This window comes from Schistocerca nitens, chromosome 9, assembly GCF_023898315.1.
Source record: "Schistocerca nitens isolate TAMUIC-IGC-003100 chromosome 9, iqSchNite1.1, whole genome shotgun sequence".
Lineage (NCBI taxonomy): Eukaryota > Metazoa > Arthropoda > Insecta > Orthoptera > Acrididae > Schistocerca > Schistocerca nitens.
Genome location: NC_064622.1, coordinates 469,597,892 through 470,174,607, shown reverse-complemented (window position 1 = coordinate 470,174,607; position 576,716 = coordinate 469,597,892). Strand labels below are relative to the sequence as shown.

Sequence of the window (576,716 nt, the reverse complement as noted above, 5' to 3'; positions counted from 1 at the left end):
TTATGAATTGCATGTAGGGCTCTTCAGCTACCATGTGACATGTCTGTGGTAACATTTAGATTAGACCTTTGGTTAGTAAGCTAGTGGCGTCAGCAAACAGCAGTTTTCAAACATCGCCTGCTAGATGACTCTGCGTGGCAAGAGTACTGCATCAAGACTGTGCAACCAGAGTATAAGGAAGGACTCTGGACTGGAAAGAAACAAAGATGTCCTATGGAAAATACAGACGGTCATTTCTAACTAGCTCCATTTGCGAATGGAACAGGAAAAGGGACAACCAGCTGGCACAAGGGCGGTATAGCAGTTTGGGAGACTGGGGCGAGAGACAGAGAACTTTATACGCCTTACGGATATTAGCTATGGGCGCTCTGGTACTAAACACTGCGCAGATAAGCGCGGTAGTATCAGAACCTCTGATAATTGCCAGCACTTCCTTCTCTTCGAAACTACAATGCTGGCCGCTAAAACCGCGACACCAAGAAGGATAGCAAACAACGTAGGCCTATCGCACGTATGCAGTTAAGTTGGAAAAATCTATGTTTAAAATATTACGTGGTTTGTAGGTATACAGGGTACGAAATTTTGGGATGCACCTAGTCTCCTGCTGCGGCAGTCAAAAGTGTGACGGGAGATAGACGACAGATCGCCACTACGTTGAACTCGCTGGAATGATTTAGTGCGAAATTATTGTCACTATTGTTGCTGAGAATTTTATCAAATTATTAGCTGTGTACCTAGCATTGCTTGGGTACCTATTTACTCCAGTCTTATATTATTACTTCATCTCCTCCTCTGTGCATCTCCTCCTAACCCCTCTCTCTGTCCACCTCCTTCACTCCCCCACCCTCTTTTCATCTCCACCTGGACCTCTGTCCATCTCCTCCTTCTCACTCCATCCTCCATCTCTTGCTCTTCCCTTTCTGCCCATTCCCCCTTCCTCTCTTTCTACTCATTTCCTCCTCCTCCTCCTCCTCCTGCTCCTACCAGTGTCCACCTCCTTCCCCATTTCCTCCTGTCTCTCTGCACATTACCATCCTCAACACAATAGCAGGTTGCTGGTTCTTACCTCAACAGTACTTCTTTCCAGATAGTAAGTAATATGTGTACCAAGTTTAGCTGTAATCGATCCAGGAGTTTAGGAGGAGCTTCCTACCCATGCTTTGCTCATGTTCGCGTACGACACAAATATTTTACATATACAGTATATGATCAAACGTATCCGGACACCTGGCTGAAAATGACTTACAAGTTCGTGGCGCTCTCCATCGGTAATGCTGGAATTCAATACGGTGTTGACCCACCCTTAGCCTTGATGACAGCTTCCACTCTCGCAGGCATACGTTCAATCAGGGGCTGGAAGGTTTCTCGGGGAATAGTAGCACATTCTGCATGGAGTGCTGCACTGAGGTGATGTGGAATATACCTACATTCACACACAAATCCACGTCTATAATGTGCATGGATACAGAGTCCCAAATTTGAGGTTTAACACGAAAAATACCAAAACATGGCTTCATTTTAGATCACTGTTGAATGCCGTGGATTTTCTTCTACGCTCTTGGTAAACGTATTAAACCAGCCAGTGTTGTGATGTATCATGTAACAGCAGGATGAAAGATGGCGTGTTCAAAACATTGGAAATTGCATTTTGTTACAGTGGGGAAGGAATTTGGTGGCTTCTGCAGTGGAGGTCACAACTGTTGCTCCAGGATGTGGAGTGATTACAGTGGTGTGACACAACTGTAGAGAAGGTGACTTTGTCTGCATCAAGTGAGGTCATCCAGGGCACAGGAAAGTAGGTGCCATTCACCACGGAGACTGGCCAGTTTCTCAGCAACCCATGACCAGAAGTTTTGCTGAGTGAGAGACCAGGAAAACGTATTGACTGGAGCAATGTTTAACTCTCTCTGTATAGCAGTAAGTCAGGGTAGCATGTGGTCTTGTGTTATCTTGTTGAAAGGTGACACCACAAAGGCCTCACACATATGGATGAGCAATAAAAATTAACATGTCAGAAGTGTAATGCCTGCAGACTAGACTCATTAGTTTGCTTTTGCTGAACACTTCATGCCAATTTGATGCTTATTGCCTCTCTCAAATTGATTTTTTATGTGCCCAAATCTACTCCTGCAAACTTCTGACTGAGCCCAAGGAGCATTCTTATTGACCAGTGGCAGAATTTTAAAAATCTCTTCACTGACAAGCATTTTGTAAAAACCGAAGACTCCTAAAAAGACTTTTATCTCTTTACTATTCGTTTAATTGTGGAAATGTGAAAATTGCTTCTAATTTCTGGCAAATTGACCTTATACATCTCTCTCATGCAATATTTACAAAAAAAACTTGATTTCCTTCCTGTGAGACAGATTTTGACAGAGTTATTACTGTGAAACTTCTTTGGATTACTATCAGTACTTCTTTCAGAATCTCATGCAGATCCTACAATATATTGCATACAATGAGTATATCACTGAAAATACTATTACTTTCAGCATGTTTTCATGTAGATAATAATTTTTATTTTGCCCCAACACCTAGTCCAACTTTTAGAAAAGTGCAGATACCAAAAGGTAACACCTGAAACTGATGAAAAAGATGTAAATTGGCTACATGTTTTTCACTGAACTGCATCTGTCATCATCTTGCTGCACTTCATAAAATAGTGGCGCCACAAATTTCTGTATAAACTATTCCAATATCTCTCGAATATCATTCTATGGCTCTATAATTTTGTTCATAATCGTTGGATGTAAATTTATTTTCAGTGGGCTAATCCTTTTGTTTACAATTAGTGATGGTCTACCATATGATCTACTTGATCTCTGTATTACTATCCATTTTAATATTCATTCCGATTCCATTGTGAGAGCCTATCATTTAGTGAGTGGTACTGTGTTCATTTTAATCTTAAAAAGTAGGCCTGTCTTTACTGTAAATTCACATGCCTTTCCTCTTGTTAACCTTGGATTTCCTGAAAAAGTATCACTGCATTCTAATTATATTTCTTTTAGCATAGGTTTCATTCGATCTATGATGTCCTTTACAGCCATCTCCTCTGAAATTTCTGCTTCTGATGTTTCAAATACACATTATTTGGTTCCTTCTGGATTTCACAGTTCATTATTTACTTTCGAAGATCACTTGTCTTATTTTCAGACTTACCGCTTATGATTCTTTTCTTTCTAACTTGAGAAATCTCTCCATTCTTCTCACTTGAATAAAAGTACTTGTCTATAAAGTTATATATTAGAGTCTTCTGTACCAACCATTTTTACTAATAACTGCCCTATACATGAAACCTGGCTCACTTTCACATCTATCTCAAAAGTTACACTTTGTGTTATTATATTAACTAACACCTGTTTCTTCTGCAACTTTTCCCTTGCCATAGCTTCTATTACTCAATTGCTGATTAGTGATATTTTCTGCTTTTTTTCTCATAATCTGTGTGAGACTGCATGAAGATTGCTGCCACTATTAAAGGAAGTTAGCAGGCAAACATTTTTTTTTTTTTCATTTTACAAAACAAATGCTAAAAAATTCTTCACTCTTTCCTCCACAAAATGGAATATAACAATCTTTTTAGGAAGTTTAAAAGTATTTAATTTTTAATTTTATTATGTTTGACCTGTGGTTGGCTTGTGCTGATGCCATTTTTCCTTTTGGGCATTTTGTCACCATCGAGTGGCGTCTTATTGCTTCCTCAGTTACTACCTGAACGAGTTGCTCACTTGCCTCCATCAGTGGCAGCAGCAGTATTTATCAACATTAGTATTGCTGTAACTTCTTTGGTGTGGTGGTGTGTGTGAGGCAGTTGGTGGGTTGCGACAGAGCAACGAGGAAGTGTCTGTGGCATGAGGTCAGGCTGGGGCCGCTGGCAGTGTGCACGCGCGATTGGAGTTGTGTGGCACAAGCTGCGAGAGCTGCGAAGTTTGTCGCCCACCGAACCTGCATGCTGGAGTTGAGTAATCAGTGAACCTGTTATGAAATCTCAACTTCTTTGACATCTCTTCGTTGATTGCTGGTTATTGCTTCCTGGGCTGTTCCCGCAAGCAACTACGTGGTGGTGTGCTGGAGTTGGCAGAATTTTGCAGCTGTCTTTCTGTATGATGCTTAACTTCTGAAATGATTATAATTTATTGGTGAAGTGCACCAGCAGTATCTTCTGCCTTGTGACTGTTAACATTCTGGTTACCTGTTCTGGTCCTTAGGATAGTTTACCGGCAGTGTGTTTTCCTCGCCATGTTGATGCTGTCCGGCACAGCGTGTAGTTCGACAGCTTGATGTTGTTCTCCCTTTTTGAGTGGTTATTGTGCCTTGACTGTGTTTAGACGCCAATTATTAAGACATAGTCCTGCTGCAATCCTTATCCTCGCTGAAATTTTTGGTTGTCATGCCATTGGTCGGGTGGAAAGGAATTGATTAGGTTGTTGGTTGGTTCTTCGGCCATCCGTAGGTCATGCTGCCACCCGATGCTTGGCTGCCTGTCTCACCTAAACTGTTGTTACAGTTTCCTCCCCAGGCCAACCCTTGGAACACTTCTGAGCACCACTGTTCTGTTGTTTGTGATTGTGATTTTCTTTTGTCCCAAGTACTGTGCCAGGCCTTCAGCTGTGTATTAATTTTGTCTGTTCTATGTTTAGTATATGGCCTTCAGCTAAATCTTATGTGAAGTATTTTAAGATTAGGTCTTTAGCCATGTTTTATTTAAAATTCTTGTTTGCTCTGTATTTAGGCCTTCAGCTATGTTTGTTTTTAAATTTGTGGCTTTCAGCCGTAATGTGTAAATTTCTATCTGTAAGAATTAATTTAAATTTTCCTTAATATGGCTTTTAGCCGAAATTGGTAAATGCTTGCCTTTTAAAGAATTTCCTTTGCTGATCTCAAATATTATTTGGGCCTTTAGCCGAGAAGATATTTTAATTTTACTTAAAGTCAGGCCTTCAGCCATTTGTCTAAATTCTGTGGTACCCAAAACCAACCGTGGGAATGCCTTGGGCTGCGGATCGGAGCCGCCAGGCGGGGAAGCTGCCGGCGGTGGAGCACACACCACCAGGTAAACACAAGGACGAGTCGGACGACAGACCAATGACAACCGACAACAACCGACAATGACCGACAATGACCGACAATGACCGACTATGACCGACACAACAAGGAAGGGATAAACAACGGACGCTTGTAGAAATCACAACACCAAACACCAACAGTAAATCCACTCGGAACCAGAGCCAGGCAAATGTCAACAACGAGCAATGACCAGAACGCAGTACCGCCGAGATAGAGATGCAATCCAGAGCGAGTACCAGACAGACTGTACTAGGGCAGAGCGGGTCCCTATATAAGAAACCAGAGGGAGCGGCTATTGGCCGCGGCCTGCACGTGGTGTAGCGGTGGCGCCCTCGCTGCGTGAGAGCCGCTGCGCGGAAGAGCCGCCATGGACGCGGAGCCCTCTATGGGCTAACCACGTCCATTTGTTCTGGCGCGTGTTCGACTTCCGCAGATGGAGGTACTAGAATTCTTGTGTTTTAAAAGGAATTATTTAAACCTTATTACTGAGAAGTTACTTGGTTCCTCAGAAGTGAATTGATCCTTGTTGTTTTAAAGCGAAAACTGTGCATTGTGTTTTCGAGGAATAAAGCTCTGTGTTCTTGTGTAACTAATAGTAACTGATTTTGGCCCCTTTTCACAACCTGATCCACTCTCTCCTGCGAAAACAGATTTCAATGTTATTTGTGTAACTCTGAAACTTCCAAATTTTGGATGTGCATCTCTTTATATGTGAATATCTTAGAAACTATGCCATATGGAAGGCAGTGATTTCACTAATCAACAGAAAACGCATGTTGAACTTGAGTATAAGTGGATAGGCACATGCTTCATAAAATTAAAGCAAACTCTTTGCAACACCACATGATCAGAGGGCAAACCACGGAGGGGTTGACTAACTGATAAAAATATAGATTATTTCAACAGTATTATGGAATGGCATCAGGAATAATGGAAATGATTTAGAAATATGAAGAAAGCAGACTGGGACACAAACTCTCAACTGACAGAAAACTGGTACATTCACTTCATCTACTTGGACATGGATTCCAGAAGGCTGAAGTTTCAAGAGAGGATCTTGAACGCAATAACCGTGCTCGTGAAGCTGTTATGGAAGCCATCAACAAAATTTATAGGGCTCTAGCTCACCCAGACCTCCTCCAAAGTCTTCAAGGGCAGAGTCAGAATTCTAATGAGTGTTTCAATAATACAGGGTGATTCAAAAAGAATACCACAACTTTAAAAATGTGTATTTAATGAAAGAAACATAATATAACCTTCTGTTATACATCATTACAAAGAGTATTTAAAAAGGTTTTTTTTCACTCAAAAACAAGTTCAGAGATGTTCAATATGGCCCCCTCCAGACACTCGAGCAATATCAACCCGATACTCCAACTCGTTCCACACTCTCTGTAGCATATCAGGCGTAACAGTTTGGATAGCTGCTGTTATTTCTCGTTTCAAATCATCAATGGTGGCTGGGAGAGGTGGCCGAAACACCATATCCTTAACATACCCCCATAAGAAAAAATCTCAGGGGGTAAGATCAGGGCTTCTTGGAGGCCAGTGATGAAGTGCTCTGTCACGGGCTGCCTGGCGGCCAATCCATCGCCTCGGGTAGTTGACGTTCAGGTACTCAGACGATAAGGTTTCATAACTAACCTTTTTCGTAGGACTCTCCATACAGTTGATTGTGGAATTTGCAGCTCTCTTCTAGCTCTGCGAGTCGATTTTCCTGGGCTGCGAACAAATGCTTGCTGGATGCGTGCTACATTTTCATCACTCGTTCTCGGCCGTCCAGAACTTTTCCCTTTGCACAAACACCCATTCTCTGTAAACTGTTTATACCAACGTTTAATACACCACCTATCAGGAGGTTTAACACCATACTTTGTTCGAAATGCATGCTGAACAACTGTCGTCGATTCACTTCTACCGTACTCAATAACACAAAAAGCTTTCTGTTGAGCGGTCGCCATCTTAGCATCAACTGACGCTGACGCCTAGTCAACAGCGCCTCAAGCGAACAAATGTACAACTAAATGAAACTTTATAGCTCCCTTAATTCGCCGACAGATAGTGCTTAGCTCTGCCTTTTGTCGTTGCAGAGTTTTAAATTCCTAAAGTTGTGGTATTCTTTTTGAATCACCGTGTATTATTAGGACCCAAATAGCTGAAAATGTACTTTTAGTACAGAAAAGGGGGAGCTAGTGGTGCTTTATTAACATTTAGTGATGGAAATGTGGGGAGAATAAGCATTTTAATCCATCTTAACATCACCTTAGGCTATCAAACTGTAAAGGGGCTGAAATTATTAGAAAAGTAGACAACATGTAGCCGAGTTCACCATCAATGAAAAAGGTCATCCTGAAGAAAAAAGTTTTTACCAAAGGAGGGAGGCAAAAAAATTATGCTGATTTTGTTCCTGGGTACTTCTGATCCTCAATTTAAAAATATGAGTGATTTTCTATTATCTTAAACTTTAAACACGATTTTCTCAAAATGAATATTTTTATACTTTATGTACATCTATATCAAAAGATACATCTGATAGCTACATGAAACTTTGTGACCTATTTAATTGTAACATAGTACACATACTGAAGCAGAATCATGTTAGGGATTTGAATAGGCATGAATCGAGGAGCTTACATGTACAAATTATTATAGGAAAAAAATTTCATTTTTTTAAATAATATATCTCTGGTTCTTTGGCGTCTTATCTGCTAATTTTGTTTTAGTCGACATAAAAAACATACATAAGGTTCCTATAAAAATTTTAGATCGTTATCTTCATGGTTGCAGAGATAAAGGCACATCAACTTGGCTTATTTAACATTGACCACATAGGTCGTGCAGACTCCCCTTAATGCTATTGCCCTAATGTTATTAACATTTATGTCTAGTTGAGATATTTCTTTGGCTTCAATTTTCTTCTTCTAAAAGATCATCCTTTACTCCAGCGAGGCCACCACTCTCCCAATATATGCTGGCCCTGTCTTTTCCTAGGTTGGTAATTAGGACACATACTACACATCTGGCAAAACTCCTCTTCTTCCAGTTTGTGCTGTGAATTTAAAATTTGTGGCATGTCGTACTTCCTGCCTGCCCGGCGGTGCACTGTAGCACTGCTCTGGCACACGTGGAGAGCATTCGTGCTGCAATAGTGCCACATGTAGGGGAGCTTGCACAATGCAAAACACTGGGAAGAGGTGATCACAGCAAGGAAATTTCTTCCACAAGCATGAGGCACATTGCCAACAGTCAACACGTGGCACACTGTGCTGAATGGCAGTGGCTGAGATTGATGGAAGTGGGCTGCACATGGGGGTGGGGACAGTGCATCAGGAGATGAGGCAATAGCAAGGGAAGCCTCCATCAATAGCTGACGAGTTGACGGGTGGCACCGGGCTCGAACTGGGGCATTGACCACACTCATCTGAAGTTGTGTAACAGGCTAAAGGCATTGCAGGGGCCACAGTGGGAGCTGCGGGTATGGAAGGAGGGTAACTCAGTGGACAGTCAATGATATTAAGCTACTTGCAGAGCTGGAGTGCTGTGAAGCTGCGACTGAGACTCCACTAATGATCGATGGAGGGTATGGCCGGAGAGTGTGAACACAAAGAGGACAGTTAGTATCTTTCCCAGGTAAGAGGATGGTAGTTCCAGAGGAGATGCTGGCAGGGGCTCCCATATATCAAGAGATGCACTAAATGCACTAACAGTGTTCTTTAGAGACAATCAGTGGGATATTGCTACTCTGAGTTCATTCAAGATGTATGTAGTGTACAGTGAAGAGCAAAACTGGTGCACACTGAGCGCAATGATTTGTCAGTCACTCCACACAAAAAACTGTGTGTATACTGTGGTGCATTCAGGTTACTGTGTTTGTTTTCATGCTGCACATGCAGTCGTTTTCTCAAAGTGAGAGCTGTGTTAATCATGTCTGTCATTATTATGCCATAAATTGGCCGCACATTAAATACAATTGTCATATTGCTAGTTTGTTAACTATCAAGCAAGATATTTTTGGTTTAATTGAAATTGTTTGCCAAAGAAAGCCCATATCTGTACAGTCTCCAGCTTGACTGCCTCTCCACCCAAATCCTAGGCTATAAGTTGTATTATACCACACAACACATGCCAAATTTCAACTTCTGAGACCCCACACAACACTACCCCTCTGCATCAACTATTAAACTTTCATCTCTATATCTGTCCAACTCTGTCACCTCACTTTCTCCATATTGGGGATCTTCAATTTATATCATGCCAGTCAGCAGTCATTTAGCAAGCCAATGAATCCATTGGAGCCAGAGATCACATAATGTCATCAATATTCTTTTTGGAAATGTGTATTAGAGAACAAGAATTAGAGGAGAAGAAGAAATTTCTTTCACAGTGCCGAATCCACACACTACCACTGCTTGTTTCGCTCCCAAGTCCTGTGGACAAAGCGACACATCCAGCACTCGTTAATGCTGGTTAGGCAGCTAACAAGTCATTTGGACTGGCATGATACAGCTGCAGATTCCTCTGCTGCCTCAGTCTGGCATGATTTTTGGATGGGTTTGAGAAGTTGTGGAACCCACTGGGCGGTGACGACCGTTATCTTCAAAATCATATGGAACATGCTGAAAACTGATTCACAATGGCTTTTGACTTTTTCAGCTATTGCCTCTATTGCAATGTGCTGGTTATTAATCACCAGCTCCTCCCGCTTTTTCACAGAAACGAGGTCTGTTGCAGCATTGTTACACTTCAAATGTAGACAACGAATTAACACTTGATACTCCCATTTGTCAATTAGCTTCTACATTTTGTTTTGGCTCCTCTGGTACTGCGACACCAGGATTTTGATGCTCATATACCAGGACTGGAGACATATACCTGCAAACAAACCAAAAACTAATTACATGTAATTTTTTTTATCCCACCTGGAAGGCAGTGCGTGGGTAGGAGCAGGAAAAGGTAATACACGTACTGCAAATACAGTTAAAGCACCTCTACTAGTGTATAAACATACGCAAAGATATTACATAACTCTAGGTGATGACACGTAGGTGCGACGTTGTGGCCCCATTGTAACTGATGCAAGGTCTCAATAGCAAACTAAGCTGAAGCGATGTTTCCTGGCTGTCTGCACCTGATGAAATGGGCTGAGTCTGGAGCGGAGCTCATAGATCTGGACAGCACCAACTAGAAGGCGCTGTTGTCGGTGCCTGTCATAGTGCCAACCTAATAACTTTAATATGCTGTGGCATCGTTGCTATCGATACCACAGTTTTTTAAGTGATTACTAAAACTTTAGTGATTGCCACTCATAAGAAACATACTAGATGAAGGGGTGTGTTTATGGAGTATCTGCTACAGCATCCAGGAATAGTTTACATGGTACTGTAAGGAGCAGCAGAGGAGAAAATAAATGCAGCTCAAGAGTAGGATGCATGAAATAAACTACACACAATGGTGGGTGTAATAGTCATGTAGAGATGAAAATATTAGCACAAGATAAAAAAAAAGGCTGTGACAGCACCAAACCAGTTGAGCCACTGATGACTGAAAAAATGAATTTAACTGGCTTTTGAACATGGAATGGTGCCTAATGAATACGATTGCAGTTAAGTCTTCCTCATTCAAGGAGTTGTCTTAGTATGAATTCCTTCCTACAAAATTTTAGGAAAAGCCTTTATAACTACAGTGTCTACTACCCATCAAACTTATACCAAGGCATATGCTATTTGTTACTTTACCTTCTGAATTGTGTCTGGGTCAGGAGTTGACCCCAGGACGGCAGAGGACCTGGCCATTTGTAGGTCAGCAGAAGATGTTGCTTCCTCACAAGAACGTGGACTGTACAGGTGAAACCACTTGGTGAGCCATTAATGAAACATTCCTATTTATGACACCACCCTGGGTCTGTGGTGCAGTGCGCCTTCTGAGCAGCCATTCACACGGATTATGGCATATCTGGTTATGACCATCAACATGGTGTAAGAGGAAATGTGATCCATCTGATCGGGTTTCACATTTCCATTCATTCACAGCCCATTATCGATTATCACATGGCCACTGCAAGTGAAATTAAAGATGTTGTTCAGTCAAACGAGAACATCATTATCTCTGCAGTGTTCTCTAAAACACTTGTGCCTGGCCAGCCGCAGTGGCCAAGTGGTTCTAGGCGCTTCAGTCTGCAACTGCGCGACTGCTATGGTCACAGGTTCAAATCCTGTCTCGGGCATGGATGTGTGTGATGTCCTTAGGTTAGTTAGGTTTAAGTAGTTCTATCTAAGTTCTAGGGGACTGATGACCTCAGATGTTAAGTCCCATAGTGCTCAGAGCCATTTGGACCATTTGAACTGTACCAGCACTGTCCTCTGTGTTCAGAACTGCCATAGACCACCACCTATTCTGAGTTACAGAGTGGAAAAGCCTCCAGTCGCTACTTAAGTTATGAGACTGGTATGTCCAATAACTCATCACCTACTCATGGTATTGCTATCCTTCAAGCACTTTCCACAGATGCTCATGATAGAACCCCACAAATAGCCAACCAGCTTTGCCATTTCTGAAATGCTAGTACCCAGGCACCGGGCCACAACAATCTCCCCTTTTTTAAACTCATTTATGTCAGTGAATTTTCAAGTCTGTTGACATATCATTGTTAGAATTATTTCCCATTCTTCTTTGCTCCACTTATATACTTTCCTTACTGCATTATCTGGCCACAATGCCACCTGACAGATTCAGTCTTGTGTTGGGCAGTGGTCATAACGTTTTGGCTGATCAATAAAACATTAATTCCTGTACTAGTAATGAGTCAAAAGTTGTGATATGGATCACAAGTTACAATCAACTGTGTAGCCCTAGCATGTGGAACCATGATCATACAACACTAAGGAAATCAAGCAGCACAAGAAGGGTCAGATCTGCCGCTTCGCTTTCTGTACTTGCAGTTTAAGACTTGCTGCACTTTCTTTAAATTGCAGAATGGAAGTGGTGCTATGGTTCGAAGAAAATCTGATCCTTATCCTATTCCTAGCCAAGTTCTTAATTTACATTTGTCTTTCAAAATTTCATCTGCTGCACAACAAGGATTTGGCAAAAGTGTAGCCTGGTCAACAATGTTCCACAAATCCATCTGATGACAACACCTTCATCATTTCATTCCATGGCATCATGATCTAAGGTGCTTCTAGCTTGTTTAGGTTCCATGTAAAGGCAGTAAGGAAATTGAAACCATATATTCAGTTGACCAGTAACCACACTGGCCACAAAATGGAAGACGGAAAGGCCAAGACACTGAACTTGATACAAACTCTTTGCCTTCACATATGTCTGCTTGTGTTTGTATATGTGCGGATGGATATGTGTGTGTGTGCGAGTGTATAGCTGTCCCTTTTCCCCCCTAAAGTAAGTCTTTCCACTCCCAGGATTGGAATGACTCCTTACCCTTTCCCTTAAAACCCACATCCTTTCGTCTTTCCCTCTCCTTCCCTCTTTCCTGATGAAGCAACTGTGGGTTGCGAAAGCTTGATATTTGTGTGTGTGTTTGTGTGTTTTTTATTGTGTCTATCTACCAGCGCTTTCCCGTTTGGTAAGTCACAGCATTTTTTTTAATATATTATAAACTTACTAAGAAGAGGGCCAGTTTGACAACACTTTTCCACAAAGCAACAAATCATTAAGCAAACCTCTCCTCCCCCTACCCCTCTAAAAAAGAAAGAAAATCACTCAGTGCACGTTTCCTTTCCTTGGGCTCTTGGTAAGACCTTCAAAAATTAATCTGAATCTAGTGATTGTGCAAATGGTCTGCTTTTCTTTTTAAATAAGCACTACAGAAGTTTCCTCTGCACCAGAAATAAGTTTCTGAACCTATTCTAGTAGTAAATATTAAAATGAGAACCAGTTCATTTCCATTTCAGGCATTGAATGGGATGTTTAAACGCTTTTAATGAAGGTTGCAACCAAACTCTCCTGATAGCTGCATGCTGCTTCTGGGATTTGAGGAGACATCCTGCCCCTGGATCAAATATTGTTTGTGCATCACAAATTGTACGGCTGGTGTGCTGGCAAGCCTGATGTGGTTTTTAGGTTCTTTCCCCACATCCAATTAGGTCTCATCTCGCCTCAGTTACACTATTCACAAACAGAAAACATTCTCACACTTTCATATGAGATACCACTAGACATAGTTGGGGTACACAAGTATGGGTACCCTGTGGACGAATGGTGGGGTCAAAGTCTCCAGTAAGAACAATGTTGACAACAAACAATGCTGAGTCATTGCTGGCTCATGTTATGCTTTGCATTAAACCTTGGTTGCTATTCTGCGATTAGTCTCCCACGGTTATTGCGATTATGCTGTTATCCTCTCTCTGTGTGAGTGGCAGCAGCAGCGTGTATCGATAGTCACACCCTTATACTATCCTTGGCCTCGTGCTAATAGTTTCCAGCTGTACCGTATGCAAGTTGTTGGTTGGTTGGTGTGGAGCACCGAGGATGTCACCGTGGCGCATGTCTGGCTGGGCCGCTGTAGGGGGTCCACGCGTGGACGGAGTGTGAGGGGCTGTTCCCATTGTTACGAGGTCTGTTGCTAACCGATCCCAGACATGAAAGTTGAGTCTTTACTTAATCTACCAGCCAACCTCAATTGTTCACATTGTATTGTTTGAATTTTGTTGTGAACTGTTGGGACATTCCTTTGAGCAGCAACGTGTGTTTTCAAGTTGGCGAAATTCTAGCTGCACTCCTGTGGAGTTTAACTTAACTTGATTATTTTGGAATTGAAGTGCACCAGCGGAATCTTCTTCTTTGTGGCCGTTAATGTTCCAGTTGTGTGCCCTGCCATTGACATAAATTCAGGCAGCGTATTTTCCTCGTCGTCTTGTCGCTGTCCAGCACGGCGTGTAGTTTGACAGCCGAATGTGTAATTCGCTGTGGGCGCTGATACCTTCTCTGTTGTTCCATTGAACTCCCTGTTATGTGCTGGTCAGGTGGAACGGAAGTTATCCTGTCGCTTGGTCTGTTGACTGTCTGTCGGTTGGGTTGCCATCAGATTGAGAATTGTTGGGCCGACTGCCTGTGTCACCTAAGCGAGCATTAATGTTTGAATTCCAGGCCGACCCTTGGAAACTTCTGAGTGCAATTTGATGTGCTGCCTTTTCTTATTTGTCCTTGTTGTTTGTTTATGTATGGCTTCTAGCCGATTTTAAATTAAAGTTGTTTTGCCCTTAAGGCGTGAGATTGTTTGGGCCTTCATCCTGATTTAAAGAAATTTTAGGATAAGGCCTTCTGCCTTTTAAAATTCAAATTCCTATTTTGCGACTTAAGTTATTGGCCTTCAGCCAATTTGAAATTAAAGTTGTTTTGCCCTTAGGGCATGAGATTGTTTGGGCCTTCACCCTAATTTAGAGAAATGTTTTAAGACAAGGCCTTCTGCCTTTTAAATTCAAATTCCTGTTTTTGAGCCTTAAGTTATCGACCTTCAGCCAATTTTAAATTAAGTTTTTTTTTGCCCTTGAGACATGAGATTGAATGGCACATATAGACGGGAATTAAGTTCTAAAATTAATGTTTGGCTTGCTCTGTTATAAATTTTTTCCTTACTCTTATAATGTTTGTGAAATGAATAAATTAGTAGAGATCGGCCTGCTCAGAAAGGACCACCTTGTTTACGAGTTGGCAGTAAGGTGCCAGCCGATTGAAGGCAGTGTTTCAGAATTAGTAATCCATTTGTGCACTGCCGTTCTTCATCCGGTTGATGTCGCGTCTGCGGTGGTGGGTGAGACAGGAGTGGTAATTGAAATTTTGTTTGAGGCTGTTATGGGCCTTGAGCACACTATTTATGTTTTAGAGGGAACCCAACCTAGTGACAGTCAGCTGGATAGGGTGCGGGCACAGTTAATGCATTTAACTAATCGGATAGCAGATTTAGGCATGTTAGCTTTGGAAGATCTTCACAGAAAATTAACCATTGAGTTGGGAACTTTGATGAGTGCATTACAGTTTAAGCTTATGTGTTTGGAGGTGGATGGGAGGAGGATTGAAGATTGGGACATGCGCTGTCAGGGAGAGGGTGAGAGCCAGCCCGGTAGTGTTACTGTTACATCCTCTGTCAAGTTCGATGCTGTATTTGCCAAATTGCCTAATCCTCTGGCCTATTTCTTCCGAGATATTACTGAATTGGTTGTGGAGCAGCTTGATCAGGTGGAAAAATTATTATGGTTATTAGTTCGCTAAGAACAACACGCGGCTGCCTTTCGAATTCCGCACCAACTAATTTTGTCGTTGTTGTGCCCATTAGCTAGAGGTGAGTTGCAGAACATCCTCTTGCGAGCCATGGCGGAAGGGTTTTCCTTGCAGCAATTAAGGGAGCTCGTAATTAGGCAGAGATTGGCCACCAGAGTTTGTAAACAGCTTGAGTGTTTTTACATTTGGGAAGTACAGCGGGGTGAGGAGCAGTTAAATCAGTATGTCGATAGAGTTAAGACAGCCTCTTTGGCCCTGTTAATTGATTTACCTGAACAAGAGTTGGTCTTTATTGTTCTTAGGGGAATGCATGCGGCAGATAAGTCACGTTTATCTTCCATAAGCAGCCTTCAACCTGGGAAGAGCTCCATGACGTGGTTGTAGCAGCATCCACATTACCACTTGAGAACAATGTACATCATGAGGTTAAGGGGCAGGTCATCAGTGCTGGTTCCAGAGTATCTACATCCGCTGAAGCTAACAGAAGGGAACCCAGGCGTCATTTCAGGTGCGGCAGTATGGCTCATTTGGTGCACTCTTGTGTTCAGCCTCGTGGACCCAGAGCCCATAGATGGCACTGGGCTGGGCTGCGAACTTGGGATCCAGCATTCAGACCTTGGCGTACTCGTGTGGTCACTCCCTCATCACCGCCCTTGCCCTACGTTTGTTCTCGACTAGGTGGTGAGCTGATTTGTGCTCTTTTTGGATTCTGGTAGTTCCTTTTCATTATTGAGATCCGAGTGGTTTTTGGAATTTTGGCATCTTATGAAACTTCGGTCAGTCCCTTCGCCAGTGCAGAGATGTCGGGAGGCCAATGGCCAAGTGTTGCCACTGCATGGTTGGGTCCGGGGGAGTATATCGGTCGGCGATTTTTCCTGGCCTTTGTCTTTAGCCTTGGTTAAGGAACTGCCGGTTGATCTAATTTTGGGGTGTGATTTCATCAATAAAACCATGTTGGTCTTGGATTTTTCGTTGCACATCTTTTCCTTTTTCACTCCTGAGGAGTACTGCTTCTACCTTCAACATCAGGTTTTCCAGTGAGAAACAGACAATCAGGCTTTGAACTGGGTGTTGGCTATGCCACGTAAAACTGGCCACATTGCCAGGTGGGCAGTACATATTTCGGCATTTCAGTTTGAAGTTAAACATGTGAGAGGCTCTGAAAATATCCTTGCGGATGTCCTCAGCCGGATGTCGCCGAAACTACACCTAGTAAGGGAAACCAGCAGGTAGAGGGAGACAGTCTTAATTGTGTGGTGTTGGGTAAAATTCCCCTCTTGTTTGAGGATGTTGCTCAGCATCAGGATCAGGACCCTGTTTGGGCCTGATTAAGCAACATGTGTTGGCAGGAGAGCTGTTGGATGTGTATGTTGTTAAGAGTGGTATTCTCTGTAAGAGGGTGAGCGATGCTATGCAGTGCAAGATCTGTTTGCCTGTAGCTTTGGTGCACCCGGTTTTTTGTTATTTTCATGATTTGTTGGTGGGTAGCCACTTAGGTACTTATAAGACTCTCCAAAAACTCAAGGAGCATTTAACTTGGCCCTTCATGGACCAGGATGTGAGAGACGATATCCCAATGTCGCTTGTGTAATGTAGTCAAACCCAAGAATGCTCTTCAACAGGGATTGTTGGGTTCTGAACGAGAGTCCTGTCTTATGCACAAGTTCCACATTGATTATTTAGGACCTTTACCTGGTACTAAGAAGGGTCATTGATATATGCTAGTTATTATTGATGCATTCTCCAGATTTACTTGGCTCCTCCCGAGCCGTAATGTTACCGCTGCCACACTATTTCTCAGTTAACTAATGTCTTCAGTGTTTTTGGCCCACCTAAGCAGCTTGTTAGCGATAATGCTCCTGCTTTTCCTTCTGCTCCTTTCAAGGCCTTCTGTTTTCAGAACGGTGTTAAGCATATCACAACCACCCCATATTAACCACATGGGTCCTTTGTGGAGAGAGTTAACTGAAATCTTAAGTCCGCATTGATTATTTATCATAAGGAAACGCCTAGTAAATGGGACTCCAGTCTTCCTTGGCTTAGTTTTGCCTTTATTACTGCCAGTCATGAAAGTTTGCAAGTTACGCCCGCCTCCTTGATCCTTTCCTATCCCATTAATTCCCCTCTTTTGAACTTGTGGGGAATTGAAGATATTATTCCAACGGATATTAGTCCTCAAGTTATCAAGGAAAGCTGGAACTGGGCCAGACGTAATACACTCAGAGCCCGTAATAAACAAGCTGAGCATTATAATCATAATCAAGAAACCTTTAAGGGGAAGCCAGGGGACCAAGTCTATGTCTGCAATTTCCCAGGGAGGCAGGTGCATGGCAGGAATCTTAGTAAATTTACTCCCTGTTTTCTGGGGTCTTGCACCATTGTGCGTATTTTAGGCCCGGTAAATCTATTGGTCAAACTGTTCAGGTAAGCAGTATCAGGTTCACCTTAACCAAGTTAAGTTCAGGTAGCTCAATGGTTGAGTCACCCCCTTCTTATGTTGAGTTTAAGGGGGGGTGGGGGGGAGGTCATTCAAATTTTGTTGTGGGCGACTGTTGGGACATTCCTGCGAGGAACAAGGTGTGTTTTCAAGTTGGCAAAATTCTAGCCACCCTCCTGTGTTATGCTTTGCATTAAACCTTGGTTGCTGTTCTGTGATTAGTCTCCCATGGTTATCACGATTATGCTGTTATCCTCTCTCTCCGTGAGTGGCAGCAGCAGCAGCGTGTATCTACACTCCTGGAAATTGAAATAAGAACACCGTGAATTCATTGTCCCAGGAAGGGGAAACTTTATTGACACATTCCTGGGGTCAGATACATCACATGATCACACTGACAGAACCACAGGCACATAGACACAGGCAACAGAGCATGCACAATGTCGGCACTAGTACAGTGTATATCCACCTTTCGCAGCAATGCAGGCTGCTATTCTCCCATGGAGACGATCGTAGAGATGCTGGATGTAGTCCTGTGGAACGGCTTGCCATGCCATTTCCACCTGGCGCCTCAGTTGGACCAGCGTTCGTGCTGGACGTGCAGACCGCGTGAGACGACGCTTCATCCAGTCCCAAACATGCTCAATGGGTGACAGATCCAGAGATCTTGCTGGCCAGGGTAGTTGACTTACACCTTCTAGAGCACGTTGGGTGGCACGGGATACATGCGGACGTGCATTGTCCTGTTGGAACAGCAAGTTCCCTTGCCGGTCTAGGAATGGTAGAACGATGGGTTCGATGACGGTTTGGATGTACCGTGCACTATTCAGTGTCCCCTCGACGATCACCAGTGGTGTACGGCCAGTGTAGGAGATCGCTCCCCACACCATGATGCCGGGTGTTGGCCCTGTGTGCCTCGGTCGTATGCAGTCCTGATTGTGGCGCTCACCTGCACGGCGCCAAACACGCATACGACCATCATTGGCACCAAGGCAGAAGCGACTCTCATCGCTGAAGACGACACGTCTCCATTCGTCCCTCCATTCACGCCTGTCGCGACACCACTGGAGGCGGGCTGCACGATGTTGGGGCATGAGCGGAAGACGGCCTAACGGTGTGCGGGACCGTAGCCCAGCTTCATGGAGACGGTTGCGAATGGTCCTCGCCGATACCCCAGGAGCAACAGTGTCCCTAATTTGCTGGGAAGTGGCGGTGCGGTCCCCTACGGCACTGCGTAGGATCCTACGGTCTTGGCGTGCATCCGTGCGTCGCTGCGGTCCGGTCCCAGGTCGACGGGCACGTGCACCTTCCGCCGACCACTGGCGACAACATCGATTTACTGTGGAGACCTCACGCCCCACGTGTTGAGCAATTCGGCGGTACGTCCACCCGGCCTCCCGCATGCCCACTATACGCCCTCGCTCAAAGTCCGTCAACTGCACATACGGTTCACGTCCACGCTGTCGCGGCATGCTACCAGTGTTAAAGACTGCGATGGAGCTCCGTATGCCACGGCAAACTGGCTGACACTGACGGCGGCGGTGCACAAATGCTGCGCAGCTAGCGCCATTCGACGGCCAACACCGCGGTTCCTGGTGTGTCCGCTGTGCCGTGCGTGTGATCATTGCTTGTACAGCCCTCTCGCAGTGTCCGGAGCAAGTATGGTGGGTCTGACACACCGGTGTCAATGTTTTCTTTTTTCCATTTCCAGGAGTGTATATTCACACCCTTATATTATCTTTGGCTTCGCGCTTATAGTTTCGAGCTGTACTGTGTGCGAGTTGTTGGTCAGTTGGTGTGGAGCAGCGAGGAAGTCTCCATGGCTCATGTCTGGCGGGGGCTGCTGTAGGGGGTCCACGCGTGGTTGGAGTGTGAGGGGCTGTTTCCATTGTTACGCAGTCTGTTGCTCACCGGGGGGTCCACGCGTGGTTGGAGTGTGAGGGGCTGTTCCCATTGTTACGCGATCTGTTGCTCACCGATCCCAGACATGAAAGTTGAGTCTTTACTTAATCTACCAGCCAACCCCAACTGTTCACATTGTATTGTTTGAATTTTGTTGTGGGCTGTTGGGACATTCCTGTGAGCAGCAACGTGTGTTTTCAAGTTGGCGAAATTCTAGCTGCCCTCCTGTGTTTTACTTAACTTGATTATTTTGGAATTGAAGTGCACCAGCAGAATTTTCTGCCTTGTGGCCATTAACATTCTGGTTACCTGCCCTGGCTGTCGGCGTACATTCAGGCAGCATATATTCCTCATCATCTTGCGGCTGTCCAGCATCGCGTGTAGTTTGACAGCCGAATGTATAATTCGTTGTGGGCACTGATACCTTCTCTGTTGTTCCATTGAACTCCCTGTTGTGTGCTGGTCAGGTGGAGCAGAAGTTATCCTGTCGCTTGGTCTGATGACTGTCTGTCAGTTGGGTTGCCACCAGATTGAGAATTGTTGGGCCGACAGCCTGTGTCACCTAAGCGAGCATTAATGTTTGAATTCCAGGCCGACCCTTGGAAACTTCTGAGTGCAATTTGATGTGCTGCCTTTTCTTATTTGTCCTTGTTGTTTGTTTATGTATGGCTTCTAGCCGATTTTAAATTAAAGTTGTTTTGCCCTTAAGGTGTGAGATTGTTTGGGCCTTCATCCTGATTTAAAGAAATTTTAGGATAAGGTCTTCTGCCTTTTAAAATTCAAATTCCTATTTTGAGACTTAAGTTATTGGCCTTCAGCTGACTTTAAATTAAAGTTTTTTTGCCCTTAGGACGTGAGATTGTTTGGGCCTTTGGCCTAATTTAGGGAAACATTTTAAGATGAAGCCTTCTGCCTTTTAAATTCAAATTCCTGTTTTTGAGTCTTAAGTGATTGGCCTTCAGCCGGTTTTCAATTAACGTTTTTTGCACTCAAGGCATGAGATTGAATGGTGCATTTAGCTGGGAATTAAGTTCTAAAATTAATGTTTGGCTTGCTCTGTTATAAATGTTTTCTTTACTCCTGTAATGTTTGTGAAATGAATAAAGTAGTATGTTCGAGTGCAACTGACAGTCACTCATTTTGGCCCCTTTCCACAAATTAAACTATCTGTCCTGTCCTGCGGGTATAGCAGGGGATTTCAAATGTCTTTATTGATGTTGGTACATATTTCTTTGTGGCTCAGTGAGGTAAACACATCTCTCCTCTTTTATCCTAGCTGACAGTGATCTGTGGGCAGTAGCTTCCCCTGGAACACTGTGTCAGAGCTCACCAGTGCTGACGGAAGGCCCGTGGATAGGCAGCAGCCTCCTAGGCCACGGCTACGATGTCAGCGGCACACCGGGACGGTGACGATCCTTTTGGACTGCCTCCTTTGGCCCGTGCACATTCAGTGCAGTGAGGTCCGGAGACTGCCCAGCGCGGGATTCGACCTGCTGTCCCCGGGTAGGCGTCAGAAAGTGGTCGGTGCTGTGACGCTGAGTCCCCCGTGTAAGTTAGTGCTGGTAGCAACAGGCAGTGGCGACAGGCTGGCATTGCTGGGGCGCCGAGTCCCGCCACGAACACAGCACTGATGGCAGTGGGTGGAGCCCAGACTTGGACCTGTGGCTGCTGCTGCTGACGATCCATCGCCCTGTGGCTCACAACACTGTGGCAGTGCTGCAGACCTTGGTCACGATACGAAGAGGATGCCTGGATGACAAGTCGATGATAAATCTCCCCTGCCTCAAAATACGGCACTATTTATATCTTTCTCTAGCACATTTATTTCTGTAAAACTCCTGCATAGTCATATCATTCGTAACAGAGACCAACTCCAGTGTTGTGACATTGCCTTGCCCATTGTGGCAGCTATGCTGTGCTGTGCTGTGCTGTTTTCTGCTGCAGTTGGCTGCCTGCAAAACACAACCCATTTGCCTGTCTGTTTATACTGTCCAACACGTCACCAAGCGGGCAGCTTCCAGTCTGTGCTGGCTAATGAAGTCCTTATTGTGGCCAACTTACCACTTTTTAGCTAATACTTTGACGGTGGCCTTACACAAATTACATCTCGGGAGGGGAGGGGGGGAGGGAGGGAGGGGTACTGACAGGAAGGGCATCTGACCACCCTCTACGATTAACATCCAGGGGGAGAGGTACTGCATTTTTGTGATATTTGTTTTCCAAATTTATCAAAGTTTCCATGAAGGAGAGCAGAAAGTGCAATGGTATGAAGTAAGTTGGAGAAGGAGTATTTCCCAAAGTATGGAAAGCCAAACAGAGTTCTCTCTGATAAAGGACAACAATTTATATCAAGACTGGAAACAGGGAATGGAACAATATAAGATAGAGGCTATATATGTGTGTATATCCACACTATCCCACTTGTATCTCGTGGATACAGTGTATAATTAGATTAGATTAGATTAGATTAATAATTGTTCCATAGATCATGAATATGACACTTCGTAATGATGTGGAACGTGTCAGTATTTTAATTTAAAATATTGTTTTGTGGAATCAATGATATGAAGTTTTTCATCTTAGGCCATGAATTTATTTTCTATTTGTTCTTTGAGTTTTTTTTTCTTTATTCTTTTCTAGAACTATAATTTTTATTTTAGGTATTTATTATTTAATAATTGATTATAGAGTTTTCGTTGAGTGAGAGCTTTTTAATTTAAATTGTTCTACGGTTGTTATAACTTTAATTTTGGATTGAATGTCTCTTATTTTTATGTCTTTTGTTATATATATTTCTTCTTTGGTGATTTATTATAGAGAGGATTATATATCTGGCGAAAAGAATATAAATCGTTTTATTATTATTGTTTTAATATTTATTCTTTCTATAGGTTTTTTAATTATTAGTCCTAATTTGATTAGAATTTTTTTAGGATGAGATGGTTTAGGTTTGGTTTCTTATTGTTTAGTTATTTATTACCAAAATGTAAAATCTTATAGTGCTGGTATATTAACTGCACTTTCTAATCGTATTGGTGATGTTGCTATTTTAATTTCTATTGCTTGAATATTGAATTTTGGTGGTTGGAATTATATTTATTATTATGATTTTATTTCTAACTCTTTTGAAATAAATCTTATTACTATATTAATTGTTTTGGCAGCTATAACTAAGAGAGCTCAAATTCCATTTTCTTCTTGACTTCCTGCTGCTATGGCTGCTCCTACTCCTGTTTCTGCTTTAGTTCATTCTTCTACTCTTGTTACTGTTGAAGTTTATTTATTGATTCGTTTAGACCAATGTTAGATACTTATAATTGTGGTTGATTTTTACTTTTAATTGGTTGTATAACTATATTTATGGCTGGATTGGGGGCTAATTTTGAATTTGATTTGAAGAAGATTATTGCTCTTTCTACTTTAAGACAACTTGGTTTAATAATAAGAATTTTGGATATAGGTTATCCAAAACTTTCGTTTTTGTGAGAGATTGACATTTCTGTCAGACTTTCTGTACTTGACAACATAGTGCATGGGGAAATTTTATGATAGAAATGGTAGACTTAGTGATCAATGTAGTCCATGAGAGCACTAATTTCACGCCACAAGACATTATGATGAGAGTTGTTAAATTCATACTGATGAGTCCACAGTGTTGTATATTAATTATGTTACGATCAATCCAAATCCAGCAGAAGTTTTTTACATTTCATGAATTCAGTGATTGTTGGGTCCAATTAATACTCAGTGATCTTCTTCTATGATTAATTAATGCCTGTTTTATTTTCACTTTTATATGTCCAGCAAATGCCTGATCGTTTTTATGGGTCTAATCAATGCTCAGTTATCTGTTTTTTGGGTTTCATTAATGCCTGTAGTATTTTCATCATTTGAGTATTAAAAGTGTAAAGTAATTATGTAAATGTTTTCAGTAACCAGGAAGTTAACAATTTTGAATAGGTGTATTGCCTTCATATAAAATGTTGTGGAATGAAAGTAGCTACTGATCCTAAATACATCCCTTCTTGTCATTCTTTCAAAATAATGAGAAGGAATGTGGGATGTATGTAATGGTTATGATATGTGGCTAGAAGGAAATTTTTTTAAAAAAGTTTAATAATGTTGTGCAATATGACATCAAGGGGATGAAGATGGATACCTCAGTAGCTCATGCAAAATGAAGCGAAGCAGGGAGGATTGAGCAGCCCTGGCAACAAGCAAGATGACTGTCATTGGTGGAGAGGTAGTGAGGGAAGTTAAGCATTTTCTATGGTAAATAATGAGTTCTTATCATGTTAAATTTGAAACCAAGAAAGAGTGGTTTTTTTATACTAACCAGAGACTATAATTACTGAATGTATGTAATTTTCTGAACCAAGCAAGTGGAAATGGTAAAAGTAACAAGGAGGCTGAAAACCAGCCAACAAGAATGTCCATCAGTGGGGGAAGTCATGTAGGAAGTGACACTATGGTTGTTACTAATGACAGAGATGTTGGAGCGACATAGGTGGAAGGTTGACTGTGGAGGTAGGAAGTGAGAGATTGGACGCAGAGGTGGGACACTTTGGTGGGCTTCCACAGATCTCATCAGCAGCTGACAATGTGTCCCAGCATGTCATCACAAGGTCCAATCATTGTCAAGACTTCAGCTGCCAGATTGGGAGATTCCAGCCAGAAACACGAGAGTAATTGGCTCATAGTTCCTAGGTCAGTGGTCCCTGACCTGGATATAATCATCCCCTGAGAGATAACATAAAATTTTCTGAGGGATAAATACAAAAGGTTGATAGAAGAGATAGAGAAGATCCAACGGAGAGCAGCGTGCTTCATTACAGGATAATTTAGTAATCGCGAAAACATTACAGAGATGATAGATAAACTCCAGTGGAAGACTCTGCAGGAGAGACGCTCAGCTCGGTACGGGCTTTTGTTGAAGTTTCGAGAACATACCTTCACTGAGGAGTCAAGCAGTATATTGCTCCCTCCTACGTATATCTCGCAAATAGACCATGAGGATAAAATCAGAGAGATTAGAGCCCATACAGAGGCATACCGACAATCCTTCTTACCACAAACAATACAAGACTGGAATAGAAGGGAGAACCGATAGAGGTACTCAAGGTACCCTCCGCCACACACCGTCAGGTGGCTTGCGGAGTGTGGATGTAGATGTAGATGTAGATGTAGATGTAGAGGGTTCAACTGTGTTTCTGTCACAAAACTAAATTATTTTATATAGCTAATTATCATTATCAGTATTTTGTAAGAGTGTGATATGGATTACATAAGTACCAATACTTAGATTTTCTTTTCAAATACTAACATTAATGATGACACAATGTGGTGGAAGTTACAGCTTATGAAACAAAGGTATTAACAACATCCTTCTCAAATAGTCCACCCCGCAACAAACATGTTTTGTAGTTTATACTACGCATCCATTGCAGTAAAATTGTAACATATACATAGTATATGCTTAAGTATCTGATGAAAATGCCTTCTGAGATTTATAGGTAATTCCTGCAATAAACCAGAAATTGCTTCATTATTCACTTTGAAACAATAAATTAACTAACTGACAGAACAATTCAACAGTACCTATGTAATGGCTACTACATTGCTAAGGAACTAATAAGTAAAACTATTAGTATTCTGAGGGACATTCAATGAGTAATGCAACACTTTTTTTCTGAAAGCTACAAAATCCTATTTTTGAAAGTAACCACTGATCAATGATACAGACTTACACTACGTTATTGGGAAGGCCCTGATGCTTGTGTGGTATCATTCTACTGGTTGACATCAGAGCCAATGTCAACGACCTCCCCATCATCCATATACTGCTCCTCGCAGAGTGCATCCTTCATTGAGCCACATAGATGGAATTCGGAAGATGCGATATCTGGGCTGTAGGCCGAATGAGAAAGAACAGTCCAATGAAGTTTTGTGAGCTGCTCTTGGGTGTGCAGGCGTGTGTGAAGCCTTGCACTGTCATGGAGAAGCATAACTTCATTTGCATTTTTGTGGTGATGAACACAATGAAGTCATTTCTGCAGTTTCCTTGAGGGTAGCACAGTAGACTTCTGAGTTGATTGTTGCACCATGAGGGAGGAGACCAAACAGATTAAGACCATCAGTATCCCAGAAGGCCATTGCCGTGAATTTTAACAGCTGAGGATGTGGCTTTGAACTTTTTCTTCGGAGGAGAGGTGGTGTGGTATCAGTGCGTGGATTGCCGTTTTGTTTCCTTTTTGAAATGGTGAACCCATATTTCGAAAAAAGATTGTTACAAAGAGCCTCACAATGTGCAAGCAGTTCTGCACAAATGGTCCTTCATAGCTCTTTATGGTCTTCTGTTAGGTAGCAAGGAACGCAGCGGGCAGACACCTTTGAGTACCCCAACTGGTGCACAAGCATGTCAGCACTATTACAGAGACATCTAGTTGAGCAAAGGGGTGTCTGACTTTGATCCATCGATCCCAACAAATGAGTGTGTCCACACATTTCAACATTGAAGGAGTCACAGCTGTGTATGGCTGGCCAGCTTCTGGGAGAGTGGACAGGTTTGCATGACCTTGTGGCAATGATGACAGACACCTTGGCCAATGACCCACTGCTTTTTTGTTCTTGGCCAGGTCTCCATAGACATTCTGCAAGTGCCTATGAATACCTGCAATGCTCTGGTTTTCTGCCAAAAGAAATTCAGTGACTGTTTTCTGCTTGGAATACAGCTCTGTTACAGACGCCATTTTGAGGGCTACATCTACATCTACATCTACATTTATACTCCGCAAGCCACCCAACGGTGTGTGGTGGAGGGCACTTTATGTGCCACTGTCATTACCTCCCTTTTCTGTTCCAGTCGCGTATGGTTCGCGGGAAGAACGAACAATTAATTTTATATGATCATTCCACTTCAAATCGTTCCGCACGCATACTCCCAGATATTTTACAGAAGTAACTGCTACCAGTGTTTGTTCCACTATCATATAATCATGCAATAAAGGATCCTTCTTTCTATGTATTCGCAATACATTACATTTGTCTATGTTAAGGGTCAGTTGCCACTCCCTGCACCAAGTGCCTATCCGCTGCAGATCTTCCTGCATTTCGCTGCAATTTTCTAATGCTGCAACTTCTCTGTATACTACAGCATCATCTGCGAAAAGCCGCATGGAACTTCCGACACTATCTACTAGGTCGTTTATATATATTGTGAAAAGCAATGATCCCATAACACTCCCCTGTGGCACGCCAGAGGTTACTTTAACGTCTGTAGACGTCTCTCCATTGATAACAACATGCTGTGTTCTGTTTGCTGAAAACTCTTCAATCCAGCCACACAGCTGGTCTGATATTCCGTAGGCTCTTACTTTGTTTATCAGGCGACAGTGCAGAACTGTATCGAATGCCTTCTGGAAGTCAAGGAAAATAGCATCTACCTGGGAGCCTGTATCTAATATTTTCTGGGTCTCATGAACAAATAAAGCGAGTTGGGTCTCACACGAATGCTGTTTCCAAAATACATGTTGATTCCTACAGAGTAGATTCTGGGTTTCCAAAAACGACATGATACTCGAGCAAAAAACATGTTCTAAAATTCTATAACATATCGACGTCAGAGATATAGGTCTATAGTTTTGCGCATCTGCTCGCCGACCCTTCTTGAAGACTGGGACTACCTGTGCTCTTTTCCAATCATTTGGAACCTTCCGTTCCTCTAGAGACTTGCGGTACACGGCTGTTACAAGGGGGGAAAGTTCTTTCGCATACTCTGTGTAGAATCGAATTGGTATCCCGTCAAGTACTGTGGACTTTCCTCTGTTGAGTGATTCCAGTTGCTTTTCTATTCCTTGGACACTTATTTCGATGTCAGCCATTTTTTCGTTTGTGCGAGGATTTAGAGAAGGAACTGCAGTGCGGTCTTCCTCTGTGAAACAGCTTTGGAAAAAGGTGTTTAGTATTTCAGCTTTACGCGTGTCATCCTCTGTTTCAATGCTATCATCATCCCGGAGTGTCTGGATATGCTGTTTCAAACCAGTTACTGATTTAACGTAAGACCAGAACTTCCTCGGATTTTCTGTCAAGTCGGTACATAGAATTTTACTTTCGAATTCACTGAAATGCTTCACGCCTCCTTACACTAACTTTGACATCATTTAGCTTCTGTTTGTCTGAGAGGTTTTGGCTGCGTTTAGACTTGGAGTGAAGCTCTCTTTGCTTTCGCATATAGTGCCACCAGCTATTGGAAATTCATGAAACTATGGGGACCAAAGAGGGAATATTTCATGATTTTACACAACAAATGATGCAGTTTTTCAACAAAAAGTCTCCAAAATAAAAAAGTGTTGCCTTACTTATTGAATGTCCCTTGTATTATTATTATTCTTTACTTTCTCAGACGTTAAGTCTGGTTAAAAATGGAAAGTGACGCGGACCTTGATCAAGCGTCACTTCCTTTTAACTGTATGGTATGTGTTATATTGCATTTAGGAACTTTCGGGTAATTGAACATGTTATTATTATTATTATTATTATTATTATTATTAGTAGTAGTAGTAGTAGTAGTAGTAGTAGAAAACAATGATAGCCATAAGTCTTCAGATTTAGAAGTAAGGAGGCCAGCAATCAACTACTGCAGAAACAGAAGGCCTAGGTGAAGGAAGTGGCACCAGGGAGAGGACTAGAGCAGAGGAAGTTGTGTAGCACCTGTCTGCCCCAATGTGTATACTTATCTTTCTTTCCTGAGAAGGAGCTGTAGGTAGCATCTGTGATGCACTGACAGTTGCTACATCCTTATTTAGAGAAATTTTTTAAAAAAATAAGCAGTACACATTGTCTTACAGACTTGTTAGTTCATGGTTTAATAAAACAACTATCATTTAGCTTCAATATTTTGAAATGAAAATCTTTGAAGAAAATTCTTTTTCATTCTAAAGTTCAGCTAGGCATTAGTGTTGATGATGGTGGAGAGAGGGGCAGAGTAGTAACTGATATGTAATTACACTCAGGTGTAATGGTCTCAGGAATGTTGGGAACTACTGTTCTGGGCTGCGTAAGGCAGAGTCCTATCATAATAGCCGTCAGCAGTTTAATGCAACGTAGCTGCATTATTGGTGAAAGAACAGTAGCTGTGTAGACTTGCCGGGACATCATTTAATGGCAGCCATTAAAGATGAAGTGCTACAGTTCAGAACTATTTATGCTGCTTTATGGGAATCTAGTGGTCACACTACATTCCATGTAATCATGATTTTACTTTCATCAATGCCTTTAGCATTCTAGACACTAAGCTTAAACACTTTCTTGTTGGATTCTGACAGGGGCACAAGATAGAAGGGCACAGGAGTAGGGCGTGGTTGGGGAATGGAGCGGGTGGGTGTGAATGGGGGGGGGGGGGGCAGCAGGAAGCCCAGTGGCAAAGATGGCAATAACTGCCCTGAATTCTGAGTGGTCAGTGGTAAAAATCAGTCAGTTATGCAATGAACACCAAGCAACAGTCAAAGCAACAATAGGCAAAGAAACTTGGATGCTGGCATCCATTTATACACATCATTCTCACAGTGTGGAACTGTATGCACTATTCATCAAGAAAACAGCAATTTACGCACACCATAAGAGAGTTACAATAAAAGTAGACATTAATTCATAGTCTATCCTGAGAAATTCGTGGGATGAATAATAAATGATAATATTCAAGAATGTGGACTTCAGATAGTCAACAAGGAAGACCAACCACTGACATACATGGGCTCCAGAGGGGCACAAAGTAACAGTGACATGGTGTCAGTTAATAACAGATCAATTAGATACATCACTGACTGGGCAGTTCATGGACACAATGCAATAACTGAGACTTAACTGGAGAAGAACAAGAGCACTGCTAATCAAAGCAGACTGGGAAAAACTACAGCTGCACTACTAGACAATAATTTATTGGAAATATAAGGGAGCATTGACTTCTGAGCATTTATATTCACTGAAGCCTTAAAAATACATATTGGGAGAGCCTTACAAAATACTGTTAAGCACTAAGATAATATGGGAACAGGAGAATAAACATGGTTCAAATGGCTCTGAGCACTATGGGACATAACTTCTTAGGTCATCAGTCCCCTAGAACTTAGAACTACTTAAACCTAATTAACCTAGGACAGCACACACATCCATGCCTGAGGCAGCATTCGAACCTGCGACCATAGTGGTCATGCGGTTCCAGACTGTAGCGCCTAGAACCGCTCGGCCACCCCAGCCAGCTGAGTCCCCACAAACCAGCATTTCTTCAGCACAGGAAGGTGTCAACACAAACCAACTGCAAGATATAAAACATTTAAAGACAGTTAGTTGGTCACCAAGGGAATGATATTGACACTCTCATGTGTGAGAGAGAATGAGCTGAGTGGAAAAATGTAAGACAAGCAGCACCAAACTGCCTTCATTGCTCTTATAACATCAAGTAAGATGCACAAGATAGGATGTAACAACACATATCAGGGACCTGATGGTGCAGTTGCAGTACTGAAACAAACCCATTAAGCAATTGCAGCGGAACCAGAGACCACTGACAACTCATAATAAATTGGACTGATTTGGTCATTACAAATGACATCAACAAATATCCCAACCAGCTAGCCTATGGATGATTGGTCAGTACAATTGATGGCATCCATGTTGTTTGCACTTGATTCTCTTATTATTTATTGTAACATCTTGTGTAAGATTGTTCCAGTATTGTCACACTGTTCCAGTCACACTCTTGCTGCCTGCCATAATGACAGCTGTTCCGTGACCACAAATAGCTGACACCAGAATCCAGGACTGAAGCTGCTGCTGATGCATAGTCCATGGGTCCACAAACACTGCTCCACTTCAGGATACAAGTGGTTCTGATACTTCAGCACTGTACAGACCACACCAGGAGGCCAGGATCAGCATACATCGTGACATCAGGCATCAGGCATCGTGGCACCTGACACTGTGGTCCATCTGATGGGGCAATGCAGGCAGTGGCTGGAGAGAGACAGAGCACTCTCAGGCTGATGTGTGAATCAATCAGATCAGCTGCATGAGAAGTGCCTATAGATCAGTGTATGAGCAATCCACCAGACCAAAAAATTACTTGTCTATGCTATGGGCTGACACAGTGGCCTATGGGCAGCCTCAAGTCTGCCACTGATGGTAGCAGATTCCACTATGGTCAATGCAGCAACTGGCTGCCACTGAGGCCACAGCTGTGAGATGTATACTGACCAATAAAATGAGAAGTAACTAATACCAATTTATTTGCATCAAACGACAACCAACAGGTCCTCTGACCAAATATCCTGATAAAACAGTAGGAAGTGGGCAACTCCTACAATACTAACAGAAGAGATAAAAACCCCACTTGCTCTTGCAATGCTAAGGCTGGAAGACAATTCTGTGACACAGGGATGGAGACAGCCAACACAATACCTGCTGCATAAACTCTTCCCTGATGATATAGCCACAACACAGTAGGCTACACTAAGAAAACAATTGGAGGAACAAGGCAACCCAGCAACCACCATCTGCTCATTTTGCCTGAAGAGGTTGTGTTAGCGATTTCAAAACCTAGGGGGGGGGGGGGGGGGGAATCTGTGCCAGATGGAATCAACTCTGGAGAACTACAACAGGCTTCCCCACAGATTATCTCAATGTTAGCTCATCACCCCTCTGCTTCTCCACATGTACTGCTCGCGGACGGGTGAGTGACTTGGCAATACTGTATGGGCTCGTACAAAGTGACCATACCTCACACACTTCTTCCTTCAGTGGTGTTGCAAATGTTGCTAATGACTGACCAACACTTGACTAAGTATCAGAAATCCTGAAGACTATTTCTTCTTATCTGGAACTAAAATTCTTAGTTGTGGTGTTTTCTTTGAATGAAAAAATCCACTTTTTGGTGAGCATGTGTCCCTAGTTCACAAATAAACTAACTGTATCTATACATGCTGTGGGACACACTAAGTATCTGATAAAAACTAGAAGTTCTTTCTCTACTACTTTATAATGTTTTTAATGTTTGCTTGAGGAGATTGTGGTTCATGTAATCTGATGTCTCCAAAAACTCTAATTTCATCACATTGTTGCACCTGGTGCATACCAAAAGAAAAATTTATGTTTCTTGAAATTCTTTGTTTTTATTTTTAATTTCTTTGTGTTATCTACAATAGTGACCACCATGATAATAATTATTTTGTGAGAGAGACACTTATCTTCCACCTTTTGGAGAAGTAATGTAGTATCTTTCAACCACAACACTACACAATTTGGAGTGACTTCCATGCTTCTGCACAAACAGAATGCTACATTACATTGCATTACATTAGAGTGATACTTGTTGCATAGATAATAAATGCAACATTTCATAAAGATGTGGAACGTGTCACTTTAACATGAGTTTTCTGTACACAATATAATAATTATTTTTTTACAGTTTCTATTTCGTATCTAAAAATTAATCTGTTGAGTAGAAGGAGTTGTCATTCAGAAGTTTTAAAATTTGTTTTTAAATGCTGGTTGGCTATCTGTCAGACTTTTAATGCTATTTGGCAAATGACCAAAGAATTTTGTGACAGCATAACTCACCCCTTTCTGTGCCAAAGTCAGATTGAACCCAGAATAGTGAAGATCATCCTTTCTTCTAGTGTTGTAGCTATGCACTACACTGTTATTTATTGAATTGGGATGGGTTATTAATAACAAATTTAGTAAGTGAATATATATGTTATGAGAGTACTGTGAATATCGGCAAGTTCCTTAAATAAATGGCTGCGAGGTGATCTTGGGTGGGCTCCAGCTATTATCCTGATAACTTGCTTTTGTGCAATGAATACTGAATGATGAATTACCCCAAAATATGATGTCATATGAAAGCAGAAATACTCTCTTTCAAATTCTGAAGGTGGCAGGCGTAAAAATATAGAGAGCGAAAGGATATTTACAATTTGTACAGAAACCAGATGACAGTTATCAGAGTCAAGGGCCATGAAAGGGACGCAGTGATTGGGAAGGGAGTGTGACATGGACATAACCTATCATTGACATTATTCAATCTGTATATTGAGCAAGCAGTAAAGGAAACAAAAGAAAAATTTGGAGTAGGAATTAAAATCCATGGTGAAGAAATAAAAACTTTGAGCTTTGCTGATGACATTGTAATTCTGTCAGAGACTTGCAAAGGACCTGGAAGAGAAGTTGAATGGAATGGACAGTGTCTTGAAAGGAGGCTATAACATGAACATCAACAAAAGCAAAATAAGGATGCTGAGAGAATTAGATTAGAAATGAGATTCTATTATTCAAAGCATTTAATATGTGATCAGTCAAAGCATATATAGCATTTTCTGTTGAAAAGCCTCTCTGAAAACCAAATTGACTTTTTGTTAGCACTTAATTTTTACAAATATATGATGCTACTCTTGAATACATTACTTTTTCAAGAAATTTGGATAAAACTGTCAGAAGTGAAATTGGGTGGTAGTTTTCAGCATCAGACCTATCCCATTTTTTATGCAATGGTTTAACAAAAGCACATTTCAGTCTGTCTGCCCTGTTCCAGTGAGCAGCTATACATGTGGCTGAGAATCCTATGTATCTGTTGGAAACAAGCTTTTAGTACTTTTTTGGAAATGTCTTCACATCCATGTGAGCTTTTATTTTTGAGTGAATTTATTATTTTCCTAATTTCAGTAGGAGAGGTGGGCTGCATTTCAATTTTATCAAATTGCATAGGTATCGCCTCTTCCATGTACTGCCTTGCATTTTCTAATGAATAACTGGATCCTATTTTCTCTGTAACACCTGAAAAATGATTATTAAAAATGTTTTCTACTTCTGACTTTTTGTCAACAAACTTTTCATTGAGTTTGGTAGAAATACAGTCTTTCTGTGCTCTCAGTTGCCCTGTTTCCCTTCTAACAATATTCTGTATTGTTTGAATTGCATTATCACATGTGCTGATCTCAGACATAATGCACTTATTTCTGGACTTTTCAATAACTTTTGTTAATATAGTGCAGCAGTTTTTATAATGTTCCTCTGTTTCTGGAGCATTACTCCTCCTATCCATAAGATAAATTTTTATCCCTTTAGTAAACCATAGCTTTTTGGATGGTTTCTTACAATTATATTTCACTGTTTTCTTAGGGAAATTGTTTTCAAAGATAGTCACACAAGTTTCATGAAATAGGTTAAATTTTAAATTAGCATCAGGTTCTCTTTATACTTCATTCTAGTCTAATTGTTGCAAGCTTTATCTAAAATTTTCAGTTGTTAAATCGTTAATTGAATGCACTGTTTTGCATTACTATCTGGAGCTGTGCTATTCAACATTGTGAATATGGGCAGTAGTACACAACAGACGGTAGTATAGGAAGTTCTTACCAATTACTAGCAGTGATGTTGTACTATGGTCAGTTACACAAATTTCTCATTTGTCAGATGGAGTGTAAGGACTACCTTAACTGGCACTGTAATATCTATTTAGAGTTGTAGGTGTGCAGTGACTGGACTAAACTCTATGGTAAGGAATGTGTAAAGACTAGTAGTTATAAGCACTTTCTAAAGGAGAAAAATGAGATGCCAGTGTGTAAGTCTGGCAAAATAAATAGTAAATATAAACAAACACTTCTTTACATCTGCTAGAAACAAAGTGTTTCATTGTTCATGTCTGCGACTCAATATTTCCTCTGTATGGTGAGTGGCAATCTGTCCTTTTTATAATATGTCACTCTAAAATGTTTTGTTTCTGATTCTCATTTTTCAGAAAAAGTATAAAATGACAAGTAATGCATCTTTTAGAAGCTGTTCATCCACTGCAGATGCTGCTGCTCCTACTTTGGCTGTGCACAACGGTCAGGTCTCTAGCATCTGTATTACACTAAAACCTCCAGCCTATAAGTTCAATCTGGAGCCCAGACATTACACAAAATTTTAGAAGCTTTGCCACATTTGTCTGGTTGTCGGCTGAAGTAGAGGTCCTGTCTCCACTTAAGTTTGCACCTGCCCTCTCATTAAAATGTATAGTGTGTTTCGATATAGATCCAATTTCACAAATTATATCTTCTCTCTGAATGGAGATAGAAACTTACAGTGAATTTTAACTTATGCACTGTTACAAATAATTTGCTCTGGCACGACTTGTAAGTTGACAGTACAATACATGTGGTCAGTGGTTGGACTCTCTCTGGTGCAACTGGCTCACTTGCTCGTTCATTACGTAATGTGGATTGAGTCGAGATGGTGATAACACCCGACAAAAGAAATTTGCATTTTCTATTTCACCAGCCTATAAGTTCCTCAAACCTACAGGGAGCCTGCCCCTCCCATTGTGGAGGGCTATTTGTCACTCCCCCTTCCTTTGTATTTTGGATTAAGATTGGGGAATGGCTGCTTCAGCAACATGACAAATCATGCTGTAATAGTGTTGAAATGCAGCAAGACAGCTGTACAGTATTATCCATTTAGTGTAACTGAGCACTGCTCACAGCATACCAAGGAGGAATAGTTCTGCTTACTCTCATACCATTCCAAACACGCATACTTTTTTTTCTCCTTTTGTATACAGAAATTATCCAAGCTATTTAGTGGTCTGTATTTTTCTTATCTTTAATGTCCAGAATATAATGTACATGCGGCTGATAACAACAGTGTAAATATTTTCAGGGAGGAAATATTAGAAATTAATAGTGAAATCAAATCAGGTGCACTTCAAAATTTGACCCTACTAATACATTATAACTGAAATTCATGGATTGAACAATACATAGAGTAAGGGAATGGCAACCGTTCACCTATAGCACATGGTCATGTGCATTAGGGTTTCATGTTATGTTCTCTCTCTCTATCTGTGTGTGTGTGTGTGTGTGTGTGTGTGTGAGAGAGAGAGAGAGAGAGAGAGAGAGAGAGAGAGAGAGAGAGAGAGTGGTGGTTGCCTTTCCCTTATTTCATGTGTTATGACCCCACAAAGGACTGACGTACCTTAACTGAAAATCCTCATTTACTTCTTTGAATAACAACAATATTATGGAAAGGATAGGTTGCTACTCACCGCACATAGGAAGCATTGGGTCACAGACAAGCACTATGAAAAGACCACTAAACATTTAAGCTTTTTGCCAAAAGAATAATATTGTTGTCTGAAAGAACATCGTCTTTTCTGGAAATTACATAATTTGATAAATATCTCTATTCAGGACTACTGATGTCACAAGAATTTCAGAATGTTCAAATCTGAAAATGAGATCTTTTCAAAAATCCAGCCTAATTGTGTTGTAGTCCTAACTTTTACTTGTTCAAAGCAGTGTACTTTTACTAATAAAATATGTTAGTGAAATATTATAAATGAAAAATTCAAATTTCTATAAATTTCTGGGCAGTCTTTTCTAGAACGTGGAGAATAAAGTACACACCAAAAGACCACTTCAGAATAAAAGAGTTTAATATGAATGCCATTAAAAGAATATACAGCTTATGAAATATCTGGCAAAGAAACTATCTTGTTTTGATATGATAACTGTATATTATTTGCAGTTTTTATATTGTTACTGAATATTTAAGAGCTTTGTATTTTAATATTTCGTAAAATTCTTCCCATCTAAGTCTCTAAACAGGTGCTGTAAATGAAGCCACAAGCAGTCACTATTCCATGAGTTAAGTTATGTGGAAGTCAGTCTTGAGTGAGCCTTCCCAGTCAGTCCATGCTCAGCAGTCAGAGTAGTGTTCACATAGTCAGTCGGTCACAGTCCTTTGTGTGAAGTTCCACGAAGTCAGTTTCCTATATAACTATATCTGGCCACTCATTTATTTACGTTTGACTTCTTGAAGTCTTTGTAGACTGTTGATTTAATATGTGATAATTATGGAGTGCCTTATTTTCAAGCTGATCATTATCATAATATTCACTGACAATAAAAGCACATTAACTGCATTTTAACAGCAACAGTGGCGATCTGACTAAGCATCTATCAGTTCCACTGTAGAACACAAAATGACTACAAGATAAGGCAACCGATGCCAGCAATCTTGCATGCTCTTTCTAGTGGCAAATAGAGATTGGGAAGGGAACACTAGAGTACAGCTCCTCGATAACCACCCACTCGGCAGAGTGCAGGTCGGTTGAAGTGAGTGACCCTGTTGCAGTGGTGACATATGTGCTCTGGCCCACATTCGATTACATGTGTGTTTGTAAGAGGCTCTCAATAGCTCTACCCCTCGGACAGATATTAGAAGAACCATGTAGCACATTGTGAGATGTTCAGTTTGTCTGCTACAGAATGAGAGTCACACAATATTAAAAGTACTGCAAGTCAAAGGGATTCATGTAAGATGGTATTGAATGCCTTTCCTGAAAACTGCTATATGCAGTTAGATAACAAACTCATGAGGACAATGACTTAAATCCCACAGTAACCAACAAGCCTAAGCTTTTTGAACCAGAGGAGGGAATTAGTGCCTATGGTGTTATGATGTCAATAACTATAGAAAGTTGCTATGAAATTGCACAGAAGGACCACCACAGATTTAATCTTTACTTGACAAACCCAAAAGTACCTACAGGAAAAATTATTTAGCTAATTATTTTCATTGTATACAGTCATACAAAACAATGTTACTCATTTTTTTCTAATTTTTATTTTTCCAAAATACTGAACATTAGCACAATACATTACATTTCCTACCTCCAACCATACGGAATCTGTGTGGACAAAACGAGCACCTCCCTTTAGCTACTTACTCAGGTTAGTGGTCTACATTGTTGTATCTGATATTATACAGAAGATGCTGCTTTCTTCTTCTTCTCCTCAACAGATCCAAAAGAACCTTTCTTTATTCCCCATAACTGAACTATTAGCAATATCTGCCTGAAAATGCTTCAGGGGTGTTCAGGACACCAGTTTACCAGCAATACACAAGCCAAGTATTTATCACACAAAGATTCAAGGCAAACTCAAACACAGGCGCATACCAGCATTTTTTATTTCAGTGGTGTTCTTTAGAGTTCCATAGGCATGCCATCAAAGTCCACTCCTCCCATATGTTTGTTAAACTGTCCAACAAGTTTGGGGCATGGGACATCACTTTTCCTCTTCTTTGCAGAGTTCCATCTTCTTACAGCACTGGTGTCACAGGATGAGCTAACTAGACACACAACCTTATTATCTATCAATGTTACTGCTACAAGTTCATTTTTCTTCATTCTGTAGCCATAACTAACTGAATCAAACTTGAGTAAATTTTCTTGTCAAGTAATGAGTAGTTTTACTATCTATTCATTCTTAGTGTTCCAGCTGAAACAATGTTCAGTTTCTTGTAGGTGAATGATATGGTCTAGGGAACACTAAAAATTAACAATATATAACATTTAATTCAAATTTTTTGGTGTTGTCTTGCACAAAATAATACAACCTGGCCACAAATTTCAAAACTTCTCCTCTTTCAACCCACTGGGCAGCATTCCCTTACCTGTATATTACTGCAGCAAATCATAAATAATACTAGGTGTCAACAGCAAATACAAATATTTTGTGGGGCTTATTTTGACCATGCTTATAGAGATTGCCAACCCCTGCATCTTCATACAGTCTCAGTCATCAACTGACTGCTCCTTTTCTTGCTCTTGCTTATGACAATTTTTTACTACTGCATCAAACATCGATCTTATTTCAAATGTTATCACTATTGTCAACAGTCTCTTCATTGTTGGCAAAATGAATGTACCTGTGAAGTTTTTAGAAGTGCTTCAGTATCATTATATTTGAAAGCTTCTCACCATTTGTTGACTGTGCCAAGTAATCCACATATGAAGGCATGGTGAAAATGCCCAGATAAATCAGAATTCCACAGAACTGCTCCATCTAATTTCTATTTGTATTTAAAGATGATGATGTGTGCTAGACTGAACAGTGATTTGTGTCCCTCGCTATTCTGACCATTATTGCAGACTCATCAAACTTCTTAAAGTATTGCAGTTGTGTGTCACTAACACTTTTCAATGTAACAGGGAAATCTGTTGAATATGAAAAATTTCTTCATTTACCCACTTTTACACTATGGATGAACATTATACCATCCTGTATTTTCCATTTTTTGATTATACTCTATGGATGAATATTTATTCCCCTTAGTTTTGTCATTGTTTGCTGTACTAGGAAACTCTGCACAATTACTTTCCCCAAAATCAACAGTCACTTTCTGATTCTATATCTGATTCTTCTGTCACCATACCAGAGTCCCTGGAAGAAACAGGTTTCCTGTGGTCAGGATCATTATCACTGCTATCTGTTAAGATTTCAAGCTGAGTCTCCTTCAAGATGATCATAAGAGAGATATATGTCAGTATTTGTCACAGTCACACACAAAACAAATGAAACCTAATTATAAATTGGCAACGTATTTTTTATGATCAGTTTTGTATTTTCCTGAATGTACAACCATAAGGTATTTAGGATTACAACTCACCTTTAGAACTTTGATATAAATGTAAATAAGTTATGCAAAACTGCAACCAGTCACTTTTTTGAATAATTATGTTGTATCTTCAAATGGTTTCAGGAAGTTACACCATTATTGCTGGCATAATGCTGGGTGCTGATATAAAGGTTGCTTCAGAGCAACATTGCCAGATAGAGAGGAGATAAAGCTTTGTTTATGAGAGAGAGAGCTTTGTGCCAACCTTTAGATTTGAGTGGTCATACCAAAATACCCCGTAACACGAAATATTTTGTCACACACTGTGGACAGAAGCTTTTCCAGAGAGTACAGCTGCAGAGGGCTGGTGGTGAAATGCCACAGTCAGGTCAAGATTTACAGTCCTCCACTGGCTGGGTTTCTGACTTACAATGGATCTTGTCACAACATAAGGACATGGTTCAAGGAATGCCACATTGAACGGTTCCACAGTGATGTAAGTAGTCTGATTTCTTTTGTGTCAGAGTAATATGTGTAACTTCTTGAAAACAACTCAGTAAAAGAATGCTCATTTTATCACCTAGTAAGTTAAATAAAAGCCAAAATACAAGGGACCCTTTACATTTCTTTTCACTTGGAGAAAGAACTTGTCTGAAAAGTTGATCTCCTGGCTTGTGTGTGTTAAAGGTAATGTCCTACTATAGGGTTGCAAAGTTTAAGTATTCACTTCAACCAGAGGAAGTTTATCCATATGGCACATGCTACAGGCTGTCAGGGGACCCATTGCCACATTTTTTAAAGGAAAATTAACCACTAGCAGTTCTGAATTGAAAATAATAATAATAATAATAAGTTTATGATTATGTGCGCACAATGTGTAGTATTTTTAAAGCAGTGGTAATGATAGATCACTGACATAAAACTGTGTTTATTTTCAAATGTTTGAAGAACACAGTGATCATAATTCTGCATCATTAAAACACCGCTGCTGTGTGGCCGCCAGCAGGCACAGCAGAGCCTCGTACCTAATGCCGTGTGCCTGGCCTGGCCCAGTGGGGAAACATCCGCTGCTAAGCATGTGGCAGTCAACGTGTGAAACTAAATTTTATCTGTTACAAATTTGGACCATTGTATTATTTACATTTTCTATTTCACTACAGTCACCTGTGCCTTTTTATGAATTGTACCTCAATTTTATTGTTAAAGCTCCCCTAAAACTTGTTTGTCGACATGCTCTTGCACCAAACAGCACAGGCTGTTACGTGAAATAGTCAGATATTTCATTTTTCTTTCATTAAACCAGATGGGTGACCAGCTGCCTTTGGTTATATGGCTATATCCAATATGGAATTCTGGTAGTCACAAGTTTGGTAGCTTCTGGCTGCCCTTGTTTCTCATCTCTTACTACATGGGGACAGACCAATTCCTATTATGTAGGATAATGGAAAGAGAGAGAGAGAGAGAGAGAGAGAGAGAGAGAGAGAGAGAGAGAGAGAGAGAGAATTACAAACAACTGAACAATCTTCAGAAGAATGAGAAACAAGCAGTGGGAAAGACACAGAAGAAGAGGGTAAATGGTGTTCTTCAGGGAGCCACCAAGGCCCGAGAGACTCAGGAAAACTTTGAGCCTTGTAGTCCAGAATCGCAGGGGTTAAGAACTGTACATTGTGTAATGAGTGTTTTAGAACAGTTTACTACGTAAATCTGTTCTAGTACAGATTATGTATCTTCCTAGGTACAAGGGCATGCTGGAAAATAATGCCTCTGAATTTTTTATTTGAAAACAATTTTAAATAAAACAATTTTTATTAACATTCTACATATTTATTCTTCATGTCTACATATTTATTCTTCAACATAGTCACCCTGGTGATGATCACGTTTCTCCCAATGAGACACCAGTTTTTTGGTACCATCACTGTAGAATGTTTGACTCTGAAGACAGAGCCACCACCTCACCTAGGCTTGTACTGCTGTATCACTATCATAGAAAAGTCTTCAGAGGTATTCTTTAAGTTTTGGAAACAGATAAAAATCAGATGGGCCCTGTCAGGACTATACAAAGAAGATCGATGACAGTGATCCCATGGGATTGGATTATAGCAGATGTCGTAACACTGATGTGAGATCTGGCATTGTCGTGCTGTAAGAGAGGGTGCTCCATGTGTGGAAAGATTCTTCAAGTTTGTACTTTCAGTTTTATGAGCTGTTTCTCACACACTGACATAGGTACTTTAGACACCACCATGTTACACACTACAAATCAGAGCGCTGTAGTGGTGGAGGGTTGCAACTTGCATCGGCAAAGTAGGAAAATTGACCGAGTAATATGCATGACATGTAATACCTCAACTTATGGACTACTGAAAAAAAAAAAAAAAAAAAAAAAAAAAAAAAAAAAAAAAAAAGCAACATTTGGATGCACCACTTCTCAGCACATTTTCATACAATAGCCGTATGACTAGTATTACTTTATTACTATCTACATTGTTTACGGTGTTTAAGTACTAAGTTTAAATTAGAATGTTTTCATGTTGATATTGATCATTCCCGATCTCTGCTTGTGTGTGTTTGTGGTAGTGTCAGCATACATGTCACCCCAAGGCTTGACCTTTGAGGTTTTGTGCCTGTGTTTTTCATTAAGTTTGTGTTTGTGTCATGTAACATTTGTGTGACATCAAGTGACCTCATTTATCGTCCTCCATTGTACTTAGCCCCTGATATTGTCTCTTAGCCCCTGATTTGTCTCTTATTTGTGTTGGTCTTACATGTATGATTTAGTGACACTGTAAAAGTCTGTAAAAGAACTGTTTTCCCCTCCCTGAGGGAACATATTTTGTCGAGTGGCTGGTAGTGAAAAAACAGTTCCCCTCGCCCCCCCCCCCTCCCAAAAAAAATTGTAAATACAAGAAAAGTTCATAAAAAGATGATTTTTTTAGCAATAAAACTATAATTAAATTCAAAATGATTTTTCAAAATAATATTTATTTAATTAAATGCTATTCAATACAAAAAAAAAAAAAATCAGTTGCCTATTGGAAAACCATGCTGCACTTTGTTTGTCACAAAAACTATATTCAACAAATTATCTAAACCCAGTTTATCAGTAATGTCATGGTAAACATGCAAAATGGTGATACGAGCTACTCAGTCTTAAACAAGTTTTCAATTGATGTAAAGGACGGCTTATTAAAATTACTACAATGCTTTTTGTAATCTACAGAAATTTAAACTATATACTTTGGAGTTTAATGTTTTAACACTATACACTTCTCCAATTTACAGTGTAGATCTTAGCCTTATGTTAATAAGAATAATATTTACACAATTCACAATTAATCAGAAGAAATTTTATAGCACATTCCTGATTTTCATTGTCAGCTGACCGAAACCTGCTCATCTCTAAAGGCACCAAGCCACACTGTTCTTGAAGTCTGTGCAGGGGTCTCTTCTGTATTCTGTTGCCTAATCACTTCATCTACGCAGTCATTTTTCCTTCTGCATCTCACCATGAATCTATCCATGTGTGTTTTATGTGTTTCTGCATTGAGACTTTCTACAATATTCTTACCTCACTTGGATAAATATCACTTAGTAATACGACAATTCAAGTATCGAGGAGAAGTCAAATATTTACTAGTATTCTTATGCTGTAAGTGCACCAGAAAATTGACTAGCTATAGCTAAAGACTAACATCAGCTGATAATAAATAATTTCACTAATTCTCTTTACATTCTGAAATTAGTGTGCACTGTGTCAGTTAATAATCACTTGACAGTCATAAAAATGACTTTTTCTGCTTGTCTATGGTAAGCACTCATAAGAAACATCGAATTTATGCACATTAAAAAATGTAAAATGAAGTATAGCACTTCTCTGTTCTTTATTCTCATTATTCCTAGTTATGTCTGTCATATATTTTCATAAATGCATATGTTCATACACTGAGAGCTTTGGCAGAGCTGCTGTCCGAATCAGAATGGCTGCTATACCTCACAATAATTAGCATATTGCTCTCCTGTTGTGGAACTGAAGTGCTGCCAAATGTGTGGCAGCAGCTACACCAATATGTTAGGTCATAATGCCACCACACATTCATGAGACTGCTTCTCCTCTTTGGAAAGTCTGCACTATTGTTGGGAATGCAGCTCGGCCAAAAGTAGGAGAGAACTTTTGCTAAGACGTAAATATGTCATTGTAACTGCAGTCACCTCAGCTGCTCTGTGAACATTTCTAAGTATATATACATTCCCTCAAATCTAGAGTGGGTATTGTACTTACCCACACAGAATTCTCTGAATGGGGACAACTAACTAATATCCTGTAGCAACTGGAGGCCCTGGTACAGCTAGTATTTTCACTAAGGTGCATGCAATTAAGCGAGTAGGTTAAGGGCTTTGCCCTCTCAGAGAATCACTTGTCCCCCAGGTGAGATTTAGATGGTTCAATCTTCAGACGATCCCCGATGTTCGGGAAGAATGTGAAAGTGCGACCTCTCTTATCACTTGTCTCCCATTCTCTCTGCTGGGTATTCACCAGCTGTTTATCAGGTTGGTGCTTCTCAGTGATACTGTGTCCAGCAATTTCCATTAATTTATCTTATCTCTCCATCTTTAGCTAGGGCAATGCAGCCCTATACTGAATCATTATGTCAGAAGAGTAGGTTCTGAGTACAGCACACAGTACTTCCACGAATGTAGCACTGAAAGCCCCAAACAGCCATTCTGACATGCTCCTCTGCTTGCACTGAATGATGTTTCTGTGTGACAAAAGAGAGTCAGTGGACCCATGTACTGGTTGCAAAACATACCACAAGCTCAAAATACACAGAGTGATACGTACCGAGTGTCTGTAGTGGTAGCCTGAAATGAGTGGTATTGAGTCTTGCCAACTTGTGCATTATTTTGGTTGCTTTCTCAGTCATTCTGGTGTGTTCATTCAATGTCAGTGGTTTATCAAGATAAACTCCAAAATATACTGTGACAGTTTTATGTTTATGTTCTGTACTCAAATGTATAAATGCATTAATCTCAAAAATATCCACAAAGAACTTGCAAGGGGTTGTAGATGTGTTTATTTGGATGCACAACAAGCAGGGCTGAAATGCTTAACTTCCACAAAACATTCATGAATATTTTACAACTCAACACCAATAGGAACACATTAGTTGGTGCTGAGCTAAGCAAACTACTGGATGAAGTGCATGCGGAGGGGTCTTCGTGCAGGAGCCATATAGAAGAAATGGCAAACTTGTCAGCCTTCATCACAAACATGTCACTACTGTAGGATCACACAAAGCAAAAGTGGATTAGATTAGATTAGATTAGATTAGATTAGATTAATACTAGTTCCATGGATCATGAATACGATATTTCGTAATGATGTGGAACGAGTCGAATTTTCCAATACATGACATAATTAGGTTAATTTAACAACATACTTAAGTTAATATAACAACTTTATTTTTTTGTGTTTTTTGTTTTTCTTTATTTTTATTTTTGTTTTTTAATATTTTTTTCTTTTTTTTCTTAATTTATATCTAAAAATTCCTCTATGGAGTAGAAGGAGTTGTCATTCAGAAATTCTTTTAATTTCTTCTTAAATACTTGTTGGTTATCTGTCAGACTTTTGATACTATTTGGTAAGTGACCAAAGACTTTAGTGCCAGTATAATTCACCCCTTTCTGTGCCAAAGTTAGATTTAATCTTGAATAGTGAAGATCATCCTTTCTCCTAGTATTGTAGTTATGCACACTGCTATTACTTTTGAATTGGGTTTGGTTGTTAATAACAAATTTCATAAGAGAGTATATATACTGAGAAGCTACTGTGAATATCCCTAGATCCTTAAATAAATGTCTGCAGGATGATCTTGGGTGGACTCCAGCTATTATTCTGATTACACGCTTTTGTGCAATAAATACTTTATTCCTCAGTGAAGAATTACCCCAAAATATGATGCCATATGAAAGCAATGAGTGAAAATAGGCGTAGTAAGCTAATTTACTAAGATGTTTATCACCAAAATTTGCAATGACCCTTATTGCATAAGTAGCTGAACTCAAACGTTTCAGCAGATCATCAATGTGTTTCTTCCAATTTAATCTCTCATCAATGGACACACCTAAAAATTTGGAATATTCTACCTTAGCTATATGCTTCTGATTAAGGTCTATATTTATTAATGGCGTCATACCATTCACTGTACGGAACTGTATGTACTGTGTCTTATCAAAATTCAGTGAGAGTCCGTTTACAAGGAACCACTTAGTAATTTTCTGAAAGACAGTATTGACAATTTCATCAGTTAATTCTTGTTTGTCAGGTGTGATTACTATACTTGTATCATCAGCAAAGAGAACTAACTTTGCCTCTTCATGAATATAGAATGGCAAGTCATTAATATATAATAAGAACAACAAAGGACCCAAGACTGACCCTTGTGGAACCCCATTCTTGATAGTTCCCCAGTTTGAGGAATGTGCTGATCTTTGCATGTTACGAGAACTACTTATTTCAACTTTCTGCACTCTTCCAGTTAGGTACGAATTAAACCATTTGTGCACTGTCCCACTCATGCCACAATACTTGAGCTTGTCTAGCAGAATTTCATGATTTACACAATCAAAAGCCTTTGAGAGATCACAAAAAATCCCAATGGGTGGTGTTCGGTTATTCAGATCATTCAAAATTTTACTGGTGAAAGCATATATGGCATTTTCTGTTGAAAAACCTTTCTGAAAACCAAACTGACATTTTGTTAGTACTTCATTTTTACAGATATGTGAAGCTACTCTTGAATACATTACTTTCTCAAAAATTTTGGATAAAGCTGTTAGAAGGGAGATTGGACGGTAATTGTTGACATCAGATCTATCCCCCTTTTTATGCAAAGGTATAACAATAGCATATTTCAGTCTATCAGGGAAAATGCCCTGTTCCAGAGAGCTATTACACAGGTGGCTGAGAATCTTACTTATCTGTTGAGAACAAGCTTTTAGTATTTTGCTGGAAATGCCATCAATTCCATGTGAGTTTTTGCTTTTAAGCAAGTTTATTATTTTCCTAATTTCAAAGGGAGAAGTGGGTGAGATTTCAATTGTATCAAATTGCATAGGTATGGCCTCTTCCATTAACAGCCTAGCATCTTCTAATGAACACCTGGATCCTACTATATCCACAACATTTAGAAAATGATTATTAAAAATATTTTCAACTTCTGACTTTTTGTTCGTAAAGTTTTCATTCAATTTGATGTTAATACTGTCTTCCTCTGCTCTTGGTTGACCTGTTTCTCTTTTAATAATATTCCAAATTGTTTTAATTTTATTATCAGAGTTGCTGATTTCAGACATGATACACATACTCCTGGATTTTTTAATAACTTTTCTTAATATAACACAGTAGTTTTTATAATTTTTGATAGTTTCTGGGTCACTACTCTTTCTTGCTGTCAGATACATTTCCCTTTTGCGGTTACAAGATATTTTTATACCCTTAGTAAGCCATGGTTTCTTACAAGGTTTCTTACGAGTATATTTAACTATTTTCTTGGGGAAGCAGTTTTCAAATGCATTTACAAAAATGTCATGAAATAAATTATATTTTAAATTGGCATCAGGTTCACGGTACACCTCATCCCAGTCTAACTGCTGTAGGCTTTCCCTGAAATTTGCAATTGTTAAATCGTTGACTGAACGTACCACTTTGGAGGACTGTTTAGTATTGCTGAATGGAGCTATGTCATATATTGTAACTAGCTGTGCACCATGATCAGAAAGACCATTCTCAACAGGCTGAGCATTTATCTGGTTAAACTTATCTTGGTCTATAAAGAAGTTATCTATCAGTGAGCTGCTATCCTTTACCACCCGAGTAGGAAAATCAATAACGGGTGTCAAATTGAAAGAACCGAGTAATACTTCAAGGTCATTTTTCCTATTACCCTCTTTCAGAGAATCTACATTGAAGTCCCCACAAATAATAATTTGCTTCCCCCTGTCTGACAGATAGCACAACAAGGAGTCCAAATTTTTCAGAAATAGATGAAAATTTCCTGATGGGGACCTATATACAGTTACAATTATAAATGTGCCTTTATTTAATTTAAGCTCACAGGCACATGCTTCTATATGTTTCTCTACACAAAACTTTTTTGTTTCTATACTTTTTGCACAATGATAACTTTTGACATATATGGCAACTCCTCCTTTCTCCATATTTTCTCTCATTACATGTGCAGAGAGCTTATATCCACTTACATTTACCTTATCCATATCAGTAACAATGTGATGCTCAGACAGGCATAGTATATCTATTTCATTCTCAGCTTCTAAATCTTCTAAACAAACCAGAAGCTCATCTACTTTATTCTTTAAACTCCCAATATTTTGATGAAATATACTTACATTATTTTTAATTATACCTTTATGAGAACCTTTCCTTATTCTAACATTTGCAGTACTCTCCTGTCTGAGTTTCTCATTGTGCTTAGGCCTAGTTCCTATACCAGTGGTCACACGGTGTTCAGAGAGGCAGATTATGTCAACTGGGTTGGGTGACTTTAATTCATCAATGCAATTACCTAGGACTGAGCTACAACTTGGTGGAAATAAAATTTCTGGTGATTGGTGAAAATTTATAATTGATAGCTGTGATTGGTGATCCAATGTGCTAGAATTGTGCTGTTTAATTTCTTTCCTAAACTGAAGATTTGTTTCAATCCTGACCTCTCGTAGAACTTGACATCTTTCTGTCTTACCTATCCTAAAAAAGGTGCTGCTCCAACACCTGTAACCACTGGTATTTTACCATGCATGGCAGTGCCTCCCCCCCTTAAATTTCCTGCTATTACCCCAGCCAGTTTCCCCTTCCCTTTCCTGTTGAGATGTAGGCCGTGCCTGGTATAGTCCCACCTACTGAGATAATCAACAGGAACCACACCAATATGAGCCCCCGCACCCGAACCAAGCAGCCGTTCCAACTCCAAATTAACTCTCCCAACAGAAGAGTCCAAATGAGGCCGGTCATGACGTCTCAGGACAGATACAAATTCAACATTGGTGTGTCTCGATGCCGACGCAATCTTTACCAGGTCACACTCTATACTGTACCCAGGATCTCTGTCAATGCTGTTCCCTGGCCCTCCCACAATAACCACGGTGTCTTCCCTGGTAAATCCTTTACAGAGTGAACCTAAATCCTCTGTCACCTGATCCAGACTAGCACTTGGTTTGAAAAAATTTGTGACCTGGTATTCTGGTCCTAATTCCTCCTGCAGAAGTTGGCCTACACCTCTGGCATGAGAACTGCCTAACAACAAAACTTTCTTCCTTTTCGATAACTTTCCTACATTCTTTTTCAATTTCCTATTGAAAGTTTGTTGTGTCCTGTCTACACCTACCTCTGCTTGAGGCTCATCAGTTTCTAACTGAAGCAACAGGTCAAACTTATTTTTGACATTCACCACAAAACTGTCAGACTTAGTTCTAGGCCTGTTCCTTCTGCTACCTGTTGCCACTTCCCACCTCTCTTTGCCCTTCTCCCTCCTTAACCTGTCCAGATCTTCCCTAGCCTGATCTAGCTCAGCCTGAAGGGCAGCAATTTTCCCCTCCTGTTCCACTATCTTCCTATCTCTGCTGCAAATCCTACATAACCACTGATGAGCCTGATCCACTTTCCCAACACCCACGCCACTGCAGTCCCCCCAGTGAAAAAAACTACTACATCCATCACACCAAACCCCGGAACTAACAATTCTACGGCAAGTCAGGCACTTCTCACTCATGGCAAAAATAATACTTTAGCTAGAATAAATCAATTAAATTACCGAAAATCAAAAAAGACGTTACAAGAATTAAGCCTATTCACAAATGTATATAAGCAAGTTTCTGATTTAAAATTCCGCTGTTTTTCTGAGATCTGTATTAAAACAATGAAGGTATACGCTATTTATTATATATTTCACTCGATGGAATGAAAAAAAGGACAATTAAACAAGATACTTTAACTTTGATTCTCCAAAAACGTTACGAGAATTAGGCCTATAAACAAATGTATATAGGCAAGTTTCTGATATAAAGTTACGCTGTTTTTCTGAAATCTGTATTAAAACAATGAAGTTATACGCTATTTGCGGTAGTTTACTTATTTGTTACCGAGAAACTAGTTAAATTACCGTGAAACAAGAAATGAAACACGTTTACAAAATTTAAGCCTAAGCGCGACTTCGCGAAGTTACGATCTTTTTGTGTTTTCTGAAAAAATACGCAAAGAAAAGTGAAACCTTTAATGGCAAGACTAAACGATACACTAATGCACGTATTTAATTTGTTGTCGGCGTTAAACTAAATTATATTACTGTCTAAATCACTTATCTTTCTGGAAATGGTTTCTGGCGTCACTTACTCGGCGGCCAATTGCTGTCACAAACTGTTACTTCACAGTACCACAAATCGCACATCCGTCTATGGAACGTCTTGCCACCGTGAAATATTATCCGATAACAATAAGTTCAGAACGGCACCAGTGCATATGCTAAACACTCACATGGCATTGTGCCACACTTGGAATACATAAAAGATGTCGCAGATAACGGAAATCCACTAACAATGGCTGTTATCAGTGTAATATTAAAAATCTGTTACTCAAACACCTCGTATGGTAGTGGGAGCAAAGTAAATGACACTACACAGGAACACAACCTCTATGTAATCAGTATTGCAAACCTGCTGCCTACATAAAGAGGAAGACCAGGGGTCAGCAGTAACAGTGATATTACCATAGTCAACTCAAACACACTGCCTTATGTGGCAGGGTGGGAGGTCATGGGTGGTGCCACAAACAATAACCATACATAATGATCATGCTTACATAAGCACACTACACATGGCATCAGTAGTTTTTATTCTGTGAGGCAGACTGCAACAAACTGAGGGAAACAGTAGAAGCCTTTTCTGTACACACAGAAGGGTCTGTAGACTACAACACACATGTACTAACAGACCTTTTACAAAGGCCAACCTGGTCTTACATCATTGGCAAGCTTAGAACAAAACCAGAAGATACTCAAGTCCTGACAAGACTGAGGAAAGAGTCAAGAGATTGGAGAAATGGTATCAGCAAGCAGTTGCTTCAAGGGGTACAGATTTTAAACTAAGATAGCACAGAGTTATGAAAGACAAGGAAGGTTCATTGGAACAACTATGTACATAATCAATTACAATGAAACATGTGGAGGGGAACCATTAAAAATGCAGACAGTATGGCTGAATACCACATTAGTCATGGCATTACTAAGATGAGATGATGGTATGTACTGGGATGGAGAGGTTTGACAGAATATCTCACAAAACCCCCTCCCTGACTGATAACAAACAACAGTCAGATGAACCACATCATATTGAGCTGAGAGCCCAAATGAATGGTGACTGTGTTATTGTTACTGTCGCCATCCCTTTCGTGTACGAAGAAGTACCATTGAACAGAAAGACCCCGGGGCCTGATGGTATCCATTGCGAGGTGTTCAAGAATGTGGCACCACAGGTCATTCCTACATGATAGAATTACTTATGAAGTGCTATGGCTTGTACAAGTACCTGTAATCTGGAAGGGTGCCAGTGAAGTCATGAAAACGTGAGAAGATAAGAGACATACAGACCAATATGACTTATAAACACATTGGTTAAGATCCACTAGCAGCACCTCTGAGGCTGTTTAGTCATGCTCTACAAAATAGGTCACTCAGGTCATGTGGATTACTCAAAAGGTTCTCTGCAATAAGTAGCATTCTGTCTGTTTGTTCAATATTTAGGTAACAAATCAGGTGGTTTTTTGGGTGGATCAGTCTGGTTACCAGTCTTTGTACTGTCTGAAAAATGTCAGCTCTCAAATGTAAAAATCCTACGTTCTCTTGTAGGCCCGTATGGCTGATGGTGTGCTAATTTTTCTGCTCCCTATCTTTGTCATTTCATTCAGTTGTTGTCTGTACCTGTGTGAATTCCTTGTCTGGATTTTCTGTTTTGTGCATATGTCTTTGTTGTTGCATCACAGGTCATTCCTATGTGATAGAATTACTTATGAAGTGCTACGGCTGGGACGAGTACCTGTGATCTGGAAGAGTGCCAGTACAGTCATAAAAACGTGTGAAGATAGATACATACAGACATGTCCTCTAGTATTATGGGTAACTCTAAAATATTTCTGTTTGCTGATGAGACTAGCTTGGTAGTAAAGGATGATGTGTGCAACATTGGCTCGGTTTCAAATAGTGCAGTTCATGACCTAAGTTCATGGCTTGTAGAAAATCACAGTAAGACTCAGTTTTTACTGTTTCTAACACACAATTCAACAAAACTTGACGTTTTAATTTCTCAGAATGGGCATATGATTAGTGAAACTGAACAGTTCAAAATAGATAGTAAACTGTCGTGGAAAGCCCACGTTCAGTATCTTGTTCAAAGACTTAATGCTGCCATTTTTACTATTCGAACGGTATCTGAGCGAGTGATTGTTCGACACATAATTAGTGTACTTTGCTTCTTTTCATTCGCTTATGTTGTATCGTATTATATTCTGGCATAACTCTTCCCATTCTAAAAGGTTATTTTTGACTCAGAAATGAGCAGTTCGGCCAATAAGTGGTGTAAGTTCACGAACCTCTTGTCGGCTCCTGTTCACGAGTCTGGGTATTTTGACATTGGCCTCTCAATATATATATCTCTTACTGTCATTTCTTGTTAACAATATTAGCTTATTCCCAAGAATAAACAGCTTTCACTCAGTTATTACTTTGCAGAAATCAAATCTGCATTTGTATTGGACTTCCTTAACTCTTGTGCAGAAAGGTGTGCAGTATACTGCTACATCCATTTTCAATAAGTTACCACTCAAATTCAAAATTCTTAGCAGTAATCCACACGCTTTCAAATCGAAACTGAAGAGTTTCCTCATGGGTCACTCATTCTATCCTGTCAAGGAGTTCCTTGAAAAAGTAAGTTGATTCTTATTGTATTGTTGATTGTGTTGACTTAAACTTATGGATTGACTTTTTTCAGGTTCATAAACATTTTATTTTTATCTATTATTGTTTTTATGTTGTCATTTCATGTACTGACAAAATAAAAAAAATAAAAAAATTATTTGTGTTTTGGTTGCTCATTATATTGTTATTGGTTTCTGTGGTTTTGCCCCATTGTGATCATACTCATGCAATATGGTACCTTATATGTGTGTGTAAAGACTAGAGATGAACATAACTGGTTTTACCTATTTTTTCACATTTGTTTACGTTGTATGCATGTCCACATTTCTCAATGTCACCAATCAGTTGCTGTTGTTGTGGTCTTCAGTCCAAAAATTGGTTTGATGCAGCTCTCCATGCTACTCTATCCCATGGAAGCCTCTTCATCTCTGAGTAAACTACTGCAACCTACATCCTTCTGAACGTAGTGTTAGCATAGACTTTTTCATCCCAGCTGTGTTCAAGGTCTAAGAATTTAATAGTTTTAGGCGTTTTTAATATGAATTTTCTAAATGAGAGCAACAATAAAGTAGATTTAGTACATCCAGTAGAGTATTTTAACCTGATTACAGTTGTAGATTTTCTGACTAGGATTACTGCAACTGTCAAACTCTGATTGACAGTATATTTGTAGATAGGCCAAAAGTCAATAATACCAATGTATGTCCAATTGTTAATGGCCTTTTTAACTATGATGGTCAATTGCTTACATTCTCTGACATCAGTCTGTGTAACAGGTCTGAACAATCTTGCAAATCTTCTAGGTTAATAAATCATGATTCTCTTAAAAATTTCAACTGTAGCCTCCAGGACATAGGCTCAAGTCCAGTTTTCAATGAAACAAATGTGAATAAAAAGTAGAATATGTTTTTACGTGAATTTGTGTCTCACTTTGAAGATAGCTCCCCCCCCCCCCCCCCCAAAAAAAAAAAAAAAAAAAAAAAATTACAAATAACCATGAAGCCACTGACAAGAAAACATGGCTAAATGCAGGAATAAAAACATCCTGCAGAATAAAAAAGGACGCTATATGGTTCTGTCGAAACTTGTAATTACCGAAAGAAACAGCAACACTATAAAATTTAGTGTAGAATTCCAAAAAAGGTTATAAATAAATCTAAGCGTATGTGCATAAATAATGAAACAAAATAAAAACAATTTGGAGTGTGATAAAGAGAGAAACTGGCAGAAAAACATCAAACAGGACACAGATAGAAATTAAACAACGTGACAATATTATAAAGAAGCCAGATATAGTTGCAGAAATGTTGAACAAACATATTCTGTCAACGGCAGAGAAGGCAGGCTGTAAAGGATCTGTGGATGAAGCAATGGCTATTCTACAGAAAGCTGTCTGCAACAGGACAACACATGCTTCATTACCTTTGGTTACATTAAATGATATTGAAAGAATAATCAGGTCTGTAAAAAATAAAAAGTCTGTTGGTATGGACAATATTTCTAGTAGAAAAGTCCTGTCTTACACTATATATTCAATGCATCTTTGCAAAAAGGAGTTGTCCCTGATAGACTAAAACTGGCTGTAGTGATATTTCTCTTTAAAAAGATGACAAAAACAATTAATCAAAAATTCTTGAGAAACTTGGGCACAGATTGAGCATCAACCATCTCAACTTCAACAATATTTTCAGCAATAGAAAATGGGCTTAACGCTGGCTTTTGTACTGAACAAGCAATATTCTCCTTTCATAGTTTGGGAACCCATTAACAAAAAAAAGTCTCCAGTAGGTATTTTTTGTGATCTCTCAAAAGCCTTCAATTGTATAAACCACCAATTTCTTTTGAAAAAGGCAGAATATTACGGTCTAGGTGGTACTGTTAGTTTGTGGATTCAGTCATACCTAAAGAACCAAAAGCAGACCATAACGCTGAATGGCTCTTCCAGAGAAACTTCCTCTTTGTAGTGGGGTACCTTAAGTTGTAGTATGCCCCAAGGCTCAATTTTAGGTCTGCCGCTATTTCTTATTTTCATTAATAACCTCCCTCTTTGTTACAATACAAAGAGTAATTCTACTCTTTTTGCAGATGATACATAAATTCTCTGACAACAGTCTTGTACAAACCACAAACAAAGTTTCCTCTGAAGTTTTAAATTAGATTTCTGCAAATGGTCTCTCACTTGACTCAGAGAAAACCATTTATATGGCGTTCAATAAGCCACAAAGAAATCTCAAAGAAATTAACATAAAGTGTAGAGATCAACCAATACAAAAAGTTGAGAATACAAAATTACTGGGTGCATACATAGACAGCAAATTTAATTGGTCTACCCACATCCTTCATCTCTATAAAAGACTTAAGTCAGCAATGTATACACTACTAATTATTGCTCCTGTGGCTGCAGTGGATACCATTCAGGCTTCTTACTTTGCCTACTTCCATTCACTCAATAATGTCTTATACTATGATATTCCGGGGGAACCAAACTCTCACAAAAAAAATTTAACTTCTTTTTTTTAAAAAAAAAAAAATGACTTGTTTCGAATGATGAGGATTTTTACCACCTCCTCACAGTACATTTTTTCCTTTCTGTTTGTCTGTAGAAACTTTTCTCTATACAAAAACAACAGTGAATATCATGGCTGCAACACAAGAACTAAGAATAGTCTACACATTGAAAAGTCTAAATCTGGTGCAAAGATGAGCTTATTACTCCAGCATTAAGCTGTTTAATGGAATACTGCCACATTTCAAATGTCTCTATAAACAATTACCAAAATTCAAACAAATCCTGAAAGAGTACTTCATGGAGAAATCCTTTTATTTGGTTGATGAATTTATGAAAGAAAATCAATACCACTGCTAAATTTACATTTGTTTTACAAATAATTTTAATCCCATCTCATAGATATATAATAATTTGGTTTCCTGTATTCATGTATGAATTTACTGTATTATTTAGCTTGCTTTTGCTTGCTCTGTATATTTCAGATTCTAAGTGCAACTCAGTATTCTGTTATGAATATAATAGGGAAACATTCCACGTGGGAAAAATATATTTAATAACAAAGATTATGTGACTTACCATACGAAAGTGCTGGCAGGTCGATAGAAACACAAACAAACACATACATACACACAAAATTCTAGCTTTCGCAACCAATGGTTGCTTCGTCAGGAAAGAGGGAAGGAGAGGGAAAGACGAAAGGATGTGGGTTTTAAGGGAGAGGGTAAGGAGTCATTCCAATCCTGGGAGCGGAAAGACTTACCTTAGGGGGAAAAAAGGACAGGTATACACTCGCGCGCACACACACATATCCATCCACACATACACAGACACAAGCAGACATTTCAGCTTGTGTCTGTGTATGTGCGGATGGATATGTGTGTGTGTGCGAGTGTATACCTGTCCTTTTCTCCCCCTAAGGTAAGTCTTTCCGCTCCCGGGATTGGAATGACTCCTTACCCTCTCCCTTAAAACCCACATCCTTTCGTCTTTCCCTCTCCTTCCCTCTTTCCTGACGAAGCAACCATTGGTTGCGAAAGCTAGAATTTTGTGTGTATGTATGTGTCTGTTTGTGTTTCTATCGACCTGCCAGCACTTTCGTATGGTAAGTCACATCAGTATTCTGTTAATTGGATATATGTCCTTTACTTCATATATCTACACTGTATCTTTTATTGTATTTATGTAAATTAGCCTATATCTGGTCCCACCTCAGTGTACCACAATATTCTGTTATCTAGATATATGTTCCTCATTTGACACCTTATTTACATCGTATCATCTTTTATAGTATTTATATAAGTTACATCTGAAATACATACAATTCGACACATTCTGTATCCTTGTGATTTAATCTGTATCTATGAAATACAAAATAAATGAATGAAATTCGCTTACTGTAGTCATATCCTTGTCCGCCTCTACTATTTTTACCCTCCCCCCCCTTGCCCTCCAATACTAAATTCCTCATTCCTTGATGACTCAGAATGTGTCCTATCAACTAATGCCTTCTTCTATTCAGGTTGTGACACAAATTTCTTTTTTCCCCGGTTCTGTTCAGAAACTCCTCATTAGTTATGTGTTCTACTCAGCCAATCTTCAGCATACTTCTACAGCACATTTCAAAAGCTTCCATTCTCTTCTTGTCTAAACTGTTTATCATCCATGTTTCATTTCCATACATGGCTACACTCAAAACAAATACTTTCAGGAAAGACCTCCTGACATTTAAATCTATATTTGATGTTATAAAAATTCTCTTCTTCGGAAATGCTTTCTCACTTTTTTTTTTTAACCGTTGCTAGTCTACACTTTATATCCTCTCTAATTCGGCCATCATCAATTATTTTGCTGCCCAAATTGCACAATTCGTCTAGTATTTTAAGTGCCTCATTTCCTAATATAATTCCCTCAGCATCGCCTGATTTAATTTGACTGCATTCCATTATCCTCATTCTCAATTTGTTGATGTTCATCTTATATCCTACTTTCAAGACACTGTCTGTTCCATTCAACTGCTCTTCCCAGTCCTTTGCTCTCTGACAAAATTACAATGTCATCAGCAGACCTCAAAGTTTGTATTTTTTCTCCCTGGACTCTAATCCCTACTCCAAATTTTTCTTTTGTTTCTTTTACTGCTTGCTAATGTACAGATTGAATAACATTGGGGATATGCTACAACCCTGTCTCTCTCCCTTCTCAAACACTGCTTCCCTTTCATTCCCCTCAACTCTTATAATTGCTGTCTGGTTTCTGTACAAGTTGCAAATAGCATCTTGCTCCCTGTATTTTACCCCTGCTACCCTCGGAACTTCAAAGAGAGCATTCCAGTCAACATCGTCAAAAATTTCCTCTGTCTACAAATGCTATAAACATAGGTTTGCCTTTCCTTAACTTATCTTATAAGGGAAGTCATAGGGGCAGTATTGCCTAATGTGTTCCTAAATTTCTCCAAAATCCAAACTGATCTTTCCCAAGGTTGGCTTTTACCAGTTTTCCCAATCTTCTGTAAAGAATTTGTGTTAGTACTTTGCAACCATGACTTATTATACTGATGATTCAGTAATATCCACATCTGTCAGCAACTGCTTTCTTTGGAATTATTATATTCTTCTTGAAGTCTGAGGGTATTTCGCCTGTCTCTTATATCTTGCTCACCAGTTGGAAGAGTTTTGTCACGGCTGGCTCTCCTACAAGTATCGGTAGCTCTAACAGAATCTCACCTACTCCCATGGCCTTGTTTCAACTTAGGTTTTTTAGTGCTCTGTCAAATTCTTGTCACAGTATCATATCTCCCATCTCATATTCATCTCTGTCCTCATCCATTTCTATAATATTGCCCTCAAGTACATCTCCCTTGTATAGACACACTATATACTCCTTTCGTCTGTCAGTTTTCCCTTCTTTCCTTAGGCCTAGTTTTCCATCTGAGCTTTCAATATTCATACACGTGGTTCTCTTTTCTCCAAGGGCTTCTTTAATTTTGCTGTAGGCTGTATCAGTCTTTCCCCTAGTGACATATTCTTCCAAGTCCTTACATCTGTGCTCTAGCCATTCCTGCTTAGCCATTTTGCACTTCCTGTCAATCTCATTTTTTAGACATTTGTATTCCCTTTCTCCTGCTTCATTTACAGCATTTCTATGTTTTCTCATTTGATGAACCAAATTCAATATCTCTTGTGTTAGCAAAGGATTTCTACCAAGGCTCATATTTTTATCTATTTTAGTCTCTGCTGCTTCTACTATTTCATTTCTCAAAGATACCCATTTTCTTCTATTGCATTCCTTTCACCTGATCTTGCCAATGCTCCCTCTGAAATTCTCTACCCAGGTCCATCTCCTTAATTTCCTACCTTTTTGCAATTTTTTCACTTTGTCTACATTTCATAACCAATAAACTGTGGTCAGTATACACATCAGCATCTGGAAATGTTTTACAGTTTAAAATCTGATTCTGAGATCTCTGTCTTACCATTATATAAACCATCTGAAATCTCCCAATGTATCCAGGTTTCTTCCATGTATACAGTCTTCTTCCCTGCTTATCAAACCAGGTATTAGTTGTTACAGCGTAAAGTCAGCACCGGCACACAAGTCAGGAATGATAAAGAAGAGACAGTTGTGAGAAGCGGCCAGTCAATCACACAGTGACCGACCTCGCTCCAGGATGACACAACAGCAGTGTAAGAAGTGTGAAGAGGATGTAAGTGCCGTGTCCGACTGGTAACAGACCACTTCGATAGCAGCTTCAATGTTAACCACTTCATTAGCTATCTCTATGTAGCACAGACTTGTTTTTCTCTATTCTGAAGAAGACTGATTATTTTGCATGTCACACTTTTGCTTGTGACACATATCAAAGTTAAGTATTGTAATTGTCTTACTGTAATAAAACTCACTGATATGAGTTCTTTGATTGTTTGTCTAGCACACTGAGTATGCAGAATTACTACACAACAATAATGATGATTAAATTGTGCTCTGTGTGAAATTCTACCAGATGGCTTCCTTTTTCACTCCTTTCCTCCAGATCATACTCACCTACTACTTTCCCTCTTCTTCCTACTATTCAACTGAAGTCCCTCGTGACTATTAAATTCTCATCTCCATTAACTATCTGAATAATTTCTTTTATCTTATTACACATTTATTTAATCTCATCATCATCTGCGGAGCTAGTTGGCACATAAACTTTTACCAATGTGATGGGTGTGGGCTCCGCATTTGTATTCTCTTTTTCATTATGAAACCTACTCCTGCATTACCCCCGTTTAACTTTGTATTTATAACATATTCATGTAACTATAAGTCCTGTTCCTCCTCTCACTGAACTTTTTGCTTCTCCTGATAACAACATCCTCCTGAGTAGTTCCCACCTGGAGATCCAAATGGAGGACTATTTTACCTCCAGAATAGTTTACCCAAGAGAACACTATCATCATTTAACCATACAGTACAGCTGCATGCCCTCTAGAAAAACTGTAGTTTCCCCTTGCTTTCAGCCATTCACAGTACCTGCACAGCAAGGCTGTTTGGTTGATGTTACAAGGCCAGATCAGTCAATCACCCGGACTGTCACCTCTGCAACTACTGAAAAGCCTGCTGCCCCTCTTCAGGCACCTTGTTTGTCTGGCCTCTCAACAGATACCCCTCCATTGTGGTTTCACCTATCATACAGCTATCTGTATTGCTGAGGTATGCAAGCCTCCCCTCCAACACCAAGGTCCATGGTTCGTATGGAAGCTCAATTATTACTTCATTGTGCTGTACATCACTCATATTCTGTCTGTGTTTTCTCTGCTTTTCACTTTTACTAATTCTACTTCTAATTCCTTTATTCTAAGCATTAGACATGTTTCCATTGTCACATATCGCATTTTAGGTGCCTTGCTACCTCACAGTCCTTGGCAACATGCATACACACGATTGATGTGTTCTGTTGTCTGTAAGTATCAGTGTTATGCAGCATCATAGGCAGCCTACGATGGAACAGTTCCTGACTCAGTGTAGATCTCTGGTAGGAAAACCTTTTGTTGCTGCCACAGTACTGCATGGAGCCATGATCTCTCCGTGGTGGCTGGGGACTTGTTTTTTGATCTCCTACATTGTTGCGACATGTTGGATACTTGATGTCCTCACTGTGATTTTTCACCTGTTATAAAACGTCTTGCAAGATGGACAGTAAAGGCGTCCAGCCTTATTACATACTTGATTTATGTAGCTGCATGGATTCCAGGCAATGGGCTTGTTACGTCTGAGCAGACTGCCATCTCTAGTTTACACTGCCTGCATGAGGCCCAAAGTCATAGCATTTTGTGACCCTAGTAAAGTCCTTGAATCACAGAGACTCAGAGCAGACATACGCCCCATGTTAGGTACCTTACTCATGGGCTGACCTGCATTATGTATTGTCAGTGTTCATCTAGCCCATAGATTTTGGAATTGGTCGTGGCACTGCATATTTTCTTGCTTGTGGTGTGGTCATCTATTCAGGTAAACAGTGTATAGTGCTGTGGAAATTATCTCTGCTTATGTGTTAAATTACTCCATGCCATGCATTTTCATGCTGCACAATGTTGTATACAATGTAGTATGTATGTTTTGTCCCATGTGCCCCAGGTTATTGTGTGGAACATGCAGCAATTTGTTCAACCCTGTCAGAACTGCCTATTTTCAACCAGTGTGGTGCTGCACAACACCTGATCATGATATTGACCGAATATATTCCTAACACCACATACAGTGATTCCACTGATATCGTATCGAACGTCCCAGATAGTGTGAGTAGCACACTTTGCCCTCACCCGACAGCTGTTCTGTTTGTGCAAGTTTAAGTATGTCCATACACTTGCAGCAATGATCAGCACTATTCAAAGAGTGGACTGTGGTTCATTCGTATCACTGCAGTTGGTTGTCTGCAATTGGTTGATTTTATTCACCCAAGTCTGTGTAATTTCTCTGCTTTGTCTGTTGCATGAATTTGTCAAGGACATATCCTTGTTGAGATTTATCCTAAAATATTTTGTTATTATTGTGCATTTGAAATGTATGATCCTAGTTTAACGGAGAGATCCCCTTTCAGTGATCACTTTTTTGTTCCTCTTGCTGCTATTTTCACAACACACAGTATTTCTTATGGTGGGTAATTTTTGGTCTCTTACGCACTGCATCTGTTGTTGGCCATGCTACAACTGAAATTAGTGACCAATTAGTGCCTCTGCCCATATGCTCTCGTGTCCTGCCTGTCACATGGAGGTGGGCCATGTTCCATGTTGTTTGTTTTGCTCGTTAAAACCTGTGTAATACTGACAATTAAATCTTTTTCTTGAAAGAAAAACACCTGAATACACTGTATTTTCTTCTTTCCTGAGAAATGCTCTTGCGCATAGGTATGGGTGCCCTTGAATAAGATATGAACATGTTTACAATACCAGTACCTCTGGGTTTTATTGACAATATGCTGGCACTTAAGAGCTATCTTATACTGCATAGTGTCTTTTGCAGTTTTATGTATAACTAAGTCTAAATAATATCTGTGGTTCTAAGTACCTGAATATTTACATACTGTCTTCTTTGTCATCCTTCACCCTATGGATTTGATCATTCTGCTGCATACAGACTTGCCTCTGTGACCGAGTGCATTAAGTATTCTTCGTATTCCATTATTCTGGAGATTTTGTCCGAAAGTGTGTCTGTCCACTGCGCCTCATTTCTGATTGTATCATGTATTTGGCATTCTGCATACGTGTCATATCTGTGATGTGCCTGTATTTCTCGCAGAATAGGATGGTGTGTTCAGAAGCCCCATCTTCTCACATGTGTAGATTGGAATCTGACTTGAGACTCGCAAGTGCACGTGCATACGATAAGGTTTGTGTCCTGTCAAGAAATGCACCATGCTGCATCAGCATGCTTCATTCTTAACTGTTTTGGTGTGTCTGAAAACAATATGTGAAGTCTCCTTGCCTTATCACTTTACCTCCATTATTTTGCCAGAGTTTAAAATGGCACTTGTTCAATGGCACACCGCTTATTAGGCTAACATGGTCTAGTGTATGCATCTTTAACCAGTATAGTGTAGCCTGATATCTGAAAGTAATATCAACCAGACAACGGAAACTCCAAGTAGGAATATCGACCATGTAGGAAAAGACAGATTGCTACTTACCATAAAGAAGACATGTCAAATTGCAGACAGGCACAATTAAGACACTTTTCAGCCACTGCCTTCATCAGTACGAGGCAGACACACACACACACACACACACACGAACAAGAAAATCTCACAAACACATGCCTGCCAAGTCCAGCAATTTGCCTAGCCATAAGGTATCATTTATTACTCAAGTTAGGTATGGGATGATCTGTGGTGCTAGCCTTGACACCACCTGTACCTCAGGCTTTTTGATTCTTTAGTTCTGTTATCACTACAGGAACTTCTTCATGCACAAAGGGGCAGGTGATTGCAGTTGTGTTATATGGTGTGTGTAGTGCATCTCTTAATATTGTTTGCCTCTGTCAGTGACATCACTGGGGAATATATTCATCAAAAATTGTGCTGTAACCCGACCATAGTGTACCCAATATCAGTGGGTCTTCATCTTTTCAGTAAGCATTTTTTAAGTTCTCTCCAAATGTTCTGTTGTGTGTGTGTGTGTGTCTCTTGTGCCATTGCTGGGGAGGCTTGCATGCCTCAGTGATACAGATGGCCATACCGTAGGTGCAACCACAACGGAGGGGTATCTGTTGAGAGGCCAGACGAACGTGTTGTTCCTGAAGAGAGGCAGCAGCCTTTTCAGTAGTTGCAGGGGCATCAGTCTGGATGACTGACTGATCTGGCCTTGTAACATTAACCAAAACGGCCTTGCTGTGCTGGTACTGCGAACGGCTGAAAGCAAGGGGAAACTACAGCTGTAATTTTTCCCGAGCGCATGCAGCTTTAGAAATAAACAATTTTTACAGCCTTCAGTTGCAAGGTAATTTTTACTCGTTTACCTAGGTTTCGATTCCAGTAATGGAATCTTCTTCAGAACAAAAAATTAAATTATTTTGAGAGCCAAACACTGGCCATGTCACAGATTAAAAATTAAAACAATAAAGACGCATAATCATATGGTTATGTCTGTCAAAATTAAAACCATTAAGGCGAACGTAGACGAAGCTACGCCAGCCAGAAATAAGGACCAACTGTAAGCATGCAGCTTTACTGTATGGTTAAATGATGATGGCATCCTCTTGGGTAAAATATTCCGGAGGTAAAATAGTCCCCCATTCGGATGTCCGGGCGGGGACTACTCAAGAGGACGTCATTATCAGGAGAAAGAAAACTGGCATTCTACTGATCGCAGCGTGGAATTGTCAGATCCCTTAATCGGGCAGGTAGGTTGGAAAATTTAAAAAAGGAAATGGATAGGTTAAAGTTAGATATAGTGGGAATTAGTGAAGTTCGGTGGCAGGAGCAACAAGACTTTTGGTCAGGTGAATACAGGGTTATAAATACAAAATCAAATAGAGGTAATGCAGGAGTAGGTTTAATAATGAATAAAAAAAAATAGGAGTTTGGGTAAGCAACTACAAACAGCATAGTGAACGCATTATTGTGGCCAAGATAGACACGAAGCCCACACCTACTACAGTAGTACAAGTTTATATGCCAACTAGCTCTGCAGATGATGAAGAAATTGATTAAATGTATGACGAGATAAAAGAAATTATTGAGGTAGTGAAGGGAGACGAAAATTTAATAGTCATGGGTGACTGGAATTCGAGAGTAGGAAAAGGGAGAGAAGGAAACATAGTAGGTGAATATAGATTGGGGGTAAGAAACGAAAGAGGAAGCCGCCTGGTAGAATTTTTCTCAGAGCATAAATTAATCATAGCTAACACTTGGTTCAAGAATCATAAAAGAAGGTTGTATACATGGAAGAATCCTGGAGGTACTAGAAGGTATCAGATAGATTATATAATGGTATGGCAGAGATTTAGTGACCAGGTTTTAAATTGTAAGACATTTCCAGGGGCAGATGTGGACTCTGACCACAATCTATTGGTTATGAACTGTAGATTAAAACTGAAGAAACTGCAAAAAAGGTGGGAATTTAAGGAGATGGGATCTGGATAAACTGACTAAACCAGAGGTTGTACCGAGTTTCAGGGAGAGCATAACGAAACAATTGACAGGAATGGGGGAAAGAAATACAGTAAAAGAAGAATGGGTAGCTCTGAGGGATGAAGTAGTGAAGGCAGCAGAGGATCAAGTAAGTAAAAAGACGACGGCTAGTAGAAATCCTTGGGTAACAGAACAGATATTGAATGTAATTGATGAAAGGAGAAAATATAAAAACGCAGTAAATGAAGCAGGCAAAAAGGAATACAAACGTCTCAAAAATTATATTGACAGGAAGTGCAAAATGGTTAAGCAGGGATGGCTAGAGGACAAATGGAAGGATGTAGAGGCTTATCTCACTAGGGGTAAGATAGATACTGCCTCAAGGAAAATTAAAGAGACCTTTGGAGAAAAGAGAACCCCTTGCATGAATATCAAGAGCTCAGATGGAAACCCAGTTCTAAGCAAAGAAGGGAAAGCAGAAAGGTGGAAGGAGTATATACAAGGTCTATACAACGGCGATGTACTTGAGGACAATGGTATGGAAATGGAAGAGGATGTAGATGAAGATGAAATGGGAGATATGATACTTTGTGAAGAGTTTGACAGAGCACTGAAAGACCTGAGTCGAAACAAAGCTCCGGAGTAGACAGCATTCCATTAGAACTACTGACGGCCTTGGGAGAGCCAGTCCTGATAAAACTCTACCATCTGGTGAGTGAGATGTATGAGACAGGCGAAATACCCTCAGACTTCAAGAAGAATATAATAATTCCAATCCCAAAGAAAGCAGGTGTTGACAGATGTGAAAATTACCGAACTATCAGTTTAATAAGTCACGGCTACAAAATACTAACACGAATTCTTTACAGACAAATGGAAAAACTGGTAGAAGCCGACCTTGGGGAAGATCAGTTTGGATTCTGTAGAAATATTGGAACACGTAATACTCTCTTTCTAATTCTGAGGGTGGCAGGGGTAAAATACAGGGAGCGAAAGGCTATTTACAACTTTTATAGAAACCAGATGGCAGTTATAAGAGTCGAGGGGCACGAAAGGGAAGCAGCGGTTGGGAAGGGACTGAGACAGGGTTGTAACCTCTCCACGATGTTACTCAATCTGTATATTGAGCAAACAGTAAAGGAAACAAAAGAAAAATTCGGAGTAGGTATTAAAATCCATGGAAAAGAAATAAAAACTTTGAGGTTCGATGACATTGTAATTCTGTCAGAGACAGCAAAGGACTTGGAAGAGCAGCTGAACGAAATGGACAGTGTCTTGAAAGGAGGAATTAAGATGAACATCAACAAAAGCAAAACGAGGATAATGGAATGTAGTCGAATGAAGTCGGGTGATGCTGAGGGAATTAGATTAGGAAATGAGATACTTAAAGTAGTAAACGAGTTTTGCTATTTGGGGAGCAAAATAACTGATGATGGTCGAAGTAGAGAGGATATAAAATGTAGACTGGCAATGGCAAGGAAAGCGTTTCTGAAGAAGAGGAATTTGTTAACGTCGAGTATAGATTTAAGTGTCAGGAAGTTGTTTCTGGAAGTATTTGTATGGAGTGTAGCCCTGTATGGAAGTGAAACATGGACGATAAATAGTTTGGACAAGAAGAGAATAGAAGCTTTTGAAATGTGGTGTTACAGAAGAATGCTACTTGACAAGAAGAAGGGACCGGTTGGTAGGACATGTTCTGAGGCATCACAAATTTAGCATTGGAGGGCAGCGTGGAGGGTAAGAATCGCAGAGGGAGACCAAGAGATGAATACACTAAGCAGATTCAGAAGGATGTAGGTTGCAGTAAGTACTGGGAGATGAAGAAGCTTGCACAGGATAGAGTAGCATGGAGAGCTGCATCAAACCAGTCTCAGGACTGAAGACCACAACAACAACAACAACAACAACAACAACAACAACAACATATCTGTTGCCACAATACAAACAATATGGTTTGAAAGACAACAAAAGAACCTATACCAAATCAGGCGCCACCCGAGTCAAGAAAAATGTACACTTGCTGCCAAGCAAATGTGGTTTAATGCCAAAATTATGGTAGAGTAAAAGTTGAGAACCAGAATGAAAAATGCTCCTGTTTTAGCACAAAAATAGGCGAATATACTGTGGGCAGAGTTAGGGATGTCTTCAAATGCTTGGCAAAAGCCCTTCGGGAACATAGCCCCCAGAGGAAGTAATCCAGAGTTGTTAAATCTGGGGAACATGATGGCCATGTCACATCGCCAAAGCAGGATAACACATGGTTCCGAAACACTTGATGGAGTATAGGCATAATTTGGTTGGCTGCGTGCAGCACTCCACCATCCTGTTGAAACCAAATGTTATTCAGCCTCTCTCTTGGCCAAAATTCCAGAATGACTAAATTCTGCAACATTTTGCAACAGCAGCATTTTGCTACCACGTGTGTGGCATCATCCTTTAAAAAAACACCCAGAGGGGGTGGGGGTGAGGGCACTATAAACAACAACAACAACATGCATAAGAACCTATCTGCAAAATATAAGAGAGCATCTCTGGACAAACATAGTGACATTTCAATATGTTCATAAGTTATGTTCTGGTGCCACATCAAACAGCTAGTGGTTGAATGGACTCTACAAGACACTTCACCTACGCAGCCTAGCAGTCAACCAGGGGAGCTAACATTTCAGAAAAAGGAAATGCGTATGTTTGTTTTGTACCTGACATTTGCATTATATGAAATTACGACGACTTTAACACGGTTGTTTGGATGTGGGGTATTTTGAACTAGCATTGTGTAAGATACCAGTAGAAGTCAGGCTGAAACCAACTCATTTACATTACTACCAACCTCAGCAAGTTACTGTGGGGTAGTTGTTACCAAATGCTCTGTGGGCTTTGGTTTGTTCTGTGTTGTGCTTAGCTCATTATGTTCTTTTCTTATTTTGAAATGAGTGAAGAGACTAATCCTGTTGAGTCATAGGGTTTAAGTACAAATCTGATGACACCAGAAGGGACTGAAAATCAGTCTGTCCTGCGAGAGGGAGAGGGGCCTTGTTCCTCACACCCCTCAGGTGCAGCTGCCTGCTGTGTAGTGCTGGTTATAATTTCCATACTATAGTGACCATGAAACAAAACCAGTCAACGTATCTCAACCACACCGAGAGTGTTTCCACAAATAGGGGAAGAGAAAGGGGGGAGGGGGGGGGATGGACACAGATAGGGGACAGAGAAAGAGATTGACAAAGGGAGGGGAGAGGAGAAGACAGATAGAGAGAGGGAAGTTAGAAGGAGATTAGGATGTATATCCAATTCCCATACATATTTACCAAATGTAAAGCACTGCCAGGTTTGGTAGGAAATAATAAAAACAATTTATTTTCTTTCATTTTTACTTTACCTCTGAGCACTGTTTATTTATTCATTTATTGTTTTGGTGATCATTTTTGTCTTCAGGCAAGTAACATGATAAACAGCTAATTATTTACACACATATAAAAAAGGTGCTAATTTCACCAAATTTGGGGGTGATTCAGGTAGTTAGGAACACTTTTTCCTTCGAATGACTACGCTTTGCATTATTTTGGTACTAAATTCTTGGAAATAATTGTTATTAAAAACGTAGAGCTATTCATGCAGGTTTTCAATTTTAAAGACAGAAGGAAATGTTTTCCTGTTAGAGAACAATAAAAATCACAAAACTGTACACCAAAGAAACAGGAAATATCAAATGATACTTTAACAGATCAAATAATATAACTGCATCATTAACAAAATAGAATCAGTGCGCACCCACACACACCACACACACAAAATATGGAGAAACTGAAGCTGCACAGTTTATTGGAGAAAATGAAACATTTTGCTAGACCGGGACTCGAACCCCAATTTCCCTATTTACTCGAGCGACAGGCTTAACAGCTTCCGTTATCCAAGCACGCACCCTGGATAGACTCGACCTTCTGAGAGAGAGAGAGAGAGAGAGAGAGAGAGAGAGAGAGAGAGAGAGAGAGAGCGAGGTGGGTTGCTGATTCTATACAATGTGAACTTCTGACGTTAATCATATTTTTGTAACATGCTACAGATCATTCTTCATAAATAGTACAATGCACAATCACAGATTTGGACACCACACAAATATCACAGAGACAAAATCACTAACATATCTTCTTGAAATACGTCACTTTAAGACTAATACGGATGAAGGGCAACCACCACTGTCCATAAAGTAGGTTTCGCCTCCTGCCCTTTTCCATAACACACAAATGGAATGAATTGAATGCCTTTCCTGTAAGGCATTATAACAGGAGCTTCACAGGGCTTTCATCTGCTCTGTAGCAAAGCACAACTTACTCCCGTTTCCTTCTATTCCTTAGATGTGACTCATATTTAATTGAAAGGTCATGTAGTGCTTTCTCTGCATCTTCATCCTGTCAACAGAAATAAATAGCATATATTACAGAACATGCTACAGAAACACACATTTGCTGCTACAGCTACAGAAACAATGTTTTACAATAGTAAGATCTCTCCCTCTAGTAAACTCCGTGTTACTGGGACTGCCTACAGCCACATGTATCATTCAGAGGGTGATGCAAGGTACAGTAGAGCGTCGATTATCCGAACATCGGTCAACCGAACGATCGCTTAACCGAACTGTGTAATGAAAAAAGTACGTGACTTAGCTGCTCGTAAGCGTGTAGGCTTGCTTAGACAGACCAAAATAAAGGATTTTTTTAAACGTTAATTTTGTATACTGTGTGTATTGTTCATGCAAAATGTGTATGTAATATGTCTATATTTTGTTTAATAAACTGTGCCACATACTATATATTCCTACTGAAGTTGCCTTTGTATGTTACTTTGTAATACTAAAAGAGATGCCTGTTTTTATGAATAAATTTACTGTACAGTACTTCTTTTTGGCAAATAAAGATGTACAGTTTGATTATCAGAACAAACCAGTTTTCCGAACACCCATGTCCCCCAATTACTTCGGATAATCGACGCTCTACTGTAAATATTTGTTGACTGAAATGTTAAGGAGGTGTCACCCTCTTATTCTCTAGCACAGTAAATCCGGTAATGAACATTTTTGACAAAGCTAAAAATTGTGCACCAGACCTGCCCTTAGAGGCTAATGTTCAACCCAATGTGACAGCAGAGCTCACAATACACATTAACCCAGAGTTCGAACTGAATGCTGAGTACTCCCCAACCTTCCCCAGTCCCACACAACATCACAAGAGACACAGAAGGACACAGCTACAGTGTACCTGTCATTTATCATGCATCACTTGTGAAATTTAAGTAGCTATTTAGCAGTCCTGGTCTGGAGCAAGTGTCTGTAACACATCTGTTCCTAACTACCATCGCATGGCACTGTCAATTATGAAAACTGATTAGTGGTAAAAGAGGAGGAGACAAGATTTACCAAGTGACGAACACAAGAAAAAAAGGAATATTTGTGTTTAATGTACCATTAACAGTGAGGTCATTAGAGGACAAGCAGAAACGTGCACTGGGGAAGGACATGGAAAGAAGATGGTTGTGTCCTTTTCAAAGGGATCATGCCAGCATTTGCCTTAAGCAATTTAGGGAAAAGGACATAAAACCCAAATCTGGATGACCATATGGAGACTGGTCAACACCCTTCCAAATACAAACCCATTGTCTGTGCTGCCATTACTTTAACCAACTCACTCACTCGTGGAGAAAACATTGGCACATTTTTTCCTAACTACGTAAAGTAAGGTGAGGTAATTAAATGACTGATAATGACAATAATTAGTTTTCCTGATTCTGTCTGAACAAATACAGAAAAATTATATCGAGCACAGTTCACAGTTAAAAGAAGCATAAGGATTTCGTAACAGCATGGTCAAAAATGGGTAATGTTGTGTCTTTAAGAAAATCTGTCATATGTGATGTATGTATACATTATTACATTGTTATCTATGTTGTTTATATGTCATGTATTTAGATATCTTACAGCATTTATGTAAATTTTCATGAATGACAATGTGCATTTATGTGACAATTCATATGCCGGAAATGCTGCCTGCGGCTGGGCACTGTCACTGTTTACAGAACAAACCAAAGGAATGTTTCAGTGGGTAAACAGTGAATTTCACCCAGAACTCAAAAGCTTAGTGAAACAACTTTTGTTGTTGTGTGAACAACGAATCTGAAATATTACATTATTTTGAATGTTCTATCACTTCAGAATTTCCTAATAAAATTGATTTTGAGGTGAATAGATACTCTCAGTATTTCATTTTTCATACAGATCCAGTGTCACCATCTACACTACAAAAATGGAAACAGACAAATTCCACAGAAATTTGTTTTTAGCAGTAACCACACTAACTTCTAGGAATAAAAAACCAAGCCTGAATGACTTCTGGTCTACCAATAAATTACTGCAAACTTCAGTTTTTAACAAAACACTGTCAAGAGACCGCTAATAGCTATTACTTGTATTGCTATACTCTTGCAATAATGATCAACAATCATCAAATAGACTGTGTAGGATAAAATGGTGCTGAATGACAATAGAAAAGCTTGCAGGGAAAATTTTCCTATGTATGAAAATCTTTGCGTAGATGAGTCTTTAGAGCTTTACAAAGATATTTTCTCCTTCAAACTGTATATTAGGAAAAAAAAGACCTAGATTTGGAGTAAAATTTTTCTTATCGCAGATGTCAGAAGAGACTAAGATTTTATAATTAGTACAGGTGGAGCAACAAGCCTAGATACATTTGGAAGACACTTGGAATTTCTAGCTCTGTTGTCTTGTAACTAATGCAGCCATTCCTTGACAAAGGCCACAATATATACATGGTCAACTGGTATACGATTCTAACTCCTGTTGACTTACTGCACAAAAATGAAACTAATGTGTGTGGAACAGTTAAAATGTGATAGATATAAATGCCTGCTCTTGAACAACCACAGGCAAAGGGAGAGTAACGAAGTCAAAATTGTGAACATATTATTGTTGTGAAATGGCTCAATTAAGAGTTGTGAACATGCTGACTGCTATTCATCATGATGCAATGGCACCAACTGCTAAAACAAACAGAATTAGTGGAGAAACAATAATTGTGAAATCAGTGTGTGTGTTTGAGACTACTTTTAAGCTCAATTGAATGTTTACACAGAACAATGCTGTGGTAGAAAAAGTGTTTTTCCACCTTAAAGACTTTGCCATTGTGAATTCTCATACTGTAAATAAATTTAAAATGGGGTCAAAGCTACCATTAGCAAAATTCCAATTAGAATTGATAACACAGCTCATCAAAAAGCATGGAGTTGAATAAAATAAAAAAGCTATTGGGGTTTCTTCTGTTGAATAGTCTACAAGACTGACAATCTGTTATTTTCCACAATTTGTTCCACCCACAGCTGGAGGAAAATAAAAGCCTCATATTGCTACACATGTGCTAATACTCAATTGGCTTTAAAAAGAAAAAAGGACACAAGATAGTGTTCAGAGTGCAATGTCCTCCTCCCTACACTTTTCAGTGGACTAACCATGAAAAGTGTAAAATGCAGGAAAGCGTAGGAAACACAACAAGCGAAAATAAATCAATTACTCTGTCATTCTCTTTATACTGTTCAAAACACAAAATTAAAATAATTTAAATTTTGCCAATTTAAAAAAAATTCTGAAATATCAACTGATTTTATTTTTTTCTAGAGCAATTAGCTCACTCCTCCCTCCACAGTGCCCAGAGCACCAATCACAAAGGCAGTGGCCAAGTGATCACATATACAAAAATTGTGAACATTTTATGGTTGTGCAATGATTAAACTGAATTGCACAGGTTTCCCCTCTTCATCCTAATCTTGGCCGATGGTGTAAATTAAACACAGAAGCAAAAGTCTTTTGTTGAAACCACATTTAAAAGATGTTCATGTTCTAATGTGAGACTTACTATTGAGGAGCATTGTAAAATTACAGTAAATAAAACCCTTAACACAACGGTTAATGCATTAAGGCTGGCAATCTTCATACATAGGCAACAATAGGCACGAAATCTACAGCTTCCACAAGAAGGTCACTCTGCTCAGGGACGTCCTGGGTGAGAAAGAGGGTGGAAATTGTCATCACGTTACAGGGCACCTTGAGGACGAATGAGTTCGACATCAGGTCTTACCAACGTAACACTGTGCATCTAGTATGGGTTCGTGTACTGTATTTACTCGAATCTAAGTCGCACTTTTTTTCCGGTTTTTGTAATCCAAAAAACCGCCTGCGGCTTAGAATTGAGTGCAAAGTAAGTGGAAGTTCTGAAAAATGTTGGTAGGTGCCGCCACAACTAACTTCTGCCGTCGAATATATGTAGCGCTACACAGGCTTGCTTAGCAGGCACAAAGATAAGTACTGGCGCCAAAACCTCTGCATCAGTAAATAAATTTAAAAAAAGGTGGAAGACGAGATTTTTTTTTTTCCGCCCCGAGTTTCGACCACTGCATTTTCATACATTATCCAACGAAATAAATACAAATTCCGTATTGTTCATCTTCGAATGTAGCAGCATTTCAATGTACTACGAAAATGGTTTTTGTCAATATGGCCAACTCTACATTCTGAATTTTTTCCTACCTATGAGAAGAGATGGTCGCTAATAGGAACTTTTATGAATTGTGAATCACATGCAGTATTCTCTTCACCATAAGAATAATACCAATATAAACATTTTGCGATGTATTCTTTCATGTTTGCTGCTATCTCATTTAAATCCAGTCTGCCTAATAAACTACGAAACTAGAGTGAGACAACAGCAAACGCGGAAGAATATACATATCATGTCATGTTTATATTCGTATTATTCTTATGGCTAATAGTGATACAGTCAGAAATGAAGCACGGCAATTGACTAGATTTTTAAATCTAAGATGACTCTAATTTCTGTGCAGAACGTAATGTACTAAAGAGGCGTCTGCAAAGATTTTCACACAGGGAAAAATTTTCGCTAAACTCTCGTTCAGAACATCATCTATCATATGCAGTATATTATTTGGTTCTTGTTGATCATTATCAAAGAAAGCAGCAGTGTAAGTAACAAAAAATAGCAGTCTCTTGCTTTTGTTTCGCTAATGAGACAATTCCTCTTTTTTTTTTTTTATTGTAGCGGCGGTAGCGCGCACAAAAGCAAGCCATGCCGCGAGCAGCGACAGGCTGTAAACCCTCATTATCAGAATGCGACAAACAATGCATGCCACAGTACAGTAATTCAGTTTCAGCTTATAGTGACGTGCGGCTTAGATTTGAATAAATACGGTACTTCACATGGAAGTAACAATGATTCGTGAAGGCCCATTTGAGAGTTGGCCGTCTTCAAAAGCAGTTTATATAAATGACTGAAATTAAATTGAAGCTGCTGCACTACAATACAATGAGCAGAAGGAAGGTTGCTACTAAAGTCACTATAATCAGATCGTAATTATTATGAAGGCAGTGACTTGACATACTTTCCCACTCTTCCAAACACTGCAAAACTACAATACCGGCAGATGTGGCCGAACACACTAACAATGAAAATCTTTGTGTGCATCTTCATGTTTTTGTGGCGTAAAGACTGTTCCATAAATTTTCGGGTTTGCAGCCACATAAATTCGGCTTCTTCTTCTAATATTTCATCTGGATACCATCCAGCCATCTTCAGAGTGAGCCAAAGTGACTACTGCTCCAGCACTTGCTCCATCCATTTACACCCGAGGATGTCGTAACCATGGCATAGTTCCAAAGTTTGTCAGGTTAGTACATTTTGTAAAGTCGACTGTCATAAATAAGATTTTAATGAAAGCGGGTGCTGCTATTGTTAAGGAGAGGATCCATTTTACCCGCCGAAAATTGGACCTCGTATTGGAACAACTGTATCGCCTGCATCTAAAGATATCTGTGGAGTTGCCCAACAATTCATGGAACTAGGTTGATGGTATCACATGGGCCAAGTCAGACTGGGTCCGTGAGGTAGCCACATCGAGACAGACGGCAAAGTTTAGCCAGCTTGAGACGTCTTTGTAGCAAGAATCTGTCATTTGATGCTCCATTATTAATATGACGGATAAAGATTTGGACGACACTATGATGATGGTGTTAACTAAAGGACTGAACTTTACACCCATACCAAAGGTTTTACCAATACCGACTTTCATTAGTGTCGTTGAAGAAGCTGTTCATCCTCTTTCTGCGGAATCAGCAGAAAAACTCGTCGAGCAGTTATGAAGGCTCGCCCACAAAGGAGTAACGTATCTGTGGCAGAGAAGGCTGCACTACATAAGCTTCGCCAGGATTCCGAGATGGTAGTTCTTGCAGCTGATAAAGGTAATGCCACTGTTTTAATGTCTCGTGATGACTATCATGAAAAAATGAATGGTTTACTGACAGACAGCACATACTAGAAAATCAGTAAAGACCCAACCAACCAGGTGGTAAGGAAGATTGCTTAGCTTCTGAATGCCCCCCCCCCTCCCTCCCCTCCACCAGAAGTTGCGTGAAGATTGAAACCAAGTGGTGCCGTTCCTCCAAGGCTTTATGAACTTCCAAAGATCCACAAGAATGGTGTTCCTCTACGTTCGATAGTAATATCGGCTCTCCACCTATGATTGCGCCAAACACTTAGTGTCACTATTAAGGCCTCTGCTGGGAAAATGCGCTCATCACGTATGTAAATCTGTGGACTTCATTGACAAACTGAAATCACTCAAACTGAACAATTCTGCTGTTAGTCAGTTTCGATGTAGTGTCGTTGTTCACCCGGGTTCCTCTTTCGGAATCATTCTCTCACATTGAAAAGACTTTTGATAAAAAGATTTCAGCTTTATTTGAACATGTTTTGACCCCAACATATTTTTTATTCAATAACAAAGTTTATGCAGAGACTGACTGTGTCACCACGGGTAATCCTTTGTCGCCCTTGATGGTCAACATTTTTATGGAGGACTTTGAGGAGAAAGTGCTGGAATCTGCTAGCTTGAAACCAAAGGTGTTTTGGAGGTATGTTGATGACACGATTGTAGTGTGGCCCCACGGTAAAGACAAGCTAATAGGATTTTTAAATCATCTGAATTCTGTCCACAGACAAATTCAGTTCACGATGGAAATCGAAAGAGGTGGATGCCTTCCATTTTTGGATGTGTTGGTACGGTGCGAAGATGATGGCACTCTCGGACATGCAGTGTACTGAAAACCAACCCATACTGATTTACGAGGGCCGTTCAGAAAGTAACCTCCGGTTGATTTAAAAAAATACACCAAGTTAAATAAAAATATTTTAATATATACATCTTACAACTACATCTTTGCACTATTTTTCTACATAGTCTCCATAGCGATTGAGGCACTTATCGTATCTCTTCACAAGCTTTGAAATTCCTTCTGCATAAAAATCACTCGCTTGTGCCTGGAGCCAGCCTGTGACCGCATCTTGCTGTCACTATCTCGTACAAGAGAGTCTTAGAAATCTGTGGAAAACCAGTAGACAACTCCGACATTGAGAAACGTCGATTTTCACGAACTTTTGCATCAACTGTCTGAACGAGTTCGTCAGTCACCAATGATGGTCTACCACTCCTCTCTTCATCATGAACGTTTTCTCGTCCACTTTTAAATAAACGTACCCATTCACGGACAACTCCTTCACTCATAACTCTTGGTCCGTACACGGCACAAAGCTCACGATGAATAGCTGCTGCAGAATATCCTTTGGCTGTAAAAAACCTTATGACAGCACACACTTCACATTTGGCGGGGTTTTCTATTGCAGCACACATTTCAAACTGCCACAAAAACTAAACTAGCGCAGGTACGACGTTCACTCGGCCACGGATTGATGCCGACTGACCTGTTGAGTGTGGGAACGCACAGATGGCGTCGCTACTCCCCCCACAACCCGCACTGTGACCAATCGGAGGTTACTTTCTGAACCGCCCTCGTATATTTACCTGCAAATAGCTGCCACCATCCTTTGCAGACAATTAGTGTACTCAGAACTCTAGTACACAGAGCACATTATTGCTGACAAGAGCAGTCTGGAGGACGAGCTTCTACACCTGAGAAGAGTTTTTGAAGCCAACGGGTATCCTCCACAGCAGATACGGAAGGCACTACAAATGAAATCAACAGCGGGCACAAGAAATGCAGAAGAAGACACGGAAATTCTTAAATCCACGGCTTTCCTACCACACGTGGCAAGCCTTTCGTCAAAAATAGAATGGATCCTCAGTAAACACAAAGTGAAAGTGATTTTTCGCCCTCTACCAAAGACAGCAGCACTCCTGGGTTCCGTTAAAGATGATTTGATGCTTTGGAAACCTGGGGTTTATAAGATCATCTGTGAGTGCGGCTGTTCATACATCGGACAGACTACATGTACAGTCCAGGAGAGAGGCACATATCACCACAGGTACACCTGTCTCTTACAACCTACTAAATCTGCAGTGGTGGAGCACTGTATTGACACTGGCCACCCTATCGTGTATGAAAATGTCGAAATTGTAGCCTTGACTTCATCTTTCTGGGACTCAGTAGTGAGGGAAGCAACTGAAATTCAGTTGGCGATGAATTTAATTAATAGATATAGCAGCTTCAACTTGGACAAATCATGGAATCCGGCAATTTCTACAATTAAATCACAAAGGCGTTGTGACGGTGCAGCACTCCACGACACATCGATATCATCGTGTGGAATGACTGTGCAGCCATAGATTTAATTTCCGTGCATATGTTACACCTCTTTGCTGCCTATCAACGTCTCTGCTGCCTTGTGTATCTTTGGCCAAATACGCAGTGGTTTGTCCTCTGGAGTAAAAGGATGGAGCAAGTGCTGGAGCGTTAGTCACCTGGGCTCACTCTGAAGATGGCTGGATGGTATTCAGTCAAAATATTAGAAGAAGAAGCAGAATTTATGCGACTGCACTCCCAAAATTTTATGGAACAAAAATCTTGTTTACCATGCTATGTTACATGATCAATAACTTTGCATATAGTCTGTGTTTTGTGCTTTGTCTCAAGCTGACTCTGAGCAGAAATATGATGCACCTTTTGCAGAAATTTGTGTAAAAATCAACGTTGCAGGTTGTGAAAAAGCCAAAGAAAACTTAAAATGTGGAAAATGTTGTAACAGGAAACTGTTAATGATGGGAGAACTGTATTGAATGAATAGGACTTCTGTTTGGATAGACAAAAATGAAGGTAAAAAGCATGAAATGTGCGAATGTATAAACGGGTTTTACTGTACATATATTTATTGGATCACGGAAATAAGATATCCATACATGTTATAAAAATATGTATGATGTACGTACGTATGAATGAATGAATGTTCCACGTCACTGCCGAAAACCACAGTACCGATTTCAACCACATTTGATACATGTATCACTTACTGTCCGGAGAGAATCACCATAAATGTAAGAAGCACCTACCTATCAAAGGGATGGGGTGAAAGGAAGTGTAGCCCATGACCCACGAACACCAAGACTTTATCATTCAGTACTTGAAAATGAGAGCACTTAAAGAGTCTTGCAACAAACTTTACAATAATTCAAAACATTTACAAAACCTTTTCTTAGTGACAACCCCCACCAAATTATGAAAGGAAAAATGTTTTTCGTTTAGTACATTTTTGCTGTTCATGCAGTAAAATGTGGCTGAAAACTGGAAGCCGTGGGCTAGAGCCCATGACGCGCCTTGTGGATGTCTCCCTAGAGGCGCCGCTCTGCAACAACAGTAGTGGAGCAGCAGTACGAAATGCAGAAGTCGTCTGCATACAGAGAATGTGAGACATAGGGCCCGACAGCTGCTGCTACTGTTAATGCCACTAAAAATAGAGAGACACCCAATACAGAGCCCTGCGGGACTCCATTCTCCTGGATATGGATGGAACTATGGGAGTCACCAACTTGGATACAGAAAGTACGGAGCGACAGGAAGTTTTGGATAAAGATTGGGAGTGGTCCCCGGAGACCCCACTCATACAATGTGGCAAGGATATGATGTTGCCAAGTCGTGTCGTATGCTTTACATAAGTAAAAAAAGACAGCAATCAGGTGTTTCCATCTGGAAAAGGCTGTTTGGATGGCAGACTTGATGGACACAAGATTATCAGTGGTAGAGTGACCCTGGCAGAAGCCGCCATGACATGGAGCCAGCAAGCCAAGTGTCTCCAAAACCCAACCCAACTGCCGACATACCATACATTCCAGTAGCTTACAAAGAACGTTTGTGAGGCTGATGGGCTGATAACTATCCACATCAAGTGAGTTTTTACCGGGTTTGAGCACTGGAATAATGGTGCTCTCCCGCCACTGTGATGGAAAGACACCATCGCACCAGATCTGGTTGAAAATGATGAGATGATGTCGCTTGTAGTCAGATGAGAGATGTTTAATCATCTGTCTGTGGATGCGATCAGGCCCAGGAGCTGTGTCGGGGCAATGTGCAAGGGCACTGAGGAGCTCCCACTCTGTAAATGGGGTGTTATAGGATTCACTGCAGCATGTAGTGAATGAGAGGACATTCCCTTACAGCAGCCATTTGAGTGTGCGAAAGGCTGGGGGATAATCCTCCTATGCAGAGGCACGAGCAAAGTGCTCAGCAATCCTGTTTGTGTCGGTACATAACTCGCCATTTATGGTAACACCGGAGACAGCTGTTGGGGGCCTGGTACCCGAAAAGATGTTTGGTCTTTGCCCAGACTTGGGAAGGTGACGTGTGGCGCCCAATGGAGACATATCTCTCCTAACACTCCTCCTTCTATTGTTTGATAAGGTAGCAAACACGCGCACGGAGCCGTTTAAAAGCTATGAGGTGCTCCAGGGAAGGGGGCCGATTATGCCACTGTAAAGCTCGCCACCACTCCTTAATTGCTTCAGCAATTTGGCGACCACCACAGGACTGCCCTGTGCCTCGGGCACCCTAAAGAGCGAGGGATCACGTTTTCTGCCGCAGAAACAATTGTGCTAGTCACCTGCTCAAGCGTCACATCGATGTTACCGTGTGGGGGAGATTCAGAGGTGACAGCAGAGGTGAAAGTTCCCCAGTCTGCCTTGTTGAAAGCCCATTTGGGCAGGCATCCATGTGCCCGATGCTGGGGCAGTGACAGGAAGATAGGGAAGTGGTCACTACCACATAGGTCGTTATGTGCTCTCCAGTTAATAGATGGGAGAAGTCCTGGGCTGCAAATTGATAAATCAATGGCCGAGTAAATATCATGAGCCACACTGAAATGTGTGGCAGCCCCAGTATTTAAAAGGCAGAGGTTGAATTGCAACAGTAAAGTATTGACATCTCTGCCTCGGCCAGTAAACATGGTACCACCCCACAAGGGGTTATGGGCATTAAAATCTCCCGGAAGTAGGAAAAGGTTAGGGAGTTGATCAATCAGTGCAGCTAATACATTCAGGGGCACTGCACCATCTGGAGGAAGATATACATTGCAGACAGTTATTTCCTGCGTTGTTCTTATTCTGACAGCCACAGCTTCAATAGGGGTTTGAAGGGGGCACTTGTTCACTACAGACCGAGTTTAGGACATAAACGCAAACTCCACCTGACACTCAATTATAGTTGCTATAGTTCCTGTAATATCCCTTACAGCTGCGGAGGGCAGGGGTCCGCATTGCTGGGAACCAGGTTTCCTGGAGGGCAATGCAGACAGCAGGTGTAAAGCTTAACAGTTGCCGTAGCTCAGCCAGGCGGTGGAAAAAACCGCAGCAATTCCACTGGAGGATGACATCGTGAGACTGGGAAGGCATGGAACATTCAATGAGGCAGTTTACACCTCGGAGTCACCTGCTGCCACCGATTTATTGCCTGAGCAGTCTATATCTATTGTGTCTGAGGGTCTGGCGAGATCTAGGTCCCCAGCGGACGCCAAAATCTCCACCCCCTCCTCAGCCGCAGAGCTTGTAGGTAGCAGTGGTGTGGGTGCCATCACAATTTCCTTGGTCTTAGGGGTTTCCTTTTTGGATCTCTCTCGCTGCTCCTTTGGTTTCCCTGGATAGGAGGACTTCACTGGCTCAGTCTCTGGGGCTGAGGATGAGCGTGAAGCCGTACGACCAGCTGCTTTTGGGCTCTTCAGCCACTGGCGGGTGTCGTCTTTCCCACTAGCAGAAACCTGGGAAGGGAGTGACCCAAGGGACTCCTTCATAGCGAGAGGAGCCGAAGAACACTTGCGCTTGTCCAGCTTAGAAGTGTGGACGGATGTCCCCGATGGTTGGGGGGGGGGGGGGGGGGGAGGGGGGTGCCCCCCACCATTAAGGGGGCAGGTGAAGTCTTCCAGCTCTGAGAGGTAACCTGGGTTGGCAGAACTGATGGTGCCAGAAGTGTTGTAGCAGCAGCGTAAGACGATGTCATGCGCACAGGATGCAGGCGTTCAAATTTTCTCTTAGCCTCAGTGTAGTCAGACTGTCCAGGGTCTTGTACTCCATGATTTTCCTTTCTTTCTGGAGAATCCTGCACTCAGGCGAACAAGGCGAATGGTGCTCTTCACAGTTGACACAGATGGGAGGCGGGGCACATGGAGTATTGGGATGTGATGGGCGACCGCAATCTCGGCATGTGACGCTGGAAGTAAATCAGGAAGACATATGACCGAACTTCCAGCAATTAAAGTACCGCATCGGGGGAGGGATATAGGACTTTACATCACACTGGTAGACCATCACCTTGACCTTCTCGGGCAATGTATCACTCACAAAGGCCAAGATGAAGGCACTGATGGCGACCAGATTATCCTTCAGGCCCTGGTGGACACACCAGACGAAATGTACACCTCGCCGTTCTACAACTGGCACGCAGCTCATCGTCTGACTGCAAAAGAAGGTCTCTGTTAAATATGATACCCTGGACCACCATACTTAAGCTCTTGTGGGGCGTGATGGTTACAGAAATATCCCCCAGCTTGTCACAAACGAGTAACTCCCGTGACTGGGCAGAGGATGCTGTTTTGGACAAGACTGACCCAGATCTAATTTTGGACAAGCCCTCCACCTCCCCGAACTTGTCCTCTAAATGCCCAACAAAAAACTGAGGTTTCATTGTCATGAAAGATTCCCCATCAGCTCGAACATACAAGGTACCGGGACGAATAAGATCCGCTGCCATCCTTAGCCTGACATTCCTCCCATGGTGTGGCCAGGGAGGGGAACGATTTGGGGTCATACTTCTGTGCGTTGAATTGAGCTCGTGATCGCTTAGAGACTGCTGGGGTTTCACCACCAGCAAGAGATGATGGAATATGCTTCACCGCGTGCCATCCACCCTGATGCCACCCACTCCGACCAGGAGTCCTCCCCATGGGCAAAACCCAGCCGCAGCAAAGGCCACCATGCAGGATGGCCATTGCTGGGAGTTCCGATGCCCCAAGGGGATGGACATCTACCCCTTGACATACGTGGGGAGTTAACAGCGCAGGCACCAGCAGAGCGATCCCTTTGTGGTCAGGGGGCTACAACCAACAGGGTACATGGTGGCCCCACCAGAACGGACTGGCTACTGTGCTGGATATCAGGTGCAAAGAAGTCCACGGTCATCGTTGACGCAGAAATCGGCACTGCATAGTGCATGGTGGAAAACGCACCCAGTAAGGTGTCCTCACCCCAGAGATGGAGAATGGGCAGGGCTGCAATACGACAACGAGAAAGTGGGCTAAAGATCTAAATGCACGATGGACACGAAGCAACTTTTAAGGTGCCTTTCCCCAATTGGCTCGCTCTTTGGGAAAATTTTGTAGAATGGAGGTCAAACCCTACAGGGGACAGTCACATAAAGGCCGAAACGTGAAACTCCATTTAGTCGCCTCATACGACAGACAGGAATACCTCGGGCCTATTCTAACCCCCGGATCCGCAGGGGGGAGCTATATTTGTGGCAGCCTTTTTGTTGTGCCTATTTGTAACTCAGAATCTCTGCTATAAGGTGAGTAGCAACTTTCCTTTTCACAGTATTGTTACATTCCATCCTGGATTTTCCATCGTTTGATTTTCAACTGTATTTAAGACACATTTGAACACAGTATTGCCATATGCCACTGAATGTACCTGCTAATTTATATCACTGGATGACACACAGTTCAGGAGATATGATATCAAACACTGAGCTGCACGAAAACAAAACTGCAGGGCGAAATTCACTAGAGATACAGATAAAATATGTGTACAAATACCTATTCTATATCTGTACCTATACTAACAATGAACAATGGGTACTTTAGAAAGTGTATATCATGACGAATTCATGGCACTGTAATAAGCATCAGAATATGCATACTAATGGACACATGACACACAGCTGTTCCTTAGTTTGTCTCCGAGATGCTCAGCATGATTGTTTCCATGAAGGATGGCGTGCTGCTGCTAAAGCTCTTTTACAAGAACAGTGGCTGCACACCAGCAGCCCTGCAAAAGTTCTGGACACTCAAGGGAATGCAAAAGAGGTATTGGTCCGATGTCTGCTACGGGTTTGGAGAAAATTATTGCAAAATTCGAAAAGACAGTTTCTGTTGGAGTGCAATGTGGCACAGGGAGGAAAGCAGATGATCCAACATCTGCTGAAAATGTGGCCACACCATTGCAGGAGGGGTCAAGCATGGTCGGGAACTACCTGCGAGCTTGGGGCATAAAATCCTATGAAACATCCTGCACTGCTATCCACACATTACTGGTATTCAGGAGTTGATGCGTACTGACCTTCCAGCATTTCTGCAAAGTTGATGATGTGGTGCGGGTTGATGGCACTGTTTATTGTAGGGCCATATTTTTTCAAAGAGGTGAGTCCTGTGGGTACTGTTACCTGTTCCATCACTGGTAAACATTACGATAAACTTCTGTGCACCAATGTTATTCCAACACTTCAACAGTGTGGATGTGTGGGTAGGGACATTTTTAAGCAATATGGCACTCCTCCGCTCACTGCACAGACGGTGAAGTGGCTGCTGCAGAGACATTTTAGAAATGCTAGAATTATCAGCCGTCATTTCTCTACAGCCCCGCTGTGCAGATCACCTGATCTTAATCCACAACTTCCAGCCATGGCATTATGTGAAAAATGCTGTGTTCAGTGTTGCAACTACAAAAGTAACTGAACTGGCACTGCGCAACGCATTCTGAATGTGACTGCTGAGACACTTTGGTCTGTTGTGCGGCGTGCCGTTTATCAATTCAACTAGTGGCAGAAACTGGTGGACAGTATATCGAACACATTTTGGGCCAGTCTCACGACAATTATAAACTAAAGTCTTTTGATTTTTATGCAGTTTTTAACCCCAGGACAATTAAAAACCAATGCCATTTTTTGCTTTTCATACAGTTTTTGGTTGTAGGGCAGTTAAAAACCAGTCGTTTTGCTTTTTATGTGGATTTTGGCCTCAGGACAATTAGAAACCTATTTTTCCCATCCTACATAGTACTATCTTGCCACGGTGGATGGACTTGCCTCACAGTACCACAACTGTTGACTACCAAACTTGTGCAATCAAGCACACTGAACAGTATGGATGGTGTAATATTAAACTCAAACCAAAGCAGTGAGGGCAGCTGATCGTATTGCACATACATTAGCTTACTTGCTCACCATCACTCATCATAACAAAACTAGTGATGTGTGAACACAGCCACGGGTAACAGCTAATATATATTTTAAAATGACTATAAAATGATACGCAATTTAATATGCTTCGTAAATGCACCAAATCCGTAAACAGCTATTAGTACATTTGTTGACTGCAAAACTGAACATGAAAGCTGCAAACAATAACAACGATTAAGAGGGCCTGCAATCTGTACTCTGCTTCTACACTGGGGAAACCAGGTCAAGGTTTCCTTTCCCTGTGTGTGTTGTGCATAATTGTTCGAAATCTTTGTTTCCAGATGAATCATGGAAAATTGTCAACAGGATTTGATAGAAAGAACTGTGAAAAGCACAAAAGGAATTGCTATTATTGCATAATTCCACTGAAACAAAAACTGAAGGAACTCTGTCAGTGCTAAAAATATGACGTGTAGTTGGGCTTCCTCTTTCAATACCTTCTCCTGCTTGTACAATAAGTATTGAGAGCAGCGCCGAATCTAATGCTACTCAACCAGTTTAAAAAACAATACATACGACAATCCCAAATCATGACGTCACAAAGTTTGCACGACAATATAACATAGCACGAGTTGAGTTATCTGATAGTAAATCTATAAGTGTTTCATGCTAAAACAAACTGTTGACATTTAGAAAACAGTTCTGTGACCTTGTTTAAAAGCAAAAATTATAGTAGCACATACAAGCACTTTTATTAAAGCTATGAGGATTATTCTCATACTAAGAACTCTCAAAAACATTTTTTGTACAGATAAAGTCTTCTGACTTGTGTTATTACGAGAAAATTCATACACATCCCACTTACACCCAATGTGATGCTTTCAACAACATCTGCCTTCTCCAACCACTCAACTGTTGCTGGAGTGTTTCCAAGTGCATCATGACACCGAGCAATAAAGAGACGATTCTCCTTCCATGGTGTTCTTGTCAGTCTTTCGGCCTTCAAGAAATGCTCAAGGGCATCTTTAATTGACACAGATGGCAGGCCAAACAAAGTCGAAGCCATTGAACGCTCCATCCACGGGCGAGATGCTACCTGAAATGAGCAATTTACAGCCATATTTAACAAAGATTTTTAGTACTAACTTCAATCATAAAAATAGCTATAATCAGTCCACACTGAAATAACAATCTGCAGTGGAGTGTGTTTTATTGTGCAAATAATCTCACAACATGAGCCAGATATATTATCCATATTACAGGACAGGTAACCTGCAAGGCTGCACTACAGATACCAGAGGTGCATATAACTAACTATGACATGGGGATTCCATTATAGTCTGTTCACAGAGAGATGAATGAGGGCCCCTAGTTCTGAAGTCGGTTGACTTCCACCTGCTAATTTTTGTGTCCGGCTGCTGCCAACTTCAAAGATCTGGTACACATGGCTGTGGTCCCCGCGAAGCAATTGTTGGCTGTTTCGGGTAGTAACAATACATATCCCGAGTGAGGAAGCTGTTCCTAGCCCACAATGGGCAATTCTAAATACTGCTTGTAGAAGGGCAAGGGGTAGTACTTTACAGAGCAGAACAAGAAAAGTAATTGATAATGTCATTGAATTTTGTGAGCAGTTTCAGCACTATGAGCAGAAATTTTGCAAAGATAATCTTGGGAAGTCACCGGAACTCCCAGTACAAAGAGCCAAATTTCAATTTAAATTTTTTAGTTTGACAGTGCTTTGAAACTGCCTACCCCTGTGTCCGAATTACTTGGTCAAGTCCTAATGGGTGTTGTGTTGTGTGACTCTGTACAGAAGATTGCTCTCTGTCTGTGGCTACTTTGACTAGTACTTGAGAAAAAGATCGGCTGGAAGTGGAGTATTACAGATCTGTAGAATATTTGGCATCCACCAAATCCACATGGGAAGAACTGCAGAATAAGAGGTCTTTCTTGTTAGTGTGTGGAGCCATTACTGACTGGCGGTCGGACTTCATTGCAGAAATAAAATTTATTAGGAAAGCAGCCACAGAAATATTGCATCTTGGATAGGCAGTAACAAGACAGTTGGAAAATGTTGGAGGAAGGATAATGGCATTGTGGAATGCGGAACCTGCTCTAGAAGATTTAATACCGGAAGTGTTGGCTGGAGGAGTAGTTCATTAGGGAAGCCCAACTAAAATGCTGCGCTAAATCCACGAAAAACGACTACCACTGTCAAATGAAACCTGGAAACTCTTAAAGGTGGTTTGCGAATATAGTTTTCCAAATCTTCCTCCAGAATCAGTCATTGTGATAAACAATATTCCATATCATAACAGACCAGTGGACAAAAGATCAACATGGTACGGAACCAAAGTGAGGATGTTGGAATGGCTGCAAAAGAGACATGTTGCCTGCAACGAGAGCTTGAGGAAGCAGGCTCTGATCGATTTAATTTGGGATCATGGACCTGCTAAAAAGACACATGTGAGTGAGTAATGAAATGGATAAAGAGGAAGGCCACACTGGTGTCTGCTTGTTGCCCAATAATTGTGATTCAAGTGCGGTAGGGCTGGCATGGGCCAAAAGTGAAAAGAATATTTCAGGAGTGCAACATTTGAAAGGGCAACTCCACTGATAGTATGTTTAAGACTGTAAGTGAATCTTCTGTCAATAACTGTTGACAACTTGGGAAAGTACTTCAGGAAGATACAACAAATGGAAGATTATTGCAGGTGCAATGGTGTCATCGAACTTTCAATAGATGACATCATGACCGATACTGCTGAACTGGATAGCAGCAACGATAAAAAACAAATTACGCACTGACGGAGAACTTGCAATAAGTGACATCATGACTAATACTGCTGAAATGGATAGCAGTAACAGTGGAAACAACTAATGCACCGATAGAGAATTTAATAAGAATGATTCTGGGTGATCTACATGTACTTGCAATTCAGCTTTACACTTGTTAATAAATGTTTACAATTTTAATCATACTCTTTTTATTGCCACAATGTAAGTTTTAATACTGTTTTTTTTTCTTTAATTATCTATCTCTTTTTTAAACTGAATTGTCTACGAGTACTGATAAGGAATTAGGAGCAACAAGCACCATCATTCGACAAAAAACTATCAATTTTAGTTTCACAAATCCTGTAAGCTTTCATTACACCCATCTATTTTTGCCGATGTGTAATATGTAGCAGCTTTTAGCTGGTATGGCAGTGGCTAATAGATGGTACTGTCAATGCCCTTTGGAGCGTAAACTGTAGGTGAGTGCGAGTGTGGTGACAAGACAGCAAAAATGTGAGTGCGGCTTGTTCCCCACATTGTCCTCACCTCCCGGCAATCCGTGCTGGCAGCTGGTGGGCAGAACTCGCTTCCTCCACTCTCCCCACCCGTATCGGAATACATTCGTCTAATTGCGGACAGAATAAGCTAAGCACTGCTTGCTGCTAGCAGATATGTTAAGGGAGACAGAAATTGGATAAATAATGACTAATACTTACTAAAAGTAACAAAGAAATGCCTTGCAGAGTCAGTGAAGAAATTAAAGTGGAATTTTTTCTAGGCACCCTAATTATATAACTCTAAACTACAAGTATATTTATACATACTAACACAAGTGATACTATGAGACCTTTCTCAATTTAAGATCATAAATCAGATATTTATGATCACCCTTCAATAGTAATGTGAATTTAAAGGAAACTCGATCCATTTGAATAGAGTAGTGATATAAATTGCCCCAAAGGAGTTTCACACATTCTGTAGATGTGAGGATTTGATTTCAGTAAATATCTGTAATTGTGCGGGTACAGATTTAATATTTGAAGTATAGCTATAGGAGAAGTGTTACCCTGTTATCATGTGTGTAACTATGAGGTCAGAATTTGCTAACTGGTAACATTCAATGCTGTGTCACCACACCATGCCCATCCCTTCGGCACGGTGTCCTCGTGGTGGTCGAGACTCCACTTCTCGAGCCTGTACTGTCCCACTTTCCACAGCGGTCTTCCCGAGGTCATCCAGTGTGCGAGTCGTGTTCCCACGTGCATGACAAGTTTCAACTGGTCACAAGTATGCTTGATGGTGTTTCCATCAGCACATACTGCAGCCGATTCTATTTTGTTAATTTCTGCCTTCTGGAGGGAGGTGTTCAAGAGTTGAGTGATTGTGTAATACCATTGCCTCTTAGCTTCACGAATCTTACCTTAACCTTTTCTTTGCCTAAAAACAGTAGTAGACTGATGACTTAGGTCCTGTACCACAACATGTGAATGCCCCACTGTACCTAAGCTATCACTCTTGCTATTCCATTTGATGTGCGAAAGAGTAGTTAATAACATAGATAACCATCATTCTTTCCTGCATAGAAATGTATTGTTTTAGAGACTGCACTTGCTTAGTAGGATGTTCAAGGAGCCAGCACACAGAAGAAACGACTCTCGGATCTGCTCAAGAGCACTAGATATAGCCACCAGCTCGGCAGTGAAAACACAGCTGCCACTGAGCAAGGAATGCTGTTCAGTATGTCCTTCACGGACATAGGTGGAGCCGACGTGAGCATCAGCCATTGAGCCATCAATGTAAACCACTTCGTGGCCTCAGTACATGTCAACAATTGAGAGGAAGTGGCAGTGCAGAGCCACGGGGTTAACTGAGTCCTTAGGGCCATGTGAAAGGTACAGGCGAAGCTGTGGCCTAGGTGTACACCATGGAGGTGTACATGAATGGCCCACGAGTACAGGTGGTAAAGGCAGACTCCAGTTCGGAAAGAAGGGACCGGACAAGAACTGCAACTGAAGCCCTGACCTGGGCCACTGATATGGGAGATGCACCGCCATCAGTGGGAAAAGAAGACGGTGATTCAGATGAGCAGGAGAACTACGAACATGTGCAATGTAACTGGCCAGCAGTTGTGCACGTCTAACCTGCAATGGAGGGACTCCGGCCTCCACCAGGAGGCTGGTCACCGGACTCGTCCCAAAAGCTCCTGTCGCTAGGCAAATGCTACAGTGGTGCACTGGGTCGAGTAAACGCAACGCCGAGGGTGCCGCCGAACCATAAACCAGACTCCCATAGTCAAGGCAGGATTGAACAAGGGCTCTGCACCATGGTTGGTGTTGCATACGCAGCGGAGGGCATTGAGGTGCTGCCAGCACTTCTGCTTAAGCTGACAAAGGTGAGGAAGCCAAGTCAATCGGGCATTGAAAACCAGTCCAAAGAATCAATATGTCTCCACTACAGGGAGTGGATTGTCATTAGAGTCTTGTTTTTGATGAATGGTACGACGCCAACAAAAGTGCATAACACACGATGTTGCAGCCGAAAACTGGAAACCGTGGGCTAGGGCCCACAACTGCGCCTTGTGGATGGCTCCCCGTAGGTGCTGCTCAGCAACACCAGTACTGGTGGAGCAGTACGAAATGCGGAAGTCGTCTGCATACACAGAAGGAGAGACGGATAGCCCTACAGCTGCTGCTAGACCATTAAAGATCACTAAAAATAGAGAGACACTAAATACAGAGTCCTGCAGGATCCCATTCTCCTGGATATGGGGGGAACAACTTGGACACTGAAAGTACAAAGTGACAGGAAATTCTGGATAAAAATCTAGAGTGAGCCTTGGAGACCCCACTCGTATAATGTGGCACGGATATTATGTTGCCAGGTTGTGCTATACACTTTTCGTAAATCTAAAAGAACAGCAACGAGGTGTTGGCATGAGGAAAAGGCTGTTCGGGTGGCAGACTCGAGGTAGAGTGCCCTGGTGGAGCCAGCAGGCCACATGACACCAGGGCCCACCCCAACCGTCGACACAACATACGTTCCTGCAGCTTACATAGAATGTTGGTGAGGCAGATGGACCGATAGCTATCCACATCTAGTGGGTTTTTACCGGGTCTGAGCACCGGAATGATGGTGCTCTCCTGCCACTGCGATGGAAAGATACCATCGCACCAGATCTGGTTGAAGATGATGAGATGTCACTTGTAGTCAGGTGAGAGATGTTTAATCATCTGACTGTGGATCCAATCTGGCCCAGTAGCAGCGTCGGGGCACTGTGCAAGGGCACTGAGCAGCTTCCACTCTGTAAATAAGGCATTATAGGATTCACTGTGGCGTGTAGTGGAACAAGAGGATTTCCCTTCGGCCGTCATTTGAGAGTGCGAAAGGCTGGGCGTAATTCTCTGATGCAGAGGCTCTGGTACCCGAAAACACATTTGATCCTTGCCCAGACTTGGAAAGGTGACATATGGCACCCAATGTTCGAGACATTATCTCTCCCACCACTCCTGCTTCTGTCGTCTGCTAAGTTGGCGAAAGCGGGTATGGAGCGGTTTAAAGGCTATGAGGTGCTCCAGGGAAGGGGGCAGACTATGCCAATGTAGAGCTTGCTGACACACTGTAATTACTACAGCGGCTTCCAGCAACCACCAAGGGACTGCCTTTCGTCAGGGGTACCCTAAAGAGCGAGGGATCGTGTTTTCTGCCACAGAAATGATTGTTGTAGTCACCTGCTCAAACATCACATGATGTTACCATGTGGGGGAGATTCCATGGTGACAGCAGAGATGAAAGTTTCCCAGTCTGCCTTGTTTAAAGCCCATCTGGGCAGGCATCTGTGGGCCTGACGCCGGGTCAGTGACAGGAAGATGGGAAAGTGGTCACCATCACACAGGTCATCATGTGCTCTCCAGTGGATAGAGTGGAGAAGTCCTGGTCTGCAAATTGATAAATCAATGACTGAGTAACTATCATGAGCCACACTGAAATGTGTGGCAGCCCAAATATTTAAGAGGCAGAGGTTGAACTGAGTCGGTAAGTTCCGACATCTCTGCCTTGACCAGTAAGCACGGTACCACCCCACAAGGGGTTATGGGCATTAAAATCTTCCAGAAGTAGGAATGGGTTAGGGAGTCGATCAATCAGTGCAGCTAATACATTCAGGGGTACTGCACCATCTGGAGGAAGATATACATTGCAGACAGAACTCCACCTGACACTATTTATAGTCGATACGGTTCCTGTGGTATCCCTTATAGCCGCGGTGGGCAGGGGTCTGCATTGCCGAGAATCGGGTTTCCTGGACGGCGATGTAGCTCAGCAAGGTGGTGGAACGCAATTCACTGTAGGATTATGTCATTGTGAGACTGGGAAGGCACGGAATATTCAATGAGGCAGTTTGTGCCTCAAGAGTCACCTAATGACACTGACTTATTGCCTGAGCAGTCCATATCCATTGTGTCTGAGGGTCTGGTGAGATCTAGGTCCTCAGCAGATACCAAAATCTTCACCTCATCTGCAGATGAAGAACTTTGCTCCTGAAGTAGGTGGTGCGAGAGCAACAGGGGGAAAGTGCCCCCCCCCCCCCCCATCATCAAGGGGGCAGGTGTAGTCTTCTGGTTCTGAGAGGTGACAAGAATGCAAGGAACTCATGGGCAACAACTGTTCTTGTAGCGGCGGCGTAAGAGGTGGTCATAGCCACAGGATGTAGGTGCTCAAATTTTCTCTTAGCTTCAGTGTAGGTCAGTTGGTCCAGGGTCTTATATTCCACGATTTTCCTCTCCTTCTGTAAAGTCCTTCAATCTGGCGAGCAAGGTGGATGACGCTCTCCGCAGCTGACATAGATGGGAGGCGGGGCACACGGAGTATTTGGACATGATGGACATCCACAATCTGGACATGTGGCGCTGGAAGTACAGCGGGAAGACATATGTCTGAACTTCCAGTACTTAAAGCACGGCATTGGGGAGGGATATATGGCTTAACGTCACAGCACTGGGGACCATCACCTTGACCTTCTCAGGCAATGTGTCACCCTCAAAGGCCAAAATGAAGGCACCAGTGGCAACCTGATGCTCCCTTGGAGCCCGATGGACGCGCCGGACCAAATGAACACCTCGCCACCCTAAATTGGCGTGCAGCTTGTCGTCATGCTGCAGAAGAAGGTCCTTGTGGAATATAATAACCTGGACCATATTTAAGCTATTATGGGGTGTGCTGGTAACAGAAACATCTCCCAACTTGTCAGAAGTGAGTAATGCCTGTGACTGGGCAGAGGATACTGTTTTTATCAAGACTGACCCAGAGCGCATTTTGGACAAGTCCTCCACATCCCCAAACTAGTCCTCCAAATGCTCCACAAAAAACTGAGGTTTCCTGGACATGAAAGATTCCCCATCAACTCTCGTACATACGAGGTACTGGGGCGAATAAGCTTCACTGCCATTGTTAGCCTGGCATTCCTCCCATGGTGTGGCCAGGGAGGGGAGTGATTGGGGGTCATATTTCTTAGAACTGAAGTTAGAATTTGCCCGTTTAGAGACTGCTGGTGACGGACCACCAGCAAGAGATGACATACTACACTTCATGGCATGTCATTCGCCCTGATGCCACTTAATCCAACCAGGGGACCTCCCCACGGGTGCCACCCAGCCTCAGGGAGATGGGCACCTACTCCATGGCGTACGTAGGGAGTTAACAGTGCAGGCATCAGCAGAGTGTTCCCTGTGTTGTCAGGGGGCTACAACTAACAGGGTACTTGGTGGCCACACCGCAACGGACTGGCTACCGTGCTGGATATCAGGTGCAACCAAGCAAACTAGTCAATTGTCAATGTCAGCGTAGAAAACGATACTGCACAGCTGATGGAAAAATATGCACCCAGGATGGTGGCCTCGCCCAACAGTTGGAGAACGAGCAGAAGTGCAGATCCACGTTGACGAAAGATGCGATATGTCTCTGCGCATGATGGACAAGATGCACCATGTAAGGAGCCCTTCCCCAATTGGCTCACTTTTTGGGCAAATTTTGAAAAATGGAGTTCAAACCCTGCAGGGGACCATCACATAAGGGCCGAAACGTGAGAGACTCCTTTTAGTGCCTCTTACGACAGACAGGAATATTTCAGGCCTATTCTAACCCCAGGACCCGCATGGGGTGTATTGCTCAGGTAACCGTGTACATTGTTGGCGTTTAATAAATGTTTCAATATTGCAAATTAGTTTATAACAATATTGTGAAACGGAAAAGCTTTCAGTCAGCAAGGCCTTCATACAAAACAAACAAACAAACAAACAAACAAACACACACACACACACACACACACACACACACACACACGCACGCACGCGCGCGCGCACCAACACTACTCACACACATAACTGCAGTCTCAGCAGCAGTAGCCACACTGCGAGCAGCAGCACCAGTGCAGGATGGGAGTGGTGACTGGTTGACTGGGTTGGTGTAAGGAGGAGGCTGGGGCGGGGAGGGTAGGGATAGTAGGGTAGGTGTGGCGGATATTGAAGTGCTGCAGGTTAGACAGAGGGCAAGGGAGATGTGGGGAGAGTAGCGGAAAAGGAGAGAAGTAAAAAGACTGTGCGATGGTGGAATGAGGGCTGTGTAGTGCTAGAATGGGAACAGGGAAGGGGCTGGATGGGTGAAGACAATGACTAACAAAGGTTGACACCAGGAAGATTATGGGAACATAGGCTGTATTGCAGGGAAAGTTCCCACCTGTGCAATTCACAGAAGCTGGTGTTGGTGGGGATGATCCATATGGCACAGCTTGTGAAACAGTCACTGAAACGAAGTATATGATGTTTCGCAGCATGCTCAGCAACAGGGTGGTCCCCCTGTTTCTGGATCATAGTTTGTCAGTGACCGCTCATGTGGAAAGACAGCTTATAGGTTGTCATGGCCACATAGAATGCAGCACAGTGGTTGCAGCTTAGCTAACTGCATCGTTATACTCAATGTCCATTCTTCTTTCTCTTCTTTCCTGCGTTTCTCTTCTCGCCTTACAGACCGCACTGCACGCTCTACTTACCAGGCACACTGTATCAACCATCTCGGCCGTGAACAACAAACAGCTACAAGACCACGTTGATTGTTGATGCTGCATTTTATGTCCCATATTACTACTGCTGTTTCATTAATCCTATACCTTCAAATTGATCACTCTCCCTGTGTCACTCTCCCATATTTTCGCATGTTATTTCCAGCACCTTTCCAGTGCCATAAAATCTTGTATCTCATCCTATGAACCCCCCAACCCCACTCTTTCTCCATTCTATCCCAGTTTGCACCCACTAATTCCACTTCATCCAGTCGCTTATCCACTCTAAGACCTGCAACCTTTGATCTCATGGTAACTTCACGCCAATTTTAGTGAGTTTTCGCTATTGTTGACTCCCTCAGGTTGCATCCTGTTTTCCCCTTTTACATCCATTTCATCCTTTTCCTAAATCTTCACTCACCCAAAGACCAAAGTTGACTCTGTGCAACTCAGTTCACTCCTCCATCCAACTATGATCCACCTCCACTGCCCCCTTATCACCCCGTCTTCTTTCCAGAATTTTTAACCTCCAACCTTGGCTCACCACCATTTTCCAAATCCCTCAACATGCAGACTAATCATAGACCTGCAGAAAGAACCGCAGTTCACCATCTAAAAACTGATACTGACCGTTTAATCCTACTTGTGGATAAAGGCTCCACCACTGTTGTTTTGAACCACAAGGATTATCTGGCAGAAGGACTCTACCCAGCTGTCAGATTGTCAGATACTTTCACCTACAAACCTTACCACAAGGACCCCATTTCAGAAATCCAGCAGGATCTCCAGCCACTTCTCAAATCATTAGGCCCATCCCAGAACGTCTCCCCGGAGTCCATCTCTCTGCCCACCCCTACCTCTCCCCTTCTACATGTTTCCTAAAGTCCACGAACCCAACCATCCAGGACACCCCCTTGTGGCCAGTTACTGTGCTCCCCACTGAGAGAAAGACCAACCTCTTCAACCTATTACCGGGTACCTACCCTCCTGTATAACAGATACAAAATATTTCCTCCATCGATTCTCCACAGTTCCTGTCCCTTTCCCACACGGTGCCCTGCTCATCACTACTGATGCCACCTCCCTATTCACTAACATCCCTAATGCCCATGGCCTTATTGCTATTGAACACTACCTTTCCCAATGCCCGATGGATTCCAAACCGACAATCTCCTTCCCAGTTGCCATGACCAACTACATCCTCACCCACAATTATTTCTCCTTTGAAGGCATTCCCTACAAACAAATCTGGGGTACGGCTATGGGCACCCGCACGGCATTATCCTACGCCAACCTATTCGTGGGCCATCTAGAGGAATACTTCCCAAATACCCAAAATCCTAAACCCCTCGCCTGGTTCAGATTCATTGATTACATCTTTGTGATCTGGATGAAGGGTGAGGTCACACTACCCACATTCCTACAGAGCTTCAACAACTTTTCCCCCATTTGCTTCACCCAACAAGCCACCTTCCTAAATGTTGACCTCCACCTCAAAGATGGCTACATCAGTACCTCTGCCCATATCAAACTTAATAACACCAGCAATACCTCCAATTCGACAGCTGCCACCCGTTTCCTACCAAGAAGTCCCTTCTATACAGCATAGCAACCAATTGTCGTCGCAATGCAGAGACGAGTGGTCCCTCTCGAAATATACCAAGAGTCTCACTGAAGCCTCCACAGAATGTAATTATCCTCCCAACCATGTAAAAAAACAAATCTCCTGTGCCTTATCTTTCCTGTGTCCCACCACCTCCTAAAGTCCCACCATGTGGCCACAGAGGAGCATTCCCCTCATCTCAGTACCACCCAGGACTGGAGAAACTGAATTACATTCTTTGGCAAGGTTTTGATCACCTCTTGGCCACCATCCTTCCCACCCCTTCCATAGTGGTGGTATTCTGCCATCCAGTGAACCTATACTCCAGGTGGGGAAAAAAATTCCCAGATTTTTCCCAGATATCCCGGTTAAAAAATACACTTTTTCCCAGGTGAAAACACACCTTTTCTGTGCTAAGTGACAGTAGATCTTCCACAGATTTTCCCTCAGAGCTGTAAAACTTATCAATCCTTTGTTGAATGGTTAAAATTTTATTACTTGCGTAGAACTTCCCGGCACTTTAGAGGGGGGGGGGGGGGGGGGGGAGAGAAGTTTTGGAAGGACCTGGGATGGAGGGGGGAAAAAGGGGGGGGGGAGGCATTTTGGAAACACCTTTGATGTGCAGCAACATATACACTGTATATTTTCATATTACTAAAGTATAAATTCGAATTGCACCAAACATAGCACATTAGTTTCCAGAGCAATGAAATGAAGATTGCGATGCCCTTTAGTAAGTCAATCATATCTCAATCCACACAATCTCACCAGCCGATATTCAGAGCATAGGACATATGTTGTAGTTAGTCAACAGCAAGAACACTGTTACATAGCACAAACACACAAAGAGGAAAATTTACATATGTAGCGGAAAATTTACATAATGTAGCTACAAGAAAAGTTAAGCTTTCACATATAATGTTGGTCTCAAAGATTAATAAGCTAGATGTTATACTTTAAGATACATCACACATACGTGCCAGTAAATTTAAAATGATGACACAAATGTCTGGTCTTCTGGGCTCAAAATTTTTCTAAGTGGCTGGTCATCAAAGTGTTCAGTTTTAAACGAGAGTCAAACACACTTGTGATTTAAGAAATTCATCCCACTTTCTCTCACATAACATAATTCTGCTAGTGTAATAGGAAATTTACTTTGAAAGTAACACTTTTCAAACTACTATTCACAATACTACCCCCCAAGACTGTTAGAAATAGGTTCATTTTAGAAATTGCCACAGAGCGTCCGAAAACAGGCATTATTGTGCATGCGCAGCTGCAGTGATGTAGGAAGCCCACATGTTCGTATGTATAAAGCATTAAGAGCTCTTACATTACACCATAAAAGAAACAGGACCTCAGAGGATACCCCAAGAGCATTGTAATTTCGCAAACCATACTAAAACACATAATTTGGCTTGAAGTGCACATTGGTTTGGCCAGATTCACAATGAAGTAGGTCCCACCTGATATAAAGCTTTCAGTGTGGTTTTTGGGATGTAAATTTTCTTGGAGTACCAGTACTGTAATATATCATGTTTGGTTCTTTATTATGGCATAATCCCATGCACAGTAGAAGATGAAAAGGTACACTTGAAATTCAGCAAACAATTGTAACTAGCCAATACAGTGGAATGAAACACTTAGTTTCAAATAAACTGATTGCCTCAGTGGAAAAGATTAATAAAGCCAAATTTCTTTAGCAAACTGTCAAAAATAGCTTCATTGTTCTGCAAGGTGATTATTGATTGCTAAAAACTTCAAAATAAAATCAAATCAGAAAACTGAAACTAATAATATATTTTTGCCTTCCATAATTATGTGAATGTATTTTAATTCACTTGATAGCTTCCTGCCACAGAAATCCATTTTGTTTTCATTTGATGTGGCAGCTGTAAATGAAACGAGATACAGCAAAAATCACTTAACGCAAACACAGGTCACGTTGAGACTACCCCGTTCCCACTAAAACTTGGACAACTCTGCGCATGCGGGAATCTGGCAGCTAGTGCATATGAGAAAAATTTTTCTCGTTATTATCTGCCTACTAGCTGTTACTGCAGATACAGATACACTTCAAGTAGCTGGAAGTGGGAGAAGATACTACTCATATGCAAGTCAGTTGCACATGTGCATGAGCCCACTGGCAACTGCTCAAATGAACCTATTGTAAACAGTTCTGATGTCAAGCTCATAGAAAACAGTTTATTTTTACAAAGTATTACATGGTCTTCGCTCTAAGGCCTTTGACACATTTTTGCTGTTTGCAGATGGTTGTGCATGCACAGTGTTTTGTTGTTGTAAATGGCACATTTCCTTCGCAACTAAAGTTTTATTTTTTTGCACTCCGTTTATGTTTTATTGCTGCAGTATTATTCTCCAGTAGCAGGATGTTGTTGTTGTTGTTGTTGTTGTTGTTGTGGTCTTCAGTCCTGAGACTGGTTTGATGCAGCTTTCCATGCTACTCTATCCTGTGCAAGCTTCTTCATCTCCCAGTACCTACTGCAACCTACATCCTTCTGAATCTGCTTAGCGTATTCATCTCTTGGTCTCCCTCTTCGATTTTTACCCTCCACGTTGCCCTCCAATACTAAATTGGGTGATCCCTCGATGTCTCAGAACATGTCCTACCAACCGATCCCTTCTTCGTCAAGTTGTGCCACAAGCTCCTCTTCTCCCCAATTCTATTCAATACCTCCTCATTAGTTACGTGACCTACCCATCTAATCTTCAGCATTATTCTGTAGCGCCACATTTCGAAAGCTTCTATTCTCTTCTTGTCTAAACTATTTATCATCCACGTTTCACTTCCATACATGGCTACACTCCATACAAATACTTTCAGAAACGACTTCCTGACATTTAAATCTATACTCGATGTTAACAAATTTTTCTTCTTCAGAAACGATTTCCTTGCCATTGCCAGTCTACATTTTATATCCTCTCTACTTCGACCATCATCAGTTATTTTGCTCCCCAAACAGCAAAACTCCATTACTACTTTAAGTGTCTCATTTCCTAATCTAATTCCCTCAGCATCACCAGACTTAATTCGACTACATTCCATTATCCTCGTTTTGCGTTTGTTGATGTTCATCTTATACCCTCCTTTCAAGACACTGTCCATTCCGTTCAACTGCTCTTCCAAGTCCTTTGCTGTCTCTGACAGAATTACAATGTCATCGGCGAACCTCAAAGTTTTTATTTCTTCTCCATGGATTTTAATACCTACTCCGAATTTTTCTTTTGTTTCCTTTACTGTTTGCTCAATATACAGATTGAATAACATCGGGGAGAGGTTACAACCCTGTCTCAGTCCCTTCCCAACCGCTGCTTCCCTTTCATGCCACTTGACTCTTATAACTGCCATCTCGTTTCTATACAAATTGTAAATAGCCTTTCGCTCCCTGTATTTTACCCCTGCCACACTTAGAATTTGAAAGAGAGTATTCCAATCAACATTGTCAAAAGCTTTCTCTAAGTCTACAAATGCTATAAATGTAGGTTTGCCTTTCCTTAATCTTTCTTCTAAGATAATTCGTAAGGTCAGAATTGCCTCACGTGTTCCAACATTTCTACAGAATCCAAACTGATCTTTCCCGAGGTCAGCTTCTACCAGTTTTTCCATTCGTCTGTAAAGAATTCGCGTTAGTATTTTGCAGATGTGACTTATTAAACTGATAGTTTGGTAATTTTCACATCTGTCAACACCTGCTTTCTTTGGGATTGGAATTATTATATTCTTCTTTAAGTCTGAGGGTATTTCGCCTGCCTCATACATCTTGCTCACCAGATAGTAGAGTTTTGTCAGGACTGGCTCCCCCAAGGTTGTCAGTAGTTCTAATGGAATGTGATCTACAAGCTAAGCTGCAACCACTGTGCTGCATTCTGTGTGGGCATGACAGCCAACAAGTTGCCTGTCCCCATGAATGGCCACCGAGAAACTGTGTCCAAGAAACAAGCAGGCCATCCTGCTGCTGAGCATGCTGCCAAACACGACATCCTTCATTTCAGTGACTGCTTCACAAGCTGTGCTATATGCATTCTTCCCACCAACACCAGCTTTTCTGAATTGGGCAGGTGGGAGCTTTCCCTGCCATATATCCTACACTCCCAGAATGCTCCTGGCCTCAACTTTCGTTAGTTATTGCCTTCACCCATCCAGCCCCTTCCCTGCTCCCATTCCAGCACTATACAGCCCTCATTCCACCATCGTACCCAGTCTTTTCACTTCTCTCCTTTTCCACTACCCTTTCTGCCCCCCCCCCCCACCTCTTCCCTCCCCTCCTCCTAACCTGCAGCACTTCACTGTCCACGACCCCTATCCTATTCTCCCTCCCCTTCCCCAACCCAGCCTCCTCCTTAGCCCCACACAGTCACCACTCCCATCATGCACTGGTGCTGCTGCTTGAGAAGTGGCTACAGTTACCTTAGACTGCAGTTGTGTGTGAGAGTTGCATTTGTGCGCATGTGTGTCTGATCTAATTTTGATGAAGACTTTACAGGCTGAAAGCTTTAGTTTTTGTTGTGCCTTTCTGTGACTCAGCATCTCTGCTATTGTCAACTTTCCTTTCATAATGTTGTTACAGATTAGTTTATTGCCCGACCTGATGGCTTACCAGAACAGGATCTCTGTATCCTAGCTATCACATTCCAAAAAAGGCACAAGTATGTGTGCCGTACCCTATGATAAGCTACTGTCCCCACACCCTCCGCTCAACAGTTTCCTAGCCCCGTCCGATCACCTTCTACCAGCTCACACCCTCATGGTGTGCTGCTCTCTGCCAACACACCTACCAGTCTTTTCCCCTCTCTGCTCCTCTCCTTTTCTCCTGACACTGCACCTGGCACTTTGTCCTGCCACCTTCTACTCCCCGTACACACTGCCAGACCTTCCCCCTTTCATGCTCCACTCCAAATTGTCGCTTTTGTTCAGTGCAACAAATGCAGTCTGCCCAGAGCAGCTGAAGATAGCGGTCATGTATGCGCAAAGTGTGTCCGATTGTGTGAATGTGTGCGTTTTCTCCTTTCTTTTCTGATTGGCTGAAAACTTAGCGTGTAACAGTCTTTTCGTTATGCCTTTCTGCAACTCAACAAGTCATCTTTACGCTGAGTAGCAATCTATCCTTTTTAGAACTATCACTAACAAAGTGTGCAACCATAAGTCCTCTGCAAGGTAGCAGAGTTGGAGGAAGTAATTCTGGCGTTGGGTAGTGTAATTAACAATTCAATCAAAACTGGTTGACGTTAAGGGACAAAAATACCACTAAGAACCAAAATTAATGATGTATGAGAGCAGACAGCTAAAGTGCCTTGAAATGGAGTCTTCCAGATCGGCAATTATCTGTGTAGAGCACAATTTTTCCAAATAAAATACTCCATTTAGTTTACCTGTGTTTCTATATTTAAAAAATTGATGTACAAGAAACTTTGCCAAACAAAGACAAGAAGATTGCAAATGCAAAATATGCCAACTCTTTTTGATTCTGTGTGTTAACTCCATCTGAGTTTATGATCCAACTGCTAACTACCAACTCCCCCCCCCCCCCCTCCCCAAGGAATTTTACACTGAATTTAATGTAGTTTAAGATCATTAATATTATTTCTGGTACTAATAACTTGTTTTCCCCCTTAAGAATTCCGTAACAAACAGAATCAGAAACCTAACTTCATTGAGAGTTCACACACTTTTCCTGGAACATACCTCAAAGTTGAATCTCCCTAAGAGATGATGCAATGAACCATCATTTGGCTTCAGTTTTAGTGCTTCATCAACGTGTTTCTTGAAAAGAATACCATCGGAGATCTTTTCCTTGAGGCCCGACAACTGTCCCCGGGTACCGACATTGATGGCGTACCATTTGTGTGCCTCGTAACTAGATGGGTTGAGCTTCACTGCCCGTTCTGCATGCTCACAACCTGTGGAAAGTTAAGGCTCTGCATACAAATGTAAAACTAATCCCAGTTTTTAAAGAAGAATGATAATTTTTGGTAACTTAATCAGGGTGTGTACATGGGGGGAAAAAAGAATCATCCCGGACTTCCCAGTTGAAAATGCACTTTTTATTACACTATACCTCAGATGAAAGCACATTTTTTTCATGTTACGTGTTCCCTCGGAGCTGTAAAACTCATCAGTCCTTTGAACGGTAACAGTTTTATACACAAGTGTACAAACTCCCAGAAAAAAAAAAAAAAAAAAAAAAAAAAAAAAAAAAAAAAAAAAAAAAAAACTTTTAGAAAATTCCTTAAGGCACGGCAATAGGAATGCTCCATATTTTTGTATAAAAAGTATAAATACAAATTCCATCAAATAAAGCACGAGTAGTTTCCGAACACAGAACACAAAATATCAGAAGTGTGAGGCTCATGCAACGATATGGAAACAGAGACTGTATAGGACTCTCAGTGGCCTTGCAGATTATTCGAATTCAGGAAAATATGGCCCATAGTATGTGTTCTTACTTTGTGGAATACGGCTACTAGAAGATAATATTTTTCATAAAAAAAAAACCTAAGTTTCCACATATATTGGTCATAAAATTTTTTTTGCCTTTTTCTGAGTATGTCATTAGACAGGATCCTATGATTACAGCTTAAATTGCAACACCTGAATACTTCTAACAAATACAATTACAAATTTCACTGCAGTGCACCTAACATTTCATGGGTCACCGGGCTCAATGCATGTTCCATTGAGGACTTTGACTTTTAAATAGGAAAGCCAATTACATATGAAACTGCTTGAGAACTCACGTTGTACCATTTTTTCCTTGAAGGATAATTATTCTTTTTGCCATTGTTATTACATAACTTGAATCTATAAAAGAATTAAAATAAATACAAAAAACTAAGCTTGAAGCTGTATATTTTTTATTGTGTGTTACTCTTTAAGACATATCAAACACAAATGTGCCAGTAAAATTTTAAATCATGGCCTAAAAGGCTGTGTAAGTTATTAGTCCTGGAAGTGTTAAGCTATGAATAAGAGTCAAACACTTTTTGATTTAAGATATTCATTGCACATCCTCATGTGTAACATAATTCATCTTTTGTAAAAGAAAATTTACTTTGAAAGTAATGCTCCTCAAACCACCATTTGCAATATTTTCCCATGACCTATTAGAAATGCAAAAAGTTGTGATGTCACACTCATAGATGGCAGTTTGTTTTATGAAGTATTGCATAGCCTTCATCCTAAAGCCTCTGACACATTTTGCAATTGATAGACGCATGTGTATGCACTGTGTCTTGGTGTTGTGTATGGCACATTTTCTTTGCAAGTAATGATCATTTTGGTGTTATTCTCTCGTTTTTGTTTCATTGTCACAGCATTAATCTGCAGCAGTGATCTAATGTAAAACTCTGTTACAGTATCAGTTTTACAGAAACTTAACTGAAAACTAAAACAATAGAAAATTTCAAGAATTCTAAAAAATTCCTAGGTTTTTCCTGGGGCGTATACACACTGTTAATGCATATTTAAAAAAGTTATTGCATTTTACAAATTGTTCCAGTTTTGCAAGGGCTTAAGACAAACTGGATGAAAGAAATAAGACTTCCTAATTCAGTGGTCAGAACAACAAATATTTTCACAAGATTAAAGAGGAAAGCAAGTGGTCAGGAATAGAAGACAAGTCGTCTGATAAAGGATGTAACATTGTATCTTATTACAACTGGATTAAGTATATACTAATTTTTTTTAAACAAGTAAGATGTATGTCACAGTGGTAAGTTTAAGGTAACTACGGCTGTTGCTATACGGACAAAATATTATAAACAAACCTGGCAGTATGGAGCTATGAAAAAAGAGGTGCTGGGTGAAGTAGAGAAGGGAAAGGTACACTACTGGCTATTAAAATTGCTACACCAAGAAGAAATGCAGATGATAAACGGGTATTCATTGGACAAATATACTATACTAGAACTGACATGTGATTACATTTTCACGCAATTTGGGTGCATAGATCCTGAGAAATCAGCACCCAGAACAACCACCTCTGGCCGTAATAACGGCCTTGATATGCCTGGGCATTGAGTCAAACAGAGCTTGGATGGCATTTACAATTACAGCTGCCCATTCAACACGATACCACAGTTCATCAAGAGTAGCGACTGGTGTATTGTGACGAGCCAGTTGCTCGGCCACCATTGACCAGATGTTTTCAATTGGTGAGAGATCTGGAGAATGTGCTGGCCAGGGCACCAGTCGAACATTTTCTGTATCCAGAAAGGCCCGTACAGGACCTGCAACATGCGCTCGTGCATTATCCTGCTGAAATGTAGGGTTTCGCAGGGATCGAATGAAGGGTAGAGTAACTGGTCGTAACACATCTGAAATGTAATATCCACTGTTCAAAGTGCCATCAATGCAAGCAAGAGATGACCGAGACTTGTAACCAATGGCACCCCATACCATCACGCTGGGTGATACGCCAGTATGGTGATGACGAATACACGCTTCCAATGTGCGTTCACCGCGATGTCGCCAAACACGGATGCGACCATAATGATGCTGTAAACAGAACCTGGATTCATCTGGAAAAATGACGTTTTGCCATTCGTGCACCCCGGTTCGTCGTTGAGTGTACCATCGCAGGCGCTCCTGTCTGTGATGCAGCGTCAAGGGTAACCGCAGCCATGGTCACTGAGCTGATAGTTCATGCTGCTGCAAACGTCGTCGAACTGTTCATGCAGATGGTTATTGTCTTGCAAACGTCCCCATCTCTTGACTCAGGGATCGAGACGTGGCTGCACGATCTGTTACAGCCATGCGGATAAGATGCCTGTCATCTCGACTGCTAGTGATACGAGGCCATTGGGATCCAGCACGGTGTTCCATATTAACCTCCTGAACCTACCGATTTCATATTCTGCTAACAGTCTTTGGATCTCGACCAACGCAAGCAGCAATGTCGCGATACAATAAACAGCAATCGCGATAAGCTACAATACGACCTTTATCAAAGTCGGAAACGTGATGGTACGCATTTCTCCTCGTTACACGAGGCATCACAACATTTCACCAGGCTATGTTGATCAACTGCTGTTTGTGTATGAGAAATCGGTTGGAAACTTTCGTCATGTCAGCAAATTGTAGGTTTCACCACAGGTGCCAACCTTGTGTGAATGCTCTGAAAAGCTAATCATTTGCATATCACAGCATTTTCTTCCTGTCGGTTAAATTTCGCGTCTGTAGCATGTCATCCTCGTGGTGTAGTAATTTTAATGGCCAGTGGTGCAGAAGAAAGAAGGAAAAGGAAGGGACACAAAGGACCAACAAAAATTGAAACAGATGCATACTTTTTTTCTCTCTTTACTTTCAGGATATTTTAACAGTGTACTTTTAACAAGTAGCATTGCACAGCTAAGGTTATTTTAACAATTCCATGGACATAGTACACTGACTTTTTTTTATCAAATTCTGCACCATGTAACATAGATTTAAACATTGACAATAATCAGGACAGCATGGTAAAATAGGAGTACGAAATAAGTCAGGTGGTCATAATCACACAGTACGCTACTACTTCAGAAGGTAATCCCTACACAGTGACACCATGAATTGTTCTAGATTTTCAGTAAGTGGAAGTCAAGGCTGCCAGATAATATGCAGTCCTAAAGCATCGACTGTACACCAACCAGCGCAGTGCCTTGAAACAGCATCAGGAAGGTACTGACCCTGTACGGACCACTGGCCATCACAACTTCTCTCCATCCTTGTTTGTGTCGATGCAACTGATACTGATAGCAGGGTGTCACAGGGTGGATTTCTCCAGTTTTGGAGGCATCATTGGGTTTAACTAATGAGGTCACACTGAGGTGTCGGAAATGCATATTTCATAGGTCTGTTGTGGCTACACAATTCATCACACAGTTCTTGTAACTCCCACATAATTTATATTAATGTGCTGAATGATTATGAATGAACTGTGTCTGAAGTTGTGCCTTGTGATGGCCACCACTGCAGTAATGTAACTGGAAATCGCAGATAGTCTACAAAAGCGTGTCAATGTAAAAAGTCATGGAAGTACTGGGTTCTTATAGATTACCAGTATTTCTGAAGCTGCAAGATACATTATGCTGGTGCCCTCTGATAGAGAAATTTAAAAGAGAGTATGCAGCATTAATCAATTGTTATTTCACAGAAATGTAGTAGCATGAAGGGATAACATTTTTTCTTGTGTTTCTTGCAGACCAAATGTTGTGAATAAATTATTGGAAACATTGTGAATAAATTATTATGCAAACAATTATTCTTTTTAAATGCTCAAATATGTTTTAACACATTTCTAGTATAATCAGTGGATACTTCTATTCATTTCTTATTCTTAAGTATGTTGGATTCTGTAGGACCCTCTATACTTTACAGTACATTGGTAGCTTGCCACTTCCAGTGAGACAGTTCAGTTCACAAGCACATATTATTTCATAATATAATACTGCTCTTCTGCGAATCCAACTTTTAAACATTTGCAGTCCACTTTTGAGTCCACATGTTTTGACTTCTGCTGACTCTGGACCTTTGTCGTATTCAGCCAATGGTTCTCTCAGTACCTTACAGTCGATCCTCACTTTCCAAGTTATGTACGTTTCACGGGTGAAACCTGTTTCACCGGACGGAATGCTAAATCGTGGCAGTGGGCATGTTTGAGCTCATGAGAATGCTCGCACTACAGCTGTGAAGCACCAAGAACACAGAATATACGTCAACGTGTGAGCAGGCAGTGTCTGTGATTATGTACTACGCCTGTTTCTTCTTCTTCTTCCTCACTTACATGTGTGAGTGTATAATGTGCTTATAAGATACTAACCAGGTTCCTGGAATACATCCCACTAGTTATTCATCAATAGCTGTAGTTCCAAAATGGTGCCCCATCTCACTATGGACTGAGGGTTCACACAGACCTAAATCAGACATTCTCTGAGAAGAAGCAGAGGAGGAGGTCCTGTTTCATTGCCACTACATTCAACTGATCTCACCCTACTTAATTAGTTCTTGTGGCTGCGAAAAGTTTAGTGTAAGAAATGCCTGTCAAGACTGAAGAGGATCTCCTGCCAAGAATTCTCACTGCTTGCAACACTGTTTGAATAACACTGGATATAATAGAACAGCTACAAAAGAACTTTGTGTGATGATGCCATGGCTGCAATGATGCTGGGGGACGCCATTTTAAACAACTGTTGAAAATGTAACAGATTCTAAAACTTGTGCACGTAAATGGAATTCATCGTTACTGCACCGTAGGCTTGACATTTTTCAGTTTCATACGCCATTACAAATCCATCAACAGGGAAAATAATCTGATGGTATTTGGGAGCATTCAGCAGGAATTCTGTACTCAATAATCAGGCTTCACATGTTAGGGTACTTAGTTTGAACATTGCATGAGGCTAAGGCAAAAATTTAGTGGATTTTCACTTGCACCTTTCTACTCCATTGTTTCTGGACTACGGTCCCTTACCTCAAACTCATACATTACTCTCGAACAGCATCCTCGTACGTTTGTATCATCATCATGGAATCACCCTGTATGTTTGCAGGCCAACATTGCTACCAAAAGCTGCATAACTAAAGTTGTCTTGTTGCAGATGGCAGGTTACCAGTAAACAATAATGCAAAAACCATCCTACAGAATCGAACATGCTACAAGATAAGAACTGAATAAAAGTACCCACTGATACTGTAATGTGTTTGGGGATTTAAAAAGAACACTTGTTTGCATAACAGGTGGACCTGAATTCCCATAATGTAGTCTGCAACCACAGCAGCTGCTACACCACCAAAACAAAAAATGTTTATAGTTAATAAACACCAGCTGTTAGGCAAGCCTGGACTTCATAATTTTAGAATGCAGTAACCTAACTCCTACAGTCATGAGCCTAAAGCACAGTTGTGCATCATTAAAATTTGATATTATCATTGTACTACATGATTAAACCATTCTACGACATTTTGGGATTGCAGCTGGTTGTTGTAAACTTCATTCCACGTTATTTCAATTGGACACCTGCCAGTCATCTTCAGGTAAGCCATCAAAGTCTTCTATGGCTCACCTGAAGATGACTGGCAAGTGCCCAGTTGAGACTGGCAGGTGTCCAAATGAAATGAAGATTTGACAGTTATTCATTAGTAAGCGACGGTGAAAGTATTCAATAGTAGACTATTATTATACTGACAGTCAATGTTAATGGAGGAAGATCACTGAAAGATGCAGTTAGTATCAAGTGATATATACACAGTGATCATAATTTTAGATTGTTGGTTGTATGACAATGAATCTGGACTGGTGGCAGATGATCATAATAGTGTAACAGACAATTCAGTAGTGATGTCTGCAACGTATGAATGTGTAACTGACACATGAGATGACACAGTTATGCAGGCAACTAATAATGATGTATTACTGACAATATTAGTTACCATTGAAAGAAATAATCATAAACAGACAGAACTGAAGTAACAATCACGAAACTGGAAAGATTAATCAAGAACAAGAATAAGGTATGCAAAAGAGTGTGAAAATATGCCAAAATTTACAACTGAATTAACTGATGTGGTAATGGAAACATTTGAAGATGTGAACTGAGATTTTCCCAAACAGCACCAAGTGACTGGAAGGGAGCTAGAGAGTATCAAATAAGAATTGGGGGCTGAAAAGGAGAGAAATCACAAAATTATGACTGCATTAAATGATAAACTTAATGAGCAGGAGTGCAACATTGTGTTTGGAAAAGGTACTACTCTGGGTAAAAAGAAAAAAATCTTTAAATTTATTGGACACTTGCAACAACTACTTGAATGTCTAAAACACTAGTGGGCAATGGGCAGCCCACAGGCCAGATCCAGACCATGGAAGAAATTCACGGGAGAAGGAGCAAGCCACTGCAGAATTTTCAACGAAGTTTTTAAGACAACTATTGTAAAATGTCATAAGTAAAGAAACAGTGTTCATATGTGGAAATAAATCTAAACATCTGAGTATGGGGTGAACATAAAATAAATGTACTCTTAAAAATGCATGTTTTGAGGCATAATTTTGTTGGTGTGGCATAACGAGAAAGGGGTACCATTCATACCTTAACCCATGTGTGTTAACATAATGGGTGCCATAGTTTTGACTTCATGTGCTAAGACCACTGCTGCAGTGTCACATAATAACATGGCCCCCAAGCTTAAGCAAATACACGAATCATGCTTGTGGCTTACCAAGAGGTTGCCATGCCTGGTATACATGAACAAGTGATGAAAATTCTGCAAGTTACGGTTGGTTGAATGCAGATAAATTATACAAATGTCTTACATGACATTTGGGACAAAAGAAACAACTCACTGTCACATGTGTAAATGCTATTATTAAATGATGTGTGACATACAAAGGTTAAAAAATGCACAAAAAGGCTGTTTTGGTGCTGGAAGAGTACTCTCTCTCTCTCTCTCTCTCTCTCTCTCTCCCCCCCCCCCTCCTCGTTAGAGCTATGTAACAATACTGTTGGATTAATATAGCAACAAAAACAACCAATATTTGACAAAATAATTTAATTGTGTAGATAAAAAATCTACTCAACAAGCGGCGGAAGAACACACACATAAAAGAAGGTTATAATCAGGCAAGCTTTTGGAGCCAATGGGCCCTTCTTCAGGCAGAAGGTTCGAAGGGGAAAGAGGAGGGCTGAAGAAAAAGGACTGGATTTCAGCAAAGTCACCCAGAACCGAGGGACAAGGGAGACTTACCGCATGGGATGAGAAGAAAAGACTATTCTGGTGGAGACAATTCTGTTGGATTGTCACATAAGTTTATTAATTAACATTTTCATATCTGAAGGCTGACAAAGACTAGTCAGTGATTAAGAGTCTATAACCCATGGCAAGCATGTAAAAAAGGAATCTGAAACTAAGTCACATGGAGCTAACCACCGACACATCCCGTGGCATTTAATATAGAGCATGCGGTCCATACAAAGGCTGATCTCACAAAACTGACACAGACCTCAGGAGACACTATGATTTAGCACCAAATAACATGGCACACAAAATAATGTATACAATCAGATAACAGCTTCTTGGGAATGCCTTGATTAATGAAGATGGTCAAAATCCACAAGCACTGTGGGCTAGTAGGATTCATACCAAGCCATACTTTTGCAGAAGGAAAAATTCTTGGATGTAACATTGAACATAAAGTGTCACGATATTTCATCATTAAACCAAGACGCCATTACCAGATGAGCTGATTTACTGAGTTCCCACTGCTTTGTCTGTCCTGCATACACCACCAATCCCACTCTTGGAGTGTGCCATGGGGCAACAGTCACATAAACTCTATCGACTACGCCAGTTAATGTCATTGTGCATTTTCTTGTCTCATGTAATTCAAGTGTGGGATTACAAGATTATGAAGCCTAAAGAAAGATGAATCTGGTGTGTGTGTGTGTGTGTGTGTGTGTGTGAGAGAGAGAGAGAGAGAGAGAGAGAGAGAGAGTGAGATGAGATGTACACATTACAGATGATAAAGTCCTCATGTGCCCATACCCGCACAGCCATAGCCTCCTATGGTATCAAGAGGCACAAGGTCCTCATAGTTGGTATGATTTTTAAAAATGGCCTCAGCAGCCACAAAGGGCTGGGATCCGAGTTGCTGGAAACTATGTTTCCTGGATGGGAATACACAATGTCGTGTATGTGCTTAAAAGGTGTCATAGTTCGGCCGGATGGTGGAAAAATCCTTTACAATTCCATTGGAGGGGTAAGAGGGTCTTTAATACTGTGGGGGCATGAAGCAACCACGAGGGGGCAGGACTGACACAATCTGGTGTCTCAGAGGATCTCCACCTTGGGCGCAGAAGCAGTACATGCAGAGTCCAGTGGCGTGCAGGCCACCAGAGTTTCGTTCATCTTCAGGGTGTACACAAGGACAAGAAAAAAATTCCCGGATCTCCTGGTTAAAAACGCACTTTTTCCCAAGTTAAAATACACTTCTTCCAAGGTTAAAATACACTTTTTCCATGATAAGCGACAGTAGTTTCCCTCGGAACAGTAAAAACATCAATCCTTTGAATTGTAAACGTTTTATATACCGGCGTAGAACTTCCCGGCATTTTCGAAAACAAAACTAGGGGTAAAAATGCGTTTTGATAAGATCTTTCATGTACAGAAACATGTACGCTGCTTTTTTCGTATTATGAGAGTATGAATTTGAATTCCACCCCACACTGCACATTAATTTCTGAAACATTGCAACGTGCTTTTGTACACCAATCATAGCTCATGTCACATAATCTCGGCAGCCAATGACAGCAGATATTCAGAGCATAGGAAACGTGATGTAGTCAGCCAATAGAAACATTAACACACTAGTAGGAAAAGTTATTGGTTTACATTGATGTACATAGAGTAGCTACAAGAAAAGCTAAGCTTTCATGAATAATATTGATCTTGAAGATTAATAAGCTGCAAGAAAAGCTAAGCTTTTGCATACATCACACAAATGTGCCAGTAAAATTTTAAACAATGACATTAATGTCTGGTCTTATACCAAGCGGTTGGTACTCAAAGTGTTAATTTTAAATGAGAGTCAAATTCTCTGTTATTTAAGAAATTCATTGCACATTCTCATACGCAACATAATTCATCTTCTGTAAAAGGAAATTTCCTTTGAAAACAAATCTTTTCAAAGAGCCGTTCACAATATTTTCCCTTGACCTTTTTGACAGGGGTTCGTTTCAGCAGGTGCCAGAGAGCACCAGAAAACAGGTGTTACTGCGCGTGGGCTGCTCCAATGATGCATGAAGCCCGTATGTTTGTACACATATAGCATTAAGAGTTCTTACATGAAGCCATAAAAGAAATAGGACATCAGAGGATACTCCAAGATCACAGGAATTTCATAAACTATACTAAAATGCATAATTCGGCTTAAAGGACACTTTCATAAGTCCTGATTTACAATGAAGTAGGCCCTAACCTGACATTAAGTTTTTTAGTGTGCTTTTTGGAATGCAAATTTCCTTGGAATACCAGTACTGTATTGTCTCATGTTAGGTTCTTTATTATGGCGTAATTCCATACATGCCAAAAGATGAAAATGTGCACTTGACATTCAGTGAACAGTTAAAACTAGCTAATAGTGTGGAATGGAACATTTTGTTTCTTATAAATTGACTGCATCTACGGAAAAGATTAATAAAAGCCACTTTTATTTAGCAAACCGAGAAAAATAACTTTTTTCTTGTGCAAGGTGATTAATGCTTGACTGCCAAAAATGTGGAAATAAAATAAAATCAGAAAACTGAAAGTAACAACATATTTTAACCTTCCATAATTATGTGCCTGTATTTTAATTCACTTGATAGCTCCCGGCCACAGGAATCTGTTTTGTTTTCATTTGATGTGTGAACTGTAAATGAGGTTAAGCAGCAAAATCACTAAACATAAACACGGGTCACTATCCCTCTCCCCACTACAACCCAGACTGCTCCGCACATACGTGAATCTGACAACTTAGGCACGCCATAAAAATTTTTCTGGGTAGCATGACCGCTTCTTGCTATTGCTGCAGTCACACTTCAAGTAGCCAGAAGTGGAAGGTACTGCTCATATACAACTCAATAGCGCATGTGCAGGAGCCCACTGGCATTGTTCAAAACAAACTTAATGAAACAGTTATGACGCCACACTCACCAGAAGTAGTTTGCTGTTATGAAGTATTCTATTGTCTTCATCCTAAAGCCTTTGACACATTTTGCTTTAGGCAGGCGCTTGTGTGTGCACTGTGTTTTGCTGCTGTAAATGGTGCATTTCCTTTCCAACTTAAGTTTTATTTTGATTTTATTCCATTTTTTACATTTTATTGCTGCAGTACTATTCTGCAGTAGTGTGATACAGTAAAATTCTTTGTTAGTCTATTAGTTCTTACCAGTCAAAATGACAAAAATTTCAATCAAGACAAACAATGAAAAATTCTTGGAATTGTAAGAAAATTCCCAAGTTTTTCCCGGATTTCACGGTTGTCCTGGAGCGTACACACCCTGATCTTAGAGTACTACTTCTTGTCCTCCCTCTCCTTAAAAGAGGTGGACAGAGAATGTTTTCCCGCATTGGTTTCAGGGAGAAAGGAAGAACGAGAAGTCTAAAAGCCAGCAGCCTGTGGTTACTTCAGCCGGAAGCTGGCGTCTGGTTGTGGGCCAGCAGGAAATGTGGAAGGAGCTAGAGAAGCCAGAGGAAGATGGCGTGCCTCTGGCTGGGGGTCAGGGACTGTTGTCTCTGGCAAGTGGGGAGCCAATGCTCCTGAATTGGGTGAAGTGGAAGCACCAGAAAGGCCCGTCATGGGAATGTCACCCAATTTTTCACAAGAGAGCAGTGCCTGTGGCTGGGCAGATGATATTTTAATAATGAGGTTTAATAATGAGGGAACCAATCTTCATCTTAGACATGGCTGCAACTTCTTCATATTTGTCTTCAATGTTTACCACAAAAAATATAGGCTTTGTTGGTGAAAAGGTGTCCCTGTCAGTCCTGGTACATATCCGGTATTGGAGGGGGAGGATTTTGTTCCGCATCATTTAGTCCTGCATTCCTCCCACTGCATGGCAAGAGATGGGAATGCATTGCAAATGTACTTTGCTGCATCGTATAAGGTCTTTCCATTTGAAGAGACTTCTAGGGCTGTGTGACCACCAGAGGGAGAAAGTTTAAGTAGCATCATGTGCAAACTATTCGCCATGGTGTTACCCACTCTGAACGACGCCTTCCCCATGCCCAATAATCTGTTGCTGGGAATCCCTGTGCCCCAGTCATGATGGGCACATACTCCATGACATACACGGGGAGTGTGCAGCGCAGGCACTTACAGTGTGATCCCTGCATGCTCCAGGGGGGATACCATTGTGCAGGTACTTTACGACGCCCCCACAATGAACTGGCTACCGTGCTGGGCTTTGGGTGTACTATGACAACAGGAAGGAAAGGTGCCAGGGTGGATGGGCACAGAAGCAGAGCATACACCACAGTGTGTAACCTCACCTGCACAACATGCACTTTTGTAAAATTATGGGGACCATATAATCATTAATGGAAGGTGAAGATAGTACCAGGAGTGAAATTAGAAATCAAGACTAAAATTGTCAACCAAGTCCTGGCAGGGTCTGCATCAAAGGGAGTGTCTGATGGAAAGTCAGAGGAGGTAAGAGATAGTTGAAATGTAGGTTTGCAGCACAGAAAGAGGAGGCAATGCTGCAAAGGCTGGAGACCTGCAGTAGCTAAGCACATATTCACCAAAGAGTGGCGAGCCCCCTAGGAGAGTGTGCCAGAAGTAGCCACGACAGGGCAACAAACATTACCATACGTGCCAACTTTGGAAAAGGGCCATCACTCAAAACTCACGCATGACAAAAATCTAAACGATTTTCAACATACCCTGCCTTGACGAAAATAATACTACTTCTGAGCTACAAAATACAATAATTCATGCTGTAGACAGGATACCTTGATAAAATCATGTCTAGGCCAATGATTTGTAGATGAACATAACAATCCAGAAGAAATCCATGTTAAACAACAGCAGATGTGGTGAATATTGGTTTGGAGCATACATAACAGGACTTGCATGATAAATTAAGCAGATATGCGGTGATTGAAAAAGCCTTTACACAATGAAACTTGTTTAATGTAACACAGGCAAGAAATAATTTATACACACTGCAGATCACACGCTAGTTCGACTTAGTCATAGTTGTGGCCTTTTTAGCTTCCTGCAAAAAGTCTTGAGAAAAAGTTTCATCATAGCAGGGACCAGGACTCTTAGTCTTCCAGATAGAAATAGCCTCCAGATATTCATTGGACATGGATGATCTGAACTCTGTTCTATTTTTCTTCACAAGGCTGAAAGCATGTTCACATTCTGCACTGCTATGGAGTATAGCGCGAATAGAGAGAGAGAGAGCATTACTCTAGAAATTTGGTTATACTTGAGAAGTCCATTGGCTCCACAAATTCTTGATATCTGTGCCCAACTAGAATCACTTGCAGCATCTTGATTTGCAGCCAAAGTGTCATCTACCTGGATAGCTGTGAACTGTGTCTGAAGCTCATTCACCACCTTGTCTGTAGTTAGACATGTGGAAGAAAACTACCCATTTTCAATTTTGTCTAACCTAGCAACTTGAGCGTGAAACTTGAGTGGAAACTTGTGGATGCTGTAGGCACAGGCAGTACAAAGTTGATGAAAACAAAAGGCGTTTAGCTCTATTCCGGAGACCATTTGCTACGTTTGAAGTCTGAATGCCAATAACTAACTCATTGTCACTTCCTTGATTTTGAATCAAGTTGTACTCAACTTCAAGCAATGAGGAGCTTTGGACAATTTTGGGCTTAACAAACTTGATGAACAACTGCTTTAGCAAATCCGTTGGAAGTTCTAATAAAAAGTGAACTTGTGAGGAAGAAGTCTGAAGGGCAATATTGAATTTATCAAACACATGAATAGTCACCTGAGGACAGGAACAAACATTTTTTCTTCATATGTTGTAGCAGAAGTCTTACTTTTTAGGATGGCTTTGTCACAGAAGAATACACTTTTCTTTTAGGGGCATATGTAGTAGCAGAATCAAGAATTCTCTTCTCCTGACACTCTTTGGATCAACTTTGCTCAACACTAGTTATTCTTAAGGAAGTCAAGCTTGTGGAAATGTTTTGGGCACATAATACTACTTCCTCCTTGAAGAAAAAAAGAAGCAGATCCCACAGGTCCAGTAGTTTACCCAAACATCTGTCCAAATATAACCACCTGGTACATACATGCTTCAGAATTTTCTTTGCCTCTTTATTGTGCAAGTTCTGGGATTTCTGCAGGCATTCTTTTCTCTCAGCACTCTTCTCTAATAACTTAAACTTTTCAACCTCATCCACTTTAAGTGGTAATCTCCTAGCACCTTTTTCAGCGGCTAGATTAATCAGGTGAGAAATGCAACCTATGATAGCAGTTACCTGGTTGAACTTTATTCAGAACTGCTGAAACCCCATTTCTTTGTTCTATTATAACAGGACCATTGTTGGAGCCGAAAGCCACACAGTCTTCAATTGGTATGTTATTAGAATTCAGCTGTGATAACGTCAGGTTACCTATGTTTTGCCCTGTTGAGTCCCTGTGTAACATTGGTATGGATGGCACAGTGCTCACTACTTTTTCCGGTGCAATATCATAAAATGTGACAACAACAGGATACAACTTGTCATCCATATCTTTGCTTCCATCCACTGCCAAAGAAAATGGTCCCTTCTGAAGGCACTTAACAACTTCAGATGGCACATTTTTTGCCATTTTATTTACAATACATGTCACTTCCGTGCAACCACAGCTATATTTCTTGGCAACTTCTGATGTGGGAAACATCACCTTAAATAAAGTACCAACACGAGCAGCCGCATTTAGAGGCACACTGTGTCCCAGCAAAAAGGAAGTAAACAGACACTCGATCCTACTTACGTCATTGTCAATCTTTCCAGGCTTGGCAAAAAAGGTGTTGCTTTTCTTGTTGTCTTCCATCAATTTAACATGACTTCCATGTTTGTTATCTTCCACCAATTTAACATGACTTCCATGTTTAACGCATTTTACATGATTACTTATATCGTTTCTTCCACCATTTGCAATATTAATTTCACACTCACATACCACGCAAAAGACAAATTTTTCTCCCTTTCTTGATTTTAATATGCACGGAAAATCAACAGACTATGATTCTTTAAATATCTTGAAGTACTGTTTCATGTTGGATTTATTCATGAATCCTACAATAGGAATATAGCGTACGAAAATGTTCAAGAACAAATGTATCGATATGTATTGAAACATCCTGGCTCACTGAACATAACATAAAATTACAACATAAATACTAAAGGCAGTCAAACACTTCATTGAAACATGTCAAAGCACACAAAGTCTTAAACAATTAAATGAACATGATGTCAACCTAATGAACAAAGAATATGCACACAGTAAAACACACACATATGTGGAATGAATGTAATTGATCCACTCATGGTCAAACAATAGGAGTTAAATCACAACAAGCAAACAGAGCGGAACAGAGAATTTGTGGAGTAGACCCTGGCGACATGTAAGATTCACATGGAAGAACTGTTATCCCGGCATTAAATTCAATTCCAATGATGACACAAATATCACAGGTTAAAGTACCAGTCATATCAACGAATGGGTTATCGACTATTGTAGACTTGTCTTTGACCCACGCAAACTATCAATTGTATGGAAGTGGGATGATTATCGAATGTTAATGTTGAAAATTTTTGTCTGTGAAGTCGTAAAATGACACCGTCTATCCATAAAATGCTGCAATTTCCATAAATTTTATGGATCAGCTGTAAAAAAAAAAAAAAAAAAAAAAAAAAAAAAAAAAAAAAAAAAAAAAAAAAAGTAAAAGTTGTCTGGTTTGCATTACAAGACTAATGTTCCTCTTTTCTGCCCCGATAGTTGAATGGTCAGCATGACAGACTGCTGACCTAAGGGGCCCGGGTTAGATTCCTGACTGGGTTGGGGATTTTCTCCCTCAGGGACTGGGTGTTGTGTTGTCTTCATCATCATTTCATCCCAATCTGGCATGCAGGTCGCCCAATGTGGCGTCGAATGTAATAAGACCTGCACCAAGATTGCCGGACCTGCCCCATAAGGGGCCTCCCGGCCAATGACGCCAAACGCTCATTTCCATTTTCAATGTTCCTCTTCATGTTTCTCCACATAACTCCACAACTTATTGTTTCATAAGCAGATTCTTAGGGATGATAGTAAGAAAATGACTTTTTATGCCAAGGAACACACACACACACACACACACACACACACACACACACACACACACACACAGAGAGAGAGAGAGTGAGAGTGAGAGAGAGAGAGTGGGGGGGGGGGGGGGTCTGATGTAAGGAAAAAGCCAGGGATATGAAGCCTTGCAAATGACTAACCAATACAAAAAAAAAGTGATGTTTACTGTTGCTGACCCTTCTGTATAATGGATTTCTTCCTTTCAGGAGTTACTGCATCCTCCATAGTCGCTGTCAGGGCGTGCGATGCCTGCGCGAGCCGCCACAGCAGCTCGGGCTCCTCGGAGTACTGGAACCGACAACTTCACATCAGGTTCAAGAAATACAAATGGAGTACACAAATCACTGACGCTGTCAACATACAAGTCACTGCAAACCTATCAGATCAAGAAAATCCCTTGTGTACATGTAAGCTCCTTGTGCAGGAGTGTGTTTGAGGGAAACAAATCTGCAACTGTATTGTACAACACTACATTTTGGCCATTGCTGCAGGTAGTCATCAGAACATAAATTACTGAGCTATGTCACTCTGGCTATAATACACTGGTATTTCTTGCTGCTCAGTTATCACCTCACAAGGTCATTACAGAATTCTTCTTTGGTTACATGATGAGACTGATATCCCTTATTGTGTTGAGTGACACTGTTACATAAAGCAAAATCTGGAACTACAACTAGATGGAACTCCAACTAAAGTTTCTTAAGGCAACTAAGGGACTGTACATTAGGCATGACAGAAGTCTACCATAAATTCAGCAGTCTTGATTAGAACAAGCAAACATATGTTTTTATTATGAAAAATTTGTGTAACAGTTTGGAAAGAAACTAATCACACACAACCAACAAAAATGAGCATAGTTTGTTATAAAGTTATTAGAGAAGATGGTATTGACATTCTTTGGTTTTACACAACTAAATTGTCTTATGACATCAACAGTAAAGGTGCAGATGGTTAGGTACAGAACAAAACAATTCACAGAGTAGGGTATTCCAGGAAGTAATCAAGAATAAAATGTTCTGTCTGTAACATGAAGTCCAGCCATATGCTGCTATTTGTATTGTTATCCAGTTACATAATATTCTTCCAACACCGAACGATTTCGAACTACAACTCATTACTGAATTATCTGAAACATTGTTACCATTATAACATTAAATAACTGCTTGAACTCATATCTTTGAAGTACTGTTACTGTTATGAGATTAAATAACCACTTGAACTCAAACTCTTTCCGCAAAAATACTATTCCCTGACATAAACAGAGTTCATTAATTCGTCTAACAACATACAAGCATGCTACATTTAGGACATTTCTACAGTAAACATACTTGTAATTTTCAGGAAGAAACAGCATTAGGAAAGAACTTTTACAGAAACTGGCCAATGACAAACTAGCTACAGGATGATAATGATTTTAATGCAAAACTGAGCAGGAAAAATGATATTTCAGCAGATAACTTTGGACATTATAGCAGGAATGACTGAGGTCAGGCCATACATTAGTAGAATTCACTGAGAGGAGCAACACATTTGCCTTTAATAAATTTTTCGAGAGGAAAATAAATGAATAAAATAAAATAGACTCAATAAGGCCCAATGGAGCTAAACATGGAGCTAAAATATATATTTCATCAAACGATGAAGGAATTGTTCCGATGAAGGAATTGTTTAAGTTGCAATGGATCCAAATCATTTCTGAATTGAAAGTGATCAGAGATTGGCCAAATGCAGAGTTAAATAGATACAGAGCTACAAAACACAGGATTCATCTGGCTGTCAGAAAAATGGGTTATGATAATTTATTTAAGAGCAGAGGCATCTGTGTCACTGGGCAACTATCCTAGGACAGGGAACACTGGCCCCACTGCAGGTTGCCTACCGAACAGCTTCCAGCAGAGCAGCAAAATTTTTATTTTCAGTATTTCATATAATTAGTGATCCAACTAAAAAGTTTAAAATGCAGACATAATCTGCTCAGCAAGAGGTATAATCTTAAGTGAAATGTTCAGGACAGTAAGACAAGCATAACGGTTAGAAACTGAGAATATGTCTTCAGTCAGCGTAACTTACTGCGTGCAAATACTTGAGACTATATTCATCCATTATAATATATGATCATTTTCAGAAAAAAAAAAAAAAAAATTCCATTCCTGTTGCTACAACACCTCGTGGGGCTCATAATTTTTTTGTTTCAAAGTTATGGTTTTTTTGACCTTGTCTACCGATCACTATATATTAATATTTATTAAAAAACATAATAAAATAAAGTAAAGCATGTATCCAGTGCTTGTCAATATTCTCATGTAAGAGGACAGAGAAACTGTGGAAATAATGACCACACAGTGCACAAAGTGTAGTACAAATTAAAATACAACTGATGTTCCATATTATTAAGCAGTGGGGCTGCAGGCACACATTCCTTGGTCCACACACAATACTTACATTTTAGGTAGCAACAATGTGGAAAGCATAGATTGTTGTCCACCACACAGAGCAGGCACTCAGTCTCAGGCAGGTGCTATGGAAAGAATATTTCTAGTATTTTTTTCGTAGAGCCTGTTTGCGATTCAGTGCCTCCTCTATGTTGAATACAAATCTACCCTTTCCATTTTGTCCACAACCAATAAAGCCGCAGCACATAATTCATTAAAGAATCTAACTCCTATGAATAAATACTTTCAAATAACTGATTACTTTACGAATGAGTTGGTGTGTCATATATCTGATACTAAGGATGTAAGGGACAAAATGTTTCTAAAACAATTTCAAATTGTACGTAAAGTTTGTTGGAAATCAGTATGCGCTCTCATTCTCAAATATTGGACAAATATAATGTAGGTAATTTCTGCTCAGTGAGTTACACTGCCTCACAAAATGTAAACTGTATCTTGCTGGAGCACCTGTCTCGCTGTGTTAAACCTGTAACACAAGTTTACAATTCTTAATGACAAATGTTTGGATCCCCTAAAAGCTGTTAGGCAGGCAGCCAGCAACAGAGACTGTGTACCATGAAGCATGCTGTTTAGTGATAGAGGTACCCTGTCTACCAGGAGTGCTAGTTGTGTTTGAGGTGCAGGACAGCTTCTGCGAGATTTGCTAGATAGAGAGGCACTGACAGAAGTGAAATTGTGAGGGCAGGTCACGAGTTTTGCCCCCAATAGCTAAGTCAATAAGAGGACTACCTGCAAAGGCAAGGTTCTCAGTTTGAGCACCGGTCTGTCACACACTTATCTGCCAAAAAGTTTCAAATATTTTTGTGTTAATCCTACCATGAATATGTGAAACAATGGTATAAAACCAAAACGAATCTGACACCAATCACAATTTAGTTCATTAACATTGCACAACAAATTTTGAGGTATTAGACCTCAACTTCAAGCATGTATTACCTCCATCATCTTGGTTCATGCCTGATGGGTGATGTCAGTACTGCATTGGAAAGGACACACAAATATTGCAAAATGTGAATTATCTTTTTCTTGTGCCTTTGTTCCGCATCTGCGCACGGTCGGCACAGTTATGAACAGATTTTGGATTACAGTTAATTTACGGGGTGGCCAAACGCCCTTCCTCGTGCCGCCCTGTTACCTCCTGGGACAAACTACACTTACCCTGATGTCTGCACATAGTATGATTCGTATGAAAGCATGCAGGAGTTTTCAAAACCGCATACGAGATGGATGGCTCACATAAGTACATCATTAATCCATCAGGCAGATTTCATTAGAGGCCGGCACACCTTCTCGACCTGGAAGCAGCATTTTAACATGCACGGCTAGCTGGATGGGTTAATATAACAAAATGTAAATAAAACCATTATTTGTAGAACCTTTCAGCCACTGGATGGGTTAATATAACAAAATTTAAATAAAACCATTATTGGTAGGACCTTTCAGTCTGAAAAGTAGCTACACTAACATTTGTTCAAGCATCTTAGAAAGACCGATTTTAATAAAATCTGCTAAAAAAGTCTTCCATTTATTTTTGTCTATAATTTTGTTCATGCAAATACTATATAATCTCTGCTAAGAAATGTTGTGAAAGTGACCACTGGCTGGGATGCTTTTACATTTATTTCCACCCAGTAATCTGTACTATATTTACAATGAAGCACTTAATTCTGCTGCAATCGATGCAGATGGGAGTGTAACACTAACCATATGTTTTGACAAAGAATTTTTATATAACCAGAAATAAATTGGGCAACACATGCTGTTTATTCTTTAACCCACCACTTACTAAGGGCAGTCTAAATAGAAATATGATAATTTCTTTCATTACTCGATGGAAAGAATTATGATAATTCTTGTAAGAGAAGACAACAGTAATTCTTTTTCTGTAATGTGCAACAAAGGAAGGTAATGAAGTGCCAGGAAGGCCTCAGGTTCAATCCCTGGCCAATGTGAAAAATGCCCAGTTCTACTGTGGTTTGGATTCGACGTTAAACTGTATGTCCTCCCTACAATGGGTTGGGAAGTCAATTCTAAGGTAAGTGGAAAGCAATGACATACCACCTCCGACAGAACTGTGCCTTGTGAAGTACTGTGATGTTCAAAGCAATTTTCGGCTTGATGTCTGTTTTAATTTTTACTTTATAGCACTGTCAGACAAAACTCTTTCGGAAGCACAATGTAGCAAAAGTAAAGGAAGCTTACTTGGTTGTAATGTTGTTCCAACAAATAAAATGCCGTCTGTTGTTGATCAGCACTGCCCCTCAGCAAACCGTCCACTTCACGGAGGAGGCTTGTCAGCTCAGAATCTCCAGTTTCACTGAAAGAGCATTACCCTGAATAAATAGGAGAACGTAATGAGACCTCAACATCACTATGTAAAATGCCCCAATAGGAGATAGCTCAGCAACACAAAATTTAAACTGAAGCAAAGTGTATATCAATTAAAACCTCTAAGTTCAGGTTGTGCAGCTGATTAAAAGTCGGTTACTAAAATTTATAAATCACTTTTCAAGTCAGTGGAACTGTAGTCATCTTAGATTAAAACTCACTCCTAAATGGTACCATGCCCTCTGGATCCAGTATTACTATACACGAAGGTGGTGGATAGTCATGAACAATACAAAAGCTGCCAAAGGATGATCCCCTGACCGCTGTAGATAAATGCCACCTGGTGTCTTGCAACAGGTCCATCTCTCCCTGCTGTGTGTGCTCCTCCTTAGTTCAACACAGTTAATGCTGTACTGTTCATTGCTTGCTGTTTTCTCCTTCCTATTCCCCTCTTTCCCTTTACCATACCTTCTCTTTCTTGCTGGAATCAGTCAGTATGAGCATTTCAATACATGGCCTAGTCAATATTTCCTTCTGGTGGCTAAATGTTTTATGTTCTCCCCTACTCTTCCAGCATCTCCTCATTCCTCACACTTTCCAGTTTGCTCCATACACACATTCCCAGTACCTTCAGCCTTCTTTCCTCATCTTCTCACAATATCCAGATCCCTATTCTGAATACAAATACATTCACAATATATCAGTTGACTAGTCTTTTCCTCAGGTCTTTATTTGGAGGATCAGATATAAACTTCTCCTTTCTGTTCAATGCTTTTCTCGGCTAAAGCTAGTATCAATCTCATTTTGGTGACATGTTTTAGGTCATCCGTTATAATATTTTCAAGCAGACCTACTCAAATTTTGCTGCCTGCTCCATCTATCACGATTCTGGTCTACTCTTCCCTTGTGGGATATTATTCTGGGGCAACTCTTTATTTAGGGGAAAACTATTTTTTGCACAAAAGAATAAGATTGGAATTATGTGTGGGGCTTTCACTCTTATGTCTTGCAGGCAGCTGGGCATATTAATCGAAGCTTTACAGTACATTTGTTTACTTACGAATATGTTTGAGACTAAAAGAGGTATTCACAAGTGCAGCACTGAATCAAAGTTTGGCACAGCAAGAGGTGAAATATGCAGCTATAAAACTCTGAAGTCTATCCCTGGAAATAAAATGTTTGACAGATGGTAAAAGTGTTTTCAAATGTAGATTAAAGATGGTCATTATATAGCACAGAGGAATTCTTGAATAGAAATGATTAGTCATTTTTACAGAAAAAAAAACTGCCTCCAGTGTGCAAGGACCCGGCTTAGATTTTCGCTATCTCCTCACATATTTTCTGAGGTAGGGAGGTACGTAAATACGGTCCAGTCAGCCTCATGAGGATGGTGATTATTTGAGTTGAGGGGCGCTCGACATTATGGTCACCAGCGCCCTGACGAAAAGTCAGCATGCTAATCTCATCAGTGGGGATGAAGGCTGTCCACACATGTGGAAGATTTTATAATGCATTAAAGTCTGCCTTCCTTCCCCAATAATTTAGGGATGAGGCCTGACAGTTCACTGAATTTCACCCCTTTTGTAAAACTGGAATCAGTATCTGCGAGGATAGTGGGCAGATCGCCATCGAGACTGAGGGCTGCCCTAATATCAGTATACAGAACACACATTGTCAAAATGTGCTGAACTGAAAGTGGCAAGTGACAAACTTCACATACTGGTGGAGCCTCCTGCTGAAGGAGGTACACAGGTGTTAAAGGGCTATGTCCGATGCACAATCTGGTAAGCAGAACATCCTTCGGGCAGTGAGGCTGACATGAAGCCCGCCATGCCTTTGTGGTCGATTTGAGTGACCGCAGTTTTGTTTTCTGCAACCATTTAGTCTTTCACTGACACATGATGTGTCTGTCAGAAAATGAGATGACAGCGAGCAATGGGATGGGACACTGATGGAAAGCAACATCCCGACATGGCTTTGTCGGCCATGTTCTTTCGCTGTATCCCAAAGTGGCCAGGTACCCAGCAAAAGATCACCTCCTTGCCACTGTGTTACAGCTGCTGTAAGGAGTCATGGATGAGCAGAATCAGCTAGTCTACTGGATACATTTGGGGAAGTGCTTGCAGTACACTGAGCGAGTCAGAACAGACAAGAAACCTTGTATGGTGGTGTGTCTGAACTGTCTCCAGTGCCATCAGAAAGCCATATAATTCCGCATCATAATTTGTAAATTGTTCCAGAAGACACACTTTAAAAACTCTATCAGGGAAAACAGCATAACACTCGAGGACATTCTCTTGCTGGGATCCATCTGCATAAACAACAATAAAACTGTTGTATGTACTTAAAATGGACAAAACCAAAGTTGTAAAAACATAATCTGGAGTACAAGTTTTCTTGTACTGTATCAAGCTTAAAATTACTCTAGGCCTCTGAAGACACCAAGGCAATGTGTTCCATCCCTGGCTGTGTATTTTGATGCCTGATACATCTAGATCCTTGAACCAGTTTGTAGCACATGTCCCAAATGGCTTGCTCGCATGGGGCCGATTCCTGAACAGCTGTTCAAAGGCGGTTTCAACCACTGAACTAAATGCACACGACAGAAGTGGCAGAGAGATTTTCAGCGCATGTCGAGCCAAGAGGATATGTCACCGAATTCGTAGTAGTGATATGTCCTCATGGTGGGCAGCATCTAACATCTTGAGGTAGGAGGTACAGGCAGCTCTGCTGTCATAATCTAAATGTGAGCGAACAAATGCCCTATAAAACTGCAGGAGGCGGGACCTGTCAGCGCCCCATGTTTTTCCACTAAGGCGTTTCAAAATATTCAAAGACTGGAAGCCCTTTGTTCGTAGGACTTTAAGGTGTGGGAGCCATTTCGAGTCAAATAATAAACCCAAAAAGCGCACAGCTTTTTCAAAAAGTAAAATATTTCCCTCCCATCTTGAGCACTGGTTAGTTAAAACTTTGACGTGTATGGTTTGAATTGACACATGTAGTCTTCTCAGTTGAGAACCGAGAAATAGTCCTGGGCCAAGTTTCCAGCCTCCTAATGATCAGCTGTAGCTGCCTCGTCGTCATCGTATGATCAGAGGAACAGTAGAAGATTGCAAAGTCATCCACAAACAAAAAGCATTTGACAGGGCTCCTGACTGTGGAGGAAATGATATTGATAGTGACGGCAAACAATGTGATACTGAGGACACTACCTTGGGGGACCCCATTCTCTTGAACATAGCAGTCACACAAGGCATAACCAACGGAATATCGAAAACGCCTGTCCTCGAAGTGGCAGGCGTCCACATAGTCCCCATTCATGAAGTTGGCAAAGGATGTTGTACCTCCAAGTAGTGACATATGCTTTTTTGAGGTCAAAAACCAAATGGTTTCAGCATAAGAAGGACTCTTTGTGTCGCCATCTCCAGTAGAATTAAGTTGTTAAAGGTGGAACAGTAGCACCTGAAACAGCACTGGTAACAGGTCAGGTGTCCTAGGGATTCGAGCGGCGGTTGACCATACGTTCAAGAGTCTTAACCAGACAACTGGTAAGTGATACACTCTGGTAACTCTTGGGGGCACTATGGTCCTCGATTGGTTTCCAGAATGGAATAAATATTGCCTCCTTCCAAGTTGTAGGGTACTGTCCATCAAACCAGATCTGACTGAGCAAGAGAGGAGCTGTCCTTTCACTTCAGGGCACAGATGATGAAGCAGGGAATAATAGATATCATCAGGTCCTGGAGCAGCATCTCTGGTTGCAGACAAAGCTGATTCCAGTTACCACACGGAAGACAGAATGTTGTAGTCTTCCTCATTATGCGGGTAGGAAATGAAAAGGAGCTTGTTTGGATGGCACAGTGACAGTAAAGAAGTGTTCAGCTAAAACCTGAGCCGCGTCTTCTGGCATGTCCACCAAGGCCCCATTACTTGGCAAGGCTGTAAGGGGACGTGTGGTACCCTTGCCGGAAATCCACTGGATTGAGTCCCAAACTTCCGCAGTGGAAGTAGACCAATTAATGAAAGTCATGAATTCCTTCCACAAATCCCTCCTCCATTCTTTTATCACTCGCCTCACATGTGCTCTCACAAATCTGAAGGCATGAAGGTTTTCTGTAGTTAGACAGTGTTTAAAGTTCCAAAGAGCTGTTTGTCTGTTCCTGATTGCCAATCAACAGTTATCATTCCGCCAAGGTACAGGCCGTTGCCAGAAGTGGTTACCAAAGCGGGGGATGGACTCTGCAGCAGCCCATTGGATCTCGCAAGTGATATGCTCCACTGTTTCCTTTTGTTCAAAAATAACCTGTTGACTGTACTGCAACCAATTTGCCCTTTGTATCATCCATCTGCTGGCCTCCTGTCAGCCACCGTCCTAGATGGATCCACACTGAGAAGTGGTCCCTAGAATGTAAATCTGTAGCCACTTCCCACTGAATTGCATCTGCAATAGCTGGGGAACAAAAACAAAGGTCAATGGCTGCAAAAGATCCTGTAGCTGTGGAAAAGTGTGTCATCTGACCCACATTCAGAAGGCAGATATTCTCAGAATGGATGAGTTGCTCGATCATCTGACCCCTGGAGCAAGTGGTAGCCAAGCCTTACAGCACACTGTGTGCACTGAAGTCCCTCCACAAGGAAGAATGGGTGTGGGACTGCCCTGAAGAGCTCTGCCAGTGTGTCTGCATCCAAAGCATCATTAGGTGAAAGGTACAAAGAACGCACTGTGGTATTAAAGGGTGCAAGAACTTTCACAGTAATTGCTTGCATAACCGTGGTAAGAGTGACAGGAGAGGAGTGACATCTGCCATCAATGAAAATAGCCACTCCACCTTTAGCCCTTCCTTTATGGGTGGTAACCCCGTAATGCAGGTGTGTCTGTGACTTTAAGATGCATTTCTTGTAAGTGGATGCAGAATGGTTTCTCCTGAACCAGGAGCTGTATTCTTCCATATGTGAGTGATATCCATTTAAATTCCACTGCGACACAGAAATCCTGGTGGAAGTCATTGTTAAGCGAAGGTTGTTCTTCTCTCTCTCTCTCTCTCTCTCTCTCTCTCTCTCTCTCTCTCTCTCTCTCTCGGAGGCAGTGATTTACTGGGGAGGTCAAGGGGAAAGTTAGCCGGTTACCGGCTCTCCGGTTCCTCTGATTGGAAGTCCATATCCTCAAGAGCATAGTCCCCATCAGAGAGGGAGAGTGTTCGCCAATCTGGGGGTTTAACTACCACTTTCTTGGACTTGGAACTACGTTTCAAAAAACATTTTTCTTTACTTACGGGAAGAGGTGGTTGCTTGAGTTGCAGTGACGCTTAGTTGGCTTCATGTGGCTTAGGTGGTAAGCCCAATGTTGACGGCTTCCGGACAATTTCAGTTTCAAGAGGAGTGTTTCCCCATATGTACACCAGCAAGTGCATGTGCTCGTACTTGATTCTGTGGTCTGAGTTTGTGTGGAGGTATCACACATGGCGTTTGGTGTCTTAACGGCTGATGCAAAAGAAGTAGCAAAAAATGGAGGTTGCATGGCTTTGAAGGGGTCAACACTGACTACAAATTCCAGGCCTGCTGCATGGGGGGAGGGGGGGGGGAGGGGGGGAGGGGGGGGGAGGGAAATGAGTTGGTTTTGAAATGGCGGGCCAACACATCATTCTGCAGAAAGCAGGTTATTTTCAAAAATCCACAGTCAGAAGGCTCAGAAACAAGTGGATAAACGGCAACAACTACTAAGAGAAACTGCTGACTTTTGGATGCTGGAATAGTAAAAATCTGAGTTCAAAGCACCATGAAGCTTTCAAGACAACATGTGAATATAACCTGGATATTGTAGTTCTGAATGAAATGGAGAAAAAGTGGATTATATAACTTTTTTCTGTGCAGTCAATAAAGATAGAAGAATAAAAGCTGGTGTACCCATAGCTCTGTGCATGAAGTATGTGAAGAACATTTGGAGTTGGGAAGCTCCCAATGAAAGGCTAATAAACAATGACCTAAAACTGGGAGGGGCGGGCTATAAAAATTTGATAGCTGGCGCACAAAAAGGACACGGTACTCGTCGGTTATTTCCAGGTAGTACGGATAACAAATGGGCAAACAAAATACATACACGTTCAAGGGAGAACATAGTGGCTGACAACGGAGTTCGACTGAAAAAAATCGAACAGTTTTTCTTTCTTCGCACAAACAAACATACTACGACTAAGTCCACAAGAAACTTGCAGTCAACACTTGACTAGATTACTACACAGAAAAAAGCTACGGTCCAATGTTAAGAATAGCAAGAAGGAGACCAGTTTTTAGTGAAAGGTTAAGTTTATAACACACAAACAACTGAAGCAAGAATGGAACGAAAATGAGTAGGCCTGTCATTTGGCTGTAGTATAGGAAGCTTTCACAATGATTTTACAATCTTCTTGTACAAACAGATTGGCAAGGGAATTGTAAATAAGCCTGCAGAAAATGCCAAAGAAACATTTTATGCTTTGCACAATTCCTTACATGAAGCACAAAGATTTTGTGCTTTGTAAAAGTTCTTATGTGAAGCAGAGAAGAAAATCCAATGAACATAAGGTATGCCCCTTGAACTTAAGGAATAACAATAAACAAGCTTTCTTCAAATGACTTTCATCAAAGGAGACAGGGAACTGAAATATGTAATGAAATACGAAAGCAAATAATTAATTATAGGAATCTGTAAAAAGAATTTCACAGAAATCAAGTATGAACTGCTACAAACTGATTGATCGATTGATTGACAGATTGAAAGGGGTTATGGGACTAAATGGTGAGGTCATCAGTCCTGTGGTTCACAAGTTACATGCATAAGACAGATGTGTCCGCTAAAAGTGGGTGAATCCAGTGACAGTGGTCAAACTATAAAGTGAGGAAAATAAGAACACAAATAGTAGAAGGGTAGGCCAAATCTAAAAACTGGAAAAACAGAGGGGTAAAAGAGTGGTCTTTGCAAGGAGAGTGGTCATTGGTCGCAGACCCAGAAAACAAGAAGAGAGGCCCCAACCACAACCGCCCTGTCCCTGCTCCAGGAATAAAGCAAAATTTTACAACTGAAAATAAAAAGCTCTTTCATGAATGAAACTGAGGATCGGCTCGACAATCCATGAATCATCTGCTAATATTAGAGACAAAGAATCTAGCCAGCTGTACTTAGTAGGAAGGGTCAAAAGGAGGTGACATTCCACCCACATATCGGATAAAATCAGTCTGGCTCCACAATCAAAATGGGGAGGGTGGCACGTCACGCAAGAGAAAATAATGGGTGAGCCTAGTATGGCCGATGTATAGACAGCAAAGAACTCCTTCAGAGAGGCACAGAAGGAAGAGTGCCAAACTGCAGTAGTCTCCTCAATTGTGTGGAGTTTATTACTGAAGGCAGCAGCGCAGAGTCCAAAGGGCGATGAGACTAGCATCAGTTTATATCCTGCAAGCTGCTATTGAAACACTGTGGAAGGAAGCCTGAGTAACAAAATGAAGGGGCCTGTTAATGGCCAGCAGCTTGACTTTGAACACACTACATGATCCTGGCAGTGAATGGTCTTCCAAGCCAGTAGAAGATGTAAAAGCGTATCCCGCCTTAGCTACTGTTTTAAAATCATCAGTGTAGAAGATGGTAGACCCTATAACTCTTCAGGGATGGACCATACAATATGCTGGCATATCATAGGGGCAAAAGAGACCTTGGGACCCTGGAACAGGTCAGTCCTAATCCGTGGTTGAGGCACCATCCAAGGAGGGACGCGGGAGGAAATACATGGGGCACTTTCCAGTGGAGATCCTGACAGAGGGAAGGAGGTGCATTCCAATTGGCAATCCTACTCGAGGGCAGGTATCAGGCGTGAGATAGCCCCCATTTGCAAAGACGACACAGAGCATGGGATAGTCAGGGAATTGTCGAATAGCAATTGCGTAAGAAACTATGAGTTGGCTTCATCGTATTTGTAAAGGGGAATCCAAGCTTCTGTGAGGTGACTGTTAACAGTAGCAGTGCAAAAGGCACTGACAGTCAGACACACCCCATGATGATGAACAGCATCAAGAAGTTTCGGAGTGGAAGGAGTCACAGAGCCACTAACCTGACAATCGTAATCAGGTGTGGACAAAAGCAGAGCGTGGTAAATATGGTGAAGGGTAGCATGGTCTGCGCCACACGATGTGTTGGAGAGAAGGCAGAGAGCATTAAGCTTCCGCATGCATGTAGCTTCCAAGTGGATAATATGGGGCAGTCACACCTACTTTTTTAGCAAAAAGAAGATCAAAGAAACAGGACTGTGTTACAATATCCAGGCACTGTTACCTAAATAAAGTTCTGGATCAGGGTGTACTGTGGGTCAACAGCAAAAACATATAACCCGTGTTTTGGAGGGAGAAAACTGGTAGCCACAGGACAGGGACAATGCAAAGGCCCGTCGGATGGCACATTGGAGCTGGCAGTCAGCAGATGTTACTGAGTGGGAGATGCACCAGATGCAAAAATTGTCAACATACAGCACCGGCGTAACCAGAAGCTCAACAGAGGTTACAAGCTCACTGATGGCAATGAGGAAGAGTGTGACACTCAATGCAGAACCCTGTGGGATATTTGTCTCCTGGATCCAAGGCATAAGTGTCAACTCTCACATGAAAGAGCCAGTGGGATAAAAATTCACAGATAAAAATCGAAAGAGGGTAACTAAACTGTGACGGTACCAAGCCATGTCGTATGCCTTATGTAGGTCAAAGAACCTGTCGCAAAGTGTGTAGCGAGGTGTTCTACAAGGGCCAATGGATCAGTACACAGAGCACCTACCCTGTAGGATTGGCCCTGGACAGCTGATTGTTGCTGATGGTCCAGGAGGCTACAGAGCGTGGACCAATGAAGAGGCATTTTTATGTCCCAAGGGAGGAAACAGCACTCCCAGAATTTCTTTTTACATTAATTAATAAGGTAGCGAGCCTTATCATGGAGACGCTTAAAAGGGATAAGGCTGGTTTGTGAAGGGTGTTGTTTGAATTGTTGCAGCACCTATCGGCGGTCCTGGATATTGACCGCTACATCCACGGCCCATCACAGTACCACTCGCCAACGAGGGGACCTGTGGGTAGGAGGACAGCAGTACCAGCGGCATGAAGAACAGTGTCAGAGATGTCTTGCATGAATGCATCAATGCAACCCAAGAGAGGTCTTAAAGTGCACAGCAGATGTATATAAAGGCCAACTGGCTCAGCGGAATGCCCAATGTGGGGCCTGTCATTCTAGCGGCAGCAGTGGAATACAAGAATCATCGGAAAGCGCTCACTGTCATAATGATCATCACGGGGTGACCAATGTAGTGAAGCCGCAAAAGCAGGGGAGGAGATCATAAGATTGACAGCGGAAAAGGTGCCACTAGCAGCGCTGAAGTGGTATTGCCACAGGGTGTGAAGTGCATTAAAAGTCCCCAAGGAGGAGATATAGGGGTGGGAGTTGCTGTATTAAAATAGGCAGTTCAGCATAAGGAAGTAGCCTACCTGAATTGAAGTAAATATTGCAAATGGTGATTGCTGGGGTTGTTCGCACTTGTACTGCTATTGCTACTAGATTGGTACGAAGGGAGATCAAGTAACTAATGACACTGGTGCGATTAAAAGCACAGACTCCTCTAGATACTATCTCAGAGAATGAAAGGTTCCAATAGAACATCTTATAACCACACAATGTTGGAGAATGGTCATCACAGAAGTGTGTTTCTTGAAGAGCAAGACAGAAGGCAGAATAAGAGGAAAAAAGTTGTATTTCCAGTAGGTGACAGTAATATCCATTGCAATTCCAATGGATTATAATGTGGTGGAAGTCCAGGTTACACATAAAGCAGCCGAGGAGAGGTCATGTCACCTGGTCAGTGGTCATCACTGATGAGGGCAGGGCGACATCCATAAAAACTGGGGCTGATTCGGAGTGAGGAGGAGGGGGCAAAGCCCTCCATGATACCAGGGAAGCCTCATCCTTGGGCTTGCGCTGCTTCTTCTTCTGTTATGAATAAGGGAACAGATGGCAGTGGTGTCCAGGTATGACAGAGAGTGAACGACTTTGGGGCCATCCAGGCATGGGTCCCTCATCTGACCAGAAGGAGTAGGCTTCCTGTCTTGAGGAAACAAGCGAGGGGTGTTAGAGAGGGAGCAGAAGCCAGAGAAGAGGGTTTCTTCTCTGGAGGAGGAGGAGCGGTTCCTTGAGGAAAATGGATGGGAGCTGCTGAGGAGGGGAGGGGTACGGGAAAGAGGGCTGGACAGGGTTTAGGAGGAGGGGAAGACAAAGGCAAAGGCTGATGAGAGAGTCACATGGTGAAGTCTGTCACACTTCTTCTAGATCTCAAAGCAGCTGAGATGGTCAAAGATCTTTATTTCCTGGATTCTTTTTTCCTTTGTATACACTGGACACTACTGAGTGGTAAGAATGTAGATCAGAGCAGTTGACACATTTAGGTGGTGGGGTGCAGGGGCTCCCCACATGAAGAGTGCGGCAACAGTCACCGCAGATGACAGTGGCACTGCATTGCGAGAATATGTGGCTGAACTTGAAGCAATGCATGGGAGGTGGACCATTGGTTTGATGTCGCACCTGTATAACATCGCCTTAACTTTCTTGAGCAGGGTATCCCCCCTCAAATGCCCGGATGAAAGCACCAGTGTCTACTCAACTGCCCTTTGGGCCTCTCTCGACATGCAGGATGAAATGAACACCATGTCGTTCCAAATCAGCTCAAAGTTCATCATCAAACTGGAGGAGAAAATCCCTATGAAAAATTACACCCTATGACACATTGAGAGACATTTGAAGAGTGATATTCACTGGGATGTCTTCTAAACGGTTGCCGGCACGGAGGGAAGACAACTAAAAAATGGAGGAAAGCGTCTGCTGGTGGCAAAAGTCTCCCCATCAGTCCTGGTACAGACTGATAACCCCAGCAAAGGGTAGCAAAGAAGGATCAAGGCCAGGAAGGCAGAAACAGGAACTAAGACAGAACTATTTCTAGCAAGAGATGTGGCCGCAGAAGAGCGGCCAGAGAGTTTAACATGTTTCACGTGTCAATAACACCACCCAGTCTGATCAGGGGCTCATATGGTGGGCCCCACCCAGCCACAATAACCACCACCTGGCATGAGTTCTGATGCCCCGAAAAGATAGCCAACCCTTCCTGGGTTTCATGAGGTGTTTACTGCACAGGTACCAAAAGTGTGATGCCTGTGGTGTCAGGGGGCTCTGCCAGGTGGGTACATAACAGCCTCACACACAAGGACTGGCTACCGAGCTAGTGACATAGCAAGGATGCGAAAGGGCTATGTTGGGGAGGGAGAGGAAGAGGAGAGGAACCCGTGCCAAAGATGCTAGGGAAGGAGCTCTTCCCCTTCTGGCTCACAATACAGATGTAAAATTTGGAGATGGAGGTCAAACCCCTTCGGAGAAAAAGCAAACAAATCAAAACCGCCAAACAAACTGAAGTCAGGAGGACAGCTGGGCCAATATAAATAAGAACATCAAGAGGAAAAGAAAAGGGCAAAGGGAAAGGAATAATGATGCGGAGAGAGATGAAAGGGAAAGGTAGAGCAGTCTGGAAAAGAAGAAATGTTGCAATAGCTCGGGGACCCTTGTGCACAACTCACATACCGAAGTTGGTGCCATAATAATGCAAGAGGTGAGCAGAAAACGTAGAAAGTATGAAACACAACAAAGCATCTGATGCTGGAGGAATAATCATAGAACTGGTGAAGAATTCCCTTTTTAAGATATTTGAATTCCTTGCAGGAGTCTTTAAAAGCTCTAAGAATGGAGAGGGAATCCCAGGTGCATGGAAATTAACTTCTATAAATTCCAGACTTGAAAAAAGAAACAAAAGAAGACTGCATTCACTATACAAGAAATGTTATGTTATTTGTGGATAGGCTATATGGACAAATCATACAACCAAGAATTGAAAAGCAGGTAGAGGTGCAAAGTATGTTTAGGTGTAGTAGATCATGCATAGATAATGTATTTTGCCTCAAACTGCAAGCAGAATATTTAGGCGAATAGTATATGGGAAGGTGATGGATATGAGAAGCTTATTTATTGATTTGAAGAAGGCTTAAGCTCGATTCATGCTCAATGGAAAAGAATGTCAAAAGAATCTGAGCTATTTCAGATCAAATCAACAAGTGCTATAACCTGACTCTCTTGGATTTATCTGGAATGCATGTAGTAGTAAAAAACAGTAACAAAACAACTTTTTCACATTTTTCTGACAAAAGGTTACTGAGTAATAAAGGGTGCATAAAAAAAAATTTTTTTTTGATGAGCAGAACGATGCTGATTTGTTAACATCTTGTGTTCTAATTAAGCTAGAGAAATGGAGTTCATTTGAAACCTCTTTTAAAGACTTTTCATATGATATAAAACACAATGTACCAAAATTATATACTTTTTTTTATAAAAGCATCATCACTGAATTTTCTAAATTTTTAAAATTGGTATTCTTAAAATTCTCAAAAAATGTGTGAAAAATAGTGTTTTCCTCTACATACTCTGAAAATTTGAACTTGGGACGAGCATGGAATCACTTAGAAAAGTAATTTTATGTTCAAGATGGCACTGTAAAACAGTTTCAAAAACTAATTTACTTCAAATATTCAGCCTACTTCTCTATCAGCTACATGTTATTGTAAAGCTAAATGTGGACATCAAAATAAAATAGCTCTAAATAGATAGTCAGAAAAAACATTCATATTTGCCTTATCAGTGCTGAATTAAACAATGGAAAATCGAGGATGGAATGTAACACTGTTACAGAAGGAAAGTTGCTGCTCACCATATAGTGTAGATTCTGAGTAAAGAAAGGCACAACAAAAAGATTCACACATTGTCAGCAAGACACATACACACACACACACACACACTCATGCAAATGCAACTTGCACACATGTCTGCAGTCTCAGACAACTGAAACCACATTCAGTTGTCTGAGACTACAGACGTGTGTGTACATTGTGTTTGTGTGAGTGCATGTGTGCCTATTGCTGACAAAGGCCTTGATTGCTGAAAGCTACAACTGTGTGAATCTTTTTGTTGTGCCTATTGCGACTCAACATCTCTGCTATATGGTGAGTATTGTTACAGTATTGAATTAAACAGTACAAATTGTAACAATACAAGAGAAGGAAAGTTGCTACTCACCGTATAGCGGAGATGCTGAGCTGGGATAGGCACAATAAAAAGATTCACACAATCAAAGCTGTCGGCCATTAAGGACTGTCAGCAGCAGCACACACACACACACACACACACACACACACACACACACACAAAACTTGCACTCAAATCTGCAGTCTCAGAGAGCTGAAACTACACTGTGAGCAGCAGCACCAGTGCACGATGGGAGTGGCGACTGGGTGGGAGTAGGAGGAGGCTAGGGCGGGGAGGGGGAGGGATAGTATGGTGGGAGTGGCAGACAGTGAAGCGTTGCAGTTTAGGTGGAGGGTAGGAGAGAAGGTGTGGAGGGAGGAGGGGGTAAGTAGCGGAAAAGAGAGAAATAAAAATAAAAATATTAATAATAAAAGAAATTAAAAGACTGGGTGTGGCGGTGAAGTGATGGCTGTGTAGTGCTGAAATGGGAACAGGGAGGGGGCTGGATGTGTGAGGACAGTGACTAACGAAGGTTGAGGCCAGGAGGGTTACGGGAACGTAGGATGTATAGCAGGGAAAGTTCCCACCTGCGCAATTCAGAAAAGCTGGTGTCGCTGGGAAGGATCCATATGGCACAGGCTGTGATGCAATCATTGAGATGAGGGGGTAGCCCTGCCTTTGATGTGATAGGTAATGTTAGTGACCGGACTGGAGTAGGTGGTTGTAGGAGGATGTATGGGACAGGTCTTGTATCTAGTTCTATTACAGGGGTATGGGCCAAGAAGTAAGGGATTGGGAGCAGGGGTTGTATAAGGATGGACGAGTATATTGTGTAGGTTCGGTGGACGGCAAAATACCACGGTACGAGGAGTGCGAAGGATAGTGGGTAGGACATTTCTCATTTCAGGGCACGACGAGAGGTAATCGAAACCCTGGTGCAGAATGTAATTCAGTTGCTCCAGTCCCGGATGGTACTGAGTTACAAGGGGAATGCTGCTCTGTGGCTGGACTGTGGGACTTTGGGAGGTGGTGGGAGACTGGAAAGATAATGCACATGAGATTTGTTTTTGTACGAGGATGGGAGGATAATTACGGTCAGTGAAGACTTCAGTGAGACCCTCGGTATATTTAGAGAGGGATTGCTCGTCAATGCAGATGCGATGACCATGGGTGGCTAGGCTGTACGGAAGGGACTTCTTGGTATGAAACGGGTGGCAGCTATCGAAGTGGAGGTACTGCTGGCGGTTAGTAGGTTTGATATGGACAGAGGTACTGATGTAGCCATCTCTGAGGCAGAGGTCAATATCTAGGAAGGTGGCTTGATGCGTTGAGTAGGACCAGGTGAAATAGGGGAGAAGTTGTTGAGGTTCTGGAGGAATGTGAATAAGGTGTCCTCACTTTCAATCCAGATAGCTGAACCAGGTGAGGGGTTTAAGGATTCTGGGTTTTTAGGAACGATTCCTCTAGATGGCTCATGAATAGGATAGAATAGGATGGTGCCATGCGGGTGCCCATAGCCGTACTGCGGATTTGTTTGTAGGTAATGCCTTCAAAGGAGAAGTAACTGTGGGTGAGGACATAGCTGGTCACGGAGACTAGGATGGAGGTTGTTGGTTTGGAATCCATAGGGTGTCTGGAAAGGTAGTGTTCAATAGGAGTAAGGCCATGGGCATTAGGAATGTTAGTGTACAGGGAAGTGGCATCAATAGTGACGAGCAGGGCAACGTGTGGTAAAGGGAGAGGAACTGTGGAGAGTCGGTCGACGAAATGGTCGGTATCTTTTATATGAAGGATAGGTTCTGGGTAATAGGTTGAAGCTGTTGGTCTACGAGAGCAGAGATTCTCTCAGTGGGGGCACAGTAACTGGCCACAATGGGGCGTCCTGGGTGGTTGGGTTTATGGACTTTGGGAAGCATGTAGAAGGTGGGAGCACGGGGAGTGGTAGGGGTAGGTAGACAGATGGACTCGAGGGAGAGGTTCTGGGATGGGCCTAAGGATTTGAGTAGTGACTGGAGATCCTGCTGGATTGCTGGAATGGGATCACTGTGGCATGGTTTGTAGGTGGAAGTATCTTACAACTGACGTAGTCCTTCTGCCACATAAACCTTGCGGTTCAAAACTACGGTGGTGGAGCCTTTGTCTGCAGGTAGGATTATAAGATCGGGATCAGTTATTAGATGGTGGACTGCGGTTCTTTCTGTGTATGTAAGGTCAGTATGCATGTTGAGGGATTTGGGGAATGATGGTGAGGCAAGGTTCGAGAATAAGAAACAGGGGGTGGTTTGTAGGCAGTGGGGGTGGATCACGGTTGGCTGGAGGAGTGAACTGAGTTAGGCAAGGTTCAATGTTGCTCTTTGGTTGCGTCTGATTGGTCGGGTTGGTGGCAAAAAAGTGTTTCCACCATAGGGACCGGGAGAAGCAGAGAAGATCTTTAACTAGTCCTGCATGGTTGAATTTGGGAGTGGGACAAAAGGTGAGGCCTTTAGAAAGGACTGATATTTCTGTGGGACTAAGGCTTCTAGAGGAAAGGTTCACGACTGTGTTACGGGTCTGTTTAGGTTTTGAGTTCTGTGTGGTGGTGGGACGGAGTTTCGGAGGTCTGTGAGACAAGGTTTGTCAGCTATGATGGGGCGTGTGGGAGATTTGAAGGTTGTTGTAGAAGTGGTGGACAGTGGTACTCCGAGGTGGGAGTAGGAAGTGAGCAGGATGGAGAGCTTTTTGAGGTGGCGTTGTTCATGTTGCTCAAGTTCCTGCAGCGCAAGAGTTTCAATGTGTGTTATGGGTTCTAGGAATTTGGGATTACATAGCAGGAGAATTTTGCAGATGGAGAGAAGGTACTGCAAGGAGGATTGCAGGACTATGTTGGTGAGGGCTAAGGATTGCCAGAATCTGAACAGATGGAGGTCATTGTGGAAGGAGGGGTGGCAACCAGAGATGGGTAATTTGATGGTAAGGCCATTAGGGGGGATTTCATGAGCCAAGCAACAACACAGGAATAGTATGTGGGACTGGGATCTGGCTAGGGATAAGGAAACTTTTCTGTATTGACGTAGATGGAATGAGCAAGGATCCATGGTGGTGCAAAAATGCGAAAAAATACGTAACGAAGTCAAATTATGTCTGAAAAAGCACGCAAACATACACCCAAATACGTGTGAAGAGTACAAAATGGATGCACGGGGGGAAAAAGAGATGAAATCTGAGGAAGAGGACGATAGTGGAAGGCGAAAACTCACTAAAATTGGCGAGAAGTGGCAAAGGTCAAAGTAGAGAATAACTAATCATTAATAAATATAAGTACGAGGGCCGTTCAGAAAGTAACCTCCGGTTGATTTAAAAAAATACACCAAGTTAAATAAAAATATTTTAATATATACATCTTACAACTACATCTTTGCACTATTTTTCTACATAGTCTCCATAGAGATTGAGGCACTTATCGTATCTCTTCACAAGCTTTGAAATTCCTTCTGCATAAAAATCACCCGCTTGTGCCTGGAGCCAGCCTGTGACCGCATCTTTGAGCTCAGAACTTACAGTAACCCAATCTTGCTGTCACTATCTCGTACAAGAGAGTCTTAGAAATCTGTGGAAAACCAGTAGACAACTCCGACATTGAGAAACGTCAATTTTCACGAACTTTTGCATCAACTGTCTGAACGAGGTCGTCAGTCACCAATGATGGTCTACCACTCCTCTCTTCATCATGAACGTTTTCTCGTCCACTTTTAAATAAACGTACCCATTCACGGACAACTCCTTCACTCATAACTCTTGGTCCGTACACGGCACAAAGCTCACGATGAATAGCTGCTGCAGAATATCCTTTGGCTGTAAAAAACCTTATGACAGCACGCACTTCACATTTGGCGGGGTTTTCTATTGCAGCACACATTTCAAACTGCCACAAAAACTAAACTAGCGCAGGTACGACGTTCACTCGACCACGGCTTGATGCCGACTGACCTGTTGAGTGCGTGAACGCACAGATGGTGTCGCTACTCCCCCCACAACCCGCACTGTGACCAATCGGAGGTTACTTTCTGAACCGCCCTCGTATATTACTGTGGGTAGCAGGTTTGAGGGCGGATAAGCATAGAGAAGGGGGATGGCAGATGTGACTGGATGAGGTGGATTTAGTGGATGCGAACAGGGCCTCAACCTTCTTTAGTCACTGTCCTCACCCATCCAGCCCCCTCCCTGTTCCCATTCCAGCACTACACAGCCGTCTTTTCACCGTAACACCGTCTTTTAATTTCTTTTATTATTATTATTTCTCTCCTTTCTGCTACTTACTACCTCCCCCCTCCATACCTTCTCTCCTACCCACCGTCTAACCTGCAACACTTCTTTGTCTGCCACTCCCACCATACTATCCCTCCCCCTCCAGCCTCCTCCTACCCCCACCCAGTCACCACTCCCATCATGCACTGGTGCTGCTGCTCACAGTGTAGTTTCAGCTCTCTGAGACTACAGATGTGAGTGCAAGTTGCGCTTGTGCACACGCGTGTGTGTGTGTATGTGTGTCTACTGCTGACAAAGGCCTTAATGGCCGAAAGCTTTGACTGTGTGAATCTTTTTATTGTGCCTATTGCAGCTCAGCATCTCGCTATATGGTGAGTAGCAACTTTCCTTCTCTCGTACTGTTACATTCCATCCTGGATTTTTCATTGTTTGACAGTACAAATTGTAAATCTTTTAAAAACATCAGTACAACTGAATGCCTGAGGTGGGCCTAAGATCATTTAGTTATAGGTTCTTGTTAATTATTTAGATGAGTCATATCAATCCAATTCATCATGCTTCTAGCTGATCAATTTGTTGCATGTCACCATTTCTGGATGGGACAATGAATATGTTCCTGCTGTAGCAGTATGAGGATTCAAGATTGTCTTTAGTTCCCTGCTGCTTATGACAAGGATATCTGCATCACTGGGGAATGTGAAAGAGGTGAATGGTTCTTGTGGATTTAAGAAGCTAATTGTGGTTTAATCCTTTTATTGATTTTTTTACAACTACACAGGTTACCCACCAGTGTCCATTATATTCGTAAGGAACATATGTGGAAACCATCACAAACTCCTCTGACAACTTTATTGATTTTTTTCCCGACAAATTAAATTTAATTACATGACAATTCTTTGCAGTCAAAAATCAACAATCTGCCACACCCCCTTTTTAAGGGGGGGGGGGACTGAAAGACTTTTGTGGCACAGGACAGAGTTCAAGGTTATCACTGGACCAACACACAAGCAATAATTTACCCCTTTGTAGATGGGCTACAAGGGTGGCGACGAACACGAGTGCACGTTAGTCTTTGTCATTATATCAGAATGCCTCCCATACAACACAGTTACTGTGCACCTGTTATAGTCTTACTTGATCGACTTAACATTTAACAGAAAATCACATAAAATATATTACTTCTCTGATGGAGTGGCATCTCTGCACAAAGACAGAAAGGACTTCATCAACCTGAGCTATCATGAAAGATTTCCATATTGAAGCACAGTGGCATTTTTATGCCATCTCTCTTGCTAAAGGAGTTTGTGATGGAGTTGGTGGAAAAGTCACGCAACTAGCTGCCCCTTGGAAGTCAGCAACATCTGTAAACTGATCAAATCATGACACCTGAACAACTTCATGTGTTTGCCAAAGACAATGTTGTAGGGATCAATTTCAAGTATGCTATGAAAATGAGGAACTGAAACTCACAAGAGAGATTTGAGAAAAGATGCACAATTGTAGTGACAAAAGAACTTCACAATTTTTCTCCCCTAGGTGAGAACATAATAACAACAAAAGTGTATTTGGACTCTAATGAAAGCAAAATTGAACTGGTGACAGTTGTTGACAGATTACATCAAAGGATATATTTCTTATGAATACAATGGACACTAATGGTTGTGCTCTGCAGTTGGAAAAAATAAGGAAAATAATAAATCACAGTTAGCTCCTTACATAAACATCTTTCACATTCCATAGTCATGTAGACATTCTTTCCATAAGCAGCAGGGAACTACAGACAATCTTGAACCTTCAAGATTCAAGATGCTACAGAGCGAACATATATATTATCGAATACAGAAATGGTGATGTGCAATAAACTGACTGATTAGAAGCATGATGAACTGGCCTGATATGAATCATCAAAATAAGTACCAAGAACCTATAAGTAACTGACTTTAGGCCTCCCTCTGGTATTTAGCTGTAGCTATATTGAATTTTTTAAAAGATTTACAACTTTCACTGTTTAATTCAAATATAGGTAAAGCAAATGGCATACCCCATATCAATTCAGGCAGGCTACAAAAAAATCTTACCTTCATAGCCTCAGACGTTATTGAATTTAGCATATGTTAAAATGAAGGACTAAGTAAGGAACACATTTTTTTGTGTCTCTCAAAAAAAAAAAAAATAAATAAATAAATAAAAAAAAAATTTATTCTACTCCGAAATACAGCCCCCAAAGACAATATTGTGCATTTTGAAGATGCGAATTTTGGAAAAAAAAAATTAAAATGCTGTATCTCTGGAACAGTTCCGGATATTTTGTTCTTTTTTTTATTTGAAAGATATTTGCTTTATGATTACGAAGAAATCCTCCATTGGGACTTATATGTCAATGCTCTTTTACTATAGCGTTCTAAACTTTTTTTTATAATTTATGGAATTTTTTTTTTCAACAATGCCAATCTATAAAATTTTGACTTTTTTCCCCTGTTGATTAGTACCATACAGTTCTACATTCTCTGAACAGGAGAGCTTCCACTTTTAGGTTGAACAGGTTTTATAAACAAATGAAATTTTTGTCACACATAAAACCTGTTTAATTACCACATTATCACATAACAGACTCATAAAAAATCAAAACCTAGCCTTATTTAACATAATTTTAGTTTTGAAAGAAGAGTAATCAACTCATTTTTCACGCATTTTAAATGGTTCAAAAATCATGTAAAAGGTCCAAAGACTTAAAGGTTTCAATTTATACAACTTCTGTGCCCTCTGTTTTGTACTGAAATTAGCCAGTCAATGAACTAAAAATGTGTTCCACTTCTTCAGTATCTTCCTTTGATACAGAGTGATGCTTTCCTGTTGAACCAATAGGAACTGGAGAACTTACAATCTTCAAAACATTGCTGTCCTTCAGCTAGAAACCTATATCCAGCAGCTGGTCCATGTGGTAGAATAAAGTTCAATTCAATTTTGCTTAACTCATAACTGGTGTTTATAATCTCTGCAATCCACCAGTCACACACACACACACACACACACACACACACACACACACACACACACACACACACCGCAAACATCCCTCTCCTCAGGTTGTGAATCTGAATATTATCCTGCTGTTTCTGAGGTGTTGGCCGAACTAAAGAAATTTCTTCTTTCTTGCTATTTAAAGTGCATGCAATATGAGTTCACCCATAACTTTGTGTCCAAAAATGTGTCTTCTGAATTCTTTTCACAGGAGTAGTTCGACCATTCTTCTTTCTTTTGCCCATGGAATTCATTTCTTCTTTGGATGTGTAAGATTTCATGACTCTCATAAAATCCTCAGCATTCTGGATCACAGCTGCATTTGGTCCACAAAGATTATGTTTTGCAGCACGGCGCTTCAGCAGGCCTCCTACACCATCACAAGGCCCCTTCCATGACGAGTAGCACTGTATACCCAGTCAGCAGGCACAAGTGACTAACTCAATTCAAACAGCTTGTAACGATTTTTAAAATGACTAGGAGCACCATCAGAAATAATGATGACCTTCTCTGTTCGTGTTTGCAGTTGAAGAATTCTGCGCATTGCTAGAAAAGCATGTGCTGAGTCATGTCCTGTGTCATCACTTGTAACTACCACACTTGCGATCTTGTTTTGAAAATATGTCACTCCTGGGCAAACTGAAACCTGATCATTACTCCAACGATACCGTTGTACTTCTTGTGGGAGAATTGCTGACCAGTTCTCAGCAAAATTACAGGAAGCACTAAACATAGTCCTTCAGTCTGTACACACCCTTTCACTTCTGCAATGTGTCGTCGTTGCAGTTTCTTCAGATGCTGGTGTGTTATTACTTTCACTGACCACTTACCAAGTTCATCATTGAAACTGTCAAAGGCAACAGTTTCCTTAATTAGTTTATTTTCCTCCCATGTCACATATGTAATTTCTGCAGAGTTTTCTGCTATGTCTTCCAGGTCAAGTATCTGTAAAGACAGTACTCCCTTTCCGGGGCAGTCACCACATTCTTGAAACAAAGAAGTCTCTCGCTTAACGTCACAGACTACTAATGACTTCACATGCCCAACCAAGGTGTCATATGTCACATGCTCCAGTAAGTTCTTCAAAGTTATCACAAAAAGTTCAAAATTCGCACAGTACACACAAAAACAGACATCTGCTAGGTGGGTGAGGAACTACCCACCAATATGTCAAGTTGAGAGAGTGAATGAGTGAGAGTGAGTGCTCCAAAAACTAGCAAAGCACAGCTCTGTATCTTTTGTGTGTTCCTATGAAGACGCAGTGCTTCTGCCTTTCAATGAGTTGTCTCCTTTATTCCTAAATAATTCATATCCTTCAAATACATTTTTTTGAGAATTTTAAAAATAATTTTTTTTTCTAAAATCAGAAAGTTTAGGTCAACTGAAGCGTCCGATCCCACCCGTCGGCTTTGACCCGTGATGGTGCAGAATTTAGTTTGTGAGAGTGGCGTGTTTGTAGGTGTCGTTTTGATGCGATCGGTGGTGCTCTCTGGTGGTGTGTTAGGTGATGTTTTTGGTTTAGTTAACGAGTATGGCGCCGTGTGTGAATTTTGGTAAATTGCTTTTTTTATGTCTTTGGTAGGTATGGATTTGACTGACAGGGTCAACAGTTTTCGGTTGTCGGCTATGATGGTGGACAGTGCATTGTCTCTAATAAAATTTCTTCAACTATTTGGATTTTTGGATGAAGTTGTTTTCAGTATGTAGTGAAGAAATGAGGCTTACTTAAAGTTCCGGTGTCTCGGACCATGGACGGCTGTATGTGGAGATGGCGTAAGGATAACAGGTCAAGGGAAGTGTTCGATCCCAATGTGTGGCTGTGAATGTTGGTATTTGTATAGGGAGATGTTTTTGAGCTATTTAGGTCAAGGGAAGTGTCCGATTCCAGATGATATTGTGTTTAGTGGTATTTGGGGAGTTTTGTGGTTTTTTTTTTCATCGTTTTGTGTGGTTTTGTATGGAGGTGGGTGTCTAAATTTGTTTATATTTAGTTTGTCCCCACCAAAAAAACCCCTATTTCCCGCGCTTGTCCCGTTAGTGTCATTAGGCTTTTTGTGGAACGTGTGTGTTTGTTTTTTGATGTATTTTCGTCCTCATAATGTGTACATAATGACTTTATATGCGCCATATTGGAATCGTGGTTTATGGTCATTTCCGCCATATTTGTGACGTCATGGGTCAAAGCAGACGGGCAGGATCGGACACTTCCGTATTTCCAAAAATTCAATAATCTTATTTTATATCATTTGAAAGCCCTCTAAAAGACCTTTCAAATAAACTCAATTACACTGTCCTAGCTTAATTAGGCACAATTTGTGAAAATAGCACCATTGTTCCACAAGTCAAAAGTTCAATTTTTTTAGCACCCAGTTCCCAGCAATCTTTTGCCAGAAAATTGGTAAAAATTGTTGTGTGTTACTACTTATGAATACTACATGTATACATTCTTTCTAATAAATCCAAGAGGGTCAATTTGAAAATAATACTTTCATTTGTTGATTTGACATGGAATGACCCTTCCACAATGCATTTAATGGTGGAATTGACACAGGTGTGACAGTTTTTCAGGAAGAAAGTACTGATGTGGACTAAGGAAAACATTTCTGATGTGCATAAATAATAACATACAATGAAGAAACAATTTTCATTAAATGAAATTTTTAACAGTGAAAAAGTCTGCTCATTGAAGGAGTAAATACTGCTGTTTTAGACATTATTTGGTACTTATAAAGAAACAGTAATACAAGGGAGTAAGTAATAAGGCTACATACTGTTTAATGTGTGCATGGAGAGTATGACTTTCTGTAGTAAATAATTGTTGGTGTTTTGAAATACTTTGATAAGAATTTTCTTGCACTAAAACTTCTCTCTAGTTTATCATGCAAATTTTGTCAACATCATCATTATGAAATTTGCCCTGGTCATCAAACTATCATTGCTCATTTTCTCTGGTCAGTATTAGGCAAAGTGAAATGACATTCTGCCTAAAGTGTGGACACACAATCCATTTTGTTGATCTCAAGTGGGAATCAACTTTTATCACAGTGTGCCAATTAAAAACTTAGGAGAAACAATGGCGCACAAAAAATTCTACAATTTTTATCAGAGCAATGGAAGTGTTTTATGTGGATAATAATAGTAAAAAGAAAGTAGGTACTTAATGCATGTGTCAGAAAAGTTTACATTTAAGAATTAAATATCTTACATTGTTCAAAATACCTACTGACATCTCCTTTCAAAAGTGGAAGAGGAGATGTCAAGGTATCGGTCTGCAAATAGGAAACCTGACCAAGTGATTATAAATATAGTTGAAGAATTAGTAATGCTTTTAGAAAGTTCGTATATGAATAACAGAAGTGGGGTATGTAGATAAATTTCGAAAATTTAGAGTATATGGTCACAGGTGTGAAAGGACATGGGTTAAATACTGAGAAAATAGTTCAAAGTACAGCTTCATGTAAATAGGCCTACATAAGTGTCCGACTGACAGCAGACGGGAAAGTGGTTCAAGATGTACAGAACAAAATAAGAAAAGAAAAGATCACGACAAAGCTAGAATTATGGAACGATAGTGTCATAGGAGCAAAAGTGTGGACACTTGCAAACCACACAAATACACAGGCTCAAGAATATGGGCATAAAACAAATAAAGGAAATATATTCGGTACTGGTATAGTGGATAGAAAAGAAACAATTGGAATAGCACAGCTAAACAAGACATAGGAGTTTGGAGCCTCAAGGGAAGTGGAAAAGCGATGGTCCTAGGTAGGTCTGGATGCAGGAAACGAATAGACTGTATACGAGAGCCAACATACAGGAGATATTTCAACAGAAGTACCACTAATCATTAAGACTGGGTTGCAAAAGACAGTCAACAACACTGTAAAAAAACCACTGCAATATACAATAGACTGTAAAAGAAATAAATTGCTGGAATGAGCATGCCATCAATATGAGCTTTTGCAAAACTAAATGCACTGTGTAGATATCTTAATTATTTTTTGGTCACATTTGTTGGCTTCAACAGCTCACAACCAAACATTCACAGCCAAATTTCTGGGGGGAGATGAGGTGAGGTTCAAATCTGTGACTTAAGCCGATTTTCTAACAGCTGCCAACAACAGATAAAGAAACTAAAAACACAAAACCAATAAGGCAGTATCATTCAAGTAACCAGTTATTTATTCAGTACAAATAAAGTACGGTAATTGCTAAATAAATATAAAGCTATAAAAATGGTTGCTTTATTTGTTTTCATAGAAGTAGCTTCCTTTTTAATCAACTGGCTTAAGCATGGTCAGCATCAATGAATTTAAAGAGAATTTATTGACAATGCAGTATATGATTAGGTTTCTGCGATGTTCCTGTCTTTTGATAGTGATATGCTTGCTCATTCCACATTCCTAAAGATTCTCCTTCTTTATGGGACCTGCACAACACAATGAATGAACAAATAAAATCACTGGTGCGTAATATGCTAATCTATTGCTGGGGTTAATTTTTTCTTGGCTCTAAACCTGAAGTACCACAACCAGAATTAGAAGAGTAGGCCTATGAAAATAACTTATGGACACCCAATAACAAACCAATTCATTAGTCTAACAATGGAATCCAAGATCTGCAAAATTTTCAAAAAACAAGCCCAACAGGCGGAAAACTGGTAAACTTTTAGTTTTCAGTACCACTATTAGTATTCATGCTTTATTTGCCACAGTATCATTTTGCAGTGATATAGGATTTGTCTGTGTAATATAAGAAAAAAAACATACGTTACCTATAAACAGATACATAAATGAATGAACAAAATGGATATGATATGCCGTCGGGGCACTGACATTCATGCCTAAAAGTAAGGTCAGTAATTCCTTACACTGATACGAAAAGAAGGGGGTGGTGGAGGAGGAAGATACACTAATACGAGATAAATTATAAGGTATTTACCTTTCGTTGTCAGAAAAATCAAAGAACTCCTCGTCATCTTCTGTGGATCCAATCGCGGATAAAAGCTCGACATCAGACGTTCCATCACTTGTGGTACTTCTACTTGAAATACTTCGTGCGTTACGCTTTCCTGATTTGTTTTTCTTGCCTCCTGCTTCTCGAAGTTGTTGAACTTCGTACCTTAAGTCGTCAATATCAGTTGCTAACCTATGTACATCATGTTCTACAGCTAATCGTCTTTTCGTTGAGAACTGTTCTATAATAAAAAATGAAACAGCACCTAGTGCAACTCCGAGTCCCATAGCAAGGGCTATGAGTCCTCGATAAAACATAGCATCGTTAACCATTTTGTACTTCTCTTGACTCGATCAATACCCAAAATTTACTTCCACACTTCCTTCCCTGTTTTCACTCTTATCCTGAAGTTCCTATAGTAGACAATACACAAAAACACTATTCCAGGGGCTGCCCCACATCGACCATAGTTCATCCCCACCAACTTTACTGCGCATGCGCGGCGATTAACTTTCAAAACAAGTCCTGCAGTCTGCACATCGGCCACCATGTAGATGTGCCTATCCAGCGTTACCAACCGTACGACCTGGATCGTACATCTACGATAATTTGAGATGGTACACGGACGTAAGATACACCCTTCGAATCGCACATCTATTATACGAGCTTTTGAAACGCTTACTATTTTTAAGATTTCGTCTTTTTTATCGTCTTAATTTCATGGTTTATTAAATTTTGACAATTTATTGCACAAATACGATTTCGAGCAGCCTACATACCAGTCTGTCGAGCCGTGGGATCCCCCAATTTCATTACGCTGCAGCCGCGAGATGGATTGACTGGGGTATTCACCCTATTGACTGCTTTACATCCTGCGCTGTGTTGATACATAAGAGCGTTCCCAGTTGGTGGGATTACCCGATTTTCGGATAAAACCCTGGTCAGTGGGTATTTGGTGGGTAATTACGCAATTTTCGGGTAAAACCTTGGTCAGTGGGTATTTTAGAGGGTAATATCAAATGGAGGATATTTTCCAGGTAATTTCGTAATTTTGACACCGAACATTTTTGTTTGTATTCCAATCGTTCTTCAACTTTTTTAAATGTAAGTACAGTTTTACCGTCAGATCATTTTCTATTACTAATACAGCCAAGTGATTCAAACGATCTTGAGTCTGGGAAGCACGCAAGTAGTTCTTAAACCTTCTAAGAACTGAGCAGAGCAGTTCATTGCTGGTGTGGTCAAATAAATTTGCAGAGCGATTCTGATGTTTGGATAAATGTCTAAGAGATATTTCTCTATTAGCATTTTATTTAAGAGTGGTTAAGAAGGACCATTCTCATATCCAGAACTCAAAAAGTAGCTTTTGAGATGGACACATTCTGTTCCAAAAGAATTCTCTATACCCCGAGTAAATTGCTGCAGCTGTTTTGCAGCATTATAGACTTCGTAAGGGTCCATTTCCATCAAACTGGAAAAGAAAGATAACTTTTCAGAAAACTCTTTGTAGACATCAAGACGATTATTGAGTTCTGCAGACAGTCTGTTCAATATAATTAAATAATTGGTCTTCAGTATGTCAGCTTCAGATTTGCAAACCACTGTTTCATTTTCTGACTCAGAGTCTGAGTCACCAAAGAACTTCTTTCGTTTCTTCACACGTTTTTCTTGAGTTTCATTGATTCGCAGAATATGTTGCATGGTCTCCAGTTTTCTCTCTGCCAACTTTTTGACACTTCAAAAGACTTACTGATCTCATCTATGTAAGTCAGAAGTGAAGTATAAAATTTCACTACTAGTGATATGTCAACTTCTTCTGACAGTAGTGCTGTACTTACTGCAATGAAACGTTCCAAAATACTTCCCCACATTGTAGCCATGAATGCAACAATTTTAGAGTTAAGTTGTTGCAATATCCCTTTTGCTTCTGATTTAATAACAGCTTTCTCTTCAGAAATTCATTTAAGAGCTTTATTGATTGCATCCCAACTAGTATTTAAGCGTTTGTAGGCATCTTCTTGAGCTGACCATCTTGTAATGTAGAGAGACTTTAAACTCAAGTCTCCATCTTCGAAAATTGTCTGTAGATTTTTCCAGCATTGTGTAGATGACGGAAAAAATGTGAATCGTTTGTAGTAGGTCAAAAAATGTTGTAGCCATTTTACAGCATGTACCAGATTCAGGGAATGAGTGGAGCAGGGCATGAAAAATGCCAAACGATTGAACAATTTGATTTGGACTTGTAGGCCAGAGCAGATCCCTGCCGTATTTGCAGCATTAACGTAGCTTTGGCTATGGCAACTGCATGCAGCCAGTCCATGGGAGATCAGAAACATAAGCACAGAATCTGCCAATTCTTTCCCGGTATGTACGGCATTTCTCATAAATTCTACAAACTGCTCTCATGGTTGACCATCTTTATTTACATGTCTTATAACGGAACTTAACTGATCACAGTGTGAAACACCAGGTGTATAATCCACAATAATTGGGAACTACTTTGTGTCAACTATCTCCTGTGTGATCTCCTATGTGACAGTGTTCCCCATAATAGTGATAATTTCTTCATAAGTGCTAAATGATAAATATGAGGTGTTTCCTTAAACCTGGTTTCCATATTTAGCTATATTAGTTGCTAAGAATGGACCAAATTCTGCTATTAGCTCTAAATACATCATAAAATTGTCATTCCTTATGGAACCAAACTGTTCTTCATCTCCACAAAATGGAAATTTCCTTGAGGAAAGGTTTTTCACTGCAGCCACTACCCTCTGTAGTACATTTCTCCAGTACTGTACTTCTTCTTGCAGCTGAGTGATAAATTGTTTACAAACTCAGAGTATTTCCATTTTGTCTGGAACTTAAAACACAATCGTTATGTGCACATTGGAAATTTCATGTTCAGTTACCCTTTGATTAGCGTGTTTCCAATCACTAAAGCCACCAAACAGCAAACAGTTTACATGGTGCCCTGTAAAGTTATCCCTGACTGGGTGAGTAAATCAAGTAATCACGTTGCACAATGTCTCCATTCAACAATTTCCTTTCAAACAAACCCTTGGACATAAATATTCGTTTATCAGAATATGCACGCTCTCATTTTAAAAAAATCACAGTCTCTATTATGATTAAATCCGTTTCGTAGTACATGATCTAGTGTTTTCGCAAAAGAACGGATCTTCATCAACAGCAGATCCTGATGAAACTCCCCCTTGCCGCAACTCTGGTTCACTTGCTGTGGAATTGTTCGTATGTTTATTATCAATTTCAGAGTCACTATTGTCGAGTCTTTCACCACACTTGCTGCTGCACTGTGAAGAGTTTGTAGGTGTCAAGATCGCAAGAGAAGAAGAACTTGCAGGTAGAGAGCCTAATCCTTTGTTAACGAAAAATATTTGTAGCTTTGGCGTTTGATATAATATTTCCTTTTCCCTCTTCCTCTTTTGTTCAACTAATTTTCTGTAGCCTGCGCCACTGAGACCATTCCTACCTTCCATATTTACGATTAAGTTATGTCAAAACTTCACCATATTAATGAAACGGGGGGGAAACTACACACAAACAAGAATAAAAGCACCACCTGAAATCAAGTCACATCAACGCCACATATGATGCGTTCGGGCCTTGCCACACAAAAACAATGCAAAGGCTGTGCTGCCAAGTTCATGATGTAGAGATCACACTCGTCTATCTACGATTTCTCTCTCAGGTTCAATCGAGTTAAGGTATCACAAACTATCGAAACTGCTGCGATCGTTTCGATTCCTTTGCAAACTCGAACGCATTGTGTATGTTTCTTAAGCCCGGTCCACACGCAACGATCTGTCTGCGCAGACATCGGCGCAGATGTCTGTACATGCAAAAGATCGCTGCAAATGTGGTGTGTTCACACGGCACAAACCCCAATCTACTACTCGCCCGCCATCTGTCGGTATAGAAAAGAAATATCAGTGGCAAGCGACTACGCTCCCCGTAAACGTCAAAAATTTAATTTAGTTATTTTGAAATATAGAAATAGAGGAAGTTCTGTCGTGGTCTGTGTTCGCAACTTGTGTTGCAAAAAATATTCAGACCAACCGCAGGAAACAGAGAAAGCGGTCAAAATGGTGTCGACTGTGGCTGCTAAAGCGAAAGCAGTTTTCTCACGTACATTTACTGCGAGAGTTGCAGGGCGAACCTGTTTTGTTTTACATTATCTCGTGTTCCATTTCCTGGCACATTGACACTCCAGTTTCATCTTCAATTGTACTCCTGCTTGGTCTTGGCGTTTCTTGATCACTAAGAAAGCCAAGCAGATCAAAATACCATAACGTTGGCTGGTACACTTGATCTACTCTTACACCAGATCTTCTAGATTTCTGAACTTTGGATAACTCTTTTCGGTAAACAGTTCACTGACAGACTTAATTTACTTGACTTGCCTTCATGAACTCATCCTTCAGGACAGCGTAAATACCTTCACATGTGTTGGGTATTATTTTACTCAACGCTTGTTTCGATATTGCAATTGAAAATTCCAAATCCTTGTAGCTCCTTCGTATAGCTAGGAATCTTAATGTTACCGCCAGCCGTTCATGAGGAGAAATCGCCCTTCCCGTACAAGTATTTTTTCTCATAATATGAGGGGTTACAAGCTTTAAGAGATAATTATAAGTTTCGACATCCATCCGCAAATAATTTCCCCAGTTCGCAACGATTTTTTTTTTTTTTTTACCGTTTCTCTGTTTACCGAGGCGTCAACTCCCCGCAATTTTTCAATTACAGCATTGTATGCTGCTGTCTTTTTGTCTCGGTCACTATATTCTTTACTTTTAATCTTCCACGAACATGGGTGGTTTCTATATATTTCAATGAATTCACTTACAAACTCTCGAGAACACTGACGAGTATCAGCCATTTTAATGCCCTGTGCGCACAAATACAAACACTAGACGGAGCAAACAGCTGTTTCGCGCCAGATTTGCGGCGATCTCCTGTCCACACGCTCCAACTTGTCTGCGCAGATGTGGTTTGAACCCACAGATTTGAGAGGTTTCGCTCAAACCTCCAACTCCAACTTTCAGGTTTGCACACACCTCATATTGGTGCAAATCTTCTGTCCACACGCAACGATCTGTGTGCGCAGATGTGATGTGCGCAGACATTTGCACAGACAGATCGTTGCGTGTGGACGGGCCTTTAGTTTGGCCAGCCGCAGCACTTGTTGAAATCTTTGCTCATTTCATAAATCTATTCTATGCACATGCGCGACGGTTTTAAACGCTTTGGAACCACCAGAAAAAAAATCTTCTCATCAGTGGGAGACAATTTCGGCCATCAATTGGCCACAAATAGAATAGCCTGTCAGAAACCACAGCAACTGGGAAAAAGGTGCACTCGAACGCATTAGCGCGATAAAACGGTTTAGACCTAGCTCGAACGAACCTAATAATAATTCCCACAACCATTGCTACGTTTTTTTCTGCACTCGTAATATTTCTATGCTCAAAATTTTGCCACCCATAAGATTTTGCCACCCCTAAGAATTTGCCGCCGTGGGCCCGGACACATGTGGCCCGTGCGTAAATATGGGGCTCGTTGTGGGTCATGCTTGTGACCAATAATAATACATTAATAAACTACAGTGCTTTTATTTCAGTAAAATGGATAAGTGGATGCGTAAAGCAAGTGTTAGTGTGAAATCTATAGACAATGTGCATGCTCCTCCTGGGTTTCCTGTCTCACCTAATTTACCTCAGACTTCTAATTTACAAAGTGAGCTTATTTAAAAGGACCATAATGCTAACTCTACCTCAACATTGTATTCTTCGAATGAAAAATCTAAGAAATTCAAAATAAATAGATTTTGTGATTTCTGGTTCAGCTTGCCAAGAGCACGGGTTGGTTACAGAAGAGCAACAAATCGAGGGACGCACATGATTTGGCATGCTGCAACGTATGTGAGTGTTTTAACAGCAGATAAATCTGAAATTTTGAGGCACAGAGAGCATTTTAAACATATTAATCAAATGAAAACTGTTGCATCTACTTCTAGTATACAGCAGAAACTAAATTAATTGCACTTGGCGCTGCCAATAACTTACCATTCAGCACCTTGTGTATGTTGATTCCTCTTTGTGAGACTGTGTATTCTTATTTGGCAATAGCTCAGAAAAGTGCTTAAACTCATATGAAGTCTTCAAGTGTTAGGGAAGTCATTTTCAGAATTCTTATATGATAAACTGAGATGTCCATATACGTTATTTTCACTGATCATGAATAAAAATATTGATGTAACTGTTACTAAAGAATGTGGATTAGCAGCTTTTTATTTTGATATTGATTCATGCCAGATTAAAACTCATTTATTTGATATGTTTGAATTTTCATCATGGACTGCTTACACCTTATACGAGGCAGTGATAGATTCTTTAATAGCAGAGAGCATTAATCTTGATAATCTCTTTGCTTTTAGCTTGGACACAGCAAGTATTATGGTTGGATAGTATCACTCAGTTTTTCGAGCCTAGAAAGCGACTCCCCATGCGTAGCGTGCATTAAATGCTCATGTCATATGATTCATAGCATCTATTAAATCTTCATGTCATTTCATTCATCTTTTTGCTTCAAAAGTATGCTTTTAAGAAATGTCAAGGATTTTCTGACAAACTTACGTTCTCATTTAAGTAAAAGTTTTGGCAGGAGAAAGACCATTAAAGAATTTCAAGTTTTTTCCCTTACTTAAATACACAATATTCTATTCCTTGTGCAGCTCGATGGTTGTCTGTCAAATCATGTGTGGATAGGGTACTGGTGCAGTATAATGCACTTAGTGTCTAACTGAGAAGTGTTGTTGTGGAAGATCCATCTTCAACTACGGAACACACGTTTTCAACTGTGGATAACACATTTACTTTGGCATATTGGGAATTAATGTCGTATGTTTAGACATACTCATAGATTTTGATACGTTTTTTCAAAGTGAAATCTCTCTCCCTCACAAACAGACATCAGAAGTAGAAAAATGCTAAAAGATCTATGTTCTAATTTTATTAATTTTGATGTTATTAATACAACAATTTTGCTGTTAGACCGTACAAACCCAAGACACTTCATTGGATTAGATAAGATATACTTGAGTACCCTTGCGCAGGAAACAGTTGATGGATTCAAAGCTAAAACTAAAGTACAGCAGATGGACATAAATTGTTTTCACAAAAGTTGCTTGAATTTCTATGTAGAGCTTGTGTCACAGATTAAAAGACGATTTCACTTCTCAGATCACGTTTTTGAAATAATGTCCATAGTGGAAATCCATACGCCCTATCAAAAAGACGTTTTCTGTTCTTCAAATATCAATATACTATCAGCAGCTGGATTCTGAGTGGAAATTAATGTTGTGCTGGAACATGAGTAACTTGGATTAGATTTATATAAACCTGCTACCATACATTGGAAGAAAGTTTTTGATGTGAAATCTGCAGCCAAAACTCAAAATTTCCGAAATTTATAAAAAGTTATATTAATTCTCCTCTGTCTTCTCTTGTCCAATGCCTTGATGAGAGAGTGTTTAGCACCCTTAAAACCTTGAAAACGACTCATAGGAGCAGTCTGAAAACTGAAACAATATTAGCATTGATGTCTGCAAAAGAGGGGATAGAATGTGCTTCTTTCAAATCGACGAGATAAGTGATAAGAAGCAGGTGGGGTACACTGGGCGCCAGAAAAATAGGATTAAGTAAGTAAAACATGTAATTTTTAATTATTCGTGTAATTTGTGATCTTACTTCTTGTGTGTAAGCATTTCTGCAACTATTTTTGAAATTGAGGGTATTTTGACGTGAAATCAAATAACTTGGCGATCCTGGATGGGCAATGTAATAGATAAGGGAGGGCAACACTCTACAGAACTGAAAGCAATTACAGTTAACTTGTTGGCTCAGATGAGAACACTGAGCCATTTAAAAGGTGTTAAGTATTGCAAAACTGTGTCAATGGAAACAGAAGACTGTGATAATGGTCCTAGTACTCCCAAGAAATCTACAGGGGACGTGTTTAAGTGTGAGAGGAGCAAAAAATATATAGAAAAGTCAGGGAAACTAACTTTGAATTTGAAGGTTGGTTGTTCACTGATGAATCGAATTCTGGAAGGGCTATATGTAGAACCTGTAACGTAACTTTTGTATCTGAATTGGGGTATGTTAAAAAAACTCTCTCTAAGTGAAAATAATACAAAAAAGTGAAGTTGGTGTCATCTAAGGGCCAGACAATTTTGAGTACGTTTGTAAAGCCAGCTACAACTGATGTGTCTTTAATAATCAGGCTCACATTGCTGAAATTAAATTAGCGGGCAGAACACAATCTTCCTGTCAGTGTTTCACCTGGAGTCCATAGTTAAGAGTTGCTTTCCTGATACTAAGATCGTCGACACTATGAATCTGCGTTGCATTAATCATAAAGAATGTAGTAGAAGAGAGCCATAAGAACAAACTTGCAGAAAAACTGATGCATACAAAATGCAGTGTTCTTACTGATGAACTAACAGATGTAAGATATGTTAAAAACGTCATGTGTCACGATTAGATATTCTGATAAAGACACAAATGAAATTGAAAGTAAATTTTGGAATCGTGAAATTTTTAAGTCGGTTGAATGTGATAAGGCAAATGAAGGTACAACAAGTAAACATCTTTGTTCTAATCTGATGCTTTCATTTTATTATTACGGTGTTTCTCAAAAGAATATTATAAGATTTGCATCTGGTGGATGTAATTCTATGATGTTCTCAAGAAACTCAGTTAACTGAAAAATGTCCTGGATTAATTATTATCAAATGTATATGTCACTTGCTTCATATATGTGCCAGTGAAACTTGTAAATGTTTTCCCAGATGTTGTGAAGACCCAGCCAGAAACATCATTTGTAACTACTTTATAGCTAGTGTTAAGAGACAGGTATGAGTGCATAGATTTCAAAACTTTTTATATATCAAAATTCATAAATTGTTGCATCCATCAGAGACAACATGGGCCATTGTAGTGGGAATTTTAGAACAGTGGAATGCTTTGCACCTCTATTTTTATTCTAAATACCTACAGGAGAGGCTGGTTGTGTCAGAAGAATTTCACAGATATCTCAATGACAATTTTTTAAAATTATTTTATTTATTTTTGGCCTGTATTTTACCAAAACTCACAGATTTAAATAAGTATTTGTAGAGTGGTAATGTTGTTATTATTGACTTACATGGAAAGATGGTAGAAAGGCACAAGAAGCGTTGCTTTGCTACAAGGACCGGCAATATGTTGTAACCAATAAATTGATTGCCATTGACCCGAACAAAAGGTAAAAGTTTTTCTCTGACAGTCAAATTTATTTAGAACTTGAAGCTCTGGCCACATATAACTTTGATGACGAATTATTGCCATTGCTTGCAGTATTGATGCATAAAATGGTTCCTTTGAAACGAAGAAGGAGGAAAAAACTCTCTTATACTTCCTATAGCCCAGTTCACAACACTGTCTGTCACAGCACCATCAGATCACGGGACATCAAGTCAAGTCACATGATCTCATCTAACGTTGCTATCCTCAACTGTTCATAGGAATTGCGATCTTCACAAGATGGTTTTCAACTGTTCCTATGTGCAAAGTGCACATATACTGGATTCAAATTGTTTGCAGCATGCATGTATAGCTTGTATATTAGAAAAGGGAGACAGAAGTGCATAACAACATAAAAAAGTGCATGGGCCCAAAAATATGTAATTACATGGCACAGAATGGGAATTGCACACATTGTATAAGGAGCTTGAGGAAGTGGACTCTGAATTTTATATTTTGGAATATCGAAGAATCAGTTTTTTCATTCGTTACATCAAATTGCATCCAGAATTACTAAAAGAAAAACAGCATTACGAGTTACCATCACATCTTGTTAAAATTTTGTTGATGGTTAACTCTAGTTTGCTGGTCCAGTGCAAAGTTTTGTGCATTAGTCGTATCTGCCTTAATACCTGTCCCTTCAAGATATATAGGTTTCATTTACATTTTGTATTTGGCATTTAGTAGTTCAAGTGCCTTGTTTATACTGGGGTTAGCTAGTGAAACCACATAAATATTGACCACTGATTCTTGCAACACTGTTTCATGCACAATTCAGAGAGCTGTTCTACAACAAATAGGCCTACCACAAATACACAGTTAAACAAACAACTTGCAGTGTCTGAAGGTTTCTGTGCGTTTCTTTATGCAACAATTCGTGACTACATACAAATAAATGCCACCTACTAATCAATCCGATTCCACCCTCAGTATTTTTTTTCACTTCAAGTTGCAACCGTGTTGCAATCGAATTTAATAGAATATTAAACACAGTACCAGTATCTATAAAATCCACTTTATAAATGTAGTAGCGAGTAAGTAATTTAGTACATTCTTGTCTTACAATTATGACTGACTGCTGTCTCACTGCTTCAAAAAAATGTGTCATCATTTACTATAATTTCAACAAAAGAAATAACAAAACAATTTACAGTAAATAACGAACATCAAATGACTGATATTAACTAAGAAAACCACGATAAAATGAAGTATGGAGATCTGGTCATGGCTGTGTATCAGGATGCAACGAGGTTTTGGGTTGTGATCAGCAATGGAAGGGTGACGTCAGGTGTCAAAACTTTCATCCAGAGAAATCTTGACAGTGGGGTGAAGTGACATGACAGAACAGGACAGCCAGTGTGGATGCTACCATTTTAAATGGACTGCAGAATGTTTTGATGTGATGGACAGTGTGAATTGGCCTTTATTCAGAATTGCCAAGAATATTCCCTTTAGATGATAATAACCATCTACAACAAATCGATGACGACTAGAGGAAACTTCCTATTGTAATAATAGACGAAAACATTAAGAACTGTTCAGAAGTGGATGTGTTTTGGGAGAACATACTCAAAATAAAAACTTTATTTGGTGAGCGAGAATTCCCAATCATACCAGAGTTTGCACTCCCATCCCTTCCACATTCAAATGGCTGTGAAAGACTTTTTACTAAGATGAATCTCATAGAACTGAAAAACAGGAATAGGTTCATTACGTCCACAGTGAATGATGTTTGCTTGCCGAGCAGCATGTGAGGAGCAGCAGCTCATTAAAAATTTTGTTTGTACTGAAAATATGTTCAGCATCATGAAGACAATTCAGTTATATTTGCAGCCATCCACTTGCAGTCCTTCTGTTGCTAACCCTCCGGAGGAGAAAGATGATGATTTGATAAAACATTACATTTTTAAGTCTTCTTTCAAAGTAAGAAAATAATGAAGTAATTTTTATATAATTTAATGAACCATATTTAATTTTTATAAATTAATTCCAAATAAAAAATTAAAAATCAACAGCATTAAAATGTGGAGAAGTTAATATGAAATAATGGGTTGCTCCTATTTTTGTGTGGTACCCGTATAAGGCCCCGGCCAAGGTCGGCCATCAGTTATTCCCAATGCACTGCAACAATCATAATAGCGCTGTAATTCCATTATTCTTGATGATAAGCATGTGAGTGAGAAAAAGTTTAGAAAAGGATTGAAATAACGCTTAAAGATTGTTGGAAGTCGCTAATGCTTTTGCTATGAAGAGTAAGCACAAGCGCATTTTCATGCATCTCATTATTTATGACATCACATCTCCTGAACTATTTGCTGTACAGTGATATTGTGTCTAGGTCCATTCAGTGATATATGTACATACCATATGCAAAATTTATTCTGAATGGCATTAACAGTAAAGAAGCGATAAATTAAAATGTCATTCCTGATGTTGAAATTTTACTGAATGCCAATATAAGCAGAAGGTAGTTTCTGACATGTCCAAGTCCCTATCACATCATACACCCTGAACTGATTGCTGTACAGTGACATAACTTTACATGTGCATTCAGTGATACATGTAGATACCGTCAGCAAAGCGTTTTTCGCTTAGCATTTGTAGTAAAGAAGTAAAAAATTAAAAAATTATGACATATCCTGCAGTTAGACCACATGAACAGCGAAAATATAGTAACTGATAAACTTTATTCTCTCCATCAGTTTGTGTGGACTGTCAGGGAGCAAAAGTTTTGTAAGGGTTTGAAGTTATGTGAAGTTTTTGGAAGCGTTATCATTTTTGAGTAATGAATGAACATAGTTGGAATATTTGAGCGCCATCAACTTTAAGACAAATAGTTAGTTTCTAATTGCGTTAAACTTAACTTACTGTTAATGAATGGATTATGATATCATGTTAAATTTTAAAATAATTAAACGAAATATTAAAAACTAACTTTTAGTTGCCCTTGAAAGTAGTTAGATAGACTACCTGCAACAAAAAGTCAGGGATAGACACACAAAAACGTATTTTACATTGTAGATATGTACGACCCCTTAACAAATGTACGATAATTTCGATGCAGTTATGCAATTCAGTAAAGATGAAAGGTATGCAATGCTGTAAATTGGATCTGTCCAAATTGTGAGACTCAGTGATTATTAGGTTGGCAGCTCTGTACACGATGATCATGTTGTTGTTTAGTACTTTGCATTGTTTGAAAATAAGTTGTGATCGATTGATTACCTTCATAAATATATAATGGTGAAGTATCGTGTAGAGAACTCCAGAGGAAAGGAAGTGGATTTCAGTTTCATAGGTAAGCTATATTTTTATTCACAACTAATGTTTCCATCACATTGAGTTTAAGGTATCATTTGCACTACTGTAGATGGAACTTCCTGTATTCAATTCTGTATTTGCCTCTTGTTTATGCAGATTTCCATTTTCTCAGCAGGTAATTCTAAAGTTATGGGTGCAATTCGCAGAGAGAAATGCCCCCCCCCCCTTTCTCACTTCTGACTGCACACAGTACAATGAGTAGCTGACATTTCACAGAAAATTGCTACCAAGTGAGATGCTGAGTGGCCTATTGATGACGTTCCTATGTATCTGTCGAAAAAGATAGTTGCAAGGAGACAGTTGCCTTGAAAAAATAGTGTTACTACTGAAATAAGTTAAATATATTACATGTATGTAACTTATAATTGTACCAGCAAAATAATAGTTAACAGTACTTGTTGTTTGCATGCTTAATAATTGTGAACTATTATGCATGCAAAATTACAGTGATCTTCTTTCTTGCCGGATGTAAACTAGAAAGATTTATATTTGGTAAAGTATCCTGAAATACCTGGTGCAAAGAAAGGAACACAGATAGCTGTCTGTTTTTTTAAAGTAAAATTGAGAAGGCAGATAAAAAGATTATGTGTGGCTGTAAGCCAAAGAAACAAAAATATCTCAACAATGACCCAGCTTGTTGATGAACTTAAGAAAAAAACGACTCCTTCATAGTGGTGTGGAGAATTATTTGGTGGTGTTTCACTGCATTTCATTATTAACCAGCGGAAAAACTCTGTGTGTGATAAACAAGCTACACAGTACTCTGATTACATAAAACAGTTTGCTGTGGCATTACATTTTTATTTGCCTAAAGCTTATAGATATATCAGATCATTATTTTATTTGCCCTATCCAAACAGCATTAGATCTAGGATCTTGTCTGTCAACTGTGAGCCTGGTTTCATAAATGAAGTGTTCAGTTGCTTGAAAGGAAATATTCAGAAAGAACCCTGCTTAAAGAAATGTGCAGTAATTTTTGATGGTATGACTCTGAAGCAATTGTTATGGGACAGTAGTAGAAAAGTGAGTAGTGGCTATGTCAATTTTGGTGGCATTAATGTAACGGATTCTAATGAAGTAGCACAAGAGACATTAGTGTTCCAAACTGTATCATACAGAAAAAAGTCTAAATGCCCAGTTACATATTTTGTCTGTAAATAGTGTTCAAGATGTTATTCTATGGCATTGTCAAGGGGGTGTGGGGAGATAAGCGACCTGTTGATTTAAAATGTGCAGATAAACATTCTACGTCAAGATCACAAATTTTCTTTACTGATTACCAGTTTCGACTCATTACTGAGCCTCTTCCAATGAGTCTAAAATGTTGTTCATTTTGTGACACCCATTACATATCGTTATAATTTTAGAGATAAGTTGTCTTAGTTAAATAAAGAATTTTAAAGTGAAAATCTTAGTTGCTTATGTAAATTGACAACGTTAATTACTAATTGAATGTTATTACAATGCCCATTTTGCTACATATATATATATATATATATATATATATATATATATAAATGATAGACAGCAATGATAGTTGTATTACCCAAGAGCGGAAGCAAACATGATATCATTATTAACATTCACATCAGGCACAAGGATTTGTCTATGTGACAGTTGTCAGTTGGCTGACACACTGCCCTGGGGTACTAGCAACAATACTCTTGTCTCTCATGAACATTCACAACGTGACTTAAGAAGTCTTTGAGACAGTCATATATCCGGGAACATAGTCTGCATGCTCAGACCTTCGTTAGCAGTCTGCATTGTGCGAAACACTTCCTGGAAATTTTGGAATGTTGAACCTGCCTGTTGCCGTTCATCCACAGTTTGAAGGATATTATGTTAGAAAATGGCAAGCCGAGTTTCTAAATCCATGCCAGTTTGTGGACAGAAGATTTTCTGTCTCAAGGAAATTTATTATATTTGAGGTGAGAATATGCTTCCTGCAGCATACTGATGGTTAAGGATATTGGTCTGTAATTTTGTGGGTCCATTCTTTTACTCTTTTTTCCAGTTGCTTGGCACTTTGCGCTGGGCGAGAGATTCGCGATAAATGCAAGCTAAGTAAGGGGGCAATGCCATACAACAGTCTTTGTAAAACCGAACTGGGAATCTATTCAGACTTGGCAACTTTTGTTTTCAACTCCTTAAGTTGCTTCTCTGTGCCAGCAGTGCCAATTATCATGTCCTCCTTAAGGAAGTCTGTGTGGCTGTCAGACAATGGCATGTTTGTACGATCCTTTTCTGTGAACGATTCTTAAACGCGAAATTTAAAACTTTAGCTTTCCTTTTGCTGTCTTCTATTGCCACACCAGACTGGTCAACGAGTGGTTGGATAGAATCCCTTGACCCACTTAGCGATTTTCTGTAGGACCAGAATTTTCTCAGGTTCTCCACAAGGTCTTTTGCTGAGGTATGACGGTGGTAGTTGTGTTTTTCGCGCACCTATCTTTTTACAGCTGCACAAATTCCTAACTAACTTTTTCCTTTCATCATTTTCACATTCTGCTGTAAACAAGAAAATAGGCAGCAACGGTCGTAATATGTTTGAAGGCATTTACTTCAGCAAATTGATTTCAGTTATTGTGTGGCCATTTCCAATGCAAATATTTAATTCTTGAAGACTCATGCTGAAGTTGTAATATGTGCTTTTATTACACGAGTCTTCAAGACTTTAATATTTGCACTGAAGACAATCACACTCAGTCTTCAGGCCACGAGTGGCCTACCGGGACAATCCGACCGCCGTGTCATCCTCAGAGGAGGATGCAGATAGGAGGGGCGTGGGGTCAGCACACCGCTCTCCCGGTTGTTATGATGGTATTTTTGACCGAAGCCGCTACTATTCGGTCGAGTAGCTCCTCAATTGGCATCACGAGGCTGAGTACACCCTGAAAAATGGAAACAGCGCATGGCGGCTGGATGGTCACCCATCCAAGTGCCGGCCACGCCCAACAGCACTTCGGTGATCTCACGGGAACCGGTGTATCCACCGCGGCAAGGCCGTTGCCTGAAGACAATGACACAGTGACTGAAATCGATTGGCTGTAATAAATGATTTCAGACCTCTTACGATCGAGTTGCCATTTTTCTTGTTTATTATATCAGGATGTATACGCCCCAGCAAAATGCTGGGAATTTTTTCATCTGGGAAAAACCCGAGGATTTTTCATTATTTTAGCTTTCACAAAGAATGTAACTTCAGCATGCTACTGTGGGATAACACTGCAGTAGTGAAACAAAAGAGAGCATAACTTCAGTTTAAAAAAAGTGCCATTTACAACAACAAAACAAAATGCCCACACAAGTGTCTGCAAACAACAAAATGTGTCGAAGGTCTTAGAACTAAGACTATGCAATACTTCGTAACTACAAATTGCTTTCGATGAGCGTGACATCACAACTGTTTACATTTCTAATAAGTCGCTGGCAAATATTGTGTATGGCGCTTTGAGACGCATTACTTCCAAAGTAAATTTCCTTTCATCAAAGATGAATTATATTTCGCGTGAAAAGGTCCGATAAATTTCTTAAACCATGGAGCATTTGACTCTCATTCAAAACTTAACACTCTGAGGACCAACCACTTAGAAAAATATCAGGCTAAGAAGATCAGCCATTGATGCCATTAAATAAAAAATTACTAGCACATTTGTGTTTTATATCTTAAAAGATAAGGAACACACACTAAAAAAAGCCAAGCTTCAAGGTTACTTTTTCATATTTATTTTAGCTTTTTCATAGATTACAATTTATGCAATAAAGATGCCAGAAAGTATAATCATCCCTCAAAAATAGTGCGAGCTGAATTTTTGAGCAGTTGCACACGTAATTGGTGTTTCTGTGGAAAGGCCGAATTGCTCGACGGAAGATTTATTCAGCCAGGTAACCCACGAATTACTTTGTGCGCAACAGTGAAACTTACAATCCTGCATGTCACAAATATTCAACTGCAGCAATTTGTGATCTTAGGATCCTGCCTAACCGTACCCTTGGAAAAAAAGCAGGAAAAACTTTTAACGACCAGTATTATATGTGAAACCTTAGCTTTTCTTATAGCTGTACTGTGTGCACATTAATTTAAACCATTAGCTTTTCCTATTTGTGTGTTCGCGCTACTTAACAGCGATGTTACAGGTGGCTGACTACTGTTTGCCCACGATAAATTGACGACTGGCGCGGTGGCTGTCGGGAACGGCCGTGGCCCCGCATTAGAGATGCCGAGGGTTGAGGAGCGATGAGGGAAAGGCAGCGCCTTCTGCTTGTAGCAGTGCTGGCGCCACTGCCCGTGCTTTGCGCCTAACACTATATCGCAGGCGCCGCTCGCGGAATTATTGCCCGCTTAAGTGACACTTCTGTCGGGTCGGGAATCAGCTAATTTGTTGCCATATTCATGCTCGAGAATTTTACTTACAACTTATATATTATTTATGTACAGAAACCAATGAAAAATGAATGTACAGATTGTTCTAAAAGTCTTTCCTTGATTACATAAATTGATAACTCAGGCTAGAAGTAAGATACAAATATGAAACTGGTGTCTAATTGTTTACAAATTATCAAAGTTTTTTTCACACATCAGTAAACTTCCGCATGAGCACCCTTGGTAGCACGTAGCACATCTAGGCGATATTCAGTTTCCGTCCACACATTAGCCAACATCACTGGAGGGATCGATTCAACGACTGTGGTTATCCGTTGCCGCAGGCTATCAAGATCTGGTACACGTGTTTGATAGACACCGTCCTTGACATAACCCCATAGAAAGAAGTCTAATGGGGTTCTGTCAGGACGTGGAGGCCAAACCGTTGGTCCATCACGACCAATCCATCGCCCAGGAAAGGTCATATCGAGATAGGCACGGACATCCAAACCCCAATGATGCGGTGCACTGTCTTGCTGAAACAAGACGTCGGGGTGATACTGAAGCAGCTGAGGAACAACATACAGTTGCAACATGTCCCGATACACCGCAGATGTGATGGTAGCCTCACGAAGAAGAATGGCCCGATAATTCGATCGTGCAATAGCGCGCACCAAACATTCACCTTTGGACTGCCTCTGCTGCACTCCATGACCTCGCCAGGGAGTTGTGAACCCAAAATGCGCACATGATGGCGATTCACTACTCCACTGACAAAAAAGGTCGCTTTGTTGGAAAAGGCAATTCGTCTGAGATAACCATCACCGTCCTCAATACGTGATAGCATTTTGACCGCAAAGTCATATCGACGTGTACTGTCATTGGGCAACAAGGCCTGAATGATTTGCACTTTGTATGCACATGCACGAAACAATAAACGTTTGTGTAAAATGTCATGGAGAGAGCTTTTTGGCATCTGTAATTCACGTGAGGCCCTGCGCACCGATTTCTTCGGACTTCGCAGAAAAGACTGCCTTACAGCTTCCACTCTGTCTGCTGAGGTTCTTGGTCGACCAGACCTCGGAAGGTCAGCAACCGATGACGTGTTTTTGAACTTCTCATACCAGGCTTTAATGCTCTTGACATCAGGTGGATTCCTTCCAAATGTTGTCTGGAAGAGTCTCTGCACTGTGGTTGGTGATCGTGTCTTATGGTACCACAGGACACACTGTGCCTTCTCCTGATTGGTTAACATGGCTTCTTGGGCACTGTACCTCATCCACTACTTACGTACTGCGAACCTAAAACAGAAAAAAAAACTTTGATAGTTGTAAAAAATTCGACACAAATTTCATATTTGTATGTTACTTCTAGCCTGAGTTAGCAATTTATGTAATCAGGGAAAGTCTTTTCGGACACCCTGTAGATGAATGTACGACTTACTATGAATCGAAAGTAAAAAACTTATGTTTCGAATTTGTTTGCACATTGCATTTATTAAATGCAAATAGCAGTCGTGTTTACAAAGTATACTTAATTGTGCCTGAAAAACTGTCAAAATGATCTTCACTAATGATCACTGTCATTTATGTTTGTTTCAAGATCATCATCAGCGTCTTCACTTGAGGGAACACTATTGATGACAACTTCATCGATGGCCATCTTCATTATTCCATCTCGTGTCCAGTATTCTTGTTTTAAATGCTGCACTTCCCTGTAGTAACTTTGCCGGTCCTGTGCAGTAACTGAAAGGAAAGCGGCATTAACAAGAGTCTGCAATCTTTCCTTCGGCATGTCACCAGCGACATTTTCTACCTGAAGTTGTGTTTTGTTTTGGCGTATGCCAATTTTTTTCAGATGAAATCGCAGTTGTGTGGCGGCAAACGCGCTACTGTGTGGCCTCTGGTCTCACAAGTAAGATCAGGTGATCCGGACGGCCAGGCTGTAGGGAAATGGCGGCTGATAATTCTAGCATTTCCGAAATGGCGCTTCAGCAGCTGCTTAGCTGGATTTGCAATGTCCGGAGGTGCGCCGTCTCGCATAAAAATGATACCATCCACACATCCCCGCTGTTGGAGAGCTGGAATGACGTGGTTGCGCAAAAGACACTCGTAGAGCTTACCAGTGACGGTACAGGTAGCAGGACCGGGAGCTCCTGTCTCTTCGAAAAAATATGGCTCTAGGATAAATAATGCCGCAAGCCCGCACCACACAGTGGTCTTTTTAGGGTGAAGTAGTACTCGTTGTTTTGCGTGTGGATTTTCCGTTGCCCATATTTTCCGCACTTTAGAGCCCACGTTTTTGGACATTTTTTCTCGTTTTTGTCCACACTACCACCACTGAAAGTTACCAACCCTACACTCTTCGCAACACAAGAACTGGTACATGTATTCAACTGTCAGAGGTATCAGAACGGTTTTAGTTACTTTCGACTCGTTCGTTTCCGGTACAGGAATCCTTACTTCGAATTAATACATTCATCGTTCTCCGTCATCCTAGAAAGTCTGTAACATCATCACGGAATCACCCCGTGTATACGTACATTTACAGACGACAGCGCCTATAACTTTGACGCACTGCAGTCTCCTTGGATGACGTTTCCGGACATGGGTTCCTATTCAAAATATGATGTACTCACTCCCCTCTACAAGTCCTAGAAGTCTGTAACGGGAATTTCCGACCACCCTGTATAAAGCGCCATATATTGATCTACTTTCGTAGTATTTTTTTTCTTCTGACATACGTTTACCCCGTTCTCCGATGATATTCCGTTGCAATTTGACGTCATACTGACCAGTGCTGTTATTTCTGCAGCTTTTTGAAAGTTTAACTAATTACAATCACTCTGTACTTCAGATGTGTCACAGTAGCCGTCAGAAACCGTCCCCTGTACAGGGTGTAACTGCAGACATTGTGATCATTGGTGCCTCACTGTGTGCCAACTTCAGTGCGTTAGTTGTTTTTTGCCTGGGTCTAGCAATCTTCCCACAAACAAGTAACGCAATTTACTACCTGATGTTTTCTGGACGGTCGTCATTAGCACTAACCGTTCTGCGTCCACGTATATCTGAACTGCTGCCCAGGGAAAAATATGCGTTAATGTCTTGCCACTTGCATCTGCAGGCACTAATCAACCTAAAAAAATACTTCTCCTAATAGCTATAACTATCAGTCTGGAAATGAGTAAATACTGATGTAATATTGCTCAGTATACCGTCTTCTGTCGCCAATGAAAATGTCTGCACTTATACCCCTAACTCTATGTAAAACAGCTACTGAAATGCGAAAAAACAACTAACACAAATGTCTCCAGCTGCTATTAACCAGAGTGTATACGGTAGCCACACTTCATGTTATGTTGGTTGTCGGTAATAAGTGTTCGGCTTTTAAATTTCCTTCTCAGTTCTGATGAGAAGCCAGTGAAAAACGCCAGCTGACATGTGTGCAAAGTTTTGGAATTACGTTAAGGGAAGCTGGAGCTGTTGTTGAGCGTCAAATGCAGTATCTCCGCGTATTTCACGCTTGCGTACAAATTCTGGCACATAAATTAGTCTTCTCCTACACCATTTGGCTTGCTTCGCCAAAACCATTGCGTTCGTTATCCAAAATAATCCTCTCCGAATACCAAAGTTTTGCATCGTGTCTGTAATTACACAGCATGTAAACGGTAATTGTTTAGAACGTATCGCAGTGGTGTAGAGGAGGAGGCCGTGACGAACAGTGTGTTGAGAGGCGCCTGTGGTCCATCACGACGGAAAACCACCACAAATTGGCCTACATAAACCACACAAGCTACAGCGCATGTCCGTCACCGAAGATTTTCAGTATCCTGTCGCTCTCTGCGCACAAACTATAGGTGATACGGAAGAAGAAAAATGAATACGGCCGTTTCTGCAGCAAATTTAATGTACTTTACTTTCGAACTGGGATACGTTTTCGCTAGAGGCGGTGGCTTTCGAGTTTTTCAGGGAAAACGTACAAAAGTGACCTTCAGAGGCACCCCCACCGCAACGTTGTTCATGGCAATCCCTCCAATCACTGTAGCAGAATTTGCCAATACACAAATTATTTCCCGTATTCGCCCTTTTTTGGTCTTCATTGACCAAAATTATTATGCCACCGGTTCAAAAATGGCTCAGAGCACTATGCGACTTAACTTCTGAGGTCATCAGTCGCCTAGAACTTAGAACTAATTAAACCTAACTAACCTAAGTACATCACACACATCCATGCCCGAGGCAGGATTCGAACCTGCGACCGTAGCGGCTGCTCGGTTCCAGACTGTAGCGCCCAGAACCGCACGGTATGCCACCGGTTGCAAATTGTAAAATTTACGTTTGTGCAAATTTTACGTCACAGTTTTGTGAATTTTAACAGAGTAAAATTAACAATTAAACTGTTTTGTTTGTCTGACCTTCCTACAGTGAAACCAGTGTGCTTTTAAGGGCTCAAATCGGATTCTAAACGTAATTAGCTTTCGCATGACAAAAGTGTTTTTCTTTCAGTACCCTCACAGGAAAGTTCAAATTAATAATGTTAACGAAACAGCAGAATAAACTGGTCGCATAATAGGCCTCTCAATGGAGATCAGAAAATATCGAATGTGGGAAATAATTCGTGTAGTAGCTAATTTTCGTACAGTGGTAGGAGAGGATGGGGATGAAGGTGAGAGTGGAGGAGGTAGGGGGGAGGGGCTGGAGATGCGTTTGAAAGTCACCTTTGTATATTTTTGTCGAATAACACGAAAACCACGGCCTCTAGCGAAAACGTATCCTAGTACAAAATTAAACTACGTTAAATTTCCTATGAAAAAACTAGTATTTATTTTTTCTCTAGCACGCAGAGAGTAACTGGATATCGAAAGGCCGGCCGGTGTGGCCGTGCGGTTCTAGGCGCTTCAGTCTGGAACCGCGTGACCGCTACGGTCGCAGGTTCGAATCCTGCCTCGGGCATGGATGTGTGTGATGTCCTTAGGTTAGTTAGGTTTAAGTAGTTGTAAGTTCTAGGGGACTGATGACCACAGATGTTAAGTCCAAAAAGTGCTCAGAGCCATTTGAACCATTTTTGATATTGAAAGTCTCGTGCAACGTGCAAGCGCTGTAGCTTGGTCTTTTCTTTTCTTTCTTTATTTTATTTTATTTTTTTATGCCAATTTGTGGTGGTTTCCCGACTTGATGGAGCATAAGTAACCTATATCAAATTGTTCATCTCGACTTCCCTTCAGTACTGTAGTACGTTGTGAACAATTCTCATTTACACCAAGTGTGGCGATTATTAGCTCCAAAGAACATGAATGCAGCGTTCTTAGGCTATGCTCGTTCACCGTAGTGTGGACACATGTTCACAGGCACAAGCGAATGACGGAGAACACTGTATAATTGTCTGCGTCTGTTTGTTCGCTAGCTTTCGGCTCTATTCGCTCCGGTCTAAACCGGAACTTCTTTAAACCTTGCGGTGTTTTTTCTCATAGAGTTTAAGTATCTCTGGAGTGAGCATTGCATTCTACACATGTTACAGCATTAAGCTGGGATTGTCACATGATGGCGAGACGACCCTTTTTGTTTCTGCTTTCTGTAGAGTTCGAAGCTTATGATATCACGCTCATTTGTTGCGTTTTTACCATCGATTTATTCGTAATAGCAGTGGTCAATACTGAGGTTGCTACAGGTCCAAAGAAAAATATGTGAACTGAAAAAAAAGTGTTGCATGAATACTTTGACGTAATGTACTGTCTTGGTTGCATTTTGAACAGCTCTTTTAAATCTGTCATTATGTGTGCAGAATAGGTAGAATTGTTGAGCAAAATCTTTGGCCATATGCTGCAATCACTTCTAATAGAGAATTCCATCTTGGAGTTCATACATACAAAAGTCAGCTGAAATGCACAGCTTGAAAAATGTAGTTAGACTGTTTTACTCTTTGTACAATTCTGACACCTCACATTTGTGTGATATATGATCAGCTTCTTTGACTGAAACCAGAATATTGACCTGCATACCAAATAGTATACTGTAACATGCAAAGTAGTTCTGGTTTTATGTAAAACCGAAATGTTTTTGAAATTTTTCACTCTTGTCTGAAAGAATGATTGCACAATATAGAAGCAAACTTACATAGCTGTTTGCTTGTGTGTGTTTTCTTTACAGTCCAGAGAATTAAAAGTGAATATGAGGATAAATATGTGTGAACTGCAAACACACTTTCTGCACTATACTGGTACGGATCACTTCATTTGTTTATTTTTATTGCACTACTAACATCCGCAGACCTATGTTGTATTTTCTGTTTTGTGAATAAATCAGAGGAAAAACAGTAGATTAAATATGTATCAGCAAAAAGGGGAAAAGAAGAACAGTAGCAAAACACAAACACCCGCAATTACTGTAATCATTTCAGGAGCAATTCGGCTAATTTATTGGATGTTTCTTAACAAGCATAAAATATGAGTGCATAACACGAGCGTGAACTTCTCCATGTTTGTCATATTCTCAATTGATCTTCATACTGTTACATAGGTGTAATCAAAAAATGACACTAAAGGGCTAAAATAAATTACGTTAGGAACAATTATATTATATACATTAAATGTATTCGCAGTTGCGTATATGGACAACCATCAGCTGTATTATGGAATGATTAAAGTGAAAATATGTGTCAGACCGGGACTCGAACCCGGGATTGCTTCTTACCGTGAGTGGTCGCCTTAATTTTTTTTCTTTTTGTTGATCTCATTTTGTCCGTTATTTTTCGTTGCATCTGCTCGGGGTGGACGTCCCATGACACCCGTTCAAGCTCGTCGTTGATCCATTCACTCAGTTTTTATAAACAGAGGGCAGCTAACCCTCTGATCGATCGATCACGCTGAGCTACCGTGCCGGCAAATTTGGCTATCCGAACACGACTCACACGATATTGCAATTCCTGCTTATTCCTAACTATGATGATAATTCAGAATAACACACACACTGAAGTGTCGTGAATAAATCAGAGGAAAAACAGTAGATTAAATATGTATCAGCAAAAAGGGGAAAAGAAGAACAGTAGCAAAACACAAACACAAACACATATCTTTTCTATATTACAAGGTCATATAAACTATTCTGTAGTCGAAGTACATTTATCCAGCGGTTTTTTTTTCCAACTTGGTATTTATTTTGTTAAGTAGTGGGAGCGCCAAATATATGTGTCAGAGTGTGAGTACCAGGCAAAATTACCTTCTAGCCTACAAAGAAAGACAAAAATACACAAAAATTAGAAATAGGAACGAAGACTCAGGATGCATCATCGCCAGTGTGCGGCAAATTCAGTTTTTTTCGAGACGTTTTCAATGCCACTAGCTTACTATCAAGTCGTTTTGCAATGCCGTCACAGAAAAACGTATTCAAACAGACTAGGTAATACGATACAGTGCCGTATGAAACCCAGAAATAGCTGGGGCTATCACAAAAAAAAAAAAAAATTGGGAGATCTGAGGTATGACCCATTTAACAAAAAACCAAAACTCCCGTTCATTTTACTCTTCAGATCTAAGAGCTCAGTTCATTCCAGGTATCAAATGAAAATTATTATGGTGTGTACAAAACCCATATACCACATCCACGTTGCTTACGAAGGGAATCTGTCTGCCCTAGCAATATAACATTCAAGATATACAGTACGCATTACGGGCAAACCCACGCCGCCCCGAGATCACGTGACCACAACGGCACTGTACTTTCACCACACAAAATCTATTCTGCGTATCTGAATGCTCATAACAGAGATATTTCTTCTCTGTGGTTGCTACATGCTACATGCGATAAGTACTTATATTGTGGCAGGGGTGCCAACGACAACTGACACGAAGAAAATTCCCTGGCCCATTCTACGGCGACAGTTGCGGTCAGAAATCTTAGACTACGGGAATTTCAGCTAAGTGTGGCACCTTCCGTTTGGATCAGTTAGTCCTATTTCTGATACGATAAAAGTCGTCTTAGGGGCTCCGAACAGGCTGGAAAATCCCTATCTTAAACAACCTCAAATTAATACATGCAAATGACACCTTTTTCCAAAAACTATCTTCAATAAAAATTTGAAAAATGTATGACTTGTACGTCACACATTTCTAGCCACTTCAACGGAGGGATTTCTAAAAGCATTGATAAGTTTGAAGATAATTATTTTTGTAAAAAGTGGACTCAAAAATGAAAATACTGTCTACACTTTGATGTACATAAGGCTCTAACTTCTTTGAGAGTTACAAAATACGAAAATCCCAGTGTTAAAATATGCACCATATTCCAATGAGTATACCCTGTAATTTAGAATTAATTCTAGTAAGTGGAAGATAAAAAGTACACTTTAACCTGAAAAAATGCAACTTACAGGCAACAGCCATTAAAGTTGTCAGTGCATCAGAGCTCCATATGATCTTGCAGTTTCTTTTTTCCTGCTCGTCTGTGCTGTCTTGCCTTTGTTTCAAGGCCTCTCTCTGATGTCCTAACTCTTTCTTTACCTAAATTAAACATTTGTTTTACTGTGAAACAGTTAACAGTTTGTAGCAGTCTTTCCAGAACCTCACACCTTGCTACATTTTCTTCCTTGGACGTTGCCATCACATCAAAGACACCAAAATGCAGTGCACTAATTGTCTTGGGAATTCTGGGCCAGATTATTCTGGTGACTGACTCGTTCAGATTTTGGGTGCGGTCATGCATACATTTCTTCAGTAGTCTCACATCTATCAAATCTTTGAAAGTTTCTTTGAAGACCTCAATTAAGACGAAAGCTGGCTTGTAAATAACTGCGTTCTGTTGTATTTCCACTATGAATCACTGCCCGTACAGCCTGCCGGTGTGGCCGAGCGGTTCTAGGCGCTACAGCCTGGAACCGCAGGACTGCTACGGTCGCAGGTTCGAATCCTGCCTCGGGCATGGATGTGTGTGATGTCCTTAGGTTAGTTAGGGTTAAGTAGTTCTAAGTTCTAGGGGACTGATGACCTCAGAAGTTAAGTCCCATAGTGCTCAGAGCCATTTTTGAACTGCCCGTACAGCTAATAACATTTTGCCTGATCGCCTTGCCACAATAATTTTGAATTGTATGTAGGACAGATTCTGCGAGTCTGTTCTTACTACGTAATCCTCTACCGTCTTCCAGTTTCTTTCCGTTGTATTCAGTTTTGAATCGTCACAATGTCGTACCCATTCGCTTTTCAACATGACCTATGCACTCCAATTTCCTGATAGTTACATTTTCTCCATATGGCTTCTCTTCCTCAATTACCTTGAAAGTCTTTAAGTCCAAGTTCCTAAGTAATTGCCCTCGGAGGCGGGTGGCTAAGAAAATCAAATTTCAGTTTGAGAAATGTCGAATGTACAGGGTCACGCACGCACAGTATTTTGTGTAAAGGTACGAATAAACCGGAAATAAGGCAATATCATATATGTATTATACAATGACGCAAAAAAATTGCAACACCAAAATACAATTAGTGTAGAGTAATGGTACTTCGGGGTACATTTATCTAGGTAACATATTTAAATTATTTGCATTCCAAGATCGCAGGTTAGTGTATACTCCATTGCAATAGTGAAACGATAGTACATTAATGACCGGGGTAACCGCCGTCATGTTGAGTGTAAGCATACAAACGTGCAAGCATTGTGTTGTACAGGTGCCAGAAGTCAGTTTGTAGCATAGAGTTCCATGCCTGTTGCACTTGATCGCTCAATGCAGGGATGGTTAATGCTGTTTGTGGATGACGCTGAAGTTATCGTCCGATGATGTCGCATATGTGCTCGATCGGAGTCGGAATTGGTGAACGAGCAGGCCAAGGCAACTTGTCGACGCTCTGTAGAGCATGTTGGCTTACTAAAATGTTTGTGGGCGATCGTTATCCTGCTGGAAAACACACTAGAATACTGTTCGCACATGGCAGCACAACAGATCGAGTCACCAGACTGGCGTACAAATTTGCAGTCAGGGTGCGTGGGATAACCAAGACAGTGCTCCTGCTGTCATATGAAATGGCCCCAGGCCATAACTCCAGATGTAGGTCCAGTGTGTCGAGCATGCAGACTTCTTGGTTGCAAGCCCTCAACGGCCCTCCTTCTAACCTACACATGGCCATCACTGGCACAGGCAGAACCAGCTTTCATCAGGAAAAGCAACAGACTCCCACCCTGCCCTGAACTCGCGCCTGACACCAATGAATGGGGTCATGGACACTGCAAGGCGTCTGTCTCGGAACTGTCATTGAGGTAACCAATTTGTAACAGGTGTTTCACTATGGTGGCAACTGCTGCTCAAATTGCTGCTCCAGATACGGTAGGATGCGCCAGAGCCATACGCCGAACACGATGGTCTTCCCTCTGGGTAGTGCCACGTGACCGTCCGGTGCCTGATCTTCTTGCTACCGTACATTCTCATGACCACCGCTGCCAGCATTCAAGTTCATTGGCTACATTCATGACAAGTCTTCCTGCAGTATCGCAGAAGGACATCCACATTCTCGTACCCCTATTACACGACTTCGTTCGAACTCAATGAGGTGTTTGTTGATTATGACGTCTTCGTCGCATTAAAGGCATCTTTGACTATCACTAACTCATGACTGACACCAAATCATCATGTCCAGTCTCAGTGGTAACTAACGTTCACGACCATTGGTGTGTATATCTAAAAAAAAATTGATTTGCATCCTCATGGTGGAGTTACAGGTGCGGTTCTTGTGCGACTTGCAGGAAGGTTGAACAGGCATAATATTTTAGATGTAGAAACATGCTTACCAACTTTCGTTTATGTCGCACAAGGCCTGATTTGTGTTGTGATTTTTTTCGTCAATGTAAAGGGGAAATTTCATAGATTAAGATAAATGAAAAATACAAAAACTGAAGATTTAAATCTGTGCGGAACCCCTTAACTCCATATTGTTATTGTTGTGGTCTTCAGTCCAGAGACTGGTTTGATGCAGCTCTCCATGCTACTCTATCCTGTGCAAGTTTCTTCATCTCCCAGTACCTACTGCAACCTACATCCTTCTGTATCTGTTTAGTGTATTCATCTCTTGGTGTCCCTCTGCAATCTTACCCTCCACGCTGCCCTCCAATGCCAAATTTGTGATCCCTTGATGCCTCAGAACATGTCCTACCAACCCGTCCCTTCTTTTTGTCAAGTTGTGCCACATACTCCTCTTCTCCCCAATTCTATTCAATACTTCAGCATTAGTTATGTGATCTACCCACCTTATCTTCAGCATTCTTCTGTAGCACCACATTTCGAAAGCTTCTATTCTCTTCTTGTCCAAACTATTTATCGTCCATGTTTCACTTCTATTCATGGCTACACTCCATACAAATACTTTCAGAAACGACTTCCTGACCCTTAAATCTATACTCGATGTTAACAAATTTCTCTTCTTCAGAAACGCTTTCCTTGCCATTGCCAGTCTACATTTTATATCCTCTCTACTTCGACCATCATCAGTTATTTTGCTAACCAAATTGCAAAACTCCTTTACTATTTTAAGTGTCTCATTTCCTAATCTAATTCCCTCAGCATCATCCGACTTAATTCGACTACATTCAGTTATCCTCGTTTTGCTTTTGTTGGTGTTCATCTTATATCCTCTTTTCAAGACACTGTCCAGTCCGTTGAACTGCTCTTCCAGGTTCTTTGCTGTCTCTGACAGAATTACAATGTCATCGCAAATCTCAAAGTTTTTATTTGTTCTCCATGGATTTTAATTCCTACTCCGAACTTTTCTTTTGTTTTATTTACTGCTTGCTCAATATACAGATTGATTAGCATCGGTGAGAGGTTACAACCCTGTCTCACTCCCTTCCCAACCACTGCTTCCCTTTCGTGCCCCTCGACTCTTATAATTGCCATCTGGTTTCTGTACAAGTTGTAAATAGCCTTTCGCTCCCTGTATTTTACCCCTGACAACTTCAGAATTTGAAAGAGAGTATTCCAGTTAACATTGTCAAGTCTTTCTCTAAGTCTACAAATGCTAGAAACGTAGGTTTACCTTTCCTTAATCTTTCTCCTAAGATAAGTCGAAAGGTCAGTATTGCCTCACGTATTCCAATATTTCTACGGAATCCAAACTGATCTTCCCCGAGGCCGGCTTCTACCAGTTTTTACATTCGTCTGTAAAGAATTCGTGTTAGTATTTTGCAGCTGTAACGTATTAAACTGATAGTTCGGTAATTTTAAGACCTGTCAACACCTGCTTTCTTCTGGATTGGAATTATTATATTCTTCTTGAAGTCTGAGGGTATTTCGCCTGTCTCATACATCTTGCTCACCAGATGGTAGAGTTTTGTCAGGACTGGCACTCCCAAGACCGGCAGTAGTTCTAATGGAATGTTGTCTACTCCGGGGGCCTTGTTTCGACTCAGGTCTTTCCGTGCTCTGTCAAACTCTTCACGCAGTATCGTATCCACCATTTCATTTTCATCTACATCCTCTTCCGTTTCCATTATATTGTCCTCAAGTACATCGCCCTTGTATGGACCCTCTATATACTCCTTCCACCTTTCTAGTATTTTCTTCTTTGCTTAGAACTGGGTTTCCATCTGAGCTCTTGATATTCATACAAGTGGTTCTCTTCTCTGCAAAGGTCTCCCATTTTGCACTTCCTGTCGATCTCATTTTTGAGACGTTTGTATTCCCTTTTGCCTGCTTCATTTACTGCGTTTTTATATTTTCTCCTTTCATCAATTAAATTCAATATTTCTTCTGTTACCCAAGGATTTCTACTAGCCCTCGTCTTTTACCTACTTGATCCTCCGCTGCTTTCACTACTTCATCCCTCAGAGCTACCCATTCTTCTTGTACTGTATTTCTCTCCCCCATTCCTGTCAATTGTTCCCTTATGCTCTCCCTGAAACTCTGTACAACTTCTGGTTTAGTCAGTTTATCTAGGTCCCATCTCGTTAAATTCCCACATTTCAGCAGTTTCTTCAGCTTTAATCTACAGTTCATAACCAATAGGTTATGGTCAGAGTACACATCTGCCCCTGGAAATGTCTTACAATTTAAAACCTGGTCCCTAAATCTCTGTCTTACCATTATATAATCTATCTGATACCATCTAGTATCTCCAGGATTCTTCCATGTATACAACCTTCTTTTATGATTATTGAACCAAGTGTTAGCTATGATTAAGTTGTGCTCTGTGCAAAATTCTACCAGACGGCTTCCTCTTTCATTTCTCTCCCCCAATCCATATTCACCGACTATGTTTCCTTCTCTCCCTTTTCCTACTCTCGAATTCCAGTCACCCATGACTATTAAATTTTCGTCTCCCTTCACTAACTGAATAATATCTTTTATCTCATCATACATTTCATCAATATCTTCATCATCTGCAGAGCTAGTTGGCATATAAACTTGTACTACTGTAGAAGGCATGGGCTTTGTGTCTATCTTGGCCACAATAATGCGTTCACTATGCTGTTGTTAGTAGCTTACCCGCACTCCTATTTTTTTATTCATTATTAAACCTATTCCTGCGTTACCCCTATTTGATTTTGTATTTATAACCCTGTATTCACCTGACCAAAAGTCTTGTTCCTCGTGCCACCGAGCTTCACTAATTCCCACTATATCTAACTTCAACCTATCCATTTCCCTTTTTAAATTTTCTAACCTACCTGCCCGATTAAGGGATCTGACATTCCACGCTCCGATCCGTAGAACGCCAGTTTTCTCTCTCCTGATAACGACGTCCTCCTGAGTAGTCCCCGCCCGGAGATCCGAATGGGGGACTATTTTACCTCCGGAATATTTTACCCAAGAGAACGCCATCATCATTTAACCATACAGTAAAGCTGCATGCCCTCGGGAAAAATTACGGCTGTAGTTTCCCCTTGCTTTCAGCCGTTCGCAGTACCAGCACAGCAAGGCCGTTTTAGTTAGTGTTGCACGGCCAGATCAGTCAATCATCCAGACTGTTGCCCCTGCAACTACTGAAAAGGCTGCCGCGCCTCTACAGGAACCACACGTTTGTCTGGCCTCTCAACAGATACCCCTCCGTTGTGGTTGCACCTACGGTACGGCCATCTGTATCGCTGAGGCACGCAAGCCTCCCCACCAACGGCAAGGTCCATGGTTCATGGGGGTAGGGCCCTTGTATAGACCCTCTATATACTCCTTCCACCTTTCTAGTTTCCCTTCTTTGCTTAGAACTGGGTTTCCATCTGATCTCTTGATATTGATGCAAGTGGTTCTCTTCTCTGCAGAGGTCTCTTTAATTTTCCTGTGGGCAGTATCTATCTTACGCCTAGTGAGATAGGCCTCTACATCCTTACATTTGTCCTCTAGCCATCCCTGCTTAGCCATTTTTCACTTCCTGTCGATCTCATTTTTGAGACGTTTGTATTCCTTTTTGCCTGCTTCATTTACTGCATTTTTATATTTTCTCCTTTCATCAATTAAATTCAGGAGAGGAGAAAATCGCCCACTGTGGCCGTAGCTTAAACATGGACCTGGATGTAGGCATCACGACAAAGCTGGCCGAGCAGGTGAGCTCCGGCTGGTGCTGCCGCGGCGCGGCGGCGCGGAGAACCTCGGCGCTATCGAGCGCGGCGCGCTGCGGCTGAGCGCTGGTCAGCGTCCACAGGTTGAGTGGCGACCGCGGCAGGACTGCGCGGAGCGGCGGGCGGCAGGCGCCAGGGCACCCCGGAGGAGGCGAGTCCTTCCGCGCCAGCGCCGCAACACTCGACTGCCAGCGCGGTAAGTCGTCGCACGTGCACCCTCCAAACACGTGCCAGGCACGTGGTACCCACACCGCAGGCGGCCGGTCCATTTCCTTGCGGAGCACGTGATCCTGGGACAACTGTAAATATCAACGTTGTCATACAAATTCCGACCGGAACCTAATTTCTTACACGGAATTTGTGAGGCTGGATATGCAAGGGTGGGAGCGAATAACTGCACTGTCAACACATCTTACGGTACCTTAGTTACACAGCTATGACATCGTAGCTCCAGACACTTGACATTTGCAAAATTGACGATGTCATGCTATGCGCCAGAGATATCGAAGTTGAATGTGAAATGAAGTTGTTGGCACATGTAACACTACGGCCAGCTTGTTTATCATGCTTTAGTTCTAAGGCCACGCAAACACACTGTGATAAATATCTATGTGTTACGTTTTGAAACTATAGACATGTGGAATTCATGAAGGAAAATTTTAAGATCTACCTCAAGGTTCAAACTACAGTCGAAACCGGTTATAACGACCTCGAAGACACCAAGAGTTTGCGGTCGTTATAGCTAAAAGTCGCACAAACTGGGTTTTTGCTTTATTTCTTAATAAAAATGTTGTATCTGTAAATTTTAGTCTGCTATTGAGCTAACACCTCAAAAAGTAGGTAGTACACCAATAGTATGTACAATGCATTATTTGTGGAGAGGTACTAAAGAGAAATTTTTCTTATGTTTATGCAGCATATACAGCAATAAAATGCCAGCAAAATGTAAAATCCTTTAATAACTGAAGAAAGAAGTAGCAATAATATAAATTGTTCATTAATGTCGAACATGGTGTTGATTAAGAATGAGGTAAGACGTTGCGCATACTTAAAACTTACTGTGAGTGCTTTAAGGTATAATAGTGATGAATGACACAACTTAGTTCCAGTCACTGTGTTACAAAAATTAATCAACAGCAGCAAAATGAAAAGACAGTATTCTATGCATAAATTACAAAGGCCTACACTTTCTCCTATGTTTATCTTTAAAATGTTGTGCAAATCTGATATAGTGTACCTAAAACATTGACAGTATCTAACACACATAACCACAAAAAATCAATAACAAATACACTTTTATTTCACTTCTGTACTTTGAAAAAAAAATACATATTGGAATTTAATTTTGAGTTTGTTTTATACAATCGCACCAAAGACAATACTAATTTTTCGACCAGTTGCTTTATCTTTAAAATACAATACAGTAACGCATATTACTATATACTATTCTACTTAAGCCAATCAATTACCTTCGTTTGTTTTCTGCATTTTACGATGCATTCGTTTTAATGTATGATTTGAAATCATCAATCCGCAGAAAACGAGAGTTCGAAAATAATTGTTACATTGTTGTCAATGTCCGTCCCCGGTAGCTGAGTGGTCAGCGCGACACAATGTCAATCCTAAGGGCCCGGTTTCGATTCCAGGCTGAGTCGGATATTTTCTCCGCTCAGGGACTGGGTGTTGTATTGTCGTAATCATCATTATTTCATCCCCATCGACGCGAGAGTCGCCGAAGTGGCGTCAAACCGGAAGACCTGCACCCGGCGAACGGTCTACTCAACTAGAGGCCCTAGTCACACGACGTTGTTGTCACTAATCCCCAAACACGTATGAAACAAGAATCAACTTTGGATGTTATAGCGATATATTTCTCTGAAAATGTAACAAAAATACGTCGTTGTATACGATACGTCGCAATAAGCGCTGTCTTTCTAAGTGATTTTTTTTTAATACAGTTTTTACAAAGTATTTAGAGGGGACTGTTAGATTTCGCTGTTATAGCCAATACGTCGTTCAGCGATGTCGACTGTAACTGCAGAATTATAAAAACAAACGCTCTTAGCACCTTGTGGTTGTTGTTTTCAACAAAATGTCTTTGCGAAAGCTGTGATGCACGGCATTAAAAAGATTTCAGATCACTATTTCATGGTCACTTTTTTGTAAAACAGAATTACTATTACGTAAATAAATTGTTTATGTCTATTAAGTGTTTGTAAATCGTACTGTTAATTTTTTATTGATCCTACATACAAATTAAACTGGTATGTATTTGCAGTAGTCGTCACTTTGTTGATCTGCATTTTACAGCTGTTACTTACAGGTAAATGTTGTTATGCGCAATGGTTAGACTACGTTCCGCTGAATCGTCATGAACACAGAATTCACTTAAATCGAGAGTCACAGTAGTTGTAAAATATGGCGTTAGGTTCACGTTTTATAGCAGAATATCTTTGTATTTTAACAAAACACACATTTAAAAATCTAACTCTGTAATACACAATCATCATCATACCATCATAATCATCATCATCGTCACACTAAAATTATTTTCATTAAGTCCACCTCCATCCCAAAATGGCTTCTGGACCATTTACATAGGAATTTGGTGATGTTTCTGCGTGAATAGCAGCTCCAGAGAGTGACGCTGGTTGAGATTATTTCCATTCTATCCATCGGCTCCGAGCGAGATTTGGCCACTCTAGTTGAAGATTGAGCAGTTTTTCGGATGGATTCCGCATTGTCATGAACAGTGCTCAACGTTGATTCACTAAGTTCCTAAGCAGACTGAATGTCAACAATACGACCATCTTCCTCACAGCGATTCAAAACTTCTAACATTGTTTATAACGAATATGACTTCGCACCCGCTTCTTTCCCTCGACAGACACACTTCTTGTCCTTTTATCCGACGTTATAAATACATCTTCGCAGGTGTACTGACTTGAATATCTCGACAAACACGACAGAAGATGCACGTTGATATGTGCTAAAGCATTACAGCTTTTGCATACAATTAACAAATGGCAGCACTGGACTTAAAACTAAAATCGCGTGTGTGCGAAAACGCGGATATCAAACCTGTGTACAACGCTGTCTAGCTATACCTTATTGTAGGCAGTTCCACTTGATACTTGGTACAACTTATCCATCTTATCAGTGATTCCCTACACAACTTATCTGATAATGTAAGTGTGCTTGGATACTGAAATACTGTATACCCGAATGCTGAACAGCTGGAAGCCGGCTGTCGACTTTGCTAATAGAGTCCATTGAGTATCAAAACCCCACTGGACGACGATTTGTCTGCAACATAGCCAAAAGGATAATGATGGGAAACAGAAGTGGTCTTCGATGGTGTCACAGACTAGGACCACAGTTGCTTTTCAGTTCACAAGGAATTAAAGAATTAGCTTTATAGCGTTTCGTAGTATATTTTCACTTTTGTTGCTTTACGAGGAACATTTCATAAATAATGCACGGATTAGTATTACTGTGGATTGTTTGATGTAATAACAATGAAAATTACGTCACATGTAGTTGGGAGATTGAGGAAGAGGCATGTGTTTTGTATCTCGCTGTGTGCTCTAACATAAAATTGGCGAGAGACAGGAATGGACCCTGCAGCGGTCTTGGGTACTGTGACTGTTGACGATCAGAAATTGTACATTAAGATCGATACTTGAAACTGCAAAAACTGGCAATCCAAAGTACGTAAAGCGAAGTTTGTGGTGAGTTTACAGTGGACTGTACCAGAGTTTCATGTTGGGCTACTCGTTTCCGTGGTGATCGTATGAGAATAGACGATAATCCAAGACCCGAAAGGCCAAAAACTGCAATAGATGAAGTGTGAAACTTGTGGCAGATGCTCTCGAAGAAGACCGCAGTGCGACTTGTGAGAAACTCTGTGAAGCCACGGGGATTCCCCCAACTTCACTGCTCCGTATTCTGACAATTGGAGAGGAGAAAAATTTCTGCGAGATGGGTCCAGGTCCCATACTGTTTGACTACTGAAGTGTAGCAGAAAAGTCTGGTCATTGCAACCTTTCTCAAAAATCGATTCGACGACCTCTGTTGCTGGAGGTTGGACCACAACAATGCTCACTCGCATATCGGCAATGTTTTAACCTAAAAACTGCGCGAACACGGATGGGAAGTGTTGCTGCATTCCCCCTACAGCCCGGACATGAGAACACCAGTCTTCGACTTTTTCCCGCAGTTGAAAAACATATGCGAGGACGTCGTTGTCTTTCTACCACCGTTACCCGAGCCGAAGAGGTGTCCTGGATGGAATGATATAGCTTTCGAGACGTTGAGATACACTCATAGAGAAGCAGAGAGAATATGTTGAAGGACTTTAAAGAGATACTGAAAAAAAATAAACGTGTAAGTAAAAAAAATAGTGCGCATTGTTTATGAAATGTCCCTCGGGCGTGTTTTGTATTTTTATGTTCTTTAAGATGCGAAATCCTATGAAAATTATTAATCTGTTAATCATGTTCTCTTAGCGTGACTATAGACACAGTATACAATCCTTCGCAGACTGAAAGATAAGAGAGCAGGCCATGTATTTCGGTAGCGTCAGCATATGATAAAAAGAATGTCGCAAGCGCAGACCATAGCACTTTAGTATATCAACATACGAAATCCGGCATTTAGATCTCAGCGTTGGTGTGTATAGTCCAGGTGTAAGTAATGAGTACTCACGTCCTAACTATGTGTTCTCAGGACAATTCTGAACAAGTCTTACCACAGAAAGAACCATAGAGTTGCAAAATCATATACTGTAGCAGGCAAGTGAATGGTGTGCTGTGTTTATAGACTGGTGCCGCTAAAATATACATTCTACAATCCTTGAAGTCCCGGCATAACAAAACACACTCCACAATGGATCTGCAAGACTCTTCTATATATTTATTGGACCTTATTGTAGATATTAACATAAATACTAACTTGGTTAGTATTTACAGAAAAACAATGTCTGTCGATACTGTAAACCATGGAAGTTTCCGCCATTCACAAAGTCATAAACTCGCAGACTTCCGTTCTATAATGTGTCGCCATTATCGGAATCCGCCTTTCAGACTGAAATTCGGGCTATCAAACTTGCCGCTTTCAATAACGGATGTAGCTCTGACCGGATTGATTGCCTCGCGGGGTACTCGATCGTCTCAGACGCCTTGTCACGGTCCACGCGGCTGCCCCGCCTCGGAGTCTGCAAACATACTCTCTGATGTGCCATAGCAGTGCACGGATTTGTTTGCAGCCTACGAGTCTCCAATACTCACCATTTGCAGAGCCTCATCTAGGTATGAGAAGAGTGTTACTATACTTTTCATAACCGTTCTATCCAAAATGCGTGCATGTAGGTTATCACGAAGAGGGGAATTCTTAGGGTTTTTTTAAAAGGCAGGTGTATAGAACACGCAAATAACCTCGTATAAAATCTAACAACGCCTGGGCATGCCTGCAATATGACCATATACCTACGGAAAAATATCAAATAAACGTATTTCCAAATCCTGCGATGCCCTCCACATAATTTTTGTTTTTATTTTCTAATTTTTGTTCACCAATACGATAACAGTGTCTCTTTTTTATTTGTACTATCTCGCACGTGTTGTGAACAGCACCTTACAGCGATGGTCAACACCAGAACAGTAATCATGTAAATGATTGCAAAATGAGGGAACAATGCTCTTCGAACTAAAACACTGAGACTTCCGCTACGTTGTCGCTGAAGAAGACTAGATTAATTGTACAGGTTAGCTGTTGAAAGCGCTCTACAATAACCCTAAAGTCTTCCAGTTGCCATATATTACGATGTTTTCCACATTTTTGCCAATGTGAAACATCGCCTCTGTGTTTTCTTTCTACCAACCTGAGTGTTGTGGTAGTTAAGATGTTAAGAGAGACGAGCAGAGAATGTCTTTTACTTTTTAAACAGAGTAAGGCAATATACGGCAAAGCTCCGGTTATACGATTCTGAGGTACCGGTCTGGTCAGATGGAAAACGTTAACACGCTCTCGTTCTTAGCTAACAATAATATTGTAGTTAGAAACAAGACTGATGAAAATTCCTAAATTAAACACAGGGTAATTTTTCTGGTTGAATTACGAGCGACGAAGCTTCTATACAGTTAAATATCGAAGCCTTTGAAGGTAATCTCTGAACTCCTATATCCCAATCCGAGAATACATTTCGGCACTGGAACTGTCATCTGCTACGTTTATAACGAAGCGATCAACAACGGAATCCACGAAAGCCACGCAAGAAACCACGTTTTCTACTCTTCTTTTATAATGTGCTGCTTTGCATTTCGCCAGCCTTCAGCAATGACGTGTGGCAAAACTTGTTGCATTAGTTCCAGTACGTAAGGCAGCTTAAATGTCCCATTATTTCTCGCGACAGATCGCTTAACTTGGATCCAGAGAAATTTTATTGGGCTCAGATTCAAGCGGTATCTGACAAGTGGAAAAATGGAGCATGTGTACAGCGCGCTCGACGCCTGAAAATTATTGTTTTCCATTTTTCTACGACGCTTATTTCTCTGGCTTCAAAAAATGGTTCAAATGGCTCTGAGCACTATGGGACTTAACATCTATGGTCATCAGTCCCCTAGAACTTAGAACTACTTAAACCTAACTAACCTAAGGACATCACACATAACACCCAGCCATCACGAGGCAGAGAAAATCCCTGACCCCGCCGGGAATCGAACCCGGGAACCCGGGCGTGGGAAGCGAGAACGCTACCGCACGACCACGAGATGCGGGCTATTTCTCTGGCTCTGTGGTACAAAACAATGGCCCCAGTCCAAGTAAAGAGTGCCTGATTTTCATTTTTCACCCAAAAATTTAGCTGTCTATTGTTTCCTCAAATTAAAATTTTTTATTAAGTGTGTTTTATAAAATGTAGATGATTAATACTTGCATTGGGAACTGCAATTTTGCGGCCAATACTTAATTACATTACTGGCCATTAAAATTGCTACACCACGAAGATGACGTGCTACAGACGCGAAATTTAACCGACAGGAAGAAAATGCTGTGATATGCAATGATTAGCTTTTCAGAGCATTCACACAAGGTTGGCGCCGTTGGCGACACCTACAACGTGCTAACATGAGGAAAGTTTCCAACCGATTTCTCATACACAAACAGCAGTTGACCGGCGTTGCCTGGTGGAACGTTGTTGTGATGCCTCGTGTAAGGAGGAGAAATGCGTACCATCACGTTTCCGACTTTGATAAAGGTCGGATTGTAGCCTATCGCGATTGCGGTTAATCGTATCGCAAGATTGCTGCTCGCGTTGGTCGAGATCCAATGACTGTTAGCAGAATATGGAATCGGTGGGTTCAGGAGGGTAATACGGAACGTCGTGCTGGATCCCAACGGCCTCGTATCACTAGCAGCCGAGATGACAGGCATCTTATCCGCATGGCTGTAACGGATCGCGCAGCCACGTCGCGATCCCTGAGTGAACAGATGGGGACGTTTGCAAGACAACAACCATCTGCACGAACAGTTCGACGACGTTTATAGCAGCATGGACTATCAGTTCGGAGACCATGGCTGCGGTTACTCTTGACGCTCATCACAGACAGGAGCGCCTGCGATGCTGTACTCAACGACGAACCTGCGTCCACGAATGGCAAAACGTCATTTTTTCGGATGAATCCAGGTTCTGTTTACAGCATCATGATGGTCGCATCCGTGTTTGGTGACATCGCAGTGAACGCACATTGGATGTGTGTATTTGTCATCGCCATACTGGCGTATCACACGGCGTGATGGTATGCGTTGCAATTGGTTACACGTCTCGGTCTCCCCTTGTTCGCATTGACGGCACTTTGAACAGTGGACGTTACATTTCAGATGTGTTACGACCCGTGGCTCTACCCTTCATTCGATCCCTGCGAAACCCTACATTTCAGCAGGATAATGCATGACCGCATGTTGCACGTCCTGTACGGGCCTTTCTGGATACAGAAAATGTTCGACTGCTGCCCTGGCCAGCACATTCTCCAGATCTCTCACCAACTGAAAACGTCTGGTCAATGGTGGTCGAGCCACTGGCTCGTCACAATACGCCAGTCACTTGATGAACTGTGGTATGGTGTTGAAGATGCATGGGCAGCTGTACCTGTACACGCGATCCAAGCTCTGTTTGACTCAATGCCCAAGCGTATCAAGGCCGTTATTACGGCCAGAGGTGGTTGCTCTGGGTACTGATTTCTCAGGATCTATGCACCCAAATTGCGTGAAAATGTAATCACATGTCAGTTGTAGTATAATATATTTGTCCAATGAATACCAGTTTATCATCTGCATTTCTTCTTGGTGTAGCAATTTTAATGGCCAGTAGTGTTGAAACAAGAAGCCATGCATTTTTCGTAAAAATGATGATTAAATAAGTTTTAATTGATATATATTTGATGAATTTCATATTTAAATGACGTCGGGATTCGAACTGAACGAAAATTAGACAGACCACAGCAAGATTTGAACCAGCGATCAACACAGTATGCTACGCGTATACTAGACGCCAACGCTACCGATGTTTTATTCTGGACATACGTCACATGACAGCTGTTCAAGTTGATCGTTGAACACTTCACTAATTTCTTTTTACTTAGACAGGGCAGCTACTCCTTTGAACGAACACGTTGAGCTACATTCCCGGTTGATAAAGCCACACATTTCACATCAAGATCCACGTTATCTTTACTGAATACGGTTTCCTGAAAAACTTCACTGCTAATTTCCCTGTAATTTTGTGAAAAGATTAAGAACACTTATTTCTCGCCATTTTTGTGTTCCGCGCGCGTATTTCACTACGAAGCAGGAAGCAGTGTTGGCCATTTTCACAGCACGTGTTAACAGCGCTACAATCAGAGCACGACTAGCTTTTAAAGAGGCTGCGACTGTACACGATTTTTGATAGAAAAACTACATAGCTAAATTATAATTAAGTAAATATTGATGGCTGTTAATACAGTACAATATCTAAAAGTTTCATTTCAGTCATACGATAATAAGGTATCTGAACACATACTTCCAAGAGCGTAACAACACCAGTGCACGCGTGCTATGGCTGCTCAACACCCTTCGCGTTTGCTTTTGTTTGCATCAGGTTTATTCTTGCGATGAACGAAGTACGGAAAGACTGTACGTCGATGTCCGCGGACTGCGTTGAAGTGCTGTGAGCACCCTGTCGACAATGCCGCTACTCACTCTGAGTCAGCAACACTGCCACAGTGTTTGAGCCGCCCGGCACGATTGTGCGACGCGCCTCACATCTGGTTGGCTACTAGCGGAACGTCTGAACTGTTGTTGAGCTGTAACAGGCGACCGTGTTTGACGAAACCACAAAACACATTGCACTTCCTCGGGCATGAGTAGAGCTACCATTTGCAGCAAATTGTGTAGATGTTTCTAGCACATTTCTTTAGAAATAAATTTTTATAATCAGGGAAAGATTTGATGCTCACTCTGAATACATGACAAGTATGCGGCGGCGCGGTTCTTTCCATCCCTTTACGACGAACCTGCACCTACCTGTGAACATTGTCTCAGCAGATCATCAGTAGGAAAGCCGAGCGAAACCTACTGTACTTCGACGTGAACCAGGCTGCAATTTAAGTCACTAATCTACGTTTCGGTAGAAAGTTTTCACACGAAATGAAAGGTTGGAAATTTTGTCTTTAATTAATACACTCCTGGAAATTGAAATAAGAACACCGTGAATTCATTGTCCCAGGAAGGGGAAACTTTATTGACACATTCCTGGGGTCAGATACATCACATGATCACACTGACAGAACCACAGGCACATAGACACAGGCAACAGAACATGCACAATGTCGGCACTAGTACAGTGTATATCCACCTTTCGCAGCAATGCAGGCTGCTATTCTCCCATGGAGACGATCGTAGAGATGCTGGATGTAGTCCTGTGGAACGGCTTGCCATGCCATTTCCACCTGGCGCCTCAGTTGGACCAGCGTTCGTGCTGGACGTGGAGACCGCGTGAGACGACGCTTCATCCAGTCCCAAACATGCTCAATGGGGGACAGATCCGGAGATCTTGCTGGCCAGGGTAGTTGACTTACACCTTCTAGAGCACGTTGGGTGGCACGGGATACATGCGGACGTGCATTGTCCTGTTGGAACAGCAAGTTCCCTTGCCGGTCTAGGAATGGTAGAACGATGGGTTCGATCACGGTTTGGATGTACCGTGCACTATTCAGTGTCCCCTCGACGATCACCAGTGGTGTACGGCCAGTGTAGGAGATCGCTCCCCACACCATGATGCCGGGTGTTGGCCCTGTGTGCCTCGGTCGTATGCAGTCCTGATTGTGGCGCTCACCTGCACGGCGCCAAACACGCATACGACCATCATTGGCACCAAGGCAGAAGCGACTCTCATCGCTGAAGACGACACGTCTCCATTCGTCCCTCCATTCACGCCTGTCGCGACACCACTGGAGGCGGGCTGCACGATGTTGGGACGTGAGCGGAAGACGGCCTAACGGTGTGCGGGACCGTAGCCCAGCTTCATGGAGACGGTTGCGAATGGTCCTCGCCGATACCCCAGGAGCAACAGTGTCCCTAATTTGCTGGGAAGTGGCGGTGCGGTCCCCTACGGCACTGCGTAGGATCCTACGGTCTTGGCGTGCATCCGTGCGTCGCTGCGGTCCGGTCCCAGGTCGACGGGCACGTGCACCTTCCGCCGACCACTGGCGACAACATCGATGTACTGTGGAGACCTCACGCCCCACGTGTTGAGCAATTCGGCGGTACGTCCACCCGGCCTCCCGCATGGCCACTATACGCCCTCGCTCAAAGTCCGTCAACTGCACATACGGTTCACGTCCACGCTGTCGCGGCATGCTACCAGTGTTAAAGACTGCGATGGAGCTCCGTATGCCACGGCAAACTGGCTGACACTGACGGCGGCAGTGCACAAATGCTGCGCAGCTAGCGCCATTCGACGGCCAACACCGCGGTTCCTGGTGTGTCCGCTGTGCCGTGCGTGTGATCATTGCTTGTACAGGCCTCTCGCAGTGTCCGGAGCAAGTATGGTGGGTCTGACACACCGGTGTCAATGTGTTCTTTTTTCCATTTCCAGGAGTGTATATTCTGAAACTTAGGTGAACAACTATCACTTGCAAGCCCGTGCTAGTCTTAACACAGTCACTCATAATCCCTTTCACTCACGTTAGCAAGTTTATGGTGTTGCATTTCCCGAAAACGTAATAGCTACAGAAATACTGATAGTTTTTGATTGAGAATGCTCGCCAAATATTTAGTCTGTCGGTACCAAATGCAGTCACAATTTTTAGCCACCGACCTGCTCAATACGCCACACGGAATATATGTCTTTTCTCGTCACAAAATTCACTTAAAAATTCCGAAATTCCTGCACACACATCGGAATAATTATGCCGTCACTTTACCACACTTTTGATGTATGAAACACTGCTAGATCCGGCAACTTATCGTTTCCATCGGAACTACTACTACACACGTCCGAACTGTTTCATGGCTGGGCTCCCACTCCTCCCTAGAATACTCTGTCTTCTCTACCAGCAGAGAAAGCCGCGCGAAGAATATTGCTTTACCGTTGGTCAGTTTATTCATCAGCCAATAGCAAAACAACATTCTCCCGCGTCAGTCCGCGCTTTTCATCAATAACCAATCGCAAAATACTAAACCTAACGACTGCACTTTTTACCGACGTAATTATCTAATATGCTGTTTATGCATAAAGTTATTTACTATTGTTATTTATACCTGAATTAACTTTCCTTTTATCATAAACTTACTTTACAAATATATTCTACAAAAATCCCATTTATCGACATCCATACTTCTTCGAAATGTTCCCACACTAAGTCCCACTACATAACTCGTTAAACAATTATCTTCATATTAGCCTCACGCATCATTCATACTGCTAAAACACATTTATAACATTTTCCTTACACAAAAAGACATAATAACACTTTATGAAAATACTAGAACAGTTTATGAAAAACATTCTATTACTTTAGTGCACTCTAGTGGACACAATCGAAACTAAATCAGTCCCCTATCCAATATTGTCCTCTATCGGCTGATACATAAACTACGTGCGCGTCCAGTCTCGCGTCACCATCTGTCACTATCCAGCTCTGAGACACATCTCCCAATTAACCGCCTCCAAGGCAGGATAGTTATACGGCGCTGCGCCTCAAGGAGAGATACGTTGCAAAACTCGAGACTATCGTTCATCCTCTGGTACTTGCAGACACGAGGGAGCCAGTAAACATCACTGTCGTGTTTACCCGCATACAGCCGAGGTGCGGTACGCGTTAACTTGATTCACGTTTCGGAAGGGAAGGGTAGGGGCTAGAGACGAGTGGGGAACAGGAGGACTGCTAATTAGGGGCGCGTCTACGTCAGTATCGACAGCGGCAATCCGCCACAGCTGCTCGGTGGCCCGCCTCACTCCACCGTCTGCCGGGCTGGATGGTGAGGGGTAGCGAGGGATGAGGGGGCAATGTCCACAGGCGCAACGCTGCCGACGTTGTCTGTTTCTCCACCAGGCGTCTACCTACAGCTGTGAAGACTGTACCATATGTACACATAATTCAAGTGTGGTTAGGTTTCTTCAGTAAGTGACGGCGTAAACGCCGGTTCACACAGGCCGTCGTGTCAGGCAACGACTCGTCAAGAGATACTGCAATACCTTTCAGAAGGCAGCGTCCACATTGGCCGTCACGTCACGTCAGGGCACCGTCAGGGTTTTTCGGGAAGAAAGTTTTGACGGGAGACGTCATCATCCGTTGTTGATCACGTGACTCTGAAGGTCATTTACTTCCAATACGCAGCCACACGCTGATTTCCTTACTTCGTTTCGTCGTGCTTCTCGCGAATGGTATTACTTGTTATTCTAAGTCTTTGTCATTCGTTATTTTTGTTACTTGTTGTAAATTGTTGCGTTATTTCTTTCTTTTAAATTTGTAATTTTATAATGAATGATGGGAGAGTAATTGAAGCAATGAGGCAGCATCTAAATTGCGCTACATGAGCATTATAAATTATGTGCTCTCTGCTACACTTATAAAGTGGATTTTCGTACATACTGGAATTTAATATCTTACAATGAAATGGATTGCGATACGGCTGAAAGTTAAAGAGTGCTGTGAGTACAGTTTCATTGACTAGTAAGGGAGTGAAGACCGCATTTCCCGCGAAAAGACAGTTGAGGACAGCCATGCGAGTTGAGATCACGTGACTTGAACTGACTCGACCTGACGTGACAGTGTGAACTGGCTTTAAGTCTTCCCTGCACCGCGCTGACTCCAGTTCTGGGATTTTGTTTTAACGGAGTTAGGGTAGCCTTGCAGCACATACTGCTACGCACCCACTTTCACCTGATCATCGTACCCAAAGACAGTTTTCCATTTAACCAAAGACACCAATCGGAGGACTCCAGATGCCGGAGGCACAGTGTATGGGAGATCACAAATCACCACAATGTGACGAACATTCGACTTGTTGGCAACAAGGTTACTGAATGTCTTGATGAACTCTCAGTGAAATTACACAATGCTGATGATGATGCTATTGCTGGTTTCATTAACTGTCACAGCGACGCTAGGGTAGACAAGAAATTCGGTGTCAGAGGTGAAAACCGTATATCTTGGGTGTGCAGCCTGTAACTTTCAATGAAAAAACAGTATCGGATGGGGAATTTCAAAGAATACCATATCTATTGAATCTCACTTTCCGAAAACCCTCAAAAACAGTCAATTTTCACCCAAAGTTATGGAGATGTATGGTGAAATACCACAACAGAGCAGTGGACACAGGACAGTAGGAACCCAATGCAGTGTGAAATATAGAAACATTACAAAACCACCATTACTGAATTAGACGGTCAGTATAGCAGTGGTGGTGGAGTTGACATCCAACATAAAAGAATCAGCAATCAGCTTCTTTAGTATATATACTACGGCGACCCCAATGAGATAATAGATCGACTATGACTTCTCATGGCTACTGCGGGCAATACCGCTCATTCGAATGAGGTTGACTCAATAATTTCAGAGCTTAGAAAGAGGGATATATTCGAATGAATATGGAGACAGTAGTTTGAGAACTGCACAAACCAGCTCGCAAAACGTACCGTGGTAGGCATGTTATGGTTGAAGGTTTGGATGACTAATGGCAGACTGGTCTTGTAGACATCAGGGAATATTCACATAAGAACAATGAATTCAAATATATTTTAATGATTATTGACACATACTCCAAATTTATCTGGGCATTAGCCGTTAAAAAAATGGGGAGAAATGTTGCAGATGCGTTTGAGTGTTCGTTGCAGACAGGTACGAATCGATGCCCAGACATCCTCCAAACGGATCATCGTGGAGAATTTCACAGAAGGTATTTCAAGACCATGATGCAGCGGTATAGAATATATTACTACTCAACATTCACCCACCTGAAGGCGAGTATCATGGAGCGTCTGAACAGAACAATGAAAGGTTAAATGTGGATGCGTGTTTATCTTTGCAGCTCACACAAATTGACAGATATCCTCCCAGAAATAGCTACACAATATAATGGAACCAAACATAGCATAATAAACTTGAGACCAATCGATGTTCATGTTAATGGACTCATGGATATGGTGTACTATTGTATTAAAATGTAAACAGAAATTTAATGTAGGTGGTTTGGAATTTATCTAAAACACAAGACAGCATTTGGGAAGTCATACCTCCCAAATTATTTGATATTCAAAGTTTCCAACGAACAAATTCTAGAACTACATCTTGTGTGGTCAGCAGTGACACCTAGATTTCGGGATGCTTTTACACCGAGGAAATGCAGAAGAACTCAGGACCACATGCATTTCTCATAGAGCGTGTCATAAGATATGGAGAGAATAGAACGCTAGTTAAATGGTTTGGTTTTCTTGCGACACAAACAGCTGGAGTGACGTTAATGATTTGCTATATAATAGGATGTACAGAACACAACCGGCACAGTAGCATAATATACGTGATAGGGGACCCATTGTAGGCGGCGGTGGTATTCTCGACAAACTAACCATCGAATTGCACGTTCCAGGGTATAATTACTGTGGACCCGGAACAAAGCTTCAAAGCCATTTGGTTGTGGTGATAAGGGGATTAACCTACTTTGGAACATGACATTACATACTCAAAACATAACGATTTTGCAGGATGTCACATCGCAGATCGAATTTTAGCTGATAAAGCCAAGGGAATACAGGCGAGAAAGGATATTGGTATAGGATAGCGCATCGTAGCAATTGTAGTTGATAAAACCATGAGTGATAAAATTAAGTTGGGCTTAGGGGTATAAATTGCTAGCAAGTGATGAATGCTGCACATTGTGCACTGAAGACAAGATCAACAAGAAAAAGAAGCCAGGGCAGGGGTGTTTCAAAAATGGCTCTGAGCACTAAGGGACTTAACATCTGAGGTCATCAGTTCCCTAGAACTTAGAACTACTTAAACCTAAGGACATCACACACATCCATGCCCGAAACAGGATTCGAACCTGCGACCGTAGCAGTCGCGCGGATCCAGACTGAAGCGCCCAGAACCGCATGGCCATCGCGCCCGGCGGCTGGGGTGTTTAATAAACTGTATCCTGACAGCGATGTATGCAGCTAAAAGTGACCCCAAGCATAAAAGACCGGTTAATGTATCCCAGGCTTCTGCCAATACCCAAGACATCGGGTGGAATTATCTCCTTCCTCATTCCTGGCCTTGCAGGTATCTCGGCTACGGATTCACTGGCTGGCGGTGTTGCGGCTATTGCCAGAACAGTGAAGAATGAACAGAACCCCCAGGAGCAGCTACAGGAAGCAAGAAGACATAATTACATGATGTAAGTAGCAGCCATCGGAAAAGCACTACACCTGAAACCATACAAGAAAGGGCTAGGTCTGCTCATAAATAAAAAAAAAAGCCCTTCAGCTATTCTGCAGGGAAGACCTCTTACAAGTACAGATCTGCTGAAACTTCCTGGCAGATTAAAACCGTGTGCCGGACCGAGACTCGAACTCGGGACCTTTGCCTTTCGCGGGCAAGTGCTCTACCAACTGAGCTACCCAAGCACGACTCACCCCCCGTCCTCACAGCCTTACTTCCGCCAGTACCTCGCCTCCTACCTTCCAAACTTTACAAAAGGTCTCCTTTCTTTCAGGAGTGCTAGTTCTGCTGGTTCGCAGGAGAGCTTCTGTAAATGGTTCAAATGGCTCTGAGCACTATGGGACTTAACGTCTGAGGTCATGAGTCCCCTAGAACTTAGAACTACTTAAACCTAACTAAGCTAAGGACATCACACACATCCATACCCGAGGAAGGATTCGAACTTGCGACCGTAGCGGTCGCGCGGTTCCAGACTGTAGCGCCTAGAACCGCTCGGCCACCCCGGCCGGCGCTTCTGTAAAGTTTGGAAGGTAGGAGGCGAGGTACTGGCGGAAGTAAAGCTGTGAGAACGGGGCGTGAGTCGTGCTTGGGTAGCACAGTTGGTAGAGCACTTGCCCGCGAAAGGCAAAGGTCCCGAGTTCGAGTCTCGGTCCGGCACACAGTTTTAATCTGCCAGGAAGTTTCATATCAGCACACACTCCGCTGCAGAGTGAAAATCTCATTCTGGAAAGATTTGCTGAAGTTGGTCAGGAAAAAATTCAGAATTCCAAGATTCTGGGGTGTTTTTATGAGGGATACATTAGCGAAGACAATGTGGAATTCTGGAGAATGTGGAATTGCGAATTTAGATGTTGCTGGTGGATCGGGAACCCGCTGGGTGGCGTATAATAAGAAAAATACAAATGACGTATACTACTTCGACTCATCTGGAGACTTACAGAGGCCAGAAGAGCTACAACGATACTTCACAGGCAGAAGACGTGTGTTCTACAATTTTTATCGCTACCAAGACTTTAATAGGTACTTACGTGGGCATCTGCTCATCATGTTCCTCCTAACGTTTACGAAGAAGCATATACATAAGGAGATGCACAAAGCATCCATCCGTCAGTCAAGGTTCAGATCCAATGTGGTATAATCTGACTTTCAAAGAACGGTCGTCACTATTACGCGCGAATTATCTCCCACCGATTGATTTAAGCAACTGGGTGTGGAGTATTGCACTGACTGGACTGCAGACTTACAATAGCATTCTGAATATTACAGTGGCTAACAATAAACTTCATCTGGAAATAAGTGGTGGAAAAGAAATTGTGGAAACAGAACCTGGTGCATACGATATTGCCAATTGAAACGACGTTTTAAAACGGTCTGGAAAAGGGATTACTCTAAGTGCAAACATCAGTTCACTTAACACGGAAATAAAGACAGCGAGGGCAATGATTGACTTCACCCAGAAAGGATCCATAGGACGGCTACTGGGTGAACTGTGATTTATTTTCAAAGAATTTTCTCAAGAATTTATTCACTAGCGATTCATCAAGAACATTAACACATTTAATCACACTATGTGAGCATGGAAGTAGTTGCCAGGGAGTAACTGATGAAATCATAACCAAATTCCTTTTTAACAACTGGTAATTTATTCAGTTTAATGGTGCCTAAACCATTTATTAAAAGAAACAGATTTAAAATTATAATCAGAAAGCACCATCTAAATATCAAGTTACAATTTGTTCAGAGGCAGAAAGAAACAAATTTTTTACTATATGAGCTTCCGGGCTGAGAACCTTGCCGCTCCCTTTTGACAGCCGTAGTTACGACCGCTCACAACAACCTCTGAAAGACTACACTGGCGCAAATCTGCAACACACCAGATTACTTTAAACTAAAAGCTTTAACAATTCACACAAGCACACAAACTATGCACCCTGTAGGAGGGATGGAAATGGTACAAAACACTAAAATTAAAATATTAACTTTGCCACCGAAGGTGCAACTTGATTTTAACTTCTAAGAAAAGTCTTACGGTGGAAGGGTGGCAACTTTATATACTAAAATGACCATTTAAATAATAGCCCATGAAATGCTATCTTATATAACATTATACAAGGTTGGCCAAACAAATTAACATCCTCTACAATGCACAGATACCGCCTCTCCAGATGATAGGCAAGATCAAAACATATTTCAGGAGTTAGGCCGTTACACTCCAAGCAATAAATTCGTTAACACACCGAATCCGACCAACATAACAGAAGCAGCTACTAACGTACAGCAGATAAGATAGGGAGATTACCGAACAACCCGAACCGCAGGTTGCTCTAACCCGCCCCTACTCCACAAGGGAAAAACGGACCACCCAATTTATAAATAACCACCTTCCCGCTGGCGGGCAAACGGAGAGGAATGGTGGGACGACCCCAAAACAAAGCAGCTGGTGACCTCACCAAGAAAACAAGTAGAATTTAACAAGTAAATGAAACAACATATCACCAATAACTTCTAATAATCTGCGATTTCTGGAGAAGACCTGGTGCAGCACCCCCAAATCGCTCTTCCGAACCGTCCGCTGCCAGCCGCTTCAACGGACGCAGGAAAGCGCGCCGATCTCCCGTCTCACGGCGTCGCAGCTCGCACCAGCCAGACCGATGTCGTGGGTTGACTCCTGTTGCTCTCGTGTCGAATGCGAAGCCACTACCCCTTGCTATACGGCGCGGCCCACTGGACTCACGTGGCGTCCTCACATGCGCCGACGCTCAAGGCGGACAAGTCATCTTGTGTCTCAGTGCGCGACCGACCAACCGATCGATCCAACCGCCAATGACCATTGCCTGAGCAACTCGAGCAGACTGGCGGCCTAACGCACAGACTCAGATGCAGGAACTTAGCCCCGACCGGGCGACCACTCGCTTTCTCTTACTGGTGGAGTGGTAAGACTCTCATTTATCCGGCTTTAAAGATTCATCTCAACGAACGACATACTAGCACTCCGAACGACAGACAGACACTAACTGCCTCACAAATTCGGACGAGAGACTGACCCAGACTGACTCCAGACTGACCGACTGGCGAGCTCATAGCGCCCCTGAAATGCACGTGAACAGGCAACCTTTCCCCTTTCCCACCATAGGGAGACACCAAAGCTGCGATTGCCACAGCGGCGCCACCGCGAGAAACGGAGGGCGACTGCTTCACACTAGGCGCTGCATCACGCCCTTCAAAACAGCAATTTTTACCACGGCTCACTGGGTTTCACAAATGGACACGTTTTGAGGAACGACCTAATAAATTCTACAGATCAAACCAGTCAGTGGATATACTCACTGTCAGTACAATTCGTGTCGAGTGTAACATCACAACAAACTCTTACCTCAACAACAGATTGATTCATACAATTTACAGATTCTTCCCATAAATGGGAACAGTGTATAAGATCGTTGATACCCCTACCAATACTATTTACCTCCCAGTAGCAGTTCAGGCCTGGACTATCTGGAGCTGCATATTGTGGGCCAGGATAATCAAGTTGTCGATTTTCGCATCGAGGAAATCATTGTACTGTTACATCTAAATCGGAACCAGCAGTAACCTTTGTAACACCCCACCCATCACTTATCTGGTTTTGGGGTGTGTTCACCCCAGCTAATTGACTAACAGATAAACAGAGAGTGCAAAACTGCCGCAATATCGGATAATGCAAAGGAAGTATTAAGACCATGTGACTCCTGATTGAACTGCAGTGGCAGTGTTGACATTAATTGATTCAGAATTGATGCCTTTTAATTAAAAAGGAGTGCACATTGATGTTATATTCAGATATTGAACACCAGATCCAAATGTTGAACATAAAATCAATTAAGAAAGTGACTTGGGATTTCAACTACTCGACTGAAAACAGATGCAGTCGATTAGCACAAATTTATTTTAACTCACGACCTTCAGTCATCACATTACATGACTCCTAACAGGCAGTGGGAATAAATTGCGTTTACGTGGAGTAAAGCGCGATAAATCAAAATTAATTCCTATCGACTGACCCAGGCGTAATGCGAAGTGCGAGAAGAATTCTACAAACATGGCCCATGAAACCCTCCTGGAAACTTTGTCGACGTGATCCAACAAATTAATCAGTGGCCTCACTCAAGCTGGAGTCGGCGCAGTATCACCGAATTTAGTGTGGCGGGGCAGTGACGTGCGGACGTCGGCCGACCTCATGGTGCTCATCTATTCACTCCTAGCTATCTTGCTCAGTACATAGCTGAACGAAAACTTTCCAAGCTCAATCGTGCCGTTTGCTAAGTCCTAAACTGCAGAGATGCCCAATCTCTCTCAGGCAAGCTGAGTAAAGAATGTCCCAGGAGAGTACTTGAAATTCCTTGGTCCTATGTTCCCATCAGAGGCTGGCTTATTTCATTCTGTCACTCTTCACGTGATTTACTTCAGACTCTGAGGACCATGCATTCAGCAATCAGTTGCTATAGTCACGAACACGCATATTTCGGCCTCTGTTGACCGCTCCACCGTAGCTTTGCCCGGCTTTCTCGCATGCTTCACTGAAAACGGGATGACAAACATTTATCAGTTCTCTGTCTGCGTCCCGGTACACCAGCATGGGGTCAACCACCTCCTCACTGTCACTCATCTTAAGGCAGCTGGAGTTTGAGCAGCCCTAAGCTGCCTATTGTTGCTTCCCTTCACCGCACCCCAGCCGCGCACCACCACCCGGCCGTGGTCAACTCTGAATACTTTCCTGGGATAAACTAGCCTCCAGTAAATCGACGCATTTCCACAAAGTTTTCATGTCGCATGAATTACTATAAAACCATCACCCAACATTAATTATTCCAATACGTCCATACTATACAAGATGCATTGTGCCTTGTCAGTCATTTTTGTTCAGCCCTACTGTGCACTCAACGTGAGTTTGGTGATCTTTAATGACTTCATGTAAGGGGCACAGTTCTTGTCATCTTACATAGCCCCTCTCTTCAAATCAGTTTTGTAGTACAGGTGATGACAACCTATGGTGTTACCACCTGTGGTGCAAAATTAATATCTCCATAACTGGTATCTTAATCCGTTTGCGTGATCCGTTACGGGCGATTGATTACCACTGCCTCCTCTCTTATGCAAACTCCCACTCATTCCTAGGGTACCTGCGTTCAGTGAATGGACGTGGTCTTTATTTAGCCTTAATTTTACTTTAATCTCTGCTGATTCCTGAGACAATTATTGGTCAGAGTACTCAAAAGAAAACTACAATTATATTACAAGGACACACCTCTGTGCTTGTCATTTGAATGGCAAGACCCGCAATTATAACTCCATTCACTCTCAGTTATCCATCCCTACTCGACTTAAATTACTTAAAACATAGATGAACAATATTGGTGTAACATTTTGTGAAGTTGATAGTGGTTGCTCTCATTCAATTATATCTGAACGCCCGTTTGACATTTTATAAATAAAGGTTTTTTTGTGTCTCACTGTCTCTGGAAGTGTATATTGTGCATGGTGTAAGTGTCATCTTTACACAATTCAACAAGGTCTAGCCCAGTCCAGTGTCTGGATTGTGTATACACATGTACCTTATATATATATATATATAACCCAACCAAAACGACAAGAATCATTGCGTATTGAGCAACCACTGTTGTGTATTTGTAACAAGGTATAAGTATGAAAGAGACGTCGCATGACAAATATATGACGTTTTAACAAATGGCACATTTATAAAATCATAACCTTCTTATAACATAATTCATAAACAGAACAAATGAGTACTTTACGTTCGTTGAGGAGCATGTTATTCATTTGAATCCACACTGACACACTCACACACACGGCACAAGTTTCTTGCAGGAACGGAAGGGACACTAGTTCTGACTAGCAAGTTGAGGGATGGCTAACGGCTGAGAAGAGAGCAACGTCGATTACGGAGATGGCGCCGCAGGCACCCGCATCTTCTTGAGGCAGGATGGCTCTCACCTATGAGCTCGCTGTTGACATCTTGTCCGACAGGCACAAGACCCCATCGGTGCATCTATGATCGGTGACCTCTCGCAGCTCAGCCACAGGTCATTGCTCCTTCTATAGACGCTTTAGGGCAAGGGAGGGACCGTGATCAGACGAGAGTCTATTTTTAGCTCAGGTCCTCAAAGTTGGTGTCATTAGGCACGAAAGGTCAGCTGGGCTGTCGCTCCACCTGACGTGGCGAGCAACAAATATAGAAACCTTCTTGGACCTCTTCATTGCTGCCCCTGATCCGCACTGTGTACAGAGACCAGGACCGACCTGTTTGTTGTACACAGAGGTGCTGGATCTCACCACTCCTTGGCTGCTGAGTTGACCACCGTCCCCGTCGATTCAGGGCGTGGTCTACATGCCATCACCATCGTCAGCTGTGTGCTCCCCTCATTGCTGTCGTCCTCGTTCCTTGCCAGCTCGTGTGTGGTGTGCCAGGTGGCGTAGCTTCAACTCCCTCTTGCTCAGTTACGCCACCTTAACACACTAAGACAACTAATTTTAGTACATTGAAAGTGCTCATGTTTAACCATAAGTACCATACATTTTTTTTTTACACTTGATTGAAGACAATGAAATTGTCTCATTACAAAAGGAATGATTTTACTTGTTTGTAAATCAACTTCAGGATCAATTGAAACAGAAATGCAACAGAACTTTTTTATACATAAACATAAAAATGTACAAGACAACTTGCTTCACAGTCATTCACACACACACACATTGAAGGGATTGGGAATCAAGATTATCTGGACAGTATCCCATCACCATTTCTAACTACCAATTCCTACGACTAACACGGTGTTGGCCAACCCGACTACATATCTACGTTTACTGCTTTTTATCTCTAATCTTGTTTTTTCTTCTGAATTCCCAATGTGGAAGACGTCTCTCTTATTGTGCCTGCGAACATGTGTAAAACACAACAAACTTACACATGTGTCGGTCTTACCAAGATTTTTTTGTTGGAAGTTTGGATAGCGTCCTTTATCGTGTTCCTCAATCCTCTATTTTCTTCCCGTTTTCTCCTTTTGTCACGAATGGTTTCATAAGGCCTGTGAACATGTTTCGGATTGGCAATGTCACAATGGCACAACACAAATATAGCTCACTGCTCACGCTCGCAGTTGTTACACTATCTTGGTATCAACAAGTATTTCTGGCGTATTACCGCTGCTGTTTGCTCTGTAGATGATTACATCCGGTTCATTTTAACATGCACTGGGTGCGCTAATCCACGCAACTGCGCATAGCTGTCCACCTCTTACGTATTCAGGAGCATATGAGATGTGTAGGTGCGTCCTCGTAACGACCTACGGGACTGACCACCTTAAATATGTTCTCCAATGACGGAGATACAATTACGGTGAACCTTTCTGTAACTTACAGAGTCCCTAATCTATGTTTTTCTAGGGGTACGCCCAGAAATACTTGTTTTCCATTCTTTAATCGTGTGTTTTTACAAAATAATCTAGTGCACTCCACTTTCACAATATCGAGAGGCGAGATATCATTATTAATAATAAAAACACAAAATATAGGCAGAAATAAACGAGACATTCTACCATTAAGATCAGTACATACACAAACAAACAAGACACTTTAACAAAAATGCTTATTCTAAGCCTATATTTACTACTTACAATTCCATGTACAAAGTCTGCAGTTCATCATTCCACAAATACCTTTACATGTGCTATCGGATGCACTCCCAGTGATTTTCCTGTTTTTATGGATTCTACTTCCAATGCGTTGGCATGTGCTATTCTCCGCACGCGCACAGGCCCACTGTATGTGGCGAAGAATTTGTGGTACAACTTCCTTTGCTTGTTTGACAGCCGGTGTGCCTTAATGAGTACCTTTTCCCCAACCACAAATTGTTGTACTCGCGTCCCTTTATCCGCTCGTGCTTTGCGCTTCTCGCCTGCACGTCGGATATTTTGTAGGGCTTCCTCCACGACAGTCCCATGTCGCTGACGTGGTCTTGGAGGAATCTCCACTAACTGACGGAGTCTGTCCGGCGGGTCCCGGTTCTTTAGCACCGTAATTGGAGCTAACAGTGTGGTGCTGTGAGGTATGTCATTATTTTCCTGGAAATCTTTGATGAAGATGTCCCATGTGGCGTTCTTCTTACTGCAGTACAATCTGCAAAGGTTTCGTAAATCCTTCATTGTTCTTGCAGAGGGATTAGAACTGGGGTGGAAGCGGGATATGAAAACTGGTTTAATTCCATGACTTTCAAGTGTTCTCTTCCATACCTCCGACCTGTACTGTGGCCCATTGTCTGACAAAATATACTCTAGTGGCCCTACCTGTACCAGGAAATCTCTACGTAGCGCCCTGCTCACCGTTGTCCCGGTTGTTCTTTTCAATGGTGTCAGGATGACGTACTTAGACGTTAATTATCAGACCACCATGATGTATCTATAACCCCTTTGTGTGGTTGGTAACGGACCCATTAAGTCCGTCGCCACTGTTTGTCTTAATTTCTCCGGAATAATGGGGTACAGAGGCAGCTGCATGGCTACAGTACTTGTTTTCGCCTTCTGACACTTCTTACATACCGCGAGAAACTTGCGTATTCGTCTCTCCATGTTTTTGAAGTGGCAGACGTTTATTAGTTTCAAGAAGCACTTCCTGGGTCCGAAGTGAGCGTAACTGAGATGTGTATACCAGATGAGTCTGTTTATTACTTCCTCTGGCACACACACGACCCACAACGTCTCACCCGGATTTCTCCTGTAAAACAGGACCCCCTTTCTTAACAGATAATGCTGCCTAAGCCTGGCTTGCATTCTATCTTTCCACTTTTCTTTTATTCCTCTTAGCACAGGATCTTTGTCTTGTTCTCGCCCAATATCACGCATTGTCACTGTGATATAATTTTCAAATGCCACTTTTCAGAGAAAGAACAAGGAGAAATATTCTTGTTTCAATTCTTCAGCCTGACAATCGCTTATCCCCAGAGGGGAAAGGGATAGTGCATCCGCTATTACATTTGTGGGTCCTGGTACGTAGACTATTGTGAAATTGAATTCCTGGAGGACAGCAACCCATCTCGCAAGCCTCCCATACGTTAATTTGGCCGTAAGTAAGAACTCCAGAGCTTGATGGTCGGTATAGACATGTGCCTTACGTCCGAATAAAAAGTACTTGAACTTCTGGAACCCCCACACTATCGTGAGGGCCTCCAATTCGGTTACTAAGCAGTTCCTTTCGCTTTTACTCAACACCCGACTCCCAAACGCGATCGTTTTGTGTATCTTTATTCCATCTTCTTCATATTCTTGGAAGACCATTACGCCTAGCTCGGTTATCGCACTATCCGTGGCCATACAGAAGTCATGCGCCAGATCAGGATGTGACAGAATCGGAGCCTCTACCAGAGCTGACGTTAGCATACTGAATTCGCTTTCTGCATCATTATCCCATACCCACCCCGCATTCTTTCCGGTTAATTGACACAGTCGTGGGGTCGCCAATGCCTCTATATATATGAATTTTTTGTAAAAATTCACGACACCGAGAAAGCCTCTCAGCTGTTTCCTTGTGGTAGGCGTTGCAAATTCTGCGATTGCCCTCATCTGCTCTGGGTCTGGCATAATTCCTTTCCCTGAGATGACATGACCCAAAAAAAGTACTTGTCTTCCTCCAAAACAGGACTTTTTTATGTTTACAGTCACCCCATGTCTTCTTAATTTGGAGATCACTTCTCCTAGAAGATTGTTGTGAGATTCCCATGTCTTTTCCGCAATGAGGATATCATCAACGTAACATGTTATTGTATACCTTAACCCCTCATCCAAAATTGTTCACAATCCTCTTATAAATGCTGCAGACGAAATATTCCGGCCAAAGGGGAGTCTCTTAAATTGATAGCATCTATCAAATGCGATGAACGCCGTGTATCGTCTACATTCTGGATCCAACTCGATTTGCCAGAAACTGGAACTCCGTGGAATTTCTGCAGCAACTCATCGAGACTCTCGGGTCTGTTGGTTTCCGGAACTATGATCGTGTTGATCTGCCGGGAATCTAACACAAGTCAAATTTTCCCGTTCCTTTTGTCTACGATCCTGAGGGGGCTGTTATATTGTGACTGGCTCCATCACATCCTCCCTCTGCATCCGCTGGAGTTCGATAAAAACACGATCTCGGTACGACCACGGAATCGGATACGGCGGCACTCGAAACGGTTTGTGCCTCTTTACGTCAAATTTATATTGATAGCCCTTTATGGAGCCCGTCTTGGGGAGAAAAACTTCAATATTCCTTCTTAGCACATTGTCTAACCCTTCTTTGTCTGCGTCTCTTATGACCTTTATGCCCTGCAATTTCTCGCTTATTTCCTTATGTATTTCTACTAACTGTCCTTCTTTCGAAGTACTATCTCGATTGTCCTGTCCGCCGTCGGTTTCACCTGTTGACTCCTCCTGGTTTGGAAACTGCAGGTTGGTTCACACACACACAAACAGGTGAGGGGTTTGCTGTAGAAGTAGTGTAACGCACAAGTTTCCTGTTTGTAGAAAATAAGAAGTGAAAGTCAAAGAAAACGTATAAATTAACTATTACATCTACAAAACTTGTTCTTTGTACTTGGAGTGATATTATTAAATGTAAATATTTGCTCTCTACATGAACTTAAAAATTGCATTTTCAGTGCCCAAATTGTGAGTCATAACATTTTACATCCAAGAAAAATTTGAAATTTTATTGGTGTATTCCACATTTTTGTACTTTTATACATCATTGCTGCTCTCTGTAAACAAAATATGTATCAAAATATGTATTTACTGCCAGAATGAAGTAACCTACATTGTCACATTTTTCAAGAAAAATGATGGAAATAACACTATTTAAATTAAATAAAAAGTATGTATTAAAGAAAATAAACGACATTTATTTCACATTTTGCTACAAAAATGGGATGCACTGTGCAACTACTTTCCTTACTGACATTAGGACTCAAAATAATGTAAGTTTCTAAGGTAATATTACAAAAATGTCTAGACATTTCTCCCAGTAAACAAGCAGTCACTCATTTTCTTCTTCTTCACTAAAAGATTGTATCCGGCTCTGGAAGTGTGGCTTGTGAATTAATAATATCTTCATAAAAGCTATGATGAATGGGAGGAACATATTTCATCAGCTTCCTTAAATCATTAGCTTTAGCATTGTTGATTTTTTCACCTCAGATAACTTCAAAAGCGTGACACAACCTAGTTGATGCGTTTGACGTCCTTTTCTTGTTATCTTGCAATTCATGGACATATATGGCACATCTCGATTTACTGTTTCAGAAAAATCGACTTCAAAAGGTTTTTCCTTGTGAAATTTTAGTCGCTGTATCTTCAGCCAGTCGATTTGGTGACTGTTGTACATGTTTTCTTCTTAACAATTATATATTTGAAAGGCTTGATGTTTTTAAAATGAATCCATAGTGGGTTACATCAACTTTGCACTCAATTAATTTCAAAATAGTTGTCTACAAGTTATGCTACTAATGTTTTACTCCTGGGTGGAACCTGAAAGAAGTACAAAAATGATAGGCTGTAAAAACAAAAAACACAAAAATATGAAAAAATGGGTATTTGTGGGTTACAACATTTCTGCATCAAACCCCTCAGGTAGTAACCACTTGAGAGACAGGGAGCGTAAGACGGAGAGCATGTGTTTTGACATGAATTTCTCAGGTGTAAAATATCAAAGGGTTTCCACCACCTGATTCGTTGTTCACAGATTAGTAGCACAAGGTGGCTGGCACGTGATGTGGCTAACAGTGGTCTTGGGAATATGTGAGTTGGCGGGCGCACGGTGCGGCATGGCGGACGGTGTTTGCTTTGCTATCGAAAGAGTTTTAGCAACATAATTACATGTGATGAGTGTTTCATGATGGTATTCCTTGCGCAGTTGGAATAAAAAAAGCGATCAATTTAATTAATTCGTTTCGAAGTGTTTTACAAGACCTGCATCTTTCCAAACAGCAGTGAATTAAGAAAAAGAAAGATCCAACCCCTGCAAATTGAATGTTATAGATAAACAACATACCCTTTATTATGTAATTGAATTTCCTCTCTAGCACAAACCTGCCAATTTCCTGGTGGGATTGGAGGTGAGGGCTGGTGGATTTGCCGGAGGGGGAGAGGTTAATTACTTGATTTCATTAATTAATTGGTCAATCGAATCGATAGAGTGTTAGGGGCAGTTTGAATAACTCAGGACAGAAAGTGTACTTGTATCAGTGAAGTTGCAGGTTTCCAGAAGGGTGGGGAGGGAGAGGGGTGGGGGGTTTCTCAGAAGGACAGATTATCCCCAGGGGGTCATAAATCAACGCCAGGGGTCAGAAGTCAATTAAGAGGTTAAGGGGTGTAGGACGTCAAACGGGCCGACTTGGAGCAGGAGAGGCACCACAGGACATTTTTATTTCCACTGTATACACTTTTATAAATAAATTCATAAAACTTTGTGAGTATGACGAGGAAGGATTCAGGATTGACTCTCATAGCAGTGGAAGTTCAGAAACACAACAAAATAACTTTTTGCATGTGAAATTTCATCATTTTTTCACTTACTATTGGCTGCATTTGTTGCTGTAGGTTCACTTTTCTTCATAAGTAAGAGAGATTCTTCGATTAATTTTGCACAGCATACAAACCATACTTACAGTTGTCTGAAACTCTAGAATTTATTTAATTTATGAAATAATGAATGAGGTGTTACATTTCAAACTTCACATTTAGAAAAAACTCAAACTTTATAGTCAATTATCTCAATTTTTACCACAGTTTTTAATAGATCTGGAAAATTCTAGAGTTTGATACACCTGTAGGCATGGTTTGGATGCTGTGTAAAATTCATCGAAGAATCTCTCTTATTTACGAAGAAGAGTGCAATAAATGCAGCCAGTATTAAGTGAAAAAATGATTAAATTTCACGTGTAAAAAAATTATTTTGTTATGTTTTTGAACTTCCACTGCTATGAGAGTGAATCCCGAAATCTTCCAGGTATCCGATATGCACATATACAGATGGCGGAAATACCACTCACACAAAGTATAAAATGGCCGATCTGTCATTTGTACTTAGGTGATTCGTGTAGTAAGGTTTCAGGCGTGACTGTGGCCGCACGGCGGAAATTGACAGACTCTGAACGCGGATTGGTAGTTGGAGCTAGACGCATTGGACATTCCATTTCGGAATTCGATATTCCGCGATCCACAGTCTCAAGAGTGTGGCGAGAATACCAAATTTCCGGCATTGTCTATCACCACGGGCGACGCCGTGGCATTGGCCTTGTCAGTGCTAACAAACAAGCAACTCTGGTTGAAATAGCTGCAGAAATCAATGTGGGACGTACGACGAACGTATCCGTTAGGACAGTGCGGCGATATTTGGCGTCAGTGGGCTACGGCAGCGGTAGACAGGCGCGAGTGCCTGTGCTAACAGCAGGACATCGGCTGCAGCGCCCCTCCTGGGCTGGTCCCTAGACTACCGCAACACCGTGACCTGGTCCGATGTGTCCCGATTTCATTTGGTGAGAGCTAATGATAGGGTCAGAGCGTGGCGCAGCTCCCACGAAGCCATGGACACGAGTTGTCAACGAGGCACTGTGCAAGCTTGTAGCTCATAATGGTATGGGCTCTGTTTGAATCGAATGAGGTGGGTCCTCTGGTCCAGTTGAGCCCATCGCTGACTGGAAATGGTTGCATTCGGCTACTTGGAGACCATTTGAAGCCATTCATGGACTTCATGTGCCCAAACTACAATGCACCATATCACTGGGACACAATCGTTCACTATTGGTTTGAAGAACATTCTAGACAATGCGAACAAATCATTTGACCACCCACATCCTCCAACATCAATCCCATTGAACATTTATGGGACTAATCGAGAGGTCAAAATGGCTCTGAGCACTATGGGACGCAACATCTTAGGTCATAAGTCCCCTAGAACTTAGAACTACTTAAACCTAACTAATCTAAGGACATCACACACACCCATGCCCGAGGCAGGATTCGAACCTGCGACCGTAGCAGTCCCGCGGTTCCGGACTGCAGCGCCAGAACCGCACGGCCACCGCGGCCGGCTCGAGAGGTCAGTTCGTGCACAAAATCCTACAACAGAAACACTTTGGCAGTTATGGACGGCTATAGCCATTTCCGACTCTCTGGCTACAATTGTGTGTATTAACTTTTACTGTCTCTTAACTGCAACGGAAGTAGTTTTTCTCAATGGAAACCTGAGATACAGAATTTGGAATGTTCACTTTTCTTCATGCGCAGCTTCTGCCAACTGTTGGGCGTCACTATGAAAATATCAGCGAGCCAGTGTAGCGGTGCGCAGCAGCTTGTGATCAGCAGAATACACGAATGTGGTTGGTTCCCTGTATTCCTCTGTATAACTGAATACTGGTATTGTTGTCTTGTGTGGTAATTATTGAATGAACATTTTGCTATTTATTACAATAGACAATATTTCTTAATTGGTTATTTTGGTTCATAAAATGAAGCCATGTGTACAAAGTGTGTTTTGAAGACGTGTACATATTTCTGTATAAATCTTGCATCTAAAATCATTAAAAACTCACCTATGAGCATTACCAAATAAAGAAAAAATTTCGTTCCTCCAGAAAAGTTCAGGTTTGAAAGGGATAGTGGCAGCATGACCACATACTTCTGCAGGGGACTTCCAACGATTTGTTGAGTCCATGTGGCGTCTAGTTGCAGCACTATGCTGGGCAAACCGAGGTCCGGTACGGTATTAGTAGTTTCCCGTCACTTTTGGCATCTCATTGGCTAAGTGGGGAATTGTTAGATTACAAGGACAAAGAAACTGAGTTCCGGCCGTGGTCAGTTGTGGGATTTTTATCCGTCACTTATCACTTCTTTCACCTCTGGCGGTGCTGATCGATTTGAAACATACCGAGTCGCACCTTGGTTCGGAATCCTTGTTAAATTGTCGGTCCTCCTGTAACCAGCCGGGTGACTCAGTAGAAGATCGGGATAAAGTAGCGGTATACCGCCTCCAACAGGACCGTGTCTAGTAGAGCACTGCGGCTTTCAAAACAATCGGTGGATTCACGATTGGTTTACGCTGTATTACAGACCGAACAGTCTAAATCTGAACAATTCAGTTAATACTGGATTGATGAATAACTTCGTAGTGTTTTTCCAGAAGTTAGTAAACACAACAGATACATTCAACGTATTCTCCTTCACTATTTAAAACAGTCTACCAACGCCGTGGGAACTTTTCGATTCCGCGACTGTAAAAATCACGTTGTTTTGAGGCGAGAAGTCGTCGAATGATGTCCGGAGCCCATTTCCACCCGGAAAGGTAACTCCTTGAAGGTTGTTCGATAGAGAACGAAAAAGATCAGGTGAATGAGGCGAATGTCTTCCCAATCGAGCTTCTGTATAGTGCTTTTTGTCTGTCTAGCAGAATGCTGGCGGGCGTTATCGTGTACTAATATCGCTGCACGTAGTCCTGCTGGTCGTTGTTACTGGACAGCGTCTGCAGGGCCTCTCAGTTCTTGACAAGAAATGTCAGCAGTGATGGTTACTCCTCGGGGAAGCAATTCGTAGTACACCGCACCATCGCTATTCCACCAGATGCTCAATATTATCTTTTGTGGATATACACAGGTATCTATACGGGGAACTGCTGCTTTGTTTGGGCTCACGTATTCCTTTCCTTGCCTTACCTTAGCGTAAAGACACCATTTCTCGCCACCAGTAACGATACAGGATAGGAAAGGTAGGCGTTGTTCACGAGTCAAACATAAATGTACATTTAAGCCATCCGCTGATTTTTTTGATTTTGGCTTAGCGCACACGCTACCCATACACCCTACTTTTGAACGTTTCACACTAAATGCAAATGTTGCACAACGGTGGAATTATCACAGTTCATTACATTCGCCAGTTATCGAGTTCAGTGACGTGTATCATTATGAATTAATGCGTTTAAACGATCTTCATCAAACCACGAAGGTCTTAGTGAACGCGGAGACTTACTAATGGCAAATGGATCAGAACGAGAAAACCATCTTCTTGCCGTGCTGTGTCCAGCGGTATTGTCCTCATACACGACACTGATGCTTATGGCTGTCTCCGCTGCTGTTACCACTCTGCTGAAATAAAACAGAAGAATGTGTCGGGAATGTACCGATTTCTCCACTTGGCACTCCATTTTCTGGCATCCTCAGCCCCACTCAGTATCTTCAGACGACAAAATGACAATATGTAAACTCAAATAGCAACAGTGAACTACAAATAAAAATTACATACGATGAATAAACCCAAGACAACAGGAATACCAACATGCAAATCAAATACGCAATGAACTTATCAATCGACCTAGTACTTTCATTACATGCAGAGAGTCTAGTACGCCCCACTGCATCCCAGATCCGATACCTCTGATCCTCCACCGCCCTAATATTGACACTACTATAACTCTGAACTGAACATCGTGCATATTCGTAAAGTATTGTGGGTGATCATTCTCCCAGTACGGTCTCGACTAAACGGGTAACCCTGTTCGTGGTGTACAATTCATGTTGCAGGTTCCAGAGTCGATAAAAATTTGATTTTCAGTATTTCATATAATTATTGCGCAAATTTGAAAATTTAAGATGCTGTTGTAAGATGTTCATTAAGAGGTTTGTTCGTATGTTAAAGGTTTACAGTTATAAACTGCCGGCCGGGGTGGCCGAGCGGTTCTAGGCGCTACAGTCTGGAACCGTGCGACCGCTACGGTCGCAGGTTCGAATCCTGCCTCGGGCATGGATATATGTGATGTCCTTAGGTTAGTTAGGTTTAAGTAGTTCTAAGTTCTAGGGGACTGATGACCTCAGAAGTTAAGTCCCATAGTGCTCAGAGCCATTTTGAAGTTATAAACTGTACATATGTCGTGTGGCACTGTAACTCACAGTGCACGAGTTACTCAGACTATATTCCTCTTACGTTTGAAAACGAGAGGGCTTAACGACATTCAGCAAACTTTACACGTGATCTCAAACTTTTTCTCACTGACGCCCCCCACAAACTGACAGTTTGTCTCTTACTACCTTTTCACTGTTCGGTTAGTAAGCTACATGTTCCACACATCATTTGAACATCTACACCTACATCATACTCTGCAAGCCACCTAAAGGTGTGTGGCAGAGGGTGCTTTCCGTACCACTGTCTGATCCCTCCAACCCTGTTCTACTCGCGAATAGTGCGTGAGAAGAGTGATTGTCGGTAAGCCTCTGTATTGGCTCTAATTTCTCGAGTTTTCTCCTCGTGATCAATACGCGAGAAGCATGTGGGGGAAGTAGTATGTTGTCTGGCTCCTGAAAAGTGCTGTCCCGAAACTTCAGTAGTAAATCTCTCCGTGATGCACAACGCCTCTCTTGTAACGCCTGCCAGTGGAGTTTGTTTAGCATCTCCGTAACGCTCTCTCGCCATCTAAACTATCCCGTGACGAAATAATGCGAAATGAGTCAGTTTACAGGATATGTATACGCGATTAGTGTCATCATTAATGAACACTTTGTTAAGAACTGTTAACATTGCAGCGCGTCAGCAATCATGAATAACTTAATGATTATAAAGAATCCGCCTAGATTGCAAACAGAAGCCGGCCGCGGTGGTCTCGCGGTTCTAGGCGCGCAGTCCGGAACCGTGGGACTGCTACGGTCGCAGGTTCGAATCCTGCCTCGGGCATGGATGTGTGTGATGTCCTTAGGTTAGTTAGGTTTAAGTAGTTCTAAGTTCTAGGGGACTGATAACCACAGCAGTTGAGTCCCATAGTGCTCAGAGCCATTTGAACCATTTTTGCAAACAGAAACCGAATGTTGACCTAGGTTTCGGCGCGGATAACCACGCTTTCTTCGGAACACACTAAAACTATAAACTGCCTAAAGAGGCATGGTCCAACATTAATACAGGACGCCCAAAAGGGCAAAAGACTCGCATAAAATGTAAAACAAACTGTACGTGTGTACCATGTCAATAGCTGTACTTAGCTCAAACATCAGAAGCGTGCTTCCTGACTCCAGAGTTTACCTGAGAGCCCGCGGCCCATCGAACGTTGGCTGGAGTGGGGAAGCACGCTTCTGACGTTTGAGCTAAGTACTGCTATTGACATGGTACATACGTACAGTTTGTTTTACATTTTATACGAGTCTTTTGCCCTTTTGGGCGTTCTGTATTAATGTTGACCATGCCTCTTTAGGCAGTTTGTAGTTTTAGTATGTTCCGAAGAAGGTGTGGATATCCGCGCAGAAACCTAGGTCGACATCCGGTTTCTATTTGCAATCGAGGCGGATTCTTTATAATCATTAAACACTTTGTTAGTTTCAGTCCGACTCATGCAACTATACTTGATATTTTTTCTTTGTCGTTTTGTTACTGGCTACCAGTTTTAAGAAATTCGCCAATAGAATAGAAGGAGTTGCCCAGGAGAAATGATTTTAAATTTGATTTAAAACTGGCATAGCTACCGATCAGACAATTTATGTTACTGGGCACATTATAAAAAAATTTTGTTGCTGCATATTGAACTCCTTTCTGAGCCACTGAAGCTTTACAATGGGTAATAGAGGCCACTTTTCCCTCTAGCATTGTTGGTAAGGACATCGCTGTTTTTCTCAAATTGTGATGGCTTACTTATGACAAATTTCCGTAGTAGGTATATGCATTGCGATGATGAATTTAAAATGCCTAGCTCCTAGAAGAGGTAACTACATGACGTCCACTGATGAACACCGCATATTATTCTTACTGGTCGCTTTTGTGCAATTCACTACTTCCTTTCTGAGTGATGAGTTACACCAGGAAATTATTCCGTAAGACTTAATTGAGCGGAAATATGCAAAATATGTCAGGAGGTTAATTCAGTTGTTTCTAAGATTAGCAATTATACTAGGAAAAAAGTAGCTGAAATTAATTGTTTGAGAAGCTCAGTAACGTGCTTCGTCTAGTTTAAGTGTTCATCGATATGTACACCTAAACGTCTGGAGCATTCTGCGCTATTTACTGACTGCTGCTCATGTCCTACATCAATTGTTCTTATGAATCTGTTTGTTGTACTGAACTAAATACAGCGCGTTTTCTTCAAAATTTAGGGAGAGTCCATTTTCTGAGAACCACTTAATAAGTATTGGACAAACGTAATTTACAACCTCTCTTGTTGCTGCCTTTCTAATAGGATCTATTATAACACTTGTATCGTTTGTCATAAATACCAATTGTTTGTTGTTGAATGTTAATGGGAAGGCCATTGACTTACATAAGGAAAATGAGTGGACCCGAAATGGAACCCTGTGGGACTCCCTTTGTTATTTTGTTCCAGTCAGTAGAAGTTTCTATCTCTCTGACATTGTGTGAATTGTTCAGCCCAACTTTTTGCATTCTGTTTGCTAAGTGTAACTCAAACCAGCTGTGGGTAATGTCATCAGTTCCATAAAAATTCAGTTCTCTACACAATCAAAAAGTACCAAATGGCGATATATTACTATTTAAGAATCGTACTATGTTATGAGTGGATGCATAAACAGGAGTCTCAGTATATAGTAATAGTATTCTCAGTTTCAAGGAGTAAATCTCCAGCGTCAGCCATAACGTTTTAATTTATTACTTCTTTACTACTACACTCCCAACACATTTTGCAGACAGTGTCCACATATACCACTGCATGTATCAGCAAAATTATATCATTGTTCGTGACATAGTTAAGGAGACATGACGTTGTAGCTACTGCTACACGCTGATACTTCGGGTGGTCCTGTGCGATAGTCACTCGCGGCCATCTCAAATGTTGTTCTGCGAAGTTCGCGTGCGAGTGCGAAGACAGAAGAATATTGCCGTGACGAAGAAAGTTTCCGCCCGTGGCGGCGCGGTATTACACCCACAGCGACGCGCCGTGTTTATTCATGGAGCAGCAGGACAACTACTGATTTTTACTCTCTGTCTGACAAGTTCTGTTACTCTTGTTAAAAGCAACGCCTCAACCCAATTTAGTAATGTGGTTTTGAGAGTTGATAAATCTGTTGAAGTTCCGTCCCGTTTTCGAGTGAACGGATGCTCGTGTGCGGGATGCTCTCACATAGTTACGCATCCCGTCAGTGGTGACGCGAATAAAAACTTCTGTCGTAAGGAGTTAACAAACAGGGATGGAAACGTCAAGGATATACAGGGTGGTCCATTGATCGTGACCGGGCCAAATATCTCACGAAATAAGCGTCAAACGGAAAAACTACAAAGAACGAAACTTGTCTAGCTTGAAGGGGCACACCAGATGGCGGTATGGTTGGCTCGTTAGATGGCGCTGCCATAGGTCAAACGGATGTCAACTGCGTTTTTTAAATAGGAACCCCCATTTTTTATTACATGTTCCTGTAATTCGTAAAGAAATATGAATGTTTTAGTCGGACCACTTTTGTCACTGTGATAGATGGCGCTGTAATAGTCACAAACATATGGCTCACAATTTTAGACGAACAGTTAGTAACAGGAAGGTTTTTAAAATTAAAATACAGAACGTAGGTACGTTTGAACATTTTATTTCGGTTGTTCCAATGTGATACATGTACCCTTGTGAACTTCTCATTTCTGAGAACGCATCCTGTTACAGCGTGATTACCTGTAAATACCACATTAATGCAATAAATGCTCAAAATGATGTCCGTCAACCTCAATGCATTTGGCAATACCTGTAACGACATTCCTCTCAAAAGCCAGTAGTTCGCCTTCCGTAATGTTTGCACATGAATTGACAATGGGCTGACGCATGTTGTCAGGCGTTGTCGGTATATCACGATAGCAAATATCCTTCAACTTTCACCACAAAAAGAACTCCGGGGAAGTCATATCCGGCGAATGTGCGGGTCATGGTATGGTGCTTCGACGACCAATCCACCTGTGATGAAATATGCCATTCAATACCGCTTCAACCGCACGCGAGCTATGTGTCGGACATCCATCATATTGGAAGTGCATCGCCATTCTGTCATGCAGTGAAACATCTCGTAGTAACATCGGTAAAACATTACGTAGGAAATCAGCATACATTGCACCATTTAGATTGCCATCGATGAAGTGGGGGGCCAATTATCCTTCCTCCCATAATGCCGCATCATACATTAATCCACCAAGGTCGCTGATGTTCCACTTGTCTCAACCATCGTGGATTTTCCGTTGCCCAATTGTGCTTATTATGCCGGTTTACGTTACCGCTTCGTCGTTAAATAGAACGCGTGCAAAAAATCTGTCATCATCCCGTAATTTCTCCTGTGCCCAGTGGCAGAATTGTACACGACTTTCAAAGTCGTCGCCATGCAATTCCTGGTGCATAGAAATATGGTACGGGTGCAGTCGATGTTGATGTAGCATTTTCAACATCGACGTTTTTGAGATTCCCGATTTTCGAGCAATTTGTCTGGTACTGATGTGCGGATTAGCCGCGACAGGAGCTAAAACACCTACTTGGGCATCATCATTGTTGCAGGTCGTGGTTGACGTTTAACATGTGGCTGAACACTTGCTGTTTCTTTAAATAACGTAACTATCCGGCGAACGATCCGGACACTTGGATGATGTCGTCCAGGATACCGAGCAGCATACAGAGCAAACGCCCGTTGGGCATTTTGATCACAATAGCCATACATCAACACGATATCGACCTTTTCCGAAATTGTTAACCGGTCCATTTTAACACGGGTAATGTATCACGAAGCAAATACCGTCCGCACTGGCGGAATGTTAAGTGATACCACGTACTTATACGTTTGTGACTATTACAGCGCCATCTATCACAATGCGAAAAAAGTGGTCCAACTAAAACATTCATATTTCTTTACGTACTACACGAATATGTAATATGAAATGGGGGTTCCTATTAGAAAAACGCAGTTAATATCCGTTTGACTTATGTCAGCGCCATCTAGCGGGCCAACCATAGCGCCATCTGGTTTCCCCCTTCAAGCTAGACGAGTTTCGTTCTTTGTAGTTTTTTTCATTTAATGCTTATTTCGTGAGATATTTTCCCCGGTCACTACCAATGGACCACCCTGTATTGCTCGGCGCGGCGGCTCCCTCCCTTTCGGCCGCACAATACCGTATTGTGGTTTGCTCAGGTGGGGGCAAACTGGAATAACCGCTGATAACACGAACTTTGGCCTTAAGCCAACTCGACCACCGATATTGCTACAGACATCCAAGACATAATAACAGCTCCTCCGATAGAAAACGCCTATGAAAGATCAAAAGCGGAGCTCATATGTCGTATAGCGGCTTCACGTCATAAATATTGAAATACATGAAAAACTAGATTTTGCTCAGAATGGAGTGAAAATTACGCAGACTTCACTCACGCAGTGTCTAATAGTGACAGCACTTAGTGACTTCCAACGCTGCACCGTTCTTCTTAACAGCACTGGCAGTGCAGTTCCCGGTCCAAATTTTCATTGTCGTCGTTCCCTCATACAACTGACGCTTGTTCGTATTTGCAGCTGCGAATACATATAATGTATTTCGTAATTTCAAATCTCTTCTAATCTTTGTCTCGCTTGCGCGCCTAACTTCAAACATTTAACGCCTTACCTCATGTACATAGCAATCCGACCTTTGAAGCTGTTTTATACAACGGAGCTCGATTTTTTGCAGAATTAGGGGTGGAGAGGTTTACTGATTACTACTAATTGCTATTTACTGTAGTCTTGATTTATGTATCACTGTGGGATCTTTTTACTATTACCGAGAATTTCCCCGTGTGTTGGGGTTGTGAACTGTGAACCTTCATGAATATGAATACACTGACGGAAAAAATAGCAACACTAAAAGAAATTAATGTAGAGCAACAGGATTTCGGAAATACACTTGTCTGGATAACACGTTTATGTAATCGAGGTTAATGTAAGCGAACATGCCAACATGTATGCATTGTGTTGTTTAGGTGCTGGTAGTCAGTTTGTGGGATGGAGTTTTGTGCCTGTTGCACTCGGTTGGGCAGTACAAGGACGGTAAATAGTGCCTGTGTATGACGCTCGAGTTATCGTCCTATGATGCCCCATATATGATCGACAGGAGACAAGCTGGTGACTGAGCAGGCCGGGGCAACACGTCGACACACTGTTCAGCTTGCTGAGTTACAGCAGCGGTGTGGGAGGCGCAAGGTATGATGGCCGACGCGCAGTGACCAGAGCGGGGCGCGATCACTCGTTTGTTCAGAATGGGAGACCGACAGCCGTTTGCCACCTGTCGACCGGTCGGCGACGACAGAATGGACACGCACGCCCTGCAGTATTTATCAAACGATTTTACTGAAACTATTCGGTAAAAAAATTCTTTTTTGATCTACTTATAGCTTTATATGTCAGGTTCATTATGATGTGTCCCTCATTTCGATAATGGTCATAGTTATTGTCATATTTACGTGGAAGGAAGACACTGTGCGAAATTCGAAAAAGTTTGCAGTGGAGAATAGGGGTCGCTATGTTTTTGCGTCTGGTGCAAATTACATAATACACTCCTGGAAATGGAAAAAAGAACACATTGACACCGGTGTGTCAGACCCACCATACTTGCTCCGGACACTGCGAGAGGGCTGTACAAGCAAGGATCACACGCACGGCACAGCGGACACACCAGGAACCGCGGTGTTGGCCGTCGAATGGCGCTAGCTGCGCAGCATTTGTGCACCGCCGCCATCAGTGTCAGCCAGTTTACCGTGGCATACGGAGCTCCATCGCAGTCTTTAACACTGGTAGCATGCCGCGACAGCGTGGACGTGAACCGTATGTGCAGTTGACGGACTTTGAGCGAGGGCGTATAGTGGGCATGCGGGAGGCCGGGTGGACGTACCGCCGAATTGCTCAACACGTGGGGCGTGAGGTCTCCACAGTACATCGATGTTGTCGCCAGTGGTCGGCGGAAGGTGCACGTGCTCGTCGACCTGGGACCGGACCGCAGCGACTCACGGATGCACGCCAAGACCGTAGGATCCTACGCAGTGCCGTAGGGGACCGCACCGCCACTTCCCAGCAAATTAGGGACACTGTTGCTCCTGGGGTATCGGCGAGGACCATTCGCAACCGTCTCCATGAAGCTGGGCTACGGTCCCGCACACCGTTAGGCCGTCTTCCGCTCACGCCCCAACATCGTGCAGCCCGCCTGCAGTGGTGTCGCGACAGGCGTGAATGGAGGGACGAATGGAGACGTGTCGTCTTCAGCGATGAGAGTCGCTTCTGCCTTGGTGCCAATGATGGTCGTATGCGTGTTTGGCGCCGTGCAGGTGAGCGCCACAATCAGGACTGCATACGACCGAGGCACACAGGGCCAACACCCGGCATCATGGTGTGGGGAGCGATCTCCTACACTGGCCGTACACCACTGGTGATCGTCGAGGGGACACTGAATAATGCACGGTACATCCAAACCGTCATCGAACCCATCGTTCTACCATTCCTAGACCGGCAAGGGAACTTGCTGTTCCAACAGGACAATGCACGTCCGCATGTATCCCGTGCCACCCAACGTGCTCTAGAAGGTGTAAGTCAACTACCCTGGCCAGCAAGATCTCCGGATCTGTCCCCCATTGAGCATGTTTGGGACTGGATGAAGCGTCGTCTCACGCGGTCTGCACGTCCAGCACGAACGCTGGTCCAACTGAGGCACCAGGTGGAAATGGCATGGCAAGCCGTTCCACAGGACTACATCCAGCATCTCTACGACCGTCTCCATGGGAGAATAGCAGCCTGCATTGCTGCGAAAGGTGGATATACACTGTGCTAGTGCCGACATTGTGCATGCTCTGTTGCCTGTGTCTATGTGCCTGTGGTTCTGTCAGTGTGATCATGTGATGTATCTGACCCCAGGAATGTGTCAATAAAGTTTCCCCTTCCTGGGACAATGAATTCACGGTGTTCTTATTTCAATTTCCAGGAGTGTATGTTTCTGTGTATGAAATTTAACTAAAATATCGAATTTTTCTGTAGACTTGGTTGAAGGTCTCTACCTGCCGCCAAGCTCGAGAAACCTGATCTGACATAGAGCACTCATTTGCTATCGCACCGCGCCAGCGATAAATCCAGAGTGAAATATCCACAACATTCCTCATAATTCATAAAAGTTTTAAGAAATGGACATGAGATTTTGGCAAATGACGGAGTATATCCTAACATCGAATACACAACGCAATTGGCGAGGTTGGAGCAGCCGGCTGCCCTGACCACTGCCTTACCACATGTGGTTCATGTGGGTCACGAAAACGTCAGGAAAGTCACCTTCTCGGTAATTATAGACAGGATACTGCTAAAGTCAGTGAATCTCCCCACCGACTTCGGAGCCCTGCGAGACCTACTAAAGAAAGTTTTCGAAAGACGAGGAGAGAAATTCGACCTCAATGACATGTATGAACAATCTGTGTTGGCAAATGGACGAATTACGTTTGACTGGAGTAAGACATGGCCTAACGACCACAAAACATACCTACTTTCCTTGATGACCAAAATTACCATTGGCCAACTTAACACCCATAACAGCAGACTAGTGACGCTGGGGCTGCGTAAGGAGCTGGAGGAGAGGAGGCTGGATGTGCTCTGCCTACAGGGGCCGTACTCCCAAGCTGGAAAAATAGCATTTGCAGCCGCGATCTGGCATATCATCAGCCGAGGGGAAGACCCGAAAGGGGCAATAATAATTGTAAACAAAGCCCTGAGAGCAACGATACTTTCACAGTACTCGACTAGTCACTGCAGTGTCGTGGAGTTGCAATCTCCCGTCGCAGTAATAACACTAATCAACTTGTATTTTCAATATGGTGACAATATTGAAAGACATGAAACTTCCCGGAAGATTAAAACTGTGTGCCGGACAGAGACTCGGGACCTTTGCCTTTCGCGGGCAAGTGCTCAAGCAACTGAGCTACCCAAGCATGACTCACGCCCCGTCCTCACAGCATTAATTCCACCAGTACCTCGTCTCCTACTTTCCAAACCTCACAGAAGCTCTTGTGCGAACCAAGCAGAACTAGCACTCCTGGAAGAAAGGATATTGCGGAGACATGGCTTAGGCACAGTCTGGGGGATGTTCCTAGAATGTAATTTTCACTCTACAGCGGAGTGTGCGCTGATATGAAAGCTGTGAGGAGGGGTGGTGAGTCGTGCTTGGGTAGCTCAGTTGGTAGAGCACTTTCCCGCGAAAGGCAAAGGTCCCGAGTTCGAGTCTCGGTCCGGCACACAGTTTTAATCACCTAACCACAGTAACCACGGCACTGCACGGACAAAAAATGATGATTACAGCTGAAATCAATGCTACATCCCTCCTATGGTACAGCGGTACAAGGGACACAGACGGGGGAAACGTTGAAGATTTCATCGTGGCCTAGCAACTAGTGGTGGCAAACAAGCCCGGCAACCCTCCCACCTACGCTGCGGGGGGAGGACCAGGCACAAACATTGATGTAACTCTTGTAGCACAAAACGTAGCCAACATCATACAACAATGGAAAGTCGAAGAAAATGCCACTACTAGCGACCACAATCTTCTAACATTCAGTCTAGGTGATACAGTGTCCCGTTGGGCCACGGGGTGGGAGGTGCAATTTTGACATTCCTGCCTTGCCAGAGGGTGACACAACTCGACATAGACATAAATGAGAGAGCCGAGGAACTGGTGAGCGCAATAACTAGAGCGGTGAAAGCAGCCGTGCCGACTAGGAGGAAGGCCATGGCTGCCTCTTCGTCACCGTGGTCGGCCGAACACGACGAGATGCACCGGTCTGTCCGAGGGTTGAGGAGGCAATACCAGCGCAGTGTCGTGTGGCTGGAACGGCAAAGGTGGCTGCTGCAGTACCGGGAGGCTAGTTAGGTTCCAAGAGAAACTAACAGCCGTTAGGACAAGAATCTGGGAGAGCTTTGTTCAAAATCAATTGGCATTAGATCCCTGGGGCACACCATAAAAATTAGTCAGAGAAAAGATCCACTCCCCTATCGAACTGTCAACAGTCAGGCATGGGGACAGGATGACGGAATCCTGGCAGGATACTGCTGAGGTGCTCCTCCGGTCCCTGCTCCCTGACGAAAGCGCGGATGGGGAATCTGAAGGACAGCGGCAGCTACGACATGACGACCTCGAAGAATACAACAATAACACGGCAGTCTACCCCTTCTCAGAAGAGGAGGTAGCTGCCCACATAAAATCACTAAAGAGGGTTAAAGCTCCCGGGGCCAGACGGCATTGTAGCGGAGGTGGTGTAATTCCTAGCTCCCCAGCTAACTGCACCACCTACTCACCTGTATGCCTTAGTCAACGAAAGTTCCAGAAGATCTGGAAGACAGCGAATGTTGTGATCATAAAAAAAGGACCCGATGAAGACCCGACAGAAACAAAGTCATATAGACCCATATGTTTGCCGGACATACTTGGGAAAATATCGGAAAAACTACTAGCTGACACACTGGCTGCACACCGAGTGCTGTGTGGGATGAGCAGCAGGCAGTTCGGCTTCAGGCCTGGACGATCGGAATCTGATATAATTTCCCTGACGGCCGAGGTCTGTGGCTCTACTCTACGTAAGTACATAGTGGCCATCATGGTAGACATCAGTGGCGCCTTCGACAACCTGTGGTGGCCTTCGCTCCTCTCCTGTGTGTCCAGGGCCGCTATCTGGCTGAGGAGCTATTGTGAGGCTCGGGAGGTCTGGCTATCATCCCCTAGCGGGAGAATTAGAAAATCAATAACAAAGGCATGCCCCCAGGGTTCCTTGTTAGGACCCCTGTTCTGGGACATCCACATAGAGCCACTATTGGATACCTTACAACAAAGTGAAGAAGTGCTAGAGGTGATAGCCTACGGAGATGACCTCCTCCTGTTGGTTGGAAACCGTAGTCGCGAGGACATAGAACCTAAAATAGAAACAGCCATGAATAAACTGCAACTATAGTGCGAAAACACCAAATTGAGAATATCACCGAGTAAGTAAAGCTACCTATTACTAAAAGGACAGTTAATTCGAAACTCAACTGTGAGAATTGAGGGCTCACCGGTTCTTCGGCGACGTGAGACACGATACTTGGGGATCATCATTGACAAAAGGTGGAACTTCGCGAAACACATTGACACTGCAACCCAGAAAGCCCTTCAAACACTAGACAATCTCATCTCCATCGGACAAAAAAGATTTCATCTTCCCCCTCAACTCATAAAACTATATGAGAATAGTATCCTAACATCAATTGTGGGTTACGGCTTGGGAGTCTGGGCGCACATGCTAACGAGGGTTGTGCCCGCCATGACAGAGAGAAGGGTTCAGAGAAATATGATATTGACAACTGTATGGGCCTACAGAACTTTCCGAGGGGATCCCTATTAGTCATAATGGGGCTCTACCCCCTGGACATCAAAATTCGAGAACAGGCTGCGTGGTTCAGGGTTAAGAAAGGGAATATCGCGAAGACAGAAGATATATTAGGCATTGGGGTGAAGGATAAGGACGAGATAAGGCAAAGAGGTGAGCAACTGTGGCAAGAACTATGGGAAGCTGAAGAAACAGGACGTAGAACTTTTGAATTTCTTCCTAGCTTCAGGGAACGACTGGACACATACTTTGAGCCTACTCGAGGGCTGATCCATTTTCTCACTGGTCATGGGCCATACCCGACATATTTATGTCGGTTCGGGAAAAGGGCAACACCTGCGTGTGAATGTGGTGAATCAGAGGGTACCCCCGATCATGTGGTCTACGAGTGCTCCCTTTTCAATGATGTAGCATCTACATTACGTGACCAATTACCTGACCATGACACATACCACCTACTAAGACAAGAAGACACTTTTCAAACTCTTAACCAATTGCCAGATGAGGTATCACGAAACGCGTTAGAGGAATACCTGAGGGACATAAACTAATTTAACAACTTGAAACACACCAAAAACTGAATTTTGCGCCCTATTCCCATACCGCCTGTGCGTGGACAGGCCGACTTTCCTCATAGTCTGGAATCCACCGTGTACAGGATTAGGGGGAGTGGGGTACAACATTACCGATATAAGACAAAGCACTGGACTTGACTTAGGTTAGAACTAGTTAGTAGGACTTAGATTAGGAAATTAGCTTCTTAGGAACCTGCAGCGAATAACATGATTGGCCTGCCCAGTGTCAGGGGCACGCCCGTCGGGATTAGCTCGATGGACAAGGCTCTAAAAGGTAGGTTTATAAACTACTGACACAACTGTGACGCTGCAGGAAATAGAGTGTAGTTAAGCGTAGGTAATATACGTTTAATATTAATAATTTTAGTTGCCCATTGTTATTTAGTTAAAGCTGTAGCTCAGAAGTTAATCAAATCTGTATCTAGCTGCAATTAATGTATGGATGAAATTAGGACCCACTAATCATTTACGGAAGTGGGTTAAGTTTGTATAATTATTATTATTATTGCAATAAAGATTTTTTTAAAAAAATGACAGCACACAAAGAGGAGAGTATTTAACCTTGTGGTTATTTTGCAAAACTTCATTAAGCACGATGTTACTCCATTAACTACAGACTTTTCCATTGAAAGAATGTAATTTTTAAGGGACATTGATAGATGTAAAACGAGAATTGCTATGGGTTTTGGAACATCATAAGTCATACAAGTCTGTACCGAGGATGTGCTTTTTCATAAGATGCTGACCTTACTTTTCCTCAGTTCCCCACTTAATGGACTTAACAAACCACAGTTTCAGAATTAACTCGCAGTTGCGTCTGTGTAACATATTAGTGAGATGATACTACGTAAACGCCGCTGAGTGTTGGCGAAAGAAGCAAATTTTGACATGGCAGCAAGAGAAATGTGTGAGTTTTACTCAAAATTCTCCACTCATGAAAGTTAGAAATGGTTAACGAACCAGGCGAAAACAAATGCCTGCATTTACGGCGGAATTCTTTTGGAATACTAACCAAAGAAATGGTGACAGAACATTTTTTAATTGTCAGCGTGGAAGCGTGGGCGTGGAGGGGTCCCACTTTTACCAAAAATATGATTTTAGGCTTCAGTTTAGAACAGCAGTTCCCCTCCAGTGCTCGGCGCTTCCACTACAGCTCCCTGAGTGATCCCCACCACTGCCATTCTCCCGAAACTTCCCCAGCCGACTGCGCATCTAACGGCCACGGCATTTTGCGCGCACCGTATGCAGGCGAGCGTTATCCTGTTGGGAAACACTCTCATGCTGTTCATGAATGCCATCACAGTGGGTCCAGTCACCAGACTGACAGGCTGTATGGGATAACCAGAACAGTGCTCCTGCTGTCATACGAAGTCGCACACCTGACGATAACACCAGGTATAGGTGCAGTGTGTCTATCATGCAGACAAGTTAGCTGCAGGCCCTCATCTGGTATTCTTCTAACCAACACGTGGCCATGGCTGGCAATGCGGCAGAACCAGCTTTCATCAGAAAACACGAGAGATCTCCACCTGCCTCCAGTGAGAACTAAAGTCGCAAATGGCGGTTGTTTGGAGTCAGTGGAAAGCACGCTATAGGGTTCTGGCCCGAATCTGTCCTTGAAGTAACCCATTTGTATCAGTTCGTTGTGTCAGTGTGCCAACCGCTGCTGAAATTGCCGCTGCAGATGTAGTTCGATTTGCCAGAGCCATATGCCGAACCCGGCGGTCTTCCCTTTCAGTAGTGCCACATGGGCATCTGGGGCTGGTCTTGCTGCTACCGTACATTCTCTTGACCATTGCTGCCAGCATTCGAGTCCAGTGGCTCCATTTCTACGAAGTCTTTCTGCAATATCGCAGAAGGAACTTCCAGCTTCTTGTAACCCTACTACACGACATCGTTCAAACTCATTAAGATGTTGATAGTGAAGTGTTTGTCACCTTAAAGGAACTGATAACTAGCATCAACTCACCATGTCCAGTCTCACAGGTAATGCTCACAACTGTTACAGCGTGTATTTAAAGCAAGCGTGATTTGCTACTAGCACCACTCTTATGCGACTGATGCGAAATTTGAGTAAACATCATCTTTGAGATGTAGAAACACTCCTACCAACTTTAGTTTCTACCGCACTCCTTTTTGGTGTTGTAATTTTTTTCCATCAGTTTATATCCATGTCGTTAGCTGTTCTCAGGTTGAAACTAATTCTCACAACTATTACGTCGTGTATTTAAAGCAAGCGTGATTTGCTAGTAGCACCACTCTTATGCGACTGATGCGAAATTTGAGTAAACATCATCTTTGAGATGTAGAAACACTCCTACCAACTTTAGTTTCTACCGCACTCCTTTTTGGTGTTGTAATTTTTTTCCACCAGTACGCCTTAGATAAGTTCGTACCGACTAAGGTCCAAAGCGAGGGGAAAGATCCACCGTGGTATAACAATCATGTACGAAAGGTACTACGGAAACAAAGAAAGCTTCATCATAGGTTTAAGAGTAGTCGAATCATAGCTGATAAGGAAAAGCTGAACGAAGCGAAAAAGAGCGTAAAGAGAGCAATGAGAGAAGCATTCAACGAATTCGAACATAAAACATTGGCAAACAATCTAAACAAGAACCCTAAAAAGTTTTGGTCATATGTAAAATCGGTAAGCGGATCTAAATCCCCTATTCAGTCACTCGTTGACCACGATGGCACCGACACAGAGGACGACCGAAGAAAGGCAGAAATACTGAATTCAGTGTTCCGAAACTGTTTCACTGCGGAAAATCGTAACACGGTCCCTGACTTCAGCCGTCGCACGGACGCCAAAATGGAAAATATTGAAATAAACGATATCGGAATTGAAAAACAACTGCTATCACTTAGTAGCGGAAAAGCATCCGGACCAGACGAGATACCCGTAAGATTCTACAGTGATTATGCTAAAGAACTTGCCCCCTTTCTATCAGCAATTTATCGTAGATCTCTGGAAGAACGTAAAGTACCTAGCGACTGGAAGAAAGCGCAGGTCGTTCCCATTTTCAAGAAGGGTCATAAATCAGATGCGAATAATTATAGGCCTATTTCGCTTACGTCAATCTGTTGTAGAATAATGGAACATGTTTTATGTTCTCGTATTATGACGTTCTTAGATAATACAAATCTCCTTCATCATAACCAACATGGATTCCGCAAACAGAGATCATGTGAAACTCAGCTCGCCCTATTTGTCCAAGAAATTCACAGTGCCGTAGACACTGGCGAGCAGATTGATGCCGTATTCCTGGTCTTCAGGAAGGCATTTGATACGGTTCCGCACTTACGTTTAGTGAAAAAAATACGAGCTTACGGAATATCGGACCAGGTTTGTGATTGGATTCAGGATTTCCTAGAAGAAAGAACACAACATGCCATTCTTAACGGTTCAAAATCTGCAGATGTAGAGGTAATTTCGGGAGTACCGCAAGGAAGCGTGATAGGACCTTTATTGTTTACAATATACATAAATGACTTAGTTGACAACATCGGTAGCTCCGTGAGGCTATTTGCAGATGACACGGTTGTCTACAAGAAAGTAGCAACATCAGAAGACTCGTACGTACTCCAGGAAGACCTGCAGAGGATTAATGAATGGTGCGACAGCTGGCAGCTTTCCCTAAACGTAGATAAATGTAATATAATGCGCATACATAGGAGCAGAAATCCATTCCAGTACGATTATGCCATAGGTGGTAAATCATTGGAAGCGGTAACGACCGTAAAATACTTAGGAGTTACTATCCGGAGCGATCTGAAGTGGAATGATCACATAAAACAAATAGTGGGAAAAGCAGGCGCCAGGTTGAGATTCATAGGAAGAATTCTAAGAAAATGTGACTCATCGACGAAAGAAGTAGCTTACAAAACGCTTGTTCGTCCGATTCTTGAGTATTGCTCATCAGTATGGGACCCTTACCAGGTTGGATTAATAGAAGAGATAGACATGATCCAGCGAAAAGCAGCGCGATTCGTCATGGGGACATTTAGTCAGCGCGAGAGCGTTACGGAGATGCTGAACAAGCTCCAGTGGCGGACACTTCAAGAAAGGCGTTACGCAATACGGAGAGGTTTATTATCGAAATTACGAGAGAGCACATTCCGGGAAGAGATGGGCAACATATTACTACCGCCCACATATATCTCGTGTAATGATCACAACGAAAAGATCCGAGAAATTAGAGCAAATACGGAGACTTACAAGCAGTCGTTCTTCCCACGCACAATTCGTGAATGGAACAGGGAAGGGGGGATCAGATAGTGGTACAATAAGTACCCTCCGCCACACACCGTAAGGTGGCTCGTGGAGTATAGATGTAGATGTAGATATCCATGTCGTTAGCTGTTCTCAGGTTGAAATTAATGCATAAATTATGATGACTGTCTGCTTCTCTCCTAAATTCCATGCGAGCCACGTGTTAGCTCAAGACAAGCCAGGATAGTATTAGGCCAAAATCTACTCTTAAAAAGAAACCGAGAAATTTTCATTGGTATGGAAACGGCCACGTGGGTTTAGCCGAGCGGTCTACGGCGTTGCAGTCATGGACTGTGGGGCTGGTCCCGGCGGAGGTTCGAGTCCTCCCTCGGGCATCGGTGTGTGTGTTTGTCCTTAGGATAATTTAGGTTAAGTAGTGTGTAAGCTTAGCGACTGATGACGTTAGCAGTTATGTCCCATAAGATTTCACACACATTTGAACATTGTTTGTATAGAAATGTACGTTTGAAATTTGAAACCAACGTTAAGGAAAAACTAATTCTTGTGTAGATCTCTGATATAGCAGTTGTAATTCTTATTTCCCAGATTCACGTTCAAGAGGTTGTTGTTGTTCCTGTACAGTCGTTTGTCGAGTTTGCAGGATATCCCCCAGAGAGTCCCAAAAATGAGTTTATTGTTCACGGTGCGCGAATATCGTGCAGCATTCCGCATGATTCGTAGTACCTTGTTCTGTGTAAGCTGCAGGTTGCACATATGTGTCAGAGCTGCATATCCCCAGACTGGAGTTGGTACGTCATCTGTGGTCTAACGACAGTCGCGCACATGTAGCTCGGCCTCCTCCTATTTAGCATACTTTGAAGCTAAGCGTTGGCCAGAGTTGTCTGTGGCTCGCAAGTGCTCGGTTGCCGACGTGTTGTCTGTAGATTCCCACTCCCCACCGGAAGTCCGTTTCTGGCCCAGCCAGATCCGGCGTCGAGTTACCTGAATTCTCAGTGGCAGCTCGCTGGTAATGTGTGTAGCTTATTTTTGTCTTCATATTGATTTTTGTGCAGTTGCTTCGGTCGGTTTGTGAACAGTACTGGCCCTCGACGTTCACTGTAACACGCCGCTCCCGTGCCGAGGGTCGACAGTTTTGAGTGCAATGTGTAGTCGATAGTTAATGATCGATGGCTTCCAGTCCAGTGCTGAGATAACTGTATCATCGATGTATATGCCTACTATAGTGTTGTTCAAATATTGTTTACACTATATGATAAAATATATCTAGACACCCTCATGTAACACGGAATTGACCGCCAAATTTCAGGAAAGACGGACCCTCTTGTATAAATGTGCGCGGCTAGCACTGTTTTGTCAGTAGATCACTCGAATGCGGAGTGGGAACGATGTTTTTCGCGACGGCACTTATATGTGAAACATTCTCGATTCTGGATAAAATCTCGAGCTCAGTACGTATCTCGAGGACAGTATGTATAAATGTCTTAAACGGGACCCAGCTTTGAGGTACAGCAGAAAAACCTTGAGGTTACTGAAGAATCCCAGGCTGTCAGACGATGTTACAAAAAATCTGAGAGTCCGAGCTCCTAGACCGCCCAGGTTGTACGGACTACCGAAGATCCACAAGGATGATGTTCCCATGAGACCTATTGTCAGTGCAATTGGCTCTCCTACTTACAAGCTGGCCAAAATACCTAACACAGTCGATGAGTACTATAGTCGGCCGGTGTGAACATCACATAAAAAACTCTCAAATGTTCATTGAGAAAATCAAACAGACTGGAGTTGGTCCAAATGACATTTTAGTCAGCCTGGATGTGGTATCGCTGTTCACAAAAGTTCCTGTGGAGGACACTTTGAAAATCCTGGCGGATCTTTTTCCTCCTGAAACTATACAGTTGTTTCGGCACGTGATGACGACCACAAATTTTATGAAATGACGGGCGGTATGGCGATGGGCTCTCCGTTGTCTCCATCACTGGCTAACTTTTTTATGGAGAATTTTGAGAAACTTGCAGTAAATTCGGCTCCCCTCCGCCCATCCTTATTTTATCGTTACGTTGACGATACATCTATGATCTGGCCACACGGTGCAGAAGCTCTCGAACAATTCATGGAATACATGAACAGCATCCATTCGAACATCCAGTTCACTGTCGAGATGGAGAAGGAAGGTAGACTGCCTTTCTTAGACGTTTTAGTACAACGACAGGCGGACGGGCGTCTGGGCCACTCTGTATACCGTAAGCCGACGCGTACCGATTTATACCTGAACGTACAGAGGTTCCATCATCCTGCTCAGAAGAGAGCTGTTTTGAACACGTTGGTATATAGAGCAAAAACTGTTTCTGACGAGGACCACTTAAAGTCGTGAAAATGCTGCAACCTCACAGGATGAAACACCGATTGCGGTTCTTCCTTTTTGTGGCGCGATTTCCAGCAAAATAGGAAGAGTCCTGCGTAGACGAGGTATAAGACCGATTTTTCGTCGTCCTAAGAAAATTAAGGAGATGATGCGCTCTGTTAAGGACAATCTGGGTCTCAGGGTCCCTGGAGTTTATAATATCCCCTGTGAGTGTGGAAGCAATTATATAGGTCAGACCATTCGTGCCGTTTCGGACCACTGTGCAGAACACCAACACCATATTAAAAATAGAGAACTGGAGAAATCGGCAATTGCGGAGCACAGCCTCACGAAAAAACATAAAATATGGTTCGATGAAACAAAAATTCTGTCTCATGCCTCCACGTACTGGGATTCTGTTATTAAGGAAGCTGTTGAAATAAGAATGAGCCAAAAGAACTTTAACCACGATAGCGGATACCATCTGAGCTGCGCATGGAAACGGGAGCTTGATGCAGAGAAGCAGCGGAGACGTTCTTTCCAAGGTTTACGTTCCAACGGAAGCGGTGGCGCCATCGGCGCACACATTGACACCGTCTGCGACAGCAGTACGTAATCGCCGACCAATCAGAAGCCGACCAATCAGAAGCCGTCCACGGGCTATAAAAAGGCTACCACAGCAGCAGTGAAGACAGTCAGTTGCTCCTGACGATGACGATGGAGGTAATCGTCGAAAGCTCGAGATTTTATCTAGAATTGACGCGGCAAGAAAACCGAGAATGTTTTACATATCGAATACGGAGTGATCGTGGTGTCACCTGAGTAACAAATCAATCAGTGGTATTTCAGCCCTTCTTCAGCCGCTCAGGTCGACTGCTGGTCGTGTGATTATGAAGTGGAAACGCGAAGGAACATTCACAACTGAAGCGAGACCGAGCAGACCTCATATACTGACGGACGGGGACCATCGAACATTGCAAAGACTGACTGTAAAAAATCGCTTGCAATCACTCGTGATATGCAAAGTGTTACCAGCAGTTCACCTAGTGCAATAACTTTGCCTACGTAGTATAAGGAATGGAGGTGCAACGGTCGAGGAGCAGTTCTTCGTAGGCCATACGTTTCTGTGGTCACAGCTAAGCGACACAGTTAGACCGTCAGCGAGAGCGCATCGCTAGCTCCTGCTACTACTAAGGCGAGTACACCGTTTGCTTCTTACATATTTTACAAACAGCAGCGACTTATTTTCAGTTATCTGTGTAATTACTAGTTTATTTTTGTAATTTCTTGCGTGTTCGAGTGCTTACTAGGTAGAACCTTTTATTTCAATAACAGTGTAGTGTACAGTACCGCCATTGCTATCGACCGTTGTATCGACTCTCGTATCGTGCAGGCTTGTATGTTTGGTTAGAGCAGCTCAGTCAGTGTCAGTTAGACCGTCAGCGAGAGCGCATCGCTAGCTCCTGCTACTACTAAGGCGAGTACACCGTTTGCTTCTTACATATTTTACAAACAGCAGCGACTTATTTTCAGTTATCTGTGTAATTACTAGTTTATTTTTGTAATTTCTTGCGTGTTCGAGTGCTTACTAGGTAGAACCTTTTATTTCAATAACAGTGTTTTTGTACTTATTTGCTGCGCTTAGCTTTTAAATAGTTTTTCTGGGAAAACCTAGCGTAGTTTTCGCGTCTCGTATTTCAGTGAGTGTTTCTTGATTATCAGAGTAGCTCATCAGAAGATTATCTTGGGAATTTGTCACCGTATAGAGTAGGGTAAACATAGTCATGTGTAGGGACTGTGGTTGTTGTGAGCGGACGCAAGGAGAATTGGCCACTCTTCGGGGACAGGTGGAGGCTTTGTCTGTTAGGCTCATCGAGCTCGAGGCGCAGGCGTCGGCTCGTAGTGGCGTTGGGGCAACTGTGGTGAGACCTATGCCTACTTCGGTGGCCTTGGAATCACATGGAACCCCTGATGTCGCTGCGTCTTCCGGCAGTGAGCATCTTACCGGTCAGCCATCACTCCAGGGTGAATGGCGGACAGTGGTGGGCTCGCGCGTGCCTGGCCGAAAGGCGAAGGTGGGATCTGGCCGCGTGGCGGCTGCCTTACCCCTTTCCAACAGGTACGGGGTGCTTCCTAGTGGTGATGACATCGTTTCCGAGCCACCACAGGATGCCTCGCCTGTTGGGCCAGTGGCCGATTCTCCGGCAAGGTCCCGACAGTCACAGAGGGCGGGCCTATTAGTTATAGGGAGCTCCAACGTTAGGCGGGTTATGGAGCCCCTCAGGAAAATAGCGGGTAGGTCGGGGAAGAATGCCAGTGTGCACTCGGTGTGCTTGCCGGGGGGTCTCGTCCGTAATGTGGAGGAGGCCCTTCCGGCAGCTATTGAACGCACTGGGTGTGACCGGCTGCAGATAGTAGCACATGTCGGAACGAATGACGCCTGCCGCTTGGGTTCTGAGGCCATCCTTGGTTCCTTCCGGCGGCTGGCTGATTTGGTGAAGACAACCAGCATCGCACGCGGAGTGCAAGCTGAGCTTAATATCTGCAGCATAGTGCCCAGAGTCGATCGCGGTCCTCTGGTTTGGAGCCGTGTGGAGGGTCTAAACCAGAGGCTCAGACGACTCTGCGACTATAATGGTTGCAAATTCATCGACCTCCGTTATTGGGTGGAGAACTGTAGGGCCCCCCTAGACAGGTCAGGCGTGCACTACACACCGGAAGCAGCTACTAGGGTAGCAGAGTACGTGTGGCGTGCACACGGGGGTTTTTTAGGTTAGAGGGACCCCCCCTTGGGCGAAACGATAAAATACCTGACGGCTTACCAGAGAGAACATTATCATCGTTGATAAAGAACGTCCGTCCTCAGAGACCAAAAACAGGAAAAGTTAACGTAATATTGGTAAACTGCAGGAGTATCCAGGGCAAGGTTCCTGAATTAGTATCTCTTATTGAAGGAAATAGTGCGCATATAGTATTAGGAACAGAAAGTTGGTTAAAACCGGAAGTGAACAGTAACGAAATCCTAGACACAGAATGGAATATATACCGCAAGGATAGGATAAACGCCAATGGTGGAGGAGTATTTATAGCAGTAAAGAATTCAATAATATCCAGTGAAGTTATTAGCGAATGCGAATGTGAAATAATCTGGGTTAAGTTAAGTATCAAAGGTGGGTCAGATATGATAGTCGGATGCTTCTATAGGCCACCTGCATCAGCAACCGTAGTAGTTGAGCGCCTCAGAGAGAACCTGCAGAACGTCGTGAAGAAGTTTCGTGATCATACTATTGTAATAGGGGGAGACTTCAATCTACCAGGTATAGAATGGGATAGTCACACAATCAGAACTGGAGCCAGGGACAGAGACTCTTGTGACATTATCCTGACTGCCTTGTCCGAGAATTACTTCGAGCAGATAGTTAGAGAACCAACTCGTGAAGCTAACGTTTTAGACCTCATAGCAACAAATAGACCGGAACTTTTCGACTCCGTGAATGTAGAAGAGGGTATCAGTGATCATAAGTCAGTGGTTGCATCAATGACTACAAGTGTAATAAGAAATGCCAAGAAAGGAAGGAAAATCTATTTGCTTAACAAGAGTGATAGGGCACAAATCGCAGAATATCTGAGTGACCACCATCAAACGTTCATTTCTGAGGAAGAGGATGTGGAACAAAAATGGAAAAAATTCAGAAACATCGTCCAGTACGCCTTAGATAAGTTCGTACCGACTAAGGTCCAAAGCGAGGGGAAAGATCCACCGTGGTATAACAATCATGTACGAAAGGTACTACGGAAACAAAGAAAGCTTCACCATAGGTTTAAGAGTAGTCGAATCATAGCTGATAAGGAAAAGCTGAACGAAGCGAAAAAGAGCGTAAAGAGAGCAATGAGAGAAGCATTCAACGAATTCGAACATAAAACATTGGCAAACAATCTAAACAAGAACCCTAAAAAGTTTTGGTCATATGTAAAATCGGTAAGCGGATCTAAATCCCCTATTCAGTCACTCGCTGACCACGATGGCACCGAAACAGAGGACGACCGAAGAAAGGCAGAAATACTGAATTCAGTGTTCCGAAACTGTTTCACTGCGGAAAATCGTAACACGGTCCCTGACTTCAGCCGTCGCACGGACGCCAAAATGGAAAATATTGAAATAAACGATATCGGAATTGAAAAACAACTGCTATCACTTAGTAGCGGAAAAGCATCCGGACCAGACGAGATACCCTTAAGATTCTACAGTGATTATGCTAAAGAACTTGCCCCCTTTCTATCAGCAATTTATCGTAGATCTCTGGAAGAACGTAAAGTACCTAGCGACTGGAAGAAAGCACAGGTCGTTCCCATTTTCAAGAAGGGTCATAAATCAGATGCGAATAATTATAGGCCTATTTCACTTACGTCAATCTGTTGTAGAATAATGGAACATGTTTTGTGTTCTCGTATTATGACGTTCTTAGATAATACAAATCTCCTTCATCATAACCAACATGGATTCCGCAAACAGAGATCATGTGAAACCCAGCTAGCCCTATTTGCCCAAGAAATTCACAGTGCCGTAGACACTGGCGAGCAGATTGATGCCGTATTCCTGGACTTCAGGAAGGCATTTGATACGGTTCCGCACTTACGTTTAGTGAAAAAAATACGTGCTTACGGAATATCGGACCAGGTTTGTGATTGGATTCAGGATTTCCTAGAAGAAAGAACACAACATGTCATTCTTAACGGTTCAAAATCTGCAGATGTAGAGGTAATTTCGGGAGTACCGCAAGGAAGCGTGATAGGACCTTTATTGTTTACAATATACATAAATGACTTAGTTGACAACATCGGTAGCTCCGTGAGGCTATTTGCAGATGACACGGTTGTCTACAAGAAAGTAGCAACATCAGAAGACTCGTACGTACTCCAGGAAGACCTGCAGAGGATTAATGAATGGTGCGACAGCTGGCAGCTTTCCCTAAATGTAGATAAATGTAATATAATGCGCATACATAGGGGCAGAAATCCATTCCAGTACGATTATGCCATAGGTGGTAAATCATTGGAAGCGGTAACGACCGTAAAATACTTAGGAGTTACTATCCGGAGCGATCTGAAGTGGAATGATCACATAAAACAAATAGTGGGAAAAGCAGGCGCCAGGTTGAGATTCATAGGAAGAATTCTAAGAAAATGTGACTCATCGACGAAAGAAGTAGCTTACAAAACGCTTGTTCGTCCGATTCTTGAGTATTGCTCATCAGTATGGGACCCTTACCAGGTTGGATTAATAGAAGAGATAGACATGATCCAGCGAAAAGCAGCGCGATTCGTCATGGGGACATTTAGTCAGCGCGAGAGCGTTACGGAGATGCTGAACAAGCTCCAGTGGCAGACACTTCAAGAAAGGCGTTACGCAATACGGAGAGGTTTATTATCGAAATTACGAGAGAGCACATTCCGGGAAGAGATGGGCAACATATTACTACCGCCCACATATATCTCGCGTAATGATCACAACGAAAAGATCCGAGAAATTAGAGCAAATACGGAGACTTACAAGCAGTCGTTCTTCCCACGCACAATTCGTGAATGGAACAGGGAAGGGGGGATCAGATAGTGGTACAATAAGTACCCTCCGCCACACACCGTAAGGTGGCTCGCGGAGTATAGATGTAGATGTAGATGTAGATGAAGCAGAGCAGGGGGCGGCGCCACTGAACAGGCAGTGACTGGTAACCAGTGGTTCGCAGTCATAAACCACGCTGTACGCTGCGGCAGTCTTATGAAGGAGTTTGCAGAACGCCTGCAGAGCGTTACCTGGGATCACGTGTAGCGCCAACTGTGAAGCATGAAGGATGTGGGGATATTTCCGTGGTTAGGCTGTGGTTCCCTTATTTCGCGTAAGGAAACGATTTTGTAGAGTTGTGTACTGCCACAGCAGAGAAACAATTGAGCTACGATGACTGTTTGTATAAGCATGACAATGCGCCCTGTTGTAAAGCGGCAGTTGTTAAGGCGGTGGTTTGTGGACAACAACGTTCTTCAAATGGATTGGCCTCCCAGAGTCCCGACCTAAACTTAAATGAGTAACGAAGTGGACTTCGCTCGAGATCTCAGTGACAAAGCCCACCACCGTCCATGGTTTCCGCTGTTGAGGAAGAATGGGCTACTATTTCTCCACAGATTCTCAGATACCTCAGGCTCCGTCAGGGTTCAAGCCACCATATAGGGGTGTGAGGGGAGCACACAACATTAATTTAAATTAATAGGTGTCCACATATTATTTATCAGAGAGTATATTAGAGGTGAATAGAAGATACCAATACGCTACCTTGCGATACTATGGCCTGTATACCATGTTGAGTGACTGTTTGCCTTGAATGTCAGCGAAGAAAGGTCTGTTCGTGATATGCAAATGAACAGTCAAGTGGCTGGTGCCCCAGGGATCAGTGTTTGGGCCATTCCTGTTCCTTATTTATATAACTGATGTGCCCTCTAGTATTACGGATAACTCTGCTGACGACACTAGCTTGGTAGTAAAGGATGTGTGCAACATTGGCCCAGTTTCAAATAGTGCAGTTCATGACCTAAGTTCATGGCTTGTAGAAAATAAACTAACGGTAAATCACAGTAAGACTCAGTTTTTACAAAATCTAACACACAATTCAACAAAATATGATGTTTTAATTTCACAGAATGGGCGTATGATTTGTGAAACTGAACAGTTCAAATTTCTGTGTTCAGATAGGTAGTAAACTGTCGTGGAGAGCCCACGTTCAGGATCTTGTTCAAAGACTTAATTTTTACTACTCGAACGGTATCTGAAGTGAGTGATCGTTCGACACGAAAATTAGTAAACTTCGATTATTTTCATTCGCTTATTACGGTATTATATTTTGGGGTAACTCTTCCCACTCTAAAAGGATATTATTGGCTCAGAAACGGGCGGTTCGGGCAATAAGTGATGTTAAGTTCACGAACCTCTTGTCGACCCCTGTTCACGAGTCTGGGTATTTTGATATTCACCTCTCAATATATATATTTCTTACTGTCATTTCTTGTTAGCAATATTAGCTTATTGCCAAGAATAAACAGCTTTCAATCGCTTAATACTCGGCAGAAACGAAACCTGCATTTGGATCGGACTTCCTTAACTCCTATGCCGAAAGGTGTGCAGTATACCGCTGCATCAATTTTCAATAAGCTACCACTCGAATTCAAAAATCTTAGCAGTGATCCACGGGCTGTCAAATTGAAACTGAAGAGTTTCCTCATGGGTCACTCCTTCTATTCTGTCGAGGAATTCCTTGAAAAATTAAGCTGATTCTTGTTGTATTGTCGACTGCGTTTACTTAAACTTATGGATTAACTCCTTTCGGTTTCAAAAAATTTTTATTTTTTATCTGTTATTACTTTTATGTTGTAAAAAAATGAAATGAGAGTTTGGTATCGTTGGCCGAGAGGCCCCTATTCGGGGAAGTTCGGGCGCCAAATGCAAGTCTTATTTCATTCGACGCCCCATTGGGTGATGAGGACAACACAACAGCCAGTCCCTGAGCGGAGAAAATCTCCAACCCAGCCGGGAATCGAACCCGGGCCCGCTTGCATGGGAAGTGAGCACGTTACCACCCATCTAAGCAGGCGGACTTTTACGTTGTAATTTCATGTACTGACATGTTCCATGACCTTGGAGATTTGCTCCTCAATTTGGTCCTACGGAACTTAACGTGTAAATAAATAAATAAAAACGAGACATGTGAGCTCGTCGAGGAAACAAACGTCACTCAGTTTCAAGTTGACGTGCAGCTAGAGACTGCTGGAAGCCCATGAAGCACCTGAGAACACCGCCCCTGTCACCTTGTTCATATTGTAGCCGTCTATTATTATTTTGTTCCACTTCGTTGAAGGAACTGTTGCGTTCTCAAGTGGCGATTCATTATTGGCGCATTGCCTAGCGACAAGCTTTAAAATCCCTGGACGAGCTGAGCAGGCTGGTTGGTCAGCGATTTCGTGAGAGTGAACGGTGTCTTTCTTGCATTCTGAACACGAGGACTTGAACGATTTCCAAGGGAGGTATTGCTATAAGATCATGCTATTGGTGATTTGTGTTAGGATTTTACCGTTTTATCCGTAAATTTCTTGAGAATACAGTTTCCTATGTTTGGTGAACTTCATAACTTATGTGATTTCATGCCTGATTTACGCAGTAGGTGGGCTACGTGCAGTTAAAGTTCCTTTTCCATGTAAAGTGTGAATGTTGGATTTGAGGGATCCAGATACGACTTGAAAGACACTTCAAGTGCTCTGGCCATTAGCTGCATCTTCTTCCCAGAAGAAGGGGCAGGTTCATTAGGTCCTTGTAGTGAGGGTGTATTTTGTCACTCGCTTATGAATTGACAAGCGAGTTTCCATGCGTCTGGGAGTGTGCGATCCAGCTTAGCGAACTACTGGTCGCTCTGACTGCAGTGTGGGTTTTCGGTCACATCGTCGGGAGGGATGTATCTTCAGGTAAGACAAGGTTTGGGCGTCTTTAGGGAGAGCTCAATCAGAAGATTAAATTTCTTTTGGGCCGTCCACTAGTTTTTCCTTATAGAGGGTACAGATGGACACGCCCATCTTGGGTTATAAAACTGCCAGCCAGTCTTGGAGTGGTTTAGAGGTCATCATCTCATAAATATAGCTCTGTCGTTTTGGACCTGACTTCACAGATGACTTAGGAAGGAAACGCGTTACATCTAACTGGATGCTGGTGCCAGAGGAGGAAACTACCAGCTCGCATGGATGCCCTTGTACACTGTAACGTTAGCAAGCAGGTTTACTGGAATGGTTGTATTAGAGTAACAATCTGCTTTTGCTGTTGTGATTACAGATGGGCGGGAGCCAGAGCAGTGGCACGACTGGGTCACACAACGGCTCGTGGGTCGTGGACACTGGCAACTTCACAACGCTGGGTAAGTGGGTACTGCAGTGTCTGATGCCAGAACTTAACCGCATAATTATAGTAAGCAGGTACTGCAATATCTGACTGCTGGAACTTCACTGCACTGGTTAAATGAACACTGTCATGCCTGACTGCTAGCAACTTCACTATACTTGGTAAATGCATGCTATGATTTTGACTGCTGGAACGTACCCACAAATGGTGTGGGCGCTGCAATGTCTGTCTGCCAGAACTACACCACACTGAATAAGTGGCCACTGCAGTGTCTGACCGCTGCGAACTTCAACACCTTAGCGCGGAAAGAAAGTGGGCACCACAGTGCATGACTGCCAAATATCAATCACACTTATTGAACAGGCACTACGATGTCTGGCTGCTGGAACTTCAGCACACTGATTAAGGGGATGCCACAGTGTCTGACTGCTTGCAACTTCATCACACTTCGTGAGTGGGTGCTGCAGTTTTGACTGCCAGAACTTCATCACATGTGGTAAGTGGGCGCTGCAGTGTCTGACTGTCAGAACTGCTCTCAATAAGGGGACACTGCAGTGTCTGACTGCTGGGAACAATACTCAGAGAGTGGGCACTGCAATATCTCTCTGCTGGCAGACTTCAACATGTAGACAAAGTGACTGCTGCAATGTCTGACTGCCAAAAGTTAACCATGCATATTAATGGGCGCGACATTTTGTGACAACTGGTACTTTGGACACTGGAATCTCTGACTGCTGGCGAGTTCACCACACTTGATAAGTAGGTGCTCTAATGCTGGCTGCCGAAACTTCATCACACTTGATAAGTGGATGCTACAATGTCTGACTGCCAAAACTTTGCTGAGGTTAATAAGTTGGCGCCAGTACGTCTAGCTGGCGGCAGCTACTCCGAACTGGGTAAGTTTGTGCTTGGTGTCTGGCAGCTGGGAACGTCACCAAGTTGTGTGACTGCTGGGAACTTCAGCACATTGGTTGAGCATGCAGACACCCTCTAAGTGCTCTGCAGAGCAGTGTCAACTGCCGAGGGCCACGCTGCTCATGAGAAATTATCGTGAGGCTGTATGTGGTACAAAAAGGAAAGCAGTAGAGGTCTGATGGCCAACAGTGGCAGGCGGCGCTGTGTGAGCTGAGGCAGAGGTGGCATCTAGCTGGCGCTCCCAATTACAGTGCGTCAGTCGGGGACCCCAAACTTTGTGACAGTGATCCCTTACACTGCTACAAATACTGCTGATGACATTCCAGATAATAAGGCTTCCATTCTGATACATTTGGCAATAGACTTGTGGTTTAACCTGGCAACATTTGCGTTCCTACTTGGAACAGAATTACATAAATCACACAAGTACTGGTCCATAGAGTATGTATTTTGCAGCTGCAGCGTACTTTGTATGTTGGTAGCAGATAAGCTGTCACGGTTCACGAACGCTTCCGGATTATCCATAGTTGTTTCTGGTATCTTTACCACCTGTTGGTGTTTTTGCGCTGTTCATCTGTGGTAAGTGACCGCTTCTGTGGGTTCCATATTCAGTGACATTATTGAGTCACGATTTGATTCGACTGCACAATGATTCTGTTGTCGCTGGTTCATGCACGGTGTGCCTTCTGTTGATGAGATTGAGTACTGCGGAGTACTGGAAGGGAATGGTCACTAGCCATGTTCAGGTTAATATGTGGCGGTGTGCCCAACTCCCCCGTCGCCCAAGGCGTCTGACGCCTCAGCCCACTTGGCATTCCCCCTAACATCCCAGATCTCTCCAACTGTATTAGAATAGCTCCTCTGCATTGGATGAAACTGGGGAAACTGAGGTGTAGTTGCTTTAATCAGATGAAACTACATGGTTCGAGTGAGCTTTTCAAGTCGCGGACATGTATGACGTATACATGCAGTCTGAGGCGATGTGAAGGAAAATTATGACCAAGGCCGGGATTCGAACTTGGCCTTGCTACAAACTGTGACTTCAGTCTGGATACATACAGGGTGAGTCACTAACTATTGCCACCTAGAATAACTCCGAAAGTATGATAGCAGCTGAAAAGTTTGTGGGACAAAAGTGGCATGGGACAACGGAGGCCATAATATGACGTTTTTTGTTACTAGGTGGGGTCGCGTCAGAGATATGAAGGTCAACATATATATATATATATATATATATATATATATATATATATAGGGACTGATGACCTTAGCAGTTAAGTCCCATAAGCTTTCACACACATTTGAACATTGATCTCGATAGCCGCTATGAGACAATAAGTACCAAAATACAGCATCCGGGATGCTGTATTTTGGTACTTATTGTCTGATAGCGGCTATCGAGACCAATGTTCAAATGTGTGTGAAAGCTTATGGGACTTAACTGCTAAGGTCATCAGTCCCTAACCTTACACACTACTTAAATTATCCTAAGGACAAACACACACGCACCCATGCCCGAGGGAGGACTCCAACCTCCGCCGGAACCAGCCGCGCAGTCCATGACTGCAGCGCCCTAAGACCGCTCGGCTAATCCCGCGCGGCATCGAGACCAATCCAATGATGTGTAACAGTAAGGTCTTTGAAGGTCAACGAAGGTCAACAAGGAGGCATGAACGTCCATTTACAGACGGTGTTCGAAGTGATGACCATTGGTATCAATGCAGTGCTGCAATCTTCTTACCATGGATTGAGTGCTATTTCTTATCACTTCGGCACTTATCGAAGCACATGCTCTCTGGTATATCGCGCAAGTAGTAAATATTCGCCGAATACAGCTTATCCATCTAACGTGGAATTGACATGTAAACACCATTCGACGGTTTCGCAATACAACACTAACAGGAAAGGTAAGATTAGTATCATCGAATCAAGCGAATGGAATGATGTATTCCCTCGAAGAACAAGTGGATATGGTTCTCAATTGCGGAGAATGCCAACGAAATTCCAGTTAAGTCCCATAGTGCTTAGAGCCATTTGAGCCAACGAAATTCAGTGAGATCTAGACTTATACGCTGAAAGATATCCTCAACGTGTTCACCCTACACGTCGTGCATTTAAATATGTGTGTGATAAATTGAGAACAACTGGATCTTTAACGCAACGGAAACATATCCGGCAAAGGAAAGTTACTAACGAGGAAACGGAAATTGGTACTCTTGCCACTGTTGTTCGAAATCCTTGTGTTACCTCGTGTCAAATCACAAAGGAATCTGGCATTGGCCAGAGTGGTGTTGTTCGTGCTCTACATCGCCATAAATACTATCCTTACCATATCAGCCTCCACCAAGAATTAACTGGTATAGATTTTATGCATCGCATTGAATTCTGCCGATGGGGTCAACTTCAGATTCAGAGGGATGATACATTTATTAATTTGATTTTATTTACTGACGAGTCCACATTCACGAACCATGGAAATGTTAATATGCATAACGTGCATTATTGGGCAACTGAAAATCCATGATGGCTACGGCAAGTTGTACACCAAAAACCGTGGTCGGTGAATGTATGGTATGGGATTCTGGAGCACAGAATTATAGGCCTCTATTTCATCGAAGGAAATCTTAATGGCAGGAAGTACACCACATTCCTGCAAGAAACATTAGGTCTGTTATTGGAAGAAATAGCTTAAGGAACAGAATGTGCTATCAACACGATGGGTGTGCGGCACATTTTTCGCTGATGGCTAGAAATGAGTTCACATCTACATCTACATCTACATTTATACTCCACAAACCATCCAACGGTGTGTGGCGGAGGGCACTTTACGTGCCACTGTCATTACCTCCCTTTCCTGTTCCAGTCGCGTATGGTTCGCGGGAAGAACGACTGCCGGAAAGCCTCCGAGCGCACTCGAATCTCTCTTATTTTACGTTCGTGACCTCCTCGGGAGGTATAAGTAGGGGGAATCAATATATTCGATACGTCATCCAGAAAAGCACCCTCTCAAAACCTGGACAGCAAGCTACACCGCAATGCAGAACGCCTCTCTTGCAGAGTCTGCCACTTGAGTTTGCTAAACATCTCCGTAACGCTGTCACGCTTACCAAATAACCCTGTGATGAAACGCGCCGCTCTTCATTGGATCTTCTCTATCTCCTCTGTGAACCCGACCTGGTACGGATCCCACACTGATTAGAAATACTCAAGTATAGGTCGAACGTGTGTTTGTTGCAGAGACAATTCCCAGATCCTTGGATTGGACACAGAGGAGATGTGTCGTGGCAGGCTCGTTCGCCAGACTTGACGCCTCTGACTTTTTCTTATGGGGACTCGTAAAAGACATTGTTTATAAAGACATTCCAACTATGCCTGAAGATATGTGAGCGATAATTGTCGGAGCATGTGCTTCGATAAGTGCCGATGTGATAACGAATGCCACTCAATCCACGATAAGAAGATTGCAGCACTGCATTGATACCAATGGTCATCGCTTCGAACACCTTCTGTAAATGAACGTTCATGCCACCTTTTTTGACCTTGAACAAAGTAGAGCTTCACATCTGTGAAGCTAGCCCAGCTAGCAACAAAAAACCCGTTGTCCCCTGCAACTTTTGTCCCACAAACTTTTCAGCTCCTATCATACTTTTGGAGTTATTCTTGGTGGCAATAGTTAATGACTCACCCTGTATAGCGTAGATGTTTGGGTGTTGAAAGCTCTCTGCAAACATGAGTTTCATTTGATCAATATTAACTGTTACTTCAAGGCTGTTTTTAAGAGTCGGCCAAATTGTATGGAGTCCGTTAGGATGAGGTCTTCTTCACAGTTAAGTGGTCACACAAAACAGAGTGTAATGCAATCTCTGATATGCGGAAACGTGACCAAGACGAAATTCTGCAAACGAATCACAAAAGGTCTTTTTTGAACATGATTCATTACCGAAACATAAACGGTATGATTCAACACATAGTTGTTAAGTTACGCCTACTCTGAAATTAAAAAAAAAATTATCGAACGGGAAAATTGACGTGCAATTTCCAATTATCATCAAGTAAACATTAGAAACCTTTACGATCTTCTTGATTATTATCGAAGGAGAATTCTATTTCCAGGTCTGTTCCTGCAAAAGTGTTTATTTTTTGCCGAACAGACTCCACAGCTTTACTTCAGTGTTTTCATTTTACTTATTTATATCTAATTCTTCGCTACCAGTTTCGGGCCTATAGCTTGATTACAAAAATGAGCACTTGAGAATGAGTCTGTGTCCTTGACGCCTAATCAGAAGGAATGAAGTGTAAATAAGTTAAATGTGTACGTGTACAAATCTACATTGTAATTTAAAAAGATCTATATAGATGAACGATTAAATATAACATAACAAATGATACAGTAGGTGAAAGAAAAACTCTCAAAGTTTTATTTGGAAGACGGTACCGGCAAGTTAGTTTGGGAAACCACTGACAGTGGCGCCGAGCAAATGACTCTTCCGTAACGAAGTCGCTATTCGCCTTGCGGTGAAGGCCAACTGACACGACACACGCACACGGAGGACAACAGCCGAACACGGATTTCGAGAACGTGTCCTGTGCCGTGACCAACAAGGCAGCCTGCGGACGCCTCTCCTCCACTGGGAGGGCTGTCAGCGGTGCCAACTATATCGACGTGCTGCAGTTATGCCCCGTGCCACAATTTGCAACTGACAGTAGAGCTTTCACCTTTCAGCAAGGTGGCTTCCCTCCACATTTCCACAGTTGTGTGCTGTGTGTCCCGGATGAAGAGCCGCCCTATGACACGGCGCTACCCGCACGGTCGCTACGATTGCTGGACATGGCGCCCTGCTAGGCGTTTATATCCCACCTCTACCACAGAACCTCGAAGACTTGCGACATCGCCTCCCAACAGCTGTTATTGCCGTCGCTCTTGATATACACGATTAGGTATGGCAAAATTGGACTACCGATAATATGTGTGCTGTCTGAAGAAGGTTGGACACACAGAACACTCATAAACGATGTGAAAAAATCTTAGAGAGTGTCTTCCACAAATTTCATGTTTTGTTACGTTGTTCTGAAGACACTTGCACAAATTTCTCGAGTATCCAGGAGACTGACTTCGCCATTAACCATTAGAACCTGCCCTCGCCTGTTATACGTTTTGATTCTGATTGCTCCCCGGACTGTTGGTGTACGCTTAAGGGCTCCGTGTATCACTCAGTAAAATAGGAACCCTTACTGGTTCAAATGGCTCTGAGCACTATAGGACTTAACAGCTGAGGTCATCAGTCCCCTAGAACTTAGAACTACTTAAACCTAACTAACCTAAGGACGTCACACACATCCATGCCCGAGGCAGGATTCGAACCTGCGACCGTAGCGGTCGCTCGGTTCCAGACTGTGGCGCCTAGAACCGCTCGGCCACTCCGGCCGGCGAACCATTACTGGATCACTTCGTTGTCTGTATATGTGTGTGTCTGTCTGGCTGTTAACACTCTTTTTTTCTCAGGAACGACTAGAGGTATCAAGCTGAAGTACACACTAAGGTATGTCGTCCCTTGGCGAGACAAAAAAATTTAACATTCTAGGTTAGTGCAGTCAAAAGACAGGGCCAGTTACGATACTCACAAACTCACCCGTCAAAACGTATGGGCTACATCCCGTTGACCTAAAATCACGAAATTTGGCAGGAAGCAAGGTTTCACAGTGCAAGTAAAAGAAAAAATTCGATAATCGTTAATTATAATTATATCACACTTTTTTTACCACTAAAAACTTACATTGCATTAGTAATCCATCAAAAATGTCAAGAACTATTGTAGGGATCTATATCTACATCTACATCTACACGGATACTCTGCAAATCACACTTAAGTGCCTGGCAGAGGGTTCATCGGACCACCTACACAATAATTTTCTATTATTCCACTCTCGAACAGCGTCCGGTAAAATAAACACCTATATTTTTCCATGCTAGCTCTGATTTGTCTTATTTTATTATGATGATCGTTTCTCCTTATGCAGGTCGGCGTTAGCAAAATATTTTCGCATTCGGAAGAGAAAGCAGGTGATTGAAATTTCGAGAGAAGATCCCGCCGCAACGAGAAACGCCTTTGTTTTAACGATGTCCACCATAAATCCTGTATCATGTCCGTCACACTCTCTCCCCTATTTCTCAATTATACAAAAGTGCTGCCCTTCTCTGAACTTTCTCAATTTGCTCCGTTAATGCCACCTGGTAAGGATCCCAGACCGCGCAGCATTACTCCAAAAGAGGACGCAAAACCGTAGTGTAGGCGGTCTTTTTAGCAGATCCGTTGCATCTTCTAAGCGTCTTGCCAATACATCGCACTTTTTTGGTCCGCCTTTCCCATAACATTTTCTAAGTGCTCTTCCCAATTTAACATTTTAAAGAACATAGTTCTTATATAAGAAAACAGCGATCTGTAATTATTATTAATAAATTGGAAGCAGTCTACCACCACCAGCCACAAACAAGAGGATTGCTATGCGCCACCGCCTCCGGCAGACATTCATGGTCCGAAGATTATCTGAGAAAATGATCGAAACCGGTCACCATTAAAAAAGTTAAGCGATCAAAACTGCTTCAAATTAATTCCCAATTTAAGTTGTACGTAATTGTAATTCCTAGGTATTTAGTCGAATTTACTGGCTTTAGATTTAACGGTCTCCTTTTAGCACTCATATGGATGACCTCACACTTTTCATTATTTACGATCAATTGCCTATTTCCGCACCATACAGATATCTTTTCTAAATCCTTTTGCAGTTTGTTTTGATATTCTAATGACTTTAGTAGACGATAAACGGCATCATCTGCTAACAATCTAAGATGACTGGTCAGATTGTATCCTAAATCGTTTATATTGACAAGGAACAATAGAGGACCTATAACACTATCTTGGAGAACGACAGTTACTACGAACTGTGAGCTCTCTGACAGGAAATCACGAATCCAGTCACATAACTGAGACGATATTCCATAAGCACGCAATTTGATTACAAACCGCTTCTGAGGTACAGTGTCAAAAGGTTTCTGGAAATAAGAAATACGGAATCAATTTTAAATCCCTTGTCAATAGCACAAAAGACTTCGTGTTAGTGAAGAGCTAGTTGTGTTTCACAAGAACGATTTTTTCTAAATCCGTGTTGACTGCGTGTCACTAGACCGTTCTCTTCGGGGTAATACATAACGGTCGAATACAACATATGCTCCGAAATTCAGCTGCATATCGACGTTAATGATTTGGGCCTGTAATTTAGTGGATTACTTCTACTACCTTTCTTGAATATTGGTGTGACCTGTGCAACTTTCCAGTCTTTCGGTACGGATATTTCGTCGAGCGAGCGGTTGTATATGATTGTTAAGTATGCAGCTATTTCATCAACATACTCTGAAAGGAACCTAACTGGTATACAGTTTGGACCAGAGGACTTGCTTTTATTATGTGATTTAAGTTGCTTCACTTCTCCGAGGATATCTGCTTCTAAGTTACTCATGTTGGCAGCTGTTCTTGATTCGAATCCTGGAATATTTTCTTCGTCTTCTGCGATGAAGGCATTTCGGAAGGCTGTGTTTACTAACTCTCCTTCGGCATCACTGTCTTCGATAGTATCCCCATTGCTATCGACCAGAGAAGGCATTGATTGTGTCTTGACTCTAGCGTAATTTACATACGACCAGAATCTCTTTGGACTTTCTGCCAGGTTTCAAGATAAAGTTTCGTTGTGGAAAGCATTGTACACTACTGGCCATTAAAATTGCTACACCATGAAGATGACGTGCTACATGGAAGATGATGCTGTGATATGCAAATGATTAGCTTTTCAGAGCATTCATACAATGTTGGCGCCGGTGGCGACACCTAGAACGCGCTGACATGTGGAAAGTTTTCAACCGATTTCTCATACACAAAGAGCAGTTGACCGGCTGTGCCTGGTGAAACGTTGTTGTGATGCCTCGTGTAAGGAGGATAAATGCGAACCATCACGTTTCCGACTTGATAAAGGTCGGATTGTAACCTATCGCAATTGCGGTTTATCGTATCGAGATCCAATGACTGTTAACATAATATGGAATGGGTGGGTTGAGGAGGGTAATACGGAACGCCGTGCTGGATCCCAACGGCCTCGTATCACTAGCAGTCGAGATGACAGGCATCTTATCCGCCTAGCTGTAACGGATCGTGCAGCCACGTCTCAATCCCTGAGTCAACTGTTGGGGACGTTTGCAAGACAACAACCATTTTCAAGAACATTTCGACGACGTTTGCAGCAGCATGGACTATCAGCTCGGAGATCATGGCTGAGGTTACCCTTGGCGCTGCATCACAGACAGGAGCCCTGCGATGGTGTACTCAACGACGCATCTGGCTGCACGAATGCCAAAACGTCATTTTTTCGGATGAATCCAGGTTCTGTTTACAGCATCGTGATGGTCGCATCCGTGTTTGGCGACATCGCGGTAAACGCACATTGGAAGCGTGTAGTCTTGATCGCCATACTGGCGTATCACCCGGCGGGATGGTATGGGGTGCCATTGGTTACACGTCTCGGCCACCTCTTGTTCGCATTGACGGCACTTTGAACAGTGGACGTTACATTTCAGATGTGTTATGACCCGTGGCTCTACCCTTCATTCGATCCCAGCGAAACCCTACATTTCAGCAGACTAATGCTCGACCGCAAGTTGCAGGTACTGTACGGGCCATTCTGGATACAGAAAATGTTCGACTGCTGTCCTGGTCAGCACATTCTCCCGATCCTCTCACCAATTGAAAACGTCTGGTCAATGGTGGCCGAGCAACTGGCTCGTCACAATACGTCAGTCACTACTCTTGATGAACTGTGGTATCGTGTTGAAGCTGCATGGGCAGCTGTACCTGTACACGCCATACAAGCTGTGTTTGACTCAATGCCCAGGCGTATCACGGCCGTTATTATGGCCAAAGGTGGTTGTTCTGGGTACTGATTTCTCAGGATCTATGCACCCAAATTACGTGAAAATGTAATCACATGTCAGTTGTAGTATAATATATTTGTCCATTGAATACCCGTTTATCATCTGCATTTCTTCTTGGTGTAGCAATTTCAATGGCCAGTACTGTAAGTATCTCGCATTGATGTCCGCGCTAAATTTCGAGCTTCTGTGAAATATCGCCAATGTTGGAGGTTTTTCTTTAGTTTAAATTTGGCATACTTTTTTCGTTGTTTCTGCATCAGTGTTCTGACCTGTTTGGTTTGTCGAGGAGGATCAGCTCCGTCATTTTTTAATTTATTTGGTATAACGTATCAACTGCTATCGATACTATTTCTTTAAATTCAAATCACATCCGGTCTACACATCCACTGTTAATTTGGAATGAGTGGTGACAAGCTCTCAGGAAGGCGAAAAATGAATTTTTCTCTGCTCTTTAATAGGTATATTTAACGTTTATTTTTGGAGTTGGGATTTACGGTATTTATTCTTGCTACGACAGCCCTGTGCTCATTAATCCCTGTATCCGTTTTCGTGCTTGTTATTAGATCTGCACTATTTTTTGTTAAGAGGCAAGTGTGCTTTCACAACCGTTTACTATTCGAGTGGTCTCATGAACTAACTGTTCGAAATAATTTTTAGAGGGTGCGTTTAGCACAATTTTGGATGATGTTTTATGCATACCTCCGGACTGAAACACATATTTTCGCCAACATATCGAGGGTAAATTGAAGTCACCACTAACTATATTAGTCGAGTACGTTTTTGAAATTAGACCCAACTTTTCTTTGAATCATTCAGCAATTGTATCATCTCAGTTGGCATGTCGGTAAAAGGATCCAATTATTATTTTATTCCGGTTGCCGAAAAGGACCACTACCCATACTGACTTACAGGAACTATCTACTTCAATTTCGCTACAAGATAAATTAGTTCTAACAGCAACAAACACGACACCGCCAAATGTGTTTAGCCTACGCTTTTTGAACACCGTTAGGTCCTTCGCAACTTATTTCCGACTTTAGCCGGCTTTCGATGCCTATAACGATTTAAGAATCAGTGCTCTCTATTAAAGCTTGGAGCTCTAGCACTTTCCCGACACACCTAGATCCACGTTCTTCTGTGTTCCACCTGCACCCTTTGAGAATGAAGCCCTTTCTGTGTCTCCCCGAGACCCTCTAACCTAAAAAAACGCACAGTCCTCACCACACTCCCCTGCTACCCGTGCAGCCGCTAATGCCTGTAGTGGACTCCTGACCAATTTAACGGAACCTGAAACCCCACCACCCTTTGGCATGAGTCTAGGAATCTGCAGCCTACACGGTCGCAGAACCGTCTGAGCCTCTGATACAGACCTTCCACACGGCTCTGAACTAAAAGTCCGTAATCGGTCCTGTTGATTATGCTGCAAATGGTGAGCTCTGCTTTCATCTCGCAAGCAAAATTGGCAGCTTTTACTACTTCTCATAGCCGCTCGAAACCAGAGAGAATCTCTTCCGATCAAAAGCGACACACTTCATTGCTACCGACGTGAGCCGCCATGTGCTCTTCATCGCATCTGCAATGACCCGTTCCACATCTGGGCCGGCCGCTGGTGGCCGAGCGGTTCTAGGCGCTTCAGTCTGGAACCGCGCGACCGCTACAGTCGCAGGTTCGAATCCTGCCTCGGGCATGGATGTGTGTGATGTCCTTAGGTTAGTTAGGTTTAAGTAGTTCTAAGTTCTATGGGACTGAGTCCCATAGTGCTCAGAGCCATTTGAGCCATATCTGGAATGAGTCCACCCAGTATGCACACGTAGTGGATACTGGCTTTCTTCCCTCCTTGGCAGCCATGTCCCTAAAACGGCCCAATAATGCTCCTAACACTGAAGCTCCCAACTACCAATAATCCCACTCTCTGTGTTTGCCCAAATCCTGCAGGCTGAGAGGTTTCCTCTGCAACAGGACAAGTGGCTGCATCTGGCTGACGGACAGTGTCGGCCACAGAAATAACGCTCCCACTAAATCACGGGTCAGGGGTCAACCTCAGTGCGCAAATCAGCGGCGTATTAAGCAAATTTAAGCATCTCATCGAATACCGGTATACACGACGGATGGTGAGCGATTGATTGAGTTTTTATGCAGTCTTCGTTAGAAGCAGGTGTTGTCGTATTGCTGTGATCATCAGCCCGAAGACTGGTTTGACATAGGTCGCCCTGCTAATCTATCGAGTGTAAGCCTCTTCATCTCATGAAAAGCTAGTGCAACTTACATCTTTCTGAATCTGCATTCTGTATTCATCTACGGTTTTCCCATACTTCCCTCCTTTACTGCCTGTAGTGGAAATATTACCATATTGTTCCCCACTCTTTTGGCTACAAACCCTTGAGATCTTGCAATCTGTCTTATCAACCGATCCCTTCTGCTAGTCAGGTTGTGCCACAAATCTCTTTTCTTACTAATTCTATTCAGTACCTCCTCATCAGTTACTTGATCTACCTATCTAATCTTCAGCATTGTTCTGTAGCATCATATTTCAAAAGCTTCTGTTCTTCTCTTGTCTAAACTTTTTATCGTACCTGTTTCACTTCCATACATGCCTACACTCCATAGAAATATTTTCAGAGGAAACGTCCTGACACGTAAATCTATACTCGATGTTAACAAATTTCTCTTCTTCAGAAACACTTCCCTTGTCATTGCCAGTCTATATTTTACATCCGTTCTACGTCGACCATCATCAGTTGTTTTGCTGCCCAAATAGCAAAACTCATCTACTACTTTTAGTGTCTCGTTCCGTAATCTAATTCCCTGTCCGTCACCTGATTTAAATTGACTAGATTCCAATATCCTTGCATTGCTTTTGTTGTTTTTCACTTAATTTCTTCATTTTAAAACACTTTCCATTCCATTCAGTTGCTGTTCCAAGCCCATTGCTATCTCTGACAGAATTGCAATGTCATCAGCAAACCTGAATTTTTTTTTCTTCTCTATGAACTTTAATCCCTGCTCCAAGTTTTTCTTTGGTTTCCTTTATTGCTCAACATACAGACTAAATAACATCGGAGATAGACTACAACCCTGTCTCACTCCCTTCCCTTTCATGCCGCCTCACTCTTATAACTGTCGTCTGATTTCTCTAAAACTTATAAATAGCCTTTCGATCCCTGTTTTACCCTTGTTACCTTCAGAATGTCAAAGAGAGCATTCCAGTCAACGCTATCAAAGGTTTTCCCTAAATTCATAAAGGCTACAAACGTAAGTTTGCCTTTCCTCAACCATTTTTGTAAGAGAGCTCATAGGGACACTATTGCATCGGGTGTTCCTGCATTTCTCCGGAATTCAAACTGATCATTCCCGAAGTAGACTTCTATCAGTTTTTCCATCCTTCTGCAAAGAATTCGTGTTAGTATTTTGCAAGCATGACTTATTAAACTGATAGTTCGGTAATATTATTGGGGATTGCAATCATTACATTCTTCTTGAAATCTGTTGACGTCTGAGGGTATTCCGCCTGTCTCATACATCTTGCACACCAGACGGAAGGGTTTTGTAATGGCTGGTTCACGCAAGCCTATCATCAGCTGTTACCAATTGAAATCTAGACTTATCTGAGCAGGCCACGGTTTTGCAGGCGTCTAGGGTCCCACCGACACGGCACGCGCCCAGAAGGAACGCTACAGGCAATGTCGTGCTGTTGGCAAAGGCCCTCGCTTCGGTCGTCTGCTAGCATAGCCTGTCAACGCCAAACTTCGCCGCGCTGCCCTGATGGATACTGCGGCGGCGCGGTTCTTTCCGTCCCTTTGCCGGCCGCGTTGGTCTAGCGGTTCTAGGCGCGCAGTCCGGAACCGCGCGACTGCTACGGTCGCAGGTTCGAATCCTGCCTCGGGCATGGATGTGTGTGATGTCCTTAGGTTAGTTAGGTTTAAGTAGTTCTAAGTTCTAGGGGACTGATGACCACAGATGTTAAGTCCCATAGTGCTCAGAGCCATTTGAACCATTTTTTCCGTCCCTTTATGACGGACCTGCACCTACCTGTGAACATTGTCTCAGCAGATCATCAGTAGGAAAGCCGAGTGAAACCCACTGTACTTCGACGTGAACCAGGCTGCAATTTAAGTCACTAATCTACATTTCGGGAGAAAGTTTTCACGCGAAATGAAAGGTTGGAAATTTTGTCCTCAATATATTCTGAAACTTAGGTGAACAACTATCACTGCCAAGCCCCTGCTAGTCTTAACACAGTCACTCACAATTCCTTTCACTCACGTTGGCAAGTTTATGGTGTTGCATTTCCCGAAAACGTAATAGCTACAAAAATACTGATTGTTTTTGATTGATAATGCTCGCCAAATATTAAGTCTGTCGGTACCAAATGCAGTCACAGTTTTTAGCCACCGACCTGCTCAATACGCCACGCGGAATTTGTGTCGTTTTTCGTCACAAAATTCACTTAAAATTTACGAAATTTCTACACGCCCATCGGAATAACTATGCCGTCACTTTACCACACTTTTGATGTATGAAACACTGCTAGATCGGGCAACTTATCGTTTCCATCGGAACTACTACTCCACACGTCCGAACTGTTTCATGGCTAGGCTCCCACTCTTCTCTAGAGTACTCTAAGTCTTTTCTACCAGCAGAGAAAGGCGCGCGAAGAATACTGCTTTACCATTGGTCAGTTTACTCAACAGCCACTAGCAAAACAACATTCTCCCGCGTCAGTCCGCGCTTTTCATCAACAACCAATCGCAAAATCGACTGCACTTTTTACCGACGTAATTATCTAATATGCTGAAGTTTTGCTTATGCATAAAATTATTCACTGTTGTTATTTATACCTGAATTAACTTTTCCTTTAGCATAAACTTACTTTAAAAATCCATTCTACAAAAATCCCCTTTGTCCATATCCATACTTCTTAGAAATATTTCCACACTAAATCTGACAACATAACTCTTTAAACAATTATCTTCATATTAACCTTAAACCACACTCACGCATCATTCATACTGCTAAAACACATTTATAACATTTTACATACACAGAAAGACATAATAACACTTTATGAAAATACTAGAACAGTTTATGAAAAACATTCTATTACTTTAGTGCACATTAGTGGGCACAATCGAAACTAAAATCACAGTCCCCCTATCCAATATTGTCCTCTATCGGCTGATACATAAACTACGTGCGCGTCCAGCCTCGCGTCACCATCTGTCACTATCCAGCTCTGAGACACATCTCCCACTTAACCGCCTCCAAGGCAGGATCGTTATACGGCGCTACGCCTCAATACGTTCGTCGTACATCTCACATTGATTTCTGTCTCTATTTCGCGTAGTTTACATGTCTGCTAGTATTAAAAACTCTTCGCAAACGCCGCTGCTCTCGGTCGTTATGTGGAGGCCGTCGGCCACTGCATTGTCCGTGGTGAGAGGTAACGCCTGAAATGTGTTCTCTGCACACTCTTGACGTTGTGTATCTGGGAATTAGCCAATGTTTTCTGAAATGGAATGGCCCATACGTCTACCTCCCATTGCCATTCCGGGTCTGTTAGTTCCCGTCATGCGGCCACAACGGCGTCGGAAACCTTTTCACACGAATCATTTGAGTAGCAATAACAGCTCCGTCAATGCACTGCTGTTTTATAACTTCTGTAGGCGATACTACCGGTGCCGTCAATTGTGTGTGAGCGTATCGCTATCACATGACTATCAGCACAATGTAGTGTGAACGCACAAGCACATGGGAGTGGCGTAGCGTGTTGTGCTGTTCCGTTCCGTTGACGTGCGCCATTGCGGTCAGCCTGGAGACAGCGCTCTGTTGATTGGCCAGCCCCGCTCACTAGCTCTCTGGCACATCATCTCTGCGCAGGCGGAGTCGGTGGAGGACCGCGGTCTGCCCTGCCTTTGCTCCAGTCTAGTGCAAATAAGAAGGCGACTGCCTGACACGTTCTGCGCAGGGAGGCGCGGGAAGCACTTTGCGTTTTCACCGACGCGTTCTGCCTCTGCGCGTCCCACTCGAGCCGTCGCCCTTGCTGGTAACTCGCAACGCGGGAATCGGCACCACAGCGTTGTGCTGTTTCTACTTGTGACTCTCCTCAGAAAAATTTATATGCTCGGAAAACAACCGCTACTTAATGAAATACTCGTCGCATTGAAAATTTCTTCAGCATAATCTAAGTTCGAAAATAATATACTGCGGCAACAAAAAGTCATGGGATAGCGATTTGCTCACATACAGATGGCGTTAGTATCACGTACACAGGGTATAACAGGGCAATGCATTGGCGAAGCTGTCATTTGTACACAGATGATTTATGTGAAAACGTTTCCGACGTGATTATGGCAGTACGACTGCAATTAATAAGCTTTGAAAGCGGAATAGTAGTTGCAACTAGACGCATGGGACAATCGATTTCCGAAATCGTTACAGATCCACAGTGTCAAGAGCGTACCAAGAATACCAAATTTACCTTTTATCACGGACAACGCAGTGGCCAAGGAAAGTTGTCAGTGCTAACTGTAGGCGCCCTGTTGGTCCCGGTCGCCTACAGTGGACTGGATGGCCGAGCGGTGACCTCTCCAGTTGTCAGGATGCTAGGAAATGACTGTGGACGCGTCAGAAACGCCAAAGAAACATTATTAATTCACAACACCTTTATTCCTGCCGAGTGCAATTTCGCTTGGTGATATCAACGACCTTCCCTCGCTGACTCGGAGCGATGACACCAGCTCCGGGCCGCACAGTCTTGCTAGCGCAGCGCCGCGTGCTGTGACGTAGCGGTGAAATGTCCTTAATTCGTACTTCGGCTGCACGTGGCTGGTGGCGCCCGGCTGGCCGGCCGGCTCGGCTGTGGACAGCAAGCCGCTGCGCGTAGGAGGCTCCGGGTTGGAGTCCCGGCATGTCGATCACCGAGCTGAGCGCTACGCAGCGACCCAGTACACATCTAACAGCAAGTCCAACTGTGAGCGCCTTGTTGCTATCAAAGCTGGCGTACTTAAAGGAAGCACGAGCGACGTCCTGACGTCATGCTCATTTGTAATGAACGCATTCGTTCCACTTATACTGCTGATTCATCTGTCGTACTCGCCCCTTATGTGTTCTTGCGACAGAGTTACGTGTTGTTATGGCAGACCTACGCGAAGTTGTGAAATGCAGTACAGCTGACGCTATACCTCTGTCTTGCAATCTACGAAAGTCTCCGTATAACTCAGACCTGCGTGCTAAGCAATTCTTTCTCGCCTGTTGTGTGTAACCAGGCCATTGCCCCTGCGTGACGACACATTCCGATATATGTGCAATCCCCTTACCTCTTGGCTAACCTACTGCCTCTGGCTCTCGGCATAGGCAACGAAACTTTGACAATATTCCACGTTTCCAACTCTTTACTATTCCACGACACTACATAACAGACATGCAATACTGCGTGATGTAGCCGCAGAAATGTGGGATGTACGACGAACGTATCCATTAGAAGAGTGCGGCGAAATTTGGCTGGGCTACATCAGCACAAGACCGGCGCGAGTGCCTCTCCTAACAGCAGGGGATCCCCTGGAGTGCCTCTGCCAGGGATCGGTAGGAGCCTAGACGACTGGCTGGAAAACCGTGGCCTCGTCACATCAGTCCCGATTTCAGTCGACTGTTTCGCTGTAATGCCAGCTGCTGCTCAGATTGCTGCTGCAGATGCAGTACCACGGTTTTCCCCTCTCGGTAGTGTCACGTGATCCGCTCTTCTTGCGACCGTACATTCTCGTGACCACCACTGCCAGCAGTCATGTACAATGGCTTCATTCCTGCCAATTCCTCCTGCAGTATCGCAGAAGGAAAATCCAGCTACTCGTAGCCGTGTTACACGACCTCGTTCAGACTCGTGGAAGTGTTGATAGTAGCATCCTTGTCGCCTTAAAGGCGTACTTATCCAACATCAACACACCACATTCAATCTCAAAGGTAACTAACGCTCACGACCGTTACAGCGTGTATTTAAAGCAAACCCGATATGCATCCTCGCAGTGGTGCCAGCAGCGCCGCTCTTATGCAGCCGCCATAGACATCATTTTTCCGATGTAGAAAAATGCCTGCCAACTTCCGTTTACGTCGTACAATTCCTTTTTCGTGTTACGATTTTTTTTTCCATCAGTGTATTTCTACTGCTGATTGACGACAGTGTACTGAACAACATTGCATCAGTAATTATAGTTCTTACATACATGTTTTTAAGTTGAGTAGAAGCTTCACGTATGTGTGGCACAAGCTAGCCAGCTTAATTCCCGCTAGGTGGCAGGTCAAATGTTGAATGCAGGTCAGATGTGAATGCAAAACGGTGAATCTATGCCGGCAGGCGTAGTCCACCTACAGCTGCATCTATGGCCTTGCAGAGAACATCAGGTCGTAAAGTTTGTGATGTGTTTGTGGGAAGATGTCTGATGCAGAGAAAAAACGACAAACACAGTGATAAGTTTACCTCACCATCATCATCTCAGTCTTTTCCTACGTCATGTGGGGTCGGCGTTACTTTGCTGGATCATTCTCTTCCATAAATGCCTATCCAGTGCTTCTTCTGTGAGCCATCCTTTCTCTCTTAGGTCCCCTGCTACCTTGTCCTTCCATCTCAGTTTCGGTCTTCCTCTTCTCCTTCATCCTTCGATTTCTAGGTCTTCAATTCTTCTCCACACGTATTAGTCCCCTTTTCTCTGCACATGTCCATACCATCGTAGCCTGCTTTCTTGGATCTTCTTCCCTATGGGCCCCACTTTCACTATTCCCCTCATGTACTCACTCCTTAGTCTATCCTCTCGTGTCACCCCACTCATCCATCTTAACATTCTCATTTCATAAGTGTACATATTAAAGTATCACGTATAAAAATATCTGCTCTTATACCTGCCCTCAATCGCCGCCAAACAATATGTACAGTCTAACTGCGTAGGCTTCCGCGGCCAGAGTCAGTCGACATAAAAGTTTTCTGGGTATGGTACCGCGTCATAATGTAAAATAATAATAATAATTATTATTATTATTATAAATTAGACCCAGAAGAAGGCCACTGCAACCGTTGCCGAAACGTTGGTTTTTCTCCAGCAGTAGTAGTTTTTTTTTTTTTTTTTTTTTTTTTTTGCATTATGACGCGGTACCATACCGAGAAAACTTTTATGTCGAATATGTACAGTGTATATGTGTATATTTCGGTACAGATGCATATCTCCTGAACTCTTGCGGGAATGGGCGTGATACGGCGAGAAATGATTATGTTAGGTGAGGCCGCTGTGTGTGACACGATGGGAATTTAGGTCGGATGGAAAGCGCACTGCCGGCCGATGTGGCCGAGCGGTTCTGGACGCTTCAGTTTGGAACCGCGCGACCGCTACGGTCGAAGGTTCGAATCCTGTCTCGGGCATGGATGTGTGTGATGTCTTGAGGTTAGTTAGGTTTAAGTAGTTCTACGTTCTAGGGGACTGATGACCTCAAATGTTAAGTCCCATAGTGCTCAGAGCCATTTGAACCATCTGAAATGCGTTCGGATAGCCAAAGCAGTTAAGGCGACTTCTGAGGTAAAATAGAAAATCTGTTCGAGTCCTGGTGCGGCAAAAATTTTCGCTCGTCGCCTTTGAATTCATTTCAGTGCCAAGTTGTGGCGAATGTCAGAATTTACTACAGTTTATCCTGTGTGCAGTACGATGGCTTTGGGATAAAAAATGATGTCTGTTCAAACACCACACACATAAAAATATTCTGTCTTCTTACGACGTTTCGACTCCTCTGTTGGGCTCTTCTTCACGATCTTCTGGTGACCGAAGATAGCTACCTGAGGGCCGGATTGTAGACCGCAGCAGGTGTTCAGCTAACCGAGAACGCTAAAAGATACTGAAAAAAGCATAGCGGAGGAGTTGGAACGTCGAGTGTTCGAGGAGAAACTTGATGCAGCGTAATGTCCTGGAAGATTTTACTTTCAGTTCGCAGCATCTCAAAGGATGTTTATTTCTGTACTGAGCAGAACGCATCATGTAGCAAGGCACAAGACGGGGCTACAGTTTTCTTTAATGTTACGTGTGCTCTTAATTATTCTCTAGGAATCAATTTCGTATTCAAAAGATGCATGTGTTAAGCGTGTATCTTTCTGCATTTATTATAACCAGGCGTCATACGTGCTTGAGTCGGTTAAATGTCTTCAGTGTGATTCCGCAATAACGTTAGGAACGTTCAGGGGTGATGGAGAAGGGTAAATATCAATTTGAGATAAGAGGCCCAATTCTGAAACGACCAAGTCGAAAGTAATAGACGACAATCGTTCTGATACATCTGACAGTGGACTACATGTATTGCTGTTGCTAAGACTGTAGGGTAGGCAACTTTCAGGTGTGGTAGTATGGACCAAAACAAGAAATAAATGTCTAGTGAACGTGGGATCTAAAACGTATACCTTAAGAGCTCCAAGGACTTGCTCATCTTCGATACTGTGGAACACGTCTTCTACTGGACAGGTGCCCGTAGCTCTTATGGTATGCAGTTTAGAAGGACGTATCATCATCTTGATCCCGTATTTTAAGAAGAAAAAAAAAAAAAACACATTTGCACGATATCAAAGCGAGAAATCGATCCCGCTAGAAAATTTTGGCCATAATTCTGATAATTCACAGTTATGACCTTACGAATGCACAGCTTTTAAACTAAACGTGCACCTGCTGTTTGTCACTGTTCCGCCCCACTGCACACGGCTGATGCCCAACGGCCAACTACTGTGCGGCCGAGTGTAAACCAAAGCCCTCCTATTCGCGGGATGTTGATGGCGAGGCAAGATTAGGCAGAAGGGGAACGCATTTGCCGTAAGTGTTTCGAAACCTTGTTCGAGAACACATTGTTTCGTAGTCTTATGGGTAAAGATTATGTAAAATGTCAATCTTAAGAACTTATACATTGATAAGCCAAAATATTATGGCCACTGCCCACCGCAACGTTGGATGCCACCTGGTGGTGTTGCCGGCACACGGCGCGGCAACGAAGGTATGATAGCGGAGCAGACAGGGACGGGGGATCATCCTAGCGAAGAAATGGGCTGCAAATGGAAAATCCATTGAGATAAGCGAATTTGGAAAATAGCAGATTATTATTATGCAGAGCCTATGAACAGGAACCTCGAAAACGGAGAAGCTCTTGGAACGTTCACGTGCTATTGCGTGAGCATCTGCGAAAAGAGCAAAGCAAAACTACCAGTCTCCCATAGCATAATCCTGCTCCCATCAGCCTGCGTCAGTGGCGATCTACACGTTTCGAGCCGCCGTTCAGCTCGATGATGGTGTTTATGGAGACGACCATCGACCTGTTGTAGCAGAAGTGTGATTCAGCCGAAGAGCCGACACGTTTCCATTAACAGACGGTCGAACCTCGATGGTTCGATGCCCACTGCAGTCACAACAAACGACGTCGTTGGGTCAACATGTAGGGGTGGTCTGCTGCGGAGCTCCATGTTCAACAATATACGATGAACGGTGAGCTCTGAAACACTTGTGTGTGCACCAGCATTGCGCTCTTTCGGCAGAGACGCTAGAGATCACCATCCGTCTTACTTTACAGAGGAGACAAGCCTACGATCCCCACGTTCTGTGAAGAGTCGTGGACGTCCAACCAATTAGCGCCTAGAGGCAGTTCCACTGTCCTGCTAACTCTTTCTGCAGGTGCTCACGACAGTAGCACGTGAGCATTTGGCCAGCTTTTCCGTTTTCGGGGCACTCGTTCGCAGGTTCTGCGTAATAATAATCTGCTCTTTGCCAAATTCGCTTATTTCAATGGATTTCCTATTTGCAGCCCATATCTTCGCTAGGGTGATCCCCCGTTCCTGTCTGCTCCAACAAGCGAAAATTTTTGCCGGACCAGGACTCGAACAGATTTTCCACTTTACGTGGGAAGTCACCTTGTCTGCTTTGGCTATCTGAGCACGCTTTCCATCCGACCTAAATTCCTATCGTGTCACACCCAGCAACTTTACCCAGCATACTCTTTGCTCCCTGTATCACGCTAGATTCCCGCAAGAGTTTAACAGAGAGTGTCTATCTCCACCGAAATGTATCCCGAACATATGGTTTGGCGGCCATTGACAACATATTCAAGAGCAGATATTTTTATATGTGGTACTTTAATATGTACAATTATCAGTGTCTTGGTCGTTTTCTCTGCATCAGACAGTCTTCCCACAAACAGATAATAAACTTTACGACATGAAGTTCTCTGCAAAGTAATGGCTGCAGCTTTGACTACGCCTGTCAGTATAAACTCACCGTTTTGGATTCGCATTGTCATACTTCAACATCTGATCTGCCACCCAGCGGGTAATAAGCTGGCTAGGTTGTGCCACACATACGTGAAGGTACAGCTCGACTTAAAAACATACAACTTGTAATAATTATAATTACTGATGTAATGTTGTTCAGTACACTGTCCTCAGTCAACAGTAGAAATGCACTGATGGAGAAAATATCGTTACACCAAGAAGGAGTTCTGCGACATAAACACAAGTTGGCAGGCATTTTCCTACATCTGAAAAATGATGTCTATGCCAGTTGCGTAAGAGCGGCACTAATAGCGCCACTATGAGGAGGCATCTCGGGTTTGCTTTAAATAGACGCTGTAACGGTCGTGAGCGTTAGCTGCCTTAGAGATTGGATGTGGTGAGTTGATGTTAGTTAAGAACGCCTTTAAGGCGACAAGGATGTCACTTCAACACGTCCATAAGTCTGAACGAGGTCGTGTAAAACCGCTACGAGAAGCTGGATTTTCCTTCCGCGATACTGCAGGAGGAATTGGCAGGAATGAAGCCATTGTACATGGCTGCTGGCAGTGATGATCATGAGAATGTACGGTCGCAAAAAGAGAGGATTCCGAGCGGTCACGTGGCACTACCGGGAGAGAAAAAAATGATGTTCCGGGTATGGCTCTGAAACAATAAACTGTTGAAAATCGGTTACTTTAAGGAAAGCTTCGAGCCAGAGCCCTGTAGCCTGCATTTGAAACCCAAAACCACTGCTGTTTGCGACTTCAGTGGCCTGAAGAGAGGGCGGGGTGGAGGTCTATTGCGTTTTCTGATGAAAGCTGGTTCTGCCTCGATGACAATGATAGTCGTGACTTCGTTAGAAGGCCAGTTATGGACCTGCAACCAACCTGTCTGTATGCTAGACACATTGGTCCTACACCTGGCGTTACGGTTTGGGGTGCAGTTTCGTATGACAGCAAGAGCACTTTCATGGTTATCCCATGCAACCTGAGTGGAGAATTGTACAGCAATTCCGGACTCGACCTATTGTGCTGCATTCATGAACAGCATTTCATGGGGTGCTTTCCAACAGGATAACTGTCACCCACACACCGCTGTTGTAGCCCATCGTGCTCTACGGAGAGCTGCCACGTTGCTTTGGCCTGCTCGATCACCAGATCTGTCCCCCATCGAGAACATCGGGACATCATCACTCAACAACTCCAGCGTCATCCACAGACAGCATCATCCGTCTCTGAATTAACTGACGAAGGCAAGAGACACGGAACTCCATCCCACAAACTGACAACCAGCACCTGTAAAACACAGTACATGCGCGTTTGTATGCTTTCATTCAACATTCCGGTAATGACACCTGTCATTAAGGTATCAGCACTTCACATTTGCAATGGCTTGTCTAGTGCTTACATTAACCTGTGATTTTACAACGTTAAACATTTAAATATGTCTTCTCGAAATTTCATCACTTTACATTAATTATATTTTGATGTTGCGATTTTTTCCCATCAGTTTATCTCCACTTATACACTTAATGCATGTATTTGTATGGATGGCGTCTGCTCATTTGCACATGTTCAAAAGATCAGACACCTTTTTTGTACCAGCACCCATACATACAGATGACGAAATGAAAGAAAATCTCAAACCGACCGTAATTGATCACTGAAATGAATTGAATGATGATAAGTGAAAATTTGTGCCCGACTGTGAGTCGAACCCGGATTTCCCACTGTATGGGAGTGGTTGCTTTAAGCGGGGTAGGACGTCAAACGGTCCGACTTGGAGCAGGAGAGGCATCACAGGACATTTTAATAACCAGCGTCTATACTTTTACAAATAAATTCATAAAACTTTGTCAGCATCACCAGGAAGGATTCAGGGTTCACACTCATTGCAGTGGAAGTTCGAAAACATAACGAAATAAATTTTTTTAAATGTCAAATTTGATCATCTTTTTCACTTGCGAATGGCAGCATTTGTTGCTACAGGTACGCTTTTCTTCATAGGTTAGAGAGATTCTTCGAAGAATTTTGCACAGCACACATACCATACTTACAGGAGTATGAAACGCTACAATTTATTTAATTTATGAAAAAAACGAATGAGCTGTTATATTTTAAACTTCATGTTTAGAAAAAACACAAATTTTATAGCTAATTACCTCAATTTTTACCACAGTTTTTTTATATATTTTGAAAATCCTAGAGTTTCATACACCTTTAAGTATGGTTTGTATGCTGTGCAAAATTCATCGAAGAATCCCTCTTACTTATGAAGAAAAGTGTACCAATAGCAACAAATGCAGCCACTAGTAAGTTAAAAAAATGATGAAATTTCACATGTAAAAAAAAAAAATTTCGTTATGTTTCCGAACTTCCACTGCTATGAGTGTGAATTCTGAATCCTTCCTGGTCATGCTGACAAAGTTTTATGAATTTATTTGTAAAAGTATAGACAGTGGAAATTAAAATGTCCTGTGGTGCCTCTCCTGCTCCCAAGTCGGCCCGTTTGACGTCCTCCCCCCCTTAACTGCTTTGGCTGTCAGAGAAAACTTTCCGTCTACGATAAAGAATGACGTCTCCTGTTCCACACATATCGAAAAGAATCAAGACATACATAAATATGTACGCCCTGACTGCCATTGAAGTCATTTCAATGTTGACACACTCGCTCTCCTGAACTCTTGCAGAATCCAGCGTGTCGCTATGAGCAATTAGTATGTTGGACAGTGTTGACAGTAGCGTGTGACAAGACGAGAATGTAGGTCGGATGAAAAGCGTGCTCAGACATCAGAAGTGGGTAAGGTGACGGCGCATGCACTTCAGTGCCCAATTGTGTCAGAAATTATTTCATTCCATCAGACAAAATATTTGATCGGGCAAACATCCAGAACTGAGGAAAAATTAATAGACCAAAAATCCGCTTAGTTGCTGCTATTTTTTTATTTAGTAATGTAACTAAGAAATTTAATAAATAAGAAATAACTGCTAACGAAAGGGGATTTTTATGCTATTAATATATAAGAAGAAACTGGCCTAACAACTTAGAAGCTTTTACTTTCAATGGCCGTGTCCACAAAAGGCAGCTCCCTCAGATACGGAGCAAACTGCTGAGGTGTCTCCACACGCTAGTGGCTCGTCTCAACAAAGATAGCAGCTATGTACTTGAGGAGAGTGGGCGAGATAGAATCAACGTGTTGCACCTGATTGGAAGTAAGAATGCACATCACAGGTAGATGGTTGACTTAACCAGTCGACTGTTATCATTTGTTACTCACAGTTCCACTGTATTCCATTAACTGACGAGTATAGCCGCTGCAGGACGAAGTCGCTGGCTCGATGAGGAGGTGCCCTCAACACGACTGCTTCCTGACAGCCTCTTCTCTGCGGACATTGCATCTGCTGCTTCATTACCACAGCGTCTGACGTTTTGTAGCACTTGAGAGAGCGACACCAGCTACAAGGAGGAGGATGTTATGTTAAAAGCTACAGACAATTAGTCCATTACCACTTAGAGGAAAAGTCTTCGAAACACCATTGTAGGGGCGACTGACCCAGAACGTCTCTGAAAAAATTATTTTGCCACGGAAGCAATATGGACTCCGACATGCGTGTTTCACAGAGCAACCACTCATTCGTGTGGTGGAGGAAGCGAATAGAAAGAAAGCTGCGTGACTGTCTTTTAGATGTGTCTAGAGCATTGAGCAGCTCCTGGTACAGAGGGCTGTTTCGCAAGATCTTTGTGATGGGTTTCTCAGCGGCATAGCAACATATCTGCAAGATCGTGTGTTTACGATCTGAATTAGCGTAGCCTCCTCGGCCGTCCGCTGTGACCGAGCGGTTCTAGGCGTTTCAAATGGTTCAAATGGCTCTGAGCACTATGGAACTTAACATCTTAGGTCATCAGTCCCCTAGAACTTGGAACTACTTAAGCGTAACTAATCTAAGGACATCACACACATCCATGCCAGAGGCAGGATCCGAGCCTACGACCGAAGCGGTCGCGCAGATCCAGACTGAAGCGCCTAGAACCGCTCGGACACTTCGGCCGGCCCTAGGCGTTTCAGTCCGGAACCGCGCTGCTGCTACGGTCACAGGTTGGAATCCTGCCTCGGGCATGGATGTGTGTTAGTTAGGTTTAAGTAGTTCTAAGTCTAGGGGACTGATGACCTCAGGTGCTAAGTCCATAGTGCTTAGAGCCACTTTTTAAGCCTCCTCGGCCGTCTGCCAAAACAGGGCTGTTGCACTGAAGGGGCTGGTACTGGGGGACCGGTACTCCACTGTCTGTACGTCTCTGATACGATAAAAACGCGGCCAGAAGTGCTGCGTCAGCGACTCGAAGGAACATGTCAAGCTGTGGTGACTTGGATCACGGCTCGGAGCTAATGTGCACAAAAGCGAAGCCTTTATCATTTCCGAGGATCGACCGAATCTCGCAGAAATACATCTTTTTGGCGAGCTGATACTTTAGTAACCGCAATCGGACAACCAGGAGACGCTTGCCGACCTGGTGTGGGCGTCGGCGGCAAGCGCTTAAAATCGTGAATGACAACAACAGTGACGGAAGAACAACAAGACGACATGACAGAATGACAAGGCTGGAGCGTAAAGCAAAATAGAGAGCCTAGACGTGGCGGTATCCGGAACTGAGCAACGTTGCGCACCAGGACTCGTACGAGAGTGCTGTCGGACGACGACTGAGGTCGGGGCCCTGTGCACTGAAAGGCCGCGCCCCGCTGCTGGTACTGCAGCGCCTGCAGATGTTAGCAGTGCCGCCCAGCGGCTGTCGTGTAGGTCCCAGCGATGTTTTGACTCTCCGTGCTGGGGCACCAGAGGTACAATGGGCAGCATATGGCGAATACGAAGCTCGACTGTGAGAGACGTACACTCAATAAATTAGAAGCGACGAGACCAGAGGCATTAATTTTAACCCATAACCAACGAAAAATCAGAACGACTGATCCGCTGTGGTGTGGCAGTCTGTAGAATGTTCGGACGCCCAGTGACGGGTTGAGAATGCCGCAAAAACACGTACACACTTACAACGGTGTTTGAAGTACCTACAAACGTTGCATCGTGCTGTCCCGCACAATGCACCCGAATAAGTGCAAGTGGTCACAAGACTTACGGAGAATGCGGTACAATTGTAAAGGCAGTGAAAAGTGTGTGGTAACGCACTAATTTCTTGCGTATTGCTGTGACCTGTGCAGCTTTCCAGTCTTTGGCTACGGATCTTTCGTCGAGTGAACGGTTGTATGTGATTGTTAAGTATGGAGCTATTGCATCAGCATACTCTGGAACGAAGGTAATTGGTATACACTCTGGACTGGAAGACTTGCTCTTATTAAGTGATTCAACTTGCTTCACTACTCCGATGACATCTGCTTCTAAGTTACTCATGTTGGTATCTGTTCTTGAATGGAATCCTGGAACATTTGCTTCGTCTAGTTTGGAGATATCTCCATGGTGCAAAAATTGGCCATTAACCCTAAATAATGAAAAGTGTGAGGTTATCCTCATGAGTGCTAAGTGGAATTTGTTAAACTTCAGTTACACAATAAATCAATCAAATCTAAAGGCCACAAACTCGATTAAATAGCTAGGAATTACAATTACAAACAACTTAAATTGGAAAGAAGTAGAAAATGTTGAAACGGAAGACTCCGATTTATTTATTTTTTATTTATTGGCAGGACACTTAAAAGATGCAACCGAGCTATTAGACTGCCACACAACACTTGTCCATTCTCTTTTGAAGAACTACTGCGATTACTGGAGTATATGAAGGTAGTATCTGTTCCCAAAAGAACAGATACCATTGATGACCGTGCAGCTTCCCTAGAATGAAATAATAATTAAATCGACACCCTAGCTGCAAACGAGCGTTGTTATACATCATTGGGGACATGTTGAAAATGTGTGCCCTGACCGGGACTCGAACCTGGCATCTCCTGCTTACATGGCAGACACTATCCACTTTTTTTTTAAAAATCTCATTTTGTTCGCTTTCGTTCGTTGTATCTGCTAGGAGCGGACGTCGTAAGACATCCGTTTTTAAGTTCGTTGTTGATCGATTAACTCAGTTTTTTTTAATACAGAGGGCAGCTAACCCTCTGACCGAACACGCTGAGCTACCGTGCCGGCTCTATCTGAGCCACCGAGGGCAGAGAGGATAGCGCGCCTGCAGGGACTTATCCCTTGCACGCTGCCTATGAGACCCACATTGCTAGCATGTCCGTACCACTACATTCGTGGCTCAGATGCCATGTAAGCAGGAGATCTCGGGTTCGAGTCCCGGTCGGGGCACACATTTTCAACATGTCCGCAATGACGTATAACAACGCCTGTTTGCAGCTAGGGTGTCGATTTAATTATCATTTCATTACTGGAGTACATTGAGGAAGTTCAAAGAAGGGCACCACGTTTTGTACTATCGAGAGATAGAGGAGAGAGTGTCATGCACATATACCGGACATACGAAGGATATCGTTAAAACAGAGGCTTCTCCCACTTGCTGTGGGATCATCTATCGAAATTTCCAACCCGAAGTTTCTCCTCCAAATGTCAAAAATATTTTGTTAACGCCGACCTACATAAGAAGAAACGGTCATCATAATAAAATAAGGGAAATCGAAGCTCCCAGGGAAAGAAGTAGGTCTTTGTTTTTTTCAGCGTGCTTTTCGAGAGTGGAGTAATAGAAAATTATTGCGAAGGTGTTTCGATGAACCCTCTGCCAAGCACAAAGTGTGATTTGCAATCTGCGTAGAAGTAGATGTAAATGGTAAATGTAGATGTAGAATTCACCAACTAGGCAGGCTCGACAACAGTAAGGAGAGCAGTCAGCAACTAAACGACACTGGTGATGACACACCAACGTCAGCAGATACAGAGCTATTGGTGTCTCAGCGGCAAATGACAGAAGGTGGAAGCTTCCGCGATAGACCCAGTTCGAGATAGGAATGCGTCGGCGGTGATGTGACGGCGAAGCGACTGCGAAGGATCGCGTGGTCAACGCAGTGGCCGGCACACGCAACTTCTCTCATCGTCAGATGCCTTTCCTCGCCCGCACGGAGGGGATGAAGCCATCACAGAAACAGGCGTCCCAAGACTGCAGCCAGCACGCGCCCTGTTGTCGCCTTTAATAGCGGCGCCGCCTCCACAGCACACACTGAGACCCCCCCCCCCCAATTCGTGATCCCATCCTCGATAATGGGGTGGCGGAGAGCCTTCCAGGCTTGGCTCGGAGACAGAGCGGCGCAGTTTGGCAACCCCGGCGGCGGCCGTTCCCGGAACTGCGTGTTTGCGTCTCTGCCAGGAGGGAGTGGGGTAACTGGGGCGAGGGTGGAGCAGCCGCCAGCCCTCCAGCGCGTTGCTCCACAACCAGGACGGCGGCGCCAGGGCGCAGTGGCGTCTGCCGTACGTCAAACGCCTCCAGCTCCGTGCCAGACCCAGTCCTGGAGTCCAACGCGTCTTCCGCTGCAATTAGGCTGACGCCCGAAATTTGGCACGGACTTCAGTGGGAGATGCCTTTAATAGGTTCCACAACGAAACATTGTCTCGAAATTTGGTAGAAAATCCGAAGAAATTCTGGTCGTATGTAAAGTACACAAGCGGCAACACCCAGTCAATAACTTCGCTGCGCAGTGCCGATGGTACTGTTACCGACGACTGTGCCGCTAAAGCGGAGTTATTGAACGCAGTTTTCCGAAATTCCTTCACCAGGGTAGACGGATGGAATATTCCAGAATTTGAAACACGAACAGCTGCTAGCATGAGTTTCATAGAAGTAGATACCTTAGGGGTTGCGAAGCAACTCAAATCGCTTGATACGGGCAAGTGTTCAGGTCCAGACTGTATACCGATTAGGTTCCTTTCAGATTACGCTGATACAATAGCTCCCTACTTAGCGATCATGTACAACCGCTCGCTCACCGATAGATCTGTACCTACAGATTGGAAAATTGCGCAGGTCGCACCAGTGTTTAAGAAGGGTAGTAGGAGTAAGCCATCGAACTACAGACCTATATCATTGACGTCGGTTTGCAGTAGGGTTTTGGAGCATATACTGTATTCAAACATTATGAATCACCTCGAAGGGAACGATCTATTGATACGTAATCAGCATGGTTTCAGAAAACATCGTTCTTGTGCAACGCAGCTAGCTCTTTATTCGCACGAAGTAATGGCCGCTATCGACAGGGGATCTCAAGTTGATTCCGTATTTCTAGATTTCCGGAATGCTTTTGACACCGTTCCTCACAAGCGACTTCTAATCAAGCTGCGGGCCTATGGGGTATCGTCTCAGTTGTGCGACTGGATTCGTGATTTCCTGTCAGGAAGATCGCAGTTCGTAGTAATAGACGGCAAATCATCGAGTAAAACTGAAGTGATATCAGGTGTTCCCCAGGGAAGCATCCTGGGACCTCTGCTGTTCCTGATCTATATAAATGACCTGGGTGACAATCTGAGCAGTTCTCTTAGGTTGTTCGCAGATGATACTGTAATTTACCGCCTAGAAAGGTCATCCGAAGACCAGTATCAGTTGCAAAGCGATTTAGAAAAGATTACTGTATGGTGTGGCAGGTGGCAGTTGACGCTAAATAACGAAAAGTGTGAGGTGATCCACATGAGTTCCAAAAGAAATCCGTTGGAATTCGATTACTCGATAAATAGTACAATTCTCAAGGCTGTCAATTCAACTAAGTACCTGGGTGTCAAAATTACAAACAACTTCAGTTGGAAAGACCACATAGATAATATTGTGGGGAAGGCGAGCCATAGGTTGCGTTTCATTGGCAGGGCACTTAGAAGATGCAACAAGTCCACTAAAGAGACAGCTTACACTTCACTCGTTCGTCCTCTATTAGAATATTGCTGCGCGATGTGGGATCCTTACCAGGTGGGATTGACGGAGGACATCGAAAAGGTGCAAAAAAGGGCAGCTCGTTTGGTATTATCACGTAATAGGGGAGAGAGTGTGGCAGATATGATACGCGAGTTGGGATGGAAGTCATTAAAGCAAAGACGTTTTTCGTCGCGGCGAGATCTATTTACGAAATTTCAGTCACCAACTTTCTCTTGCGAATGCGAAATTATTTTGTTGAGCCCATCCTACAGAGGTAGGAATGATCATCAAAATAAAATAAGAGAAATAAGAGCTCGAACAGAAATGTTTAGGTATTCGTTTTTCCCGCGCGCTGTTCGGGAGTGGAATGGTAGAGAGATAGTATGATTGTGGTTCGATGAACCCTCTGCCAAGCACTTAAATGTGAATTGCAAAGTAATCATGTAGATGTAGATCTCTCCCGTACTTGCCCCAGATCTCCCGTATTAAAGCAGATGTTTTTAAAACCTCACGACTCCCTTATTGTTCATCTATTTCTCCCATTTATTTGCGCCGTTATCACTGTTATAATAAACAATAATCCCGAGAAGTTCTATTGATAGTTCAATTTACCTGAACAACATATCGCGAAAAGTTTTCGTATAGTAATCGATTCTATTGTCGACATACTTTTTTCCCTGTTTGTTTTACTACAGAAAGGAGGCAGTTTGGCCAAGGGAGTGCGAGGAGTGGAGAAAGAATTCCACAAACTAGGCAGTGGTAAAATACAGGGAGCGAAAGGCTGTTTACAATTTGTACAGAAACCAGATGGCAGTTATAATAGTCGAGGGACATGGAAGGGAAGCAGGGGTTGGGAAGGGAGTGAGACAGAGTTGTAGCATCTCCCCGATGTTATTCAATCTGTACATTGAGCAAGCAGTAAAGGAAACAAAAGAAAAATTCGGAGTAGGAATTAAAATCCATGGAGAAGAAATAAAAGCTTTGAGGTTCGCCGATGACATTGTAATTCTGTCAGAGACAGCAAAGGACTTAGAAGAGCAGTTGAACGGAATGGATAGTGTCTTGAAAGGAGGATATAAGATGAACATTGTGCTGTCACCGCCAGACACCACACTTGCTAGGTGGTAGCCTTTAAATCGGCCGCGGTCCGTTAGTATACGTCGGACCCTCGTGTCGCCACTATCAGTGATTGCAGACCGAGCGCCGCCACACGGCAGGTCTAGAGAGACTTACTAGCACTCGCCCCAGTTGTACAACCGACTTTGCTAGCGATGGTTCACTGACAAAATACGCTCTCATTTGCCGAGACGACAGCAAGGTGCCATATTCAGTAATGAATTCTGAACAGATAATATTGTGAATCATGTACCGTCAAGAGCGACGTTCATCATTAATGGATTAAAGTTAAGTATCAAACTAATTACATCCGCTTTCTGAATTCTCATTCCTTGTCACGTTCCAGACCTCACGTCAGTATAGTTCTTCCCTCCTCACGCCAGCCTGCGTGAGCTTAAACGCGTGCATTTCGGCCTCCTCTAGTAACACAGTGTTGGCTCTTCTGCCAACACAAAAAACATCAACAAAAGCAAAACTAGGATAATGGAATGTAGTCGAATTAAGTCGGGTGATGCTCAGGAAATTAGATTAGGAAATGAGACACTTAAAGTAGTAAAGGAGTTTTGCTATTTGGGGAGCAAAATAGCTGATGATGGTCGAAGTAGAGAGGATATAAAACGTAGACTAGCAATGGCAAGGAAAGCGTTTCTGAAGAAGAGAAATTTGTTAAGTTCGAGTATAGATTTAAGTGCCAGGAAGTCGTTTCTGAAAGTATTTCTATGGAGTGTAGCCATGTATGGAAGTGAAACATGGACGATAAACAATTTGGACAAGAAGAGAATAGAAGTTTTCGAAATGTGGTGCTACAGAAGAATGTTGAAGATTAGATGGGTAGATCACATATCTGATGAGGAGGTATTGAATAGGATTGGGGAGAAGAGAAGTTTGTGGCACAACTTGACTAGAAGAGGGGATCGGTTGGTAGGACATGTTATGAGGCATCAAGGGATCACCAATTTAGTATTGGAGGGTAGTGTGGAGGGTAAAAATCGTAGAGGGAGACCAAGAGACGAATACACTAAGCAGATTCAGAAGGATGTAGGTTGCAGTAGGTACTGGGAGATGAAGAAGCTTGCACAGGATAAAGTAGCATGGGAGCTGAATCAGACCAGTCTCAGGACTGAAGACCACAACAACAACAAGAACAACATGCGTCTGGAAGATCGTAAGAGGCGGCATGCTTACTAGTTTCCCAGTCACCCAGGGATGCTCTCGCCTTTTACTGATGAGCAGCTACAGTACAAATACCGCACGGAAATAACAGGGACTTGCCAAAGAGATTTATAGAGACGCTCATGTCTAAACGCGCTGATTACATTATTTATTTCCCAATTAATTCACGTAGCGCAACACCATTTCGCAGCGCTTGAAAAAGCCAGAAAGTCAACATTAAAAGTTTCAATTTGTGCAGTTTTCTTTCTATAATCGTAACCACTATACTGTTCAGCTTACACATGCACGCTGATAAGCCAAAACGTTATCATCACCGCACACATCGACGTTGGATGCCGCCCGGTGGCGTTACATGCACGTGACCTGCTAACAAAAGTGGAGCAGACACGTATGGGGATCACCCTAGGGAACATATGGGCTGTAGATGGAAAAATACACTGAGATAAGCGACTTCGACAATCAGAGCCTTTGAACGAGTATCTCGAAAACGGCGAAGCTGATCGAATGTTCATCGTGCTACCGTCTTGAGGTTCTACTGAAAGAGGTTAAAGGACAGTGAATCTATCACTACGCACTAAATGGTTAAACGCCCACGAATCTTCACAGAACGTGGGGTTCCGAAGCTTGTCCGCTCGGTAAATTAGGATAGATGGTGATCTGTACCATCTCTGCTGAAACAGCTGAATGCTGGTGCACGCACAAGTGTTTTGGAACACACCGTTCATCGTACATGGAGACCCACAGCAGACCAGCCCTACATGTTCACACGTTGAGCCACCAACATCGTTAGTTACAACTGAACTGGGCACGGAACCATCGGAATTCGAACGTTGGTCAACGGATAAGTGTCAGCTCTTCAGGTGAATCACATTTTTGCTACGCTAGGTCGATGGTCGTCTTCACAAATGTCGTCACCGACGTGAACAGAGGCTCAAAACGTGCAGCACGCCACGGACACAGAGGGATCAGTACGGTATTATGCTATGGGAGACATTCTCCTACGCTGGCATGTGATCTGTGGTAGTGCTCGAACACACGGTCACAGCTGCGAACCACCTGCATTTCTTCATGCTTGATGTCTTCCCCGATGTCGATGTCATCTTTCAGCAGTATAACTGTTCTTGTCTGCAAGCCAGAACCGTACTGCAGTGGTTTGAGAACTATTATAGTAAACTCACGTTGGTGCCTCGGCGACCAGATTCGCCTAATGTAAATCCTATGGAACCTATGTGGGTTGCTCTCAGGCGCCATCACCGTGTACGCAAATCAGAGGCCCGTAATTTATGCCAACTGCATGACCTATGTGTAGACATCTAATGCCACATACATCCACAAACCCACCAACAAACTGTAGGATCCATGACACGCACAGTCAGTGATGTATTTCGTTCCAAAGACTGACAAGCAAGCTGTTAAGCAGGTGGTCATAATCTTTCAGCTCAACCAGTGTATCTTCATGTGCTTCTAAAGTGAATCAAATTTCATCACGTGTACTTTGTCTCGGTTTGTGGAGTTACGCCAAAATATGACACTGTATAACGCAATATTGTAAAAGTATGTAAGCAAAGAGTGCCCGTTTTGTTCATCCCCCTTGTCACCTATTCTAAGAAAATGCTATGTAGTCATGCAGTTAAAATTAATTGCGCCTAAGTCTCCCTTAAATCTGAGATCATCAGTCCGCTAGACTTAGAACTACTTTAACGTAACTACCCTAAGGACATCACACACAGCCATGCCCGAGGCAGGATTCGAACCTGCGACTGTAGCAGCAGCGTGGTTCCGGACTGAAGCACCTAGAACCGCTCGGCCACACCGGCCGGCCCCTTAAATCTCCCTTAAAATTATTATGTTGGGCATCTGTCTTAAAACCGTGATCAAATGTTTGTATTCATAACTACAATTCTCTTTCAGACTGCTGTCAACTCCTGAAATATTCTAGGCATGATGATTGCAAAACAGGAAAGAAGATGCCCTTGGAGGCCATCAGGCTGCAGCCATGGTGGCACCGACAACGGTCGCAGGGGTCGACCGATTACATCGAACGACAGACCCCGTCACAGGGCCTACGACCTCCTTCGTAAATTTTCAGGTGGATGAAGGAGGTTAGAATCTATCCTGACGCGGCGGTTACTGTGTACACTTTACTTATTTACTGGAATGACCAGAAAATTTTTACGAATGTATGAGATTAAGACAGAAAAGTTGTATTACATGTTCGAGACGATTTGTGAAAAGGAAGATTACAAATACTCCGCACAACTTTAAATTCAGCACAAGAAACATACATTATTTAATAAACACAGTCGTGTTGGCATTTAAGCTGTTAATTTCTATGTTTTAGGTGACCAGTATCGATCTTCTACTAGGTCATCATCAGATCTACATTCCTTGATGACAGTGGGGATGCTTCTGCACCATATTCTGCTATTCTGAAGCATTCGTATCTTGATAGCGCACTGACAGAGATAACATAAATTGACCATTTATTCTTCAGCAGGTTTTGTACCGTTCTCTTTACAAATCCCAGGAAGTTCGTAGGACGAGAGAGAATTCAGCCTCTTTTACGGGATAAAATCAATAAATTTACTCACTTTCGTTGTATTCATTCGATAATGTGCAATACAGTTATACTGTGTGGTAACTCATCTTTAAGAAGACAGGTTGTTGTTAATAGGATTGGCAGACCTTTCAAAAATTTTGCTCATCTTTCGCAACCTGGTAATATATAACAGATGCCTCTCATTCTCGTGTTGCTTTAGACTTAGTTGCAGACCACGTGATGTGACGCGGTAGTTAGCAGACTGGACTCGCATTTGGCAGGTCGCCGATTCAAACCCGCGTCCGGCCATCCTAATTTAGGTTTTCCGTGATTTCCCTAAATCGCTTAATGCGAATGCCGGGATGTTTCCTTGGAAAGGGCACGGTCGATTTCCTTCGCCATCTCCATGTGCACCGTCTCTAATAACATCGTTGTCGACGGGACGTTAAACATTATTCTCCTCCTGATCCTTAACTGCAAATCTGATGGTACCATTTAGCCGAGACGACGTGCTCTCAATACCAGTGCGGATGGACCTGCTCCACGTCAGCCGCTCCTACTGTAAGATCGAAACCGGCCATTTAAAAAATACACAACTCAAATGCGATCACGACTGTGTTTATTGAACAAGTTATAACATTAACAGATCGATGTCTTCGTGGGACAGTGTTGCAAACAAATCTAAGAACAGACGTGTGTCAATTGTCCCTCAATTACTGTCATACAGCATATGTCTGAAATATAAATATAAATTTTAGAATACGATGCTTTGTGTACCTAAGGCACTGAAAAGTGGGTACAGGTACGTCACATTTGCCAACAAAGGGTTGTAGGGAGGCGGTGAACAGAGACACCGTCCAGGACGGCAGGTTTATGGGGGAAACAAAATCGTAAAATGTTATGTGGCTCAAAAAAGATGAATTAATAGAGGGAACGAAAATTTAGTGTAAATGAAGTCCGACGAAAAGTTGGAAATACAAATAATTTTTGAAATCTACTGTCTTGCAGGAAATTGCCTACGGTATTGCGAAAAAGATGTCTCGTGGGTTGCGTCTTTCAAGACAGGAAACATTAATAGTGATAATGTTGCGAAGTCCTGTGCCTACACAACGTTTGAAATCTACCTGTGTGAAAGTCCATGTAGCAGTAAAAAAAAAAATAATACAAAAATGAAGATAGGTGTCAGGTTGTGATGGTTCAGAGCTCCTACAACAGTATCGCTGAGAAAAACACTTTGTAACAAATAAATAAGGAATAAGTGAAACATACAGCTGCCCGTCACATGCCATGGTCTTGGATTGCAGACACTGTGATTAAGCGACGTCTAGTCGGAGACGAAGTATGACATCCTTCCCCCCACCAATGTCTTGTTTGGGTCTGCCATTAATACCGTTTACATAGCTTTTCTCCTCACGCTTCTCTCAATTAATTTTTCTGCTTCGTCTGTAAATGCTTTTGAGTTTGCCCTTATAGCCCTTTCTTTATCGGTATTAAAGCCATATATATTAAGTTGATACGGAAGAAAACTTATCGAACCTTAGTTTGGAGCTCAAATACTAAACTGCACTGCGCGAACTGTTTATCAAGTTCCGTTGTGTTTCACACCATCAGCATATCAGCAACTTTATTTAGGGTACAACTATTACTTTTTTGCTACAGTAAATGAAAGTGCATAAATCATGGTCGTGTCATATCGAAAAGCGTGCCTTCTTGACATTCGTACGTAGTCGTTTTCCCTTTATCTGTTACAGACGAACTAAACAGGCACTGGCGACTTGTACACTTTTTATCAGCAAATAAAACATCTATACGTGAGGGATTCGCTGTCTTATGAGCTTCCACTTTGTAAAGCAAAATTGACGACGAACCGCCGACAATGCGGTACTCAGCTGTACTAGCGCCGCGTGCTCAGAGAACGAGGGAAAGTTACATAGTCTGCGAGTGACGGAGGCTGATTTTGGTTGCATAATTCATGATGGAGTTAGAACTCAAAATATATTACACTGAAAACGTTTTACTCCTATCTTACTGACTGGTGTCGCACATCTGTCTCTGGTATTAAAGACGTGTAAGTGACAATGAGCTTAGCTTCTTCTTGTTCTTATTCTTCTTCTTCTTCTTCTAGTGTTCCAAGCTGAGGTTGGTTGTCAGCAGAGCGCCATTCCTCTCTTCTGTCTGCCTTCCTCTTCATTTCCACGTATGTGTTACATCCAACGTCATTCCCTTGGTCGCCCCCGACGATTCCTTCCCTCAGTAGCTCCTTCTGCTACTGTTCCAATGATGTTGTTGTGTCGTAGGATGTGCCCTACAAGTTTGTCTCTTCTTATTTGGATGTGCGTCCACAGGGCTCTAGTGTCCTGTGTTCTTCTAAGCACTTCTTCATTCCTTACTTTGTCTCTTCAGCTGATCTTCATCATCCTTCTACAGCACCACATCTCCAGGGCCTCTAGCCGTCTTCTCTCTTCTCTTCCAACTGTCAGTTTCACATCTGTATAGGGCCACACTCCAAACGAAAGCTTTCATGATACGTTTCCTTATTTTCACACTGATGTTCTTGCTGGTGAGTAAGTTCCTCCTCCGATTAAATGCAATTTTGGCCTTTTGTATTCTGCTCGCAATTTCTTTCCGGCTTCTACCATCCCTTGTGATTTTGCTTCCCAGGTAAGTAAATTCCTCTATCATCTCCAGCCCCTCTCGTCCAATTCTCATTCTCAGAGAATCATATTCTGTACTGCATAGCATCCCTTTAGTTTTTTCTTGTTTACTCTCATTGCATACTAATTGCATAGAATCCTTTCCATTGTTCTGAGGACTTTCTCTAGATCTTCCTTTGTCTCCGTGACTATAGCAGTAGCATCTGCGTAACGTAGCATGTCTATCTTCTGCCCATTAATTTTGATCCCCATCTCAGCAGTTTCTCGAACTTGGTCTATAGCTTCCTGGATGTAAGCATTGTGTATAAGAGGAGAGAGAGCACATCCTTGCCTTACCCCTTTTCTAATATTTGCTTCTTGTTCATGGTGACAGTTCCTAGTCACTGCCACCTCATTCTTATAGAAAATAAGTATCACACGGATGTCTTTGTACTTCATTCCACTTTTCCTCAGCACTCTGAACATGTCTTGCCAGATAACGTTATGAAATGCCTTTTCCACGTCTACGAAGGCAATATAAGTTGGTTTACGTTTCTGTAATTAATTTTCGATAAGGGGTCTCAGTACCAGAATCGCTTCTTTTGTTCGCAATCTCCTTCTGAAACCAAACTGATCTTCATTCAGTATATCCTCCCCCTTCTCTTCAATTGTATTCAGAATTGAACAGCTATATGTGACAATAAGACGTCATGTATGTCGTATAAATGACATTGTGGAAAAGGTTGACTATGTCTGAATGTGTAAAAAGTATGACCGTCTGGGACGCAACGAAGGGAAGGGGGGGGGGGAGGGCAGGCTTGAAAATTTCGCATGGGACGGCAAAAACCATGAAGCAGGCCCTATCTGCAAACCACCATACTAACAAAGTCATCACTATTTTTCCATTAAAAACACATGTAAGCACAAATAATAATTCCCACAACCCAAAAAAATCTACTATAGTAGACCACATGCCACCCCACATCCGCATCCAGTGACACCTGTGGTCTGAGGACGACAATGCGGCCGGTCGGTGCAGTTGGGCCTTACGGCCTGTTTCGGGCAGAGTTTAGTTTTATTATAACAAATTTAAGCAACAAAATTAACACACGCCACATTTATCATCCGACACATAATATTTTAAGGTTCCAAACAAGGCCTAAAACAGTGCTTCACAAGAAACGTGCTCTCAGAGCAAGCTGTATCAAGGCGCGAGCACGCTACCCCCATTACTGCCAGGGGGCAGCCGGGGGAGGAAACAGCTGCTGTCGCCCCTCACTCAGTTTAAATCCGCCACCAACTGCATAGAAATCACTATAAAACATCATTGTTGCAAATAAAACTGAGCCGTGTGCAGCTCGCGTTCATGCCGTTTGTTTTTTGGCATTTTGTCAGATCGATTGCCATCTTGTTTCTTCCTTACTTACTGGCGTAACGAAATTGCTGACTTGCCTCCTTTGAGTGGCAGCAGCAGCGCTTATCGATACTAGTTCTGTCGTACTATCTTTGGTGTGGCTGCTAGTATTTCCGGGTGGTGGTGGTGTGTGTGGCAGTCAGTCGGTTGGGATGGAACTGCAAGGAAGTGTCTGCGGCGCGCGGCCAGGCTGGGATCGCTGGTGGCGTGCACGCGCTGTTGGATCGTGAGGCGCTAGCTGTGAGAGGGACAAAGCTCGTTGCCCACCGAACCTGCACGCTGAAGTTGAGTGATCAGTTAACCTGTTATGAAACCTCAACCACTGTGACATCTCTTTGTTCACTTGCTGGTTGTTACCTCCTTGGCCATTCAGGCTAGCAGCAACGTATCGTGTGTTGGAGTCGGTGAAATCTTGCAGCTGTCTTCCTATATTAATTATTAATTGACTGTCACTTATCAGTGAAGTGCACCAGTGGTATTTTATGCCCTGTGGCCGTTAACGCTCCAGTTACCTGCCCTGGTTGTTAGCGTAGTTTTTCAGCAGTGTGCCTTTTCCTCGTCGTGTTGTTGCTGTCCAGGACAGCATGTAGTTCGACAGCCTTTAAGTTGTTTGGTTCGTATTTTGCTTAGAGTGGTTATTGTTCCCTTGGCTGGTTTTAGACGCCAATTTCTGAAGATATAGTGCTGTTTATATCCTCATCCTTGGCCGATATTTTCCATCGTTGTGCCATTGGTCGGACGGAAGGGAATTGGTTAAACTGTCGGTCGGTCCTTGTGTCGTCCTTAGTTTTGTTTGCCATCCGATTATTTAATTTCAACTCTTGGCTGCCTGTCTCACCTCACCTTACGTTTGAGCTTCTTTCTCAGGTCGACCCTAGGAGCACTTCAGAGCGCCATTTGTTCTGTTTATTTTAGATTGTGATTTTCATTTTAGTTTGAAGTATTGTGTGAGGCCTTTGCCTGTGTATTAATTCAGTTCTTTTTAAGTTTTACATAAAGGCGTTCAGCCATGTTAAAATTTTGAAGATTGATTCTATTTACAAAAATTATTTTCTTAAAATTTGTTTTATCTGAAATTGTTTGTAGTCCAGGCCATAAGCTGTTAGTTGTTGGATGTGTTATGTGTGGCCTTCAGCCAAGGATTTAACTGAACCCCTTTTCATAAGGCCTTCAGCCGTGTGTATTCATTAAAGAAAAATTTTTTATAAGAAGGAAGGGGTTTATTTTAAATTGTTTGTCTGACTTGTTTTTCAAGCCTTCAGCCATTGTTTCAAATTTGTTTGTAGCCTTCAGCCATGCAATAAGTTAATATTTCTTTAATTAGGCTTTTGGCCGTTCTGTTGTAAGTTTAAAAAGAAATTTCTTGGTTAGAAAAATTGTTTATTAATGTGTTTTAATTATAGTTGTCCTTGAGACGTGTAGTGTAGGCATTCAGCCACTAATTGTTTTCAATTGCATTTTTTTAAATGAATTTCTTAATTGCTTTTGATTTCTAAGCCAGGCCTTCAGTCGTATTTGTTTTTGGTGTGGTTTTGGGCCTTCAGCCCAGAAAGCATCTCAAGTTTTCCTTAACTAGGCCTTCAGTCGTATTCTTTTTTAAAAGAATGTGTAAATAAGTGGTTGTTAGAAAAATAAAGTTGTGTGTTTGATTGTCCAACTCACAGTAACTGTTTACGGCCCCATCGACAATCGTAGCCTTATCCTGTGCACTCTCTGAGTAGCTACCAACCAACCAGGTTTCAAAACGAATAAACAAAAATGCACACACGCCACATTATCTTATAAACATATACTTCTACATTTTTCTTAATTTACTTTGCGAGCAATTAATTACACAACAATGAAATCATTGACATGTGAGATTCTCGGCTCTCTGGCACTTTTGCTCTTAACAATGGCTTCTTTCAGAGTAATTGTTCTTTCACATGTGTGAAGTTTAGATCTCGATCAAACAGCGAGTTTTTCAGACTCGTATTCTTCCTTTTCATTGTTCACAAGCATACGTAGGACCGAACATTGATTATTATTCTAGCAGCCTGCTTGTGAAAACGAGGAAATCTATCCTGAGGAACATTTCTATGGAATTTGTGATGTAAAAAAATAAAAGTGATGTTGTTATTGAATTGAAAAGTTGGAGTTTGAGATTTCGCTTACTGTTTTATCAATCACAATTGGCGTAAGAACCATGGATTGATCATTGTCATAAAATATTGCATTATGAAATGTGAACAGTTTTTACTTGCAGTTTCGCGTGGCTTGAGGCAGTCACAACTAGCGTGCTATTGATTAAGAAATTGCGTTATCGTCTTTCTAATTACTTCATGATCGTAGATACGATCATACCCGGTCGTGAAGTTATTGTTATGAGAAAACAATTTGCTAAGGGACCAGAAAGTTCTTAAGGGTGCAAAAAGAACTGTAACATGAGACAAAAGGGGAATTCAATATTAAAGCTGATGCAAGAAGACGATAAAACAGTTTTCTTTTTGTCAATGTAACACGCACATTGGACTGATGATCTTGGTGTCTGTAATCTTAGCAAAATGTATAATTAAAATGAAAATAATACTGAGGAGATGATAGGAATGAGCACTGCTAAATGATTCAATATTTCCAGAACAAATATTTATTATAACTAAAACATATATCGTACCTTAAGCTTAGTACTACATTGACGGTAGGTTTTTGTCTCCGTTTCATGTCCATTGAGCGCTCTTTTATATAGCCATCGTCCTTCTGAGTCACCCGTGCGTCGTCACGGTAAGTTATAACAGTTCTTTCCACACTCCACTCAAACTTCCACGGAACACGTTTTTATTTATTTAGTAAAAAATTAGATCAGACAGCCACAAATCTGCGTCCGTCTTACTTAAGAAAAACAGTACAAGTGTTTTAGCGCTCAAGGCTTCATTTGTTCTCCAGCGAACAAAATAGTGAAGGATCGCATATCTATCCGTATTTTTCTGTTTATATTGCCGCCCAAAGACGACGAATTACATTATTTAGGAAATTCCACCGTCACTACGCGACGCCTTATTATACATTAATCATTCTTTATAAACAAGTATTTGCCTCCTGGCTGAAAGTATTAACTATTTGCTGTTTTAATGAAGCCAAAAATAGCGAATATCACAAATTCCTGGTTGTAGTTCAAGACGAATCTGTTCAATATACCCTCAGTATGTAGAGGAGAAGAGATCGAAATCATTTTGCAATGCTGTCGCATCTTGAAAACATTGCTCAAATCGTTCCTTAAGGGGTCCTAAAATACGTGAAAGATGTCGAAAGTCCTCGTTAACAACAGCATCTTGCACGGACGATCATTTAGAAAATGAGCTAGATTTCCCTTTACCAGCTGCCATTTTGCGTGCCTCTCGTTTTGTGTAGAAAGATAAGATTCCTCGCACAGGGATATGGTGCGAAGATGAGTGTTGTGCAGCGCCGACCCGCCGATTAGACGGCACAGCTGTCAGAGCCGCCCCGCCCACACTGCACAGTTGCCAGCCGGCCCTCTCCCTCTGTTGCCGGGACGCCGCGGTGCTCGCGCGCATTTCCCTCACTCCCCACCTCTCCTCAGCTGCTCTGCTGAACAGGCGCGCGTGCTCTCGCTTAAAATCTGCGCGTTGTTAGCCTCCGGTGTAAAATATTCTGATACCGTTTTTGCTTCGTTGCACGTCACATGCCGCATTAAGTATAGACATTACACTGGAATGTCTTTGACAGCGACACAACACCAACGATGTACTACATTGTAACGTTTACTTAATCATTATTAGATGTTTAAGTTGTTTGAAACGTGTCGTTCCCAATAAAGCAGCGATTTCATACCATAGATCCTGAGATGCAGCCCTGTTATGATATTTTACATCCTTGGAATGTAACGAAATCTTCCTTTCTCGTTGTTGCTGTTGTGGTCTTCAGTCCAGAGACTGGTTTGATGCAGCTCTCCATGCTACTCTATCCTATGAAAGCTTCTTCATCTCCCAGTACCTACTGCAACCTACATCCTTCTGAATCTGTCTAGTCTATTCATCTCTTGGTCTCCCTCCACGCTTCCCTCCAGTACTAAATACGTGATCCCTTGATGTCTCAGAATATGCCCTACCAACCGATCCCTTCTTCTAGTCAAGTTGTGCCATTCAATATCTCTTCTGTTACCCAAGGATTTCTATTAGCCCTCGTCTTTTTACCTACTTGATCCTCTGCTGCCTTCACTATTTCATCTCTCAAAGCTACCCATTCTTCTTCTACTGTATTTATTTCCCCCATTCTTGTCAGTGGTTCCCTAATACTTACCCTGAAGCTCTCTACAACCTCTGGTTCTTTCAGTTTATCCAGGCCCCATCTCTTCAAATTCCCACCTTTTTGCAGTTTATTTAGTTTTAATATACAGTTCATAACCAATAGATTGTGATAAGAGTCCACATCTGCCCCTGGAAATGTCTTACAATTTAAAACCTGGTTCCTGAATCTAACCATTATATAATCTATCTGAGACCTTCCAGTATCTCCAGGATTCTTCCATGTACACAACCTTCTTTTATGATTCTTGAACCGAGTCTTAGCTATGATTAAGTTATGCTCTGTGCAAAATTCTACCAGGTGGCTTCTTCTTTCATTCCTTAATCCCATTCCATATTCACCTACTACCTTTCCTCCTCTTCCTTTTCCTACTATCGAGTTCCAGTCACCCATGACAATTAAATTTTGGTCTCCCTTCACTATCTGAATAATTTCTTTTATCTCATCATACATTTCATCAATCTCCTCTTCATCCGCGTAGCTAGTTGGCATATAAACTTGTACTACTGTGGTAGGCGTGGGCTTCGTATCTGTCTTGGCCACAATAAGGCGTTCGCTATGCTGTTTGTAGTAGCTTATCCGCATTCCTGTTTTCCTATTCATTATTAAACCTACTCCTGCATTACCCCTATTTGATTTTGTATTTATAGAACTGTATTCACCTGATCAAAAGTATTGTTCCTCCTGCCACCGAACTTCACTAATACCCACTATATCTAACCTATCCGTTTCCCTTTTTAAATTTTCTAACCTACCTGCCCGATTAAGGGTTCTGATATTCCACGCTCCGATTCGTAGAACCCCAGTTTCCTTTCGGCTGATAACGACGTCCTCATGAGTAGCCCCGCCCGGAGATCCGAATGGGGGACTATTTTACCTCCGGAATATTTTACCCAAAGGGACACCATCATCATTTAACCATACAGTAAAGCTGTTCGCAGTACCAGCACAGCAAGGCCGTTTTGGTTAGTGTTACAAGGCCAGATCGGTCAATCACCCAGACTGTTGCCCTGCGACTACTGAGAAGACTGCTGCCCCTCTTCAGGAACCACACGTTTGTCTGGCCTCTCAACAGACACCCCTCCGTTGTATCGCTGTATCGCTGAGGCACGCAAGCCTCCCCATCAACGGCATGGTCCGTGGTTCATGGGGGGATTCTTTCTCGTACTAAACTCAAAAATTTCTCAGAGTTCATGTTTAGCGTGTGGAACGTCGCTCAGCGTCACCAAAGAAAACAAGCTAACTTGAATGCCACCATCGCCCAGCGATGATGAAGCAGTTGCATATGCCAATCGAATTTGTGTGTGTGCGTGTTTTTATACTTATAGTACGTTACATTCAGAACCCAAATATAAATCGTCAAAAACTCTACGACGCAACTCTAAAAAATTATGGAGAATATCGTTATCCGATCTTAATGTACTAAAGCAAGGTCAATATTTCTCGACAGCTCAACGTGGGTAGAATGCTCGCCTAGCATGCATGTGGCACGGGTTCGATTCCAGCCCTGCAAAAAATCGATGAAAAGAATTTATTTCTTTTTAAAATTCAGAATATTTTTTATAAAAGATAAGTAACTAAAATGTATTATTTGCAGTGAAAAATGGATTTTGGTGCACAGTATGTAATCATAAATAAGAAGACGTGCATTTTTCATAAAAATACCAATTAGATATATCTCACCCCGTGGCGCAGTGGTTAGCACACTGGACTCCCATTCGGGAGGTCGATGGTTCAAACTGGCCATCAAGATTTAAATTTTCCGTGATTTCCCTAAATCGCTGCAGGCAAATGCCGGGATGGTTCCTGCGAAAGGGCAGGGCCGATTTCCTTCCCCACCCTTGACATTATCCGAGCTTGTTCTCTGTCTCTAATAACTTCGATGTCGGTGGGATGTTAAAGTCAATCTTCCTTTTTCTTACATCTACCTCTACCCCCCCCCCCCGCCCCCCCCTCAAGCCCCCCGTATATCATAGACCTTGGCATTGGTGAGGAGTCTTGCCTGCCTGAGCGATATAGATGGCCATATCGTAGGTGCATTTGTCGCTTTGCTTCTTTCTGTCATTTATTTCATAAATTCTTGAAAGTTCATGTTATTTAGCTCAGTTGCCCTACTTAACTATTTGTCATCTTTGACTTACCTAACCATTTCTCTTATTTGCCCTTCCTAACATTTCTCATCTCAAATTCATCTCTGTAACCATTTCTTTGCTCATGTGTATGTTGTACAAATTTCTTTATTACCTTTTGCTCTTGGCTTCCCTCATGACTTCTTACAAATGTTTCATGACTTATGACAGCTCACTACAGTACTACACTTAACATAATTATTATACTAATGGCGCTGCATTCTATAGTAACAATTTTTACATAGAATATGCATTATAAAGAAATGACATAAAAATAAATGACGTAAATGTAAGAAGCAAATTCAACCAGAAAATTCCTTAAGCTGAAGCAATGCATGTTATTATGTCACATTATATGTAAATACAAGAAGGCAGTCTGCAATGTCATACATGTTAGTAGAAAAATATATATAAAAGAATCATTAGTATCCCAAACACTTCCTTCATGTCTGTCCACCTCACACCTCGCGAGTGATGAATTTCAACTGATGGACAAAACTGTTATAACATCTTTTCATACATATGTAAAGTTTATCTGTTAGACAAAGAAAAGGCAGACACGTTCTACAGAATTCAGTAGAAATTAAATTTTAAGTGCATGTAGCTATATACAAATTGGAAAAAAGGTCATTCATCAGTGTGAACAAGAATATAGACGCTACCACAAAAACAAGTCACAAAACGTTTAATGAGGTAGCGTATGCTAACAGATAGTGTCACAGTGCAGAGTAGCAATGAGTGTCGAGCCAAATCTTTGCAAAACATTTTTTGTGCACAATTGGAGGCAAAAACGTACTCGAATTACTGTAAAATTTGCAATACTCTTACATTTTGTGTTGTTCCAATAAACAAATGGCACTGCATGTTTAGTAAAAGGTTGAATAATTTGCGTGAGGTAATCATAAACTCCACATCAAGAAAATAACTGTGTTGTCTCAAGTCACATTACCTTCATTCACCATTGTCATCTAGCCTCATCTTTTCAGAAATTTACCTTCTACGCTTACAGACACGAAATGCATCCAAATGGCATAAAAACTGACTATAACAAGGAACAGGGGCCCTAAGCCCCAGCCATTCCTCACTTACTCTTTCCTTACATCATCTATCATAATCAGTGCCTTATTCTATTACAGCATGCATCAGAACTTTCATCTAAGGTCATCAGTTCCCAAGAACTTAGAACTACTTAAGCCTAACTAACCTAAGGACATCACAAACATCCGTGTCCGAGGCAGGATTCGAACCTGCGACCGTAGCGGTCGCGCGGTTCCAGACTGTAGCGCCTAGAACCGCTCGGCCACTCCGGCCCGGTCACTTTATTAGAATTTATTTGACGTATCCGGATTCTAGATGAAATTTCGAAGTCTGTTGCAGTTTGTTTCGCGTACATGTCGTGGCAGCAAATCGCTCGATTTGTTTCGTGACAAATGAAGTTTGTTGTGCTACAACAGTCGCCCGATTCTTGTGAAAAGTTGCCTGCTGTGTAGCGGGAGTCGCTCATGCGGTGGCACAGCATTGTTTATCACTAACTGTTGCTGTGTGCTGTAACGCAAGAAATATTTTAGTAACATGTAACATGTAGGTCTATCATTGGGCACAACTTCAGTAAATAGAATTAATCTATATTTGGTTTCCGCAACATTGTCATGTACAAATCCTGTGAGGTACCTTATATATTAGAGAGACTTAGTGGCTAAAATACTTGATTTTACAAGATAAAGGATGAGAGTTAACCAGAATTTTCTGACCAACCTGTAGCTTTTTGGTGTTTACCTGTCCTTGCTGAGATTCCTTCCTTCTTTCTGCAGCCTTCTTGATGTCGTTAGTGCTACTTCCTTATGATGTAAGTTTTGCGAAGCTGGAAATTGTATTAACACACAAAGTTTCGGCAGTCGCGTATTTTCTGTGATCCACAGTATTGTTTGCTGCCGGAGTCGCAAGTCATTGTCTTGTTTTGCTTCCTCCGCGTAGATTATCTTGTGGATTTGGTGATCTGACTTCAGTTATTTGTATCTTTTGCACTAGGCTTGCCCTTACAGAATTTTGGCGCTGTGAATTATGATGTTGGTTACCATGACTGCGTTGGTTGCTATTTGCATAATTGTTGTTGCGTCATGTATTTGCTGATTCGATCTACTGGAATTGTGCCCATTGGAATTTGCGTGATACTCATCTGCGATATTGTCTGTAATTATGTTGATTTTGATGATAGTTATGACAACGCCTGTTCTCATTACCGTAATTCCTGTAATGTCTGTTATTATTACGTTTATAGTCAAAGCCCTGGGAATTAGTTATGTCACAGTGTGAGAATTGTTCGGCATAAGGACGATTTTTCACACGGCACAAAAGCGTCTTGTGTGTCATAGTTTCTGTTGTGATTGTTGTTGTGGTCTTTTGTTAAATCGTTGTCGCTGTCCAATTTCAGTTCCTGAAATGTTGTTTGAAATGTTTCTGAATCATCTTTACATCTGGTGACTAAAGTGACGTGTCTCAAACGTGTAGGTAACTTTGTTAAAAAAAATACAATTAGTTCTGACGGTCTGTATGCGTTTCACAAGTACTGATTTCTGCCTACCATGTCTTCAAAGTATTTTGATGGGCTAGAGAAGTCAGACTGTTCAAAGTTTCATAACATTATAATGATGTGTTCTACCCGATCTTGTGCGACCTGCGACCAGTAGGCTGACAAAAATGCTCTGTAGAAATCATTTACACTGTGGCAATCCCTGAGTACCGAGCGCACTCTTCCTCAGGGTTTATTTTCCAAACACCCACAGAGGAATTCTAATTTGTGTTCAAGTGGCCAATTTGACAGTAAGGAATGTAGGAACTGATCAGTCCAATCTTGGCGGTGAATTTCGTTCCTGTAATTCCTGAAAACTTTGAATTTACGTACTGTCAAAACGTGGTACCATTTTTGTTTGAACGAAATTGTTCTCTGTTGCACCACGTCGCCGATTCGTTGTCGTATCTGGATGTGTGACACTGTTCTCGTGAAAAGTCACCTAAACGCCATAGATTAGTATGTGAACGATCAAATTCGTCCATTTCGTCTTCGCGGTTAAGCTGTGTTTCAATACGCTCAACTTTTTCATTGATAGTATTTCTATAACGCTTATTTTCCTGATTAATTTTATCCTGGTTGTCTTTAAAATATCTTGATGACTACTGTCTGAAAACTGTAGTGGCATTGTGCCATTTGAATCTCTAACTGCACTTGTTGACAAATTTGCCATTTTTGTTATCAGGTTATCAACTTTTTCTTTGTGCTTAACCGTTCGTTTTGTTCTTCAGAATTTAATTTCAAACTTTCCAAGTGGCTCTAAGCACTGGGACTTAACATCTGAGGTCATCAGTCCCCTAGCACTTAGAACTACTTAAACCTAACTAACCTAAGGACATTACACACATCCGTGCCCGAGGCAGGATTCGAACCTGCGACCGTAGCAGCCACGTGGTTCTGGACTGAAGCGCCTAGAAGCACTGGGCTACCGCATCCGGCTCAAAGTTTCCACTTGTCCGCTAATTTCTTTTGTCGTTGCGTTAAGCTCTTCGTTCTGTTCTTTTATCTGTGTAACTATTGCACTCGGAACTACAATGCTCACTACAGCTAACAATTCGTCTTTGTCGTTTTCATGCTTTCGTGTTATGTTTTAAAATTGCATAATCCAGCTGCAAAACTGTTAATTATTGGTTGAAGATATTTTTAATTTCTTCCCTAATCTCAACTAATAAATTTTTTATTTTCGGTTTCATTTCTTCTTATGATTTTCAATTCTCTTCCTGTGATTTTCTGTTGTCTTCTTGAGATTTGTCTACTTTTTTACTCAGTTCATCTTGTGTTTCTTTAAGCATCTGACAAACTGATTCGAGAAAAGTTGTCGCATTCACGCAATGTGGTTCTTCGTAATTGTTCACTGAAGGTGATGTATGCTGTGTTCGTTCAAAAGACATTGACACAAAACCAGATTCTGACGTGTTTGTTACCAGTTGTAATATTACCTAAACTGTGTACCCACGAACTGTTATTCAACTTGTAAGCTTACCTTTGACTAAACAGAAATTAATCTGAAATTTCCTGTCAGATGAAAACTGTATGCCGGGCCAAAACTCGCCTCTCGCGGTCAAGTACTCTACCAACTGACCTACCCAAGTACGACTCACGACCCGTCCTCCTAGTTTTAATTCCGCCAGTACCTCGTCTCCTATCCCTCAAACTTCACACAAGCTCTCCTGCGGAACTTGCAGCACTCCTGGAAGAAAGGATATTGAGGACACATGGCTTAGCCACAGCCTGGGGGTGTTTCCAGAATGAAATTTTCACGCTGCAGCGGAGCGTGCGCTGAAATAAAACTTCCTGCCAGATTAAAACTGTGTTCTGGACCGCGCCTCGAAATCGGGACCTTTGACTTTCGTTGGCAGGGTGAAAATTTCATTCTAGAACTAATCTGAATTGAACTGTAAGTCTGAACACTCCTTGTCTTTATATTGAATGCGCAACTGAAGTAAAACAATTATCTGGCCCTAATGAAAATTTCCACTTTCCTCGCGTCTTGACAACACTGTTGCAGATTCCTCGACACCACAGCAGCAAACAGCAAGCAGGCAGCGGCTAAGCTAAATTTCTATTTCGAAATAAAATTTCCAAACAATATTCAGCTGTTGCATACCATATTGTGTAATGTAGTTAGGTAGAAAGATAAACCTTTAAAAAGTGGGATGGAGGGACTAACTATTCCTATGAAATGATATTCGAAGATATCGATTTTAGATGAAGTATGTATTCAAAAAGACAAAGTAAATCTTCGCGGGAACTTACGCACATAACACTGGTCTAATCAGTATTGTACTTAACAAATTGAACAATGATTTCAAAAGCATACAGTGTTAACAGAGAATTTCTGTAAAAACCAAACTACTTAATCAGTTGATATCTTAATGCATGCCTCAGGAAAGTGGCGTAGTCTCTGTCTCTCTCAGCTCTGAGCAAGTTAACTAACTTACGGTAATTATTCTATAAAATTAGCTGCGCAGTGCTGCAGTCTTACCTCAAACTTCTTCTCTTCAGAAATAGTAACATTATTTAAAATTTATAATCTATTCGCTTTCCAATTTCTTATTCATCCTTGCTGTCCGTTACAGTTAATCTTCATTCACCTAATAGTTCCAGTCATAAGTCAACACAGCACTACTGTTTGGTTCGCTCTCCCAAATCAATCAATCAACCAACAAACAGCACTACTGAATACGTCCATCGCGTACCACACTTCAATTAAAATGTATCAGACTGTGATACGACAAGACCAAAGATTGTTTAACAGTAACGTAACTTGCTTTATCTCTGACGTGCACATCGATAACTTACAAAAATAATAATGGCATGCCCACCTTACAATATGAAGACTGAAATTATTGCAACACGTTACTACAACGGGAGTGTTGCTATAAACGTACTTCATACACGAGGACTTGTAGTGTGAAGTTTAAATTTGTATATCAGCTACTTTTAAGTATCCCACTATCACACAGCAGTTATTTACATAGAATGGGTAGAGTAAGGAGGTAACACTTGCAAGTAGGGGAAAAACCGTTGTAACCAGTTTCCTGTACGGTAGTTTGTGCGCTCCCTTGTACTTAGTGCATGCGGGTGTATTTATGACTCAGATCTGCGGAATCAGTTTGATCCCCATTCAGTGTGCAGAAACAGTTTAAGCGGCTTGTCGGATGGGACACATGTACATTCAGACCGTGTGCAGAGCGCGGGGAAAATAGGTACTTTAAGGGGAGTCGGATGGTTCTATCTTGGCCATGTTAAATTATATGACTTTAGGAACATTTTTCTCCCTAACCAATTCACATACTATCATGATTTTTGTAGTTGTGATCCTTATATCTTTATCTTCATTTTAAACTGATAAGTCTTAAAAATAATAAAAAATTATATTTAAAAAATATATTTTTAAAAGTAAGTCTTCAGGCTTTCCCGGCGATCTAATGACATCTTGGGTTGTCGGGTGTTCTGCCGGATATCAGCGTCGTACTTGCACGATATTTCGGTCAAGTAGCTCGTAACCTTCATCAGGTGCGACCTGAGACTGCTCCTCGAGTGGTCCCGGTCCAGTATTTATGTCTATGGCCTTCCCCCTCCACCAACGGCTGCAGGCGCTTCCTCTGTGGTCCGCGCCCATTCCCTGCGACCTGCTGGAGCGTTGCTGCTCCGTTTCCGTCCGCTCCGGTTCTAGGTGTTCCCTCTGCGGTCCGCGCCCACCAAACCCGCTCCTGGGGGTTCCATCTAGTGCCGACTGAGATGTCGCATAGTACGGAGGGGGTGTCTGCGCGCGCACGAGAAGCGAGCGATCACGTGTCGGCCGCCCCGCCATCAGCCGACACACCGATGACGAACCGACCCGCAGCGGGGGGAGGTAATAGTACCCACGCTGCGGAGCAGCCACAGGACGCCGAGATGGACTTCAATTCTGACACGGATGCCGACAACGCTGCAGAAGAACGCATTGCGCGTCGTCGTAAAGAGGAGCGGGAGACACGATCTCGCCCACGCCCAACTGACAGACTATTTGCGCGGGACGAGCCGTCCACTGACGGATTCCAACAACCTCCGGCTAAGAAGCAAGCGCGTCCTAGACCGGTCATCGTTGCTCGAGAACTAGAGACTTCCAGTCGCTACCAGCCGCTACAAGGAACGGGAGCAACTTTAAACGAAGCCATTGCATCCCTGGCAGCACATCAGCGCGGCCGCGATGAGCAGCAGCGCCCTGAGGAAACTGAACAACATCACGAAGAAGACATCGGCGAAAACACCGATCAAGCACCGCCGAACGCAGCCTCGAGGAAAGTACCGCCAATCATCCTGCAATTCAACCAGGACTACAAGAAGTTACGTAACTGGCTGAAAGACAACTGCAAACAGTCATTTACAGTGAAGCAAATCGGAGATGACCTACTGAAGCTGATATTGTCATCCACAGAGGATTACGTACTAGTAACGGACATACTCGGGAAGCAAGGAATCCCGAATTACACTTTTCAGGCGGACAGGCCGCCCGCCATCAAAGCATTGATCAAAGGAATCCCAAAGAGACTACCACATCAAGATGTGAAAGAAGAACTGGAGGAGATGGGTTACGTCGCTACCAAAGTCGACTACCATCACATGCCAGGAACTAATCAACTTTGTGGCCACCGAGTTGTCATCCTACAGGACACTCCACAACATCGCAGTATCTTCAACGTTACGCGATTTTACAATTATCTGTCATAGTTGAGAAAACTGCGGAAGACGCGGGGCACAATCCAGTGCTTCCGTTGCCAGGGCTTCGGACACGTTGCCCGCTTATGTACGATGCCCATCATGTGCGTCAAATGCGGCGGTGCACACGACAGCCGAACGTGCACACTTCGAGAGGGAAAAACACCCACATGCGGACTCTGCGGCGGTCCTCACACAGCAAACGTTTGGTCCTGTCCGAAGCACAAGGAAGACAACAGGAGGAGAAGAGGATTCGCACCACTTAAGAACAAGAACACTTCAACAACACAGCCGCGACGACACCCACCGCCACCACCGCCGCCTCCTGCTGCTGATGGACGCTCCTGGCCTGCGCTACGAACTCGCAACCCGGTCCAGGCGCGGCTCGCAACGGCCTACGCTGCTGCAGCCTCTGCCCAGCAAACAGAAGCTGCACCTACTGCACCACCACGCATACCCGCCTCTCAAAGACCACGCCAACAGCCTCAGACAGCTCCGCAGAATGATGCAGACATCATCAAACTACTGACAAGCATCGTCACCACCTTGGCTGATGTTACAAAGCAGCTAACACAGGTGCCCAACACCATCGCCGCCGCAGTCGACACGGCGGTCTCAAGAGCCGTCACGGCAGCCATTGAAGCTTCAAGACCACCCCAGCATGCCTAGAGCACCAAGGCTGGAAGAAATAAGGATTGTTGCTTGTAACGCAAACAACCTTACCCGAGACATCGCTCTTCTGCAGCAGTTCCTGCATGACCACAACATTGACGTTTGCCTCGTTAACGAAACGTTTCTAAAACCAGGCATACGCAGCAACATTGCCAGCTATCGCTGTTACCGAAGTGATCGACTGACTCACGGACGGGGCACCGCCATCTTCATCCGCAACTCCAACCAACATCATGAAGTTCATCCACCCATCACCCAGCACATCGCATCATCAGCTGTTCTTCTCGAAACGCAAACAGGACCCACCACATTCATCTCTGTCTACCGTAGTCCACGAAGAATCACCACTCTTGAAGACGCAAGATCGCTCCTACGTGTGCCAGGCAAACTCTTTATCGCAGGAGATTTGAACTGCAAACACGCGGCATGGATCAGTAACCAACTGGAGTGGACGAATACTTCTCCAGGCACTTGAAGAAGCCCACGCTCACGCATGCGGCCCTGAAGAGCCCACATGCTATCCCTCGCGAGGTGTACCAGATGTCATCGACATTGCAATAACGAAAGGAATTCCACAATTCCTAGACGCCGAAGTCATCCATGGACTCAATTCAGACCACCTTCCGGTCCTCTTCAGCTTACGAGTGACAGCAGAACACGTACCTGGACGACTAAATTTACGACGTACGAACTGGGACCGCTTCCGTGAGCATGTAGACTCTGCATTCACCGACATCGACGAAGTCGAAGACATCTCTGAAGAATCATTTAACCGACTCACCGACATTGTCACCGACGCCCTTCATGAACGCCACCGCAGCCGCCTCGCCCTGTGGTGCCCTGCCTGCCACAGGACATCCTCGCCTCCATCCGAACGCGGAATCGACTGTGCAGAGAATGGCGCATTACGCGCAATGCAGCTCTGAAACGACGTATTAACGAACGGGAAGAGAAATTCGAGCCGGTATTGCTGCACACCGTAACCAGCGATGGGCAGACAAGCTCCGTAGCTTCACACCCGATCCACTTGGATGGCAAACAGTCAGCCACTTCACGAACCGGAAGACGAGAACGCCACCACTGACGACTGATGACCGAACAGCTTACCGACCTGAAGAAAAAGCTGACATGCTCGCAGACGTCTTCGAAGCCAACTTCCAGCCGCTAGAAGACCGAGTCGACTTGCAACGTACTGCCGATATCGAACGAGACGTCACCGCACTACTACAAGAAGACGTTGAAGAAGAAGAACCCATCACCCCAATTACACCTGAAGAAGTGCAAGTGGGCATCAGACTGCTTCCAAACAACAAGGCACCAGGATCGGACGACATCGCCGGCAGAGTACTCAAGCAACTACCCTGGTCGGCGATCGTCCATCTTGCTGCACTGTTCAACTGGATTCTCACGACAGCCACGTTTCCTGCTGCACTCTGTCATCGTCGCAGTACCGAAACCGGGCAAAAACAAGAAACACCCACCATCTACCGACCAGTTAGCTTGCTTCCTCATGTCAGCAAGCTCTTTGAGAGACTTCTTCTTCAACGCCTTCAACGCCTGGCGACACAACTTGACATCTTACCACCGGAGCAATTCGGTTTTCGAAGTGGACATTCTACTACTCAACAAATTCTTCGAGCAGTTGAGTACATTAAAGACGCCTTAAATCGACGGGAATTCTGTGGTGCAGTCCTGTTAGACGTAACTAAAGCGTTTGACAGTGTCTGGCTCCACGGACTACTTTGGAAACTCCCCACACGTCGACTGCCAAGAGTGTATCTGAAACTGATAGCGTCTTACCTCGAGCATCTGACGTTTGTGGTACGACTCGACAACGCAGTCTCTCGTGCGCGCAACATCAACGCCGGCGTACCCCAAGGATCGGTCCTTGGACCGGTTCTGTACATAATGTACACTTCCGACATGCCATCAGTACCCAGGGTGGAGAAGGCTATTTACGCTGACGATACCATGCTGTGTTCCAGCAGCCGATGGAGGGAAGTACTTGTACCAAGACTGCAGAGTGCCCTCAACAGATTAGAAGACTGGGCGGCTCGCTGGATGATCAGCTTCGACCCGACGAAGACGCAGACTATCGTCTTTACATGGAAAAGGACTACGCCACAACGACAACTACGACTTTATGGAACGCAACTACCCTGGCTGTCATCAGTAAGGTACCTGGGGGTCACGTGGTACCAGCACATCACAGACCTTCGAAAGAAGATTCACCAGCGCCTAGGGGCTTTATACCCTATACTCAACGAGCGGTCTGAACTATCTATCTCGAACGGCCTCCTCATTTATCGGATGTACCTCCGCCCTTTGTTCGACTACGCTTGCGAAGTTTGGGGCGTTGCTGCTAAGACGCATATTCAACGACTGCAGTCGTTGTGAAACGTCCCCTTTTTTGAACAATTATATACAGGACTGTGCTTAACCTGACACACAATATTTTGTTAGCGCAACGCAATCTGACTTTCAAAATTCCCTACAAAAGAATGGCCCTGACTAACATTAAACTATACCTTTCACAAATCACTTACCTCACAAAAATCTTCGCTGCTCAAGCTACTGCAATACAGCGAGCGCCACTACTGCCAGCTAAATAAAAGATTCAAACTATGGAAGGCACTAACTACTGATAGGGATAGTTAGCAAATGAAAGATATTAATAGAGAACAAAGAATGTATTTACCTTGATATCATCATATATATAGCAGTTCATGACAAATTACAAAACTCCGCCATCTCTCTCCCCACATCCACCACTGCTGGCGGCTCACCTCCAACTGCCCAACGCTACGCGCTGTTCACAGCCAGCTGCCTAACACTACAATGGCGAGTATTAGAACAATGCCAAGCAGCCACAGACTGCACACAGCACAGCCAGTGATTTTCATACAGAGGTGGCGTTACCAATAAAAAAACCTAAGCAGCCTACTTACAGTTACAAAATAGAATATTACACAGAGTCTACCATGTTAACTGCCAGTTTCCACATCAGTACCTCCATGAAGCTGCAGAAGAGTTGGAAGTCCTCGAAAGACATAAGAAGATCGCAAGACATTTTTACGAGAACACGCAGACATCGACAAATCATCTCATCAGGGACCTTGGAGCACCACCACGAGCACGATAACGACACCGACGACCAGTTGCAATGCTAGATAGGTAACGAAAATGAGGAACTAAAAGTGAAGATTTCAATTAGGTCCTTATTTCAGTAGGTTTTGGATTTACAGCTGTGTGGGACCGTAAGCATCCAGATCATCACAACCGCTTGATGCTGGACAATATTAGGTGTAATATTTTTTGGAAACTAGTTCCTCTGTCTCACTTAATTTATCGTTTTTCTTTCGGAAAAATCTCAGTTCAAAAATCTACATATTCCGGATGTAGCACGTGAAACATGCATGATGCCGAGGGTACTGGCTAGAGGGGGCAGCATTATGCTGTGAATGACTCACTACGTTTTTAATATATCCACATCTACGTGATTACTCTGCTATTCACAATAAAGTGCCTGGCAGAGGGTTCAATGAACCAGCTTCAACCTGTCTCTCTACCGTTCCACTCTCGAACGGCACGCGGGAAAAACGAGCACTTAAATTTTTCTTTGCTAGCCCTGATTTCTCTTATTGCGATGATCGTTTCTCCCTATGTAGGTGGGTGCCAACAGAATGTTTTAGCAATCGGAGGAGAAAACTGGTGATTGAAATTTCATGAGAATATCCCGTTGCAACGAAAAACGCCTTTATTTTAATGATTGCCACTCCAATTCACGTATCGTTTGTGTTGCACTATCTCCCATATTCCGCGATAATACAAAACGAGCTGCCCTTCTTTGTACTTTTTCGATGCCATCCGTCAGTCCCAGGAGATGCGGATCTCACGCCGCACAGCAATACTCCAGAATAGGGCGGACAAGCGTGGTGTAAGCAGTCTCTTTAGTAGACCTGTTGCACCCTCTAAGTGCTCTGCCAATGAATCACAGTCTCTGGTTGGGTCTACCCACAACATTATCTATGTGATCCTTTCAGTTTAGGGTATTTGTAATTGCAATCTCTAAGTACTTAGTTGAATTTACAGCCTTCAGATTAGTGTGACGTATCGCGTAATCGAAACTTAGTACTCATGTGAATAAGTGCACATTTTTCTTTATTCAGGGTGAATTGCCACTTTTCGCACCTTGCAGATATCTTATCTAAATCATTTTGCAATTCATTTTGGTTATCTGATACCATTACAAGACGGTAAATCATCTACAAACAATCTAAGAGACCTACTCAAATTCTCTCCTATGTCGTTGATATAGATCAGGAACAATAGAGGGTCTATAAAACTTCGTTGGGGAATTACGGATATTACTTCTGTTTTAGTCTATGACTTTCCGTCAATTACTACGAACTGTGACTTTCTAGCAGGATATCACGAATCCAGTCCCACAACTGAGGCAATACTCCGTAGGCACGCTGTTTGGTTAGAAGACGCTTGTGAGGAACGGTGTCGAAAGCCTTATGGAAATCTAAAAATATGGAATCAATTTGTCATCCCCTGTCAGTAAAAAATGGTTCAAATGGCTCTGACCACTAGGGGACTTAACATCTGAGGTCATCAGTCCCCTAGAACTTAGAACTACATAAACCTAACTAACCTAAGGACATCACACACATCCATGCCCGAGGCAGGATTCAAACCTGCGACAGTAGCAGTCACGCGGTTCCAGACTGAAGCGCCTAGAACCACTCGGCCACCTCAGCCGGCCCCTATCAGTAGCACCCATTACTTAATGAGCATAAAGAGCTGGTTGCGTATCACAAGAACGATATTTTCTGAATCTGGATGACTATCTGTCAATAAATCGTTTTCTTCGAGGTCGTTCATAATGTTCGAATACAGTATATGTTCCAAAACCCTACTGCAAATCGACGTTAGTGATAGGGGCCTGTAACTTAGCGCGGATTACTCCTACTTCCCTTTTTGGGCATTGGTGTGCCTTGAATAAATTTCCAGTCTTTAGGTACGGATCTTTCTGTGAGTGAGCGGTTATATACACTCCTGGAAATGGAAAAAAGAACACATTGACACCGGTGTGTCAGACCCACCATACTTGCTCCGGACACTGCGAGAGGGCTGTACAAGCAATGATCACACGCACGGCACAGCGGACACACCAGGAACCGCGGTGTTGGCCGTCGAATGGCGCTAGCTGCGCAGCATTTGTGCACCGCCGCTGTCAGTGTCAGCCAGTTTGCCGTGGCATACGGAGCTCCATCGCAGTCTTTAACACTGGTAGCATGCCGCGACAGCGTGGACGTGAACCGTATGTGCAGTTGACGGAGGGGCGTATAGTGGGCATGCGGGAGGCCGGGTGGACGTACCGCCGAATTGCTCAACACGTGGGGTGTGCGGTCTCCACAGTACATCGATGTTGTCGCCAGTGGTCGGCGGAAGGTGCACGTGCCCGTCGACCTGGGACCGGACCGCAGCGACGCACGGATGCACGCCAAGACCGTGGGATCCTACGCAGTGCCGTAGGGGACCGCACCGCCACTTCCCAGCAAATTAGGGACACTGTTGCTCCTGGGGTATCGGCGAGGACCATTCGCAACCGTCTCCATGAAGCTGGGCTACGGTCCCGCACACCGTTAGGCCGTCTTCCGCTCACGCCCCAACATCGTGCAGCCCGCCTCCAGTGGTGTCGCGACAGGCGTGAATGGAGGGACGAATGGAGACGTGTCGTCTTCAGCGATGAGAGTCGCTTCTGCCTTGGTGCCAATGATGGTCGTATGCGTGTTTGGCGCCGTGCAGGTGAGCGCCACAATCAGGACTGCATACGACCGAGGCACACAGGGCCAACACCCTGCATCATGGTGTGGGGAGCGATCTCCTACACTGGCCGTACACCACTGGTGATCGTCGAGGGGACACTGAATAGTGCACGGTACATCCAAACCGTCATCGAACCCATCGTTCTACCATTCCTAGACCGGCAAGGGAACTTGCTGTTCCAACAGGACAATGCACGTCCGCATGTATCCCGTGCCACCCAACGTGCTCTAGAAGGTGTAAGTCAACTACCCTGGCCAGCAAGATCTCCGGATCTGTCCCCCATTGAGCATGTTTGGGACTGGATGAAACGTCGTCTCACGCGGTCTGCACGTCCAGCACGAACGCTGGTCCAACTGAGGCGCCAGGTGGAAATGGCATGGCAAGCCGTTCCACAGGACTACATCCAGCATCTCTACGATCGTCTCCATGGGAGAATAGCAGCCTGCATTGCTGCGAAAGGTGGATATACACTGTACTAGTGCCGACATTGTGCATGCTCTGTTGCCTGTGTCTATGTGCCTGTGGTTCTGTCAGTGTGATCATGTGATGTATCTGACCCCAGGAATGTGTCAATAAAGTTTCCCCTTCCTGGGACAATGAATTCACGGTGTTCTTATTTCAATTTCCAGGAGTGTATAATTGCTAAATATGGAGTTATTGTATTGTATGGGATATGTAATCAAAGACACCATGACACCTTTGGGCTATGTGAATATTGTTGCCAACCACCGGCACTCCTGCACACCGCATGCCTTCACAGTCAGCGACGCCATCATTCGACAGGATAACTGTCTGTATCACAAGGCCAGAATCGGGATACAGTGCTACAAGGAGGACGTTGGTGGAATCACATTGATGTCGTCAGCACCAAATATGCTTGACTATTTGGTGACAACTCCGCATCCACAGAACAGCACCACGTAATTTACGGCAATTTCTAGACGTGTGCAAAGGCATCTGGTGCCCCGTACGTCCAGGAACTTAGGCAAGGACTAGTCGAATCCGTGCTCCGCTCAACCGCTACTGTGACATATATATTACTTTGCAAGTCAAAATCCCTACTAATCGTACAGGTATGAATGAGGTATCGTCAGAAAGGTTTTTTAACCCGCTTCTGACATTGTGTGGTAATGTGTATCGATGCCATCCTACTGACGTATCAAAGTTGGCAACAGAATTGCAGGTTTCCATCAGTTTCCGTGAGACAGCAGTAGTAGACTACCGGTTGGAGGATGGCATTCACGTATCGTACAGCCATTACAGCGCCTTCCATGACCACCAGCGGCGTACGTCGGCCCCACATAATGCCACCCCAAAACAGCAGGAAACCTTCAGCTTGCTACACTCGCTAGACAATGTGTCTAAGGCGTTCAGCCTGACGGAGTTGCCTCCAAACACGTCTCCGACGATTGTCTGGTTGAAGGCATATGCGACACTAATCGATGAAGAGAATGGGTCCCAGAATACCTTGGAAGAATACCTTGAAAAGTGAATAGGTTTTACATTCGCTTTTCAAGGTATTCTTCCAAGTTTTTGATAAAAACTGGGACCCATTATCACTAAGTATTTGTTATGTATATATGTCTGCGTACTGTATGCACATAATCTTGTCCTAATTTAATAGCTATTACCATTCCGGTACATTTCCTTGTATGACAGAATCTTAAAACTTTAGAAAACACATATTTAAAACCTCCCCTGTTGGCTGCAGGTAGCTGGCCTAGCTCTTTTGGTGTAATACAGTACAATAAGTACAATAAGGAGTACCTTAGAACACGGCCTAGTTAGCCAGTGATTTCGCCAGCCACAGTTGGAGCACTGTCTGTTGCTACATAAGTTAGTGATTTCCACGGCAGGGCAGACCCGCTTCAGGTTCATCGAACATATCTGCACCTGTTTTTTTTTTCCTTCAGTGGGATGAGATCTAACATCTTCTCGCGAACTTCCAACATTTTGTTTCCTGTCCTAATGTAAATTACCAGCTGTGTTATGTCTGACAAGTCATGACGGTCATCCCGTAAGAACGAAAATGCAACACACGGTCTTTGATATTCATTGTCAGATGAGTCCGCAAATCTTCTGCTAATTCTTCAATTCGGCGCACTACAGTGGCTCGAGAAAGCGCCACTGACTGTACGTGGGGAACCAGTTGTGGGCACAGCTCTTCCGCCGCTATTAGAACGTATTCTTTGACAAATCCACTTCCAGCAAATGGCTTCAAGTTCACAGCTGTCTGATGAGAAATTTGGCAGCTAATTGTGACAGAAGAGTGTCTTCCAGGATGCTGCAAATAATATGATATATTTTTATCAAATATTATGAGCAGCAGGGACTCTAAAAACTGACACGGTAATTGTTGAAACGTAGCAGTTTACTCTTATTCCTTCCGTTGACACCGTATTACAAATAAAACTTAATATTAAGCAGTAACTTGCTTCGTTTGAAAAGATGGATTGCCTTTCGTTCGTACCGACTCGTCGTACTCTGCCGCTTGGATTTGCTGCGTAAGGAAATCTTAAACTGAATTTTTTTTACGTGGTTTAATACTTTTTGACACACTAAATGTTTTATAGGGCCCCTCTATTTCAAATTCTGAAGGTGGCAGGGGTAAAATACAGGGATCGAATGGCTATTTATAATTTGTACAGAAACCAGATGGCAGTTATAAGAGTCGAGGGGCATGAAAGGGAAGGAGTGGTTAGGAAAGGAGTGAGACAGGATTATAGCCTATCCCAGATGTTATTCAATATGTATATTGAGCAAGCAGTAAAGGAAACAAAAGAAAAATTCGAAGTAGGAATTAAAATCCATGGAGAAGAAATAAAAACTTCGAGGTTCGCCAATAACATTGTAATTCTGTCAGAGATAGCAAAGGACCTGGAAGAGGAGCTGAACGGAATGGACAGTGTCTTGAAAGGAGGATATAAGATGAACATCAACAAAAGCAAAACGGTGATAATGGAATGTAGTCGAATTAAGTCGGGTGATCCTGCGGGAATTATATTAGGCAATGAGATGCTTAAAGTAGTAAATGAGTTTTGCTGTTTGGGGAGCAAAATAACTGATGATGGTCGAAGTAGAGACGATATAAATTGTACACTGGCAATGGCAAGGAAAGCCTTTCTGAAGAAGAGAAATTTGTTAACTTCGAGTATGGATTTGTCAAGAAGTCGTTTCTGAAAGTATTTGTATGTAGTATAGCCATGTATGGAAGTGAAACATGGACGATAAATAGTTTGGACAAGAAGAGAATAGAAGCTTTCGAAATGTGGTGCTACAGAAGAATGCTGAAGATTAGAAGGGTAGATCATATAACTAATGAGGAGGTAGTGAATAGGATTGGGGAGAAAAGAAATTTGTGGCACAACTTTACTAGAAGAAGGGATCGCTTGGTATGACTATTCTGATGCATCAAGGGATCACCAATTTAGTATTGGAGGGCAACGTGGAGCGTAAAAATCGTAGAGGGAGCCAAGAGATGAATACACTGAACTGATTCAGAAGGATATAGGTTGCATTAGGTAGTAGGAGATGAAGAAGCTTGCACAGGATAGAGTAGCATGGAGAGCTGCATCAAACCAGTCTCTGGACTGAAGACCACAACAACACAACAACAAAACAACAACAACAGGGCCCATCGTGTTCAGTAAAACGTTGTAGATCCTCCCACGCAGCATCAAAAGAAGGTGGTGGAGAGGGCCTGCTCTCTGCTTGTGGCACCTGGAAATGCGCTGGCGGCTGGGGTGCGACTGGCAGCCACGTCCTGCTCTTCCCGTCGCTCTCGCCTCTCGCTCCGTTTACCTATGTCGACTCCGCGCTACCTGCATCGGCTTCGGTGAACGGTCCTGGTATACGTGGACCGAGAAGGTATTAAGCAGGTGGTGATAATGTTTTGGCACACAGATGCACATTGCTTACTCCTGCACAGTACTTGCTCGCGAGAAAGGGAACGTACTACAAATTAGAGGGATTGAAGCTCGTACTGGGACTGTTCTGCCCACTCCTCATACGCGGCTGGAGAAGGGGAGGGCGGGAGAAGGCACCCCGTGCTGGCAGAGCGCAGCCCACTGCAGAGGCCCCCCCAGTGCGCAGAGCCGCAGGGCCGCCCGCCAGCTAGCCAGCCGCTGCTCCGCTTGGCAGGCGCCCCTATATAGGCAAGCCCGCTCGGCTCGGCCCCCTCACACCTCTCCCGCCGCCATGGGCTTTGGTCCCGAGACACAGCAGCCGCAGTACGAGGGAGGTGAGTGCGCACCTCCTATGCCTCGTGTCGCTGGTAAAGCCTTTAGGTCCCGAAAACGACCAAACATTTTATCAAAGCTAACTGTGCTTGCCAAATATTTGAGCGTGTTTGGTGTAGTTTGGCGTGTTTGTCAAGCATACGTCGTGTTTGACGTCTTTGCGAGAATTTTTGATTGACATAAAGCTTGAGAAGATGTGTCGACGTTTCGCCGCATTGTTTTATTGCAATTTATGTCACTACTATCAAGTGTAAAAACAAAATAGCACTGACAATTACCAAAGTGGTAGAGATAACACGTCTTTCCCAGCCGTATATTACGCGTGGACAGGTTATGAACAAAAATCGGTATTTTATGCATACAGTGACACACAATCGGAAGGAAGGACATAAAAAGAAATCCAAGTTCTCTGTTTCTTCCACGGACGAGGTGGGCTATATGATCCCACATTCCTGCAATTTAGTGACCTGTCGTTAGAGGACCACTCAGAAGAGAGTAAATTTTCGCATACTTGTGTCTTCTGTTTCAGTGTGAAGGTGAAGTAAAGCTAAACAAGTTATTAAACGTTTCACTGCCCATCCGCAGAAAGTTGAAGGTGTAGTTGGTTCTGGTGAAGTTGGTTCTCAATAAAACATTTCCATTAACAGGTTTCCAGTTGTATATTTCTCATTTTAAACCATTCGCTGGATCAGCGTCTTGTTTCCCTCTTCACTAAATACAGTGCCAGAGGCAACGTTAGAGATGCTTTATCTGCAATTGTAGCCATTCCCCTTGGTGCCGAAATACTGCATACAAAAAAGTGTCTGCTTCAAAAGTACGATTTTTTAGTTCGTATACGGGCTTGTCTGACACATTCGTGGTTAGATCAGACCGAACTTGACGGGCTAGTTTGCTCTTTTTTAAAAATTTTCATTGTCCATTCGAAGAAAGTTGATGTAGTCATTGGGGTCTGAGAGTTCAGCATATTTTCACGGGAAAAATCTGTCATTTTCAGCCTTTCACTGGACCAGAGTCTTGTTTTTTTTTTCTTCCTCTTCTTTAAACACAGTGCCGAAGTCAACACCAGGACTGCATTGTATGCATTTGTGGTCGTTCTCAATACTCTCAAAACACAATCGAACACGAACAGCGTCTGCTCCAAAGCCACGCTAAACTGACACATTGTTTGAACATGTACGGGCTTGCTTCGAGTATTCGTGGCCAGATAAGAATGATTTTGTCAGGCACGTTTTATCGTTTACGTGCAATCTGCATTCTGTCTTGGCAGCTGCAGCAGCAGCAGCACTTGGAAGTACTAAATCAGAACCCATGGACTGGGATGTACGGGAGCATTTTTTGCTCTTCATCAGTTTGGTACTCTCAGGTCGTTTTCGCAGAATTCTTTACGCTAGGAACGAATTTTTACTGTGTTGCGAGTACTTTCTGTAAGTATCTGTGAGAGCTGAGAGATCGTCCTCCGCGAGATTTTTCTGTCGTAGTTCTGGCGAAGGAGGAGGTTGCGATGTAAGGCGGTCGGGCTGCAGCTGCACTTTCAACAGTTTCAGCGCCAAAGAGAAAACGTAAACAGTCGCCTTCGTGTTGGACAAGAAAACGGATGACATGCAGGAATATCACTGTAAGGGTTGTGATGCAAAATCCACGACAATATCGAAATTTTACGAGAATTACTGCGTTGGCGATGGAAGAAATACTCTTTACAATTGGATCCAATATTGACAATGTAGATAATACAGTGTGTTTATAAATGAATATCGCGGTTTTAACGCTTCATAACATTTATTACATTAAACTTACAGTTACAAATGATATGTCAAATGAAAGAGCAACTCAAATAGTTTTACCAAGAACCTTATAAATGTTCAATGTGAGCACCATTTGTGACACGGCACACATCAAGTCTATAGCCGAGCGCTGGATAGGCCGCAAGGGGCCCAATGACAGGGCTTGCTTTGTACGGCCTCCACGTTCACCCGACCTAACGCCATGCGATTTTTTTCTTTTGGGGCTTCATCAAGGAACGTTTGTACGTGCCTCCGCTACCAGCAGACCTCCCTGAATTAAGAAACCGGATTGAAGCAGCTGTTGCTACAATCACTGAAGACACACTTATCAACGTTTGGGAAGAACTCGGCTGTAGACTTGACGTGTGCCGTGTGACAAATGGTGCTCACATTGAACATTTATAAGGTTCTTGGTAAAACTGTATGAGTTGCTCTTTCATCTGACATATCATTTAAACTGTAAGATAAATATAATAAATATCATAAAACGTTAAAACCCTGACATTCAATTATAAACACCCTGTACTATTCGAAAATCCAATCCTGTTAAAGACAGACTGATTATGACACTAATATTTATAGCATCAGCCACGTTCTTTCTCTTTAATATTTGATAAGGTAACAATTACGATGAAATAACGTTGTACTACATTCATCTCGATACACGCGGACGTTCAAAAGCCAAACAGTACCGACATATGATAAATGAAGCATTTCCAGATGTACATTCACTCGAACGTTTTTACTCGTATTGACTTAAGGAAACACTCGTAACATCTGTTCTTTAGCAACCTACATAATACCATAACGAAAATATACCACTTCATAGAAAATTAAAGATACAGCTGTATTGCTTACAGCTAAAATTCCAGTTTTCCGAGTTCCGAAACGATTTCTTTCAGACACGACTTCAAGTGTTTCTCTATGTTAATTGATCTATGTTTTAAAACTACTTTGCTCGATTCTTTTGATCGTGGGTATTCTGTCAAGTTTCTTCTCCAGAGGTGTTAAAAACTGCAACCATTTCGGCCAACTAATTTTCTTGTCACCCCATTTCTGTGGTAAAGTAACTGTACATTGCATAAAACTGGCCACTCCTCGTACAAACTAATTAAATGCACGAATTCGTCCTGAGTCCACTTCCTGGCAGCTTTCTTCGTTACTTTTTTTGCTGATACATCGCTGACATCGCTCACAGTGCGTATCCATGGCGACAGCAGTCTCAGCTGCTCTGACCGTGGTATCACACTTCCACAGAGCGCCTGATAACCACTCTATGTGCCAATGTCCTGGATTAAATTCCAAGGCTCTCCGCAACATCTTGTCAGGTGAGGGTACGGGTCAGTGTTGGCGGTGAGCCGTCCGTCGGGTGGGAACGTTGAGCTCGGCGGCCTCCTCGCTGCTGTTTGGGGGGAGTGCGCCGAGTGCCGGCTGCGGGTTTCACCCCCTCACTTCCCTCATCGTCATCAATATACGAGGGCAGTTCAATAAGTAATGCAACACATTTTTTTTTCTCGGCCAATTTTGATTGAAAAACCGGAAATTTCTTGTGGAATATTTTCAAACATTCCCGCTTCGTCTCGTATAGTTTCATTGACTTCCGACAGGTGGCAGCGCTGTACGGAGCTGTTAAAATGGCGTCTGTAACGGATGTGCGTTGCAAACAACGGGCAGTGATCGAGTTTCTTTTGGCGGAAAACCAGGGCATCTCAGATATTCATAGGCGCTTGCAGAATGTCTACGGTGATCTGGCAGTGGACAAAAGCACGGTGAGTCGTTGGGCAAAGCGTGTGTCATCATCGCCGCAAGGTCAAGTAAGACTGTCTGATCTCCCGCGTGCGGGCCGGCCGTGCAAAGCTGTAACTCCTGCAATGGCGGAGCGTGCGAACACACTCGTTCGAGATGATCGACGGATCACCATCAAACCACTCAGTGCTCAACTTGACATCTCTGTTGGTAGTGCTGTCACAATTGTTCACCAGTTGGGATATTCAAAGGTTTGTTCCCGCTGGGTCCTTTCGTTGTCTAACCGAACACCATAAAGAGCAAAGGAGAACCATCTGTGTGGAATTGCTTGCTCGTCATGTGGCTGAGGGTGACAATTTCTTGTCAAAGATTGTTACAGGCGATGAAACATGGGTTCATCACTTCGAACCTGAAACAAAACGTCAATCAATGGAGTGGCGCCACACCCACTCCCCTACCAAGAAAAAGTTTAAAGCCATACCCTCAGCCAGTAAAGTCATGGTTACAGTCTTCTGGGACGCTGAAGGGGTTATTCTGTTCGATGTCCTTCCCCATGGTCAAACGATCAACTCTGAAGTGTATTGTGCTACTCTTCAGAAATTGAAGAAACGACTTCAGCGTGTTCGTAGGCACAAAAATCTGAACGAACTTCTCCTTCTTCATGACAACGCAAGACCTCACACAAGTCTTCGCACCCGAGAGGAGCTCACAAAACTTCAGTGGACTGTTCTTCCTCATGCACCCTACAGCCCCGATCTCGCACCGTCGGATTTCCATATGTTTGGCCCAATGAAGGACGCAATCCGTGGGAGGCACTACGCGGATGATGAAGAAGTTATTGATGCAGTACGACGTTGGCTCCGACATCGACCAGTGGAATGGTACCGTGCAGGCATACAGGCCCTCATTTCAAGGTGGCGTAAGGCCGTAGCATTGAATGGAGATTACGTTGAAAAATAGTGTTGTGTAGCTAAAAGATTGGGGAATAACCTGGTGTATTTCAATGCTGAATAAAACAACCCCTGTTTCAGAAAAAAAATGTGTTGCATTACTTATTGAACTGCCCTCGTAATGCACGGCACCGCACCACGCCACACCCACTACAGTCACCTACGCTTAACAATTACACTTAGATCATACACAACGATCATACTTCGTGAAGGAAAAGTGACTAGGGATAGACCTCTCTCCGTCCGAACAGATCTCGGAAGGTCCAACGGTACCGACCGGTCGCCGTGTCATCCTCGGTCCACAGGCGTTCTAGATGCGGATATGGAGGTGCATGTGGTCAGCACACCGCTCTCCCGACCGTATGTCAGTTTACGAGGCCGGAGCCGCTACTTCTCAGTCAAGTAGGCCCTCACTTTGTCTCACAAGGGCTGAGTGCACCCCGCTTGCCAACAGTGCTCGGCAGACCGGATGGTCAGCCATTCAAGTGCTAGCCCAGCCCGACAGCGCTTACCTTCGGCGATCTGACGGGAACCGGTGTCACCACTGTAGCAATGTCGTTGACGACTAGGTATACGAAGGACAGAAACACTTCCCAGTTCAGCTGACTGAAGCTGCCGTTCAGCGTCTCCCAGCCATTCGTGCCGCACAACTTTGTTTCACTTTAGTAACATTCGTAGGAGCATCGATACGTGGCCCCCTCCACATTCGTTACACATGCTGGAATGTAAAAAGTATTTTTGAAGGTTTTAAAAATGGTTTAAGAAATCGTGTCGTGTTACTCGGTTGATCCCAAAAAGTAAGTTCCACGTTATTATGGTCGGCCAAGTAACTGTATTACACTTCGAAGTGACACAGATTCGTGACACTATTTTTGAAGATAGTCACCATCTGTCGGTAAAAAAAGCTCGGAAAGTCGAACCGATCGATCGACAAGAGAAGCCTGCTCCTCGATCACGGAGCCATTCGGGAACCGCTGTGTCAACATTCTTGTCACAGGAAAATTTCTTTTCTGCGACACATTCTTTCAGGCCGAGGAAAAAATGGAAATCGAAAAGACTGAAGCAAAGTTCGCAGTGTGCGTACCGTGTGGCAGTTTGCTTTGTCGTGTGGGAGAACGCCGCCTCTGCTCGACTTACCACGCCTTTCGTTCCTTTTGGCGTTGCGTGCCAATGTCAGTGCCGCTCAGTACGAATCGGCGTTAACGGTTACTCCCTTTGCGGGTTACGCTGCCTGCTGCCGAAGGAAGACTTCAGCTCACAGACCAGAGCTGTAGTGGTCTCGGTCGCTCCCACTGCCTGGCTGCCACCGTGATTGAAGAAGATGTGGGCGGGTCTCGGCCTCCCTGCGGTGAAGGGCCCTACTGAGTGACTGTAGAGATGGGGCCCCTCCACGCCCGCACCAACGTGGTGACCAGACCAACAGTTCTACTGTCACCTCCGTCAACATGTTAGTTATCTAATAGGTGGATCACAGGATGCTGGGCTGTGATGTTATCTGTGCGTCTGGGTAAGACTACGCATTAACACGGCCCATCAGGTGGTAGATAGTGGACGAAACGCGAGTGAGGGTAGCAATTTGAAGAGCAGAGGGAAAAAAGTGCCAAGACTCATGCCGCGGGAAAAACCTCTGCGACAGTGGGATGGATAGTAAGAGCAGTAGTGGCTTACCAGCTGCGATAGTTCATGCAAGGTTGGATTTGTTAGTATGGGTATCGTGCATCATTACCGTGGCAGGCGATGGCGATGTATCCCAGGTGCTGCAGCCGCTGCATTCCTGGAACAATCGAGATCGTTATACAGTAGTGGGAGATCGGCCATAGATCATCTCACTGTGTGGGCGGTGGGTGGAGCTTGTCTGCATGCAGTGTACGGTACGGCTTCCCTGCGTGGTGCCAGTTATTCGGCAGTGTATTCCAGGTGGATATCCAGTAATGGCGTCTGATTAACAGGGGTTCACCTGTACCGTTGTGTTTGCGTGTACTTGGCCATAGGTGTGTCTTTTGGGCTTTTATGTTTCCAACTATGGTTGTGGTCGTAGTTCCCCAGGTTCAGAATAAACGGGTTCTGCGAATGTCTGGAGTTTGTGTATAGTCTTGTGGTGAGTTTGTGGATTACCTCCGTGAGAGTCTCAAGCCGGCATTGCCGGTGAAGGTCCGCTATGCGTGTGTATCGTGGAGCATTGCTTATGATTTTGAGTACTTTGTGTTGTATGAGCTGCAGACGGCGCAGGCGTGTAGGCGCAGCGTATCCCCAGACAGGAGCTGCGTACGTCATCAGGGGTCGGATAAGTGTCATGTACATGGACCTCGACACCCTTCTGTTCAGTGTGCTACGCCTTTTGAGCATAGGGTAGAGCTGTTTGAGCCTCGCGCTAGCTCGATTGGTCATGTGTTGTATGTGGTCCCCCAAGAGTAATTTCCGGTTCAGCCAGACACCGAGGTATTGGGTGACTTTCTGACGGAAAGGTACTGGGCGCGCATGTAGAGTTATTGGTCTGCAGGCTACTGCCTGCAACTATTGGGCGTGACACCAGAGTACTGCCTTGGCAGTAAGGTGTGTCGACGATGTGGGTCCTGGGCTTCCGCCTTCGCGACGCCCACCGCCTGTGATACGCTATCGACGGCCACCTAGGCGCGACCCTCTTCGAGAGCGCTGACGTGGAAACCACGGTTCGTCGCCGCCGCCACCAGCACAACACGCTGCCGTGACACTCACCAGTTGTAGACAAGTGGTCAGTAGTCCTTTCCGGCATGCGCGCTTCTGCGCCCGGCTGTGAAGAAACTTATAACCTCGTACACTTTACGCGGTATAGAAATATTACTCCAGATGAAGCTGTTTCACGGACACCGCAGGGCGTATCACAGCCACACACAGCGACTCCTCAGCTCAGCCTCCTACACCACTACCCCCACCATCACCGCCTGCTCAACCTCCACGCCCACTAGAAATCCTGACTCGAGCAGTGATCGCTGAAGAAGTGGACCTCACGACAGTGCTGCACACTGCTACAACTGGTGTGCAAATGTGGGCCTTACGACCGCGCCGGTCACCACTATCGTTGGTAGTCATAACTGCAACCAGTGCCATCGTCATAACCTCAACAGCTTTGCTAATCCTGCAGTCAATGTTCAGCACAGTGCAGGGTGGTCAGTGAGAAGCATTTTCTTTGTATTGTAACTGGCCAGCTTGTAATGTGTAATTTATTGTCCATTGTGGATCGTAGGGACCTTCATTTTAATCTGAAAGTAACTCTAGTACAACCTTGTGAACCTCCTGACTTGTCTGTTTTTTTTTTTAGGGTAACTACCGCCCGTCATATTTAACACCTGTCAAGTGTACATTTTGCAGTCTCTTCGGGCACAAGTTGCCATGCCCGAAGGGTGTGCCGGCTATATGTTACACATTTCTACGCTGGGGTTACTTGGCATAAGATTGTAATGAGTGTAGACGGCCTACGATACGCCAAGGACTAGGTAACTGGTTGTGTATTGTATGCTTTGTAGTGTGGTCCTCGTGTCGTCCCTTTCATATAAAGGGTGTTCGGAAGTTCCCGTTACAAACTTCTAGGAATTTCAGAGGGGAGTGTGTATATAATATTTATAGAACGCATGTTCGGAAACGTACTCTTTCGGTTCTACGACAGTTCTGATGTTTAACTCATTCACCTCCGCTTGAGGAATTGAATTACGCGTGATGCAATATAGTTACCAGGTAACAATTCGAAAGGAGACATAACGAAACATCCATTTATTACTTAAGCACATTTGTCTGTATTAACACTTAAAAATACGCGTTAGCATTCTTCCAAAATAAAAACGAACCCAGCGTACTAGAATAGTACTGATGCGTTACAACAGCGGCTCGATGTGGCGACCACCAACGTTGATACACTGTACCTAACAAGGGAACCTCCCCATCGCACACCCCTCAGATTTAGTTATAAGTTGGCACAGTGGATAGGCCTTGAGAAACTGAACACTGATCAATCGAGAAAACAGGAAGAAGTTGTGTGGAAGGTTCGCAGGAGAGCTTCTGTAAAATTTGGAAGGTAGGAGACGAGGTACTGGCAGAAGTAAAGCTGTGAGTATCGGGCGTGAGTCGTGCTTCGGTAGCTCAGATGGTAGAGCACTTGCCCGGAAAAGGCAAAGGTCCCGAGTTCGAGTCTCGGTCGGGCACACGGTTTTAATCTGCCAGGAAGTTTCTTTACAGTGCTGTTCACAACATTATTCCTCAACTACAGCTCTTGTTGAGGAATGGTGGTGGACATATTGAGCATATCCTGTAAAGAACATCATCTTTGCTTTGTCTTACTTTATTATGGTAATTATTGCTATTCTAGAATGAGATTTTCTCTCTGCAGCGGAGTGTGCGCTAATATTCTGATCAGATGAAGCGCCATCTGTTGGACATTTTTTGAACGTTTGTATGTTTTTTTTCGTTCTAATATAACCCCATGTCATTCCAAGCATGTGTGTCAATTTGTACCTCTCTATCTACATTATTCCGTGATTTATTCAGTTTTCAAATTTATACTGACTTTTTGATCACCCGATATCTCCAGCTTTTCCGTAAGGTACCCAAGACTGCATGAAACTAACTATCTTCCGAATTAATTATCATCAAAGCTTTAGACCATTGCTAATTTCAATTAGAAACTATGTTAAAATTAGTTAGATTCTGAAGTTTGGTACTATAAATTTGTTGATATACACTCCTGGAAATTGAAATAAGAACACCGTGAATTCATTGTCCCAGGAAGGGGAAACTTTATTGACACATTCCTGGGGTCAGATACATCACATGATCACACTGACAGAACCACAGGCACATAGACACAGGCAACAGAGCATGCACAATGTCGGCACTAGTACAGTGTATATCCACCTTTCGCAGCAATGCAGGCTGCTATTCTCCCATGGAGACGATCGTAGAGATGCTGGATGTAGTCCTGTGGAACGGCTTGCCATGCCATTTCCACCTGGCGCCTCAGTTGGACCAGCGTTCGTGCTGGACGTGCAGACCGCGTGAGACGACGCTTCATCCAGTCCCAAACATGCTCAATGGGGGACAGATCCCGAGATCTTGCTGGCCAGGGTAGTTGACTTACACCTTGTAGAGCACGTCGGGTGGCACGGGATACATGCGGACGTGCATTGTCCTGTTGGAACAGCAAGTTCCCTTGCCGGTCTAGGAATGGTAGAACGATGGGTTCGATGACGGTTTGGATGTACCGTGCACTATTCAGTGTCCCCTCGACGATCACCAGTGGTGTACGGCCAGTGTAGGAGATCGCTCCCCACACCATGATGCCGGGTGTTGGCCCTGTGTGCCTCGGTCGTATGCAGTCCTGATTGTGGCGCTCACCTGCACGGCGCCAAACACGCATACGACCATCATTGGCACCAAGGCAGAAGCGACTCTCATCGCTGAAGACGACACGTCTCCATTCGTCCCTCCATTCACGCCTGTCGCGACACCACTGGAGGCGGGCTGCACGATGTTGGGGCGTGAGCGGAAGACGGCCTAACGGTGTGCGGGACCGTAGCCCAGCTTCATGGAGACGGTTGCGAATGGTCCTCGCCGATACCCCAGGAGCAACAGTGTCCCTAATTTGCTGGGAAGTGGCGGTGCGGTCCCCTACGGCACTGCGTAGGATCCTACGGTCTTGGCGTGCATCCGTGCGTCGCTGCGGTCCGGTCCCAGGTCGACGGGCGCGTGCACCTTCCGCCGGCCACTGGCGACAACATCGATGTACTGTGGAGACCTCACGCCCCACGTGTTGAGCAATTCGGCGGTACGTCCACCCGGCCTCCCGCATGCCCACTATACGCCCTCGCTCAAAGTCCGTCAACTGCACATACGGTTCACGTCCACGCTGTCGCGGCATGCTACCAGTGTTAAAGACTGCGATGGAGCTCCGTATGCCACGGCAAACTGGCTGACACTGACGGCGGCGGTGCACAAATGCTGCGCAGCTAGCGCCATTCGACGGCCAACACCGCGGTTCCTGGTGTGTCCGCTGTGCCGTGCGTGTGATCATTGCTTGTACAGCCCTCTCGCAGTGTCCGGAGCAAGTATGGTGGGTCTGACACACCGGTGTCAATGTGTTCTTTTTTCCATTTCCAGGAGTGTATTTTATGGTCGATTTGACGTGCAGCATTTGTTAATTAACTCACTAATTATAAAGTTCAGTATTTTGAGGGTCGTTAAATATTGTATTTATGTGGCTGCCTTCGATAAAGAGTAGTGTAAAATGTATCGTTCGTAGACGAGACTATGTATAGACGTAGCACGCATGAGATGAGGCAGTTAGCGGGTGAGGGTGCAGCGAGCAGCACGTGTGTCTCTTGTCGTGAGCAGTCTAACTAACATTCTGAAATATTCGCATATACTGCGTACAGTCCGCTTTCTTCGCTCGTGGGTTTAACTCGTGACCGTAATTACTATTTAATTCCGAGTGAGATCTTACTAGAGGAACGCAGTAATTACTGAGTCCTATGAACAGTGACTGATGAACAGGGCAGTGTTGACGCATTTACTGTTTATTTCTGTGCACTATCTTAATTGTTTCGAGTTCCTTGAATGTGTACGAGGACAGTGACTTGGTGAGCTGATGAGTTAATTCTTTGCCACCATTGTACTGAGTTGTGTGATTACTGCACCAGGACAATTTAACAGTGTAGGAACTAGCGTTTAGTAGGTAACAATTCGCTTTTCTTTAATTCGAACTATATATGAGACCCGAAGCTGGCCATATCAGTGATTGCAGTACACAAAGTTTGTAACTAAAGTTTGTGGCACAACTTGACTAGAAGAAGGAATCGGTTGGTAGGACATGTTCTGAGGCATCAAGGGATCACCAATTTAGTATTGTAGGGCAGCGTGGAGGGTAAAAATCGCAGAGGGAGACCAAGAGATGAATACACTAAGCAGATTCAGAAAGATGTAGGCTGCAGTACGTACTGGGAGATGAAGAAGCTTGCACTGGATAGAGTAGCATGGAGAGCTGCATCAAACCAGTCTCAGGACTGAAGACCACAGCAACAACAACATCGTAACTAAAGTTGTTTATTTCTACATCTAGTGTCAACCCCATTGTTACTGTAGACTGTTAGTGGAACTAACATCTTACAGCCATTTAATAATTTTTTCATAATGGGCCACAGTCATAATATATTTCTTTAACGTCAGTACCGCCATTAGACTATTTTTTATTTGCAATGTTACATTTACACGATCATGATTTCGGCTTTAAAGTGCCATTATCAAGTGTTTTAATGTTAATACTGTCGTATTTAAAATACACAATGTATCTAACAGTGTGTTTCAAATACGACAGTATGCCATCTTAGGCACTGTATAGCATTAAAACGATAGTGGCACTTTAAAGCGGAAATCATGATCGTGTAAATGTAACACTGCAAATAAAAAACAGTCTAATGGCGGTACTGACTTTAAAGAAAATAAAGGAATCTTTCAGCCAGTTTTGGAGCCACCACAGTTACCGAGAAGAACAGAAGGGTCTTATGCAGAAGGAAGCGGGTTTGTTCAAACCAAAACTCCTAAGTACCAGCAATCATGCTTTCTGTGACTGCACATATCTTGCAGACAACGAAGCTTCATCTGGAACAGGGCGAGCAACTGCATCCGGCTGACGATCTTCGTCAGCCGAGTCGCACCCAAAACCTGTCAGTCAGAACAACTAGTGGGCCCTTCGATCAGCGTCTTTTAATTCCTGCCACACCTCCCACTCGACCAGAGGCGAGCGGTCATCCTCAGTAGATGCGGTAACTGGAATGGTCCCGAAAGTGGAGCAGTAAGGGGATGCGAGGGACGTGCTGGAGGTACGGTGCACCTCCAGGTCCGGCTCCCCACTGTGTTGCAGCAGCCTCCAGCAGCGTGACTGCAGCCAGCACCGCTTGGGGCTGCAAGCGACGGGTCACCAACGCAGCTCGCGTCTGAACGCAGCAACGACAGTGCCTGTCCGTACTAAAAGGGCGGAACTATAGACTAGACAGCAAATAAAGCGCAGGACTGTGGCTGCTGGGTTCAGAAGTACGCAATAAATTTAAGATTTTAGACTAAAATACACACAGTAGCTAAATCTACAAGTTCCTTGTAGTTATAAGAAGCTCATTACAACCCAGAACGCTGGGCTCTGACGCGCTGCTGGAGAAACGGAAGCTGCTTTCCGACTGCCGTGTTTGCTTGGACGCCCTCACTGCTAGGGGAGCCAGCCGCGCGGCCTCGCCTGCGTCCACTGTGTCTACCGCCCGCCTACGCCTACGCCTACGCCCCCCTCTGTGTTTTTGTGCCCGCAGGCCCGCTGCCGTGGTGCGGCGTGCTGCAGAACCCGCAGCACCTGCTGTTCCAGCTGGCCAACGCCTGCTTCGTCATCTCCTACGCGGCGCCCAGCAGCCCCTACGGCGTGCTCTTCATGCATTCCGCGCTCATACTCGGTAAGTGTGCCTTTAATCAGCATCTTTCCAGTGGCGGGTGATGTAAATGCTACACCAAATACGTTGCTTTAACGGGTTGACATTCGTGAAAAACACACACTATTTATAAGATGCACCAAATCCACAACTTTGAAGATACGGCAATGAAATTCTGTACTATGTTTTACACGAAATTAACACAAGCGCTGTTGGCTCCTTAGATTATACAGGGTGGTCCATTGATAGTGACCGGGCCAAATACCTCACAAAATAAGCATCAAACGAGAAAAAACTACAAAGAACGAAACTTATCTAGCTTGAAGGGGGAAACCAGATGGCGCTATGGTTGGCCCGCTAGATGGCGCTGCCATAGGTCAAACGGATATCAGCTGCGTTTTTTAAAATAGGAACCCCCATTTTTTAATTACATATTAGTGTAGTACGTAAAGAAATATGAATGTTTTAGCTGGACCACTTTTTTCGCTTTGTGATAGATGGCGCTGTAATAGTCACAAACGTATAACTACGTAGTATCACGTAACACTCCGCCAGTGTGGACGGTATTTCGTTCGTGATACATTACCCGTGTTAAATTGGCCGTTAACCAATTGCGTAAAAGGTCGATATCGTGTCGATGTATGGCTATTGTGATCAAAACTCCCAACGGGCGTGTGCTATCTATCCTGCTCGGTATCTTGGACGATATCATCCAAGTGTCCGGACCGTTCGCCGGATAGTTACGTTATTTAAAGAAACAGGAAGTGTTCAGCCACATGTGAAACGTCAACCACGACCTGCAACAAATGATGATGCCCAAGTAGGTGTTTTAGCTGCTGTCGCGGCTGATCCGCACATCAGTAGCAGACAAATTGCGCGAGAATCGGGAATCTCGAAAACGTCGGTGTTTAGAATGCTACATCAACATCGTACCATATTTCTATGCAGCAGGAATTGCATGGCAACGACTTTGAACTTCGTGTACAGTTCTGCCACTGGGCACAAGAGAAATTACGGGACGATGATAGATTTTTTGCACTCGTTCTATTTAGCGGCGCAGCGTCATTCACCAACAGCGGTAACGTAAACCGGCATAATATGCGCTACTGGGCAACGGAAAATCCACGATGGCTGCGACAAGTGGAACATCAGCGTCCTTGGCGGGTTAATGTATGGTGTGGCATGATGGGAGGAAGGATAATTGCCCCCCCCCCCATTTTATAGATGGCAATCTAAATGGTGCAATGTATGCTCATTTCCTACGTAATGTTCTACCGATGTTACTACAAGATGTTTCACTGCATGACAGAATGGCGATGTACTTCCAACACGACGGATGTCCAGCACATAGCTCGCGTGCGGTTGAAGCGGTATTGAATAGCATATTTCATGACAAGTGGATTGGTCGTCGTTCACCGGATCTGACGTCCCCGGATTTCTTTCTGTGGGGAAAGTTGAAGGATATTTGCTATCATGATCCACCGACAACGCCTGACAACATGCGTCAGCGCATTTTCAATGCGGGTGCGAACATTACGGAAGGCAAACTACTCGCTGTTGAGAGGAATTTCGTTACACATATTGCCAAATGCATTGAGGTTGACGGACATCATTTTAAGCGTTTATTGCATTAATGTGGTATTTATAGGTAATCACGCTGTAACAGCATGCGTTCTCAGAAATGATAAGTTCACAAAGGTACATGTATCACATTGGAAAAACCGAAATAAAATATTCAAACGTACCTACGTCCTGGATTTTAATTTAAAGAACCTACCTGTTACCAACTGTTCGTCTAAAATTGTGAGCCATATATTTGTGACTCTTACAACGCCACCTGTCACAAAGCGAAAAAAGTGGTCCAACTAAAACGTTCATATTTCTTTACGTACTACACGAATATGTAATAAAAATGCGGGTTCCTATTTAAAAAAACGCAGTTGATATCCGTTTGACCTATGGCAGCGCCATCTAGGGGGTCAACCATAGCGCCATCTGGTTTGCCTCTTCAAGCTAGACAAGTTTGGTTCTTTCCTGTTTTTTCGTTTGACGCTTGTATCGTGAGATATTTGGCTCAGTCACTATCAATGGACCACCCTGTATATATTTCACTCTGTCTGTGGAATTTAAAAATTTTATTTTCAAGAAATAATATACGCACCTCTTTCTCAGAAACTATTCGAGAGATTCTCCTTGTTTAATCCCTTTGTATATAATAACCTTCTCTCATGAGGTTTATTTAACATATCGAATAGTATAATTTTAATAACTTTTTAATTATAATTCCGCAAGTATAAGGGGCATTCAAATGAACCCTGGTCACTAGTGTAAAGTAACGGTAACGATTTTATTAAGTCAAGAATGTATTTATACACAGTACACATACTCAAAAATAGTCGCCAAAACTGTTGGCACATTTATTCCATTGCGACCATAGCCGGTCGATTCCATCCTTGAAGAAGCTAGTAGGCTGCTGTCGGATCCAGGCCTGCACCCAGTCACACACTTCGTCGTCCGTTGCGAATCTATGTCCGCGAATAGCTTGTTTTAGAGGTCCAAGCACATGAAAGTCACACGCTGGAAGGTCGGGACTATACGGTGGATGTTGCAGCGTTTCCCACCGAAACTGCTGCAATGTCGTCTTCACCGCATTCGCCGTGTGTGGGCGGACATTACCATGTACCAGGATAACGCCATTGGACAACATGCCTCATGAATCATTACTTGATAGCTCCACTACGATACTGGCCTTCATAACGCTGGGCATTGATCGTGGTTCCCCGTTCCAGGAACTCGACAAGCAGTGGGCCAGAACTGGTGTGCAAGGCCTTTGATTTCTTTGGAGTGATGAAATATGTTTCCGCTGCTTTCTCTGACGCTTGCTTTCAGGTTCAAAGTGGTGACACCATGTTTCATCACCTGTGACAATACGCGACAGAAAGCCGTATTCCTCCGCATGGTAACGCTGCAGATGACTCAAAGACGGCACCATTCGAGTATTGCGCTGTTTGGCGCTCAGTTGGTGGGGAACCCACTGCACACAGAGTTTTCGAAAGTTCAAGTGTTGATGCATTACGGTATGGTCGGTGCCCACGCTAATACCCACTAACCGGTGGATCTCGTCCACGGTGATTCTGCGGTTGTCCAAGCATTCACTTCCGCAACCACTTCCGGTGTGATGACACGATGAGCCTGTCCAGGACGAGCACCGTCTTCCAGTGACTCGCGCCCCTCAAGGAATCGTTTGTGCCATTGCATAACGCTTGAACGACTGTATTCACCGCACACAGCCTTCATCCGTCGATACATTTCACAGCCTTCAACTCCGTCCGCTGCCAAAAATCGAATCTCTCCTCGTTGTTCCTGCTTACTCGCCTGCATGTTCGGTAGTGGACGATAGCTTGTGTGACCACCTTCTCTTCGGCGTGAAACCACACTGGCGCTGTGCAACATCAAACGGTGCGCACGCATCAGTCTCTCTACCAGTAGATGGCGCCACCATAGCCGCAGTGGTGCCACCTTACGTGTAAGACAAAGGTAGACGCACTGACCAGGTCTCATTTGAATGAACCTCATACAAGCGCTTTAGAGCATATCTTAGCTTACATTCAGAATTTCAAAATTTACTCCTGTGACAACACTTATTGTTTTTGTAAAAATAAGTGTGCAAAATGTCATAATGGTAGCCTTCATTTACTCTGAGGAAAAGATGCATTAACATTAAAAACATAATTTTCCGGAAACGCAAAGTTCAACCTAACGTTTTTTTCTTACGTCACCTCTTCAGAAGGCCCCAGTTTTGTACTCAGGATCCTCTTTCCCTTCTGGTTTCTTGCCTTTTGCCGTCTTTCCTTGACCAATTCTTCAACTGAGTTTTCAGCTGCAGAGAGGCGCTGTAAATCTAAATTAATTCGTCAAAGATCCGTCTCAGTTGCGAAAAGTTACTGGTCTTTACCCAGGTTTCAGCTATAGTAATCTAGCCTTCTTCAGAAGTCTTGAGTGAAATTTCCTATCTTAAAGCCCATTCTCTCTAATAGCTTCATCCTCTCTACATTCCCATCAACAAATACAAGAACATTATAAGAAGCTACTCTGATAGCTGTGGCAAATGAAAGTATGGTTTTAGGGTTTCGTTTCCGAATGAGACTTATTGTTTAGAGACTTATTTGGGTTTTGCCATGCACACACATTTTTTTAGCAGTTTATGATCGGCAAGAAACCTGTAGGTAGGCTATGACAGGACACAATTTGGAAGGCTGTCCTTGTGAAAGTAGGCGTTGTTACTCCTCTGAGCTTGTAGATATTTAAACCAGCTAATTGGACACACATGTTCATCTGCTGACACCATATGGAAATTTGTAGCCCATAGTGCACTTTTCGTGTCACTGACACGGGGTAGGTTCCATATCACAAGCCTTGCCATAATACACTTGAAGAATGCGTATCGTCCTCTTTGTGCGTCTGTTGTGTCCACCAAAGCCCTTTCCACCTTACAACGGAACAGATATAGAGATGATGTATAAAGCCAAACAGTTCATATGCTTGTATTGAAGTATTGCTTCAAAACGTGGGTTTGGCAGGAAAGTCACGTCACCCACTCAATTATTTTTCAGGCTTTTTCGTTGCGATTTCATCATTGAAACTTTGGTAACGTATAGGGGTTCTATCAATAAATAAAAAAGTAAATCGAAAATTAACATTTTCGGTCAATTTCATCAACGTTCTCCTTTAATGAGTGGGGGGTGACAGCTGTCTAGAAATATTCAAATTTTTATCAATACAGAAACTGTGCACAATCTCTGACATTCAGAATAAAGAAGCCTGATGGCCTTATGCACTAAAATGAGTCTCTAAAGATATTAGCTTGGGATTAAAAAAGCCTTGATGTCTGTCTGGAAAATACACCTCCACATTTCGCTAACAATACACCTGCGATACTGTGAGAAATACGTAAGTTTCTGTGCAACCACTTATCAGATATGTAGAATGGAAGTTGTTTCTGATAAGCGTAGAGACTGTGGAACCAGCAGTATCTGGCCTTCTTCACAGACAGCTGGCACACATCTCACCACTCTCTGCCAAGCAATGTCCTCCTACGTTGCGTTCTCCAAACTACGGGCAGTATCTACAGTTGGAGAGTCACGCTCATTCCTCGCAGAGTGGTTGTCGGTCAGACTGCACTTGCTACCTCAGATTCGATAACAATAATTGCTTCAGTTGGGACCTTTAACCTCCACACCTTCTCTCTGCCCTCTGTGCTGTAGGGTGCTGCACTGTCGCCGCCTCAGCGCCTGACGTGTAGGACTGTGGGACAGGCTGAAATGAGGCTCGATCAAAAACCGCACAGTTTACCTCTGAGCCTACCCGCTTCCGTCCCTGTGTGTCTACCGCTCTCTGATCATCTACCCAATCCGACTCAACTGTATCTAGACATCAGTCAGGAACCAGCAGAGCTTTGTTCTTTGTTTTGCTTTAAGGGCACAAAAGCAACTAAGGTCATAAGCGTCCATGTCAGGACTTTAGAACACTAATTCGAAAAGGGAGTAAAAAACAGCTACACGTGAAGCCCAATCGATGGGAGGAAGGAGATCTGAAAACAAGAACTTCTTCTTGGAAGTCACCTAATATGTTGACATCCAGCAGTTTCCATCTTCACAAGCAATCCCATTTAACGAGGAACCCTGGAAGCGGTGCAACTGAAAATGGGCTCCCTCACAACATCAAGCGCCATTCCGTACGTCGAGACTGTGTGGCATATATACGACTAGAGACAGGGTGTGTGGCACAATGAATCAGAAACTAATCACACTAACACGTCACACCAGAATCACCATACACAGGGCGAGTCAGGAAGAAAGGTGCGTGCTTGCAGGAGTGAGCCTGAATAATGGTTTGTGGAAAGAGAGCGCGAGAATGTCGAAAAACTCGCCTTCGCGACCATTAGTTCTAGAGAAAAAAATGAATGGGACATTTTATGTGGGAAGTTTAATATAGTTTAATTTTGTACTGCGACACGTTTTCGCTGGAGGCTGCGGTTTTCGAGTTATTCAAGAAAAACGTACAAAAGTGAAATCAAATGTGTTCTATCTCGGAAACCATTTGACATAGGGCATACGTCCATATGGAGCTTTTTGTTTAGAATCACTAATACTAGCACCCCTCAAAGCATGGACCTTTCCTCCTAACTCACCCTGTATATAATTTCTGAAGTCAACACAAAATAATCGTAGAGGAGTGCATGAGGTATCGCTAGAAGGGTTTCTCAACCGGCGTCTGAGATTGGATACCGATTCTGCGCTAAAAGTTACTAGCTATGGAAAATTTTAACATATATAGAGACTTTTTTTAACTATCATAGGCAATAGGCCATCGTGAATGCCCTGATTCATACCTATGTTTTTCTAAGGAAACTTATTAATTACGAATAAGAGACTGCCTTTTCGTGTGTTACAAAAGACATTATATTTGTTTTGAAGTACTTATAATTGCGTAATTTGCATGCAGCATACTCACAGGTAACCGTGACCACTACTGTGGACCCATTATCTCTGCCCATCGTACAAGATGACTTCTCTAAGCGAATATACTTTACGAAGTGACAAACAGATTTGCGGTTACCCCTTGATTTGTGATTTACCTACGGCCTTACGTACCTACTGTTACTGGAAATGTTTGTCGAGTTAAAGTTGCAGGTGATGCGGCCTACTGACGGCCTGTGATCTCTGCCCGCCGTACGAGCCGGGAGAAACATTCCGAACGCAAAACACATTTCTCGACACATGGAAATGTTTGTACAAGGATGTATCATAAATTCATGGTTATTAGTCTATTTCACGTCGTTTGGTTCATTTTTAATCCTCGGAATATCGAGGGGGAGGGTGGGGGGAAAATACTTCATGCCCACCTTTTGAAAATATCATAACCTACTCATGTACTTGATATTTTAAAATTCTGAAAAGAAAGTTAATTGTGTTTAGCGATTCTTATACTAATGCCGTAATTTTTCGTTAAAAGTAACCCAAAAATTTAATTCTCAGTAGTAAATGTGAGGTTTCGCAACAAATGTCATGCTAATATTTTGAAGTTGTGGACCAGTGTTACACATCTATATGTCTTTAAAAACTATATTGCAATAAAACTTACAGATAGTTAAAGAAATCTGCATTTTTAAGAAAATTTTGTGGTGGGTATTTAATACCCCTCCTCTCTGTACATATTACGGAAAACGAGTTGGTACTGCTACGATTGTACTAACTGATATTTTCTGGTCCTAGATCTTTCTTATACATCAGTACCTATTTAAAAATGATGTTTTTGATAAAAGTAACTACAATTAACGAAACCTGAGTTCTTTGAATTGTTTTGTGCTGAGTATAAAGTACCCCCACTCCCCTTGATAGTACCTGTTATAGAAAATTGTTGCTGTTGCTAGAGTTACATCTGTTTTCTCTTCTTTCCCACAACTACCCTTGTCACAATGACCATCCAGATACTGTCATTATTCAACTCTATATAAGTGCGAAACTTTCCCACGAATCTCTTGGTAAGTATTATTGCTGTGATCTTCAGTATTAAGATTGGTGTGATGTGGTTGCCTACATCTTGGTCTCCGCGCACAGTCTTTACCCTCACACACTTCCCACATTACCATATAAACGCTTCTTCGATGCATCAGTAGACCTCCCGTCAAGCGACTCCTTCTTTTAGTCAGGTTGTGCCGTACAGTTTCTGTTCCCCTACTTCCTCCTGTACTTTCAGGTGAGTTACTGCAATCTTCATTGTGCTTCTGTAGCACCACATTTCAAGACCTTCTCTTCTTGACTGAACTATTTATCGTCCACGTCTCACTTACGTGCATTTTAACTTATATTCGATGTTAACAAATTTCTCTTTTCTCCGAAATGCTCGATGGTCTACATTTTCTAGTATCTGTATTTCTGTCAACATCAATAATTTTGCTGCACAAGTAACAAAACTTGACTACTATTTTTAGTGTTTCATTTCCTAATGTAATTCCATAAGCATCGCCTGATTTATTTCGACTACATTTCATTACCCTTGTTTTATTTTTATTGATGTTGATCTTATACCCTCCTTTCAAGACGCTATCCATTCAATTCAGCTGCTCCTCCAACTCCTTTGCCGCCTCTTACAGAATTACAGTCTCATCACCAAATCACACAACTTATAGATGAATTTCTCTATCTGTATTTTATCCCTGCCATCTTCAGAATTTCAAACAGAGTAATCCAGCAAAAGCTATCAAAATCTTTCTTTAAATCTAAAAAAAATATAAAACTAGGGTCGCTTTTCTTGAACTGATCTGCGAAAAGTCGTACGGTCAGTATTGCCTCGCGCGTTCCTACATTTTTCTGGAGCCTAAACTGATTTTCCCGATTGACGTAAAACATTAAAATGCATATCTACTTACTATTCAAAGTATGGACGAACAAGTGGGTAGTTCAAAAAGATTCATCCAATTTTACAAGAGCATAGCTTCTGTATGAATGAAGATACAAAATGGTGTACATTTTAAGATAGGCATCGATCTTAAAAGTTTAGCTTGAATCCATTTGGAAGTTGCTGGTTGCTCTGGCTTCTGATATGATGTCTCCCTGATGCAGCTTGTAAGGGCTGCGTATGTCGATAATGGTATGATGTAGATCGTACCCTTAGGCATCGCTGGTTCTCTGGAACTCTCGGATCAGATTGTGCCCTTTTCAACAGCCGGAATGGTCTCGCTACTGGCGGTCAAAGATGCCCAGGAGCTACCGGTCGCGCTCCAGACTGCGAGAAGGGAATCGTTGTTCGGGTTTCACGCGCAGTCGAGTCCCACCAAAATTTTGTTGCTCAGTTTAGAGATGTTATGAAATATTAATTTCAATGTTTGAAATGGTAAGGGTGCAGGGATGCGGGAGTGCTAAGCTATCGAGCACACACTCAAAATTTCACAGTCTATTTCACACCAACAATTTTACATAAGGCGCTCGCTGGTAACCTGAGCACACCTCATCATTAAATTAAACACTTGAAAGGGAATTATCAAACTGTTGAAAATCACAGATAAATAAATCAGGAACTTAAAGTATCAAAATACTCTACGTTGAAAGGATCTTTGTGCCTCAATGTTGAATTAATTCAGAACTGGTAAGTAATGGAATTCCAACAGCAAGAGTTCACTTACAATAGCAGCTTAATTACAATACCAAAACAGTAGGCCAATAGTCGACAAAGACAGTTAAAGACACATCCTGAAAAACTTCGTTCAAAGCTGGTACAAAAATTAATTACATTCGCCACTAGTCTCAATAGGCCTTACTACCAGATTTACACAGGTTTAATGAATCAGTTAGGTTTTAGATCTCTAAAACAGAAAAAAACAATATTATCAACGTGCCACAACATCTTAAAACAATTTCAAGCAGCGTTCGGTAAGTAATGCTACACATTTTTATCGGCCAATTTATGTTGAAAAAATGCCTAATTTGTTGAGGGACATCGGGGAACATTCCTGCTTCTGCCATTACAGTTCCATAAGTTCCGAAAGGTCTGGGCGCTACACGTAGCCTTCAAAATGGTGTCTGTAACGCAGGTTCGTTCCAAGCAGAGAGCTGTCATTGAGTTTCTTTGGGAGGCGATCGCAGCTATGCATAGGCGCTTGCAGACTATCTACGGACACCCTGCACTGAACACAAGCACGGTGAATTATAAGGCGAGGCGCCTCTCAATATCGTAGCAAGGTCGCGCAAACCTGTACGATGTCCCGCGTGCCGGGCGGCCTCCAACAGGTGTGACTCTTGCAGTGCTGAAACGAGCGGACACTCTCATTCGAGCCGGCGGGTGTGGCCGAGCGGTTCTAGGCGCTTCAGTCTGGAACCGCGCGACCGCTACGGTCGCAGGTTCGAGTCATGCCTCGGGCATAGATGTGTGTGATGCCCTTAGGTTAGTTAGGTTTAAGTAGTTCTAAGTCTAGGGGACTGATGGCCTCAGATGTTAAGTCCCATAGTGCTCAGAGCCATTTGAACCATTTTTGAAATCTCATTCGAGGTGATCGACGGACCACAATCCAACACCTTGCTGCAGACTGATAATGGTGCTGACACACTCGTCCATCCCTTGGGTTACTCAGAGGTGTGTGCCAACTGGGTTTGTTGATAAAATATCGATATATCGATACAACGACTGTGCATGAAAAAGTCGTTGCATAACGTTGCCACGTCCTTCACGTATATATCGATATCGAAATGGCAATATCGAATACCGATATTTTTTTACATTATACTTTTTCGCAATTTTCGGTAAATATTTGACATTGTTCTTTTGAAACTGTATAGAACGTAATTTCACTTTCACTGTGTGAAGGAGTCTTACTACTTTTTGAGCTTTCATCACTTCCAGTCTTTCTCTTTGATTATGTGAAGCAAGAACATTTTTTTTACTCATAAATCTTCTGACTGGTTTGATGCGGCTCACCACGAATTCTTCTTCTGTCGCCAACCTATTCATCGCAAAGCAGCACTTGCAACCAACGTCGTGAATTATTTTCTGGGTGTATTCCAAAATCTCTCTTCCTCTACAATTTTTGCCCCGTACAGCTCCCTCTGGTACCATCATGTCCCTTCTCCTTGACGGTGTTTTCCTCATATTCCTTTCCGACTCTGCTCAGAACCTCTTCATTTATTACCTTATCAGTCCAACTAATTTGTAGCACCACATCTCAAATGCTTCGATTACTTCTCTTCCGGTTCTTCCACTGTCCACATATCACTACCAAACAATGCTGTGCTCAAATGGTTCAAATGGCTCTGAGCACTATGGGACTTAACATCTGAGGTCATCAGTCCCCTAGAACTTAGAACTACTTAAACCTAACTAACCTATGGACATCACACACATCCATGCCTGAGGCATGATTCCATGATTCGAACCTGCGACCGTAGCAGCAGCGCGGTTCCGGACTGAAGAATGCTGTGCTCGAAATGTACATTCTCAGAAATATCTACCTCAAATTCAGGCCTATGTTTGATGCTAGTAGACTTCTCATGGCCAGGAATGCCCTTCTGCCATTGCTAGTCTGTTTTTGATGTCATCCTTGCTCCGTCCGTCATTGGTTGTTTTGCTGCCTAGGTAGTAGAATTTCTCAACTTCATCTACTTCGTGACTATCAATTCTCATGTTAACTTCCTCAGTTTGTCGCTGTTCTCATTTCTACTACTTCTCATTACTTTCGTCTTTCTTCGATTACTTTCAATCCGTATTCTGTACTCATTAGACTGTTCATTCCCTTCAGCAAATCATATAATTTTTCTTCACTTTAACTCAGGATAGCAAAGTCATCAGCGAGCAGTATCATTGATATCCTTTCAGCTTTTGCGATGTAAAGATTGAACAATATGGACGAAAGATTATATACCTGTCCTACACTCTTTTTAGTCCAAGCACTTCGTTCTTCGTCGTCCACTGTTATTTCCTGCTGGCTATTGTACAAATTGTATGTTACTGTCTCTGCCTATAGCGTACCCCTATTTTTCTCAGAAATTCGAACATCTTGCACCATTTTTGATTGACAAATGCTTTTTCCTGGTTCGAAAGTCCTATGAACGTTTCTTGATATTTCTTTAGTCTTATTTCCGTTATCAACCACAACATCAGAACTGCCTCTCACGTGCCTTTACTTTTCCTAAAGCCAGCTTGCGACGTCGGCTTCTTTACCTGAACTATCGTTGTCGATGCTGGATTGCTGTGGATTCTGATAAGAACAACCCTATCACTGAACTGTTGACAACAACACACTTTCTGCCCTACCTTCGTATTTATAACGAATCCTACTTTGCTGCTGCTGATATTACTCTTTACTCATCTGACCAAGGATCCTTGTCTTCTTTCCATTTGACTTCACTGACCTCTACTATATCTGGATTGAGCTTCTGCATTTCCCTTTTCAGATTTTGAAGCTTCCCTACGACGTTCAAGCTTCTGACATTTCACGCCCCGCCCCGTAGAACGTTACCCTTTCGTTGATTATTCAATCTTTCTGTCATGGTTACCTCCCCCTCGGCAGTCTCCTCCCAGAGATGCGAATGGGGGTCTAGTCCGGAATCTTTTGCCAATGCAGAGATCAGCAAGGCATTTTTTTCAATTTCACGTCACATGTGCTGTGGATACACGTTACGTGTCTTTAACGCAGTGGTTTCCATTGTTTTGTGCATGCTTATGCTCCTGATGATTGCAGATTCTTCCGCCTTTAGCAAGTAAAAAAGGGAAGTTTGGTTGCACTGGGCGGTGGCAGTATGAATGGAATAATAAGATTCCCCATGTGAAGAAACGGCAGATTAGCTAAGCTATTTCTTCACATCAGCATTCTTCAAAACCAGTTGAAGAACAAAAATATAAATGTGAAGCTTGGTCCTTGCGGTGGGCGAAGACGTGTGAAGGGAAATGCTGAGTTAGTCGGCGCTCGGTGCTACCAACAGAAACTGCGACGTTTAACATCACCATGCAATTTTGACACTACAACTGTCAGCTGCCGCGCGGGATTAGCCGAGAGGTCTTGCGCGCTGAAGTCATGGTCTGTGCGGCTGATCCCGGCGGAGGTTCGAGTACTTCCTCGGGCATGGGTGTGTGTGTGTTTGTCCTTAGGATAATTTAGGTTACGTAGTGTGTTAGCTTAGGGACTGATGACCTTAGCAGCTAAGTCCCATAAGATTTAACACAAATTTTTATTATTTAACTGTCAGCTGTCTGGCGTTTGGACATGAAAAGAAAGGAAAGTCGACATGAAGTGTTGCACACAAGTCCGATATGTCACGAAACCGAACGACGGACGCACCGGAAACTTTTTATTGTGCCACTTACCAGTTACCACTGTTAGCAAAGTGGCTATCGCTAAGCGTGAACGTGTAGCGTTTTCTTTTCAATTCTTGCTCTAAGGGGTATAAGCAGGCTGCTAGCTTGTTGATGTACATATAATGTAATAAAAATTGAATACTTAAATATACCGCTCTGAAACCGGTAGTATATTTACATTGTGCAGCGGTCGTAGATATATTGGTAAACCAATACATTTCTAGAGATATGAATGGCCGATAAAGACATTTTTGAAATATCGATATATAGAATTCACGATATTTATAGAAATATCGACAGTCCTAGCGGCAGCTGGGGTCCCTCGCCGCCTAACAAAAGACCATAAAGAGCAGCGAATTCATTTCGCTTTCGAGGGTGATCATGACAATTTTTTGTCCAAACGATGAAAAATGGGTTCATCACTTCGAACAGGAAACAAAGCAGCAATCGATGGAGTGGCGCCACGCCACCTCTCCTCCGAGAAGAAGATGAAAGCAGCAACCTCAGGTCAAGGCGACGGTCTTCTGGGAGTCTGGAAGGGTTATTGTGTTCGCTGTCCTCCCTCATGGTGCAAAGATCAACTGTGAAGTGCATTGTGCTACCCCCAGGAAACTGACTAAACGACTTCAGCATATTCGTCGCCACAAGAATGCAGACGAACTTCTCCTTCTACAAGACAACGCGAGCCTGCGCACTCTGCGAGGAGCTCACAGAACTTCAGTGGACCGTCTCCCTCATCCACCCTACAGCCTGGATCTCGCTCCTCCCGATTTCCATCTGCTTGGGCCACTGAAGGATGCACTCTGCAGGAAGCAGTACACGGATGATGGGGAGATTATTGATGCAGCAAGACGTTGGATCCGACTCGGGACCAGAAAAGTGGTACAAGGCGGGCATACACGCCATCGAAATGAGGCGACGTGAGGCCGTCGCATTGAATGGAATGTTCAAAAGTAGTTTCTTGTAGCCAAAGGTGTGGGGAATAATGTGGTATACTGAAATCCTGAATAAAGCTAAACTCCTTTCAGAAAAAAGTGTTGCTTCGAAATGGTTGCCCCACATTGACCCAGTTGTGTATAACAGAGTATTGCTGAACAGTCTGCGATACTTATCAGACTGGAATATTAGAACCGGTAGAGAAGATCCAACTAACCACGGCACGTTTCATCGCTGGACCGTTTAGTAAGTATGAGAGGATTAGAGACATGCTCAAAGAACTTCAGTGGCACATGATGTAAGACAGGCTCTGTGCATCAAGGGGAGTCAGATCACTGACGGCTGGTGATCATCTGTTGATGTGCCACAGCACACTGCAAATATCGCACCAAAATTATAGCAACTCCGTTCCAATGTTCTGTTGGAAGTCAAAACCATTATTTTTTTGTCATCTAGGGGTAGCGTCCATGATAAGTAATGAAAACGTCCCCAGTACCGTGTTAACCCGACCACCGCTTGAATATTCAATAAAATCATCAGCAAAGTCGTGTCGAAGACTTCCTGCGGAAGAAGTTACCCTGATTCAGCCAGCGGCCTTGTCAAACAGGGCGGAGGAGTGGACAGGAGGCGTTCAGCAATAATCAACGGCATGAGGAAGCAGAAGGCATTAGCAACCACATAATGTGCATCCACAGGACATGTGACCTGTGACTGAAAAAGTGTTAAGATGATCTTTCCGTTGGCAAAAGATTGCGGACTAGTCCCCAATCACATCTCCCGGAAGGCACTGCCAAGGAGGAGGTGACCATCAGAAACAGATTGAGTAAGCAATGAAAGGATAACGCTCTACAATTCGGGGCGTGGGATGTCCGGGGTCAGTCAAGTAAATGGAAACGAGACATGGATTTCTGGTCAGATGACTATAGGGTGAAATGAAAAGCAGCAGAAAATGGTATAACGGGAGTAAGATTCGTTATGAATAGGAAGTTGGGGCAGAGAGTGAGTTACTGCTAACAATTCAGTAAGAAGGTTGTTCTCATCAAAATCGACAGCAAACCAACACCGACAACGATAGTTCAGCTATACTTGTCGATGTTACAAGCAGAAGATAAAGAGATAGAGGAAGTATATGAGGATTCTGAATGGGTGATTTAGTACGTAAAGCAGATGAAAATTTAATGGTCATAGGGGATTGAAATACCACTTTAAGGGAGGGAGTAGAAGAAAGGATTACGAGCTATTGTGGGCTAGGCAATAGGGATGAGAGAGGAGAAAATGTGATTGAGTTCGGAGATAAATCTCAGCTAGTAATAACGAATATTCTGTTCAACAATAACAAAAGGAGGTATCCCTGGAAACGGCCGGGAGATACTGGGAGATTTCAACTAGTTTACACAATGGTCAGGCAGAGATTACAAAATCAGTTACTGGATTGAAGGGCATGTCCGGGGGCATATATAGACTCACACCACAATATAGTAGTGATCAAGAGTAGGCTGAAGTTTAAGATACTAATCAGGGACAATCAATGCACGAAGAAGTGGGACACTTGGTGTTCTCTGAAGCTATAGATATGGCGATAAGGAATAGCTCAGTAGGCAGTTCAGTTGAAAATGAATGAACGTCTCTAAAAAGGGCAATCACAGAAATGGGGAAGAAAAAACGTAGGTACAAAAAAGTTAACAGCGAAGAAACCGTGGGACACAGAAGAAATACTTCAGCTGATCGATGAAAGAAGGAAGTGCAAAACTATATATAGGGAAATTCCAGGGTACGGAAATACAAGTCACTTAAGAATGAAATTACTAGGAATTTCAGGGAAGCTAAGGCGAAATGACTGTATGAAAAATGTGCAGAAATCGAAAAAGAAATGATCGTCGGAAGGACTGACTCAGCATATAGAAAAGTCAAAACAAAGCTTCGGTTAAATTAAAAGCAAGGACGGTAATAGTAAGAGTATAATCGGCATTCCAATGTTAAATGCAGAGGAGGGAGCCAATAGGTAAAAGAGTGCACTAAAGGCCTCTATGAAGGGAAGACTTGGTGTGATAGACGAAGAAACAGGAGTCATTATAGAAGAGAATATCGGAATCAGAATTTAAAAGATCTTTGAAAGACTTCAGATTGAATAAGGTAGTAGGGATAGATAACATGGCATCAGAACTTCTAAAATAATGGGGGAAGTGGCTATTAAGTTTGGTGTGTCGAACGTATAATACTGGCGATATATCATCTGACTTTTGAAAAAAACATCATCCACACAAACTCGAAGATTGCAAAAACCGGAAAGCGTGGGAATTATTGTACAAACAGCTTCACAGCCCATGTATCCAAGATGCTGACAGGAATAATATACAAGAGGATGGAAAAGGAAACTGAACATGTGTTACGTGATGATCAGTTTAGCTTTGGGAAGGGTAAAGGCACCTTGAGACAATTCTGACTTTCGGTTGATAATGGAAGCAAGACTACAGAAAAATCAACATGTTCATAGGATTTGTCGATCTGGAAACATCTTTCGACTATGACAATTCTGATAAAAATAAGGACAAGCTATGGGGAAAGACGGGTAATATATAATATGTACAAGAGCCACGAAGGAACAATAAGGGTGGAAGACCAAGAACGAAGTGCTCGGATTAAAAAGGGTGTAAGGCAGGGATGTAGTCTTTCGCCCCTACAGTTCAATCTGTACATCGCAGAAGCAATGATCGAAATAAAAGAAAGGTTCAGGAGCGGAATTAAATTCAAGGTGAAAGAACATCAATGATATGATTCGCTGATGACATTGCTATCCTGAGTGGAAGTGAAGAATAATTACAGGACTTACTGAGTGGAATGAACAGTATAACGAGTACAGAACATGAACTGAGAATAAATCGAAGAAAGACGTAATGATAAGTAGCAGAAATTAGAACAGCGAGAAACTTAACATCTGGGTTGATGATCACGAAGCTGTTGATCTTAAAGAATTTTGACAGACGGAGCAGCAAGGACATAAGAAGCAGACTAGCAATGGTAGAAAGGGCATTCCTTGCCAAGAGAAGTCTACTAATATCAATCATAAACTTTACAAGGAATTTCTGAGAATATGGTTTTGGAACAAAGCATTGAATGGTAGAGAAAAATGGATTGTGGGAAAACCGGAAGAGAATCGCATTATTTGAGGCGTGATGCTACAGAAGAATGTTGAAAATTAGGTGGACTGGAAGAATCGGTGAGGAAAAGAATGTATAGAAAACACTGACGAGAAGAAGGGACAGAATGGTAGGACATCTGTTAAGACATCAGGGAATAACTTCCGTGATACGAGAAGGAGCTATAGAGAAGGAGATGTAGAGAAAGACAGAGATGAGAATACATTCAGCAAATAACTGAGGACGTAGGTTGCAAGTGCTTCTATGAGATGAAGACATTGGCACAGGAGGGTATCAAACCAACTAGAAGACTGATTAAAAGAAAAGTCTGTTATCCCGAACATAAGCTTCCCGGAAGTTGTAACCAAAAGGAAATGTAATCGTTACGTCTCAATGTCTCCAGTGTCATAGCTGAGGCAGTCGCCGTACCGAGGAATGAAATCATAAAATTCTGCCATCCGCGACTGCAGAGAGCATATCAGCTGATAGCACTGTTCTGTAACACTGTCAGATCTAGGGCAAAATGGAGATGAGTGGTGGCCACAAAACAGATTTATGGGAACGAGATGATGAGTACGGAACATTATGTGGGGGCGTGATTAGGAATACGCAACAGACAGATGGAAGCAAAGTCAGGACTACGTAACAGACTGCTGGGGGCGAGATCGGCACTGGGCAGGAGAGGCCGATGCGAGCGAGATGGGAGTAGTGTTAGAACTACAAGGACAGAGAACAGACTGGTGGCGGTTGGACCAGGGCTACAGAACAGACAGGTGGGTGCAACATGAGGAGCACAGAACGTGTGACATTGCGAGAAGCCGGCTCGCAGAGCAGGAGGCAGTGGCGAGTGTTCTCACAGTTGGTGGCAGCCAGCCGGCTGGGTGAGTCGTGCGGAGTATGCAGGCGGCTGAGTCCCGGATGCGAGGTTTCCCCGAGACTGCAGCGTGTGCACTTTGCGGAAGGGTGGAGACGACACAGTGGTAGCCAAGGTGGGTGAAATAAAAAACGAACATAATCGGCGACCGAAACGCTTTCGTTTGAGCAAGTTGCTGCAGCGTGTATGCAACGTAGCGCTACCACGGTGCGGGTGTATAAGCACCGACATGTAGGCAACGGATTAGTGTGGCAGCGGTGTCTTTCCGGCGCGCGATCGGTATATGCGGAAGCGTGAAATATGGGGACGTTATTACCGAATGCTTCCAAACCGGACCAAACTGCTGATATCTTTTCTTGGCTGCCGAAGGACAAACACTGGTAGACAATCATCGGATAACGAAGAATATGAATGGGGCCCGACTTGTGGTGGTGCTGCTTCATGATAATGCACGTCCCCGCATCGCAAAGTTCGTAACGTAGAAGTTATGTCAATACAAGTAGGAGACAATCGAGCATCCGCCCTATACTGCTGATCTCCCCATGTGCGAGTATTATTCCTTTGGTCACTTAAAAAAGTCGTTGGAGAGTCGACTGCTTCTGTCGGACGAGGATGGACAGCGGGCAGTTACAGTCTTCTTCACGCGGCAGGACGCAGTGTTTTACCAAACGTGTATCTTCAACGCTCACAGCGATTTTGTCTGATTGACGTACTGATTCTGGAAAGTTTTTGATCTTCCCCCGTACAGACATTGAAAAAGGTTTTGCATCACCTCGGTTCCGAGAGTTCTGGAACCTGTACAAAATATTGGAGTAGAGACCAAACAGCAAAACAATGGTACAAACGGTTCAAATGGCTCTGAGCACTATGGGACTCAACTGCTGTGGTTATCAGTCCCCTAGAACTTAGAACTACTTAAACCTAACTAACCTAAGGACATCACACACATCCATGCCCTAGCCAGGATTCGAACCTGCGACCGTAGCGGCCACGCGGTTCCAGACTAAAGCGCCCAGAACCCCTCGGCCACAACGGCCGGCATATAAACATCATTTCCGCCCTTTTTATTGCTCATGAAAACTACACACTGCATGTTGTACCACCATACAGTGAGACCTTAAGAGGTGGTGTGCGGATTGCTGTACACACTGGTACCTGTAATACCCAGTAGCACTGCCTGTTGCATTGATGCATGCCTGTATTCGTCATGGCATACCACCCAAAAGCTCATCAACGCACTGTTGGTCCAGATCGTCCCACTCCTCAACGGCGATTCTGCGTAGATCCCTCAGAGTGGTTGATGGGTCCCGTCGTCCATAAGCAGCCCTTTTAAGTATATCCCAGGCATGTTCAAAAATGGTTCAAATGGCTCTGAGCACTATGGGACTCAACTGCTGAGGTCATTAGTCCCCTAGAACTTAGAACTAGTTAAACCTAACTAACCTAAGGACATCACAAACATCCATGCCCGAGGCAGGATTCGAACCTGCTACCGTAGCGGTCTTGCGGTTCCAGACTGCAGCGCCTTTAACCGCACGGCCACTTCGGCCGGCCAGGCATGTTCGATAGGGTTAATGTCAGGAGAACATGCTAGCCACTCTAGTCGAGCGATGTCGTTATCCTGAAAGAAGTCATTCACAAGATATGCACGATGGGGGCGCGTCCATGAAGACGAATGCCTCGCCAGTATGGTGCCGAAATGGCTGCACTACCGGTCGGAAGATGGCATTCACATATCGTACAGCCGTTACGGCAGCTTCCATGACCACCAGCGGCGTATGTCGTCCCCACATAATGCCACCCCAAAAGAGCAGGGAACCACCTCCTCGGTGCACTCGCTGGACAGTGTCAAAGGCGTTCAGCCTGACCGGGTTGCCTCCAAACACGTTTCCGACGATTGTCTGGTTGAAGGAATATGCGACATTCATCGATGAAGAGAACGTGATGCCAATCGTAGCGGTCCATTTGGCATGTTGTTGGACCCATCTGTACCGCGCTGCATGATGTCGTGGTTGCAAAGATGAACCTCGCCATGGACGTCGGGAGTGAAGTTGCGCACCATGCAGCCTATTGCGCACAGTTTGAGTTGCCTGTGGCTGCACGAAAAGCATTATTCAACATGATGGTGTTGCTGTCAGGATTCCTCCTAGCCATAATCCATAGGCAGCGGGCGTCCAGTGCAGTAGTAGCCCTTGGGCGGCCTGAGCGAGGCATGTCATCTCTGTATCTCCTCCATGTCCGAACAACATCGCTTTGGTTCACTCCGACACGCCTGGACACTTCCGTTGTTGAGAGCCCTCCTGCCACAAAGTAACAATGCGGACGCGATCGAACCGCGGTATTGACCTTCTAGACGTGGTTGAAGGACAAGACGAGCCGTCTATCCACTTCCTGGTGGAGTGACTGGAACTGATCGGCTGTGGAACGTCTCCGTGTAATAGGCGCCGCTCATGCGTGCTTGTTTACATCTTTGGGCGGCTTTAGTGACTTCTCTGAACAGTCAAAGGGACTGTGTCTGTGATACAATATCCAAAGTGGACGTCTATCTGCATGAGTTCTGGGAACCGGGTTGATGCATAACACATTTGATGTGTGTATGTAAGGATTAGTCAATGGAAACGAGACAGAGGGGAAACGAGCTAAGTTGGTTCAAATGGCTCTGAGCACTATGGGACTTAACATCTATGGTCATCAGTCCCCTAGAACTTAGAACTACTTAAACCTAACTAACCTAAGGACATCACACAACAACCAGTCATCACGAGGCAGAGAAAATCTCTGACTCCGCCGGGAATCGAACCCGGGAACCCGGGCGTGGGAAGCGAGAACGCTACCGCACGACCACGAGCTGCGGACAAACGAGCTAAGTAAACTTCAAAAGTAAGCACCATAACAGTTGGTAACTTTATCCCATTCTGAGACAAGACGGTCAATGCCTTGTTTGCGTATGCCTATAGAACCGTGATTTTACCCAGACGGTTATCTCTTCCTCCGACACAAATCGACGACCACGAATGTCTTTCTTCAGGCCCCCAAAAATATGGAAATAGCGTGTGGAGAAATTTTTTAATTTGTTTTCACATGCTACATTACTACACAGGGTGTTTCCGTAAGAGCGTGCAAAAATTTAACAGGACGTAGACGATGCTCCACCGAACAATCTGACGTAGGGGAGCTGGGGTCGGAAAAGCCAGCTTAAGGAGAAAACAGGAAGAAAATCACACTATTCTGTACCTTTTTATTTATATTTGTTAACTGCAAATAGCTTCATTGACGCAATGGACGTGCTGTTTGTGCTGTATCTTACAAAGTATGTCATCAGCCTCAATGCAGGCATGACGTCGGCGAACAAGATTCTGACGCACCCTGACAAATATCCCTGGTGTGTTTCAAATCACATTACAGGTACGTAAAGTTGTGGCAAGTAATTCCATCTCCATATCCACTGGGGTCTCGCAGACACGTGATTTTAGATATCCCCATAGGAAATAATCAAGTGGATTGAAGTCAGGTGACGACCAGGCCATGGAATATGACCACCTCTTCCAGTCCAGCGACCGGGAAATACTGCACCGGTATTGCTCCATCGTATTGTACTGCACGTCTCTGAATGTGTCCGTCGCTGATTCACAGCACATTCCGTCATGGCATAATGTAAATAAGATACAACAAAGCCACCTTATGGACGCGTAAAGTGAACAATACATGCATCGTGACTTCCTGGTAAGCAGGCTCGTCCTCCTTGTTACCGTGCAAGAAATAGAAATAGAGAATGTACATCTAAATCAACAGCACAGTAGTGTAAACTTGTACCCATGTTGATTGTAAATAAGCTGACAAAGCGGTAGACAAGTTTACTTTCATATCTCCTTAAGCTGGCTTCTCCGGTCCCAAGTTCCCTACCTCAAATTATTCAGCGGAGGATTCTCTATGTCCTGTTGCATTTTTTCACACTCTTATCGAAACACCGTGTTGTAATACTAAATGAGTGTGTGTGTGTGTGTGTGTGTGTGTGTGTGTGTGTGTGTGTGTGTGTGTGTGTAATGTGAGATGATGATGATGATGAGGGAAGAGAGAGGGTGAAACCCGACGCCGGCTCGTAGCCTACTCCTACAATAGGGCCGCCTAACTCAACGTACCCATCCGACTGACGGATCACCATAGGCAGTGACGCGTGCGCTTGCTTCATGAGACACTGTGAGAGGTTTGGTGCTGAAAGCACGACATTGGCGCAAAGTCTGGCGATCAGGAACTTTACGCCGGCATCGCCTCTCTGTAACGGATTCTCAGCGAACCATCTGCAGCGCAGTCGACAACCTCTGCAGCATGTGGGAGGGCAGTGTTCTGCAGCAGAATGCTACCGCCCGACACTGTTTTTGGGAGTCTGGAATTTGTGCCTCGCTTCAGTTATTGCAGCGTGTCCATTGCCGCTATGCGTTAACTGAGAAGCACCATCAAGTCCAAACGACCAGGGAATGTTGGCGGATGCCGTCATTCTGTTACAGGACAATGTCCTCCCGCATCTCGCCAACGTCGTGTCGAGTACACTGCAGAGGTTTCGCTGAGGAGCCTTTACACATCCTGCATACAGTCCCGAGATCTCTCCATGCAGGTTCCATATTTTTCGAGGCATCGAGAAAGACACTCGTGGTCGTCGGTTTGCTTCGGACGGAGAGGCGCACGCCTCGGTACAATCACCGTTCTGTGGGCAACGGTAAACATTTTTCCATCCCGGCATAGGCCATCTTGTCTTATAGTAGGGTAAATGTATTAATAATTATGCCAATTTCTTTTAAAATGAAATACAGACTGAAACGCCCGCTAAACCAGCTGGGCAGAACAGGTAATTAGGATTGTGGAAAGGGCCAAATAAGGTTGGAGTCAGTTCCTCCTCCTAATTGTAATTTACTGTACTTTAATAACCTTTACTACCAAAGCAGCACATAGCCCGACCTTTACCGAATGTAAGTCTTTCACGGCTAACGGCCTGACACACACAGTGATTACGGTTACTACAAGCCACACCACAAATAGGGAAACGGGGCCAAATTTCTAGTAGTTTACTGTCGAGTTGAGATTTCCACTAATGTTTTATTCGTATGTTACAGAAACTAGAAGTACGGCAATAAACAGCCTTTTAAACACGCCGCTAACGACAATCAAGTAATTTATAGCAATACAACAGTTTAAAAGAAATTTTTTTTTAAAACACAGAAGATAGCAGTACGGCAATAAACTACCTTTTAAAACACGCCGCTAACGCCAATCAAAGTAATTTATAGCAATACAACAATTTAAACAAATTTAAAGAACATTAGTAAACAGGCTACTAAAGTAAATACAGAATTTCGTTAATAAAGTACGGTGAGGTAGTGAAGCTATGAACACCGCCATCAAAAAAATCAAAGGTCTCAGCAAACACACGATTACTGGCAATAAAGGAATGGAGGAATTTAAAAAGGTTTTTAAACAAAAGTGTCCTGGAATATCATTAGAACATAACAGATACGACGGACCCGTGTAAGGTGGCCACAAATCACCCACTCAGGGATGCTCAGGCTAGGCAGAATACTGACCAATTTAAATACGCCCGTAAACACAATTGCCACTCTCAGGCTGCTCACTGCATCGACTTTTAGCCAGCGAAAACTTGTAATAAGATGGCTTAACTTGCTGACAGAATTACAGCTAATCTCGTGGAAGGAAACATTACACCACACAGTCCTGAATGAGCGACCACATGATCAACCAACAAGATGCGTGAATTTACTCATAACCGACGACAGAATAGCGAAACAATTAAACCGCCAAAACTACACCTCCCATCGGGCAGTAACGAGAGGAGGAGGAAAGATGTCTTCAATTACACCGGTGCCAGGGACAGGAAACCCGGTCGCCGGAAGCCACAAGGCAGAAGAGACGCTGGTTCCACAAAATTATTACTTAATGATTAAACCTTCCGCGAACGTAACTTGCAATTATGCTCGAACAGGCAGTACACGACCTCCGATGGCAAGGATCCACACATCCGACAGCGCACGCGTCGCCAGTGTACCCAACACGCCACGGTCACGCGACAACACGCTCGGTCACCGGAGTTCACGTCTTCTCTGCAACGTTGACGGGTAGTGATCGCTCCTTCATGTTAGGTGTCTCCTTTTAAACTCCAGTGTTGAAACGGAGGACTTAAAGAAGCTTGTTAACGTCGCACCAAGGTGAAATGAACAGCAACTACTCGTGGAGCGATTCTGTATACAACCAACACGCGGGGAGCTCTTCCGTCAAGTCGACCCGCTCGTTACACACAACCGACATACATCACGTGGCGACTCGGTACGACCGACCACGCCTGCTTCGCGCTGGAGAGCCATACTCCGCTCCCGTATCCACCAGACTCTCTGCGCGCAACCCCCTACTTCCGCGCCACCACACGAGGTTACAACCGGTCAAAGATCTCACTTCCTCCACAGCAGTTTCCCGGAAGTAAAAACGCAGATATCGATAGCAGAGGGAAAAGACAACCGAGCAGCCACTTGATGACAGACAACATATCAAACAAACATGTCACGGGAAGAAAAGGAAAACCAATGCAATCTAAACACAAGGTGTAGCACGAGTCGATACATGGCTCAGGCCTCCAAACAAGAAATCTTAACAAATCAACAAGATAAAAATCCAACTAAGATAGCAATAAAATAATGTAAAAAAAACCAGCAAACATATGCCAAGTGCAATACAAATGGGTGACGGCCACATTTGATTTTCAAAATTTTAAAATATATTACCATAATCTTTTAAAGGCAGAAGGCCTCAATGTTCAAGCTTGAAAAATAAATTTAAAAATTAATTTTGCCAAATTTTGAGGTAACGAAGATTAACCATAAGCCTTGACTTTAAAGTAGGTGAGAACAGATAATTAGACACCGGTGGCATTCAGAAGCCTCCAGGGAGGTTGGTCTGCCCTCGTTCACTTAGGTGAGACAGGTGGTGAGCCCAGCTACACTTGATCCGTCGGAACCCAACCAGGGGACAGCCACGGACCGACCGACACAACGACTTGCTTCCCATCAGTCAGTACATGAAAACTCACACAGGAAGGTTACAAACATGATAATTGACAATGGAATATTTATTAGCTGTCAAAATTACACACCATGTTGGACATCGACAACAGGTGAGGAAAGGACGCTGGCTGAAATTAAGTTAGTGGCCAGTGCAGGTAACCGGAACACTAACGGCCACTAGGCAGAAAATTCCGCTGGTACACTTGGATTTGAAACACGGCAATATAGTTAACTTCACTCAAAAGAACACTGCCTGAATTAACGTCAGTGCCCAGGGCAGGTAACCGGAACACAAACGGCCACAAGGCAGAAACTTCCACTTGTGCACTCAAATTGTAGTCGACCAAAATATTTAATTGCACCGCAAGGCGGCTAAATTTCAGTACTCAGTGTTGCTCACAGGAAAACCCCCCCAACAGCAAATCACCCTAACATGAATGGACGTGGCTTGGGTAGTTTAAACCACCACTCAACTTTGACATCCTGGGTCGGTGAACCACGAAGCTCGTATCGATCGGACAGCTCCACACACGCTCCGACACTGCGCAGGAGCTGCCATCGGCCCCAGCTGACTGCACCGCGCGGAGACAACTTCCCTCGTCCGCAACAACCGACCGACTGCCTGCTGGTCCGTCCGCGACTGCTGCTCCGTTGCGACTGCACTACTGGTGCGTCTCCCACTCACTTCCAGACACACGACGGCGGAAATACTGGGTCGGACCCAACCATGCAGAGGAAACACGCCCACTGACAAACTGACATCCCAGCACCAGGAAGGGACCGATTCAAGTTCCACAAGATGGTAATTGAAGGGGCCCAGAAGCGCTTAGAGAACCAGTTACGACCTACCTCTCAGAGCCACTACGGCTACAACATTTAAAACAGGTTGTCACTAAAATCACACAACTACATACAGAGCCTGACAAACACTTGCACGAAGGCTTGGACGATACCCAACAGTCACTAAGCATGCACGAAGACAAATCGGGAGTCGATGCACACACACACACACACACACACACACACACACACACGCACACAGACAGACGGCTCATACCTTCGGTACACACACCATCAGATTATTTGACTTGTCGCTCTAACGAAGTAGGCGAGTGTCAGCAATATATCTCGTGGTCTTATCGTGGCGTGTTTATCTTCTGCCGTTAGGCCAGACGATACAAATGCCACTTGCACGCTTAGAGTAGCAGATTGACGGTGACCAACTTTAAACAGAACTTGATTAATTTTCACACACATTTATTAAAATAATAAAAAGCATAGACATTACGTAACATGATTCTGGATGCTGTTTACAATTGACAATCTTAAGTTCGCCGGCCGCGGTGGTTTCGCGGTTCTAGGCGCGCAGTCCGGAACCGTGCGACTGCTACGGTCGCAGGTTCGAATCCTGCCTCGGGCATGGATGTGTGTGATGTCCTTAGGTTAGTTAGGTTTAAGTAGTTCTAAGGGACTAATGACCACAGCAGTTCTAGGGGACTAATGACCACAGCAGTTGAGTCCCATAGTGCTTAGAGCCATTTGAACCATTTGAATCTTAAGTTCCTTTGGTCTTGGTACGTTAATCTTATTCTCACATATCTCTGATACTTGACAAAGTGTCTATTCATTTATCTTCATGGCTATGTACAGGAATATGGTAATCTTATTAGCCGCAGACTGAAACTTGACTATAGACTGGTGCAGACAAATGTAGACTGGTACAGACTAATGCAGACTAATGAAGACTGACTAATCGGAGGTCTGTACATTCGTTATAATACCTCGCGCGTTCATGTATCACTGCGCGAGTGTGATCCGCGAGGAGAAAAGGTTCTACGTTAGCACCAATCTCATTGGCTGCATTACATATTAATACGCGGATAGGCGGAAGCAGAATTTGGTCCGTCTGTAAGGCAGCACCATCTCGTAGTGCGGAGACGGACGAGCGCTGCGCCTGCGCTGTTGTGCTTAGCGGGACGCGCTCTAGTGGGAAAGTTGTGTACGCGCTGACTACCCGGAACTATGTACACAACACTCTCGAACCGAACTCCCGATCCGAACTGACCTCACGACAGACAACGACCGGGAAGTAATAGCAGACCAGCAAAGACACTACGAGAGGGGATATGTCGATACGCGCTGCCAGCGCCGGTCACGTCAGGCAAAGCAGCAACTCAGTGACAGTAGTAATTTAAACTACCGTAGTGAGGCGGAAGTACCTTAAAAACAGGGTGTTAAATACATGCTGGCGGGAACACGAGCCACGGACGGCTCACAGACCACTTGCTTTTTTTCCAGATGTCTCGTTTTCATTTGACTGCTCCTTAGATATTTTTAAGGAAGCTGCGTTACGGAACCCACAAACGTGATAGAGAAGAACCAAGTAGGTCACAACAATCGTGCCGATGTTGTAACTTAAAACAAAATTATAGGATTAGTATTAAGAAAATTGGAATTGTTTTCAATAATTATGATAGATTACAAAATTAATAGCAACTAAAAATTTGGAGAAAACTGATGATATGATGCATCATGTGAAAACTTACAGCATCAGTTAACAATACAATAAGCTACTTTTCGAATCAGTCGTGCATATCGTCAGTTATTCACTGAACAGCCAAAGATAGTGCTACACCCGCTTAATATAGTGTAGGGCTCCAGCGACCACGCAGAAGTGGTGCAACACGACGTGGCATGGACTCGATTAATGTCTGAACTACTGCTGGAAGGAGATGACACCATGAGTCCCGCAGGACTGTCCATAAAAATGTTAGAGTTCGAGGAGGTGGAGATCTCTTCTGAACAGCACGTCGCAAGGCATCCCAGATATGTTCTATAACAGGGCTTCACAACATACGTGCTCGCGGAGCAAGCTGTGAGCAGCAAGGCGCGAGCACGGAGCAGAGCGAGCACGCTACCCCCACTACCGGACCAGAGCGGAGAGTGGGGAAAGTCACGTGGGGCACACAACAGCTGCCGCCAGTCAATGTAAATCCGCGGCCACCTGCAGGGATATCACTCACGAACTATTACTGCGACAAATGAAACAAATAAAGGAGAATGTACACGTGCCACATAATTTTACTAGCTTAGTGTATGCCTCTACATTTGCATTAATTTGTGAACTGTTACACAATAAAAGGTGTCACTGAAGTGTGAGATTCTCGGTTATCTTGTACTTTTTGCCCTTTACAATTGCGTCTATGTTCGGAGTAATTGTTCTTGTGCATTTTAGGCGCAGCGTGCAGTTTAGTAAAATGTTCAAAGCATTCAGATGGCTAGTTAAATCTGCTAAGAACGCGAGATCACATTCAAACGTGCGCGCACATTTCCCCTCCCTCCCCTCCCTCCGTACTCTGCGACCTTGCACCTGCTCGCGAGCACGTGCCTGAGCAGACGCGAGTACTCGCGCTCAAAACCGGCCAGTTGTTAAGCCCTGTTCTATAATATTCATGTCACGGGAGTTTGGGAGACGGCGGAAGTCTTTAAACTCAGAAGAGTGTTCCTGGAGCCACTCTGTAGCAATTCTGGACGTGTAGGGTATCGCATTGGCCTGCTGGAATTGCCCAAGTCCGTCGGAATGCATAATGAGCATGAATGGATGCAGGTACGTGTTAACTGTTAGAGTCGTATCACGACGTATCAGGGGTCCCATATCACTCCTACTGCACACCCCCCGCACCATTACAGAGCCTCCACCAGCTTGACATGCCGGGTACATGGAACATGAGGTTGTCTCCGTACCCGTACACGTCCATCCGCTCGATACAATTTGAAACGAGATTCGTCCGACTAGGCAACACATGTCCAGTCATCAACAGTCCAATGTCGGTGTTGATGGGGTCCACGTGAGGCGTAAAGATTTGTATCGTGCAGTCATCAAGGGTACACGAGTGGACCTTCCGCTCCGAAAGCCCATTTCATTGAACGCTTCGGACGCTGACACTTGTTGACGGCTCAGCATTGAAATCTGCAGAAATTTGCGGAAAGGTTGCGCTTCTGACACGTTGAACGATTCTCTTCAGCCGTTGTTGGCCCCGTTCTTGCAGGATTTTTTTCCGGCTGCAGCGATGTCCAAGATTTGGTGTTTCGACGGATTCCTGATATTTACGTTACACTCGTGAAATGGGAAAATCCCCACTTCATCCCTACCTCGGAGATGTTGGGTCGCATCGCTCGTGCGCCGACTATAACACCTCGTTCAAACTCACCTACATCTTAATAACTTGCCATTGCAGCAGCGGTAACCGATCTAACAACTGCACCAGACACTTGTTGTTTTATATAGGCCTTACCAACTGCAGCAACGTATTCTGCCTGTTTACATACACTATATGATCAAAAGTATCCGGACACCTGGCTGAAAACGACTTACAAGTTCGTGGCGCCCTCCAGCGGTAATGGTGGAATTCAATATGGTGTTGGCCCACCCATAGCCTTGATGACAGCTCGCAGGCATACGTTCAATAGTGCTGGAAGGTTTCTTGGTGAATGGCAGCCGATTCCTCACGGAGTGCTGCACGGAGGAGAGGTATCGATGTCGGTCGGTGAGGCTTGGCACGAAGTCGGCCTTCCAAAACATCCCAGAGGTGTTCTATAGGATTCAGGTCAGGACTGTGTGCAGGCCAGTCCATTTCAGGGATGTTATTGTCGTGTAACCACTCCGTCACAGGCCCTGAATTATGAACAGGTGCTCAATCGTATTGAAAGATTCAATCGCCATCCCCGAATTGCTCTTCAACAGTGGGAAGCAAGAAGGTGCTTAAAACATCAATGTAGGCCTGTGCTGTCGTAGTGCCACGCAAGACAACAAGGGGTGCAAGCCCCCTCCATGAAAAACACGGCCACACCATAACACCACCGCCTCCGAATTTTGCTGTTGGTACTGCACATGCTGGCAGATGATGTTCACCGGACATTCGCCATACCCAGACCCTGCCATTGGATCACCACATTGTGTACCGTGATTCGTCAATCCACACAACGTTTTTCCACTGTTCAATCGTCCAATGTTTACGCTCCTTACACCATGCGAAGCGTCGTTTGGCATTTACAGGCGTGACGTATGACTTATGAGCAGCCGCTCGACCATGAAATCCAAGTTTTGTCACCTCCCGCCTAACTGTCATAGTACTTGCAGTGGATCCTGATGCAGCTTGGAATTCCTGTGTGATGGTCTGGATAGATGTCTGCCTGTTACACATTACGACCCTCCTCAACTGTCGGCAGCCTCTGTCAGTCAACAGGCGAGGTCGGCCTGTACTCTTTTGTGCTGTACGTGTCCCTTCATGTTTCTACTTCACTGTCACATCGGGTATAGTGGACCTAGGGATGTTTAGGAGTGTGGAAATCTCGCGTACAGACGTATGACACAAGTGACACCCAATCACCTGAGCACGTTCGAAGTCCGTGAGTTCCGCGGAGCGCCCCTTCTGCTCTCTCACGATGTCTAATGACTACTGAGGTCGCTGATGTGGAGTATCTGGCAGTAGGTGGCAGTACAATGCACCTAATTTGAAAAACGTATGTTTCTGGGGGTGTCAGGTTACTTTTGATCACATAATGTATCTCTGTATTTGAATACGCATACTTGTACCAGTTTCTTTGGCATTTCAGTGTACATGAATTTATTAAAAGTTTTTATACAAGTATTCCAGTATTGTAAATCCTCCACAGTATGAGGGCAAAATGAGTTTTACTGATCATTATCTAATTTTTCAAGTGGGTGTGTAGCCACAAGTTACTTTTTAATTTTAGATAACTTTTGTCACGTCGTAAAACCGGATGCTTTGTTAACTTTGTTAATAACTTGTTTAATACTGTGTCGTTAATTCAACGAGGGGCTGCAAAATGACTGCAATAGTATTCTCCTTTTTCTAGCATGTTATATGCATCTACAACTAGCTTTAATTTTGATTGGTGGTCATTATTTAAGTGTCTGAGTTGTCTTCGGTACTGAGTGACGTCAGAAAAGGTGTCTACCGGCGAGTGGTTGGGTGTACGCTGTGTACTGTCGGTCGTCTTTTGCCAGTGTCTTTTGTGCCTGGCCGGTGTTGGCGAGCGTGCTGCTGTCTGGTCGCTGTGAACTTTTTGATCGACTTCTAATAATTTTGTGAGATCTAGCTGCAGACTTCAGTTTTTCTCTGGACTTAGATTATTTGATTTTTGGACAACATGGTTGTGGAGAGAGGCAGCGATTAGTATGATTAATCAGTAATTCAATAACAGTCTTAATCGCATTTATTATTATTATTATTATTGTTATTATACCGCCAACCGGTTTCAACCCGACGTAGGGGTCATCTTCTGGCCGTTTACACCTTTGGTCGACTGCTGGTGGTGTCACTCCTGTCTACATAACGGCAGGAAACTAGATGACCCCTACGTCGGGTTGAAACCGGTTGGCGGTATAATAACAATAATAAATGCGATAAGACTGTTTTTGAATTATTTATTAGATTATTTGACCTGATTTTTCGGTAATTGACTTTGCGTGACTATACGAACTTCATTTTTGGTTAGGGCATTTGAGGCAGCTGTCAACTGCAACTGATTTATGCAGTTTGTGTTTACATTCGTGTGTATTCAGGAGAATGAATTTTGTTTTACGTCTCGACTGATGGTGGTAAACTGCGCTTTGAGTGTTTCAATGTTTGCTGTTGATTTTCGCCCGCATCTCGTGGTCGTGCGGTAGCGTTCTCGCTTCCCACGCCCGGGTTCCCGGGTTCGATTCCCGGCGGGGTCAGGGATTTTCTCTGCCTCGTGATGGCTGGGTGTTGTGTGCTGTCCTCAGGTTAGTTAGGTTTAAGTAGGTCCAAGTTCTATTGGACTGATGACCATAGATGTTAAGTCCCATAGTGCTCAGAGCCATTTGAACCATTTTTTTTTGTTGATTTTCGTGAAGTACTGTGCAGTTAAACGAACTTTTCTCGCTCGTGCTTCTATATTCTATGTTCTACTCGCATTAAATACATTAATTACTGTTTAATTCTTTTTAATTTGTTCCTGAATTACGTATAAGGCCACCGTTCACGAACGTGTCAACATTATTTAATAAACATTTGTTCGGTTTAAAATATAACCCTCTGGTATTATCACTTCATTAATCCTATCGTATCACGTAATTCATATTCTTCGCTAACCTGTACACGTATTAAAAAGGATCTGAGGATTAGCTGTGTGTAAAGTATCTGGGATTTATAGTGACTGCTGCACGACCGACACTTCTGATAAAAAAACGTGTCAAACCAGCAAATTAGTTCGTTCGTGGTCCACGTGATTGCAGCCTCTAAAACAGTCGGTGCGCTCGTAAAGACACTGGTGGTAGCGTGATGAGAACTGCAGAGCACCGTCACGTCTGTAGGAAATGCGTTGTGCACCGTGCTCCCAGGTCATGTACGCCACGTTATTAGTGGCGTCTGTGCCGCGTACGAGTTTCCGTGGTCGGACTGTCCGAGGCAAATGACTCTCCAGTCCTGTAACCGTGAATCGACTGTTGTTCACTGTGCGTTCCATACCTGCGTTTACAGAGCCGCCACTAACGACGGGTGGCCGCTTACCTGCGGCTCGATCGTGGCCAGCTCGGCAGTTCATAAAGTTTTATACGTCATAAAAGCTAAACTATAGGCCTTCGTACTCCATACTAGGTGGAAATGAATTACAATGACCTCGCAATGTGCGCTCGGAAACGTACAAGGAGCGTTCAACAAATAAAGAGACGGGTTTTTTCTCGGTCAGTTTCCGCTGAAAAAATGGGGAATTTATAGTGTAACATCGTGGAATATTCCCGCTTCAGCCCCTATAGTTTCATGAAGTTCCGATAGATGGTAACATTGTCTTCAAAATGCCATCTTTAACCAGAGCACAGCAGATATTCATAGATTCTTGGAGAATGTTTACAGAGACCTGGCAATGAACAGAAGCAGGGTGAGTCGTTGGGCGAGGCTTCAGTCATCATCGCAACAAGGTCGCGCAGACCTGTCCGATATCCCGCTTGCCGGCCGGCCGCAGACAGCTGTGACTCTTGCAGTGTTGGAACGTGTCGACACTCTCATTCGAGATGATCGACGGATTGCAATCAAACACCGCGCTACGCAACTGGGCGTCTCTGTTAGTAGGTATGACACACTTGTCTACCAGATGGGTTACTCAAAGGTGTGTTCACGCTGGGTTCCCCGTCGCCAAACAGAAGACCACAAAGAGCGAAGAAGGACCGTCTGTGCGGAATTTCTTGCACGTTATGAAGCTGATCGTGACTTTTTTTTGTCGAACATCGTCATGAACATGGGTTCATCACTTCGAACTGGAAACAAAACCACAATCAAATGGTTCCAATGGCTCTGAGCACTATGGGACTTAAGATCAGAGGTCATCAGTCCCCCAGATTTAGAACTACTTAAACCTAACTAACCCAAGGACATCACACACATCCATGCCCGAGGCAGGATTCGAACCTGCGACCGCACCAGCCGCGTGGTTCCGGACAAGCGCCTAGAACCGATCGGCTACGGCGGCCGGCAACCACAATCCATGGAGTGGTGCCGCACCAGCTCTCCCCCGAAGAAAAAATTCAAAGTCGCCCCCTCGGCCGGTAATGGCGACGGTCTTCTGAGACTGCGAAAGCTTATTCTGATGTCCTCCTTCATGGTGCAACGATCAGCGCTAAAGTGTATTGTGGTGCGCTCATGAAACTGAAGGAACGATTTCAGTGTGTTCTTCGCCACAAAACGCAAACGAACTTCTCCTTCTCCATGATAGGGCGAGGTCTCACACAAATCTGTACGCCCTTGAGGAGTTCGCAGAACTTCATTGGACTGTTCTTTCTTATCTACCCTGGAATCCATGTCTCACACAATCCGACTTCCATCTGTTTAGCCCAATGAAGTATGCATTCCACGGTAAGCAGTTCAGGTCATTGAAGCAGTAAGACTCTGCTTCCGACGTCGACCAGTAGAGTGGTACCATGCGGGTATAGAGGTCGTCCCAGTAAGGTGGCGTAAGGCCGTCGCACTGAACGGAGATTTTGTTGGAAAAAAAGAAAAGAGAAAAGGCATCTGTAGGCTAAAGAGTGGGAAATAATATGGGGTATTGGAATACTGAATGTACCCAACCTAGTTTCAGGAAAAATACGAGGGTGAGTCACATGAAAAACTTAAATATTTTTTTAAATACTATTTATTGTGCAGAAGTGGTACAAAGCTGTATCACTTTTCGACATAATCTCCCCCAAGCTCAATGCAAGTCCTCCAACGCTTACAAAGTGCATAAATTCCTTTAGAAAAAAATTCTTTTGGTAGTCCGCACAACCACTCATGCACAGCGTGGCGTACCTCCTCATAAGAACGGAACTTCTTTCCTTCCAGTGCGTCTTTGAGTGGTCCAAACATATTGAAATCACTTGGGGAAGGTCTGGTGAGTATGGTGGATGAGGAAGACAATCAAAATGCAGGTCTGTGATTGTTGCAACTGTTGTACGGGCAGTGTGGGGCCTTGTATTGTCATGTTGCAAAAGGACACCTGCTGACAGCAATCCACGTTGCTTTGATTTGATTGCAGACCTCAGATGATTTTTTAGGAGATCTGTGTGTGATGCACTGGTGACAGTGGTCCCTCTAGGCATATGATGCTCCAAAATGGCGCCTTTTTCGTGCCAAAAAAGAGTCAGCATAACCTTGCCTGCTGATGGTTCGGTTCGAAACTTCTTTGGTTTTGGTGGCGCCATTCCTTGCTCGCTCTCTTCATTTCCGGTTGGCGGAAGTGAACCCAGGTTTCGTCCCCAGTAGTAATTCTTGCAAGGAAGCCATCACCTTCTCGTTCAAAGAGCCAAAGAAGTTCTTCACAAGCATCAACACGTCGTTCTCTCATTTCAGGAGTCAGATGCCGTGGCACCCATCTTGCAGACACTTTGTGAAACTAGAGCACATCACGTTCAATGTGGTGTGTAGACCCATGACTAATCTGTAAACATGCTGCAATGTCATTCAGTGTCACTCGGCGGTTTTCCTTCACTATAGCTTCAACTGCTGCAATATTCTGTGGTGTCACAAGTCGTTTTGCCTGACCTGGACGAGGAGCATCTTCCACTGAAGTCACACCTTTTGCGAACTTTCTACTCCATTCGTAGACTTGCTGCTGTGACAAACATGCATCACTGTGCTGAACCTTCATTGGTCGACGAATTTCAATAGGTTTCACACCTTCACTACGCAAAAACCCAGTAACAGAACGCTGTTCTTCCCTGGTGCAAGTCGCAAGTGGGGCGGCCATCTTTATACTGATACTGCGACGGTATGTGTGCATCTGCAGTGTGCTGCCACCTACAGGCCATTCTGCACGCTGTTTGTAGCACGCTTACCAACTTACAGGATAACAGCGCGAAATTTCGATTTGTTATTACAAATTTAAGGTTTTCATTTGACTCACCCTCGTAAACCGGGTGATCAAAAAGTCAGTATAAATTTGAAAACTGAATAAATCACAGAATAATGTTGATAGGTACAAATTGACACACATGCTTGGAATGACATTGGGTTTTATTAGAACCAAAAAAATACAAACGTTCAAAAAATGTCCGACAGATGGCGGTTCATCTGATCAGAATAGCAATTAGCATAACAAAGTAAGACAAAGCAAAGATGATGTTCTTTAGAGAAAATGCTCAATATGTCCCCCATCATTCCTCAACAATAGCTGTAGTCGAGGAATAATGTTGTGAACAGCGCTGTAAAGCACGTTCGGAGGTATGGTGAGGCACTGGCGTCGGATGTTGTCTTTCAGCATCCCTAGAGATGTCGGTCGATCACGATACACTTGCGACTTCAAGTAACTCCAAAGCCAATAACAGCACGGACTGAGGTCTGGGGACCTGGGAGGCCAAGCATGACGAAAGTGGCGGCTGAGCACACGATCATCACCAAACGACGCGCGCAAGAGATCCTTCACGCGACTAGCAATATGGGGTGGAGCGCCATCCTGCATAAACATCGTACGTTCCAGCAGGTGTTTATCAACCAGGCTGGGGATGATGCGATTCTGTAACATATCGGCGTACCTCTCACCCGTCACGGTAGCAGTTTTGCTACCTAACGCCATCTGTCGGACATTTTGTGAACTTTTTTTTTTGGGGGGGGGGGGGTTCTAATAAAACCCCATGTCATTCCAAGCATGAGTGTCAATTTTTACCTATCTACATTATTCCGTTGTTTATCAAGTTTTCAAATTTATACTGACTTTTTGATCATCCGGTATGTTGGGTTACTTACTGAATGTCCCTCGTATACGATATCGTTATGTGCGCTGTGGTGTAGCGCCAGCTGCTGTTGGTGCGGGGACTCGTCTTACAGATGACCCTGCGCGTTTCCCTGTCCAGAGAGAGTGACAGTGTTGTGCTGCCTTGCCGCAGGCTTCATGCTGTTCTCGTTCTGGGCGTGGAACGTGATCTGCGCGCCCGACGTCTTCTCGTGGAACTTCAGCTTCATGCTGCTCAACATGGGCCAGCTGGTCTACATCATCTACCAGATGCGGCCCGTCAAGTTCGACCCGGAGCTCGAGGAGGCCTACCACACGCTCTTCGAGCCGTTCAAGGTAACCACCACTCGCACAAGCCAAATTACTGCTCCATCTTTAAGATAGTTCTACTTTATGTTATGTTAACCGGGGACCTAGAAACGACGGAGAGGCTCCGTCCCCGCCGCAGCCGCAGTGGTCCGCAACGCCACGACGACTACCGCAGTCCACTTCACCCCTCCACCGCCCCACACCGAATCAAGGGTTATTGTGTGGTTCGGCCCCCGGTGGACCCCCCAGGGAACGTCTCACACCAGGCGAGTGTAAGCCCTATGTTTGCGTGGTAGAGTAATGGTGGTGTACGCGTACGTGGAGAACTTGTTCGCGCAGCATTCGCCGACATAGTGTAGCTGAGGCGGAATAAGGGGAACCAGCCCGCATTCACCGAGGCAGATGGAAAAGCGCCTAAAACCCATCCACAGACTGGCCGGCTCACCGGACTTCGACACAGATCCGCCCGGGAGGACTCGTGCCGGGGACCAGGCGCTCCTTCCCAGTCCAGAAAGCCGTGCGTTAGACCGCACGGCCAATCAGGCGGGCTAGTTCTACTTTAATTCAGCTTGTAATCGTACGTATCTACACGTGCTAACTTGGATGACGAAAGAATCGTGTCGCGGTTGCGCAGTTCCTTGCGGCGGAGTAGTTGTACTCGGACATCTACTCGTACATTCTGCAATCCATCCAGCGGTGTGTGGTGGAGGGTACTCCTGGTATCACGGTCATCCCTCCCCCCTCTCTCAAACCTTTCACGAATGGAACTCGGGTAGAAAGACTGTATGTAAAGCTTCATATGAGCTGCGTCTGCTGTGATTTTCTGTTCGTGCTCGTTTATTGTGACGGCTGAGGAAGTGACGTGTGTGTCGGTTCTCAAACGTACCCTCTCGGAACGTCACCAGTCAACCTCCGAATAATGCGCAATGCCTCTCTTGTAAAGTCCGCCACTAGAGTCTGTTGCGCATTTCGGCGACACTCTCAAACATAATCAAAATGGTTTAAATGGTTCTAAGCACTATGGGACTTAACACCTGAGGTCATCAGTCCCCTAGACTTAGAACTACTTAAACCTAACTAACCTAAGGACATCACACACATCCATGCCCGAGGCAGGATTCGAACCTGCGACAGCAGCAGCAGCGAGGTTTCGTGCTGAAGCGCCTAGAATCGCTTGGCCACAGCGGCCGGCCTCTCAAACATACCAAGTGCTCCAGTGACCACACGCGCCGCTCATAGTTGGACCTTCTCTACCGCTTCTATTAATGTAGTCCTATAAAGGCTCCAGACAGTTGAGCAATATTAATTTTAATTTTAATAATTAAGAGCGTCAGTTGCACCGTTTACCTAGAATTTACCTAGGTTTCAGTCGGGATAACCGAACCTTCTTCAGAATAACAGTAACTACCGTCTTTCCATAGTGGACATCGCCAAGCTAAAACTACAAATCCATAAATTATCGTCAGACTGTAAAACTTACCTGGAACTGCCTCGGCCCCACTTCGCGACCGCCACTGTTCCAGTACAGCACCCGTGGCTGCCGCACCGCGGTTCTGGCGCTGCAGTCCGGAACCGCGGGACTGCTACGGTCGCAGGTTCGAATCCTGCCTCGGGCATGGGTGTGTGTGATGTCCTTAGGTTAGTTAGGTTTAAGTAGTTCTAAGTTCTAGGGGACTTATGACCTAAGATGTTGAGTCCCATAGTGCTCAGAGCCATTTTTTTCGCGAAGTGGGGCCGAGGCAGTTCCAGATAAGTTTTACAGTCTGACGATAATTTATGGATTTGTAGTTTTAGCTTGGCGATGTCCACTATGGAAAGACGGTAGTTACTGTTATTCTGAAGAAGGTTCGGTTATCCCGACTGAAACCTAGGTAAATTCTAGGTAAACAGTACAACTGAGGCTGTTAATTATTAAAATTAAAATTAATATTTACACAGTTGCTGACAGGGCTGCGAAATGTTGAAGATATTTAAGTTGAGCAATACTCAACTCCTTAGCCCAGAAGACGAATTAAATATTCCAGAAATCGAATCTAGAATAACTGTCAACATGAATATGAGAATTCTCGGTGTACCTAAGCAGCTTAAATCACTTAATAAAGGCAAGTCCTCCGGTCCAGACTGAATACCAGTGAGGTTCCTTTCAGAGTATGCTAATACAATAGCCCATACTTAGCAATCATACATTACGGCTCGCTTGTCGAATGACCCGAAGCTAAAACCTGGGGAGCTGCATAAGTCACACCAATACCCTAAAAAGGAAAAGGTGTAATCCTCTGAATTACAGACCAATATTGCTAACCTCGATCTGCAATAGGATTTTGGAACATAAGCTGAGTTCAAACATTATGAATTATCTCGAAGAAAACTATTTATTGTCAAATAGTCAGCACGGGTTCAGAAATTACTATTCTTGTGACACTCAACTAGTTCTTTATTCACGAGTGCTATCGACAGCGGATGTCAAATTGATGGTACATTTTTAAATTTCCAAAAGGCTTTCAGTTTTCGCTTGTACGTCTTAGACCACAGACCTCTCCGTTGTGAGACATTACACTCGTAGAAACACTCTGTATCCAAATCTGGTCAGGCTTGCCACGGCTGCTCCAAATAAATTTCGTGGACTCCACGTTTGCCTGGAAACGATGTAAATATTATTGGCACGGCCATGTAAAAAGCAGTTGTTGAGTGTGGGTGTTCCAAAGAAAGATAACGTGGACAATAAGAACAGAAAATCTCATTGAATAACAGTTGTTAATGGCCTTAAAAGTTTCAAGTTGCCAAGTCCGTCATAAAATGACGTGTATTGTTGATTATGCAAATGGACTGACGTTTGATAGGACATGTACATTACAGTTGAGACGAAATAAAATAATACAGTAAGCATTTGTGCGCTTGATGCAAGTGTAGCTCACCTACAGCTAACCGATTGCTTCAAATGATTAACTACTTCCCAACAGAAACTTTCAGCCACTACACAAAATTGCTTTATATTTCCCATGCCTTTCGTACCAGTCTTTTTTACCAGCTTATTTCGTGTAGACCAACTTTTCGTACGTGTTTTTGGCCTAAAATGGATCCAATATACTTCGTTACTTCTCCCATCTATTCTCTAAGTAGTTACCTGCTATCTCCAAAAGATGTCACGCTACGCCACTTTTGTTATCCGACATCGGTCTAATTCGGAGAGCAGATGTTGGTAATCGACAAATCAAGTTGGATAGTATGAGAGAAATATGTGCTACTTGTAGAAGAAAAAGAAGAAAGTAACAGAGCTTCCCGTTCGATAAGGAATCTCTAAATACTTGTGGCGTGTCGTCTGAGGACTCAGGAAGTGGACACAGTCCTTGCAGTGAAGATGACGACTCTATGACGATCTTAGAATTACATGCTTTACCTACGTATTCGATGCTACAGTAACTATTTGTATTCACAAATTGAAAATTATGCACAGGCGTGCAAAACGAAAGTAACTTTCGCATGATGTCTCGCTGCCAAGCAACACAGCTGCAGTATATGTAGTATAGCATAGCATAGAAGGCATGTGAAAGAAATACGGTTCGAGATGAACAGAAATGATACACTTATTCAAAGACAATATCTACACTGAAGTCAGAAAATTTATGATGGGCCTTTGGATCTTAAGAGGTGAGACTGTGGAACGTGCTCCCATGCTGGTAACAAGGCTATGAAGGAATTACGTGGTAGGGCTCCCCATTCCTCTACAGGCGCTGCTAACAACTGACGGGTGGGCGTTGGTGCATGAGGACTGATGAAAGACGTGACTGCTGTGCATGTGTTTTCTGATTACGATGCAAAGCATGTGCAAAAGGAACAGGCACTGCGACGGTTACAGCCGTTATGAAATAAATAAATTAGCAGTTGCGAATAAGGACGACCGTCAGCTGTAGACGATTGAAAATTTGTGCCGCACCGGGACTCGAACCAACGTCCAAGGGAACTTTGCATCGTGATCAGAATAACACAGGCACTGCAACATCGTATTTACCTGCCGATAACGAGCCTGCCACGTTCAAGTACAACGTCTGACCTGTACGAGAATATACGAGGGTCACTCCAAAAGAAATGCTCACTATTTTTTTTTAAATCCCTCTTTCATTCTACATGTTTGAAAGTTTTACAGTGTGTAGATACATCCTTTAGGAACAATATTTTTATTTCTCCACATAATTTCCATCCCTCTGTACTGCCTTACACAATCTTGGAACCAGCGCCTGTATACCCGCACGGTAAAATTCTGGACCAACCTGTTGGAGCCACTGTTTGGCAGCGTGCACAAGGCAGTCATCATCTTCAAACCTTGTTCCACGAAGAGAGCCTTTCAGTTTCCCAAAGAGATGATAGTCACATGGAGCCAGATCTGGACTGTAAGACGGGTGTTTCAGTGTTGTCCATCCGAGTTCTGTGATAGCTTCCATGGTTTTTTGACTGACACGTGGCCGTGTATTGTCGTGCAACAGCAAAACATCCTGCTTTTGCCGATGTGGTCGAACACGACTCAGTCGAGCTTGAAGTTTCTTCAGTGTCGTCACATATGGATCAGAATTTATGGTGGTTCCACTTGGCACGATGTCCACAAGCGAGAGACCTTCGGAACCGAAAAACACCGTAGCCATAACTTCTCCAGCAGAAGGTGTGGTTTTGAATTTTTTTTATTGGGTGAATTTGCATGATGCCACTCCATTGATTGCCTCTTCGTCTCTGATGAAAACTGACGGAGGCATGTTCCAATACTTGTCACAATTCTTCCAAGAAATTCATCTTCACCAATCTTGTACTGTTCCAAAAGTTCGCTGCATACCGTTTTTCTTGTTTCTTTGTGAGCCACTGTCAACATCCTGGGAACCCACCTGGCACGAACCGTTTTTTAACGCCAACACTTTCAGTATTCCGCAAACACTTCCTTCCCCTATCCCAACGTAGCGTGATAATTCGTTCACTGTGATGCGTCTGTCAGCAGTCACCAACCCGTTAACTCTCTGCACATTGTCTGGAGTGTGTGCAGTACGAGGCCCGCCGCTGCGAGGACAGTCCTCGATATTGCCGTGCCCGCTTTCATCACGTAACCTGCTGGCCCACCGACTAACTGTACTGCGATCGACAGCAGCATCCCCGTACACCTTTTTAACCTCTTGTGGATATTTCCCGTTTTCACAGCACAGGAATTCTATGACAGCAGGTTGCTTCTGACGAAGGTCAAGTGTAGCAGCCATCTTGAAGGCGTGTTGTGACGGCGCCACTCACGGGAACAGGTTGAACCAAGTTTGAAAACAAGCGGGAAGGATGTATCTACACACTGTAAAACTTTCACACATGCAGAATGAAAACTGTATTTTTAAAAAAATAGTGTGCATTTCTTTTGGAGTGACCCTCGTACATAATGGATGTACGACTATAGGTCGTATATACATGGTTGACAATATATGGAAGTTTGGGTGTGACCGTGAGTCGCGCACATATAGCCAGATGGTAAGGCGGCCGCTCGCGATAAGCGAGAAATCCGGGTTCGAGTCTCGGTCCGTACAAATTATCACTGTCGTCATTCCATTCTACATCTGATGGTTGTCCTTGTTCTCAATTGCGGATTCATTTAATGTGATGATATACGCCCCTACAACGTGCTCGATGGAACGTAGGTCGGTGGAACGGGCAGGCCAATCCATTCGCCGTATACCCCCTCGTTCCAAGAGTTCCACCACCTAAGCAGTTCACTGCGGCCATGCATTTTCCTCCATAAAAATGAAGTCAGTGCGGAATGTCCTCCTGAAAACACACACATGGCAATTATTACAGTGTCACCGTAACACTGACCGCTTAGTGTGCAGTGGTCAAAAACCTGGTGGTCAGTACGCCCAAGCAACATTGTCGATCCCAACTAGATAATCGATAATGTTGCTGGTCGCGATACCTGTTCCCACCTGTCACCATGAGACGGTACGCCCGGCGTTCTAGAATTTTTCTCACTATAAAATTCTGTAGCTGAAGAGTTAACATCTTCAAAATAATTTTAATATGTTACAAAACACTTAAATTTATACGCAGTAGACATTTAAGCCAGGACAGACGGAGCCCGTAAATCTCATTCTGAAAAGATAAGATCACTTTAGTTGTAAGTTCTTTTTTTATAGGCAGGACTGGTTTCGCAACATTTTAGCAATGAAATCAAGTCATGTTCCGATCGAGAAAAAGGAATGGGATGACCCAGGGTTCATTGGCAGCAATTTTCCGCTAGTTTACGGACCTCAGACGTAAAATAACATAGAGGCTCACGGTATCATGTCATGTTATGTCTGACGTTCGCTACCTAGCGAAAGGTTTTTGACGATGGGCCATGGGTCATCCCGTCCTCTTTTCTAGATCGGAACATGAGTTTATTACACATGATTATGCAACTAAATGCTGCGAAATTGGTCGTGCCTGTAAATAAAGAGTTACAGCTAAAGCGATATTATCTTTATACAACATATATCTGTGGAACTAAAAATATTTACATGTGCTGCACAAAAGACAACCTCAAGTCTGACAAGAACAAAGACATTAGAAATTTCCGGAAGCTGCTTATGCGCATCCCTCACTGTTATTCCAATGTTGGTCACTAGATTGAAAGACGGAAACATTACGTGTCGCGAGGTACGTTATCGTCAAGGTTCAACATTTTCGCCTACGATATCGTAACGTTTTTAGTATTGTACCTCACCCTTCGCGAGTTCCATTAGTACAAAAGAACGTTGAGGATGAACATGTTGACTAAATATCTGCCTACCGCAGATACAACTCAACTCGCATACATGTAGGTGAATTCTGATTCGCAGGAATATCTTCAAGGTAATTTAGCGGGACTGCCTACCTTCTCTACCTCCAATTTTGATTTTCCGCGCTTATTTTTAACGTTGCGACACTACTGAAGAAATAGGAGCAGTGTTTGCAAGACAGGATGTTGTGGCTTCGGACGATGGGAGGGGTGGGCGTGCAACGTTCCTGTGGCCCAATCAAAGCACGCCCGTACGAGTGGCAGCCTCAGACAAAATGGATGAGTGTAGACATGTGAGTGCAGGTATGTGGCGACGAACTGTCAGCAGAGAAAGAGCGACGGTGTCATCGCCACGGGGTGGAAGCGCTGGGGGTGGACGTCCTCACTCCTTCACGGCGAGAGATTCAGGGACCAGCTGGCAGCCATATGATCGTCCTCCGCACGCTGGTGGGGACAGTTACACTACTGGCCATTAAAATTGTTACAGCAAGAAGAAATGCAGATGATAAACGGGTATTCATTGGACAAATATATTATACTAGAACTGACATGTGATTACATTTTCACGCAATTTGGGTGCATAGATCCTGAGAAATCAGTACCCAGAACAACCACCTCTGGCCGTAATAACGGCCTTGATACGCCTGGGCATTGAGTCAAACAGAGCTTGGATGGCGTGTACAGGTACAGCTGCCCATGCAGCTTCAACACGATACCACAGTTCATCAAGAGTAGTGACTGGCGTATTGTGACGAGCCACTTGCTGGGCCACCATTGACCAGACGTTTTCAGTTGGTGACAGATCTGGAGAATGTGCTGGCCAGGGCAGCAGTCGAACATTTTCTGTATCCAGAAAGGCCCGTACAGGACCTGAAACATGCGGTCGTACATTATCCTGCTGAAATGTAGGGTTTTGCAGGGATCGAATGAAGGGTAGAGCCACGGGTCGTAAACACATCTGAAATCTAACGTCCAATGTTGAAAGTGCCGTCAATGCGAACAAGAGGTGACACAGACGTGTAACCAATGGCACCCCATACCATCACGCCGGGTGATACGCCAGTATGGCGATGACGAATACACGCTTCCAATGTGCGTTCACTGCGATGTCGCCAAACGCTAATGGGACCGTCATGGTGCTGTAAACAGAACCTGGATACATCCGAAAAAAATGACGTTTTGCCATTCGTGCACCCAGGTTCGTCGTTGAGTACACCATCGCAGGCGCTCCTGTCTGTGATGCAGCGTCAAAGGTAACCGCAGCCACGGTCTCCGAGCTGATAGTCCATGCTGCTGCAAACGTCGTCGAACTGTTCGTGCAGATGGTTGATGTCTTGCAGACGTCCCCATCTGTTGACTCAGGGATCGAGACGTGGCTGCACGATCCGTTACAGCCATGCGGATAAGATGCCTGTCATCTCGACTGCTAGTGATACGAGGCCGTTGGGATCCAGCACGGCGTTCCGTAATATCCTCCTGAACCCACCGATTCCATATTCTACTAACGGTCATTGGATCTCGACCAAAGAGAGCAGCAATGTCGCGATACCATAAACCACAATCGCGATAGGCTACAATCCGACCTTTATCAAAGTCGGAAACGTGATGGTACGCATTTCTCCTCCTTACACGAGGCATCACAACAACGTTTCACCAGGCAACGCCGGTCAACTGCTGTTTGTGTATGAGAAATCGGTTGGAAACTTTTGTCATGTCAGCACGTTGTAGGTGTCGCCACCGGCGCCAACCTTGTGTGAATGCTCTGAAAAGCTAATCATTTGTATATCACAGCGTCTTCTTCCTGTCGGTTAAATTTCGCGTCTGTAGCACGTCATCTTCGTGGTGTAGCAATTTTAATGGCCAGTAGTGTACATAACAGCGTTGCTCGTGCAGTTGCCAGAGAATCAGAGGGCGAAGCTGCGTACTCGCTCGCACAACCGTCAGCGCCACACACTCGCAGCACACGATCGTAGAGTGATCCCACGGTCTCCACAGCGAAATAGATTTGGCCCTGTAGAGAAAACGACTTGGTCAGTCGGGTATTTTTCCCTGCATGCTTAACAAATATGCGTCGGTTGCCTTTCTGCCGACGACCTATGACAAAAATTCGGACTGTATTTCATGTTTTGTCTGGCTGGATTTCTCAAAGCATTAAGATGCACTTCAGCTTTATACAGGTTGTCCCACATAAAACCGGTATGCCTCACGCCCGAGATTCAAGTAACACTGAATTAACTAAAAAGAATAGATAATAGTAACCTTAAAAATGTAGTTACTTATTTATAAGAGAGCTGAAACTGGTGGCCATCGCTGACTTCGTGTGATGATTTTACCAGCAACATGCTGTAATTCTGCAGGCGTGGTGTTGTTAATTTCTCCAGTAATGTTCCGTTTAAGATCGTCTGTTGTGCGACGACTGTCAGCATATACTTTGCTATTTACTGTGCCTCATAAACAGAAATCACACGATGCTAAGTCGTCGGACCGTGGGAGCCAGAGGCCTCTACTGACAAGTCTGTCTTCAGGCAACACGTTTGTGATGTGGGCCAAACACTGGTTGGCTGAGTGAGCGGTTGCTCCATCTTGCTAAATTACTGCATGCAGCCTCTCTCCATCTGTTCATTATTCATAGATAGAGTCAAAGACCTCTACACACCTGGAACTGTTTACATCTACATCTACATCTACGTGATTACTTTGCTATTCACAATAAAGTGCCTGGCAGAGGTTCAATGAACCACCTTTATGCTGTCTCTCTACCGTTCCAATCTCGAAAGGCACGCGAGAAAAACGAGCATTTAAATTTTTCCGTGCGAGCCCTGATTTCTCTTATTTTATCGTGATGATCATTTCTCCCTATGTAGGTGGGTGGCAACAGAATGTTTTCGCAATCGGAGGAGAAAACTGGTGATTGAAATTTCACGCGAAGATCCCGTCGCAACGAAAAACGCCTTCGTTTTAATGATTGCCACTCCAATTCACATATCATGCCTGTGTGACACTATCTCCCCTATTTCGCGATAATACAAAACGAGCTGCCCTTCTTTGTACTTTTTCGATATCATCCGTCAGTCCCACTTGATGCGAATCCCACACCGCACAGTAGTACTCCAGAATAGGGCGGACAAGCGTACCGTAAGCAGTCTCTTTGGTAGACCTGTTGCACCTTCTAAGTGTTCTGCCAATGAATCGCAGTCTTTGGTTTGCTCTACCCACAATATTATCTATGTGATCGTTCCAATTTACTCTATTTGTAATTGTAATCCCTAAGTATTTAGTTGTATTTACAGCCCTCAGATTTGTGTGACTTATCGCGTAATCGAAATTTAGCTGATTTCTTTTAGTACTCATGTGAATAACTTCGCACTTTTCTTTATTCAGGCTCAATTGTCACTTTTCTCACTATACAGATATCTTATCTAAATCATTTTGAAAGTCGTTTTGATCATCTGATGACTTTACAGGACGGTAAATGAGAGCATCATCTAAGACGGCTACTCAGATTGTCTCCTATGTCGTTAATATAGATCAGGAACAATAGAGGGCTGAAAACACTTCCTTGGGGGACTCCTGATATTACTTCTGTTTTACTCGATAACTTTCCGTCTATTACTACGAACTGTGACCTTTCGGACAGGAAATCACGAAACCAGTCGCACAACTGAGGCGATACTCCGTACGCACGCAGTTTGATTAGAAGACGCTCGTGAGGAACGGTGTCGAAAACCTTCTGGAAGTCTAAAAATATGGAATCAATTTGACATCCCCTGTCGATAGCACTCATTAATTCATGAGTACAAAGAGCTAGTTGTGTTTCACAAGAACGATATTGTCTGAATCCGTGCTGACTATATGTCAATATAGATGCAATTGAAAAATGAGGGGCCAATAATGTACATGCCGGACAACGCACACCAAACAACCATCTTCTCTGGGGAATATGTGGTTTGTCCTGCGACCAGTGTCTGCAGTTATGGGGTTTACGTGATCTGACAAGTGAAACCAGACCGCAACTGTCATATAGTACTGCGAGGGGTGCAAGTAACCGCTAGCAACTGACGTTAACAGCCAGTTACAATAATGAATTTTTTTCCTGCTCAACCATACTTACATGATAGGCTCTTAATTTAAAGTGTTTTAACACACTATGACATCATGTACAGGATACACCAACCTGCTGCGATGACCTCCTTGCCGACTTGCGAGGACGTCTCGTAATGTCCACGCGAATCCTGTCTGCAGTTTCAGGGGTCCTCAGTGTCGATCGCCTACTCTTCTGCACATCCAGGTCGGGTCCTAAAGCCCCCCCCCCCCACCCCCTAGTTCTTGCACAGATCTCGTGGGAAGTTCCCTACCGGAATACTTCGCTTGAAACATTTCTTCACATTCCTCGATGAGACCTACCTTTATGTAACACTCCACAATATCAATTCGCTTTTCTAATGCGACCTGCCTCATGTCTGTAACAGTTCAACAATACGAGCTTATCCCGACAACTGGGGCACCAACACACAGCCGCACTCAACTTTTCGACAGAATGCAGTGTAGACGTCTTTCGAGACAGTGTTGCAACTTCACAAGCAATTCGACTACACATGATTATCCGGTATGTGACGCGTACCTGTTTTCTGTGGTCCGCCCCATACCTGCAACCTTTTACACAGTTGATGTTTCGCGTAGTCCCTGCCGCCCAGAAGCTTTTATTGGAAATAAAACTCGTAATCTGTACACACCTCGTAACTAATGTTTGTGTTCAAACAACGGTAACTGCAACCCCATTGCAATACCTGAAAGAATTCTGTGTGTGGAGTTTTTAATTACGATTATCCTTAATACATTGCTATTCAGAAAGAAGGGGCAGATTTCAAACATTCCTTCCAAACTACGAAAGACAGAAACACAATTCCAAAATTTCTGGAAAGAGAAAAGTTTAAATTTTTATGCGTTCAATGTGAACACCGTGTGTTACTCGACATATATCAAACCGGTGTCTCATATTATGCCACATGCGAAGCAGCTGGTCTCTCATTGTCGAATTCACAGCCTCAACAATGCGATGTCGCACACTTTCAAGATGGCCAGGGGGGGGGGGGGGTACAAGCGCGGTCTTTTACACAGCCCCACAGATAAAAGTCACGAGGTCTGAGATCTGGTGACATGGGAGGCCACCGGCGATGCCACCGGCGATGCCACCGGCGATGCCACCGGCGATAAGTTCATCTCCTGCTCCTCCTCTTCCAATCCGACGTCCTGGAATAGTGGCACTTAGGTAACGTCGGAGCGCATATGAAATGAGACGGGATGCCGTCTTGTATGAACATCAAGTCATCTGAATCATCTTCAAGTTGAGTAAATAACCAGTTTTGAAGTATGTCTAGATGGGTTAGTCCTTCCACAGTTTTCTCCATGAGGAAGAAAGCGACAGCGCCAATGCGTACCCGGATTGTTCACATTTTAAACTGTTGTCTGTCCAGGGACGTTGGAATTATGGTGCTACCTTTTGTAATGTGGAAGATATAAATGTCTGAAGTTTCTGCCTTCTTTTTGAGTAGCTCTGTACAGTGTTTACAGGGCACGTAGCAGTTTGGATTGTCGCTGGCCGCCGTTATAAGCCCGGCGGGCCAGTCACGTTATCGCTCTGCGCCCTTTCTTCATTTCTTTGCGACGTTGCTGTAACTCTCGCATTCGCTCGGTAATTACTCTTTAGGCTTCTTGAATTTCTTTTGTGACGAGTTTTACTCTGACAACCGTTTAAAAAGTTCCGAGCATATTTACGGTTCACATGACGCGACATCTTTAATTACACTGACGGAAAAAATCGCAACACCCAAAAATAATTACTGTAGAATAATGAAAATTCTTGCGTTGACTTGTCTAGGTAATATACATAAATGATTAACATCTTCAAATTTTGTAGCCTGTTGTTCTCAGTTGCATGTAATATTACGGTATGTTAATAATTTTTACTTTTGGACCGTCTAACTGCAACTGACTGAAGTACAATTTTCGTGCCATACGCGTCACCTTTTTTCTTTGCAAGGCATCTTCAGTGGCCTATAATATGCGCATATTTTTAGTATTTAATTTACGTATATAATACTTTTTGCGTGTGTGTGAAATCGTATTTGTTTTGGTATGATTTCTTTGTTGTGCGTGCTTGCGTCTGTGTGTGTGTGTGTATGTGTGTGTGTGTGTGTGTGTATGTGTGTGTGTGTGTGTGTGTGTGCGCCTGTGTGTGATCAGAAGGCAGAGAGAGAGAGAGAGAGAGAGAGAGAGAGAGAGAGAAAGGAAGATATGTATTTGTTTTAATGTTACTGCATGTGCAAGTGGGATGATTTTTATCTTATCATTTCTTTTATTGAGTGTAGTAGGTAGTCGGTACTGATGTGTGTTTGCTCATTTATCACTTGTTTGTCTTCAGCAATGTCTTCCTGGATGTGGAAGTTTTTTTTTTGCATTTGTATAAGATATTTGTCATTGTTGTTTATCTGATTATTTTCATATCTTTTTCCATGTTTGTAGGATGGTGGTTACCGTATTCCAAGTGCTCTGCAAACGCCGAATGATTTGTTTTATTATTCCAACACCTGATGTGTTTTTTGTAACGTGCATTAAGATTCCTACATGTCATGCCTATCTATATTGAGTCACAAGTTTCACATTCAGTTATATTCTTATTCCTCGGAATTTATCCCTCACACACACACACACACACACACACACACACACACACACATACACACATACATTCTCACACAAACAAATCACAGATATCCCAAAAATTACACTCGAAAGTTGGCAGTGACTTCGATCTTTGGCAATAACATATGGCAGCCGGTAACACAAACCAAAACATCGCATCAAAACAAATGTTCAGTTTCTAGTGCTGTGAAGTTTGGAAAACAAAAATCCAAATGGTAATTATAAGAAGAAGAATAGTGGCAAAAATTGACAAAAACACAACACGTAGAACATCATCCAAGGATTAAAGGATTAAAAACAGTCTTGATCACGACTTCTTATTTTTGTTGGAGTGACCGGTTTCGATTCTATTTGAGAACCATCATCATACTCCAGAACGTTGGGTGGACTCCGTGGTGCAAGTTGTCCCGACCCTCGACGCTGGAATAACTGCTCAATGTTTTCAAAAATTTTACAATCCATGGAACCTGTAAGTATAATTTAAAATCATAGAAAAACTAACCACTGTTTATAACCTATATATACATGGTCCCAAAACGCAAACTAAATAATAAAAATATGCACATATTGCAGGTCACTGAGGGTGCATTGAAAAGAGAAAGGGGGGGGGGCATGGCACGAAAACTGTGTTTCATTCAATTGTAGTTAGACCGTTTAAAATTATCAACATACTGTAATAAGTCATTAATATTGCGAGATCACAGGTTAATGTAAGTGCAAGATAAGCTATTGCCAATGTGAAATGTTGATACATTAACAAGCCGTGTCACCGCCAGAATGTTGAGTGCAAGCAAACGTGGATGCATATGCCGGATGGTACATTATGGGATGCAGGTCCGTGCCAATTGCACTTGGTCGGTCAACACAGCGATGGTTAAGGCTGTTTGTAGATGACACTGGAATTGTCGTCTGACGAGACCCCATATGTGCTCGACTGATGATTGAGCAGGCGAAGGCATCATGTTGACACTCTGTAGAGCATGTTGGATTATAACAGCGGTATGTGGACGAGCGTTATCCTGTTGGAAAACACGTCCTGGAATACTGTTCATGAATGGCAGCACAACCGGTGGTATCGCCAGACTGACGTACAAATTTGCAGTCAGGGTGCGAGGGTCAACCAGGAGAGTGCTTCTGCTGTCATACGAAAACGCATCACAGACAATGAGTCCAGATGTAGAGCCAGCATTTATACCACGCAGACAGGTTGGTTGCAGGCCTTCAAACGGATTCCTTCTGACCTAGACTTGGCCATCACTGGCTCCGATGCGTAACCAGCTTTCGTCAGAAGACATAACAGACCTCCGTTCTTCCGTCCAGAGAGCTGTTGCTTGACACCCCTGAAGTCGGAATCGGTGGTAGTTTGGGGTGAGTGAAATGCATGCTGCGGGGCCTCTGGGTCGGAGCTGGCCATCAAGTAACCGATTCGTAACAGTTCTTTGTCTCACTGTGATGCTACGTGGTGCTCAAATTGGTGCTGCAGATGCGCCAGGGCCGTACACCGAATGCGATGGTCTACCCTCTCGACACTGCCACATGGCCATCCGAGTCCAGTCTTCTTGTGACCGTACATTCTCGTGACCACTGCTGCCAGCAATGACGTAGGATAAACTTCGTGGGATTGAGGTGACACCAGGCCTGTGGCATTCTTCCTTTCGCCGCTCCCGAAAGGACTCGACCACACCGTGTCGTTTCCGCATTGGCCATACCAGGCTGACCCATGGTTTTCTTTTGCGTGATGAGCCACCCCCACTTTGTGGTTGTGGAGCCTTCCAGTCAGAGCCCACATTTTGGTTGAATGCCTCCTTCTTTTGGCTCTGCGTGCTAAGTACAGACTTCCCCACACTTTACCTTTGATGTTGGCTGACGATTCCCGGATGGTCGCCCTGGTTCTCGTTTTCCTCCGGGAAAGTGGTTTTTATTCTCAGTTTCAAGGTTTTTAATCTCTCGCTGGTGTTGGGGCAGGGCGACGAGTGTTGGGGTATCTCCCACTGTAAGCCGCGTTTGGAGATTCCCGACTCCCCTCCCTGACCAAGATCCTCTTTTCTTCCCCTTTTACTCTGTTTTTATCATTTTTTTAGGGTTGGTTAGTCTCCTTTTCCCATACGTACTTCTACATTCTAGCGGTTGCACCTTTTAAGTCGCAGGTGGTCTTGCTTCTGCTGCTTCAGAAGTGGGATATTTCCTGCCTCTAGCATAGCGTTGGGTTCGCTCTCCTGCTGACTTACCTCATTTTGTTTTTACCATTGACAACATGACTGCCCTTCTACATTTTTAGGCCTTTTCCCTTTTATTGTTCTGACTTTTCTGAGATGTCACATGATCGGAATGGACCACATTTGAAACAAGGGACTGATGACCTTGCTGTTTGGTCCCTTACACCCCAACCAACCAACCATCCAATCACATAGAATGGCTACACCCCTATTAAGTTTTTCTGCAGTATCGCGGAAGAAACATCCAGCTTACCGTAGCCCTATTACACGGTCTCTTTCAAACGCAATGAGGTGTTGATAATGGTCTCTTTGTTCACCTACAGGCGTTCTTAACCAACATCAACTCACCACGTCCAATCTCAAAAGCAACTGAGGCTCACAATCTTTACAGCGTGTATTTGAAAGAAACCTGATTTGCATCGTCATGGTGGAGGTACTAGCGCCGCTCTTATACGACTGGCAAGAAATTTAAATAGACATCGTCCTTCAGGTGTAGGAACACACCTATCAGCTTTCATTTATGTCACACAATTCTTTCTTAGTGTCCCCTTTATGTGTGCTGAAGTCTTTTTCTCAAAATACAAAAATGATTCCGGTACAGTAAGGTTCTTTTCAAAATGCGAAAAGCTGTTCCGAGGTACAACATGGTCATGTACACAGGAACAAATATTCAAATTTAAAACAGTTGCAGTCGAGAAACTCTTGCCCATACTGTATTTTTTCTACTACAAACCAAAGTCAGTAAGTGAAATCAAACTAAGACGAATTGTTCTCAAAAATCAGTTACAAGTTAACATTTTTAAACAGAAGCTATTGACAATTAATAAAACTTTTCATTTTAAAGACAAAAAACGTTAAGACATTGTAGAAACACAGTTCATTTGCAAATATCACAATGGTAGAAAAGACCTTTCGTTTCACGGTACAAGATGGTGCACGAATGGCAAAATATGGTTTAGCCATCCACAAGTTATGTAACTAATTTTAAAAATAAACAGAATTTTAGTCACAATAAAGCTCTGTTACTGGAGAAGCAACAGTTTCCTTCAAACAGGTTTTATGTATTGAACGGCACTTAAATATGCAGAGCTCTTAGTATTTACAAACGCTGCACAAAACACAACCTCATGTCTCACAACACAAAAAACAGTATAAAACGCCAGAAACTGCTTATGGCGGTCTGTATTGCGCCTTGCTGTATGGGATTCTAAAACCGCTCACCCGACTGAGGCACCAAGCAGGAAACACCACGTGTCCCTAGGTGCACTATCCTGCAGATCCAACATTCTCTCCTCCTTTTTAAGAGATGAGATGATTGGCAACAGGCCCCAATTTACGCGCTACGTTTATAATAAAGAAGGAAGAAAGCGATCACAAGGTGTGGGAATAAGTTCAGCTCAGTCAGCGAATATATTGAGAAGTTGCTCAGTAACTGTAAAATCATTTCCAATTCATATTCAAACAAGTACGTTTCCTTTCTGTTTGCAGACATAGGGCCATTTTCTTTGTCGAGAGCTTCACATCGCTCCCCCGGCAGTGGCCCACTCATCCCCTGAAGACTTCACGACGCGAAGTGCTGCCCACCACAAGGATCCCCTGCCCCCTGCCCCCTGCCCACCGTCCTGATAGGCAGGTGGGACGTTCCGCTGTGCAAATGGACGGTCGTGCCCCCGTGACCTGTGGGCAACTGGTGGGCAGTCACCACCGCTGCCGGCGTGCTACCGAGATCCTACGCCCTTGCAATCGCTCATCAGGCGCGGCCTCTCATTCTCTCTCTCTCTCACACACACACACACGTCACCAGTGTTTGCATCTCAAATGCTGCTTTTTGTGTGGACAGTGGCTATTTGGGCAAACGTACGGTTGAAATCGGTAGTTATTCACGACGTAAGTCCTACAAAACCAGAAAAAAGAAAGGCATCACGAAGGAATCATCCGAATGGGACGGAAATCGGTAGTTGTGATGTACGAGGGCAGTTCAATAAATAATGCAACACATTTTTTTTCTGAAACAGGGGTTGTTTTATTCAGCATTGAAATACACCAGGTTATTCCCCAATCTTTTAGCTACACAACACTATTTTTCAACGTAATCTCCATTCAATGCTACGGCCTTACGCCACCTTGAAATGAGGGCCTGTATGCCTGCACGGTACCATTCCACTGGTCGATGTCGGAGCCAACGTCCTACTGCATCAATAACTTCTTCATCATGCGCGTAGTGCGTCCCACGGATTGCGTCCTTCATTGGGCCAAACATATGGAAATCCGACGGTGCGAGGTCGGGGCTCTAGGGTGCATGAGGAAGAACAGTCCACTGAAGTTTTGTGAGCTCCTCTCGGGTGCGAAGACTTGTGTGAGGTCTTGCGTTGTCATGAAGAAGGAGAAGTTCGTTCAGATTTTTGTGCCTACGAACACGCTGAAGTCGTTTCTTCAATTTCTGAAGAGTAGCACAATACACTTCAGAGTTGATCGTTTGACCATGGGGAAGGACATCGAACAGTATAACCCCTTCAGCGTCCCAGAAGACTGTAACCATGACTTTACCAGCTGAGGGTATGGCTTTAAACTTTTTCTTGGTAGGGGAGTGGGTGTGGCGCCACTCCATTGATTGCCGTTTTGTTTCAGGTTCGAAGTGATGAACCCATGTTTCATCGCCTGTAACAATCTTTGACAAGAAATTGTCACCCTCAGCCACATGACGAGCAAGCAATTCCGCACAGATGGTTCTCCTTTGCTCTTTATGGTGTTCGGTTAGACAACGAGGGACCCAGCGGGAACAAACCTTTGAATATCCCAACTGGTGAACAATTGTGACAGCACTACCAACAGAGATGTCAAGTTGAGCACTGAGTTGTTTGATGGTGATCCGTCGATCATCTCGAACGAGTGTGTTCGCACGCTCCGCCATTGCAGGAGTCACAGCTGTGCACGGCCGGCCTGCACGCGGGAGATCAGTCTTGCTTGTCCTTGCGGCGATGATGACACACGCTTTGCCCAACGACTCACCGTGCTTTTGTCCACTGCCAGATCACCGTAGACATTCTGCAAGCGCCTATGAATATCTGAGATGCCCTGGTTTTCCACCAAAAGAAACTCGATCACTGCCCGTTGTTTGCAACGCACATCCGTTACAGACGCCATTTTAACAGCTCCGTACAGCGCTGCCACCTGTCGGAAGTCAATGAAACTATACGAGACGAAGCGGGAATGTTTGAAAATATTCCACAAGAAATTTACGGTTTTTTCAACCAAAATTGGCCGAGAAAAAAAATGTGTTGCATTACTTATTGAACTGCCCTCGTACATGTATAGACAAACAAATGACTACAATTTCAGAAAAATTGGATGATTTATCGAAGAGAAAGAGCTTCACAAACGAAGCATTAGGCAAGTTAGTAACGTGTTGGTCCACCTCTGGCACTTATTAAAGCAGTTATTCGGCTTGGCATTCATTGACAGAGTTGTTGGACATCGTGCCGAATGCAGTCCAACTGCCGCGTTAGAACGACAAAATCGAGAGCTGGTTGGACGGTCCTGCCCATAATACTCCAAACGTTCTCAACTGGGGAGATGTCGGACGACTTTGCTCGCCAAGACAGGATTTGGGAAGCACGAACATAAGCAGCTGAACCTCACGCCGTGAGCGGGAGGGAGTTATCTTGCTAAAGTGTAGGCCTAGGACGGACTGCCGTGAAGTTCAAAAACAACGGGGCGGCCAGAGCTGGAGCAGCGCGTTGCTGACTTGCTCAATTTGTGAAGTTCTTTCTCTTGACTAAATCATCCGATTTCTCAGAAATTGTAATCATTTGTTTGTCTGTACATGTACAAACCGATTTCCGTCGCGTTCTAAGAATTCCTTTGTGGTTCTAGTACAACAGCTGCCTACTTGCCAGTGCCCGACTGACCATGTACAGAACTTGGGCCGTGGTCCATTGATCGTGACCGGGCCAAATATCTCACGAAATAAGCGTCAAACGAAAAAAACTACACGCTGTAACAGCATGCGTTCTCAGAAATGATAAGTTCACGAAGGTACATGTATCACATTGGAACAACCGAAATAAAATGTTCAAACGAACCTACGTTCTGTATTTTAATTTAAAAAAACCTACCTGTTACCAAATGTTCGTCTAAAATTGTGAGCCATATGTTTGTGACTATTACAGCGCCATCTATCAGAAAGCGAAAAAAGTGGTCCAACTAAAACATTCATATTTCTTTACGTACTACACGAATATGTAATAAAAAATAAGGGTTCCTATTTTAAAAAACGCAGTTGATATCCGTTTGAACTATGGCAGCGCCATCTAGCGGGTCAACCATAGCGCCTTCTGGTTTCCCCCTTCAACCTACACAAGTTTCGTCTTTGTAGTTTTTTCGTTTGATGCTTATTTCGTGAGATATTTGGCCCGGTCACTATCAATGGACCACCCTGTATATGCAACCTCTTCAAGATAAAATCCAGAAAGAAAATTTTTTGATTGATATAAAAAAGGTTTAATTTTGTGGCATAAGTGCAATTTAGTTTTGTAGCATTTCCCTGAACATGCGAAGTAGCTTATAAGAGTTTAACATCCATAAAAATAAAAATGATTTTTACGAGCCGATGTACAATATGATTTTGACTTCCGTCCCACCTTGCTGACAGCTGAGGGAATTTCGTATAGGCCACCGTATCAGCACCAGATTCCAAATGTAAATATGTAAATTTTGCATGCAGTTGCGAGTGCAGTGTGCAAAAAAATGCAGGGAAAGCGAGGACTAATAAACTGCTGCTATAGCCTACAAAGGCGGCGGTGACTACCTGAGGCGAGTCCCCAAGGCCAGTGTAAAACTGTCTCGTTACTCGTTACTCGAACCACGTGTCCGAGTAGCTCGGGTGGTCGCTGTTGCAGGTGTCGCGACTCCAGTTCAAGAAGATGGTGAGCGCAGAGTTCGCCCAGATCATGTCGCTGCACGCCGGCGAGGCGTACGCCATGCAGAACATCACGCGGACCGACCGGCTGGGACTGCTGCTCTCTGGAAAGGTGAGGCGTCGCCTGCACCACTTAGGTCACGATCTACCAGTCGTGGGTGTAGACCAGCTGGAGCTGCTGCTGTCCGGAAAGGTGAAGCCTATCTCAGAACATCAAGCATGTAGACCAACTGAAACCACTGCTGTGTGCCACGGTAAGGCATCAGTTACCTCTCATCTTAGGTCTGTAAGTTACGCTGGAACACAATGTGCGTATAGATCAACTGAGATGCTGTCGCACAGAAAGGTGAGGCATCTGTTTCCCTATACTTCAGGTCCCCAACTCACGGTGCGGTTGTTGTTGTTTTCTTCAGTCCGAACACTGGCTTGAAGTAGGTCTCCATTCTACTCTATTTTCTGCAAGCCTCTTCATCTCCGAATAACTACCGCAGCCTACATCCTCCTGATTTTCCTTACTGTATTTATCTCTTGGTCTGCCTCTACGATTTTTCCTCCACACTTCCCTCCACTATTAAGCTGGTGATCCCTTGATGTCTCAGTGTGTCCTATCAGTCCAGATGTGCCACAAATTTCTTTTCTCCCCAATCCTGTTCACTTTCTCCTCATTAATTACAAGTTATAGACATCTAATCTTCAGCATTTTTCTTCTGTAGCACCATGTACCGACAGTTTATATTCTCTTCTTGTCTAAACTGCTTATCGTCCATGTTTCGCTTTCATAAACGGCTACACTCTGTACAATTACTGGCCGGCCGGTGTGGCCGAGCGGATCCAGGCGCTACAGTCCGGAACCGCGCGACTTCTACGATCGCAGGTTCGAATCCTGCCTCGGGCATGGATGTGTGTGATGTACTTAGGTTAGTTAGGTTTAAGTAGTTCTAAGTTCTTGGGGACTCATGACCTCAGATGTAAAGTCCCATAGTGCTCAGAGACATTTTTTTGTACAATTCCTTTCAGAAAAAAGTTCCTAACACTTGAATCTATATTCGATGTTAGCAAATTTCTCTTCTCCAGAAACGTTTTTCGTGTCGTTGTCAGTCTACATTTCATATCATCTAGTTCGGCCATCATTAGTTAGTTTACTGTCCGATTAGCAGAACTCATCTACCGTGTTCTGTCTCGTTTCCTAATCCAGTTCCCTCAGCATCATCCGATTTAATTCCTCTATGTGCCAGTATTCTTGATTTGCTTCGTTGATTTTCATCTTATCTCCTCTTTTCAACACTTACAAGTGCTTTTCTGTCCCTGACAGACCTACAATATTATCGGGAAATCTCAAAGGTTTTATTTCTTCGCCCTGGACTTTTATTCCTACTCCAGACTTTTCTCTGCTCTCCCTTGCTGCTTCATCAACGTATAGATTGAATAACATTAGGGATAGGCTATAGCCCTGTCTCACTCCATTCTCAACCACTGCTTCCCTTTCATGTCCCTTTACTCTTATGACTGCACTGTCCTTTCTGTAGTTGTGAATAGCCTTTCGCTCCCTGTATTTTACCTCTGATTCCTTCAGAACTTCGAAGGAAGTATTGAAATGCCTGGGCTAGCAGGACAGAATGGATTAGTTCGTGGAAAGGGGCCAAAATGAGTTCCTGTCAGTTGCACTCAACACAAAAACTTTATTTATCAACACACAATATTACAACAAGGATGCAAATCACTCAAAACTTTAATCGACCTCCTTTGATTAACTTTAGATCGGCTGAAGGCCACATTCAAAATCCAAAACACAAGGCTTAAGCAAATTGAAATACAAGGTTCTTCTGGGGGTTTCACTCAAGAATTTTTCTAAATGTTCAATCTAATCGGCTAAAGGCCTTATCAATTTAATTTTAATGGAACTAGGCTGGAGGTCGCATATTAAGCAATAAGAGGAGTTTCGATCAAAAGGCAGAAGGCCTTATCTTAAAACATTTCATGCAAATTGGCCTGAAGGCCCCATTAAAAGCATAACAATCTTATACCTTAAGAGCAAGAGAAGAGGATTAATTTAAGAGATATTAAAACTCGGCTGAATGCCGCTCACCAACAAATAATTTAACGGCTTGGGCCCTAGAAGAAGAGTTTGAATTTTAAAGGGCAGAAGGCCGTATTTTAAAACATTTCATACAAAATAAATAATAACAATCTCATGCCTTAAGGGAAAGACAAGGACATTAATTTAAGAGATATTAATACTCGGCTGAGGGCCACATATTAAACAAATATATTTAACGGCTTAAGGCCTAGAAACAGTTTCAATCTAAAAGGCAGAAGGCCTTGTCTTTAAATCCCTCCAGTAAAATTTGGCTGAAGGCCCCATATAAAAATATAACAATCTCATGCCTTAAGGGCAAGACAAGAATATTAATTTAACAGAAATTGATACTCGGCTGGAAGCCACACATCAACCAAATAACTAAAATCCAAACAGGGAAATTACTACATAACACACATGGAACAGTGCTCAGAAGTTTCGAAGGGTCGGCCTGGGATTGTAACACTAACGCCCGTTTAGGTGAGACAGGTAGCCTGTCCAACGACTTCTCAATCTGTAGGCAGCCCAACCGACATACAGCCGAGCGATCAATCAACCAAATTAGTTTGGCTCCACGCAACCAGCAAAACGACCACAAGATTTCAATACACGACATACAGAATGTTGGCGACCACAACGACCAAAAACGCCTCAGCTGGACAGAAAGAACACGACAAGGAAAATACACTGCCTAAAATTACGTCAACGACCAGGGCAGGTAACTGGAACTTCAACGGCCACAAGGCAGAAGATACCGCTGGTCAACTTCGATAACAGGGAATAAATTAAGTTAAGTTAAATTTCACAGGAAGACGGTTGGGATCTTAGCCGACTTAAATACACACACGTTGTTGCTCGTGAGAATGTCCCAAAGCCGACAACCAGCATCCAATGGAGAAATGTAAACAGTTGAGGATCGCTAGTAAGTGAGGACTCAACTTTCATGTCCAAGGTCGGTGGGTGACGAACTTCGTAGCACACGCAAGCAGCGCTTCACACTCCAACCGTGCGCCTACGCCACCAGTGGCTCGAGCCCGACTCCGCGTGCCAGGGGCTTGCTTGCTGCCCTACGCCAGCCGACCGACTGGACTGCTGGTCCGTCGCGACTGCACTGCTGGTGCGTCTCCCACTGAGTACACTGCTGCTGCTGCTGCTGGAAAACACTGGCGACATCTGCCAGGTGTGGGGGCAGTGTAAACAGCGTAGCTGCTGTTCCTGCTTGGACCTCAGGGTTGAACTGAGTGGCCCCAGGGAGGGTCTCTGACCGTGGAGACGCTCCATGTAGCGTCATCGACACCGCGGGAGTTTGGCTATTCCCGCAGGAGGTCGGGCCAACGTGTTGTCGGCCTGTGGTGGACCTGGCGGCCCAGCACACGAATCAGGCGACTGCCAGATTGTTCTGCAGTGTTGGCGATGTGCCGGAAGCAATCCCGCACTAGGGGGACGCCTGCTTCCTCGTGAAGCAGCCTCGTTGGGTAGCGAGGCGGCTTGTGGAGGGCAAGGCGCAGCGCCCTGCTTTGGACGCCCTTTCGAAACTTCTGAGCACTGTTCCTTGTGTGTTATGTAGTAATTTCCCTGTTTGGATTTTAGTTATTTGGTTGATGTGTGGCTTCCAGCCCAGTATGAATTTCTCTTAAATTAATGTCCTTGTCTTGCCCTTAAGGCATGAGATTGTTATTCTGTATTTTGTATGAAATGTGCGTGGCGGCAGCGTTGCCCCACACCACGGCAGCGTAGTCTAGCATCGGCCGAACCAGGGCCAGGTACAGAGTGAGGCCGTGGCGTGGAGCGGGTGTGGGGGAAGGCTTGAGCGGTGGGTTCAGCGCACGAAGGCGCCCCGCCCCACTGCTGGCCCCCTGACGTCACGGACGTGAGGCAGCCACGTCAGGTGCCGATCGAGCGTCACCCCGAGGTATTTGCCGGTCCGCAACCGTGGGATGGGGCCACCCATGATCGTGACCGGCTGTAGGTCCGGAGGCGGCCTCTTTCTGCTGAAGACGATGGCCTGGCTATTCGCAGCGTTAAATTTTAAACGCCATTTATTGGACCAGGCAACCAGGACGTCACATCCGAGCTGGAAGCGACGCCGCATCTCGGCCGCGTTCATGCTACGGGTGAAGAACGCCGTGTCGTCAGCATAAAGTGCTAACTCCACGCGTGCCACCCGCGGAGCGTCGGCTGTGTAGAGGGAGTACGGCAGGGGGCGGAGAACCGACCCCCGCGGCACTCCCGCGCGAATCTGCCGGTCGGTGGAGATGCCTCCATGTGCTCGGACGTGGAATGTTCGTCCTGAGAGATAGGAGCGCAGCAGGACCACGTGTGACGTCGGTACCCCGTGTACAAAAAGTTTATACACGAGGCCGTCATGCCACACGCAGTCGAAGGCCTCGGAGACGTCGAGAAGCACCGCCCCTAGGTACTCCCGCGTCTCCAGCGCTCGCACCGCCTGCTCCACTACGCGCAACAGCTGCTGGCTGGTCGAACGGCCGGTCCGGAACCCGAACTGCTCCTCAGGGATGAGCTGTTGGTCCGCGACGTGGCGTAGCAGCCGCCCCACGTACAGCCCCTCAAAAACTTTTGAAAGGGTCGGGAGCAAGCTGATCGGCGGGGGTCCTTCCCACTCTTAGGAATGGCAACCACTTCCGCGTGTTTCCACGCGGAACGGAAGGTCCCAGAGCGGAATATGCTGTTGAAGATGTCCACCAGAGTCTGGTGTACCTTCGGCGGCAGCATCCTCAACAGGCAGTTGGTGACTCCGTGCGAGCCACCCGCCTTCTTGGGATCGAGGCGACGGAGCTGGCAATCGACTTCCTCCACCGATATCTCTTCGATCTCGTCGTCGTCAGCCCGCGTAGCGAGGAAACCCGGCAGGCGGTCCTCCACTAGGCGGACGTGGTCGACACCAACCAGGCCCTCTGCGGGTTGAAAATTGGCCAGAAACGTGTCGGCGAGGACGCTGGCCTTCGCGGAGGGCTCGCAGACAACGTTTGCACCCACTTGGAGAGGCGGAACGCGCTGGTGTCGACGAAGGAAGCGCTTGGCGGTAAGCCACGCGCTGCCGTCCGTCGTCGTTAGGGTGGCCACAAGGCCCGCCCAGTCCCGGTTTCGGTGCTCGTCGACGGCGGACCGAATCTCGCGCCGCGCCCTGTTGAGGCGGCGTTTCGTCTCCGGCAGCCGCGTGAGCTGCCACTCCCGAAAGAGGCACCGAGCGAGGTGGCGCAGTGGTTAGCACACTGGACTCGCATTCGGGAGGACGACGGTTCAATCCCGTCTCCGGCCATCCTGATTTAGGTTTTCCGTGATTTCCCTAAATCGTTTCAGGCAAATGCCGGGATGGTTCCTTTGAAAGGGCACGGCCGATTTCCTTCACAATCCTTCCCTAACCCGAGCTTGCGCTCCGTCTCTAATGACCTCGTTGTCGACGGGACGTTAAACACCACTAACCTAACCTAACCGAAAGAGGCGATTCCTGTGGGTGATCGCTTCCAGGATGTGCGGCGGGAGTTGGCGCGACATCTCTCGCGGCCGTCCTGGCCGCCAGGGAGTGGCCACCTCCGCGGCCGCGAGTGTGTGGCTCGTGAGAAAGGCCGACGCCCCGTCGGCTCCTTCCACATCCGGATCAGGCGCTCCCTCGAGGCAGTCTAAGACCTCTGCCCGCAAGCGGGCCTCATAGATGCCGCGGAAGTTGCGGCGGGCAGCCCACGAGGACGCGCCGATGACGTCCGTGTCGAAGACTACCGGGAAGTGGTCAGACGACAGGGCGCATCTGACGGTGGCAGATGTGAAGTGCCAGACACCTTTCAATACAGCGATGTCGAGCACGTCGTGCTGGCCTCGGTGGGTAAAGGCAGTGTGGTCGTAAGGCCCCAGCACGACATACCGTTGCGTGGCGTGAAGGAGACGGCGGCCGCTGGTGTTGATGACGCGGGAGTTCCATTGCGTGTGTTTGGCGTTAAGGTCGCCCGCAATGAAAGTCTTCCCGCGCAACGCCAGTAGAGCATCGAAGTCAGCCTCCTGGAGCAGTCCCCTCGGCGGCCGTAGTGGTAACAGCCACCCAAGTGGCTTCCACAGCGGCGATGGGCGGAAGCTGCACTTCGTGGTGTTTCAGGGACGCCTCGCTGTAAACGGCCGTCAACCTGTCGGTGTGGTAGCACCGATAGTTGGCCACCTTGACATGTATCCCAGGCTTCAGGAAGGTCTCGCATACGAGGCAAATATCGATTGCCTCGTCGCGCAAGAATTCCCCGAGTTCCCCTTGCTGTGGGAACAAGCGATTTGAGTTAAAAGCGCAGACGGTGAGGCCACGGATATGGTGATTATCCGTGGGGTGGGGTTGAGGAACAACGCCGACCTGGAGGGCCGCCGTGACCGCGGTGACGAGCACCGGGAGTTGCTCGAGCAGATGGCTCGACGACCGCAGAAGTGAGCGGAGCTCAGCTGCTTCTGATGCAGTGGGGCGGCTAACTGGGGCCACTTTGGAAGTGTCGACTGTCGTGGAGCGACAGTTTCCGGCCGCAACTGCGGCGCAGCGCGAGCTACTTGCCGCTGCCGCAGCAGAGTGTCGGTGGCAGTCTCTTGCGTAGCGGCCAGGGTGGGACGCCTCGCGCGCCGGCGACGCCTGCGCGGGCCGGCAACCCGCGCGTCAGGCGCGGCCGCTGGTGTAGCCGCCCTCTCGGGCGAAGCCGTGGACGGCGCAGTCGGCTGCTGTCTCTCTCTCTCTCTCTCCGACGGGTTGGTCAGAGCGCTGTGAGGGGGCAGGTAACCCGCCCTCGGTGGCGGCAGCGAAGCTGGTGGAAGAGGGCACCTTACGAGAAGGAGCACCCTTGCCTCGCTGCTGGTTCCGGCCCCTCTTGAAAGCCGAACAGCCTCTATAACAGGCAACATGCGGTCCGCCGCAGTTGCAGCAGGTCGGCTTGTCCTCGCGGGCAAGGCCGCAAGATTTTCTCTCGTGCTGCCCCGCGCACTTGACGCAGCGGGGAGCCATGGAGCAGTATCTGGAGACGTGGTCCAGCCGCTGGCAGGAGATACACTGAGCCCTTTTGCCTTTGGCCAGGAGTGGTTCGACCTCAACCTCGAAGCGGCCGACCCGTTGCACCTGGAAAATCTTCCGGTCTACGAAGACAACCTGGTACAGCGGCATGCGCTGTGAATACGGGGAGATTTCATCAAGCCCGTGGATCTGACGCCGAAGCCCATATACTCCAGTTCCTCACGGAGGTAGTACGCGCCAAACTTGAGGGGAAGGTGGAGGAATAACACCTTCAGAAGTTTGAGCGGCTCGGAGGGGTGGGTGTAGCAGTGGAGACCGTCCTTGCAGACGGCGTCCATCACCACCCAATACTCCTCGCGACCGAGACCTTGTAGAGGTCACGGCCGGTATTCTTGATCGTAGTGGACGTGGCCACCCTGTCAAGCTTCTGTTGCAAGTCCTTTTACACGCCGTCCCATTGGATGACGGTAGGCGGCGGGGGCGGCGGCTTCTTCTGGGGCGGCACCAGAGGCGCCTCGTCGACATTTGCCCCTGCAAACGTGTTAGTTCTCGGCAGCGGCTGCGGTGGTTGCAGTACGGCAGACCTGGCGGTGTGCCGTTCTCATCAGGCTGCCGGGAGACAGCATTCGACGCAAGAGCCCCCGCGAGCGAGCTTGTTCATAATAATGAACGCTCGGTCACAAGAGCGCCAGTCATCAGTGGGAGAGTAAACCTGGTCGTAGTCAGTGGTCGGAAGCTGGTTCGTCATAAGTGGGGGGCCGGACGGGACCGCCGACGGGATCAGGTCGTCGCCTGAGCTGGCCCCTCCGGACGGCGACCCGCCACACCCTTCGCATGAAAACACTCCTCTCGCAACGACATCTCGAACAGCTCTGTGTGCGTGCGGCGTGCGTGCGTGTGCCACTGACTACACGTCACACGGCGACCCGGAAATACTATCGGTCGCTCCAGAGATGGTACGACAGTGCGCTTATCGATATGCGCTGCTGCTGCCACTCACGAGCAAGTAAGGCATGAAGTCAGTGACGCCAGTAAATGGCATGAGGAAACGAGGCGGCGCTACCGTAACAGAAGATGACAGACAATTAGTGGGATGAACACGAGCCATGCGCAGCTCAAGTATTCCTGCTATAAACGTACGTTTGCTTTTCCTTAGCCTATATTCAGGTAAGTTGCGGGGTCAGTACTGCCTCGCATGTGTTCACAATTCTCCGGAATCCAGCCTACATTTTTCTTGAAATCTGACGGCATTTCGCCTATTTCATGTATGTTGCGCACCAGATGGAAGAGTTTTGTCATTGCTGGCTCTTCCAAGACTGTCAGCTGGTCTGACGGAATTTCGTCTACTCCAGGGGTCCTTTTTCGACTAAGGTCTTTCAGTGCTCTGTCAAATTCTTCTCGAAGTATCATATCTCTCATTTCATCTTGATCTACGTCCTCTTCAACTTCTATAATGTTGCCGTCAAGTACCTCTCCTTCATACAGACTCTCTATATACTCTTTTGCAGGATCCCGTATGTAGGTGTTACATTTGACAGGATTGGCAAATTGTTTAGGAAAGGGGGGTTATAACCGCCTTCTACTCCCTGCATAAAGTCGGGCGTCTATTGAAGCGCCACGAAACCAGAGAAGACAATCGCTACGCACAATCTGGCGTCTATCGCATCCACCGTAGTGAGTGTCCTTCCGCATACATAGGTTAAACTGGCCGCTCTTTTAACATACGGTTCAGAGAGCATCAGGATCATAGCAATTCCAAATCCGCTCTCACTAACCACTTGAAGGATCATAACCATTCCATTTCAAATATAAACACAAATTGCAGCATTCTACATATTCAACGTAAGGGCCAGGTTTTAAACATTTTACAGGAAATAGAAATTATACGCAGCATTTGCCGTGATCCGTCTGGCACTTAGATCGAGCAAACTGCGCTTGAGCACGCAATCCTACTGAATAACTTTTCTTTTCTGAAGCAGCGTCGAGACTCTTTTGCTTCTCTTTCCGGTCCCTGATTACATGTATACTTCTTAATTGGATCAATGTTTTTTTTTGCCATTATGTAGCCTTCAATAGGCTTAACGAATGTAGGGAATATGCCTATTTTCTATAGTGAGGTCCGCAAGATCCACCGAGTTCATTTTACATAGCTGTAAAATTGTCATCTCGTAATAAAAGTTTGCATGTTTTTCATTTTATCCTATGACTATGGCGCATTATAGTGCTGTGGCATTATCTGTGCCCTCACTAATTAAAAATGTACCTGTCTTTCATGATGTCAAATACGTCTCAGGACTTATGTAATCCTCGATTAGTTATCGACTATTGGTTAGCAGGTTTCAAATTGACCCCACTTTTAATGTGTTCTTTTAGTGTTATTGCCGCTAGCTATTAATTGGCATATTACTTTCTGACATATACTTATACTACAGATTACTTTTTCTGTTGGTCAGTAACGAGAGCTTGTAAATAGGAGTGGTACATGTGTATGTTCTTTTTACTGATGACTGTGGGGCGTTGTTCAACGTTACCACTTATATATATCTCCACTAATTTTAAAACTTGTTTGCCACTCATGTAAAAGGAAAGTTTCATTGCGCTTTACGGTTTATATAATAATTTTATATCGCTGCTTTTAGTCAGTTTTACCACAGTTCCGTAGAGACCTGTTTAATACGCTCCTTTATTACGCATAATGCACTTTCAACTTATTTCGCGTACTTATTATGTAATTTTTTGTTTTTTCTTCATTTTAAATGTAAACCACTAATTCAAATTGTGAACGGCCGGGATAGTGGCCCCCGCGTTCTTCTCTGCGTCAATAGATGGCAGCTCTTTTACCGCTCTGGTTTGTCTATTTGCTTCCTCGTTCGCATCCGCTACTCCCTGTTCTGCGCTCATAGGCAGCACACCGCGCCCAGTACACGTCCACCGCGGCGGTCGGGTGTCTCAGCACCGAGTGTAAGTGTCCTGGTGTTACCTGTATATTTCCCTACCCAGGCAGTCGTCCGTAGTACTGTCTGGTGTCACTTTCGCATTGGCATAGGCTTCACAGCACCTAGCCCGACCGGCGGTTTTGAAACGTTTTTAAAACTTTTTTAGAAACATTTTTTTCTTTTTTATTTCTGTTGTGGCGTGTGAAAATTATCTCCTGTCTCTTGATATTTCCAGTACGACACCTGAAGTTGGGTTTATGACAGTCCGAAACCAGTCGTGGGATAATAAAAGAAATTGACAACTGAAGCGGTATTTTCAACCACTAGTATAATGTTCATTTTTTTGTTCTAACAGGATTGTTTGTCTTAGATTTGTCCTGTAGCCATTCCTAGTTGACCGTTTTGGACTTCCTGCCAATCTCATTTTTAGATGGAATGGAAATGAGCGTTTGGCGACATTGGCCGGGAGGCCCCTTACGGGGCAGGTCCGGCCGCCTTGGTGCAGGTCTTACTACATTCGACGCCACGTTGGGCGACCTGCGCGCCGGATGGGGATGAAATGATGATGAAGACAACACAACACCCTGAGCGGAGAAAATCCCCGACCCAGCCGGGAATCGAACCCGGGCCCTTAGGACGGCAATCCGTCACGCTGACCATTCAGCTATCAGGCGAACATTTTTAGATTGTATTCGTTTCGCCTTCTTTATTTACTGCATTTTTATATTTTCTCCTTTTATCAGTTGAATTCAGTACCTTTTGTGCTAGCCAAGGATTTCTACGAGGCCTTGTATTTTTGCCTATTTGATCCTCTGCTGCCTTCATGGTGCAGAACATCATGTACATAGCGGAACTGGAAGTGCTGATGTTCAAAATCATTTGTTCGCAATTAAATATTTCTCCATGACGTTTTTATGGTCGTCGAAAGAACCAATTTCTATCACCCACCGTGAGTAAACCTGATGGCAGTTGGCGAAAGACTGAGCACAGCACAGCCATAACTACTGGGAACTCAACCGTTGGACGATACAATGGTGGAACACAGAATAATAACATCTTAGCTCTGAAATGACAGGCCAACTTGCGAATAATCGGATGGTGATTACCTATGCCCGAGGGTAGTAATAAGGCCGAGGCTGCACGTACCGTCGCTTGGTTCGCCACGCTGAGAGGGCCGCAGAGCAAGGTCTGTGTACCGTGCGTATCACAGTTGGTAGCGAAACTGCCATGTGTGAAAGTGTACTAGGGAAGAGGGGGAGGGGGCGGGTGGCAATTGGTAAGTCACTTGTTTGGAAAAATGTTCCCGAATCAGTCCTGCAGATGCCCAGGAGTAACTCAGACTGGCAGTGCTGAAAATAAAGAAGAAGCAAGCAATTGGGCTGCATGAAGTTGTGGCAGTGCTGTATTAGACAATAAACCGAATTGTTCCATATCTGACTATGTTTTAAACGATATCTTCTGGAGGGACAGGTGCCTGGAATTTGAAAGATCTCGGATATCATTATACAAAGAAAGGGCTAAGATAAATACTCGACGCAGCTGTAATCTCACGGGTCGATTTGTTTGCCAACACCTACCCAAAATACAGGAAAAGCTCCAGTGCAGAAGGAACCAGAGAGCGCTAGCTGGCACGAGTTCCCTGAGTGTTTCAGAAAGAGGAAATTCCCCAGGGATGCAGTGTATCACTGCACAATGGTAGCACCTCACACGGAAGTACGTCATACGCATAATGATCGATATAGCTTGGGCATTCATTAATTTATGTTGACCTGCCTTGTTCAGAACATAGAAATAGATGAAATGAAATGATGGTTCGGCATCGATGGTTGGGAGACCCTATTTTGGAAAGTTCGGCCGCCGAGTAGCAAAGGCTTTTAAATTCACATCACATTGGGTTAAGAAGTGACGATTATGACAACACAGTACCCAGTCCCTGGGTGGAGAAAATCTCCAAACTGGCCAGGAATCGAACCCGGACCTACTGCATTGCAGTCAGGAGTGCTAACCAGTCAGGTAAGGGGGCAGACACAGAAGAAGATGGTCCATCCGAAGTAATTCTGCGTTAATCTCCACGTTTATTGCACAGACAGAAGATTGAAAGTAGAATGTCCCAGGAAGATAATAGTCAAAAACATGAGCAAAGGCGACCAGCAGAGCTTTTTTGTAGTCCAGAATTTTGGAATGTTTGATGGAGCCACTAGTGAATCAGTGATTACGATGTCACGTACACCATATGATGCACCATCTACGCAATTACCAACATTAGGAGAAAAATACAAAAAAACCGTAAGAAATCCCAAAATGGTGTGCAGAGAATAAATTAGCGATACTAGAAAACAAAGAAGTGGAGCTCCACAATCAAAATAAATGATCAACCAGAATAAATGAATAAACATCAATAAGAAGCAGAAATAACCTGCAAATATGCAAATCATTAGAGAGAGAAATATTAAAAATCCTCAAACAAACAGGAAAAATTGGGGAAAGTAGCTTTCGGTGGCCTATAAGTGCAATAAGAATATATTGCAACGCAATCCTAACCTACAGGGGATAGGTAAATAATGTGAACAGTCGTACAAATGGGATGGGTGTGTTTGGCGGTCAACAACGCAGGCAATTCAGGTGTCGCGCTGGACCGTGCGTGATCAGTACGGACTAGGCATCAGTGAAGGTTGTTTATGAATAGTGCACACTTCGTATTTGCATTCAGAGGCTGAGGTCGATGTGCAGCGAAACACTTGATAAACCTCCAAAGAGGGCACGTTGTGGGGGCCCGATTAGTTGGAGCATCAGTAATCAAGACAGCCAACTTATTGAACGTTTCAAGAGCAACCTGTTTCAACACTCATGACAGCCTACACAAAACACGGAAAGACATCATCGTGTAAACGGAATAGTGGGCGCAAGTCAAAACTAAATGACAGAGTTCGTCGTACGCTAACACTAATTGCGTCAAAACAACACAAAATTACGGCGGCTCAAGTGATTGCAGAGCAGAAGATGGCAATAGCCATCTTCGAGACCCCGTCGTATCAGTCGACACTATCCGCCGACAACTCAATAAAGCGAATATTCACGTACGAGCTGTTATACTGAAATCATTAGCGACGACAACCAACGCAAAGAAACGTTGTGTCAGGAGCACAAGTCCTGGACGGCTGATCAGTGGAAAGACGCCGTATGGTCAACGTTTTCGTTATTTCCAGTATCGGGCCGGATTTATGTCTGTAGAACTCCAAAAGAAGCCTACAGTCCTTATTGCTTCATTGCAACGGTTGAGCATGGAGGTGGAAGTGTGATGGTGTGGGCAACCATACCGTGGTATTCCGCTGGTCCCATCATTGCTCTCAAAGGCCGTGTTACAACCAGCGACTATGTGAACAATTTAGGTGATCAAGTGCGCACCATGATTCAAATTTTGTTGTTCGCCAGTAATGATGGCAGAACGATAACGCACCCATTCACACAGCCAGGACAGTACAATCGTGGTATGAGGAGCATGCAACTGAACTGCAGCGTCTTTCCTGGCCAACACTTGAATATTATTGAACCCTTGTGGGCGGTACTGGAGCGCAGACTCCGGAGCAGATTTCCGCCTCCCTCGTCACTACAGGAGTTAGAAGAGGTTCTGATCGAAGAGTGACTTAACATTTCGCTTGAGATTATAGAATCATTTATATGCCAGTATTGCAAGAAGAATCGTAGCTGTATTACGAGAAAATGGGAGTCCAACCCGTTATTAATAAACCATTCCCAAGTAAGTACAGGTGTTCACATTATTTTGCCTATCCCCTGTATAGCCTAGGGAGTGTGAGTATGGCTCAGGTCCAGAAAGGTACCATTCCATTGGTAGACGTCAGAGCCAACGTGTTTCTGTAGGAACAACCTCCTCATCATCCACGTACTGCTTTCCGCGGTGTCCACGTGTGCAGCGAGGTGTCTGATTGTGACACGTGGATCATCTCGAAGGAGAGTGTCTGCAGGTTCCAACGGCCTTGTTACGATGATGACAGACGCCTCGGCCAACGACTCACCGTGCTTTTGTTCACCTCTAGGTCTCCATAGACCTTTTGCAAGCACACTTGGATATCTACGGTGCTCCGGTTTTCCTCCAAAGGACACTCGACGACAGCTCTCTGCTTGGAACGCACCTCCGTTACAGGCCATATTTTAAAGACTACGTACAACGCCGCCGCCTATGGGAACGTCACGAAACTGTAGAGGCTGAAGCAGGAATGTTCCACGATGTTCCACGAGAAATTTTGCATTTTTGCAATCGAAATAGGCCGAGAAAAAGAAGTGTTGCATTACTTACTGACCGTACCTCGTAAATTGCGGGTCATGGAGCGAGTGTATGGATCAAGTGAAGAAAGCGCAGAGGACTTCCTGTGAGCACAGGAAAGTGTACTCCCGTGCGTCACAGGCACGTGTAGGACCATACGGACTGTGGCACCCTTAGTGATACCAGGCTTACGAGCACTAGGTCCAGGCACTAAGAGAAATGCCCCAAAAGAATGAATATGAGAGGGCAGAGGCCACACTCAAGAAGAGGGTAAAACCGTGCTTCAGTGGAGAATGACAACCTAGGACAGAGTAGAAAAAGGGAAGAGAACAAACCAGTTCTTCCATAAAATGAAGGAATGTTCAAGAGTATCAAACCTGTCACCCACTGAGGAAGCAAGTACTGACGTGACTTGGGCTATATCCTACTTATTTACCAAAAATGCGACAGTGTTCTAGAGGCATTTTCAAACTCAAACAAATGTGCACCCCACATTGAGTTTCTGACCTCTTGAATATTGACAGAATCAATAAGTATAGAGTTATGAAATAGAAATTCTCCGGTGTTGCAGTGGCAATAGTACAGTAGCAGAGTGGCAAATAAATGTCTTCTACATTACAGATGAGCATGCTGGTGCTGATCCGAGACCTAACCGGTAGTAACTATACTGTTTCTTTTCTTTCTTAACTTTGATCCTCCCTACCTCCGTTCCTCTTCGCATCTATCTATTTTACTTTCATTTGTAAACTAGAATAACGCTGAAACACAATAACACAGATGTAAATGTGGTACGAGTTATACGAGGTCGGTTCAAAAAATTCGACAACTTTGCCCACAAAATTTTTCTACGCTTACCTTTTACTTATTGCGCATGGCCTTGTTCGAAATACTCTCCTCCACGATTGATACACCGCTCCCAACACTGTTTTCACTTCCGGCAGCAGTCTCAGTACGCCTCGTGATGGAGCGCGCGAAGCGCCGTGTGCGAATTTTATTTTATATCATAAATGGCAAATCTTCGTCCTTTCAACCGGATTTTCGTCTGGAAATAAAAAAAATCTCCCCAGGGGTCAGGTGTGAAAAGTACGGAGGATGAGGCAGCTTAGTTATTTCTTTCTTTGTGGAATAGTCACGCACCAACGGGAATGAATGATCCGGTGCGTTATAGTGATGCAAGAACCATGAATTGTCTCGCCACATTTCAAGCTGTTTCCTCCTCACATTTTCTCATAGGCGTCGCTACACATCCCGATAGTACCTTAGATTAACAGTTTGCCCCTATAGCACGATTTCATGATGAACTAATCCTACAAAGTCAAAGAAAACTATGAGGATGGCCTTGACGTTTCACCTGACCTGACGAGCTTCTTTTGCTCTTGGAGAACCTTTCGCGACCGATCGTGAAGACTGAACCTTGGTCTAAACATCATAACATGTCGCTCTCATTTGTGCTATCCAAAAGCTCTTCACAGATTGCGAGGTCTTGACTCACGAGCCGTGGGACGAACTTGGAGGCAGCACGATGCAATCCAAGATGCTGATCCAGCTTAAATGTGACATTTTTGTGCAATCTCTCGGACAGTCAGTCGTCGATTGAGACACACAGTTTCGTTGACGTTGCTGACGTGAGCGTGGTCTTCAGCCGTCGAAGGGCCTCCTGGACGAGCGTCCTACTTAACTTCCGTCCTGCCATTTTTAAACCGTGTGAACCATTGGTAACACCGAGTACGGCTTAAGCACACATCACCGTAGGCATCTTGCATCATTTGGTGTGTCTCTGTAAAGGTTTTCTTGAGTTTGACGTAAAATTTAATACAGACGCGTTGCTCCTTTGACTCTGTCATCTCGAAATTCGCAAACTGTGCGACACAACGTTCTACTCAATACAGCACTGAACAATAAATAAGAGACTTGCAACAATGAATCTTCCGTCAGTTACATATTGAACACAGCCGTGTGCAGGGATGTCAACCGCATTTCGCGCGAAATTACGAATGTTCCGAAACTTGAACACATCTCGTATATACAACTTAATGTAAGACATATGCTATTTTTCATGATCGAGATAAAAAAAAAACTAAAGGAAAACAAAAATTTAAATACAGCTAAATACGCAAGTCACTGCGCACAGCATCATATTCTCAGGTGGTGTCTGTCTCTTAGAATCCTGTTAGCTGCACTACACGGTCCTGTGCGTCACAGGTCTCCCAGACATCACGGACATATCTGGACTGCTACTGTCCGGCATGAGGCAACAACTAACCCGGTATTTAGGGATACGTAGGAAGGAAGAGAGAAAGATTGGATTTAACGTCCCGTCGACATCGAGGTCATTAGAGACGGTGCACAGTCTCGGAATGTGTCAAGGATGGGGAACGAAATCGGCCGGGCCCTTTCAAGGGAACCATCCTGGCATTCGTCTGGAGCGATTTAGAGAAATCACGGAAAACCTAAATCAGGATGGCCGGACGCGGGTTGGAACCGTCGTCCTGCCGAATGCGAGTCCAATGAGCCACGTCGCTCGGTATGCATAGAAGAACGAGGTACTTGCGAACTACACACCAGACTGACAATTGACAAAGCGAGCCAACTAATGCACAAACTTGCGAAGCTTAACAGTACATAATACACACTACGACTGAGGACGCTACCAACGTATCAGATAGCTCTCTTTGAAGCGTGGGTGCACCGCCTTTGTCTACTGCCCAATAGAAACATTGTGAGGCAGTGGGGGGAGGGGAGGAGAGTATACTACTTAGAATGTCGGTTGATTTTGGCCTTTTGTGTAGTTCAGGCGAGTTGTGCCACTAACATCAAATCCTCCACAGAGCAGCGGCATGATAGCTATAGAGCGACAGACACGATAAGGTTCGTGAAATAACAGGGGAAAGCATTGTAGACAGAAGTCAACTAAATAGTCGGCAACAGGAATGGGAGGCTACCGACAAAAGCCGTCGCGTTTTCTCCTTCTTCCCAAATACAGAGGTTTTGGAAATTCCCGTTATAGACTTCTAGCACTTTTTATACACAACTGGCCATTAAAATTGCTACACCAAGAAGAAATGCAGATGATAAACGGGTATTCATTGGACAAATGTATTATACTAGAACTGACATGTGATTACATTTTCACGCAATTTGGGTCCATAGATTCTGAGAAAACAGTACCCAGAACAGCCACCTCTGGCCGTAATAATGGCCTTGATACGCCTGCGCATTGAGTCAAACAGAGCTTCGATGGCGTGTACAGGTACACCTGGCCACGCAGCTTCAACACGATACCACAGTTCATCAAGAGTAGTGACTGGCGTATTGTGACGAGCCAGCTGCTAGGCCACCATCGACCAGACGTTTTCAATTGGTGAGTGATCTGGAGAATGTCGAACATTTTGTGTATCCAGAAAGGCCCGTACGGGACCTGCAACATGCGGTCGTGCATTATCCTGCTGAAATGTATGGTTTTGCAGGGGTCGAATGAAGGGTAGAGCCACGGGTCGTAACACATCTGAAATGTACCGTCAATGCGAACAAGAGGTGACCGAGACGTGTAACCAATGGCACCCCATACCATCACGCCGGGTGATACGCCAGTATGGCGATGACGAATACACGTTTCCAATGTGCGTTCACCGTGATGTCACCAAACACGAATGCCACCATCATGATGCTGTAAACAGAACCTGGATTCATCCGAAAAAATGACGTTTTGCCATTCGTGCACCCAGGTTCGTCGCTGAGTACACCATCGCAGGCGCTCCTGCCTGTGATGCGGCGTCAAGGGTAACCGCAGCCATGGTCTCCGAGCTGATAGTCCATGCTGCTGCAAACGTCGTCGAACTGTTCGTGCAGATGGTTGTTGTCTTGCAAACGTCCCCATCTGTTGACTCAGGGATCGAGACGGGGCTGCATTCCCGATACGATAAACCGCAATCGCGATAGGCTACAATCCGACCTTTATCAAGTCGGAAACGTGATCGTACACATTTCTCCTCCTTACACGAGGCATCACAACAACGTTCTACCAGGCAACGCCGGTCAACTGCTGTTTGTATATGGGAAATCGGTTGGAAACTTTCCTCATGTCAGCACGTTGTAGGTGTCGCCACCGGCGCCAACCTTGTGTGAATGCTCTGAAAAGCTGGTCATTTGCATATCACAGCATCTTCTTCCTGTCGGTTAAATTTTGCGTCTGTAGCACATCTTCGAGGTGTAGCAATTTTAATGGCCAGTAATTTTGTTTAGGAACCCATGTCCGGTAACGTGCCGTTTCCGTGCTACAACCATTTGAAAACATGATGGTATGCTGCATGGATGTAGTTGTTGGTTGCACGCAGTTTGTTGGGTACTCGTTCACGGCGCAGTACGGCCTCCTCCACTTTGGGTGTGCGGAGTCTCCTTGGAGCACCGCAGTCAAGCCTGCCAACGGTGAACGTGCCCCTTTCTTGAAGCCGTTGCGTAACTGGGGCGAAAAGGTTATGCAATACAGTCTGACGTTCTGGACAACGATGCTGATGAAGGCGACGAGCAGCTCTTCCGTTACCTTGAGCTTCGCCATACCGAAGGATCACATCGGTGTCTCTGCAAAAGTGTACTCAACCGCGTTGCTATGACACAGACACGTGAATGAGGCTCCCACCAGGTCACAGTGTTAGGATAGACAAAATGACATCAGCCGATCCGACGTAAGCACTCCCCGCCCACATCCTACCCAACAAACATGTTTTCAAACTGCTGTTGAATGGAAACGGGACGTTTTCGGACTTGGGTTCTTACTACAAATGTTTGGTATTCACTCCCCTCGACAAGTCCTAGAAGTTTGTAACAAATTGTGCGCTGTAGGCAACATCGCTGATACGGTCCCAAGATCACTGCTTGACATCTACAGACAAGAATATGCATTTGGCAGACATCGAACAGACATAACACGACAATTCAACTGGCTCTAAGCACTATGGGACTTAACATCTGAGGTCATCAGTCCCCTAGACATAGAACTACTTAAACCTAACTAACCTAACGACATCACCTATGCCCGAGGCAGGATTCGAACCTGCGACCGTAGCAGCAGCGCGGTTCCGGACTGAAGCGCCTAGAACCACTCTGCCACAGCGGCCTGCAAAAGCGACAACAGCGTCACTGGGATGACACAGACACAGACACAGTAAGATAATTATAAGAAAAGCAGACGTAGCATGTGATCGGTCCATGTATCTAATTAGCACTTTATTTATGGTAACTAAGTAATCCAAAGCATAATTACCAGCGTATACAATGAGACAATCATTCCGTCTAAGGAATATGCCATACGGGGAAGCGAGACTTGAAGTTTAACTTCCGAGGCTTTCCTCCCGCCTATGGCATTGGTTAAGAGAAACAGCATCATGCGCACAAACATACATCATAACAGCACACATATAACATTTGGAACGAAGTCTAGATATAGCAACACAAATAGTGTAGTGGGTATACCCTACATAAACATTTAAAATACGTAATAAATAGCATCAGGTCTTAGACAGTACAAACAAATACACACAGAATCACTAACGAAGTATTTCAATCAGTAATATAAGAAGACATCATTTTGTATGCTACTTCAGGTGAAACAGGCGCGATGTTTCCGCCGAGGCCGTCCCACCTGCAATGGCAACAACACAAAACAGTAACTGAAATGTTATATTTCTTTTCGACAGCGCTAGAAAATCTACATATCGTCTCCTATCCTCCTAATATTTTCTTCTAAATTACTAACGTTTATAATTTTACATTCTCCATTTCCTTCAAAAAATTTAATTTTCTTTGTAACTCATTGTTATTACTCTTTGTGTTTACTGCTCATAATAATTTTTCTTAATAATGTGGAACAATGCATTATTACATGTTTAACTGTAAAATTTACTATCTGCTTTTAAAAATTTAAGCAACACCTCTTTGAATATGCAAGATGAGAAATCTGGTTTCTCAGTAACTATGCAGAACATCATCTTTACAGTTAGTATGGTCTGATGATGGCTGGCAAGGTAAGCCACCAGTCTTGAGTGCCTAAACCACTGGGTGTTCACTTAATGAATGAGTGTGTGTACAATGCCTCAACTACTGAGACTCCAGTGCCTCAACCACTGCCTGTTTTGTGCGTGAACCACTACTAGTCTGTCGACAGAGTCACAGTGAGATGAGTGTCTGAAGCATGCCGAATGCGTTGCATGAACACGTGTGAAGTTGTTTCCTGAAGTACTGCGACTCCAGTGCCTGAATCACTGAGAGCTGAGTGCCATCATACCTTGAGTCCAGTGCTGAGGCAACATGACTCTGCTTCCTCAACTACTGCATGCCCACTGCCCATAACCCTCTGAGTCGGATGCCTGAACCACTTACAATTCAGTGTCTGAACTTCAGTGCCACATCCTTTGCAAGTACAGTAGCTGAACCACTGAAACCATAACGCCAGAACCTCTGAAAGTAGGGAGACTAAACCTCTGCAATTCCAGTATCTGAACCGCTTTCTGTCCAGTACCTGAACCTCTGTAATATCAGTGCTGAACCACCGAGAATCTAGTACCTCGACCTGGAAGCACAACGCCAAACACACTGCAAAGCAGATGCACCAATCACTGCCTTAGTTGAGCATGAATCGCTGCAGATCCTGCGCTTGCATCACTGCATCTTTGATGCGCGAAACCCTTTCATTCCAGCGGTTAAACTGTTGACAGTCTAGTGTCTTAATCACTGAGAGTCGAATGTCAGAAACACATCGATTCCAGTGCCGGATCGCAATGAGTCTTGTGTCTGAGTCATAACGAGTCGAGTCTAGCGTTTGAACCACTGTGCATCCAGTACCTAAACCGTTTAGGGATGAGTGCCTGAACCGCTGCAAGTCTTGTACCTGAATCATTGAGAGTCTGGTGCCCAACCTACCGTGAACACAGTGCCTGAACCACAGAGAACCAACTGCCAGAGCTGTTTTGATCAGTGCCTGAATCGCAGAGAACTGAGTGTCTGAACCACTGTGAGTCCAATATCTGAACAACACGACATGTCCAAAACCGAGTCCAAGTAATGTGCCTGAACAGATGGAAATTTAGAGGCTGAAGTGCAGTGCGTTGAGCGCCTGAGTCGCAGAGAACCTGAACCATGTCGAATACATTGTATGAACAACTGAAAATAAAGAAACTCAACTACTGAATGTCTAGTGCCTGAACCACTTTCGTCCAGTGCCTGGAAACCGCTGGAAGTATAGTTGCCGAATGATGACATATCCAGTGCCTGAATCACTCTGAGCTCACCACAGGAACCTTTGCGACTCCACTGCCTGTGAGTACAGTATCTGAACCTCTGTGTCTAAACAACGACAACGCCATCTCGTAAACCACTGGGATTCTAGTGCCTGGAAAGCTGTGAGGCAGATCCCTGATCCACTTCAAATCTAGTGCCTGAGACGAGTGTTTTAACCACTTTGGACGAGTGCCAGAACTACTGAAAGTCCAGAATCGGCCATTAAAATCTCAGAACAATTTCGAGTCCAGTGCTTCAGTATTACATCTCCAGTGCTGGAGTGTCGATTTCCTGAACCACAGCAAGCCCACTGCGTGAACCACTGAGTCTGGTGTGCCTGAAGCGGTGTGAGTGTAGTGCTTTAAATGCTGTCATTGTGGTGCATCAACTACTACCAGTCAGGTGCCTTAATCAGTGAAAGTCATAACGCCCAATCCGTTATATTTTCATTACTTTCCTTTTCGTACGGATTTTCTCTCTCTTTTTATTTAATGCAGGAAGCAGTACGAATCGAGAAATCAAATTTAAGTATCAGATTGATAATAAACATTTGGTATATTGTAAGCTTTCTTCACTGTAATCCACCTTCACAGGATAATATGTGTCGCTTCTTTTAACCGAGCTATATGATCAGCAATTTAATTAAACCTTAAATCATTTCGCGCGACCAACTTTCTTATCACACATAAGTGACTCATCTCAGACTCAAATTATTGAGACCACCCTGCACAGTCACTCACTAGAACACTTCGTCAAGGACTTTATCTGCGGACCTCTACTGCCCGCATCGCCAACACGAAGCAAACAAACCCATTGTCATTCTCAGTGCAGAGGACTTGGCATTTAATTTGAACGGGACGTGTAGTGTCTTGAAAATAGGTTATAAGTCTGATATCAACTTTTATTTATTCGTTCGGCATGTACAAGGCAAATACACTCCTGGAAATTGAAATAAGAACACCGTGAATTCATTGTCCCAGGAAGGGGAAACTTTATTGACACATTCCTGGGGTCAGATACATCACATGATCACACTGACAGAACCACAGGCACATAGACACAGGCAACAGAGCATGCACAATGTCGGCACTAGTACAGTGTATATCCACATTTCGCAGCAATGCAGGCTGCTATTCTCCCATGGAGACGATCGTAGAGATGCTGGATGTAGTCCTGTGGAACGGCTTGCCATGCCATTTCCACCTGGCGCCTCAGTTGGACCAGCGTTCGTGCTGGACGTGCAGACCGCGTGAGACGACGCTTCATCCAGTCCCAAACATGCTCAATGGGGGACAGATCCGGAGATCTTGCTGGCCAGGGTAGTTGACTTACACCTTCTAGAGCACGTTGGGTGGCACGGGATACATGCGGACGTGCATTGTCCTGTTGGAACAGCAAGTTCCCTTGCCGGTCTAGGAATGGTAGAACGATGGGTTCGATGACGGTTTGGATGTACCGTGCACTATTCAGTGTCCCCTCGACGATCACCAGTGGTGTACGGCCAGTGTAGGAGATCGCTCCCCACACCATGATGCCGGGTGTTAGCCCTGTGTGCCTCGGTCGTATGCAGTCCTGGTTGTGGCGCTCACCTGCACGGCGCCAAACACGCATACGACCATCATTGGCACCAAGGCAGAAGCGACTCTCATCGCTGAAGACGACACGTCTCCATTCGTCCCTCCATTCACGCCTGTCGCGACACCACTGGAGGCGGGCTGCACGATGTTGGGGCGTGAGCGGAAGACGGCCTAACGGTGTGCGGGACCGTAGCCCAGCTTCATGGAGACGGTTGCGAATGGTCCTCGCCGATACCCCAGGAGCAACAGTGTCCCTAATTTGCTGGGAAGTGGCGGTGCGGTCCCCTACGGCACTGCGTAGGATCCTAAGGTCTTGGCGTGCATCCGTGCGTCGCTGCGGTCCGGTCCCAGGTCGACGGGCACGTGCACCTTCCGCCGACCACTGGCGACAACATCGATGTACTGTGGAGACCTCACGCCCCACGTGTTGAGCAATTCGGCTGTACGTCCACCCGGCCTCCCGCATGCCCACTATACGCCCTCGCTCAAAGTCCGTCAACTGCACATACGGTTCACGTCCACGCTGTCGCGGCATGCTACCAGTGTTAAAGACTGCGATGGAGCTCCGTATGCCACGGCAAACTGGCTGACACTGACGGCGGCGGTGCACAAATGCTGCGCAGCTAGCGCCATTCGACGGCCAACACCGCGGTTCCTGGTGTGTCCGCTGTGCCGTGCGTGTGATCGTTGCTTGTACAGCCCTCTCGCAGTGTCCGGAGCAAGTATGGTGGGTCTGACACACCGGTGTCAATGTGTTCTTTTTTCCATTTCCAGGAGTGTATTACAGTGTCATTACAATCCACCAGGAAATTACAACACTACACAATGCTACTTATAGTTTTGAGCCAATCTGTGGCTAGGTCAGGCAGGTAATGTATGTCCTTCAGTTCGCCACTATATCCTACCACTTCACACACCAGTAGGTGGTCCACTGTCTGGATTTCACCACATTCACACAATACAACAGTAATGGAATATATATTTGACTTAAACGAGATTATGCTAAGGGAACTAAATTGGAAAAGGAGACACCAAAAATAATAGAACAGTTCTGCTATGATGCTGAGGGAACAAGATTGGAAAAGGAAACACCAAAAATAATAGAATAGTATTGCTATTTGGGTAGCAAAATGACTGTTTATGGCCGAAGTAGAAGGGATGTAAAATGCATATGGCACTTCAAGAAAAATATTTCTGTAAAAGAGAAATTTGTGAAAATCGATCACAAATTTAAATCTTAAGAAAACTTTTCTGAAGGTATTTATCTGGAGTGTAGTTTTGTGCGAAAGTAAAACGTCGGCGGTAAGCAATTAAGACAAGATGAGAACAAAATCTTTTGGAATATGCCGCTACAGGAGGATGGTAAGATTAGACAAATCAGGTAACTGTTCAGGACATACTGAAAAAAAGGGATTTATTGCACGAGTTGCCTAAGAGAAGGGTATCCGCTAAGGTATCAAGGCCTCTTCTGTTTGGTAATGGATTGAGGTTTGCGAGGTAAAAAGTACAGAGGGCAGTAGTTACTCAGAGATGAATGAGATTGGCCAGGATTGATTCGCAGAGAGAGCTGCATCAAATTATCGTACTCATGGCCCGAACAATATGTTTCGAAGAAAAGAAGCATTGATAACGAGAAAGAGCATTGAACGTTTTGTTTTAGCAGAAGAGCCAACACAGTTTTACGAGTGGAGGCCGAAATGCACGCGTTTTAGCTCACGCAGGCTGGCGTGAGGAGGGCAGAACTATACTGACGTGAGGTCTGGAACATGACAAGGAATGAGAATTCAGAAAGCGGACGAAATTAGTTTGATACTTAACTTTAATCCATTAATGATGAACGTCGCTCTTGACGGTACGTGATTCACAATATTATCTGTTCAGAATACATTCTTGAAGATACTATCATTACTAACTGAATATGGCGCCTTGCTAGGTCGTAGCAAATGACGTAGCTGAAGGCTATGCTAAACTGTCGTCTCTGCAAATGAGAGCGTATGTAGACAGTGACCCATCGCTAGCAAAGTCGGCTGTACAACTGGGGCGAGTGCTAGAGAGTCTCTCTAGACTAGACCTGCCGTGTGGCGGCGCTCGGTCTGCAATCACTGATAGTGGCACACGCGTGTCCGACGTATACTAACGGACCGCTGCCGATTTAAAGTCTACCACGTAGCAAGTGTGGTGTCTGGCGGTGACTCCACAGAAGGTACATGTATTATGAATCTTTTTAAAGAGAGTGTAGTACTAACGACATACATAAGTCATAAGATGCTTCTTCTCCAGTTCGCAAACAGCAGCCCAGTTGTAACATCCTACCGTCTATCCCCTTTCAAAGAAAGACATTGTTTCAGTAGCTCATTATTAAATAGAATATTTCGAACTAGCTAGAGTACTCGGCTTCGTTCAGGGAGTTGATATGAGGCAGTGTGATAGTTGGAGTAAAAAGGATAAACTTTAAAGTGTAAGAGATAAGAAATTTTTATTGAAAACATATTCTAACTATTTAAAATACTTTTTAAAATATAAGAGGTAAAAAAATTGTTGAAAACGTATTCTAAATATTTACAATACTTGTTTATAAACAACATTTTTCATTTTGATATCTAGGGTACATATGTACAAATTTTTCGAATTTCGTACTCGAGAGCAAGCTACGTGTAGTTGACCTTGAGAGGTTGATATCGCAATATTTTAGTTTGTCCTTGAGCTTTGATAGTTGTAAAACGGTTGGCTAATTAGACTGGAAATTGTAGACTTTTAAATTGGATTGGCAGTTCAGTATAGATGAGTGGTATTCTGAGGATAAATAGAGTGTGTCCTTTGTACTTTCCAGTCGTAAGTTCGGCTTCGATGATGTTATTCGATAGCTGTTTGACGCTCATCCTTGTTTCATTACATAGTTTTGGTGAATTGAGATTTCTGAGTAGTATGATCAGAGATCCAATTTTACCCGAAGGTAGTGTAATGGCAGTCCTGGTACTTTAGAACTTCTGTAGGGAAGTTCACACATCAACGTTTACCATCGTGTCGATCGATTTCTATATTCTCTCTTAACCGGGAATTTTCTTTTGAATGTCGAAGTTGAAATCGTCGACAATGTTATTTTTAATTATCAAAATTGCCTTTTCAAATAGCCAGTCCGGATTGATATAGTTGTGAACAATGTTTGGATGAATTTGTTCGATGCGTTCGTTATCAGCAGTTGCTATGTTGCAGAAATCACTGTTGAATTTTTGAGGCCGGTCGTATGGTCTGTAGGATATGTGCTTTGTAAAAGTTGTTGAGCAAAATGTGTTGTTTCGTCTTTCTAAAATTCAACCCTCACATTTTTTGTTAGTGGCAGTATTTGTATGTCTGGCCAGAGGTGTGCCTTTTTAAAGCGTGCATTGATCTCGTCTGCTGGTGTTGACTTGGGGATGACTGGGAAGTGTTTATCGAAAATCTCCTGAGAGGGTGAGTGGAGCTCCTTCCATCACTCAGAGCTTCCTCTCAGGTCTCGTAATGTTCTGTCTATGGCTTCGACTAATTTTTTATGTGCCATTGTGCATTCGTTCCAGAAGATAATTTTAGCTTGCCTTAGAAGTCCAGATGCTCTTAAGATTTTGCATACCGGGAGATGTTCGGCTGTAATGGATGGTAGTTGTAGGGCGGAGTGGGCAGTTCGTCCTCCTCCTATAATTGTGGCTGCAGTGCGGAATGATGCCAGTGCAAGTGAGATGTGTTGTTTAGCACGTATTTCCGGCAGCAACAGATTCATTAGAAACGTTTTCCCGGTGCTGCCTGATGCTTGCAAGGAAATAATTCTGCCTGTGTTGTTGTCGATCCGACCCATGATAACGTTGTAAATTTCCTTTTGATTGATATTGAGGAGTGGATTGTTGTGAGAAATGTATTGGAGTAGTTCGTTGATGACGTCGCTTTTTTCCTTTGTAATTTAGATGTTTTGGACTCTGATAGCACCGTTTCGTGGTGCTTGCCTCCCAAGTTGTACTAACATCTGGTTGTTTATTGCTAAACATTTATTTTCTAGGCGAATAAGTATTTCATTCAAGATGTCGTCGTAGCATTCGATGGTCATTTCAGGATTCGATGGTTTACATGTTGTTAGAATTATGGCGAATAAATCTCTGAGGTTTTGAGTAAGGCTTCTTGTATTGTTAATTCCCAGTGGTTGTCGTTTTCCAGTAGCCCTAAGCATTGGCATGCTAATCTGTACGTCTGACATAGGTAATTGTCAACAGTCTTGAGGTCTGTGAAATTTGTTGGTCACCGTATTTCGTGTAGCAACATTCGGAGATAGACACATTCGGCGTTGTTCGGTATATACTCGGCCTAGTGCGCCAGTTTTCATGATTCCTGGATATCTCCTACTGGAATGCCTTATTTTCATCGTTGAAAGATTTTTACTTGTTGTGTTCCATGTATAATAGGCACGGACGTCGACATATATTAATGTTTTCACGTTTCGATCCGTTTCGAACAGTTGGTAACAAATTGTTAATGTTGTGTTCTGAGGTTGTTCGTTTGGAATTTTTCTGGCAGTGTCTTCTATTAACTAAACTGTCCATTCTCTAAATGTACTGCTAGATGCTGTACAGTTGATTCGCATTCGTGTATGGGAAAACTGAAAATCCGTCATGCTGCTTTGTTACTGTTGATGTATCTTATCATTTGGTACATGAGGATCTCGTCATTTCTGTTTTGTTTTTTGCTGTCTTTGGCTATTTGAAATACTGCCACTGTCTTTATTTGCGTACTTCCAGAAACATTTGATGAATTTCACAGAACTGCATTATTCTATGCATTTTGCAAAGTAATGTGTTGTATGGTACTACCCACTCATTGTCTATTTCCAGTTCGTCGCTGCCTCGCAGTCCTATTTTTGCTGTGAAGCAACTGTTTATGGGCGATCGTCTTCTGTATTTTGGATAGCCATTTGTGCGTCGTCCAAGTATGGTTTTGGGTATGTAAATAATAGATTTCAGCTATCAGTCATCCTTTTGAAATTTTTTTGGCAGATCTAGATTTCAGCCCAATATAAAATTTGAAAAGGACGACTGATACCTGAAATCTATTATTTACAAGTGAATAACAGTCGCTGCGTGGAACAGCCTCTGAAAGGAGGGTAACCTGATGAAGGTTTTGGGTATTTCTTTGTACACTTTGCATCATTCATACATGGCGAATTGGTGTTTGATGGCCCTCGTGGTTTGTGAATCATGTGTTTCAGTACTATGTCATGCCCGCATCTCGTGGTCGTGCGGTAGCGTTCTCGCTTCCCACGCACGGGTTCCCGGGTTCGATTCCCGGCGGGGTCAGGGATTTTCTCTGCCTCGTGATGGCTGGGTGTTGTGTGATGTCCTTGGGTTAGTTAGGTTTAAGTAGTTCTAAGTTCTAGGGGACTGATGACCATAGCTGTTAAGTCCCATAGTGCTCAGAGCCATTTGAACCATTTGAAGTACTATGTCACAGTTCCGGATCTTCTTGTGGATCGCGCAATTCAGCTTGAAAGATTTCGTCGATATGCGTGGAATTAATTTTCCCGTATAGCCATATGAGATTGTGTGAATGAGGCAATCCTCGTTTTCGCTTTCTATAAAAAAAAATGTCGTGTGACGAGGGCCTCCCGTCGGGTAGACCGCCTCGCCTGGTGCAAGTCTTTCGATTTGACGCCGCTTCGGCGACTTGCACGTCGATCGGGATGAAAGGATGATGATTAGGACAACACAACACCCAGTCCAAAAATGGTTCAAATGGCTCTGAGCACTATGGGACTCAACTGCTGTGGTCATAAGTCCCCTAGAACTTAGAACTAGTTAAACCTAACTAACCTAAGGACAGCACACAACACCCAGCCATCACGAGGCAGAGAAAATCCCTGACCCCGCCGGGAATCGAACCCGGGAACCCGGGCGTGGGAAGCGAGAACGCTACCGCACGACCACGAGATGCGGGCACACCCAGTCCCTGAACGGAGAAAATCTCCGACCCAGCGGGTAATCGAACCCGGGCCCCTTAGGATTGACAGTCTGTCGCGCCGACCACTTTTTTTTTTTTTTTTTTTAATCTCATTTTGTTCGTTGAATCTGCTCGGGGCGGAAGTCGTAAGACACCCGTTTCAGTTCGTTGTTGATCGATTAACTGTTGTTTTTTTTTATTACAGAACACGCTGAGCTACCGTGCCGGAGACCATTCAGCTACCGGGGGCGGACTTTGCTCTCTATGGTGTACATCCAGTATCTAACAGTTTCAAAGATGAGGTATTTTGTGATGATTCCAATAAATCTCATTTGTTTTTATTGGAAAACTCGGACTATTATGTCGTGTCGATACATGGGGGCTTGTCCGTACCTTTGATTTCTAGCCACGACGAGTTGCATGTGAATGTTATGAAGAGGTCAGGTCATCCATATTTTCTTATGTAGGTCATGGCATCTTGAGTGTATTCGTGTATGTGTCTCGGACTTCTTCTGAATGATGGGGGTAAGATTATCATCCTTCCAATGTCGTCAATTAACGTCAATTATGATTGGGTGACGAAGGTGGATGTATTCTTCCGTGCATAATTTCTTCTAATTGAGTCTTAAGTAAAATACCCATTCCGCTTCTGTTTTCGAATACATGTCTACCAGGAATTGTTGGAATTAACGGCGAGTGTTGAGAATGTGGTTGTATGTTTCATTATCTATGATCATTAAGCGGTAACTCCTTGGCAGTGACTTTTTTGTTTGTTTCTACGCCTGTTGCAGGTTGGATTTGTTTCACGTTAAATGATAGCCGTCCTCTCCGCACAGAAATGTTAAGGCTATTGAAGGGCATCATTTGAACGGTGTGCCTCTGCAATGCGTTGTAGTCCTTCCCCTCTTCGTTGTACAATTATGTCACCGCTTGTGTTTTCATTGTCCACAGTTACGACAGCGACTTCATCTATCTGAGGTGCATTAAATGGACGTTCGTATTCACCAAGTGGTCTTTGGTCGGCTCGAATTATAACTCTATAGTCATCAGAAATTATTCGGTCTAATTTAGTTTTAAATATGTGAATCAGTTTATCGCATTTGTGTAAGATCCTCTGTACATCTTTGGCTATTTCTCGTCTGAATTCACTGACATTTGTGCATCGTAGATCAATAACTGTTTCTTCATTTCCGATAAAATATACTTGCAGGAATTTATTGGTTTTCGTTGGTTGTGGTAGCGATGATCCCGTGTTGTGATGGATTTGTCCATGGATGGAGAAAACATAATCGATTTCATCTCTAGAATGAGATTTTCACTCTGCAGCGGAGTGTGCGCTGATATGAAACTTCCTGGCAGATTAAAACTGTGCGCCCGACCGAGACTCGATACTGGCAGAAGTAAAGCTGTGAGTACCGGGCGTGAGTCGTGCTTCGGTAGCTCAGATGGTAGAGCACTTGTCCGCGAAAGGCAAAGGTCCAGAGTTCGAGTCTCGGTCGGGCACACAGTTTTAATCTGCCAGGAAGTTTCGATTTCATCTCAGTGTGGATCTAAGTGACACCGAAAGAAGTCATTTGGAAGCAGACGTTGTACATTTTTATATTTTGACGAAAGTGTTTTGATTCTGGAGTTTCCCCCATCACATAAAAATTCCTGCGTAGGTGCCTCCAATGGTGGTAAATGAATTTTTCGATTCATGCTACAGAATCCTGATGTTTTTCTACTGGATTTTTTCACGTTGCAAAATTGGCAGATGTCCATTTTTAAGATGACGAAATGTTTGTGTCTGTTATATTCTTTCGTTGGGTCGTAGTGGAATGTTTCGTTTGTTATGTTGTACTGTTTACTTTTCCTCGGCCGCGCTTCTCGTAGGGTGATATTTTCATGGCTGCCTTCAGTTCGCAGTCTTAGATTATAAGACTGCGTCGCAATTCTTGATTGATCCCGTGTTGTGATCGATTTGTCCATGGATGGAGACAACATAATCCATTTCATCTCTGTTAGTGTGGATCTAAGTGACTCCTCTTTTATGTTTATGCATTGTCTAAAATATAAATCAAATCAATTTTTTATTAACAAATACATTAAGAACACTATACACACTTTCACATTTTATGTTCTTCGGTTTCTCTGCTTCTCACGGTGCTCATTGTCGTTCGTTGGCAACTTAAACGTGCTTGGTGCTCTTCGAATGTTTCGTTATTTCGCTGTTGTTTTTGTTTTCGCCGTTTTGCTTCGGAACTAACAAGATCTCCTCCTCTTTAATGTTTATGAATTGTCTAAAATATAAATCAAATCAATTTTTTATTAACAAATACATTAAGAACAGACACTTTCACGTTTTATGTTCGATTTATATTCTGTAACTGTATCACTTTGACTACTCACACTTCACAGTTTCTTTCCATTCACTCACTGCACTATTTTTTCGGTTCCTCCCTTCGTCGCTGATAGGAAACTGACGTTCGGATCCATGACGGTTCTTGCTTTACGGACTACTACCAATAGGTAGCCCCACCAGCGTCGAATTCCAAAACTTACCAAAAAGGCTTCGAATGATGCACAACGTTCCAGAACATTCCCCAACATACGAGCGTGTCCTGGAATGTTCCACAATGATCTGGGATGTTCCGGGATGTTACAGGACATTATGGAAACTTCCCGAATGTTCCAGACTATTCCCGAACATTCCAGGATATCCCGGATAATCGTGGAACATTCCGGGACGTTCTGGAAGGTTGTGGAAAGCTCTCAAATAGTCTCTAAAGTTCTGGAATCTTCTAGAATACTCTAGAATGTTCTAGAAATTTCTAGAGGGCGGAGCTTCCTAGCCCTTGTACATTCAAAAGGGCGTCCTTTAGGTCAAGACGGGAACCTTCTTCATGGATGGAGGATAGAGGACTACCACACCATGTAACTCCCTTGATCGTATCAGGACTCGTTTCTTAGTTTTAGCGCACGGAAATTGTACGCATACTTTTAAAATATGAATATTGATTAAGTAGTTTACCCTTTTTTAAATGGAGTCATCAAAAATGCAAATGGCATGGAATACATTAAGTATTTGTTGCGATGTATTCGTCTACCACAAGCTGAAAACTATCTATTTCTCGAATTTCATTGTTTGTAGAAATTAGAGTCCAGCTCCTGTTGTTCCATGAGAAATGCTTAATTGTATGTCACGAGTCTTGCCCAGAGTTAAAGAGATGCGATTGTCTTGAACAATTCGTTATTATTATCAAATGTTGTACTAACTGTATTTTCAGCAAAGGGGGCACTATTTTTTTATTCCTCAGCTTGTGAAAACTGCAAAAAGGAAAACATTTCTACCGTGTGAATCTTGGGTGGAAGATCTTTAAGGCAAGGCAGACACAGCAAAGTGTCCAGGAAAGACCCGCGCGGTACACGCCAGGCGTTGGCGATCTCTCCCAGACTTGTACTGGTGGAGACCCAGGCGTTCTGAGAGACAGGTGGCCGGCTTCGGCCTGCCCTGACGGCTGCCCCCACGTGTTGCAGGTGAACGTCATGTGGGACCACCAGTTCCTGCATCCCATCATGCCGTGCGAGTTCCTCGACTCGCCGGAATTTGAGTCCAGTCGGGCCACCACCGACGAGAAGTTCAAGGTCAGTTTCCGCAGACGCAGCACGTACAGTAAGTCTCCGATTACAAGCCAATCAGTTTTTTCAACCAACAGTTCGAGTTGTAAGGTTCTGTAAATGATTTTCGAGGGTACTCATAAAGTTTTCATTATCCCACAGGAAACGTAGAGTTCGGTAACTAATGTTTTGGCTATTTGTCGGCACAGGTGTGCAGTCCCGGTACACATAGAAATCCCCGCACCACAACTCCGTGTCACGTCGATAGCGTAGGCGAAAAGGAAACGGCACAGCCCATTGGGAAAGTGGAGCATCGTGCGGTAGTTTCTTTTCCTCCTTTAACTGGGAGCAACGCTGCTGCAATGCATGCTGAACTGGCGTCTTGCTACGCCAACAATGCACCATGATGTTACACGGTGGTTAGCTGGCGCAGTTTCTTCAATTGCGGTAAAACAAACCGGAACGTCGGAGAATGGAGTGACAGACAACCTCTGACATAACACCCCCCCCCCCCCCCCCCAACAACCTCTGACGAGGGAGGCGCTGGAATCAGAAGAGACGTGGAGACAGTGATGTTACAAGACCGCAGTGTTACACTCGAGGGGACCGTGGAAAACACGAGGCTCGGTACATTCATGACATTTCGAACACGATAGGCCTCGCCTCTCGCTGGGTTTCGCGCCATTCGTACGGCTCAACGAAGCGGGGCAGCGGCGGAAATGTTGCAGCTGTGTCAGGCCAATCCACATGAGCTCTTTATCCTTCTAATCATCTGTCGAGTGCTAGCTGTATCACTAAGACTCCATGATAAAGAGACAAAGCAAGCAATGAAAACATGTGATGTTATCATCATCAGCGTTAGGTTCTGACCCAGTTACCAATACACCAACATTAAATAGATTAGTCTAAAATGCAATATTCTTAGCTTCATACTTTTTTCTCAATACTAGTCCACTCAGTAACATCATCAACAGACACTGATTTAGCACGCCAGCGGCTTACTGTATGTTACAAACTTATACGTGTTGCGACCATTATATTTCCTACACGGAACGCCAGTACAATGAAAACCTTGGCAACAATCCGTCCAGATTATTGCTAACACACAATCGAACTTTCTCCAGAGCACCAGCCTCTTCAGAGAACTTCTTTTGTGCCTAACTGTCGGTTGTTATTCTCTCTATCCTAACATTAATACGATGTACGAGGGTGAGTCAAATGAAAACCTTAAATTTGTACTAACAAATCGAAATTTCACGCCGTTATCCTGTAAGCTGGTAAGCGTGCTACAAACAGCGTGCAGAATGGCCTGTAGGTGACAGCATAGTGCAGATGCACACATACCGTCGCAGTATCAGTATAAAGATGGCCGCCCCACTTGCGACTTACACCAGGGAAGAACATCGTTCTGTGATTCGGGTTTTGCCTAGTGAAGCTGTTAAACCTACTGAAATTAATCGACGAATGAAGGTTCAGTACGGTGATGCATGTCTGTCACAGCAGTAAGTCTATGAATGGAGTAGGAAGTTCGCAAATGGTGTGACTTCAGTGGAAGATGCTCCTCGTCCAGGTCAGGCACAACGACTTGTGACACCACAGAACATTGCAGCAGTTGAAGCTATACTGAAGGAAAACCGCCGAGTGACACTGAATAACATTGCAGCATGTTTACAGATTAGTCATGGGTCAGCACACCACATTGTGTATGATGTGCTCCAGTTTCACAAAGTGTCTGCAAGATGGGTGCCATGGCAGCTGACTCCTGAAATGAGAGAATGACGTGTTGATGCTTGTGAAGAACTTCTGCCGCGCTTTGAACGAGAAGGTGATGGCTTCCTTGCAACAATCGTTACTGGGGACGAACCTGGGTTCACTTCCAGTTCCACCAACCGGAAACGAAGAGAGTGAACAAGGAATGGCGCCTTTCCTCATCACCAAAACCAAAGATGTTTCAACCAGAACCATCAACAGGGAAGGTTATGCTGACTCTCTTTTGGGACGAAAAAGGTGTCATTTTGGAGCATTACATGCCTAGAGGGACTACTGTCACGAGTCCATCATACACAAATCTCCTAAAAGATCATCTGCGGCCGGCAATCAAATCAAAGTGACGTGGATTGCTGTAGCAGGTGTCCTTTTTCAACATGACAATGCAAAGCCCCACATTACCCGTACAACAAATGCAACAATCACAGACCTGCATTTTGAGTGTCTTCCTCATCCGCCATACTCACCAGACTTGCCCCAAGTGATTTCCATATGTTTGGACCACACAATGATGCAATGGGACGAAAGAGGTTCCGTTCTGATGAAGAGGTACGCCACACGGTGCACGAATGGTTGCGCTGACTACCAAAAGAATTTTTTTCTAAAGGAATGTATGCATTTGTAAGCCCTGGAGAACTTGCATTGAGCGTGGGGGAGATTATGTTGAAAAGTGATACGGCTTTGTACCACTTCTGCACAGTAAATAATATTTTAAAAAATATTTAAGGTTTTCATTTGACTCACCCTCGTGCATATGTTTGCACTTTATTAATAATCACATTTGATACTTATTCTTAAAAAAAAATATTAACTCGTCCTCGATATCATAATGCATAAGTGCTGACAACTGAACAATGTATCAATCGAACTTCCCATCCATCGCAGCCGTTTTACCACCATAATTAATTTCATCGTTAAACGTTTCGACAATTCTGCCGCAGCACAACATTCGTTTGACAGTTGCTGTCAAATGTTTGAGTAGCACACATGCTCTTGATGTTCGGACATCTACGGAACCAGATACGAATATTGGTGCCTTGCCTTATACTTCCAGGAATGGTACTTTGTGTTATTCATGCGACAGGCCTGAGGGTGACGTGACTGGTACGTCGAAACGGTTGCCTAATAAAACAATATCGAAATAGCGGCTGTTGGTACAGTACCATTACAGTTTTTGTAGAACATCGGCGATATCGCACTCACTGGAAATGAGATCCTTCTTTCGATCGTTAGCCAGGCTATCGCTAACGTTAAACTTACACGCTGAAACACTCCGCGCCACTTCGCCACTGTGTCATAGGATGGTGCATTGTTGTCGTGTACTTCCACCAACTTGGCACGTATTATTACCCTTCAAAAGCAGAGAACGGATAACTGCTCGGTAATCTACTTGATCAATCGGCTTGCGCTGTTTTTTCTTTTCTTTTGCCCTGTTGCGGCGCTCTACAAAACTAAAGTCGTGAGATACCTCGTAATATGGTGTCGGACCTGTTGCAGCAACTCGATGCGGCAGGGACTCAACAAGTCATCGGAAGTCCCCTGCAGAAATACTGAGCCATGCTGTGTCTACAACCATCCATAATGTTGAAAAAGTGTTGATCTTGCAGGATTTTGTATACAAAATTGACCTGTCCATTATGTCCCACAAATGTTCGATGGGGCGGTCTGGGTGGCCTAATCATTTACCCGGATGGTCTATAATGTTCTTCAAACCAATCTCAAGCAATTGTTGCCGGTGACATGGCGCGCTGTCATTCATAAAAATTTAGTTTGGCAGAAAATGGTCTCCTAGTAGCTGAACATAACCATTTTCTGTCAGTCATCGGTTCAGCATGACCAGAGGACCCAGTCTGTTCCGTGTAAACACAGCCCACACCATTATGAAGCTACCACCAGTATGGACATTGCCTTATTGACAACTTAGCTCCGTGGCTTTGTGGTATCTGCGTCACACTATCACCCTACAATCAGCGCTTATCAGATGAAATCCGGATTCACGTGAAAAGGCTACGGTTTTCCAATCGTGTAAGGTTCACCCGATATTGCCGCGAAATTTCACCGCACTGTCCTACACGATACGTTAATCGTACATCCCACGTTGGTATCTGCGGTTATTTCACGCGGCGTTGCTTGTCTGTTAACACTAGGCCGGCCGCTGTGACCGAGCGGTTCTAGGCGCTTCAGCCTGGAAGCGCGCGACCGCTACGGTCGCAGGTTCGAATCCTGCGTCGGGCAAGGATGTGTGTGATGTCTTTAGGTTAGTTACGTTTAAGTAGTTCTACGTTCTAGGGGACTGATGACCTCAGATGTTAAGTCCCACAGTGCTCAGAGCCATTTGGAGCATTTTTTGTTAACACTAACAAGACTACGCAAACGCCGATGCTCTCGGTAGTTAGTGAAGGTTCAAAAATGATTGAAATGTCTCTGAGCACTATGGGACTTAACATCTGAGGTCATCAGTCCCCTAGAACTTAGAACTAGTTAAACCTAACTAACCTAAGGACACCACAAACATCCATTCCCGGGGCACGATTCGAACCTGCGACCGTAGCGGTCGCGCGCTTCCAGACTGAAGCGCCTAGAACCGCTCGGCCACTCGTGTCGGCCGTTAAGTGAAGGCCGTCGGCTGCTACGTCCTCCGTGGTGGGAGGTAACGCCTGAAACGTGGTGTTATCGGCGCGCTCTTGAAACGGTGGTTCTCGGAATAATGAATTCCGTAACGAATTCCGAAACGGAAAATCACATGCGTCTGTCTCCTACTACCATTCCGTGTTCAAAGCCTGTTTTTTCTTGTCGTACGGCCATAATCACTTCGAAAACCTTCGTAGGTGATTCACCTGAGTACAAGTGACAGCTTCGCCAATGCACCGACCTTTTATACCCTGTGTACTTGTGTAATACTACCGCCGTCTGTATATGTGCATATCGATATTCCATGACTTTTGTGATCTCATTATGTGTGCGTGGGCAAGCAGACATGTACGTGCCAACAAACAAAAAGTTTTCAGACTGACTTTTCACTCTGCAGCGGCGTGTGGACTAATATAAACTGACTGGCAGATTAAAACTCCGTCCCGGAGTGGCATTGTAACCCGCGACCTTTGCCTTTAGCAGGGAAACGTTCTACCAACTGAGCTACCAGCGTGTGACTCCTGACTTCTTCTTGTCACAGTTTTATTCCGCCAATACCTCGTCTCCTGTGGCGAAGCCATGTCACCGCAGTATCCTTTCTTTCAGCAGTACTGGTGTCGCAAGTTACGCAGGAGAACTGTGGAAGGTAGTAGATGATGTACTGGCGGAATTGAAGCTGTGAAGATGGGTCGTGAGTCGTGCTCGGGTAGGCCAGTTCGCGGAGCGCTTAGCCGTGAAGGTCAAAGTTATCGGGTACGTGTCCTAATGTTGGTTCAAATGGCTCTGAGCACTATGCGACTTAACTTCTAAGGTCATCAGTCGCCTAGAACTTAGAACTAATTAAACCTAACTAACCTAAGGACATCACACACATCCATGCCCGAGGCAGGATTCGAACCTGCGACCGTAGCGGTCGCTCGGTTCCAGACTGTAGCGCGTAGAACCGCACGGCCACTCCGGCCGGCTGTCCTGATGTGGCACACAGCTTTGATCCGCCACGAAGTTTCAAACGAAAAGTCACCTATGTATTACATTAGTGCAGTGTCTGCATCTGGCAGTGTCTGTAAAGTTCAATACCATTTTCCATCTGTCATGCGTACGTGCAAGTCCTAAGGAACATTGGATCGAACTTTACACTCTGTCAAATAAAGACTCTGCACTAATGTATTTGATGTCAAATCCGAGGCCGCCAGGCGAGAAAACTAAATAATGCTCACTCTGTGAGGGAATCACATAGTTGTGTGACCACTGTGGGAAATCGGCTGTGGGTGTGTCCGTGAAGCGTGCTCGATTAGCCGAAGCACTTAAGACGGTCGCGCGCGTAAAGAGGCAACTCCGGGTACGAGTCCATGTCCGACACAAACTAGCTGTGGTAGTACCGTATTCACCATTTGTGAATATATGTCGTTATTACGTGTTACTTGGAAAAGCCAAACGTAGAGCAGGCACCAGCAGAAACTAATTTCGTCACGTGAGCTGGTACGACCGCTTTCTAGTTCAAAGCAGAGTAGACTCACGAAAAAATGAAACATAAGAAATAAAGTGTCCTGTGGTGTATTAAGACGGAACGTGGATTCACACATAGACTACACTGAGGTGAGAAAAGTCATGGCATAGCGATATGCACGTACAGTATACAGGTGGCGGTAGTATCACACAAGTACAAGAGGTATAAAACGGCGGTGCACTGATTAAGCTGTCACTTGTACTCAGGTCATTCGTGTGAGAAGGTTTCCAATGTGATCATGGTCGCTGACGGGAACTAACAAACTTTGAAACGGGAACGGTATACGGAGTTAGACGCACGGGACATTACATTTCGGAAATCGTTTGGGAATTCAGTAGTCCGAGAGCCACCGTGTCAAGAGTTCGCCGAGAATACCAGATTTCAGGCATTACTTCTCATCGTGGACAACACAGTGGCCGACGGCCTTCACTTAAGGGGAGCGGCAACGATCCACCTCCTCCATGTTAATTTTAGCAAATAGAAGGAACATTTTTTCTAAAACCATTAAACATATTGCTCTGAAATTTGGACTACATGTTCATTGAATATTTCTCTACAAAGTTATAGTGCCATGTTAAGAAATATTTATTGTTTTTTGCTTTACAATTTTTTGAACAGATGCTTATTTTTTTCTCTAAAATTTTTCACTTTTTCTTCTATAACTCTTGAATTACACAATGTTTTTTACAATTTTTATAAAAACGAAGGAAAACAAGTAAACACTGTTGCGTATAAATTTCATTGATATACTGTTAGCAGTTTTTGAGAAAATGTTCATCAAAGATGAAAATTTTAAAGTTACGGGAAATGGCTTCCAAAGTTTTTTGATGCATTCCTGCCCCATATGATGGATTATCAGCATGCTCTTCATTTGAATTTTGTGTTTTCCCTTGTAAATACTTTTCCAATAAACTTCGCTGTGATAGATCTCTGAATATGGGCTTAATTACATGAATTACAGCATTTGGCAACTGTTTTTATGGGTATATTCCTTTGCTGATTGGTATTCACACCATGAGTATCACCTGTGGGGCACAGTCCATGTGCGTGCTCATTTGCTGATGAATTATTAAAAAATAATGCCCATAGTGCTCTCCTCATATGCTCAATGCTACAGGTACGAGCAAAATTCGTCAAATACGCAAAATTGAACTGCTAAACAACACAAAGCAAACTCCACAAGTCAACACACACGGTATCGCGTTTATCTCTGTGACAAGTGACACCTGAGCACATTAGCCATAGAACGTTGAAAAACAAGACACTGTCTATTTCCGCAAAGATACCCTGCTTGCAGCCAGCGAGCGTTGCCGCCAGAGGTGACACACCAAGTCGCTACAACCGTTTAGGCGGCGCGTCAACTTTGCAGCGATGAAAAACACACAATTCACTTAGAAGGGTGAAACTTGATTTGTTTTATTCAGAAAACTACAGTAATTTTATAATGATAAAAAACGAGAAAACGTTGATTTTGTCATTTTCATCGTTCCGGCTCTCCTTAACTAGTGAGATCATCGGCGTTTGCGTAGTCAGCGCTAACAAAGAAGTAACACTACTTGAAATAAGCGCAGAAATGAATGAGTGACGTACGACGAACGTATCAGGTAGGGCAGTGCGACGAAATTTCGCGTTAATGGATTATGAATGAGATGATCGAATTGTGTGCCTTTACCAACAGCACGAAATCACCTGCATCGCCTCTCCTGGGGTCGTGATCATATCTGTTTGATCCTAGACGACTGGAGAACCGTGGGCCAGTCAGATGAGTCCCGATCTCAGTTGGTAATAGATGACGGTAAGGGTCAAGTGTGGCGCAGATGCCACGAAGCCGTGGATCCAAGATGCCAACAGTTCACTGTGCAAGCTGGTAGTGACTCTGTTTACATGGAACGGACTTGGTCCTCTGGTCCAGCTAAACCAACCATTGACTGGAAATGGCGATGTTCCACTACTCGTAGAACATTTGCAGACAGTCACTGTGTTCGCCACGCGGGATTAGCCGAGCGGTCTAGGGCGCTGCAGTCATGGACTGTGCGGCTGGTCCCGGCGGAGGTTCGAGTTCTCCCACGGTCATGGGGGTGTGTGTTTGTCCTTAGGATAATTTAGGTTAAGTAGTGTGTAAGCTTAGAGACTGATGACCTTAGCAGTTAAGTCCCATAAGATTTCACACACAGACACACTTCATGTTCCCAAAGAACGATGACATTTCACTGGCCCAGAGTTGTTCGCGATTGGTTTAAAGAACATTCTGGACAATTCGAGCTAATAATTTGGCGACCCACATCATCCGACACGAATCCCATCGAACACTTATGGGACGTAATAGAGAGGTCAGTTAGTGCACAACATCCACTTCCGCAGTTATGGACGGCTATAGAGGCAGCAATATCTCTGCAGGGGTCTTCCAGGGGCTTGTGGAGTCCATGCCACGTCGAGCTGTTGCACTACACAGGGCAGAAGGAGATCTGAGGCGGTACTAGGAGCCAACCCACGACCTTTGTCACCTCCCTCTATTACACCGTGAACAAATGCTGGCAAAGGTTTATCGTCCAAAGACTTCCTTCAAAGAAAACTTCCGGTCTGTGCTCAGTTGTTGCACTGTGCGCAGCATTTTTGTGTAAGACTGTAGCATAAGGCAGCCTTATGAGTGCACGCTTTTACTTCCCGCTTCTGGAACGTAAACACGCCAGTGCTGCCATCCTGGGCAGGTCTTCAGTTCGGCCGGCCGCGGTGGTCTAGCGGTTCAGGTGCTCAGTCTGGAACCGCGCGACTACTACGGTCGCAGGTTCGAATCCTGCCTCGGGCATGGATGTGTGTGATGTCCTTAGGTTAGTTAGGTTTAAGTAGTTTTAAGTTCTAGGGGACTGATGACCACAGATGTTAAGTCCCGTAGTGCTCAGAGCCATTTGAACCAATCTTCAGTTCGCTTTGCTGGGTAACAGTGTTATTTTTCTGAGGTGGTGGTTACAACTACGTTTTGTGGTTTGCCTGTGCGGCAGGTGTCGATCATCGCGGCGACGAGCTGCCGCTACCTGTACTGGCAGCGGTCGGCGCTGGAGTACCTGTTCGTCAAGGAGACGTACCTGGCGACGGTGCTCAGCACGCTGGTGGCGCGCGACATCACCGTCAAGCTCTACTCCATGAACCGGAAGGTGAGTCCGAGTGTTCAGCTGCTGGCGAGTCTTCCGGGCTGTGCGGTCGTGGTCGACGACACTTCGATCAGAGTTGCATAGGACACCTTCAGACGTCCTCGTGGTTCCGCCGAGTCCTGCCCACTGAAGGGTCGGTGGTCGGAGACCGGCGTAAATACGCTCAAAAGGAGTTAAGATTATCCGAACTACACGAGCGAATTGAATGTAAAATGTCTCCCCTCACGGGAATATACGTAGTGGATGAACAGACGGCGTGATGGCCACGAACGTTAGACATCTGGTCGAAATGCTGCTGAAGTTACTCTTATAAAAGGTAGGCGTACATCTTCGATTCCCTCGGAAAGTGGGAGACGTCGCATGAAAAGCCGCTAGCCGGATACCGAGGACAGGTCCCTCTACAGCATACGTAGGGTTCATCAAAACCAGTCAGTGACAGGTCTCATTGACACCGTTGTCAGTACATCTGAAGATGTGCGACACAGCTCTGCGCGAAACGTTAGGAGCGAAAGGGTTCGGCGGACCACTACCACACAATCCGGAAGACTCACCAGCACGTAAGAGAAACCGACGTGACAGCCGCCACTGTATGAACCGAGTGCTTGCCAGGAGACGCAGCGGCGCTTTTCCTATCAGGTTGGGCTGCATTAGGAGAACCCTGGTGATGCGACCGACGGAGCGACGCGGCGCGGCGGCCGCTGGCCCCGTTCACGCATCGCACGCGTTCCGAAGCAGCTGCCACCAACGCGAGCAAGCAGAGTGCCAAGCACAGTCGATGTGGAAAAAGCGAAAGTGGTTGTTTTCGAAATATTTCATAGTATAAATCGTTATATTTCGAAAAACACACATTACTCTGTTGACATCTGTGTTTCAATTAATACTGGAATCAGCTTCTCTTTTTGAAGATTGTTCGAAAGAGAGTGGAGAAGATGAAACTCTGGGGACGCATAGGTCAGGTGAATAAGGTGGGTGCGAAATGATTTCGCAACCAAAATCACGTACAGCATTTTTTACCAGTCTAGCGGGTGGGCGTTATTGTCTAATAACATCACTTGAAGCGATATTCCTGGTCGTTGTTCTTGGATTGAGCCTGAAACATGTCTTAGTTATTGACAATAAACGTCAGAAGTACTGTGAGTTGCTGCTTTGTTGGGGCTCAACCATTCCTTTCTTTTCCTGATGTTGCCATAAACACGCCATTTCTCGTCACCGCTAGCGATACAGGATAGGAATGGTCGGTGTGTTCACGAGTCACTTCATGTTGAGCAAGAAGAGATGCTCATATGACCACCCGTTAATTTTTGTGATTTCGGCGTAGAGCACGCGGTAGCCATGCACCCGATTTTTCAATCCTCCCCGTTGCGTGTAAATGTCCCACGAAGGTGGAGTGATCACAGTTCATCACATGTGCCAGTTTTCGAGTCCACCGACTTGAATCATTGTGAATTAATGCGTTTAAACGATCTTCCAGCATGTAGAGAGTCACTAATGTCAAAACGATACTCCTCAAAACGAGAAAACCATTTTCTTGCCGTGCTGTGTTCAATGGCACTACACTCACACACGGCGCAAATATTTCTGGGTGCCTCCACCGCTGTCACCCCTCTGCTGAACTCAAGCAGAAGAATCTCTCGGAAATGTTCCGATTTCTCCACTTGGCACTCAGTTTTCTAGCGTTCTCATCTCCACTTACTATCTCCAAATAACGGAGTGATAATATGTATACTCAAATAGAAACAGTAAACTACAAATAAAAAATGACAATCGATAAATAAACCCTTAGCAACCGGAATACCAATGCTACGCACTTATGCACCAACCTAATATAACATGGAAATTCTGCCTTGACCAAACACAATGCTCCTTGCTTTAATTTGGAAATGTGGTTTTGCCATGACCAAACGTAACTTATCTTGTCTCAGTATTAAAAGAAGACGAATTAAATTGATAGGAGAGATATCTGAAGCTTTGCGGGTTGTTTAGGTACTCGACAAGGAGATGGTCTAGACTCTATTAGGTTCATCCGTATCCTTGCAAAGATGATCGGAGAATGGGAAGAAGAAATAACAAAGTATGGAGCAAATGGTCAAAAGCAGTTAGGCTATAAAAACAAGACTCACAGAATTCAGTGTTTGGCTCGAGCCGACGATCTTGCATTACTATCTGGATTAAGGTTTTCTCCATCAGGAACTGTGTACTCCACGATCGCGTTAATGAGATCCAAGATAGGACGGAGGTGACGTCGGTCGTAAATTTTTAATGTCTTTATTGTGGATTCATTTCCACTACTGTGTAGCTAACCTCAGCGCAATTATATCAAGTAATGATGAATCGTCATGACTTGGGAATAACTGCACTAATGATGGCTACACATTAAATGAAAACGATCTCTAATAAACAGATTAAAAGCTTACGACCGATGCTGCCCTTTGTGCTATCTTGAATACTGTCTGGAAATACACCAATGCCAGTAAGAAAAATCAGCTTTTTCAAAAGAGCGGTGGAACAAGCACGCCTTACGCAAAACACAGAATATATGACAATACAAAATTTGCACCAGATATCATGTACACAGATTACAGATGAATTACAATAGTTAATCAACTTATATATCTTGGTAATGCAATACGGAGGGACGGTCGTGACGGGGAAACTGGTAGACGCGAAGCGAAGAAGATGGAAACGGTCTTTCAGTTGACTAAAGATGTGTACAGTAAGATATCTATGTCGTCTCAAACAGAGTTACAACGTTTTGTTGCACTAACAAGACGAGACTGTTTGTAAGCAGGCTAATGCCTGGCTGTGACTTAACTGTGGAAACAGAAAATGTGGCAAAGAAAGAGAGGAAAATCCTGAGAAAAACATAGGGCTGGTAAATACAACGGTGAATACAGTAACATGACTAACGAAGACCTGAACAAGAAAACGGAACAAGTAAATGTAACGATAACATAACGTAGGATTATGTTATACTGCCTTCTGGTTCGGATGAATGAGAAAATCATATGCAAGAGAGTTTTCAGCTCATCAATCGGTGAAGAACTCCCCATGGGAAATTGGCTTCAACGGAAAAACAAGAAGTGGTATGAAATTGATGGAGGCTGAAGGATACGTTTCGAATGAAAATTTTAGATTCACATCGCTTTAGAAACACACAAAAAAAAAGAAAACTGGGGTAAAGTGGTCAGAAGTTTAGAAACAGCACTCTAATCGAATGATTAGAACATTAGGAAAACAGTTATTTACGTGGTCGATAGGACAAAATACACTGCTGGCCACCGTAAATGCAACACCCTGAAGGAAGCATCCGAATCAAGTGAAATTTACACCATGGGTTTGCAGCGATGAGATATGCAACTGATTAGAATTTCAGCGCAGACACACATCACGCGCGCCTGTGGCGCCACCTCATAGCGCCATTTAAGGCTTGGCGATTTCGACGAGTGTACGTTCGGCACGTGTGTTTACCTTGTGGTTGTTTCACAAGACGATCAGTTATGTCTCGTAGACAACAGCGAACATCGTTTGATCAAGTATCCGAGTTCGACAGAGGAAGGATAGTGGCATACCGAGATTGTGGATTATCATACAGAGAAATCGCTAGTCGTGTTGGACGAAACCAAACAACTGTAATGCGGATATGTGACCGTTGGATGCAGGAGGGTACGACGGACCGACGTGGACGATCGCATTCACCTCGGTGCACCACTGCACGTGCTGATAGGCAAATTGTGCGCATGACAGTGACGGATCGCTCAGTGACATCCCGAGCCATAGCACAGCACATTGCGTCTGTAACGCATCATCCAGTGTCTGCGCGTACCATTCGACGCCGTTTACAGCAGACTGGTCTGTCCGCAAGACGTCCATTGCTTCGTCTACCATTGACGCAGAACCACAGACGTCTCCATCGCCAATGGTGTGATGACAGACGGATGTGGACGGCAGAATGGAATGACGTTGTCTTTACTGACGAGGCACGCTTCTGTCTGCAGCACCACGATGGTCGGATTCGAGTGTGGAGACACCGTGGAGAGAGGATGCTGGACAGCTGCATTATGCACTGCCACACTGGTCTTGCACCGGGTATTATGGTATGGGGCGGTATTGGATATTACTCTCGCACGCCTCTAGTACGCATTGCCGGTACTTTAAATAGCCGGCGCTACATATCCGAGGTGCTGGAGCCAGTTGTCCTTCCTTACCTTCAGGGCTCGGCCACAGCCATATTTCAACAGGATAATGCGCGACCACATGTGGCACGCACTGTCCAAAGGTTCTTCGTCAATAACCAGATTGAATTGCTTCCCTGGCCGCCTCGCTCTCCGGATTTTTCGCCGATAGAAAACATGTGGTCCATGGTTGCTCAACGAGTGACCCAGATTACATCCCCAGCTGCCACACCAGATGATCTTTGGCAACGTGTGGAAGCTGCTTGGGCTGCTGTACCCCAGGGACACATCCAACCTCTCTTTGACTCAATGCCGAGACGTGTGGCAGCGGTGATCTCCAACAATGGCGGCTACTCTGGCTACTGATTCTGGCAGGAACCACATGTCACAGGCGTCTGTAAACGTAATCATTTGATACTTGGTCAACATGTTATCTACAAAATAAATTTTGTTGTGCTACCTCTTGTCTTTCTTGGTGTTGCATTTACGGTGGCCAGCAGTGTAGCAAAAGAAAGAAACCTTCAATATACGAGGTGTTCCTATCCTTCAGAGTGAAATTGTGAGGCTGGTATTGGGCGACAAACTGAGTTCTTTGAGCTAAAAAACTAGGAGTCGGGAATGGAATAGTGACAGACGTCAGTTTCAACGTATGTAGGCATAAAATTTTTCGACACTGTTGTCTATTACGCGATGAGACAGGCAGTATAGACTTGCTACAATTACTTGATAGTTGACTACTCGTTGTAGCTGGTTTCCTCCAATCAGAGCGCTCGACGTCACGCCCGAACGAACTGCTAGCCATTGCCAAACTGCCAATTCACCTTGTCCGACTGACTTTCTTGTTGCGTTAGGATACCGAATCCTGGATGTGCCTCTTCATTTCGCATTTCATCACACGTGATAACCATAAAACAAAACACACACACACACACACACACACACACACACACACACACACACACACACATACACAATGATGCTAACGATATACACACGTTTCGTACACAGCGCTAACCAAACGCTATTGAATCCTTCCGAACAAGATGCGGTTCAGCGTCACATATACAGTTATCACAATCACAGATATCAGCTGACATTTGCTACAGGAGTGTGAGTGATAAAAATAACAACTTGAAAAGTGGTATTGTCGGAGTGTAGTAGTTGCACATGAACTTGTTCTTTTAAAGTTCGCAGATTCGGAACTCTTTGAGACAGCGAAATATTTTTATTTCTAAATCTCATAAAAGAGTTTAATTATTATTTTTCTTCATGTAATTGATTTAAATGTAATTCCTTTTTTTACATTTTAATACCTACTTTGCCACATCATTTTCACTGTTGTATTCACTTTTTTATTTGCCATTATTTTTCTTCCTATCTTTCTTTTGCCATTTGGAATCTGCCAGTATTGCATATAATCTTCAAGCAAGTGCCAAACACCGCTACTCATCGGTTGGTAAAGTGGCAGTTCGTGTAGCCAGTGTAAGGATACTTGAGAAATTACAGTTCGTTTCTTACCCCTGAAACTGAAATTTTTCTGTCTTGAGTTTACTCTTAGAGGTTGGCTTTAATCGTCGTGGAAAAAGCGATCGTGATTTTAATTCCGCCGCAGACTGTTGGGCACCGTTTCCTCGGATACATTGCACATCACGAGATTGTGAGTAGCTTAGGACATAAGTTTAAATTCATGGCTGTAAAACGCGTCGTCTGCCGCAGTTCAGTCGTTAACCATTTAAAATAAGCTATCCACAGAGAATCTCGCATTTCCTCTGATATGGTTAGGGTAGATCCGTGGTCTAGGGGTAGCGTCTTTGATTCACAATCAAAACGTCTTCGGTCCCGTGTTCGATCCCCGCCACTGCCTAAATTTTGATAAATAATCAGCATTGGCGGTCGAAGACTTCCGGCATAAGAAGTCAGCCTCATTCTGTCAACGACCTTGTCAAAGAGGGCGGAGGAGCGGATAGAGGTTCAGGGCACTCTCTTGTCCTAGGGGTGGGAAATTGTCCCTAAAGGCGGAAGAATCAGCAATGATCAACGACATGAGGATGCAGAAGGCAATGGAAACCACTGCATTAAAGACACGTAACGTGTATTCACAGGACATGTGGCCTGTAATTGAAGAAGTATCATGATGATCTCTCCATTGGCAAAAGATTCCGGAATAGTCCCCCATTCGGATCTCCGGGAGGGGACTGCCAAGGGGGAGGTTACCATGAGAAAAAGATTGAATAATCTACGAAAGGATAACGTTCTACAAGTCGGGGCGTGGAATGTCAGAAGCTTGAACGTGGCAGGGAAACTAGAAAATCTGAAAAGGGAAATGCAAATGCTCAATCTAGATATAGTAGGGGTCAGTGAAGTGAAGTGGAAGGAAGACAAGGATTTCTGGTCAGATGAGTATCGGGTAATATCAACAGCAGCAGAAAATGGTATAACAGGTGTAGGATTCGTTATGAATAGGAAGGTAGGGAAGAGGGTGCGTTACTGTGAACAGTTCAGTGACCGGTTTGTTCTAATCAGAATCGACAGCAGACCAGCACCGACAACGATAGTTCAGGTATACATGCCGACGTCGCAAGCTGAAGATGAACAGATAGAGAAAGTGTATGAGGATATTGAAAGGGTAATGCAGTATGTAAAGGGGGACGAAAATCTAATAGTTATGGGCGATTGGAATGCAGTTGTAGGGGAAGGAGTAGAAGAAAAGGTTACAGGAGAATATGGGCTTGGGACAAGGAGTGAAAGAGGAGAAAGACTGAGTTCTGTAACAAGTTTCAGCTAGTAATAGCGAATACCCTGTTCAAGAATAACAAGAGGAGGAGGTATACTTGGAAAAGACCGGGAGATACGGGAAGATTTCAATTAGATTACATCATGGTCAGACAGAGATTCAGAAATCAGATACTGGGTTGTAAGGCGTACCCAGGAGCAGATATAGACTCAGATCACAATATCGTAGTGATGAAGAGTAGGCTGAAGTTCAAGACATTAGTCAGGAAGAATCAATACGCAAAGAAGAGGGATACGGAAGTACTAAGGAATGACGAGATACGTTTGAAGTTCTCTAGCGCTATAGATACAGCAATAAGGAATAGCGCAGTAGGCAGTACAGTTGAAGAGGAATGGACATCTCTAAAAAGGGCCATCACAGAAGTTGGGAAGGAAAACATAGGTACAAAGAAGGTAGCTGCGAAGAAACCATGGGTAACAGAAGAAATACTTCAGTTGATTGATGAAAGGAGGAAGTACAAACATGTTCCGGGAAAATCAGGAATACAGAAATACAAGTCGCTGAGGAATGAAATAAATAGGAAGTGCAGGGCAGCTAAGACGAAATGGCTGCAGGAAAAATGTGAAGACATCGAAAAAGATATGATTGTCGGAAGGACAGACTCAGCATACAGGAAAGTCAAAACAACCTTTGGTGACATTAAAAGCAACTGTGGTAACATTACGAGTGCAACGGGAATTCCACTGTTAAAAATGCAGAGGAGAGAGCAGATATGTGGGAAGAATACATTGAAAGCCTCTATGAGGGTGAAGATTTGTCTGATGTGATAGAAGAAGAAACAGGAGTCGATTTAGAAGAGATAGGGGATCCAGTATTAGAATCGGAATTTAAAAGAGCTTTGGAGGACTTACGGTCAAATAAGGCAGAAGGGATAGATAACATTCCATCAGAATTTCTAAAATCATTGGGGGAAGTGGCACCAAAACGACTATTCACGTTGGTGTGTAGAATATATGAGTCTGGCGACATACCATCTGACTTTCGGAACAGCATCATCCACACAATTCCGAAGACGGCAAGGGCTGACAAGTGCGAGAATTATCGCACAATCAGCTTAACAGCTCATGCATCGAAGCTGCTTACAAGAATAATATACAGAAGAATGGAAAAGAAAATTGAGAATGCGCTAGGTGACGATCAGTTTGGCTTTAGGAAAAGTAAAGGGACGAGAGAGGCAATTCTGACGTTACGGCTAATAATGGAAGCAAGGCTAAAGAAAAATCAAGACACTTTCATAGGATTTGTCGACCTGGAAAAAGCGTTCGACAATATAAAATGGTGCAAGCTGTTCGAGATTCTGAAAAAAGTAGGGGTAAGCTATAGGGAGAGACGGGTCATATACAATATGTACAACAACCAAGAGGGAATAATAAGAGTGGACGATCAAGAACGAAGTGCTCGTATTAAGAAGGGTGTAAGACAAGGCTGTAGCCTTTCGCCCCTACTCTTCAATCTGTACATCGAGGAAGCAATGATGGAAATAAAAGAAAGGTTCAGGAGTGGAATTAAAATACAAGGTGAAAGGATATCAATGATACGATTCGCTGATGACATTGCTATCCTGAGTGAAAGTGAAGAAGAATTAAATGATCTGCTGAACGGAATGAACAGTCTAATGAGTACACAGTATGGTTTGAGAGTAAATCGGAGAAAGACGAAGGTAATGAGAAGTAGTAGAAATGAGAACAGCGAGGAACTTAACATCAGGATTGATGGTCACGAAGTCAATGAAGTTAAGGAATTCTGCTACCTAGGCAGTAAAATAACCAATGACGGACGGAGCAAGGAGGACATCAAAAGCAGACTCGCTATAGCAAAAAAGGCATTTCTGGCCATGAGAAGTCTACTAATATCAAATACCGGCCTTAATTTGAGGAAGAAATTTCTGAGGATGTAAGTCTGGAGTACAGCATTGTATGGTAGTGAACCATGGACTGTGGGAAAACCGGATCAGAAGAGAATCGAAGCATTTGAGATGTGGTGCTATAGACGGATGTTGAAAATTAGGTGGACTGATAAGGTAAGGAATGAGGAGGTTCTACGCAGAATCGGAGAGGAAAGGAATATGTGGAAAACACTGATAAGGAGAAGGGACAGGATGATAGGACATCTGCTAAGACATGAGGGAATGACTTCCATGGTACTAGAGGGAGCTGTAGAGGGCAAAAACTGCAGAGGAAGATAGAGATTGGAATACGTCAAGCAAATAATTGAGGACGTAGGTTGCAAGTGCTACTCTGAGGTGAAGAGGTTAGCACAGGAAAGGAATTCGTGGCGGGCCGTATCAAATCAGTCAGTAGACTGATGACCACAAAAAAAAAAAAAAAAAAAAAAAAAAAAAAAAAAAAAAAAAAGGGGTTAGAATATGCCTGTGGCTGAACTAGAACAGGATATGCTAGGTGAGTATTACTGACATATTATGATATCAGTAAGCTTTGAATTTAGAGACAAACCTTTGTTGTAATCTGTCTCAGTTATTCATTCCCACATGCAGTCACATTCAACTGTACAAAATCGAAAGCTACCATTAGCCATACACTCTTTGCAAAAAATTTCTCTTCAAACGATGAAGTATGATGACGGTTTCCAAACGAACTTGGCTGGCTGGTCAGACATACTTGTAAAATAACTGGATGAGCCAATCATTCCAAACAAAGGTTAAAAGCTTCTCCCCAATGATTTAGGAAGCCTGGAATCACGTAACGTGGCTGGTTGGTGGCCTTGGTCATGTCCATATACAAAATTTGCAGATGTTACAACAGAGTTGGTAAATGGTCCTGACACATCTATTTCATTATCACCTGAAACAGAATGCAGACAAAACTCCAAAACCGAGAAGGGAACCGCTCCTATTCGTCATCAACGACTTAGTATAAATGTATGGTATATTAAGCATGAATGAAAATTACAGAAGTAGGAACTCCAAGTGGGCAGACTTTTAGAAGAAAAATTGTTTTTTTGGCGCCGGTTGGGCGAGGCATGAGCTACTTAGGTTGGTCTGTTTTAAGGAAGCAGTTGGCGCAGCGGAGAAAGCACAGAACAATGATTCACGGGTTGCAGATTCGAGTCACTGTACAGAAACGTATTTTTAGTGTTCTATTTTTACGTTGCTTACACTGCAAATGAAGCGAAATATGAACGAAGTAACCCATTTGCATACAGCGCAGTAAGCCATAAACATCTCTGGATAATTATTGACAACATTCTACGCATACCTAGAAGAAAGTACTGTTTGTTATGGAGTGAGGATTCAAATAACGGTGGATGCATATGCGCCAAAATACAGGAATGTCGTCATTACTTTCCCAAAATCGGGGAAAACTACAACAGCCTTATACGACAGGTTTTTGGCTGACTTGATGAATCCCTACGTGCAGGAGAATAAATTTCTTCTGTTCATTGAGTCATAGGGAAGATAAACGAATTCATAATAATACGATGAGATTTTTCAAGATGAAGAAGGACTGCCACAGTGCACTATTAATATGATTCCCCACCTCCCCTCTCTCAAACGCACAGAGCTAGTGCAATCCTGCGATATCGGTTTTTCTCGCTAGGTAAAGAATTTGATTGATAAGCTTCAAAACTGATCTTGTCTCACCGAGAGAGAGAAAGAAATCATATACGGAGAAGACTGCACAAAGATACACTTATCTGTACACCGCCAGCTATTCTCGCCAGTATTTGACGAAATGATTCGTTAAGCGCGTGCTTTGCTGCCAAACTGTGTGATGAGAGCGTACCTTATGTTACGAATGTGAACCAAGTTTGTTTTTCCACAGAAGCTTTAAAATAAGCATGTAACTGTAAAAATGAGGCTTTTATGAGCTGTTGAAGGTTACAACAAAACTACTACTTCACCAGTTTTTTTTTTTTTTTTTTTTTTTTTTTTTTTTTTTTTTTTTTTGCGAGGGGCATTCAGTAAGAAATGCAACTTTTTCTGAAAGCATGTTGGCTTTATTCAGGATTAAAATACACCATACTACTCCCCACTCTTTTGGCTACAAAACACCACTTCTCAACACTATCCGTGTCCAGTTCGACGCACAGCTGGGAGATCCTGTATCGCCGCATGGCTCCACTATACTCGTCGACCTCTTACTGCATCAGTAACCTCCCCTCCGTCCGCGTACTGCTTCCCGTGGAGTGCATCCATCGTTGAGCCAAACAGACTGAAGTCGGAAGGTGCGAGATCTAGGCTGTAGGTTGGATGAGGAAGAACAGTTCACTGAAGTTTTGTGGGCAGATTTAAGTGAGGCGATGTCTAAGAGAAGGAGAATTTCGTTTGCATTTTTGTGGCGACAAACACCTAAAAGCAGTTTCTTGAATTTCCTGGGAGAAGCACAACATACTTCAGAGTTGATCGTTGCATAATGAGGAAGAACATAAAACAGAACAACTACTGGACAATCGGCATAACTTTACCGGCAGAGGGTGCAGATTTCATTCAACTTTTCCTTCGAAGGAGAGGTGGTGTGGGGCACCTCTACTGACTGCCGTTTTGTGTCCTGTTCGAAGTGATGAACACTTGTTTCATCGCCTGTAAAAATGTTAGACGTAAAATTGTCACGTTCAGCCTCGAAACGCTGCAAGCGGTTCCGCACAGATCGTCTACGATTGCTGTTTATGAACTTCTACTAGGTGGCGAAGAACGCAGCGGGCACAGACCTTTGAGTACCACAACTGGTGGACGAGTGTGTCAGCACTATCAGCAGAGACGCTCAGTTGTGCATCCAGGTGTTTGGTTGAGATTCGTCAATCACCTAGAATGGGAGTATCCACGAGTCACAGCTCTGTGCGGCAGGCGGGAGATAGCACAGGTTTGCGCGACCTTGTGCGATGATGACAGGCGCCTCGCGCAGTGACTCGCCGTGCTCTTTGTTCATTAGTAGGTCTCCGTAAACATTCTGCAAGCACCTATGGAAATCTGCGAGGCTCTGGTATTCTGCCAAAAGAAACTCAGTGACTGCTCTGTGCTTGGAACACACCTCCGTTACATTTTGAAGGCTACGTACACGTTAGCGACGAAACTATAGCACATGTACAGATCGCAGTAACATCGCGTGGACAAGGTATAAAAGGGCAGTGCATTGGCGGAGCTCTCACGTGTACTGCGGTGATTCAAGTGGAAAGGTTACCGCCGTCATTATGGCCGCACGACGGCCGTTAACAGGCTTTGAAGACGGAATGGTAGTTGGAGCTAGGTGTACAGGATAATATATTTCGGAAAATGGTGGGAGAATTCAATGTTCCCAAAACCCACAGTGTTAAGAGTGTGCCGAAAATAGCAAATTCCATGCACTTCCTCTCGCCACGAACAACTCAGTGGCGGATGGCCTTAACTCAACTAGCCGAGAACAGCGTCGTCTGCGTAGTGTTGTCAGTGCTAACAGACAAGTAACACTACCTAAAACAGCTGCAGAAACGATTGTAGGACATTTGCCTAACGTACCCGTTAGAACAGTACGGGGAAAACTGGCGTTTGTGAGATCTATGTGAGTGCCCTTGCTACCATCACGACATCGCCTGCAGCTCCTCACCTGGTCTCGTGACTACGTCGTTCGAACCCTAGACAACTGGAAAACCTTGGTCTGGTCAGTGATCCCCGATTTCTGTTGGCAAGTGCAGTCTTCGAGTCTGGCGCAGACCCACAAAGCAGTGGACTGAAGTTGTCAGTCTGGCGGTGGCTCGACAAAGGTGTGGAGTGTGTTTACATGGAATGGACTTCTGGTCCAACTGAACCGATAATTGACTGGAAATGGTTGTGTTTGGTTAGTTGGAGACCGTTTTCAGCCATTCGTGAAGTCCATGTTCACAAAGAACGATGGTAATTTTATGGCTGACAATGAGCTATGTCACCGGGCGAAAACTTTTCGCGACTGGTTTAAAGAACGTTCTGGACAATCAGAAGGAATGATTTGAGCAACGAGATCACCCGACGTGAACTCCATTAATGGGGGATGATCGAGAGGTCAATTTCTATAGAAAATCATGCTAATTCAACATTTTAGGAATTATGAACGTCAATATAGGTAGCATGGCTCGGTATTTCTATAGGGTACTTCTAACGACTTTTTGAGTCCCTGCCATGTCGAACTGCTTCACTACGCCGGTTTAAGGGGCTCCGGAACGCCCTATACTTGCAATGTTAAAATAACGCTTATAAATTACATCTTTCCTCACAAAGTATTTGAGGTAGGAAGTTGAACTTTTTACAGATTATTTATTGGAATATGGGCTACAACTTAACACAGGGATTTTACAAAATTTTAGTTCAGTTATTAAAGATGATTTTTTTTTCAATTGTAATGAAAATTCACAACATTTTTTTGCAGTTTTTTATTTATATATTCAAAAATATACAGTTTTTTGGAAAAAGGCTGTGTTAAATTATGCAGAAGGTACTGTGTAACATTTACTGAAAGTTTGAAACAAATATGTTTGGAAGATCCTTAGAAAACATGTAATTAGTATGAGAAAATAAAAGTTTTGGGAATCGAGCGACAAAGATTGGATTAACTTTTTAGTGCATTCCAGGTCCATAGGATGGATTATCTTCATCCTCTGCAAACTCCTCCTCCAGCTTCCTCTTGTTCCTCCTCCTGTTTACTCTTGCTTGTATTTCTAGATTCTTTACAGCCCTGTCTGCAGCCCGAAGGCGTTCCTTGTCTAAAGCGAGCATCGCTCGTACCATGTTAGAACCTATCTTCATTCCCATATTTCTAAATACCTTTGGCTTTCCAACATTTCTCATTTTCTTAAAAGCCTTCAGAGGATTTCTAATAACTTTTCTTTTACTCATTATTATACTTCAACAAAACAGAGACTCAAGAAACAGAATTAATTACGAATATTTTCGAGATAACGACAGAGTAAATAAACATGAAACAATCGACAATCACACCAGCGATATATATTGAACCATCACAGGTTAGCCACAACACATACTTTATCTCACATCACTAAAATGTACCTGATGAACACGGACGTTAATAATAACACCATTTGACAGCAGTTTAACAGCGCCACAGTGGGTCACGCCCATGTAGAACACATTTCAAAAAAAAATTTAAAAATAGTTGTAGTCTTCGGAATTGAATAAATTATATATCTATTAAAAGGTAATAGTCTGCAGATTCATAAAACGCAAAAAAGTAAAAATTGAACTTTTCATGATTTTGAGCCTTTCCGGAGCCCCTTAAGTTAATCCGACAGGATATTACGAGGTAGCGCATGACTTTAGTCACCTCGGTGTATACTGAGCATTGTTTAGGTTTATTTGCAATGTAAGGAACGTAGAAATTGACCGCTGGATTACTATGCTACTTCCGCTGTGCCATCCGCTGCACGGAGCCCGTGTCAACATCACGGTCGTCGAGAATACTATTTTCTGTAAACCCTTGGTCACATGGAGCTCCTCCTCCTGTCATTTTCATTTCTGGCCCAGTCCTGCGTACTCGTATACCAGAAATTTGAACGGAATGGACGGTGACTAGTACGCGGGGGCCCTATGTCAGAGGTGTCGCCTTGAGGGAATATGAACTGTGGTGACTTGGGACGTGCCCGCAGATCGTGACGGAGAAGGGCTCGCACCTGGACATCCGCCTGCCCAGCATCACGTCGTCGCTGACGTCGGAGCTGCGCAGCCCGCCGCGCGCCGTGCGCCACAGCACGCTGCTGGCCGGCGGGGCTCCCGTCTCCCCGGACTCAGGTGGGTAGCGGCCTCGAGCCGGCGCCGGAACACCTCCAACCAGTCACACCGGCAACACGTTAGCCCCAGCAACCGATCCCGCACGAAATTTCGCACCATAATTATGATGGCGCGGAATGACCCCTCGAGAGTACACCTTTTAAACATTCGCAAGCACCAGATGTCACTCGCAATTTCCTAAAGCCAGGGAGCAAAGGAGCGCCGAGCGGAAATGACGAGAGGGGAATTTTCATAATGTCGGTAAATCGAGTAGCGATATTGCTCTGTTTATTATGTAACTTGAGCGGTTTCTAATCAGTGGTTGACGACAGAGATCAACTTTATTTGATCAAGTTTATTTTTGTGACGGTACCTAACGGTTGCTGCTAGTGTAGTTGCTCCTCCAAACAGCAGTCCATACGAGAAAACCAACTACGTCTTCACCTACGCTTCCTCGTACAATACTGGCCATTCAAATTGCTACACCAAGAAGAAATGCAGATGATAAATGGGTATTCGTTGGACACAAATATTATACTACACCTGACATGTGATTACATTTTCACGCAATTTGGGTGCATAGATCCTGAGAAATCAGTAGCCAGAGCAACCGCCTCTGGCCGTAATAACGGCCTTGATACGCCTGACCATTGAGTCAAATAGAGCTTGAATGGCGTGTAGGCCTACAGGTACAGCTGCCCATGGAGCGTCAACACACCACAGTTCATCAAGAGTAGTCACAGGCATATTGTGACGAGCCAGTTGCTCGGGCCGGCCCGAGTGGCCGAGCGGTTCTAGGCGCTACAGTCTGGAACCGCGCGACTGCTACGGTCGCAGGTTCGAATCCTGCCTGGGGCATGCATGTGTGTGATGTCCTTAGGTTAGGTTTAAGTAGTTCTAAGCTCTAGGGGACTGATGACCTCAGAAGTTAAGTCCCATAGTGCTCAGAGCCATTTGAACCGTTTGAACCAGTTGCTCGGCCACCGTAACCAGACGTTTTCAATTGGTGAGAGATCTCGAGAATATGCTGGCCAGGGCAGGAGTCGAACAATTTCTGTATCCAGTAAGGCCCGTACAGGACCTGCAACATGAGATCGTGCATTATCCTGCTGAAATGTAGGGTTTCGCAGGGATAGAATGAAGGGTAGAGCCACGCGTCGTAACACATCTGAAATGTAACGTCCACTGTTCAAAGTGCCGTCATTGCGAACAACAGCTGACCAAGACGTGTAACCAATGGCATCCCATACCATCACGCCGGGTGATACGCCAGTATGGCGATCACGAATACACGCTTCCAATGTGCGTTCACCGCGATGTCGCCAAACACGGATGCGACCAGAACCTGGATTCATCCGAAAAAATGACGTTTTGCCATTCGTGCACCCAGGTTCGTCATAGAGTACGCCATCACAGGCGCTCCTCTGTGTGATGCAGCGTCAAGGGTAACCGCAGCCACGGTCCATGCTGCTGCAAACGTCTTCGAACTGTTCGTGCAGATGGTTGTTGTCTTGCAAACGTCCCCATCTGTTGACTCATGGATCGAGACGTGCCTGCACGATCCGTTACAGCCATGCGGATAATATGCCTGTCATCTCGACTGCTAATGATAAGAGGCCGTTGGGATCCAGCACGGCGTTCCCTATTACCCTCCTGAACCCACCGATTCCATATTCTGCTAACAGTCATTGGATCTCGACCAACACGAGCAGCAATGTCGCGATACTATGAACCGCAATCGCGATAGTCTACAATCCGACCTTTATCAAAATCGGAAACGTGATGGTACCCATTTCTCCTCCTTGCATGAGGCATCACAACAATGTTTCACTAGGCAACGCCGGTCAACTGCTGTTTGTGTATGAGAAACCGGTTGGAAACTTTCCTCATGTCAGCACGTTATAGGTGTCGCCACCGGCGCAACCTTGTGTAAATGCTCTGAAAAGCTAATAATTTGAATATCACAGCATTTTTATGCTGTCGGTTAAATTTCGCATCTGTAGCACGTCGTCTTCGTAGTGTAGCAATTTTAATGGCCAGTAGTGTACCTTAGTTGCTGGGGTTACGCACGGCTCCGTTTAAAAAGAATAGCTCGATGTAGTCGTAGGATTGAGCCGCGCACGTCTGCTTTATTGCCCCGCGGCTAATTAACTGCAAATAATAATTTGTTGCTGTGATCGTGCAGTCAAATAGTCTATGCGTCGGCTAGAATAGAAAGTAAAACTTAAACGAATAATTTAATAACAAAAGTTCTCTTGTAACGTCTGCTATTGATGAAGACTACAGAGAATTATGTTGTATAATGTTTACGCGAGAAAGGATATCTGAAATAAACAGGAAGTGGTCGTACGGTAGTCAATGAAAATGCAGACAGAAAATACCCATATCAAATGCAGTAAAATTACGTTGAGAGCGTTACGAGAACGATAGCAAGATCGTCAAACCAAACTCGTCAAACTTAAGTCCATTTCGTGGTCACGATGCACGAAAGATTCACCAGCTCAAATCAGGTGATGATTCACAAATTAACACGCGCGATACGAAGAATAGCAGGTCGCACTCTGTCCATTCTCAGTCCCGTAAATCAGGCGGAAAAAGTTAAGGGTACTCCTCCGGAGCACATTCAGATCTCTCGAGATATACAGTCCCTTCAGAAGTTAAGGTAGGATAGCGGCCGTTCAGCCCCAGAACCAGTCGCCTGCAAGACCGAATCGTGTGCGTTACTGGAGCCACGCCTGCCTGCTTCAAGAAGTCGGCGTAAAGTGTCCAGAGTGGCTCCCTCGAGCTCCTCACTCGGAAAAGTCCCAGCCTCCAGTTGACTCCAGCAGTGTTCCACCACTCTCCGACTCTCACTGACTGATGGCCATCCCCACCAACAATATATCGTAGTCATTCTCTACCGACATGATATGATTCAATATGATCACTTCCCGAACTAAACTGATGTTTTACAACAATATTTAAGTTAAGAAATATTATTTTTTGTATCACTCATATAATTTATAATAATTAAAAATAAAGCTTTATCCATAAATAAATAAGCCAGAGCCGGCCGCGGTGGTCTCGCGGTTCTAGGCGCGCAGTCCGGAACCGTGCGACTGCTACGGTCGCAGGTTCGAATCCTGCCTCGGGCATGGATGTGTGTGATGTCCTTAGGTTAGTTAGGTTTAAGTAGTTCTAAGTTCTAGGGGACTGATGACCACAGCAGTTGAGTCCCATAGTGCTCAGAGCCCAAATAAGCCAGTATTCTTGTCCAAATGGGCTCACGTTAAAGTAATAAAGATTATCATTAAACATTATTTAAACAATTATGTATGGCTTCTTGACAGAAGTATCTTTCGGTTCTCTTTTCTACTGTGGTGTGCAATAACACATGAGACGACCAGTTGTTAATTAGCACAGTTTTTAACATCACTGGCGATCAGCATTTAACTGACTGGCAAATCACTAAGCTGTTTAGTAAATAAATACACATGTATGACAAAATATGAGGTATTGATACTGTATTCATTTGCTGTGCAAATTTGGAGGATAGAACTTTCTGACAAACGGTTGCACAATGAAAGGGAAGTAAAAGACGTCGTAAATCAATAAATAAAATAGATACGGCTACACAACTTTCAGGGAGGATAGCTGTAGTGCAATGCTATCATCTGCGATACAGTTTGTTGAACTCACATGAAATGGTTCAACATCGTCATGTCAGAGGTTCATTATGAAAATGTTTATTCACTGTGAAATATGATCTTCTTGCAGTTCTAAAGGAACCGAAATTTGTTGTGGCGCTGGACACCCATCATGTATCTGAGATCATTAATGTATTCAGATTTGCGTTATATTTGACGTGAGTTATTGTCGAATCTCAGAGAGCTGTAATTTGTCCATCGTGAAGAGTGCCCGACTCTCCACAAAGGCACTGCGAGCATCGGCCGTCCAAACTCCCAGCTTTGGGACTTAGCCGTTTCCGGAGACGCTCTCGATGTCTCTGGACTTAAGCTCCTATCGGACGCAAACGATCGACTAGCGTTAAGCCGTGCAACGAGTTCGTCCCTCCCCAGTATCAGACATGGGCGGACGAATAAGTCGCCCACATACTCGCAACGTTACATGTTGCCAATCACAAATGCAGTATAAATTAGTGAAACGAGCGACTGTGTCAATAAAGGAATAGAGTAGCGCTGTTTAGTAATTAACATCGCTGTTGTGCGTTACTTTTTTGTTGTTGTTTTGATTGAAAAGGTGGCACTCTTAAAGTGAAGTAAATTTCCTGGAAATGCGGTATCCTTCAGCATGATTGACATAATTAAATTGTTAGTCGAAAATAAGTGACTCCATTTCACGGTAATTCTTCAGTTCTTTAAGTTTATTCAATATGATTCAGCTGCCTCTACCGATAGGTCTCCTGTAACCTGCAGTACCTTAAAAAACGACACAATGTTCATACTCTCTCGCTCGCTACGTGTAAACTATTAGTCCTTCAAAAAAATGAACTGGACCTTTTTGTAGGAAATGTAATGTAGTTAAATTTTCTATTGGGATACGTTTTCGCTGGAGGCCATGGTTTTCGAGTTATTCTTTGTGTAGTCCAGCATTCATTTTACCATTCCTCCTTGCATATACCATGTGGTTGTAAATTACAGATTGCAGCCATCAGTCGTTCTTTTTAAATTTTATTGTGCAAATCTAGATTTCGGCTAGAAGCTAGTCATTCTCAATGCTAAGAATACGAGAAGTACATAGATGATGTCATAAAAAGTTACAAGTAATGGCTTAACTCATATGGTTTCTATATTACTTACCAGTATTATTTTCGCTCAATGAATGTAATTCCCTGTTGGTCGGGCTTCACCCACAATTCATTGAATACTACTGTTTGCGGAAGGCAGCCTGTATGGAGAACTCATTGGTTGGTTACATGGCGCCATTACGTGAACTACATATATAAACTTCAATGGAAGTAAACCAAATTTGCATGAGAATTACATAAAATGAAACATAAGTAAAATTCTTACAGTGTCGCATTCAGCGAAAATAATAGTAGTATGTAATATACAAACCATATGAGTTAAGCAATTACTTGTAACTTTTTATGACATCATCTAACTATGTATTTCTTGTATTCTTAGCAATAAGAATGGCTAGCGTCTAGCCGAAATCTAGATCTGCACAATAAGATTTATAAAGGACGACTGATCGCTGCAATCTATGGTTCAAATGGCTCTGAGCACTATGAGACTTAACGTCTGAGGTCATCAGTCCCCTAGACTTAGAACTACTTAAACCTAACTAACCTAAGGACATCACACAGATCCATGTCCGAGGCAGGATTCGAACTTGCGACCGTTGCAGTAGCGAGTCTCCAGGCTGAAGCGCCTAGAACCACTCGGCCACAGCGGCCGGCGCTGCAATCTATAATTTACAAGTCAATATAACAGTCGCCGAGTGCAACAGCTTTCTGAATGGAAGGTAACCTGATATACCATGTGGTTATAATTAAAGTACGTTCCAGTGTAGGCTGTAATTATCGTCTGGCAAAGAAACTTGGTAGATATGCTAATGTGTAAATGCGAAATCGATTTAGACTGGAAAATAAATTATTTCCAGTTTTGACCACCACGTGCAAATCTGGTGCTGTACACTGACAAGCCAAACGTGAGTGAACGGCATGGATGTTGAGGAAACGTACCGCACGCTGTTGGTAAAAGTGCTTTGTGTGAAAGGCAGCAACTACAGTGCAAAGAAGGCGATAGTGAAATTCGAAAAATACGGGTGGGCTTGGTGTGGCACCTGGAAGATGTAGGCGTCCCATCCTAGCGGAGGTCGCTGCTGCTGTAACTGACCGTACAGCGTGAGCGCCGGATACTTCTGGTGCTCGTACAGTATCACGACAATAGTCGATAGTACGGAAAGTTTAGCGGCTCACTTTATACTGGTACCCATACAAGATCCAGACCGTGCTGCAGCTGAAGGCTCACGATCGGCAGCAATGTTCTAGATTTGCTCTTCGGTTTCTAGTACGAATCGTAGCTGATGACATGTGGCCTGGCAATATTCTGGATCGACTAGGTTCATTTTACGCTACAGGGTACAGTGAATACACAGTACCGCCGAATTTCGGGTGCTGTTGAACCACCTGTTGAGTACGAAGAGCCATTGCGCTCTCTGTATTAACTGTGTCATGTGGATTCACAATCGGTCCTTTCTTCTTTGCAGAGAGTACATCTAGACTGCCTGTCAGGCGTACCGTGACGTCCGCACCTTATCGAGGCCTTCTTGTACAGTACCTGATTCCTGCTTTGGAAGAGCGCAACTGTGTGGTAACCACTGTTTCCGGGAAAGATGGGGCAACACCTCAAGTCGCTCGCCCAGTAACAGATCTGCTTAGTACAACATTCCACGAAAGTGTTATGCACAGAGATTTTCCAGATCCATGGCCTACAGGAATTACCTTATCTGAATTCGTGTGACTTTTGGCTGTGGGGGTATCTACATGAACACTTCACTAGAAAAACGTATGGTGTCTACCTGATGCGGAGGCCAGCATACAGGATCACGTTCTCAGATTCAACCGGAACTGCTGCGGGCAGCTGCTGGTCGCGTCGTCTTACAGATGCAGCATCTCGTAGACGTCACAGGTGCTCGTAATCGACAAACTGCATAAAAGAGGGTTCATAATGAAATTAGTTCCACTCCATACTGGGCGCCTGATACAGCAACCGGCAATGCATTTCTTAAAATAAGACAGTCTCGGTTCAAAGTCTTTTTTATCTACAGGAAAAGACGCGTTTCAGCCTGCTGGGGCATCACCAGATTATTAATGTTGAATTTAGTGCAAGAATATTGATCTTTTAGAGAACGTCAAAATTCTGAAACACTCCAGTACAGGGAAATGTATTTTATTGAACGATCAATTGGTTAGCAGTAACCAGTCTAAGTATGATACTACGATACTATTCCAACCCACCAATAGCTTTTATTGTGAATGTGACGCTACCTCTTTAACCCCTTATCTTTTCACTGGTTTTTATCAGTCTGACTAATATTTTAGCGTCATTTTAAGTTTTACTGCCTGGCAGGATGTTTTTAAATTACCCATTATAGGCCTGCTTTTACCTGTACTAATTTTGTGCTGTTGAACCTATGTGCATATGTAATTTAGTTATGCAATCGCTTTTTGTCAGCACATTGGTTAACCATCGCCATCTACCTCTAATATATGCTACTACGGTCGTATAATCTTGTCTCTATGGCTTTATGAATTTGTGGCCGGCTTGGAGGGTTGCCGTGTCCTATTCTCGACCGCATTATCTGCTGTTTGTTCAAATGGTTCAAATGGCTCTGAGCACTATGGGACTTAACATCTGAGGTCATCAGTCCCCTAGAACTTATAACTAATTAAACCTAACTAACCTAAGGACATCACAAACATCCATGCCCGAGGCAGGATTCGAACCTGAGACCGTAGCGGTCGCGCGGTTCCAGACTGAAGCGCCTAGAACCGCTCGGCCACACTGGCCGGCTCTGCTGTTTGTCAGCTGTACGCTGCGCTCCATGCTACGTACGCCGGAATGCGGCTGACTCCGTGCTACGTAAGATTTCTTAAATGTTTCTTGGTTTGTCATAGTTTGCCTGTCCAGCAGACTCTGTAGTTGTTAATGTATTCCCGATTCCAGGTACTGTAATGCTTTTATGCATCCCATGACACTAGGAAGATGGTTCCATCCGAAATTTTATCTTTACTGTTCCTGTTAATTGCAGAGACGTCTGCACTGCGCGGAGCTTTGCCTCTTTTGTGTTTTTATATTGACTCCATTTCCGCACTTTAATCTACACATCTCTCACTATTGTCATTTTTCACCCTTGGGCCAGCCTAATGATGCACCAAAAGGGCGAAACGCGTCATTTTCTGAAAATAAAAAGAATTTTACAGCTGGGACTGTCTTATTTCAAGGTTAATAATAAGATCAACATTATTAATTTCTCACCTGTTTTACCTCTTCTCCCCACAGCCTGTCCCTAATCAGCTATGTATAGAAACAGTTCTAAAAACTTTTCCTGCATTCGCAGCGCCAGATTTTCACCTGGTGGCCAGAGCTGGAAGTAATTATTTCCAACGTAAATCGGCTACTCGTTAACGCATTAGCATATGTACCAAGTTCCGCTAGCATCCGATAATTACAGCGCACACTGGACCCTAGTGTCAAGTTTCATTCTGGTTGTGACCACCCGGCACTTTTTAAATAATATAATATGTATGTGTGAGCGATAATGACATTTTACGTTCTATTTTCACGACTTTTTCCGTAAAACAACGTTCTACAACAGAATATAAAAACACGTTCGGCAGTTGTGACCCCACCCGCCTTAATATTTGTAGTGGACTGACAAGGCAGCCAGTCCACAGAGACGGGTAGCCGAAAGGGCACACGTACACACACGCCGATTGGCGCGAAGTCTGGAACAGGATACGTGATGAATGTGATAAAGAAAAGAACGTAGCTACTAGAACACTTAACTTTTATATCGTCCTTTGGTATACAGCATTCTTGATGATACAAGTGAGACTCTTTAGATTCATGAAGTAACTAATGGCGCCATGCTAGGTCGTAGCCATGGACTTAGCTGAAGGCTATTCTGTCTCTCGGCAAATGAGAGAAAGGCTTCGTACGTGTAGTCGCTAGCAAAGTCGTCGTACAACTGGGGCGAGTGCTAGTACGTCTCTCGAGACCTGCCTTGTGGTGGCGCTCGGTCTGCGATCCTGACAGTGGCGACACGCGGGTCCGACATGTACTAATGGACCGCGGCCGATTTAAGCTACCACCTAGCAAGTGTGGTGTCTGGCGGTGACACCACAATATTCCCTCGCCTTCGTCATCACGCCAGTAGCAAGACTCCAGTTGCCCTTCCCTTTCCAGTACTTGGCGTTCGGTCACAAGGCGGAGGCAGTGGGGCGGAACGGGTGACAAACAACCGGTGCAAGCTAAACTTTAAAAGCTCTACTCTCAGAACGTCGTAACTGTGCTATCAGAATTATGGCCAAAATTTTCACGCGAGATCGATTGGTGGGGCTGATATATGCTACAGTACTTTTAATTCCGTAAAATATTAGGTTAAGTTGGTGACGTTTCCTTCTCTGTCACTGGAGCCACTGTTCACTTTCCAAGGGCACAGCCACAGAGAGCTGCGTGGTGGGGGAGAGTCGCCATGTTAAGCTAGCAGTGCGCCCAGCGACTGCAGCCACCCATCATTTCCGTATCGGAGCCGTGACGTGCTGCTGGCTGGCGCACCCCCCTGCCACAGTACGTGCCTCCAGTAACTCCACGTGGTCAGGAACCAACGCTCGCAACTGCGCCAGCAGCTGTTAACTTCGCACGACATTCACGGATGAAGACCACTACCGTAATCACAAGAAAAACGAGACCCTACAGATTTCTCAGACGCTGCAGCTATGTACAGGGTAGTCACTTCGTTAATGAACTCTTACGGTATCCAGGAAGACCCGCAAAACAAGACCATAAACAAATGTAGCGTCATTCCTGCGAATAAATGAAAAGATCAGACGTCGACTGGTTGTAGAATTGGAGTTCCCACAACCGTCCAGCATCTAGGAAGATATTTGTGGAAGATACACACATCAAAAAAAGTTCTGCATCATCCCGGTTCCCAGAATTCCTGAAGATAGACGTTGACTGTGAATATCGTTATCACCGACAAAGTCCCTTTGTTCAGAAATGTCACTAAACCCACCCAACGATGTAAACAACCATGCACGAGCAGCGCCTATTAGACGGAGGGGGTCCGACAGCCGATCAGTTCCAGTCATTCCACCAGGAAGGAGGTACACGGCTCGTGTTGTCTATAGTTCAAGCACGCCTAGACGGTCAATACTGCCGTTCGATAGCGTCCGCATTGTTACTGTGCGCCAGGAAGGTCTCTCAACAAGGGCGTCTCGATGTGAACCAAATCGATGTTGTTCGGACATGGAGGAGATACAGAGAGACAGGAACTGTCGATGACATGCCTCGCTCAGGCCGCCCAAGGGCTACTACTGCAGTGGACGACCGCTACCTACGGATTATGGCTCGGAGGAACCCTGACAGCTACTCCACCATGAATAATGCTTTTCCTGCACCCACAATATCTCGTGTTACGATTCAAACTGTGCCACGTAGGCTGCATGGTGCGCAAATTCACTCCCGACGTCCGTGGCGAGCTCCATCTTTTCAACCACGACACCATGCAGCGCGATACAGGTGGACCCAACAACATGCCACATGGACCGTTCAGGATTAGCATCACGTTCTCTTCACCGATGAGTGTCACAAATGCCTTCAACCAGACAATCGTCAGAGACGTGTTTAGAGGCAACCCGGTCAGTCTGAACGCTTTAGACACACTGTCCAGTGAGTGCAGCAAGGTGGAGGTTCCCTGCTGTTTTGGGGTGGCATTATGTGGGGACGACGTACGCCGTTGGTGGGCATGGAAGGCGCTGTAACGGCTGTACGATAAGTGAATGCCATTCTCCGATTAATAGTGCAACCATATCGGCAGTATACTGTCGAGGCATGCGTCTACATGAACGACAATTCGCGCCCCCATCGTGCACATCTAGTGAATGACCTCCTCCAGGATACCGACATCGCTCGACTAGAGTGGCCAGCATGTTCACCAGTCGTGAACCCTATCGAACATGCCTGGGATTGATTGGAAAGGGCTGTTTATGGACGACGTGGGCCCACCAACCACTTTGAGGGATCTAGGCCGAATCGCCGTTGAGGAGTGGGACAATCTGTACCAATAGCGCCTTAATGGACTTGTGGATAGTATGCCACGACGAATACAGGCATGCGTCAATGCAAGACGACGTGGTACTGTGTATTAGAGGTAGCATTGTGTACAGCAGTCTGGACCACCATCTCTCAAGGACTAGCAGTATGGTGATATAACATGCAATGTGTGGTTTTCATGAGCAATAAAAAGTGCGGAAATGATGTTTATGTTGATCTCTATTCGAATTTTCTGTACAGGTTCTGGAACTCTCGGAACCTAGGTGATGCAAACCTGTTTTTGATGTGTATATTAGATTTTATGAAAACTGTGGTGGTGGTGGTTAGTGTTTAACGTCCCGTCGACAACGAGGACATTAGAAACGGAGCGCAAGCTCGGGTTAGGGAAGGAAATTGGCCGTGCCCTTTCAGAGGAACCATCCCGGCATTTGCCTGAAACGATTTAGGGAAATCACGGAAAACCTAAATCAGGATGGCCGGAGACGGGATTGAATCGTCGTCCTCCCGAATGCGAGTCCAGTGTGCTAACCACTGCGCCACCTCGCTCGGTCAGGAAAACTGTCGAAGAAGGCCAATCCACTAGCCCTCCTTGTTACTCACTTAGCTAAGTACCACAAGTTGCTCCTCTCTACAACGTAAACTCCTTCATTGTTTCATTATTCATCTAAGTAAATAATAATTATTCTTGTTTCACCCATAATTAAAATTATTTCAGAGTAATTTTCTGTAGCTGAATGCTCCTTATTAAAGTACATTAAAAAAGAAGTGGCTGTGTGGGGTTTTCATTGATACTGGGCACCTTGACCTCTGTTTCACAGATACTCACCATGATCTGACTGTCAAATTCTACGTTCCAATGCTTTGCTCCTTTCATTTCACTACTCCATAGACCAAAATCAGTCGTGGAAAGCTGGCATTTTACCTTAGACGTTCGGATATTATGCACATCCCATTGAAAGTAAGGTAGCTGTTGCGAGGGTGTGACAGAGGTTGCGTTCTGTACCGGAATGATTTATTTACAACCCCATCGTCTTATTTCAGTCACAAGCTTTTACTGCTTCAAGGCTTTCAGTATTTGGGATCAGTTACTAAAGCAGTACGATTCACTGCTCAGGAACACATGAAAAAATCGACTTTGAAGATTTCTAAGCGTCGTAACATATAAAAATTTGATTCATCAAAACGTGTTTCTTGCGTGATCACTAGAGGGCTGGTTTGGGTCTAGGTACATGCAACTTTATTTTTACTTGAAAGCGAAACACACACACACACACACACACACACACACACGCACACACACACACACACACACACACATATATATATATATATATATATATATATATATATATATATATATATATATAAATTATTTTTGATTATTCCCTTTTGAGAGAGCGATTGAACTTGAGTAGTTATCATTTCTTCTTCTTTCTTCGTTCATATATCTATACGTATGTGTGGGTGTGCGTTAAACATGGCCGCGAAACAGCAACTGTGTAAATCTGAAGAGGTTGAAAACTCAGCCAACCAGTTGCAAATAAAGGATTATTAGTCCTTGGTTTGGATTTCGATATTTGTAAAAATATCTTCTTCAGAAGTAGAGTGGGCCCTAAAAACGTATACAACCAGCTACAAAATTAGTTCTACAAACATAATAAAATATTAATAGAAAATATTTGTGAGGTAAGTGTACTCATTTGTAACTTCACGTGAATGTACAAGAGGGTATGCTTACCTCACAAAAATTTTCTATTAATATTTTATTATATTTGTCAAAATAATTTTGTAACTGATTGTATACATTTTTAGGGCCCACTACTTCTGAACAAGATATTTTTACAGATATCTAAACCTAGATCAAGGGCTAATTCAGCCTCTGCATATATATACATTATTGTGGTATTCAGCTCAGAGATGGTTTGATGTAGCTCTCCGTGCTACTCTATCCCATGCAAGCTGTTCTGCCTTGAAGTACCTACTGAAACCTATAACCTTCTGAATCCTTCTGGTTGGCGGCTTTTTCAAATCTCCATATATATTTATGCTCTCCATGCTACTCTATCCTGTGCAAGCTGTTTCATCTCCAAGTACCTATTGCAACCTACATCCTTCTGAATCTGCTTCGTGTATTCATCTCTTGGTCTCCCTCTACGATTTTTACCCTCTACGCTGTCCTCCAGCACTAAATTGGTGATCCCTTGATGCCTCAGAACATGTCCTACCAACCGATCCCCTCTTCTAGTCAAGTGCTGCCACAAATTCCTCGTCTCCCCAATTATATTCAGTACCTCCCCGTTAGTTACGTGATCTACCCATCTGATCTTCAGCATTCTTCTGTAGCACCACATTTTGAAAGCTTCTATTCTGTTCTTGTCCAAACTATTTATCGTCCATGTTTCACTTCCATACATTACTAAACTCCATACAAATACTCTCTGAAAAAATGACTTCTTGGCACTTAAATCTACACTCGAAGTTAACAAATTTCTCTCTTTCAGAAACGCTTTCCTTGCCATAGCCAATCTACATTTTATATCCTCTCTACTTCGACCATCATTAGTTATTTTGGTCCCCAAATAGCAATAATCATTTACTACTTTAAGTGTCTCATTTCCTAATCTAATTCCCTCAGCCTCAACTGATTTAATTCGACTACATTCCATTATCCTCGATTTGCTTTTGTTGATGTTCATCTTTTATCCTGCTTTCGAGACACTGTCCATTCCGTTCAACTACTCTTCCACGTCCTTTGCTGTCTCTGACAGAATTACGATGTCATCGACAAACTTCAGAATTTTTATTTCTTCTCCTTGGATTTTAATTCTTAATTCGAATTTTTCTTTTGTTTTCTTTACTGCTTGCTCAATATACAGATTGAATAACATCAGAGATAGGCTAACAACTTGTCTTACTCCCTTCCCAACCAATGCTTCGCTCTCATGCCCCTCGATTCTTACAAATGCCATCTGGTTTCTGTACAAATTGTAAATAGCCTTTCGCTCCCTGTATTTCACCCCTGCCACCTTCAGCATTTGAATTAATGTTCCTGTAGGTAATATCTATCTTACCCCCATTGATGTATGCCTCTACATCCTTACATTTGACCTCTGCCCATCACTGCACTTTCTGTCGATATAATATTTGAGAAGTTTTTATTCCTTTTTGCCTGCTGCATTTACTACATTTTTATACTTACTCTTTTCGTCGATTATATTCAGTATCTCTTCTGTTATCGAAGGATTTCTACTAGCTCTCGTCGTTTTACCTACTTGATCCTCTGCTACCTTCAGTATTTCATCTCTCAAAACAACCCATTCTTCTTCTACTGTATTTCTTTCCCCCGTTCTTATCAATCGTTCCCTGATGTTCTCCCTGAAACTCTCTACAACCTCTGGTACTTTAAGAGTATCCAGGTCCCATCTCCTTAAATTCCTGCTTTTTTGCAGCTTCTTCAGTTTTAATCTACAGTTCATAACCAATAGATTGTGGTCAGAATCTACATCGGCCCCTGTAAATCTCTTAAAATTTAAAACCTGGTTCCCAAATCTCAGTCTTACCATTATATAATCTATCTGAAACCTTCCAGTGTCTCCAGGCCTCTTCCACGTATACAACATCCTTTCATGATTCTTGAACCAAGTGTTAGCTATGATTAAGTTACGCTCTGTGCAAAATTCTACCAGGCGGCTTCCTCTTTCATTCCTGACCCCCATTCTGTATTCATCTACGACCTTTCCTATCATCGAATTCCTGTCCCCAATGACTATTAAATTTTTGTCTCCCTTCACTATCTGAATAATTTCTTTTATTTCATCATACATTTCTTCAATCTCTTCTTCATCTGCGGAGCTAGTTGGCATATAAACTTGTTCTACTGTGGTAGGCAAGGGCTTCGTGTCTATCTTGGCCACAATAATGCGTTTACTATGCTGTTTGTAGTAGCTTACACGCTCTCCTACCTGTTTACAGCATCATGATGGTCGCATCCGTGTTTGGCGACATCGCGGTGAACGCACATTGGAAGCGTGTATTCGTCATCGCCATACTGGCGTATCACCCGGCGTGATGGTATGGGGTGCCATTGGTTACACGTCTCGGTCACATCTTGTTCGCACTGACGGCACTTTGAACAGTGGACGTTACATTTCAGATGTGTTACGAGCCGTGGCTCTACCCTTCATTCGATCCCTGCAAAACCCTACATTTCGGCAGGACAATGCACTACCGTATGTTGCAGGTCCTGTACGGGCCTTTCTGGATACAGAAAATGTTCGACTGCTGCCCTGGCCAGCACGTTCTCCCGATCTCTCACCAACTGAAAACGTCTGGTCAATGGTGGCCGAGCAACTGGCTCGTCACAATACACCAGTCACTACTCTTGATGAACTATCGTGTTGAAGCTGCATGGGCAGCTGTGCCCGTACACGCCATCAAAGCTCTGTTTGACTCAATGCCCAGGCGTATCAACGCCGTTATTACGGCCAGAAGTGGTTGTTCTCGGTACTGATTTCTCAGGATATATGCACCCAAATTACGTGAAAATGTAATCACATGTCAGTTCTAGTATAATATATTTGTCCAATGAATACTCGTTTATTATCTGCATCTCTTCTTGGTGTAGCAATTTTAATGCCCAGTAGTGTATTTATATTTGTGTGTGTGTGTGTGTGTGTGAGAGTGCCAAATTTTAAATAGTTGCAATTTTTTAGTTTTTCTTTGCATCCAATGTATATACCAAATCTTAATTAATAAATATTTTATCATATCCTTTGATAAAAACTTTGCTTTCAGTTACAAATTATATAAAAATGTGAGCATTCATTATAATTTAAAATATGGTGCATAAATGCGAAACCCCAGGATCAAAAATAAATAAAAAAACTTTAATTTATTAAGAATATGCGTGTGCGTGCGTGTGCTTGTGTGTGTGTGTGTGTGTGTGTGTGTGTGTAGCGAAAATCGAACAAGCAACGTCGAGGGTACAACAGAACACTACGCACGTAGGAGCGGCCGGCTGTATTACATAGGTGGATATATAATTTTAGAAATGTCGAGATTGAAACAACAGAACGCTACGCACGTAATTACGGATGGCTGTATTAAGTAGATGGATGTTTTTTGACATGGAAGAGCGCTCGTAAATTTTTGGAGTTGACTTTTTTAAGTGTTTTTGAGAATTGTACCGTACTACTTTAGGAAATTAATGTTCGATATATTTGGAGGAAATCGAACATGTCTAGACGATAGGGATTCCTTGTGAGTGTTAACTACATCATAACACACAAGACACTGTGCAGGCTACCTGCTAATGAGTCTGTACGATTTAGCAGAACATCTGCAAGCGTGAACGTTTTGAACGAATTGGAACTGCGATTTGCGCGGCGATTCTGGCCTACGTTTCATTAACAGAACATCACCAGTTAGGTACTTGAGAAAGTCAGATACCATGGTTATAGTCCGCGTGCAGTGTGAAGGTATTGGCAAAAATCACGACAAATTCTTCTCCATCCTCCGGCCTCCTACGAGCCTAGTCGATTTCACACAATTATATCCTCGATAGTAGACAGCTATGTCACTATGGTAACGCGGTTGGTGGAGCATGAGCTGGTGTGACGGTTAAAGTGGGTCTGTGGTGGACGGCGCACGTCACGAACTGCTGCACAAGCTGAATACATCTGGCTCTACTTCTCAGATACTACACTCAGCACAAGAGGAGCACCGATACGTGTTGCTTTTATATGATTTCCCCAACAAATCTCATATGGTCTGATTTGTCACAGGGAATCCTAAAACAAATAGTAATTATGAGAGCAGAATCGTAAACTAGAAGTAACACTTCCCACGTGTTTATTGAGCGCATGCGATAGCAGAGACATAGCGTGTTTAATTACACACTTCAGCAAAGAATCTCTCTATTTCTACACATACAGCATATTTTCAGCAAAATACAATATTCGCTCAATGACTCTCAGAACCTTTTTGAAATCAGCAATGAAAACGCTAAATACTTTCTAGAGGATGGAAACTTGCCTGTAGCCAGCACTTTAATCGCTACACGGCCTTTAATGACCAACAAATTTTAGAGAAATTAGGGTTCAGACTCAAAGATTGTTTCCCAGGCCACAAGCGAAGGTCAGGTATACCTCTGTTTAAGAAACTAGGAGCTAGTACAGTGGCATCAAGCTGCAACAGTTCACAAATAATATTTAACGTTGAAAATTTAAACTTGTTTAACTAAACATCAGAATCCACACAGTGAACACAGAATAGAGGATTTTTTTTATCAGTAATAGTTCTTAAGAACTGAAGGCTGTTAATAATAGATCACAAACTGAAAAACGAATCCAATATTTAAATGCATTATAGTAGTGTAATTCTCTGAAATTTAATAATTGATGCTATCCATACAACTTAATAAAGTCCCATTGTTAAAGTTTTAACACAGTAAAACCATTTCGAAACTACAAAAAACTGTTCATGAAAAGATGATATGTTCCCATGTTGGGATACAGTTGTCCTCATTTCAAGCTTATGATCTCTGCATAATTCAAGACAAATGCTGGTGTAACTTTTAGTGATGGACTGTGATCAAACTCGTCCCTCTTACTTTCCCATTATTTACATTTAGAGCATTAGATAAACTCTTACTTTATATAGTTTTCTTCTTTTTTGTCTTAGAATTGTTTTCCCTTTCTTTTTTCATATTTGGTTGTGTTCTTAAATATTAAATTCATCTACACAAAATTTCAGTCAGCAAAAATGTGAATTTATAAGCTTGGTAAATAATAAAAAAATAAATATTAAAATTGAAAGTATCAAAAATGTTATATTACAAAAAATAAAATAAAAACAATAATAATAACAGAAAGAGCTCAGGAAATGGACAAAGAAAATGAGAAATAGAAGGAAGAAATGCGTAATAACTAGAAAATCTAATAAGATTCGATACATTTTGTCTTGCATCTGATATGAAAATATTGGCAGATGGCACAGGGAAGAGTTAAGATACACACTGAAATGCATTAGCAGATTGCTGAAAAGTCAGTATTACATATATCTTACGATGAGGCACAACTAAAACTGACCCAGTAGAAATACGAACTAATTATCGGAATGGAACGGAAATAGGTAGATGTGAACTACATGTACAGCTAAAAAAATGATTACAATTTCAGAAAAACCCTTCTCTGCCTCGTGATGACTGGGTGTTGTGTGCTGTCCTTAGGTTAGTTAGGTTTAAGTCGTTCTAAGTTCTAGGGGACTAATGACCATAGATGTTAAGTCCCATAGTGCTCAGCGCCATTTGAACCATTTTTTCAGATAAACTGGATTATTTATTCAGGAGGAAATAGATAGATGTGAAGTACATGTCCACACAAGCAAATGACTATAGTTCCAAAAAAAATTGAATGATTTATTCGAGAGAAAGAGTTTCACAAATTGAAAAAGTCAATAACGCTTGTGTCATCTCTGGCCCTTGTGCTAGCAGTTATTCGGGTTGGCGTTGCTTGATGCAGTTGCTGAATGTCCTCCTGAGGGATATCGTGCCAAATAAGGTCCAACTGGTGCGGTAGATCGTCGAAATCCCGAGACGGTTGGAGAGACCTGTACATAGCGCTCCAAACGTTTTCAAGTGGAGAGAGATCGAGCGACCTTCCTGCCAAAAGTAGGATTTTGCAAGCATGAAGACAAGCAGTAGAAGCTCCCACGACACGTAAAACGACATTATGTTGATGAAATGTAAGCCCACGATGGCTTGCGATGGAGTGCCAGGCACTTAAGTGTGATTTGCAGGGTATCCATGTAGATGTAGATGTAGATGTAGGACGCCAAAACGGGGCGTAGAATGTTGTCGACGTATCTCGGGTGGTAAGGGTGCCAGGAGCCACGGATGACAACCAAGGGGGGGGGAGGGGGTCCTGCTACGAAAAGAAGACCATCACACCTGGTTGCCGGACCGTATGGAGGTGACAGACAGGCTGGTATCCCACCGTTGTCTGGAGCGTATCCTGTCACGTTTTTGATTGTCATCGGGGCTCATTTCGAAGTGGGACTCATCACTGACGACAGTTCCACTCCAGCCATTGTGGTTCCAGGCGAAAGACATATCTGGAGACACCCCGGACAGTGGTGGGATACCAGCCTGACTCACCTGCCGTATAGTCTGAGAACAAGGAGTGGTGGTCTGGGGTCCTAGCAGGACCCATTTGGTTGTTATCTGCGACACTCTTACAGCACAGCGATATTGTACGCCCGTTTTGTTACCCTTCATGGCAGGCAACCCTGGGCTCACACATCGGCAAGGTAATGCCCACCCACACAAGGCGAGAATTTCTACTGCTTGTCCTTCTCCTTGCCAGACCCTACCTTGCTGCCAAAAGTAGGGTTTTGCAAGCACGAAGACAAGCAGAAGCCAGATATCTTTCCAACTGAGAAAGTTCGGAGCGTTATGAGCAATGACTCTAGCAGCTCTGTCAATCAATGCTAAGCCGAATAACTGCTTGCATAAGGGCCAGAGGTGAACCAACATTTTACTGACTTCCTTAATTTGTGGAGCTGTTTCTGGCGAATAAATCATTCAATTTTTCTGAAATTGTAATCATTTGTTTGTCTGTACATCTATGTGACATCCACCGATTGCCAACCCATTAGTATCATTCCTTTACGCTGCGTTGTTTCTTAAAGTGTGGCGTAATTAACAGTGCACACAAGTTTGTGTAATAGTGGGAATACATACCTAAAAAAAAGTTGCCAACCATTGCATTGAAAGAAAGAGGATACAAATTGTTAGAAATAGCATTTCAGTTACGTTGAAATATCTAAAACAAAAATCAATCTCAGTGAGTGCAAAGCTCATGCACAACAGTACAGTGACGAAACCAGAATATTTGTATAGCACTGCTGGCCAGTAAAACTGCTACACCTGGAAGGACTGAAAACAAGAAAACATCACTTATAGAGTACAGAAGACGTATTCGTGATTACATTTGGAGGTGATATTGGTGCATAGATGGTGTGAAATGTACTGAATAGACGTGTGGCCATTGGTGACAATATCTCTAATCATGCCAAGCAATGACTCGATCCAAACTTGGATGATAGTGGTAGGTATGTAATTCATGCTAATCCAATTCTGTGCCAGAGTACATCAAGCATGGTATCTGCGGAATGGTGTTGTGCCTGCCTATGGGAAACCCATAAGAGATATAGAGACTGTACTGCCCAGTACAACAGTCGGACACCTTCTCCATGGAGACAAGTAAAGGCAGACTGGGTAACATGCGAACCTGCCTTTACTTTTTTGAGACCTCGAAGATGAGACACAGTCAGCGGCCTTAAGACGTCAGAAATGTGGTGCTGTGTAAATTTCCAGCTGCACGAACCAGAGGCGATCGTGTTGTGTACTCAGTGACACCACATACCACCATGGCAGATGATGGGCTCGGATGGCGATGTCGAACGCGGTCTGGCGACGTCAGATTTGTGCGCAGTCTTCACACACAGACACAGATACCTACATCGCAATGCCGTGTGAAGGACGGTGACTTGCCTGAAAAGACGATGTGGCAACACTCCTGTGTCCAGCGTTGCTACGTTGGGCACGCGACAGTCGGCGCGCCCCTCTCTGCTGCTGTTCCAAGGGGAGCCTCGACAGTGGTCACCGTGCTGACAGCTCGAGGTGCTACATACGGCGTCATTTCGGCCCTGTGTGTACGCGTCCTACTGTAAACAACCCCATTTTCTAACTGAAGGTACATGGCGTGACCCCACGATCGTGTGTGCCCGACCAAACAGTCCGTCTGTACTCTCGGGCGCTAGTCGCTGTTGAGACCCTGCATGGGACTGCATATGGCCCACCTCATCTCATCGATTCTGAACACGTGACCAGTGTGAGAAGAAATACTGAGAAGGATAAAATGCTGTATCGTTAGGCAAGTGGCCACTGGGATGCTTGTTTTTCTATACTGAGCTCATATGGTTGGCTTTGTAAGCTACAAACACACTGTACATTGGATTGGCAACTTCTAACAAGTTAGGCTCTTCTGTAAATTTAAAAATTATTGCAAGCAGTAAAAGTGAAGATATCTCTTGGAAGTAATCATCACAGTACATGTTCCACCTCATAGAGAATGTTGTGCTATTATGATGTGGACCTACAAGGTTCGAATAATTTGGTATGTACGAGAATCCGTATATTTGTATATATTATCTGTTTCTGTATTTTTTATGGTGGTTATAAATAGGACCACATTTGTCTTCAGATTCTCATGTCTGACGGTTATTACGTATTTTTAGCACTGAAGATGGTCACACAGTGCGCGAAATCGATCTGTAAAATAAAGGATTCCAATATTTACGACCGGATCTGCCATTTATCCAGGATGAACTGACCAAAGAGAAAGTATTAGAGAATCTTCTACTATGCAGAAAACAAGAGTATCAAAATCAACTTGTTCAGAGGTCTGAAGGAGGCTAAGGAGGAAATTAACAAGTCAGAGGCAATACGCAACAGAGAGAAAATAGCAATACCATCATTTCCACAGTAGTTTCTGACAGTGTGTCCGGATATTCCCATGTAAGAATGGTTACGTGTTGCCTCTGATTAATAGAGAATAGATGTAAATTTACTGACTGTGGAAGCAGCCGCGTGGTTTGGCGACATGAGATTATCTGCGCCGTTTGTGGTAAGTTACTTGTGGAGCAGATTGCGGGTAGCTGGTGCGCCTCAGTGTTCCAGCTGCTGTGCTCTACATGCGGGGCTCTCTGCTGCAGGGAAGAGGCGTTTCTACTGCACGTGCGCCGCCAGGTGCCGCACGGCGTTCTTCGGCTCCATGAACCACGGCGACGTCTGGGTGTGACGTGTGGGTATGCCAGCGCCCCCCCCCCCTCCGCACCCCCCCCCAAACACCCAACTATCTCTCTCCTCCCCCCACCCAGTAGGCACAGTCCTACGTGGTCGTAGTCCAACCAGCACTCTCCAGAGTAAACGGCACTGTTAGCTCAACTGTCTCCATTAGAGATCTCTGTACCATGTAACCAAACTGACGTGAAAGTGGACTCAGTTGACCTTTGTTTTAAACCGATAATTCGTGACCAGTTGTCACACGTCCCTCTGTTGAAAGTGCACGGTTAGTCACGAACATTTCTGTAGTTCCAGAAAATAAACACAAGTGGACAGATTTTTTCTTTTATTGTTCCATTCCCCTCATTCCATATGGGCGGATTGTGGGCTGTCAGAGGTACAATGTTCTACTCTTCAGCTAAGGGCATTTTCAAACAAGGATGAGATAAAGGACATGAGCATTGATTTACTATTTTAAATTTAAAAAAATCGTAAATGGACATCTAACTGCCGAAGTTCATCTAAGGGGAAAAACCACTGAAGTACTACCCTTCCGCTTAAAATCTGAAGGACTTGCATTGGGAGAAAAGTATTTCAGCAGGAGAGAATATGTTACATAGTGTTGAGGGGTTGGGAAAACTATGGAGGTGGTGGTAGATGTTCAGGTGGATAGTAGGAAGTCAGAAGTTGGGCAAGGTAGAGCATGGGGATAGATTTGGTGTGTGGATAGGGTGGTGGTAACAAGGAGGAAAGCACAGGGATGAATGGTGAGGGATAGGGAGAGAGGAGCCCTGATGTGGAGTGGGACTGGTGACAAAGAGTCAAACTTTGTAGGAGGAAAAAATTTCTGGGTGGATATCATTGTCTGAGAGAGAGAGAGAGAGTTGGTTGAAGTTACGTTCGAATAGGATATGGAGTGTACATAGGTGTAGGGATGAATAGATGTGTTTGTGAAGGCGCGGCAGCGTAGCAGAAGTGTGACAAGGGGTTACTGGAATCTAGTTTGCAGATAGTATATGAGATGCGGAGGTGTTCAATGTGGGTGAGGAGGTGTGGAAATTTCATGAGATGGGAGAGGATCCTTGTGGGGGAAGGTAAACGGATGGGGAGAGCGAGACAGAACACATGGTGTTCGGAGAGTTGGAGGGACTTATAGAACTATGCTGGAATGCAGATCCATGTAACATTTGTATAGTAGAGGATGAGTCGGATCAGGTTTTTGTAGATGTAGAGAATAGTGGAGGGATGAAAACCTCATGTCTGGTCTGCTAGTACTGTTAGTTGTTTTACCCTATAGTGGGCTTTCTGTTGCATGGTTAGTAGGTGAGGTTTCCACGTTAGCCGCCAGTCGAACGATAGTTGATATGAAATGTGTGTGAAATCTTATAGGACTTAACTGCTAAGGTCATCAGTCCCTAAGCTTACACACTACTTAACCTAAATTATCCTAAGGACAAACACACATACCTATGACCGAGGGAGGACTCGAACCTCCGCCAGGACCAGCCGCATCGAACGATAGTCCAGGATATTTTAGTGCAGTATGTAACTGCATAGGACGGTCGTAAATTGTAAGGTAGAAGTCATGGAGGCAGTATACAAAATCCCTCAAAGTTATTAACTCGCATTACATGTGCTCAAAATGGGAACCATTTGTCATATGGCAAGCGTCAATACATGTGTGCTATCCGTTGAGGTCGATGCTGCTGGCATCTGGGTCGGCGCAATGACAACGGCCTGTCTGGGAAACCTGCTCATTGGTATCTGCAGGCGACAACTAATCTGATGCTGCAGTACGGAGTATATACAGGGTGTTTAAAAAATGACCGGTATATTTGAAACGGCAATAAAAACTAAACGAGCAGCGATAGAAATACACCGTTTGTTGCAATATGCTTGGGACAACAGTACATTTTCAGGCGGACAAACTTTCGAAATTACAGTAGTTACAATTTTCAACAACAGATGGCGCTGCAAGTGATGTGAAAGATATAGAAGACAACGCAGTCTGTGGGTGCGCTATTCTGTACGTCGTCTTTCTGCTGTAAGCGTGTGCTGTTCACAACGTGCAACTGTGCTGTGGACAACATGGTTTATTCCTTAGAACAGAGGATTTTTCTGGTGTTGGAATTCCACCGCCTAGAACACAGTGTTGTTGCAACAAGACGAAGTTTTCAACGGAGGTTTAATGTAACCAAAGGACCGAAAAGCGATACAATAAAGGATCTGTTTGCAAAATTTCAACGGACTGGGAACGTGACGGATGAACGTGCTGGAAAGGTAGGGCGACCGCATACGGCAACCACAGAGGACAACGCGCAGCTAGTGCAGCAGGTGATCCGACAGCGGCCTCGGGTTTCCGTTCGCCGTGTTGCAGCTGCAGTCCAAATGACGCCAACGTCCACGTATCGTCTCATGCGCCAGAGTTTACACCTCTATCCATACAAAATTCAAACGCGGCAACCCCTCAGCGCCGCTACCATTGCTGCACGAGAGACATTCGCTAACGATATAGTGCACAGGATTGATGACGGCGATATGCATGTGGGCAGCATTTGGTTTACTGACGAAGCTTATTTTTACCTGGACGGCTTCGTCAATAAACAGAACTGGCGCATATGGGGAACCGAAAAGCCCCATGTTACAGTCCCATCGTCCCTGCATCCTCAAAAAGTACTGGTCTGGGCCGCCATTTCTTCCAAAGGAATCATTGGCCCATTTTTCAGATCCGAAACGATTACTGCATCACGCTATCTGGACATTCTTCGTGAATTTGTGGCGGTACAAACTGCCTTAGACGACACTGCGAACACCTCGTGGTTTATGCAAGATGGTGCCCGGCCACATCGCACGGCCGACGTCTTTAATTTCCTGAATGAATATTTCGATGATCGTGTGATTGCTTTGGGCTATCCGAAACATACAGGAGGCGGCGTGGATTGGCCCCCCTATTCGCCAGACATGAACCCCTGTGACTTCTTTCTGTGGGGACACTTGAAAGACCAGGTGTACCGCCAGAATCCAGAAAGAATTGAACAGCTGAAGCAGTACATCTCATCTGCATGTGAAGCCATTCCGCCAGACACGTTGTCAAAGGTTTCGGGTAATTTCATTCAGAGACTACGCCATATTATTGCTACGCATGGTGGATATGTGGAAAATATCGTACTATAGAGTTTCCCAGACCGCAGCGCTATCTGTTGTTGACAATTGTAACTACTGTACTTTCGAAAGTTTGTCTGCCTGAAAATGTACTGTTGTCCCAAGCATATTGCAACAAACGGCGTATTTCTATCGCTGCTCGTTTAGTTTGTATTGCCGTTTCAAATATACCGGTCATTTTTGAAACACCCTGTAGTTTGTCTACATGTTCTAACATGCCTGTTCTCTATGCACTGATGTGTGTCAGTTTCCTCTGTCTTGTAATTTTCGTACAGGTATCCTCTGCAACCCCATAAATGAAAAATTCTGGGTACATCTTGATCGCAACATATACAATTGTTGTTTTTATTTGTTACCTCCAGTGGGTACATTGTAACGTATTTCAGTTCGTCTGAAAAAAGTTTTGTTTTCAGGGTTTGTGTGTCTACCCTTTGGCCTCAGTCAATCAAACTACAAGTCACTGCTGTTTCAAATTCCTTAGGCAGTAGAGAACTTCCGAGCTCTATCTACGATCCATTGATTTGGAAACGACCCACTAATCTACACTCATTTTCATTAGAGACACAGTTATGTCTCGCACTCCGGACTGTTTCGTGGGCAGCGAGTATTTGTATGTTTTCCTGTCGAGAGACAGAAAATACGAGGGCTATTCCGAAAGTAAGGTCCGATCGGTCACGAAATGGAAAAGACTATGAAAATCCGATAAAGCTTTGCACAGATGTGTTGGGTAGTGTCTCTAGTATAACCCCAGTTAGCATCACGTTGCTCTTCTCATTTCTGAGCTCGCAGTGAGTGCGTAAGGATGTCTAGAAAATAGTGTCTGCCGCCAAGTACGGGGGCCTGGTGAGAAATTTCCCCTGAAGCTATGCAGCTAACATTACATAACTGTCGTGCTGTTTCGTCTTCAAGACAATTCTCAGCCGCATTCTGCAGGGGCAATGAAGATGCTCCTGCATCGTTTTCAAATGGAAATGTGAGATTACCCACAATACAGCCCGTAATTGTCTCCCTCTGAGTTTCAGCTCAGGTCACATGAACCGCTGGTTATGAAGACAACATTTCGGCACAAGACAACGAGCCGTAGGCCAGCGTAGAGAATTGGCGGAGAGCACTGGCGGCTGCCTTCTATAGCGAGGGTATGGGAAAGTTGGTACAACGCTACGATACACGTCTAAGTCGGGTCGGCGACTATGGAGATAAGTAGCTGCAAGGTGTATCTAACTGTTGCAAATAAAACATTTTTGATTTTTACCGTGGTTTCCATTTCGCGACCTATCGGACCTTACTTTCGGAATAGCCCTCGTAGTATTAGTCTGCTTTCCTATCGAGAGATAGTGATGTGAGATTACCGTAACTCAAAACTGATAACACATTCGTAAACTGTTTCAGGCATCTCAGATGTTTCCTTTTGACAATACTATTTAATTTAGTAGAGGAACTACAGGGCATTTTTATTATTCTGCATATTTGTTTTGCTATCCATTCTTTGCTGCTTTGTACCAGATCATTTACGAGGTTTTGGCCGCGCGGGATTAGCCGAGCGGTCTTATGTTCTGCAGTCATGGACTGTGCGGCTGGTCATGGCGGAGGTTCGAGTCTCCCTCCGGCATAGGTGTGTGTTTGTCCTTAGGATAATTTAGGTTAAGTAGTGTGTAAGCTTAGGGACTGATGACCTTAGCAGTTAAGTCCCATAAGATTTCACACACATTTGAACATTTTTGAACGAGGTTTTGCCTGTACGGTTTTTAGTATACTGGTAAGTGATACTCAGGAATATTTTAGAAGTTGTTTTGTCAAGTTCATCTACTCTTAGCTGAAATTTATTTCCACTAAGGGCAAACAGAATGGAAATTACAAGCTGTTGTCTTATGTTCTACAAGCATCTATTGCTTCCCCTTTTCCCCCGTGTGAAGATCGTGAAATAACCTCCTGAATTGCTTGATAGTAGTGTTGACGACACAGAATCTGCTTTCCTAATTCACCTTTCAACTTTCAATTACCTCTCTATCTTGTGGAAATCTAACTGAATCTGTGTCATTAATGTACATATTATTTTGCAGAATGGTATAGAAAGAACGAATATATTCTGATAGCACAATATTTATCACCTGGACTCTCCAATTCAGCATGTTATAGGATTTCTCACAAGCACAATTTTGCTTTCTCTTCGGTCCGTTTCATATACAAGATGCAACTGGTTTGCGATCTCAGCGACGTTTGCCACGACGTCTTCTCCTTGCTGTGAATGATGCGAGACTACAACTAACTGCGACAACCAGCTGACCTTTTCTTTTGGAATGGAGTGCAGCACTGAGGCACTCGTTCAGCGTGTATAAGATGTGCCCATCGCTTCACGCCATTGCCTAACAGTAGCAGAAAGTCATTCTGCCATTTCCCGTGTGAAATGAGAGCTCTACTGGGCATGTTCAAAAAGTAAGCCGACTGTGACCACACGAGCTTTGGTTTTTTGAAAGCTGGCAACACAGAGCGGACAAGGGGGTCCCCTGCGCAGAGCGAGCATCGCGGGGACACGGTAGTACGGAAACTCATGTTGTTGTGTCCAGTTGGGAGAAAGACGTTGCTAAGAAATCCCGTCCAACACGATCTAGATTCTGTGATCCTACTAGCGGAAGAAATAACACCAACCGAAATTTCTTCGCGAATCAAAACGGTTTACGGCAAGATTATCAACAGAACGAGTACGGTGTAGGCAGTTTACTGGAGGCAGAACAAACGTTCACGACGAACGAAGGAGTGGAGCACCTTCCATTTTGACTGATAAGTTGGTGCACAAATTCGAGGAAACAATTCGTGAAGATCACCGGTTGGCAGTGGATGAAATTTCTGAACGTTTCCACAACTTTCCAGAACTCTCTTACACGAGAAACTCGGAGAAACGCTGCGATACCGTGCATAAGATGGGTTCTTGAACAGCTGACAGAGCAGCAAGAGAAAAATCGGGTCAGAAGTGCCCGAGAGTTTCTTGAGCGACTTGAATTGAAAGGTCAGGATTTTATGAATTTTCTGTGACTGGAGATGAAACGTGAGTTACGCGTTACACGCGTGAAACAACAACACAGTTGGTGTCACCAGTACCCCATCTGCCAAAAAATTTAGAATCACAATATAAGGACAAAAAGTCATGGTCTCAGTGATTTGGGACCAAAAAGGCATCAATTTGGTAAAATTTGTGCCTCCGTGACACACCATCAATGCACAACGATATTGTGAGACCCTAAGAAAACTCTAAAGGAGCATTAAAAGCGAAAAAATGGAAATTTTGACGAGAGAAGTGTACTTGTTGTACAATACCCGTCCTCACACAGCCTTAGGCTCCAAGTCGCTCTTATTTAACTGGGATGTTTTGAGATTACATTTTCAGCACCTGCGAGCAGATGCAAAATGAGCTTCTGAAGAAGGGGAAGCAGCTGGCGGGAGAGCTCTTCGAGAAGAGCGTAAAGGAGCTTGTTCCACGGTTCACCACATGCAGTGAACGGGATGACGGTTATGTGGAAAAATAGTCAACAAGTGTACCAACAATACCGTTTTTTTTTTCAAATAAATTTTTTATAAAAAGAATGTAAAAAAAAATTGTACACTTACTTTCTGAACATGCCAGCACTTTTCACACTCTATGGAGTCATTAAGTGATGACAAACCAACTCTAAGTGACGTATAAGGAATGGCTGATGTCGGGATTAATTTTAAGTGGACTATCTGACAACAGGACGAGAGACAGAATTACAACCTGTAAGTATTCAGTAAGGCACGGCAACAGAAGAATGTGCCGGCCTGAGTGGCCGAGCGATTCTAGGTGCTTCAGTCTGGAACCGCGCGACCGCTGCGGTCGCAGGTTCGAATCCTGCCGGCAATGATGTGTGTGATGTCCTTAGTTAGGTTTAAGTAGTTCTAAGTTCTAGGGGGCTGATGACCTCAGATGTTAAATCCCATAGTGCTCAGAGCCAATTAGCCACAAGAATGCAAACCGCTGAGTACAGTCCGTTCTGGGCTCAACTAAACTAGCCAATATCTCAGTGAACGTAGTACTGCCGATTCAGAAGTGAGGTGTTTAGCGCTCCAGCCAGGATGCTTGATGAACTGTAGCAGCGAAATGTACAGCGTTGTCAAAATTTACGAGGTCGTTCCGGGATTTTTGAAAGAATTCGTTACTCAGAGGAGAGACGAGAGCAGTACGCATGAAAACTGGAAGACGAGACGGGAAACACCTGTGTGAGCAAGTGCGAGTGTACTGTAACTTGTACCTTTGTATCGACAGATAGGAAGCTAACAACTAACCAGGTTATGTCCGAACGAGTAGTTGATTGCTGAATCCCTTATGAGTGAATCCACTGAAGATTGTTTCCATTCGTCGTAGGAGCAAATACGAGAGATGTTCAAGAAGTAATGCAACACATTCTTTTTCTGAAAGCCGATTGATTTTATTCAAATACACCATGTTATTCCACACACTTTTTGTTACAAAATCTTGTTTAAAAATAATCTCTGTCTTGCTGCATCAATAGGCTCCCCAACGTCGACGTACTGTTTTCTGCGGAGTGTATCCTTCATTGGGTCAAACAGGCGGTCCTTCGTTGCTCTTTACGGTCTTTTGTTAGGCAGCGAGGAACCAGCGGGCATACATCTTTGAGTACCACAACTATGAAACGAGTGTGTCAGGACTGACAACAGAGATATGCAGTTGAGCAGAGAGGTGTTTGATTGTGATCCTTCGCATCACTTCGAATGGTAGTGTCCTCACGTTATAAGATTGCAGAAGTCCCAGCAGTGTGCGGCCGGCTGGCACGTGGAATATGAGGCAGGTTTCTGCGACCCTGTTGCGATGATGAGAGACGCCTCGCCCAACGACTCACCCTGCTTTTGTTCTCTGCCAGGTCACCTTAGACTTTCTACAACCCCTATGAATATCTGCGATACTCTGGTTTTCCGTTAAGAGAAACTCAATGACAGTTCTCTGCTTGTATCGCACCTCCATTGGAAACACCATTTTAAAGATTACGCATAGCACTGCCACCTATCAGAACTTCATGAACTACACGGGCTGAAGAGGGAATATTCCACGATGTACCTCAACAAATCCCGCATTTCTTCAACCGAAGCTGGCAGAGAAAAATGTATGGCATTACTTACTGAACGCCCACTTACATTTCAACGTCAGCTAATGCCCTTTAAATTCGTTATTTCATTCTGAGGGAACGATAAAGTATTGTTATCAAACAGCGTGTGTGACTTCCTAAACGGATACACTGCGTGCTGTGAAGACCAAAACAGAAAAAAATATTTGCTGATATGGGGATCAGTTACTTTAAATGCCGTGTAGTAACACAGCAAGCGATGCAAATGCGTTTACCAGACCATGGTAATGGAGGAATTGGCAGTGCGGCAGAAGACATCACCAGCAACATCGTAAGCTGCTGCTGGTAACATTTTCTTGCTGTTCTGCATCTGGAGATTCTGCTGCTGTACTAGCTGCTGCATTGCAAGCACTAGCGCCAGCCGCTATATGACCTCTAAACATTATAATGCGTTTTGTCTGGCATCGTTGTTCTCAGTCATCCACACATTGGCTACGCATAGTTGGCACCATCTCCCCTTGCAGTTCATCATTTTATCAGCTGACGGTGCTCTGCTATGGGCTGGAAGAAATCTATGAATTTTCATACACCATGCACTTTCCTTTTTGCTAGTTTTATCTCTAGTAGGCTTTATCAGTTTACTTTCAGGACACATATAAAGATACATTTCATTGGATTCACATAAAGTACCGTTTCTGGCGATAGAAGGACTTAATTGCTTATGATAAATACGCTATATTTCTTTAAAAATGTATATACTAATTTTTGCCTCACAATTATAAAAGGTTCCAAGTAAAAGCATGATACTAAACACTTCGTATACCACAGCACTTAAAGGTCTCCTCACATGCCCATCACATACTGACCCATTGATACCAAACTTTAGTTGCATCCACTTTCTCACTGTCTCTTTATCGTATATTAGTTTCTCTAAATTCTATAAGTCTTTATAAGTACGGTGACTTGCCTGTGACTATCTGTTGAAGAGGACTGCAGGACTGATAGCAGCAGAGGAAGAGGGACTGTAGATGCAAAGCAGTCAATTTGTAGCAAAATTTCAACAAGTTGTACGTGACTTCAATGTGCGTCCCTGTTATTGCAGTGTTCAGTGGCAGCCGTGAGCGACTGTGCCCTAAGGAGAACGGCCTGGGGTCGCTGTTGGCCAACGGCCGGCTGCTGGAGATGGCGCCCCTGCGCGAGCTGCCGTCCAGGGACCACCTCGACCTGCCGGACGTCACCAGCGGCGTCGAGCGCTGGCTGGAGTCGGCCGCTGTCGCCGCAGCTCGCAAGTAGCTCCCTCCCGCTGTCCTCTCCACAGCCACGTGCAGCTGTCAGTCACTGCATGTGGTGCCGACTACTGGTTCGACTCGGCCTCTGCCACCGCGGCTCGCAAGTAACTGCCACGCGCTTCGAATCTGGTGGCTAGATGCAGCTGTCAAATGGCGTCGACTACTGCCTCGAATCACCTGCAGTCGCCACAGCTCGCAAGTAGCTGCCGCACGCTGTACCGTCTGTGGCCAGTCGACTAGTGGCTCCAGTCAGCCGTCTTCACCACGACTCGCAAGTAGCTGCCGCACGCTGTCCCGTCTGTGGCCAGTCGACTAGTGGCTCCAGTCAGCCGTCTTCACCACGACTCGCAAGTAGCTGCCGCACGCTGTCCCGTCTGTGGCCAGTCGACTAGTGGCTCCAGTCAGCTGTCTTCGCCACGACTCGCAAGTAGCTGCCGCACGCTGTCCCGTCTGTGGCCAGTCGACTAGTGGCTCCAGTCAGCCGTCTTCGCCACGACTCGCAAGTAGCTGCCGCACGCTGTCCTGTCTGTGGCCAGTCGACTAGTGGCTCCAGTCAGCCGTATTCGCCACGACTCGCAAGTAGCTGCCGCACGCTGTCCTGTCTGTGGCCAGTCGACTAGTGGCTCCAGTCAGCTGTCTTCGCCACGACTCGCAAGTAGCTGCCGCACGCTGTCCCGTCTGTGGCCAGTCGACTAGTGGCTCCAGTCAGCCGTCTTCGCCACGACTCGCAAGTAGCTGCCGCACGCTGTCCCGTCTGTGGCCAGTCGACTAGTGGCTCCAGTCAGACGTCTTCGCCACGACTCGCAAGTAGCTGCCGCACGCTGTCCCGTCTGTGGCCAGTCGACTAGTGGCTCCAGTCAGCCGTCTCCGCCACGACTCGCAAGTAGCTGCCGCACGCTGTCCCGTCTGTGGCCAGTCGACTAGTGGCTCCAGTCAGCTGTCTTCGCCACGACTCGCAAGTAGCTGCCACACGCTGTCCTGTCTGTGGCCAGTCGACTAGTGGCTCCAGTCAGCTGTCTTCGCCACGACTCGCAAGTAGCTGCCGCACGCTGTCCCGTCTGTGGCCAGTCGACTAGTGGCTCCAGTCAGCCGTCTTCGCCACGACTCGCAAGTAGCTGCCGCACGCTGTCCCGTCTGTGGCCAGTCGACTAGTGGCTCCAGTCAGCTGTCTTCACCACGACTTGCAAGTAGCTGCCGCACGCTGTCCCGTCTGTGGCCAGTCGACTAGTGGCTCCAGTCAGCCGTCTTCGCCACGACTCGCAAGTAGCTGCCGCACGCTGTCCCGTCTGTGGCCAGTCGACTAGTGGCTCCAGTCAGCTGTCTTCGCCACGACTCGCAAGTAGCTGCCGCACGCTGTCCTGTCTGTGGCCAGTCGACTAGTGGCTCCAGTCAGCTGTCTTCGCCACGACTCGCAAGTAGCTGCCGCACGCTGTCCTGTCTGTGGCCAGTCGACTAGTGGCTCCAGTCAGCTGTCTTCGCCACGACTCGCAAGTAGCTGCCGCACGCTGTCCCGTCTGTGGCCAGTCGACTAGTGGCTCCAGTCAGCCGTCTTCGCCACGACTCGCAAGTAGCTGCCGCACGCTGTCCCGTCTGTGGCCAGTCGACTAGTGGCTCCAGTCAGCTGTCTTCGCCACGACTCGCAAGTAGCTGCCGCACGCTGTCCCATCTGTGGCCAGTCGACTAGTGGCTCCAGTCAGCCGTCTTCGCCACGACTCGCAAGTAGCTGCCGCACGCTGTCCCGTCTGTGGCCAGTCGACTAGTGGCTCCAGTCAGCTGTCTTCGCCACGACTTGCAAGTAGCTGCCGCACGCTGTCCCATCTGTGGCCAGTCGACTAGTGGCTCCAGTCAGCCGTCTTCGCCACGACTCGCAAGTAGCTGCCGCACGCTGTCCCGTCTGTGGCCAGTCGACTAGTGGCTCCAGTCAGCTGTCTTCGCCACGACTTGCAAGTAGCTGCCGCACGCTGTCCCATCTGTGGCCAGTCGACTAGTGGCTCCAGTCAGCCGTCTTCGCCACGACTCGCAAGTAGCTGCCGCACGCTGTCCCGTCTGTGGCCAGTCGACTAGTGGCTCCAGTCAGCCGTCTTCGCCACGACTCGCAAGTAGCTGCCGCACGCTGTCCCGTCTGTGGCCAGTCGACTAGTGGCTCCAGTCAGCTGTCTTCGCCACGACTCGCAAGTAGCTGCCGCACGCTGTCCCATCTGTGGCCAGTCGACTAGTGGCTCCAGTCAGCCGTCTTCGCCACGACTCGCAAGTAGCTGCCGCACGCTGTCCCGTCTGTGGCCAGTCGACTAGTGGCTCCAGTCAGCTGTCTTCGCCACGACTTGCAAGTAGCTGCCGCACGCTGTCCCATCTGTGGCCAGTCGACTAGTGGCTCCAGTCAGCCGTCTTCGCCACGACTCGCAAGTAGCTGCCGCACGCTGTCCCGTCTGTGGCCAGTCGACTAGTGGCTCCAGTCAGCTGTCTTCGCCACGACTTGCAAGTAGCTGCCGCACGCTGTCCCATCTGTGGCCAGTCGACTAGTGGCTCCAGTCAGCCGTCTTCGCCACGACTTGCAAGTAGCTGCCGCACGCTGTCCCGTCTGTGGCCAGTCGACTAGTGGCTCCAGTCAGCCGTCTTCGCCACGACTCGCAAGTAGCTGCCGCACGCTGTCCCGTCTGTGGCCAGTCGACTAGTGGCTCCAGTCAGCTGTCTTCGCCACGACTCGCAAGTAGCTGCCGCACGCTGTCCCATCTGTGGCCAGTCGACTAGTGGCTCCAGTCAGCCGTCTTCGCCACGACTCGCAAGTAGCTGCCGCACGCTGTCCCGTCTGTGGCCAGTCGACTAGTGGCTCCAGTCAGCTGTCTTCGCCACGACTCGCAAGTAGCTGCCGCACGCTGTCCTGTCTGTGGCCAGTCGACTAGTGGCTCCAGTCACCTGTCTTCGCCACGACTCGCAAGTAGCTGCCGCACGCTGTCCCGTCTGTGGCCAGTCGACTAGTGGCTCCAGTCAGCCGTCTTCGCCACGACTCGCAAGTAGCTGCCGCACGCTGTCCCGTCTGTGGCCAGTCGACTAGTGGCTCCAGTCAGCCGTCTTCGCCACGACTCGCAAGTAGCTGCCGCACGCTGTCCCCTCTGTGGCCAGTCGACTAGTGGCTCCAGTCAGCCGTCTTTGCCACGACTCGCAAGTAGCTGCCGCACGCTGTCCCATCTGTGGCCAGTCGACTAGTGGCTCCAGTCAGCCGTCTTCACCACGACTCGCAAGTAGCTGCCGCACGCTGTCCCGTCTGTGGCCAGTCGACTAGTGGCTCCAGTCAGCTGTCTTCGCCACGACTCGCAAGTAGCTGCCGCACGCTGTCCCGTCTGTGGCCAGTCGACTAGTGGCTCCAGTCAGCTGTCTTCGCCACGACTCGCAAGTAGCTGCCGCATGCTGTCCCGTCTGTGGCCAGTCGACTAGTGGCTCCAGTCAGCCGTCTTCGCCACGACTCGCAAGTAGCTGCCGCACGCTGTCCCATCTGTGGCCAGTCGACTAGTGGCTCCAGTCAGCCGTCTTCGCCACGACTCGCAAGTAGCTGTCCTGCGCTCACCCATTTTCAGTAACTGCAGAGTGATGTAGGCTACTGGGTCACGTCAGTTGCTGACTGGCTCAAGTCAGCCGCTGTTGCCTCGGCTCGCCAGTAGCAGCCACGCTCTGTCCAGTCCAGTGGCTGTGTGCAGGTGTCGGGCACTGCAAATGAATGGTTTCACTCAGTTGCTGTTGCTGTGGTGACAAGTAGCTGCCGCAGTACTGTTACATCTGATGACACCTGCAACCGTGTGATACCACAAGTAACGTCGGGTGCCTTCACAAGTCGACCATTCTCTTTGTGGCTCTCAAGTAACTGCTCCATGCTGTCATGTCTTATAAGCTCCTGCAGCTGTTTGTACCACAAGAGATGTCCAGCACTAGTTTGAGTCGTCTGCTGTCACTGTGGCTCCCAAGTGCTTTACTGCTCTGTGATAACATTTAGCTATAGTGCACCACAAGTGACGTCAACTGCTGTTGAACCAGCCACTGTGGCTCGGTTTGCAAGTAACAGCCCCCACACTATCGATTCTGGCAACCACCTGCAATACACAGAAGACTCACATGTCAAGCAATAAATCGAGACAGCCACTGTCTTTGAGACTTGCAAGTAACTGGCCCACACTGTTCTGTTTCATGTTCCAACTCTCAAGCATCATAGCTGGCCTCGAGCAGTGGCTGGAGTATGGCATCTGATAGACTAGGTGTGATGCTTCTGCAGGAATTTCCATCTCGTTACCGCTTCAGCCTGCTTGGTACCAGCATTACTGTTGAGCACTGCCTCGTGTCTGTACAACTGGCCGGTAGATACCTACACAATGCAGGTGGTGCTGATGGATAAGCATAAATGCTTTGACGACCTCGGCCTTATCGTCGCTGATCAGAAGTACGAAACTCTTCAAAGTAATTTTTCTTGAGGTTTCCAGCTATACCAACTGGCTGCCACTAAACCGTTGGACTGATCAATGGCGGCTGCGATTCACAAGAAGGCCCTCCACAATGTGTTTGGTACAGTTTCTGTGGAAGATCGACACAATGGCCAAAGACCTCCTAGACGTCGCCAAAGGAGATCTCTGTCTGCTTCTGTCTGGTGCTGTTGCTGCTACCTGGAAGCATTTTAAGCTTATGTATTGGGAAATGAGCTAGGCCTGCTTGAAACCAGTAAGTAAATGTGAAAATAAAATAGAGACAAGTTGAGTTTTACAATATATCCAATAACAGAAGTAAAAGACTGTAACAACAGAAAAACTAAGCGTGTTTAGTACATACAGAAATGGTAAAGTCTCAATGAATTGTTTGCCTGCTGCTTGACTTCAGGATAAGACTACAGTAGAATGCGAAATGTCACATAATGTAGATAAATGCCATCACTGCAGTTGTTAACTGGTAATGTGAGTAGATACAGTGAGGATTCAGATGTGAATACTTGCAGTAACGTATAGTGAGTGTTGCAGGTCATGACAACCTGCACACAGGCCTGCTACATCTACGAGTGGTGAGCTAAATCAACTATGGTAGCGATGTGTTCTTGTGCAAGGTGCTTTCTTTATAAACTATCATCCAACCATCACTCTGGGTGGGGTATTTCTTACCACAACGGCTGTGTCACGTGTCCAGCGACTTTTGTTTCATTTCTGATACGTTCTGAAAATTCTTCCTGTTCACCTTCTGTTCCCATTATAGGGAAGGTACGAAATCACAAGCGGAACATTTTGTGAGTGGGGTAACAGTGAAAACCAGTTTTACAATGCTTCTGGCCACTTGGCAGTCTGTGAGTGGGAGTGCTGTTGCAGGGAGCAGGCTTTCCCTGCTGCACCTGAGGACGCTTTGCTCCGCAACGACTCATACACTCTCCAGAGCACTTGAAAGCCTGAAAATTGTGGTACATAGAGGACAACACATGGACTAGAAAGAAAATGAACATTACTTTTACCTTGTCTCTCACCTGATTGCGTTCTTTGATTGTACTGATGAAACAGTCTGCCGCAGCAGGAATTGTTGTTTAATTTATCATCCTACCCATAACACTACGACTCGCAAAGATTTCTGACTAAACCTCATTCATAGTAAAATGTCCTGCTGTGCCAACAATTGCAAAATAGCTGATTATGTAAACAGCCTTTGTGTAAATGAAGACTTAACTTGCCTGGTGTTTCTGCTATCATGTTTCTAATAATCATGATACTTCAAACATAGAGGTGACGATATTATGGGGTTTCGAGGTCTTATTGGATGCAAGATGTCAATAAACTGCCCTCGAAATTTGTCACCAGCGAAATGACGTATGTCAGATGCTGTTACATAGACACAAAAGCTGCAATTATAAATGACTTTTCCAACGCATCTTCCAGGTAATGCACGTTTGTAACATAGGTATAATTATATGTGCAATTTATCGTCTACTATTTACAGTGCTTTGTGACACATTGATGTATTATTTTACCATAAACGATTTATGTTATCTTTGTCATCCATGGCTGATCAGTTTTGTAAAATGTATGTATCTGAAGTATTCTGATAATAAATATGGGAAATTGAACTGGAAGCTAATTTATTCCTCTATTTCATGGCGGTGATGATGATGACCTCTCTTTAGGTGAAGAACTATATCTGATTACTTTCATTTCAATGCCATGTAAAACTGTTTCAGCTTCTTGTTAGCTCCATATGGGATAGTGGATCAAGGGGTGTAAGTCTAACATAGTATTAATTAGTTTCTAAGCAGTGGATAAAAACACCACACTGGAATTATAAATTTGAAGCGAAAAACAACATTCTGGAACTACTGAATGCGGAATATATAATACAAGATTTATGTATGTATGTATGTATTTGTGTATGCCCAGCATGTCCCCCTAAACCACTGGATTCACGTCAACAAAATCTGGTAAACATAGTGTTTGGTATATGAAAATGTACACTGTGGGGGTTTGACCTAACTCCCACAGGAGCGGAGATATGGGCAAAGAACCGATTTCTACCCCTGCCATGAGGCTATCTTGCACAACAGCCGAGTTTTTCTGGTAGTATCACTGTGCCTTACAGGTGTTATACCAGTAGATGGGCAAGGCTAAGCAAAGAGATGTGAAGGGGTGAGATGGCTAGTGGGAGGAGGGAGGTTGAGGTGCATAGAGAAAAGGAAGGGTAGAAAGAGGGATGAAGACCTGATGGACAAAGAAAGGTGGAGGAAGGGATGGACAGCAAGGGAGGAGAGGATGAGTTGGACAGAGGCTGTGGAGGAAGAAGTGGACAGAGAGAAGTGTATGAGATTGACAAAGGAAGATGGGTAAGGAGGAGATACAGAAAGAGAGGACAATATGGCCAGAGAGAGGGTGGAGGAGGAGATGGACAAAAAGAGGGTGCAGAAGAGTTAGGAGATGGAGAGAGAGAGGTGAGAGGGGATGTACAGAAAGAAGGAAAGTTGATCAAGGAGGGAAGGAGTAGGAGGAGATAGGCAGAGGAATCGGGGTGCGGCATGCAGGAGGCAGGTGGACGGTGTAGATGGATAGTGGGTATATGGAGAAGAAAGAGGGGAGAGTAGGAGATGGACGGAGAGGACGATATGGAGAGAGGGAAGGGGAGAAAGATATGGAGCGAGGGTGGACGAGATGGAGAAAGAGATGAGGGGAGAAGGAGATGAAGAAGCAGAGAGAGCAGAGATGAGGAGATGGACAGGAGGTTGAGGTGGGAGGATGAGGTGGACAGGAGCATGGAGGTGAGGAAGAGGTGGACACAGGAGAGTGGAGGAGGAGATGTTGCAGTATATGTGGAGATTGGCAGATTGAGTTGGAAGACTGAGGTGGAGAGGGGTGATGAGGAGAAGGCCAGAGAGGTGGCAGAGGAGGTGGACAAAAAGAGAGAAATAAGAGGAGAAAGTGACCTAATAGAGAGCAGGAGTTGGTCTCAAAGAGTTGGTAGGGGGAAATCGTCAGAGAAGAAATAGGTACACAGAGAGAGGGAGGAGCATATAGTCAGAGAGGAGGGGAGAAGGGTCAGTGAGAGGGGGAGGAGGTGATGGTCAAGTAGAGGAGGAGGAGGATTTGAACAGAGAGGGAGAGGAGGGAGACATAGGCAGGGAGGAGGAGAAGGATATTAACAGAGGTAGTGGGAGGAGGAAGTGAAAAGAGAGAGGGGGATGAAGAGATGGACAGGGAGAGGGGAAGGATGGATTGAGATGGGCGATGAGAGGGGGAGGATGAGATCAACGTAGTGATGGTGGACACAGGGAGGTGGGGAGGAAGATGTAGACAGAGGAACAGTGGATGGGGAGATTGGCATCAGGGAAGATGGTCCTAGGGTATGGAGAAGATGTACAGGCATGTGGTACATGTTTTAAATGGACTGTAGGTACACATACTGTGACCTGAATACACGCCAATAGTCCATTTGGATACTTAGTAATTTCAATGCTGTGAGTCCACCTCTGTAGCCTACCATGCAGAGGGCCTGGGTTCGATTCCCGGCAGGGGACTTAGTGTTGTGTGTCCTTCATCATCATTTTTCATCATTGTTGACTCGCAAGTTGCCAATGTAGCGTCACTTAAAAAGGACTTGCAATACAGTGGCTGAACTCCCCCGAATGGGGCTTCCCGGTCAACAATGCCGTACAATCTTTTTTTTTTCTATGCTGTGAACTCTATTACATGGGAGTTACATTTTCTTGGTTTGACTCTGTAAAGGCAGTTCGCATTATCTGATTTGCTATTACAGATCGGAATAAATAAGCAATTCGTATGTCCTCTACTGAGAGGTGGTAGGAGGAAAAGGTGGACAGAGAGAGGGAGGGAGGAGATGTGTGCAATGTGTGCGTGTAACACGTATGTGGATGAAGGTATGGGTAAGAGCCTAGTCTGATAATAATATCTGTATCATTTCAAAGAAGAATTAGTTCTTCTGGACGAAATAAAACAACAAATTCTTAAAAGAGAGGCAGAATGATAATTTTAATGTGTTTGCATTCAGATGATAGGTAAAGTACCTAAGAGTATATAACTGTCTAGATGATCTGTTATATAGAGTGTGATACAGGCATATGATAAACTATGTATTCCTCAAAAACTTATTTATGTTATGGGACATTAAAATCGACACAACAAAATACACTTGACAAGTTTAGAACGTTCAACATGTTGATATATTATCGTAGAAAATTTGTTGGCTGTTCAAAGATTTTGTAAAGAGGTGTCTCAGTGGACCTTTGAAATAGAGACTGTGATTTCATAATTATTCCATTATTGTATAGGTAAGTGAGAAAATTTCCATATAAAGGTTATGGAAAATTGCTGAAGAAGAGGTTCTAGCCTTGGTCATTGACATCTGAGGGTCATATTTTTAATCTGTCAGGAAGAAAACCTTGTGTTACATATATGGCTCAGAATTTAATGTAATTACAAATTTAAAAAAATGGTTCAAATGGCTCTAAGCACTATGGGACTTAACATCTGAGGTCATCAGTTTAATCCTAACTAACCTAAGGACATCACACACATCCATGCCTGAGGCAGGATTCGAACCTGCGACTGTAGCAGCAGCGCGGTTCCGGACTGAAGCGCCTAGAACAGCTCTGTCACAGCTGCCGGCTACAAATTTTCAGTAAATTGTTAAAAGTATCATCAACCCCAAAGGGCTATTTCTTCTTGGCAGTTTTATGATTTTCTTTATGGGTGAGCAATTTGAATTTCACAAAATTTCCTTATACCACTTCTTTATTGCACTAATTTGTTTCCCATTATGAAATAATTGCTTCACATTTCTTCCTTATACGTAAACAGTAACTATTAAAAATGTTTGAATAGGATGGCTTGCTATTCACCATATAGGGAAGACGTTGCGGCCCAAAAGGCCTCCTTCTAATACAGGCAACACAGATAAATTCACCCAAGCGTAACTTACACACTTATGATCACTGTCCCTTGCCAAAGATACTTACACACATTCATGCAAGCACAGCTCCCACACACATGACCACTTTCTGTGGATAGAGGCAGTGGTCATGAGTGTGAGTTGTGCTTCGCTAGAAGAAAGCCTTTTGGCCCAAAGCTCACATGTTTAGCAGTGTTTTTGTTGTGCGTGTCTGCGAGTCAGCATCTCCTCTGTAAGGTGAGTAGCAGTCTATTCTTTTCATGATATTTTCATAATTCCATCTTTGACTTTCCATTATTTCATTAAAAATATCTACTACTCTCGAACTGTGGTTTATATCAATTCTTATACATAATCTTTCGCGGGCGTTTTTCCTTTTACCTTTTAAAAAGTATTCTGCATTCAATTTTATTGTATCATCAGTCAACTTCGGAACATATATGTGCAGTCAAGGATATTTCAGAACTTATTTTTGTAGGTTTCTGTACTGGTTTTTACGTAGAATCAGATCAGGATCAACACTCATTGTAGTTGATATTATGCAATGGGCTCCTTTTCTCTGACTACACTCTAATGCCTGCAGTTTCTTATGGCTTTCTTACTATGTGGGTGGATCACTTTTTGCACGAGTAGTACACATCTACATATTTGTGTCACTAACTAATGCACAGTGACACACTGCAAAATCGGCTGGAACTGAGCGGTTGACTAAGACGCATCAGACATTCCGTTGGACGTGTCAGTATGGAAATCGGTAGGTGTGCCTGGTCTATGATGGCAATTATATACCTATAATATGAATAACAGGAAATGTATGTAACATTTATCCACATTAAAGCACGAAGGAATTGCAAACTTTGGCTGCGAGAGAGCATTGATTGAAATTAATGGAGAAAGTTGAAAATTTGTGCTGGACCATGGTTCGAACCTGGGTTTCCTGCTTACCAGACAGATGCGCTGACGACTGCCCCATCTGGGCACAGCGGTCACCACAACATTGCGGACTACCCTAACACGCCTTCCGAGAGATCAAAATTCTAAGCTTATCCACATACTACATATGTAGTACCATTTGCCCATTGTCCTCACTTCTCGCGGCAATTCACCGATTCCTGTATGAGATTGAGCCTGTTGTGCATCCGCACTGAACAGACCAGTATATGTGCACGCTCGCGCGTGTGTTTGCGTGTGTGTGCGTGTGTGTGGCGTCTGTTCTTTTGGACATGTCCTCACAGATTCCACATAAGAACTAAGACCAATGGGCACATTTTAAGCCTCATCTTACTAACATTTTTTAAGCGTCCTTCGGAGTCTTACGTAGTTTCCTCAGGACGTATTCCTGTCCTTAACATAAGAATAAGTACCAAAGGCGACTGCAGGTCGTCACCTGACAATACATTGACCACAAGGTGTCAATTTTTTTGTTTTTGTTTTCTTTTTTTAACTTCTGCTTCTGTGCCAATATAGTCTCTCAGTAACCTGTTGTCCTGAGATATTCAGTTAGACAAACTGGTGGTAAAGCTGTCATGTTATTTTGCAGCTGATTGAAGGTGGCTAAAAGCTAATAGCATCATGTCACTTATTCCTCATATTCTTCTAGACTGAAAATCAGCCAGTGATGTGCTTCACCACCCTCTACCATAAATCAGAATTTAACGTTAAATGACTTTTCATCCAACTCCACACGAGTTTCCCTTTGTATGATGGAAGATGCCATTGAGCTTTCTAGTAATGGATTTGGTAACTGCGTTTCAACTTCCGTCTTTATTAGTAATAGATTCACCCCTATTGTAGTACAGTATACTCGTATTAACTGTAAGAACGTCAATATGGAATATTACATCCGCTCAATCGAGGCTGATCAAATGTATGTTTACCCAGGACAGAGAGGAGAAAGTAGGAGAAACAAGGGGAAGATAGAGAGTTACAGTTAAAACAAAAGTAAGAGAAACTGGGAACCAGAAAGTAGAAAGGAAGGAAACAGCCAGACACATGCAAAAGGACAGTAATGCCCAGTTTCCAGAATGAGATCACTAAGCGAAATAACCGTTATGTAGGTGTAGCTGAACAAAAACTTTGGTTGACTATAGCTATTTACTGAGAAGGAAACAGAACAGAGATGAAATAAGTAAATTGCACGAAGTATCAATGAGTTGGGACTGAGAACTCAGGGATGTAGAACATGAAAGGCAGTGGGCCCAGAGGGGATCAGAATTTTTAGAAAATAAAATGTACGTAACAGTGTCTCACACAGGTGATGTCAACCTATGGAGACGGCCATTCTCTGTATATTGTCGCCTCGGTGTCACTAGTGTGATACAGCCTGGCGACAGGAAAGCGTCGAAGAAACTAAGAATGTCGGTGGTACACCTCCACCACATACTGTGCGTCGTGTATATGCAGAACAATGGTAACAAGTGGATATAATTTTCCTGACACTTTAGAGAGAACGCAAAGAAAGCAGTAAATGGTAAAATTAGCACAAGAACTAGTGATAATGACGAGAATAAATGACGGCATTTCGTTTTACTATGGGAGAAGGAATGACCCATTGGTTTACTGAGTGAGATCAACAGGTTAGCAATCACCCTGTTTTGCTCCTAAGAGCGTTTGATGGGACATTACATAATTCGTGGGATGGCCAAAGAAAAAATGATTTGTCAGGAACATTCGTAAGAGGAATGCACTGGTCAACACACATTTGTTTCTTATGAAGAGTTGAAAAAGAAATCGAAGCAAAAATTTTGCAAGAAGGTGCACATAAGTAGTTGGACTACCTGTGTACTGTTCCATTCTGCGTTGTTGCCAAATTTATTCAAGATGGTGGCGATGACGTCATCCAAGATGGCGGCGTGTAGACGTGGCAACAGTGCATGACGTCATTCAATATGGACGATTTTGGCGGAAAAATAGGCCAATTGTGCTACCTCCACTAACACCCATTATAATGGCGCTAAATTTGAATTTTGGCGGGAAAATAGGTCGATTGAGCTACGTCCACTAACCTAACCCCCATAAAAATGGTGGGAAATTAGAATTATGGAGAGAAAATAAGCCAATTGGGCTACCTCCACTAACCTAACCTAATCCCCACTCCTACCCCCACCCCTCCATAAAATTTGCGTGAAATTCAAATTCCAACATGATAATGCCTGCAAAACCGTACCTGTGTTTATTATTATTTACTATTATTCATTATCATTTATTATTTATTGTTATTTATTATGATTTATTATTATTAATTATTATTATTGGCCTATCTCCACTAACATAGAAAAGCACCCCATGTTCAAATTCACACGCAATAATGTCTGGAAAACCGTACTTCTATTTATTATTATTATCATTTACTATTATCTAGTAGCATTTATTATCATTTATTATTATTTATTCTGTAACAAATTCAAATTCAATCACGATAATCTGTCACACCAATTAAAAAAAAAAACAGTTGGGCAATGTGCACTAACCTAAGTCCACCTCATCCTACGAAGTTTGAACTTAGCACGGTCACTTATTGTTTCACTCCCAAGCTATGAAAATCGCGTCAAAAAATAATAAAGCGCACTTTTACTAACGTAAGTCACCTCCTGTGAATACGTGGGAAAAGGACTGAAGTCTTTATTTCAAACAGTACCGTCATCACCTGTTCTCCAACAGAGTTAGTACACATTCAAGAGGTCGCAGTCCAGTCGCCACGAGGTCCCCAGTCCAGCTGAATTAGTTCATATGGTCGCCGCCGAACCGCGCCGGACCGCGCGCCACCGGCAAGCGAGCGGTCGCCTCACGTGACTGCCGTCGGTTGCGATCCGCGCAAGCTGCCAGTCCAGCGGGTGCTCACGTCACAGCCTACTGGCGCCGAGTCGCTTCGCAGGCCCGCGTTGGTCCAGCGATGTATACATGTTTTCGTGGACAGTGGACTCCGCCCCCACCGACCAGTTGGCGCCAAAGCTGTTAGCTGGACAAGTTGGAACCTGCCAATGCCGACTTCACAACGGTCGGTCTGTGATCCAGCACGTGGTTGACAAAGAATGCCCTGCCACACATTTGGCGCCAAAGTTTGCTCGAGAGTGGAATCCGCCATGACGTCACAACAGGTGGTCCAGCACATGTGCTCGCCACGACGTCCCTCGCTAAGTTAATTGATCACCCGACTCTCATATTAAATCCACATTCTGCGCTTACCTAATCCAAGATCGTCGCGAAAACACACGCCTTTACACGTGAGCTATCGCGCGCCTAGCTTAGTACCTCCGCAAGTGAATGTAACAAAGTTCGCATGACTACTTAATAAAAATGATCAATTAATTATCTTCTCTGATGCGGAAAAGTGCCACATCCACCTAGACTTGGACTCAATTTTCGCCAGTGCCACGCCCACCTGGACTTGGAATGTCCCCACCAACCACCACATCCCCTTACCGATCCATGTTCGTTGGCTAACATGTACTAATGTGTACTGTAGTTTACTAATGTGTACTAACCTATGTTAACCTAGATCACATTTTGTCTATACAGTTAAGCCAAGTTTGAATTCTGATGGTCAGTTCATGTTTCGCTACCAACACAAGAAAATTGTGGCAAACAAAGCCACTAACCTAAGTCACCTGTGATGAATCAAAATCGTTGGCTGTGCCTATCTCACGCACCACGAGCGCGAGACCGCCCACGTTACAGCCTGGACCTTTATACTCGTGTCGGACATACTCCTCTGTAAATATTCTAACTAAATTATGACCCGAATACTGTTGTTCGATCCACACGTTCTAGGACATGGCCACAGCACACCCCCAGTACCTAAGCCGAGAACATCGCTCGCCCCACCTGTAGTTAACCGCTGAGAGACGGAGATATGCTTCAATCCCATCCCTCGCGCGCTCGTAGCTACTTGCCTCCGCAATTCGATCTAACAAAACCTCCAAGTACAAAAAAATAAGAACCAACTCGAACTCTTTCATACTCTATATCGTCCTGCAAATACTTTACGTATATTTTATTTAGGCATCGCATGTATCTATCCCTCCCATACAAAAACACACTCGCCCTGATGTACCTGGGGTCATGTTGTACAGTCAGAAGACACGCAAACAGCTCCTAATTAGAGTGCACAATATCAAACTGCTGCTAAATAATGCAGTACACATAACTGTAAATAGCCTTAGTACTCGTAATCTGTCCAAATAACGCATAGCGAAATAACTCAACAGACGCGCGCAATCAACCTGTCCCACATTAAGTCACATGCCTGACAGCTCTCAATTCGCTCAAAGGCCTCTGTTCGACCCCTCAAACATGACTTGATGACAGCCGCATTCACACCTAACACCTGAGAAATTCATATCACCATAGACGCCGAACATGACTATCCAAGCCAGGCCGTTCGCGTCGTCTGTCACCGTCCTAACTCAGTGCGGTCCAACACACAAGTTAAGGCCACATTCCATTTCTTGCCGGCCCATTTGCGACAGATCTCTACCTTCACATCTGTTGTCAGAATAGCCAAGAGCGAGTTCACACACACTGTCCACACACATCCCAGCGCTGCCCTCCCCTCACAATCTAAAACGATCATCTGACTATGTAAAAAAAAAAAAAAAAAAAAAAAAAATAAGAGCCCACTCAACCTCTCTGAAATTGTATAGTGTCCCCAGAAATAGTTAACGCTTGCTTTCGTGTTTTCTCAGGTTATGTGCAAATTCAAATTCTTACACTAAATGAACTTGTTCACGGAAATAATACTCAATGCGCTCCTAACCTCCTACCCTTCCAGCTCTCAACATACACAAATGTTCTCAACCCTGCTATATCCCAGAACAACTGATTAATCATTCTTATTTCTTCTTATCGAATTTACCAGCCTAATTTACTAAGGCCTCGTTATCGAAGTACGATCCTGTTTTTCTTTCTGAGGCTTCTGTGCTTACCTTTAAAGAGATCGCCAAATTACCTCCACAGCCCCCTCAATCTACACACACACACACACACACACACACACACACACACACACGGTCATCCTCTCTATTCATCCCATAACATAAGCAACAGTAACTTTACAATCCAATATATACAAAGCCTACACAATGTAAGCTACAGTAACTTTACAATACCGACTATATGCCCCAATGCTCTTCATTCCTAAGGAAGCACTGTGAACCTGCTCTTTCTTTATACACACGCGACACTCAGCGGTAATCAGCCCTTCTACATCAACGGACAGAAGTCGCTCTCAGAACTGTTCCACAAATTCGGCGATCGCTTCCCCTCAACACATATGCGTTACTGTCTCTTCTTCCAGCTCGCTTTTCTACAAACATCTCCAGACTCACAGACTACAAGAACAGACCAAAATTTTTCAAAGTACAGCATCCTGAAAACCACTGAGTAACTAGAAAGAAACAGACCAAAAAATGATATTCGCACTTTCGAATACCGAAGTCGTTGATGTCATTATACTTACAGTTAAATGTTACGATCGCGGTCTCAATTGCTTGGCATTCGACAGTGAGCTAAGGATCGGAAATACACTCTCTTGACCGCTGTTACTCTGGAAATATCTCTACCATCCTTACGACTTCCTCTCTACTCATCACGTAACATAAACAATAGTAACTTTACAATGCAATATATACAAACGCTACACAATGTAAACCACACTAACTTTACAATACAGTATATACACATTTGACACAAATCAGTGCACTTATCCAGTATATCTCTACAGCATGCGAAAAAAATATCGTATTCCTACAGCGTCTATATACCGCAATGCTCTCCAATCCTAGGAAAGCACCGTCAACTTGCTATTTCTCTCTACAGACCCGACAATCAGAGCTAATCTTCCCTCTTACATCGGTGGACCTAAGTCACCCTGAGAACTCTTTTTACAAATTCGGTATCGTCTCCCCTCAGCACAAACGCCTTACTGTCTCTCCTTCCTTGTCTGTTTGCTTTTCTACAAACACCCACAGACTCACAGACTGCAAGAATATATGTACTTTCTCCATAATATTACACCAATGTAACTGTACTTCTCAGTATCATGCACTATGCTACACCCTATCGATCACTAGTTCATCATAATTCCCAAGATATACACTTCAAATTAATTCTCTACAAACCCCGAACTTTATCCATGTGCAGCATGCTGTAAACCACTGACTAACTAGAAACAAACATATGGAAAATATTTCCACTCTTGAATACTGTGCTCAGTCATGTAACATATTCGAGGTCTTTGCTATAATTTACACATAAACTAAGGTCTTTCCCAGGTCTAGAGAACAGACAAGCATGTATCCAACACACCACAACCGATCTTCACTCAACTAAATAAAGGCAGCAAATGTGCAGAAGTAGTCAACTGAACAATCTACATCCCATCGAATAACACTCCAACCCAAATCAATCATCTTCTCAAATTCTGACTTGATCACCAAAGCCGCCCACCACATACTATTACTTCGCTATTCGGTCGTCTAGAGGACGGCAAAGTTAACTCTTACAGATCGCTACACTCCATCAAGTTTCTGCATTCGGACAGCTGCTCCAGTTATTTATTATTATTTATTATCATTTATGATCATTTATTATTATTTATCATCATTTATTAATTACAATTAATTATATCAGGCGCTTGTGTTCGCCACGAGGTCTGGAGTCCAAATGGCTTAGTACACATCGCCACCAGCAGAGGACGTCATTCAAGATGTCCGATTTTGGTGGGAAATTTGAATTTTGACGGAAGATCATACAATTCGTTTACCTAACAAAAATGGCTCCAAGTTCAACTGTGTTTAGCTCCTATCGCAACCACCAGAGCGCTCTGTCATCACGTCAGTTGATTACACAATTACCGTTTTCAAGATGGCTGCAACCAGTGCAAAACGTGTCACCTTTTCCAAACCTGCATGCTACAGTAAAATTCCAACTTGGCTTTAGTCACACTCTACCCATTATCCATTTCCGGATATTTGCGCATCTGATCTTTGCAATTTAAGTTAGAGAAAGACATATCAATTACTTCTGCAACCTGTCTAGAAACAGAACGACCTCAGTTACTACAACAGGACCTTGGTTTGACCATTCGTCGGCAATGCGCGCAATTTTGTATGTCCCAAACTAGATACAAGTACAACAGATTTTTATTCTCTACCATTAAACAGAGAAAAAAATTTACCAACTATAAAAGCTCATCCTATTTACAAGCCACGAAGGCGGCCAATGCGATCCACCTCCAGTGCGGACAAACGGAATTCACAATACTCTGCCGGAATAACTCAAGAGTGCGGCCATCCAAGAATTCCTAACAGCTCACCAAGTCCGACACCTCAAACTGCAGCTGCCTATGTGGACAAGATCATATTAAATATACAGACGCTGCAGAGACCACTTTAAAGTTTGATCAATCATACTCTAAGCGAATGAGAAGCTAGCTCTGACCCTTGTTCAAACAGTGTTTTCTAACACGCTTTTGCACACTGCCGAACATTTCGTCTTTCTTCCGCGACTTCGAAGTCTGTGTCTGATTCTAAACAGGCATTAACACGGACTGATGCACGGCCTCTCACAGGAAACTATACCTTTATAGTACCTTCGTACGTGGTCAGCCCATAGAGGGCTCCGCCTCCGCGGCGGCTATTCCGCTACGCCACGTGCAGACAGCGGCCAATAGCCGCTCCCTCCGGTTTCGTATATAGGGACCCGCCCTGCTCTCGTCCAGCTGGCGGCAGACATGCACCCGTTTAAATGCTGCCCTACCAATCAACTCGTCCAAGTTCTGGTCGGCCTTCCGTCGCCTTACCGGAACTAAACCCTCCCCCTATTATCCTCTTCTCCATGATGATCGCCCTTTCCCTGACTCCCTTAGTAAGGCCAATCACTTTGCCTCCTACCTCTCCGATGTATTTTCCATCCCCGATGATCCCCAGTTCGATTACTCCCTCTTCCCGGATATCCGCGATCGAACTGACACCTCTTCCCCTCCCCTCGCTCCTGGTTTCCAGTACTTGGACAACATTGCACACACGGAACTCAATGCCCCTATCACTACACAGGATCTCATTGCTACACTCCGCACAAAACGCAACACCGCTCCTGGTCACGATCGTGTCACCTACCGTCACCTTCGTGAAGCTCCTGTCTCTTTCCTCTCCACCCTGGCCGGGCTCTACAATGTAGTCCTGTCCACCGGTTACTACCCCGACCTGTGGAAAACCTCCCGTATCCTCATGTTCCTTAAACCTGGCAAACCGCCGTCCGCCGTCTCCTCCTACCGTCCCATCAGCCTTACCTCGGTCTTCAGCAAGGTCCTGGAATCTATCCTCACCCGCCGCATCCACCAGCATCTCCGCCAGCACCGCCTCCTTCCCGTTACCCAGTGTGGCTTTCGGCCGTCCTTCTCTTCCGACGACCTTCTCCTTCACCTCACTCATCTCCTTTCCGAACAGCTTAATTCCCGTCGCTCCGCAATCTTCCTCTCCCTGGACCTCGAACGTGCCTATGACCGCGTATGGCATTCCGGTCTCCTCTTCAAGCTCCAAACCTTCGCCCTTCCCATTAACTACGTCCGTCTGATCGGCTCCTTTCTCTCCTGCCGTCCTTCCTATGTCACCATCCATAACGCAGATTCCTACACCTTTTTCCCCTCTGCCGGTGTGCCCCAAGGCTCCGTCCTCTCCCCCCTTCTGTACCTTTTGTACACGGCGGACATGCCGCCGCCGCCAGCCCCCGTCCACCTTCTCCAGTTTGCCGATGACACCGCCTTCCTTGCCCTTGACCCCACCCTGCAGCGCTCCCAACACCTTCTCCAATCCCATCTTGACCGGTTCACCACTTGGTGCAACCAGTGGTTGCTCAAGGTCAATCCCTCCAAAACCCAGGCGATCATTGTAGGCAAAACCACCCCTTCCTTCCGCCTCCTTGATTTCTACATCACCATCTATGGCCGTCCTATCGCCCTCACTCCCACCCTTAATTACCTTGGCGTCACCCTCGACCGTCGCCTCTCCTGGACTCCCCACCTCCGGACAATCCAAGCCAAGGCACGCTCCCGACTCAGCCTCCTCAAGCTCCTCTCCGGCCGTACGTGGGGTCTGGACCCCTCCACCATCCTCCACACCTATAAATCCCTCATCCGCCCTATCCTTTGTTATGCCCATCCGGCTTGGATCTCCGCCCCCCCTCCCTTTTATAAATCCCTCCAAATCCTTGAACGCCATGCTCTCCGCCTCGCCTATCGCATCCGTCTCCCCTCCCCCACGCGGATCCTGTATGATCTCATCCCCTTCCCCCACCTCCTCCTTTTCCTTGAAAGGATACGGATCCTGTACACCTCCCGTAAACTTGATCCTCCTCACCCGCTCGTCTCCCCGATCCTCTCCCACCCCCGCCCGCTGCCGCGCCTGTATTCCCACGTCCCGCCCGGTCTCCATCTGTCCACCCTCCTTACCCTCTCCCAAGGTGGCTTCCGCCAGCTCCCTCTCCCTGATGATGTCCTCGTCCCCTCCATCTACCCCTCCTATCAACTTTGACCCTGCCCCGCCCCCCACTTCCCGTGTCCTTTCCTTTCGGCACCCTCCCTCCCTTCTCTTCTCTTCCCTTCTTTTTCCATCTCCCCGTCCCCTCCCTTCCCCCTCTTCCCCCGGGCTTCCTCTCCCCCTTCCTCCCTCCCCCCTATCTCCCCTGCCCGTGGCATCTCTGCTCTCCCCTCTCGCTCTCCCACTCCCCTTCCTCCTCCTCCTCTCTTGGCAGGTCCCCGGACTCGCACACGCATAGTGAACATTTGCGCGCCGGAGATCGTCGCCTTCTGTGTCTCGTGTGTGTGACGTCGTATAGTGTTTTTGGTGTCCGCCGTCCCACTACTACGTTCACTTGTGCCGTCGGATTCATCAGTGTTTTGTGCGCCGTGCCAACGTGTTTTCAGTGTTGTTATCGTCACATGTGAACGACTCCGTGTTTTTTGTGTCTCTGTGACCTCTCTCTTTTGCCCGTCATTTTGTTCATTGTCATTCACCATTTTTTATACTCTTGTAAAACGCTATGGCTGAAGAGCGGCGTAGTGTGCCGCTGCCAGCCTACCTGATTTGTACAGGTTTTAAAATAACAATAAAGTAAAAAAAAAATCTCGTCCAGTCAGTCTGGTACTCGCTCGGGATATCGTTTCTATCTCGGCGGTACTGCATTCTGGTCGTTGCTCGTTGTTGACATTTGCCTGGCTCTGGTTCTGAGTGGATTTACTGTTGGTGTTTGGTGTTGTGGTTTCCACAAGCCTCTGTTGTTCATCTCTTCCTTGTTGTGTTGGTCATAGTCGGTCGTGGTTGGTTGTTGTCAGTTGTCGTTGGTCTGTCGCCCGACTCGTTCAGTGTTTACCCAGTGGTGCGTGCTCCACCGCCGGCGGCTTCCCCTCCTGGCGGCTCCGATCCGCAGCCCAAGGCTTTCCCGCAGTTGGTTTTGCTTACTACAACCTTGCACGTTGTAAATCATATTCTTGTGGTCGATGATTTTAAATAAAGGACAGCTACAACACAAGGAAACTAGAAGAGCCTGGCGGCGTTGTGGCGACTTTCCAAACTACCCCCCAAAAGTGATTGACAGCCTCTACATTTAAACTCATGTCACAGTGACCAAATAGTTGATAACTCTGCATTCCATTTCTAGTGGCTGTTCATTTTGCACACAAGTACGGGATCACCGTTTTCGGTGCTAGCAACACCAGAAGTTGCGGTCCATCAACCAAAATTTCTTCCCCAACTCAAACAAGCATTGTCACTCAATCATTATTATGTGGTACCCAATGCACGGATGGGATGTAGAAGACACCACCGAAGTAATATTATCCATCATAGCTGATGTCGTGAAAAATTTTACAATAAGTCCAACACTGGCCAATCATGTGACAGCATGTTTTCCTAATTTCAGTATCATAGCTAAACCATACCTCCTCTACTTTGCAAGTATCATTGTGAGCATTGATAGATGACTACTCAGTACGTCCATTCACACTTAATTCTCGAACATATAAAAACGATCAAAGTATAAGAGACAACGCTATATATATTTATAAGACCTCGTGCATAGTACTCGATCAATCTCTCTGCGTATGGCGGTCACAGAGCAACCTCGCCATCTTATGTTAAAAGACCATCCTCACCTCAGCATTGACTAACCTACCCTGCAACATCGCTACGCAATTAATCCTCAACCGAGCAGCCGGATACACTCCACCTCTCTTGACTGAATAGTGCTTCCCTAGTCCTAACCCCTCCGAGTGCACTACATTTCTCGAGATGTGACCAAGTCTTGGAGCTTAGCACACCATATCGATCTATAGTAACAGATTACAATGTGCCTTAATGTAATAGCATACAGTTAAGAAGAGCAGAATGGAGTGGTATTTATATGCAACGTAGTTCGACGCATTTTTACGTAAATCATCCAATCTATCATGTGTTAAGTATTGTTCTAGAGTCTAGGATGGGTGCCTCGAAGGTTCTGGTAAGAGAGAGAGAGAACATAAACACACACACTCCTAAGACTAGAACGTTCCGCACTTAACAACGGGAGATAATCTTAGATCAACTACTTTTCCGTCCTGTCAGACATACATCCTTCTTCCTGGTTCGCCTACGCTGAGCTATCTTTCCCCAATCGTAAAACATTTGCTTTGTATGATATGAGCGCAATATAGCCCTGCGGACACGTATAGTGCCCACTGATCACACCCGATCACGAGTCAGAAGTTATACAATTACTCCATCAGGTCTATATAGAAATGATAGTTAGTAGCGGGCGGAACATCCTACAAGGAAACAGATACGCATAACAGCAGCGTCCAACATGTCAAAATTACAAGTCATTCTGTCACCAACTCTGTAAACAGCCCATCTGTCAGGTAAATGTATACACAAGGATTGCAGCGCCTCACAAGCACCCACGGCTAACTTGGTTAGGACCCTAAAGTCTCGATTTTACACGAAGGATGTGACAGGTGGGGATCGCATAAATCGGAGTGCATTTAGAGGAATGTGTCAAGTTTCATCACACATGAGATGGAACTGATCTGATGACCCACTTGTTCACCCCTTAGGATCGCAAGTACACAGTGCTTTACACCACATACAAAACACGTTGCTGTATACAACTAGAACACAGGCTATATTACGTGACTAATGCATGCAATTAGAACACTGGAAAAAAATTGACCTTCAGAAACTTGTCCTTCTCTAGAATAAATCAGTCAACGTTTAAATCGTACCTAGTTAAGCTATATCTCAATCGATTATCCTGTACACTCTCTGTTATCATTTAACATAGATGCGAGTAAGTTAGGATGTGAACGATTCTCTGTCCTCCTGAAAAGTATCAAATACAGTGGTCAAGTTGCGTGTATAACTGCTACCTTAATACACATATACTATAATAAGAACTCAACAGGAGGAAATTGACTACCTTCCTGATACCGCTTGCTTCGGTGTCATCATTTTCCCACATTCCTCTTATTGCCGTATACTTGACTCCATGTACAAATTGCTCCGTGCGAACCGGAAGAGAAGCAAGTACTTCCTCATTTTCGTCGCATTTCGGTGTAAATTAGGTTAGTTTATACCTATGCCCTATTCAGTTTTCGCATTTCTTTCGATTTTTTGTCAGATCCATCCATGCGGTCGCAACATAACCTATCGTTCTGTGTTCTAAAATTGCCTGTAAATATAACACAGGCGTATCCAGTCACCTCCACATTCGGAGAGTGCTTGCTCTGTTTCATTTGCGGAGGTACTATGCTAGTCATGGGCAATGGCTCGCGTGTACGGGCGTGTGTTTTCGCGACGATCTTGGATTAGGTAAGCGCAGAATGTGGATTGAATATGAGAGTCGGGTGATCAATTAACTTAGCGAGGGACGTCGTGGCGAGCACATGTGCTGGACCACCTGTTGTGACGTCATGGCAGATTCCACTCTCGAGCAAACTTTGGCGCCAAACGTGTGGCAGTGCGTTCTTTGTCAACCACGTACTGGATCAACAGACCGACCGTTGTGAAGTCGGCATCAGCGGGCTCCAACTTGTCCAGCGAACAGCTTTGGCAGCAACTGGTCGGTGGGAGCAGACTCCACTGTGCACCAAAACAGGTTTACATCGCTGGACCAACGCGGGCCTGCAAAGCGAGTCGGCGCCTTAGGCTGTGATGTGCGCGGCTGCTGGACCGGCAGCTTGCGCGGATCGCAACCGACGGCAGTCACGTGAGGCGGCCGCTCGCTTGCCGGTGGCGCGCGGTCCGGCGCGGTTCGGCGGCGACCATATGAACCAATTCAGTTGGACTGGGGACCTCGTGGCGACTGGACTACGATCTCTAAGATGTGTACTAACTCTGTTGGAGAACAAGTGATGACAGTACTGTTTGACATAAAGACTTCAGTCCTTTTCCCACGTATTCACAGGAGGTGACTTACGTTAGTAAAAGTGCGCTTTATTATTTTTTGACGTGATTTTCATAGCTTAGGAGTGAAACAATAAGAGATCGCCATAAGTTCAAACTTCGTAGGATGAGGTCGACTTTGGTCAGTGCACAAGGTCCAAATGTTTTTTTAATTTTTTTTATTTTCGGTTGTGTGACAGTGTATCGTGATCGAATCTGAATTTGTGAGAGTTTTTTTGTTATGGATATAAGGGAATTGGCGTTCTTGCCGCAAAAATCGGCTGTCTTGAATAAATAATAATAAATGATAATAAATGCTACTAAATAATAGTAAATGGTAATAATAGTAAATAGATGTACGGTTTTCGAGACATTATGGCATGTGAATTTGAACATGGCGTGATTTTTTTTTGTTAGCTAGGTAGGCCAATACTAATAATAAATGATAATAAATAATAATAAATGATAATAAATGATAATAAATAATAATAAATGATAATAAATGATAATAAATAATAATAAATGATAATGAATAATAATGAATAAGAATGAATAATAATAAATATTAACAAAGAGAAGTACGGTTTTGCAGGCATTATCATGTTGGAATTTGAATTTTGCGTAAAATTTTATGGGGTGCTGGGTGGGGGGGGGGAGTAGTGGGGGTTAGGTTAAGTTATTGGTGGTAGACCAATTGGCCTATTTTCACGCCAAAATTCAAATTTACCGCCATTTTTATGGGGGTTAGGTTAGTGGATGTAGCCCAATTGACCTATTTTCCCGCCAAAATTCAAATTTGGCGCCATTATGATGGGTGTTAAGATAGTGGAGGTAGCACAATTGGCCTTTTTTCCCGCCAAAATCCACCATCTTGAATGACGTCGTGCACTGTTGCCAAGTCTACATGCCACCATATTGGATGACGTCATCGCCGCCATCTTGAATGAATTTGGCAACAATGCAGAGTGGAACAGAACGCAGGTAGTCCTACTACTTATGTAAAGTCTTCGAGATTACTGTTATGAGGGCATGGTGTGTACCACAATGCATTCCCAGCTAGCCTCTGCATCACATGACACCCTCTTTTCTTTCACGACCACTTAACTAATCAATAATGCTTATTTCAGCATCGCAAGAACCAGGTCCCCCTATCTTATTACCAGGAACACTTGCTTCAAAGGTGACTTACTTCACATCCATGAGGACAACTTCACTTCTGACATGTAGATAGGACATTTGCATTTCTGTATTTCATATGCAGGTATTTATTCAGTATTCTTGTTTTTTGACATGGTCTGCATCCTGGAGGATCTCCAAACCATGCATCTTTTCGAACGGAAGTACACGTAATCTTAGCCAAGAAACGAAGGATGGGGGTCTTTGTTCGGCAAGGTCAGTCAGCTGCAGGTAGTATAGACATCAGTGAACGGCGTGTATCTACTGTCAAGGCGTCGTGAGCACCAGGAAAAAACATTTTCCCTGCCCTTGGAGCCTTTGTAGCGATTTAATGATCTTTCTTTATTGATTTGTGCAATTAGTGGCTGATATTGCTCTGGTTGTAACTAGACCGCAGGGTACCTGTTTCATATTTTCATCTAGCACTGTCTCGAACACATACTGATGGAAGGAAATGGCATCACCAACAATGAAGCTATGCAACATAAACGAAGGTTGATAGGTGTGCTTCTACATCTGAAAGATGATGTCTATTCAAATTTTGCACCAATCGCATAAGAGTGGGCGCTAGTAGTGCAACAACGAGCATGCAAATCAGGTTTGCTTTAAATAAAAACTGTACAGTCGTGAGCATTCCGTACCTTTCAGACTGGATGTGGAGAGCTGATGTTAGTCGAGAATTTCTTCAAGGCGACGAAGACGCCATTGTCAACACCTCATTGAGTTTGAACAAGGTCCCATAATAGAAGCTGGATGTTCCTTATTAGGTTTGTAGCCACTGTATATGAGTAGGGGGACAAAGCAGGTATCACCCCACATTGCATGTTGCCTACACCAGGGGAAAATATGCATTCAGGGGCACACGAATTGTTCTCATTTGATTGACAGGTACTTAACATACTGATATGCTAAGAGCATTAACACCCACTGTGAATAGTCCTTCATTTTGGTTGACTGGTCCTTAACCTGTTATTCCCCCACCCCTCCCCCCCCTCCTCATCCCCCTCCATGTATTCCTCCTCCAACCCTATGGGAACTCCCCTAGCCAATACAAGCACACTTTAGATATCAATTTGATCGAATAATTATATAAATCGATTAATTAATTCAATCCACCATTTGGAAAGCCCCCCCAACCCACCCTGTCCCCTCCACCTCACGGAAATTGGTTGAAAAAAAACACTCAGTTGATTGGCCATTTGGCCCGAAATCGATTGCACTGTATGGAATATTCCTTAAACAATCTAGACGATGTGTGGGATGTTGTTTATTCAGAAAATTTATGGGATATAAGGCGGTGTTTGTAATATAGTTTATTTATTTAGTTACAGAATTTAACAGGAAATTGACTGCACTGTATGGAATACCGTTTATTTAAATAGTTTGTGGGTGACAAGGCAGAATGTAATATTTAAACGACTGTGGCCCTCTTTTATTCTGATCGTGCATGGAAACACTGAGCGGTCTTAGTTAATATTTGCTGCCGGAGTCAGGGATGTTATGGCTCTTATTTGTTATTTTTCTCACTTACCGAAGTGCAGTGGTGTCCAAGCACAGACAGGAAAATCGGTATAATTAAATATCTCAAAGTTCATGACATACTTCGAAGCCCACCGCCGCTCTCTGCACTCGGACAAATTACGAGAATTTCAGCAGCAAAGTATTTTGAACAAAACCGAGATACATACATACATATTGTACTGACAGTTAAACCCTGCAAAATGGGTCTACAGATCATGAATGGAATGAAGTGCAGTATAGTAGCCACCATTTGATATCTCCCATATGTATGTCTATCGTCAGGTCGCCGCCACGAAGGCCAAAGCAGCCCAAAGGTCTAATTACAGATTGCGTTACTAAACACCACCGACCATGGACCTGATATCGACTTCCTTTGATCTCGAGCTCCCGAAAAAAGCTTCAAATGGCGGCCTTCTGTTAATCGGCAAACTCCAGACTGGCTTCATGTCTCTCTGTCTCTCTCAAGAGGCCACTACCTGTTTGTCTGTGTGAACCGACGACTCCAAACACGAAGATGAAGGTTTGCATCTCTCCTCACAATACTGTATTTCTGTTACCTAATGCTGGAGACAAGGGAAAGCTGACGCAATTTCGGTATCAAAGATAGAGTGAAATAATCCATTTGCACAAACCTGTCAAATGAATTCTTCAACGATTTACAGGACTCAAATAGATCACTTAAAACACTCAGCTCCACCTTATGATGATCGTTCTTCATAGCAAAACATATTTTCAACGTTTGTGTATCACACTGAAACATCATACAAATCAATATATCCGAGGTCTTGAACGCACTAACATTTGAGAACAAAAACACCTTCATCCAACACAACATTCTACTAAACACATCCAGCGAAAAAAAAAATCCTGCTGATCACACAAACTCGCAATCACGAAGCGCGCCATGATACTGAAGCAAGCAAGCGCGCAATACAACTACTGAAACTGCGATTGGGTTTTTAAAAGTACTGTAGAACTCCTGAATAGGTTCTCTCCGTTACATTAAGAAGGAAGGAGGAAGGTTTACTGCGTGATAGAATAGAGACGACAGCAAATACCACTGCATGGGGGAGTCCATTGCGACATATTGAGAAGCACCAAACACAACACACTTAAACCACGATTCAGTGCGTAGCAATAGTTGCTGTGTCAAAGACAAGAATCGCAAGAATCGTGCCATCAACGCCTTCTGAGCTGCCAGTATTTAGATCAACACCAGGGCCCAGTCAGTTCCAGCCAGTCATCCACCCATTGAGTCATCAGTCGCAGCACAGTGGGTGTTCCAGTCGCAGTTAGCTGAGCCTCTAGCTCAGTCAGTACCTAACGACCAAAGTAGTGTACATAGTGGACTTGTACTTCACCAGCAGTGAGGCCAGTGTGGACTATTAGAGAAGAGATTGTACCACAACTCCTTGGACTATCTTAAGTATCCCTGTGTTTATGCTAATAAAGAACTCAGTTAACACACACATGCAGTTGTGTTATAGAAAGAGTAAACCAATCACCAGACAACACCCCTCCTTTCTTCCCGTGGTACAAGCCTATAGTGACAATGAGATGACACAAAAGAGGTATACAGTAGTTCTAAGCAATTCCACCCTGACATAGACCACCCAGTTTGAAAAATCCACTTTACCCAATCCGACGCAGCGATTTTGTTGACCACATACACAATAGGTCACACGACATGAAGATTTCTTCCATTTACACGAGTTATTTTCAATGAGAGGAGAAATCGGACAATACAAGCATTTTCACAACGCTAAAGTATCCTTACTTGATGCGAAAATCCTGTACAGGACTATAGCATAGGCTATATGCTCTCTAAGTATTCATAAGTATTAGTCGTGCAGAATGCAATGCAGTTAATATTCCAATGTGGGAAATATATCCCCAGGAATTGACATGTAAATAGTAGGGCAAAGACAGCACCACCCCACTCTGCATTGTTCCCAAATTTATTCAAGATGGTGGATCCAAGATGGCAGTGATAGATGTGGCAATGTCTCAAGGATGTTAAGGTAGCATGTGTAAATTGTGGCAGGAAAATAGGTCAATTAGACTACCTTCACAAATCTAAACCCCTTCCCTTGCCTCCAAACTCTCCCCTCTCATCCTCCCCTCCCCAAGAAAATGGTGGGAAAATTTTTGTGGGGAAAAAGTCACATGGGCTATCTCCACTTGAGAAAATTTTGGTAGGAAGTTCAAATTTTGGCTACCTCCACTAACCTAAGTCATCCAACCATCACCTCTTCCTCGCAATTGGCGGTAAATGATTATTCTCCAGCCAGCTGCTGGAAAGGAAGGAGTGTACTTTATTTATTTTCAGTGGGAAGCTGGAACAATTTGTTTACGAATGGGTTGTACATAGTTTATTTATTACATTTATATAAAACTCACTCTGACGTGCTTGGGGACACAACACATAGCCTACAGACCTGCAAACTACTCCTAAATTACCGAAATAATGCAGTACACTAATGTACGGACATGCAAACGACTCATAAATTGCCAAAATAATGCATGTAAAACGCTCTGCAAACATGATCACTGATTGTAAACTGTTGAAATAATGCATTGCACAGCATACAGACATGTCCACAAAGTAATGCAGTACACTGACATACAGGCATGTTCACAACGCTTAAAATTCTCAAAATAATGGATGCATAACAGTCTGGAAACATGCTCACAACGCTTAAACAGCCGAAATAATGTAGAGCACAAACGTTCGTTGAAATAAACACGCTTTCGAACTATCATTAAGAAATTCAGCCATGATGTATCAGCGATCTGTTTCCTCTAGAGGTTCATGGTGGAATGATGACCATGTGTTAGGTGCGCACGACAGTCCAGGTTGTCCCACATGCCAGACACATCTGGGTGCACACGAGGTAAAGTGTTTACCTGGCCAACATGGCTGGTGCGCTGATGCATCTGCGTGTCCAGAGCCGGCAAATTGCTGAAAGAGATGTTTGCCTAGCGACCCACCCTCACAGGCACAGGTAAAAGGTTGTCAGTGTTATACTGACATCTTATGTCTATGTAAGTGATAGCCCTGTCTCGCTCTGGACGCGCTATCAAAATGCTTCGAGAAACTGTTTATTAAAATATCCCAGAATAAAACAGGATGCATTCTTCCTAGAGATCCTAATGGGACAGCCTGTCCAATACATGTAAACCCTTCCTGGAAATCGTAAAGCAGCACAGAAATAGCATTTGTTGTAGGAGCTTTCGTGATGTCTCTGCTTGTCTGCATGGAAAGTCTTGTCCTAACTGGATATGCTGTTCAAAACACAGGTCAGCACAAGTTATTAACGTCTGTGGTAGACTGACTTCAAGGTACAAAAGCATGACACAGCTGAAAGGTTGTCAATGTAGCTGACAGCCATATCTCCCTCTGGAAAGACGCATACTATAGAAATCTGTTGCACTGCTTAAGAAACTGTTTACAAAAATATCACAGAATAACACCGAATGAATTCTTCGTGATGGTCCTAACGAAGCACCCTGGCCATCAAGTTTTACCCTTCCCAGAAATCATAACGTCCTGCTTTCAACATACATCTCAGAAGCAGTAAACGTTCGCTCTTGTTCTTACAGCTAAATCCTTCATCATGTCTGTGCATGCCTGTGGAAACATCTTTAATCGTAAAAGCGTTTTTGTTGTTTGGAGGGACAGCATCCTGCCAGAGATGGATGGTCTGTTTTAACATGTCTCTGAACACTCCAACAAAGAAGACATCACGTTACTCTCAGAACTTCCTGTAAATACCTTTCCCCATCATGTTCGAACCAGTCTGTAGAGCCCCCTACGCCCTGCAAAATGAATGTGTTGTGAAGGAATGGAGCATTCTAATTGACTCTTACTGAATTTACCCACCAAACTGTTTCTGCTGCCGATGTAGGATCACTACTTGCGATTTTTTTTCTGCAAACAGACAAATGACGAGTAGATAATCCACTGCAGCCAACGGTCAAAGTTATCTATCCCCACACACACACACACTGGCCCGACACGTGACCAGAGCGCCCTCAGCGCTCCAATGTCACTGTCTCACCTGTTGTATAAAGGCTGGGTCGGTTCCCCTCGCCACAAAGGCGTTACTGTTTCTGACCCCGACCTGCTCGCTTGCTTGCTTTCTGCACCCAGCTCCAGACTCTGGGATTACAAGAACATATGTACTTTCACATGGTTTCGTACCATTTCCGAGCTACTTCTCAATATCAAGCATGTATCAATATCACTTGCATAGTAGTATCGCTTGCACAGTGTAATTCAGAAAATATAGACTAGGAATTATTTTTCTAGAAACCCGAAACTTTAGCTATTGCAGCGCGATGGAACGTGCTGTAAGCCACTCAGAACTAGATATTTACGTGAAAATTCGAAAGAAATAGAGGAAACTGTCAATTCCACCACAAATACCGATGTCGACGATATAACAGCTTCGAAATCATCCTTATAATTACCAAAGTCATTTGAGGTGTTTCTCATGTTTAGAGAACCAACAAACGTGTCTTTCACCTGCTAGATGCATACAACACACACCACAATCGATGTTCTCTGAACCAAATAAAGACGAGAAATGTGCAGAAAAAGTCAACCAGACAATTTGTGTGGGAGGGAATAATGGTCCAATGCAAACATACGTCTATATTGAATCTTCTCGAGTTTACATGGAGAATGCACGTGACCACGAAGGCTGTCCAACACCTACTCAGTATTAGTTGACTGTTCAGCCGTCTAGAGGGTAACACGTTTAGGTCGGCTACAGCCCTGTACCCCAGCCAGCCTGTCCATTCTCGCCACAGGCCACTGCTGACACGCACCACATACTCCTCGCACACTTGCCAGAATCGTCCTAGGAAACCGGCCACATATATTTTATCACTGTACTTACGGTTAAATACTACGATTGCGATCTCAATTGGATGACATTCGACAATGAGCGAAGTCTCACAAATACCCCCTGCTGACGGCTGTGGCTCTGGAAATAGAAATATCTGTGCCATTGTTATGACTGGACATAATTTTCTGAGAAAAAAAAATATTTCATTTCCCTGCGGCCATCGCAGTTTTCCACGTCAAATCCGTGCCTTACGACAGGTAATAGTTATTTTCTTTTCACATGCTGGAACACACACATACTTTATAAGCCTGCTGCTCTACGCGAATCTATCACGCATTCCCTACTACTAAGTATAATACTTCACCAAAAACTTAATGCTGGCGATACGAAACAATACTGAGCGGATATCGGCGATTGGTGGACATGTCTCAAGTTTTTCTTGTGAGTGGTTCCACAGTCCACCAGGAACCGCGGTGTTGGCCGTCGAATGGCGCTAGCTGCGCAGCATTTGTGCACCGCCGCCGTCAGTGTCAGCCAGTTTGCCGTGGCATACCGAGCTCCATCGCAGTCTTTAACACTGGTAGCATGCCGCGACAGCGTGGACGTGAACCGTATGTGCAATTGACGGACGTTGAGCGAGGGCGTATAGTGGGCATGCGGGAGGCCGGGTGGACGTACCGCCGAATTGCTCAACACGTGGGGCGTGAGGTCTCCACAGTACATCGATGTTGTCGCCAGTGGTCGGCGGAAGGTGCACGTGCCCGTCGACCTGGGACCGGACCGCAGCGACGCACGGATGCACGCCAAGACCGTAGGATCCTACGCAGTGCCGTAGGGGACCGCACCGCCACTTCCCAGCAAATTAGGGACACTGTTGCTCCTGGGGTATCGGCGAGGACCATTCGCAACCGTCTCCATGAAGCTGGGCTACGGTCCCGCACACCGTTAGGCCGTCTTCCGCTCACGCCCCAACATCGTGCAGCCCGCCTCCAGTGGTGTCGCGACAGGCGTGAATGGAGGGATGAATGGAAACGTGTCGTCTTCAGCGATGAGAGTCGCTTCTGCCTTGGTGCCAATGATGGTCGTATGCGTCTTTGGCGCCGTGCAGGTGAGCGCCACAATCAGGACTGCATACGACCGAGGCACACAGGGCCAACACCCGGCATCATGGTGTGGGGAGCGATCTCCTACACTGGCCGTACACCACTGGTGATCGTCGAGGGGACACTGAATAGTGCACGGTACATCCAAACCGTCATCGAACCCATCGTTCTACCATTCCTAGACTGGCAAGGTAACTTGCTGTTCCAACAGGACAATGCACGTCCGCATGTATCCCATGCCACCCAACGAGCTCTAGAAGGTGTAAGTCAACTACCCTGGCCAGCAAGATCTCCGGATCTGTCCCCCATTGAGCATGTTTGGGACTGGATGAAGCGTCGTCTCACGCGGTCTGCACGTCCAGCACGAACGCTGGTCCAACTGAGGCGCCAGGTGGAAATGGCATGGCAAGCCGTTCCACAGGACTACATCCAGCATCTCTACGATCGTCTCCATGGGAGAATAGCAGCCTGCATTGCTGCGAAAGGTGGATATACACTGTACTAGTGCCGACATTGTGCATGCTCTGTTGCCTGTGTCTATGTGCCTGTGGTTCTGTCAGTGTGATCAGATCATGTGATGTATCTGACCCCGGGAATGTGTCAATAAAGTTTCCCCTTCCTGGGACAATGAATTCACGGTGTTCTTATTTCAATTTCCAGGAGTGTATATGCAATGATCCACAAATGTTTGATTGAGAATGATCACATACAGTAGATGGTGTGCTGATTGAGGTTGTAAGAAATGTACACTGGCTTTGATAGCACTCTCATCCCTGGAACTGAGTCATCTTTTTCGAACCTATCTGTTACAGTAAAATTCCAACGTGGTTTTACATAGTCCGTATTCATTTTGTAAGTGCTCCTCAGACTGCGCCCTGCCATCCCTGCAGCTTTGCACATGTGATCGTTCCAATATAAGTCGGAATTGAGCAGAAATCGGAGCCATCTGCAACACATGCACATGCACAGACATACAGAGAAAAGAGTAAATGCACTGCAACTGTAGAATATGTGGGTGGAGGTGAGTGGATGCATTCGAGTAGAATGCTATACTATGCTGCCCAGCCAAGAAAGTTGTGTATCTGAGCTAGGTGTTGGCAGCTGTACTACATTTACGAGTAGTTTTAGAACGCGGAACCAGAAGTGGTTTCACGATCGCATAAAATTACGAAAAATGACGGAAAATACGTATAAATTGAGTGAAAATACACCGAAATGCAGAGTAATTGATTGGCGTAGAACAACTTCTGTGCATGGGAACGAGTATGCAACATCAAGAGGAATACGACAAAACATTGAGATGTAAGTGCTGGGAACCAGGGAAACAGTCATTTTTTTCGTCGAGGCAGCATTCTGCTCTATGTCTATTGAAGTAATAGTTACACAAGCGAGTTGAATGCTGTGTTTGACGCTTTCCTGGAAAAACGAGAACGCTCCACGTTTATACTTGCATCTGCGTTAAAGGATGACAGAGAGTTGATGGAGTGATCGGCTGAGATGGAGTTTTAACGAGGTATGCTTTAATGGTAGACTGATGATGCATTCTAGAGAGAGAGGTAAATGAAGGTCATTTGACCATTTTTTCCTTTGTTCTGTTGGGATGCATCAGTTGTGTGAGATAGCCTGCGTCCGACTCGTATAGAACCGCGTGTTCTGTGTGTGACTTAAAGCACTGTTTACTTGCGTTTGTTAACAGCAAACCTCTCAGTCATCAGAGGACTTGCATCTAATGTGTGACGAAACGTGACCATCCTGTATCGACACGTTCCTCTAAACGAACGACGATTTATGCAACATACTCAATTCCCCTTTCGCATCTTTGGTATGAAATCGAGAGTTCAGGTTCGTAACTGCGGTGATTGTAAGTTAACGACTGGTATTTGTGAGGTACTGCATCCCCGTGTATACATCTGCTTGACAGATGTCCTGTTTACAGAGTTAGTGGCGGCATGATGTGTGATTTCAAATGTCAAACGCCGCTGCTATGCGTTTGTCAATTTTCTTGTTTCCTCCAATTCTAACGATCATTTTCTATAGGACTGATGCGAGAATAGTATAATTTCTGAACCGTGATTGGATGTCAACAGTGGACGCTATACACCTCTGAAAAGCCATATTGTGCCTGTATCACAAAGAATCGACGTTTTTTCATTTTATAGTTTGTCACCATAGTTTATCGTAGAGAAACCAGATAGAAGGATGTATATCTTGCACTGGAAATATATTGCTTACATTGGAATATTAACAGCGCTGCATTCCACACGGCGAATTCGTCAGAAACTGCAACGATCTAACAGCAACAACCTAACATTATAGCCTGCTTTAAGTGCAGAACAGTGTAGCCTTAGGAGTGCATGTGTTTATGTTCTCTCTTACCAGTACCATCTTGCTACTGATCCCAGACACTGGAACAATACTTAAGAATTGATAGCGCAGTTGATTTATGTGAAATGCTTCGAACTGGATCTGTCCGAAGCTCCATCATACATAAAAACACCTGTTTCTTGTCCTTCTTAACCATCTGATATTATGTGACAACACTTTCATATCTACTACTATACACCAATAAGGGGTGCTAACCTCCCTGGATAAGCGCCGTGTGGAAGACTGGTGTAGAGTAGCCACTATGGACTCTGCTCGCTCTGCTGCTTCACGAGATGCGGAATATAGTGGTCTAATTCTGGTCAGCTGCAGATAATCTATGACATTGTTGCAAGGAGGGTTGGTCAAAGAAAATGCGAGCAGATCTTTCAATCTCTAACTTTATCCTAAGAATGTGAGAATGCTCTGTGATTCCCATTCGCATAGGGAAAGAGGGGCAATGATAATCGTAAATTACGCACTATGATCGAAGTGCTAGAAATATGTCGATCGCTGTCAGGAATACTTTGGTGTATTTGTTCGAGAATTAACAATGAATGGATGTACTGCACTATCATAGATGTATTTTCGAAATGGTGCTCACAATGTAGAGGAGGCGCAGTTTTAGCGATGATACAGAAACTTGGAAGCATGCTGCCGTGTCATTGGTTGGCATTGAAATTAGAGAAAAAACCTGGCAAAATTGTTAAAATTTATTGCTGTGATGCTTATTACAGTACATCGATAGTGTCTTTTCCGTCCCATCTACCCACTGGTATGCTGTTGATTACAACTTAATGATCGACTGACATCGCTTCTTTGAGATGGAGAAAGAGTCTTGGCGGAGAGGCAACACCATCCGGGAATGGCCAGCTCTGAGACAGTGATTGTGTACATGCCTGCAGTACGAGGAATCAATCGAAATGGGACACCAAGCCATCTGATACCACATCACTGTGAAAGATAAGTTTAAATGTAGAGACTGTCAGTCACCTTTGGACAGCTGCTTGGAAACGCTCCACAACGCCGAAAAACTCTTCCTCTTTCCAAATGTTGTAACTGTCTTTTGCTTAAAAACATCCTGTGTGTGTGTTGTAGGAGCAGCAACAATGTGATTTACAATATGCGATGTCCAGCTTTCAGTCAGAGCCAATGGATCGAAACGTGTTAATGTCAGTTTAGAACCTGACACAGGCCTTGAAGTCGTGGTGGAAAAAACAAAATGTATGGTGGTGTAAAAGCTTTGTCATACGCTGCTGGGACGTGTTACAGCAGAAAAAAACAATGTATCATGCAACAAGGGACACACTCTTGTCCTGCTACTGATGGTACTCCTACAGTGCAGGGGCTGAAGCTTTACACTGGTCTGTGCAAGCGACTTTGATCACTAAGTGGATCAGTACCTGTATGTTTAATAGGATCGGCACATATGCTCCATGGCAGCACACATATATATACTGTATATGGAAGACAGGGATGCAGTAAAATCTTATCAAGTTCTCTGTCGGATGAAGCCAAACGGCTTCTTTTATAGTTAGTACTTTTTCTCTGTTGGATGGTAAAAATAACGACGATAGAGGGAATGGATGGGTGACAGGCCTGAATGCACCCTGAAGGGTACTGATCTCCCGGAACCGCGCGACAGCTACGGTCGCAGGTTCGAATCCTACCTCGGGCATGGATGTGTGTGATCTTAGGTTAGTTAGGTTTAAGTAGTTCTAAGCTCTAGAGGACTGATGACCTCAGATGTTAAGTCCCATAGTGCTCGGAGCCATTTGAGGTACTGATCTCCTTCGGACTGTAGTATGTAGTACCTGTAAGTAGTTTGGAGACGAATATCAATGGGTAGCATAATCCTTGTCCTTTTTCCAGTTCCTGTACTGTAGACTTGCTCATGCTACAGGAGAAAGCTTCGCTTTTGTGCTGCCTTTACACATCGTACACCGTTGGCAGAGCTACTGCAAAATGTCCCCATTGAACACCGAGTGGTCGAAAAAGACGGTCATGTCGCATTAACTCAGTTCAACCTATATCTCCACTGTGTACGGAAGGTGGTAGATATAGCGCTCTCCCACTTGTGTTCATTCCGACTTAAATTGGGATGATCACATGGAGGAAGCTGAAGGGAGGGCGGGGCAGAAACTGATGAACAGTTGCAAGATGTAGAGGGACTGACTAAAGCTACGCTGGAGTCTTGCAGTAGCAGATAGGTTTGAAAAGGATGTCTCGTTTCGAGATATGAGAGTGGCATAAATATGATTCACCAGTGGCTTCGATCATTAAAGGACATCTCCATAGGATCCAGCGGAAATATATGGTTGAAAGGACAGACTTAATTTCAAATTGCAGATAGCATTTCTACCCGAAATCGTAGTGCTATCAGCGACTCTTGTGTGTACTTTTGGAGCCAAAAGCGGTTTTTATGCAGTGTGACGGTAACATAGTAGTTGTGATCGTCTTTCTAACAGTGCAGTCCAAACGTATGTTGCCAGTGGTAGAGTCCTCCTGTGGTCAGCTTCAAATGTTGGTTCTCAATAATGTTACTTGAAAGCATCATCGTCTTCCCATTTGAATTAACTGGTGGGTGTAATGCGACGACGGAAAAAGAAAAATTACTCGCTAGGCAAAGTGACTCTCAAGATCAATTTAATTAATTAGCCTGTCAATTTGATATCAACGACATGCCACCTTGGCGTTTTTTCTCGTTGCGTCAATATCTTTTAACGATATTTGAATTGCCAACCTACACAGAGGGAGACGGCCATCGTAATAAAATCAGATGTATTACCGAATTTTGTAAAGTGATACATTATATTTACAACTTCTATATGCTGTTACCGAAAGGAAGGGTCCGAAAGTGAAGAGGCGCCCTTTGGCAATGGTAGATCTTAGCACTCCATCATGAGCCAGAAAATGACTTTAGTATTCCAGTGCTGTGATGAACAACTTGACAGATAAGAAAAAAATATTTTTCTACCTGATGGAGGAATACCTAGAGGGAATATAGCCTATGCCATAGGATCTTCACAACAAGTAACAATACTTTAGCGGTGTTAAAATGCGTCTATTGTTCGATTTCTTCTGTCTTCGAAAATAACCTTTATAAACTGGAGGAATCTAGATTCCGCGTGAGCCTCTGATTGGGTAAAGGGCTAATTTTTTTTTAACTCGTTGGCCTATGCTGGGGTGGAGTTGCTTAGAAATACTGTATACGTCTAAGCTGTAGTTGATTGTTTCACAGTGCACCACGTCTGACTACACTGGCGATCATGAGGAGTTGGCAACCAGAAGTAACGGATTAGCTCAGTCTGTGACGGGTACAAAGAACGCGCCGACCTGTATGATCTCGCCCATGGCAGTGCGGGCTGGCGAAGTGAAGAGTGTGCTGGCTTAGCGGACGTTGTGAGCGTGTGCGTGCTATTCTGTCATTCTGCGCAACGGATTAATCTGAGATGTACCCTTTACCCTGTGGCTCCTGAAAGATGCTATTTCCACCCCAACACTACTACAGAAGTCAGACAGACGCTCCTAACGTTCTAAAGAGAAATGCCTGAAAAACTTTCAGTAATAAATATCTTCTGGAGTCGTCTGCTGCAAGGAAATGACACAAAAATTCACAAAATTTCTTACGTAATTAGTGGGATACTTGGGTTCTGGAGTAGTGCTAGTTAGTGTAATAAAAACATGGGAGTAACGAAAATTATTGTTTTTATTGCAGAAATTCTGAGAAATCACAATGGCACTTTTAGTTATGAACTGAACAATTTATTTCCAGGTTCTTTTCGGAATGTGAAGTTACCTGTTAAGGATAGGATTTGCTAATGAAATTTCTATACAAAGTTTAAGATTGTTATTGACTTGGCAGAATGGATGAGAGCCGCACCTACTCAACTTGAATAATTATCCGTTAGAATGTTGCTAGGTACGGTCGAGGCTGTCGCGTGTGAAATGCAGTGAAGTGTACTGTTGTGGAGGAAATATGGGCGCTGTAGCGCACAACACCGTAAGCTGCAATGACTGCTGTCTGCGCCGCTCGCTGCTGACAAATAAGATTACTCTCGTTCTATCTGGATTGACCTTCGCCAATCAAACTCTCCCTACGCCTTGATGAAGTCAAGGACTCCTATTCGCCCCTAGCCTAACTATTGGTGTGGTACACCAGTCAGATAACCAGTCCACCGTGATGCCACTAAAAAATTCGCTCACAGGTGTTTAACTATAACTCTGTCCATTCACACTGCACAATAAGTGTGGTGGCCAACACAGTGCACAATGCTTAATTGCAAGGACTCAATATAGAGTCGCACTCCGATTCGCTCTCGACAGAGGTGCTCTCCCAGTGAAGTACTGAGGAGAGACTTGTTCCTCGCCCTTTGAGTACACGTACGAGCGCGCACGCTCTCGTTACGTGTTCTCTCTCCAAGAGCGACAACAGAATGGCCCCTCTCCATGCCAGACGTGAAGGGGTATATCTTTCAGTCTCTTCCATTACTCCTTCAGCTTGAGGCGTCAGAAATATTGTCTGCCAATCAGCATTGCTCTTCTAAACCGGTAGAATGACTTTTCGTTTTAAGGCGACCAATCCGGAAATCTGTAGCATCAGCGTTTGGCGTTTGCTGTCTCCCTGTGAAAATCTCTGAAACTGCGTGCTATTTTTGTAAAGAATGCGTAGGCTGGGCGCTCCCACACAAAGTAGCGGAATTTGCTTTTAAGCCGAACACAGTGTCGTTCTTCCTTTCACTCGGGCAAACGCTGTCTGCTCCACGGGCGGTCGAGGTTGACTCGTCCTCTGAAGGGACCGGCATCCCATTGTGGGGTTTGCGTCTCCCGAACTAAAAGCCCCTGCGACCGTCGTGTCTTGAATGTGTGTGTACACCAGCCTGAGTATTTCAATCTCGGACCGCATTTACGATTTACTAGTTGTTTGCATATCGTTTACAGGAATTCATACAACAGTGACTTTATCTTATCGAGTCTGGGTTCGAATGAAGCGTCTTGATGTGCGGAATATGATTGTGAGGCCGGAATATGTGAGCAATGAAGGTCAGGAGACCACAACGTCTTACAACGTGTGTGTGTGTGTTGTGTGAGAGAAGATTCATAATGATGGGTGTTTGCCCTGGACGTATTGATAACATCCGAATTCCTACCACTCCAGTCATCGCTGGGTGGGCGGTGCACTCCGGCGTACAGGCGAGTCCACGACTGCGGCTGCGGCCGTGCCTGTAGTCTCCTCACGTCCCTGAAAGTCGGCGCCGGCAGCGTTTGAGAGGTTTGCCGCGCTGTGCGTACACGTCTGGGAGGCGAGTGTGCGGGATGCGCGAGTTTCTCACCGATCTCCGACATCTACCCACGGCAGCTACTGCTACGGACTGAATCGTGGTTTAAGTGTGTTGTCTTTGGTGCTTCTCAATACATCGCAATGGAGTCTCTCTTGCAGTGGTATTTCCTGTTGTCTCTATTCTTTCACGGAGTAGAACCTTTCTCCTCCCTTCTGAACGTAGAAGACGTAACCAATTTAGGAGTTATATAGTAGTTTTAAAAACCCAATCGCGGTTCCAGTAGTTGTATTGCGCGCACGCTTGTGTTCGGTAGCATGGTGCGCTTCGTGATCTCGAGTTTGTGTTATCAGCAGGATTTTTTTTTCATTTCACGGGATGTGTATAGTAGAATGTTGTGGTGGATGAAGGTGTTTGTGTTCTCAAACGTTGGTGAGGACAAGACCTCGGATATATTTAGCGCTACGATCTATTTCTGACGATAATTTCATTACTTGATTTGTATAATGTTTGCGTGTGATAGTCTAACGTTGAAAATATGTTTTATTATGAAGAAGGATCATCATAAGGTGTAGCTGAGTGTTTTAAGTGATCTATTTGAGTCCTGTAAATCGTTAAACAATTCATTTGACAGATTTGTGCAAATGGATTGGTTCAAATGGCTCTGAGCACTATGGGACTTAACATCTGAGGTCTTCAGTCCCCTAGAACTTAGAACTACTTAAACCTAACTAACGTAAGGACATCACACACATCCATGCCGGAGGCAGGATTCGAACCTGCGACCGTAGCGGTCGCGCGGTTCCATACTGAAGCGCCCAGAACCGCTCGGCCACACCGGCCGGCGCAAATGGATTATTTCACTCCATTTTTGATATCGAAATTGCACCAGCTTTCCCTTGTCTCCAGCTTTTAGGCAACAGGAATAGAGTTTTCTGAGGAGAGATGAAAACCTCCAAATCCGTGTTTGGAGACGTCGGCTCACACAGACAAACAGGGAGTGGCCTCTTGAAACAGACGGAGACATGAAGCGAGTCTGGAGTTTGCCGATCAACACAATCTCGCCGCTTGATTCTTTGTTTGGTGAGTGTGAGATCAAAGGAAGTCGATATCCCGTCTGTGGTCGTTGGTATTTAGTAACTTGGTCTGTAATTAGGACGTTGGGCGGTTTTGGCGTTTGTGGCGGCACCCTGACGATAGATAAATGCACGGGAAAGCTCGACTGGGGCTACTATACTGCACTTCATCCAATTCCTGGTGTGTGGGGTGTGTGGTGTGGGGTGTGTGGGGTGCGATTTCGTATGTCAACAGGAGCGCTGTTGTGGCTGTCTCAGACACACTAAAATATGGACGTCAATATGGCCACTCGACCTGTTGTGCTACCATTCACGTACAGTACTCCAGGGGGTGTTTTCCAACAGGATAAAGCTCCCCCACATACCGTCGACGTAACCCAGCATGCAGTGCAGAGTGTCGACATGTTGCCTTCACCTGCTCGATCTCCAGGTCTGTCTCCAACCGAGCACATATGGGATATCATCGGACAATTCCAGCGTCATCCACAAAAAACATTAACCGTCCCAGCACTTACTAGCCACGTGCAACAGTCATGGAACTCTTTCCCCCAAAATGACATCCGGCACCCATAAAACACAATGCATGCACATTTGCATGGATGCACTCAACATTCTAGTCGTGAGATCGGTTATTAATGTACCAGGACTTAAAATTTACAATTGTTTATCTCGCACTTACAGTAGACCTCTTTTGAAAGGTTTAACTGGCAGTGCAGTATGTATGTAAGTTTCTAGATCTGGACAAAATAGTTTGCCGCTGAAATTCTCGTGATTTGTCTGACTGCAGAAAGTGGCTGTGGGTTTCGAAGTACGTCATGAACTTTTAGATATGTAATTGGTCCGATTTTTCGGTCTGTGCGTAGACACCAGTGTGCTTCTAAAAGTGAGGAAAACATCCCTGACTCCGACGCAAATATAAACTAAGTCCATTCAGCGTTCCCATGTGCGATCAGAATGAAAATTGCCGTTACTGTTTAAATATTGCATACTGCTTGTCACCCACAAAGTGTTTAAATAAACTGTGTTTCATACAGTGCAGTCAGTTTGTCGACGAATTCTTTAACTAAATTCTTAAACTATATTCCAAACACCCCCTTGTATCCCATGGATTGTTTAAATAAACAATATCCCCCACATTGTCTTTTTCCCACCAATTTCCTGGAGGGGGAGGGAAGGGCTGAGGTTTCTCCAGAGACTGGATTTAATTAAATAATCGATTTAATTAATGGCCACATAACACTACCGAGAGGGAAGATCGTCGTGTTAGCTGCGGCAGCAGCAATATCAACAGCAGTTGGCACCACAATGACACAATGGACTGTTACAAATCGCTTAATTTGAGGACAGCTCTGAGCCAGACGTCCTGTTTCATATATTCCACCGACCTCAAACAACAGCCATTTGCGACTTCAATGGTGTCAATCGACAGCTCATTGGGGGGCGAGGTGGAAGTATGTTGTGTTTTCTGACGAAAGCTGATTCTGCTTCGGTGCCAGTGAAGGCCGTGTGTTGGTTACAAGGAGGCCAGTTGAAGTCTGCAGCCAATCTCTCTGTGTGCTAAACACACTGGACCTGCACCTGAACATATGGTCTGGGGTGCGATTTCGTATGTCAACAGGAGCGCTTGTTGTGGCTGTCTCACACACACTAAAATGTGGACGTCAATATGGCCACTCGACCTGTTGTGCTACCATTCACGTACAGTACTCCAGGGGGTGTTTTCCAACAGGATAAAGCTCCCCCACATACCGTCGACGTAACCCAGCATGCAGTGCAGAGTGTCGACATGTTGCCTTCACCTGCTCGATCTTCAGATCTGTCTCCAACCGAGCACATATGGGATATCATCGGACAATTCCAGCGTCGTCCACAAAAAGCATTAACCGTCCCAGCACTTACTAGCCACGTGCAACAGTCGTGGAACTCTTTCCCCCAAAATGACATCCGGCACCCATAAAACACAATGCATGCACATTTGCATGGATGCACTCAACATTCTAGTCGTGACATCGGTTATTAATGTACCAGGATTTAAAATTTACAATTGCTTATCTCGCACTTACAGTATCGTGTGATCCTGGAATGTTAACCACTTAACACGAAGGAACTACAGACACCAGTCGCAAGTGGGCATCGAACTAGTCTAACGGGAAAGTTGAAAAATTGTGCCACGTCGCTACGCATACCCGCCTCTGCTGCTTATTAGGCAGATACGCTGACCTCTGCACATTCGGGACACCGTGGTCATCGCAAGCGCACGGACTACCTCAGCACGCCTCGCGTCAGACCCTGATTCTCAATTTACCCACACCCTGCTAGCGTAGTGCCCGTGGCCCATTATACTCATTACTCGCAGCATTTCGCTGATCGGCAGTAGATTCCAACGTGATGTGTATCCGCACTGATGATATAATTGGCCGTTGCCGTCTTAATTTGATATGTGTGGTGTCTCTTGTTTCCAACATGTCCGAATGAACAGACACTACTTTGATCCAGCAGCCACTGTGAATAAGGAATTTGCTTCTTGGCACTGATTATTATGTCATTCACGGTGATTTGGAGAGTATTAACGTAGATGTAGATGAATATGCCTTGTAATATTAGTGGCAAGAACATTCTTCCTTGCACATGCTAAAATCGGAACAATAGTTACACAAATGTGTTCAAACATTATATAGTACATTTTAATAGAAACTAATGTATTAGAATCATCCTCTCACTCTAATAAAAATCTTCAACGAATCTACTGAATGCGAGAATGTACGAAAAACGGTTGCGAACAAAATTAGTGTACAGTATGAACAATATACTTGCAATACATGAGTCCATAGAATACTATGAGACAAAACCAGCTTCTATTTTAAATTAAACAAAATCAACTTTGCAGTTGTTTATCCCCCATCAAATGTGATATTACATATGCAAGCAAAACTTAAGATGAATACAAGCGACATACCTACACTGAAATAAACAAAAAGTGGGCAATACACACAAGAGGGGAGTAACCAGGAACACATTGTGACGGAACCTACTCATGTGTCGTATCATCTTACATCTTTTTTTGGTTTTGACAAGTGCAAAAGTGCAATAATTTCCGTTTGACAATGGTCACGTAGTTGCAAATTCGGTTATACAAATAAATAATTTTACAATCAAAAGGTGATCAAAACGTTATTTACAAAGTTTTACATGACTATCACACGAATGTGAATCCAAGCTATGAGAGGATAATCTCAGTTTCTGACGGAGGTGTCTCAGATATGTTACTTTTATAGAGTTTCAGAGCCAGACCGCTACGGTTATCAGGAGTGAACAGAGTGAGGAGCAATGGAAGGATCTGTTCACATTGGAGAGAGTGAAGAGTACGTGATTTTTTTTCTTTATTATTATTTTTAAACCTTTACAAGAAAGGTAGGCCGGCAGCCGCCTATCTACGCCGCTCTTAGGCCACAGAGAATACATGCAGAAAACATGAAGACAGAAAAACAAACAAACATGGTGGCTAAAAAACTGGAAACAGACACAGTAAAATAAATGAAGTCGTTCACATGCGCACTGTTTGGGTAAAAACGTTCATCTCTGTACACAAACGGGGAAGACAGTTTACACACGTGAACAGAGGAGGACAAACGGAGAGACACTGAAGCACTGACGCAAAGACACACACGAGCACTGGCAACGATCTCTGGCGCACGAAGATGCACTGCTCACTCACATAGTCGGGGACCTACCAAAGGGAAGAGATGCGGGTAGGAGGGGGTTGATGCCAGTGGGAGAGGAGAAGGGAGGGGGGAGGGGAGGGGGTTGTGGAAGCCCGTGGGGAGGGAGGGAGAGAATGGAAAGAGGGTGCCATGGAGGAAAACATGGGGGGAGGAAGGGGAGGATCAAAGTTGGTAGGAGGGGTAGATGGAGGGGATAAGGGCATCATCAGGGAGTGGGAGGCGGCGGAAGCCACCTTGGGCAAGGATACGGAGTGTGGAGAGATGGAGTGCAGGTGGGACGTGGGAGCACAGCTGCGGCAGTGGATGGGGATGGGAAAGGATGCGAGAGACAAGCGGGTGAGGGGGATCAAGTTTGCGGGAGGTGTAGAGGATCCTTATCCGTTCTAGGAAAAGGAGGAGGTGTGGGAACGGAATTAAGTCGTAGAGGATCCACGTGGGGGAGGGGAGGCAGATGCGATAAGCGAGGCGGAGCGCATGGCGTTCCAGGATTTGAAGGGATTTGTAGAGGGTAGGAGGAGCGACGATCCAGTTGGGATGGGCATAACAGAGGATAGGGCGGATGAGGGATTTATAGGTGTGGAGGAGGGTGGAGGGGTCCAGATACCATGTGCGTCCAGAAAGGAGCTTAAGGAGGCGGAGTCGGGAGTGTGCCTTGGCTTGGATCGTCCAGAGATGGGGGGTCCAGAAGAGGCGACAGTCAAGGGTGGCGTATTTATTAGGCAGAAATAGATGACTGCGCTCCTCTGGCACAGGTAGTTCCATCAGGCTAGCAGAGTGTGGACTGTCAGCAGGAGTGAGAGTGCATCGACGGCTGTCCTGTGGAGTTGCGGAAGGCGTGAGCCGTAGCAGAGGCTCTCTCGCACGGTGGCACGGGGCGTACAGCTTACCGAGCACACCGGCCAAGCCACCAGTGATGACTTGGAAGTTGGCGCGGCAGCTTGGAGTGGCAGAGACTCCAGCGAAACTAACGGCTCCACAGACGATTGTGGGCTATTAGACGGGCAGAGGGTCTATTGACACGGTCTCCCCTTTACCGCGGTGCTGCTACCACTAAGCGTGAGATAGAGAAAGAAGCAGTATTCATACTGGCGCTTTCCACGCGCTTGCTGCGGTTGGGGTAGCAGTGATATTATGTGTACTAGTTTTCTCGTGTGGTCAGCGGCTTCAGATTTTTGCAACTTCATTTTTCAGACACATTTGTCTGCTGAGTCAGTCACTGAATAGCTACTGTTGCGTTGTAACTGGGCTTTCTTGTGCCACTCTGTCACCAGATTGAAAATACCTGTCTCTCACCATGTTGTCACGGTGCTTTACTAGTGGATTGGTGCGCTCTGGCTGGGTCCTCGTGTCGCAGTCGCTTCCGTACTCACCTCGGCCTGCTCGCATTTCATCCTAGCTGGCAGTATTTTTCTTTTGCTATGGTTTTAGGGCCAGTTCTGTGGCTTAGGGAAGGGTAAAAAACCGAATGGGAAATCAGCAGCAATGGGAGCGAAACTCAAAAAGGGTGGAAACTAAAAAACAGAAGGAAAGCTTAGAAAACCACTATAGAAGGGGGGGGGGGGGTTGTTTTCCCCCAAAAAGAGCTTCAAATCACCGATGTCATCTCACTGACACATAAACTCGAGGACGCTATCGGCTGAGCTCGTGTCATCTGCTAAAATGGAATATATATCAGACGACAGCTGTAAACGGGCGCGTAGCGGATTAAAATAGGGATAATGAAGTAAAAGGTGTCTCACCGTCCACAGTTTAGCGCAGTGGGGAGAAAGCGGGGGAGGATCGACACTGAAAAGATGTCGATGGCTGAAAAGACAGTGCCCTATCCGGAGTCTGGTTAAAATGACCTCCTCCTCCGACGATGTCGGGAGGAAGACGTCCAAGCACAGAGAATAGTTTTCATGTTCCACAATTTATTATCGGGAAGTGTAGACCAATGTGCGTGCCATAAAAAAGCAAGACGACATAAAATACTCTGTAGATCGGCGAATGGAACCGTGCGAACAGCGGGCCGACGAAGAGAGATTGCAGCCTTGGCCGCTATATCGACTTCCTAGTTTCTGCAGATACCAACATGCCCTTAGATCCAGAGGAATGCCACAGAGACGCCCCCCGAAGTGGAGCAAGTGGAGGCAGTCCTGAATCCGGTGGACCAGAGGGTGGACAGGATAAAGAGCTTGGAGGCTGAGAAAAGAGCCCAGCGAACCCGAGTATGGCGACGGATGGACAGCTTGGAGGACAGCGTAAAGCACCGCAGTAAAAACCAAACACTGGTCGGGAAACCGAAAACTGTTAGGGGTGTCGCCAACAATATACGCACTACCAACAACAAATGTTGTTTTCGAGTCGTCAGTGTAAATAAATATGGCATCCTCCATTCGTGCGCTTAGAGCAGCAAATGCCCGACGATAAACGAGAGGAGTCGTACTATCCTTGGGAAGCTGACAAAGGTCATGGAGCAGGCAGGTCCGGGGCGAAGCCAAGGTGGCGCCGTACCCCGAGATGTTTAGGAAAGTGAAAGGAAAGAGAACGTAATAGTTGACGGAAGCGGACTCCCGGTGGCAGTAGAGAGGAAGGGCGGCCTGCATACCCTAAATCCAAGGAGGCATCGAAAAAAAGGGCATTGGCCGGATGAGCACGCATGGAAGACAGATGGCTAGCTTAACGACTCAGAAGGACAGCTCGCTGACTGGATGGTGGAGGTTCAGCAGTCTTAGCATAAAGGCTTTCTACGGGTCTGGTGTAAAAAGCTCCAGACGCTAATCGCAGAGCCGAGACGGCGAACAATAGACGCCGAGCAGAGGAGTAAACTATGCTGCCATAGTCCAATTTCGAGCGCACTAATGCGCGATACAGGCGGAGAAGGATCACTCGGTCCGCTCCCCAGGAGGTACCATTCAGAACACGGAGCGTGTTGACGGATCGCACACAGCGAGCCGAAAGATAGGAAACGTGGGAGGAACAGCACAGTTTTGTGTCAAACGTAAGTCCCAAGAGTTTAGCGACGTCCGCGAACGGAATGTCGACAGGGCCGAGATGTGGGGAAGGCGGAGGAAACTCCGTACGACGCCGAAAGTTACACAGACGGTCTTACTGGGAGAGAAGCGTAAGCCGGTTTCGATGCTCCATGAGTGGAGGCGATCGAGACATCTTTGAAGACGTCATTCAAGGAAGCTGGTCCGTTGAGAGCTGTTGTAGATCGCCAAATCGTCGACAAAGTGGGAGCCCGAGACATTGGGTGGGAGACACTCCGTAATTGGATTTATGGCGATGGCAAACAGTACAACACTTAGCACGGGGCCCTGGCTAAGTGTTGTACTGTTTGCCATCGCCATAAATCCAATTATGGATTGTCTCCTTACCGATGTCTCGGGCTCCCTCTTCGTCGACGATTTTGCGGTCTACTGCACCTCACAACGGACCAGCCTTCTACTGGTCGTTGACTAAGGTTGCTTGACTTCTGGTGTCGCCAGGGCAGAATTTTAACAAATTTTTACTGCTATCCTGCTACACTATTCCGGGGTGCCACACTTCGTGAGGTCACAAAAACGTCTCCAAGTACCTACTTTACCACGGATTACGACCCTTCCCCCATAAAGTATAAATGAAAAAGAGAATCCTCGAACACTCGTATTTCGCAAAGCAAGAATACGAATTTATACGCCGCGTTTTTCCGTATTCGAAGTTCACTGCCAGGCCACTAGAAGCGCCACTGTCGTTCTCTGTTTCCGTATCGTAACACAACCTTGTACTTCTTATAATTTGCTGTTCTCTGGTATCTGCGTTCTCCTCTACCATGTCTTTTTTAACGCCTGCATAATCTTACAATACTCGTTTCAGTTTAATTCTGATTATGAACTTTCGCCACTTTAGAATGACAGTAGTCGGAGGAAACTGAACGTATTTTGTGCAAGTGTCAATGTTTCGTGATTGCTCATTCTGAAATGAGTTAGGTTAAAAATATTTAGACTAACTGTAAGGAGAAGCCTGACTGGAGTGTAATGAACTGCTCCGGAGCACCAGGCTCTGTGTGACGCCCCGCTGATGGTGTGTATGTGTGTGTGTGTGTGTGTGTGTGTGTGTGTGTGAGTGGCGGGGTGGCCGACCCCGGCGTCCGGTCGCGACGCTGGTCGATACCGCACCCGCGCTGCCTGCCCACGTGTGGCCGCTGCTAACAAAAGCACGTCCACCACCTCGAGAGCTCGACACGCAATAGTGCGTTCTTTAGGATGCAAATACGCCTGTCTCCAAAAGATAGCCATAGTTGTCAATTACAGCAGTTGTCGTGAGTATGACGACAGTAAGTTTGCGAAACAAGATAATCCTTCTGCCAATAACAGTTTTTGCTAGCAATAGGGTCCATCATATTTAATAACAAACGTCCTGAAGCACACTTTTTTAAAAAAATTACCAAGGTCAGAAATCTCTTCCACATCAGGAAAACAGTATGAGCTTTGATTTAAGAATCGTATAGATGTGTGTCACTTGATTCAAAGGCCATGTCGACAGACTTTTCCTATTTCTGTGCCTCGATTCAAGGGTCCTATAAAAACACAGTTCCCATCTCTGTCATTTGTTTCAAAGAAGCACCACGGCCCACTCTGTTTCCACTTCTGTGACTGGGTTCAGGAATCATGTAGGCACACCTCATCTCTGTGACTTGATTCGAGGGCCCTGTGGAAAAACTATTCACGTATCTTTGACTCGGTTCAATGACCTTGTGCGTTGACTGTCACCACCTATGTGACCCTATCGGCAGATCGTATCTCTGTTACTTTGTTCAAGTGTCCTCTGGGCAGGCTGTTCCTGTCTCTCCGTCTTACTTCTATGGCGCTATGGTGGATTATTCCCATCTGTGTGACTTCATTCAAATACCCTTTGTGCTCACTATCCTCAACGGTGAGGTTCCCTCTTCTCATATTTGAAAGATTCACATGTGTAAAATCCGCTTGTCAGTTCGCTCAGATTACATCTTCAGTTGTGAGAAATCCTTCCACCAGCTCTACTCCATGAAAATGGGCGCCAACGTCTTTGGAAATCTACAATATCTACACCCTTTGAACGTAGCACAATTGATTCCTGTAGCTCTTTTCTCCACTCCATGGTATTAACACTGGGGTCTATACGTCTGACTGCAAACAAACTGTGGAGCTTACATCGTTCCTGGTCATTCTTGACATTTGGACCACCACTAGTGGTTAGCCACCAGTTTCCCTGTACTCCTTGTAGAGGAACGTGTGACGACATTCATCTTGATAAATGACAAGAAATTCACCTATGAGGAAAGAAGTACTTGTATTCATCTCTGGGTCAGTCTCTAAGATTCTCACACAACAATAAACTGCTCCTTCTTTGCGCTGCCGTAGGCGACATCTGCTGCCGATCTTCTTACCAGCTGTTCCGATTCTGCAGTACACAGGGTGTGTGGAAGCTGCTGTTAGTACTGAATTGTAGATGTTGTAGGACTCCGTCGTCACTTGAGGCGAGATGCTGGTTCTGTTGTGGGGTGACTCCCTTGGTTGACTTTCATCGCTCTGCATAAGACTCGGAAACCTTGTTCTGAAACCTTGTCGCCCTTTCATCGCTCTGCCTCGCTCATTCTCTTTCTGAGCACCTCATGGCGTCAAAATACGGGCCACTGATGACACTGTGCCAGTACACAAACAATCTTCAGTCTGTGTTACTCTCTAGCTGCTTTTGAATCAGGGAAGTTTTAGAAGGAAGGAGTAGTTGTTTCTCACGCAGGCTGCGCAATTTCGGTAGTATCGCAATCATGAGAATCATAGCCGTACAAACTGAAAATGATATCAAAACAACTCAAAACATCTAGTTAGGTAAGACAGTCACTGTGACAATACATTAATTTTATTGATGACGAACAGGTAGAACCATTCCGAGAAAACACGACGGCTATTCGTAGCATTGACCACGACAGAAATGCGTGAACAACTGTGACTAGATTTATAAAGTACTATGTAAGTGGTCGTAGGTGATTTATTAACTCTTTCCTTGCGGGTGAGTAATTACTATAATTTAGAAACGAGGTACTGTCATGAAATTCTATGCGAAAGTTCCAGAATGTATACGGAGATGATAGAATTAGCAACGGAAGTGTATAAATGCGGGACAGACGCTTTCAGAGGTAAATACCAGCAATGAGTTTTGACCTCCACCGCGCTCTAAGCTCGCTTAATTCTGGTTGTAACGCCATCTGAAATTGCCATGCATGGTTAGAATATCTGAGTTTTTTCATTTAAATTAGTAACAAGTATCTAAAATGATACTTAAATGGACACCCTAACTGCAAACAGGCGTTGATGTACTTCATTGGGGACATGTTGAAAATGTGTGCCCCGACCGGGACTCGAACCCGGGATCTCCTGCTTACATGGCAGACGCTCTATCCATCTTTTTTTTTTTTTTTTTTTTTTTTTTAATGAACCGCTGCAGGAACAGGACGACGGGTAGGGCAGGGGTCGACACCCGAAGCCTGGCCATCCCGCCGCCACGCCCAAGCAACGTGTTCGAGTTCGAGGATCGAAGGATCAGGAAGAGGATGGAGTGGGTTTGTCGATGTTGTTCTTTTTATTGATTTATTTCTTTAATTTTTATAACATTTTTTTTGTATTATAGATTTATTTTTGTTTCATTACAAAGAAACATCCTACAACTGCCGTAGCCGAGCGTCCGTGTCGTCTTCTCGTCTGTTGGGAGGGGTTCCCCCCTATTCCGTCCGTAGAGGATCAATATGCTCCAGGATTCTTCTTCATTTTCAGCGTCTCATACCGGGAACGCCCCAGTGAGCAGGAGGATCCGCAAATAATGAACCTAAATAATTTGCGAAACGAGTTCTGTACTTCGGGTGGCGGCTGAAAGCTGCATGTGTCGTCATCAATAGGGACCAAAAGTCGAGTGTGCCTTTGGGAGCATCGCAAAATATGTAGTAAACGGCCATGCCTTTTAGCCAGTTTACGGCGTTCGTTCTGGTTGATGGAAAGTATACGACGTCGGGGCGCAATACGTCATCAGGGGAGATAGACTCCGGCAATCGCCGCAAGAGTAATGCCAGCATGCGCTGCGTCAGTAGCCAGCACTCGCTGTTCGCGGCACACGTCAGACGGTGTGCGTCCGAGTCAGCGACTGAGCATGTCGGACACAAGGGGTCGTCCGTCAGATGTATGGAATGTAACCTCTGACGAGTAGCGAACTTCCCATTCACAACCACGTACCACAATGAACGCACCGTCGTAGGTAGAAAAGGCGTGTGTACCGCTCGCCAAACCGTGTTCCAGGCAATTTCAGGATGTCTGTGGGTGACCGTATTTACAGGTTGCCGCTGCTGATAGAGGCGATAATAGTCTTTTGTGCTGGGCTTCCGTGTCGTCGGAAGTTCTGACCGTAAGTAGCTGAAGTCAATAAAGAAGTCTCTGATGTGGGTGAGTGCCGGTGAAATGTGTCCTACAGAAACCGGGGGATGCAGAGAGTGTGGTGCCACTGCCGCTATCAGGGTGCCCGTCAGAGTGGCGTGGGCAGAGGTCCACGTGCGACGCATAGTGTTGAGATAAAGCGATCGCGCACGGTTATATACGTGAATTAAACTGATACCGCCCGCCCGCTGCGGCAGTGTCAGGGTGGCGTATCGGACTTTAAAAACCAGACCGGTGCTTACGAAATGTCCATATGCTGCTTGAAATCTGTCGGCCATCGTAGCTGTCAAGGGAAGGATATGCGCAAAACAGTTCAGTTTTGAGACAAGATAGGTGTTGACATAACGTGTTCTGAGGAGCATATCCAAGCGACGCAGTTTGTTGTCCTGCAGCAGAGCACGTGTCTGGTGTAGGAGCCGGCGGTACGTAGCCGCCGCCGTGCGGCGGACATTGCTATAGAATTGCACTCCTAAACACTTGAGTACGGGCACCTTGTCAAAGGGCACCGCCGTTGTGTGGGAAATCCCCCCTCCGACATCCATGTATTTTGTCTTCTTCACGTTGATGACGCTCCCAGCGACCGCCCCGTACTGGCGTAGCCACTGTAGCGCCATATGCATTTCATCCTCTGATCTGGCCACGAACACCACGTCATCGGCGAATGCACCACAATAAAAGGTCACGTCCCGCAAGGAGATACCAGTTAATCGCTGCCGTAGACCATGTAAAGCTGGTTCAAGCGCTGCAGCAAATAATATGCCCGACAGGGGGCACCCTTGTCGCACTGACCGTCCAACAACAATGTGATCAGACTGATAACCGTTGACCATCATGCGGGAGCGCGCTCCGTGGACCAGTCGAAGGACCACCTGTGCAGACTCCGGAGAGAGGCCCATGTGTTGCAAAACTGCGCGTAAGCAGCCGTGATCGACGCGGTCGAATGCGTGGTCAAAATCTACGGCGACAAGGGCGCCTCGAATTTTGCTGGCCGCCGTCAAAGCAATTACGTCGCGGTATGCTCCTAACGCCGTATGAATGTTGCTGACACCACCTAAACATGTCTGATCGGTGTGGATGGCTTTCCCGATAGCGGTGTGGAGACGCGCGCGGAGGATACGGGCGAAGATCTTGTAGTCGTTGTTGAGGAGTGTGAGTGGGCGAAAATCCTGCCACCTACAACCACCATTCGGTTTCGGAACTGGGATCAAGATGCCTTCTGTGAATTCTGTGGGGACAGTGAAATCAGGGCGGATCAGGTCTTGAAACATTTGGAGCCATTTGTCACCCATAAGGTGGTAAAAAGTGCGGTAGAATTCCAGGGGTAAACCGTCCGGTCCAGGCGACTTGTTCGGTGCTCCACGTGCCAAGGCCGATGTCAGCTCGTCGGGTGTAATGGGCAACAGCAGACTATCATCGGGTGCCACGTCCCGAGGGGCGGGAATATCGTGCAACAGCTCGTCATAATCACGTACATTTCGCGGATCATGTACAAGGTCCCATAGTGCCTGGCGAACGTGTGCGCGATGTCCGTTTGTGTCACTGCGCGCCCGCCGTCCTCCGTGTTTACCGCCGTAATGAGCTGACGTTTGCGGTGGCGCCTCTCGCGCACAATGTGATACACTGACGCTGTTTCGATGGGGATACAGTCTTGCACTCGCGCACGGATGCGGACACCGTCTAGCTGCTCTGTCCGGATGCGAAGTAGACGAGCTTTGATGCGTTGTACGGACATCTGACGTTCGGGAGACGGCGGTTGCGTCGCCAGCTCACGTAACGCTGTATAGTAAAATTCCGATGTTGCCCTTTGCCAGTTCGATCTGTCACGCCCGTAGTCCATCAAGGTCTTTCGGAGGGCAGGTTTGACACATCCCAGCCACCACAGCAACGTGGAAGCATACATAGGCAGGCGCCTGATACATCGACGCCACGTGTCAGTGACTGCTCGCCGACACGCTTCCTCGCGAAGGAGGGAGATGTTCAGCGTCCACGGGCCCCTGCTGCGTCTTTTGAGTTGTCGGGGCAAGGTGACAGTGCAGATGTACGCGAGATGGTCCGTGAAGGCCGTCGGCCAGAGTTCTGCATCACGGGTTGCTGTTCGGAGGGCACGCGAGACGTATATCCGGTCCAGACGACTGGCAGAATGGCTGGTAAAGTGCGTATATCCACTCTGGGTCCCATGATGTAAGAGCCATGTGTCGTGGAGCGCGAGGTCACGTATCAATGCTTGTAGAGCCGAGCATGGGACGTAATGCGGTATCTGGTCCTCGGGCCGCAGAACACTGTTAAAATCGCCGCCCACTATGTAATGGTCCATATTTCCTTGCAAAAGTGGGGCCAACTCCTCCGAATAGAAGACATGCCTGTCACCACGGTGCGAATTACCGGAGGGAGCGTAGACGTTAATGAGGCGGACTGCGCCAAGTGTGAGTGCGATGCCTCGCCCGTTCGGCAAGTACGTCGCGTCCGTCGCGTCTATGCCATCTCGGAGAAGGATGGCCGTTCCTCCTGCGCCATCACCTACGGGTAGGCTGTACGTGGTGTAGCCATATAGGTCTAAACACAGCTCGGGACAGACATCCTGTAGATGTCCAAGTCTGCCGCTCTGATCATGTCGTGTAACATGCGGGTCTTGACAGTGGAGTGGACACCATTTACGTTGACTGTTCCCACACGGTATGACTGAGACATATCAAGTGGCGGAGGCAGTGTGCCGGTGCAATCCCACAGTGATCTCACACACCACACACCACACAGTCATCCATCTGCATGCTGTGCATTACTGTGCCGTAGGAGTCCCTGACTGGCAGAGCCCTCCGGGCTCAATGTCAGCCATGGGCTCTGGTGGAGATATCGATGTTTGCTGTGCATCATCTGCCTCCATATCGTCTGCCCAATCACCAAGAGACGATTGTCATTGGGGGCTGGTCGCTTTCACAGGAGCCCACATTTTGGGAGTCGACGCAGTGCGCCTCGTTTTCTGGGCCACCAGATTTAGGAGAGTGTTCCCTGTCTTCAGGCACCTTCTGGTGAATGATGCCACTAGAGTCCGTTGCAATTGTGGGCGAGTCAACGAAGTCGATGTCTTCCGCCGGCTTCACATTCCTGTCCTGTTCGTCAGCTGACAATCGCCTCTTCTTGTGTCGCTTGGGTGATTTTTGCTTTCGGGTCCGAGATTCGACATCCACTGGAGGGCGGGGCTCGACACAGTCTCGGTCGCTAGGAACCCCTGTGTCTGATCCCGACAGTGACGGTGGCTGGGTGCCGACGACGCTGCGGTGGGCGGAGGCTGTAGGAACCTCTGCACCGTTGGGCTGCGGCGTTGTCGACGGCGCTGACTCTCCAACGGAGCTGGCAGCGGCTTGAGGAGGGAGCAGGTTTTGATCATCCATCACATCATGTCGTGCCGCCTCCACATATGTTAGCGGGAGAGAGGTCATAGTGGATCGTTGGGGAAGTTCATTGCGGGGCACCTGAACGAGGCGGCGCTGCAGACACTCAGTTCTAACATGGCCCTCCTGGCCGCAGCCCGAGCAGGTCCTCGGTTGTCCATCATATATAACAATTGCGCGGCAGCCACCAACGAAAACATACGATGGAACGTGCTTCTTAAGTTCTATGCGCACTTGTCGTACCCCGTTAAGGACAGGGTACGTTTCGAATGTGTTCCATTTCGCCTCTGTGTGGCTCAGAACTGTGCCGTATGGCCGCAGCGCATCAACGACTAGGTTGGCACGAACTTCTAACGGTAGTTCAAAGATGCGCACGGTACGCACCCCCAGACCAGCATGGTCAACTCCTACCACGCTCACGTTACCGTCTGCGTGACAGAAGCGAAAGCCGTTTGCAGATCGTTGGAGTAGTCTGTCGCAGGCCGCTTCGTCAACCAGTTTGAGGTACACTGTGCTGGTTACAATAGACAGATGAATTCCTATCAGTTCTTGTGGTTCGATGTGCATGATGTCTCGTAGAAACCGTTCAATTTCATGGGCCTTCGGTCTCGTGTACGATGCGTTGAACGTTAGTTTGATTGTAGCTTTTCGATATGAGAACGCCATGTCGGGTCGGTACAGGTACTATACGGCAAGACAACGACGCGACCGCGCGCTAGCGGGTAAACAACAACACCTGCGGAGCACTGGCCGGCGCGCCGAGCCCGGCTGAAAGCCGACTGCCTGTTTGCAGTTTGGGTGTCCATTTAAGTATCATTTCATTTCTAGCAAAGCGGCATGGTCATCCACGGTAACTGTTCTTTCGGGAACAGATACTACCGTCATATATAACAAGTATCTCTTCTTTTTTATGAAAATTTATCGTCTTTCGATCTCCAGGAGTTGTCCCCAGTCGCACAGTTGTCTAACTGACGCGTTCACACTGCAAGTGGAGTGTAGGATTATCGAATTCTTCTTTTAAATATTATCTGTTTTTTGCATTAACTGTTTCAAGCACATTTTTATATATTTTACATAATTTACTCGGCTTTCACCTAGCGACTTTCACAGAGTCTTTAGCTTTATATAAAAACACTCCGTCTCCTATATGAGTCCAGAATGGATCTGCTGACAAAAGTTACATGAAGTGAAAGACCAGAAATGACACTACGACGTTAAACAGTACTTGACAGCATAATTATTTTATAACAGTATCAACCTTCATATGTAATCAATACTTTACCTTTATCCACTGAAATTATTATTTCTCTTACTGCAATCAGATAATTTTAATGTAATTGTACTGTCTCAAGTGCCATCAGTAGCAACATAATCTTGAGTAGTTTACAAAAATATGAAAGCTGTCATTATGTTACATTATTGACAGTGGTCACTGGTAATTACACTACTGGCCATTAAAATTGCTACACCAAGAAGAAATGCAGATGATAAACGGATATTCATTGGCCAAATATATCATACTAGAGCTGACATATGATTACATTTTCGCGCAGTTTGGGTGCAAAGATCCTGAGAAATCAGTGTCCAGAACAACCACCTCTGGCCGTAATAACGGCCTTGATACGCCTGGGCATTGAGTCAAACAGAGCTCGGATGGCGTGTACAGGTACAGCTGCCCATGCAGCTTCAACACGATACCACAGTACATCAAGAGTAGTGACTGGCGTATTGTGACGAGCCAGTTGCTCGGCCACCATTGATCAGACGATTTCCATTGGTGACAAATCTGGAGAACGTGCTGGCCAGGACAGCAGTCGAACATTTTCTGTGTCTGGAAAGGCCCGTACAGGACCTGCAACATTCGGTGGTGCGTTATCCTGCTGAAATGTGGGATTTCGCAGGGATCGAATGAATGGTAGAGCCACTGGTCGTAACACATCTGAAATGTAATGTCCACTGTTCAAAGTGCCGTCAGTGCGAACAAAATGTGACCGAGACGTGTAACCAATGGCACCCCATACCATCACACCGGGTGATACGCCAGTATGGCGATGACGAATACACGCTTCCAATGTGCGTTCACCGCGATGTCGCCAATCACGGATGCGACCATCATGATGCTGTAAACAGAACCTGGATTCATCCGAAAAAATGACGTTTTGCTATTCGTGCACCCAGATTCGTCGTTGAGTACACCATCGTAGGCGCTCCTGTCTGTGATGCAGCGTCAAGGGTAACCGCAGCCATGGTCTCCGAGCTGATAGTCCATGCTGCTGCAAACGTCGTCGAACTGTTCGTCCAGATGTTTGTTGTCTTGCAAACGTCCCCATTTGTTGACTCAGGGATCGAGACGTGGCTGCACGATCCGTTACAGCCATGCGGATAAGATGCCTGTCATCTCGACTGTTAGTGATACGAGGCCGTTGGGATCCAGCACGGCGTTCCGTTTTACCCTCCTGAACCCACCGATTCCATATTCTGCTAACAGTCATTGGATCTCGACCAACGCGAGCAGCAATGTCGCGATACGATAAACCGCAATCGCGATAGGCTACAATCCGACCTTTATCAAAGTCGGAAACGTGACGGTACGCATTTTTCCTCCTTACACGAGGCATCACAACGACGTTTCACCAGCAACGCAAGTCAACTGCTGTTTGTGTATGAGAAATCGGTTGGAAACTTTCCTCATGTCAGCACGTTGTAGGTGTCGCCACCGGTGCCAACCTTGTGTGAATGCTCTGAAAAGCTAATCACTTGCATATCACAGCATCTTCTTCCTGTCGGTTAAATTTTGCGTCTGTAGCACATCTTCGAGGTGTAGCAATTTTAATTTCCAGTAGTGTATTACAGTTACGAATAAAAATGTCTATAATAACGTTATGCCTTAGCATTTTTTCTGCAGCAATGTTTTACATTTCACTTAGTACACGAAATAGTAATTTCATTTCAAGTGAAACGTAAGCTGCAACATGAGGATAAGATTTGGTCTCGGAAAATAACAATTAGTAGAACAAAATTGTGCGAGAGCCACGAAGTAGTGGGGTAAATACATATGAAGAAAACCAGCAAAGACGGGGTGATCCTGCTGCCCTTGCCTCTGGATTTTGTTCAGCCTGCAACGCCTTCAAATACCATGAAAAACATTATATTGTCACTCTAGCTATGCTATTAAGCCTACATAATTAATGAATGAAATATTTTGTAGCAAATTTAATGTAGTTAAATTTTGTACCGAGATGTGTTACGGCTGGAGGCGACGGTTTTCGAGTAATTCGAGAAAAACGCGTTTGAAGTTAACTTTTGTGCGTTTTTCTTGAGAAATTCGAAGACTACGGCCTCTGGCAAAAACGCAATTCAGTAGAAGATTTAAGTATGTTAAATTTCGTACAAAAATGTAACGTTCATTTTTTTCTGTAGGAGCGATAGTTTGCATGTAGTGAGCGAGAGAGTATAAAACTTTCGCGCATGGTATTTGAGGATGTTGTGGATTGCATAAGACAACGTGGTAGGGACAGCTGGAGCACCATGTGTATGCATGATCAACGACGAAATCAATATGTCGCGATTAAGATACATGAAATGCAATCAAAATATGCGATTTAGAAACTCCATGTAGATAAGAGTGTTACACATGAGCTGCCAATAACTAATAACAATGAAGACTTGAAAACACAGTTTTCTGCAAATAAATGCAGCACATCGTCCAGTTTAATTGCGAGGGCAAAATCTGTGGGAGCCTACCGGAGGCAGGCCACATGTCGGAAGGCTCGGGGTATCACAAAATGTGACTCGATGCGAGCTGACATTTTGGTAACTAACTGTCACACGATCTGATGAAGAAAAGAGCGTTCTGGGCCTGACAAAACAATCAAATCCGAGCAGACGGTTTAGTGTCCACCTGGTGACAAGGGATGAGACACCTGTGTTCCTTTGTGCTTCAAAATAGTCAGCTGATGAAATGGCGTCACGCATGTTCTCCTTTCCAAGCGCCGGCGCCTGAACAGAAAGTAACTGCTTCTTGGAATGAAACGCACGTCATTCTCCTCGACGTTCTGTGAAACAGGCGTGTCAACATGAGCGAGGCACGTTTGTGCTGAGGCCCCCAGCCTGGCCCCCACAAGCATCAGCCACCACCCACTTCACACTTTCCTATCCTTGGGCCTGTTCTTTACGGTGAAGGACAATCTTCGGGCACTGGGTGTGTGACGCGATCAGTGCAGTTTGGATTAACCGTGTCCGTTTAGTACAGGCTGTTCCAACTCTTCCCCGCAGGGCAGGGGTGTCCATGAGCGCTAGTGGGTTCTACCGCAGGCAGGCGCCGGTAGGGTAGCTCCCTGCCAGGCGACTCTACCTGCGAATCCAGCAGCCACTTGGCCACCCCTGCCAGTAGGGTCACAGCCTGGCAGCACCACCAAGTACCCTACAACAGGGTTGTCCGACTGGCCATGCTTCAGCTGTTTGTTCACCCCTGTCCATCTTAAGCGACGTCCCAAGGGACGTAGTCAATAAGGCTATGTGGGTATGTATGACAGCACATGCCTCACCTTGTAACGTTTAAAAAAATGGAGTGGATTATTATTATAAAGTTCGACTACCTGTGGTATTCATAAAATGCCCCACCCACCTTGCAGAAATGCCAGGTTCTATCAGTACTACAGTTATTCACTTTCCTTGCATCACTGACTTTGTGGTTTGCTTACCTCGTGTCTTACAAAGTCGTCGTGTAGATTTAATTGCGATTTGCGTCTCCCCATATAAGCGCAGGAAACAGCAAACTAAGGCAAACTGAAGTGCCACGGGAGAAAATCCAGTCCTACGAAATTGTTATCATAATACATGGAAGAATCCTGGAGATACTAGAAGGTATCAAAGATAGATTATATAATGGTAAGACAGAGATTTAGGAACCAGGTTCTAAATTGTAAGACATTTCCAGGGACAGATGTGGACTCTGACCACAATCTATTGGTTAAGAATAGACAAAAACTGAAGGAACTGCAAAAAGGTGGGAATTTAAGGAGAAGGGACCTGGATAAACTAACTAAACCAGAGATTGTACAGAGATTCAGGGAGAGCATAAGGGAACAATTGACAGAAATGGGGGAAAGAAGTACAGTAGAAGAAGAATGGGTAGCTTTGAGGGATGAAGTACTGAAGGCAGCAGAGGATTAAGTAGGTAAAAAGACGAGAGCTAGTAGAAATCCTTGGGTAACAGAAGAAATATTGAATTTAATTGATGAAAGGATAAAATATAATAATACAGTAAATGAAGTACGCAAAAAGGAATACAAACGTCTCAAAAATGAGATCGACAGGAAGTGCAAATTGGCGAAGCAGGGATGGCTAGAGTACAAATGTAAGGATGTAGAGGCTTATCTCACTAGGGGTAAGATAGATACTGCCTACAGGAAAATTAAAGAGTCCTTTGCAGAGAGGAGAACCACTTGTATCAATATCAAGAACTCAGATGGAAACCCGGTTCTAAGGAAAGAAGGCAAAGCAGAAAGGTGGAAGGGGTATATAGAGGGCTATACAAGGGCAATGTACTTGAGGATAATATTATGGAAATGGAAGAGGATGAAGATGAAATGGGAGACATGATACTGCGTGAAGAGTTTGACAGAGCACTGAATGACCTTAGTCGAAACAAGGCCCTGCGTGTAGACAACATTCCATTAGAACTACTGGCAGCCTTTGGAGAGCCAGTCCTGCCAAAACTCTACCATCTGGTGAGCAAGATGTATGAGACAGGCGAAATACCGTCATACTTCAAGAAGAATATAATAATTCCAGTCCCAAAGAAAGCAGGTGTTGACAGGTGTGAAAATTACCAAACTATCAATTTAATAAGTCACGGTTGCCAAATACTAACACGAATTCTTTACAGATGTATGGAAAAACTGGTAGAAGCCGACCTCGGGGAAGATAAGTTTGGATTCCGTAGAAATGTTGGAACACGTGAGGCAATACTGACCCTACGGCTTATCTTAGAAGCTAGATTAAGAAAAGGCAAATCTACGTTACTAGAATTTGTAGACTTAGAGAAATGTTTTGACAATGTTGACCGGAATACTCTCTTTCAAATTCTAAAGGTGGCAGGGATAAAATACAGGGAGCGAAAGGCTATTTACAATTTGTACAGAAACCAGATGGCAGTTGTAAGAGTCGAGGGGCATGAAAGGGAAGCAGTGGTTGGGAAGGGAGTGACACGGGGTTGTAGCCTCTGCCCAATGTTATTCAATCTGTATACTGAGCAAGCAGTAAAGGAAACAAAAGAAAAATTCGAAGTAGGTATTAAAATCCATGGAGAAGAACTAAAAACTTTGAGGTTCGCCGATGACATTGTAATTCTGTCAGATGAATAGAATTGGCGAGGGGTTTGTGGCACAACTTGACAAGAAGAAGGGACCGGTTGGTAGGACATGTTCTGAGGCATCAAGGGATCACAAATTTAGCATTGGAGGACAGCATGAACGGTAAAAATCGTAGATGGAGACCAAGAGATAAATACACTAAACAGATACAGAAGTATGTAGGTTGCAGTAAGTACTGGGAGATGAAGAAGCTTGCACAGAATAGAGTAGCATGGAGAGCTGCATCAAACCGGTCTCTGGACTGAAGACCACAACAACAAAAACATTACAGGATACTACATGATCCTCATTCATTAACGTTTAGCAGTAATCAAAAAACAAAAATAAGAGCCTGATTATGTTTATTCATTAAATCAAGTTCCGCGGAAGCTATGTTCAGAGCACCGCAGCAAGACACAAGCTAATGATTCACAGTGTTAGAGGATGATCAAAACTTCACAGGACCGTTCACCAAGTCACTGTTCAACAAGACAAACGATTTTTCGTGACTCACTACGCTGTATTTCCCGCAGTGTGTGTTGCGTTTGTTGTTACACACACACTTTTTCCGGGACACTGCGACGAACAATTATCGGCATCGCAATCCATTTGACCATCCTGGAAGGTGTTTTGACTCGCTCATACCCTGTAGAAGACTCGTAGTGGGTAAGAGTCTGGCGTCTGCTTCTTCTGCACTCGCTTCTGATTGATGCACAGTCTTCCAACAATTACGATACAGTTAAAATGTTCTACCCATTTAAGTTTTTACTTTAGTTAATAACTTCATGAGATTATTATTAAGGATCTATCAGTGCAACTAATGCCGATGGAAGGGCTGGAAGAGCATAGCAGTGTTCAGATAATAAATATTGTGCCTTACACAGTGCTCGGTATGTGATTCCCCACTGCGTATATGGTACCCTAGCGTGATACAGTCGCCGCAAGCAGCGCGCTCCCCCACTCTGAAACTATTCGTCGCGCAACTCGGTGTACTGTACTCTCTCCTGAACTAGCTGCTACTGAATGTACTTGTCCGACAGATAGCACTTGGAAGTAAAATGGATGTGGAAGGTGGCCGAAAAATGTCTGCACGATCTTTTAAAATGAATTAAATGACTGAGTTAAAGCAAGGTGCGAATACATCGTACCCAGTGGAAACAGTGTTGCCAATGAGTGGCAGCTTTGTGGAGAATGCACGTGTAGATTGGATGATCTGCAAGACATACTAAGGAAATTACGAACTCTGTGCGTTGTAACCTCCCCACTATATTCGTTTCTGTATGAAACTTTACCTCTCACTCTATAAAAGTCAACGTATTACGACAAAGTGTTACCAACCTTAAACTCATGTGCTAACCTTTGAGTAAACATAACCTGATTAGAACTGAACTGTAACGGATCTGAATCCCATTTGTCTTTAGATTAAATGCGCAACTGAAGTAAAACATTTACCTGACATACTTAAGATTTTCACACACCTCGCGTCTTGAAACATCGTCGCAGATTTCTCGAAAAGACAACAGAAAACAGCAAGCAGCCAGTGGTTAAGCTAGATTTCTATGTCTAAATAAAATTTTCAAACTATATTCAAACTGTTGCATACCACATGGTAAAAAATTATAATGCATAATGATAAACAGTTGGATGGGGAGGGTAAATATTCCTATGAAGTGATATTCCAAGACAACGGTTTTATAATGAAGTATGTATTACAAAAGACAGAGTAAAACTCCTAGCGAACTTCACACATAACATTCGTCTGAACAATACTATGGTTAAGAAAGTGAACAATGATATAAAGAGGGTGTAATGTTAACAAAAAATTTCTATAAACACCAAACAGCTGAATCAGTTAAGATGTTAATGCATGACTCACGGAAGTGAGGTGGTCTTTCTCTCCGCTGTGAACAAAGTTAGCAGCCAATAATCATTTCTACAAATGAGGTCCGCAATGCTGCAGTCTTACCTCAAACTTCTTGTCTTAAAAAAAAAGTCTTTCTCTATCTAACAGATACCATCATACCATCACAAGCGAACGCAGCACTACTAAATACGTCCATCAACCACCACACTTCAACAAAGAACTGCGCAGAGGCAAAGACTCTGCCACGACAAGACCAAAGATTGTTTAACAGAGACGAAACTTGCTCTCTCTGTGACGTGCATATCGATAGCATGGAAAAATAAAACTGACACAACCACATTACAATGCTACTTTCGGTACTTCTGGTTGCACTACACTCCAAAGGGATCCGATCATATTCCGTCGGGTTGCAGTTGCACGACATCAGAGTATGGCTCTGAAACGTTGGGGAGGGAGTGAGGGGGTGGGGGTTGTCAGAGGTGTCTAACGTCGCCAAGGCCGTCTTCCTGTTGCTCGTCGCCCTACGAACTGTCGTTTTTGATCGCGAAATGTGCGGGGACCAGCGCCCCAACGGAAGGAGTTGTTTCATTGACGCTCTTCATGTCACCTCTTGAGTTTTTTATGTCGATTCTGAGCGATGGTGTGCCTGAAATGTTTTCCTCCGTCGCCCATAAGATCTGTGTCGCTGTTCTGATCTCCATAGGAGAGGCGTCAAAACGAGTACTGAAATGTGGGTAAGAGTTGGTGTGACGACTTTTGCACTGTGTGACACGTCCAAGATGGCACTGGGCAGAACTGTGGAGAAGTTTGATGCCAGTGGGACGTTACTGACCCACCACACAGCTCACACCAACTGCGGCCTTTCTTTCACATGTGTCGACACTCTGCTGATTGCAGCATCGCAGAGCACAAAAGTGACGCCGCAGGGCGACACGCTTTTGCGCCACGGCAGAGTAATACGATATTGCAGTGCCTGTGTTATTCCGAATTACGATGCAGCGTCTCTTAGACATGCATGAACGGTCAAAGGAACAGTCACTGTGGCGACTACAGCCGTTATGAAATACGTGAAATTTATGATACAACTTGAGTAAAAGAAAGTGCCGTTTGATAGGACACATCTTGAAGCCGCAAGGAACTGTCACGTTGGCAAAGGAGGAATGTGTCTGGAGTAAAAGTTATAGAGGGAGACCAAACATTAACCACAGTAGGAAACTTTAAATGAATCAACGTTGTAGTAACTGTGCAGACATGAACATGGTTTCACAGGGTGTATTAGCTTTGGCAGCTGCGTTAGACCCGTCTTTCGGACTGAAAACCACAACAACTATTATTATTGCTGGGGATCGAGCGGTTTGACATATGGCTATCTGTAGATTCTCGATTCTTTTCGCCAAATATAAGGCGAGCTCGTAGCTGGTAGTCGGAACAGAGGGGAGAGTGTTACCGGGTCCGACATTTGCCTCATTGCCGCAGGAAACCCTCGACGAGAGAAAGTGTATTCATTTACACAAAATTATGGAACTGTCTCTCAAATACAAATTTTGACACCGTGAAAGGAACTACTGGACAGTTCTGCAACTTATGGGAAATTTAAACGTGGACTCACTACAAGTAACTACGAGACGAACCCTTTTTCCCGCATCTCCCGTTTGTTGTTTTTGTGTAAACGAATTTAACCACTGTCCTAGCAACGTGCAGTGTCTCCATAAATTATCTTCACAAGATAAGCCGAAGTCTCTAAAATTTGGAAATTTGTGTTAAGTTCTATGGGACCAGACTGCTGTGGTCATCGACTCCTAGGCTTACACACTACTTAATCTAACTGAAACCAACTTAAACTAACGACAACACGCATACCCATACCCAAAGGAGGACTCCAACCTCCCACGCGGGCAGCCGCGTGAATCGTGGCAAGGCGTCCTAGACCGAACGGCTACCCCGCGCTGATCTCTCCAAGACACAAATACCGTCCTCAGGAGTTGTCTCGCCATTAGGCGGGAGTTGAGCTATTGCATAAGCGCAATGACATTGTTGGAATCATTCTACTAATGTACATCGACGATACTGGCGCGGCTGCTGTCACCACAAGGAACTCCTCGTGGCCACCCGGAGCATGTATCCGATGCATCACTGCTACATCTACATCTACGTGATTACTCTGCTATTCACAATAAAGTGCCTGGCAGAGGGTTCAATGAACCAGCTTCATGCTGTCTCTCTACCGTTCCACTCTCGAACAGCACGCGGGATAAACGACCACTTAAATTTTTCCGTGCGAGCCCTGATTTCTCTTATTTTTTCCTGATGAACATTTCTCCCTATGTAGGTGGGTGCCAAAAGAATGTTTCCGCAATCGGAGGAGAAAGCTGGTGATTGAAATTTCATGAAAAGATTCCGTCGCAACGAAAAACGCCTTTGTTTTAATGATTGCCACTCCAATTCACGTATCATGTCTGTGACACTATCTCCCCTATTTCGCGATAAAGCATAACGAGCTACCCTTCTTTGTACTTTTTCGATGTCATCCATCAGTCCCACCTGATGTGGATCCCACACCGCACAAGCGTGGTGTAAGCATAGTAGACCTGTTGCACCTTCTAAGTGTTCAGCCAATGTATCGGAGTCTTTGGTTTGCTCTACCCACAATATTATCTATGTGGTCGTTTCAATTCAGGTTATTTGTAATTGTAATCCCTAAGTATTTAGTTGAATTTACAGCCCTCAGATTTGCGTGACTTATCGCGTAATCGAAATTTAGCTGGTTTCTTTTAGTACTCATGTGAATAACTTCGTACTTTTCTTTATTCAGGGGCAATTGCCACTTTTCGAACCATACAGATATCTTATCTAAATCATTTTGCAAGTCGTTTTGATCATCTGATGACTTTACAAGACGGTATGTGACAGCATCATCTGCAAACAATCTAAGACGGCTACTCAGATTGTCTCCTATGTCGTTAACATAGATCAGGAACAATAGAGGGCCTATAACAGTTCCTTGGGGAACGCCGGATATTACCTTTGTTTCACTCGATGACTTTCCGTCTATTACTACGAACTGTGACCTTTCTGAGAGGAAATCACAAATCTAGTTGCACAACTGAGGCAATACTCCGTAGGCACGCAGTTTGATTAGAAGACGCTTGTGAGGAACGGTGTCGAAAGCCTTCTGGAAATCTAAAAATATGGAATCAATTTCACATCCCCTATCGATAGCACTTATTACTTCATTGTGTTTTGGAAGAACGATATTTTCCGAATCTGTGCTGACTATATGTCAATAAATCGTTTTCTTCGAGGTACTTCATACTGTTCGAATATCGTATATGTTCTAAAACCCTACTGCAGATCGACGCTAGTGATATAGGCCTGTAATTCAGCGGATTACTCCTATTTCCATTTTTGGGTATTGGTGTGACTTGGGCAATTTTCCAGTCTTTAGGTACGTATCTTTCTGTGAGTGAGTGGTTGTATATAATTGCTAAATATGGAACTATTTTATCAGCATACTCTGAGAGGAACCTTACACGTATACAATCTGGAACGGAGGTCTTGCTTTTATTAAGTCATTTAAGCTGCTTTGTTACATCGAGGATATCAACTTCTATGTTTCTCATCTTGGCAGTTTTTCTTGATTGGAATTGAGGAATATTTGCTTCGTCTTCTTTGGTGAAGGAGTTTCGGAAAACCGTGTTTAATAATTCTGCTTTAGAGGCACTACCATCAGTGACTTCACCATTGTTATCGTGCTGCTATACTGTAACCCTCCCACCCTCACATTGACGATGTGACACATATATTGCTTCGAAATTGAAAACTACAGGCTTCATAACTACTTCCCTCCAAGAGACTAACGCGGCTACGGTCAGCCCATGGAACTTTTCCAGGGAGTCCAGTAGCTTGTATCACACGCACCATAGCCTGTTTATTGTAACCCTCGAACGCTCACATTAACTACGAGACACAGTAATTGCATCACGATTGAAAACTAACGGATCCATGGCGGCTTCTCTCCAAGAGACTAAGGTGGCTATGGTCACCGCGCCGGCCGGAGTGGCCGAGCGGTTGTAGGCGCTACAGTCACAGGTTCGAATTCTGCCTCGGGCAGGGATGTGTGTGATGTCCTTAGGTTAGTTAGGTCTAAGTAGTTCTAATTTATAGGGGACTGATGACCTCAGAAATTAAGTCCCATAGTGCTCAGAACCATTTGAACCATATGGTCACCACAGGGAACCTGTCCAGGGAGTCCAGTAGCTCGTATCCAGTGCACCAGTGACCATTTACTGTAACCCTCACAAAATCACATTGACCATGTAATATATAAATTGCATCGCGACTGATAAGTAAGGGCACCATGCCGACTTCCCTCCAAGATACTAACGCGGCTACAGTCACTGCATGGAACCTCTCCAGGCAGTCCATTAGCTTGTATCCGATGAACCACGGCTCCCTTTGTGTCACCCTCGCACCCTCACATTGACGATGGGACACAGAAATCGTATCGCGACTGAAAACTACAGACTCCATGCCGAGGTCTCCCAAAGTGACTCACGTGGCTACAGTCACCACACGAAACTTCTCCTGGAAGTCAAGTAGCTTGTATCCAATGCACCACAGATCATTTACTGTAACCCTCGCACCCTGACATTGACGGTTCGACAAAGAAATTGAGTCACGATTGAAAACTACAGCCTCCATGCCGAATTCTCTCCAAGAGACTAACGCGCCTATGGTCACCGCATGGAACCTCTCCTGTGAGTCCAGGAGCTTGTACCCGATGCACCAAGGCCTGTTTACTGTAACCCTCGAACGCTTTCATTCACGATGCGGCACAGTAATTGAATCGCAATTAAAAACTAAGGGATCCATGCCGACTTCTCTCTAAAAGACTAACGCAGCTACAGTGACCACATGGAACCTCTCCAGGGAGTCCAGTAGCTTGTATCAAATGGACCAGCGACCGTTTAATGTAACCCTCGCAAAGTCACACTGACGATGCGACATAGAACTTGCATCGCTCTTGAAAAGTCCATGCTGACTTCACTCCAAGAGACTAACATGTCTACAGTCACTGCATGATACCTCTCCTGGGAGACCTGTAGCTTGTATCCTATGCACCACTGTCCATATACTGTAAGCCTCGCACCCTCACATCGATGATGCGACACAGAAACTGCATCGCAATTGTAAACTACAGGCTCCATGCCAACTTCTCTCCAAAAGTATAATGCGGCTACAGTCACCGCATGAAACCTCTTCTGGGAGTCCAGTATCCTGTATCCTCTGAAATACTGCCGTTTACTGTAACCCTCGCACCCTCTCAATGACTATGCAACACAGAAAATGCAGCGCGATTCAAAACCACAGGATCCATGGCGACACCTGTCCAACTGAGTAATGGCGCCCTCAGGTGTTGTCTCCCCATTAGGCTGGTGGTGGGTATTGCGTAAACGTCGAGGAAATTGTCGGTGTCATTCTACTAGTGTACGTCTAGGATAATGGAGCAGGTACAGTCACCATATGGAACCTCTCCTTGGATTCCAGTAGCTTGTATCACTGCCCATTTAGTGTGATTCTCGCACACTCACACTGACGATGTAACACAGAAATTGCATCGCAATTGAAAACCATAGGCTCAATGACGACTTCTCTCCAAGAGAATGGAACCAAATGGAACCTGTCTTGGGAGTCCCGTAGCTTGTATCCGATGCACTACCGCCCAAACACCCTCACATTCGATGATGTGACACAGAAATTATATCGCGATTGAAATCTACAGGCTCCATCCGACCTCTCTACAAGAGACTAACGCTGCTACGGTTACCGCATGGAACAGCCCTGGGAGTTTATTTATTTCTTAACAGTACAGAGTAACCCACTGCCTTTAATTATAAGGTGGGTCGGTTGCTCCTGTATCTAATAGCAAAGACTTCTTGTTGTTACAGTCTTATTGGTATACAGTTGTTAATGCTTTTTTTAATAATGTAAAGTAGGTAATATATATAAAAATTTCTCTGACGTTACAGCGACTTGAATGCTTAACAGTTGTTCATATAATTTGTTATTAACTCGTTGATGAGAATATAATTTATATAATGCAAGTGTCAAGTAAAAAGAAAAAAGAAAATGTAACACAATGAGCATGGTGAAAATAATTTGTAGTACGTAGAGGGAAGTAATACAGTAATACAGTAGCGTGTTGATTAATAATGACCTATTTCTACCTATTTCAGATGAGAAGGTCTTGGTACTACCTCGAGGTATTCTCATCTGAAATGGTTTGTGCTAATGTATGTTTACACAGATTAAATACATAAGATGCTGATTGAGCACTTCATACATGGAATACATGAATTTTAGCTTTACATGAGAAATACACTTATTTTTGTAGCTTGTTAGTAGAAATAGAATATAGTTCGTTGCTACTTGAATGCAATATTCCTTAAATAACTTAATACACATCTGATATGTAAAATTCATTGATTGTGGCTTTGAAGACAGAATATACTTCTGTGTGCACACAATAAGACGAGCAATACATTACTGCTTGTCTGCAGTATAAAAACTATGCAGGATGTTATTGCGGAGGAGGAGCCTTAGAATAAAAGTTCTTCGAGCCTTCTGCTCGCAAGCTACATTAACCTTACTACTACATTTTTAGTATGTGGTGCCGGTGTTTATTTGTTTTATGATTTTTCGTGTTTGACTGTGTTGTGGCATGCAGTGTCATGCAGTGTTGGTTTTGGTCCCATACACGTTGATTACTTCTGAGTCATGTTCACATAGTGTTCCTTCCACGGTTTCGGAATCCGTGGTCATGTTTGTGTCCTCCCATGTGGTTTGTTGTGTTGTTTGTGGTTGTCTACGCCTCCTTCCACATGGGTTTTGGCGCTTGTATTCTTCGTGCAGAGTGTTCGATACAATATCGGCTACGCTGTTTATTGTGTTCCTGTCATCGGGACTACGTATTATTCTGGCGACGTCGTTGTCGTCCTGTATAGGTCTCACTTGTGCTAGCGTGTTGCACAGCGGTGTGACGTGTTCTGTTGTCCCAGTTTCTCTGCATACTTCATCGTTAGTTAGTCCCATACGGTTTAAATGTACCGGATAGGGCCCGTGGCCTGTCAGGAAATGGACCATCCCCCGGCTTGACATGTTTCAGTTGTAGTCTTCCGTGTGCATCAGGAAAGGAAGAGTGTACTCGGCGACCCTGGGAGTCCAGCAGCTTATAACCGATACACCACTGTCCACTTACTGTAATCCTCGCGTCCTCTCATTGAAGATTCGACTCAGAAATGGCATCGCCATTGAAAACTACAGGCTCCACACCGACTTCTCTCCAAGCGACGAACGCGGCTACGGTCACCGCATTGATCTGTCCTTGGAGTCCAGTAGCTTGTATCCGATGTACCACTGCCTGTTTACTGTAACCCTCACACTCTCACGTTCAGGAGGCCACACAGGAATAGCGTCGCGATTGAAAACTACGGGCTCCTTGCGGACTTCTCACCAGGAGACTAACGTGTCTACAGTAACCACATGGAACCTCTCCTGGGAGACCAGAAGCTTGTATCTGATGCACCACTGCCATTTTACTGTAACTCTCGAACCATCACATAATGGAGGCAACACAAAAATTGCATCGCAGTTGAAAACTACAGGCTCCATGCCGACTTCTGTGCCAGAGACTAACGTGGCTACGGTCAATGCATGGAACCTCTCCTGGAAGTCTGGTAGCTTGTATCAGATGCACCACTGCCTATTTGCTGTAACCTCGTACCCTCACACTGACGATGCGACACAAAAATTGCATCGCAATTGAAAACTACAGGCTCCATGCCAACTTCTGAATAAGATACTAACAAGGCAATGGTCACCAAATAGAACCTCTCCTGGGATTCCTGTAGCTCGTATCCGATGCACCACTACCGTCTTACTGTAATCCTTGCACCCTTAAATTTACGATGCGACACAAAAATTGCATAGCGATCAAAAACTATACGGTCCATGCCGACAGCTCTCCAAGATGCTTAAGGGGCTCCGGAACGCCCTATACTTGCAATGTTAAAATAACGCTTATAAATTACATCTTTCCTCACGAAGTATTTGAGGTAGGAAGTTGAACTTTTTACAGATTATTTATTGGAATATGGGCTACAACTTAACACAGGGATTTTACAAAATTTTAGTTCAGTTATTAAAGATGATTTTTTTTTCAATTGTAATGAAAATTCACAACATCTTTTTGCAATTTTTTATTTATATATTCAAAAATATACAGTTTTTTGGAAAAAGGCTGTGTTAAATTATGCAGAAGGTACTTTGTAACATTTACTGAAAGTTTGAAACAAATATGTTTGGAAGATCCTTAGAAAACATGTAATTAGTATGAGAAAATAAAAGTTTTGGGAATCGAGCGACAAAGATTGGATTAACTTTTTAGTGCATTCTAGGTCCATAGGATGGATTATCTTCATCCTCTGCAAACTCCTCCTCCAGCTTCCTCTTGTTCCTCCTCCTGTTTACTCTTGCTTGTATTTCTAGACTCTTTACAGCCCTGTCTGCAGCCCGAAGGCGTTCCTTGTCTAAAGCAAGCATCGCTCGTTCCATGTTAGAACCTATCTTCATTCCCATGTTTCTAAATACCTTGCACCTTACAATGTTGCCATCATTGAAAGTCGCAACAGCATCATACACACCAAAGTGAAGTGTTTCTATTCCAACAAATACAGTCTTGGGGATTCTCGACCATATAACACTATTTACACTTTCATTGGGGTTTTGAGTTTTTCCGTGAATACACTTTTTCAACAGTTCAGGTGCTGCTAAGTCTCTGAAAATAGGTTTTCTCACCTCCATTATTGCATGAGGCAGACTATGCTTATGAGTGTACACTTCACCAGTTAGCAATCCTTTGTTATATTTACACCAACTGTCTTCTTCTTTGGGACACAAGCTATGTTGGGGATTTTCATCGTCTTTATTGTTTACAGTAATAACACATACCTTTGGCTTTCCAACATTTCTCCTTTTCTTAAAAGCCTTCAGAGGATTTCTAATAACTTTACTTTTACTCATTATTATACTTCAACAAAACAGAGACTCAAGAAACAGAATTAATTACGAATATGTTCGAGATAACGACATGGTAAATAAACATGAAACAATCGACAATCACACCAGCGATATATATTGAACCATCACAGGTTAGCCACAACACATACTTTATCTCACATCACTAAAATGTACCTGATGAACACGGACGTTAATAATAACACCATTTGACAGCAGTTTAACAGCGCCTCAGTGGGACACGCCCATGTAGAATACATTTCAAAAAAATTTAAAAATAGTTGTAGTCTTCGGAATTGAATAAATTATATATCTATTAAAAGGTAATAGTCTGCAGATTCAGAAAACGCAAAAAAATAAAAATTGAACTTTTCATGATTTTGAGCCTTTCCGGAGCCCCTTAACCGTCTACGGTCACCACATGCAACCTCTGTTGGGAGTTCTGAAGCTTGTACCTGATGCACCACTGCGCAATCACTGTAGCCCTTGCTAGCTCACATTGATGATGTGACTAAGCAATTGCATCGCTTTAGAAAACTAATACCACTTGCCGATTTCCCTCCAAGAGACTGAGGCTGCTACTGTCACCGAATGAAACCTCTCCTGGGAGTTTGGTACTTATGTCCAATGCACCATTGTCCGTTTAGTGTAACCCTCGCGCCCTCACATTTCGAAGCGACTCAGAAATTGCATCGCGAATGAATACAAATGGCTCGATGCCGATGACTCTGCAACAGACTAACGTGGCTATGGTCACCATATGGAATCTGCCCTGGGAGTCCAGTAGCTTGTATCCAATGCAGCACTGAATGTTTACTATAACCCTCGCACCCCCACATGGGCGATGCGACAAAGAAATTGCATCGCGATTGAAAACTACACTCTACATGCCCACTTCTCTCCAAAATCCTAACGCCGCTACTGTCACCACATGGAACCTCTAATGGGAGTCCAGTAGCTTGTATCTGATTCACCACTGCCCGTTTACTGTAACATCCGCAGCCTCACAGCGACGGTGCGACACACAAATATCATCAGGATTGAGAACTAAGCGCTCCTTGAGACTACTCTCCAAGAGAGTAATGCGTCTATTGTCACCACATGACACCTCTCCTGGGATTCCAATAGCTTGTGCCCAATGCACCACTGGTGTTTACTGCAACCCTCGCACCCTCACATTGACGACGGGACACACAAATTGCATCGCTATTAAAAATGACAGGTTTTATGGCGACATCGCTCCAAGATACTAATGCGGCTATTTACCTCATGGAACCCCTCCTGGGAGTCCAGTAGCTTGTATACGATGCACCACTGCCCGTTTATTGTAGCCCCCGCTTCCTCACCTTGATGATGCATAACAGAAATTGCTTCAGGACTGAAAACTACAGGCTTCATGACGGCTTCTCTCCAAGAGATTAATACGACTACGGTCACCGCAAGGAACCTCTACTGGGAGTCCAGTAGCTTTATCCGAAGCACACCAAACCGTTTATTGTATACTTCGCACCCTCACACTGTCGATGCGACACAGACACTGCATTGCGATTGAAAACTACAGGCTCTGTGCTGACTTCCCTCCAAAAGACTAACGCGACTAAGGTCACTGCATGGTAATTCTCCTGGGAGTCCAGTAGATTGCATCCAATGCACCAATCCCCATTACCTGTAACCCTCACATTGACTATGCGACAAAGAAATGACATCGCTATTTAAAACTACAGGTTCGATTTCGACTTCACTCGAAGAGTCTAACGCAGCTACAGTCATTGACTGGAACATCTCGTGGGTGTCCAGTAGCTTGTATACGATGCACTGCTGCGCAATTACTGTAACCCTCGCACCCTCACATTCTCGATGCGACAAAAGAATTGCATCGCGATTCAAAACTCCATGCTACATACCGTCTTCTGTCCAAGAGATTAACGTGGCTATATGTCATCGCATGTAACCTCACCTGGGGAACCCGTGACTTGTATCCGATGCACCAGTGCCAGCTTACTTTAACCCTCGCACACTCTCATTGACGATGCGACACAGAAGTTGCATCGCGATTTAAAACTACAGGCTCCATGCCAACTTCTCTCTAAGAAACTAACTCAACTAGTACCATCACATCGAATCTCTCCAAGGAGTCCTGTAGCTATATTCAAAGAAACACTCCCCATTCACTGTAACATTCGCACCCTCACATTGAAGATGCGACACAGAAATAGCATCGCAATTGAATACAGCAGGCTCAATGCCAGATTCCTTCTAAGAGATAAACGCGGCTACGGTCGCCGCATGGAACTTCTCCTGGGAATCGAGCAGCTTGTATCCGACACACCATTGGCCGTTTACTGTAACTCTCGCACCTTCACTTTGAAGATGCGACACAAAAATTCATCCCGATGAAAACTACAGGCTCCATGGTGAATTCTCTCCAAGAGACTAACGGGACTACAGTAACAGCATGGAAGCTCCACTAGGAGTCCAGTAACTTGTACCCTATGCACCAGTGCCAGTTTATTGTAACCCTCGCAACCTCACACTGACTATGCAACAAAGAATTGGCAACGCTATCGAAAAACTGCAGGTTCCATGCCGACTGCACTCCAATAGTCTAACGCCGATTCAGTCACTGACTGAAACATCTGATCTGTGTCCATTAACTTGAATATGATGCACCGCTGCCCCATTACTGTAGCCCACGCACCCTCAATTTGACGACTCGACACAGAAAATGTATCGCGAACGAATACAGCAGGCTCAATGCCGTCTACTCTCCAAGTGACAAACGCGGCTATGGTCACCGCATGGAACGTTTCCTGGGAGTCCAGTAGCTTGTAATCGATGCACAACTGCCAGTTTACTGTGATGCTCCCACCATCACACTGACGTGCGACAAAGAAATTGTATAGCAATATAAAAATACAGCCTCCATGCATGAATTCTCTCCAAGAGACTAACGCGGATATGGATACTGCATTGACCATCTCCCGGGAGTCCTGTACCTATTATCCGATGCAGCACTGCCTGTTTACTGTAACCCTGGTACCCTCACATTGGCGATGCTACACAGAAGTTGCATTGCGATTGAAAACTACAGGCTCCATGCCGTATTCTCTCCAAGGGACGTAAGCGGCTATGGTCACATCATGGAACTTCTCCTTGGAGTCCAAAAGATTGTATACGATGCACCACTGCCAGTTTACTGTAAGCCTCACATCCTCCAAATAACTTTGCGACACAGAAATTTAATCCCTATTGAAAACTACAGGCTCCATGCCGAGTTCTCTCCAAGAGACTAATGCGGCTACGGACAATGCATGGAAGCCCTCCTGGGAATCCAGTAGCTTGTATGCGATGCACAACTGCAATAAAGAAACTGCATCGCAATCGAAAACTACAGGCTCCATGCCGACTTCTCTTTAAGAGACTATCGCGACTACGCTCACTGCATGGAACTTCTCCTGTGAATCCAGTAAATTGTATCCGTTTCACCACTGCCTAGCCGGCCGAAGTGGCCGTGCGGTTAAAGGCGCTGCAGTCTGGAACCGCGAGACCGCTACGGTCGCAGGTTCGAATCCCGCCTCGGGCATGGATGTTTGTGATGTCCTTAGGTTAGTTAGGTTTAACTAGTTCTAAGTTCTAGGGGACTAATGACCTCAGCAGTTGAGTCCCATAGTGCTCAGAGCCATTTGAACCATTTTGAACCACTGCCTGTTCACTGTAATCCTGGATCCCTCACATTGACGATGCAACACAGAAATTGCACCATGAATGAAAGCTACAGGTTTCCTGCCGACATCTGTCTATGCGACTAACGTGGCTATGGTTACCGCATGGAATCTCTGCTTAAAGTCCAGTAGCTTGTATCCGACGCACTACTGGCCATTTACGGTAACCCTCGCACCCTCACATTGACGAAGCGACACAGAAATTGCATCGCCATTGAAGACTACAGGCTTCATGACGACATTTCTCCATTAGAATACCCCCCGCCATCAGGAGTTATCTCGCCATGCGCTATTGCATAAGAGTTAGGGCCTTGTCAGAGTCATTATGCTATTGTACTGGCGTGGCTTCAGTCACCACATAGAACCTCTCCAGGTAGTACAATAGCCCGTGTCTGATGCAACACTGCCCATTTACTGCAACCCTTGCACCCTCTTATTGACGATGCGACACAGACATTGCATCGCTATTCGATACTGCAGGCTCCATACCGACTTCTCTCCAAGATTAATATGTGGCTATGGTCACCGTATTGAAACTCTTCTTGGAATTCAGTAGCTTGTGTCCAAAGCAGCACTGCCCGTTTACTGGAATGCTTCCACACTAAAACTGATGTTGGGACACAGAAATTGCATTGCGATTGAAAACTCCAGGCTCCATGTCGAGTTCCCTCCAACAAATAAAGGTGGCTACGGTCACCACATGGAAACTCTTTTCGGAGTTCAGTAGCTTGTATCTGATGCACCACAGCAAATTTACTGTATCCCTCGCACCCTCACACTGACTATGCGACACAGATACGATTGGAAAGTACAGGCTCCATGCCGACCTCTCTCCAAGAGACTTGAGTGGCTATGGTCACCAGTAGCTTGCATCCGATGCCTAACTGCTCATTTAATGGAATGCTCACACACTAACATTGACGATGCATCAAGATGAAAAACTACGGGCCCCATAACAACATCTCTCCAAGAAACAAAAGCGGCTATGGTTACCACATGGAACCACTCATATTAGGCCAGTAGCTTGTATCCGTTGCACCACTGCCATTTACTGTAATCCTCGCTCCCTCACAGTGACGATGCGACACAGAAATCACACACCGATTGAAAACTATTGTCTCCATGCCGAATTTTCTCGAAAAAGACTAAGGTGACAACAGTCTCCGCATTTAACCTCTCCTGGGAGTGTATACAATGTACCACTGACCTTTTACTGTAACCCTTGAACCCTCACATTGACGATGCGACACAGAAATTGCATTCTATTCAAAACAACAAGTTCCAATACGACATCTACCCAAGGTAATAACGCGGCTACGATCACCCCACAGTACCTTTCCCTTCAGTAGCTTGTATCTGATGCCCATTTAATGTAACTTTCATACCCAAATATTGTCGATGAGACACAGATATTCGATCGCTGTTGAAATCTTCAGTCTCCATGCTGACATGTCTCCAAGAGACTAACGCTGCGATGGTCAATGCTGTTGCGGGGTCTGTGGGTCGAACCTGGGACTCCAGATGGCCGAGCTGAAGCCGGGACCCATTGCGCCGTATTTCGTCAGGAAGTTCATGAGCGTCGAGGGGCAGTGCAGAGTGATACAGGGGTATTCAGCAGCATTTCTTTATTCAGCTAATTGACAGTATTCGAAGGGTGCAGTGTAGTGTTGGCATGCCGACCGCAGCACTGTCCCGCGAGTCCAGCTGGCTCAGCAACTCCTGGTACGCCGACGCTGCTGCTGCCATCATCAAGACCACTCTGCTGAAAGTCGGCCGCACTCTCCCCTTTCGCCACCCGTCGATGCGTCTCGTCTTGCGCCACGCTGCTGCCCGCAATTCCGGAGACTGCTACAGAAACTGGACCTCGCCACCCTCGACCCCGTTTGGCCTGCTCTGTCTGACCGTGGGACGAAGGTGGATGTACTGGTCACCCGTGGCCCTCCGGCCTCCGCTGCTCCCAGGACAGGACCAGCCTCGAACCCGCTACCGCCTGGGTTCAGTACCACAACTTGCCACAAGTGGTGCTTGCCAGATGGCAACATTCGCCGCGGACCCTGCACCTCCAAAAGCGAACGCCTAGCCTGGACCAATGTACGCCAGGTGGGAAATGAACGTGGCCCATGGACTCGAGTGGACTTCATACAAGCAAAGTACAGGTATATGCAGAATACTTACATTGCTGACACTGACCCCTATAAGCGTAGACCAGCACATGTCCGTCCCGACGCTCGAATGACCTGGCACACTCTGTCAACCAGTTTCCTGCCTCGTTGTTGCTCCACTCAAAACAAATCGTGCCTGCAATACCGCCAAAGCAGCTCCGTACCCGCGAGTGCCAAGTTTACCTTTCCTGGTCTGCTGGCTGTCGTCTGTCAGTGGCCCCAGATTTCATCGCCCAACCACACCTTCACTGAAATTTGTAAAAATTTCCCTTTCAATCGACTAGGACTGACACTAGCACAGCAATGCATCGAATCTCTCTCCTGAGCCCAGTGGCTTGCATCGGATGCACCACTGCCTGTTTACTGCATCCCTTGGGCCCCAACATTGACGATGCGACACAGATATTCCATTGCTATTGAAAGCTACAGGCTCCATGACGAGTTCTCTCCAAAAAACAAAAGCAACTACGGTCACCACATGGAACCTCTCGTGGGTGCCTAGTAGCGTATTTCCTATGCACCACTGGCTGTTTACTGTAAGACTCTCACCCTCTGACGATGCGATACAGAAATTGCATCACGGTTGAAAACTACAGGCTCCATGCCGGATTCTCTCCAAGAGACTACGGTCACTGCATGGAACCTCTGCTTGAAGTCCAGAAGCTTGTATCCAATGCACTATTGCCCTTTTACTGTAACCCTCGGACCATTACATTGACAATGAGAAACAGAAATTGCATCACGATTGAAAAATACAGGCTCCATGCATAAATCTCTCCATGTGATGTAAGTGTCTACGGTCACCCCCCGTAACCTCTTCTTCGAAACCAGTAATTTGTATCCGATACACCACTGGCCATTTACTGTAACCTACGCACCCTCATATCGATGATGCGACACAGCAATTGCATTGCGATTGAAAACTTCAGGCTCCATGCCTAGTTCTCCCAAAGTCACCCACATGAAACTTCTCCTGGGTATCAAGTAGCTTGTGTCCAATGCACCACTAATTATTTACTGTAACCTTTGCACCCTGAAATTGACGATTCGACAAAGAAATTGCATTGCAATTGAAAACTACAGGCTCGATGCCGACTTGACTCCAAGAGGCCAATGCGGCTACGGTTGCTGCATGGAAGCCCACCTTCCAGTGCAGAAGCTTGAATGCGATGTACCACTGCCCATTTACTGTGCACCTCGCACATTCACATAGACGATGTGACACAGAAATTGCGTCGTGATTGACAACTACTGGCCCCATGCTGTCTTCTCTCCAAGAGACAGATGCACCTATGGTCACCACACAGAACCTTTCCTGGCAGTCCAGAAGCTCTAATGCCGATTTACTGTATAGCTCGCACCCTCACATAGTCTATGTGACACAGAAATTATATCGCTATTGAGCACTACAGGATCCATGTCGACTTATCTCCAAGAGACAAACGCGGCTACTGTTACCACATGAACCCTCTCGTGAGAGGTAGCAGTAACTTGTATCCTATGCACAACCCCCTGTTTACTGTAATCCTCGTACCCTCACACTGACGATGCGAGGCAGATATTGCATCGCTATTGAAAACTACAGGCTCCCAGCCGATTTAAGCAGCTGCGGACGCCACATAGAACCTCTCCTTGGAGCCCAGTAGCTTGGATCAGATGCACCACTGCCCGTTTACTGTAGCCCTCACACCCACACATTATCGAAATTGCATCGTGATTGAAAACTACAGGCTCCATGCCGACATCTACCTAAGAGATTGTCGCATCTAACTTCAACGCATGGAACCGCTTCTCGTGTAGGGCAGCTTCTATACGATGCACAACTCCCCGTTTAATGTAACCATCCCACCCTCAGATTGACAATGTGACACAGGAATCACATCACGATTAAAACTACAGGTTCCATGCCGACTTCTCTCCATGCGACTAACATGGCTATGGTCACCGCATGGAACCTCTGCTTGGAGTCCAATTGCTTGTATCTGATGCTCCACTGACCTTTTAGAGTAACCCTCACAGCCTCACATTGACGAAGCGAGACAGAAATTGCATTCAATTGAAAACAAAAAGCTCCAATACGACTTCTTACCAAGAGACTAACGGGGCTATGGTCGCAGCACGGAACCTCTAACGGGAGTCCAGTAGCTTGTATCTGATTCAACACTGCCCGTTTACTGCAACCCTCGCACTCTAACGTTGAGTATGTGACACAGAAATTGCATCGTTATTGTAAAGTACAGGCTCCACGCCGACTTCCCTCCAAGTGACAAACGTGGCTACGGCCAACACATGGAATATATCATGGAAGTCCAGCAGCTTGTATCCGATGCACTACTGCCCGATTACTGTAATCCTCGCACCCTCATACTGACGATGCGACACTGTAATTGCATTGCGATTGAAAACCACATGGTCCACACCGAACTTTGTGCAATAGAATAACGCCGCTCTCAGGAATTGTCTCGCCCTAATGCGGAAGCTGGGCTATTGGATAAGAGTCGAGGACATTTTCAGAGCCATTCTGCTAATGTACATCCTCGTTACTGGCGCGGCCTTGGTTACCACATGGAACCTCTCCTTGGAGTCCAGTAGCACCACTGCCCATGAAATTTAACCCTCGCACCCTCACAATTACGATGCGACACTAAAATTGCGTCGCGATTGAAGACTAAAGGATTCATGTCGACTTTTCTCCAAGAGAGAAACGGCGCTATGGTCACCACATAGGACCTCTCGTCGGAGTCCAGTAACCTGTATCTGATGCACCACTCCTCAATTACTGTAACACTCGCACCCTCACATTGTGGATGCGACAGAGAAATTGCATTGCGACTGATAACTACATGGTCCATACCTACCTTTCTGCAATAGAATTACAACGCCCTCATGAATTGCTTCGCCCTATGCGGATGCTGGGCTATTGCAGATGCTAATGTACATCTACGACACTCGAGCAGACAAGGTCACCACTTGGAACCTCTCATGGGAGTCCAGTAGCTTGTACCAGATTCAACACTGCCCGTTTACTGCAACATTCGCATGTTAACATTGACTATGTAACATGGAAATGCATCGCTATTGAAAACTACAGGCTCCATGACGAGTTCTCTCCAAGAAACTAAGGCAACTACTGTCACCACATGGAACCTGTCTCAGGAGTCCAGTAGCATATATCCGATGCACCACTGACCATTTACAGTATAATTCACACCCCCATATTCCATTCTATTGAAAACAAAAAGCTCCAATACGACTTCTCACCAAGAGACTAACGGGGCTATGGTCGCAGCACGGAACCTCTGACGGGAGTCCAGTAGCTTGTATCTGATACAACACTGCCCGTTTACTGCAACCCTCGCACCCTAACGTTGACTATGACACAGAAATTGCATGGCAATTGAAAACTACAGGCTCCATGCGGACTTCTCTCCAAGAGGCTGAAACAGCTACGGTCGCCGCATGACTCACCTCCTTTGAGTACCGTAGCTTGTGTCCGATGCACCACTGTCCATTTACTGTACCCCTCGCAGGCTCACGTGGACGATGTGACACAGAAATTGAGTCGCGATTAAAGTCGATAGGCTCCAAGCTGAGTTCTCTCCAAGATCGTAATGTGACTACCGTCACCTCATGGAACCCCTCCTGGTAGTCCATTACATTGTATCAGGTGCACGATTTTTCTTTTACTGTATCCCTGGCACAATAATAATAACACAGAAAATGATTCGCTATTGAAAGCTACGGGCTCCATGAGCCTAACGCGGCTACGGTCACCACGTGGAACACTTCCTGTTAGTGCAGTAGCTTGTATTCGATGCACCACTGCCCATTTACTGTAAACCGCGCGCCTTCACATTGTCGATGAGACACTGAAATTCCATCGCGATTGAAATCTTCATGTTCAATGCCAACTGAGACGTCCCACTTATTCCACAGGACAGGACTGGTAGTTTAAATTGTGGAAAGCGGCCAAAATAAGAGGCTGTCAGTTACACTCGAAGATACAACTTTATTATTCTATAAAACATTACAAGAACCTCCCAAAAACATCTTTTTAAAACACACTGCTTTAATCTTTGGGACCTAATTACCGGTTGAAAGCCACTTAAATTTAAAAACGGCTGAAGGCCAATAACTTAAAACGCAAGCATAAACAGAAAAATAAAAGGCAATCCTTACCTTCCAACGGTTCTTTATTTAGGCTGAACGCCCAAAGGATCTGAGATTTTCAGAGCAACACTTTGAATTCAGCATAAGCTAAAAGCCCAACACTGACGGCTAAACAACATTAATTTTTTTTAAAAAAACAAGGCCTTAAGTAATACAGTTCTTAATTAGCCAAATCTCAACCAAAACAGAATTTTATAAGGCAAGGACATATAATAAAACAGTTCTTTAGTTAGGCTGAAGGGCCAAAGAATCAGACACTTCAAGAGCAAATAAGTTAAATTCAAACGCTTAAAACTCCATAACATCAGTCATTTTTAAATACAAAAGGCCTTACGTGAAACAGTCCTTTAATTTAGGCTGAAGGCCTTAAGAGCAAAACAACTCAAAATCAAAATCGTCTGAAGGCCCAACAGTTATAATTCAACAACATTAAAATTTTTAAAATGCCAAAGGCCTTACGTGGAACTTCTTTAAATTAGGCTGAAGGCCTATAGAATCTTGTGCTTTAAGGGCAAAACAACTTCCAGAAGCCATTCAAGTCCAAATAACTAGGATAAACGAAAAAAGGCAGTAAACCGAAGGGCGCTCAGATGTCGGCCTGTAATTCAAACACTAACGCTCGCTTAGATGAGACGGGCAGTCACCAACCATTCACGATCCGAAGACAACCCAACCGACCGACAGTCAACGGGAATACAGACAAGATAACTTCCACTTCACCTGACCAGGGCACAACAGGGAGTTCAACGGAACAATGTAGATGATATTTGCGCCCACAACCAATCATACACGGAGCTGTCAGACTGCACAACGTGCTGAACAACAGCAACACGATGAGGAATCTACACTGCCTGAAATTTACGTCAACGTCCAGGGCAGGTAACCGGAACGTTAACGGCCACAAGGCAGGAGATTCCGCCGGTGCATTTCAATTCAAATAACCAAATACGTGAAACTCCACCGAAGGGTGGGTAGAATTTTCCAATCTGAAAACCGCTTTTTGTTTCTCGAGAATATCGGAACAGCCGACAACGAACTCCAACTGACACAATTCAACAGTCTTGACTTGCTGGTAGATTAAATCAAAACTCCGTGTCCGGCGTCGGCGAGTCACGAACCCCGTAGCAATGGGGAACAGCCGCAGACACACCGACACCGCGTACAGACCGCCAGCGGCCCTGGCCAAACCCGGCCCTGGCCAAACCACGTCCCGTGGAGAATTCCTCGCCGCTCCACGCCAACCGACCGACTGGTCTCATAGCGGCCAGCCGGAAACTATACGCGGTAGGTCAAAGACAGTTCAAGATCCGAATATCGATACATTTCGCTGCTGCCACCCGTGGAAGGAGAGGATAACAGCATAATCGCGATAGCCGCGGGAGACTAAACACAGAATCGCAACGACGGATTAATGCAGTGCATAGCATGAGCCAGCCACGGCTCACCGACCTTTCTCCACTAGACTAATGCCACCCTCAGGTGTTGCCTGGGTTCAATGCTGGGATATTGCATAAGAGTCGACGGCATTTTCAGAGTCATTCTGCTGATGTACATCTACGATACTGTCGCAGCTAAGGACACCACATGGAACCTCATCTGGGAGTCCAGTAGCTTGTATCCGATACAACACTGCCCGTTTATTGCAACCCTTGCACCCGCCGCCCCAATAACTGATTGTTCAGCGTGACGGATTCCCGTCCTACGGGCCCGGGTTAGATTCCCGGCTGGGTCGGGGATTTCCTCCGCTCAGGGACTGCGTGTTTTGTGGCCTTTATCATCATATCATCCCCATCCGGCGCGCAGGTCGCCAGATGTGCTTCGACTGTAATAAGACCTGCACCAAGGCGGCTGGACCTGCCCCGAAGGGGCCTCCTGGCCAATGCCGCTAAAGGCTCATTCCCACTACCCTTGCACCATAACATTCAATATGTGACACAAAAATTGCATCGCTATTGAAAACAAGTGGCTCCATGCCAACTTCTCTCCAAAATGCTAACGCAGCATCGGTCGCTAAAACGGAACCCCTCCTTTGAGTCCAGTAGCTTGTATCAGATGGACCATTGCCCATTTACTGTAACAGAAATTGCATCGCCATTGCAAACTACAGGCTGCATGCCGACTTCTCTCCATCTGACTAAAGCAGCTACGATTACCGCATGTGACCTCACGTGGGAGTCCAGTAGCTTGTATCCTATGGACCACTGACCATTAACTGTAACCTTCACATCCTCACATTGACGATGCGACACAGAAATTACATCACTATTAAAAACTACAGGCTCCATGCCAAGTTCTCTCCAAGAAACTAAGACGGCTACTGTCACCACATGAAACATGTCCCGCGAGACTAGTAGCACGTAACCGATGCACCACTACCCATTTACCCTGTAACTCAAACCCTCATGTTGACTATGTCACACAGAATTTGCATCGCTGTTGAAAACTACAGACTCCATGCTAATTTCTCTCCAAGAGGTTAACGCGGCTACGGTCGCCGCATGGAACTTGTCCTAGGAGTCCAGTAGCTTGTATCTGATGCACTACTGCCCTTCCCCTATAACCCTCGCATCCTCACACTAAGGTTTCGAAACAGAAATTGCATCGTAATTGGAAACTACAGGCTCCATGCTGACTCCACCAGACTAAAGCAACTACGATCCCCACATGGGACCTCACCTGGGAGTCCAGTAGCCTGTATCCAATGTACCAGTGACCATTTACTGTAACCCTCACGTCCTCACATTGACGATGCGGCACAGAAATTGCATTCGATCGAAAACATGAAGCTCCAATACGACTTCTTACCTAGAGACTAACGCGTCTATGGTCACTGCACGTAACCTCTCCTGAGAGTCCAGTACCTTGTATCCGATGCAACACTGCCCGTTTACAGCAACCTTCACACCTAACATTGACTATGTGACAATGAAATTGTATCGTTATTGAAAACTACAGGCTCCATGCTCAGTTCTCTCCAAGAGACTAATGCGGCTATGGTCACCACATAGAACCCCTCCTGGCAGTCCAGTAACTTGTGTCCAATTCACCACACCCTGTTTACAGTACGTTCGCACCCTCACATTGACGACATGTTAGAGGAATTGGTTAGCGATTGAAAACTACAGGCAGGCTGCATGGCGATTTCGCTTCACGAGGCCAACGCAGCTAAGGCCGCCACATGAATCTCTCCTGGGAGACCATTAGATTGTAACCGACGCACCACTACCTGTTTCCTGTATCGTCGCACCCTCACATTGATGATGCAACACAGAAATTGTATTGGGGTTAAAAACTACAGGCTCTGTGCCCACTTCCCTAGAAGATAATAACGCAACCAGGGTCACGAATTCGAACTTCTCCCCTGGAGTACAGTAGCTTATATCCGATGCACCACTGCGTGTTTACTGTTTTCGTCGCACCCTCACACTGACGATGCAACAACTTCTCCTTAGAGTATAGTAGCTTGTGTCCGATGCACTGCTGTCCATTCACTGCAGCCCTTGCATCCTCACATTGACGATGCGACACAGAAATTGCATCACGATTTAAAACTACAGGCTTCGTGGCGACTTCTCTCCAGGAGACCAACTTGGCTATGGTCATCACATGGAACCTCCCCTTGGAGTTCAGAAGCTTGTATACGACGCAGCACTGCGGATTTGCTGTAACCCTCGCACCCTCACATTAACGATGCTACACAGAAATTGCATTGGAATTGAAAACTCCAAGTTCGATGCCAACTTCTCACCAAGACACTAACGCTGCTTCGTTTACAGCATTTAAATTCTCCTGGGAGTCCAGGAACTTAATCAGATTCACCACTGCCTGTTTAAAGTACCTCGCACCATTACATTGACGATGCATCAGAGAAATTTCTTAGTGCTTGAAAACTACAGGCAGCATGCGTACTTTCCTCCAAGAGACTACCGCTGCCCACATCAGGCAGGTGCTGGGCTATTGCCTGAGTGTCGAGGACATAGATTCATTCCGCTAATGTACATCAACAATACTGGCGTGGCTACTGTCACGACATGGAAATTCTCCTGGGAGACCAATAGCTTGCATCCGTCGCACCACTGCTCCCTTACTGTTATTTGATGATGTGATGTAGATATTACATTGTGATTGAACACTACACGCTCCATGCTGACTTCCCTGCAAGAGAGTAACGCGACTATGGCCGCCGCATGGAACCTCACCTGGGAGTCCAGTAGATTGTAACCGACGCACAGTTGCCCCTTTCCTGTACCGTCACACCCTCACACTGACGATGCGACACAGAAATTGCATTGCGATTGAAAACTAAAGGTTCCATGCCGACGTCTCTCCAAGAGTCAAAAGCGGCTACTGACACAGCGTTGAACCTCTTCTGGGAGTCCAATAACTTGTATCCTTTGCATCACTGACCCTTTACTGTAACCCACGCACCCTGACATTAACGATACGACACAGACACTGCTTAGCGATGAAAACTAGGCGTTCATTCCGACTTTTCTGCAAGAGACTAACGTGGCTATGGTCCCCACATGGAACATTTCCTCCGAGCGGAGTTGCTTGTGTCCGATGCACCACTGCGAATTTACTGTAATCCTCACACCCTCACAATGACGATGTAACACAGTAATTGCATCACAATTGAAAACTACAGGCTCCAAGAGACTAACGCGGCTACGGTCACCACATTGAAACTCTCCTGGGAGTGCAGTAGCTTGTATCCGATGCACTGCTGCCCATTTACAGTGCCCTCGCACGCTCACGTTGTCGAAGTGTCATAGAAATTGCATAGCGATTGGAAACTACATTCTCCATACCGACTTCCCTCCAAGAGACTAAAGACGCCCTCAGCAGCTGATTCGCACTCAGGCGGGTGCTAGACTATTGCATAAGCATCGGGAACTTTGTTGGAGTCATTCTGCTAATGAATATCTACGATACTGGCGCGGCTGTGGTCAACACATGGTAATTCTCCAGCGTCTCCTGGAACTTGTATCCTCCGCACCACTGCCCGCTTGCTGTAACTCACATTGACGATGCAACACAGATCTAGCAGCGCGACTCAAAACCACAGGCTCGTTGCCGACTTGTCTCCAAGAGATTAACACGGCTATAGTTTCTGCATGCAACCACTCCTGTGAGCCCGTTAGCTTCTACGCGATCCACCATTACCCATTTACTATAATCCTCGCACTCTTCCATTACTGATGGGAAACTGGAATTGCATCGCGATTGAGAACTACAGCCTCCATGCTGACGTCTTTCCAAGAGGCTAGCGCAGCTACGGTCACCACAACGAACCTCTCTTGGTAGTCCTGTAGCTTTTATACGTTGCAACACTTACCGCTCCTTGTAAGCTACGCATCCTCACATTGATGATTGCATCACGATTGAATAATAGAGGCTCCATGTCGACTTCTCTCGAAGGGACTAATGCCTACCTTACGAGTTATCTCGCCATTAGGAGAGTAAATTGTTGGAGTCGTTCTTCTATTTTATATCTACGATATTGGCGCGGCTGCTGTCACCGCATCTGCCCTCCCCTTGCAGCCCAGTAGCTTGTATCAGATGCACCACTGCCTATTTGATGTAACCCTCGCAAATTCGACGATGCGACACAGAAATTGCACTACGATTCAAAACTACAGGCTTCGTGCCTACTTCTCTCCAAGAGACTGGTGCAGCTATGGTCACCACATGGAACGTGTCCTGGGAATCCAGTAGCTTTTATCCGACGCACCGCTGTGCTTTTACTGTAACCCTTGCAACCTTACATTGCCAATTTGACAAAGAAATTGCATTGTGATTGAAAACTACAGGCTACATGCTGACGTCCCTCCTAGAGGCTAGCGCAAATACTGTCACCACATGGATTTTGTCCTGGGAGTCTAGTAGCTTGTATCTGATGCACCACTGCCCATTTACTGTAACGCTCGCACCCTCACATAGACGATGCGACACATAAATTGCTTTGCATTTGAAAATACAGGCTCCTTTCTGACTACACCCCAGCAGACTAACGCGGCTACATTCACCGCATGGACTCTTCTGGGAGACCAGTAGCTTGTATTCGCTGTACTGCTGTCCATTTACTGTAGTCCTCGAACTCTCACACTGACGATGCGACAAAAAAATTGCATGGCAATTGAAAACTACAGGATACATGCCGACTTCTCTCCAACAACTAACGTGGCTACGGTCACTGCATGGACGCTCTCCTTGGTGTCTAGTAGCTTGTATCCAATGCACAACTGCCCATTTACAGTAAACCTTGCATCATCACATTGACGATGCGACACAGAAATTAAATCGTAATTAAAAACTACAGGCTCCATGGCGAATTGTCTCCAACAGACTACTGCGGCGATGGTCACCACATGGAGCCTCTTCTGGGAGTAGTATTCGATGCACCACTGTCCATTTACTGTAGCCCTCACATCCTCAAATTAACGATTCGACACAGTAATTGCATCACAATTGAGAAGTACAGGCTCCATGCCATCTTCTATCCAAGAGACTAACGTGGCTATGGTCAATGCATGGACCCTTTATGGAATATGATGCACGACAGCCTGCTCACTGTATCCCTCGCACTCTCACATTGACAATGCAAGACAGAAATATCACTGCGATTGAAAAATACAGGCTCCATGCCTACTACTCACCAAGAGACTAATGCGGCTATGGTCACTTCTGGGACCTCTCCTAGGAATCCAGTAACTTGTGTCCAATGGACCGCTGCCCTTTTACTGTGATCTTTGCACTCTCACTTTGACAGTGCGACACAGAAATTGCATCGTGATTGACAACTAGAGGACTCCATAACGTCGTCTTCTCTCCAAGAGACTAACATGGCTACGATTATCACATCTAACCTCTCCTGGGAGAGTAGCTGTATCCGATGCACCACCTCCCAATTTCCCTAACCATCGCACCCACACAATGATGATGCAGCAAAGAATTTGCATCGCTATTGAGAACCACAGGCTCCATAACGACTTCCTGGCAAGGGACTAACATGTTTACTGTGGTGTCACCGCCAGACACCACACTTGCTAGGTGGTAGCCTTTAAATCGGCCGCGGTCCGTTAGTATATGTCGGACCCGCGTGTCGCCACTATCAGTGATTGCAGACCGAGCGCCGCCACACGGCAGGTCTAGAGAGACTTCCTAGCACCTGTCCCAGTTGTACAACCGACTTTGCTAGCGATGGTACACTGACAAAATACGTTCTCATTTGCCGAGACGATAGTTAGCAAAGCCTTCAGCTACGTCATTTGCTACGACCTAGCAAGGCGCCATTATCAGTTGCTATTGATATTGTGAAGAATGTACAGACAAGAGCTACGTTCAACATTGATGGATTAAAGTTAAGTATTCCACCAAGTACCACCTTTTTTCTGAAGTCTGAATTCCTTGTCCTGTTCCAGACCTCACGCCAGCCTGCGTGAGCTTAAACGCGTGCCTTTCGGCTTCCTCCAAACTCTGTGGGTTGGCTCCTGCCAATCCACAACATTTTGGCGATGAGGTTTTCTGCGTTCTTAACTATATTGCCCTGATTTACTTGTGTAATGGCTTCGCCACAATCTTCAGATGTACTATCCGAATATTATCGCTTGCAGACTCAGCAGACGCAGGCCTTACTGGATGCCCTTGGACAGCTCATCCAGGGTCAACGTGCGATGCAAAACGATGCGGCGGCCGCCGCTCCATCGCTACCACAGCCACAACACGCTGTTGCACCAACTTTTCGTTCTTTTGATGCTGCACTGGAAAGCTGGACGGAGTGGTCACGCCAATTTGGATTCCATCTCGCCGCCTACAGAATTCAAGGTAATAAGCGGCAGCCTTTTCTCATTTCCTCCGTAGGCGTCCAAACGTACCATGTGCTAGTGAAATTATTTCCCCGACGCGACGTAGCAACTCTGTCCTACGACGAAATTTTGTCTGCATTAGATGCACATTTCAAAGAATCAGTCAATGTAGTTGCAAAAAGGTATACCTTCTTTCGTACAAAACGTACGGCAGGTCAGACTAATAGGGAGTGGGTTGCAACCTTGCAAGGCCTTACTAGGGATTGTGCTTTTGAGTGTCAATGTGGACTCCCTTATTCAGATACTATAGTACATGATGCAATTGCACAGAACGTTTCTGATGTTCGTATAAGGGAACAGATTTTGAAACTAGTCAATCCCTCCCTTCAACAAGTGATGGACATATTGGATCGGCAGGACACACTTGACTTTGCTCAGAAATCATTTGAAACTTCCCCAGCCGTGTGGCACGTTAACCGGCCCGCCGGGCGAGCTGCACGGAGCAGTAAACAGCCCTGGCGCCCAGCCGCGCAACGGCTGCCTGACTCTCAGCCACGTGTGCCGCGCAGGCAAGCAAATGCAGTGCTACAATCATTCCCGCGGTGTGCTACTAGACATTCACGTGAGAATTGCCCGTCACGCCAGGCTATTTGCTTTTTCTGTAATAAAAAAGGACATGTTCAGAGTGTTTGCCAGAAAAAGCTCAGATCGGACACTCACGACCATTCCAGGCCCTTTGCTTCGCGCCGGAATCAGAATCGAACCAAGGATACTCCGGCTCGTGAAACTTCACCCATGGAAATTCATGGCCCGCATCTCGTGGTCGTGCGGTAGCGTTCTCGCTTCCCACGCCCGGGTTCCCGGGTTCGATTCCCGGCGGGGTCAGGGATTTTCTCTGCCCCGTGATGGCTGGGTGCTGTGTGCTGTCCTTAGGTTAGTTAGGTTTAAGTAGTTCTAAGTTCTAGGGGACTGATGACCGTAGATGTTAAGTCCCATAGTGCTCAGAGCCATTTTTTGAAATTCATGTTGTTCATTCCACTCTGCCCAGTGCCACTCTCTCTAACAGTGACTGTGTTTATCCCACAAATAGTGTGCGTCGACATCGCCGGAAATCCCGTCACGTCACAAGTGATTTTGTACCAGTGTCAGTTCACATTGCACGAGACAGTCGCTCTTGTTGTCAACAGGACAATAAACTTTTTGTAGACTTGGACATTAATGGCAAAGTGATACCATTCCAGCTCGATACCGGAGCTGCAGTTTCACTGAACAATCACGACATGTACAAACAGCTGGGCACACCTCTGTTGCGTGCCGCAAATGTTAAGCTAACTGCATTTTCCGGTCACGGGCTCCCTGTGTTAGGACAGTGTAGTCTTCTTGCAACATACAAAGGACAAACAAAACTTGTGTCATTGTACATCCTTCGTTCTTCTTATGCAGTGAACTTGTTTGGTTTCGATTTATTTCAGTTGTTTAACTTGTCTATAGTCAATCAGGTCCTATCAGTGAACCAGACTGTGCCTTCAGACAGTGTTTCTCGTCTATGTGAAGAGTTTGCAGACATTTTTGCACCGGGCCTTGGTTGCGCTAAGAACTATAAAGCACATTTGGAACTGAAAGTAAACGCGCAACCGATATTTTTCAGAGCGCGCAATGTTCCCCACGTATTGCGTGATGAGGTCGCAAGAACATTAAACGATTTGATATCACAAGGTGTGATTGAACGTGTGCAGGCTTCTCTCTGGGCATCCCCCTTAGTAATTTTGCCAAAACCTTCAGGAAAATTGAGACTTTGTGTGGACTTCAAGGCAACAGTGAATCCACAACTAGTGATTGCAACTTTTCCTTTGCCCCGCCCGGAAATCTTTTTGACGAACTGTGCCCGGGTAAATATTTTTCGAAGTTGGACCTAGCAGATTCATACTTGCAAATACCGGTGGACGAAGAATCCCAGCGCGTTTTGGAGGTTAACACGCATCTTGGTTTGTACTGATTCAAACAACTGCCATTCGGGTCTGCATCCGCCCCTGCATTGTTTCAGCAATATCTGCAAACTGTTTGTGTGTTGGTCCCTACTGCAGCAAACTATCTGGACGATATTGCGATCTCCGGACAGACGGAAGAAGTACATTTAGTCAATCTCAGAACATTATTTCAGGTCTTGCGACAAAATGGTCTTCGCTTGCGGAAGGACAAATGTGTGTTTTTTGCTCGTGACTTACCCTACCTGGGACATGTACTCAATGCCCAAGGCATACATCCTAGTCCCGAGCACCTCCGTGCCATACAAGACTTGCCTTCGCCACAGAATTTGAAGCAGCTACAGAGTGTGCTGGGAAAAATTAATTATTATAACAAATATGTGCCGCACGCCTCTTCCATTTCAGCTCCCCTTCATCGCTTACGCCGTAAAGGTGTTCCGTTCATCTGGACGACGGAATGAGAACGCGCCTTTCGCCAGTTGAAATCGGCGTTGCTTTCCAATACTTGCCTTACGCGATACGATCCCCAGAAACCCCTTTTGTTTATGGTGGATACATCGGATTTCGGGATCGGTGCTGTGCTTGCGCACAAAGATGGATCGCATGATCGCCCTGTGCTCTTCTTGCATGGCGTGTGCCGAACAACAATCCGCACCACCGCGGAAATTCTTTGCATGGCCAAAAGCCACTTCCCCTTGGCAACGCTTACACATCGATTTTGCTGGTCCATTCTGGAATGCTCGATGGTTGGTTGTGGTAGATTCATTCAGTAATTTTCCTTTTGTTGTCCGGATGTCTTCCACGACGGCATCTGCCACCATCCAAGCGTTATCCGCTATCTTTTGCATTGAAGGTCTGCCACAGACTATTGTTTCCGACAATGGCCCACAATTCATGTCCGTAGAATTTGTCATTCTGCAAGGCCAATGGTATTCAACATCTGACAACCGCGCCGTTTTCGCCACACTCAAACGGTACCGCTGAACGATTGGTCCGGACTTTCGATGTCACAGATGTTGAAGTTAAAAGAGTCGCATTCTCGGGAGGACGCGTTATTGCTCTTTTTGTACTCGTATCGCTCTCAGCCCCGAGATGGTCGCTCGCCGGCTGAGTTGCTCCACGGTCGTCCTCATCGAACCTTGATGTCTTTGCTACATCCGCCGCATCAGGTTCCTGTGCAGCGGCAGACGCCTGCTTTTGCTCCAGGCGACGTTGTCTACTATCGTCACTATCGAGGTTCACGTGTAAGTAGGCTGTTTAGGTTTTTATATTGGTAACGCCACATAGCGCTCTGTATGAAAATCACTGGCTGTGCTGTGTGCAGTCTGTAGCTAGTTTGCATTGTTGTCTGCCATTGTAGTGTTGGGCAGCTGGATGTTAACAGCGCGTAGCATTGGCAGTTGGAGGTGAGCCGCCAGCAGTGGTGGATGTGGGGAGAGAGATGGCGGAGTTTCGAAATTTGTAAGACTGGATGTCATGAACTGCTATATATATGATGACTATTAAGGTAAATACATTGTTTGTTCTCTATTAAAATCTTTCATTTGCTAACTATGCCTATCAGTAGTTAGTGCCTTCCGTAGTTTGAATCTTTTATTTAGCTGACAGCAGTAGCGCTCGCTGTATTGCAGTAGTTCGAGTAACGAAGATTTTTGTGAGGTAAGTGATTTGTCAAAGGTATAGGTTAATGTTAGTCAGGGCCATTCTTTTGTAGGGATTTTTGAAAGTCAGATTGTGTTGCGCTAAAAAATATTGTGTGTCAGTTTAAGCACAGTCATGTATAATTTTTCAAAGGGGACGTTTCACACGGCGTTGGCTCGAAGGGCGCATTCTTCGCTGCCTCGGCCGCGCTATGTATCTGGTTTTGGGGGCCTCTGGTGAGGTGCGCCGGCGTCTCAACCAACTGCGCCTCTCGTCGCATGGGATCTGCCGCTCGCCGTCTGCTTTCAGCGACGGTGCCGTCCGGTCAGCGCCCTGGGGACCCATCTACTGGCTCAGTCCCAGGTGTTACCGACGCTGCCTTCCATTTTGCCCCATGGCGACGCGCCGCCGCCGCCGCCGCCGCCGCCGCCGCCGCCGCCGCCGCCGCCGCCGCCTGTTCTCCCGCCGGCGACGCCCAAAGTGGACGCGTCGCTGCAACCGCCGGACGCCTCTCTAGGTCACGCGCCGCCGATAGCTTCCCGGACGACATGGACCTCTTGCCCGCTCCGGACCATATGGCGTCTTCGCCCGTCGGGTGCCCCGGCCCGATGGAGGTCGACCCTTCGGCCCCTCCTGTCTCTCTGCGGGCGCATACAGCGCATGTTGGCGTGCACCCTGGAGCAGGTTTTCAGGCGTTTCCTAGCTCCCCTCGGACCGAATGGCAGGGTGCGGGTGGCACAGCTTCGTCGCATATGTCAACATGGGGTCCTCCCCACGGCGGGCGGAAGCCTTATAACACAACCGTACACCGATTTGCGGGGGAGGAATGTGGTGTCACCGCCAGACACCACACTTGCTAGGTGGTAGCCTTTAAATCGGCCGCGGTCCGTTAGTATACGTCGGACCCGCGTGTCGCCACTATCAGTGATTGCAGACCGAGCGCCGCCACACGGCAGGTCTAGAGAGACTTCCTAGCACTCGTCCCAGTTGTACAGCCGACGTTGCTAGGAATGGTTCACTGACAATTACGCTCTCATTTGCCGACACGATAGTTAGCATAGTCTTCAGCTACGTCACTTGCTACGACCTAGCAAGGCGCCATTATCAGTTGCTATTGTCCGCCCCCGGTAGCTGCGTGGTCAGCGCGACAGACTGTCAATCCAAAGGACCCGGGCAGGGGTGGCCGAGCGGTTCTAGGCGCTACAGTCTGGAACCGCGCGACCGCTACGGTCGCAGGTTCGAATCCTGCCTCGGGCATGGATGTGTGTGGTGTCCTTAGGTTACTTAGGTTTAAGTAGTTCTAAGTTCTAGGGGTCTGATGACCTTAGAAGTTAAGTCCCATAGTTCTCAGAGCCATTTGAACCATTTTACACACGTACATACATTTTTATAATTTGTGTGGTTAAATAATCGCCGATACTACCAAAACACGAGTAACATTTTTGACAGCTAACAACACAATGAATATCCGCTATGGCTCTCACTGTAAAGAAACTTCTTAAACTTTTTTTCCGACACTACAACGGAAAAGTCGCGTCAATCAGACTAAAGAGGCGAATATCCAAAATTACAATTACGTTTTGAGCACATCTCATTCGTATGTAATCTGCTGCACATTGAAATTTACTCAGACTGTCAATAAATTCTACTGTTTTATGCTTTCTTTTTTTTTTTTTGGGAACACAAAAGTTATAAGAGAAGATATCTGGCGGTTGTGGAGCCTGTAAGATCATTACAGTACCCTTTCTGGCCAAAAATGCGCGAATGGGCAATTACTTGTGGCACTGAATGAACAGAATGAATAATAGATATGTGCTACCCTCTTTCTCAGTTCTTATTGTTTGCGAAGAAACAAACTTCGCCCTGAAAGCCCAGTCCTCACATTCAGTAAACATGCTGAGAAAGAAATAAAAAGATTGAGAGATTGTAAGAAAAGCACTGTAGGAATCACCTCTGTAATGGGATTTTAGAATCAGATGGCAAGATGTGAAGGGGGTGAATATCTACGGCGCAGTTAAGTAGGGAAGGCTAGGGAGCGCCGAGTCACACGCTGCTGATGCGGCCCAGATATGCGACATTTCACGATAATGCGGGCCATATCTCAGTCGAATGAGGGCGCGGCTAATCCGGTGGCGGGCGATTTGGCACGCGAGGCCGGCGTCTGGCCACCAGCGCTCTGGAAAACAGTGACGAATTCACACTGGTCAGAATGTGTTGGCTGTTGCCGAGATACACGTTCCAAAGTATTTCTTAATCATTATCTTCGTTACTGAATGTCATTACGTGTAAATATTCTTTGTAAATTTGCTTTGGACGCTCTTTTGACTGAATATGATTGTCGACACAAATCATAGTTTTCATTTATTTCTTGGTACTTGCCTGAAAAAAAAAAACACCACGTTTGCTTCTTTTCACTACATGAAAATTGCACTAAATAACGAGAAAATGTACGAAATCATCTTTTTTCTGAATTCATATGAACACAACAGGCTGGCCAAAATAAAACTGGCTTGAAAATACGAGGAGTGTTCGATAAGTAAGGCAACACATTTTTTCTTTTCCCTGAAAGTAGGTTGTTTTATTCAGGGTTCCAATGCACAGTATTATCCCCCACTCTTATGGCTACAAAACTCCGGGTTTTAGAACTCTATTTTTCAACATAATCTCCGTGCAGTGCGGCGGCCTTGCGGCTCCTCGTTGGGAGGGTCTGTACGCCGCGTGGTACCACTCTACTGGTCGACGTCAGAGCCAACTTCTTCCAGCGTCAGCAACATCATCACCATTCGCGCCCTACTTCCTGTGGAGTACATCCTTCATTGCGCCATACAGGTGCGAGTTCCGGGCTGAAGGATGGATAAGGAAGAACAGTCCAGTGAAGTTTTGTGAGCCCCTCTCGGCTGCGCAAACTTGTGAGAGGCCATGCATTATCATGGAGAAGGAGAAATTCGTTTTCATTTTTGTGGCAACGAACACGCTGAGGTCGTTTCTTCGATTTCCTGAAGCTAACATAATACACTTTCGAGATGATCGTTGCACCTTGAGGGAAGACATCAAACACCTTCAGACTCCCAGAAAACCATCGACATGAGTAAAGGATGTACCAGTGATCTAGGGGTAGCGTGTTTGGTTAATTAGAACCCCTCCACAGTTTAAGTTTTGAATAATAATCAGTATTGGTGAAGACTTCCGGCATAAGAAGTCACCTTCATTGTGCCAACGGCCTTGTCAAAGAGGGCGGAGGATAGGACAGAGGTTCAGGGCACTCTCTTACCCTCGAGTCGGGAAACTGCCCATAAAGGCGGAAGAATCAATTATGGATTCAGAAGATAACGGAAACCACTGCATTAAAGACACATAATGTCTATCTACAGGACATGGGGTTGAAAAAAGTGTCATGATGACACTCCGCTGCAGAATGAAAATTTCATTCATGATGACCTCTCCATTGACAAAAGATCCAGAAACAGTCACCCATTCGTATCTCAGGGAGGGGACTGCCAAGGGGGAGGAGACCACGAGAAAAAGATTGAATAACCAACGAAAGGATAACGTTCTATGAGTCGGGGCGTGGAATGTCAGAAGTTTCAACATGGGAGCGAAATTACAAAATCTGAAAAGGGAAATGCAAATTCTCAATCTAGGTATAGTGGGGGTTAGTGAACAGAAACGGAAGGAGACAAGGATATCTGGTTAGATGAGTATAGGGTAATCAGAAAATGGTATAACAAGATTAAGATTCGTTATTAGTTACTGTGAACAGCTCAGTGGTAGGCTTGTTCTCATCAGAATCGCCAGCATACCAGCACCGACAACGATAGTTCATGAATGCATGCTGAGTGGGTAGTTCAGTACGTAAAGGGAGATGAAAGTCTAATAGTCTGGGGCACTGGAATACGGTTGTAGGGGATGCAGTAGAAGAAACGGTTATGGGATAGTACAGGCTTGGTACTAGAAATTACTCAGAAGATAGACTAATTGAGCTCTGCAATGAACTTCAGCTAGTAATAGAGAGTACTCAGTTCAAGAGCCACAAGAGAAGGACGTATACTTGGGAAAGGCCGCGAGATACGCGAAGATTTCCGTTAGATTACATGATGATCAGACGGAGATTCCGAAATCAGATACTGGATTGTAAGGCGTACCCAGGAGCAGATATAGACTCGGATCACAATGTAGTAGTGATGAAGGCTAAGCTGAAGTTTAAGAGATTAGTCTAGAAGAATCAGTTCACAAAGAAGTTGGGTACTGAAGTACTAAGGAATGACGAGATAATCCTAAAGTTCTCTAAGACTATACATACTACAATAAGTAATAGCTCAGTACGCAGTCCAGTTGAAGAGGAGTGGAATCTTTAAGGGGCTCCGGAACGCCCTATACTTGCAATGTTAAAATAACGCTTATAAATTACATCTTTCCTCACAAAGTATTTGATGTAGGAATTTGAAATTTTTACAGATTATTTATTGGAATATGGGCTACAACTTAACACAGGGATTTTACAAAATTTTAGTTCAGTTATTAAAGATGATTTTTTTTCAATTGTAATGAAAATTCACAACATTTTTTTGCAATTTTTTATTTATATATTCAAAAATATACAGTTTTTTGGAAAAAGGCTGTGTTAAATTATGCAGAAGGTACTGTGTAACATTTACTGAAAGTTTGAAACAAATATGTTTGGAAGATCCTTAGAAAACATGTAATTAGTATGAGAAAATAAAAGTTTTGGGAATCGAGCGACAAAGATTGGATTAACTTTTTAGTGCATTCCAGGTCCATAGGATGGATTATCTTCATCCTCTGCAAACTCCTCCTCCAGCTTCCTCTTGTTCCTCCTCCTGTTTACTCTTGCTTGTATTTCTAGACTCTTTACAGCCCTGTCTGCAGCCCGAAGCCGTTCCTTGTCTAAAGCAAGCATCGCTCGTACCATGTTAGAACCTATCTTCATTCCCATATTACTAAATACCTTGCACCTTACAATGTTGCCTTCATTGAAAGTCGCAACAGCATCATACACACCAAAGTGAAGTGTTTCTATTTCAACAAATACAGTCTTGGGGATTCTCGACCATATAACACTATTTACACTTTCATTGGGGTTTTGAGTTTTTCCGTGAATACACTTTTTCAACAGTTCAGGTGCTGCTAAGTCTCTGAAAATAGGTTTTATCACCTCCATTATTGCATGAGGCAGACTATGCTTATGAGTGTACACTTCACCAGTTAGCAATCCTTTGTTATATTTACATCAACTGGCTTCTTCTTTGGGACACAAGCTATGTTGGGGATTTTCATCGTCTTTATTGTTTACAGTAATAACACATACCTTTGGCTTTCCAACATTTCTCCTTTTCTTAAAAGCCTTCAGAGGATTTCTAATAACTTTACTTTTACTCATTATTATACTTCAACAAAACAGAGACTCAAGAAACAGAATTAATTACGAATATTTTCGAGATAACGACAGAGTAAATAAACATGAAACAATCGACAATCACACCAGCGATATATATTGAACCATCACAGGTTAGCCACAACACATACTTTATCTCACATCACTAAAATGTACCTGATGAACACGGACGTTAATAATAACACCATTTGACAGCAGTTTAACAGCGCCACAGTGGGTCACGCCCATGTAGAACACATTTCAAAAAAAATTTAAAAATAGTTGTAGTCTTCGGAATTGAATAAATTAAAAGGTAATAGTCTGCAGATTCAGAAAACGCAAAAAAGTAAAAATTAAACTTCTCATGATTTTGAGCCTTTCCGGAGCCCCTTAAAAAGGACAATTACAGAAGTTGGAAAAAAAAAAAAAACATAGGTGCGAAGGAGATAACTGCGAACAAACCATGGGTAACACAAGAAATACTTCAATTAATCTGTGAAAAAAGGAAGTACAAAAATGTTCAGGGAAATTCAGCAATACAGAAAAGTAAAGCGCTGATGAATGGAAAACTAAGACGAAATGGCTGCATGAAAATTGTGAAGACATAGAAAAGAAAAGATTACACTAGTCAACAGCCATTTTGTTTCTGGGATGTGATACATCAACCAGTATGTATAATGGTGTGTAGAATGCGAATACACCTTTCAAAATGTTCTGGCTCGTACCATTCATTTAAAGGTTTTTTACTTGTCGTATTCAGTATTTCGCTCTTTGCTGTTCTTCTGTTTCGATGTTTAATTCTTTGTTTTTGATTTGCAGAGGAGAGCTAGATGATCTACGAATCGTCAGTAAATGGGTGGTATCGCAATCCAGTGGTGAGAAAGAGATCCTCAGTGAGTGTTTCCTGTGAAAAATAGTGTAAACTTTTTTTGTTTGAAACTTACACTGAGAAAAATGGCAACTAGTAAATCTCGTTGCTGTCTAAACCACCCAGACAGCTTTTGCTATGTGTCTAGGAAATTCACTCGAAAAGATCAAAGAAAACCAATCACTGATTTGGTTAAGAACGCATATAAACTGTATTTTAATTGTCCTGTTAGTGTTCAAGATAAAAATTTTACACCTCGTGTTGCCTCCATTACGTATACTACAACCTTAACTGAGTGGTTGAAAGGAAAATAATAATAATATCACAAAATAACATGAAAAATCCAAATTGATTCACAATTATGTACAAGTTAAACATGTGTGAGTGGTGTGCCTGTGAATTTCTATGTATTGCAGTAATTTGGACTGATTAGTCACACTACACACTAGGCTACTCTGATAAAAGGGCTTGCGTCTGTCTGGTGAAGATTCAACGCCATCATATCTATTTCTACTCGTAAAAGTGACGTAAGAGTAAATGGTGTTACGCTATGGGAGTGTTTTTCATGGTTAGAGTGTGGTCTCCTTACTGCACATAAGAAAGTATTAAATGCATTAGAATATGAACATGTTTTACAGCATTGCACACTGCATACAAAAATGATTTCAGGGGAACTTCTGTGAAGTTAGGAAGGTTGGAGTTGAGGTATTGGTTGAAGTAAATCTGTGATGACGGGTCACAGGCCTTGCTCGGGTAGCTCAGTTGGTATACTTGCCTATGGAAGGCATAGGTCCTGAGTCTTGATCTGGCACACAGTTTTAATCTGCCAGAATGGTCCAGTTCAGAGATGATGGTTGTTTGTATCACATGACATCCTGTCGTAAAGCAGCATCCGTGAGGCTATGACGCGGGAAGAATAACATGCCTGAAATACCATTCGCTGTTCCGACGGTGTGGTGTGAGCCTAAAGACGATTATTCAGACTGTCTCACAAATATTTCAGGACATTCAAGCAAAACTGGACATAAAATGAAGTATCCAAATGTATCTTCAGTGCATTTGCCTGTGCCCCTTGATGAAGAGTTGCCTGTTCCTGTCTGTAACTTGACAGCCACGGAACCAGACACCATGTCAAGTGAATCAGAAAGTATTGAACATACTAGACAAGTACTGCCCTCAGTATGATGACACTTCGCCTCAGCTCTTTAATCAAAAGGAATTCAACGATCTGGTTCGCGATCTAAAACTTTCGAAACAGCAAGCTGAACTCTTGGGGTCGAGACTGCAACAACGGAACCTTCTAGCTCCAGGGACAAAAATTTCCTGTTTCAGATCAAGAGTTGCAGAGCTCAGCGCGTGTATGTAGAGATGTCAATGATTTGATGATACAGCTAGGTGTACAACAGAATCCTCAGGATGGCGGCTATTTATTGACTCCAGTAAAACCAGCTGCAAAGCAGTACTACTGCATAATGGTAGTGTATTTCCATAGGTACCTTTGGCTTACGCAGTAGACATGACAGAAACTTATCAAACCATGGCTTTTCTGCTAGAGGCAATAAGTATCATATATGGCAGCTTTGCTGTGATTTAAAAGTTGTTGTACTTCTTCCAGGTTTACAGGCTGGATTCAAGTAATACTGCTGCTTTTTGTGCCTTTGGAACAGCCGTCACACCAACAACCGCTCTATAGTCAATGAATGACCTTTAAGGAAGTCATATGTTCCTGGAAACATAAATGTGAACAATACCCACTGGTTGAGCCCGATAAAATCATTTTGCCTCCTCTTCATATCAAGTTGGGCCTTATCAAGAACTTTGTAGAAGCTTTCTTGCTGGATAAAGAAGGTGAGGCCTTCAATCACTTAAATGAAAAGTTTCTCAAACTAAGTGAGGCAAAGCTGAAAGAGGGTATGTTTGTTGGGCCACAAATAAGAAAATTGCTGAAAGATCCAACCTTTGATACCAAACTTACAGATATTCAATTAGCTGCTTGGTCTTCTTTTAAAGCAATTGTGAAGGGCCTTTTAGGTAACACAAAAGACAAAAACGATGTTACTATTGTGAATGATCTGTTGGACAACTATAAGAACATGGGGAGTAGAACGTCGCTTAAAATACTCTTTTTACATTCTCACCTTTATTTCTTGCCGGAAAATTTGGGAGCCGTAACCGATGAGCATGGTGAACGCTTCCACCAAGACATTCTTACCATAGAACACCGTTACCAAGGCCATTGGAACCCTTCGATGATGGGTGACTACTGCTGGGGTCTTGTTAGGGGGAGTGATGACACGGCAAACAAAAGAAGAGCTCCGTCGTCGCATTTTTCAGAAACCAAAGACGATTAAAGATAAAATTGAACGAATTTGGACCTTTCATTGGTATCATGACCATATATAAATACAAAATGGTATTGATTTCCGTGATGACTGGGTGTTGTGTGATGTCCTTAGGTTAGTTAGGTTTAAGTAGTTCTAAGTTCTAGGGGACTGATGACCATAGATGTTAAGTCCCATAGTGCTCAGAGCCATTTGAACCATTTCTGGTATTGATTTAAAACGTTCTGAATGTGTATTTTTGTTTGACTTAATTGTGTCAATTTTCGCTATTATCATTTTTTATTCTGCTGTGTATCTAGGAAATGTCATGTCATAGAGAAAAACTGATTTTACCAGTGTATTCAGCGCCCCAAAATTAGGTAAATCCACCCATTTACAGAGCAGATGCAGAAAAAAAGTTTAAATTTGTCAACTAGCGTTGTCTGAAGGACTGATTCAGCATGTTGGAAAGTCAAAACAACTTTTTGTGATTTTAAAAGCAACGGCGCTAACATTAAGAGTGCAACGGAATTCTACTTTTAAATTCATAGGAGAGAGCGGGTGGGTGGAAAGATCCTGAGTGAGGGGGGAAGATTTGTCTGAGGTGATAGAAGAAGAAGCAGGAGTTGATTTAGAAGAGACAGGGGATCTAGTAGAATCGGAATTTAAAAGAGCTTTGGAGGTCTTAAAATCAAATAAGGCAGAAGGGATGGATAACATTCCATCACAATTTCTAAAATCATTGGGGAAGTGGGAATAAAACGACTATTCACGTTAGTGTGAAGAATCTATGACGATATACTGTCTAACTTTAGAAAAGATATCATCCACACCCGAAGGGCTGACATGTATAAGAATTATAGCAGAATCAGCTTAATAGCCCCTGCATCCAAGTTGCTGACAGGAATAGTATACGGAAGAACGGAAAAGAAAATTGAGGATGTGTTAGATGATGATCAGTTTAGCTTTATGAAAGGTACCAAGACGCAATTCTGTCGTTGCGGTTGATAATGGGAGCTATTTCTCAGCCTGGAAAAAGCGTTCGACAATGTCAAATGGTGCAAGATGTTCGAAATTCTGAGAAAGATAAGGTAAGTAATAGGGACAGACGGGTAATAGGAAACATGTAAAAGAGCCAAGAATGAATAATGAGAGTGGAAGACCAAGAACGAAGTGATCGGATTAAAAATGGAGTAAAACAGGGATGTAGTCTTTCGTCCCTACTGTTCAATCTATACATCGAAAGAGCCATGATAGAAATGAAAGAAAGATTCAAGAGAGGAATTAAAATTCAATATGAAAGGATATTAATGATACGATTCGCTGATCACATTGCTATCCTCAGTGAAAGCGAAGAAGAATTATATGATCTGCTGAATGGAATGAACAGACTACTGAGTACAATATATGGTCTCAGAGTAAACCGAAGAAAGACGAAAGTTATGAGAAATAGCACAAATGAAGCCAGCGAGAAATGTAACATTAGGATTGATGGTCATGAAGCAGATGAAGTTAAGGAATTCACCTACTTTGGCAACAAAATAATCAGTGACGGACGCAGACTAGCACTGTCACAAAGGGCATTCCTTGGAAGTCTACTAGTATCAAACATAAGCCTTAACCTAAGGAAGAAATTTCAGAGAATATACCTTAGGTTCACAGCATTGTATTGTAGTGAAACATGGGCTGTGCGAAAATCGGAAGAGAAGAGAACTGAAACATTTGTGATAAGGTGCTACAGACGAATGTTGACTGATAAGTAAGGAATGAGGAGTTCTGCGCAAAATTGGAGAGGAAAAGAACAAAGTAAGAGCCTACGGAATATCAGACCAGCTGTGTGGCTGGATTGAAGATTTTTTAGCAAACAGAACACAGCATGTTGTTGTCAATGGAGAGACGTCTACAGACGTTAAAGTAACCTCTGGTGTGCCACAGGGGAGTGTTGTCGGACCGTTGCTTTTCACAGTATATGTAAATGACCTAGTACATAGTGTCGGAAGTTGCATGCGGCTTTTCGCGGATGATGCTTTAGTATACAGAGAAGTTGCAGCATTAGAAAATTGCAGCGAAATGCAGGAAGATCTGCAGCGGATAGGCGCTTGGTGCAGGGAATGGCAACTGACCCTTAACATAGACAAATGTAATGTATTGCGAATACATAGAAAGAAGGATCCTTTATTGTATGATTATATGATAGCGGAACAAACACCGGTAGCAGTTACTTCTGTAGAATATATGTGAGTATGCGTGCGGAACGATTTGAAGTGGAATGATCATAGCCGGACGGTGTGGCCGAGCGGTTCTAGGCGCTTCAGTCTGGAATCGCGCGACCGCTACGGTCGCAGGTTCGAATCCTGCCTCGCGCATGGATGTGTGTGATGTCCTTAGGTTAGTTAGGTTTAAGTAGTTCTAAGTTCTAAGGGACTGATGACCTTAGATGTTAAGTCCCATAGTGATCAGAGCCATTTGAACCATTTGAATGATCATATAAAATTAATTGTTGGTAAGGCGGGTACCAGGTTGAGATTCATTGGGAGAGTCCTTAGAAAATGTAGTCCATCAACAAAGGAGGTGGCTTACAAAACACTCGTTCGACCTATACTTGAGTATTGCTCATCAGTGTGGGATCCGTACCAGATCGGGTTGACAGAGGAGCTAGAGAAGATCCAAAGAAGAGCGGCACGTTTCGTCACAGTGTTATTTGGTAAGCGTGATAGCGTCACGGAGATGTTTAGCAAACTCAAGTGGCAGACTCTGCAAGAGAGGCGCTTTGCATCGCGGTGTAGCTTGCTGTCCATGTTTCGAGAGGGTGCGTTTCTGGATGAGGTGTCGAATATATTGCTCCCCCCTACTTATACCTCCCGAGGAGATCACGAATGTAAAATCAGAGAGATTCGAGCGCGCACGGAGTCTTTCCGGCAGTCGTTCTTCCCGCGAACCATACGCGACTGGAACAGGAAAGGGAGGTATTGACAGTGGCACGTAAAGTGCCCTCAGCCACACACCGTTGGTAGCGTGCGGAGTATAAATGTAGATGTACACTCCTGGAAATTGAAATAAGAACACCGTGAATTCATTGTCCCAGGAAGGGGAAACTTTATTGACACATTCCTGGGGTCAGATACATCACATGATCACACTGACAGAACCACAGGCACATAGACACAGGCAACAGAGCATGCACAATGTCGGCACTAGTACAGTGTATATCCACCTTTCGCAGCAATGCAGGCTGCTATTCTCCCATGGAGACGATCGTAGAGATGCTGGATGTAGTCCTGTGGAACGGCTTGCCATGCCATTTCCACCTGGCGCCTCAGTTGGACCAGCGTTCGTGCTGGACGTGCAGACCGCGTGAGACGACGCTTCATCCAGTCCCAAACATGCTCAATGGGGGACAGATCCGGAGATCTTGCTGGCCAGGGTAGTTGACTTACACCTTCTAGAGCACGTTGGGTGGCACGGGATACATGCGGACGTGCATTGTCCTGTTGGAACAGCAAGTTCCCTTGCCGGTCTAGGAATGGTAGAACGATGGGTTCGATGACGGTTTGGATGTACCGTGCACTATTCAGTGTCCCCTCGACGATCACCAGTGGTGTACGGCCAGTGTAGGAGATCGATCCCCACACCATGATGCCGGGTGTTGGCCCTGTGTGCCTCGGTCGTATGCAATCCTGATTGTGGCGCTCACCTGCACGGCGCCAAACACGCATACGACCATCATTGGTACCAAGGCAGAAGCGACTCTCATCGCTGAAGACGACACGTCTCCATTCGTCCCTCCATTCACGCCTGTCGCGACACCACTGGAGGCGGGCTGCACGATGTTGGGGCGTGAGCGGAAGACGGCCTAACGGTGTGCGGGACCGTAGCCCAGCTTCATGGAGACGGTTGCGAATGGTCCTCGCCGATACCCCAGGAGCAACAGTGTGCCTAATTTGCTGGGAAGTGGCGGTGCGGTCCCCTACGGCACTGCGTAGGATCCTACGGTCTTGGCGTGCATTCGTGCGTCGCTGCGGTCCGGTCCCAGGTCGACGGGCACGTGCACCTTCCGCCGACCACTGGCGACAACATCGATGTACTGTGGAGACCTCACGCCCCACGTGTTGAGCAATTCGGCGGTACGTCCACCCGGCCTCCCGCATGCCCACTATACGCCCTCGCTCCAAGTCCGTCAACTGCACATACGGATCACGTCCACGCTGTCGCGGCATGCTACCAGTGTTAAAGACTGCGATGGAGCTCCGTATGCCACGGCAAACTGGCTGACACTGACGGCGGTGGTGCACAAATGCTGCGCAGCTAGCGCCATTCGACGGCCAACACCGCGGGTCCTGGTGTGTCCGCTGTGCCGTGCGTGTGATCATTGCTTGTACAGCCCTCTCGCAGTGTCCGGAGCAAGTGTGGTGGGTCTGACACACCGGTGTCAATGTGTTCTTTTTTCATTTCCAGGAGTGTAGATGTAGAATATCTCGAATGAGAGTGTCCTCATGCACCAACATTTGTTGAGTCACAACAGTAGTAGGAGAACGACAGCGTCGCCTCACATTGTATTGTTGCCAGTTTATCCAAAATGGCGGGTCCAAGATGGCGGTCATAGATGTGGCCACGACGAAGTGACGTCTTGGCCGGAAGTTCACATTTTGGCGAGAAAATAGCTCAGTTGGACTACCTCCACTATTCTAAACAGCTCCCCTATCATCCCCCCCTCCCACCACAGCTCCCCTCCCACATCTAGAAATTGGTGGGAAAAGGACGCAGTCTGTGCTGGGCTGCCAGATAGAATGGACGTAGGTATGCGTTATTTATTTAAAAATTTTGTCATGGGCAGTAGATCCATCCAGTGTGTTCACCATGAGGTCCGGTGTCCTAGTTCACAGCACCACCACCAGAGAGCACTATCGTCCTCCCCCTCCTCCCCCATAATCCTCCCATAATCCAAGAAGGAGGTCTGGCGAAAAAATAGCAGGAGAAGGCCTCACTCTATGTCTAGCTGCTGGACTGGGAGGACAGATGTTGTTCTTCACTGTGTCCAATGGACGAGATGTGCGTTCTGGAGAAGGAGGAGTACATTAACATATCATGACAGTGTCGATAGCAGTGACATTTGGTGAAGACGAATATGCTTCATGAAGGTGGGCTAAGTTACACTTCGCAACTGATACTGATATATGCATATGCTGTAACCGTAGATCATTCTATAAAAGTCTGTCAGTCAGTCTTCCGAAGTGCAAGAGGCATGACGTTCACCCCAGAGTCGCCGCACACAACTGGAAGAAAGGTCACGCGCTGGACTACCTGCACCAAGTGTCTCCTTGCCGCCTTACGGCAGGGTCGCGTCATAATCCACGGCCTTCCTCCCTCCCGTCCCGGCACACGGGTACCTTTTCTCGTTGAACACGAACTGCTTCAGTAGTTATTACAGTAGGTGTTGCATAATGTTGTTACATACATAAGTTGAAGATATGAAGATATCACGGGAACTAAATGGACCACTGCACAAAGAGAGAGAGAGAGAGAGAGAGAGAGCTTTGCAGATGAGGCGAAAATATTTAAACAATTACACGTTTTATTCCGGGAAATACCACCACCGCCATGCTTGAGAACGGACTCAAAAGAAAAAGATCGTGACAAGTTGTGAAGCCATTGGCGCTTTTGTGGCAATTACCCTCGTCTTCAACCATACTTCACGAGTTACTAAATCCAATTGAATACGTCTCTAAATGCACTTTTAAAAAGATCGATGCACAGTAGTTTGCATCAATTTTGCGATGTATACTGCCATACTCGAACATGGACTCTAAAAAGATCGCTCCACACTTGAGAAACCTCCATGAGACATTTCACACCGTTTTCTGGAAAACAGACCCCGAAATCGATATCAGCTGCAATATCTGATTTAAGACGCCAAAACGATGATATCTGGAAGAGTCAATAAATATTTCTGTAACTCTAAACAGGACACTCACCACTTTTCAAGTTTTAACTGCTTGTCTGAAGGCACTGCCAGACAGAGAGAGAAAACCTTCTGAGTCCTCCAGCTGCTGTGGTGTTCATCACTTTTCTGAAACGGTGAGTGGGCTTAGTTTTATATTTGCTGCTGGTGGCGTCAGAGACGCTATTTTCTCACTTCTCGAAGCACTTTCTGAGTACAGACGGGAAAATCAGAACAATTACGCAAACAGAATTCGAAGCACTGTCCTACAGATGAGAAAAAATGGCTGGAGTTTTCGGTGAATTTTTGATGTCCTGCAGCTGCTGGTCTGGAGGTGCTCTAAAGGCACAAAGGTGGCTGAGAGGCAGCATCCCGCCAGATGTGGGTGGTGTGCTTGGACGTGTCTCTGAACACACCAACAAAGAAGACATCACGTTACTCTTACACGTCACAGAACTTTCTGTAGATACCCTGCACCCCTCTTTTTTGAACCAGCCTGTAGAAGCTCCTACGCCCTGCACAAAGGATGTCTTGAGAGTGGAGCATTGTGATTGGTTCTTACTGAATTTACTCGCAAAACTGCTGCCACTGCCAGTGTGGAAGCACTGTCCGCCGTTTTCTACAAACGAGATTTTCAGTGGAAAAACTATTTTGCACTTATCAAAAAGAAAAAAAATGGTTCAAATGGCTCTGAGCAGTATGGGACTCAACTGCTGAGGTCATTAGTCCCCTAGAACTTAGAACTAGTTAAACCTAACTAACCTAAGGACATCACACACATCCATGCCCGAGGCAGGATTCGAACCTGCGACCGTAGCGTTATCAAAAAGAAGGAAAAGAAAAAAAAAGTACAGCAATCATAGTGCACTGACAGTTAAACCCTGGAAAAGTGCTCTACAGTTCATAAAATACGGAAATTATCGTCAAAAACAGTTCCTCAATTTCACTGCTGTGCTGTTGTCTAGGAAAGCCTGAATTTTTCGGTGTGAAACCCTCCAAACTGCTGGTGCTGTCGATTTGGGAACACTGTCCGTCATACTTTTTCTGCAGACGGACCAATTACGAGACTTTCAACGGCAAAACTATTTTGTACAGATCGAAAAAAAAGATGCAGCCGACATAGAGTTAAACCCTGCAAAAGTGATCTACAGATCATGAAGTACGGCGACTACCGCGAAAGACGCTGCCTCAATTACACTGCTCTGCTACTGTGGAGGAAAGCTTGAAATTTCAGCATGAAACCGAACTGTTGTACAAAAGCTGGGTTGTTTCCCCTTCTGGCCCTGACCTGCTTGCTTCCTTGTTTTCTGCCTTGCTTTCCACATCCATCTCCATACACTGGGATTACAACAACACATGTATTTTCACATGGTTTGCTACAATATCATAGCAATATCGCTTGCATAGAAGTATCGCTTGCACAGTATAATTCCAAAGATAATGATTGGAAATTATTTCTCTAGAAACCTGAAACTTTAGCGAAGTGCAGCGAGGTGCTGTAAACCACTGAATGACTAGAAACTTATTTCATCTACGAAGATCTTTACGTGAAAACTATAAAAAAAATTAGAGGAGACTGGTAGTTCCAATTGCAAATGCCCATGTCAGTGATATAATAGATTCCAAATCATCCTTCTAATTTGCAAGGTCAACTAAAGTGTTTGTCATGTCTAGAGAACCAGCAAACGTGTCTTCCACTTGTCTTTCACCATTTAGATGCACGTGACACTCATCACAATCGATGTCCTATCAATCACATAAAGACGGGATGTATTTAAAAGCAATCAACTGGACATTTTAATAAGAGGGAATGATAGTCCAGTGCAAACACACGCCCATTTTGAATCTTCTCACATTTCCATGGAGAACACCTGCAATCATGAAGACTGACCAACACATACTGTTAGTTCGCTATTCATCCACCTAGACAGCATAAGTGATGTAAAATTGTATATGGAATGAAAGAAGATAATATTGCGAGTGTGCTAGGAATTAATAATCAAATTATTGATGCAAACGAAAAAAGCTATTCCTAAAATTATTCCATTCAATTTAATTAATATAAATTTTAATATAGGTGATGGAATGTTTGTGAAGCATGGTGATGATTTTCTTAGACAAACTAATATTACTTATTCATTCAAGACTAATGCAGAATTTTGTAGTCCAATAAGTCATGAGGCGCTTCATTCTGTATATATTCCAATTTTTGAACCCATTCAAGATATAGAAGTTACTGTAACTGATGAGAATGATAATTTTATTGAGTTTAATGGTGCTTATGAAACAGTTATTTTAGAAAAGTCCTAATTAATTTTATCCTTATTAAATCATGAACAAAATCGAGTTTTATCAGTTTTACTCATTCCCAGTGAACGAGAAGACTAAAAATAATTAAATCTCCCCAACAAGAACACAGAGATTAATGTAAATATTGGAGATGATTGCGTTCATCTTAATCATGCTCAGTTGTACATAAGCATTAGTGTTATAGGAGCTGATGGTACAGGTTTTCCATTATATGATGGAAAATCTAATAAAAAGTTAATTAATAACTATGTGGCAAAGTTGTTCGACATCATCACTGTAAAGAAAGGAAGCAATATTTTGTCTAGAATGGAATGTCCATTCATGTCTTCATCTGTCGTTATGTGATTGACTTTGACTCTAATTAGTGAGTTAACCATGGAAGGTCATATCCTAATAAAGGTAAGATAAAAAGTAAGAAAAACGAAGTACTTTTCCATTAGATTTGTTTGGTGAATTTTTCAGAGATTATAAAGAAGTGATGTGGGAAGGAGATCTAACAGCAATTTTTACTTGGAGCTCAAGTGCTGGAGGTGCAATTCGTGGATGGGCTGATAAAAACGATGCTGGAATTGAAATGAAAGATACACTTCCAAAAGGAGGAAAACTGTAGTAGAATCTATGCAAATTCGTGTTGCAGTCATAAAATATGAACCAGAATATTCACTAGAGCTTCACTAGAAGAAAGACTAAAAAATCGAAAAATTCGAATTTCTTTCTTTGAACCATAAACAGTTGAAATAGCCAGATTCGAAGAAAAAAGAAATTTTCAACTAGATATTACTAATTATTACAACTGTACAGAATTTGATATGCCTTAGTTTATTTTCTTTGATTTCCAAACTAATAAAAAAATAATCAACCAATTGATTCTTCTGTATTCAATCATGTTAAATTACAAAATATGTATGTGAAAGATGGAAGAAATGAAGTTTTTTCTCATGAATTATGGAATCTTGATCCACCAAATAATTATTTGAAAGCATATGATGCTATCCTTGATTTTAAGAGAGTCACTCAATTGAATGGTGATGTCAATGTAAATCTGTTCAGTTTTATTGAAAATTATCCTATCTGTGTCATAACTATGTCTAGGAGAGTGAATGTGTTAGCCACGTAGAAAACTGCAATGAAATTAGTTACCACTTTTAATAACAAAATTCTGAAAGATACAATTGCTGCATAGTCATATATGGTAAGAATAATATATGATGTTCAGCAAAGAATTTTGAGTGAAAACGTTTAACATTATCATTTATTATTTTATATAAATGGATAATCTACTGGAAAAGCTTGATAATGCGAGAAATTGTAATTTGCTTAAAGATCTTAGTGAGCTAGAAGTAAATAAATTCTTTTACTTTACAGGCTGTGAATATTTAAAAACTATACATGGAGAGAAGATTTGTATCGTGCTTGATACTAAATTTAAAATTATTTTGCCAGAAAGATTTAATAAAATAATAACTACCTGGGAGTTACAATTTTTTAAACATGGCAACATTAAGCTAAAATATAAATGAATGAAGACAACTAAAAGTAATAACGAATTTCACGACCTGGAGTTCATTATGTGAGTAAATTTTTATTGAAGTAATTTTTATATTTATATTTACGGGTAGGGGTGGGTTTGATCATTAAATAATCCCCTAGTGCATGCAACCTACCCACTTTCTACTGATGAGAGCATCTACGTTGTTAATGTATGCTGGCTGCCCTTAGAATAGTATTTTTTGGAATTGAGAACAAGCAGGCAATAACGTTATTTAAAACTAAATCTTGCAGTGGACATTTGGGGCTTGGAAGCCACATGTAGATACTAGGGAGAGGAACATCTCAAAACAGTTACCTGGGACAGAATGCTGGTCCCAGTAATTTCTAGCACCGGTGTGCAGACGACGCTTTCGGCCCAAGAGGCAAAGAAGGTGCCTACATAGATCTACCTGTCAGGCGCCTATGGCTACAGCAGGGACAGGGATGCAAGAGAGAAGTAGGTCGCATGGCCAAGGCATTTCGACAGTTTCGCAAATGCCCATTGTGTAAAGGGATGGCGGCCAAAAAATTCGCGAGTTTCCATGTTCACCTTGAACCGGATGCTATTGAGGGAGCCATCAGGTGGTGTCATTCCACTCCCTGCCAAATTTTTTGGGAAGCCTCAGGTTTTTGCAAAAATTTTAAGATGGAACGCAACATTTATGGCGACTCTGAAATGGTCTTTGTTGGGACACAAAATCACTACTCTTAATTCAACCGAGGACCCTGGTCGGACATGCTGTAACGTTCGCCTTGTCCAGATAATGATCTCTGTGATAAATATGTTTTTAACTTTAGACATAAACGGAAACTCAAAAGACGCTGTCTGAAGAGGCCATAGAAAAAACATGTCAGGAGCGTAACGTTTTCTCCTCCATGCTTGGTAAATTACAAGTCAGGGGTTGGCTGCTTCTCGAGAAAATAAAGGAATATTAATAAATTTGATTAGGAATGGCTGGAGGTTAGAGCAGACGAGTGAGAGGGGAAACATGGAGATTGTGAAGTCTTGCGATTGGCATGAAGATTTTGTGGGGTGGTTGCGTGAGTAATTTTGTGGAGTTTACTGAAGTTTGAAGGAAAGAGAAGAGCAGGAAAACTTGGCCTTCTGATTCAGATTTCAGTCTGGAGAGGAGACGCTTGTATTGATTCTTGTTATGAGTCGGTTGCTCTTGAGATACTCGTCCCGAAGGTGACTTTGTTCAGACATTGGTATTGGTTGGGGAGCCTGTGGTGAAGTCTTAGCAGTACCAACAGTTTGGACCTCAGTCATCACGGACAATTCTTTAGGCCAAGGGCGATCTAGTGGTCCGTTATCAGCCACTTACATAATGAAGGTCACTCGTCCTCTATATAAGCGGGCAGTGCACGCCAGCGGAACCATTCCGCTGTGAGCTCTATCTGCAACAGCATTGAAGCACTATGCCTCGTCGTCGTGTGTATCGTCAACGCCGCCTTGACGTTTGATATCCCTGTGCACACTGCCTTATAAGTGAGTCACATTGGACCATTATTTGACAAGGGAATGGGAGTCTCACGCTGAAATCTTCAGAGATTTCAGGTCTCCATCAGAGAGTAATTGCGATAAATGCAACAGACCGTCAGCCCACTACTTTGCATATTTCGTGCCCGTGATAACGAATTACAGGCGCCGCTTCGTTATGCTGCAGACGCTTGCACCACGACCGTAACCCGAGACAGCGCTTCACATTGGAAAAGGGGCGTAGTATTGCTGCTCTGGCTTCTTAGGGCAAACAGAATCACAGTCTAGGCACACGATCACAGCTGCACGTTCATAGCCCAACTCCTGTGTAGAATAAATTCGTCAACGTCTATTCGGCGTCAGATAATTTCAACTTGTGCTATCCATGTTTTGAGACAGGATAAACAGATTAATCAGAAAAAACTTTAATTTTTAACTACCAATCGCCACCCAGTGGAGTTTTATTTAGATTTTGATAAAGAGATAACCTCCAATACAGGCTAACAAGAAGAACCACTGTCAAAGAGTGGATCAATTTCGCAGACGCATGGGTCAGATAGACAAGTGATAGACTTACACATTAAAGGGATTGGTGTCAGGGTGTAAACTTATAGTGCCTGTAGAGTTTCGAATCAATCCGCAAAACCAGTGTAGTCTTGAAACACATGGTATGAAATGTAGTTGACAGCTCAGACCACATTTTATAAGGAACGTAGGTAGACCGGAGTAATTGATGTCGGAGACGTACGGTTCCCACATAGTTCACTCACGCTATCTATAACTCGTGCATGGCGCTAGTATCCACAGCACTAAAGAAACATGTCAGGGAGGCATTAACTGGAGACTTACGAAAACCGCCGCCGGCTCTGCCCAAGCTGGGCACGAACTGCACGCGGGGGAGCGAACATCGCGAGTGGGAATATGAATTCGGCACTCTGCTCGCTAACGATTTGACCCGCTAAGAACAAAATATTGGATCAGTTTGAAAGCTACAGAGTCAGCACAAACTGCGTGTAGGGAAGAAATAATGTGAGTACGAAGTTTTTCAGGCGGAAACGAAAAGTCACATAGATTCTCGTGGAGAACACGGTGTTGCAACACGGACAGTGAATGTGGTTCTTCAGTTTCTCCTGGCGTATTTGTTGATCTAACAGTCCACGGGCCTACCGGTTCCTAATGTCCAACGGGCACAATATTTAGGTGATCAGACATGTCGCCATCGTCAGGAGCGTTGACGAACTAAGCTGCTAAGGGCACGCAGCCGACTTATACGTCGCTAGAGCTTATTGGTCAGAAATTAGACGAGAAGACCACCGACCTTTTCATGCACGACCTGCCTTCCACGTGTTTTTTGTGCAGTGGAGAATACCTTGAACAAAACGAAGGAGTCGCAATGTGCACCCCACTCTCGCCTGTAGCCGCGAATTTGTATGTCGAATTCTTCGAGTAGGAAGCCCTGGCGTCATCCAAATGGAAACCCACGTGTTTTTTTTCTGTTACTGAATGACACGCCCGTCATCTGCCCCATGGAAGGGACGCAGTCCTGGGCTTCCCTACAAATTTGAACTCAGTACATCCCAACATCAAATTCACTGTGGGAACCCAAGCAGAAGAAAGATTACCATTCCTGGACATCATGCTCAAGAGAGGAGGTGATGGCACCCTGGCCCACGGTGTGTATGGAAGAAAACGCATCCTGGCCTGTGTTTGCATGCACAGATCTTCCACTACCAGTCGCAGAGGAATGGAGTGCTATAAACACAAGTACACAGAGCCGGCCGGGGTGGCCGAGCGGTTCTAGGCGCTACAGTCTTGAACCGCGCAACCGCTACGGTCACAGGTTCGAATCCTGCCTCGGGCATGGATGTGTCTGATATCCTTACGTTAGTTAGGTTTAAGTAGTTCTAAGTTGTAGGGGACTGATGACCTCAGAAGCTAAGTCCCATAGTGCTCAGAGCCATTTGAAC

The 576,716-nt window shown here is 43.8% G+C and overlaps 2 protein-coding genes across 2 annotated transcripts; one reads left to right on the top strand and one right to left on the bottom strand.

Annotated features, from left to right (window-relative positions):
* Window positions 1-67,058: 67,058 nt before the first annotated feature.
* Window positions 67,059-147,119, bottom strand: LOC126203764 (regulator of microtubule dynamics protein 3-like). The gene is made up of 6 exons (XM_049938132.1): window positions 146,573-147,119; window positions 121,120-121,234; window positions 116,641-116,752; window positions 100,330-100,544; window positions 84,059-84,289; window positions 67,059-68,083 (listed from the first exon to the last, which is right to left on the bottom strand). The coding sequence occupies exons 1-6, from the start codon at window positions 146,917-146,919 to the stop codon at window positions 68,003-68,005; spliced, it is 1,101 nt and encodes a 366-aa protein (XP_049794089.1). The 5' UTR covers window positions 146,920-147,119; the 3' UTR covers window positions 67,059-68,002.
* Window positions 147,120-178,252: 31,133 nt separating this feature from the next.
* On the top strand, window positions 178,253-460,532 carry LOC126203701 (popeye domain-containing protein 3-like). The gene is made up of 9 exons (XM_049938071.1): window positions 178,253-178,354; window positions 238,508-238,589; window positions 315,703-315,840; window positions 352,075-352,256; window positions 372,818-372,949; window positions 405,443-405,550; window positions 414,428-414,580; window positions 429,113-429,254; window positions 460,224-460,532. Exons 2-9 carry the CDS (start codon window positions 238,508-238,510, stop codon window positions 460,412-460,414), a joined length of 1,128 nt encoding a protein of 375 aa, XP_049794028.1. The 5' UTR covers window positions 178,253-178,354; the 3' UTR covers window positions 460,415-460,532.
* Window positions 460,533-576,716: the final 116,184 nt, after the last annotated feature.

Excerpts from the sequence above, each read along its gene's own strand:
- LOC126203764 (XM_049938132.1), bottom strand. The coding sequence starts at position 146,919 with ATGGTTAACGATGCTATGTTTTATCGAGGACTCATAGCCCTTGCTATG. Across the intron at positions 121,235-146,572 it reads GATTTTTCTGACAACGAAAG|TGAAACTGGAGATTCTGAGC; the intron begins GTAAATACCTTA and ends ATGCTCTTTCAG. Across the intron at positions 68,084-84,058 it reads TTGAAAGCATCACATTGGGT|GATGAAGATGCAGAGAAAGC; the intron begins GTAAGTGGGATG and ends TTCTGTTGACAG.
- LOC126203701 (XM_049938071.1), top strand. The coding sequence starts at position 238,508 with ATGGGCGGGAGCCAGAGCAGTGGCACGACTGGGTCACACAACGGCTCG. Across the intron at positions 238,590-315,702 it reads TGGCAACTTCACAACGCTGG|GCCCGCTGCCGTGGTGCGGC; the intron begins GTAAGTGGGTAC and ends TTGTGCCCGCAG. Across the intron at positions 405,551-414,427 it reads CCACCGACGAGAAGTTCAAG|GTGTCGATCATCGCGGCGAC; the intron begins GTCAGTTTCCGC and ends CCTGTGCGGCAG.